The sequence below is a fragment of the Tachypleus tridentatus genome, chromosome 5 (assembly GCF_004210375.1).
Source record: "Tachypleus tridentatus isolate NWPU-2018 chromosome 5, ASM421037v1, whole genome shotgun sequence".
Classification (NCBI taxonomy): domain Eukaryota; kingdom Metazoa; phylum Arthropoda; class Merostomata; order Xiphosura; family Limulidae; genus Tachypleus; species Tachypleus tridentatus.
This window is the reverse complement of record NC_134829.1, coordinates 9,842,293-10,348,755: the sequence shown is the minus strand read 5'-3', so window position 1 is coordinate 10,348,755 and position 506,463 is coordinate 9,842,293. Positions and strand designations below refer to the sequence as shown.

The 506,463-nt window shown below is 33.7% G+C and overlaps 3 protein-coding genes across 15 annotated transcripts; 1 reads left to right on the top strand and 2 right to left on the bottom strand.

The window, feature by feature from the left end:
• Positions 1 to 5,575: 5,575 nt before the first annotated feature.
• Positions 5,576 to 116,495, bottom strand: LOC143250485 (TATA box-binding protein-associated factor RNA polymerase I subunit B-like). 2 transcript variants are annotated; one of them, XM_076501084.1, is made up of 13 exons: positions 115,623 to 116,492; positions 106,909 to 107,115; positions 88,414 to 88,529; positions 76,417 to 76,546; positions 68,598 to 68,789; positions 51,439 to 51,590; positions 41,675 to 41,771; positions 36,462 to 36,594; positions 34,817 to 35,021; positions 28,280 to 28,326; positions 25,209 to 25,299; positions 12,716 to 12,817; positions 5,576 to 7,140 (listed from the first exon to the last, which is right to left on the bottom strand). In XM_076501084.1, the coding sequence occupies exons 1-12, from the start codon at positions 115,710 to 115,712 to the stop codon at positions 12,739 to 12,741; spliced, it is 1,539 nt and encodes a 512-aa protein (XP_076357199.1). In that variant the 5' UTR covers positions 115,713 to 116,492; the 3' UTR covers positions 5,576 to 7,140; positions 12,716 to 12,738. The 2 variants fall into 2 exon arrangements, with proteins under 2 accessions (XP_076357199.1, XP_076357200.1); XM_076501085.1 differs by lacking the exons at positions 76,417 to 76,546; positions 88,414 to 88,529 and having other exon boundaries at positions 115,623 to 116,495.
• Positions 116,496 to 126,402: 9,907 nt separating this feature from the next.
• LOC143250484 (protein FAM204A-like) lies at positions 126,403 to 144,431 on the top strand. 3 transcript variants are annotated; one of them, XM_076501082.1, is made up of 6 exons: positions 126,403 to 126,791; positions 133,969 to 134,120; positions 134,216 to 134,330; positions 137,206 to 137,295; positions 138,867 to 138,973; positions 139,907 to 144,431. In XM_076501082.1, the coding sequence occupies exons 1-6, from the start codon at positions 126,411 to 126,413 to the stop codon at positions 139,947 to 139,949; spliced, it is 888 nt and encodes a 295-aa protein (XP_076357197.1). In that variant the 5' UTR covers positions 126,403 to 126,410; the 3' UTR covers positions 139,950 to 144,431. The 3 variants fall into 3 exon arrangements, with proteins under 3 accessions (XP_076357197.1, XP_076357196.1, XP_076357198.1); XM_076501081.1 differs by having other exon boundaries at positions 140,793 to 140,985; XM_076501083.1 differs by having other exon boundaries at positions 126,415 to 126,540; positions 140,793 to 140,986.
• A 5,126-nt stretch (positions 144,432 to 149,557) lies between these two features.
• htt (huntingtin) lies at positions 149,558 to 452,761 on the bottom strand. Of its 10 annotated transcripts, XM_076501077.1 has the most exons (59): positions 452,379 to 452,512; positions 442,897 to 442,966; positions 434,311 to 434,394; positions 424,909 to 425,029; positions 424,234 to 424,373; positions 409,390 to 409,531; positions 406,827 to 406,968; positions 397,247 to 397,425; positions 396,671 to 396,863; positions 395,950 to 396,042; positions 387,994 to 388,194; positions 385,058 to 385,206; positions 365,949 to 366,180; positions 365,086 to 365,250; positions 364,107 to 364,306; positions 359,402 to 359,601; positions 355,143 to 355,407; positions 353,415 to 353,560; positions 346,627 to 346,775; positions 340,349 to 340,481; positions 339,024 to 339,217; positions 337,963 to 338,084; positions 335,142 to 335,327; positions 330,055 to 330,281; positions 326,869 to 326,992; positions 319,455 to 319,624; positions 318,246 to 318,394; positions 315,189 to 315,325; positions 314,794 to 314,910; positions 314,485 to 314,607; positions 301,447 to 301,685; positions 294,689 to 295,099; positions 293,833 to 293,923; positions 278,799 to 278,902; positions 278,452 to 278,527; positions 270,526 to 270,779; positions 266,721 to 266,844; positions 252,654 to 252,773; positions 251,619 to 252,044; positions 243,567 to 243,744; positions 239,954 to 240,016; positions 232,235 to 232,363; positions 223,843 to 224,019; positions 216,884 to 216,975; positions 215,308 to 215,462; positions 212,186 to 212,254; positions 205,158 to 205,226; positions 204,212 to 204,281; positions 201,181 to 201,438; positions 190,153 to 190,308; positions 181,013 to 181,200; positions 179,580 to 179,694; positions 178,970 to 179,115; positions 174,665 to 174,732; positions 171,258 to 171,399; positions 170,587 to 170,749; positions 167,162 to 167,322; positions 163,426 to 163,513; positions 149,558 to 154,248 (listed from the first exon to the last, which is right to left on the bottom strand). In XM_076501077.1, exons 4-59 carry the CDS (start codon positions 424,990 to 424,992, stop codon positions 154,153 to 154,155), a joined length of 8,790 nt encoding a protein of 2,929 aa, XP_076357192.1. In that variant the 5' UTR covers positions 424,993 to 425,029; positions 434,311 to 434,394; positions 442,897 to 442,966; positions 452,379 to 452,512; the 3' UTR covers positions 149,558 to 154,152. The 10 variants fall into 10 exon arrangements, 8 of the variants coding, with proteins under 8 accessions (XP_076357192.1, XP_076357187.1, XP_076357189.1 ...); XM_076501072.1 differs by lacking the exon at positions 442,897 to 442,966 and having other exon boundaries at positions 452,379 to 452,761; XM_076501074.1 differs by lacking the exon at positions 442,897 to 442,966 and having other exon boundaries at positions 212,186 to 212,251; positions 452,379 to 452,761.
• Positions 452,762 to 506,463: the final 53,702 nt, after the last annotated feature.

The following is a 506,463-nucleotide window of genomic DNA, read 5'->3' as shown; positions in this document are numbered from 1 at the left end:
TTTTAATAAAAATGGGCAAATGGCCATGTAACCCGTATATATAGAGTGCTCGCCAAATGCCATACCTCATGTTGTATAATAAGCCTTCTCAATGTCAAAGAATACTGATACAAGATGTTGTCCTTTGAGAACGGATTCTCTGATGGACGTTTCAAGTTGAATCAGGTGGTCCATGGTGGAGCACTGTCATCAGAACCCACACTGGGTGGATGAAAAGAGGTTTGATTCGAGGAGCCATATAAGACAAGTATTAAGCATCCTCTTTTAGGTCTTACAGAGACAGCTCTTCAAAGCAATTGAACTGTAGTTTGAAGGAATCTTGGGATCTTTCCCTGGCTTAGAGAAAGGTAAAACAATAGCCTGGCACCAGGCATCAGGAAAAACAAACATTCTCTTGCCAGATTCGGTTAAAAACAAGCAGAAGTATAGTAAGAGAAGCAGGAGATAGATGGTGCAGCATTTCATATTGTACATCATTAGGTTCAACCGATGTACTGTCAGATTGATGAAGGGCCAGTTTGAGTTTCATCAGCATAGAGGGATGATTATAGACATAGAGACAATCAGCTCAAAAGAGCAGAGGTGTTTACTCTGCCTGAGTCTTGATGGCTAAGAGGGTGGAGGAAGAAGCAGAAGTGCTAGATACACAACAAAATCATTCAGATAGAGTATCAGCTACTTCCTGGCCATCAGGGAGCAAGATCGAGAGGGGTACAGAATTATACTGCCCACTGACCTTTTGAATCTTGTCCAATATGACTTTGGAACAGGTGGTAGAAGATATGCTGGTTGTGAAGTTAATCCAAGATTCCTTCGGGCTTTGACGTTTTACCCATCAAGCATGTGCACGAGCCTGCTGGAAAGCAATTCTGTGCGAGAGTGTGGGATACCTACAAAATGTATCCCAGGCCCGTTTTTGAGTTTTCTGTGCCATGTGGCAGACAGGATTCCACTATTGATGAGGATATCATGGAAAACGTGTCGAGGTTTTAGGAATATACTGATCAGCTGCTTGTTTAATACAGTCAGTTATTGCTGCCACACAGTCGTCTATTGATGGTTGACAGATGATGGCAGGATCAAGTTCTGCAAGAACAGTGAAAGTGGGCCAGTCTGCCTGATCCAGCTGCTAATGGGGCACGCGGGTCGGGTGGCATCTCAAAATTATAGAAAAATAATCACTACCTCGTGCATTATTTTCAAACCTCAAGAAAAATGGGAAAATAGTGAAGGGGAGTCAATTGAGAGATCAATAGCAGGAAAGAACTAACTAGGTGCATGAAAATAAGTAGAACCAGTATTAAAAAGAGAAAGGTTGTGATCAGAGAGCATATGCTTTATGGAGCGACCCTTTCTAACAACATCAGCACTTTCCCAGAGAGGATGATGTTCATTAAAGTCCCCCAGGATTAAAGAGGGAGACGGCAACTGTTCAAAGAGAGCATCAAGGTCTCTCTAGGCAATAGGTAGAGAACAAATAGTAGTGGTACAACCCAAGGAAACGTGGATAGCTACAGCCTCCAAGTGTGTGTCGATTGGAAAAGACAGAGTGGGCACATGCTGATCAACTAACAGTGCTACCCCTCCATGCAATCGTCCATCACACAGCCTGTCATTTCTGTACAAAGAATCACACCGACAGCGAGTTATGTCATTTTGTCCCCTGCTAGTACAGCGGTATGTCTCCGGATTTACAACGCTAAAATCAGGGGTTCGATTCCCCTCGATGAGCTGAGCAGATAGCCCTTTGTGGCTTTGCTATACGAAAAACACACACACACTGTACAAAGAAAACTGCCAAAAGGTGCCTGTATTGGCAGGTTTCAGAAATGTTTGCTGTAAGAAAAAACATAGAAGATGGTAGGAAGTAAGCAGTGTTTTGATGTCATCCAGATTAAACCATAAACCTCGACAGTTGCATTATATCAAGGTGGCCATTTTTATTTATGTGTAGGTAGGCGAATTGGGTGGAGAACCCTTTTGGTTACGACCACGTCTTTTTTCCTTACTGTCCTTATTCGAGGGAGGTCTAATGATCCTGCCAGTGAGGATTCCAGCGACTGAGGATGTGAACGAATGATGGTTTTGCATTGTGGGGTGGGAGAAGATGTATCCGAGGATATTCCTGTACCCAAAACCAAAGGATGTGGATCTTGAAATTTGTTGGAATGTATCGAAGGGACAGAGATGGGTGGTGAAGTTGAACATTCAACCTTTTTAACCATGGAGCTCAAAAGACTTATTTGTTTTGAGAATGATTCTTTTGGAGGCACAGAGATCTGTCTGCACTCCCACAGTGCAGCAGTATGTCTGAGATGAAATGGTGGGCAGCAACTTTCAAGCCTCTGGGTAAGTAATGTTATGAATCGTTTTCAAACCCTGCACCTCTTTTTCTTCCAACCATTTAGGGCAAGAACGAAAGAAGGCTGGGTGAGAGCCATTGCAACTGACACAATGTGGGTCTGTTTCACCCTCGTAGGCATGAAGGTTCCTGCCACCATAACAAGCACATGCCAAGGAACCACGACATGACGTCTTCTTGTGACTGAAACGCCGACACTAAAAACATTGGAGAGGGTGTGGAATGTATGGCTGTACTCTGCAATTAAGATAACCTCCCTTGATGGTGACAGGTGGATGTGGTGACGTAAATGTGAGAATAAGGTTATTGGTCAGCATCATAATTCCATTTTTGGGAGTGGATACATGCCTCACTGCAAAAACTCCTTAGATTAGTTTAGCTTATGGTTGCCATAACCTTCAAAGCAAGGTTTTTATACAGCTCCCTCAACTGGGCTAGGTAAGAAAATGCAAACTTGGTTGATATGAAGCCAAAATGTCACCTACCTTCTTAAAATGTTTCAAACAGTAAATTCTATAAGGATCTTTTTGTAACAGGTAAAAATCATTCCTTTTTATAAAAATATAAATAAGAAACTAAACATGGTCACTACAAAACTTACATTGACATGAAACTTTAAACACTGTATGTGTATGTAAGCTAATCAAGTAAATTATATAAATAACTAAACAAAAATTCTTATTGTGGTACATTTTACACCCTTCATTGTGAGTAGAACAGTGGTTGTCAGTGTTATAGTTATGCTGCAAATATTTATTGTTCACTTTTAAGGAATACAGCAAACTCGTACAGCACAACATGCCAAGATTGAGTACATTCAATCAAACTAAGTTACTTAATGAGAACCCAATTTAAGCTAATAAAGTCTCCATTGGTCATGAAGGAACCAAGGTATGCTTAATTAACTGTTTAATTATATAAAAAAAACCACACAGATTTATGTAAAACAACTAAATAATTGAGCAGAATATGTTATTAATAGTATAAATCAACATTGAGTAAACTGATTAATTTAACAGACACTAATCAATGAAACTACTGTTTATATGTAGGCAATTATGTCACCCAGCTCTAGTTTGTTTTTAATTTTATGCAAAGTTACTCAAGGGCTATCAATGCTAGTTGTCCCTAATTTAGTAGTTACAGGCTAGATAGAAGGTAGCTAATCACCACCACCTATTACAAACTCTTAAGTTACTCTTTACCAACAAATTGTGGGATTGACTGTTACTTATTAATGCCCCATAGTGGAAAGAACAAACATATTCAGCGATGACAATATGAACTCTTAACTAGGAGGCTACAGGTCAAATGCCCTCACCAATGGGCTATGCCCAGCTCTTGTTTTGAGTATGTTGAATATATTTTCTGTTCTTAAAATTAACGTTGTAACAGCGTATTGATATACCATTATCTCAACAATTTATTTTTAAAACATTTTTCGGAGTGACTATCTACTTTGATAAATTAAAAACAATCTGTTTGAAGTAATTATCTGTAAAACATGAACAATAACATCACAAAAGGTTGTTACGCAAAATGTTGACTTCCAACACTATTATGTTTTTAACCATTTCTTGTGGATCAAAAATAGGTTATCAACTAAAATAAAAACATTATTCTAAACTAAGGTTACTGTATACAATTTAAAGCATAAACACATACACAGCTAATATGAGCTTCTAATTTACTATCAACAATAGCATCTAAAAATTAACTTCCAGCAAAATGTTTTGACAGTAAAATTTGAGAGAAAAAAATACACAAACTTTATTCTCCAAGTAATAAATATTTTATTTCAGCCACTGTTTCACTCTTATGGCTTCAAGAGGGCTAGCAATGCATGAACTGTATTATTTGGTCACTAGTAACAACAACCTATCTTACATAATAAACTTTCAGGTTAGGTAACATTTCCAAATGTAATTGCTTTGCTCATTCCTTAAAATTTTTTATATTCTAAGCAGACTATATCCAAAATAAGTAATTAAGCAGTGTAACACACATCAAAATATAACTGTCAAGCTATTACATAAGAAATGTTTTAAATATACTTTAAGAAATTGCATGGATAATATTCTATCATTATACACCAAAACAAGATAAAACATTTATCACACAATAGAATTACTAATCTTTAAATACTTATTCTCACACTTTGTAATAAACACAGATGTGGAAATACTGCATAATGAAAGTCATTTTGAATAAACATAATTGTTAATAATTTTAACTTAACAAACACCAACTTTCCTCACTTCATTTTTAAAGTACAGAGGAAAATGTATATTAGAGAATTCTCTGATGATTTATTATTTTCATATGGCTAATATTCATGTACTGTCTGTGTTTCTTGTGATAAACTGCCTGAATTAGTGAGCTAGATTGCTACATGCAACTGAGTTTTACTTAACCTCATACTGAAAAAAAAAGTGCTGTTTACCATTTTGTGAACCTGCTCATATTCCTTTTTAGTTTATATACAATATGAAAAATAATAAAGTTTCATAATAAAACTATTTACCCTTTTGCTGTGGGTGGTACATATATGTTGTCTACATGTTTGTTTTTTTTTCTGTTCACTGCATTCGTTTAAAGTCAATACTACCTAGTTAGTCTATGAAATAATCTTGACTATTCTAAGCTTTTACAGCTCTTGTGGCTGCAGCAATGGGATTTTGTTATACAAGTCTCTCTGACATTTTGAGGGAAACTGAGGCTTAGAAGGTGGAAATAATTGACTTACTGGGAATTTTAAAAGCAAAAACCCACACATATATCAGACAGATGCAATGAACAAAAAAACATTTAGAGGCCACCTGTGCATCAGCCTCAGTGAATCGGTAAATGAAATTTAAGACATTTTTCTTCAGGTCTGTATTAATACAATAAAAGACAGATTGCTATATTACCTTTAAAATCATTACTTTAAGATTGTTTTTGCCTAAAACATTTCCAGAAGAAACTTTCTACTTTGATAAATGTTACAATGACAGATGTAAGAATGACGCATTTTAAAGTAGAAGGTAATCTTTTGAAAAATTAGAAGCGAAATATTATATATTTCAAATTTTTTTCATTTGAAGTTAGTAATCATATGGTTGAGATAAATTGTGTAAAAAACTTAAATCCAGCATGAATTTTCACATTAAAAAATTAAAGAGTAACTCTAAAAGTATAGTGAGGAACTATACAAAACCTGCAAAACAATTGTTTCCCTTTCTTTTTTTTAATCAAATGAAGTTATCAGTACATATTTTTAACTGCTTATATGCAAAGATTCTGGTGTTCAATTAAAAACTATCTAGAAATGTAAATATTTTGTTAATTGCTACACAACATTCAATTAGAATTTGAGAAGTTTATGATCACTATTAAAGTGAAAATTATCCTTGTTTTTAACCATGTGAAATATACATAATTCAATAAATATTACCTTTGACATACAAAATTAACATAATTCAAAATATTTTAAAACAAACTATCAGCTGTGTTATGTATAAAAAACATTTTTATAGTGTACAGATTAATTGCAGTTTCAGGTTAAATGTTTAAAGTTAAAGCTACCTTAACCCAGAAATTTTCTGTTTTAATGATGAATTTGAATTTGTGTATTTTTTACCAACAAATTAGTTTTTTTTTACGGTTCAAACATACACTACAAAAACTGTACTTCTCAGCTGTTGAATGTAAAGAACTGGCAATGTTAACTGCTCTGATATAAAATATCAATGTATAATGTAGAGAATGTTCGTTGTATACAAGTTAGTAATATCAAGCACTTACTTTTAGTTTATAATAAAGAGAATATTATATACAGCTTAATAATATTTTTTACGTGAAACTTATAAAATAATCATATATTTCATGTAAATGTTAAATGATATCACCCAATTAATTGTTTAACATATATTTCATTTTCAGCAGTATAAATTTGTTAAACCTTTGTCAGTTATAATTTCACCAATATAATAACATTCATTCACAATCATCCCCACAAAACTCCTTAAAAGTTAAGAAAACTCTTTCTGTCTGTATAACATGGCTGTAAAGTTCAGAGGGTGGCATTTGTAATAAGTCACTGCAAGCATCTAGTAAAAGGTTAAAAGAACATGGAAGTTTTTCTACTTCAACTTTTGAAACTTGACGAAACGTAAATACATAAGAGTGTTTTATCCAATACATCGAATGTGCATGTAAAAGATGAATTAGTTCTTCTCTAGCCTCAGGGGAACTCCAAAAGTTAATAGTTTTAGCAGTTGAAAATCTTTTTTTGACTATATTTGTTATATGTTCTTGTGTTTTATTTTCCAGTGCTCTTTCCTTTTTGCCCAATTTTACTAACAAACTTTGTGTAAACATGTGTGGATTGGTGATAAATAACACAGTAGAGTTCCTAAAGTCTCGAAGGAGGGATGAATACTGAGATTTGTGGGTCAATTTCCTTTCAACAGCTAGTCTTCTTGGATATGCAGTTAGAGATAAAAAAGAATGTAATAATTTCTTCAAATAAAAGCCTTTTTTGTCACATTTGTTTGGAAGATCCTGATTTACTTCCAAAACAGCACTAGAATTTTCTTCAGTTTTTTCTTTCTTTGCATTACAAAAACTGTGTAGTGAAGAAAGGAATTCTGGAGAAATTGACTGAATCACTTCGCATGAAAGTTGCTTTTGTTCAGTGTTCGTACAATCAGTGCTGGTTGGAGTCATTGTCTTCTTGTTTAGTGCAACAAAAGTATCTTGTAGTGCTAGATGGTATTTTCTTGAATGGCAATGACCTGAAAGCACTTCACAGTATAAAGTATGTACTTAAAAGATTACGTGAAATGTGTATAGAAGTAAACACAATACCACTAAAATAATTTATAATGTAAGATTAACCAAGTTTTCAATATAAACAAAATCTTGCATACTATTCTTTATAAATTTTATCATCACCTTTATTAACACAGAATTTATGCTATTTACAATGATTTATAATTAAAATACAACAATCTTAAAAGACAAAAATTAACCAGGAAAAAGTACCTGTATGAGCTCAAATATTCATTGAAATTAACATATTTATTTCTTTTAAAAGTGAAGAAGATGCTTTATACTTTTTAAATGTTAATATTATTTTATAATTATACACCCACTTTAAATTATAATTGATAAGTCCATCAGTATACTGTTCTGTTTCTCTAGCTTTTAAGTACTTTCATTAAAAAACCAAATTAAAATTACCATCATTCCTGTACTTTCACCTTTTAATTTTTGTGATGTATAGCAAAGTATATACAAGTACCATAATGTTTATTTTTATACTGCACTTTACACACACAGCACTCTGCAGCAAAATGACACAGAAGTACAAGTATATTCAATGGCATTTAATAGTTATAACTTGCTTCTTTTGTGTTGAAATATATAGAGTTACTAACTGTATTTTTAAACTTATTTTGTACTACTACTTGTAAAAAATACTTGAGAAACCTAGTTAAGAAATCACAACAAACAAGTTGAGGTAGAATCAAGACAATATGGGTATCACATGAAACAAGGGTAAGTAGGAAAAATAACTAGTAAAATCATGCATACCTTCATAAAATTTGGTAGACTTTTAGTAAAGATTAAAATTTTTTTGTACACAAAAAGAAATTTTAATGAAATATTTTCCTAAAGATTTTTGTGAAAATAGCAATTCTGTTTTGTTACTATTCCAAGTGTAAAGGAATTTCAAGTTATGATTAAAAAAACAAAACAAAAAAAAACTCTTCTTTGTCTTAAAAATCTCAAATATTATTTGTGTAATCTCTAAAACCTCCTAAATACATTTCAAATGTTTGTTATCAATAATACTTTATATTTTATATTACTTTCTATACCACAGCCTTGTGAGTCTGTCAACTGACCAATCTTGTAGCCATTATAAAAAAAGGAAATAAATATAGATTGCACTTTTTCTTCTTATAACATAAAAGTACAAATATTTAGTATAAATAATCCAAGTTTCATAATGTTATATATTTATTATTCTTTAGTATATTAACCTTCCAGTCGTGCCTAGCTAATATAACATAACTTGCATTAATATGATGCACGTGCACTCAAGTTACTGTATCAAACTGTATAAAACTGACCATTAGTCTTCCATGTCTTGGCTGTGTTTTAGTGGACTAGTATTTTGTAATATTCAGTCATGTTTCAATTATTATACATTATATACGTATATAGATTATTACCATTTAGAAATAAGTTATGAAACTTATTTTCATTCAAATAAAAAAGTTACAACTTTTGAACTCTATTGCTGCTGGACATAGGTTGCTTCAACTTAAATTTTTTCATGTTTATCAAGCAAACATTTTTTTAGGTTTTATATATATAGTTAAATAACCAAAAAAAATAATAAATAACTATACTGATACCTCAGAATTCCACTCTAAATTATTAAGCTTAGTAACTAAAATGTATTAAGATATTAAAAAATATGAAACTTTGAACAGACTGAAATCACAACCTACCTCATTTAAATCTTGGATTGAAAGAACATGGTAGCCTTTTCACAAATTAAAATGGTTGTGAAAACCACTCTGGGGACATTATAAGCTGTTGACTGGTCATTCACATGTTATATATTGAAATAAGTGCATATAAGAAACCATTTCCAAAAATATAAAGAGGTGAATGGGGCCACTGCTTGATTCAGTACGTAAACCATATCTCAGCAAAATAAAAAGTTATTATTTTATATTCACGCTTAATGATATTAGTAATTTGAGTTCCTAATTTGTACAAAACTATAGACTTAGTCACTTTGACATCACAAACATCTAATTTTACCCAGTGCTGCATTCAACATACCACGTCATTCACTAAAATCTATATTTGGATGTGTTCTTTTAATACATACTTTTAAATTAAAATTATATACAATATTAATGCTTGAATCATAATCTACAATTTGATTCCAAACTTATTGACATAACTTCATAAAATGATAGTCAAATAAAATTTTGAATGCAAATCAACACACATGATGATAACCTTTGACCTGTGACTCGGCAAGAAAGGGTCAATATAGCTGGTGGACAAACATAAAGAAAGTTGTGGTGTTTCACAAATTACAAAGTAGAAGTTACCGACACTTGTGAAACACTATTCTTGCAGATACTTCTGCTGATAAACTCCTTTTCTAAAAAGATCACAAGCATAAAAATACACGTCATTATACATAGGTGCCATATCGAAAGGTGATGATTGTGCTAAAGAATATAGTTGAGGGTTTTTACATGCTCATTTGCATGTAAACACACAATTTTAGGTGGAAACCTCAAGGCTAATGATGAGTAAAAATTGTGCATACAGAGGGCAGTACAAATCATAGAAAATTATTATCATTATTTGATTGGAGGCAAGATATCATATTGGTATTTATTCTTTACTGCCCATTGAACCACGTGTAACTAACTACACTGCACAACAATTTTTTTGAAAAGTTTTTACTGATTATGGCAGGTACCTGGCAGGTATGCACAAATATAGTTTTGGTTTTACTTCATCATGTAGGAACACTGAGAAATAGACAGTTAACTGTATACAGGCAATAACATATTTAATTGCATTTATGTTTCTAATATACTGTTAAGTTCAACATAATTAAAAGTGTTTTGCTCCTGATTTTCATTTGTATTCAATGTCAGGTGCATCACGTTGCAGCATTCAACAGTAGTCAGCAAGCATTGACAGATTCCAGTTGCTCTGATATTGTTTTTCCATTGTAGCAATGTCCTGATTTCGATAAAATGGTACGTGATGAGCAAATTTGGATGTGATTTTTGTGATAAGCAGCCAAAAATACATAAGGAACACCCAACAGTGTTCAAGCAGCAAAAACTTTGTGTAACCCACCACACAAGTTGTAAGTCACTCAGCAAATGTGTAGCTCATGCTACCCTATTGAATTATGTAAAGTGAGAGCTGCTTGCAGATGTACTTAATAAAAATTTATTACTTTTCTTTATCTTACCTAATCTAACCAAATGCATTTATAAATTTTATACTAGTAGTTACTTTTATGGTAAGAAAAATGTATACACACAAAAAATAAGAAATACAGCACTTACCTGGGTCATTTTTTTCATATTGACTGTCAATGAAACTTAACTCTCTTTTTTATACTAAAGTTATTACTACAATTAATAATTTTTTATTTAATTAAAAACTCTATCTTAAAGCACAGAAAATTACATATAAAAAGCAGAAAATTTCCTATAATTATAATTAATTTTTGTAACTTTATAGCTTTGCATTAAAAATTTTATCTATGTCATTGATGCATTTCCTATTGAAATACAGTTTGAACTGGCAGCAAAATATACAATTACATGTACAGAAAACAATGTAGCTTATTATGCCATTTGGCAGATTTAAACCTTGGCTTTCTACTGGTTATAAATATATAGTATTAAATGTCAGAAAGAACTACTGAAAATTTGTGGTTTGAGGATATGGGAAGTAGGTGTTAATTTCAAGTTTATGGTATTGTAAAAAAGACTGAAGGCTATAAAAACTATACTTTGTCTGAGCAAAAACTATTTTATAATGAGTAATTTACATTAAATTCTGTACTTTTTGGAGGGTTGGTAAATAAATTAGAGAAGATGGAAGATCAATAGAACAAATATAACAATTCATATACTAAAGGAGATGGAGATTTTTTTAGCATCTCCTTACAAAATTAAGGACTTTAAAATTAATATAACATTAAAATGTCATTTATTAACTACTTTTTGATGCCAAGTTTATTTGTATAGTATAATAATGAAGTTAAATTAAATTTTGAATGTAACTTTAAAAAGTCATGATATGCACACTTTGACCTGCCAGTAGTGAAAGGGTTGGTAAGTTATCAAGATAAGCGAGTTGAAGATACACATGCAATAGCCCAGAGGTGACAATCCGACACTGAAATCTGGAAAAACAACCTGAATGTAGAATTATTTATGTATTATTAGTGAACATACTAAAATGAAAAACAATAACTCACCATATATAGGTGTAGCATAAAACAAAGCAAAATAAAACAACTTTCTCTCATAAATGCATTGAAGAAAATAATTAAGAAAGACTTTCAGCTGTGTCAATTTTCAACCCTATAGTATAATATCAATACGAATAAAAGACAATCTGTAGTTAACATGTCAGGAAACGTCCTGCTAAAATAAATGTAAGAGAGTTGAAAACTAGTCAGGAAATATCCTAGTTCAATAAATGTAAGAGGGCTGAAAACTCTTGTGAATAAATTGTCTGTATATTAAATGGTGAGCAAAGTAAAAATACTAACAATTTATAATATTCAGAACATAGTGATATATAATAATGATAATAGCTTAGAAAATACCATAAGAGCATGTTCTTTTGGTGCAATAAGTATTTTACATATAAACAGAACAACTATGTAATAACCTACAAAGAGACATTAACATTAGCCTTTAAAGGCTATGTTAAACTATTCTTCTTGTCATCAATGATATATCCTAAGTTAGAAACTAATATAATAGTCATCTTGAAGAAGATGGTTCAGACAAAGTCTTTAGTGTTGTAGTTGAAGAATGAGCTCATATGTCCATAAGTTTACCTTATGACACAGGTTAATGGAGTAAAAGTAGGTCTGCAGGTGACTGTCTGATAATGGTAAAGTAATAATACTGGCTTTTTCTACAGAGTATAGCTTTTTCAACAAATGAAGAAAATGTTACAGGTTTCTTAACATACATATATGCATGGCTGTTTCTTTGAGGCAAGTTTAGAATCAAATTTTTTTTTACATTCAATGATATCTCCATATTTAATATACAAATTTATATTTTACATACACTGCTAGTTTGCTGCCTGAAAGATTTAAAAATAAGCATGCATCTACATACCAAAGATATGAAAGAAGCAGCAAACATTCCCAAGACTTATAAAAACAGACAAACATGTACCTATATTCTAAAGATATGAAAAATATGCACTAATGTTCCCAAAATATAAAAACAAAACAAATTACATACACCTACACTAATGATGTTCAGTAGAGCCAACTATATGTTGTTTTCTAAAATTGTAAGTTCTTGTAATTTTACATCTTTAAGTCCTCCACATATATTGTACACAGCTGATCAATTTACAAATAAACAGCTTTTATTATAATTTTATAATGAAATTATGAGCACATTAAAACATAATACAACAAATAACTTTAAAAGAATCAGACTTTCATACACAGTGGTAGATTTTCCTGATTCAAAGCAGTGGCTTTAAATTTATTAAATTTGAAATAATTATAGCAGTTACAAATTAAATGAATGCTGAAAGTTCACCAACCTGAAGTTTTCTTGGTAGCAGGTTCAGGAGTAAACCACTTTGATGATAATGCAATGATAAAAGGCAAAGAATTCATCAATATCTATAATCTTTTCAGTGTTCCTAAAGAAAGATGTACAATATTGAAAGAACATCTCATACTTTGGTGTTTTATTATCAACAAAGAAATCAAACATTTATGATGTTTTTAAACTATTGTTTCAGCATTCATTTCAGGTTTCAGATTTGATGGCCCATAAAGCCCACAGACAATTTTACTGGGGAGGGGGGAGGAAAGAGGAGGAATATGTACAAAATGTAAGTCATGACAGAAAGTACATAGTTTATTAATAACTAGTAGTTGGTTAGTTGATTTAGTGTTTTATGGCACAAAGCAGCTAGGCAATCTGTGCCAAACGTCAGGTAAAAAGGTAAAAATAAATTAAACGTAGTAAAATACATCAAAGGAAATGAAGGTAAAACAAAACAGCATTGTAAAACAGAAAAAGTATGAAACCAATGTTGACACCTAGTCTACAATGTTAAGAGAGAAAGTAGAGTAAGAGAAGTGGTAAAGGGCTTTCTCTAGCATAGTAGTAATGATCATAACCCGCCAGGAGGACTAACAAGTAAGTACAAAAACCACCGTCAGTCACCTGAAATTGGCTTTTCCAGTCCTGGTTCTGGGTTATGTGTCAAAACAGCCATTAACAAAAGTTAAAGTAATAAAAGTTTTAAAAGACATGTAGCAAAATCATAATAATAATTAGCCAAATCTCCTGTAAAAAGGTCAAAGTAAAGTAAATGTAGTAAAATTCATAAAAGAAAATGAAGGTAAAAACAAAACAGCAATTAAAACTTAAAAGGGCATAAAACCAATGTTGACATCCAGTCTACAAAGCTCTAAAGGACTTTCTGAAGCATAATGGTAATGATCATAACCTGCCAGGAAGACTAACAGGTAAGTACAAGAACCACTGTCAGTCACCTGAAGTTGGTCTTTCCAGTCCTGGTTCTGGGTTGTGTGTCATTATGGCCAGTACCAAAATGTAAAGTAATAAAAGTGTTAAAAGACATGCAGCAAAAGTGTAATAACAACTCGCCAGGACGACTAACAGGTAGTTCAAATGGATAGTTCAAACAGTAGCGTTAGTCACCCTAAGTTGGCCTTTCCAGTCCTGGTGTCGAGTTATTTAATGTTACGGCCATTTTCCAATTTCAAATTGAACTAGTGAGATTCTTAAAGGGGAACCACAATTAAAAAGGTGTAATGAATAAATATCAAACACTTAAATGAGATTAAAAAGATTAATGGCCAGTGAAAACTAAAAACTTTATCAAGGTGGACAGTGTCACAGTTACCAATAATACTGTCCAATGTTACGAACAAACCTTGGGACAGAACATGTTTAAAATAGTGCCGTCGTTGAGAGTCGTAACAATGAAAAGAAAGTAAAATGTGGCTTACAGTGATTTGAGTGTTACACAAACTACACACTGGTGCAACAGCTCCAGATAAAAGAAAACAACGAGTTAAAAACTGTGACCAATGTGTAGTCCAGTTAGAACAACTTCCTCCTTCCGAACTTTACGAAAGCTAGACGGCCAAAGCCCAATATAGGGTATTATTTGGAAAAGCTTGTTGTCGCATTACTCACTCCAAGTGGACTGCCAACTGGCACAGAGCTGAGCCTTGAATACAGGACCATAGTCCATGTACGGAATAGGTACAGTGGTGATAGTGCCAGAGCAGACAGATTTAGCTGCTGTGTCTGCAAGCTCATTCCCGTGAATACCAACGTGGCATGGTATCCAGAAAAACCGGATAGATGTAGATGTTAATGAGAAATGGGCCAGTCAATTTTGAATATCAGTGAGAACATGGTGTGAGCCAACGTGAAGTGATTCCAGGGCCAGTAGAAAACTAAGCAAGTCAGTATAAATAGTGCAGTTGGAGTACTGCTTAGTTTCAGTATGATTCATGGAAAGAGATATGGCATACAGTTCAGCAGTGAACACAGAAGCCGTAGAGAGGATTCTGCGTGCAACCGCTGAACTGCAACAAACCATGGCAGAGCACACAGAATTACCTGTTTTGGAACCATCTGTATAAATTCGAATGGAAATATTGTTCAAAAGATGTTCAGTAAATAAAAGATGGAACTTCCAATCGGGAGTATCTGCCTTTCTCAGATGACTTAAAGAAAGGTCATATTTGGGAATGGTAATAAGCCATGGTGGGATGGGCTGACCAGTGGATTCTTAAATGTTATCCAAGGACAAACCCAATTCATCCAATTGCGCCTGGATGCGAAGGCCAAAAAAAGCAATGGCAGATCATCTGTTCTGAAAAAGTATGGCCCACTGAGGAAGGAAAACACATCCCCAGGTGGGTGCTTTGGTAAGGAACGAAATTTCGAAGAATATAGTAAAGACAGTTGCAAACGGGGAAGGTGCAGAGAAGGTACATGAGATTCTACCTATAAGCTTTAAACTGGGGAGGTGCAAAAAGCCCCAGTGCAGAGTTGAAGTCCTTGATGATGAATGAGGTCCAGCATCTTTAAGGCCGAAGGTCTGGCAGAGCCATAGACCATTGATCCATAGTCAAGTTTCGATCAAATAAGAGCATGATATATCTTTAACATAGAACATTGATCTGCTCCCCAACTGGTGGTAGAGAGGACAAAGAGGATGTTCAGTGCTCTTGTGCATTTGACCCGTAGCTGCTTTAAGTGTGGTAAAGGTCAGCTTATGGCCAAAGATAAGCCCCAAGAACTTGGTCTCAGGGACCATTGGCAGCAAAACTTCACCAATACGGAGTTCAGGATCAGGGTGAATACCCCGTTGGCGGCAAATGTGCATGCAAACGGTTTTAGAGAGAGATAAATTAAAGCCGTTCGCCGTATCCCACTTCAGTACACAATTGAGGGCAGTTTGTAGTTGCCGCTCAATATATCTCATGTTCGACAACTGACATGAGATGTGAAAGTCGTCGACATAGAGCCCGTTTGCAACAATGAGAGGGAGTTGTTCAGTGATGGCATTTATCTTTATACTGAAAAGTGTGACACTCAAAACACAGCCCTGAGGGACCCCAAGTTCCTGTAGAAAAGAATTGGTGTCGAACTTATATGAAGTTGGAATCTCCTCTCCAATAAAAAGTTTTTAATAAACACAGGTAAATGGCTATATAACTCATATATATTGAGTTCTCGCAAAATGCCATACATCCATGTTGTGTCATAAGCCTTCTCAATGTCAAAGAATATTAACACAAGGTGTTGTGATTTGAAAAAGGCTTCTCTGATTGATGTTTCTAGTCGAATTAGATGGTCTGTGGTGGAGTGCTGTCCTCGGAACCCACACTGGGTGGGTAACAGGAGGTTGTTTGATTCTAGGAACCAAACAAGATGAGCATTGACCATCCTCTTTAAGGTCTTACAGAGACAACTCGTCAAAGCAACTGAACGGTAGTTTTGAGGAAACTTGGGATCTTTCCCAGGCTTAGAGAAAGGTAAGATAATACCTTGGAACCACGCATTAGGGAAAACATTCTCCTGCCAGATCTGGCTAAAACAATTAGAAGAATATCAAGAGAAGCAGGAGAGAGATAGTGAAGCATGTCATAGTGTACATCATGAGGTCCAACAGATGTACTACCAGACCAATGAAGGGCCATTTTCAGTTCCACCAGTGTAAAGGGAAGATTATAGTCAAAGAGACAGTCAATTCAGAAGGAAAGAGGTGAACACTCTGCCTGAGTCTTGATGGCCATGAAGGTGGAGAAACAAGCAGAAGTGCTAAATACCTGGCAAAATCTTTCACCTAGAGTATCGGCAATGCTCCGGTCATCAGCTACTTCTTGGCCATCAGAGAGTAAGATTGAGAGGGGGACAGAATTGTAGTGCCCACTGACCTTTCGAATCCTGTCCCATATGACCTTGAAACTGGTGGTAGAAGATATGCTAGTTGTGAACTTAATCCAAGATTCCTTCTGGCCTTGACATCTTACCCACCTAGCATGTGCACAGGCCCGTGGGAAAGTGGTGGGGTTCGAAAGTGTGAGATATCTGCGGAAAGTATCCCAGGCGCGTTTTTGAGCCTTCCGTGCCATGTGGCAGGCAGGATTCCACCATGGAAGAGGATATTGTAGAAAATGTGTCGAGGTTTTAGGAATACACTGAGCAGCTGCTTGTATAATACAGTCAGTTACTGCTGTCACACAGTTGTCTATTGATGGCTGACTCATGATGGCAGAATCTAATTCTGCGAGAGCAGTGAAAGTGAACCAGTCTTCCTGATCCAGCTTCCACCAGGGCACGCGGGTAGGGTGGCATCGACCACGCCAGTCTCTCTTAAAACTATATAGGAAAATGATCACTGCCTAGTGGATTACTGTCAACCCTCCATGAAAAATGGGAGAATAATGAAGGGGAGCAAACCGAGAGATCAATAGTGGTAAAGGACTGACTAGATGTGTGAAAATAAGTGGAAGAACCAGTATTGAAAAGAGAAAGGCTATGAACACAGAGCATACGCTATACAGAGCGACCCTCCTATCAATAACAGCACTTCCCAGAGGGGATGATGTCCATTAAAGTCTCCCAGGATTAAAGAGGGAGAAGGCAACTGTTCAACGAGAGCATCAAGGTCTGATTTATCATATGTCTTTCCAGGGAACAGGTAGAGAGAACAAACAGTGATGGTATGAATGACAAAGACAGGGTGGGCACATGCTGATCAACCAACAGTGCCATCCCTCCATGTACTTGTCCATCACTCAGCCTGTCATTTCTGTACAGAGAAAACTGCTGAAAGGTGACTGTATCGGCAGGTTTCAGAAATGTTTCTTGTAAGGAAAGACATACAGGATGGTTGGAAGCAATCAGTGTTTTGATGTCATCCAGATTAGAACGTAAACATCGACAGTTCCATTGTATCAAGGTGGCCATTTCTAATGACGAGTAGGTGAAGTGGCTGGAGAATCCTTCTGTTTAAGTCGTCTTTTTTCCTTACTGTCCTTATTCGGAGGAGATCTATCGACCTCCATGGATCCTGCCCTGGGTCGATGGGGCAGGTCTTTGCTGTTGAAAGGGGATTCCAGTGACTGAGGAAGCAAACGAATGAATGTTTTGCATCTTGGGGTGGGAGAAAAAGATGTATCTGAAGAAATGCCTGTATTTGAAACCAAAGGATGTGGATCTTGGGTTTGTTGGAATGTATGGGAGGAACAGAGATGGGTGTAGAAGTTGATTCATCAACTTTTTAACCATGGAGATCAAAAGGCTTTTCATTTGTTTTGAAAACGATTCTCTTGGAGGCACAGAGAGATCTGTCTGCACTCCCACTGTAGTTGTGGAATGAAGTTTAGCAGCATATGTCCAAGATGAAGTGGCAAACAGCAATTACCGAGCCTCAGGATAATTAATGTTACGAGTTGTTTTCAAATGCTGCACCTCTTTTTTCTCTCCAACCATTTTGGGCAAGAATGAAAGTAGGAAGGGTGAGAACCATTGCAGTTGACACAATGTGGGTCCATGTCACACTTATAGGCATCATGTCAACAAGCACATGTCAGGGAACCACAACATGATGTCTTTGAGTGGCTGAAACTTTAACAATGGAAACATCAGAGAGAGTTTGAAATGTACGGCTGTACCCTGCAATTTAAATAACCTGCCTTGATTGTGGCAGGTGCACGTGGTGATGTAAATGTCAAAACGAGGATATTTGTCAGCAGTGTAACTCCATCTTTGCGAGTGGAGATGCGCCTCATTGCAGAAACTCCTTGAGTGGAGAAACCAGCAAGAATCTCCGACTAGGGGACGTTCTTCAAATCCCTCTCAACAATAACTCCTCGTGATGAATTCAAGGTAGTATAAAGAGTAACCTCAATAGGTACTTCCCCAACTGCCTTTAAATTCAAGAGGAGTTCACTGTGTTGGGATGTGGATGTTTCAACCAATATGTCACCAGATCGAAGCTTCTTTACTGACTTTGGAGAGCCAGCAAGACCCTTCTGAATAAAAAAGGGGGGACATTTGCCCTAAAGGTTTTTCTGAAAGAGAATTTACTAAAAAAAAATGAGGTATGTGCGGTACAGATGTTGAAGATTGCTGTCCAGAGTCTTCAAGACATGGTCGTTTACCTATTGACTGTTTTTTCACTATTTTATTTATATTTTTCGTAGGAGGATCCATAGGAAAAAAGGAAAATTTCAGTACCCACTGACCCCACCCACCATGGAGCCCTACGAGGGGACGCACTACAATGTCATACAAGGACATTGCAGCAATTCCAGGGTTTTGTGAGCACTATACCTAAACACCAGCATCAGACACAATGTCCACAACACCCATTGAAAACTTCCAGCACTGGTACTTGGTTGACTCTAACCCAAGTGGACTAGCCAATTGACCCAAGGGGGACACCCAAGGGCTGCCCGTCTACAGGAATTCAATGCCAAAGTGGTGTGTTAGGGTTTGACCCCTCCACCACCAGCATCCTTTCCTCCCCTTCACAGGTCGCCACGCACGGCAAACACATGGGTGGATGTTTAGATTCCAGAGGAGGTAACCAGAAAGAACAGAACCTTCCTTGGGAGGTCCCCTCACCATGTACAGGAATCTACACCGAAGGGAATAACTAGGACTTAAAGTAATCAAATTATATTATTATTTCTATCATTTGCAGTTGTCACTACTTTCAACATTCAAGCTTGTTTTTTAAATAAAATATATGTGCAATATTAACAAAGAAAGAAATTCAGCTTTGGTAAATCAATTTTCTACTCTTTTATTTGTCTGCTAATTTTTTATTTCTTTAGTGATGTAAGTATTGTTATATCATGTTTTGTGCATGAATACTTTTGTAAGAGAAGTAAGGAAACTCATGTAATAGCAGACATAATTAAATTTTACTTTTTTTTCCCCCAAATCCAGATTGGTTTCACTGTTTTCTTCTCTACCATATCATTACTACTGATACAGAATAAAAGGTCCCCAGTGGCTCAGAGGTATGTCTGCAGACGTCCAATGCTAAAAACTGGGTTTCAATACCTGTGGTGGGCAGAGTACAGATAGCTATTTGTGTAGCTTTGTGCTTAATTCAAAACAACAACAGAATAAAAGCAAATAAACCAAAGTTTAGTAAAACTAAGACATTTTGTATGAAATATTACCTCATGGCTTAAGACAATAATAAAGGAAATGTGTAGAGAATAAGACTTCAGTCTTTCAGTTGTGTTTAATGCAAATTACACATTTATAGTATAGTACACTATAGTACACCCACATTGGGTGGGTGAGAGGAGGCATTAACCGTCCTCTCAAGATCTTACAGAGGCAGCTTGTTAAAGCAATTGGACAGTAGTTTGAAGGAACCTTGAGATCCTTCCCAGGCTTAGAAAAAGGGAGAACAATAGCATGGTGCCAAAGCATCAAGAAAAACATTCTCCTGCCAGATCTGGTTAAAACAACCAAAAGAATAGCAAGAGAAATGGTGTAGCATTTTGTTGTGAATATAATCTGGTCTGACTGATGTACTGCCAGACCAATGAAAAGCAAACTTAAGTTACACCAGTGTAAAGGGGTGATTATACTCATAGAGATAAGCCCAAAAGGAAAGAAGTGATTGTTCTGCTCAAGTCTTGATGGCTACAAAGGTGGGGAATGAAGCAGAAGTGCAAGATCCACAAGTAAAGTATTTGCTGAGAGTATCAGTGTTTCTCTGGGCATCAGTAACTTCATGGCCATCAGAGAGCAAGATCGAAAGAGAATCCAGAAGTATACTGCCCACTGACATTCCGGATATTTTCCCGTATGATTTTGGAATTATTAGTAGAAGATATGTTACATGTGTATTAAATCCAAGATTCCTACTGGCTTTGATGTCTGATCTGCCAAACATTTGCACAGGCCTACTGAAAAGCAATGAGGTTTAAAAGTGTGGGATACCTACAAAAATATCCCACACTTTTAAATCTCCTAGGCCCATTTGGATTCCACCTTGGAAGAGGATACTGTTGAAAATGTACCAAGATTTTTGGAATACACTGAGCAGTTGCCTGGACAATACAGTCAGTTATTGCTGTAACATAGTTGTCTATCAATGGCTTACAGACAATGGCAAGATCAAGTTCCAAGAAAGCCGTGAAAGAGGGCCAGTTGGCCTGGTCCAACTTCCATCAAGTCATGCACATCAGGTGACATCAATGATGACCAGTCTCTCTCAAAATGATAGGAAAATAGGGTTACTGTCAACCCTCCAAGAAAAGTGAGAGAAAATTGAAAGAGAGCAGATAAAAAGATCAACAACAGTAAAAAACTGACTAGGTATAAAAACCAGTATTAGAGAGAGAAATGTGATCTGAGAGCATATGCTCTATGAAATAACAAATCTAATTAAAATCAGTACCATCCTAAATGGGAGTATGCCCATTTAAATCCCCCAAGATTAAAAAGGAAGATGACAACTGCTCAATGAGGACATCAAGGTGTCACTGATCATAGGTCTCTTCAGAAGCCAGGTAGAGAGAACAAAGAGTGATGGTATGACCCAAAGAAACAGATGGGTACAACCCATAAGGATGTATTAAGTTGCAGTGCCACCCCACCATGCACTTATCCATCACAAAATCTATCATTTCTGTACAAAGAAAACTGCTGAAGGGTGACTGCATCGACAGGTTTCAGAAATGCTTCCTGTAAGGAACACATCTAGATTCAAACAAAACTCCCCCAACAGCTCCACTTCATCAAAGTGGCCATTTTTATATATGTGAAGGAGAATGGGGCAGGGAGCCCATCTGTTCACAAACACACTTTTTTGTTTTTTAATTAGATGGAGGTCTTTTGAACTTCATGAAATCTGAGTAGGCAGCTCAGTGTCTGTTGACAAAGATTCCAGTGACTGATGGCATAAACGAATTGTTCTGCATGTCTGGGCAGCAGAAGAAGATGGACCCAATGAAACACCTAAACTTGAAGTCAAAGGAAGGGGACCCAGGCAGTCACTGGAAGGAGAAGAAAGAACATAGATGGAAGTAGACATAGATTTGTTAACTCTTTTAACCTTAGAGGATAAAAGACTCTTCAGATCTTTTGCAAACAACACTACTGGAGGTACAGAGATATTTGTCTGTAATTCCACTGTGGCAGTGGAACAGAGTGCAGCAGCATATGTCTGAGATGGAGTGGGGGACAATGACATACAAGCCTCTGCGTAGGAGATATTGTTTACAGTCTTCAAGTATTGCACCTCTTTGTTTTCTATCCTCTTAGAGCAAGAAATAGAGTAAGAGGGGTGTGAACCACCACAGTTAACACAGTGTGGTTTGAGTTTGCACTCATGGGCATTGGGATCTTTGCTACTACAACAGTCTTTAAGTGATTGAACTGCTGACACTGGAAACATCTGACAAGGTTGAGAATTTATAGCCGTACCATACAGTTTAAATAACCTGCTTTGATTGCAGCAGAAAGACATGATAATGTAAATGTCAATATCGAACCATTAGTGGGAATTATAATTCTGTCTTTACAAGTGGATATTTGGCAAACAGCAAAAGTGTCTTGGCTGGAGAAATCAGCTAAGATCTCTGACTCAGAACTGTTCTTTAAATCCCTTTCAACTATAACTCCTCTGAAATAATGCAAAGTTGCATGGAGAGTAACCTTGATGGGTATATCCCCAATGGCTTTTGATTTCAAAAGGAGTTTGTTATGTTGTGGTGAAGATGTTTCCACCAACACATCTCCACAGCATAACTTCTCTACTGACTTGAGGGAGCCAGCAAGCTCTTCTAATCCCTCTTGAATAAAAGGGAGATATCTGCCCTAAGGATTTCTCAAATAAGGAATGCATAATTAGAAATTGAGGTACAGTATCTGACTGTGATAGTGACTGTATAACAGACATCCATGCATGGTTGTTTTCCAATAATCATTTTTCAATTTTACCTATTTTTTCTTTTATTAATGGGGGGTATCCATAATAAAGAGAATACATTTCAATGCCCACTGACCCTACCCACCATGAACACTGCAGCATGCCAGGGTTTCCTAAGCACTATACCTGAACACCAGCATCAGATGCAATGTCCACAACACCTGTTGAGAATGTCCAACACTGCTACTCAGTCGACCCTCGTCTAAGTGGACCAGCCAACTGACCTTGAAGGGACCACCCCATGGCAGCTCCTCTACAGGAATTCACGGCAAAAGTAGTTTGTAAGGGTTGAGCCCCTCAACCATCAGGATCGTCTCCTCCCCTTCAAGGGTCATTATGCATGATAAATGCGAGTGAATGTTTAGATCCCAAAGAAGGTAAACTGAAAGTATAGAACCTACTCTGGAAGGTCCACTCACCACACACAGAAATTCACCTCAAGGTGACAGACATGCATTTAACCATGAATGAAGTTGAAGTTCCCAAATCTATGCATTTTATTAGAAAATCAGTTTGACATAACTGGCATCATTATTAATCAGTTAAACCATTTGTATTAAACGTGTTTTTCTTTAGCTTATATTTAAATACATATATGAATATTTTAATAATCAGTCTCACCCCCATCTGCAAGATTTTTAATCCCACATTTTCCTGTGAAAAACAAAAATTTTACTTGTCTGACAAGCAAGTTAATTTGCACAATTTAAATTAATATTTAATTAAGTAATAAAGTTGTGTTATTCTGTTGACTTACTACTCTGAGGAGAGTGGCATTTTACTGCAAAAACAGATATTGCCTCTATAGATTATAACAAAGACACTGAATATGTCATCAGCACCCATTAAAACAAGGTCTGAATTCTATGCAAAATGATGTCCATGTACATTTGACAGTATTTTCATGCCCTTTAGTTGGTCACATTTGTTTTCCTTCCACACTATCAGTCAACCTTTGGTCTGGGTGTTATAAAGAAAATGGTGTCTAGTAAGGGTATTTCACTAAGCCTTATCTTTTTATGCATGCTTACATCTAAATTCATCTAAACTCTTCTGGCATAACATCTCTTACTGTTTATACTGTCAGAACAACAACTCTAGGAGACAGTGCTTTGACAAGAGAAGGAACAATGTACACTATTGGCTAATAACTGTACTACTTATAAAATGGAAAACTCTCCAGCCACAAACCATTATTCAGCAAGTCTTTGAAAAGTATGAAAAAAACTTGAGAAAATCATGACAGTGTGTCTTTGAATGTCACATGTTGTCAATCACAAAATTATTAGCTTCAGAATTTATTTAATACATGAAAGTGCATGATGTTAGATGTAAGTGGTCCATCCTAAAATGAAAACTGCTGTTATTAAGTTAAAAAATCAAGCAGTTATTTGACACTTAAAAGATCTTTAATTAAATAAAAAGACTGTTAAATAAATAACAGTGTTTCATGAAAAATTAACAACACTTTTTAAAAAATTCCACATTACTGATGTATACTATCTTTTTGTATACTATGCATTTTAAACTGATGATGTACATAAATTACGTGATATGATGCAATATATGGATATGCCTGATAAAATATTTATAGTGAAGAATTTATAAAAAGAACTAGGTTGAATCATTTTTTTCTTGGTAAAATATGTACACATACTTTACATAATGCAATGCAGCTACTATGACAAGGCTTATTTAATATATAAAGCTAAGTTAATTGACAATGTTTTATAGATTAAAATATTCTGAAAATGCATTTTTTTAATTGAAAGAGATGAAAAAATTATCAAACATTATAGTAAAAACACCGAGTTAAAATTTTATACCTCAATCCAGTCTTTGTTATCAATTTTACAGTTAATTTGATTTCATTATTTCTTCTAGTTTTAAAAATTTATTGTTTGAATTCTCTTACTGTGCTACAGATGTGTTGATTATTTTTGCACCACACTATAGTATTTCATGAAAAACAAAATTTTTTGTGTATATTTTGTCATCACTTGAAAATTTGGACTTATTTTGATGTTCAAATCTTCTTGATGAAGTCTGAGAGAACTATTCGTGTGAAAAAAAACTGGTTTTGGAAGAAATGTCCTTACACAATCAAATGTCTCATCCTGCTTATTTAAGTTAGTTGTCAGAGGCAATGAATTGCAGGGGTAAAGACAAGTAAGTAAAAATATAACATTCCATACAAAATGTTTATAAAATGTTTTACTAAAATTTTAAAGAACTGTTTTCAAAGGTGAAAACACCATGAATAACATATTGTGGTATTGTATATTGATTTGTAAAGATATTTAAGTTGTATTTTACACAGCCAGACACTAGCATTTATACATAACCATGCTATTTTTTACCTTACGAGACTTTGTAGCTTGATGATTCTTACCTTTTATTTTACAACATATTACATTGTGATCCCAGGCCTCACCACACTTATCTAACAAATCCTAGGTTAAAGTATTACTTGCCATTTGTTGTCCTTGTCTACTGATCCTAGAGTTTCATTTACTACCCAATATTATGGTAATTACTAAAATAGGACATCATGTAAAAACCTTACGGGAAGCAAAAAGTGGTGTATCTGGAGCTCAGAAACACATTTCTTGCATCAATATACTGCATCCAGTCAGCAAAGGAGAAAAGGTTTACACCTGAAATCAAGGTTAACAAAACATTAACAACTGATAAACAACACTTTAAATGGAAAATGTTTCTTTGGTTTAAAAACATGATTTTACACAGATATACTGCACTTTTTTTTCTTGTATTTGTTTACCAAATGCCAAATTTTACTTCAGAACATTGCAAAGTTTTATTTCCATTGATAACAAAAGATCTTTGTAAAGCATAATAGATTTAAAAGCAATTACACTGAAACAAAAAATTAATATTTGAAAATATAAATTATTATAAAATATGTATTTTGTATAAAAGCTCATTTCATCAAATTGTGGTAATTACATCTTTAAGTTGCCAAGATAAGAGATTAATTATTCAAGTAGCAGATTACATATTGTTTAGTAAGAAAAAATTCTAGTTACATTTCATGTTAAAATGAAATACAATATAAGGTGTGATAACATCTCAAAGAAATGACAGTGGTTTTAAAATTTTAAAGAATGGGTCAGAAATAACAAACTCTTAAAGTGTGTTGGGAATTATTTAATATTAAACATTGTAAGGATTTCCAGCATCTTAATGAAACAATATAAGAAGTAACAGTATCTAAAAGAATGATATAAGAAGTTACAAAATCTTAAAGGGACAAAATTGAGAGTTGCAGCATATTATAGAAAATGAAGATTAACAGAATTAAAAAAAATTGTTAGAAACTACAGATTCAGGAAAACAAGTGATAAGGAAGGAGCAACATGTTCAAGAAACAATGTTAGAAGTTGTAACAATTTAACCCTTTTGCTACAGTTTTGGTGAAATCAGCCAAGTTTGTGACTCTAAATTGAACTCTATATGTTCTGTGTATCTGTGGAGCAGACTAAGTAAACATTAAGAGTCTTTTATAGTAAAAAAAAATTGGAGTTTTTAATTAAGTATTTTCTAAACACTTCTCTGTGAACATATGGAGCCAAAGTGTTGACTGCTCTGAGAGCAAAGTGATTTTCATGTTAAGGTTAAAAATTATTTCAATCACCTGAAAATTGTCAAACTCCCTTTGTATATCTTAAACCTCCTAAATAAATTTCAAACATTTTCCTTAGTAAAACTTGACCTTTTTTTCCACCATAACTGCTATAAAAAAAATATGAAGTTATTTGAGTCAACTTAACTTAAAATTGTATAATAAAATGTGTAGCTTACATTACACAATCAAATTATGTAAGATGAAGGTTACTTATGAGTATACCTCATGAGAAATGTTTATTATTATTTTCCATTATCTTATCTAATCTAACCTTATTTGATGTAATAAATGTCTAATTTTTACAATGTATTTACTTTTATAAAAATAATAAAGAACACTTATAAAGAAGAAAAATATAGTATTTATCTGGATCCTCATTTGTGTGTGTGTGTGTGAGAGAGAGAGAGAGAGCGTGTGTGCGCTGTTGTTTATTGATGAAACTTAAATATACTTTTTTATACCAATGGTACTACTCAAATATCTTTTTATATAATTAAATACTGTGCCTAAGAACACAGAACAACAACATACAAAAATGCAGACAGTGTCCTATAACTATTATATTTTTTTTGGCTTTCTAACTATGCAATAAGAGCTGTTAGAAACTTGGCTAAAACTCATCCATGCATTTCCCATTGAAATAAAGTGTGAACTGGAAGTAAAATACACAATGTATGTCCAGAAAACAGTGTAATATAATAAATCACTTCATAGATTAAAACAAGTTTATTTTTGGTTATAAATAATATTGTGTTAAACATCAGGTGGAACTATTTAATATTTAATTTGTATTTTTCTACTATTTCTGATAATTTGTTATTTCATGTAGTTATGTGCACTTGACTCTGATTTTTATGCAAAATATCTTGCAGTTTTTCATATTTGATTTGTAAAATTTCTAGAATCTCATATATGAATATCAAATATTTTTTTAAGGTAAATGTTTATATTTTAGTTTCCATTTTCTCTGCTGTATCACTAAGTACTATCTTCAGTATACAATGCAATGAAATGTTTAAAATTAACAAAGAAACAAGTACAACTATTCTAGTGAACTTTATAAAGAGTTTAAGTTCACTAGAATAGTTGTCTTTTTCACATATGCATAATTTCAGATGCTTATCTTTTAACTTATAGTTTATTTTTAATTTTCCTCTCAAATTCTTTGTCATTATTTATCCTGATATGTCATTTGATGTCAGTGAACTTTTATAAAGTTATTTTGTCAAGACTCCCTACAGTGATTCATAACCAAAAGATGGTACTTGTACACACCATACCATTTATAAAGCTTTCACAATCCAGGTGACAAATTAAATTTATAAGAATCATTAAACTACTAAAATATGATTTTTTACTTAATTAATTAAAATATAAAAGTAAGATCTAAATACAATTTAATTGTCTCTCTAACTATAACATATTTAAGTTACAAACCACCAAAGGTGCTATAGTCAAACAAGTAGACAGCAATACTGCAATTAGTTACATCTATTTTAATATAAAACCCCATACAAATTTCAAATTAACTGCTGCTGGATTATAGAGTAAAATGAGCTCTTTGTTTTTTTAAATGAATATGCACACTTATGTCAACTAACTATAGTACAATCTTGACATTACAGGCACCTTTTCTACTGTGCCCAAATGCACTCTATAGCAATGTGCCTTTAATATAAAAAATGAACCACATAATGCTGGATTCCATACTGACCATACTAAATTTCGGTATTTTAAATACTCAAATTTAACTACCTTATTCAAGTAATTTCTACTGGAATTAATAAAAAAAATCAGCTGCTTTTACCTATATTGGCATGAATTATAACTGTTTCTGGTATTAAAATTTTCTGAACCTCAGAAAACATTTTGACATTGATAATTATTCCTTAACCACATGTTTATCTGGTTCATATGTGGTTTGTAATTAACTAGAAGAAACAGTTATATTAAACATTAACCACATAAACACATTTCTATATCAGTCTTACCTGTGGGAAGAAACTTGGAAATTTTCTTTAAATGACTGCTGATTTCCCTTCATTAGAATAAAAACTGATTACTTCAAACCTGTTTCATATGGAATATAAAATGTCATATAATAGAACTATGTCAAGTAAAAAAGGGAGGTCAGGATATGTAAATATGTTTAGGATTAATTAGCAGAAAACCCAAGTAGTATAAAAAATGTCATAACACCAGAAATGATTTATACAATAATAACAATGATTTTTACAAATTCTACTTTTGGGGGGGGGTGGGTGGTAAAGGGTGGTGTGAATCTCAAATAATACTATAAAATATGTTTCTTTCAGTGGCTTCTTCATGTAAAATCTGTTGAACCAAACAGATTGAAAGAACTAATATTAGTTCAGTAGTCAAGGCAGTAACAAATGGGGCATAAGTAGATGCATTCATGCGAGTTTTAACAGCCTACAAAATTAAAATATGCAGTTATCACTACTACGACCAATATCATCAAACCTTCTTTAACCCTTTTGGCGTGGCTGGCAACCGCAGTCGACTTGTAGGCTCAGCTGCAAGTGATCTTCCTTTATTCCTGTTATTTTTATGCATTGAATATAACATATATAGTATTGGGTGCAATCACTGAATATTTCAGGGACTTTTGCTGAGTTATTGCCAAGATATCATGCTTTTAGTACTGATACCGTAATTAGTTGAAGTATCAAACATATATGTTCAGCCATGCGAACATTGCAAGTTGTTATTCAGCTGAAAGGGTTAAACAGCAAACACTTCCGAGTTTTGGTGTGTATAGAAGTACATACAGCTTTATCTAATACTCCAATATAAAACTTGCTTAGCGTACATGATGTTCAGATACAGCAGTCTATTACATCTTTAGCAAGAAGGTTGAAAGCTCACAATTAACATTTTTATGTGGTTTAGAACATTCATTATCATAGGTTAACTCTTTCAGCAAGGGCTTGGTCCCCAAGATCAAGATTAACCAACACATAAAATTAGGAAATAAATTATGCCTTCTTTATTCTAGAATAACTACAAATCATAAAATGAAAACAAATGTTTAGAATAAATAGCTTAAACCTCTTAACATTATACATATATACAGATTTAATATGCTTACTACATTGACCATTCAGCCATTCCTGGCTAACAATACAGAAGTTAAAATGATTAGGCACATGTGCACTCTTGTTACCATATTAAATAATATAAAAGACCTTTACTCTTTACAAGGTGAGCTATCTTGGCTGTGTTTTAGTAGACTAATATTTGGTAAAACAGTCACATTTCAATTATTATAAATTATATATGTGTATAGATTATTACTATTTACAAACAAGTTCTCAAACTTTTCATAAAATGTAGAACAGTAAATAAAAAATAAAGCACATAGTTATCTCTTCTAGCTATGACCTTTGTACTTGTTGCAGCTTGTCTTAGCTTTCTAAACCTAGCATATGGAGGATGTAAAATGAAAAATCTTTTTTAGGTCCTATATATACATTTGAATAACTATTTTATGATTATTTCATTGATAGCACATAATTCAATTATAATTTATTAAGTTTAATACCTAAGATGTATTTATATCTAAAATATACAAAATGTAAAACAGACTAAAGACTCAACTCACCAGGATGAAGGATAGTCTTGAAAGAAAAAAAGGATGACATTATATTTGAAAATGGTTAGGAAAATCACTGAGGAAACACTTTAAGCTTCCAACTGGTTATTCCATACCGTATATAAAAGTAAGTATATATGAGAGACTGTTTCCAAAAATGGAAAGAGGTGGCTGGGGGCCACTGTATTTTATTCACTAAATATAATGATAATTCAGCAAATAAGCTGGAATATCAAATAAAAATTATTTTTTTCATTGATATCAGTAATTGGAGTTCCTAATTCATACAAAAATAAAGACTTTGTATTTTGACATCTCAAATATCTTATTTGGATCAATGGTGCATTCAACATATCCTTTAGCACACACAAAGTAATGTTTAGGCATGTTTATATAATATTTACATTTAAATTAAGGAATTAAATAATGTGTAATATGAAAATTTAAATTATAATTTACAGTTTGATGCCAAACTTAAGGAGATAATTCATAAAATAGTAGTTCAATAAAATTCTGAATGCAAATCAACAAACACATTGACATGGCTCTTTGACCTGTAACCTGTCTGGAAAAAGTTAATTATATTATTATTTACTACTGAAAATATCTAGCTTTGTTCAGGTTATTAAGTGGATTTTTGCTTGATGACTATGTCAGTGTGTGTATTCTGAAACCATTTTAACATAAAAGTAAAACCATATATTTTTGTTGCTTCTTTATGGGATGTGGCCTGTTTGTAAAGGTAGCCTTCCCTCTGACTTGTCCTCCATTTTTAAACTTCTATAATAAAAACAAATAACTAAAAAAATACCTTTATAATTAACAGAGTCCCAAAATTAGAAAACAACAAATATTTTTTTCAATTTTGTAGTTTACACATTTCATTTTATACTTTCAGTACATAGCCTCTTATCTATATTTTGTTATATACTGTCATTGCTAAGCAAAACAATATAAAAGCAACTGTTGGAATGTATTGTTTCCAAAATGCACTGGCTTTTACAAATAGTAGAGATTGTTATGCAAAGTACCACTTTTTTTCTTTTCTTTTTTTTTGTTGGACTGCCTCAATTAAAAGAAATGCATGCACATGTGTCTGTCTGTTGATTTGCTAGTAGGAGAATAATTAAGTAACTGAATTTTATGTTTTAGACAATAACATATGCCTGGCATAGTTTCATCAATACAGTATGATCAAAATAACTTAAGCAGTAAAAGAATTTAAATTTATAGTCTTAAAATACAAGGTAAGTTTTCATTAAATATAGACAAACTCGTTAATTAGAGTAAAAAAATGTGGTAAATTTGTTTCCATATCACAATTTTTTTACATTTTAGTTCAAATATATCTTTAATTTTTAATCAATCATAGAATACTTGCTTTTAATTAAGAGAAAGGCAAATTACTTAAATTACATAATAAGTTGCTATGACCTCAGTGTGTCTGACTAAGAGACAGAGACATGCACGCAGTGTTTTGTGGCATTAAATTTTACCTATTTTAAAGTAGTCTAAAAAGATTCTTATTTTGACATTTTAGTTACTTTTATTATAATAAATAAAGAATAAGCATGAAAAACAAGAAATAAAATATTTACCCAATCTTCTTATTTTTAATACTAATGTTAGCAATGTGCTAAACAATTTTTATCTAATCAATTAATGCATCAAGGAATTTAGACTAATGACATGCAGAAAAGTAGATAATTTTCTCTATCCCAGCTTTTCTAGCTTTTTTAATTACGGGACAAGAGATGTTACAAATTCATCTAAGCTAGCCATTAACTTTCTCATGAGATTGTAGCTTGTATTCTGGGGGAAAATTAATATTTTATGTTCAGAACACAGTTCAGTGAGAAATTTTAACAAATCCTGAAAGATGTCACAGAAGGGGTCTGATTTTCTATTTGGTAGCTTTGTAACCAAACACAACTGAAAGGTTTAAAAATTATGGTTTGACTGAGCAATGATGATTTTATAGTGAGTAATCTACATTTAATTTTACACTTTCTCAAGTAGGGTGGAAAAATAAAATAGATGCCTAGTGAAAGTATGTCACATGTGTTACATCAGGAGAAATTCAGAATTTCTTTGTAATATTGCCTCATAGAACTTAAAACTTGTATGCTATTAAAATATGGGTTATTAGCTACAATTTTATGCTATACTGATTGATATAACATAAATAAAAAGTAGTTTAATATAATTTTGAAGGTAAAACACAATTTTTTTGTTGTGTATTAAAGGATATTCATAGCAAGAAGGTTAAATGATACCCTACATGCTTATTTACTCATGGGCAATTTGGCAGAGGATTAGAAGAAGTTTTATTGATTGTAACTAGCTGTAAAAAACTGTAGAGTGCAGCAGATTAAAATAAGAAAATGCCAGAAAAAATGAACCCAACTTTCTTCTGTATTCTATCATTCTCAGAAACTTTGTCAGATTGGGAATAAAAAGAAATTGCTGACAGAAAATAGGAATCTAACTCCTTATAAATTAAGGTTTGTATTTCCTCAGATGATAAAGACAAACTCATTGCCTGGGTCATCATACAGGAAATGTTGTCTACCATAACAGGAATTTCCCTTGTTGATACAACAGATTACCAAATCATTCTAGCTTAACATATAATTTGATAACAATAAACAAATGCAAAAAAAAAAGAAACAATTAAAGAAAACTATTGAAAAAGGTACTGAAATGTCAATTAAGTACTAATGTAAATGATATTCACAAATAAAACAAAAAACACACACATAAACAGAGCTGTGCCAATCGAGAAAGTAAGAATTAAGTGAGAACATTACAGGGAGTTAGCTGCAGCAATATAGGTGCTGCAATACTATTGGTGGAGAGTGATCATGCTACATGTTCAAAAGTGGTGTGAAATTTGTTGAGCCTATAGACTGGTGCACCGAGCGTTAAAATGTTTTAACAATATTTAAGGGGCAGAAAGAAGATCAAGATAGCTTTGTGCGAGAAAATACAAGATTGTATCAGAAATGTCATTATCCTTATCGATGGTGGTAACAGGTTTTAAGTATTCAGTTATCAATTTATTTGATTAACAGAAGATCAGTAGGAGATTACAACATATTTAAAAATAAAAGTGATGAGGGCTACAAAGTATATTTATTTAACATTAGCAATTCAACAGCTGAGTAGACAATGACCTGATTCTTTTTACACACACACACACAAAGTAGTAAAATATTTTTAGCTTAAAAAGTATTTTGCAAAATGTACAAATGGTGACTTCCATAATAAGTATATCATATTAAACCAAAGGAAAATGAAAAACTTAAAAAAATATAAAAAAGCAAGTTTAATACTTAGTAAATATGATGCAATAGTGAAAAATTGATGATGTTCTCATACATATGTTTCTATTTTTGCTTGTATGGGGAGAAAGAGGGATCATAATAATCAATTAATTGCTTAGCATATACCACTAATCGCTCAGTTCTACTTTTAATCGTCAATGGAAATACCTCAACCCATTTTGTACGAGGGCTGTTCAAAAAATACGAGGACCGTTTGAATTGCGCGGCTCCAGTTGGTTCCAGGGGAATCCGCTTGGTGTCGCTAGGTTCGCACAGATCAGCTGATTACAACGCCATTTCCCGATTGAAGATATCTTCATTTGTGTATTAGCTACGCGGTTTTAAGTGAAGTGCGATTTTTTTCGTTTGGCGGATTTCAGAATGAATGACCTGAAGGAGCAACGACTTGCTGTGAAATTTTGTGTTAAACTTGGAAAATCTGCGACTGAAACTTTTACTATGCTTAACACGGCTTACGGTGATGTTGCTATGAATCATACGGCATGTTTCAAGTGGCATGAACGTTTTAAGGATGGTCAGTCCATTGAAGATGATGAGCGTCCTGGACGTCCTTCCATGTCAACTGACGACCCACACGTCGACAAAATCAACACCCTGGTGCGGGCAAATTGACATCTGACTGTCAGGGAGCTTGCTGAAGTGAAGAGTGTGGGATATCAGTTGGATCTTGTTACGAGATTTTGACCGAAAAATTGAAGATGCACCGTGTTGCTGCGAAATTCAGCCCTCAGAACTCGTGAGTTTTTGGCCAAACACTCGATCACTGTTCTTCCCCACCCCCCCTACTCACCTGACCTTGCTCCTTGCGATTTTTTCTTGTTCCCCAAACGCAAAAGACCCTTGAAAGGAAGAAGATTTGAGACGATTCCCGAGATTAAGGCAAATGCGACGAAGGAGCTGGAGGACATTACAAAAGAAGCGTACCAGGACTGTTTCAACAAGTGGAAACACCATTGGGATAAGTGTGTGTGTTGGGGAGGAGAGTACTTTGAAGGGGTCTCAGACCTGTAACTTCTAAATAAAGTACATTTTGTTTTATGACGTCAGTCCGCGTATTTTTTGAACAGCCCTCGTATAATAGTTGAAAAATACAATTAGGCAACAATATTCTTTAGATGTTGGTGGTAAAGAACCCACAGAAATACTTACCAACATATTCCACAGAATGTCTATCACTATGTAATGTATTATATACTATAATTGTAGAATTACCAGCAGAACATTTGTAGAAGAGAGAAGTAAATAGATTTGCTACGTAGTGATTTTGGTTGTTTAATAAATCATAAGCTCACCACAAGAATCAAAGTTACATTCCAGAATGTGCCATAAACATAATATCATGTATTGGAAATGTCTGTATTTTAGATTTGGTGACATATACAAGTTATTACTGCTTACTTATCAAAACATATAGTCAGCATAATATCATACAGCAGCAATGAGAGGGATATCAAAATACAAATTTCTGAAAACAAATTACAGAATACTTCACACATAATAAAACTTAAGGAAATAATAATAACTGATCTTGAAATTACCAATAAAAAATTCATAGACACACATACCTCTCAGTGGTGCCATCTATACCAAAAAGAAGTTTCAGTGCCACAATCACATAGGCAACAGCCCGAGCCTCAAATGGGGGAATTGATAGGCTTTCAAGATTATGCCTTTCATCTGCCTTAACTTTTAGTGCAACATCACTGAAATCCCATTGCAAGTGTGGTGGGAAAATGTCTAACAAACACTTTACTAACAACAGTATCTCTGCTGTAAAATGAAAGAAATAATTCATCATATTAGAATAGTAATATGTCTATCAGTCTTACAATTTTTAATGTGCATTTAAAAGTAGTTCATACAGCTATCAACATTAAATGATTGTGAAAGTCATATACATTTATCAGACTGGTATACATATCTGTTTTTTATGAAATAACAATCATTAGTACAAAGTCAATACAACAACAGAAGCATTTTCACAAACTAGCCCATGTATGCAAGTTTCTTAGTGTAAGATAACAGTAATTTTACAAACATATTTTATTATGAATGTCTTCAATTGAAGTTATTATCAAAGGAAAGCTCTGATGGAAATATTAAGAACTTATTACATATAATAAGTACTAATATTGTTTTTATTAAATTATTATACAATAATTACAACTTAATTTTATATCACGTTTTACCTGCTAATTAGCTCATATTCATAAAAGGATTGTTCTTATTGCATGGGTACTATAAGTACTTTTTAACTTAATGTTATGACTAGGTGTAATAGCTCTAAGCTAAATATTATAACACTCTTCCAGCATACATATGCGCATACGTGTGTGTGTGTGTATCTATATGCTGCATATAGTGATGTACCTTCAAACTTCTTTGACAAGAGTACGAGACATATTATTGTGGGAAAATAAAAGATAAATTGGAAATTGACTTTTGGTTTACTATACTTTACTATACTTATCCATTAGACAAATATTTGGAATTTAAACAATGTGTAATGAACAAAAGTATTAGCTCTTGTCATACATAGCTTTCTGCACACTCATGTGTCAGCTTTAATGGATGTATAAACATGTTATTCTTGTCTCAACATTGATGGATTTTTAGACCTGATATTCCATTCTCAACATTAATGACTGTATAGACAATACTATTAATAAACCCTTTACTACTGGCACATTTCTATCACCGTATGCCTCCAATTTGACAAAAGGTCCTCTGTGTACTTGTAGCCCATTCCTGTTTGGCAAAATGATCACAAGATTGATCTATTGTTTGTGACATATGGTTTTGTATTTGGTTCATGGTTCTTCCAACAATGGTAACTAACATAGTACTGTTGGATTTTATCAATAACCTGTTACATACTCACACATTTGAATGACTGGATACTTTAGGTTAACTTGTTATGCTTTTTATGGAATTGAAATTTACTCAAATATTTTGTTTTATATTATGCTAACCTTCTCAAATGTTATATTAAGTTCAAAAACATTGGTAAAAAGATTACTTTTAAATTCTTACTGAAGGGGGTGATACACAAAATTTGAAATTGCTGGAATATGCATCTTATATTAAAAAAAAACAAAAAAAAACCAGCCAGGCTACACTATTCACCCAATACATACAAAATATATATTTCAGTATCTACATACACAATAGCAGATCAGACTAGATATGAAAATTATATATATCACTTACATGGCAGGTTCAGTTCCTTCAGGTGACGTGCAACAATTGGTTCCAACTGTTGAGGTGGAATTGTAGACACACCCAAGTAGTGTGCCAGCTTCCCTGTTTCTAGGTCAATATAACTTGGATAAGGTAACTCTTGCTACAAAATAAAATATGTTTACAAATTATTTCTATCCATCAAACACAAAAGAATCTCAGCAACAATTATTAGAATTTTGGTGTTCAGTTAATGACTGAAGACAAAAAATTATAAAAATGATGACGATAAAATCAAGAAAACTTTATGAATAACCAACATCTTGACTTCCCCCTTATCTTAAGGGTTAAGTGTCTACTGTTGTTGTATCCATGGTTCAAAAGATGCAGTGCAGGGGTGGAAAGTTTATACCGTCCAATACCTGATGCAAAAAAGTTTTCACTGTTATACCTTATCTGTAAGACAAGCGTTTTATTTTAAAAAAAATCATTTTGAAATAATTGTTTCATTTCAATAAAAATACTAAAACAGCAGTGTTGCACTTGAAATTTATACTGCACAAGTAAAAATAATAAACAAATATACTCTATCCAAGAAATACCAATGTAAGTAAAATATAATAACACAGGTTATGCTTTTAACAATTTCTTCAAATCTGAATTTTCAACCATCAAGCCTAATTTTATCACACTGTATCAAAATAGTTAATTCTATATTTAACATTATTCAGATTAATTAAGGTAACAAGTAAACATTAATACATTACTTACTGTGTTTAATGCCTAACATCTAAACACCACACACATGTATAGTGGTAAATGGGATAGTGGATATCTGATAGTTGTGTCTTAATTTCATGCATTATTGATTATTTAGAAACAATGAAAGTTTTATTCACTTATCAATCAGCAGTCACTATAATGCAAAATTTTTCATATAAGTGTATTTATAGCAACACTGAATCCTTAAATGTTGTATCTGTAAGTTATTCAAATGCTTTGTAATTAACCAAGAGAATTCAATCATGACTATTTCACAACAGAAACAAGTGTTTAAAAATGCTGAGTCCACGATGAAGAAAACAAAATGGAACTAAACACTTGATGGCAGTAACACCACTGACTGTCAGTTGCCATTAAATTAGTGGTAGATAATTTCTGTTGAGGTATGATAAGAGCTCAGGAGGTATCATGGGTAGATGAATTTGTAATCTAGGCAATTCAGAAACCAAATAGATTTTCGTTTTTGTTGTTGAAAGCAGGGGTTTCTAATTTATGCTGCCTGGTGGCTGGGACAATAAGATTTGTACCAGGACAACATGTTTTCCATTTCACTTTGTCCACTGGGCAAGTAATTTTTTTCTTTGAATTTTATTTTTGTTGACCTTATTCTCAATATATATGAACAAACATGAGATAAAACCTTAGCAAATAAATCACATTTTTAATATAAATTTTCATTTTTTTAATTTTAAAAGAAAATTTTCTGTACTTAAAGAGACAAACTAGAAGGTCAGATTCATGACACATCCACCTATCATATCCTCTCTCTTTCACAAATTACCAACAGTTCTCTGTGATATTTTATACTATATTATTTATAACCAATAAAAAGTCAATGGTTTTGGTCTATGGATTTAAAGCTTTTATGCCATAGTTGGAAAACCAGTTGTGATAGTTATACAACATTGTTTTGTTTGTGCATAACATTATTTTTTGTAATATTTAAACATAAAATAAATGAAAATTACTTAGCATACTAGTACCTTCAGTAAAAACAAAAATACACATAAATTTCATTAGCATAGCAAAAAAAGGAGGGGGAGATCAAGTACTATATTTTTGTTTTCTCTGTATATTTTTAATTTATTGTTATAAAAGTACCTTAATTGTAAAAATTAGAACATTATTGAGTTAAATAAGGTAAGATAATAAAAAAAAATCATACTATAATGGATGTATCATGTTTGCTAGTATGTATGCACATAAAAACTCCTGCATCATCTATTGAATAGCACCAAACACAATTTCAGTATCCACGATTCAGATAATTAGCAAAATAACTGTGGTATATGCAACAACTATTTCTTTATAACAGAACATAATTTTAAACAAAAGTACTCTCTTCACAACAGGATCACAACTTTCACTAGTTTGATTATGTCTTTACTGAAGTAATTTTTAAAATTAGCACTGAAAAACAGGAGTTCTTAAAACACAATTGTTTTTTTCAATAAACGGTCCCACTTTGAATATAAAAAATACAGTTTCTCTCAGTAAAAAATTATGAAAATTTTGAACTCTGTACATTAAATCATTTTGATGCAATGAATTGCACATGACTAAAGAGCCCAATCCAAACACTTTTCCCATATAGCATCTCCCAAATATATAAATAAATCGTTTTATTGAAAATATTTACACTTCCTAAACTGTATTCAATGATGTACAAATATTATGAGTAGTAATTATTATCACAACCAGTAGTCACCCTACAGAGGTGGTGTTTCGGTTAGTAATAATTTCCTATGAGTTATGTTTAAAAGAAGCTCATCTGTTACGACATTTAATATGGTAACTTAAGCTATTTGTTCAGTGAGGAATCTGCAACTTATATGGCAGGATTATTACCAAGATATGGTTCAAAGGGTAATAAAACAATACAATCAAGTAGAATCCTTAAACTATTTAGGATAAACAAATATTTCCTATTACAATTTGCAGTTATCCTAGAAAAAAAAAGGTAATTTAATCTTATTTAAATATTCTTTTATGTTAGTTACAAGCTGGTCAATCCATTTGATTCCATATATAGTTATGGTAGAGAAAATAACAGATAAAATATTGTCTTACTGAAAAAAAGTTTGATATCTATTTAGAAAGTTTTAGAGATTACACAAATGAAATCTGAAAATTTTCAAATAGAAGTATATTTAATCCTAACATGAAAATCATTTTGTATTTGGAGCATATATAGTCAATGACAAATCTTTTGTAAAGTGGTTAATTAAAACGATGATCTTTTGTGTACAAAATACTTAATGTTTACTGACATGTTGCTAAATTTTATGAAAATACGTGCACCATATTAAACGTTATACAGAAACTAAGATGATTAGTTTGGAGTTACAAGGACAATGTGATCCACTGGTTTTTTTATGGAAATAGTTAAAGAATTTATCACTTGTTTTTAGAGTAAATAGAGTTTGACCAATAAAAATTAACCTACTGTCTGTACAGTAAATAAAAGGTCAGACACTGTATTGATCATGCTATGCCTACATATATTACAGAAAAATCAGAAAAACAATCTGAATGAAGTCAAAATGGAACACAGTATACAGTTCTGCATCAAATTAAAAATTGATCAAAATAAACATCTTTGCTATGTAACTTATATATATCTAAGGTAAAGAAACCAATTTGAATATAAACAGAAAAGTACAATGAGTTTCAACCAAGTTGCATGCAATGCAGACATTTAATATTTTCTATCCATTGCTGAACTGCATTTAAAAGAATGCTCACTCATACTTCACTACTCAGAAACTACCATTTAAAATTCATTCAAAGTTTCTTTCACTGCCATCTGCCTATTTTAAGCCAATCAAGATATGCACATTACACACATTGAAAGAAATGTGGAAGTGCAGTACTCAGGAACGTAGATCCGGGGAGGGGGGGATGATTGTATGCATCAGTCAGTAGGCCTAAGTATACATGCAAGTATCATGGCAACAAGATTACTCTGTGACTGCATGTTTACAGCTTTCAGGTTCACGTAATCAGAGATTACCAATTTGCAAATCGAACAGTCCACATAAGTGGTTGCAAACATCCTGCAGTGGTATGTGGTAATAACTAGCAGTTTTGTAGAAAGATGAGTAGAATTTCTGAAGTTTTATATGTTTAATTTCAAAGAGTTTAAATTATTATATTACAGTATGAATGCCATCTATACATGTACATTTAGCTCTGTAAGTGTATAAAATAAATTATTATCATACAATGGTATGAAAGTCCTTTATACATACATGTTTAGATGCATAAGAGTATAATATACACAATTGTTGTATTATGGTATGAAAGTCCTCTATATGGACATAAAGCATCACAGTGATGTTGTTTTATCATCATAAATAAGCATTTGGAAGAAAACTTTAAAAATATTTGGTAAACTAATTGAAATGCAGAAGGTTTAAAAATGTTAGTTTCTAACTTTTCAATGGGCAAATGAAAAGAATTCTCTAGCAGTTTTTTGTAAATTTAATTTAGCTTTAATTTCATTGGCAAAAATCTAACTTTAAGGATGGCAATAAATTTTAAAGTAAACTTGGAAATAAAGCTTAGAGTATTATTTTATAACAGGTAAAGCAATCTAAATGTGGATATGCAAAACTTCATAATATTTTTATTTTTACACTTTAAAAGTTGTGATAATCAGAATATTTATTTGATGGATTAATTTGTTAAATTCCATTTTACTTATTTTGTTTGTCCCTATGATAACATTCCTTTGACTAAAATGAAAAATTACTGCTAATAATTGGACACAGTTTATTATACTATATTATTTATTTAATGTCACTAGTACTTTCATCAATAGTGACTATTATACTAGTTAATATATCACATGTCATTACTTGTTATTTGTTTATCATCATGCTTTTCTTTGAAAGATTGCTTCCATTATTAAATTAAAATATGCATTTAAGACCAACCTATATCTCATCAATTGATCAAATCTCACGAGATAAAGATACAGCCAAAAATATTGTTAACAGTCAGTGCCAGATTTAGAAGGGGTGCATCTCCTACTATTGCATAGGAGCCTCAAGCATCAAGGAACCACAAACCCCAAAGATGAAAACCTCTCAGAGGGACTTAATCTGGCCTTGTTAACAGTGATGGTATCCAAATGATGAAAAATGCATTTTAATCTTTATAAGTATAAACATTAAAAAAATATTTAATTAGCTATAGTGATGGTCAAGTTGAACACTGCTTTAAGTACACAGCTTACTCTTATCAGAAGTTATTATTTATTATCTTTTCAATAATTCTACATTTTCCATAAATATAAACTATTTTTTATAAACCAATAAACAATTTCAAGTAGGACTGGCCAAATGAAAAATGATTCAATACATAGCTATAATGTGGTTGTACTGAGAATACAGTGAATGCTATGAAGAATTCACTGAATCTGAACAAAATTTCTGTAACAATTTTTCAACACTCACAATCTGAAAAGCAGGAATATCAATAGCTTGGAGTTTCATGGATGGAGGAAGACAGTTGCCTGCATCTAAAAGTGGTAGAATACCAACTTTACACCATCTATTAGCAATATAAACATTTTAAACAATTAAATATTTTATAAAAACAATACAATAGTTCATAAACTATTATGACAACCGAAATGTTTTAACTTTAGACATCTTTAGTTATTTTAGCTTTTATATTAGAGAGAACACTTTAATAATAAAACAATTAAAAAAATATTTTTTTTATAATGATCATCTCTATACCTTTTGCCAGTCTACTACTTTCCACAATGTTCTTTTCTATTCTTTATATTATAGTAATTTTACTGAACTGAAAAGCAAATATATTCAGTTACATGACAATTCATTATGATAAAGAGCCATACTGAACTACTTTTTAAATAAAGACTAGGGGAGTAGGTGAGAAGGACTTCAGCAATACAATTGGTTACTAACTGAGATATGTGTTTGTATGTTACAAAAACAGTCAAAGTGATGTTATATATTACATTATGTTATAGTACAGGGGTGGGCAACTCCCTGGCTGCTGGCCAGCATGAGTTTAGGAATCAACTTTTTCCATCATTTATTTTTTATCACAAATTTGATAATCAGCAACTGCACTGCTTCATGTCATCATTAATGTTGTGTGCTTTATCAGTGTCACAGACTCCACCCATTTTGTAATGTCAGTCTGGTCTAGATGTTTGTTATTGAGTGTGCACTGTTTTGCATGCACTTGCAAACATAATTTTACTGTGCAACTTTCAAGTGTTTAAATATATTTTGCTTTCAATTCCATAATATGGATAAATAGATAATTTCAAAACAAAAGAATCCAGGTGATGGTGAACATTCAGAAAATAAAGACAATTTAATTGATAATGGCATTACCACCAAAAAGAGAATGGCATGTGACAAGTAAAACATGAAACAAGAATTTAATAAAATTTAGGAGTTGAAATTTGCAGTGATTGAAGCAGATAATAATTAGTGTGTCTTTGTGTTACAAAGTTTTTAGGAATAATAAAATACACAACCTTAAGTAACACTCTAACAATTTTCACAACAAATTTGATGTAAAATTTCCAGTTGGTAGCAAAAATCGTATGAGCACAACTTCATGAACAAAAGGGAGGCATAAAAAGACTTTTATCATCAATAGAACAAGTTACATTAGCTAGCTTATTATAAAGTAGCTTGGATTCTAGCTCAAAAAAAAAAAAGAAATCATTTCCTGATATTGAACTAGTAAAATAAATATTGATTGTGGTCATTGAAACTCTGTTCGAGAATTATGATTAAAAATAAAAGATGATATTCTTCAAAAAAGTAAATAATCTGCAATTAAGTAGAAGAACAATTGTCTGCAGAATGTTAGAGTTAGCAAAATACACATGAAAATCAGTTGCTTGAACAACTAAAAGACTGTTTGTATCCTTCTTTAGCACTAGATGGCCCAACAGATGTTTGTGACACTGCACATTTGATATTTTGGGTTTGAAATGTAATTTCAGGTCTTCAAGTGAGGGAAGAAATGCTTGGCCTTTGTGGATTGAGATTGAACATGTGGATAAAACATTGAAAAATTTCTTGAAGTGTCAAAAAATTCAATCTGGATTTTAATAAACTTGTTTCTGTCGCAACAGACGGTACCTCTCACCATGACTGGGATTTGTTTCTCTTTTGAAGCAGCATTTAATTGAAATCCATGTTGCCATCTTTCCATTGCATTTTGCATCAGGAAAATTTATGTGCTTAGATGTCTGAAATTGATGAATTAATAAACTTGATGGACATTGTTGTAAAAATTGTGAATAATATTAGAAGTGGAAGCTCTTTCATCCATTGACAGTTTGTTGAGTCTTTGATGAAAGGCAGCGACTGTACTTTCAACGATCTTACTGATTTTGCAAATGTAAGATGGTTAAGTAGAGGAAAATCTTGAAATGATTTACTTCCTTATTTCCTCAAATAAGAGTACCTTGTTGAAAAAGTTAAGATTGAAAATTTCCCTGAAGTTGAAACTTTGTCATGGCAATGTGATTTGCACTTTCTGTGCAACATGATGGCTCACTTAAATAATTAGAATATGAAGCTTCAGAGAAGAGGTAAAATAATAAGCAAGCAATCACAGTCTATTCAAAAATTTCAATTAAAACTAAACCTTGTTGCAGAACAATTACAAAATGATGATTTGACACATTTTTGCAAAGTTGAATAGTTTTTGAGAAGATAATAAGAACTATGATTTCTCTGATGCTAAAGTTGATCTCTATGTAAACTGGATGAAAAATCCATCTCAAAAATTTGAATCATGTTTCTCTGAACTTAAAAATTTGAAATTGATATTTGAATTTTGCATGATCCATTTTAATTTGATTTAGGAAATTTCAGTAAGGAAATTACATCTTTTTTGTCTTTGTATAAGTGTGGATCTGAATACAAAATGCTTACCCTGCAAAGTGTAAAAATATAAAAGGTAAACAAAAGTGTTCTATCAAAGAGATGTAGCTCACTATTCTGATAAATGAGAACCTTCCAAATTTAAAGATAGCAATTTCAAAATTATTTTCCACGTATGGATCCACATGGATGCATAATTCAACATTTTCTATGTTGGATTTTCTCAAGTCCAGATACAGGTCTCGGCTTACTGACATAAATTTAGAGGCAAAGCTAAGATATTCATTGAGCATAGATATTAAGCCAAATTTCAAGAAAACCCCAATCAAATTTCACACTGAAGATTAGTTGAAATGCAATTATTTTGATTAAACTAACATCTTTCAATTTTTTTTATAGTGTGGCCAACATTGTTTTCATTAGATACAGTTGTTGCCACTATGAAAAATAAGTTGCCCACCCTTGTTATAGTATATGTGTCACAGAAAACAATTTAAAGTAAGACTGGTGATAAAAGCTTTTAACTCTCTCACTACAAGCTCAGTACCAGGGACCTATCTTGTAACCATTTTGTACTTGTTATAGTTTTCATACTATAACTTTTAATACAGCAATAGTATCTTCACAACTTTAAGCATATTATCATTAATCATTACAAGGCTTTCATACATAAAATTTCAGGTTTTTTTACAATTAAGTTTTAAGATTTTAAGTAATGATTTCTTCATGCATTTTTTTCTTTTAGAATATTGATTAAGCAACAACCAAAGTTATTTTTATTTTAAGATTAAAAACACTCTGATGTCTCAGAAATTCATCAAATTTTACATACAATATCTGTATAACCCCCTAATTACCTCCAGATAATCAATGTAAAAATTATATATATTTTGTTATTTTCACAACTGTATCTCTGTAAGTGTTTGGTAAATTCAACCAATCTTGTAATAACCATAAAAAAGGAGGGAAGGAGAATAGATATAAACTATGTTTTTCATTGTACAATTACCACAAATTATAACATATCACTCAAAATGTTTATTCTAATTAGTTAATTCTCATAATATTTTACATATATAAAAATCTTATAATTTTCCTATACTGAAATTGTATTTCTGACAGGTACTCCCCTCCACTCACGAAAAAACTATTCTCGTTTTTTTTTTTTTATGCATGTCACAATCCTTCTGGACTCTCCTACTAGAATTAGATGATTCCAATATGTTTCTCATGCAAATTATCATGTGCCACTTCTTTACAAATAGGAGCATAGTACACTCATGTGATACACATGACTTGCTCTATGTGCTTCTACCAAACTATAACTTTGAAGTTTTCCAGATGATGGATTCTCTAGAAATGAGTGGGAAGGAAGGGTGAGTGGAGGGTAGTAGCTGTTGAAAATACACTTTCAGTATAGGAAAATTACAACTTCCGACATGATACTTCCCTCTATTCACAATATTAGATAGAATCTTACACTGGTGAGAAGAAAGTGTTAGTGCAAAGGAAGAACATAAGTACCCCTTGAAAGCATTCAAATGATACTTTCATAGATGAGAAAGTCAGGGCTAAAGACCCAAAGAGGGAAACTGCACCACTTCTGATCCAGGTATACTCTTTGTCCATTTGTGTAATGTGTAAGAAATCAGAGCAGAAAATAAGAGAAGCACAAATACAGGGAATGCAGTAGGAAAGTGATCCTAAATGTAGAAATATAGAGCAACTCAATCCCACAATAAGAAAAGTTAGTAAATCAGGATACATCCTGTGGTGTGGACTGGCTAAGATGAGGCAAACTATATTCAATAAGTCAACTACACCCAAAACCTCCTTGCAGGGTACTAACATCAATGTGATGGTATGATAACAACCATACCTTCTTCACCTCAAATCCAAAACCTGGAGAATTAAAAACCACTCAAAGTCCTGAATATTATGATACAAAATTAGCTCTGAAGTTTCAAGCCACGAATCTGACATACAGTATCTAAAGGAAGTACATCACATGCAATCAGCTCCCATGACAGTGAAACAGGTTGGAACCATCCAATAAACAACAACATACATGTTACAGGAGAGAATGAAAGAGAACCAAGTATAGAGCTGAAACAATCTCACATATCCCTGATGTGAGTACACAGAGGATAAATTGAGGGAGGAAGAGAGACAATCTGAAATCCAAAACAGCCTGCAGGGTACTGATATTCACAAGAGGGTAGGATGACATTCTGACATCTCACCCATTCTACGGTTAATAGTAAACTAAAGGATATTACATCACTTACACTGGTAGAACACCACCACCCTACTCTGAACTAAATGATTATAGCTATCTTATGTGAAATCCATCAAGCATGGTGCCTCTATGGTTGACCACCCCAGCAGCTTGGAACTGATAAGTGATGAGGACTCTTGAATTCCACTAGAAGAAAGAGGAGGCCAAGAATGTGTTGAAAAGCCCAAAAGAATGTCAACACCCAAGATAGTGCAATAGATGATCAAAACCCTATTTAGAAATGCAGAGAATACCAATTTTTATAATTTTTTTTTATTGAGAGATGGTAGGGATGGACAGTTCTCCCCTTCTGCTTTACCCATATAATAACATGGGTGGTATAGTCTGGAATAGACCAATTTATAGAGCAAATAATGCAAAGTTATTTACCTACAAACAATCTTATGAAACACTCCATCTCAAAGGTGAGCATGCAAAGCCATGGAAAGAAAAGCACCTGTGAACATGGCATACAGTGGAGATTTTGTGTTAAAGAATAACTGATCAAACACCACTTGCTACAGAGTGAGATTCATGAAAGTATGAATGGGCTTCTGAAAGAAAAAGCACTGATAAAGACTTGTCCATTGTCAGAGTCATACTGAAGTCTAACATGTGGAAGATGAAAACCCAATGAAACCAAAACTGCAACATGATGTAAATAAAGGGAAATGAATGTGTGCAAGTTTTGGTCCATATGAATGATTGTAGGACTTCCTCCAAAGGCTGATGAAGACAAGTGAAGAAAAAGGCAAGTTGTCAGATTTGATGGAAGGTAACAAGGAAAAAAAAGTATGGGGAGAAGGATACAAAGAGGAATAAGCCAACAGGAGGAAATAATGAACTCAAATGGTGAGGGTACAAAGAGAGAGATTTCTGGACAAGGAGGGTTACCATGGGATAAATAGACAAGAATGGGAACCACGAAAGGAAGTAATGCTGACAATATAACAATGAAGTGCATGCACAGGACACAAGTCTATATGGACTGAAATGAGTGTAGAAATGAGAAACAGAAGATAACGGAAATAACTGAAAAGGAGGAGTTACCTTCACAAGCCACCAAGGACTGGGGAAGAAAGAAATGATCCAAATAAAGGAAAAGGTAGATATGGTAGTAAAGTGCAAGTGCATGTTTAATGTCAATAGCAAACATACCACCAATGTCTACAGTTGAAAGGAGAAGAAAATACACCTTGAGGAATGGGTGAAATAAATAACACATGAAAATAGTTTCAAACAAAAATAAAGTAAGAGAATGGAGAACCTAATTAATATCCTAATCTGAAAGGACAAGTCACTGAATCCAGAAGAATAGATTGACATGGTAAAAACTGGTTAGAAAAAAACCTTGCTGTAAAGAGAAAAATGGCAGGTACGAGATAAAGCTGTCTGATAACCTGAAATTTAGAAAACTGAAGACCCTCAAAAAGCCATATAAGAAACTGAAAGATACCAATAACAATAAGACAAGCAGCAGGAAATCCCTGAGCTTGAGCTCAAGTTGAAAAGACCTTCCATTTTTGCTGATACACTTCCATGAAGGAAGAATGGATAAATTGAGCCAAATTAAAAGCAACATGATGGGAGAAATCAGATCTCATTGCCAATAACCAGACAGAAGTCAGGTGTGAAGATGGAGGACATAAAGTGCAAGATACAGAAACAGTAATTAGGGTTGATAAAAGAGGTTTGGTTTGTTTGTTTGCTGAATCATGTGCAAAGCTACATGAGGTCTATCTGCACTAGCTGTCCCTAATTTTGCAGTGTAAGGCTAAAGGGAAGGCAGCTGGCCATCACCACCTACCACCAATTCTTGGGCTACTCTTTTACCAATGAATAGTGGGATTGATTGTCACATTATAACACTCCCACAGCTGAAAGGGCAAACATGTTTGGTGTGCCGGGGATTTGAACCTGCAACCCTCAGATTACGAGTCAAATGACTAACCCACCTGGTCATGCAGGGTCTCGGGGGTTTGGTAATAAGGAAGGTGGTACTGGAGAGAATAATTGTAGTTAGAGTACACAAAGAAACCATGGTTGAGTCCAACAAAGAAAGGGAATTTTAGAATGTTGATATCTAAAGATCATTCATCAACAGATCAATAACCTGAAGCCTCCCAAGTATTCAACCTACATATCCCAGCCCTGAAGAGATTCATCTGTAAAGAGATGTAAATCTAGATGAGAAAGAGGAAATGGTACAACCATCAATGTGCATTTTATCCAACCACCAAAGTAGATAATCTACAAGGGAAGGAGGAAGAGTGATTGTAGCATTCAAGGAATCCAGAGCAAGGTTCCACTGATCATGTAGGGCCCACTGAAGGGAGTGCATGTATGCATGGCCTAGGGAAATTATTAGTGTCATAGGAAACCACATCTTCAAAAATGACAGAGTCTCATGTGTAGAAAGTGCAGTGAACTGACAATTCCATAGAACAGAAGAGAAGGTTGGGCATGACTGAGGTGAGTGTTAAAAAAAACATCTAAATATACAAGATACTGGAGTGTGATGCAAAAAGCACTTTTCAAATGTGATCAACCAGCCTACTACAGCAGCTTCAAGAAGTTGATGAAAATGAGTAACTGACTCCTGTTCAAAATGGGCCAGAAGTAGCCAGTCATCCATGCAGCAATGGAAACACAGCCCTAGGGCATAAAGAAGCAGAGAAAAAGCTCTCACCACCTGACAAAAGACACATGGAGCTGAAGACAGCCTGAAGAGCAGGGCACAAAAACTGACACACCACTACTCATTGGATAAACTCAAAATAAGGATAAAATTGTATAGAGATGGGAATATGTATATAAGCATTGGACATGTTCATCTTGGTCAACCATAGACCAGAAGAAAATGTATACCAAAAAAAATGAGGTAGGACTCCATGGAAGATGAACAAAACAACTGAGGCATGGCAGATCAATGACACATCTCCAGTTCCCAGTATTTTTTTTAAAAAAACCACAAACAAATGAGATTAAAACTCTAGTAAATTATGTGGAACAGGTTCAGTATCCTGTTGAATGAGGAGGTTTTGACCCACTTCTGATGGTTATTGGTATGTTATGGAATCCGGAAGAGAAAGGATGGAAGAAAGATCTTGAGACAAGGAAGGTGGGGAGAGAAATGGAACTGAGTCTTTCTGACAAAACCTCAAGAACCCAAACATCAGTAGTGAAAGGACACCATCAATGAACAAAGGCTGCAAGTTGAACTTCCACAAGGTCCGAACATGCTAGGTAATCACTGAAACTGTTGGTGGTGTATTGAGCATTGCTGACAAAAATCAACAAACAATGGATCCATGAGGAGGAACAGATAAGAGCTGGAAAGAACAAACTGCAATTAGTGCCACATTTAGCTCCAAATGATATAAATTGGCTACCAAATGTGAAAGGGCAGACTGCTGCTGAACAAGTGCCACTAAAAACTTCAAGGACTCCAGTCCAGGACCATATCAAAAATGAAACATCTTAAAAACAATGCCATATGCAAATCCCAGTTATTTTTCTTAAATTGTAGAACAGTAAATAAAGAAATATGAAAAAGAATGGTCTCTACTACTTATCATTGTAAATACATTTATAGTTTGTACTCACTTGCTATACCTTGCATGTTAAACCTCACTGAATTTTGCACGTATAGGATGTAAAGCAAAACAAATTTTTAGGTGTTATATATGCATTTTGAAATAAAAAATATAAGTCACTCTGCTAATATTACAGAATTCTTTTTTCTTTTTAAATCAGGTTTACTAACTAAATTCTATTTGGGTCTAAACAAATATTGTTTTTTTAACAATATTTTTGTTTACCAAACAAGATTTTTTAAGACAACAGAAATAATATTGGGAAATTCCCATTTTCAAGAGTGAGAAAATCACATTGAAAAAAGTCTGGGCTTTTGATTGGTTATAAACACATGACAGAGCAAAGCAGATGTATGTAAGCATGTATTTTCAAAAATGGAAAATGTGGGTGAGGCATCTGTATTTGATATGCTAAATATAGTGATACCTAAGCAAACAGAAAAGAACAATTTTTTTGTTTTCGTTCAACCTTGTCAGTACCATTTATATGAAGTTATACTTCATAAGAAACTAGAGTTTGTATGTGAACATTACAAAATTCTAATCTGAACCAATGCTGCATTCAAAATGTGACAAAAACATCCATATTTAGGATTTTTTTGAAAAAAATTTACATTATCACTTGCAAGTGGATATCAAGAAGTAGGAGGTGAAAGGTTTGTAACAATGGTTAAAAAGTTGTACTAACAGTGACAGTATTAATCAAGAAAAGCAATTTTGTGAGAACAGGTAAGATACATATCACAACTTTTTTATACAGAACTGTCTGTAGCCACCTCTACTTGTTTGTTACTGAAAGCAATACAAGGTAAGGAAAGTTCACATAATACACAACAAATTCATTTTGAAAGTCTTTTAAGAAGGAAAATACAAAATGTAAGAAAATAATACCAAATAACTGTAGTGAGCTTTAAATGAGCTTTATAGTATACAAAATATTAATTCAAATGGAATATTTCTATTAAATTTTCACCTCTACAAATAAAAAGTAAAAATGTTTCAGATTAAACTTCAGACTTAGACAACTTGTTATTATACAAACAAAAATGTAAGCACATTTTAGAAATACATTATAATTATAGTTCAAAAATTGTCTTTAAATACAACTGTATAAACTTAAAAACTGTTTAAGATGCTTAGTTTTTGCAAAAATAACTAGTCTTACATTTTATAATACTCTCCTTGTAAATAAACAAGAATAAAATGTGTTTTATAACAACACAGTTACATCTTAGATTGATGTAAAATATTTTTGAGATTACCCAAGATTAATAATTACAAATTAAAGTATTTCCCTTGACAAGTATCTGACAAATCCAAAAAACAGGAACTTCCTTAATAACTACAGAAATTTACAAGTTTCTGGCAAATGAAATCTGATGAATCAATATTGACAAATTCTGAAATAACTAAGTAACAATTTTCTGTTTCAAAAGCATATTATACTATATGTTCTTTACCTCAGTAAGTCTGATAGTAAAATACTTTCTCTGAGAAGCAGCAACCCAAGGTAACAGAAACACAGTGTTTTTCGTACAGTCATGTACTCCACTTGCTTACTAGCAAACTTTGTCAAATATTTCTCATCTTTCTGAAGAAGGTCTTTAAATACCTAAAATGTGCACATGTTTATAATAATATATAATGGATAATCTTTACATTTAGATGAAAAACAAAACAAACTACATCAATGAAAAAGTTAGTCATATTTCCATAAATAGTCATGTAGTTATAGACATTGGACTAATTAAAGTAAACCCTGGTAACAAAATTTTATTTTATCTTAAATACTCCAAGTGATAAAAAGAGTAACTTAATACAATGGTGGTGGGTGACAGATTGTTATGCAAAAAAGGAAAACAATGTCACATGGGCAATTTCAGGGTAAAAAGAAAAAGAAATGTTACAAGGACAATTCTCTGTAGGAGAAAATGAAAAGGCACTTGGTTACTTATAACAATGAAAAGAAAAAAAATAAGAGTATTAAAGAAAAAACAAACAAACAAAAAATTTCAAGCTGGTAAATGATGCATACATAAAAAGTGCACCAGACTCCATCTAACTCTCATTATGATAGGTTACAACGAGGATTTCACTCACTAGTTTTCAATGTCATATCACATGTTGGGATGGCCACTGTGTTTCAAAATGAAAGAGCATCAACTATGTACAGTGGAACTGCCTCTAAAGCAGCCACCTTTGGGACTGAGACAAACTGGCCTGATTAGAGTGGTTCCACTGTACATAATTAGAGATTATGTAAACAAAAAAAAAGGGACTGTGATTGAATGACCGCTTTCAAGGGGTGACCGAATCTGAGGAGTGGCCACTTAGAGGGGTTCCACTGTAATATGATAGCTTTAAGTGGAACAACCAGCAATGAAAGCTACAAGCCATCCAAACCTAACATACTCACTCAAATCCAGATCATGAATATGCATATACATTATAAAACAGTACATCATGCTGAAGATTGGAAGTTTGTACTTGAACTCTTTGCAAATATTTCTCTATATCTAAATATCCCATATGGGAAGATGATACAAAAACTATGGCAAATATTTACATCACGTTATGCACACCACCAACAAACTCAGGCATATCAACAGAAACTGTGGAATACCAATGTAATTCAGATTACTGTGTAGGTCATAATTTTCCTAAACATACTTTAAATGACATCTCTAGCTAACATAAAGGAAATAACATGTATGATCACCTTATTTGTGAGGTGCATTGAAGATATTGAAGGTGAAGTTGTATAAACAATTTCTAGAAACCTATACAAGAATGTCTAGCTTTCTGGTAATACTCAAACTCACAAGCATCTCTCCTCTGTCAAAATCAAATAAACAACTTATATAAAACTAATTCACCAAGGTTGTGGAATAGTGTTAAAGATAAAACTCCAAAAGCTAAATTTGTGCATATAAGGCATGATCCATCTTGAGCACAAGTGGCAGGAACTACATGGAACAGAGACAGTGATTTCTGCACTTGATTAGTTACAAAGCACGTGACATGAAATGGAATGCATTATTCAGAAATGTAAATGTCATGAATACTTCATTCTGACATTTTCACAAACGTTTTCATTCACTGGCACAAAAATAAAAAACGTAGCAATGCCAGTTATTTACAAAGATGACAATATCTCACTATTCAGATGAAGACAGAGGCAAGACCTTTATATGCAAATACGCTAACCAGCTTGAACATGATGACAGGCAGAAGAGACTAAATTAATTGCAATTGAAGTAATTGTAATTGAAGTACTGATTGCAATTACAACTACATACGAATACATAGCTTCAGCTTGGATGAGATACACAAAGAGGATTGATTGGCATTTACTGGCACAAAGCAACTTGGATATCTGTGCCAAACAACAACGTATAATATATGTAAAATTGGTATAAAAGGTAAAAATAAAGCAAGGTAAAAAGAGTTAAACAGAATTAAAAGGCCAATGGCTCATAAAAAGTTATAAATACAAGCAGGTTGGACAGAGTCAACGTCACCAGCATCAGGGTAAAACCAATATAAAAAACATTTCTAAAATGGTGCTGTCACTCATGATAACAACAACAGCAAGACAGCAAAACATGGGCTATTGTAACTTGAGTGTCACAAAAGCCACACGTTGACGGATCTGTCCCAGAAAAAAGAAAATGAGAAATTAAAAAAACTGCAACCACTTTAGACAACTTCCTCCTTTCCATCCTTATGGAAACAAAATGGTCAAGGATCAATAGAAGGTTTGATCTGAAAAAAAGCTTGTTACGATGTTGTTCATTTCAAGATGACTACCAACTATCGAGAAGCCAAGCCTTCAATACAGAGCCATAGTCCATAAACAGAATAGGCACAACTTTGACAGCACCAGAGCAGATGAACTTAACCATAGCATCAGCAAGTTCATTCCCATGAATACTGACGTGACCAGGCACCCAGAAAAAAACTGGATACAAAGAGAAGATATAGAAAAATGGGCAATCTGTTGTTGAATATTAATAAAAAAAGGGAGAGAACTAATGCTAAACGATTCCAGGGCCAGTAGAGGGCTAAGAGGGTCAGTGAAAATATTATAATCTGTGTACTGAATAACTTCTACATGATCAAGGGCAAGAGAAATGGTATAACAATTTGGCAGTGAACATAGAAATTGTAGAAGAGATCCTGCGAGCATTCACAAAGCCACAACAAACCATGGCAGATCCCACAGAGTTACCTGATTTTGAACACTCCACATAAACAAAAATGGCAGAATGGTTCAAAAGATGTTCATCAAAGAGAAGATGGTACTTAAAATCAGGAGTATCCATCTCCCTTAGCTAACTCAAAGAAAGAATGGAAAAATGCTTTGGCAGGATGGGCTGATCAATGGAGACAGCAATATCATCCAATGACACACTGAAGTCAGCCAGCTGTGCCTGGATATGAAAGCCAAAGGAAGGAATGGCAGATTATCTATTCTGAAAGATCATAGTCCACTGAGGAAGGAAAACACAACCCCAGGTGGGATACTGTGGTGAGGATCAAAGTTTAATGGTATATTGCAAAATAAGTTGCGAATAGAGAAGATGAAGAGGAGGTTTGTGGGACTCTAGACTGGAGAAGTGAGAAAAGAACTTGTGCAGTGCTGAAGTTACAGGTAGGGAGTGGGATCCAGCATCTTCAAAGCTGAGGTCCTGACAGAATCGTAGATTCACAGTCCAGTTTAGAGTGAATGAGGTCACGAAAGATCCTGAGCACTGAACATCGATCTACTCTCAAAGAGGTGGAAGAGAGGATACAGAGGAGATTCAATGTCTTCATACACTTGAAATGTGTCTGCTTGATGTAAGGAATGAAAGTCAGCTTACAGTCAAAAATAAGTCCCAAGAACTTTGCCTCTGAAAATACAGGAAGAACAACATCACCATGATGGAGCTCAGGATTAAGGTGTATATCCTGTTGGCAGCAAAAGTGCATACAAACAATTTTGAAGAAAGAAAAAGTAAAAATCATTTTCTATGTTGGTCCATAGTCCATTTCAACAAACAATTGAGGGTAGCCAGAAGCTGCTGCTCACTAAATCTCATGTTAGACAACCAACATGAATCAGGTGGTCTACAGTGGAGCACTGTCAACAAAATGCACACTGGGTGGGAGAGAGAGGATGATGTTTCATTTGAGGAATCAGAAAAGATGAGCATTAACCATTCTCCTTAAGACATTACACAGACAGCCAGCCAAAGCAATAGGACAATAATTAGAAGGAATCTTAGGATCACTCCCAGCCTTAGAGAAAATGGCAAAAGACTAGTGTTAAACATCAGGAATAACATCCTTCTGCTATATCTGATTAAAAACTACCAAAAGAATAACAAGAGATGCAGGAGAGAGATGGTGCAGCAACATCTCACAGTGAACATTATCAGGTCTAACCAATATACTACAAGAATGATGATGAACAAGCTTGAGTTCCACCAGTGTAAAGAGGAAATTTACAGCCACAGAGATGATTGGCCTAAAAGGAAAGAGTCAATCACTCTGTGCAAGGCTGCAAAGGAAGAAACAGAAGTGCTAGATGTACAAGAAAAGATCTTGCTGAGAGTTTCAGTGATGCTTTGTACATCCTGGCCATTGGAGAGAAAGATGGAAAGGAGTGGGAAGTATACTTCTCACTGACTGTTTGAATTCTGTTCCATACGATTTTGGAACTAGTGGTAGAAGAGATGATAATTGTGAACTTAATCCCAGATTCCTTTTGTTTTTGACATCTAACTAGCTGTGCACAGGCACAGGCCCACTGGAGAGCAAAACAATTCAAAATAAAGGAATACATGCAAAAGGTATCCCAGAAACAATTTTTGAGTCTTCTGGTAGGTGAAACTCCACCATGGACAGGGATACCATGGAAAACATGTCAAGATTTCAGGAATAGATTAAGCAGCTACCTGGATAATATATTCAGTCACTGCTACCACCATGCAGTCACCTCTCAATAGCAAGATCAAGTACTGAAAGAGAACTGAAAGAGGGTCAGTTGGCTTCACTGAGAAACAAAAAAACAAGTGATATTGACCACCATGGCTAATCTCCTTCAAAACAACAGGAAAATGATCACTGTTCTGTGGGTCACTATCAACTCTCCAAGAAAACTGAAGGGGAACAGAGAGAGAGATCAAATGTGGTAACACAACAATCAAGACAGCAGGATTAAATTCTAAGAAAGCAGTGAAAGAAGGTCATTTGGTTTGGTCCAACTTCACTGAGGCACAAATGTCAAGTGGCATTGACCATGGTTAATCTCCCTCAAAAAACAATAGGAAAATAATCGCTGTCCCATAGGTCACTGTCAACCCTCCAAAAAAAGCGAGAAAAAAGTGATGGGGAAAAAAATAGATAGATCAACTACAGTAAAAGACTGACTAGATATGTGAACACAATGATACAAGAATCAATGCTTTTAAGAAGCTAATAGAAGCTAAACTGTTGAAGTTAAAGTTGGAATATTAATATAGCTAGACCTCATATTACATCTCTGAAATATGAGCTGATACATTTATCAGATCTTTAGCCTGTGGAGAATTACCGTAATCTCATGAGCCAGTGAACGACTGACCATCTCACAAAATATTAATGTCAAGATACAGAAAAGGCTGTATTTCAAAGGCTTGCCAACTAGGTTGAGCTACTACTACAATCATCATTTGATGATTATCATAAAGGAAGACAAACTTAAAAGTAGATTTAAATCTAAAAGATACTTACAACATAGTTCAGCAAACCATTCTTGCTGCTAAACTGCTCATTATAGACATCAGTGAAACATGTAAAAGGTAAGTCATAGCTGCACTACCAGATGACACATCATGAGCCACAGAAGCTGGCTAAATGGTCACCGATCATCTTTAATATTATGAATCTAGCTTGCTTGAGGGTTGAACCAGGTAACTTGCTTATCTTTGCTGATAACATTCTGGTGTAAAGCAAGTGCTCAAGTAAAACTGAAACTGAAATCAGGAGGGCAAACTGCTGTGGAACCATTCCTGTTTTGTTGCACAATGTTCAGCACATTCAAGAACATGTGTACTGATGAGGACAAATCATTACCATCTTTTACAGATACTGCTATCCCTCTGGGATAAATACTAAAGTATCTGAGAGAGAAAAAACACAAATTTAAAAGATACATTAACATTATGATAACTTGAGTTACAAAAGGCATCAATGCAATAATAGTTGCAACAGGAAACAGTCTGAAGAATGCCACCTGCTTATACTCTTAACTAAATCTTATCCATTTTATCCTGGATTATGCTCTACTAATGATCACTATTAATGCTACACTGTTATATAAGAATAAATAAATTCATAACATCTGTTTAAGACTGGTGATGGAATGTACTTCAGACATACCCTATCAAAGTCATTTTACACTTCAAGAGTTTCAGCAGCATCAGAGAACACAAACTGTGTTTACAACCTAAATTATTTATTTCACCTTTGCAGTATAAAAACTATGCCACTGCTCTTTTTAACTGGGGCATTCTATTTCTATATTAATTTCACAAATTTCAACCAAGTAGAAAAGTACCTAAAAATACCTGAGAAGATAGTCATAGGTGGACAGATGCTATACAGCTGTCGCTGAAATAAATTATCTCTAACAGATCTCATATGTTCCTACATGGAATAAGCATATGGTATCATCATGAACTGTGAAAATTAGTCGATACAAAAAATGTACAGAGCGGGCACAAGATGCAGCAAAAATAAGCCTCTCTGCACTTATTTCATAATCACTGAACAGACACCTGGCTCATAGTCACTGGTGGTCCTTACATCAAAAACAGTGAAAGAGCTGGTTGGTCATTAATCATTTCACAGACCAATTCTACATGAGGTTGATGAAGTATTTAAGCTTTCAACAAGCAGCTCAAGGATAGAACTAGAAGCCATAAAGCAAGCTCTCTTCTGATTATCTGAGATGAATGAACTGTATCTACCCAGCACCACTAATTTTTTCTTAATATTTAAAATTGATTGACATACAGTACTATGTAAAATTCAGAGTTGTCGGGCTCAGAGATGAAAAAATGTTTGTATGTACCATGTTTTGTTAAGGAAAAAAAAACTATATAAAAAAACTAACAAGGTTGGAGGAGAAGTCTTTTATATCAAAACTAGCACAACTCCACACATATGATAATGACCTTATCCATACTATCAAGGGGATAGTGACAACTACAGAAGGCCTTCATTGACATTCAGATGAAATGAAACCAATTGAAGAAACACAAAAACACAACCATATGGTTTAGCTAGGAAGAGAAAAAAATACGAGGAAGTCATAATTTTCCTACTCTGAAGATTTATTTCCAACAGGTACTAACTTCTGCTAATCTATATAGCTATTCTCATTCAGTGCTGCCTCTCACTTGCAAAATGTTTTCCACATGCCCCAAGCCTTTCACTTCCACATGTCTGTTGATTCACATGTTTTAACTAATTCCAATTATCATGCTACAAATATTCACCAGTAGCAGCATCATGCACCCACATTACTCATGTGACTCCTTCTATGCTATTCTATCTGTCACTTTGAGTTCAGGCAGAAATGTAAGCACCAATTGACAAGTGAAGAGGAAGAGTGAATGCGTGAGTGGAAGTAAGTACTTGTCAGAAATATGTTTTCAGTGTAGAAAATTATAACTTCTGAGAAGGTACCTCACTTTTCATGTACATTGTTAGAATCCCACTGGTGCAAGAGAGAAAGTAGAAGCATCCTTTGAAAGTGTCCAAAGGACCCCCTAACAAGAGGACTCTCTGATAAGGGGATCATATGTGGGAGACCACACAACTTCTGTACCAGGTATACTCTTTGTCAAGAAGTCAAAAAGGTGTGAACTAATTTCCATACAGGGGTAGGATGAAGATCATACCATCGGTAAGATAACTACAATTCAAAACTCAACTGCTGAAAATCAACATTCATGCAGAGGTAGGAAGGAGGATCATACCTCAAGTCGGAAGGGGAAATCCCACCACTAATCTTTATTATTTCAATCTTCTCACATGTGATCATATATATCCTATTCAAATAAAAAAAGCCAGAACCACCTCAAATGCAGTAACAAGAACAGTGCGATAGGAAAAGGCAGAGCAACCAATAAATGCATCCACTGTGACACACAGTATTGGAGTAGTTAATTCAAGGTAAATTAAATGTGGAACCAGGGATACCCTGACCATGTATGTGAGAGGGCTTACGTTGATTGGTTCAGTTCTACATACAAAACTAAACAGCTGGGAACTCACATTTATGTGGGAAGTGGGATGAAGATCCCAGTAAAAGGGGTGAACTGGATTTATGCCAATACACTACATGGATGAGTACATCATGCCAATGGGTTCAGCTCTAAATACAAAATTCAGTTGCCAAGAGTTGATGTCCAAGCAGGGGTACTATGAAGGACCTCAAATGCACAATATGTGTAAGAACATGATGTTGACTGGTTCAGCTACAAATCCATAACACAGCTGCTGAAAAACAACATATTTATAGGAGTAGGATGAGCAATTACAATTAGTATAATGTGTATGGACAATAAGTTGTTTGGTTCAGCTCTAAATCCAAAACTCAATTGCCAGGATCTGACTTTCATGTGGGGATAGGATGAAATCCAAATCTTAATGTGGTGCACTCCAAAGCTACAACCTCATTTTGGACAAAGTTGTGCAGAGATGGCATATCCATTGGGAAAACATATCATTAACACCAGCAGAACAATAGGAAGAAACTGGACTCCTTAAAGTGCCAAGATGTTAACATGGCAAGATCTTTTGTCTCTAGACCATTGTACTGAAATATCCTACTGATTGACACATACTCCAAAACTTTGGAGAAAAATATCAGGAGAGAGAAACAAATCTGGGCAAGGTGAAGAAACTGGTAAACCCGAGAATGTGGGGGACATTTTTAACCATAACACCCATAGTCAAGGACAGAAGGAGGAAAGTTATGAGGAAAATCCAAAGGTACCCTAGTGAAAGGCCAAGGGTTATGCAGCATCTCTTGAAAAGATTATAGGTGTGTTAGACCCAGAGGCAGAAATGTTTCCATAGAAGCTACATCGCTCAATGTGTTAGAACCTTGCTTGCAGTAAGATAAAGAATCATAATAGCATGAGCAACAGAAAGTTCCATAAAATGCATATCAGGACAAAAATGGATGGTTCTGATAGAGCTGGATGTTTAAAAAAAACAACTCAAAAAACCAATATTGTTAATCAGGTAACAGAACAAAACCTATCCAACTGGAAGATATAAATACCAAAACTGCTTGTGTAAGAAGCAAAAGTGTATGTCATAACTGCAACTATTAGGAAAGAGCTAACATACAAGTAGTGGTGTTAGTAACAATAAAAAAAACCACTATGTGGAAGTCAAGTAAAATGCAGATTGTGTGATAAATAACATGGAACCCAAACAAGACTTAAGAGCAAAAGAGGTAGTCTCAAGAAATGAAAAAAAAGAAAAAAAGTGTACCATGGGCATTCTCAGTCCTGCACATCTACATGTATTCAGAGACTATGGGGAAAAAAAACAAAAAAGTGATTGAACTGGGACAGACTGATCCAGAACTCAAATCAGTAATGAGCATACACAACAAATGGAGAAACATGTTGGCAGGACAGGAAAAGGATGGGAAAATGCCATACAAGAAACATGGTAAGGACTCAGAACGAAAAGATTAAAAAACAAAAAAATACATAGTATTTCAGATACCCCACATAATGCTACAGTTATGACAGAAAGTGTTCGTACCCCTGCATCGTGAGTAGTTTTTACTCATAACTTAAAAAGTATCACGATTAGGATAATGAAAGTATTGTATATTATAAATATTATACAGACACACATCTACATAAATTTTTTATGTAAATTGAATGACAAATAAACTGTTTATAAACAAATAACCAAACATAGGAGGGGCAGAAAGTGTTCGTACGTCAACTTTAATGGTCAGTTGTATAGCCTTTCAGGTGAATTACTTGGCGCAATCTCTCCTCATAGCCCTCCATGATCGTTTGACAGTACTCGACTGGTATTTTATTCCATTCTTCTTTACAAAAGGCCTCCAACTCTTGCAAGTTTTTTGGATGATGCTGATGAACCCTGGTCTTAAACTCATGCAAAATGTTTTCAATTGGGTTGAGATCGGGTGACTGCGATGGCCACTCCAGAATGCTTATATGGTTCCTCTGCAACGAGGATTGCATATATTTCAATGTGTGCTTAGGGTCATTGTTGTGCTGGAAGATACAACGATGCCCAAGCCACTAGTTCCAAACATCATTCTTTATACAAGTGCCTAATATATCAACGTACTCTTCTTTTCTCATGATTCTGTTGATGCGGCAAAGGCTGCCTACACCAAAAGATCTGAAGGAACCCCATAGCAACGATTGATCCACCTCCGTGTTTAACAACGGTGTTCTTTGGAAGATTTTGTTCCCCCTTCTTACAGAAAATATTGAGAACATCATTGTAGCCGAAAAGCTCGATTTTAGTCTCATCTGACCAAAGAATACTCTTCCAATAGGTAAAGGGTTTATCTAAATGCTTTCTTGCACACCTCAATTGTGCTTCTAAATGAACAAATTTGAAATATGGAGTTCTACGAGGACGGCATACTTTGAACCCAGAAGAGTGTAACATGTTTGTAACTGTAGAGGTGCTTACTTTAACCCCAGTTTCCCTTACCAGTTTCTGTATGTCATTACGTGTTAAACGAGGGTTCCTACTAATTTCTCTGAGAACCTTCCTCTTGGATCTCTCTGAAATTTTGGTGGGGCATCCGGAACGAGGGAGGTTAGCAGTTGATCCTGCAAGCTTAAACTTGGCAATTATGCTTTGAACAGTAGATTTCGACACATTAAGTTGTGGAGCAATACCGGAAAGACACACACGAGACTTGTATTTTACAATAATTCGGTTTTTTAAATCACTGGACAGTTGCTTCCTGTTCGCCATGATGACCAAGCAGATAATGACGGAGATGGCACTGAATTGCTGGAAGTAAATGTTTTGCTGGCTAAATTCCAATAATTATTAACTCAGTGTCTAGTTCTGGTATGGTATAATGTAGTTTATTTGCTAAACTAAACAAAATTTTTATGGGAATTTCAGTTTTTTCACACGTTCTGAAATGTACAAAGACTTTCTGCTCCTCCTATTTTTGGTTATTTGTTAATAAACAGTTTATTTGTCGTTTACTTTATATAAAAATGTATGTAGATGTGTGTTAGTATAATATTTATGATATATTATACTTCTATTAGCCTAGTCATGATAATTTTAAGTTATGAGCTTTAACCACTAAGGATGCAGGGGTATGAACACTTTCTATCGTAACTGTAAGTACACAAGAGTAGCCTCAAAAGAAGAGCTAGTGGAGAAAAAGAGCTGACCACATGTCCTGATTAGAAGGGGATGGTAAATAAATGGCACAAGAAAGGAAGTAACGATGGCATTTGGGAGGGAAGAACTGAAGATGGAAAATGCTTCAACATGGAGGGAAAGAGAAAGAAATATTCTGTGAAAATCCCCTATATGTAGCACCAAAGAAAAGAAGTATAAGGTAGGCATTTCCTATAGGAGAGCTGATACAGTAAGACAAAACTAAAAAGCCAATTGAAAGATAAACTGGATAGGATAAATGGAGACTGTCCACCTCATACAGACAACAGATTTTAAGTTCAGAGAAACAAGAAGATAATTTGCCTGATTGTAAGTTAATGCACTTTGAACCAAAGCCTGTGAAGGATGATGCATGCAACAATACTTTTTTAAAAGAGAGACAAAATGTTCATCATTAAACCTAAAGACTGGAGAGGAGTGAAAAAAAAAAGTTCTATAAAATGTATCTAAAAAATGTTGAGGTAGACTTAGCAGATTCCACAGCAGATGTCTGAGAAGGCAAGCCATGATCAAGTGGAGGAAACCTCCATGAAAACTGGCAAGCTGAGCTTCCACTGGATCAGAACCCAACAAGCAGTGACCAATACTGCTGGCAATATGGCATACATTGTCAAATAAAAATAACAAGACAACATGTCCTTGAGAAGGAGGGACAGATAAGGGTTTGGGATGGGAAACTGTAATAAATGCATTACTGGGCTTGGAAAGGGTAGACATATTGTACTGATGTAACACATGATCTTACAGATTCAGGGATCGTGCTAAAAACAAAATGCTACAAAAATGGAGCCTATACATGAAACTGAAAGATGATTGGTTGTTTGGTTTGGTGTTTCATGGCACAAAACAACTAGACTATCTGCACCAAACATCTGGTAAAAAGTTAAAATTGAAGTAGATTTATTAAAATTCATAAAAATATTAAGTTTAATTTTTGAATTAAAAACACAAACTGCATTAAATCCAATTTTTAAATCTAGTCTACAGTAGTAGGAAAACAATTAAAGTAATACAAGTTGTAAAGGACTTTCTGTAACATAATTGTAATTATAATAACTCGCCAAGATGACTAAACGAGTAAGTTCAAAAACCACCATAAGTCACCTGAAGTTGGTCTTTCCAGTCCTGGTTTCGAGTTATTTGATATTACAGTCATTTTCTAATTTCAAATCATACTAGATGTATTTTAATCTAAAAATGGAATCACATTAAAAAAGGTCTAATGTATAAATTAAAAAACTTAGTGTTACATATTTTTTTAATGCTGTTTAACCTTACAGATAAACCTTGGAACAGAGCATGTTTAAAATGATGCCGTCGTTGAGAGTTGTAACAACAGCAACACAGTAAAATGTGGCTTATTGTGATCTGCGTGTTACACAAACTACACATTGGTGCAACAGTCTCAGATAAAAGAAAATGAGGAGTTACAAAACTGCGACCAATGCGTACTCTAGTTAGAACAACTTCCTCTTTCTGATCCTTATGGAAGCAAGACAGCCAAAGTCCAATATATGGTTTCATTTGGAAAAACTTGTTTTCACGTTGCTCACTCCAAGTCGACTGCCAACTGGCATGGAGACGAGCCTTGAATACAGAACCTGAAATTTCCAAAATAGCTTGTTATCCACAAAAATGGATAGAAGTAGATGTTAAAGAGAAATGGGTCAGTCAGTTTTGAATATTGGTGAGAACAGGGTGAGAACTAAAGTGAAGAGAATTCAGAGCCAGTAAAAAACAAAGCGGTCAGTATAAAGAGTGCAAGTTGAGTACTGCTTAGCTTCTATGTGACCCAGGGCAAGAGAAATAGCATGCACAGAAGCTGGAGAGGGGATTCTGCATACAACCACTGAACCACAACAAACCATGGCAGAACCCACACAGGCACCTGATTTTAAACCATCTGTATAAATAGGAATGAAATGATGGTTTGAAAGATGTTCAGCAAATAACACAGTATTTCCAATTGGAAGTGCCTGCTTTTCTCAGATGACTTAAAGTCACACTTGCAGACTGTAATAAGCCATGGCGGACTGGGCTGACCAGAGGATACAGCAATGTTATCCAAGGACAGACCCAATTCATCCAACTGCACCTGGATACAAAGGCCAAAAGGAGCAATGGCAGATAGTCTGTTCTGAAAAAAGTATGGCCCACCGAGGAAGGAAACCACAACTCCAGGTGGGATGCTTTGGTAAGAAACGAAGTTTTGAAGCATATGGTAAAGACAGTTGCAAATGGTGGAGGTGCAAATAAGGTTCATGAGACTATGTATAAGCTCTGAACTGGGGAAGTATGGAAAGCCCCAGTGCACAGCTGAAGTCCTTGATGATGAATGGGGTCCAGAATCTATAAGGCCACAGTTCTAGCAGACCCATAGACCAGTGATCCATGGTCAATTTTCAGTCAAATTAGAAGAAGATACATCTTTAGCATAGAACATTGATCCTCTCCCCAAGTGGTGGAAGAGAGGACACAAAGGATGTTCAGTGCTCTTACACATTTCACCTGTAGCTGATGTGTGGTATAAAGGTCAGCTTATTGTCAAAGATAAGACCCAAGAACTTTGTTTCGAAGACCAAAGGCAGCACAACTTCCCCAATACAAAGTTCATGATCATGGTGAATGCCTCGTTGGCAGGGCAGAAGTGCATGCAAACGGCTTGCTGCGGTCCACTTCAATAAACAATTGAGGGTAGTCTGTAGCTGCCGCTCAATATACCTCATGTTCCACAACTGACATGAAAAGCTTTCACCTAGAGTGTCAATGAAACGAAGTGCAGCAGCATATGTCCAAGATAAACTGGTGGACAGCAACTTTTAAGCCTCAGGGTAAGTAATGTTTTGATACATTTTCAAATGCTGTACTTCTTTTTCTTCCAACCATTTAGGACAAGAATGAAAATAGGACAGGTAAGAGCCATTACAAATGATGCAATGAGGGTCTGTTTCACACTCATAGGCATCGTGATCCTTGCCGTTGCAACAAGCACACATCAAGGAACCACAATATGACATCTTTGAGTGACCAAACCACTGACACTGGAAACATCTAAGAGGGTTTGGAATGTATGTCCTTACCCTGCAATTAAGATAACCTGCCTTGATATTGGCAGGTGGATGTTTTGATGCAAATGTCAGAATGACGACATTGGTCAACATCATAATTCCATTGTTGGAAGTGGAAATATACCTCACTGCATAAACTCCTTGGGCAGAGAAACCAGTGAGAATCTGCAACTTGGGGATATTCTTCAAATACTTTTCAGAAATAATTCCTCATGGTGAATTCAGAGCAGCATGAGGTGTAACCTCAATAGGTACAGTCATGTACAGGTTAGAACACCCTATGAAAGCCTGTGTATTTGTGTAACATTTTTGGATATATAGATATTTTATCTCAATTTCAAAAATACTGAGTTATTATAGGAATATAATGAAACAATTAAAACTGAAAAAAGACTTTTCAAGATCTTCTGTAAATGTAATTCTACACAAATGCATATTCTAACTGAGGAAAAAGTTAGGACACCCTACCCCTACTAGCTAATGTTACCCCCTTTGGCTGAAATAACTGCAGTGAGATGCTTCTTGTAGCTCTCTACCAGTCTCTGACATCAGTCTGAAGAAGGTTTGCCCCACTCCTCAATGCAGAATTCTTTCAGCTGTGAGATGTTTGAGGGGTTTCTTGCATGTACAGCCCATTTCAAGTCACCCCACAGCATCTCAATGGGATGAAAATCTGGGCTTTGAATTGGCCATTCCAGGACTCTCCATTTCTTAGTTTTCAGCCAGTCCTTGGTAGATTTACTGGTATGTTTTGGGTCATTGTCTTGTTGCAGGGTCCAATTCCCCTTCAACTTTAATTTTCGTACAGATGGTCTCACATGATCCTCAAGCACCCTCTGATACACAGTAGAATTCATGGTGGATTCTATGATTGTGAGCTGTCCAAGTTCTGATGCAGCAAAGCAGCCCCAAACCATGATACTTCCACCTCTATGCTTCACAGTTCTTTTCCTGGAATGCTGTATTTGGTTTATGCCAAACATGTCCTCTGTTCTTGTGTCCAAATAATTCAACTTTGGATTCATCTGTCCAAAGAACATTATTCCAGAAGTCCTGGTCTTTGTCTACATTCTCTTTGGCAAACTTCAGTCCAGCCTTGATGTTTCTTTTAGAGAGCAAAGGTTTCTTCCTTGCACACCTCCCATGCAAGTTAAACTTGTGCAGTCTCTGTCTGACTGTAGAGGCATGCACTTTCACATCAACAGTAGCCAGAGCCTGTTGTAGGTCCCGTGATGACATGTTAGGGTGTTTGGAGACCTCTCTAAGCATCTTGCGACCTGCTCTCAGGGTGAACTTGCTTGGACGTGCAGACCTGGGCATGTTGGCAGTTGTTTTGAAAGCCCTCCACTTGTTGACTATTTTCCGGACAGTCGAATAGCTGATTTCAAAATCTTTTGGGATCTTTTTATATCCCTTACCAGACTCATAAGCTGCTACAATTTTTTTTCTGAAGGCCTCAGACAGCTCTTTTGCTCTCACCATGGTGCTCACTCTCACTTCAACAGTCAGAAGCACACCAAAGTAAATGTCTGAGGTTTAAATAGGGCAAGTCTCATTCAAAATGATGAGTAATACTCACACTCACTTCAACAGTCAGAAGCACACCAAAGTAAATGTCTGAGATTTAAACAGGGCAAGTCTCATTCAAAATGACGAGTAATGATCTTCTAATCACATGCATCTGGTGTGATACACCTGTGTGTGAGTTGAGCCATTTTAAGTGGGAAAAAATGTGGGGGTGTCCTAACTTTTTCCTCAGAATATGCATTTGTGTAGAATTACATTTACAGAAGATCTTGAAAAGTCTTTTCTTCAGTTTTACTTGTTCAGTTATATTCATATAATCTCTCAGTATTGTTACAATTGAGATTAAATATCTATATATCCAAAAATGTTACAAAAATACACAGAATTTCATAGGGTGTCCTAACTTTTTCACGTTACTGTATATACCCAATTGCCTCTAAACGCAAGAGGAGTTCACTGTATTGAGATGTGGATGTTCCCACCAATATGTCATCAGAGCAAAGCTTTTTTACTGACTTTGGAGAGCCAGCAAGTCCCACTAGTCCCTTCTGAATAAAAAAGGGAGACATCTGCCCTAAAGGTATGTCTGAAAGAGAATGTAGTACAAGAAAATGAGGTTACAGATTGCTGCTCAGAATCTTCAAGACATGGTCGTTTACCTATTATCTGCTTTTTCACTATTTTATCTGAGTGTTTATTTGGAGGATATATAATAATAAAAAAAATATTTTGGTGCCCACTAACCACACCCACCATGGAGATCTACAAGGGGATGTACTACAATGCTAAACAAGGACACTGTAACAATGGCAAGGTTTTGTGAGCACTACACCCAAACTCCAGCATCAGGTACAATGTCCACAACACCTGTTGAGAACATCCAACAGTAGTATTTGGTTGATGCTAGCCCAAGTGGACCAGCTGATTGACCCTAGGGGGGCCACCCCAAGGCTGCCCTGCCCGTCTACAGGAATTTGAGGCCAAAGTGATGTGTTAGGGTTGAACCCCTCAACCATCAGGATCCTCTCCTCCCCTTCACGAGTCACACTATATGGCAAACATGTGAGTGGATGTTTAGACCCCAGAGAAGGTAAATTGAATGAACAGAACCTCACCACATACAGGAATCCACATCGAGGGGCTGAAAGATGAGATGTTGGTAAACAGATGCAAGTTAAGGTTATATCAAGAAAGACAAACTGTGTATGCAATGTGGAGAAAAGAAGAGAGAGGATGTTACCAGAAAACCCCTCAGAATTTTGGTGAAGAACCTCAGAGAGGAGATGAATGGTGAAGATACTAAAAAGAGTCGTGAGGATAAGACTCAAATGAGAAATCTGGGTATGGGTTAGAATTACAGAATATTCAGGGACTTCCATATTCATTAAGGATTTCAATCATTTATCATATTTTAAGTAAATTGTTATTTGATTTGCCAAATAAACTATTACATAATAAAATGCACAGATAGCCCTCAAGTAGCATTGTGCGAAATGCAAAAAAAAACATAAATCAGATATACTATCTTAGTTTTAAGTTTATTTTATAACCTGATTTTGTTTTCCTTTTTCAGAGTTCTTCTCTTTTGTATCTGGCAAATCCCAATCTGTAGGAGAATTTGACAAAACAATCTTCTCTCCATTTGTCTTCAAATGTTCCTTGATAAATTTCTTTTCTTCTTCATCAAGCTTCATCATAAGTGAAAGGGCACATTCGTTCTCACGTTCTATTTCTTCACTGTTCTGTAAAAATTTGTTTCAACATATAATAACTTAAAATAACTGACAGTACTCATAAAGAGCATTTTTACTCATGAGAATGCCTGTTAGTATGTAATCATAACACTTACACAGAAATTCAGAAAACATTACTTGAATATACCACCTTACTAATAAAATATTCCATAATAATTACATTACTATCTCCTCCTCTTCATTTCAGTGTCTACTCAGACCTGAATGTTGAAATTAAATACTACCAGGTAAACTGCAGACTACCTTCAAAAATGTAGTAATCCCTCTTCCTCAAGTGACATGCAAGTCACCATGGACCATAAATGAAGACAGCAAGGTGTAATACAAAGGCCCCAACAACCAATTAGAGTGAAATAAATTCAACTCAAAACGAAATCAATATATAAAGAACTTAAAATGAAACTTAAACTCAATGCTGAGTTAATTATACAGATGGTGTAGCACATTATATTAAAATGAGTTTAGAGACTATGTTGTCATATCTGGTTATGCACAATCTGATGACTGTGCATCTTAAAAATACCACTGCAGCATACTTTCCATTACTAAAGGCTCCATTTTAAGGCTGTCATACCAAAAGTACATTACTTAAATGCTTTCCATAATCCATTCAACATATGAGGGCAATGATTTTCCAACTCTCTTTTGAAATGACCAAATAAATACACAGACACTGTGTCTGGTGACTTTTGGAGTATGGCTGTATATTAAAAAAAAAAAAGCACAAATAGCCATTTCATTCAACAAATGCTTGAAATATGTTATGGTTGAACAGCAGGTATGACTAGAAACCATACCTACATACAAAGTCACTATTTCTGTTGGACACATAAGATTCAGACACTGGTCTGATAATAGAGTTCACTATCAACTTTCTGACCACTTGTCTTACCCATGCTACACAATCCAGTGGTAATCACAAATACCTTTAAGCAAGTTCCACATGTCATATTACATTCATTAAGGTATATATATCTTTCATCAAGTGTCATCACACACTAACTTTTACCAGGCTAAGTACAATTCATAAAATTTCCTATAACTGTTTTTTTCTATTTTGGATATGTTATGTAAGCAACTGGGATACTTGTGATGCTTTTTCAAATGAAAATAATTTTTGTTTAATCTTGTGTATTGTTGCCTCATACACAGGGCTTTTAACAATGACCCTTGTATTCATGGATTCTTACCTATTAGAAAACAATACTTTGTTTCTTACACTTGAAGAATGACTTGTTTTGCACTTTTCTTTTTTGGATTACTTTTTTCCCTAAGTTGATCCATATTGCTCTGTGTACCAGTATCACTAAATACAAAAGATATACCCACCTTAAAAACTGCAAATCTCTGACCTAAACATATCTTTATGTTCTTAGTGTATGACAATTTGTATCAGAAAAAGTAACCTTGTTTTTATGACATCATACTACCTACAAAACACCAAATAACATAAAATGTTCCACCTCTTCTTCTCAAATTACAATATAACAGAGTAATGACTGTACTGGTTCTCTCTCATCTGCGAGGTATTCAAAAAAGCAGCTGCAACAAGAGCAGATGTACTTCATCACAATTCTCATTATTTACTCAAGTGTAATATGGTATTAGCGACATCTTCCACTTTTTATCATTTCCCACTTCTTCATCCACTTCATTCTTGTGCATGACAAGCAGACACAGACAACTAAAGAAGGTGAAATTAGACAAGCTGGAGAGGCAAACAACAAGAATAACAGGAATATGATGACAGACATACAAGGAGAGACAACTGAGACTATTGTAGAAGGATAATGCAATAATACACACAAGGAAAGAGAGAGAGAGGCAAAAATAAAGAGAACTGAGACAGATAAAGAGAAATAATTGCAAAAAGACAAAGACACTACAACAAGAACAACAGATATCACAGAGCTAAAACTACTGCAGCTTTCATCATCTAATAAACGATGTGGATAAAACATTATTATATCATGACAGATCTCTCAGGACCAATACTGTCATCCACAGCGTATGGAATAAGGTAAGAAATTTTGGATTTTATTTGTTATTCTGACAGAATGTCCTTATTTTCAATCTCATTTCTAAACTTATCCTTGAAAATCTCTAGTCCTACACCTGGTTTTGTTGTCAGTGTGGGATTCATAGCTGATTTTCCTGTCGTCATTTGGCCTCTGTATAGTCAAGTTGCCCACCCATATGGAAATGAGAAAGTAAGCTTATAGGTGTCTGGAACAGAATTGTACATGTTCTCTTCATTATTCTTATCCTCAACAATACCAAGTGCCCCAGATTGCTTTAAAAATAGGACTCTCTTGATAGCATAAAGCATATGATTAGATGTCGCATAACTTCTTTCTTCTCACTGGCATCAGGCACATTAAGTTGTGCTTTCTACTTACAATATACTTGACACCTTCTCTATTTTGCCCTAATTTCACTGTGACAAAAATCATGTCATGGTTGCAACTGCATCTTCAGCACTTTAGACAACTGCTGGACTTTATAACTTCGTAGTGGCACACGATCTTCTTCCTAATTTCCTCAGCCATCAATATAAATGTCAACTGTAAGTGATAACAGCTTTCTACTTTATGCCACTACTAAGTATAGAGTTTGTAAAACCTTTTACTATCTTGGAAGGTGTGTAAAAGTGGAGTGATTTTTGGGTTGAAAGCCACAGACAGTTGAAGATAGTCAAGCATAAACCTGTGCAAACTGCAAATAATGAGAAGTAAATTTGATCTTTTTATCACAAAGATCAAGACAAATCATTTGATGTATTAAAAATAAAGCTACTATGTTTAATCCTAAGAAGGATTTTTTTCCAGAAGTCTGAAAATCAACACCCCCACTTCCAAACAAGGGATCACATGTGCCTTACTAAACCAAAGGAAATAAAACCCATCCAGTCTGGAATCATGAACACCCATCATCACTCCCTAATCATATTAGCAACATACATCCCACTTACACCTGGAATTATGGGGAGAACATGGAACAACTGTGCTTAACCAAGGACCCACAATGGGACTATTCTACATTCAAAATTACAAGGAGACAGTGGATCCTCTTCCATGGACAATGTACTGAACTAATATTGATAAAAAAAAAAGGCCATTCACACCCCAACCAGACAGCCAAGCATCAAATTTGAACCAATATTATGAGTGTACAAAAATCTGTATTAGAAAGGGTGGTTATACACTCTTCCAAAAAGTAACCTTGTTTTTATGGCATCACACTACCTACAAAATATCAAATAATGCAAAACATTCCTTCTCTTTTTGTCTAAATTTTTTTTATATCACAGGCTGGTCCCACACTCTATCTCTGTTAACAGAATATGGGGATAATGCACAGTGGGGAATCCTGAGGAACATTACTTTGAAAAAGTGCAATAGATGAATTAAGTTCCTTAAATTTTTAAAACCTAACTGACCCCAATTTATTCAATCCAATGATTGGCAGAGACAGGCAGAATTCCCTTATGCTTTACTTGTGTCAGTCCATGAGTGATGGTCTGATGAGCCTCTACATGGTCTTATGGAAAACCTCATTTCTAGAGAGTCTGTTGCAACATAGAGAATGTATATTGAATTAATTGTTCCTAGTCCAGACCTGGTTTGATAAAAGCACACCTGCATGGGCAACACTCGTCACAGAGTAGAATCTTGTGGAAATAAGGTAAGGGACTCTGAAAGGTAGTAATAAAAATATACACCCCTCTGTATAATCTAGCAGAAATGGTTAAGATAGCTACAGGGGGTAAGCAAAATCTCTCAGATTAAAAGACTGCCAGATTATGCAAATAATGAGAATTTAAAATATTGTGGAGAGGTCACATACCAGTTTGCATAACAACCTTCAGCAAGCAATTCAACCAGTCTATTAAATACATAGGAATGAATCAAATCTGATTAGATATGACTCACAGAAGATCCCTCATCTTGAAAGAGAGCACAGAATGAAAGTTATTGTCTAGCATTTCTAAAGGCATTAGTGCAGACAACTAAACCTTCAAGACCCTCACTAAACTTGGCCATGATTGAAATTTGACAGTTCACAGAAATGATAAATAGTGATCAGATGAATCAATAATACGGATTTATTCCCTTCCCTGATTAACAGTATCTTGGGTAAGAAAAACTGGCCTGAGGATGTAGAGAGAATGAAAATGTGGCTTGTAAACAAAAAAGTGCAAATTACCCAAACCAGTGATGTTTGAAGGTCAGCAAGCATGAAAAATAAACCTTCAGCTAAACAAAGAGGATACAAGGCATATAAAAGTTAGGTCACAAACATATGGAGGCAAATAACATGTAATGGAACCTCAAAATTCCTGTTATGTAAATATCATTTGGGACCAAGAATCCAAAGCGACTTCAGAAATCCAGAGCACTGGAGACTTAATGAATATCTAGTCATAAGAAACAAATAATAGTTGATAAGAACATTTTAAAGAGAGTGATTACACTATGTAACACAAATTTTGTTCCTGGATAGTACGTGTTATTTTTTAATTCCCTACGTTTAAGCATAAGCAACTGGGAAATAACACTTTCTGCCCAGGAACAAGAAAAAGTACAAATTTTGTTACATAATGTTATGGAAGATACAAAATCTCTGCCAAAGAGCCAGGTAAAACAAACAAACAAAACTCTACAGCTGATAATTCTGATTGAAATGGGTTCCATCTCCTCTCAATACACCAATGCCAATGTGTCATTTTTGTTGATATATGTTCATTAGAGACTATGTAAAGATCGAGACAGACATATGGCAACCTTGGAAATTAAACCCTGATGCTGTGCAAAAGACTGCATAACTTCTATGCCTAATGCCAGAGCTTCTGGATAGCCAGATGTATCATTTCAGATTATTAATATTTTCAAAGAGATTGCCAAAAAATGAATTGGAAGAGGTGGGCACTGCAGAAGCAGAAACTAGGGTGTAACTGCCACTCTAGTGCTATCAACAGAATCCAACAAAGAGTTGGAACAAATCACAGTTAGTACCTTTGGTTACATATGAATTGGATGGAAGGCCTAGAGCTGTAATCCTATACTGTCTGGCAGAATACATCCATTGCCAAAGCCCAAAGGTAAGGCACTGAAAACTAAATTGCCAATTCATGTATGAGGCTAACCCACCATTCAGAGTTAAAAAGTGGGAGCATCTGTTTTGTCTAGAGAGTCTATATGAAGTGAGACAACTGACTTGCTACTGCAAGTATCACCCATGGAACATGGCAAGGTAGTAGGATGATATGATAGGAGTGGTCCTGAGAAAGCATGTTAAAGATTCAAAACTAAGGAGCCTGAACCAAGGCAAGGCCTACTCGATGAGAAACACAACACACCACTAGGGAATTGTTAGGATAAAGCATTATAATTTTCAATTTAATAAATGTAGACCATAAAGCATTGCCTTCTGAGGAGCAGAAAGGACTAAAACATTGTGTATGGAAGCTCTGTTTTTTTGTGCATAGACCCCAGGATTCCTGAGAAGCAAGGCATTGATAAAGAGATAGAATTCTGAATGAAGTAGTGGTAGAGGAACCCATGTCTTAATAATGTGATAACAATCCCTTGAGATCAAAGAATGATTCAGGCTAAGGAACCTGGGAATCTAATAAATCCACATTTATGATATCTTGATTGCATAAAGACTACTGAAAGGATCTCATACACTCTTGCCCCACTAGCATGAAGAATTCAAGTGATGCACACATTTCCAAAGGAGAAAGAACATTCTGCACAGTAAAAGAAGGAAAGGATTGTAAGAGTCTGGCTTCCTGTTTCATAGCATGAAGATGAATAGGATTCACCTGAGCCTGACTGAGAAACATGAAAAAACAAAATCCAAGACTGAATTGGAACAGCAAGAGTAGATGTCTCAGCTCTGAAAATGAAGCTGATCTTAGTTGTTTCTGAAATTAGAATCAGGGTGTGATATTCTGGCAACTAACAAGATGATGCCAACAGTAACCAGTCATCTGTGGAATGGTGAGTGTACAGTGCTATGAAATAAAGATTATGTGAAAAAAACTTGTACAATTTGACAAAACCCATGCGATGCAGATGCGAATTTGAAGGTAAAAATCATGAATTGCAGTACCTGACCCTCATGAACAAAAAATACAGAGGTGGAAAACCACAACTATGACAATTTGCAGATGGGAGCTGAATACAATGACCTTGAATATCCAGAATCCCAGTAAAATATATCAACTGAAATTGAGAAATTAGTAGTTTGTGAACCTTGGAGAAACGAGACATTGATATGTATGAAAAAGACTGATGACTGGACACCAATCTCTTGTCTTCTTACATCAAACAACCAATGGGAATAAAACCCCAGAAGAACTAGCATGATTCTCTCGATATCCCCAGAATAACCTAAATCTGATAGCTCTAGACCCAAGATCTAAATCCCAAAAATTTGTAAGAGATGAAAACCCCACAGGATGGGTGCATGATAGTGGTGAATATGTGGATTGAATGATTAACCCTGACTCAAGGACCTGTAGTACTCACAGACCAATAGTTAAAGTTACCACATGTGAGGTGAGGTTTTAAAGAGACCCTGAATGGTAGACAATCACTGACAGTGCTGGTGGTGATCCAAATGGGTAGAAGAACCACTGAATGTGTAGAGAATTAATTCTGGGTGCCAATATATTGAGCAGTTGATGTCAGGGGAATTGATCTTTGAACAGAAATGGAACTACTATACTCTGTAGAAGCTGATAAAATTTAAGATGCCAGGTACAACATGTTGAATGTAGATACAAACAACTGAACCAATGTACATGTTAAATAAAATATTTGTTATTCAAACAACAAAACAATTTTTCATCTCTCTCAATTCATTTCACTCAAATCATCGTACATTTCACTCCACAAACTAAATCTACAAGCTTGTCATTTTTGCAGGGATCAGGTAACTGTTTACAGTTATAACCTTGAATTTTCACCAGGCCGTATAAAATATAACCTAAGGTTTTGAAGAAAAACACATAATTTATGTTACATACTGAAATATATAAAGTGTAGCAGTACATATCACAAAGATGGAAATAAAATATGATAATGTGTAATGCACAGACATGCTTCTTATTTTATTAGTAAATCCAAATGTCAAACATCTTACAAGTATGGATGGTAAGAAAGCTTATGGGTATTTGAAAATTTTAAAAGTCGAAAGTGTAGAAATGGATTGTTTTTTTTTTTTTTTTTGCTTTGGTAATATCTTCTAAAATTATGCTTATTTCTGGAAATAACATGACTGAAGTCCTACAGTTTACTCTGCAGAAGGCAAAAGCATTTAAAGCATACTGTATACTATTTTTATTGTTACTCTCATTTTATTTAAAATTATATCATAATTGGGTTTCAATTCACACAACACAACTTTGTACCCCCAGCATCCTTTCTGGTTGCTTTGAAACTATTATGCATAGGAGTTTTTATAAAACACTGAAGAAATGCATCATATTACTACATACTGCAACACATACTACATTACATCATAAACAAAGATTATATAGCTCTTTGAAAATTTAAAAATTTCAACAATTCTCATAAAACTACTTTATTTTTCTTAACATATACACCTTTGAAGAATTTTTAGGGGCATCACTGTTGCTCTTCTTCGATTTTCTACAAGGCTTGACATATGAACGTTTAGATGCAACACGACGCCTTGTCACCCACTTTCTCCCTAACTGGTAAACTTCCACGTCTCTAAAAGACATAAAGCAATACTTACTGAGATTCAATTATGTATCAACTTTAAAACTAACAAATGTTATAATTTTCCTACAATGAAAATGTATTTCCAATAGGTACTTCCCTTTTCTCAGAAAATTAACTATTCTGTAAGCAAATGTTATTACACATGCCACAAGCCTTCTTTTACCCTTCCAGTGGAATCAACTTATTCTAATGTCACTCTCATCCACCAATAAAAGCATGGTATGCTCACATGACGTACGACTCCTTCTCTCAGGTTATCCCTTAAGTAAAGTCTGATTTTACATTCAGAAAAAGAAAAATAACTTCAAATGCTTTTAATGTTATTTAATCAATAATGTATGTTCCATAATTATTAATTACTTCCTGCCAATGATTCACAAGCTTCTGAATGCCACTTCTATAAAATTCTTAGGGTTTGGAATGGTATTCTCAGAGAGAATAGTTTTGACATCTTCATGTATTACAAGATCTTTTCTATCAAGATAGTTCTGAAAACTTTGGAATAGATAATAATCAGATGGGGCAAGGTCTGGAGAATAAAGAGAATGTGGAAATTTTCACAGTCTAGCTCTTCAAACTTTGCTATATGAGGCCGTGCATTATCCTGGTGTAACACACATTTACGACTGGTCAAAGCAGGCCTCTTTTCTTTCACTGACATATAAATGCTCTAACTGTTGACAATAGAAGTCTGATGTGATTATTACATTGAGTGGCAGCAACTCAAAGTGGATCACACCAACAATATCCCACTAAATGCTTAACAAGACTTTCCTAGGGTGGAGGTCCATTTTGGGCTGTGCTTCAGCCAGTTTACCTGCACTGAGCCATCATGAGCAGCATTTAACATTTTTAAAATATATCCATTTTTAATCTCCAGTCACTAACCTGTCCAAAAAAGGTGAGGTTACGTTCACAAGAGTGCTGAGAAGTGCAAATGTCCATCATTTCTCTAAGGTTGGCTTCCATCAAATCATGGGGGACCTATTTTCCATGTTTTGACACTTTTCTAAGCTGTTGCAGATGATGGTGAACTGCTGAATGAAGCTTCTGTGCTAGTTCAACTGTTACAGCACAATCTTCATCAACTGCAGTCAGGAGCAAGTCACCGTTAAACTCAACAGGATGACCTAAACATGGCACATCACTTAAACTGTCGTCACCTGATCTGAACTTCTGAAACCACCTTTGACATTTTCTTTCATTGAGAGACTCCACACCATAAATACCTTGAATGTTTCGTGTAGTTTCTGCTGCACTATTGCCTTTTTAAAACTCGTAAAGCATTATTTGCGTAATGTGCTCCTCAGACACATCCATCTTCATAAGGGTTTATTTGATTAATGATCTGAAAAAGTGGAGTTGGGTTAGTTTCTTTTATTTGTCTGAACATTTTTATACATGTCCTACTACATATTGTAGTCATTAAAGCCTTCTAAAAAAACAGAAATTATAATACACTTTCTGCATTAAAATTTCAGACATTACTTATGGGATGACCTGATATATGCTTCTACTGAAGTATCACAAATGAAATTTGGCAGATGATAGAAGCCCTGGAAGTGTGAGTAGAGAGAAGTAGCTGTTGTACATACATTTTTAGTACAGGAAAATAACTTCTGATATTTTATTTTCCTCTGCTCATAAGATTTGCTAGAATCCCACAATGATTAGAAGGAGTTACAGTTGCAATGGAATAAAGACTTCTCCACCTAAAAAGGGTACAAAGGATACCTCGTATAGATGAGCGAGTCAGATCCAAAGATCTGGAATGGGGAATCACACCACTTCTGATCCAGATATAGTCTTTGCCCAGTTAAGAAATATGTAAAATTCAGTGAAGAAAAAGAGAGGAGCACATCCCAGTACAAAAGAATGCAGTATGGAAGTGATCTTAACTGGAGAAAGATATAGTAATTCAATTCCACAATAAGAAAGTGGGTAAATAAAGATGTGTTCCATGGTATAAAGTGGTTAGAATGTGACAGCCTAAACTTGGCAAGTCAGCTACATCCAAAATTTTCTCAGGGGTACTAGCACCTGCACGAGGGAAGGATGAGAATGATACCATCTTTGCCTCAAATCCAAGAACTGAGAAGTTTAGAACTAATCCAATTCCAAAGTATTAAATAGGAGTAGCTATTGAGTTACTCATCATCCATTATCAAAAGGAAGTCTATAGCATGCAATCAATTCACATGAACATTAAACAGGTTAGGAACATCCAAAGGGCGATAACATCCACATAATAAAAGAAAATAAGGGAGAGCCAAAAATACAGCTGGAACAATCCCACATATTCCTGCTGTGACTCACAGAAAGAAATGGAGGAAGGAAGGTTGACAACCTGAAATCCACAGAAGGCTAGAATGAGGACTCCATATCAAAGAGATGAACTGCATTCTGACATCTCACTCTATTGTATGTTTAATTGCAAATTGAAGGATATTATGTCAACTACCCCAAAAGAACAACAAAACCCTTCTCTGAACTGAATGGTTATAGCCATCTTATGTGGAATCCTTCTAGCAGAGTGCCTCTATGGTCAACCACTCCAGCAGCTTGGAACAGTTAAGTGGTAAGTACTCCTATACTCCATTAGAAGAAAGGAGGTTGAAAATTTATTGAAGAACCCAGAGGAAGACAATACCTGAAACAGTGCAAAGGGTGATCATGAAACCCAATTTTGAAAAGTAAACCATATCAATCTGTTCAACTGATGCATAGCAGGAATGGGCAACTATCCCCTTCTGTTTTAACCATGGAGTCTTTGGGTTGTACAGATCTAGATGAGCTATTTTATGAAGCAAGTATCACGAGGTTATTCATCTACAAGTGATATTGTGAAACACCTTATTTTAAAGGTGAGTGTGCAGAGCCACAGAAAGAAACACGATTCATGCTGTACAGTGTGAATGTATAGTTAAAGAATATTTGGTCAAGCACAACTCTTCATATAGCAGGATCCAAGTAATAAAAGTATAATGATTGGGTCTCTGAAAACAAAAATAAAGACCTTCCCAATGTCAGAGTCATGCTAAAGACTGAAGTACAGCTACAGGTGGAAGATGAAAACCTAAGGAAGCTGAAACCTTGACATGATGTAAATAATTGGAGATGAATGTAATAAGATTGATCCACATTTATGATTAGAGACGACGAGAAGCAAGGTTAAAGGTGAGGTTTCAGATTTGATTCAAATTAACATAGTACAAAGTATACTGGGAAGGGGGACAAGGAGAAACTAAACCAATTGGATCCAACAATAAATCTAAGTGGTGAGAGTAAAATTAGAGAGATCCTTTGAACAAAAGGGTTGCCAAGCAGTAAAGAGACACGAACAGGAACTATGGAAGGAAGCCATGTGAGCAATATAACAATGAAGGGCAAAAATAGGACACAGAGGTCTCTCCAGATCAGAATGGGGGAAGCCATGAGAAACAGATGGTAGGGAAATTGGCAAAAGGAATTGTCCTCGCAAGCCACTGAGGTTTTGGGGAGAAAAGAACAATCCCGATAAAGGAGAAAACTGGTGTGATAGTAGTATGGTGGTAAAGTGTGTATAATGTTAAACAAATCAGACTATTGACACCAACAGGCCAGAAGAAACATGTCTTAATAGGTAGGTGAAACAAATAAAATGAGAAAATAGGTTTGAAGGGAGGTAAAGTAAGGGAATGTAGAAATACATTAATATCCCAATCTCGAAAGGCAATCTGTGGAAGAGGTTGATGAATCCAAAAGTACTGGATTAACATGTTAAGGATGTGCGAGAGAAAATCACTGCAGTAACTAGAATGCTGAAAAGTGTGGGATAAATCTATCTGATAACCTAAAACAGAGGAAACTGAAGATGCCTGGTTTAAAAGCCACATAAGAAATTCAAAGATACTAGAAACTGTAGAGCAAGCAACAGTAACTTCCTGAGTCTGAGCCCATGTGCAAAAGACCTTTCACTTCCTTGATGAAAAAACAAATTGATTTGGCCAAATTAGAAGCTATGAGATAGAAGCAACCAGATCTCCTCACCAAGTACCAGAAAAAAGCAAGGTGCAGGATGTAGAACTGGTGACTGGGATTGACAAAGGAGGTTGGATATTAAGGAAAGTGGTAATGGAGGGAATAATTGTAGGTGAAGTAATCGAGGAATCCATGGCTAGTAGGACAGTCAGAAGGACCAGGCATGGAGTAAGAAAAACTACCCAATGAAGCAACTGGATAGGAAGATAAACATACAGGAATTTGTGTGTCCAATTCCAAATGAAAGCGCCTATAACCAGAGTGCAAAGATAAGGAACTGAGGATCAAAAGAGGAGTAAATGGTGACTGATGGTGGTGGCAAAACATTAATATGAGAAACACCACTGAAAGGGTCCACTCCACTGGATGTTTAAAACTTTATGGGACAGTAAAAACAATCCACTAGGAGGTTGAAAGCATATGGGACATGACACAATTCAATTAATGTGTTCTGCATGGGCCAAATGTAGGAAATCCAATGTGCAAAAACAGAGGGATCTCAAACAGTTGGCACCATTGTGATTGAGATAAGCCTTCAACATGGAATTGTCAGAATGGAACATTACCAGACAATGTTTGGCAATGAGAAAAAACTGATAAAAAAATGAGATGAACAGCTAGGAGCTCTAAGGCTGTTATATGTAAAAATTGTTTTTCTGGAGACCATCAACCTGAAGCCTCTTGGTGTAATTCTTGACAAGGAGAAGGAGGTGTTTTGTACAATCACTAAAACAGATTGTCTACAAGGGAAGGAGAAAGAATGACTGGAGTATCCAAGTGATATTGAGTAAGGTTTTACTGATTGTGCAGAGTCCGTTGAAGGGAGTGCATGGCCAAGGAAGATTAGTGGTGTCACAGAAGACCACGTATCCCAATTGCAACACAACCTCATGTGCAGAAAGTGAGGGAGCAGACAGTCTTAGAAGAGAAGGTTTGGCTTTACTGAGGTGAATGATATAAAAATACACCAAAATGAACAATGTATTAGGTAGAATGGAGAAAAGACTTCTCCAACTTGATTAACCAGCCAACTTGAATAGCTTCAAGGAGCTGACAAGTGTGACTGACCAACTCCTATTCAAAATGGGCCAGAAGTAACCAACTGTCCATGTCAAATTGGAAACACAATTCCTGGACACGAAGATGAAGACCAAAAGATCATACCACCTAAAAGAAAACTTAAAGAGCCAAAGCTGGTCTGAAAGGTAGGGTGCAAAATTGGAATACCACCCCTCAATAAACAAACCAAAGATAATGATGAAAATATTCCAAGATGGGAATATGCAGATAGATACTGGAGACATCCATCTTGACCATCTATACACCTCAAGAAAAAATCCACCAAAGACTGAAGTAGGATTCTAAGCAAATGTCTTTTTAGAAATAGCAAACAAATGGGAGTAAAAGTCTGGTAAATGATGTGGAAGAGGTTCAACAAACAGTTGGGTGAGAATGTCCTGTACAACCTCTAACAGATGCTGACAAGTTACTGCAGGGGTAGAAATATTCTAAATTTTCAGCAGAACACATCCTTCTGGACAGTGAAACTTGCCAGATATTTCAAATTTTAGCAAAACACCTCAAAATAGTCACTGGATATTACCAAAAACAAGAAATCAAGTAGAGACAATTATTACATGAAACAGAATCATTTTATTTATGGCACTGAAACATCATTTCAAAGCAAGTGGCAACAAGCCTTATATCCATTAAAAATGACATCAATCAAATAGGTAGATTTAGTCATCCAGCACTAAGACATCCGCTGATGTAGACTCAATATCTCTATTGTCTCTATGTGTGCAAGTTCCATGTGGACTCACAAATTGTCTGTTTTTTTTTTTACTGTCTTTCCACCAGGATTCTACAGACACAGTAATTCTGTGCTTGCAAGATCACAGGTCTTATTCTTAGCTAATTTTATTGGCATCAAGCCATGAAGAGAATCATTTATTAGTTTGGACTACCAGTCATCCTTAATAACTGCCATCTGGGAAAATCCATGTTCTGGTTCAGCAGATAACATGAAAATCACATGAAAGGTTTACCATCCTCAAAAGTAATTTGACTTAACATGTGGGCCCACAATCCACTTGCACTACTAGCCAGGGACTCATTTGATTTAGCAAGTCTTGTTTGCTCTGAGGCAGTGTCTCATGCAAATCAGCTGCAATGTTGAAACCCTTAGCTTCTAGCACAGTACCAAAGTGGCCCAATTGTGTTTGGAGTTAATTATGGCCATAAGATGACAATGCTTCCTTGCTTTTAGACCAGTTGCTTGGTTCAAAACTTTGAAAGGCACCAATAAAATCCTTATCAAATTCTTCAAATGTCTCATTCAGATATGTGACAATTTTACATATGAAGATGGCAGTTTCTTCAGCCATGGATTGAGCAACTGTCTCTTTTGTAGCACTTTTTGAGCCTCTGGCCCTTGTCTGACCACTAATAGCAAATCACCTTTCCTCTAAGTATCCACTTGCCAGTTTGTTCACATGTTGTGAGCTCTTTAACAATTTTCTGGGATCTCTCAACATGATTCAGATTGCCCAACTTCTCTTTGCAAACAGCGAGTTTGTTAGAAACAATGTTCATAGTAGCAGAATTGTCTTGCATTTTGAGACTAAGAGATGTCAAAACAGACAGAACTGCCTAGAGTATGTCCATGTACAGGATGAATTTAAGGCTTGTCGAAGTACTGTATAATCCTGCAGCTTTCTGTCCACGTTCCCCTTTGCCATGCAGCTTTATTTGATACAAATGCTCTGCTAAAGCTGGCCAGTTATGAAAAACTGACTTCAAAGTGAGCTTTTTGTAGGCCACCCACTGGGTTCCTGTCCCTTTTGTTGGCTTTCTAACAATGTTGTTGGCTTTACCAGCTTCTTTGAGGCCAGCCCAGTTCTGTGGCAAATTGTCATAAAACTTCCATAGGTTTTCTAAAAAGGTTTGGATACTATCAAGATAAGGGATGTTCTTGATGGTCTTCTTAATTGCAAGTTTCAATCTGTGACTAACACAATGGATCCCTATCAAATAAGGTTTTTGCACCTTCAATCTGTTGACAAGTCCTTTATTTGTGCCAAAATTGACAGCTTCCCCATCAGCTGTCAGGCATACAATTGATTCAAGCCAGTCAGGAAACTTGCCATATATGGACAATGCTGCAAATACAAAAAAATAGTATCCAATATTAGTTACTTTCTGTAGAAAAAAAAAATATGTAAATTTGTACTTTGGAAAATTCAACTGCCCCGTTATCTATTATGCTAGTTGTGCTAGGTTAAGCTCCAATTCTGTCAGTGGTAAATACATGGTTCTTCTTGGTTTAAATCAATCGAAAAATGCTTGAGTTTTCACTGATGTATATTAATAATGGAATTACTATGTAAACCTGAATTAAAACACAAATGTATATGAAATATTGTTCATTTTAATTTTTCTTAATTAGGAATTTAGGATAAATCCAGAAAATTCTCATCCGAGGTAATTAAGAAACCTTTACCTGAACTAAGTGCCTGTAGCAAGTGTTCAGAATCAGCCTTCTCAACTGACTGCAGACACATGAAGTGGGTTACTGGGTAACAGTCACTGTCCAAGTATCTTACATAGACTATCTCCTGCTCAATGTTGGCAGTGTCTGTTGAACCGTCAGTCATAATGCCAAAGAACAATGAGGTGTGCAGACAAGATCCGACATTAATTCTAATTGTTTCTGCAATGTACTTCGTAAAGATAACTGCTTGTTTGTCATTGGCATAATGTTCTGTTAAGTTCATACCAAAGTTATGCTCCTGCAGCAACAGAAACTATTGAAAAATCGCTGAATGGTTTGGCATTCAAAGCCATATAAAGGGCAGTCCTGAACAGCACAAGCAAACGATCTTTCTCAGTCTGGTTAAGTTTGCTCAATTCTTTCATCGGGGGAGTTAAATCAGGTGTTTCTTTTGCTGTCTTAGCTTAACAACTTAGACTGTGGGCACGACTATTTTCATGCTCCTTAACAGCACTCTCAGGTTGGAAGATCCTGTTATGAAGGTGTTCTTCTGTCTTCCACTACTTTGGTCATATTCCTGACAAATTGAGCAAAACATCAGTCCAGTAGCGTTATTATACTCCAGCCATGGTTGGCTTCTGTTCCATTCATCCTGGAAATGACGAGTAGACTTAGCGCCAGTACTAGCAGTGACAGTTTTTGCTTTAACGCTTGGGCTCGGGTCAACACGCTTGGGTTTTTTTCACTTGGGGTTCCGTAGTATCGTCTTCTGATTCATTAGTCTTGCCCGTGACACCAAACTGAAATAGATCATGAGACTTTCCCATTTTTTTTTTACTATCAGACGTCATGGTCAGATCGTCGAGAAGGTTTGGCAGTCACGTGACTATCCAGGACGGCACGGATAAGGCGACCTAAAAAGCGTATTTTGTGAGCATTCACGACCATTTTTTAAAATTTGCTTTTTTCTTTGTCTTAAATTAAATCTTAAATTTTGCAAGTTATTTTCCACTCATTATAGAATATACTTTTAAGCAAAATCTTTGGGCTGTGCATACACAGCTTTTGCCTCGCTTATTTTTGAGGGAACAATGTATTTGTGTCCGATATGTTAGGAATATGACCACCTGTCATGATGTCCAGTGATAGATGGGAAAATGCTGGTCAAACTTGATTTTTTAACAGACATGTCCGGCTTTAAATAAAAAATTTCGATCCCCGAGTTACTGGATCCTAAGGAGATGGGAAGGAAAGAAGTACTTTAAACATGGAAGGTGGGGAAAGAAATGGAATTTTGAATCTCTCTGAAAAAAACCAAAGAACCCAAACATCCAAGATGAAAGAGCACCACTGATGAACAAAGACTGCAAAGTGAGCTTCCACTGGGTCAATATCCACCAGCTAGTCAATGGAACTGTCGATAGCATAATGTGCATCATAAAAAAAAAAGAAACAGTGATATCGTGAAGAGAAGACAGGTAAGGGATGGGACATGAAATGTTGGGAAACTAATCAATGCCACACTTGGCTCTTGCAGAAAAAAGTGAGCAACCAAGTGAGAAACGGTAGATTATTGCTGGGCAGATGCCATCAAAGACTCCTAAGATTCCAAGAGCATATGAATCATAAAATGCCTTAAAAATGTAGCCATACATAAATGCAAGAGATAAGGACCAAGTAAACATGTTTAAGATAAAACAGCATCATGACCCAAAATGCTCCAACAAATAAAATCATGTTTGTAAAGCCAAAGCTGTAAATGAAAAACAAGCCAATGAGAAGGTAAGAAAGGACAGGATATGCACAGAATGCCCTTCAAAATATTTGAGAACCTCAGACAGGAGATAGATTGTGGAAAGTTACTGCAATAGGGTCCTGAGTGTAAGACAGGGGCAAGAAAATTGGGCATGGGTGTGACAAATAGAAGATTTGTGGCCCACTCCCAAACAGGTGAAACCGAACCCAACAGCTGTTAGTTGGGATACAGACAGTCAGCCTTATGAAAGAGGAAGACTGACTGATCCATTGCCTATGGGAGATGAGATATACTATCACCATACCCAACTGTGAGATAAATTGGTCAGCAAGGACCCAAGTATCTAGAGACAAGAAAAACGCCAAATAAGGTTGGGAAGAATGGTCATGCAATAACAAAGGATGTAGGCCATAATATATAGGAGGAAAGGATAAAACATTACATACCTCAGAAATAAAGTCCAAACAAATGTGGACAGCTGAACGTATCTGCAGGGGAGGGTAGGATACAGCACAACAAAATCAAGAGGAGGAAACAGGCAATCAAAGCTCTCATCAACCTAACCAGGTTCAAGAGGAAAAGGGGTACTGTTGGGAGATAAAGGTTGACCCATATAACATTCAGTCTGACAGAGAATAAACATAAAGAAATCTCAAATTTAATCTTAAGCACCAGAAGCCTATTGACTGCATTATGCCTTAAGTTCAATGAGAGGAAGAGTAATTGAATTGAAATAACATAAACAAAGGCAGAGTATATGAAATTAAACCACTTTGAGAAAAATGCAATTTCAAATATTGAACAACAAAAAGAAAGAAAAATGAAGACATTCGAGTGCAAGCACTGCCAAACAAGAAGTGATGGTTTGGTTGAGGCACGTAGAGGGAGCCAAATGCATCATGTGAGTGTATTATGCTCCTATTAGTGGATAGGTTATGCATGATGATATGCATGAAAGACACAATGGAATCATCCAATTCCAATAGGGGGTGCAGAAGATTTATAGCATGTATAATAGAAATGTTCACAAATAGAGAGCAGCATCAAACAAGAATAGCTGATCTACTGAGAAGAGGGAAGTACCTATTGGAATTACATCAGATTTTAAAAACAATGCCTTCTGTTTAATTTTGTGGAGAACTACAAGAGAACAGACACAGAAACAGACCTCATTTCAATTGGAAATGTTATTGGCAATTTAACTCTAGTATTTTAACAAACTTATAATGCAAAGTATGCAGGTATCTGAAAAATATAGACAATTCAGAAATAAATATGAATGATATACAATAATTTTAAAATAATCAACTATAAGACAAAAACTGTCTTTGCCACAGAACAATCTATCTATAATAACACCACTTCTTTGTGTATTTAATGTTTAACGTGTTTTAACTACATTTCAAGCATAGCATGCTCATTACAAAATATTCAAACAAGTGTTATACTTTTGTAACAGATTTACTGCTTTACATTTATTTTAGTGCCTATGCTTGTTTCTGTATATTTTTCTTTTTCGAATCTGACATGTATTCTTGAGTTTATTTTGTGCAAGTCCCACCTATTCTCAAAAGTTGTAGAATACTTGTGTGCATAAAAATCAATAATGTACTAAATGTCCTATTAGTGATTGACAGTATTGTTGCAAACTCTGGTGAATGTTTTACAGTGTTGCACGAATGATACATAAAAACTGACATGCCGAGAAACAAGAGTATGATTATTACTGGATAGCTACAGTCAGTATGCTATAATCACTATAGCTGTGATTAACACCTATGAATTGGAAAACTACAGAACTGGACAAGGAACATTTATAGATTTTGAAAATTAAAAAACGTCTAACATCATGAAATACCTTGGACATTATTACTTCTACAAGGACATTAAATAACTTTGCTGGAAGGAGACAGTTTGTAGTTGGTGTGAGGCCAACCAAGAAAAAGATAGTGTTAGCTCAGTCAAGGTGTAACAATGTCAACTAAGAATCAATTTGCTCACTGTGGACCTGGATCTTTGACAAAATATTCTATTCTGGACTTGATGTAAAACTCAGTATTGTTTTTAAGTTTTCAAACTCTTGTATATAAACCAACTATTAGTAACAACCATTATTATAAATTGTATTGTTTTTATGCTTGTATATTAAAATATATTTATGTTAAAAAAAGGAAATTGTATGTATTGATTTTGTTGGGAAATAACGAATTTGATACATAATAACATTTTCTTAAAATCCTAATTTCAAATTTACAGTTATTTGAAATAGTAACACATTAGCATACATAACATAAACCAAAGATTTGTCCAAAATAATGTATAATATGCAACACCTTTTAACGAATAGTTGCTGAAAGATAATAAATAACTGTTGTGAAATTTAAGGGATAATCTCTCAACATTTCCTAGGCTGCATTTCGTATGGTTTTAAACTAACTTTTATTTTGGTAATAGAATAATTACATGAACATATTTTACATAAAAAAAACACAATGTTAACCATTAAAATCCAGTATACAAAAGTTTTTTGGGTAATGAAAAAAAATCATCATTATTCACAATTTTTTAGCATTACTTTTATCTAACCTGTTTCGTGGAATTATTAGAGAACATTTCTTGTGTTTTTCTAACAATGTTGTAACATTCTCAAATGCAGTTCCATTAAGCTGTAGGTAACGAGCCCACAAATTCAGAACAACCTCCTACAGGGCAAAAACAAAAGAATTTTATCACATACAGAAGGAAAAAAAAGAAGCAACTTTCACAACTGTAAATATATGAAAACACACAGCATATAACACATTTTCTTGACTATCTTTTTACTAGGTTTTAATTACACTTGTATGTGTACACTGATAAGCTACTTAAATAGAATTCTCAATTAACACCAGATTAGATCACCTTCTACTACTGTAACTGCCCTAGACAACATTTATTGGAATATACATAGATTATAGGAAATTAAGTTAAATATATAAAGACGGACATTCACTACACAAACCCAAGTGTTCAATGCCTGAATACAACTTTAGCTAAAAAATTGAAAGCTTGCAGTAAAAAACAAATTTACAGAGTATTTGTCCACCTTCTTCATGTATTAAATAAAATTAACATATATAATGAGCTTGAACAACAATTTATCAGTTACACTGTACAAGGGTCTAATTCACAAGATTTTAATGTATATTACTTTCTTGATTAACCTAGAATATGGTTACTGGCTGTTTACAACAGCAACACATTCAAGAACCTAAAGAACAAACAAAGCTGCTTCTTATGCTGGGAAGAAAAACAAAACTAATGACTGAAATATAAATTAAATGCTTTATTACTGAAAATGAAACAAAGAATACCAACCATCAAATGTAAATGGTTACTGTTAAAAAACAGGAAAACACAAAGTCCAATAAATAAAATTAAATTTTGACTCATGAATTATTGAACAACTGGATGAAAAACTGATAAAAGCACGTCTGAGACCACCAAAACTTCATTCGTACAGCACATTGTCTGTAGCTGATCAACCAGAAAATTGGATCATACAAAATTGGGAATACCTCTGATCCATGTGACAGTTGTAAAGTGGTCCTCAGTACAACAAGGTACAGTAACATATAATAAAATGTCTCCACTGAAGAGTATATAAGTTCCTTTACTGAACCTGCCAGAAAAAGTAACACTTCAAACTATATCTATACAACATGGACTCCACAAAACAGTGTCAGGTTTTTACGTAAGTATGCATGGGCAGGATTCCTTTCATTAGGTAGCTGTGACTTGTTGGCAGATAATTTCAACAATAAACAGACAGCACACAATCCACTTGTCCTAAAATAACATATCCAAAACAAATCAAATGTATGTACAAAAGATTTTCCACTAATGGTTATCACAGTTGTAACCAAAGCTTATAGCCAGGTGGCAAGACAAATTCTTCTTTTCTACTCTGTTATTACAAAACAAGCTATGTTTAAAAGTTGCCACTATACACACATTATAGTTAAGCTAACAATCACACAGAATAACTTCACTTTTATTTTCATTAACTTACTTGCACCAACTTTGTTACCTGTGTTGCCCGATTGAAGCTTAGTATTTTCTACAAATTGCAAAACGTTATGACATAACAATACTTACTTAGAACAATATAAAAAGTTCAGAAGGTTGGAGTAACATGACATCAACTCATAACAATAGAACTACACAACAAATGATTCATAAACTTGCCCATAACTACTGCTTCTAAAGTTATAAAACTTTCCTATACTGTAAACATATTTGTAATAGGTACCTCCTCTCATCTAAATGGCTATTCTTATTCAATGTTCTATATGCAAAATATTTTTATGCATGCCCAAAGCTTTTCATCTTCTCTTTATTAAAAATGACTGATTCATATGCATCTCCCATGCAAATCATGCATCAACCCTCTCCCAATAAGCCTGCAATACACCCTTATGATGCATGTGCCTCCTATTCAATTATACTGAACTATCATTTCAAGTTTTGGCAGAAGATAGAAGCAATGATTTTCAGTGCAGAGGAAGGATGTGAAACATGAGAGTGGGGAAGTACCTGTCAGTAATACATTTTTAGTACATGAAAATTATAACTTTTGACATTGTACATTACTTCTTCTCACATAAATAGCTAGACTCTCACAATGAAGAGATGGAGGAAGTGGCATAAAAAAAAGAAAGAAGTATCCTTTAAAAGCACCCAAAGGACATTCCTTAAGAGGATACAAGAAGTCAGATTCTAAGATTTAAGACAGGGGACTGCATCACTTCTGAACCAGGTAAATGTTTTGCTAACTATGGAAAGATGTTACCTGTACAGGCAACAAATCAGAGTTGCACATCCAAATGGGAGAGAACTAAAGGTCCAATAGTAATCAGAGCTATATAAAAGTAGGTAATAAAAGGATGTGAGCTAGGTGTAGGTTGGCTAGTAAACTACATTCAAAACTTATGCCACTGAGAACTGACATCCACATAGGGATAGGATAAGGATCATACCATTGGTAAATTGACTACAATCCAAAACCTGACTACTGGGTTAGGGCATTTATGTGAGGCTAAGAAAGAAGATCATAATAATGGCAAGTCAGCTACAACACAAAACCTAGCCATATGGAGGGGGATTGGAAAGAAGGCTGTACCATCTTCACCTCAATTTCATGAGAATAGAGGGAATCAAGAATCAAGGGAATCAGACCAACAAACTGAGCAAACAATCATATAAGAAATTGACAGACTGATCCTGAAACACAACCTCTGGTATCAATAAGATGTCTACATAACCTAAATGTGTGTTTGTGTGTGTCACATGGCCATAGAAATATAATATGCAAGTTAACATGACCTTAGCGTACAGAGGTGACTAGTACATTTGTCTCACAGAGTGGGCATTCAAAAAGAAAATGAGGAGCATCCCCCTGAAAAAGAGAGAGATATACATGTTTATTATAAACAAAAACAAGCCAAAACAAAAAAATAAAAAATGCTGCACCAATTGAAAGAATCCAAGGGTACAGATATTTTTTTTTAATTTTTGTTTCAGCTTATTTTTGGTTATAATAAACTAACATCAGTCAGGTAATGATGAATAAAAGGAAAGATAAATAACTGCAGTAAAGACACCAGAGAGAAATGTGGAAGACATTCAGAGGTGAAAAATTCAAAAGAATTATACCACAAGAGCCACTAAAATATAGGTTAATAAAATCAATCTAGAACAAATGAAAAAATCAAACCAAAACAGCTAAAAAGAACAAAGCAATGCCTGCCAGGAAAGATCAATCAGAAAAACCCAAACCAGAGTCACATGGACAAACAAAAATTTGGGGAAGAACAATGATGAAATGAGATAAGAACTAATGTTATAAAGTGAATGTAAACCTATCTGAACTTAACAACAGCCAGAGCAAGTGGATGATGAACCAGAGACCAAAACCAAAAAGAGGTAGCTAACTGGGAAGTGCTACAAGAATTAAAAAATTCACATGAAGGTGTACCACAGTGGAGGAAGAACCAACAAAAAGAATTAAGAAGATCAAGAGGTCACTCCTAAGGAGAGAGTATATTGGGATTGAAAAGTCAATTAACTATAAGGACATGGCTTCTATAACATGACCCTCCACAAGATATGTCAAGCATGTGGGCCAGTAGAGAACTAAGTGAATCAGTATAAACAGTGCAGTTTGAGTACCACTTAGCTTCTATGTGTTCCAGGGCAAGAGAAATGGTGTACAGTTCAGTAGTGAACACAGAAATTGTAGAGGGGATTCTGTGCACAACTACCAAACCACAACATAGCCCACAAAGTTACCTGATTTCGAACCATCTGTATAAATAGTAATGTAAGGATGGTTTGAAAGATGTTCAGCAAATAGCAGACAGTATTTCCAATCAGGATTCTGCTTTTCTCAGATAACTTAAAAATAAGTTATTGGGGACTGCAAGCAGCCATGGTGGGATGGGCTGACCAGTGGATACAACGTTATCCAGGGACAGACCCAATTCATCTGACTGAACCTGGATACAAAGGCCAAAAGGAGCAATGGCAGACAGATCATCTGTTCTGAAAAAGTGTGGTCCACCAAAGATAGAAAACACAACCCCAGGTTGGATGCTTTGGTAAGGAACAAAGTTTCGAAGCATATAGTAAAGACAGTTGCAAACGGCAGAGGTGTAAAGAAGGTTCATGAGACATGAGTTCATCAAGTTACAGTCCTTATGTATAAGCTCTAAACTGGGGAAGTGCAGAAACCTCAGTGCAGAGCCAATGTCCTTGATGATGAATAGGGTCCAGCATCTTTAAGGCTGATGGTCTAGAAGAACCATAGTCAAGTTTCGATCGAATAGGAGCACAATATTCCTTTTACATAGAACATCGATCCCCTCCCCAAGTGGTGGAAGAGAGGACACGGAGGATGTTCAGTGCTCTTGTACATTTGACCCATAGCTACTTGATGTATGGTATATAGGTCAGCTTATAGTCAAAGATAAGCCCCAAGAACTTTGTCTCAGGGACCAGAGGCAGCACAACTTTGCCGATACCGAGTTCAGAATCAGAATCACAGTGAATAACTCACTGGCATGCAATAAGTTTGAGAGAAAGAGAAGTTAAAGCCATTTGCTGTGGTCCACTTCAGTGCACAATTGAGGGCAGTCTGTAGCTGCCACTCAATATACCTCATGTTTGATGACTGACATGAGATGTGAAAGTTGTCATCATCGAGTCCATTTGCAACAGTGAGAGGGAGTTGTTCAGTGATGGCATTAATTTTTATACTGAAAACTGTGACACTCAAAACGCAGCCCCGAGGAACTCCAAGTTCCTGTAGAAAAGAACAGGAAAGTGTTGAACCCACACAAACTTGAAAATCTCCTGCCCAATAAAAAATCTTTAATAAAAATGAACAAATGGCCACGTTACCCTTATATGTGGATGTCTCGCAAAATGCCATACCTCCATGTTGTATCATAAGACTTCTCAATGTAAAAGAATACTTGTACAAAATGTTGTCGTTTGAGAAAGGCTTCTCTGATTGACAGTTCAAGTCGATTCAGGTGGTCCATGGTGAAGTGATGTCATCAGAACCCACACTGGGTGGGCAAGAGGAGGTTGTTTGATTCCAGGAACCAAAGAAGACAAGCATTAACCATTCTTTAAGGTTTTCTAGAGACAGCTCATCAAAGCAATTGGACAGTAGTTGGAAAGAATCTCGAGATCTTTCCAAGGCTTAGAGAAAGGTATGACAATAGCCTGGTGCCAGGCATCAGGAAAAACATTCTCCTGCCAAATCCAGGTTAAAAACAATTAGAAGAATATCAAAAGAAGCAGGAGATAGATGGCACAGCATGTCATAGTGTACATCATCAGGTCCAAGTGATGTATTGCCAAACCGACGAAGGGCCAGTTTCAGTTCCACCAATGTAAGGGGACGATTATAGTCATAGAGACATTCAGTTCAAAAGGAAAGAGGTGATTGCTCTGCCTGAGACTTGATGGCTAAGAAGGTGGAGGAAGAAGCAGAAGTGTTAGATACCCAGCAAAAGCTTTCACCTAGAGTATCATCAATGCTCCAGATATCAGCTTCCTGGCCATCAGAGGGTAAGATCAAGAGGGGGACAGAATTCTATTGCCCCCTGAGCTTTCAAATCTTGTCCCATATGACTTTCAAATTGGTGATAGAAGATATGCTAGTTGTGAACTTAATCCAAGATTCCTTCTGGCTTTGACGTCTTATCCACTGAGCACGTACTTGAGTCGCTGGAAAGCAATGCGGTTTGAAAGTGTGGGATATCTACGGAAAGTATCCCTGACACATTTTTTAGCCTTCCGTGCCACGTGGCAGGCAGGATTCCACTATGGATGAGAATATGGTGGAAAACATGTCGAAGTTTTAGGAATACATTGAGCAGCTGCTTGTATAATACAGTTAGTTACTGCTGCCACACAGTCGTCTATTGATGTTGACAAATGATGGCAGGATCAAGTTCTGCAAGAACAATGAAAGATGGCCAGTCTGCGTGATCCAGCTTCCACTGGGACATGCCGGTTGGGTGGCATCAACCACAGCCAATCTCTCTCAAAATTATAGGAAAACGATCACTGCCTCGTGTATTATCGTCAACCCTCCATGAAAAATGGGAGAACAACATAGAGGAGCAAACTGAAAGATAAATAGCAGTAAAGGACTGACCAGGTGCATGAAAATAATTAGAAGAGTGATCATGTCTCTCCAGGTGACAAGTAGAAAAAACAAACTGATGGTATGACCCAAGGAAACACAGATGGCTATGGCCTCCAAATGTGTACTGAGTGGCAAAGACAGGGTGGGCACATGCTGATCAACCAACAGTGCCACCCCTCCATGCCCTCGTTCATCACACAGCCTGTCAATTATGTACAAAGAAAAGTGTCGAAAGGTGACTGTATTAGCAGGTTTTAGAAATGTTTCCTGTAAAGAAAGACATACAGAATGGTAGGAAGCAATCAATGCTTTGATGTCATCCAGATTAGAACGTAAACCTTGACAGTTCCATTATATCAAGGTGGCCGTTATTAATGAGGTGTAGGCAAAATGGCTGGAGAACCCTTCTGTTTATGACAGCATCTTTCTTTCTTACTGTCCTTATTCAAGGGAGGTCTATCGTCCTCCATGGATCCTGCCCTGGGTCGATTGGGTAGGTCTTTGTTATTGAAAGGGGATTCCAGTGACTGAGAACACAAATGAATGACTATTTTGCATCTTGGGGTGGGAGAAGATGTATCCAAAGAAATGCCTGTACCTGGAACCAAAGGATGTGGATCTTAGGGTTTGTTGGACTGTATGGAAAGGACAGAGATGGGTGTAGAAGTTGATTCATCAACTTTTTAACCATGGAAGTCAAAAGGCTTTTTATTTGTTTTGAGAATGATTCTCTTGAAGGCACAGAGATCTGTCTGCACTCCCACTGTAGTTGTGGAACGAAGTGCAGCAGCATACATCCGAGAGGAAGCGGTGGACAGCAATTTTTGAGCCTATGGATAAGTAATGTTATGAATCGTTTTCAAACACTGCACCTCATTTTCTTCCAACCATTTAGAGCAAGAACAAAAGTAGGAGGGGTGAGAGCCTTTGCAATTGACACAATGTGCATCCATTTCACACTCATAGGCACCATGGTCCTTGTCACCACAATGAGCACATGTCAGGGAACAATATAATGTCTTTGATTGACAAACCTCTGACACTGGAATGTACGGCCATACCTTGCAATTAAGATAAACTGCCTTAATGGTGGAAGGTGTATGTGGTGATGTAAATGTCAGAATGAGGATACTGGTTAGCAATATAACTCCATCTTTGCGAGTGGATATATGACTCACTACAGAAACTCCTTAAGTGGAAAAACCAGCGAGAATCTCTGACTCGGGGATGTTCTTCATATTCCTCTCAACAATAACTCCTCATGAAGAATTCAAAGTAGCATGAGGTGTAACCTCAACAGGTATATCCCCAATTGCTTTTTAATTCAAGAGGAGTTCACTATGTTGAGACGTGGATGTTTCCACCAATATGGCTCCAGATCGAAGCTTCTTTACTGACTTTGAAGAGCCAGCAAGTCCCTCCAGTCCCATCTGAATAAAAAGGGGGATATTTGCTCTAAAGATAATGTAGGATAAGAAAATGAGGTATAACAGGTGGTACAGATGTTGAACATTGCTGCTCAGAAACTTCAAAATGTGGTCATTTACCTATTGACTGTTTTTTCAGTAATTTATTTAAAGTATTATTTGGAGAATCTATAGGAAAAAAAGGAAATTTCAGTGCCCACTGACCCCTCCCCCACAATGGAGCCCTACGAGGGGATACACTACAATGTCAAGCAAGGACACTGCAGCTACGCCAGGGTTTCGTGAGCACTATACCCTAACACCAGACACAATGTCCACAACACCTGTAAAGAACTTCCAAGACTGGTACTTGGTTGACCCTAGCCCAAGTGGACCAGCCAACTGACCCAAGGGATGACCACCCCAAGGCTGCCCATCTACGGGAATTCAAGGCTAAAGTGGTGTGTTACGGTTGGACTCCTTAATCACCAGGATCCTCTCCTCCCCTTCAAGGTTTGCCACGTACGGCAAAGACATGGGTGGATGTTTAGATCCTAGAAGAGATAAACTGAAAGAACAATTTTCCCTGGGAGGTCCCCCTCACAATGTGCAGGAATCCACACCAAGGGGAAATGTAGTTCAGCATGTCAAATGAAATTCTAAAGTAATTGATTAAGCGTAACTGAACTTTTGACAAGAAGAAGAGAACCATATAATGTTTATGACATTCCTACGTTCTTTATAGTGTAAAGTATTTGCTGTACATACACTACTCAAAATAATATATACATTCATACTTGCTAACATGTGAGAGCATGCTGTTAATTTATCTTTCAATTTATTGTCAACAAGCCACAGAAACATAACAATAATATTGCAGTTATAATTGTACTGAAACAAATATAAGTAAAGGCCTTCAACTGACAATTAGGAAGCAAAACCATTAACATCTGACATATGTTGAAGAAATATATTTAGTCTAATTATCTGTCAACCCACAAACAAAACCATGAGTATATTGAAAATCACACACTTGTTAAGCCTAATTGAGCTTAAATGACAGTTAAAGTCATTATCGATAAACCCATAAAAATAAAATAACCCAGGTAAATAAAAAATAACTTAAGCCAGATCAAGTATTACAGAGAAAAGCACTAAAGTAAAAATCTTAGCCTGTAGTGGATTAGGTAACTATATTGAACAAACTTGATAAGGTTGAGTGGAATCTACCTAACTTTTAATCATGAAAATATCATGAGAGTAATTTATTTACACAAGGATTTGTGATAAACAACACACGTTTAGAAAATTTTGCAAGTCATTGGTAAATGTTACGAGCTTTTTGTTCACAAAGTATCAGGTATTCAAATTAAGTATTAAAATTTTTTTAATCAAATATTTTCTCACACGTTTTTCTTCCAGAATGTTGACCATTCAACATGCAAAGTGATTTTCATTTTATGATTAAAAATACTTTTATATATCAATAACATTTCAAATTTCATACATGAAATATTTATAATGTCCAGATAATTATCAAATGTTTTTTTTGAAGAAAACATCATCATATTTTATTTGTTATTTTCAGAATCAAATGAGAATCTTTATAAACGTTTTGTAGATTTTACCAATTTTGTAACCACCACAAAAAATTTGGAAATAAATATAAATTATGCTTGTTTTCCTTCTAGAGTGACTACAAATTATAATTCAAGAACAAAAATGCTTAGTTTAAATAACTTGTATGTTATAAATCGGGGTGTCTAAATTTGCTTAATGTAAGAGCCATGTACGATAAACTTCAGATATTTGAGACCTTCAAGACGTGCACAGATATTACATGTTTTTATTGTGACATGCACATTTTGTTACATAAATTTCATAAAAATATTAACAAATACATGTACATCATAATATTTATTTGTGTATGTAGTTTTTAAAACTGTTAATTTGTATTAGTTTCAAATAATCACAAAGTACATATATATATATACCAAATGTTTTCAAAATACTGTCTGATTATTGTTTTAACTATATTGAGCATATTTAATACAGTAATGAACTAAGGAAACATTTAAGAAAAATATGCAAATTCGCATTTCATTAACATTAAATGAGACTGCCAAAAATAAAAATAAGAGGGAAAAACATATTTTTAATGGCATTTATTTGTCTCAGTAAATATCTGGTCAAAACATGGAGAAAAATATGTGAAACACTAAAATTAGAGATATTTTAATCAGATACCACCTTACAAAAGTTTAGTCTTATCATAATATTTTTCTGACACAAACAGACATTAATACAATTATCAGGCTATTTACTGCTAGTAGAGGTCTTGTGAGTCATTGAAATTCCGGCTGATATGTTGTCAGTGCTGTACGAATTAGCTCTGTTAGGTGTTGATTTGTAAGGATTGTACGATGCTTCGACTTCATAAACTTCATTACAATGTACAGTGATTCACAGCAATATGCTGTGCTAAAAACTGAGATGAGTCACACACTGGTTTTCTTCAATTGAGGATATTTTATTTCTGGAACTGGCTTCCAGAACTCAATTGTAGAATGGGATTTGGGAATCATCTTTAGACCAAGATCTTCCTGTACTTCTATTAGTTCCATTTCCACAGCAGATGATTCTATAACCATAGGTTCAAGAATTGGACAACAGTTATTGATCACATTAACCATGAATGGATTTACAAGAAAGGCAAAGCAGGGCTTCAGCTTCTGCAAGTCCTCAAACCTGTTTCAGAAATTAGCAAGCAGCCTTATAATTCATCTTAGTATTCTTCCAGTTTATGGTCTTTTATTTCAATATCACGAAATGTATTTACTCTCCTTATGAGACTGGGAAAGTAACTGAAGTTTCTTGACAACATGTCTCTTTGACAAAGTCTTATTTTATTTTGAAAGCTGAAAATTGTCTGAGTAATATCAGAAACAATTTTATCCTTCCCATGGAGTGCCAGGTTTGTAGATGATTCACTATATCAGTAAGTACCATTAGATCTTGCATCCATTCATCATTTCCCAGTTAAGGATAGAATCTTTTCTTCAAGAAAAGTAATAATAGGCTCCAACAGATCTACAAACCTATTTAAAAGACATTGCTAGTTGACAGCCTCCTCACAATGCAGTATAAAGAGACATCACTGGGTTTATCTTCAAGCTTCAGTTCTTCAATAAAATTTTTAAACTGTCAGTGGGACTTCCCATTTAAACATATGAAACTGACAATTTCAAAAACAAATTTCATAACATCTTCGTACTTGAATTATTTGGCTGCCAGGTGTTCACGATGAATAATACAATGAACAGGGAGAAACTCTGGAAAGCTGGAATCACTTTTCATAAGTGCAAATAATCCTGCATTTTTCCCCACCATTGCAAGTGTTTCATCTGTTGCAACACAAATAAGTTTATCCAGTGGAATATCAGCATTTGTTAAGGCTCTGTGTAGCACATTTTTCATGTCAATACCACGAGTTGTTTCTTGACCTATACTGACCTTTCAGCCATTACTGGCTCACATCACAGAAGTTACAACACAGTGCACATGCACTCACGTTACTATATCCAAAAATATAAGACTGATCTTTACAAACTGAGTTGTCTTGGTTGTGTTTTAGAGGATTAATAGTTTGTAAAATATAGTCACATTTTAGTCATAATACAATATACATATGTATTCACCTTATTACTGTTTATTAATAAATTTTTAAATGTATTTTTCTTTAAACAGAAAAGAGTAAATAAAGAAGTAAAGCAAACATCTTTGGTAATAGTGACATTTGTATCAGCTGCTATTTGTCACTGATTGATAAGCCTCAAGACATTTTGCACAAAGGATGTGAAATGAAATAATTTTTAGGTTTTTTATATATATGTACACACACACATTTGAGAAATAAAAAATAAATTACTTTATCCATACCATAGAATTCCAACAAAATTTTTTCAAATTTAGTAACAAAGCTTGTTTGGGTCTAAAAAAGTATGAAATTTCAAAAAGGCCAAAGGCTTATCAGCATAAACGTTTTTCTTGAAAAAAAAGATATGTTGCTATTATATTTGAAAATGGCTGAAAAAAATCACTTATGGAACATTCTGAGCTTTCAAATGGTTATTCATGCGTCATATATGAAATAAGTATATATAAGAGAAAACATATATACAAAAATAGAAAGAGGTGAGTGAGGTTACTGTGTTTGATTCAATACACGAGAAATATCTAAGCAGGTAGAAAAGATAGGAAGTTCTTTATATTTCAGGTTTTGAATATTGATAATTTGTGTTCCTAATTTATATAAAACTACATACTTTTTATTTTGATATCACATCTAATTCCAAGCAGTGCTGCATTCAAAATACCATATGACCAAAAATCAATATAGAGGTATTTTTTTAATATTTACTTTTAAATTAAGAAATTAAATAATGTATAATATAAAAATTTGAATTATAATCCACAGTTTGGTACCAAAAACTTAATGACAGAAATTCACAAAATTAAAATTTTGAATGTAAGTCAATAAATGCAATGACATGATTTTGATCCATATGAAAAGGGTGAAGCTAATGACTAATATACCAGTAAGATGAATTGCAGGAAATACTAAAGTAACAAACACCATGATAAGACTAAGCGAATGGTATAGGAGAAAAGATACATCTAACACTAATACCTAACCTGAACATGAATATGAGTATTGAAGAATCTAACACAACTTATGTTATGGAACCCAAATAATTACAGGTAATAATATTAAAAAATTAAATTATTCAAAAACCATAAAAGTATAATATACTTTTTATAAAGATGGTAACTATATATCTAAATACACAAAGGCCCCTATACTCAAGGTGAGGCCTGCCAAAGGATGTTCAATTTTCTGATGAAGTAAATATAAAAATCTTCCTGCAGAGCATTGCTGTCTAAAGTCTGTGTAAATGTGCTGATAGAAGCTGATAGAACATGTAACTTCCTAAATGGTTATGTAGAGTTAATAATGCAAAATGAATAACCACACACAAAAGATAGAAATAAAATAATTTCACTTTGGAATAACTCAAGTAACTAATATCATTACTGTACAATAAAGATAAACTTACCAAGAGAAATTAATAAAAATACAGAAAAAAAAACAATAAAACGTTAGAGAGCATAAGACAAATACTAGAACACGAATACTGTCAAGTGAAAAGTGATAGCTCAGTAGAACTGAATAGAATGGGTAAGGGTTCCATGCATCAAGAGTGTGTTGCACTCTTATTAGTGGAGAATTGCCACATGATTATCTGCATGCAAGATACATTTGAATCAGTCAATTCAAAGATGGGTGGGAGCACTGGGGTTTGTAGAATGTCAGAGATTTTTGCACATAAAGGACAGCACTGCATTATAACAGCTATTTATGAAAGTAGGGGTAATGTACTATATAAAAATTAGCACTGTATTAGATGCAACTATGAATGACAATGTTTTGGGACAACATGAGACCTGCTGGTTATTGGTCCATATCAAACGTCCAATCTTCTAAATTAAACTAAAACTATTATATAATTTTTTTAAAAATCTTTAAGTCAGCCCTTACCATTCACGTACTTATCAAGAGTTCTTTATCTTAAACTAATTTAAATTTACTGCCTCCACAACATCCAAAGGCAAACCATTCCAAAAGACAACCACTCTGTCAGAAAAAGGAAATAGTTTTAGCTAAAGATAATTCCTACCCTGAAAAAATTTATATTTATGCACCGTAATCCTACTATTCTTGCTGTTAAATATGAAAGATGATGATGCACTAATACTATCAATTCCCTTTATAATCTTAAACACCCCAATCATATCTCCTCCTTAACTCTTATTTTTTTCAAGAGAAAACAATTTGACAGATTTCAGCCTCTCCTCATATGACAATTTCTCCATCCCAGGAATCATTCTAGTATCTTTTCTCTGAACCCATTCCAACAATCTGATATCTTTCCTGACATAAGGAGCCCAAGATTGAACACAATATTATAAATGTGGCCTAGCCAGTGGCCTGTGCAATGAAATTATAATCTCTTTAGATTTTTATTCAATATTTCTGTAGATAGAACCAAAAAATCGTATTTGCCCTACCACTAATAACAACACACTGCTTAGATGACTTTAGAAACTATTATACCAAGTTCCCTTTCCTTCATAACATTAAGGTTATTCCCCTTCAAATTATACTTATAATTCAAGTTACGATAACTCACATACAATACCTTACATTTATCATAATTAAAACCCACCTACCATTTATCTGTCCAACTTACTAAATTACTTAACTTCTTTTGTAAAGCAGCAGCAGCATCTTCACAGCCAGCAACACCATAGACCTTAATATTATCTGCAAATTTTAGTAATTTATTAACCATTCCTTCATCTGTCATTAAAGAGCAATAGCCCTAAAACTCAGCCTTGAGGTCCCTACTTATAACATTTTAACTAAACTCCATTTGTAACAACCCCTTGCTTTCTTCCATCCAACCATTTTTTTTCTCAAATTTATTGCTTATCCCCCACACCATTGGAGTTACTGTTTTTACAAGCCTTTTATATGGAACCTTACGTCAAATACTTTCTGAAAATTCATATACACTGAATTTACACCTTTACTCTTATCTACCTAAACAGTGTCCTTTTAAAAGAATGTCAAAAGATTTGCAAGGCAAGATTTTTCCCTCAGTAAAACTATGTTGCCTATCCAGTAAAAATCAAAAAATTGTTAAATAACCTTGCATAGAAAGCTTCATTTATCAGACTTCCCAAAACCTGTCCTACAACTGATGTAACTATAATTACTGGGACAATTTTTATCACCTCCCTTGAAAAGATAAGTTACATTAACTACTTTCCACTCATCTGTTACCTACCGACAATAATAGTTGTAAATGGTTCACATATCTAATCTCTACTGTCTTCAATGCCCTTGGGGAAATACTATCTGGCCCAGGAACCTTATTGTTCTTTAAACATCTTAATTTTTTCTTAAAAAGCTCATGATTAATGCAGTCGCATTGTTTTATCTTGTTTTCATCTATCAGATGTTCAAGATGTGGAATACTGCACAAATCTTTCAGTAAAAAGTATAGAAAAATGCAAAATTTAATAATCCAGCCATCTCAATCATCATATATGAACCTTTCTCATCCAAAAACTGTTTTTACTCTTAACATATTTAAATAAATCATAACTGTTAATTTTTATATTTTCAGCCAAACTCTTCTCATACACCCTTTTTGATGTCCTAATTTCCAATTTCACCAACTTTCTTATTTTTCTATAATATTTTAAAACTCTCATCATACCAGTCAATTTAAATTTCTTAAATTTATAATGCTTTTCTTGAATTTTATCTCATACTCTTTGTGAACCAACCCAGTTTTTATTTGCAGCTAGCCTTTCTTTCTGTAAGGAATATATTTACCTTGAATATTTACAAATTTTCCACATCTAGTCAATGTATGTCTTCAACTGCCCAACTCACAACATGTAATTCTTATTGTATTCTTTTAAAATTTGCTTTTTGAAATTTTTTACCAAAATATCATTATTCCTTATCCCCATATGCAGCAAAACATCGAACCTAATTGCACCCAGATGTTCCCTAATTTCCAACCTTTTGTTCATTTATACATTTGAAGTTAACAACAGATCTAAAGTAGCACTGCTTCTAATAGAAAAGTTAAAATTCATACCTTATAACTGGAATTACATCTCGGTAATATTTTTTCTTCAAATTCCACACTTCTGTTTTTCCAAGAAATAGGTACTTAATCCTACATGCATAGATGGAGTCAGAGTGCACACATCAGGACTTTTTATAGTTACATTCAAAGTTTAATTAAACAATTTTATTATTGCTGTAAAAAATTGGCATCAAAACACTTCATAATTAAAAAAGTGTAATATCATCAAAACATCTATAAAATTCCATGTTCCTGCAACAATACATACATTGGAGAAACAGGAAGAAAACTTGGAACAAGAATAAAAGATAAGGATAGTACAAGACTCATAAAAACACAAAATTTAGCCATTGCAGAGCACGCCACTTCAACTGAACACAGAATAAACTGGGAGAAAACTAGAATCATTAACAAATTTTGGAAGACAAGAAAAATCAAAGAATCATTTTATATCAACGCTATTAAACCTTCACTTAACAGAGATTCTGTATTAGAGGTGAGTAACCTGTGGCTGCCATTGGTTGAATCTACAAAAAATCTCTCCTCCAATCAGAAACAGTGATAATCCAACCAATCATAACATGTTATCCACAATACACCAGGACACTATAAAAGAACAACAACACCTACATATGTGCTGACCTGATGATGAAAGGCAGAAGACTTTCAAAATGGTGTCCTCTGCACTTGTGTTTCCATAATAGGCAGATGCCATCCATTCTACAAAGTTTCATCATGAATACTCTGCCTAAACAATGTATTAATGAAAAATTATTTAATTGTTAAGTGAATTTTTCCAAATTAGGGATGTGGTGTTACTCTTTAGTGTATTATGTTCAAAAGATCCTATGAATGTCTTCAGCAGTGGATATAGTATTCTAAAATTTTTAGTTATCAGCAAGAGGTTGCTAGCCATAAAAATTCGAGATTCACTGGCAGCCATCATGCCATGATGGGTTACACAAAATATTTGAATGCTGATTTCAATTATACAAATTATTCAGAAACTAGAAAAAAAAAAAGGCAGGAACTCTTTCAGTTTACAAATATTTTTGAACTAGTAGCAACCACAACTAATAAACTTTCCTAACATTTGAAACCCAATAAAATCCATTTTTATCGCCTTATACTAAAAAATGTAAACTGTAATCATAACTGTAGATATGTTACTAAAACTATTAGGATGAAATATCTGATAAAGGTTTATCTTTCAGTGTGCCAAAAAACATTGTTATTGTTCTTTATTCTTAATACAGCAATTAGGCAACTTTGTGTTAAGTAAAGTAATTCATTATTCAAAACAATATTTAAATTAATTTGTCAAAAATTAGTGATTTCATTCATTAATATTTTTTATTATTCTAACAATCAATAAATTAAATTAAAATTAGTGTTTTAGATTATTTCAATCAATCAGTCAAACTTACAATTATACTAGCTGCCATGAAAATAATCAACTAACTGGAAATTGAGGTTTCTTATTATTAGTATAGTTTACTCTTCTATCTATCCAAGTAATGAAGGTATTGCTATTATGTTTATTAAGAATAATGCTACATAACATGATATCTGTGCTCTGCCTAAATTTAGCCTCACAAGGTTTGGGGCTTATGATCTGAGGATATCAGGTTCAATTCTCATTGCCACCAAACTTCCTTGCCTTTATCTTTGTTATGTCAAAGCTACTAAGGCTATCTGCCACTTTCACTAATTTTCAGCTGCTGCCTAAACCTAAAAGGGAAGACAAATGACTGAAAGAACATCCAATTTTTTCTTTCTTTCTAATTGTTGACTAAATGGAGGACAACTGTTGGCAGCATCTAACTTTTACACTTATTTTTCTTTTTATAAGATTGTATGTACAATGGTTTTAGTATCACTAAACTAATCAATTAATCAATTGTAACTGACAACAAGGATCATACCAATTACTAGGTTAGTAAATGCCACCAACTGTACAGTCCTACTTAAAAATAAAATTTTCATGATATTTACCTCATTGTACTGTTTTAGGGCAAAGGTTTAAAATGAGCTACTTGTGCTGCATCTTCCTAAGAAACTGAGCCCCAAATTTTACTGTTAAATCTTGAAAGTTGCTGTTTAATTACATTATTGGTTTCAAAATAACTTATGGTTTTTCATTGCTAAAAATATCTACTATATAAACATATATACATACACACACAGGCCCTCTTAGAGATTCAGAGGCTGGGCCACTTCTCTCTTTTAAGTCTCTTGATTATAATAATAAGAATGATGATATGAAAATAAAACAAGGTAATCATTAACCTAAAAGATAATTTGCAGATTTAAACTGATAGTCGGTGTCACATTTTTGACTGATTGGGAGGAACATAAAAACAAATTATAATATTTGATAAATGTGAAAAAAAGAAGACAAATGCCTAAAATTGAGGTTACTTATGAGATTGAAGCCTAGGCCTAATCACCTTCCTGGCCTTCCCTCTCATTGGCCACTTGTGGGACATTCTAAGCTGTTGGTTGGTTATTCAGATGTCATATATTGAAGTAAGGATATATAAGGAACATTTCCAAAAATGGGAAGAGGTGAATTGGAACACTTTCATTCAATACCCAAGCCACATCTCAGCAATATGAAAAAATATGAGGTTCTTGTTTTATATTCTAGCTTATCAATATAAGTAATTTGAGTTCATAATTTGTACAAAACAATAAACTTAGTATTTTCACATCATAAATATCTAATTTGAACTAGTGCTGCATTCAACATCCACATGACTCACAAAATTGATATTTAGGTGTGTTCTTTTAATACTACTTTTAAATTAAGAATTAAAGTTGAATTATAACATATAATTTGATTCCAAACTTAAATAATTTCATAAAATAGTAGTTCAACAAAATTTTAACTGCATGTTATCAAACAAGATAACATGGCCTTTGACCTGTGACCTGTCATGATAGATTTAATTGTAAAAAGAAAATTTTCTTTATTCTGAAGTTTACTTCTCATTGGTTAAAAATGTATTCTCAAGATAGCTGGTATGGGTATTAAATTTTAATTAAAATAACGTTTTAACACTCACACCACCCATCTTGAGAATACATTTTTACTCCAAGTGGGTTTCTCACCATCATGAATTCTCACTGGTTGATAACAATGATAAAAAAAAAAAATTTTAGACAAGTGCAATAAAGGAAAATATATGTAATTATTAGTTGTTTCTAATCACTTATAAATATAATACAACAAGAACAATCTAACCTTTAAAGATGAAGATGCTCCAAGCTGAATCAAGATTTCAACTTGTTTTTGAATGATAATATTGAACGCCTCAGCATATATCCATGGCTCACCTACATCCACTACTTTCTGTGAGTGTTTCAATGGCCTACTCTGCTGAGCATTTTTGTGTGTGATGCAAGAATAATTTTCAACTTCACATACATTTTTCCTTGTTTCATACAGTTCCTACAAAAACAACAAAAGTTTAATGGATACTTATTTCAAACACATAGAATATATACAGCCTGAGAAGAATTGTGTTCTTTTTTTTTTTTTTTTTTATAAATGGATTCAATGGTAAAGACATTCAAAAATATCCCAATAACACATTAAAAATTAGTTTTATTTTAGATAGTACAACAATAAGTAATGGCCCAAAGCTTGAGTTTTTATATTTCAAAATTTCCTCAGTTCATCTGTTTGAATCAGTAATGAAAATACATTATAATTCAAACTGTTTTAATTCTGATATATGTAAGGTAGGTAACTTGACAATATGGATGATATTGACCTTCATGAAAAATATAAATGGATTACAGTGTACATTAAAATACTGCAAAAGATGTTCTTTCAAAGAATGAAGCCAGTAACTTTTAGTAGTTTAAATATAATTATTGTTACTGCAGCTATACCCAGATGCAACAAAGCTGTTATTCACTTCTTGAGAATTCCCATCAAATGTACATACAGTATTTTTACACTTTGTCATACACATGTCACATACATGTACACTTTGCTGTAATCCATTTATGATGTTTGGAAGACTTTTAGTAAATGTTACAAGTTGCTTGAATGCAATCATTTTTTAATGAAGTATTTTTACGAAAGATTTGTCTGTAGATATAAAGCCTTTTTTTTTAACAGTCACAGTGCAAAATGATTTTCATGTTAAGATTAAAAAGTATTTTTCTTTATCTCAAAAATCTGTTGTCACTTGCATAATTTCCAAAACCTCCTAAATACATTTCAAACAAGTAAAACTTCACACTAGCTCTACATAAGGTTTATCAATTTGACCAATCTTGTAACCACCAAACAAGAAAAAAATTTAAAATAAATATTAAATATCCTTTTCTTCTTTCTTGATTGACTTCAAATTGAAACTACATTTGTGTAACTTGAGTAATTTTAAGCTCACAACAATATACAACTATTTAATACAGAAATTTTATTGGTTTATTGCCCACTGAACCATGTCTAACTGCTACTACTGTTCATTTTCAATCACTTGAGGAATGAGCAGTTCATGTTAAGCTATGAAATTACATTATCCAAAAGCTACTCCAAGCTGCTCCTGAAAATATTTTATTATATTGTTTATTTTACCTAATATAAACTTTACCCTTTCATTATGGGTTGGAATCATTTCACCTAGCTCGTAACCATAAAGGTATCCATGGGAGTAATTATACCATGATTTTTAATAATGTATGCATATATTTACACAATTTTACAGGTTATTAGTAAATATTACAAGGCTTTTGTAAAATCAAGTTTTTAAATTAAGTATTAAGACATTTTAATTAAAAATTTTCTCATAATTGTTTTAGAAAATATTGACAAGGCAACATACTAAATTACTTTTCAATTTAAGATTAAAGATACTTTTATGCATCTGAAAATTAATATATATATATATATATTTATTCATTATTTTTATTATATTGACCTTTCAGACATTGCTGGCTGAGATGGAAATAATAATGATAGGGTGCATGCACACTCATGTTATTGTATCCAAGAATATAAAACTAAAATTTAGTCTTTAAAGAGTGGCCTGTCTTGGTTGGGTGTTAGTGGACTGGTATTTTGTAAAAGTCAATTACATTTCAGTTATAATACATTATATATGTATATACAATATTACTATTTACAAATAAGGTTTTAAACTTTTCTTGAAACATAAAACAGTAAATAAAAAAGTAAAGCAAACAATTATCTCTTCTAGTTATGCCCTTTGTACTTTGTTGTTGCTTATCATAGGCTACGCCTTAAGAAAGTTTGCACATGGAGGATGTGAAATAATGTCTTTTAAGTTTTATATATACATTTGAATAACCAAAAAATAATAAATAGTATACTTTATAAATACCATAGAAATTTATTATAATTTAACTAGTGTACTAATGAAGCTGTACATATACCCTTTCATAGAATGGCAGGGATTTCAAACAGGCTAAAAGACTCAACAACATGAAGGTTTGGCTCAAAAGAAAAAAACAGTATTTGAAAATGACTAGGAAAACCACTTGTGCAATAATCTGAGCTATCAACTGCTTATTCACATGTCATATATAAAATTGTGTATATTACAAACCGTTTTCAAAAATTGAAAAACGTGAGAAGGGGCACTGTGTTTGATTCAGTACATTAGTGATATCACATAGAAAAAGATAGGAGGTTTTATTTCATAACCTAGTTTTTAGATATTTTTAATTTCAGTTCCTAATAGAACACTACAGACTATGTATTTTGACATCACAAACATCTAACTTGAACCAGTGCTGCATTCAACATACCACATGACATGCAAAAATGAATATTTAGATGCGTTTTCTAAAAATTTACTTTGGAAATAAAAATTAAATAATGTATAATATGAGAAACTGAATTATAATCAATAGTTTGATATCATATATAATGACATAAATTCATAAAATAGTAGTTGAATAAAAGTTAGAAGGCAAATCAACAAATGAGATAACATGGCCTTTGACCTGCAACCCAGCACAACAGGTTTAGCAAACCCATTTCTTATTTTTACATTTTAGTTACTTTGCTTTTGATGCTTATTCTTTATTAATCAATATTAAGTACTTATGCGGGCCTTCTCTATTTGCTGTTGACTGTCAATGACACTTAACCCTACCTTTTTTTTTTATACTAATGGTAGTACTACCCTAAATTTTTATCTTACTAAATAATGCACAAAAAACACAGAATTATAACACTGAAAAATAGACAATCTTCTATTATAACTACAATTTTTCTGGTTTTCTAACTAAGTGACAAAAGCTGTTACAAATTCATTGAAGATAACAAAATAATACATCATTTGACAGATGAAAGATTTATTTCTAAGGGTTAAAAAGAACAGTATTAAATGTAAGTAGAACAATTGACAAATCCTAAAAGGTGGGCATAGCAAGAAGGGTGTAATTTTCTATTTGATGGTTCTGTAACTAAACAAAATTGAAGGCTATGGAAATCACGCTTCATCTGAAAGATGAGTATATTATAGTAAGTAAATGGAATCGAATTTCACATTTCTTTGAGAATTAATAAATAAATTAGAGAAGAGTAGATTCCTAGAGGATCTTTATCAAATTTGTTCTCATAAAATTAAGAACTTAAAATCTGTATACTATTAAAATACAAAGTATTACAGTTTTATTCAATATTTATTGATATACCACAAACAAATGTAGTTTAAATTTTGAATGTAACTCACCAGAAACCCTGTGACATGCATAATAAAGGATGTCTTTGGTGAGAGGGGGTAATTACTGTTGAAAAGTCACTAGACATTTTCTTCTTCAAAAAGCCAAGGAGAACATGTTATAAAGGGAGTGAAGTCTCATCAAAAAAGAAAGAATAAAAAAAAAAAAACAGAAATTTACTAGGTTGATTTGAAAAGTGACTAGTGCCAACCTTCTTCAGTTGCAATATGTTCAAGTCACTTCTTTGTCTGGTTAATCAACAATTACATTATTTTGTGATAGCTTAGGTGTTTGGCATTTCTTACAGTTTTACTTCATAAACCAGGAACTATTTTGTTCTAAAATTCTATGTATGGTATAATTAAATATCAGTGTTTGAAGCTGAATAAAATTGTTATTAGAATAAAAGCATGTCATTTATCCTTTTCATTAGTGGATTTCATTATAGAGAGTAAAGATCAACACAATTGAGTACCAAAATACCTATACTAAGCTGTGAAGCAATATACAGTAATGTGACCTCTTTGTTCCATACTGTGTGTGTGTGTGTGTGTGTGCATATATATTTATGTTTCTACATACACCACTTGTAGCTGAGGATGATAATGTTGTCAAACTATTATACATTTATAATAAAGTTTTCTTAATACCAAGTCAAACAGTCTCAAAACATTTATTTTCTAAAAAACTGGTTCCTTATCATCAAATTTAAGGACAACATATTTGTAAGTTTTTAATGAAATAAAGAAAAGTTCCTATAGAAAGGTTGGCATCCAATCTTCTGCCCAAACATCATGGTCGTATGTTGCAACTGTCAAGTCATTCATGGGAGGTCAGATTAAAGTAAAATTATTCACAGAAAAAAAAAAAAGTCATATTTAAAAGGAAATTGTTGTTATTGGGAGGTGTTGTACCAGGTTGTCTGAAAAATAATGAAGGATTTTTATATTAAATGTTTAGCCAATTATATGGATAAGAAATCTGTATTTTTTACAACTTCATATATACCATTGAAAACTAAAGCTCTCTTCTATTCATTAGCACTTTTATTACTTTTTAAAACTCTTATTTCCAATATTTCAGACCCTTAGAATTAATGATGGAAAAAAAGTTGCTTTTTGTTGTTTTTTTTCCCCATGAATTCAAACTTTGTCACAATGCATCACAAACAGCTACCAATATCATTCACGCATGGGGCAAAGGAGCCATTTCTGAACGTACAGTACAGCACTGGTTCAAAACGTTTTGTAATGGAGATGTGAGTCTTGAAGACAAGAAGGGCAGAGGACATCCTTCTGCTGTTGAAAATGAACAAATGAGGGCATTAGTGCAAAGAAAGCTGTGCCAAACTGTTCACGAAATGGCACTTCCACAATTTAGAAGCATCTTGAGAAGTGGATTCTATATAAACTCAGTGAAAACCAGAAAAAAAAAATCATTTTTAACTGTGCTTTATGCTGATACTGTGCAGCAAAAGTGAGAAATTTCTTGATTGCATTGTCACCTATGATCAAAATTGGATCCTTTACAACAGAAAATGATCTGTGCAATAGATCAACTGTCACGAGGCTCCAAAACACTTCCCAAAGCTGCACCAACAGAAGATTATGGTCACTGTATGGTCATCTGCTGCCAATGTTATCCATTACAGCTTGCTCAACCAGGGCCAGAATATCACTGTGGAGGTTTGCTATTGAGAATTGGAAGAAATACAAAGAAAATTAAATGATAAAAATGGTAGCATTAGTCAATCAGAGAGGAACAATCTTGCTTCATTATTACACTTGGCCACACACTGCTCAAATGACGCTTCAGAAGCTCAATGAAATAGGCTATGAAACATTGCCTCCTGTCATCCACCAACTATCACTTTTTCAAGCATTTGGACAACTTTTTACAGTACAAAAGATCCAAAAATAGAGCAGTAGCAAAGAATGGCCTTAAAGAATTTTTTAGTTCTGGGAGTTGGCAAAAATTTATAGATTCACTAGGTTCTTATTTTGATTAATAAAGTTACAATTTAAAATCCACCATTATTTTTCCCACAACCTAATAACATTCAGGGACCAATGTACTATGATACATCTTGAATGAAGTGCAGCAAGAAATTCCAACTCTGAAATATTCAGAAAGTCCCTCTAAATGATGTCTCCTCTTGAGGAATTCAAGATATTGTGAAGAGTTTCCTTCATCGATATTCTCCCAATAGCAACCGAGTTCAAGAATTTACTATCCTACGATCATGATCTTGTGACAAGCAAGTATTACAATTATAACCTTTTGACCAACTTTGGTAATACAGCAAATCATTCTTATCCTTTCTATATCATATATGAAAGAGAAGAAGTCTTCCAGTGGTGTCTCTGAAGGAGAATGGTAACCAAAAATCAAAATACATGGATGGAAGGTGATGACTATGTCTGCAGCTATTGGTAAGTGACTGATAGTTATTCTGTTTTTACAATTTTGTACATGCATAAAAAACAATACTGCACTCACTAACCATGTCAACATATAGTGTTAAAAGCTCAATCTCACGATGACAGAAATATGGTAACACAAAGATTTCAAGAGCAACCTAAACATCAATATCAAGTCTATAACACTAACTAAATAATTCCAAATTGGAACTCAGTTGATCTTAGCCTTAACTAATCACAAGGTTACTCTTAAAAGTACCAAGGCCTCCCATCTAGAGGAATTTAAAGCCAAGATAGTGTGCTGCAGAGATCTTTGCATGCAACCTAAACCTAAGATTCTTACACTATAGTTTTTTGATGCTATTATATGGTCTATGAAATTCCAAGCAAACTGATGGATTTTAATATTTTTAAATACTCTTGCTGCTTTTAAAATGTTTGTATCTTATGTTTTTTGATAAATGTGTGATAAATCATTTGAGAAGTATACCAGAAATATCTAAGTGCTTTTACACAAGACTGTTTTTTGTATCATTATAAGATCTCTAAAGTGCTGATTAAAAGATAAGGAATTTCTGATATTTTCAAACATTCTTACTACATTTTAAATGGTTATGTACAGTAATTTTTAGTATAAATGCACCAAAATGTTTAATGAATAGTCTTGCATATTTCCAATTCTGATGGATAAAATAAAATTAACTACCTCATATGGGTTTTTAAGAACCAAATTTTGTTTTCATATAATATACAAAAATTAAAAGAATATTTATTTGTTGAATATGGGTTTTCTGTTTTTGTGTATTTTATTAATGAAAAATCATTATGTGTTTTGAGGCATGTAAATTAGAATTTGTCCAGCAGAGAAAATTAAAATATCTGGCATCAATTATAATATTATAACACTTTGGTTGCACATATGGCTACTTTGATTATGCCATTCACAAAAGTTTTGGGCCATCATTTTACCTTTTGCCTGATATGGTAAACTTTAACTAAGAAATTTTGTTCTGACACACTATTTTAAAATAACAATGCTTTCTTTCTTCTTACTTTTTCTTAATGAAGCATCATAAAGTTCAAAGTTCAATCAATTCTGATTAATTTCATATTATTTCTTTAAATACTTTATTGTTTCAACTGAAGCAGTAGACTTCTTCTAAATCATATAAACATCATAAAATTGGCAAGATTTATTGGTAACCAATGGCCAAATCCTTCAAAATTAATATCACTCTTTGCTGGCATCATTTCATATCTCAGTAGTTAAAGTTTGTTTTCTATAAATAAGAAATGCTTGTATTTGGCACATGTTTGAATACATGAAACAGAACAATATAATGGATAAAAAAAATGTTTTACCTTCAACAGTATGGTGCTGCAGAACTGGCTTACACTACACCCTATAATCTGCTATTATTCACTAACAGAAATAGTCAAATAAAGGAATGTCATATCAACAGTGGTATAGTGATAAATTTTACAGCACCAGAACTCTGCAAAAATTTGTCAGACATTTCAATTGCTGTGAGTCCATTTTATATAAAGAAAATATACTCAAAACGATTCACATTACAGTCAAACTGAATGATAAGAGATGTAATTAAACCTCCTTTCAATTAAGCAGCATAACAAACAAAAACAAATGTGTACCAAAATCAAAATAAAAAATTACCTTGTTATATTACTCTTTTCTAACTGCACTATAGTATCAACAACCTTGACTTATATCTTGCATACCTCCTATCCTGCCCAGGCAATTAGCTACAAAAAATCAACACCTTTATTATGCATTGTTTGTTTGTTTGTTATTAAGCACAAAGCTACACAAAGAGCTATCTGTGCTCTGTCCACCACAGTACAAGTCTGCTGTACCATTAGAGGCTTATTTTGCATTATATGAATAGCTCCTTTTTAAAATGTGTGAATTTTAAGTATATAGTATGACTGTCTACTATTCTATTATTAAGTATTTAGTGGACATGTGAGATCCCAAACTCAGCCTGGCATAGTCAGGTGGGTTAAGGCGTGCAACTCGTAATCCAAAGTTCATGGGTTTGCATCACCGTCACACCAAACAAGCTTGCCTTTTCAGCTGTGGGGTCATTATAATGTGATAGTCAATCCCACTATTCATTGGTAAAAAAGTAGCCCAAGAGTTGGCAGTGGGTAGTGATGAGTAGCTGCCTTCCCTCTAGTCTTACACTGCTAAATTAGGGATGGCTAGCACAGATAGCCCTCAAGTAGCTTTGCGTGAAATTCAAAAAACAAACAAACAAATCCCAAACAGCTAGTAATCATGTCTGGTCATTAAAGATGTTTAACTTTGGGTGTAAATTTAATAACTCCATTTACATATAAATATTTTAAGATTTTGAAGTATCAGAATTCTGTTCCAACTTCAAGGGCCAGAACAATGTTTCAGTGTGTTCCAACAGCACAACACCCATGCATATCAAATGCTAAATCTCTCTCATTACGTTTGTGCTTGCAGTCAATATTTTACATATAATTATGACTGACGTTTAGAATTACAATGGATATTAATACCACTACTGATGAGTATCAGTACCCATTGAATTTAGAAATAAATAGTATCTGTCTAAACATTAAATGATTAAAGTTAACCCACTGCTATTTTGTCTGCTAGTCATCACTAGTTTCACCTTTGGCGATATTATTACCTTGCACATTACTGATACTAATAACAGTATCATTAATATAAATTTTTCAAGATTAACTATGAATTACGGTTACCATGTTACTGTTGTCAATCGCTCAATGTCAGTGAATTAATGTTTAGCACGTGACCATCAAGTTAAACTACACTTACTTGTTGTTGAGAAAAGCATTCTTCACAAAACCATCGGCCGCTTTCAAGTTTCAAGGTGTTGCCGTCACAAATATTACAAATTCCTTTCATGGTGTCGTCTCTTTTAAAATATTTCTACTACTTTTACGTTTTAATCACAAAGATCACATTTCCCATCGAAATATCCCGTCTTTAAACGTTATTAAAAAATAATCACGCAGACCCAAATGTTGGATAATAGTTACAAGGACTTTTATACTTCAAATTCGTTTCAATATTCGTATTATGATAAACGAAAACAACCGATACTTTTCCATTCTTTTAAACCACAAATATTTAAATATTTATTGCTATATTTAAAACTTTGCAGTTTTAAGATTGTTTTAAATAATGAGGCTGGGTGGTTAGGGCGCTTGTCTCGCAATCTCAACGTCGCGGGTTTAAATCTACATCCTTCCTTCTACTCTTTCACTGCTAAATTAGGGATGGTTAACGCAGACAACCCTCGTGTAACATTGCGCGAAATTTAACCAAAACATTTAAGTTATGTCACATTTTGAAATGTGAACGATAATGTGATTAGTTAGTTTAGTTAGTTATCACCATTAGATTCCATCAAGGAACATAGGGCCGCAATCGCTTGCGGATTCTTCAACAGGTATTTAATTGAGTCTGTTGTTAGCCAACTGCACTGAGCCGTCCCTAATTTAGCAGTGTAAGACTAGAGGGAAGGCAGCTAGTCATCACCACCCATCTCCAACTCTTGGGCTACTCTTTTACCAACGAATAGTGGGATTGACCGTCACATTATAACGCCTCCACGGCCGGGAGGGCGGGCATGTTTGGCGCGACGCGGATGCGAACCCGCGACCCTCAGCTTACGAGTCGCACGCCTTAACGCGCTTGGCCATTCCGGGCCAAGAAAGAGAGAGTCAGTTTATTTGTGACTCACTTAGACGCTGAGTCATTCAGTGTCTTTATTATTTATAAACACGGAAATTCTGCAACCAAGTTTATATGTATGTTAAACGTATGTACCGTTAGTGTAGCGATAACTTTGTTTGTGAAGTAGGGCCTACCAGTGAACATAGAATATCACTGAGGAAATAATGTAATTCATTCATTGGATTACACATTATCTTTACCAAGTAATTCAAAATAACCTACACAACAACAGCACTTTTTACAATGCCAACGCCAGAAATAGGATTATTTGGGTGAAAATAAAATAAAGCTTTGTCTAAGCTAAGCAATGGAAAAAAATTAAGAAGAATTGGTTTAGACTTTGCTCAAAGTTACATGAAAACGGTGTGCTAGCAGTTCTTACATTAACAGTGAAAGGAAGGCAGCTATCCATCACCACCCACTGCCAACTCTTGGGCTTCTCTTTTACCACCAAATAGTGAGATTAATTGTAACATTATAATGCACCACGGTTGAAAAGACAATCATATTTGGAGTTTCAGTGCATTCAGTACCTTGCTATGGTACGCATGACACATACTTCAGTCTTAATGAAAACGTTGAGTTCTACAGATCTATGTCTCTTTGATATTAATTGTTAAGCAACAATGACGATTGTGTTTTCCATATTTTATGAATATATGTAGGTTACAATATTTAGGGGGTACTTAGGAAGGCTTGGCTCATTGGGGGTTCAAGCCCTCAAGCCACCCTGGTGCCGCCACTGTTAGATAATCATAAAGAAATTAAGTAAATAAATTATCTTTCTTTATTAGTAGCAGTGTTTTGTTCAGTTATTTTTTCAGATGTGTTTCTTGGGTTATTTGGGATTGGTTTAAATTTCTCTTGTTTGAATGTATGTTGTTCATTTTTGTCTATCTATCCTGCTTTGTTCATTATTACAGTAGTGTTACCTTTGTAAGCTCTTGGAATTTTCATATTGGTTTTGTCTTGTTTCTACAATTTGAAAAAAAAATCTTATTTCGCTACTTGTGAGGTTAGGCTTCAGTTTATTGGTTTAGTTAAATTTAAATACTGCAACAGGTATATTTGGTAATCAGAGAAAAGGGGAAGGGTTAATTTGTTTTGAATTCAGGAAAATAATTAAGTATTAATTGCTGTTAGATCAGTGACGTAGTTGAAAATATTTCATCTATTTTTGTTCCATATCTACTATGTTTATAGCACTTATAACGGTAAAAAAAAATAAAACACACACACAGAAAACATATTTTTACTAAGAGAGAATGAGTGAATAATGTTGCTGCTTTTGTTTGTTGTTAATGTTTTTTTGTCCAATACAACAACAATCTGCGAACTCATTAATTTATTCTTAATTATATGGCCCGTCATGGCCAAGTGATTAAGGCGCTAGACTCATAAGCTGAGGTTCGTGGGTTTGAATCCTCCTCACACCAAACATGCTCACCCTTACAGCCATAGGGGCGTTATAATGTGACAGACAATCCCACTATTTGTTGGTAAAAGAGTAACCCACAAGTTAGAGATGGGTGGTGATGACTAGTCTTACACTGCTGAATTAGGGTCGACTAGCGAAGATAGCCCTCATGTAGCTTTGCGCGAAATTAGAAAACAAACAAACAAACTTAATTATATATGTTATTTCAAAATATAGTGATCGTTATTAAATGTAATGAGTTTATGTAACGATACACCTATAACGAACATACCATAGGAAAGTAAACGTTATAAAATTATATCATGTATTAATATGAAGTCAAATCAGCACCAATTTTAAATTGGTGAAAAACTGCATATAGAGTGGATACACAATGTTAATTTTAAACTTTAAACGTATATATATATATGGATTCACGAAATGAATTTTATCACATCCTCAGAACCTTAAAACATGCATTTATACTACTTTTATTACTTTGAGTTAAATTTTATTACACCACTGTAATATAAATCATTCCGAATTGTGAGATATATCCTATTTAGTAAGGCTGACTCTATACTATAATGCAATAAGGTATTTGCTAATAATAACAAATAATAACAGTCACAACTGACCCAGCTGCTTTGAGAATCTGGGCTTGGATCAGCACATTCTTTACAGTTTTTTGTTGCTTTGAAATGAATCAATTCACTTTTTTCTTTGTTTGCTATTGACATAGAGAGCTGGGATTAATGATGTAAACGATTAACTCCAAGGGCTGACTCTGGACCACAGTTTCTTCTGTGGATGGTGATATTCTCCCTCCCCTGCACTAAGCAAGCACTCACTTGATAGTTTGGCACATATTTCCTCATTCAGTTTGAATGACGTTTTGTCAATGAATCGATGACAGTAAATAGGATAATACATTGCGTCTAAAGGAATATTACTGAATTACTCAGGCTGTGTATTTAGCTGTTTTAATGTTGTGACATACATCGTGTAACCTAGAACCATTTCTAAACATTAAAAACTTATCAACTATATTTGGTGAAATCGCTCATTTTTTACACAGATTACAGAGGGAACTCTAGCTATAATTAGTAGTATTGCAGATACTTTTAATATTGACAACACTTTTGAATAAGTTCCTCTTTTCGTGTTTTATTAGATACCCCATTACCAATTTGATGCATAATATAAACTTTTTCTAAAAACATTGTTGAAAAAGCTGATCATTATTGCTTGGTTTTATACTGATTCTAATTTGTATTCGAGTTTTACTGTTATTTTAGAAATTTTATTTCATTTTTACCTAATAATAAAATACAACCTTTATTCATTCTTATATATATATATAGGCTTCCAGTGTTTAAGTGGTAAGTTCAAGGACTTACATCACTAAATTACAGATTAAATTTCCTGTAGTGGACAAAGTGCAAATAATCTCTTTTGTAGCTTCGGTGTGAAAACAAACTAAACTAGAGTTCCATACATAATTTATTGTAGTGATGTTTCTCCCTAGTTTGTTTAATTTTATATCTTTATATAAAACAGTTGTCTCTTGATGGGTCAGCGGTAAGACTAGAGAGTTACAACCCAGAAATTCGAGTCTTGATTCTTCGCTGTGGACGAAGCGCACACACACACACAAAAGCTTTATATTGTATTAAAATAGGAATGGGTATAATATCATGTAAAATAATCAAAATTGAAGTTAAGATCCATTATAATAAAGTAAGTTGTTATGAACAAGTCTCGACACTTTCACAGCCTATCGAAACCTGTGTCTGTTTTTACCTACTGTTTCGTTATAATGGATCTTAACTTTATATTGTATTAAAATAGGAATGAGTATAATATCATGTAAAATAACTAAAAATGAAGTTAAGATCCATTATAATAAAGTAAGTTGTTATGAACAAGTCTCGACACTTTCACAGCCTATCGAAACCTGTGTCTGTTTTTACCTACTGTTTCGTTATAATGGATCTTAACTTTATATTAGTTTTCTACTGATGATATATTTCTGAATTATTATTAGTTCAGATTTCTATCATCATATCAAATCCGAAGTAATGTTAAATCTCTGAGTGAATAAGTCATGAAACCGAATGAAGTAAAGAAACTGGATGCAAAGCAAAACATGACATTAGCAATCATTACCATAACAGATGTAAAACGCAAACATAGTGTGTACATTTTTCTTATTTACATGAGATGCTCGATTCTAGTGGATCCTCTATAACAAACTGTTCAAACTCAATCCATGTACCAGACTTACTAAATCCAGCATTCCTTAGTTCTGAAGAAATATCACATTTACTCAGGACGACTAATGCTCTGATGACTAATCTTTCTAATTGAAACAAAATGAGGTAATTACTTTGAGATATCACTTGAATGGTCACTGAAAGACACCTCTGTCAACATTCTTGAATAACGTGTACTATTGCAGCATAACAGGTATTATATACTAGAAAACAACAAATTAAGAAAGACATCTAGAATGAAAACAATTAGTTTTGTTTTCAATCACATGCTATATGAAACATGTACATATAGAGAATAAAAATATTTCAGAATAAATAAAATCTTGTGGTGTGTATAGGCAAAATTGAATTAAATATAGAGCTATACCAGATAATAGGTGCATTTTATTACTTGAAATTCAATCAAGACATTGACTACAAAGTAATGCTCTTACTGAATGAATCGGTGTTAAATAAAATAAACAGACTGTACACAAAATGAAACAACATAAAACGAACAATCTTAAATATATAATGAAACTTATGTGTATCATGGTCATAACAAGTTGGATGGCCACTGAAGTCTAATAGACTGTTGTAAATATTGCATTCAAAAGCATAATTTGTGAAATGAAAATAAAAAGTAATTTAGTATTTGTTTATATGTGAGAATTATGCAAAATGTAAGGCTTGCTTGCCCGATGTGAGAATTTGGGTTTTGACCTGAGATAAATTCTAACTCTAGGTACCGTCACGCAGTGTGTGTTTGTGTTTTTCTTATAGCACAGCCATATTGGGCTATCTGCTAAGTGCACCGAGGGGAATCGAACCCCCTTATTTTAGCGTTGTAAATCCGTAGATTTACCGCTGGACCAGAGAGGAACGCGCAGTATGTGTATATCTGTGTGATATGTAAGGACGTCACGTTTTGTTTCGTTTTTGTCTTCTATAGTATAGTTTAAACATTTTCTAAATTATTAGTGCAAATAACCTAGTTGCTTTGCGCCAAAAAAACATCAAACAGACAAAATTATTGATTGTTTTGTTTCCATACTGTGATTGTAGCAACGTGGTCCAGAAGGTCACTAACTTTGATCTTTAATATGTAACGTCTCCTAAGTCCACGGGGATGTTTCTTTAACAACTGAACAATGCTGTTTAGGAATAAAGGCCATGAGGTGACTCAATTCATTGGAAAAAGAGGAAAGCGAGTTAACATTACTTATTTGAGAACACTTTCTTTGTCCAGTTCTCAGCTAGTTGATCCACAAGAAGGGCCTATTAACCTTTTCATGTTGCAGCTATGAAAGATTAACGTGCTATGTAGCAGCAAAATATACTCAAGATAACATAGATTTTAGGATATTCCATAAATACAAAACGATGCAAAACAGTCAAACATATCATAGAATCGATCAGAAAAGTTTCTCGCATCAGTATTGTGGCATGTTCACAGTGCACTGTACCTGATTTTATCAATTTTTGCTTCATACTGGATATCTTAGAATTTATCTGGTGATCAGTGAATAAATTTTATCCAGTGTAGTTTCTTGTTGCATATCTTAGTACTTTTTCTTCACTTTTTCCAAATAATTCAATGGCTTGATAATAGAGTTAGACTCTAATGTCAAATAAATAATATCCAGGACTATTTCAGGCAAAGTCCTTTTTCATCTTCGTTAATAAACAATGAATTCAAAAAGTAATGAAAATATAGCCTGTATAATTTAAGTATCTGACAAAAGATCAAAGACATAAAAATATTTCATCAACAACATTTCTTTTATTCTTCCATATTCTTTGAGGAATTAGCAGCAGCATTTAAAAACATTTTAACAATGTCATCTATATACATCATAATATACTTCTTTCCATAACGTCTCCAATGAGGTAAATAAACTGCCCATCCTGGTTTGAACTATTCATACCAGATAGTTTCAAAGTCAAACTTCTTTTTAAGTTGATCATCATAATGCAATTGAACAAATTGCACGTTACCATATTCAATGAGATTCTTGTTTTCTGTAATAGAATATGCAACGACACTATATCGATGTTTTGAACTTTCTCCCACATGTTGATTTTTTTTCCCATATAAATGAGAATTGTTTGTTGCATATACTTTAAACTGTATCATCCAAAGTCTTAGCGAAATTATTCACCAATCGTTAATTTTTTGTTTAGTTCTCTTTCTTTTTGTTTTCAAGTAATTTCCAGTGAACATGCCATTTCTGAATGGCATCAGTTGGAATTATTGGTGCTCCTATTATGGTACCAACTTTTGTTTCACCAATCGAGCAGCTTTGCACATAATACTCATCATCATCGTTACTGTATGCTTGTCTGCAGAATTATCAACATTACATATGTCAACTTGGATATTACCAAATTCTTTATCGTCATCACAATCAAGAAGTTCACGTTCCGAAGTATCATTTTCCTCACCATCAGGACAATCTTCATTGATTACACAAGAGCAACCATTTTCCTAAGCCAATTTAAAATTGGTAATCGGTGCAAAGTCATAATATCCAAACGCCTTAGCTCTATGAAAAGGATATCGTTTGCCTGACCAACTTTTGATTTGAGCTTTTTGATTGGTGTTTTGTAGGCTACTTTGAACGTTGCTTGTGTGTCACTGTCAAGGGTGTACAAAACTAGAATCTCATTTGATAGCTCCCCTTTAGCCTCAATACCAATTTAACTTATTGTTGTTGATAAAACATTATTTTCCACAATGACATAGTAAATTACATGCGCCATTACCATGTTGAAATGAGCAACAATACTTCCTTCCCATCTTGAGTGTCAGTGTGAATTAATCTTTTAATTTCGACAGGACTTGTTTGTTTAATTTAAATATTTCTGCTTAAAATATACTGCTTGATTATCTCAGGCATTATCACTTTGAATTACAATACATTTAACACGTGTAAAATCGATATAATTTGGTGTAGAATGACCTTTAAGATCGACAATACTCCATATAGTCGTGTTTAGAATCCAAAGATGTCATTAATTTTGTCTAATTTTCTCACTCAAAGATATTAAATGACAATTCCAATCACTCAAAATAAACTTGACAGCTTTCTTTACCATGTTGGGGTCATATTTTTCTGTTGATTTCTCGACTTTGACCAGTTCACAACTATACTGCACCATAATCACATGAGAACCTAACTTTAAGTCCCCCGCTACCACTGGGGAAGCGGTATGTCTGCGCCTTCGCACTGCTAAAAAACCGGGTGTAGCTTTGTGCTTAATTCCAAACCAAAAATAACTTTACCATTATTTTGTCACCCCATAATGATTCAGATGGAAGGTTATAGTGGAAATAATAGCACACTTAACGAGAAAAACTTGGAAGTTTCAAGTAAGATGGCATCAACAATATTACAAAATCTAATACAACAATTAAACTGCCTATTTATTGGGCCCGGCATGGCCAAGCGTGTTAAGGCGTTCGACTCGTAATCCGAAAATCGCGGGTTTGAATCCCGGTCGCACCAAACATGCTCGCCCTTTCAGCCGTGGGGGCGTTATAATGTGACGGTCAATCCCATTATTCGTTGGTAAAAGGAGTAGCCCAACATTTGGCGATGTGTGGTGATGGCTAGCTGCCTTCCCTCTAGTCTTACACTGCTAAATTAGGGACGGCTAGCGCAGATAGCCCTCGAGTAGCTTTGCGCGAAATTCATTGTATGAGTCGTACAGATCTATGTAACGACATTTATCATAACCATCACTTTTAAAATGAATAACTTTTAACGATCTTGTTATAAAACCAAATAATCATTAAGTATTAAATCACCAAATAAACTAAATAATAACTATGAAATTAAACAATCGCGTATATCCAACAGCAATAAAGGAACAAAGATATCTTAACTGAAACATGATCATCTTAATATTTTTCTCGATTATTTGTTGTGTGAATTAAGAATAAAGAATAAATTCTGAAAAAAAAATTACTGCTACAAGAAGACATAAGCACAATGCATTGTCGTCGTAAGCTACACTTCTAATGTTATAATTCAAATGTTTGCTAAAAGCAGTTGTAGATCTTAATGATGAATTTAAGATAAAAAGTTTAATAATATAGGTTTAGATTTTAGAGCTTCTACTAAACTTTAAGGATACAATGTAAGTTGTTCTAGCACATTCTAACAAGATAATGAATCTGGAATGGTTGTTATGTGTGACAATGAGTTTAAGATGGTGAGTGAATAAGTCAGTGTATTAGCTATTGCGAAATTTTGTATAAGTAAATTGATTCGTTTTACGTCAGGCTAACATAATTTGAAATTTAGGCCTAGAGAAATTTATAGGTGCCTATAGTGTTCACGTGTATAGATAAGTTGAAGGATGAAATAAAGTAACTAATTATCATAACGTGGATTGGAGATTGATTTAATTTCAACATATAATTTAAACAATTTAACTAACAAAAGAACAACCTTAGTAAAATATATTCAAATACCATTTATGTAAAAACGGCTGGTATGAATAGAGAAAGCTCTATGTAGAGGAGCGAACAACGTTTCGACCTTCTTCGGTCATCGTCAGGTTCACAAAGAAAGAAAGAGGTAACTGACCGATAGCTGACCACATATTTGAAGGCAGTTGTGTTATTGAGTGTAGTAATGTAGAAGGCGTGCTTAGATGCTGGATTATATTTATTATTATAGATATAAAGGTGTTCCTTTGTATTGGTTTATTTTGGGCTTGAGTTGTTGTATAAGTGAGGCTTCTTTAATTTTGCGTTTGTTTATGTTTGTTTCTTTATTTAGTATTTGAGTATTTTCTATGGTTATGTTGTATTTATTTGATTTGCAGTGTTCGAAAACGTGTAAAAGTGACTTTTTGTGTTCTTTGAATCTGGTTTCCATTTTTCTACTTGTTTCTCCGATATAGAAGTCGTGGTAGTTATCACATTATATTTTATAAATAATGTTGGTGTGGTGTTTGTCAGTGTAGTTTTTACATAGTATAGACCTTAGTTTTGTGCCTGGTTTTTGAATAAATTTGGTATTAACTGGAATGTCACATTTTGTTATTAGTTTTTGCCAAATGTTGGTTATTTTTCTGCTGATGTCGGGAATATATGGTATGCAGCAGTAAATGGTTTCGTGATTTTTTAAATCGTGGGGAATATTTACTTTTGTTAGTTGATTTTGCTTTTTGTCTAGGTGTGTGCCTATAATGTTTTCTACGGTCTGTAGAGGAAACGTATTGATGTTGGTGAAGTATTGTTTTATATTGTTTAATTCATCGCGAATCTCGGGGTGGTTGTATAATTACCAACGATTTGTTGGGATTTCTTGAGTTTCCAAGAATAAAACTAACACAGGTTGATGGAAAGTACAAAAATTTGCTTTACAATCTGCGTAGTTTACAATGCGAACAACAAGGCACTACAAAAAACAACAACAACAAAACAGAAACACAGTTTATAGTAGAGGAAGTGATAATGTGTTTGTATATGTAATAAGAGTGGGACAAGTAAGACTTTATTTAAAAAAAAACTTGCTTGTATGGGTTCCTTTCCTGTAACTTAGACTGAAACATAAAAGAAAAATGCTGAAAGAAAATGACCTGATGTTAAAATTAACCCTCACACTAACCTTTGTGAAATTCATGTTCTAACTGCGCAGGTGAAAATTCCCATTGAATCCCATTATTATGTTCAACTGCACTCCGCTGATCTGATTGGGCTACAGTGGGTTCCAGTTGACTTCAGTGGGTTCTCTAGTTGCACAGCAATATGTATACAAACTCACACAGCTAGAAATTTGGTTTCGATATCCATGGTGGGGAGAGCACAGATAGTTCTTTGTGTAGCTTTGTGCGTAATTTCAAATAAACAAAAAAAAAAAAATTAAAATTTTCTTACCCAGTGCATTAGAATTAAGTCTTTGGTGTTATGGCACTAAAATCTTGTTTTCAATATTTCTGTGTAGCTTTGCGCTCTACAATGAACAAACCATTCAAAATAAGAGAACGAAACACTTTAGTGAAATTGATATTCAATTGTAAACCATTTACTTATATATCCATTAGTGATTCGTTCTAAAATCTTTCTCAATAAAAGTTAATAATCGGAAAATTAAGACAACAAGAAATTATTTAGTATAGGCAAAACTAAATGAAAAGAGTTTGGGGATATATATATATATATTCTGTGTCCACAAGATGTCGTCTTTATTATATTTTGTAATGGCTGAAATTGAAAGTGATGGATGCACTAATAATGTTACTAGTGAGGATAAGGTAGACTTTGATGAGGTGGATATATGGAAACCACGTGGGCTTACACAAAAAGGTAAGCAAGAAATTGAGGTGACATCTAAATTTTTAAATGAAGTTGGAAAGAATAACATTAGTATTAATATCCACGAATCGCGACCTGAAAATACAGTTCATCAAGAAGACAAAAATATGTTATTGAGTCTTGGTAAAGCCGAAAGTAATAGTGATATACGCGTTATAACAGGAAGTATGGAAAAATCTAGCGAAAACAACTTCATTGTCTCTGCTTTGAGAGATAAGAAGAAATTTGCAGAAATTGAAGAGGTAAGTGCTCTTCCTTCCAGATAAACATATGATGAATTTCTTGAACTTTAAACGTAAAAACTTGTTAACTTCTAATGATTAGTAATGTTTTCTTAGTATTATTTTGTACCAACAGATAACAGTGTAGCATAATAAACTAGACTGTATTTAAAATATGGCTAAGTGAGAGAATGCGAGAAGGTATTACTAAATTTAAGGTAAAGGAGTCCTGCCACCTGGACCTTTGTGTAGTATTACTATCAGTTATTTAGGAGTGTGCCTTAGGAGTTAATGCTTGTTGTGCCTCTCTTTTACTACTTTAGTAACTACCTTATTTAGATTAATCATTTTAATAATATTTATAAGAAAGTAATCAGTTAATCAGGAAAGTTGATGTATAGACAAGAATAAGTTGTTTGTCTCTCTAAGGTTATTCCTTTACACCACTTCTTGAGAAAATGTAGAAATTTAATTGCCTTCCTGAATTTTTCTGGAAATATCAATTTTTCTTACTTCTGACATTGAAATTTAAATTCATCAGCTATTTCTAGTTGCTGTAAAATGACTTTAATAATACATTTGATTATCAAACTCAATTTAAATCACACAAGTAATATAGATGAAAACATACTAAATAGCATTACTAGGTCAGGAAAACAGAATCTTAGCATAGTGATGAATGATTCAGGTCACTCAGGCAATGCTATGTTGCTAGTTGTAAATTGAATAAAATTTTAAGAGTGCATGTATAGCCATCCTGATCGCTTGTCAAAATTGGGTATTATTTCTGTACAAATCAGTAATTAGGTCTCATGTGGAATACTTTGTACAGTTTTGATCTTCTGTGTATTTTATGAAAGGATTCTCAGGCTTTGAATATAAGCTGGGAAACTTGATTTACAGGAGATATCTGTGATTTGTTCGTGATAAATGTCAACAATAAATGGACAGCACATAATCCACTTATTTTAAAATAATATATTCAAAACAAGTCAAATGTATGTACAACAGTTTAATTTACTGTTGGTAATTAAAGTTGTCATTGTGGCAATCCCTCAAGGTCGAGGATAATGGTCCTCCATGTTCATACATGGGTCCCGAGATGGCTAATGAAGCCAATCCTTGTTGCAAAGGTCAGTTGAGAGGGAAGGAGAGGTTTTGGTAGTAACTGGCATTGTTTTCTCTTCTCTCACTTCTCTTCAAAATGTTGTCTTTTTGGTGACTCAAAGAATTCTGCTCCCTTATGGATAAGGGATCTCCTGGTGGTTTGGTTGTGATTGAGAGTTTTCTAGTTGTTAACATTGATGTTGCAGCTCTTAATTGTTGTTTTCAGGCCATCCTTGAACTACTTCTTCTGTCCTCCTCTCATTCTTTTCCCATTTTTCAGTTCAGGAAACCTTGTTAAACTTGGAAGATACCTGTGTGTGAGTTGATTTAACATGTGAATGATGTTGCACACCAGCGGACACATGGTACTTGACAGTCAACAAGTTGAGTTCAGTGGCAAGGAAACAAGACAGTTGGAACTTGATGAACTGCTGCAGCCCTCATCCGCCCTTCCTGCCATCGAGGATTCCAGGTATGGTCCTTCTGTCAGGATTGGGTACTTGGGGCTGGTTCGTTCCATGTCAGGAACCTCACCCTTGACCTTGCCCTCATGGATGGTCCTACCAGGAGCGCAAGGCTTCTGATGGCATTTCTCTCAGGATCACTGGCACGTCTAAGCTCTCTTACCACGACAAGGTGACGATCCAATGAGAGGGTACCAAAGGCATATCCAGAACTTTAAATAATTCTCTTTCTTATCAAAAGTTCACACAGGCTAGTTCAATAACTGTAGAACATAATTTACAAGAGTAATTATTTATCTCTACTATGTTTTTTACTATACAGTTTGTAATAGATTCACTTATGTTAACATTACCCTCTGGGTTACAGCAGTTCTATCCAGAACTTGAAATAACTGTCTACTTTTTGTCAAAGTCCACACAGACTATGACTACTTTATGAATTTTTGTTTGTAAATTTGGTAGTGAACTGTATATTATAATTCAAATTTTAATACTATACATTAGTTAATTTCTTAATTTAAAAGTAAATAAAAAAACAAACCTAATATTAATTTTTGTTATCACAGGGCATGTTGAATGCAGCATTGATTCAAATTAGATATCTGTGATGTCCAAATACAAAGTCTATAGTTTTATACAAATTAAGAACTCAAATTACAGATATTCACAAGCCAGAATATAAAATAAGAACATCCTGTTTTTTCTGTTTCTTGATATATTGCCATGTTTACTGAATCCTGTTTCTATTTTTGGAAACACTTTTGTACACCTGTTTATTTCATGTAAATAACCAATCGAAGTTTAGAATTCTGTGTAGTGTCTTTTTTTTCTTTTAGCTGTTTTGAAGTATTAAGAGATCAGTTTCATTCTTTTGATATAATATTTCAAGCTGGTAAGTGTTAAGTGAATTTGAAATTTCATATTTTGTTAGACCCAAATACAGCTTAGTTACTAAATCTGATAACTTATAGTAGAATTCTGTAAGAACCTGTTTGTAAATAGTAACACATTATATATATACATATACATTATTATAACTGAAATCTGAAAAGATAATTTATATTTATTTCCTAATTTGGCCTGGCATGGCCAAGCGTGTTAAGGTGTGCGATTCGTAATTTGAGGGTCGAGGGTTTGCATCCCCGTCCAGCCAAACATGCTTGCTCTTTCAGCTGTGGGGGCATTATTATGTGATGGTCAATCCCACTATTCGTTGGTAAAAGAGTAGCCCAAGAGTTGGCGGTGGGTGGTGATGACTAGCTGCCTTCCCTCTAGTCTTACACTGCTAAATTAGGGATGGCTAGCACAGATAGCCCTCAAGTAGCTTTGTGCGTAATTCAAAAAAACATTTCCTAATTTTATGTGGTCATTATAATGTCTGTGAAAATAACAGATAAAATATAAAGTTTTTCCTTAAGACATGTTAAATAATTATTTGTACCTTATGAATATCTCATCCTTCAAGAATAGTTTTTTATGTATTGTGGCTTACTTCTTTCACTATAAGTGAACAGTTTTATAATTAAAAGCTTTTATCTACAGTTTCTGGCAGTATGTCATTTTAAGGAGCAGTAGAAGCATCTTCCATGACAAGGTTAATTTCTTCCATTATGACTAAATAGTTGTCTTATTGATATTTTCTAGAAATTTGTAAGAGGAAGATGATATTTTTACACTATTTGGGTCTGGTGATCTCAATTATTGGTTTCTTTAGTTCCCACTTTACAACTTTAATAGATGCAAGTTCTATCATCAACTGGGCAGCTTCCTTTAAAAATATACAACTTCTTTGGTTTAACCTAACATGCATATCATTATTACAGTGGTTTAAATAAATTGGTCACATGCCAACAAATCTATGATTTCTTGTGGAGCATTTTAACAAGGTGATTGAATAAGTCTTTCTACTTCTTCACAGGTCTTATTCTTTTGAGGTTAACTACAAATCTATTTTATAGGATGGCCATAAGTTTTTGGTACTTGTTATGATTCTAAGTTTAAAGGTTTCTCAAACAGGCTAAATCTTATCCTTGTTATTGTGCAGCTAGATTAAAAGTATGCCTGATAGATATGTCTTCCACAGTACCTTTCTTTCATAGTATGATTAAGTGGTGTAGATGGAGTAGTCCAGAAGTTTAATAAATTTTTGTTGTAATCTTTCTGTACATATTCAATAGCTTCTACAATGTTAATATTTTTTTGTAAATTTCATATAGTTTCTTCTGTCTTGTTGTGATGTTTATTCTGTATGTATATCCTTTAGCTTTCCAACCAGGGTTTGCACATCATGGTGATAGAATTCAAGAACTTTTCAAAGCATCAAATGCTATTTTTCAATAACTCCCCATAACTGATATTCTTAGTTTTTGACCTTCCACAGTTCACAAGAACTAAAACATTACAAATTGATGGTTTCTGGCAGAAATAAGTGATGCAAAGAAAATTGGAAGATATTCTGAAACTTGATGTACTTTCACTCATCATGTACATACACAAATCTATTACTTTCTTGTAAACAGTACAACATGTTATTATCAAAATTCATTGTGTTGTCTGACCCAATTCTTGAAATCCTTATGGTCTAATCATTTCTTATTGAATGTGCACTTCTGTATAATGAAATACTGGATAATATGGAATGTGTTTGTGACAATGGGCTTATATAAAATAGCACATACTTCTGAAAACAATATACATTTATTGCCATTTTTCACTACTCACTGTTTTGTTTTACACTTGACACCTGCTGCATCACATTTATGTTGAAAAATCATGTTATCAAAATGCTTGTATGATGGGGAAATTTTTAATAAAATCACACTTCTGTGGAATTGTGCAAGAGTTGAACATAATGCTACTGGCAAAGACAGAGATGGTGATTGAAAATGAGAAAAAAGGAACTGATTCACCCAACTAATTCTGAATTGCTCAATATAGAAAAAAAGACACATTGTAACAGAAATGTACAATACTTCAGTTTACTAATTTTTCAAGCAATTATGTTGAAATCAAAGGGCTTCCCAAGTTCCATGTGAACTCTGTCAACATTTTATTTGACATTTCTAATTTCAGTGTGTGCATTCTCTGTCATATTCTTCATGATTTTGATTGTAATTGCTCTGTGAATATTTTGCCTCATTCTTGTAATTTCTTCCTTAATTTTCAGTCTCTATTTTCTTGATGGTTTAATTTTCTTATCTAATTTTTGTCCTTTTTTTGATCCTCTGTTAATTTTCTTTCTTGAAATCTTCTCATAATTTTTTTTTGAGCTTCTTTCCAATGTTTTGTTATTTTTGACACATTTTTAATATTCCTTCAAGGTGTCTTCTATCACTGTTTCTTCATCAAGATATGAATTTAATATTCACAGAACTGATTAACATTAGCTGATTAACAAAAGAAGTCAGTAACTCACTCTAATAAACTTGTTAACAGATTCTGGCCTAACTCACTTTTTATTTGGCTGAAATTGTTTGCAAACTTTGTGTAAAGTTCCAGACATTATGGTCATGGCCATCATACTTTAGAGTTCATCCAGCTAAACAACAATACAGTTTATAGAAAAACTTGGATCAAGTATAGAGGCTATTAAAATACTGTTTCCCTGAAAGACATGGAAAACCATGTAATAAAGATGATAATGTTTTCAACATTAATAGTAATCAATAGCTCAATGATTGGTGTATATGAAATTATCTCAGTTATTTGAAGAAATTACTGAAAACATAGTAATTTCAGAAGTGATTCTCACTATAGCCACAGGTCACCCCTCACAACAGGTACAAAAATATTTCATGGTATACTGTACCCTCTATCTGTGGTCTTCACCTATCAGTAGTGTTGAGATGAGCATGTACCACTTTCCCATACCCTATTTCTGTGGTTATGTCTGTTTAGTAGGATCAAGGTGAACATAAAATATATGCATGTGCTATACTCTTGCAGCCAGTGCTGTTCAGTCAAATCAACACGTGCATGCTTAATATTACAGATTTTTTAAAACATATTTCTGTGCCTTCCTTCCACAGCTGGTATCAGCCCAAGAGTGTGACAGTTGAATTGAGGCTAGCACTCAACCACCATTGCACACACTGTGGCATGAAATCTGTGCACTCATTTGACAACTGGCATCAGTCCAAGAGTCTGCCAGTAGAGTTGAAAAAATATACACTTTCAATTTATGCATCCTCTTCTTAGTAAGTCTGAAAGTGGAGCTCAGGTGTACACTAGGCAGTCTAAATGTACCTCAACCATACTACATGTGGTGGTTCTCTGTTTTTTTGTGTGCCATATCCTAATTCTACTCATAATGATGACACTTGTTGGGCTCATCCTTCTTTCTAAATTGGTCAAAGAGGATACTGTGGAGAAGATGAGATGTTGTCTTCTACAAATGTGCCTCTTTGCTCACTTCATGGGTTTCCTGTTGGTGCTGTATTGAAGGGACTTCATCTAGGTAAGTTACGCACAAGTCACTCCACCATATTAACTTTGGATTCTATGTTTTTTTGTGAAATGATGTGTATTGTTTCTAAAATTAACATTTTCCTTACGTGAAAGGTATTTCTGATAGATACTCTTCCCCTCATACACTTTCTTTCCACTTATGGTACAACTTAGTATCCATGCAAAATCATAGAAGGATTTAGTGTGCAGGAATGTTGTGTCACTGTATGGTTGATGGATGGGTTGTTGCTGCATAATAACATCATTATGCAGTAGTGCAATTCACAAGAAAATTCATGAGATTAGGTGGGAGTTGCCTAAAGGTTGATAACATGCAAATCTGTATGGCAGATGTATAGAGAAGATAGCTTTATGTGTGAAGATTTGAGTATCTAACCAAAATCTATTATCAGATAAGGAAAATTTTGATGTTTGGCTGAGTGTATTAATAAGAAAATAGTGCCTTATTTTAAAAAGTCTTAAAACTAATATTAAGTTTGCTTAAAAAATAATAGTTGTTGATGATTATTTGTTGAAAGACTGATTAGAATGGATTCATTTAGACTGAAACAGAGTATTTGATTAATTCTAATTTTATAATATTCACTTACCATGTTTAAAATTATTTAAAATCATATTCATAAGCATTTTCTAGTATAAGAAAGCAGATGCTTTGGATACTATTACTATTAAACAGGTTTATGTGCATAAACTTGTTAGTATTACTAGTCTACATCAAACAATTACTAGTTAATTGGTTTTCTGTGTATTAGTTTATTTATAACACCTTGCTCCTTGTCTGTATATAGTAGAGTGTACTTTACACTGTTCTGTATAAATTCGAGTCACTCAACTTTTGAATAGCTACTAGTATTTGGCAAAATGATTTAAAATCTGTTAAAACCTTGGTGAATTTTGTGTCAAGTCTGATTTAGTTGGTTTGCGTATTTAGACTCGGTGAATCTGTGATACCTGGTGTAGAAGTTTGAACTAGAAAATTATTTAAAGTAAAACATATTAAGAAATAAATATACTGTTAACATCTTTAATGGAATAATTGTGGTTATTATAGCCAAAATACTGTTTATTTGTTGCACTTTATAAAAAAATTCAAGTTCTTTTTACTAATTACACTAATGTCCTATAACCCTGAAGTATAGTATATTTTGTGTTGTTTTTAGAAGTTTGATCAACTACAACAAAAGTCAATAGAAATGAAGAAAAAGGTGACTGAGAGACAGATGAAAACAGAGCAACGCAGAGCCAGTAGACTAATAAAAAAAGCTTTAAAAGACAAGACCATAAAGGATATTGTAGAGAAAGATGGAGTGAAGTATGTTTTTTACTCAGAAATAACTTACTAAATACTTTATTATTAACTGTAATTTGTGAATTAAGCATCTGATAACCATTTTTTTCTTATTTTAGGGAAGATGCAACTAGTAAAGATCAAGCTGCAGAAGAATGGAAAGGTTTGAAGCCCTTTCTCACTATAAATGATCATCTAAAAGGTCAGGTGTCACATGGAAGTATTGGACCAAAGGTATGTGTATAAGAAAACATGAAAATACTAAATTTCAGATATTCAACTATAAAACTTTTATGGCACTAAATTTAGTATTATTTAAGGTAAAGAAGACTTTGGTAATGACAGATGAAGGTCACAAGATGCCATTTTATCCAGCAGTTTCATACAGTTAATCAAATAACCAATATCAAAAATAAACCCAGTGCATTTCTTTGTATTGTTATAAACAATAGTTCTGTTGAAATTAAGTCTGGATTTAGGTTTCTAAAGCTTAAACACATTATCTCAAATGTCTAATTTTACATTTCCAACCTATCATTTGAATGCCTGAATATATCACTTACAAGCAGATTATTCAGCTTTAAAAATCTGAATTAATTATATCTAATCCTTCTGTGTTGTAAAGAAATCAAGTATAGATGTTTATGTTTCTCTGTGTTCAATTTCATTTTACTGAGACTACATTCTAAGAGCTTATTTCTGCATTTTGTTTTCTGGCTTATTGACATAATTCCTGTAGTAACATAACCAGAACCAGCACCTTTTACAGTGTTACAATAACTGTTTTACTCTTAAATTCAGGATACCTGAAAATAATTACTAGCACTTTATTAGTATTATCTATTAGATAAATTTTGTTTAATGTTTCAAAATATTTTTATATCTGCTGATTCAAAACAGAAATTCCCTAGTTAATTTTCAGCATTAATTCTTAACAAAAAAAGTTAAAACTAACAATGGACAATTATTGCACATTGATATAAAATATGCATGAACATAATTAAAATTGCTCATTGACATAAAGTACATGTTTGAGTATCATATTAATATAAATTGGAGTTTTTTTCATAATGTTAAAAGTATCCAAGCAGATTTGAAGAAAATGTCTGATTGCAGATTAAATTTTGTCTTTAAAGATGGGTAGGTAAGAGTTTATAGAAGACTACAAATAAATCTGTATAGAATTTTAAATAAGAAAAAAATAAATTGAAAAAAAGAAGATAATTTTTATGTAAGATAGCTGTACCTGCAAAAGTGTTACATGTGGTATGATAAATGTAGTTTTGTACCTACTGCATGAGAAATTAATTTTCATTAATTCTAAATTTACCTGTTATTGAAATAAAATTTTTTATTGATGCTTTTTATGGTATAAAATGTGGAAGAAGCTAAATATGTATGTTTATGAATAAATTTATTGCTTATAAGTAAACATTTTTTATAATTGTGTAGTAAATGAATACAAAAATTTGGAGAATAAACCTTTTTCCCTTTTTTCTTTCACTTTTGGTTTTATGTAAAGTTATAAAAGACAGTAATTTGTGAAAACTTTTATTAATTTGTTTAAAACATTCTTAAATACCATGGATTATATATTTATACAATAGGGCAAATCTTAAAGTTTAGAATTTCAGGAATTACTTAAGTGATATATCCCATTTGCAGTTTTGTGCTCAACAACAAAGAAATTAGTAAATAGAAATTATTATCCATACAAGTTCTGTATTTTAATATTTCTTTCAAAGTGAATTCATTTTGATTTGTGTGTGCATGTGTGTAAATACAATGCCTCCCTTTTTGCTCAGCAATAAGGTCTAGGATTAATGATGTTAAAAATTTGGTTTTTGTACCTGTGGTGAGCATGGTATAGATAGCCCACTATACAGTTTAGTGGTGTATAACAAACAAAATATACACATGAAAAAAAAAGAAAATAATTGGTGAAGTTGTTTGAGTAGTTTTCTAGTGATGGAGTTATTTAACCTCAAACTGTGTTCTTTCACATCAGAAATAGTTTCTACATGTCCAGTAACTTGAATTAACATGGCATGTGCAGAAATTATTTTTTATGTAAAAAGAAACTTTCAGGCACAATTGAGTGTACTAGAAAATATTTATGTATGTACATACAAGTTATAAATATACAGAAGTATATGCATGTTTCTGTGCAAAAACCTAATATTTCCTAATCAAATATTGAGTAATTTGAACTATGAATTTTAGGGTTCAGGGTTTATGTCTCATTGTTATAAAATCATTCTCTGTTCTTTTGGGCCATGAGTAATGGTCAACATCCACAGTTTGATTAGAGTAGCCAAAGAGTTCATAACTAGCTGCCTGTTTGTTCAAAATTAGGGATGGCTAACACAAATAATTTTTGTGTAGCTTTATCCAAATATTAAAAACAAAAGTATACATAAAAGAGCTACATTATTTGCTTATACAAAACAAACTGTGCTGGAAAGAATTACAGTAACGATGTATAACATAAACATTTTGATTAGGAAGAAAAGGCTTAAGCACTTACTATTGAAGCATAGAAAAAACCTAAGTGAATTATTTCAGTTATTCAAAATTATTAGTGTTTAGATAACCTTTGAATTAAAAGTCCCTTTCTGTTCATTGAGAGTATGTGTAACTTTATTGTGAATAGTAACTTGAACGTTAGACCTAAATAATGTAAGCTTTAGATATCTTGTTGTTTGATGATGTTAGATGTACTGAGGGCTTTTATTTGGTTAATCAGATTTGGTATCAATATCTAAGATGAGGTGGTACTAGTTTTTGGAGATTATAGATGTGTTTCATTGGCTAAAGTGGCTTCTGTCATCCTGTTCATTCTCATAAGAATGAAAAATGACAGCAGAACTTTCAACCCATTAAGGCTATCAAAGGTAAACTTTTGTCCACATGTAACTGTTTTACAAAGATTTATCAAAACTGTATTTAATCCCCTAATAAATTCAACAAGCATCTGAAAATTTTCATCTTATATCAGCTTTCAGTTTTATATATACACGCTGTTAAACGAGAAATTCTGGAAAGGTTTAACACCATCTATACATGAGAGAGGCTATGATTAAATTATTTATTTTTTATTATCTTTTAGACAGAAATTGAACACCTGATTGACAAAGCTATTAGTGAAGATGATTTAAATAAAGCAGAGATATTGAGTGATCACCTAGCTAACAGACAGGTAATTATTCTTGAAATTCTAATAAAAGCATTTAGATTACTAAATAACTTTGAATAGATAACGATTTTGTTAATTTGTATTAGACATATCATAAACTTATTGTCTCATGTAGGTAATTTATATGAGGGAAGTCTTATAGTGTATAATAGCAGATAAAGGCTGAGGATATGAAACAAATCTTATTAAGAAATTTTTAAAACTTGGAAAAAGTATTGAAAGAACATACTAGGTAACAAACTGTACTAGTTTGGAAAATACACCAAATTATTCTGGAAATAAGAAAGATTAGTCATAAAAAATGATAGAGACTAGCTATTTACTATTTGTACAGTTAGGTATATACTTTCTTAAACACACTTGTTTCAATATAAACCAATTAATGAATTATACATCACATTTATTAGGAGTGCATGTTAAACTTCTTTATTATGGTTAACACCCCCAGAAGTTTGGGTATTATGCTATGTTTCCTATACGCTGTATGGTTTTTAAGTTTCAGCAGAAGAAATTCAAGAATAGTTTTCAAATTTTTCCAGAACATTTCATTGAATGTTGAAAATTGTTTCATTGTTTTTTTTATGGTTACTTTTATAAATTTAGCTGTTGATAACTATAACATTTTATTTAAAACTACAAACACCTGCCATCGCTAATGTAAGTTACTTAATTGCATAGGAATAATAGTGGTACACAATGTTGCAACTTAAGATAAGTTATGTCTAGGTATCTATGAGTAAATGAAATAACCTTGGTGAACAAAGAGTTTGTACATTATATTGCTAGTTACAATATCCTAATGTATTGCAGTGTAAAATTTTCTTCAGTACTTGCATATAATGTTTACTGCATATAATTCTAAATTTTCAGACCTATACTGGTGTATAACAAGTTTTTATAAGTTCTTTATCTTTGATTTGATCTGAAGTTAATATTTTATACCAAATGTTATGTAGTGCAGTTTCTAGGCATATTAAAGAAGTCCACTGATTATTTAGCTTCAGTTGACTCAGTACATTTAGCATTATTTTTTAAGTAAATGATGTCATTCCCCTTTGCAAAATTATTTGAGAGGAATTGGAGCAACAAATAAATTGGAATAACCAATGTTGAAGTAATTGTGATGAAATACAACTGATTCCACTCATTGTTGGATGTATTGAAGTAATATTTGGTAATATTTCTAGAAATGTTTGACTGTATTAAACAATCTGATATGTTAACAGATTTTAGCAGAATAAAATTGCACTGCAAATCTATCAGCATCCAATATTATTAAACTTTAATTAGTAAACATTAATGACAGGTTAAATGTGGAGTGAGATATTGGTGATATTCAGAAATTAGTAAGAAAATATTTGTGATTTAAAATAATTTTTATTAATCTATCTGTTATCACCCTCATTATGTGTGATATATGGATAACCAGTTGATAGTGTTAATATATTACTAATTTATCTATGTTTATGAGTAAAGGAAAACACAAAATAACAGACAGTGAAATTAATTTGAAAATAAATATTACTGTTTTATAGCTCTTACATCTGTTCTTAATTTTTGTTCCATTGTATTAGTTTTCTGTAAAGATAGTTCAAGCTTTTGCTGCAAAGAGGTATGCGGAAAAGAAAGCTAAAGAAGAAACTAGTGCTCGAGCCAAAAGAATAAAAAAGCTATCTTGGGGGTAAAATAATAAAGTGCCATTTTTTATTGGTTGTATACCATTTTTCATTATTTTTGTGATAATATGTATACCATTGTTGTATACCATTTTTCATTATTTTTGTGATAGCATAGACTTAAAAATATAACATAAAGCTTCACTACTCACCATACATGTAAATTCATAGTAAGTTACATAAAACAACAGTTGGAAGGATGCTGTTACAAATGCAAATTACACATCTAGTGATGAATCATTGTATTAGTTCTACAAAATGCTAATCACATAATATTGTAAGTCACATTCTATTTACTTTAAAATTGTCATTAAACTATTTTTGATATAGTGGATAACTGAATACCTTTTTTTTCTTTTTTTTTATAAATATACAACAGGCATAATTTGTTTGTAAAACAGCAGAAAAATCATTGCTAACTATATAGACAACATTTTTGCAAAAGAAACATGAAAGCCTTTGATAAAACTCAAAATACTATTTTACAGCTATACATTGTTATACAGAGGAAATCCAGTTTATACAAACTGTTCTATATTTTAGTAAAATAACAATAACCATTCATGTATAAATACCAAAATAATAGCTAGGGAAAACCGAAGTCATATCAGCTCAGACATACAAGTTCATTGATACAACTTCTTTCTTAAAAATGAAAAAAACCTAAAAGTTTATAAACAAGGTACAAGATTTTTCAATGGATACTTAACATAAACTTGCATATTTAAAAACCATATCCAGGTTTTTATTTCTATAAACTGAAATTCCATATTAGTGTCTAATACATTAGTGTCTTTTAGTCTAGCCAACACTTTGACAAGAAAGTAAAATAATAAAACTGTTTCCCTCTTTTTTTTTCATTGTTATTGAACTCTATATACCTTACTTTCTTTTTATTAAACTTAATTTACTTTAAACTTATTTTCTCTGTTTTGTAGATTTGATGCCAAGGAGAGATGGGAAATGAAGGGGAATATGTAGAAACAATCTGTGGTGTATTAATACTTTGACAACAATAAAATATAATGTTTATGTATATAAATTGTAATAATAAAATGTGAAAAAAACAGAGAATGGAGGTTACCACTCATATATCTATGTAAATCTATTATCTTTTTCACTTTAAAAATGGCCAGGTGGTTAAGGCACTGAACTCATAGTTCGAGGGTTGAGGGTTTGAATCCCTGTCACACCAAACATGATTGCCCTTTCAATCGTGGGAGCATTATAATGTGATGGTCAATCCCACTATTCATTGGTAAAAGAGTAGCCCAAGAGTTGGTAGTGGGAGGTGATGACTAGCTGCCTTCCCTCTAGTCTTACACTGCTAAATTAGGGATGGCTAGCACAGATAGCCCTCGAGTAGCTTTGCATGAAATTCAAAAAACAAACAAACACTTTAGAAACAGGTATACAGCTATTAATGAATATAATAATTTATTTCAAATTTTCCAATCTGTAAGAATTTGTTAGAAAAAATGCAATATTTTACTTGACTAGAAGTGCCAATATTGTTTTTTAAGTCATAATACAAAGTGTATAAATACAGTTTCACATATGAAAAAATTATAAGTCAATTAAGCTTTAAATAGTATTACTAACATATTCATGTTTTGGGTAAACCAACATTTTTTTCTTCTAAGTTAAATACAACATAGCATTATTTTTGAACTAGTTATTTGCACGTATAACTTTTTGAATTGTTGTGTGGTAAAAATAAATAATGAACACTAAATAAACTAGTTTGAATCACCAAGTATAACTACATAAACTGAAACTTGTACTTGATTAAGTCACCTGTTATTTATATATTGAATGATCTAGACAAAAATTCAATGTTCAACAGTGGACTTCTAGATCCAACAATTCTCTCAGATGATAATATTCTTCAGTGATTGACTCTTCCCCTTTGGTCAGTGGCTTCCAACCTTTTCATCTGGCATCAGTACCAGTGTTTCACAAACTACTTCATACAATACTAACTTTTTTAATGTATTTATATTTTAAAACATTTTGGTTGGTTTGTGTTTTTTTACCTTGATGAAATAACTCATGATGATGAGGAACCAACCAAAGTAAAGATAGCTGATATGTATGGTAAAAACTTGTTTGAAACACAAAACAAGTAACATATTTAACAAGTTTTGTGTTTAAAATGTTTTAAAGCACACTACATTTTTCATCTGTTGTAAAAGGATAATTTATGAGGTAACTGATGAACTGCTTATCTTTTTATAGGTATTTTAATAATATACTAGTTGCAAGTATGGTATGTTTTGTTAAAGGGCCTGTGAGTACTGAACCCTCCCTTGGTTTCAAAATTTGAAACTATGTAAATGGTCTTTTTTGTGTTAAGAATTTTTTTGCTGGATAATCAAGATTGTCTGTATTAAAGGGTATTTTTCTTGTATCAATGTGTGAAAGAGTTTTTTATAATTACATATTAATGTCAGTTGATTTTTATTTATAATTATATTGTGCATTAGGGCATGTTTTAAATTCAGATAAATGGTTTTGGTAGTGCAATATGTTTCTTTGTTTAAGAATATTTACTTCTATTGTCACAGTTTTCATTGTTCAAGGGTTGTGACGTCTTTTCAGAGGTAATAAAGAGTTAAAACAATCCTTATCCAGCTGGAATTTAAAGTTTATAAACAGGGAAAAAATTAAAATTTTACTGGATAGTAGAGATAATTGGTTAATTTTCAAATTGCCATAAGAAGTATCCAAAACATAAATGCTGCAATAAAAAGTATACAGACAAATGCTAGTTGGATAAATTTTATAAATTTGTGATTGTAGTTTCAATTCTTACTTCATTACTTTTTGTTGTAGGATTCCTATTTCATTTTAACATTCATAATTTTTAATACTTTTTTTTGTTGATTCATGCTATTGAGTACTACTGTATCTAAATTGATTATAAAGTTATAGTTAATTATTGGTTTGTAAGCCAGCTTGAAGTAGAAAAGCATTTCTATCTTGTAACATTAAAGTATTATATTAAAAATTTATTCTTTGTTTTGTACATTAAACTGATTTAAATTTAGGCTACCTTTTTCCTATATTGTTCTCAAAGTGGATAATACCTCTCTGCCCAGAAGTTCATTATGTAATACTACATGTTGTATATAGATTTCAGAAGTGGCATCCTTCAGTAGTTGTCCAGATATGTCCAAAGGTTAAAACCCATGTAATGAGAATGACTAGCATGGGCAGCCCTAGTCATTCTGGATAAATGTGTGGTTTCTTGCATGCTAAGGAATGTTTCATTTGGGTAATCTGTCTGGAATATCATTTTAAGTGAATATAGGTTGAAACGTATTTAATAAGCACTTTTACTGAATATTTTAAACAATGTTTTCTTACCTAATATAGTATTCAAGCATGAAAATGCACTAGGGCAAGTCAGAAGGTAACAACTGCATGGTGAAACTTTGTAATCATGCCAAAAACTGTTACAAAACATTTAATTGAAAGGTAGTGCTTAAGGAAGGACAATGGAAGCATTGTGAAAGCTAATGGTTAGTGTCTTCTGCATGTATTGCAGTTATATTCCCTATTATTTCCTACTGCAAGCATCATCATTACAATTACAGTAAAAAAGAAAATAAAGCCATGTTGGAAAAGAGGACATGTTTCCATTTGTATGGCAGTGAAAATAGTGTAACATGATCATATTAGCTGGTCAGGTGAGAGATTCATAGAAGGCTCGAGAATAAAAAGCCCTCAGTTTCTCAGGATATATGTTCTAAGAGTGATATAGTGCATGAAGACATTTGAAGCCCATAAACAAGTCACTTAGTCGATATCTGTCATCATGCTTCATGGTCCTAATCATGCATTATGACCTATCTTAAAGATAACTAGTGTACTTGGCTGTACTTTTGAGGCATGGAATTTAGCTTACCTTATGCTGGAATCTTAACATTTATATGTAGGATCAAATTCTGGATACTACTGACTATTGTGTTCTGAACTATCCAGTAGTTTAATTATCATACCTGCTTGGTTGAAAAAATCAACAAAAACAGTCTAAGGTACACATCCCCATCACTTGATTAGCACAGCAGATGCTTAAGGTTAATTTGTATTGGAACAGTTGTGGCAAGTGCCAGTGTAGAACCTCTGCCACCAACATACTTTATTACTATTTCCCAGTGAATTGTGAAAATATGTAGATTTTGAATTTTTTTATTTATATATTTATGTAGATATTTTTAAAAGTCTAACAGTCTATACATGCAAATAATATAAAATAATACAAAAATGAAAACCTTTTAATAATCATAGAAATATAATAAATCAAATGCTTTACACATTTTAAGCATTAACCTTTAACAGCAGGAATGTTGTAGGTAGCAGCAGCATCTGATGATGCCTGCCATTTAAGGGTTACCAGTAAAAAAACAGAGAAAAACCCTCAAACACATTTAATTACTTCACACTGTATTGAAACATAAGATAAATTTGTTCATGAAAAGAAAATGCAAAGTGAAACTTTTATTAAAGTTATCTTGTTAAAATAAAACCCTCATTTAAATAGAAGCAAAATACAATCAAGATAACACAACGCATAAGAATAAGAGTATATTAAAACTTGTTAAAGTTTCTTTTTCATGATTATTCCCTGTTCAAGGATTTTTAATATATGCATGTGTATTTAGTAATAGCTTCTTTATTAAAGAGTATTTATCTTTTCTTTGTTAAGTGGTGTTTTATGTGTTTGTCATTGTCATTGTGCATATATGTATATTATTTACATATACAAAAGTACAGGTTATACAAGGTCTTTATTTTGTATTTTAATCTTTATTTATCCAATTTAACACTAACAGGCTTAAAGGATTTTATTTTTTTTATTATATGATATACTTAATTATAAACTGCAAGTTAAAGGATATTATTTTTAATTATTTTACTTACATTTTGTAATGCATTGTCTAATTGTAATTAAAGATGTTTCACTGTATTTTATTTGTAGCTCTTCGTTAAAAGGTTATGTTGTCAATGCAGTATGTAACTGCTGTTAAGAACTAAGGAAATTAACTATGGATTTTGATCAAAACACAAGCTTAAAGGTTGATGATTTTAAATTTATTTTTAATTGTTGGCCTGAGATATAGTCTAAATTAGAGCTGAAGGGAAAAAGTGATAAGCAGGGATGTTTTATACCATAATTATTAAATTGGTGTTTAATCCCCCAACCCCGTTTAGTTTGTATGTAGTTTGGCAAAAACACCTGGTCCAGAAACCATTAAAATTGTTTCATTCTAGTTGTCTCTGTTCTGTATAGCAAGTAACATCTACTCTGCTTGAGGGTGTAAGGTAGTAACATAGTATGTTTTTGTTGAAAGGTACAATTGCTGTAATGTTATTCACTTGTTAAGTGGATATGTATATGAATGCTGTGAGATGAAGAATAGCTGTAAAATAAAGGATACAAAGTTTCTTGCAAGACTATAACCTCTATTTTCTCACAGTTTTATTTAATTATGAATGTTAGTAGTTGAACAGTATTCCACCTCAACGGAAGAAAGTTATTGATCTATTCATAGGTTGAGAAGAGGCAACTTTCCACACTTCTGTATAAGTACATTCACCATTTTTTGCTGTGTGTTAAAAGACTTTTCACTTAACATCACACATTGCCAGTATAGTTATTTCTCACCACTTGAAATGTAGTAGTTTTCAAATTCAGCTTACTCTGTAAATTTCAAATTTCCTATTCAGTCTTCCCATTATTTAAGCAAAACTTTGTAATACTTTTGAGGAAATCAGTTCAATTGACAATACCACGCCATCGTTTTCAGCAGAAATTTGATCTTGGTTCAAGCCTGTGTCACCATCTTGAATTTGAAATTTTGTCTAAAGTGTATTTTCTCTAATTTCTAAGAATTAGAAATTCTTAGAAGGGTGGAAGTTATTTACAAATGTTTAGAAAAGCAGCCAAGTACTTAAGTTACCATTCCAAATGTACCATCAACAGACCTGACCCACACGTCTGGCTTCTGACATATACCAGAATGAGGTATTCTTAAGTAATTTTCGACAGTACTGAAAAGATAGGTTCCACACACTTAAATAATTAAAAATAAAATTCTATATTATACAAATATGGTAACAAACATGTAGTATGAATGCATACCACATTTTTTACTGTTGCCTTTACTTTCAGGCCATATTAAAATTTAAAATAATGAACCAGTTTATCTATGCATAAGCTAACAAACTGGTGTATCTTCTGCAAAACACAAGTAAACACAAGATACAACACTTTAACAAAGACACAATTCAGTAAGTATTTAAATACCATTTAATAGTGTTAATTATCATATTAGAATATTATTGAAAGGTAACAAAGTAACCAGTGAAAATTTCTCATGATACCCTCATTAAAGATCTGCAGAGTTATAAAAAGGTTATTAGATCTGTAAACAGCTATGTGTACATATAAATATAATCCTTTTTAATTGAGAGAATGACACTGGTGCAGGACTAAGCCAAGATGTGTGAAAAGAAGTCATAAGAACTGTTAACCATGTGCATTTAAATAAATTTCATTTAATTGCAAATAATACACTAGAATGCCTCATTGGCCATGGGTATATTGTTGTTTTTATTACTTCATCTTGGCCTTACAGTGTGAATTTAAGATACTGCAAGCATAATTGGACAGGTAATGCTGAATTCTAAATGGCACATCCTCCTGAAAAGAATAAGTTACCCAGTCACAGCTGCACCAAAGTTTAAAGAATAGCAAGAAGGAAATGGCAGTATCCCAATGAGGAATAAAGAGCTACCAAATGAAGATAATGGGAGATGAGTGTATGAGGAGTATGCCACATGCCTGACTTAAAGGATTTCCTCAATAGATAATGGAGGTGAAACTCCAATATCTTAAGTGAAGACCTGAAACAGAATTTGGGAAGAATAGATCAAATGAAGCAGGTGACAATCTTAAATAAAAAGGTTGAAAAAGAAAGGTCACATACAGAAAAAGAGTACAGGGGAATAAAAAGGTGGAAAGATAAACTTCCAAAGGAGACCATGTGGGTAATGGAACTGTGAAGAGCAGATAATGGACATAGAAATCTATATGAATCAGACCAATGATAAAGATGGGAAATGGACAGAAGAAAAATTGAGTAGGAAGAATTACCTCCACAAATTGCCAAATTTTTAACTATTCGAGTAAGAAAAATCAATCCAGAAGAATCATATGATGAGAAACTGAACAAAATGCAAATGTAACTGGCTGGTCCAGTTCTGACTCCCAGTCATTGTCCACTGCCATTATCTAAGGATGATGATCCAGAGACCAAAAAATAGGTAAATTGGTGTTGGAGTAAAATGGCAAAAGCATTTAGATGATGAATACCTCAATAAATGCATAACCATCTGAAAACCAGAGGGTCAACAAATCATGCCATGGGATAAACGTGGTCAGATCTTGGAAAATGATCCATTACAAAGTGAAAATCACCCAGAATATGATACATAAGGAAATTTATCCACAGCATATGGGCCCAATAAAAAAAGGCCAATGTCTGACAAACAATGGAACAGGAATGGAGCATGAAGAAAATGTACTGTAGTAAGCTCTAAGATGTGGAAATGGTAAGACATAATGAAATAAGAACATTACCCAAAAGCTTATTGTGGATGGACCAACACTGCTCAACCCTGGAAAGAAGTGTGTGTTTCTTATAACAAAACCACATTGAGCTATCTGCTGAGTCCACCAAGGGGAATCGACCCATGATTTTAGCATTGTAAATCTGTAGACTAACCACTGTACAGGGGACATAGAGAGAAGCATCTGTGATTCAATGCAAAATTGGATGAGGTGGAGGAAGGAATACTCCCTTTGTTGTGCCATCCTTGTTAAACCATCAATACAGCTGTTTGTAAAGGAGGAGTTCATGCAATCCTGAGCAAGATTCAATGGTCTGAAGAAAATGTGTATGTACCCAACTCAAAGTAATAAGGGCTTCCACAGAAACCCAAGTTTTCAAAAGTGATAGAACCTTTTGTGCTGAAACTGAGAAAGCAGTAAGTGGATGGAGAATGGAAAACATAATTGAACAGTAAAGTAGAGAAGGATGGGACTGAATGAGAGAGAAGTTGTAAAATACACCCAAGTGCATAGGCAAAAGGTAACAGACAAACTATGGAATCCAATGAAAACTAACTGTTACTGTCAAAAGCAAATGTGTGTGTTGAGAAGACTTCAGTTTGGAATGAGTTAAAAGGAGCCAGTCATCAAAATAATAATGTAAAAACAACTCTAGAGCATGCAGATGTTGGGCAAAAATCCATGATCACCCAATAACATATATATGATGCTGAAGCAAGCCTGAAAGACCAGGTACAAAACTGATAGCTCCAGAGTGGATAAATGTAAGATATCATCTGGACTGAGGAAAAATATAAATATGGAGATAGGCATTTGAGATATCTACCTTGGGCATCCATAGTCCAGAAGAAAAAGAAAAAAACCTTTGATTGTAATAAACTCTGTGGGAAGTCAAGGAAGAATCAGAAACTGGTGGAAGCAGGACAGATAGATCACAGAACAAAAACCTGGACTAAAATCCTGGAGAAGGTTGGCTGCCAGACAGACAGACATGACAACTCTCAGTGATAGAAGGGTCTGCACAAACTTGGATAGACTCTGACAGGTAGCTGGATCACTAGTTAAAGGGGAGTAAATTGGGACAGGAGACAAAGGTGAAGAGTAAATAAGGAAATATCCTTGTGACAAGACCTGGATCACCTAATAACAGAAAAAAATAAACCAAACTTGCAGGGTTATAAGAGTTCAAGGAAAGTGGTTTCAATGCTGTGAAAGAGAGTAATGTATTATGTCAAAAAAGCTTTAATACAAAATAAATTCTTCAAATTAAAAGAAAAAAATAATGAATTGTAATTCAAAAACAAATTTACACATATACAGACAACAAGAAGCGTTAACTTTACCCTCCCTCCACAAAAAAAAAATAACAAAAAACAAAACATAACAATCATGAAAAGAAATAACTATGGAACAATATGAAATCTAATTCATTTTGCAAAAAAAAAATACACCCACCTATAAAAAATAAATTGCAAATGACTGTAATATATCTATCTACATATGAACAGAAATAATCATCCCATACAAGAGAAATAAAGTGCATATAATATTTACAAAATGAGCATTATCAACGGTAACTTAAAGCTTGACCTTTCTAACTTTTATTAAAGCCCCAACTGCAGTGGTTATCCTGATGCTACAATGAATCTTGGCCCTTTGCATCTAGGTTAAACTGGTCTACAAAAAGTATGTGTTTAAGGTTGAGAATATTTTTTACACTCAGAGGAGGTCTTTATTGTTTTACTTGGATATCCTTGAATTTGCAGAGGCAACTGCAGTATTTGCCTTACTGAGCAACTTATGCAGGCCATCCATGTAACTGAGCAAGGGGCAGTTTCTAATGGCACTCATCCACTATGTCTTGAACTAAACTTGATTTTTCATTGAGTCCAACCACTGATGCAATTCAGATACAGTTGTCTTACAGTCTGATGGTTTCACTTTGCTCATGTGCTCAATGGAGTTGAGGTCTGGACTGTTCAGACTTAAGATCATAAATTTGGCAGCCAGTTCTGGGAACCAGTTATTTCAGACAGTTGTTTTTTGCTGCATCTTTATGAACTCCTGGCCAAGACCTGTCCACAACATGGACATAGACCACATAACATAAGCATAACAAGGGACCCTACCCCCCCTAATGGAAAGTAACTGTTTTCTGGTCAAAGGTGGGAAAACAAAGAGGTGTTCTTAGTAGCTTATTAATTGGGTTTGCACAATTCCTCGCATCTTGAAGAGGCTCATGACTGTCCACAGTTTAGTGTCCTCACAATTAAGTGCTCACCATTTTATTTGTCAGTGAGGTGGTTTCTGTAGACAGACTACATTCACCAGTGACACCTCCAATCATTTCTGTACTATTCTCAAGTGACTTTGGCCAAAGTTGAGATAAAGATAGTCCCATCTGGTATTAGGCTCTCTAAGCACCATACCATTGCTATGGCTTTCAATCGTTCCTGCTTTCCTTATAATAATGTCAAGCTTCAAGGTGGAAATTGATTGACCACTCTAGATGCACCAAAAATCCACAGCTTTCCTTCTTGCATCAAGAAATAAGTTATGGACCTTTGTAACATTGATAAGTTTTACATTCAGTGTGATCATTTCGTAGACCTGTCAAGTCTCTCAAGCAACCATTTCCTTTCAGTGACTGATTTTTTGTTGGTAGTAAGTCCTTCTACTTGTAGGAAGTTTGACTTCATAGAGAAAAAAATATTTTTGAATTTAATGCATAAACTTCAAGCTTAGGCCAATATTGGTAGAAAATACAGAACTTTACAACACAAAACTGTATTGTTATAGGACCAAAATTTTCTACTTCCAATCAACTCTGTGGTATTTTTGGGCAAGACAGAGCTGTAAGATAACAGATTCTTTAAGATATTTATTACAAATTTATTTTATATTTTTTGACTGAGTCTGTAAAAAAAAAGAAAGAGATTGGACACAAATGTACAATCACAATAAAGAATCTTTATTAAGTTCACAAACACGATTTACACCTACTTACTCACCAAAACAGATGGTCACCCTTACTGGAGCTTTTACTTAACTTGATAATATCAAATCTACCCAAACCAATTTGCACTACTCCTGTGATGTGCCATTCCTTATCAAACATAATAAAGGTAATAACTTCAAGATAATACCTGACTTAGAAAAGACAGCTGTCTATCTTCACATACAGCCCTATCTTTCCCGTAAGGAGATAAAAGGTGTTATTTCAGGCAAATGAAACAAAACATTAGGCAGCTTGAGTGAAAATAACTGTATGACATTCCTGAACAATGTTTTATGTGAAAATTGCACAAGCACTAGCATAAGTAAGAAATAAAATAAAATCCTTTAAAAATAAAAACATAGAAAATACATTTTATACCTTATTATCTTAATGTAGAATTTTTCAAATGTTTGGTTTAATCTAGATATTACACTTTCCTCATATAATATGGTAAAGAACAATGAGTTAGTTCTAGCTACTTTTGGTCTCTGTCACTCCATGGAGACAACACATTCTGCCTGTAAGAAATATAGTTGTAGAACTGCACCTGTGCACGAAGTTTGACAACAGTATCTTCCAGTGGGAGATCAGGTGATAACTCAACCTCTCTTATGTTTGAATGAGAATGATCAGTCACATAGGTAGTGGTAGGTGTTCTTGGCAAGTCTTACACTGTCAATTCAACTAAGCAATATGAGACTTGGTCAGCTTAAAAATAAATCTCAAAGTAGTAGGGGCTAACTTGATCAATTCAAAACTACAGTAAAGGTGACTGTCTGTCATCTATAAGATAAAGTATGCATACTGTTTACGTGTTGTATAAAGACTGCGTTACTGTTTGTTACACAGTCTATTCATTTTTTACCATATGCCCAGTTAGTTTTAGTGGAATTACAACTTAGCAATACATCTTGTTCAACTTACCCAATGCATGCTGTTGAATTAACTGGTTTGACTGCAAATACGTTTTGTAGTTAGAAAATGCCACAACTGTACAAAAAATTTGTATTACATTTTTAATCAGTATTAATATTTTAATATCCATATTAAGAATAAAACATTCCAAATGTCTTTTCTACCACATGTTATCCTTTTTAGAATATTACTGCAACTTCAGAATTTTTATAATTGTATTTTTGCACATGTTCCCCTTGTGCATGAAGGGTAGGTCATTTCTAGAAAATGATCGTTTACTAAAAAATTACAAAATGTTTAGCATTTTATAAACTTCATTATCAGCTCACTTTTCTACTTATCAACCAACCATACACATACAGAATTATAAAATAATGTTAGAAATATTGCCAGGATCACACTAAAATCAATTCCCTCTACTGGTATTTGGAAGTAACACAAAAAGCAAAATGCATTTACAAATATACATTATTTTCAAAATACCTGATAAAGAAATGTGTTTATTAATATTTTTTATACACCATATTCTCACGGACTAGGAAAAAAAACATGTATGCTTGCAGTATATATCTAGATTGAAAGCCTGACAGTCCAGAAGAAGACTTCTTTTAGACCTAACAATAGTCTCTTTTTAGTGATCTACTTCCTCTTGATTGTAAGCCCTTCTAGTTGGTGGAGTATGTAACTTCCATAACAGTGAAGCCATTTACAACTTATATCATACAAGGGTGAGAAGAGTAGGACTAAAGGGCAATACACACTTCAGCAGAATACTGCAAAAATATATCCTCTGGTCAATGCACCAAGCCTTTCTTCTTCCTATCTTCTATAATATATTCAGGAAGATCGGATAGGTCTGAAAAGCAAGAGGAGATCCAACAAGATATTTATTACAAAGTAATTTTTGGTTCTCTGAGTCTGTAAATTGGGAAAGAAAGAGACTGGACATGCAAAAACAACAAAACAATGTGCACAAAATGAAGTACAGTACCTTTACTAAATAGCTATAACCTTCTAAACTTTCCTAAAAACTTATAAAAATGTTTAAAAAGTATTATTCATATAGGTTCAACTTTAGGGAAGTATTACTATTTACAAAGAAAGGACTTTATTTACCAAAGTAAGGGCTTGAGAGAGAAAGGTGGTAAGGAAATCATACTATATAACACGTTTTATAGTACTTACAACCTCAAAATGCATGTGCTACCTGTGTCACTGTTTGTTAATCCACATTAAACATAATGGAGGTCCACAACCTTGAGGTATCACCTGACCTACCATTGGAAAGCTCCTTAAGTAATGTGCAGTATTAGAGCAACACTGCTCATAGGCAGAATAGGTATTAACTACTCAAAAATGACAAAGGAATAAAAGCAGCTAGAACAAAATCAACTTAATGGCTATCTAAAACATGTGCTATATGAAATATACATATACAAAAAGGATAAATTCACAATAAATAATATCATGTTACATGAAAATAAAAATTAACTGTATATTCATATATCACATATTCTTCTTTCACTGACTAATTGGATTTTACAATCACTCTTATAGAGCAGTAACAGCTCCAAGATGCAGCATGCTATTGTCATAATTGGTTGCAAATCATGAATTCAATCTGTTCTAACCATAAGGCTGCATTCAAGTTAGTGAATATATATTAATATTATAAATGCACATTTTAGGTTTAGCTACTGAGATGTTGAATTTGTTTTATATCAGGCAGTTGCTGTCCATTCCAGTTTAACCATTTTTAACTAAAGGGCTCATCAGAATGATAACAATATGATGATTTGCAATAACATAGTTGTTTAATATGGTTTTCATATAGTTATAAAAGTCAAATAACACCACCATAAATGTAAAAATGTACATCCTTGCTCAACTTGTTTCATACTTTTCAAGTCATGCTGACTGAATTGTTTCAGATACTATTTTTCTTAGTTAAATATATGTTTTACTGTATCCTAATGTTATGTAAGAACATTCATGAGCACGAACAAATATGCTTACTATTGATCTTACCATAGTGTTTCAGCAACATTAAATTTAGATTAAGTATTACAATGTCACTAAACTCTTCCAAAGATACTACCACACTCTTTTTCTTTCCCATTTTTTATGTATTTAAACTATAAAAATTGAAACATTTTACTAAAAGGATGACAAAAACTTGAAAAAAAGAATTTTTAATAACTGTGTACAACGAAGTATTGTATTCCTTCTTAAATTTACTTCTCATCAATGATAAAATTAATTTGTTTTTCAAAACAATTTGAAACCAAATACTCAGATGTACATATTTCATAGATTTAAATGTTTACTACACTGGTGAATGTAATTATCAGAATAATAACAATACTTTCTTTGTAACAGCTGTGTCATCATCTTTATGCTGCCATCTATAAAATAATATTCAGTCTTCACAATATATTTAGCTATACTTGACAATAACTGAAATAATACACTACGATTAAATATTTATTCAGAAATTACCAAACTTTATACACAAAATAAAACAATTCTGTTTATTATTTTTGTGTTTTTGACTTGTATATAACAATTTTACATTGTAGTTAATCACATTACTTTCTGTTGACATCTGATTATATAAATTTTGGTTATGATATTAAACACAATGAAATTCTTTGAGTAAAACTTTTAAAATTTTACTTCTTTCTTGGAATGTATAATTTTACAAGTAACTTTTATAGTTATAACAGTTACACAACAAATCATTTAAAAATCTATTATGTAATTTCTTGATACACATCTATACAGTAAGCATACTTGTAAAGAATATCACTTAAAAATTTCATCTTATAATGCCATATTTTTCTGCATAAACTAAAGGGGAAAAAATATAAGTTACACACCTGTAAGAACTAATGTTTAAAAATAAGAATCAATATACATTTACCCAACATTCAGGAGAGAGAAAAATTTAGGTCTGCCACCACAATTCTAATTACAGTTGAATATTATACAACAAATCAAGCTTTACTTTAGAATTTGGTATTTTTACATATTATGTATACTATGTATAACAACTGCTACAATATCATTAATTCTGGAATACAGTTTTATGTCTATATGTATATTAAGTTTCAATATTCCAAATATGGTAAAAGTACAAATACGGTTTATCATTTCCACATTCAGACAGGTATTATGGAAAGAAAGGTAGATTTTCTACATTGTGTGACACTTTCAAAGTCCTAATGAAATTTGGACTTTATGAAATAACTGAATATTGTAAGTGCTTTAAAAACATATGAAATATTTTAATATGAACCTAAAGAGCAAACTAATTTACATATTTTTTTAAGTGAGACATACCCAGTTTTGAGGAATTATAAACCTTAGTAATTATTTTAATAATTGTATTGTTTTTTCTTACTTTTACTATTTAATTACATATAAAAGAGACTTAGTTTCAGAGTTAAACTGCTCACAGTGAAGTAGCTAGCAGTTTTAGCTTATAAGATAACAAATTATTTCTTTACACTGAACAGATTTTTTTTGGCTTTACAAAGATATTATTAAGAATTAGTTTCATTATATTATCAGGTTCAGATGATCAGCAGAATCTGTTATCATCAGAGAACTTAAGTTTAACTAGATCGACACTAGAGACATTTAAGAAAATCTGCATATAAAGTTCCTGGTTGAGCTACTGCTTGTACTGTTGAAAGAAAAGCTTCATGCTGTTTTGTCTGTGTCAGCTGTAAGGAAAAAAAAACAAGATTAAAGTCACTGTTATGAACAGCCCATTAATATCAAATATTAATAATAACCTACCCACATTTTTAAATCACATTTTAAGTATAAATAAACTAGTCCTTGTACAAACTCAAGTGTTTTTGCTTATTGTTTCTATGTTTTGCAGTTAATCCAAAAAACACACCAAAAAACTGGATACTAATACACAAGTTACACAAAACCAATAAAAAAATTAGAGAAATTAAATTTATGAATGGAAAAATCAGAAATTACAGGTTGTAAAACCACAACAATTAATACTTTCTATGAAGGAATTATCAACTTTTTTAGAGATCATATGCAACATAATAAATATTTGTAGTGAAGAAAATGTCTATTCTTTTTTGTTTCATTAAGGCGACCTGGGATTTTTCATGGCCTATGTTAAAAATATCTCCAATAGTCATATTTACAGAAGTAAATTGTGACTACAGATCTTCCTAGGTGTAAATACCATACAAAATGAAACAGCCATTGAAAAGAACAAAACAATATTTTTAAACGGAAAGACAAAGAGTATTTCTCTAAGTAATACACCTTTGGGAACCATAGGAGGACCTATGAAACAAATACAAACACTACAGATATATTTATTCCCTGTATTATTCTTAGTATTAATAACGAACAAAAAAATTTTTTATTCATTAAAAGAAATTATGTTCCCACTAAGCTGTAGAAATTGCAACAAAATTGCAAATTATACACATGTAAGTTCTATTTTATGCTGCAGTAATAATCTTACATATGAATAAATTACTTGTACATTAATATTTAAACATATTAGTATCTCAATATGGAAATTACATATAATGGTGTAAAAAGTTTTAAATGTTGTAGTTGTTAGTTTATATTTGAATTAAACAATTTTAGATTTGTATTGAGACGTTCCACAAGTAACTAGATGTGTGAAATAAGTTGTTTGGTTGCTTTGGTGTTTTATGGCACAAAACAGCTAGGCTATCTGTGCCAAATATCTGATAAAAAGTTAAAATTGAAGTAAATTTAGTAAAATTCATAAAAGAAAATTAAGGTAAAACAAAACAAACTTTTAAAAAAACAACATAAATAGCATTAAAACCAATGTTTACATCCAGTCTACAGCAGTAAGAGAAAAACTACAGTAACACAAGTTGTAAAGGACTTTCTGTAGCATAACTGTAATTATCATACCTTGCCAGGAAGACGAACACGTAAATTCAAAATCTATTGTCAATCACCTGAAGTTGGCCTTTCCAGTCCTGGTTCTGAGTTATTTGATGTTATGGCCATTTTCAGAAAGTAAAGTAATAAAAGTTTTAAAAGACTTGCAGCAAAATTTTAATTACAACTCACCAGGATGACTAACAAGTAGTTCTAAAAGCAGCGTTAGTCACCTGAAGATAGACTTCCCAGTCCTGGTTTTGAGTTAATTGACATTATGGCCATTTTCTAATTCAAATTAAACTAGTTGTATTCTGATTCTTAAAAGGGAATCACATTAAAAAAGGTCTAATGTATAAATTAAAAAACTTAAATAGCATTATAAAGATTAATGGCCTTTAAAAAACTAAAAACATTTCCAAGGTGGACAGTGTCACCATCACCAAGAACATTGTCTAATGTTATGGATAAACCTTGGGACAAAACATATTTAAAATGATGCCATCGTTGAGAGTCGTAATGAGGGCAAGACAGTAAAATCTGTTTTATTGTGACCTGAGTGTTAACTTAGTGCATCAGTCCCAGATAAAAGAAAACAATGAGTTAAAAAACTGTGACCAGTGCATAGTCTAGTTCAGTGGTTCTTAACCCGGGGGGGTCGTGACCTCCTGGGGGGTCATTTGAAGTTTCTTGGGAGCCACAGAAGGTTTGGGAATTATTGGGGAAATCATGGAGCAGTTTGTAGTATTTATGGCAAGTGATGTAACTGCCCACCAATGAGAAACATGCTGAAGTGCAGCAGTTGAACCGTGTTGAGATGCTTGTTTTTGAAATGAAATTTTCTTTTCTTTGCAGATGCACTTCTGTTTTCTGTTCGCAATGTCTGCAAAGAAGCTTACATACAATGAAGCCATCCTCAAGATGGGTTTCACAAGTACTGTTCAGAACACTGTGGGCAATCCGCAATGCGACGTCTGCAGAAAGGTTTTGAGTCATGAAAGTATGAAGCCAAGCAAACTGAAGGTGCATTTTGAGTCTCTTCACAGCCAACTGGTGAACAAAAGATTGGACTATTTCAAGCAAAAAGAAGCTTCTCTAAAGGCCAGTCGCATGGACTCCACTGGTCATTTCGCTAGTCAGAACAAAGCAGCGTTGGGGCTTCATACAGAATTGCTATAAAAATTGTGTAGATCAAGAAGCATCATACCATTGGTGAAGATCTGATTAAGCCTTGCATTCTGGAAGCAACAAAGGCAATTCTTGGAGAACAGCAGGCACACCAGTTGAGGGCAATTTCCCTATCGAATGATACAGTCAAAAGTCGGATCTTGGACATGAGTGAGTATATTCTGCTGCAAGTTGTGACTGCTGTGAAGAGTAGTCCTGTGTATTCATTGCAACTGGATGAGTCAACAGATATTGCCTTGTGTACCCAACTCATTGTTTATGTTCACTATCTTGACAGAGAAGTTATGAAGGAGGAATACTTGTTCTCTGAGCCAGTGGCCACAACAACTTGTGGAGAAGACATTTTCAAAATCCTTGAAATCTTTCTCCTTAAACATGGGCTGAGTTGGGAAGCACTTGTTGGTCTGTGTACAGATTGGGCTCCTTCCATGATTGGTTGCAAATCCAGCTTCAAAGCCTTTGTGAAAAATGTTGCTGTGCATGTCTCGTTCACTCATTGCGTGATTCATTGTTATGCTTTGGTGATGAAGACTCTCCCACTTGAACTTCAAGAAGTGCTCACAGACGTTGTGAAGGTTGTGGACTATATCTGAGGGAGCGCAACAACTTCAAGAGGTTTTAAAGTGCTTTGCAAAGAAATGGGCGCTGACTTCTCTGTTATTCTGTTTCACACGAAGGTACGTTGGCTCTCACATGGCAAGGTTCTGAATCGGGTGCTACAACTTTGAGAGGAAATAACGATGCTGTTGGAACAAGGTTGTACCTCGAAAGAGAATCTTCTTCATGAAAAGATGCAAGATGACCATTTCATAATAAATGTTGCCTACCTGGCTGATTTCTTCTCTGAGGTGAATTTCCTGAACATTTCACTCCAAGTTCATGACAAAGTGGCAGCGTTCAAGTGTAAGATTCAACTTTATCAAAATTGAGTTCAGGATGGTGACACAACGTTCTTCCCTCAGATGACAACTATCCTGGCTTCTATGCCAGAAACTGAATGCAGTTTCCGTGAAAAGATCTCAGCTTATCTTCTGGCAGTGAATGATGCCATCGAAAGTAACTTCCCAGGATTGGATGACTGTTGTACTGATATGTGGATCTTCAGACCCTTTTCAGTGAAGGAGAGTACCATCAGTGATACTGATGTTGCTGCCAAGGTAGAATTTCTTCAAATTCATGAGGATACTCAGATGAAAGACGATTTTTCTGAACAAGAGCTTCCTACATTTTGGGCAAAACTGAAGGATGACTATCCTCTTCTTTTCGATGCGTGCATTGACTATGCTGATCCAGTCCCCCTCGACCTATCGCTGCAAAGCTGGATTCTCAGCAATGATGGCTCTGAAAACAACAGCACGCAATAGGCTTGTGATTGACGCCGACATGAGGTGTTGTCTGTCAAGTACTGCTCCTCGCTTTGATGTACATATGGCTGCAAAACAATATCAATCCTCACACTGAGTGAATAAGTAGGTTTTGTATGATGTTCAGTAATTCCATGGATTTTGCATTTGTTTAGCACTTATAGCATTTCTTAAGGTAATTTTTTGTAACATTTTCAATAAATCAGGACCTTTATATAGTTTTGTTTTATTCTACCTTTATGCAAAGTTCACCATTAGAAAAATTATTATAGGGGTAATGGTAATACCCTGGAGAGTCTCAGGGGGGTAAGATGATGAAAAAGGTTAAGAGCCACTGGTCTAGTTAGAAAAACTTCCTCTTTCTGATCCTTATGGAAGCAAGACAGCCAAAGCCCAATAGAGGGTCTCATTTGGAAAAGCTTGTTTTCACGTTGCTCACTCAAGTTCACTGCCAACTGGCATGGAGCCGATCCTTGAATACAGGATCATAGATCATGTATGGAACAGGCACAGTGGTGATAATGCCAGAGCAGACAGCTTTAGCTGCAGTGTCGGCAAGCTCGTTCCCACAAATATCAACATGGTCTGGTTCCAGAAAAATTGGATAGAAATAGATGTTAAAGCAATGGGCCAGTTGGTTTTGAATATCAGCAAGAACAGGGTGTGAACTAATGTGAAGTGATCCAGGGCAAGAGAAATGGCATACAGTTCAGCAGTGAACACAGAAGCTGTAGAGGGGATTCTGCACCCAAACAACCACCGAACCACAACAAACCATGGCAGAGCCCACACAGTCACCTGATTTTGAACAATCTGTATAAATAGGAATGGAAGGATGGTTCGAAAGATGTTCAGCAAACAACAGACAGTATTTCCAATCAGGAGTGTCTGCTTTTCTCAGATGACTTAAAGATAGGTTACATTTGGGAACTGTAAGTAGATACATCAGTGTTACACAAGGACAGACCTAATTCATCCAAATGGACCTGGATACAAAGGTCAAACGAGCAATAATAGATTGTCTGTTCTGAAAAAGTATGGCTCACCAAGGAAGGAAAACACAACCCCAAGTGGTATGCTTTTGGTAAAGAACAAATTTTTGAGACATATAGTAAAGATAGTTCCAAATGGCAGAGGTGCAAAGAAGGTTCATAAGACTCTATGTATAAGCTCTGAACTGGAGAAGTGTGGAAATCCCCAGTGCAGAGACAAAGTCCTTGATGATGAATGGGGTCTAGCATCTTTAAAGCCAAGGTCCTGGCAGAGCCATAGACCAGTGATCCATAGTCGAGTTTTGATCAAATAAGAGCACAATATATCTTTAGCATAGAACATTGATCCACTCTCCAGGTGGTGGAAGAGAGGACATGTAGGGTGTTCAGTGCTCTTGTAAATTTGATCTGTAGCTACTTGATATATGGTATATAGGTCAGTTTACAGTAAGAGATAAGCCACAAGAACTTTGTCTCAGGGACAATAGACAGCATAGCTTCACTGATACAGAGTTCAGGATCAGGGTGAACACCCCGTTGGCAGAAAAAGTGAATGCAAACAGTTTTAGAGAGAGAGAAGTTAAAGCCATTTGCTGTGGTCTACTTCAGTGAACGATTGAGAGCAGTTTGTAGCTGCTGCTCAATATACCTCATGTTCGACGACTGACGTGAGATGTGAAAGTCGTCGACATAGAGCCTGTTTGCAACAGTAAGAGGGAGTTGTTCAATGATGGCATTAATCTTTATACTGAAAAGTGTACATTCAAAGGGACTCCGAGTTCCTGTGGAAAAGAATGGAAAATTTACACAGAGTTGGAATTGCCAGTCAATTAAAAAGGTTTAATAAAAATGGGCAAATGGCCACACAACCCATAAGAGTGGAGGTCTCACAGAATGGCACTCCTCCATGTTGTATCATGAGCTTTACCAATATCAAAGAATATTGACACAAGATGTCATTTGAGAAAGGATTCTCTGATTGATGTTACAAGTCGAATCAGGTGGTCCACGGTGGAGCGCTGTTGCCATAACCAACACTGGGTAGGAGAGAGGAGGTTGTTTGATTCGAGGAACCAAACAAGACAAGCATTAACCATCCTCTCTAAGGTCTTATAGAGACAGCTCATCAAAGCAACTGGAGAGTAGTTTGAAAGAATCTTGGGATCCTTCCCAGGCTCAGAGAATGGTAGGACAATAGTCTATTGCCAGGTATCAGGAAAAAACATTTTCCTGCAAGATCCAGTTAAAAACAAACAGAAGAATAGCAAAAAAAGCAGGAGATAGATGGTGTAGCATTTCATAGTGTACATCATCAGGTCCAATCGATGTACTGCCAGACCAATGAAGGGCCAGTTTGAGTTCTACCTGGGTAAAGGGAAATTATTGTCATAGAGACAATCAGCTTGAAAAGAAAGTGGCGATTGTTCTGCCTGAGTCAGAAGTGTAGTGCCCACTGACCTTTCAAACCATGTCTCATATGACTCTTGAACTGGTGGTAGAAGATATGCCAATTGTGAACCTAATCCAAGATTCCTTCTGGCTTTGACATCTTACCCACTGAGCATGTGCATGAGCCCACCGGAAAGTGATGCAAGAGTGTGGGATACCTATGAAAAGTGCCCCAGGACTGTTTTTGAGCCTTCTATACCATGTGGCAGGCAGAATTCCACCATAGATGAAGATATTGTGAAAAACGTGTCAGGGTTTTAGGAATACATTGAGCAGCTGCTTGTATAATATAGTCAGTTACAGCTGCCACACAGTCGTCTACTGATGGCTTGCAGATGATGGCAGGATAAAGTTCTGAGATAGCAGTGAAAGAGAGCCAGTTTGCATGATCCAGCTTCCAGTTGGGCATGCAGGTTGGGTGGCATCAACCATGGCCAGTCTCTCTCAAAAGTATAGGAAAATGATCACTGCCTCATGGATAGAGAGACCCCTCCTATCAATAACAGCACTTCCACAGAGAGGATGATGTCCATTAGAGTCCCCCAGGATTAAAAAGATAGACGGCAACTATTCAATGAGAGCATCAAGGTCTGATCAATCATACGTCTCTCCATGTGATTGGTAGAGAGAACAAACAGTGATGGTACGACCCAAGGAAACACAGATGGCTACAGCTTCAAAGGGTGTGTTGAGTGGCAAAGACAGGGTGGGCACATGCTGATCAATCAACAGTGCCACCCCTCCATGGACTCGTCCATCACAGAGCCTGTCATTTCTGTACAAAGAAATTTGCTGAAAGGTGACTATACTGCAGACTTCAGAAATGTTTCTTGTAAGGAAAGACATACAGTATGGTAGGAAGCAATCATTATTTTGATAGCATCCAGATTACAACGTAAACCTCGACATGTTCCAATGTATCAAGGTGGCCATTTGTATTTATATGGAGGCAAATTGAGTGGAGACCCCTTCTGTTTAAGACCACGTCTTTTCTTTTCACTGTTTCTATTCAAGGGAGGTCTACAGACCTCAATGGATTCTGTCCTGGGTCAATTGGACAAGTCTTTGCTGTTGGAAGAGGATTCCAGCAACTGAGGACGTGAATGAATGATGGTTTTGCATTCTTGTGGTTGGAGAAGAAGATGTATGTGAGGAAATGCTTGTACCTGAAACTAAGGAAAGTGCACCTTAGTATTTGCAGGAATCCATGTTAGGGACAGAGATGGGTGTTGAAGTTGATTCATCAACATTTTTAACCATGGAGGTCAAAAGACCTTTCATCTGGTTTGAGAATGATTCTTTTGGAGGCAGAGAGAGATCCGTCTGCACTCCCACTGTAGAAGTGGAAAGAAGTGTTACAGCATACATCTGAGATGAAGTGGTAGACAGCAACTTTCAAGCCTAAGGTTATGTAAAGTTATGAGTCGTTTTCAAATGCTGCACCTCTTTTTTTTTTCCAACCATTTAGGGAAAGAACGAAAGTAGGATGGGTGTGAGCCATTGCAGTTGCTGCAATAAGGGTCCGTTTCCAACTCATTAGCATCGTTGTCCTTGCCACACAACAAGCACACATCAAGGAATCACGACACGGCATCTTCGAGTGACCAAACCACTGACACTGGAACCAGAGTTTGGAATGTATGGCCATACTCTACAATTAAAATAAACTGCCTTGATGATGGCAGCTGGACGTGGTGATGTAAATGTCAGAACAAGAATACTGGTCAGCATCGTAATTCCATCTTCCGAGAGTGGATATATATCTCACTACAGAAGCTCCTTGGGGTGGACAAACCAGCGTGAATTTTGGACTCAGGAATGTTCTTCAAATCCCTCTCACCAATAGTTCCTCATAACGAATTTAAAGTAGCATGAGGTGTAACCTCAATAGGTATATACCCAATCACCTTTGAATGCAAGAGGAGTTCACTGTGTTAAGATGTTGATGTTTCCACCAATATGTCATCAGATCCAAGCTTCTTTACAGACTTTGGAAAGCCAGCAAGTTCCTCTAGTCTATTCTGAATGAAAATGGGAGACATCTGCCCTCAAGGTTTGTGTGAAAGAGAATGTAGTATAAGAAAATGTGGTACAACAGGTGTTACAGATGTTGAAGATTGCTGCTCACAATCTTCAAGACATGGTCGTCTACCTATGGACTGTTTTTCACTATTTTAAGTTTTTATTTGGAGAATCCATAATAAAAAGAGGAATATCTGAGTGCCCACTGACTCCACCACTAAGGTGCCCTACAAGGGGACACACAACAATGCCAAAGGACACTGCAGCAATGCCATGGTTTCATGAGCACTATACCCAAACACAAGCATCAAATACAATGCCCACAACACCTGTTGAGAACATCCAACACTGGTACTTGGTTGACCCTAGCCCAAGTGGACCAGCTGAGTGACCCAAGAGGGGCCACCCCAAGGCTGCCCATCTACAGGAATTCAAAGCCAAAGTGGTGTGTTAGGGTTGGATCCCTCAACCAACAGGATTCTCTCCTCCCCTTCACGGGTCACCACGCACAGCAAACACATGAATGGATGTTTAGATCCCAGAGGAAGTAAACTGAAAGAACAGAACTTTCCCTGAGAGGTCACCTCACCATGTACAGGAATCCACACCGATGGGGTGAAATAAGTGCCTGTAAAATTGTATTTAAATATTACAGTAGTAACTTAATATATAAATTATATAACTACAAGAAAATGTTATTTGTGCAACTGTAATTGAATTTCTGAAAAGTTAATAACACAGTAATACCATGGTATTAGTAAAGTGAATTAAAGTTTGATGTCATTGTTCTTTGAAGTTGACTTGTATGCAGAACTCAACTCCTCTAAAATGTTGGTATTTTAATAAATTCCATTCTTGCTTTGGTAACTCCATAAAGTTAAAAATGAAGAACACAACTTAATAAACTGACACAGCAAACAACAGTTTGTATACTTGTTAATACTCAATATGTTTAACATTCTTATACCTCTAGTGAAACACCAACCTGATTCTTGAAGTCCAATCCAGCAATACAGAATATTTCTTTGTCATGATCTTCTAGCTTACCCATTCGTTTCTGGACATGGGGGAAGCTTTACAAACTGTCAAGGTTAAATGAGATACAATTTACATTCATTATTTTACTAAGATAGCTCAGTCAGAATACCCTCAAGCTCTTGATGTGTCCACCTCATTGTCTTTGCATGTAAATTTCATGTTGTTGTTGTAATTGCTACAGCCAGCCAGCTGACACCAAAGTGCTACAAAGACTTTTATAAAGGGGTTGTTATGTGATAAAGAATTGGTGTTATGGCACTTTAGCCAGTCTACTTGTACTGATATCTATTGTTAATATGTTAAGAAGATGTGAGATAACAGGGACATGCTAAAAAGGAATATCATCTTCAGCATTAAATATTAATAAATTCCTCGATTCATATGAGTTTGCTATATTTTACGAAACAAAACTACACAGCTGACTATTATTATATTAATAGATTCAGTGTGCAGTGAGCTCCATGATGTAAGATTACATGGACAGGTTTCTCATAACTGCCATGAATTCAAAGTTTCAGCTCTCATAAAATATTAGCTACTACATTTTGGGCTAAAAATAATAGAAAACAATAATGTATCCTCTTGCTGCTGTGGTTCAATGAGTCTGGATTTGGTTGCAGCTTGGAACATTCTGTTGTCATAACTCAAAAAATGGAGGAATTAATAAAATGCTATGGGCTCATTTTTAGGTCATTTGGACTTTATCCATTGGTAACAGTTATACTGCTATATTTTAAACAATGTTGCATTGGTTGTTTCAACAAAATTATTGAGAAAAGAACAATACCTCAGCTACTATAATACACTCCATGTCACATTTAAAATTAGCTTTGGGACATTGTATGAGGGATTAAATCTCAAATATCACAATATCTGGAAGTATTTTGCAAGAGACGAAGTGATCTATACGATTACATCAACAAATATTATACATGGATCCACTCCTTATTAAAATGGGGCCAGGATGGTAAACATAACACCCTCTTTCTCATGTTGTTCTATTTTCAAACTTTTATATAATCTTAGTTGTCAAATTACAACTTTAAGAAACTAAATATATCAATATTAAAATACTAGTATTTGCAAAAAGTAAATAAATTTATATCATCTTTGTGACACAACTCTTAACAAATAACTAACACATTATCAGCATATCTATTAAGCTGTATTACATGTTTTACAAGTACCAAAACAGGCATGTTCCAGTGGTTTGTCAGTTCACACAATAACCTTGTGGCTGTAATCATCATAGGATTTTACACTTAAAATACCAGTCTGAAAGATTATAAATTTCAGCTGTTGCATGAATAAAGCATATATACAACACATTCACCAAAATATTATACAAGTCAGTATGAGGTAAGAATACCCATTCAAATGATTTACTAAGTTCTTTCTCAGCATATCTATATATGTAAAATGGTCCCCATAAATTTTATCAAATGATAATAATATAATAAGGTGCTTTTGAATTACTTAAAAAAAACTAAAAAAAACATGATAACTTTTGGAACACTTTTCACAGTAATAATTGTATGCTTAAGCAATTTTGTTTTTGTAATAAACAAGTCAAAAGTTCAACCAGAGAATATGTATACATCCAGAATAAAAAATAAAGACAAAATTGTCTCTGTAATGATTAAATCTAATGGCAGTCTGCAAGTAATCATCTTCTCCTGATGTAATGGAGAGAAAACTAAATGAAATAAATCCCATTTTTTGAAGTATAAATGTCAACAGTTATTTAAATAGATAAAAAAACTTCTCAATGTACATCACAAAAATTCATTATCTCATCCAGTATTATTTTGTTAATAAATAAAAATATTGTTTTCCTGAAACTAAAAAAACTATTACATTTTTATTATTTTCTTAGGTTTAGAAACTAGCTGGAGTACCCTTCATCTGGATAGAAGTTATGTAAGTTCATGATTAATAAAAATCTATCACAGGACAGGAAAAGTTGCTTCCATCATACATAATTGCAAAAAATGCAAAAATGCCCATAAAAACTGTAAAACATAAGATGCAAAACAGCAAACTGGCATGGATCTAACAAACCTTTATACCAGCTTCCCCCATTGACATCTATGAATTACAAAAACAAAATAAATCAACTAATAATACTGCTTACACTAAACAATCTTTTATATCTGATACGTACACATTTTTTTGTTTTATGATTTCTACATGCATTTTTATGGTTTTTACCACTACCTCACCTCCTGTACATGAATATTCATCAAATTTCATTTCAAGGTTCAGTTGAGTCCATGGGAAGATTGATTCACAAGAGGTAAAGTTGTGGTAAAAAAATTCCCATAAAAAATGCAAAACTAAAAATTTGTATGCACTTCCCAATGGACCCAATGAGTCTCTCTATAAAAGTTGGTGAAGATTAATCCACAGGAGGTGAGGTTGTGGTAAAAAAACCCACAAAAATACCCATAAAAATTGCAAACTTAACATTTATATGCATTTCCCATTGGACCCAAGGAGCCTCCATATCAAATTTGGTGAAGATCCATCTAAAGGAGGAAAAGTAGTGGTAAACAATGCAAAATGCACATAAAACCCTCAAAACTGAAAATCTGTATGTATCTTCCCATGGACTCAACTGAACCTCCACATCAAATTTGACAAATATTCATCTACAGGAGGTGAGGTAGTGGTAAAAAAACCCATAAAACTGCACATAGAAACCATAAAACACAAAATGTGTATATATCACATATAAAAGATTGTTTAGTGTAAGCAGTATTATTAGTTGATTTATTTTGTGTTTGTAATTTGTTCATGTCAAGGCTATTGAATGTTGTGTACAATCTATTTATACTGAGGCTACAGGGATTTCTAGAAGGCTTAAGTAATAAATATATAAATAATGATGAACAGAAACAGAGAAAAAAGTAAAGCTACATGGAAGATAAGATCAATTAGAGAAAAGTTAAATGTAAAGTTAACTATTGTGGGAGTGAAGGGTCTAACAATTAATATGCAAGACTGATATTAACAATTTTTGAAAAAATTAGAAGAATAAGTTATCACATCAAAGGGTGTTCTAAAGTAATTTAACCTGCCTAAGTATACTTTACCAAAAAGCAGATGATTACTTGGAGCATGGAAAAAGCACACAATATCTTTGAAGTTCAAGATACAACTCAGTAGCTCAACAACAACATAAGAGAACTATACACAAACACTATAACAATAAGAAATAGAGAAAAATAGTTTGGCTTGCCAAATTAAATTCTACATAATTGAATTGGCTTAAATGGACTTTTGACAAGAAGAAGGGAACTAAATTGTGTTTAACATATAAATATGATCTCCACAATGTAAAAATGTTTGTATAGATGTTTAATTTGTTTATAACATATTTATTATTAAGAAAAACAAGTGGGGTGAGTGCCGTTCATTTATTATCAAATTTACTGTCAATAGGTCACAGTATTAGCCTAGTGCACCAATATACTTACTTTAATCTATAAAATAAAGTTCCAGACAGTACATATTGCATAGAACTAATGAGCCTGTATAGAAATTTTGGTGAAATTCATCCACACCCTACATAGTAGTTACATGGACACACAACAGACTGTACTATTATATTTATATAAATACCACAAGGATGCAGCTTTAGCTAACTAAATTAATTAAAACTTATCAGAAGATCAGGATACAGAGATCTTAACCAAGGAGTAGCAGTGGCACTAACAAAGAAACAAGTGAGACTCCATATCGCCATAGAAACTGGTGATCGCTGCGTGAAGTTAGAAAGAGATAACATCACCCAGTCATGGATTACTTCTTCTAAAGAATGTTGATGTAGCCAATCAAAAACCTGAAAATACAAAATCATGTTTCTTTATACCATTTCAGACTATTGTCTGTGCTTAAATACAATTTGTTACAAACAATAATTAATGATCAAATAAATATATATGTTTAAAATAACTCATACAGACAAACTGTATATTAAGGTTAGCTAACTGTTTTCTTGTTATTACGTTTAATGTTGTTATGCAACATGGGTGAGGTAAGACATTAATTTTTACTTATTGTTTTCTGTCTTCATAGACATAGTTTTGTTTATGCCATGGAAAAGTTAATGCATTCAATATGACAAGCTTTTAACTAAAACATATGGTGTTAATTGTTACTGCTAAAAGTTGGTGACTTGTGATTTTAGACAGACAATATGTTACAAAGAAATAAACATTAACAACTAGGGTTTAATATGGGAACTTGTGTTTGTGAGTCCCTAAGTAAGATATGCAACTTTATTAATTTATTATTCCTTTCATCAGTCTACCTTCAGTCTAATTTGTCATTTATCATTATACTTTTACAAGTTAAATGTCTGTCATAAAATGGGAAATAATGATTAATTTTTGTTCTGAAAATTAAAGAAAGATAAATGTTGTAAGGACAAGTTTTATAAAAATTAACAAAAATCTGGTAATAGGTGTGGAAAATATCCTGTTTCTAACATTTCAAGAAAACAACACTTTTTATGTAGATTTGGTCATTTCCTTTAAGTGTTGCTTGATTAGCACTTTGACTTCTCTATATGTTTAACTATGTGCAGATGTTCTTCTTGAAAAATCATTATAGACTCAAACATCCAACAAACTGATTCTTAAAGACATTTGTACTTAATCTACTGTGTGGTCCTGCAAATCATTAATTGTCATGTTAAGGCAATGAATTTTATTATTTGTAATAGCATGTACAAAGGAAAAATGTCTTACTTATTTTGGCTTTGTTAGCCTGTTGAGCTCAGCAAGTGTGCTTTAATTTAGGCATTTTCAAAATTGAAATGTGCTGCAGGTAAAACATGAGGGTCGTTACAGAGTTTTCACTAAGAGGTCCAATTGCATGAAATTTAGTGATGTTGCATAAATGTGTTTCCTTGATAGCCAAACAGACATAATGAGGAATTTCAGTCAATGATTATGATTCTTATAAGCCAGTAATACCAGGCATGAGGAACACAAACACCTGATTCAATTTTATTACTCATCACGCTCTCTATCAATGTACCTTCAAATTGAATTATATGCCGAAACTTGTGCATCACATTTTATATATATATATATATATTATGGTAGAAAGATGACTTTTCATCATTAAATAGTAGGTTATAAAGACTATTTTACATTGTTAGCTTAGAAATTATACTTAGAACTAACCTAAATCTCCTAAACTGGTTGAACCTTGTGACATATTATTGTGTTTATGATCAAATATACCATTAGTAATGAGGATGACCAACTGATGAAACAATGGACTCTAATCTTTATACATATACACATTAGAAAAGCATACTTAATGAGCTATGCTGATAGTCAGGTTGATGGTTTTTAGTTTTGCTTTAAGTACGTAGCTTACACTGATTGGAAGTTAGTTATTATTGGTTACATACTGACACAACAGAAATTAATCATAAATAAAAATTGCAAACAAAAAATAGAATTACCTATTTTAGGCATACAAATTAAGTCTAAATATGATATACTAATGATAATTTAATACTCAATATCAATAAAATACACATATATAAAATCATTTAAGGATACAGTATACAGATGCAATGACTGACCACTTTAATAGGAGTTCATTCACACATTTACAGAACACTCAATTAATTAATATGCACTATAGGTTGAGCCTGTGATGATTGAGAAAGATAAATATGTAAGATAGTGGGATCTATACACTTTTCAAAAAAGAGAATTGTAGTAGGTGACCATCTATCAGGAAAATTATTACCAAAATCACTACTTTGACCACTTGTCCAAAGAAATGTATTATTAATTTATTAACTATGCCAAATGAGACAGAATATTTCTTCTTGGAAAAACTGTAGTTGCCAATTGTTAATGACTGACTATTGGCAAATAAAATTGGACAGGTTTATAAAGTAAAACAGACATGCTGATGTGTTCCAACTGAATTATTTCTTCAATAGTAGTTAGAATTTGCCTGTACTGTCTGAAAGATATTAAAAACTTCATACAAAACCCAACAACCAGCTCAAAACTACTTTCAAAAGATTCGGAGAAAACTCATGGCTTCAGTAATGTATAGAGTAAAAATGGTAAAATAGTGAACAATGAATGACAGAAAGCAGATATGTTCTTCTGAAACATACTTCTCCCTTTTCTCTAGTGACACTATGGTAAAAATATGGATAAAACCAGATAACATACTTGATCCTAACTTTGCCTTTATTGTTCTAACACTACAAGCTTTCTTACCTACTATGCATACCTCACAATGCTGAATATCTGACCTTATGGTCAAGATTCATAAATTCATTCAATTTGTACTGTTGAAAATTTATGTAAAAAGCACAACACTGCCTTCAGTTGATTTAGATTAGACTTGAAATTAAAAGTCTTTGATGAATGAGCTGGCTGACGTTACATATTTGGAGAATGCCCATGCTATGTATTTACCAAGATTGTAATTAAACGATTCATATGTGGACATTATTGGTCGTAATAGACAATCTGGTTTATGAGGTTTGGGGATGCCGTATATTTTAAACCAATACACACAAATCCAACAAAGACACACGAGACGCAACTGAACAAATTGCTACTACAAATGAAAAAAGCCAACAGAATTTCCCAAACACTTTATTCCTACCTACGTAAAACCGACTCACGCACACCGCAAATATACGGCATCCCCAAACCTCATAAACCAGATTGTCCATTACGACCAATAATGTCCACATATGAATCGTTTAATTACAATCTTGGTAAATACACTGCCTTCAGTTTTTGTGGCCAGCAAAATAACTGGATTTCAAATTAATTGAGTTTCTTTGGGATGAAGATAACATGTTCCACTATAATATTTTGCCAACATACTACAACTGCAAAATCCATTTTCTGGTACCTTGCAAAGTTTATTATATCACATTAATGATGCCATCATAATGAATTATGGTCTATCAAATATTAGACATGGAGGAGTAATAGTAAAGTGGCCACACAATAGCAACTTCATATAATTTCACTTTTCTGCATATTTAGTTAAATTATTTTAAACTATAGATAAAAGAACAGACTAACATATGTTTAAAGAAGCTTACATTAAATACCATTCCTGCTAACAACTGTGGATGAGGTTGTTGACTAGACAAAAACTCTCCTATAACTTTGTTAAGTACATCTTGAGCTGGGAAAAACTCCATCAGGCAATAAGGAAGAACCCTGCATATAACTTCTGCTTCAAATGGATAGCCTCGCCTTATCCTATGTGACATAAATATAACAAATATTACTGTTGAAACAACCATAACTAAAATCAATTTTAGGTTGAACAGGGCTGAAAGGAGGACACTGGACATTATTTACAAATTAAAAATGTGCTCAGTACTCAAAAGATATATTTAAAATATGTCTTCATTAAAGATGTATAGGGACTTAAAAACTCAATACAAAGGGTTCAAATCAAGTGATAGCCTGGTTTAATTTTCCATATTTTTGAATGAGAAAAACCTTTCAAAGTACTTTCATAACTCATGTTTGTAATAATATGGATGAAGCTTTCTGGACTATTGTGGTGCTTTTTTATTTTTTGTTATAATAAGTTGTAGTGACATTTTGCATAAAATGTTGTCTACATGCAGTTCTCAGACTGTCTTTTTAAATTTCATTTTATGAAGTTTTACTCATTAGAAAATTAATATGCATTTTAAAAATTTAAATTTTACTTTTACAAAATGATAAAAGTCAGTAAAAGTGTGACAATTTGCCTGACCTATCAAAAACAACTGTAACTCTTTCCATGGCGACAATCAACTGTTCTGGATCTGTCTGGATTGCAACATCACTAGAGTCTTTTGACACTATTTCTTCTATTGTACTTTTAAGTCTAGGATTCCACATTTCTCTGGCTTCTCCTAAACAAATGAGGTCAAATATAAAATTATAAACTGTTTACTATAGATGAAAATTAATTAACCTTTGCTCTTTTTTTTTAAACCAAACTAATATATATTAATCAAGTTTTGAATACACTGTGGAATAGATTTATTGCATGACCAATAACACTTCAAATATATTCTCAAGACAGCTGGTATGGGTATCAGAACTTTAATTAAAATAAAGTACAGAACAATGTTTCAACCTTCTTAGGTCATGTTCGAACTCTCTTTGTTAATCTGAAGATAATTTAAGAAGGTCAAGATGTTGTTCTTTACTTTATTTTGATTAATGTTTTAATACCCATACCAGCTATCTTGAGAATACATTTTTACTTCAAGTGGGTTTCTCATCATCATGAAACACTTCAAATAAGTCATTAAAGTGTCAGGATTGTTCAAACTGAAGTAACATACCATAGCATGGCCAAGGCAAATGAAGATTAAAACCGTTACTACAGATTTGAACAACCCTCTATATTCTGTTGAAAAGGAAGGCAACACAGCAAACTGATCAAAACCGAAAAGAATGTAACTTTCAAAGCAGAGTGGTAAAACATTTTGGTTACAGAATCTGAATTTTTTCTCATTTTTGTGAGCAATCTAGGCAATTTTATTTCTACTACTTAAGCTATATGATTACATTTGATTAGTTGGAATTTATGCAAGTCAAACAAAAAGCATGCAAAATTCCTACTTCCACACCCACCCTTCTCAACCCTCTGTTTCATAATTCATTGACAGTCCCCTCTTAAGTTTAATTAACTAATAGAAAGCCAAGGTCTTCATCTATCAAATGATGTATTCTGTTACTTTATGTTCTGAACATATAATTATCAATTTCACTTGTAATACAAATTTTGTTCCCATGGGAAAGCCACCTGCTAGCTTGGATGACTTTGTAACATCTCTTGTTGCATAGTTAGAAAGCCAAACAAATTCTGATATTTAGAAGAAACTGTCTGTTTTATGCAAGTTATTATACTATGTTCTTTGATGAATTATTTAATTAAATAAAAATTACTTAATTTACTACTATATCATCAGTATAAAAATTAGAGTTGTCATCAACAGCTGGCAGTTAAAAAAAAAGTACTTGGGTAAATACTTGTTTTTCATATTTATTCTTTATTTATTACTATAAATGTAACTAAAATATAAAAATGTGGATCTCTTTAGGTTACTTAAGGCTAGATTAGGTAAAATAATAAAAAAATATTTCATGAGTCATGCATGGGAGCAACTTGTGGATAATGAAATTAGATAACGTAATGTGAATTGCTTATTCCTGAACCTGACGATGACAAAAGGAGGTCGAAACCTTGTTCACTCCTCTACGTAAAAAGTTTTCTCAACCCAAAGGAGCCGTTTTTACATATACAGTAGTTAGACATAGTTAAAAGGGCAATAAAACAATAGAATTTAATTATAGATAAATGTATACTGTTATGAATTCAAAGCTAATTAGAATAAATCAATGTAGTTTCAAATTACATTTGAAGTAATTCTAGAAAGAAAAAAGGGGCAATTTGAATATATATTTGTGGTAGTTATGAGGTCAGTCAAACTGAACAAGCTTGTACAGTTAAGGTACAGAAAATATCAAGTTTTACTGAAAATAAATATCTGAAATATATTTAGCAAGTTTTACACAAAAAAAATATTGGGAGTTTTAAGATGAGGAAAAGTGTTTTTAATCTTAGCATGAAAATAAATTTGCACATCCACTACTCAAAACAAATATTCGATATATTTATAGACAAATCTTCTTTTTAATTTGTTAAAAATACTTCATTAAAAATATTGTTATGTTTACTGATAGACTGTCAAATTTGCTGAAGATATACAAAGTGTACTAAAAGTTAGTAGCATCAAATCTACAGACTTTACGCGAGTACAAAAAGGTCACATGGTTGGTCAAATTGACCGAGCTTGTGTTGAGAGAATTAATTAATAATATGAGATCTACTACTTGTTTGTTTATTCTCCCTGTGATTGGCTTGTCATGTGGTGGTGTATGACTATTCAGTTGTAATGTGAATAATTTGTTCAGACAAAAATTCAACAATATGTGTGGAAGATCATTTACTAACATACAACAAATATATGTTATACTTTATATATTATACTTCTGTCATCTCACAACATGGGACAGTGTTCTGCAAAAAAAAAAAGTTATTTGTTCATCCTTCATGTAATGTATTTATATTTTTTTTTACAAAACTGACAGTGAATCATTTATTATAAGTAAACTGGAAAAAAATGGCAACTGAGTATGGAGGACAAATGTTTCAAAAGTATTCAGTCTTTAGGTCTTGAAGATGAAAGACAGAAGCCTTTTGAAACACCATCCCCCACACTTGTTTTTTTACAATACGCATTGCCATTTGTTCCAGTTTACTCATCACAAATACTCTGCCAAAACTATATATCAAAGAATAATTTACTCTTATCAATTAACAAATGCAATATAAATTTTTCCAGGTCAATTAGGTAAAATGACTAAATTTGAGCTCTATAATTGACATGCTATAATTCTAAACTTTTCAAAACTTTACAAACAAACCATTAGATATTTACTGTTATTAAATAATTGTAGAAAACTTGAAAACATTTCAATTTGCCACCCCACTTGTCTGTTTGAATCATTCTACTAATGGAAGTCTGAAATAACCAGAATGTTCTAGTCACTCTCAAAAAAGAAAAATATGAGTTGAAAGTTTCCTTTGCAACTTGTAAGTCTTCTCCTACAAACTGAACTTTTAATTTCTCTGACAATGTCATTCAAAAGGACAAAATCTGAATTAGTATTTTACTTGTAGAACATTGGATGATTGAAGGTTGTAGTAATAAACCTAGGGATACAGTTCCTACATCTCTAGTAGTTTGTACTTTACTTTCACACAGAACTCTTGATAAGTCTTTATATAAAACACCTGTTAACAACTGAAGCTTGGAACTAGTACCTTTGACACATTAAACTTTCTGGTGGATTTTGGGAAAATAACAGAAATTCCATTTTTTTTTATATGCACACTCTAGTTGCAAAAGAGTTTAATTTTTTAACACTTTCTAAATGTTATAATTTAAGAATATCATTTTGTGACTTCAAAATACAACAAGCAGTTTTAATGAGCAGACTAAACATTTTTAAGCATAAAAAATAATAACAGCTACACACATTTCAGGGTCACGTGATTATGTTATAGACTAAATTATTAGTTTTATAATGGGCGACTCCTACCTACATACATTGTAGACAACAAAAGTCCTAGTGAAACTATACTTTCAACAGGACTGCCTTGTCTTATCCTGAAAACAAGTATATAATACAAGGTAAGTCATAAAATATCAAGTTTCTATTGCAGTAATCAAACCAAAACAAAGTTTTTCAACAAAAGCTACTTGACAGAATCAAGCCTATTTTGTATTCCTGTTGAAACCTTTGTTCCAAGTGTACCAGATATTGAGTTATTAGCCAACAATAATTTTTACAGATTTATTTTAAACCAATGAACTTCAAAATTAACTTGCTTTTATACTGTAGCTCTTCCTAGAAAACATATTTCAAGGAGAAACCTAACATATCATTTTAAATTAAGATTTCTTTTTCTAACCAGAATTTCATCAAACATAAAAACAACTTTAATCTGAAAAATGTAAAATTATTTTGTTTAACTAGTAATGTGTCTCATGATTTATTTTAATACAAATACCTTTATAAGATCATTATACAATAATTAAAAAAATAATAATAAGGCATCAATGATAAATACATTTTTATAAAATACATAAAAAACTGTACTGTAACTAAAAACATCTTTACATTATGAAATTTACTTGAAGCATAGCACATAAGAACATTACACAATGACTAACATCATTTGGTTAAATAATAAATAGAAAAAATCAGTACAGGAGTACTGTAGACTGTTAATAAAAGATGTGAATTAAAATACCTTAGAATTTCTTGTATTTTTGAATCTCAGATTAATATTATAATTAATTTCTTATAAAATTTTCACTTCATTTTGGAATATAATGAGAATACGATTTTTAATATACTATTACTTAACTAAGTTTAGAAGCTGTTGGTTGGTTGGTTAAGAGCAAAGCCACACTGGGCTATCTCCTGTCTCCAATTTGAATTTTAGTGCTCTAAGTTCATAAGCTAAGTGGTGTCCCATCAGGAGACTAAGAAGTGTTAGTACCATTACTATAGTTACACTTTTATTAATTTAAATGTTGTGAGTGAGTAACAGTTCTTAACTTAAATTGCTTGATATTAAAAAAAGGGAAAAGAAAGTCAAAAACATTTATTGAAGTTTCTTTGTAGTGGTCTGCAAGTCCTTATGAAGAATTATAGATTGTATTTTCACATGGTGAGGCTTAACCTTTAAAGTGAAACTTGGTCTAGGCCTATTTTGGAATAACAAATGAACAAGGTTTGTGCAACATAGTGAGAAGTTCATTTGGACAGTTCGTGATTCATAATACATGTACACTAATAAATACCTAAACAAAAAATGAAGAAAAGCAAAAATAAGAAAGGAAAAAGTTTAGAAAATTAAAATCTAAACTCTTTATAATATTCTACAGGTCCAGAGGAAGAAGAGACATGGATATAAGAGCCTTAAAATCTGAAACTTCATATCTAGTAAATGTAAAGAAGGTTTAGCTCATCTATCAAACAGAATGAGAAAACAGACTCCCACATGCATTAAGTACTGAATCATAATTAATACTCACTTAGGGGCTTAACCAGTCAATTTAAATGTAAATACCTAATTACTGCATTTTTAACATAAATGTTCACAAAATGTTGCTGAAAACAGACAGATGTGAACTCTGAAAGAAAAGCTAGATGACCCAATGATTTTCTACATTTGGAACAGATCTGAGGAGTGTTTCCAAAACTAAATTAACACCAAGCCCTCTGATAGTTGGCCTTTCAAAAGGGGGAGAACCAGGAAGGAGCTACAAAATGAGAATCTCCTCAAAACACTTTCACATGCAGGAAGGGTGCCAAATGGGCTTCTGGGGGATAAAGCTTAGAGAGGCTAACTCCAGAAAATAATGAAGAAAACCCATAAACAAAAAAGTAAGTTAACTGGTCAACAGCCAAAATACCAAATTAGTACAAACTTCCTCATTAAAACTGTCAGTGTTGTGATGCAGAGTTCAGAAGGAAATGGCAATGAAGACAGCAAGCTATCAAGATCAGCAAGCAAAAGACAAAGATGAATAGTGACAGCAAAAGAAATTCAGATTAGAAGAAGAAGATGAAAATCACCAAGCTGGAAGAAGTGGTTAAAATAATAAGAGCACTAAAAAAGAAAAAAAAAGAGAGAGAAGCTACAACCACAGGCTACAGAGATAGAGTTTAAGTTTGAGTCAACATGAAGCAAAGGCAGAAAAAAAATTTGCAAAATTATAAAAAATGGGCAAGGGAGGAAGAGGAGAAAAAATGCTCAATGCTGAGATGCATCCATGAAGCTCATCTAAGAACCAGCAGAAATAACTGGAGTAAAAGAACAACCATATATCTGAGTAATCAAAGCAGTCAAAGACAAATGTGAGTGTTACCTGATCCTCATCAAAGATAAAAGAACAGGAAGCAAAAATGGGTTGTGGGAATAGATAGTCAAAAGCATCCAAAGACAAAACAAGCTCAATATAAGTTAGAGAAATAGAGAGCCATGAGTCCTGAGATGAATGATGTAGAATAAAACCAACCATGATATACAATGGCAGTAAAATTACACATCATCACAGTAACTCCAGTTGCCATTTAAGGAAAATAAGACAACTTCTATAAAGGTAAGTCTAGGCTTTGGGAAGTGTAAGAAAAATGGCCATAACAAATCATATTCAATAAGATCTAAGAAAATGGAAAGTATGAGTATCATTATTTATATGTTGTTGTTTTTTCAGTAGATCTGATACGTCTGTGCTCAGAAAACTGAGATTAATTATTATATGCTGCTGAAACCCAAACACTAGGTTAGTGATGATTGGGGACTACTGTCAAAAACCAAATTATAGGTTCTGGAACAACTGTCCCCAAATCATGTAGTTTGATTAAGAGAAGAAATCAAAGTAATATAACAAAAGACAAAAATTCAAATCAATTAAAAGACTATCTTTATCCCTAGAAATAAAAAACACTCAGGTACAAAAAGTAATTATTAAAATAACTAAACATTGAAGATAATAAGTGCACATACTTTGTCAGTCTTTAAAAAGGTTTTGACTGAATACTCCAATGATGAGAAAAAGAATAAGCTTTTGGTTTATATTCAATTCAGAACCTGCTTTGTGTAAACTAACATTTATTGGACAATATTTTCATTTTGACAGTTTTTACATTTTGAATATAAGAATTTACAATTTAATCCACTGAAATTATAATAAAGTTAGTTAGTTTCCTCGATTCCATGAAAAAAGTTTAAAATGTAAAGTTTTTAAGTAAATAGTTTCCCTGTACAATAACTTAGTGTTATTATAAATTATTTTGAAGCTTTGTATGTTTCTAACACTAGTAAGTGTGTTGAAACTAAATAAATAGTTTTTGTATCCTATCTTTTAATACAAACATGAAACAGAATTGAAGAAAACAGATTAAAGCAATTTATAACAACAAAAGTTTATAATTGCCTTCAAACAAACAACCAAATAATATTTCATATATGTAATTATTTTAAATCTAAAGACAGGACCTCTAAAACACATTGCTTTTATGTCACCTACCAATTTACATGTCCAATGTGCATCCATAGTTATGTCGATTCTGAATTCATTATTTAAGCTTAAGAAATAAAAATTATGTTTAAAATACACTATATAATCATTTGACCATTCTTTGTCACTGCTTAAAAGGCTTTGACATTAGAATTACCATCAGTGATTTCAGAACCTTCAGAAGTAAGACCAATGAAATGATGTTCTGCACTAAACAAAACTTGTAGATATACAAGGTGCATCCTGAATTGAATGCAAGTTAAACAGAGTAATCTTTGTTTTAGAAACAATAAGCTTTTGGTATACACAAAGTGCTTAAGGACAGTAATGTGCATGAAGAATGTGTCACCCTCTTAAAGGTGGAGAGGTATTGTCTAATGCAGATTGTACCATTGACTGGTACAATACAGATGATTATGTGTTGGGTTGAAAGTTTATGCACAAAAATATTTCAGCAGTGGTGCAAGTTATAAGCTACTTGTTCTGTGGAGAGGTGGTTAATGTTTCTGAAGTTTTATATATATATATGTATGTGTGTAAATACAAACACAATTTACAAAGTAGAAAATAAAATTATACGTATATTCAAAAATCAACACAATGTACAATAGAAACTAAAACTATACATATACAGGCAGGCAAACACAGTTTATTGTGCAGAAACTAAAATTACACATAGAGAAAGATATAAGCACAATTTAGACAGTGTAGAAACTGAAAATATACGTGTAAAAAATATAAGCACAGTTTAGAAAAGAAAGTACACTAGATACATTTGTACTAAATAATCAAAGAACAAAATATTTACCTGCCAACCACCACTTTAGCCAGCATTTCAACTTCCTTAACAGAAAGTGAATCTGCAACAAGAATGCGATCTAGACCATGAAGAACCATAAAGTAAACTCCTGGAAGGGAATCACTTTCAGGTTTCCCACAAATATTGATACAAAGCTGTAAAGAAATGAACTGGTCACACTTGTAAAAATGAAAAACACTGAAAATATTCATTAGGAAAATATTCTCCAAGGTGATCTTGATCATTTTTGTTACTAGTTTCAAACTTACAAAATTAATTAAATATTGTAATAAATTTTATGATGTAATTTAAATCTGTAGATAATATTCCCTATAATGTTTATTATGTAGAAAACCATTTAAACTTTTAGGACATTAGAAATACTATGAAAGATAAATAATATAAATATATTATTGAAAAATGGAATAAAAATATTTTAAAATAGTACATGTAAAATACATAAAAATATTTTAAAATAGTACATGTAAAATACATAAAAATATTTTAAAATAGTACATGTAAAATACATAAAAATATTTTAAAATATTACATGTAAAATACATAAAAAATATTTTAAAATAGTACATACAAAATACATAAAAAATATTTATATCAGTACCTGAAAAACCTTCTTGCGGAAGTTATTTTCCGTGTTTTCCTCCATGAAATTCTCCAAAATGTAGAATGCAACAGCCCACATGACTAACACATGCTCTTCATTGTTACTACTAGGACTAAAAACAAATGTTGACAGAAATGTAAACTCTTTATACTGGTTTCCACACAAATTCAACAACATGACTGAAAAACAAGATATGAAATAAAGGCAGGAAACTTTATATTTATAAAATCATTTTAAAACAGAAACATACTTCTAAGGAAAAAAATGTTAAATACATCATTTGCAAAAGTTTTTCCAAAGAATTTGAATATGATTATCTTTTGAAATGGATCTTTATGTACAAGGTGTGATTTGAAATGTGTTCTAGAGCCTGTATACTGCAGCTTTACCTTATGAAGGAATGGATTCATTAGTTTATCACTATAATTATAATATAAGTGCAAGGTGAATTCACTAGTTAATATCACTGTTAATATCATACAAGTATAGATGGTAATCCACTAGGTATATAATTGCAGAGGTAAATCCACAAGTTATATCACTGCCAATCTCAACCAAAATTTGTATATAAACACCATAAACTATGCGGTATGTCCTAAGAGGGTCAAAGTTGAGCTTAACCCATTTCTATTTGGTAATGCTTGTTTGTTAATTATTCCCAGCCTACTGAATCAATCTCGGCAAGTTGATGTTTCAGATGATGTAAATATTCTAAAGGGAATCAAGGTCAAAGTATGAAAATTGCTGGATTCTTTCTCAAACAACCATGCTTTTCTCATGGTTAAAGAGATGTATGGTGTTCAAGAGTGAGAACACCTCAAAATATTTATTTTTTGATAGATGGAAAGCAAATTGTAAATGTTGTTCATTAAGAAGCTTTATTATAATTTTAAACTTTTGAGATACAGTTCATGTTCAAGTAATTACTTTGAAATATATGATTGCTGTTAAACTTACACTGTCTTAATTGACCAATTAATGACAAAGAAAAAGGTATTTCAGCTTGTACTATTTAAATGCAGAGGTGGATACACTAGTTATATCACTGCTATTATTGTACAAGTTCTGGGGTGGATTCACTGTTTATACTGCTGCAGATATGGTTTGTAACAGTTAGAATTTGGCAGTGAATTTATTACTAGTAAATTAAATAATTTGTATATCTCAACTAAAAGCACATAAAATTAATAACATCTAAAAAAAAAAAAAGATTTAAATGAAACTATTATACATCACAAATCACTCACATCCCAAACAGAAATTAACCTAAACATGACAGCAAAATCCTGAAAATTACAAGAATAGAAAGCAAAATTCACCATACGTGGATATTTTAATTAAAAAAACAAAAAAAAACATACAACAACAACAAAACTCACATAATTGAATCTAGAAAGTGTTGAAACTAAGCACAAATATTACAAACATACAGATTATTATTGTCCAAATGTTTGATCACATAGTCCATAGCAGATGGAAGGATTAAGAAGGAATCATCACCAGAGCCATACTCTAGCAAGTACAGTATCCCATGTAGAGTAGCAATACGAGTTGGCAGGAAAGTAGATCGTAGGCTTAAATCTACAAGTTTCTTTAGTCTCTCCAAGAGGTCCTGTTCCTTAAAAGTAACAGAAGTAATACACACATAATCAAAAATTAATGCTCTTACGTTACCTAAAATTTCTATATCAGCATACTTTAGGATAACTTATATCTTCACTGTATTTATAAGCAAAATCATGTACTGTTTTCCAGTCTAATATTTTAATTTGAAGAAATTGTTAATATACCTTGAATTATGTTAACAGTTTTAGAATTTTTAACTGTATCTAATACCATTTATTCCTTTTTGGAATCACAATGTTTCACTGACTACTGAGCTACCACCATGAATTTCTTCACCAAAATGTGAACAGTTTTTCAATTATTATCAGAATCATTTTCAGTAAGATGGCTTTGTGTTGTGTTTTTTTTTTCATACATGTGTGCTAAGGAATTCGGATGAATCAATATATCTTCATCAAGTACCAGAATACTCACAAGAACTGCTTACATGGATAAAGATAAATGATGAACATTAAAAAGACTGCCAACATTTAGATGTAATCTCAATGTCAAAGTAAAATAGGTAATTCATGTGACAATATTGAAAATAATTCTGACCTCACAGGTGTAAAAAGAATATTTCCAAGAGGTACTATTAGAACTCTTGGAAAACTGAACATTATCAAGAGAGATTCTGAAATTTAAGAAAGATTAATATTATACTATTATGATAAATTGTTTAAAAATTCATCTAATGAAGATTAGAACATTGTTTAGAATGCAAAACATTTTATTTATGTGAGGTGAATGTTTAGAAATACACTTACTCTATCATCAAAAAGTCTGTAGACAATTGAACTAATATAAATGACTATAAATGAATCAAAATCTGAATAACATTTGAGATCACAAAGCTCAAAGAAAACAATTAGAAGAAATGAACAGTAGAATAAAAATGCAGAAACCATTGATTAAGTTAGAGTATACAATCCAAACATTAATATTATTCTGAAATGAAGAGTAAGACACATACATTTACATATAGCACAACAAAAGCTGGAAAAACAAACTAATACATTAGTCATACTTTAGGATACACAAAATAATGATAGTTGGTTGTTTTGTCTTAATAATAATAAAAAACTTTGAGTAGAAAGGATGTCTATTGTGATGTTCAAAGTCTGTAGATCAATTGATGACAATTTTGAAGTTGTTCATTGGTATGTTATGACCTGCAGTCTCTTTATGTGGTTAAAATACTAAGTGACAAGGTAAGAGATAAAGACAAGTTCTACTTAATATTGTACAAGCCCCTAGATTCTAGTTTTGAATGGAATTTAGTTTTGACCTCATACTCTCTTTACTTGTATATGATCCTTGACTAAAAGAGTATCAGTTGTTAGTACTTATACTAAAACAGGTTTTAATTAAAAAATTAGAAATAAATGCGAGTTGAATGGGGAGGTTGAAGTTTCTCATCAATTTAGAGCTTTTGTTTAGAAGTGAGGTTAGTTCATCAGAGTAATACTTCTTATAGAAGGAAGTAACTACAGTAAACATTAACCCTTTCAATGTAATTTTCTTACATTGTAAACAGATTACACAGCTCCCTTAAATTTCATTTGAAAAATAAAACTAGAGGATGGAATTTTTTGAAACTTGAGAAAACCTTTTCCAAAAGCATGTAATTTCAGAAAAATAAAATATTTACTTTTAATTTTTTGTTACTTCTTCTAAAAAATTCGTTTTTTATTGTACTTATTTGCACACACTCTGAAAAGTTCAAGGTGATTTCCATGTTAAGTATAAAAATACCTTATTTAACCTTAGTTTTCAAATTTTAAATGTATATATTTTATATCTTCCTCTCCTCTATCTTATCACTAACTGTAGCTATTATCATCAATATACAGTGCAATGAAATATTTAAAATTAAGAAATAAAAATAGTTCTTTGTCAAATAATCTTAAAATATCTTCTTTTAGTTATGGTCATAAATTCAGGTCTTCATATTTTTCACCTATAGCTTATTTTTCATGTTTTATTTTTCTTTCCCTTACAGTTTATTACTTTTTCTTGACATATGCCAATGGGTGCTCTTGGGACATATTAAAATATCTTTGGCAAAGACACACAAGCCTTTAGCAAAATGTGTTTGCTCATGAGTAGTAAGTTAGCCCTCAAGAGCAAAAGCAAAGTTTAGGTTATGTTTAAAAAATATTAAACTTTTTGAATATGAATTCTAAAACAAAAATAATGCATAATTAATACAACATTAAAGTAAAACCTATATACAATTAAACTATCTCTTCAATTAACATGTCTCTAGGGAAAATATAATGCTAAGTGTTAAAGTGGACAAAATCAACAAACTCTTTGATTGTATGATGTAACTAACACTGCACATCAGTTTTAAAATAAAAACTAGTGAAATATACTTCAGAATGATCTCTTTCTCTTAGTTATAAAAACATCAATCAAATATGTATATGTTGCTTGAAATAAAATGTTCAAATGTAAAGGTGGGTGTGATTATTGTCAAAGGAGATTAACAAATTTATTTTTCTCTGGCCTCTACTTTGCTTATGGAATCTGAATAAAAAATATTAGTATATACAGTTTAGATATATATGTACATTGTGCATAAAACTATTATTTAGGTACAAGAAAAAACTCTTAAGAATTGTGATTGTTTGTGTACCAAGTGACAACTAAACTGAAGTTTGACTTTTTATTTAAATATTTATTTTGAAATAAAGAAATTAAGAGTTATATAATATAAAACTGAATTATGCTGCAATGCAATCTTATATCAATGGGTCTTCCTACCATCAAGGGATGTGTCATCACATTTGTAGATTTACACTCACAATTTTATGGAACTACTATTTTATAAATGTATATCAATAACATTGGTATCAGACTGTAGATTATAAATCAAATTTTATCATTATGTGTTAGTTAATTTCTTAATCTTAAAGTAAATTTTAAAAACAATCTTGATATCAATTTTTTATGGATCACATGGTATGTCGGATGTAGCTTTGGTCCAAATGAGATGTTTGTGATGTCAGTACAGAGTATATATTTTTTTACAAATTAGAAAGTCAAATTACCAATACTGACAAGCTAGAACAGAAAACAAGAAATTCCTATTTTCTGAGACATTATATTTATTAATTTAACCAAGATGATGGCTCATCCATCTCCTCCATTTTTGGAAATACTTATGTACACCTACTTCGCTTACTGATATGTGTGTATAACTAACTGAAAGCTCAAAATGTTCCCCATGTGGTTTTTCTAAGTCTCTGTGAAATGTTTACATGGAAAAACCATGCTTTTCATGGTAGAATTGAAGCTGAAAGGTAGGGAATTTAAAAGATCTTGAAATATCATATTTTTTAGACCAAACTACAGCTTAGTTACGAACCTTGATAAATTATAGTGGGTTTCTGTGATACTCATCTACTAATTTATGATTTTTGGTTATTTCAAATGTATGTATAAAACCTGAAGAAATTATTTTGTTTTACATCTTCCTCATGCAAAATATGATAAGGTTGAGAAAATTACAGCAAGCTGCAAACAAGAACAAAGTTCATGGGTAGAAGAATCCATTGTTTTCTATACATCTTTATTTAATGTTCTACATTAAAAAAATTAAAACTTAGGAATTTATTTGTAAATACCAATAATATACTCACACATGTGTTGTATTTTAACCAAAATAGGACTGTCTTTTACAAAATACTAGTTCACAAGAAAAAAATCAAGACAGGTCAATTTGTAAAGGCCAGTTTTATACTACTGGACATGGCAACATAAGTGCAAGTGCATTGTGTCATTGCAACTTCTTTAATGTTGGTCAGGCATGGATAAAAGGTCAATAAAATAAAAATAATATATATAGATGCATAATGTTATGAGATTAAAGCTATATAATTAAACATTTGTAGTTTTGTGTAATAATTTGTAGTCACTCTAGAATGAAAAAGTGTAATTTATATTTATTTCTTAATTTTTACGATGGGTACAAGGGCTGGTCAAATTAAACAAATCCATACAGAAATACTAGAGTGAAAATAACAAAATATTACTTTTTTCTTTCTAAAAAAAATGTCTGTTAATTATCTGGAGGTTATTAGGAAGATTTCATGTTGGGTAGTCAATGTCTCAAAAGAAAAATACACTAGTAAATCATTAATTAAAGTTAGTTGGTTGATTTAGTGTTTTATGACACAAAGCAGCTAGGCTATCTGTGCCAAACGTCCAGTAAAAAGCTTAAAATAAATTAAATGTAATAAAATTCATAAAAGGAAATGAAGGTAAAACAGAACAGCATTGAAAAACAGAAAAAGTCTATGTTAAGAGAGAAAGTAGAGTAAGAGAAGTTGTAAAGAACTTTCTCTAGAATAATGGTAATGATCATAACCCACCAGGAAGACTAACAGGTAAGTACAAGAACCACTGTCAGTCACCTCAAGTTGGCCTTTCCAGTCATGGTTCCAGGTTATGTGTCATTACGGCTACTATCAAAAAGTAAAGTAATAAAAGATTTAAAAGACATGTAGCAAAGTTGTAATAATAACTCGCCAGGATGACTAATGGGTAGTTCAAACAGCAGCGTTACTCACCTGAAGTTGGCCTTTCCAATTTCAAACGGAACTAGAGAGATTGAGACTCTTAAAAGGGAACCACAATTAAAAATGTGTAATGAATAAATATCAAACACTTAAATGAGATTAAAAAGATTAATGGCCAGTAAAAAACTAAAAACTTTATCAAGGTGGACAGTGTCACCGTCACCAATAACACTGTCCAATGTTACGGACAAACCTTGGGACAGAACATGTTTAAAATAGTGCCGTCGTTCAGAGTTGTAACGATGGTATGAAAGTAAAATGTGGCTTATAGTGATTTGAGTGTTACACACTGGTGCATCAGTTCCAGATAAAAGAAAATGATGAGTTAAAAAACTGCGACCAATGCGTAGCCTTGTGAGAACAACTTCCTCCTTCCGAACTTTATGACAGCTAGACGGCCAAAGCCCAATATAGGGTATTATTTGGAAAAGCTTGTTGTTGCGTTGCTCACTCCAAATTGACTGCCAGCTGGGACGAAGCCAAGCCTTGAATAGAGAACCATAGTCCATGTACGTAATAGGCATAATGGTGATAGTGCCGGAGCAGATAGATTTAGCTGCTGTGTCTGCTAGCTCGTTCCCACAAATACCAATGTGCTCTGATATCCAGAAAAACTGGATAAAAGTAGATGTTAAAGAGAAATGGGTAGGTTAGTTTTGCATATCAGTGAGATTAGGGTGTGAGCCAATGTGAAGCGATTCCAGGACCAGTAGAGAACTAAGCGAGTCACTATAAATAGTGCAATTGAAGTACTGATTAGCTTAAATATGATCAAGGGCAAGAGATATGGCGTACAGTTCAGCAGTGAACACAGAAACTGTAGAGGGGATTCTGCATGCAACCACTGAACTGCAACAAACCGTGGCAGAGCCCAATGAATTATCTGATTTGGAACCATCTGTATAAATGGGAACTGAATGATTGTTTGAAAGATATTCATTGAATAAAAGACAGTACTTCCAATCTGGAGTATCTGCCTTATTTAGGTGACTGAAAGAAAGGTCACATTTGGGGGCTGTAATAAGCCATGGTGAGATGGGCAAACCTGTGGAATCTGCAATGTTATCCAAGGACAGACCCAATTCATCCAATTGCGCCCGGATGCGAAGGCCAAACAGAGCAATGACAGATCGTCTGTTCTGAAAAAGTACTGCCCACCGAGGAAGGAAAACACATTTCCAGGTGGGATGCTTTGGTAAGGAATGAAGTTTTGAAGAATATAGTAAAGAGAGTTGCAAACGACGCAGGTGTAGAGAATGTTCATGAGGTTCTATGTATAAGCTTTGAACTGGGGAGGTGTGGAAAGCCCTAGTGCAGAGTCGAAGTCCTCGATGATCAATGGGGTCCAGCATCTTTAAGGCCGAGGGTCTGACAGAGCCGTAGACCAATGATCCACAGTAGAGTTTCGATGGAATAAGAGCACGATATATCTTTAACATAGAACACAAATCTGCTCCCCAACTGGTGGTAGAGAGGACATGGAGGATGTTCAGTGCTCTTGTGCATTTGACCCGTAGCTGCTTTAAGTGTGGTATAAAAGTCAGCTTACGGTCAAAGATAAGCCCCAAGAACTGGGTCTCAGGGACCACTGGCAGCGAAACTTCACCAATACGGAGTTCAGGATCACAGTGAACACCCCGTTGGCAACAAAAGTGCATGCAAATTGTTTTAGAGAGAGAGAATTTAAAGCTGTTCGCCGTGGTTCACGTCAGTACATGATTGAGAGCAGTTTGTAGTTGCCACTCAATATATCTCATGTTCAACAACTGACGTCAGATGTGAAAGTCGTCGACGTTAGAGCCCGTTTGCAAAAGCGAGAGGGAGTTGTTCAGTGACAGCATTAATCTTTATACTGAAAAATGTGACACACAAAACACAGCCCTGAGGGACCCCAAGTTCCTGTAGAAAAGAATGGGAAAGTGTCGAACCCACACAAATTTGGAATCTCCTGTCCATTAAAAAATTTTTAATAAACATGGGTAAATGACCATGTAACCCATCTATATGGAGGTCTTCCAAAATTCCATACCTCCATGTTGTGTCATAAGCCTTTTCAATGTCAAAGAATATTGATACAAGATGTTGTCATTTGAGAAAGGCTTCTCTGATTGACGTTTCTAGTCGAATTAGGTGGTCCATGGTGGAGTGCTGTCATCGGAACCCACACTGGGTGAGCGAGAGGAGATTGTTTGATTCGAGGAACCAAACAAGAGGAGCATGAACCATCCTCTCAAAAGTCTTACAGACAACTCATCAAAGCAATTGGATGGTAGTTTGCAGGAGTGTTGGGATCTTTCCCAGGCTTAGAGAAAGGTAAGATAATAGACTGGCACCAGGCATTACAAAAACATTCTCCTGCCAGATCCAGTTAAAAACAATAAGAAGAATATGAAGAAAAGCAGGAGAGAGATAGCACAGCATGTCATAGTGTACATCATCAGGCCCAACAGATGTACCGCCAGACCAATGAAGGGCCATTTTCAGTTCCACCAGTGTAAAGGGATGATTATAGTCAAAGAGACAGTCAGTTCAAAAGGAAAGAGGTGAATGCTCTGCTCGAGTTTTGATGGCCAAGAAGGTGGAGGAACAAGCAAAAGTGCTAGATACCTGGCAAAAGCTTTCACCTAGAGTGTCTGCTCCGAACATCTGCTACCTCTTGGCCATCAGAGAGTAAGATTGAGAGAGGGACAGAAGTGTAGTGCCCACTGACCTTTCAAACCATGTCTCATATGACTTTGGAACTGGTGGTAGAAGATATGCCAGTTGTGAACTTAATCCAAGATTCCTTGTGGCTTTGACGTCTTACCCACCTAGCATGTGCAAGGGTCTGTCGGAAAGCGATGCGGTTTGAAAGTGTTGGATATCTACGGAAAGTATCCCAGACCCATCTTTGAGCCTTCCATGCCATGTGGCAGGCAGGATTCCACCATGGATGAGGATATTGTGGAAAAACGTGTCGAGGTTTTAGGAATACACTAAGCAGCTGCTTGTATAATACAGTCAGTTACTGCTGCCACACAGTCGTCTATTGATGGTTGACTGACAATGGCAGGATAAAGTTCTGCAAGAAGAGTGAAAGTGGACCAGTCTGCCTGATCCAGCTTCTACCAGGGCATGTGGGTTAGGTGGCATCAACCATGGTCAGTCTCTCTCAAAAGTATAGGAAAATGATCACTGCATTGTTGATTATTGTCAGCCCTCCATGAAAACTTGGAAAATAATGAAGGGGAGCAAACCGAGAGATCAATAGCGGTAAAGGACTGACTAGATGCATGAAAATAAGTGGAAGGACCAGTATTGAAAAGTGATCAGAGAACATACACTCGACAGAGCAACCCCTCCTTTCAATAACAGCACTTCCCCAGAGGGGATGATGTCCATTAAAGTTCCTTAGGATTAGAAAGAGAGACAGCAACTGTTCAACGAGAGCAATAAGGTCTGATTGATCATATGTTTCTGCAGGAGACAGGTAGGAAGAACAAACAGTGATGGTATGACCCAAGGAAACATGGATGGCTACAGCCTCCAAGGGTGTGTTGAGTGACAAAGACAGGGTGGGCACATGCTGATCAACCAACAGTGCCACCCCATTAATTAAAAAATCTTAAAAGTAAATTTAAAAAAATGATATTTTGTGTAGGAAATCTTTGTATTGTTTATTGATAATCTGCAAAATTATGTGAGGATACATGAACATTTCAAAAAGTTACAGTATAACTGCTTTATAGATACTTTGGAGGATATGGGCTGGGTTGAATCCATCAACCCATAGTAAAAGGGTTAAAGAGTGTAGTCTCATAGTAAAGAGGTTAAAAATTTTGTTTAAAGAGTAAATGAAAAGATACTTTTACTAGCCTCTATACTTTCTATGACAGAATTACTCTCATTATTTAAAAAGGTAAATTATTAACATCTCCTTTAAACAGACATTTTGTCTTTATCTACTCCAGTTACACATTTCTATATGAAGATATTATTCTGATGATCAGCTTTTAAAACAAAATGTCTAATTAACAAACTTTCTAACTAGCCTAACATTTAAGTCCTCTGAGAAGTTCAACCCTTTAACCAAAAAAATGCACACTCTTTTAATTTCCCCTGATTACCTGCCTACCGTTATTTGTTCTTAAAGTTCACAGTATATTGCTAAGAAATCCTTCTACCATTAGATTCAGCTTGTATGTTGCTCTAGTTTTCAAAATAAACTTCTTCAGTATAAGGACTAACTTGTTAAAATATTAAAAATTTAAAAAAATAATTATTGTTGTGATACTTATATATATTTATAATCAAATAATTATAATTATTAAACAGTGTAATTATTTTAATATAAATTAATATTTTAAAAGAAAGAAAAATAATTAAAACATAATAATTACTACTCCCAAGACAGCTGCTGCTTTACTTATCCCAACAATTAAATACTGGGCCATGATTTCATCTTCAGCTGGATGCACACGATGAAGTTCAAGAAATGTATCCAACATCCATTCAAATTGTGATCGCTCCATGAAGATATCAGACAAGAACACTACCTATAATGAAAACAAATACAACTGATTCACTCTTTTGAATTATATAGAAGAACAAAATTACTCATTTCAGATCCCATCTCAGCATATAAAAAAATCAGTTAATAAAATGTATGAAAGTTATTACTTTTCTGTACTGGAAATATAATTCCGATAGGTACCTCTTTTCACATGTACAGCCATTCTTGATCACTGCTGTCCTCTTTCAAGTAAGGACCAATATTATTTATATTGTTATCTTCCATTATCAATCATTATCATTACTTCTATCTGAAAGTCTTCTTTCAGTCATCTAATTAGCAGGTAGCTTCAGCTTATAATTTATTATATCAGTTACACCTTAGTTAAATACTGAAGATGGTGTGAAATTCATACCATTGTTGCATACAAAACAAATTCACATCAATAAATTTCTGACATTGTGCATTACCTCTTCTCTCACACATAAATACATAGCTATTTTTCTTTAGTGCTGCCCACTACATGCAAAAATGTTTTAGCATGGCATAGGCTTTGTTCTCCTACATAACTAATGATCATTGTAGTTTACTGCTTCTCACACGTAAATCATCACGTGACAATCCTCCCCAAATAGTAGTGCAACACACCTTCCAAACACACAACACTCTTTCCAACTGATTCTTCTGAACTATTACTTCAAGAGTAGATAGAAGGTTGGTTGGTCGATTTAGTGTTTCATGGCACAAAGCAGCTAGGTTATCTGTGCCAAACGTCCAGTAAAAAGGTAAAAATAAAGTAAATGTAGGTAAAATTCATAAAAGGAAATGAAGGTAAAACAGAAAAGCATTGAAAAACAGAAAAAGTCTATGTTAAGAGAGAAAGCAGAGTAAGAGAAGTTGTAAAGAACTTTCTCTAGAATAATGGTAATGATCATAACCCATCAGGAAGACTAACAGGTAAGTACAAGAACCACTGTCAGTCACCTCAAGTTGGCCTTTCCAGTCATGGTTCCAGGTTATGTGTCGTTACAGCTACTATCAAAAAGTAAAGTAATAAAAGATTTAAAAGACATGTAGCAAAGTTGTAATAATAACTCGCCAGGATGACTAATGGGTAGTTCAAACAGCAGCGTTAGTCACCTGAAGTTGGCCTTTCCAGACCTGGTGTCAAGTTAATTAATGTTACGGTCATTTTCTAATTTCAATTCGAACTAGAGAGATTGTGATTCTTAAAAGGGAACCACAATAAAAAATGTGTAATAAATAAATATCAAACACTTAAATAACATTAAAAAGATTAATGGCCTTTAAAAAACTAAAACTTTATCAAGGTGGACAGTGTTACCATCACCAATAACACTGTCTAATGTTATGGACAAATCTTGGGACAGAACCTGTTTAAAATGGTACCGTCGTTAAGGGTCGTAATGATGGGAAGAGAGTAAAATGTGGCTTATAGTGATTTGAGTGTTATATAGATTACACACTGGTGCATCAGTTTCAGACAAAACAAAATGATGAGTTAAAAAAACAGTGACCAATGTGTAGTCTAGTTAGAACAACTTCCTACTTCCAAACCTTACGGATCCTAGACGGCCAAAGTCCAATATAGGGTTTTATTTGGAGAAGCTTGTTGTTGCGTTGCTCACTCCAAGTTGACTGCCAGCTGGCACAGAGCCGAGCCTTGAACACAGGACCATAGTCCAAGTACAGAATAGGCACAGTGGTGATAGTGCCGGAGCAAATAGATTTAGCTGCCGTGTCTGCAAGCTGGTTCCCGCAAATAACAACATGGCCAGATATCCAGAAAAACTGGATAGAAGTAGATGTTAATGAAAAATTGGCCAGTTGGTTTTGAATATCAGCGAGAACAGGGTGTTAACCAACGTGAAGCAATTCCAAAGGCAGTAGAGAACTAAGTGAGTCAGTATAAATAGTTCAGTTGGAGTACTGCTTGGCTTCAATATGATCCAGGGCAAAAGAAATGGTGTACAGTTAAGAAGTGGAAACAAAAGCTGTAGAGGGGTTTCTGCAAAATGCCATACCTCCATGTTTTTCATAAGCCTTCTCAATATCAAAGAATATTGATACAAGATGTTGTCGTTTGAGAAAGGCTTCTCTGATTGACGTTTCAAATCGAATCAGGTTGTCCATGGTGGAGTGCTGTCGTCGGAACCCACATTGGGTAGGCAAGAGGAGGTTGTTTGATTTGAGGAACCAAACAAGATGACCATTAACCATCCTCTCTAAAGTCTTACAGAGATAACTCGTCAAAGCAATTGAACCGTAGTTTGAAGGAATCTTGGGATCTTTCTCAGGTTAAGAGAAAGGTAAGATAATAGCCTGGTACCAGGCATTAGGAAAAACATTCTCCTGCCAGATCCAGTTAAAAACAATTAGAAGAATATCAAGAGAAGCAAGAAATAGATGGCGCAGCATGTTATAGAGTACATCATCTGGTCCAACAGATGTACTGCCAGACTGATTAAGGGCCGTCAGTGTAAAGAGATGATTATAGTCACAGAGACAATCAGTTCAAAAGGAAAGAGGTTATTGCTGTGTCTGAGTCTTGAGGGACAAGAAGGTGGAGGAACAAGCAGAAGTGCTAGATACCCGGGAAAAAGCTTTCACCTAGAGTGTCGGCTATGCTCCGGATATCAGCTACTTCTTGGCCATCAGAGAGTAAGATCGAGAGGGGGACAGAAGTGTAGTGCCCACTGACCTTTTGAATCCTGTCCCATATGATCTTGGAACTGGTGGTAGAAGAAATGCCAGTTGTGAACTTAATCCAAGATTCCTTGTGGCTTTAACGTCTTACCCACCTAGCGTGTGCATGGGCCCGCTGGAAAACGATGTGGTTTGAAAGTGTGGGATATCTGCGGAAAATATCCCAGGCCCATTTTTGAGCCTTCCGTGCATTGTGGCAGGCAGGATTCCACCATAGACGAGGATATCGTGGAAAACGTGTCAAGGTTTTAGGAATACACTGAGCAGCTGCTTGTATAATACAGTCAGTTACCGCTGCCACACAGTCGTCTATTGATGGTTGACTGACGATGGCAGGATCAAGTTCTGCGAGAGCAGTGAAAGTGGACCAGTCTGTCTGATCCAGCTTCCATCGGGGCACGTGGGTTGAGTAACATTGACCACGGTCAGTCACTCTCAAAAGTATAGAAAAATGATTACTGCCTCGAGGATTATAGTCAACCATTCATGAAAAATGGGAGAATAATGAAGGGGAGCAAGCTGAGAGATCAATAGCAGTAAAGGACTAACTAGGTGCGTGAAAATCAGTGAATGAACTAGTACTGAAAAGAGAAAGGTTGTGATCAATAACAGCACTTCCCCGGAGGGGATGATGTCCATTAAAGTACCCCAGGATTAGAAAGGGAGACAGCAACTGTTAAGTAAGAGCATCAAGGTCAGATTGATCAAATATCTCTCCAGGTGAAAGGTATAGAGAACAAACTATGATGGTATGACCCAAAGAAACACGGATGGCTACTGTCTCCAACGGTGTGTTGAGAGACAAAGACAGGGTGGGCACATGCTGATCAACCAACAGTGTCACTCCTCCATGTACTCGTCCATCACACAGCCTGTCATTTCTGTACTGAGAAAACTGCCGAAAGGTGACTGTATCAGTAGGTTTCAGAAATTTTTCCTGTAAGGAAAGATATGCAGAATGGTAGGAAGCAATCAGTGTTTTGATGTCATCCAGATTAGATTGTAAACCTCGACAGTTTCATTGTATCAAGGTGGCCATTTTTAATGACGAGTGGGCGAAGTGAATGGAGAACCCTTCTGTTTACGTCGTCTGTTTTTCTTACTGTCCTTATTCAGGGGAAGTCCATCAACCTCCATGGATCCTGCCCTGGGTCGATTGGGTAGGTCTTTGTTGTTGGAAAGCAATTCCAGTGATTGAGGATGCAAACAAATGACTGTTTTGTATCTTGGGGTGAGAGAAAAAGATGTATCCTATGAAATGCTTGTACCTAGAACCAAAGTATGTGGATCTTCGGGTTTGCTGGAATATATGGGAGGAACAGAGATGGGTGTAGAAGTTGATTCATCAACTGTTTTATCCATGGAGGTCAAAAGACTTTTCATTTGTTTTGAGAACAATTCTTTTGGAGGCACAGAGAGATCTGTCTGCACTCCCACTATAGTTGTGGAACAAAGTGCAACAGCATACTTCCAAGATGAAGTGGTGGTCAGCAACTTTCGAACCTCAGGATAACTAATGTTGTGAATCGTTTTCAAACATTGCACCTTTTTTTTTCTTCCAACCATTCAGGGCAAGAACGAAAGTAGGAAGGGTAAGAACTATTGCAACTGATGCAATGAGGGTCCGTTTCACACTCACAGGCATCATGGTCCTTGCCACCACAACGAGCACATGTCAGGGAACCACGACATGACGTCTTTGAGTGACTGAACCTCTGACACTGGAAAGATCGGAGAGTGTTTGGAATGTACGACCGTACCCTGCAAGTTAGATAACCCGCCTTGGTAGTGGCAGGTGGACGTGATGATGTAAATGTCAAAACGAGGATATTTGTTGGCAGTGTAACTTCATCTTTGCGAGTGAAGATGTGCCTTACTGCAGAAACTCCTTGAGTGGAGAAACCAACAAGAATCTCTGACTTGGGGATGTTCTTCAAATCCCTCTCAACAATAACTCCTCATGATGAATTTAAAGTAGCATGAGGTGTAACCTCAATAGGTATATCCCCAATTGCCTTTGAATTCAAGAGGAGTTCACTGTGTTGTGATGTGGATATTTCAACCAATATGTCTCCAGATTGAAGCTTCTTTATTGATTTTGGAGAGCAGGCAAGTCCCTCCAGTCCTTTCTGAATAAAAAAGGGGGACATTTGCCCTAAAGGTTTGTCTGAAAGAGAATGTAGGATGAGAAAATGAGGTACAACTGGTGGTACAGATGAAGATTGCTGATCAGAGTCTTCAAGACATGGTCATTTACCTATTGACTGTTTTTTCACTATTTCATTTAAATTTTTATTAGCACAATCCATAGGAAAAAAAAGAAAATTTCGGTGCCCACTGACCCCACCCACCATGGAGCCCTACGTGGGGACGTACTACAACATCAGGCCAGGGTTTCGTGAGCACTATACCCAAACATCAGAATCAGACTCAATGTCCACAACATCTGTTGAGAACTTCCAACACTGGTACTTGATTGACTCCAGCTGAAATGGACAAACCGATTGACCCAAGGTGGCCCACCCAAAGACCGCCCGTCTATAGGAATTCAACGCCAAAGTGGTGTGTTAAGGTTGGACCCCTCAACCACCAGGATCCTCTCCTCCCCTTCACAGGTCACCTAGCATAGCAAACACATGGGTGGATGTTTATATCCCAGAGGAGGTAACCTGAAAGAACAGAACCTTTGCTGGGAGGTCCCCTCACCACGTACAGAAATCCACACCGAGGGGTAGACAGAAGGAAGCAATGATTTTAAGTGGGAAGGAAGGGTGTAAAATGTGAGAAGACGTAAGTACCTATTGCAAATATATTTTGGGTATAACACAGACAGGAGGAGAAACATCAAAGTATCAGTTGGTCCAACCCTAGCTGAATGCATTGACAGATTAGGTGTGTGGATGAGGAGCTGGAGATCAAAACAGAAGTTGCTTGGAATTGAGGAATGTAGCAAATAAATCCATTTGAGGATCAAGAAACCACTCCATGGGGTAAATTTTGTCTGGTCTGGAAAGGCAGTCTGCCATGAGATTTAAAGCACCTGGAACATGACATACAAAGAAAAGTATTCCAATGGTGTAGGCTTAATAAAAAAAAAGTTCTAATGTTTGACTACATAAGGAATAAGTGCCCCCTTGGTGTTGATATAAGCTTCCACTGTAGAACTGTCCAAATGCATCATGATGAGTAAGTTCTGTTTAATAGGAATAATATTATCTAAAGCTTGTTGTACAACTAGAAGCTGTAAGATGTTGATTTGACTTCTCTGATGCAGACCATTGTCTGGAAGTCTCCTGCTGATTGACCCATACCCCCAATTGTGAATCGAGCATCTGTAAACGGGTGCATATTTGGACTAGGTGAAGGAAGTAGTACACTCATCAATGTGTTGTCGTTGTTTAATCATCAATACAGCTTATCTAAAAGGGAAGAAGAAAGGGTTATTAGGAAGTCCAATGGATCCGAAAAACTATTCCACTAGTCTTGCAGAATCCACTGAAGAGAATGCATATATTCCCAATCCAAAAGGATGAGTGCTTGCATGGAAACTCAAGTCCACAAAAGTTATAGAGCATCACCAACAGAAAGAGAGGGAGCAGCAAGGGTGTAGAGAACTGAATGTTCCTTTGAACAAAGATGAAGTAACGAATGTTGGACCTTACTGAAGTGGGTGTTGAAAAAACACCCAAGTAGATAAGATGTTGAGTAGGAGACAAGAAAGACTTTTTTTATTTTGGGAACCCAAACCACAAGAGCTATTTCTGCCAGTGGCATATGACTGTGTGTTGTAAAGATTCCAATTTGGAATGAACTAACAGGAGCCAATCATTCATATAGTGGTATAGACACAATCTATGAGCATGCATAAGTCAGGCAAAGGTTTCTGACCACCTGCCAAAAGACATACAGCAGTGAAGAAAGCCTGAAAAGCAAAGCTCAAAACTGACACAGTCCAATGGTGGACAAACTTAAGAGAGCATCTGGACAAATGGGACACAGGAATATAGAAACAAACATTCAATATGTCTACCTTGGTTATCTAAAATCTTGAAGAAAAATCCACCAGAGCGTGAGAAAGGACAACATGACAAAGCAGATAAGATCCAAGAACTGGTCGAGGTGAAAGAGACTGTTCACAGGATGAGAGTCCCCAATTTTCTTGGGGACTAACAAGAGCTTAGAGTAAACATCTTAGGAAATTTGGGCCAACAGGCCCAATAGGTCTTTGTAATAAATGAGCCACGCTTAGACACTAACTACGAGGATGATTATATGTATGTAAAAAACGTTTGTTTGGGTTGAGAAAATTTTTTACGTAGAGGAGCGAACAACATTTCGACCTTCTTCAGTCATCGTTAGGTTCACAATGACTGAAGTAGGTAGAAACGTTCACTCCTCTACGTAAAATATTTTCTCAACCCAAATGAACCATTTTTACATATATATTTTTCTCTACAAGTGGGTTTTCTCAACATCACTGATTAGAAGGAAGATTCCAAGGTAACAAAAAGATATTGGTACAGGTGACAATGTTTATGGGAAAAGGAAACAAATGAAAAGTCTTTCAGACAAAACTCTGATCAACCAAGAACTGGTAGTGAATTTCTGCCATAGGGGAACAAAACCAACCACGTGTACCTCCTCTGGAACAAAACTTACTTAATAGTCACTAGAACTTGTGATAGCAAGAAACCCCTTGAAGTAAAAATGTATCTCAAGAAGACTGGTATGGGTATTATAACTTTTATTACAATAAAGTAGAGAACAACATTAGCATGAAGATCACCTTAGAAGGTCGAAAGATTTTTCTCTGTCATAAAAGTTTTAATACCCATACCAGCTGTCTTGAGATACAATGCCACTGGAACTGTTGGCAAAAATGAAACCAGCAATAAAAAACATAATGACTTGTTGGATCCCTAGTGGCAGAAAATGGTAAAGGATGGGAAGGTGCAAAACAGGGAACAAAAACAGCAGTAGCTTGAGAACGTATGCATAGTTAGGTGAAGAAAAAAGGTTGTCATGAACAGGTTTGGAAGATTCTGAAGGAAGTCAAATATTATCGATTTACATACTGATCACTTTTCTCATAAATGACCGTGCAACTTGAAGTCTGTGCAAAGGCACTGATAAACATATCAGCTTAATAATGGTTGAAAAAGTTAAAAAATAAGAAAATAACAACATTATTACAGCAAAAACTACAGGAAACTACCTACAGCAAAAGAAGAATTAAATTAAATTGCTATTTCACAGAAAAAAATGAAATATATAAAACAAGCAGAATTGAAGAATGTATGCACTTGGTCACTGCCTAATGAAAAGTGACAGTTTGGAAAAATTGGGTAGAGGAAGTCACATGCATCAGAAAGATGTCACACTCCTACTGGAGGAGGGTTGTCTCATGATGATTTACAAGTGAAACACAGTAAACTATGTTCATTGTAGGAAATATGGAAGATCAAGGCTTGTGACATATGAAAAAGTTTTGCATATTGAGGGCAGAACTGAATAGGGATAAATCACAGTATCAGAATTAAGAGTTATTATTAATAACAAATACATTGATGAGTAGGATTTTTAATGTTTATATACTTTCATTAACATTTGTTTGTTCAACTTAATCAACCTGGTTTTAAAAATAAATAATGTGATTAGTACAATTTATTTGGTAAAACAATCTGAATGAACCAATTAAATTTGAAATAAATGGTTAGTTTATACACATTAGTTAATAATAAATGAGAAAAAAAATCAACTATGAAACTGAGTTTGTTGCTATATTCTAGAATGGAGTATAAGTTTCCAGCTAACAAAATCAAACCACATTGGGATATAAATTTGAGTAGTTCTGTAAGCAATAAGTTTAAACTATAGATTAACTAAGTTGTCAATATGGTAAACAAAATGTTGGTTGGTATGACATTTTACCCAATAAAAATAATTAACCAATAAAACTTTTTAAGGTAAAATGAAGATCAGTAATAAATAAATCCAATTAGGCATTTAGACATTTTTGGTATAAACACTTACCAGGTACAAATGCATTATTGCAGCAGTTGAGAATTTAGTGTTTAGGAAATATAAAACAGTGATATTAAAAGTACTTTCTCCAAGTGATACAGTATGTCATGGAGATGGTTTGTGATGGTATCTAAATCATATGGGTTTAACAAGATTAAAAATGTAGGATTTGTGTTCATGTGGACAGGGTTATTCAAACTGTCAGAAAAGTGAATATGTTGAAGACTGAAACAATTTTACAGATACACTGTATTAATTACCATGTAAAAGATCTTCTAAACAAACCAATGACCATCAAATTGTGTGATGATCATATATGTAGTAAGAATCTTAAAGATGAAAAATGACAGAACCAGCTAGTACTGCTGGACAGTTCACAGATAAGAGTACTTTCCCTGCTAGCCAGAAGTCCTAGTCTTATAGTCTCTTTACACTTAATAGCTTTTTCATGTAAAAGCTTATGATAAAAATGTTCTTCCATTGTTTTTAAACAAAGTTTTAAAATAAAGGTAGGACTGTGATAATTTTTTTTGATGTAGTTAGGTGATTAACCTTCTCTTCAATGGCATCATTTACTGTGCATCTCATGATTTTAGTCAGCTGCATTTAAAATTTTATTAAACTAATTTTTGTTTATGTTGTAACAATTAGTGTCACATAAAATCATAGCTAATAATCCACATTTTAATAGTATATGTTTTATGTTTTTAATTTTATAAGATAATATTAAAAAAAATCCTGAATTTCCTCTAGTGTGACATTTCTGAAGGTGTCTTCTTTATTTTATCCATCAACCCTTCAATAACTACAAAACTAAATGTAAATTACTCACTATAAAATCATCATTGCTCAGACAAACCATAACTTTTATAACGTTCAAATCTGTTTTGTTACGGAGCTATCACATAGAAAATCCTATCTCTGCTGCTACACCCACCTGTCACATCTATACTTCAGAATTTGTTAATATTTTTCTCCTACATTAATTCTGTATTATGTATAACTAGCAGAAAGTCAAGGTTTTTCATCTATCAAATGACATATAATATTATGTTTTTTCCAAGTGAAAAATTGCCAGTTTCACTGTTAGTACAAGTTTCATTCCCATGAGAAAGATAGCAAATAGCCTAGATAAATTTTGTAATGGCTCCTGTCACAGAGTTATACAACCAGAAAATTTGTAATAGTTAATGTAAATTGTCTGTTTTGTGCATGTTATTATTCTATGCTCTTTGGTGCATTATTTAATTAAATAAAAATTTAGTGCAAACACTTAGTGTGAACAATTATTTACTGAGAACAAGCATTTGAAATGTATTTATGAGGTTTTAGGGATTACACAAAGTAAGCTTGAGGTTTTTGAGAAAAAGAAAAGTATTTTTAATCTTAACATGAAAATCACTTTGCACATGAACTAGTCAAACCAAAAACAATATATTCAAAAACAAATCTTTTTTAGTTTAATAAATATACTTCACTAAAAATATTATTTATTTGTGTGAAAGAATCATAATGTTTACTGAAAAACTGCCAAATTATATTAAAAGTTACTATTATTATAAAGACCCTGAAAGAGTACAAAGAGGTCATATGGTAGGTTAGAGTGACTGAGCCCATGTTTAGAGATACATGCATAGGAAGAAGCTTTTTAAGTAAACAGTGTAGTGTTGAAATATTTATTGGTGAAGTGAAAGTTGTGGTTTGAGTCTCCTTTTACTTATCAGTTTTTTTTGTGTAAAACTTTATGTTAATCTAAAAGAGCTTACAGGACAAAAAGAATAAAAGCTCAGCCTTAATCATGTTGATTTATGTTTAAGTAATTAACCAATCAACTCACTTTCCTTAGGGTTCTCTGATGTTTTAAATCTTACCAAAGAGCATATTCATCAATAAGAGGTTTGTAACTGGAGCAGTTACCATCTGTTTCCAACTGACAGTTTCATGAAGCAATCACTACAATAGACTACTTTCATGCTTCAAAGATTAAAAAGCCAGGTAAATATATGAATAGCATAATAATAAAGTTATTTAATAAACTTCAGGTGCAGGAACTGTCAGATAAGTTCTATTTTTGCAAAAAAAACCAAAAAAACACACAAAACAAAAACAAACCCAACAACAACAACAACAAAAAACAAGAGAGGTTAATATTTGAATAACTTACTGATCGAGTCACTTCACTTAACAGAGTCAGTGGACTACATGTACAGGAACTAGTCGATAACCACTGACTGTAAAGGTCAAGAAGAAAATGTAAACAGGAATGTATATCTAGGCCTGCAGCTGCAAGGCTTTGTTCCCTCTGGTGATAAGCTGCAACACCACCAAAAGAACTGGGGCTGGAGCTGGAAGAAGAAGAAATGTCATGTTCGTCTGCATCATCCATCAAACCTGTCGCTACACAAAGATATTCAACAGAAACCTATTGGGGGTAAAACAAGTTTCATTATAAGTTGATTTTTATCAATTTATAGGTCACATGTATTTCATAGTAAAACAGTACTTCAAAAAAAGAAGATAATTATGCTTTAAACTTATTGTTATAATTTTTAAAACATACTCAAAAGGTTCAGGATGAAAACACTGAAATTCAGGTGCTGAAAAATGGCAACAACAGTGACCAGAGAAAACATCTTTTGACTACACTAATGTTAAGAGCCTTAATAACTTTGAACACAGTAAGTGTATCTTCATAAAATTTTGCAGCTTTTTAGTACACATTACAAGTCATTTGTATACAAAAAAATCAGTTATTTTACAAAGTATTTTAAAAATTTAAGTCTTAATTTTCAATTTATTTAATTTTTCAGTATTTTGATAAGTATTTTTACAATTAATTTGTCCACAAATAAATCGAATCTTTCTTGAATAATTCAAGAGCAAAGAGATTTTTTGTGGAGATTAAAAATAATTTTCTTTGCCTAAAAAAAATGTTAAACTTCATTTGCATAATTGTTAAAACCTCCTAAGTCAATATAAAACTTTTTGTTAGATTAAAACTTTAAATTTTATCTGTTATTATCTCTAACAGTATATTTTATTCTTAAGAAAGTAGATAAAGTATCAAAGTATTCTAAATAGTTGTAAAATCAGAAATAAAATGAGCAGGTCTGCCCTTTTTTCATGATTATTGTTCACAAAATTTTAAAGCATTTCTCATGAGTTTGAACTACTAAGCATTTCACATATATCTTCTGTGTTTATTTCACTGTCAAAAACTGAAGTAGAAATCCACTGAAAATAAAGCAACAAATAATCACTAGTGTTATTACACTGTTTACGTGACACAGCAGTCCTTTTCTTTTGAAAGAAACAAAGCATGTATGAAGAGATAGATGACTTGACTCTTAAACCAATAACAGAATGTGTAATGTATCAGATTATATACCTTACAGTGTTCACTAAGAAAATTCATTACTAACACTGCATGTAGAATCAGTGAAAACATTTATGCTGACAACAGAATGGGGAATTTATCATGTTATGCATGTAACCTACAGTGTTTACAACAACTCTCTAGATTAATAAGAATCTGTTTTATTTATTGTTATAATAGTTTCTCAAATGTTAAAAAAGTAGTCTTAATCTCCACTGGCAAATGACAGCATAAAAACAATGGTAACTATTATATATTTCTTGTTCTCCCTGTATATTTTTATTTATTGTTATGAAAATATCTAAAATATAAAAATTAGAAACTTATCAGGCTAGATGAAGTAAGATAACGAAAATTAATAACAATAATTCTCAAAGAAGTATGCTTGTGACTTGCTCCTGCATTATGTAATCCTACATGGTAACTTGAGCTACATGTTCTCTAAGTAATTTACAAATTTTGTTGTAAGATTACTAGTTAGAGATGGATCAAAGGCCAGTTAAAAATAAAAGCAAGTAAAAACAGAAGTAAATTGTTATAAACCTTAAGCTTTTTAGGATAAACAAAAGTAGTTTTCAGTTACAATCTACCATCATTCTAGAAAGAAAAAAGGGTAACTTAGATTTATTTCATATTTTTTATGGTGATTACAAGGTTGGCCTAATTGACTGAGTCCATATAGAGTTTAGGTATGAAAGATAACAAATTAAAAATAAAAGTTTACAAAAAAAACAAAAAGAAATATCTGATATTCATTTAGAAGGTTTTAGAGATTACTCAAATTAAATTTGGAAGTTTTCAGATGAAGAAAAGTATTTTTAATTTTAGTATCAAAATCACTTTATACATGAAGCAGTCATCATCTGACTTCACATACCCACAAACAAGTGTTTAGTAAAAATATTTATTTCAAAAATATAATTTTGTGAGTATAAAAACTTGTAATTTTTACTGAAAACTTGTCAAATTTTGTGATTATATATACATGTACCAAATTAAATGTTATACTTTGGGGTTACAAAGACATTGTAATCCACTGACCCCTTATGGAAAGAGTTAATAAAGCTTTTTCCTATGAATCAACTAACACTGAGGTGGCCAAATTCTTTATAACACAAATCATGTATGCTTTAATGAAATCTGACTTCAGTATATGAATAATTCAAATACCACAAAAAGAACTTACACTGTATGTTTTTGTTAGTGGCCTTAATTATTTTTCATATTCAATTATTTTGCAACTTTTGTAGATCTGGTAGTTTATTATTATTACTTAAACACTGTTGCATCAAGAGTTCAACAAAGCAGATAAAGGATTCTTCTAGTATGAAACCAATTGTACGTGATTTTCACTGAAGATGGCACTAAAAAGTATTAAAAATGTTTTTACAAAGCATGAATTTTACAAGGGCCTATTTTCACAGGTGCTCTGATCAGTGTCAAAGTCCTTGAAAGCAAAACTCATGAGTTCCATTTATGACTAATAGAAAAAGATGTAGGCATCAATTTGCTCTAAATACAATATTGTTTGAATGAACATGTTGATACTGTTCAGTTGTATCCAACAGGGCATGTACTGTAGATTCTAAAGGTTAGTCTTTGTATGCAAAAAATCTTTTTTTTTTGCTAAAAAAGTTGTCATTAAAATTTAAGTCCAGATTAAGTCTGTTTAAAAAAAAAGTTAACATCTGGTATAAAAATGAAAGTTTTGTCATTAACTTTGTTACTTTAAATCAGAAAACTTTTCAATTATAAATATGTCTGGGTATACAACATCATATGCAAGAAGACAGAAATATAAGACTAAGTAAAGCAATACCTGTCCAAGCACATAGGCAGTTTGAGAAAAGTCTCGTTCCGAATTGCAGATGAACAAGCCAGAACATTTTCTATATTAAAAAATCAGAATGGAATTAAGATGACATTTTAGATACCAAAGTTTTGCTTTTCAAGTTATCTTTCTAATGTCTGATCAATATTTATAACATTTTGGAAAAACCTGAAGCTATTAACAATATTTACTGTAGTACAACAAAAAGATCACTGCTTTTAAGTATATTTTTTTTAAAATGCACAACTCAGACCAACAATTCAGTGAAGGATAACAAAATGCTCAAACTTAAACAATCAAGTACATGCATACCATATTAAATGTGATAAAATACATTTGTTTGTTTTATAAAGCATGTGTAGCATTCAAAGTCTGTGATCACAGCTTTTGTATCACTTTTGTTGATCAAAATCCACGTCAATTATTTTGCTTACATTCCCAGGATAACGTCCTACTGTAACTACGTTCATGAATTATTTCTGTTTGCTTGATGTTTAAAACAGGTGACTGATTACTAATGGTTATGTAACTTCTCTCCTTGTCCAAAATCATGCCTTTCCCTTCTTTTCCAACAGTTAAACATTACAGATATACCTTTATTTAATATGTTACAATTTTATACTCTGCAAGTAAAAGTTATGCAATATAACCCTCCCAGAAGGCATGCAGATCAACTCACTTCACCTAAAATGCAATCAGAAAATTAGTTTTTTTAACATAGATTGTAATAAAAACAAATCTCAATGTATCTCTGACAAGCACAATTAACAGACTGTCTTTCAACAAGTAATACATTCAAATAAATAACATGCATCAACCGATAATCTAAGTAATTCTCATTTGTTATGAGGTAATAATTGATAATGATAAAAGTAACCACTTACACATATGAATACTACAGTAGTTTTTACAATAAATTTAAAAGAGGTCTAACCTTTGTTTCAAAAGTTTCTGCATCTTTTGGCGTAAAGGAGCACATACTGACTGAAGCTTCTTCCCACACCTAGATGAATATTCAAGATTCTGTAATAAAACTGGCTTATGATTTAACATTAACTTTGAAAGTATAATGACTTAGTTTAAAATAATAAATATCCCAATAAAAGAATTGAAACTGAACTGGCATTTAATATAGTCATTACCATATGTTTAGTTAATCACAAAATATAGATTAAATTCAGGTTGTAAAAAAAGTTTCAGTATTTGATATCTAATACTCAGATATGAACAAAATATATACACAACATCACAGCTATGTTCATAACACACACAAAGTAATGCTACGTAAGTTGGGATATAATGTAATGTGTGTCAAGTACAATACCAATGCTTTATCTCCTTAGGTGAATGCTTTATTTGTTACTTACTACATACTACAGAAAATGCTGACACCTTGTGACAAGGCTTACTTAAGTAAAACTTTCATATATTTAGTACAATATTTTTGAACCACTAAAGAAGATTTTTCATCACTGTGCAGATTTATACACAAACTACACATGCTATTTCATCAAGAGAAAAGCTGCAGATAATAATAAACTGTAGTAAACAAAACAGTTGTACTGATAATGAATTATACCTGGATTTGTGGTAAAAAAACAACAAACCATTAAAAATTGTATTCAATTAAATTTACTATGCACATTCAATAAGATATAGCATATGAACTGTTTAACACGTCTATTTAAATGGCTGTAAAAGTTTATGTAAATTTTAAGTACACAGCCTAAATAATTAAATACTTACATTAATGATACTAACAAAAAGTGAACAATACTTTTCTTTGTCTTAGTACTAAGTTTTCATACAAAATGTGTAGTTCTTTTCTTAAAACACTGTAGAAATAAGTATGTTATACAAAAAAGTTGAAATAAATTGAAATTAAGCTGAAATGAACATTATGTAAGCAAGAGATGTCTACCTTATAATCTTTGTTAAAAATTTAAATTTCTTAAATTGTGCTGTTGCAACACCAGATTGTTTATTTACATTCCTACTGTATTATTATTATATGCAATAGAATGATGTTTTTTCTTGATTTATTCCTATTTAAGTACAAAGCTGTGGTATGCTAAAGTAAAATTTATTGTCTCCAACACTAACAAGACAGGCTCAAAAATGACAGCAGATTCAATTAGGGAATACAATGGAACACCTCTAAAGCAGCCACCTTCGGGACTGAGACAAACTAGCCTGATTAGAGGGGTTCCAATGCACATAATTAGGGATTATGTAAACAAAAAAAGGGACTGTGATTGAATGACTGCTTTCAAGGTGTGACCGAATTTGAGGGGTTCCACTGCACATCACAATATAAACATGAATTCTCTGACTTTGATTGAGTTTCAGAAAAAAAAAGGGCATAGTATAAAAAGTACAAGTAAACAGTCTAATCTCCAAGAACAACCAAAGAAATGCATGTATTCAACATTAGACAGTGTCTTTGTTTGAAAAACATCTCTTTAAAACTTTCCTAAAATTTACTAAGAACAAGTGAACATTACAGGCTAAACTTTAGGTTAGATTTACAATTTAAAGGAATATCTTGAACTTATTAAACTAAGGTCTTGAACTTCAGAGAGAGTGAGAGCACAAAATTTATTATATAGACAGTTCTACAATACTTTTCTTCTCAAGATGTAAACTCTATCAATGTCACTGTTGGTCAGTACCATTGAAACATATGGGAGATTGCAAGTTCATAGCCTCAAGATATAATCTGATTACCAATGGAAAAAATGCCTGTTTAACTTCACATATTATGTACAACCTCACAGCTATCTTCTCCATAGGACAACAGAAGGTGCTATCTCAAATAAATAACACAAAATAAGTAGGTATATAAAGTGAAAGCAAATCAACAACCTTCTTGATTAATGTGTTATGTGGAACTGAACACACACTTATGTGACAATTCAGGAGTTAAATTACCGAGTTCTTCATGCTAGTTTTTCAGCTTCCTCATTTGGTATTACTTTACCTGGCCTAGCACACACATTCTGGTCATTATTTTACAATGCAGTTCTTTTACTTTTGATGTCTTTCAGCAGACCAAAAACTCTAAATCTTATATAGTACTACCTATGAGCCAGTTACAAATACTATGTTTGTGGCACTGTCTATCTGTGGTTCACTGCTTTTAATTATCTAGAGAATAGCTTGTTTTATGGCATCCACCATGTGCTGCATGTGGAAAATGTAAATGCTCCACCAGCTTTATGTAAGTTGTTGTTCTGGAAGACGATGATAATCTAATCAACTCTCTCATTATCTTGAGTGTACAAAACATTCGTGGCCACGATAAATGTTGTTTGTCCACCACAGTCTTTAAGCATGTGCTGATGTGCTTTTTCTGATTCATCCGCTGTCCAATCTTGATATCTTTTATCTAGGCTGATTTCCACAGATCCCAACTAGCATTAGATGTTTATTCCACATAAAGAAATCCGAGATCTGATGGTGACAAATTATTTCAAAGGTGGATTTATAGCACCTATCCACCCATGACTGTTTCTTGAAGTGCTATTCAGACAATTTCCTGCTTAGCTTGTGTCTGTAAGGTTGTTGTGGAGTTAAAACATTTGAAATGAAAAGAGTAATGGCTCAATGATGGAATGCATGAACTTCACATTGTAAGACCCTAGAGAAGAATTATGCTTGTAAACTCTATTAATGTTGTGTTGCTAAAACCTGCAAAGTGTAATAGGAATTTTAATGGGGTCATTGCAGAACAACCCCTGACCTGCCTTTAACATTTATTTTATCTTTTCAATATTTTATAGCTGTGTAGCACTCACAATGATCACTGGAAGTATATAATCCAGGAAGGGGAAGAACAACTTTGGTATAGCATAAGCATAAATTTTATAGAGCTCTTCTTTCCTTCTGCAATTTTCAGCACATTGACATCTTTGGTAACTTTTGTTACTATGATGCTCATGTGGATGATAAAATGAAGTTGTCTGCCAAAGGATACCACCAGGTATTTCGATGTTTCTTCCAGACGAATAACAGAGCCCACAAATAATGGTGATTACTTCAGCAGGATTTAAAATTATTTCTGTGTCATTGAACAATTTAATCATTATTTAATAGAAGGTTGTATTTTGCTTTAAGTTTCAGCTTTATTAGAGCTTCCAAAGTTGGTAGAAAATGGATAGTATGCTTATATATCACACTCCTAGCTTGCTCCCAAGTAAACATTAGTCTTAACTTAAAAGTTAAAAAAATGTGTTAGTCAAGAAGTGGCATAACTTTATATTACTCCATGTATACCAAACAATACAGATACTTGGTACTTACATTGAAATATCATTTAACATAGACTGACTACATGTATAGCATTTTAAGAATAAAATACAGACATTTGTTGCAAACATTATTTCATAGAATCAAATACTTCCATACAGTAATAGTATTTAACAATGACATAATACATAAAAAAAAACCCTTCAACAAAGAAAATCAGTGGATAATAAAAGCAAACTCAACATGCATACATTTTCTGATAGATAGTTTAGGTAGTAACTGCCTATTAAAGAAACACTTGTCGAAAATATACAGGTGACAATAGAATCTACTTTTGCAGCTCAAGTGTATAGGATGAGCTTTGATATTCTTCTACCTTTCAAAATGTTATTTTTTATACTTGAGATGAATAATTAGATTATATTGCCACCAATATATTTCCTACAAGTTTCTTTAATATGCAGTTGCTTAAAAGTAACAGTTAAGACAGAAATCATAGAAATACTCTTTGTTTATAACTCGATAAAATTCTTTATTATGAAATTCTTAGTACAAAAATTAATCAACATGCAAGAAGAAAATTTACACAAAAAAGGTAAAACATAGAGAAACAACCATTACACCAATGTAAGCAGATAAATAAATGAACTCTATAACGATGGTAACTGATTGATTGTAATGCTTTAAACAAAATCAAAAACAGAAACTAAAAGGAACATTTTAATATGACATAAAAAAAAAAAATAAACATTTTAATACAAAAGTGGTGAACTAGTACAAAACCCTCAAACAATGATAGGTAAATTTAATCATCTTTACAAGAAAACAAAACTAAAACTAGAAATTAGCCAAGACCTTTTACTATTGATACCTATTAGTTAAATCCTTTTCTAAGGGACAAATTAAATGCAAAATGAAACTTTTTAAACACATAAATATCATGTTAATCAATCAACTAAACAGAAAAGATAAGAAAAATGAATTACCAATAAAATATAAATATTCACATAAATAAATAATTAAAAGAATAGATTTCCCACTTATTCAGACAAATAAACAAAAATAGTATTAGAAAAATAAAACAAAAGAAAACCTCCATCACCAAATTGAGGTGCAATTCATCTTTTCTTTCACTACTTCAGTAAAGTACTTAAGTCTATGTTATAAAGATCCAAAGGTCTTATAATAGGCAGCTCTAAAATTTTCTCAATTGCTGTCGCTTTGCCAGTATTTATAAATCAACCTTGTTAAACCACATTGCAACAGTCACTTCCAATAACTAGGGTAGCACTTTATGACACTTCCTGTAGTTTGTCAGATTCCTAGTCTGCAGTTAACAAAACTATTGTCACCTTTACTCTATAATCTATTGCAGTTTTGAAATTTGGAGGTTTAAACACACACACTAAGATAATGAAAACACCACAGACAAACTGAAAATGAAAGTCCTCAGAAAGGTTAAGATTTTGATATTAACAAGCAAAAGTAAAGATTGAAAACAAAGTTATATGAATTTCAATTGGTCAGAAGTTCAAACATGTGTGTAATTTGTAAAACTAACCAGTTACAAACATGCCCTGTTCTAAAAATTACCTTTCAGATACAGGATAATAAAACTATCACCTTGGTCACGAAACATATCTACGAGCTTTGTGTATTCTCATGCTTTATAACACCAGCAGAACATATATCCCTAACACCTGTGTATGAGTTAGCCCACCAGACTTTACAAGATCAGTACATATAGCTGTGTTGCTCACTGCTACCATTTGCATAGCAACATCTAACATAGTCTACCACATGAATAATGAATAATGCTCCAGGCTATAGTAGAAAAGAAATATGGTTGAAATTAAAGAAACTGGTTCATACACACAAAATTACTGAGTTTAATGGACACTAACACCTAGCATCTGATTGTGAGGATCTGTTATCATGCTTCATGATATTTCCCAGCTCAGAAAGGCTCATGACTGATTTACAGTCTTCACCATTTGGTACCTACCATTTCATCTGCGATTGAAACAGCTCTTGTTGGCAAACATTGTTCACCAATGGTACTTTTAGTCTTTCTTTTCCTCAGTTATACATTTTCTGGAAACACTACAAGTCTTGGTCACAAAAAATCGGGTTTTTGAAACTAGGTATTTTTACCCAATTAGCAACCCTTATAGAATTCACTATCACCAAAACTAATTTTATGTTCAATAACCAAAACTAGATACAAATAAATAGCTTAAGTATGGGCAATCTTGTGTCACCAGTTATAGCCAACATTTTAATGGCACATTAAATCTCAAGTGATCAATTCAGTATTACACCCACCACTATATTGGTACAGATATGTTGATGATACAATTGTTGGATTCATATCTACAGAACACACATTTAGTTTTTTCAATCATGTTAACTCAGTACACCACAACATTAAGTTCACCTGTGAACAGGAAAAAACTAACCAAATAGCATTTCTTAACCTCAAAATCACGAGAACTGATACACAATTAAAAACAGAAATCCATAGAGAAAAATCACCCATACTCGATTACACATTCCCTGGGAGTCAGCACATGAAATAAAAATAAAAACACACATATGAAGAAACCAAATAAACACAGCCACAAAACTATGCTCACCCAATAAAATTAACGATGAAATCAACAAAAATAAAACAACACTTTTCGAATATTAACAATATTAACATAAAAAAAAACATGGAAAAAATTATATGCACACACATAAACCAACAACAAACAAACAAAAATAAATCTCAAGATACAACAAATTACAAATCTTATACTGCTACATACCATATCTTCCCGACAGCAGTAAAAAAATAACCAACATTTGGCAAAAACTTGTAACAAAACACAACATTCCAGTAAACAAATTTATTCAAAAACCAGGTACAAAACTAAAGTCCATACTATATAAAAACTATACTGACAAACAACAACACCAACATAATTTATAAAATACAATGCAGCAACTGCCATGACTTCTATACTGGAGAAACAAACAGGAAAATGGAAACTAGTTTAAAAAACAAACAAACAAAAAAAAAAAAACAACAACTTTACACGTTTTTGAACACTGCAAATCAAACAAACAAAACAACTACAGAATACACCCAGATACTAAATAGGGAAACAAATATAAACAAATGCAAAATCAAAGAATCCCTACTTACACAGCAAGTAAAACCAAAATTAAACCAATATCAACAAAAGTGTTAATACCCATACCAGCCATTCTGAGATACAAGGTTAAAAATACTTTTCATCATCTAAATTTTTTTAATTTCATTTGCATAGCTTATGAAAACTCTTATATATTTTATACTTTATACTATATTTTATCTGTTATTTATTCTATCCTAATTTCATACGAACTTGGTCAATTACGTGGACCTTATAACTACCTTAAAAGATAAATAAATAAAACTAAATTACCCCTTTTTTTCTTCTAGAATGAGTACAGATTGTAACCACAAACTAACTACAATTATTTATCCAAATCAGCTTAAGGTTTAGCAGTTTATATCTGTTTCTAGTTAGTTATATTGCTCTTTGAACTATGTCCTGTCATACAAGATGCAAGTCACTTGGTAAGTAACCCTACTTCATGTTACTAGAGAAGGTAAATTAAAAGAGTATTTATTAAAATTTAAAAAAAGATAATGAATATTATAAAATAAGATAAACTAGCCCTCACATTCTGGTATCATGTAAAGAAATCCTAAAGTTCTTAGAAATGGATGTCCTTTTTGACTGACAGCATCTGCTTGAGACACATGCAATCATGAAATAAAAAAAAATTAATAATGGTTTGTATTATGCTAAAGAATCTATTTATACCAACACACTATTAAATGAGATAACAAATGTATGTACTTAACATTTGTATCAAAATGACACTAATAAAATGAGATTCACAAAGCAAATGTTTCAGAAATTCACCAAAGAATACCCTTATCTTTTTGAGTTATGGAATCTAAATTAACCCATCAACCAGTAATTTGTTTACTACCATAAAAAATTTTTTGCTCAAAAATTGTCCTTTTCAATATCAACAAGAATATTACAAAAGATATGTTTATGATACCCCAATTATTTCCAGAGAACCAAACTTAAGGTAGTTTTCAAACTACCTTAACAGCAACACCAACTTCCATTCTCAAGCCTCTTTATTCATAATAAATATAGTAAATTTGTATAAAAAAGCTTTCTCTAGTTTGTACTTTCACTTTAACAGCTCTCCCAAACAAATCCCACACATGCTGGATTGAATTTAGGTTCAGTGGCTTGGTAGGTCAATCTTTCATCTTGAGAAGAATTGTTTCGTGATACTAGCTTATGAAGATAGGCATTATCCAACTGATACATAAACTCATCTCTGACAGTACCAGTAAAAGGGTAAACAATGGTTATGTAGATCTCATCTACATAATATCTTGCTGTCAGTGATCCTCTATCCACCACATAAAGGTTTGTAAGCTCCTTCACACAGATGCTACCCTAGTTGACTGAGCCATCCCTAAAGGCACTGTGATGGACAATGTTACAGATCATATATTGCTTTCTTTCGTGTTTCCAGACTTTTACATATTGGTCAATTTAAGACACACACATCTTACTCTTATTTGTGAAAAATACAAGGGTCCACTGCTGGAGGGTCAAAGTGACATTTTTCTATGCAAATGCCAGTTGAGTTGTTTGGTGCCTTGGGGTAAGTTCAGGGGTTCTAAGTGGTATCCTAAACCTAAAACCAGTCTCACAGAGCCTGTTTCTGAGGCTCCTAGCCTGTGCTGTGGTTTCTCAATTCCACAGATATCAGTCATAAGTAGCCCTTAAGTAATCCTGGCCTCCTTGTGTACTCTTCTGTGGCCTAATATCTGCACCACAGTTTACTGACAACTGATTATGACATCTCAATCTGGGTGTACCATTCAGCAGCAGTGTGACAACTGGGTAAACTTGTACAGTTAATTGGTTTCTAACAACATGCACACTCTTTGAAAAAGTGAACACCAGCAAAATTAATCCATAAATTTACCATAATCTCAACAGTAAACAACTTTCCTAATCAATTAAAACTAGCCATTTGCTTTGCAGAATTTGGGTCTTTTCTTATAAAAGCCTATCACACAAGAACTCATTGGGATACAAACCTGCAGATCCCAAATACAATTAGTGTAACCCTCTACAATTAGTATGCTAAATTTGAAAAAAAAAATGATAACCTAAAGAAAATATAAAATTTAAACAGTTCTCAATATTCTTTACTTTTTGCGAGCACTACAATTATGTGTCATTGATTTGTAAGAAAAATGTAATTAAAATACTGGTTACTGGGCACATAAATTAAACAGTTAATATGAATTTTTTTTCACACACAAAAAGATAATATTAAGAGATTTTTACTCAAAATTCATTAATAGGCATCATAAAACTAGTTATTCAAACTACTTAAATAATACAGCTTCTCTCTGCACAACCTGACTAGAATGTAGTTTTAAAAATAATTTCTTTAGTCGTACAATATACTGGGTAAGGTTGGTTGGTTGATTTAGTGTTTTATGGCACAAAGCAGCTAGGCTACTAGGTTCAAGAGTGTGGGATATCTAGAGAAATGTCCCAGGTCCGTTTTTGAGCTCTCCATGCCATGTGGCACACAGGATTCCACCACGAACGAGGATATAGTGGAAAACATGTAGAAACAGAACTTCTAACACTGGTACTAGGTTGACACTAAGCCAAGTGGACCAGCCGATTGACCCAAGGAATCAAAGCCAAAATGGTGTGTTCAGGTTGGGCCTCTCAACCACCAGGATCCTCTCCTCCCCTTCACGGGTCACCATACACGGCAAACACGTAGGTGGATGTTTAGATCCTATTGGAGGTAAAAACTAAAAGAACAGAACCGTCCCTGGGAGGTCCCCTCATCACGTACAGGAATCCACACAGAGGGATATTGGTTAAGAGGCTATGTGGATTTGAAATTAGTTATGTAAGCTGCCATCTGCCATTGAGCATACCCTCATTCTCAAGAATGCCTGCAGAGTACAGTATTTTTCAAGGCGTAAGGATTGTATACCTACCTTAAAAACTTCTAACAAGGTATATGGATATAAATGTTCTAAATGTGTTTTTAGATTATATTAGCTCCACTACTACATATGAAAACATGGTAATTTAAAATATTTATCTTTCTCAAATATCAAGAAAAATATGCTGAATGAACGTGTAAATAGAAGACAATTTAAAATCCTCACTAGGACAAACAATAAACAGGAACTGTGAATAATGAAAAGTCTATTAAATACACTTGAATCAAAGTTGAATCAGTAAAACAGTTATTTTATGGTTATACATATGCTACCTTGATTGAGCTGAAAATAGACTTAAAACTGGATATAATGCACAAGATAATAAAACTAAAAGTCCAAATCATAAGATAAAGATGTATAAAATAGAACCTTCTAATCAAAAATAAGAAAATTCTAAGATGCAAGGAAATATTTTTCTTTTCTTCAAAACAGTGTCTCAAAATAAAACTTCTGAACATGAAAGAAATGCTAAACCAGATACCATATGTATTATGTAAGCAGAAAATATATGTTGTTCAGAAAGTCTGTGGAAACTCTTAAATGTGGTTAAGTACTTGCACAGTGAGAAGGAAAAAAGTTAGGATCCTGACACCTCTTCAGTCCAGATAGACTTAATTGCTTTTGTCAGAGTATTATTCACAAACAATTAAAGGTCACTGGATTGATGTGATGTACAGCAATACTATAGCTATAAATGATGAACAAAAACCAGGTAATTTATTCTCACTTGGTATGCAGGAAAGCCAATGGTTTGTCTCGAGGCTGGCATAGATAAATACTGTTGTGGGGGTTACCAGGCTGTGGCAAAAGCATAGTTTGCAGTAAGAGGGAGGTGATACACTTGACAGCTAAGCAACTAGTATGAATTCGTTCTTGCTCCTCCTACATCAAATTGAAAATCAAAATCTTAGTGTGTTAATTACACATTCATTCTCCCATATTTCTTCTTTCAAAAATCAAACTTCAAACTGCTAGTTTCAAAGAGTTAGATACAAAAGTATTAATGTTTCTAAAATGTCAAAATCATGCACATTAAAATATTTTAATTTATAATTGCCTCTTAAAATGTCAAAATCATGCACACTAAGGTATTCTCAAAAGTTAAAAACAAAATCACTTTTTAATGTAATTTGATGAAAAACAAATGGATCATTTTTGTCAAAAGAAATTTAATAAGCTGATGAGTTTTTGGAGTAAAGCTAGGATTACGAAAAAAATTACATTACTGACAGGCTTTTCTTACAGTATAAACTTATAAAATAAATTATTGAATTTTCAATTCCTTATTTAAAATAAACATTTTTGTTTGTGTAAGAAACTTATTTGCTTTCTTATGTTAAAGTCTTTATTTTTTTACAAACTTTAGGTTGCTTTATCAAAGCCTTCAATCCAAGTAAAATTCGAAAGTTTGAATCAAGTTTGTATTAAATACGAGTTTTCAAAACATCCTCAACATGTTTTGACCATTTCATGATGGGTCATAAAGGCACGTCATCACGTTTGTTGACTTGCCTTCAAATTTTACTGACCTACTATTTTATGAATTTACGTCAGTAAGTTGGTTATCAAATTATAGATTATAATTCAAAATTTAATATTATATGAGAGCTAATTTCTTAATTTAAAAGTAACTGTTAAAAGAACATACTTGAATATAGATTTTTTGAGTCATGTGGTATGTTGGATGCAGCACTGATTAAAATTAGATTTTTATGATGTCAAAATACTTGGTCCATAGTTACAGATGAATAAGAAACTTAAATTACCAATATTATAAAATCAGAATCTAAAATATGAACCTCATATCTTTTTACTTTGATAAATATGGCTTATGTACCAAATCAAACACGTTGGCTACATTCACCTCTTTCAAAAATATTTATGATGGTTATGAGGTCAGTCAAACTGACAGACTCCACAGTTAAGGTAGAGAAAAAACAGACAAAATATATATTCTTACTGAAAGCAAGTGTTTGATATTTATTTAGGAGGTTTTAGAGATTACACAAATAATACTTGAGATTTTGGAGATGAAGGATATTTTTTTTAATAACAACATGAAATTACTTCGCACTTGGACTAATAATGAAACAGACTCAATATTTTCACAAATAAATCTTTAGTAAAAATGCCACAATAAAAAATTTGATTTTCTGTGTACAAAAAACTTTACTAAAAATATACCAAATTTTGTAAAGATATACATGATACAAATCCTTAACGTGTGTAAATGTCAATACATGCTTGTGTATATTATACTGAGCCATTGCAACAAGGTTAATATATATTTTAATTATCAGTACCTCTGGGGTTTCTATTTCTCCTACTGGAGTTGCACTTAAAACACCAAGAAGAGCCATCCAAGTTTCCTCAAATTGCTGTCTGGAGGTCCAGCCTGTGAGTCAGAGCATTTGACATTACAAAATGTTCCTTTATATAAAATAATATACAGGGTAACTAAATATGTTATATGAAATTAATAAAAATATAATTCCAAACAAATGTTCTATAGAAACATCCTGGATCATCTAATTCTTCAAAGTTTTAACAGTAATAATAGACTGACTAAAGTGTTCTGTTTCAAATGAGCACAAACAGTCTCATTTACTTTTGATTTATGGATTATTTTCCCAACTGTCATTATTAAATTGAGGCCTAGAGATTATACCTTGCAATATGAAACAAATATTTAAAAAAGATTAATTGCTTCATCTGGTCTTCACCCTTTTCTGTTTATTTAGTATTCTACCTTGTATCTTTCAGAGCCATGATACTCTAAGTAGAAAACAGTTTTTTTTTTATTTATATGAAATACAGTATCCCTGGTGGATATGACCCCACCCAATAACAATTTCCTTTTAAACACAACTTTTTTTTCTGCACATGGAACAATTTTATTTTGATCTGACCTCCCACAAATGACTTCCTGATAGATGTGACATATGACCATGATTTTGGGGTGTAAGGTTGAATAATATCTCTGTAACAACTTTTCTTCAGATTAATAACGTTTTTTATGTAAACACATGAATACAGTATACAGAGTATGGAACAAAGAGGTCACATGACTGGAGAATGTTTCACAGCTTAGTATATGAATCTTGGTACTCTGGGGTGTTTAAGTCAAACTTCTTGGTGCAGACATATAGGAATTTTGGTTTAAAAATTTTCAAGTTCTAAAAGCTATTCAAGGGAAGTCAGATACTGTTGTTCATCTTCCTTCCATTCACAGAATTAAGGTTTATTTCTGAAGTGAATGCGATAGATTTTGAACTAGTGGCCAAGATGTTAAGTAACTTGATTAGAGTACACTAGCAGTCTGTGAAAATTTTGTAATTTGTTGAGTGACAGACTCAATCTGTGCAGTAATAATAGCTATTGAAATGTCTTAAGGCGCCTGGAAAAGCTGTGAATGTTTCAAACTAAGAACAAGAAGTAATTGTGAAGAAGAAGGCTTGAAGTGTTAATAAAGCAATGTGAAATGGGCATTGATAAAGATAAGCTGTGACAAAAGCAGCAAAATAAACAAAACACTGAAATTAGAGACTTTTTAGTCAATTTGAAATTGTTTTAATGCAACATATTACAGTTTGTGTAATATTTGTATTCAGAGAGGCTCACCTTATTAGGTATTAACTAGAGTCTAGTAATAATTTAGTTCAGATATTTAATTCTAATTTTTCTTTACTGGTTCTTTTAAAATCTCAGAATAGTCCCTTTTCAGAGCTGGGAAAATTTTGATTTGTTCAATTAATATAATAGTTTCCCATGTTTTGTTTATTGTTTTTTTAAACTAAAGCATTTTGCATAAACACAGTGGATTTTTTGAGTTGCATTGGTGGTAAATATGGGATGCTTTTTTATTATGTTTGGTAAATCTGGTTTCCAATTTTCTTTCATTTCTGCTGTAGAATTCTGGACATTTATTGCTTGTTATTTCATAAATTGTTACCAAAATTATGCACTGGAGACTAATAAACAGAGCACATCTTTAGATAATAACTGCCAGACACATGAATGTTCAGAGTGACTTCATTACATGTTCAAAATAAAGATGGATGATTTTTTATGAAATAAATTTTGTGTCACTTTGTAATATATTTTATATCTATGCAATGACAAAGTAATATTTATTAAATATGCATGATCAAGGAACAAATCATCTTATATAAATCAAAGCAAATCAATTACTGAAGTGTTACCAATCAGAGCTATTATTATACAGTGTACCAATGTGATAGGTTATCTAACTACAGTGGAGCGCCATTAAGCCGTGGACCAGTAAACGGCGAAATCGCTCAAGCCGCTGTAGAAAGTCTTGTGAGCGATGCGAGCGAGGATTATTGAGGCTCACCGCTAATTTAAGAATGTGTAAAAACGCGGCTTACAAATTTAATCCTGGTTTTATAACTTCCAAGGGGATATTTAAAAAGAATTTGCTTTAATTTGGGAAATAAATAAAATATATTACAATAGAAACCGACCTTTAATCTGCCTGATGCGCTCTCTATGTCAGCTTTATGGAGGCCGCCATTGTTACCGAATCACACCTCTCCATATATTAAAGTTAATCCGCGGTAAATCCATGAAAAAAGTGATCAATAATCAAAGTATTATTTTTAATTCGATAATCCGATATAATGATCACGCAATGGCCCGGATGAGGCTCCTCGGCGGAGCTGTTGGTGACTTCGGCTTTTCAGTTACAAAGGTTTAAGCTGCGGACCACTTAAGCCACGGTTAAGCAGGTTGACCCCCCAAATACTTAACGGCGCTCCACTGTACCTATACAATATATAAATGATTATGCTCATCCCCTGGAAACAAGGTACAGCTTGAATTTGGTTGTTCATTATCTGGTTATTGATTCTTTGAGTAATTAACCAAATGATACTTTTTTATCATGGCATATAGGTAGGTTGTATTTAAGAGGGGCTACTGTATTATGAAAGTTCTATCAAGTCACAACTTATTGTTAATGCACCATCGACTTATCAAATTATATACTCTAAGTATGCTTGATCAGTAAATCTATTCATATAATCAGAATTTAAAAATAATACCAAACTGAACCAATTAAAAATGGACTGACCAGATCAACAAATACTTCCATTGTTTCAAATAATGTTTCTATACATTAAGAAAATCACATTATTTGACATGAAGCAATAATGGATTTAGTAAATAACTGTAGTTTTTCAATAACAGTAGTTAAAGTAATGTCAGAAAAAATAGAGCAACACTCCTAAAACTTGTGTTGTTGTATTTTTTTTGTAATGTTACAGAAGCCAGTATCACATGGCATACTTATCAAAAACAGAATCCTCAAATTTAATAGACTTCAAAAATGGCCACAAACATTAATTACATTGGTTTTTACACATCTAAAGAAAAACTATCCTCTCTGAATTAAATACAATTCCATAGCTTCTAAAGTAATAACTAACTGAGTAGATGAGTTATATATTTGCAAGATATTAAAAATGTTTTGACATGAAATATGCTTAAATTATAACATACCACTATAATACTACTGCAGTAAAAACAAAAAAAGATTGTATGTAGTACATTGTTAATGTGTTGCAAAATGCTTTCTGGAAACAAAAGACAGTTCAATCTGTAAATTAAGAAAGAATGATTAGTAGAATTAAACAAGACTAATAAATAATAATAAAATACGTTTTGGAGAATACTAAACTAAATAACATAAGAGATTACTATGACAATAACAGAATGAGTACTCAGACAGTAAACCATTAATTTTCAATAGCATATTCGTTGGACACAATGCAAAAATAGCATCACAGCAATGAATAATTATGCGATGTAAGAACAATATATGTGTGTAGTAAAATGTGCTATTGAAATATTCTGTATTAACCCTTTCATGACAGATCACGGGTTAAAAGCCATATAATTGTGTTTGATGGTTTACATTCAAAATTTTATTGAACTACTATTCTATGAATTTATGCCAGCAAGTTTGGAATTAAATTGTAGATTATAATTCAAACTTTAATGTTATATGAATTAATTTCTTAATTTAAAAGTAAATATTAAAAGAACACATTCAAATATAGATTTTAGTGAATCACGTGGTATATTGAATGCAGCACGAGTTAAAATTAGAGGTTTGTGATGTCAAAGTAACTAAGTCTATAGTTTTGTACAAATTAGTAACTCAAATTACTAATATCATTGAGCTAGAACATAAAATAATAACTTTATGTCTTTTATTTTGCTGAGATATGGTTTATCTACTGAATCAAACACAGTGGCCCCATTCTCCTCTTTATATTTTTGGAAATGGTTTTGTTTTCACACTTACTTCAATATATAACATGTAAATGACCAGTCAACAGCTTATAATGTCCCCAGAGTGGTTTTCTCAGCCATTTTAATTTGTGAAAAGTCTACCATGTTCTTTCAATCCAAGATTTAAATGAGGTAGGTTGTGATTTCAGTCTGTTCAAAGTTTCATATTTTTTAATATCTTAATACATTTTAGTTACTAAGCTTAATAATTTAGAGTGGAATTCTGAGGTATCAGTATAGTTATTTATTATTATTTTTTGGTTATTCAACTATATATATAAAACCTAAAAAAATGTTTGCTTGATAAACATGAACAAATTTAAGTCTAAGCAACCTATGTCCAGCAGCAATAGAGTTCAAAAGTTGTAACTTTTTTATTTGAATGAAAATAAGTTTCATAACTTATTTCTAAATGGTAATAATCTATATATGTATATAATGTATAATAATTGAAATGTGACTATAAATTATAAAATATTAGTCCACTAAAACACAGCCAAGACACGGAAGACTAATGGTTACTTTTATATTGCTGGATATACAACATGAGTGTATGTGCACCACATCAATTATGTAACATTAGCTATGCATGACTGGAAAGTGAATATAGAAAAAAAATGATAAATATATCTATATATGTATTCATAGTGAAAATAAATACGTGTCAATGAAGTAAAATCACAAAGAAGGACTGCTTTAGAAACAGGAAATCCAAACCTCTGACTAATTATATTAATTTGTTATAAGTCAAAAAACAAGCCAAAACTAAAACAAATTAAACAAAAAATGCTGCATCAACTGAAAAGATCCCAGGGTACAAGTTACGATGTGGGATTATAAAATGTACCTTAGGTTTTGGAGGTGACTGAAGAAATAGGACCCACAGCGCAGTGGGAATACACCATCTATCAGTCTCAACCTCCATTTGCCAGTCTCACATAAGAAATAAAGAGTAGCAATAGATACAGAATTAGAAACAAATTAGGAGAGCGAGAGGTGGATGCTCAAGCCCACAACGTCCCACATCTAAATCACCCTTCATTGCCTGCAGACAGTTGTGGGAATGTGACTATTCTCAAGTAAAGAATTAATTGAAATTACAAAAAAGCAAAAAAACAAGGAAATCAGGTACTACCATTTGGAGGTAAGTAAGATGAAAACGTACCTCTTGATATTAGCATTCCAGCCCTCAATATGGTAGAAGCACACCAACTAAAAGCACAGCAAATTAACTATACCAGCAAGAAGTATCCCATCCAGCTGTCCAAACAAACTAGTATAGCTCCCAACCACCACCCATTCACCAAGTCTACTGTGACTATTATGCTCTAAACAAGCCTTTATATGCGGCAAGGTGTACATCCACATAAAGCGGTGCCAAGCTGTCAAATAACCTTATTTGTAACTAAAAATAGTTAGTAGAAATTTTCAGTAAAATTTCTCTAATTTTTTATTTTTTTATATTTATTTAATACATTCTGTAAAAAATGCAAGAATGTATTAAATAAATATAAAGCAATAAAAAATTAGAAAACTTTTTATTTAAAATTTCTAATAACTATTTATAGTTATGAATAAGGTCATTTAACAACTTTTCAGTTAATACAGTGATTTTTGCTTCATTTGTTTTTGTTTTAGCTTGTTTTTTGAGTTATAACACTAATGAGGTTGGTCAAGTTACAAACCCCACATATTTAGAGCACAGAAAATAACATAAAATGTAAATTATTATTGAAAATAAACATTAGAAATTTATTTAGAAGGTTTTAGAGAATGCTCAAATAATATTTGGAATTATTGGGATGAAAAATAGTTTTATTAATCATAACATGAAATCACTTGAAACTCTGATTAGTAAAGAAACACTATAATTTCACAAACAAATCTTTAGTAAAAATATTCCATTACGAAATCTGATTTTTTTGTATACAAAACACTTGTACTCTTTGCTAAAAGCCTAACACATTTTGTGATGATATGCATTTTGTATCAAAAGTTATTGGGCAAATACTTAATGCCTACAAATGTGTAGATGAACTCGTATATATTATACCAAGCCCATAGCAAAAGGATTAAACATAATGTTACACAATTACTAAAGTAATTACAGAGAAACTAATTTAATTAACTCCAGTGAAAATAAACCAAACTGTTCTCTCAAATTATTCCAAATTAAATACTAATAATAAATGAACTACAACAGAAATAAAAGTTTAACTAACAGCATCAAGGCTGTTATAAAATAACAGAATAAGTAGGGAAATACATGTAATGTATGACTAAACAATAGATCTATTGCAGAAATAACAGTATAAGCATGAGCAACAGAACTAACAAATGTAGAACAAGTACAGAAATATGGTATGACTACATTGACAACCGAATTACTACAGAAATAACAGTATGATCAACAACAGCAGAACTATTACAAAAATAATGGAATGGCTAACTGAATGGCACACAACTAATAATACTCTAAATGACATATCACTAAAAATATAAGTCATAATCATTACAAAGAAAAAACTGTATACACCAGTAATGCACTTGTTTATGTGTCAATAAAAATTAACATTAAAAGTGTATTCACCTTATCCTATTACTGTACTGTACAAATTAGAGAAAAGCCTGGTAATATTAAATTCATGAAATGGAAATATAACAGATAAAACATATGAAATTTGATAACGTTCTTTCTTTTTTCCACACGAACACAAATACTACAATAATAAAAATAACTATACAAGTTATATATTGGTAATGTAATAATAAGCTAGTTGGATTACAGGTAACAGTTAGCCTACTATAAATTATCTATAGTTTGATTAGTCCCTATACGGATTAAGAAAACAGAAGAAAAGTTAGTTAATCTGATGTCAGGAATATGCTGACTTATCAAGTCATGACAGATTAGCTACACTAACAAGACACCACTAATCCATATTACCCAGAATATTAATACGATATATGTACTGTTGAAGAACATCTCTCTCTTGGAGATATTCGCCAGGTGGAGGAGGAACTTGTGTTTTCATTTCTCCTCCAAGCTCAGGTGACCAGCCAAGCTCCCACAACACAGGAGGTGTTCTGGAAAAGCCATTGACTAGAGGAAGTCTTCCTAAGCCTAAAAAGAGAAAACCATAAATATTGAAAATGATGCACAGTTAAGTTAACAAACATGGCAAAACTGTTTCCCATTACATATTGCGGACAAATGTTTTTAAAAGTAAAAAACACAACAACAACAAAACAAAAAACAAACAATAAAAATAATAAAAAACAAATGTTTCTGTAGAAATAACACATGTAAATTTGATATAAGTTCTTTAAACATAGTTTCTCCTTGCAACCTTACCGATTTTTTTTAATGATATATTTACTTGCATCAGATTTGAAATTAAGACCTATCACATGTCATGCAAGTATTCTACCAAATGGAATGAAATAGTTAACCCACTAGAAATAGTTAAAGGGGCATTTTTTAACAACTCAAACCAGGCCTGTTCTAAAGTCTAACCGTAAGGTTGCAAGATAGTCTCACCTTGGAGTTCCCGATGTTGATTTTTTTTGTTTTGGTTTTTTCAATACAAATTTCCTGGCTTTGAACTTGAAAATGATACCTGTCACATGTAATCTGATTGATTGATTTAGTGTTTTATGGCACAAAGCAGCAAGGCTATCTGCGCCAGACATTCGGTAAAAATGTAAAAAAAAATAAAAAAAATAAATAAATGTAGTAATAGACATAAATGGAAATGAAGGTAAAACAAAAAAGTATAAAACCAATGTTGACACCTAGTCTACAATGTTAAGATAGAAGGCAGAGTATAAGAAGTTGTAAGGCATTTACTCTAGCAAAAAGGTAATGATCATAACCCACCAGGAAGACTAACAGGTAAGTTCAAGAACCACCGTCAGTCACCTGAAGTTGGTTTTTCCAGTCCTGGTTCTGGGTTATGTGTCATAGCAACCAGTATCAAAATGTAATAGAATAGAAGTTTTAAAAGATACATAGCAAACTTGTAACAATGAGTAGCCAAATGTCCAGTAAAAAGATAAAGTCAAGTAAATGGAGTAAAATTTGTAAAAGTAAATGAAGGTAAAAACAAAACAGCAATTAAAACAGAAAATGGTGTAAAAACCAATGGTGACATCCAGTCTTCAAAGTTGTAAAATATTTACTCTAGCAAAATGGTAATGATCATAACCTGCCAGGAAGACTAACAGGTAAGTTCAAGAACCACCGTCGATCACCTGAAGTTGGCCTTTCCAGTCCTGGTTCCGGGTTATGTGTCATAGCAGCTATTATCAAAATGTAAAAGAATAAAAGTTTTAAAAGACACTCCGCAAAATCGTAATAATGAGTAGCCAAATGTCCAGTAAAAAGATAAAAGTCAAGTAAATGGAGTAAAATTTGTAAAAGTAATTGAAGATAAAAGCAAAACGGCAATTAAAACAGAAAATGGCGTAAAAACCAATGTTGACATCCAGTCAACAAAGTTGTAAAGAACTACCTGTAGCAGAATGGTAATGATCATAACCCGCCAGGAAGACTAACAGGTAAGTATAAAAACCACCGTCAGTCACCTGAAGTTGGTCTTTCCAGTCCTGGTTCCAGGTTATGAGTCAATATGGCCAGTACTAAAACGTTAAGTAGTAAAAGTGTGAAATGATATGCAGCAAAAGTATAATAACAACTTTGCCAGGATGACTAACGAGTAGTTCAAACGGATAGTTCAAACAGTAGCGTTAGTCACCTGAAGTTGGCCTTTCCAGTCCTGGTGTCGAGTTATTTAATGTTCTGGCCATTGTCCAATGTCAAATTGAAGGAGAGTGATTAAAACTGTAAAAAAGGAACCACAATTAAAAGGTGTAATGAATAAATATGCAACACTTAAATGAGATTAAAAGATTAATGGCCATTAAAAATTAAAAACATTATCAAGGTGGACAGAGTCACCATCACCACTAACTCTGTCCAATGTTACAGACTGACCCTGGGAAAAAATATGTTTAAAATATTGCCGTTGTTGAGAATTGTAACGATGGCAAGAAAGTAAAACGTGGCTGATAGTGATTTGAGTGTTACACAAACTACACATTGGTGCATCAGTTCCAGATAAAAGAAAATGATGAGTTAAAAAACTGTGGCCAATGCGTAGCCTTGTGAGAACAACTTCCTCCTTCCGAACTTTACGGAAGCTAGATGGCCAAAGTCCAATTTTGTGTTTGATTTGAAAAAGTTTGTTGTCACGTTGCTCACTCCAAGTGGACTGCCAGCTGGCACGGAGCCGAGCCTTGAAGACAACACCATAGTCCATGTACGGAATAGGCATAAAAGTGATGGTGCTGAAGCAGACATATTTAGCTGCCATGTCTGCAAGCTCGTTCTCGCGAATACTAACATGGCCTGGTATCCAGAAAAACTGGATTGAAGTAGCTGCTAATGAGAAATGGGCCAGTCGGTTTCGATTATATCAGCGAGAATAGAATGTGAGCTAACGTGTAGCGATTCCAAGGCAAGTATAGAACTAAGCAAATCAGTATAAATAGTGCAGTTGGAGTACTGCTCAGCTGCAATATGATCCAGGGCAAGAGATATGGCATACAGTTCAGCAGTGAACACAGAAGCTGTAGAAGGGATTCTGCGCGCTACTACTGACCCATAGCAAACCATAGCAGAGCCCAATGAATTATCTGATTTGGAACCATCTGTATAAATGGGAACTGAATGATTGTTTGAAAGATATTCATTGAATAAAAGACAGTACTTCCAATCTGGAGTATCTGCCTTATTTAGGTGACTGAAAGAAAGGTCACATTTGGGGGCTGTAATAAGCCATGGTGAGATGGGCAAACCTGTGGAATCTGCAATGTTATCCAAGGACAGACCCAATTCATCCAATTGCGCCTGGATGCGAAGGCCAAACAGAGCAATGACAGATCGTCTGTTCTGAAAAAAGTACTGCCCACCGAGGAAGGAAAACACATTTCCAGGTGGGATGCTTTGGTAAGAAATGAAGTTTCGAAGTATATTGTAAAGATAGTTGCAAACGGCGAAGGTGTAGAGAAGGTTCATGAGATTCAATGTATATGCTTTGAACTGGAGAGGTACGGAAAGCCCCAGTGCAGAGTCGAAGTCCTTGGTGATGAATGGGGTCCAGCATGTTTAAGGCCAAGGGTCTGGCAGAGCCATAGACCATTGATCCATAATCGAGTTTCGATCTAATAAGAGCACGATATACCTTTAACATTGAACAGCGATCTGCCCCCCAACTGGTAGAAGAGAGAACACGGAGGATGTTCAGTGCTCTTGTGCATTTTACCCGAAGCTGCTTTAAGTGTGGTATAAAGGTCAGTTTACGATCAAAGATAAGCCCCAAGAACTTGGTCTTCGGGACCACTGGCAGCAAAACTTCACCGATATGAAGTTCAGGATCAGGGTGAATACCCCGTTGACGGCAAAAGTGAATGCATACAGTTTTGGAGAGAGAGAAATTAAAGCCGTTCGACTGAGTCCACTTTCATATACAATTGAGGGCGGTTTGTAGTTGCCGCTCAATATATCTCATGTTTGACGACTGACATGAGATGTGAATGTCGTCGACATACAGCCCATTCGCAACAGTGAGAGGGAGTTGTTCAGTGATGGCATTTATCTTTATACTGAAGAGTGTAACACTCAATACACAGCCTTGAGGGACTCCAAGTTCCTGTACAAAAGAACGGGAAAGTGTTGAACCCACATGAGCTTGGAATCTCTTGTCTATTAAAAATTTTTTAATAAACATGGGTAGATGGCCACGTAACCCATATGTATGGAGGTCTCGCAAAACGCCATACCTCCATGTTGTGTCGTAAGCCTTCTCTATGTCAAGAATATTGGTACAAGATGTTGGCGGTTGAGAAAGGCTTCTCTGATAGATGTCTCAAGACGAATTAGGTGGTCTGTGGTAGAGTGCCGTCGACGGAACCCACACTGGGTGGGCGAGAGGAGGTTGTTTGATTCAAGGAACCAAACAAGACGAGCATTAACCATCCTTTCTAATGTCTTACAGAGACAGCTCGACAAAGCAATTGGACGGTAGTTTGAAGGAATCTTGGGATCTTTCCCTGGCTTAGAGAAAGGTAAAATAATAGCCTGGCGCCAGGCATCAGGAAAAACATTCTCCTGCCAGATCCGGTTGAAAACAATCAGAAGGACATCAAGAGAAGTAGGAGATGGATGGTGCAGCATGTCATAATGAATATCATCAGGTCCAACAGACGTACTGGCATGACGTACCGATGAAGGGCCATTTTTAGTTCCACCAGGGTAAAGGGACAATTATAGTCAAAGAAACAGTCAGTTCGAAAGGAAAGAGGTGATCGCTCTGCCCGAGTCTTGATGGCCAGGAAGGTGGAGGAACAAGCAGAAGTGCTAGATACCCGGCAAAAGCTTTCACCTAGAGTGTTAGCGATGTTCCGAACATCAGTCACCTCCTGACCATCAGAGAGTAAGATAGAATTGTAGTGTCCATTGACCTTTTGAATCCTGTCCCATATGATCTTGGAACTGGTGGTAGAAGATATGCTGGTTGTGAACTTAATCCAAGATTCCTTCTGGCTTTGACATCTTACCCAACTAGCATGTGCACGGGCCCGTTGGAAAGCAACCCGGTTTGAAAGTGTGGGATATCTACGAAAAGTATCCCAGGCCCGCTTTTGAGCCTTCCGTGCTAAGTGGCAAGCAGGATTCCACCACGAACGAGGATATCGTGGAAAACGTGTCGAGGTTTTAGGAATACATGGAGCAGCTTCATGTGTAATACAGTCAGTTACCGCTGCTACACAGTCATCTATTGATGGCTGATTTACGATGGCAGGATCAAGTTCTGCGAGAGCAGTAAAAGTGGACCAGTCTGCCTGACCCAACTTCCACCGGGGCACGTGGGTAGGGTGGCATCGACCACGGCCAGTCTCTCTCAAAAGGATCGGAAAATGATCACTGCCTAGTGGATTACTGTCAACCCTCCATGAAAAATGGGAGAATAATGAAGGGGAGCAAACTGAGAGATCAATAGCGGTAAACGACTGACTAGGTGCATGAAAGTAAGTGGAAAAACCAGTATTGAAAAGAGAAAGATTGTGATCAGAGAGCATCCGCTCTACAGATCGGCCCCTCCCATCAATAATAGCACTTCCCCAGAGGGGATGATGTCCATTAAAATCCCCTAGGATTAGAAATGGAGATGGCAATTGTTCAACGAGAGCATCAAGATCTGATTGATCATATGTCTCTTCAGGGGACAGGTACAGAGAACAAACAGTGATGGTATGACCCAAGGAAACACGGATGGCTACAGCCTCCAAGGGTGTGTTGAGTGACAAAGACAGGGTGGGCACGTGTTGATCAACCAACAGTGCCACCCCTCCATGTACTCGACCATCACACAACCTGTCATTTCTGTACAGAGAAAACTGCCGAATGGAGGCTGTATCAGCAGTTTTGAGAAATGTTTCTTGTAAAGAAAGACAAACAGGATGGTAGGAAGCAATCAGCGTTTTGATATCATCCAGATTAGAACGTAAACCTCGACAGTTCCATTGTATCAAGGTGGCCATTTTTAAGAACAGGTAGGTGAAGTGGCTGGAGAACCCTTCGGTTTACAACCACGTCTTTTTTTCTTTACTGTCTTTAGTCGGAGGAGGTCTATCAACCTCCATGGATCCTGCTCTGGGTCGGGTGGGCAGGTTTTTGTTATTGGAAGGGGAATCCAGTGAATGAGGATGCGAACGAATAATTGTTTTGTCTCTTGTGGTGGGAGAAAAAGATGTATCAGAAGAAATGCCTGTATTTGATATTGAAGGACGTGGATCTTGAGGTTTGTTGGAAGGTATGGGAGGAACAGAGATGGGTGTGGAAGTCGATTCACCAACCTTTTTAACCACGGAGGTCAAATGGCTTTTCATTTGTTTTGAAAACGATTCTCTTGAAGGCACAGAGAGATCTGTCTGCACTCCCATTGTAGTTGTGGAATGAAGTGCAGCAGCATATGTTCGAGATGGAGTGGTGGATAGCAATTACCGAGCCTCAGGATAACTAATGTTATGTGTCGTTTTCAAACGCTGCACTTCTTTTTTCTCCAACCATTTTGGGCAAGAATGAAAGTAAGAGGGGTGAGAACCATTGCAGTTTACGCAATGTGGGTTCATGTCACAGTCATAGGCATCATGGTCCTTGCCTCCACAATGAGCACATGTCACGGAACCACGACAAGACGTCTTTGAGTGGCCGAATCTCTGACATTGGAAACATCGAAGAGGGTTTAGTATGTATGGCCGAACCCTGCAAATGAGATAACCTGCCTTGATGGTGGCAGGTGCATGGGGTTAAGTAAATGTTAAAAACGAGGGTATTTGTTGGTAGTGTAACTCCATCTTTTCGAGTAGAAATGCGCCTCACTGCAGAAATTCTTTGAGTGGAGAGATCAGCGAGAATCTCTGACTCGGGAACGTTCTTCAAATCCCTTTCAACAATAACTCCTCGTTAAGAATTCAAGGTAGCATGGGGTGTAACCTCAATAGGTATATCCCCAATTGCCTTTGAATTCAAGAGGAGTTCACTGTGTTGGGATGTGGATGTTTCAACCAATATGTCACCAGATCGAAGTTTCTTTACTGACTTTGGAGAGCCAGCAAGTCCCTCTAGTCCCTTTTGAATAAAAAAAGGGGACATTTGCCCTAAAGGTTTTTCCGAAAGAGAATGTAATATAAGAAAATGAGGTACGTGTGTTACTGATGTTGAAGATTGCTGTTCTGAGTATTCAAGACGTGGTCGCTTACCAATTGACTGTTTTTTTACAATTTTATTTAAATTTTTTAGAGGATCCATAGGAAAAAGAAAATTTCGGTACCCACTGACCCCACCCACCATGGAGCCCTACAAGGGGACGCACTACAAAGTCACGCAAGGACAATGCAGCAACGCCAGGGTTTCGTGAGCACTATACCCAAACACCAGCATCAGGCACAATGTCCACAACACCTGTTGAGAACTTCCAACACTAGTACTTGGTTGACTCTAGCCCAAGTGGACCAGCCGATTGACCCAAGGGGGGCCACCCAAAGGCTGCCCGTCTACAGGAATTCGAGACCAAAGTGGTGTGTTAGGGTTGGACCCCTCAACCACCAGGATCCTCTCCTCCCCTTCACGGGTCGCCACGCACGGCAAACACGTGGGTGGATGTTTAGATCCCAGAAAAGGTAACCAGATAGAACAGAACCTTCCCTGGGAGTTCCCTCACCACGTACAGGAATCCACACCGAGGGGCACATGTAATCTATCAATTGAGTTAGGGGGTTGACTTCCTAATGCTTGCTACCAAGTACTTTTGAATGACTCAAACTACTATGCTATCCTGTTATATTTTATGGATTAAAATAATAAATAAAAGTACTGCTACTGATTTATTTCCCAATAGTTGTATCAACAGTAATTGTTGGAATGTTTTACTTTGACTTATTCTTATGAGTTCCTACTCTTATGTCAGGGAATGTATCTCTACAGGCCAACTTGATGCTAAATTGTTTTCAAGTATCACATCAAAAGTATCTGCAATTATTTAGAATTTATACGAGGGACACAAAACGTTTTAAGGCAAAGAGTACGTATGTCTAAGTTATGAAAGGAATACAAGTTTGGGTCAAAATTAAGGATATATATAGTATATATTTGCATGTGTAATTCATATTAACAAACATTTCTAAATTTATCAAATAAAATTAAATAGCTTGAGTTATGTCAGTCTAGCAGCTAATAACAATCACTGCAGGTACCTAAACATAGACCACTGCTGATCATCATTATGTTGATCACTGGTTATTTCTGACTTTGACAAAATGTAAGCATCAACTATGATACACCACATGTTGGATAGTCTCTATTATTACTTAGAAAAAAGCCAAAGTATAGGAGCGTAAGTCATACATCCATGAAATTTTAGGTGAAACACCACAATTTATTAAACCCAACATTTATATATCACTTTTATTCAAATAAAAATGTAATTACAAATTAACAATTTAAATAATTAAAAAATGGCAAATGTACTGAGAAGCATTTTTACAATCTTAAATAATTCTAAAATAAGAAGTGTGTTGTGGAGTACTGTTAAGAATTCAAAATTCTTTATACATGAAAAATGTTACTTTTTGTATCATTCTAAAATAAAATTATCTAATGAAGTAATATGGAATTCAGAAGTAGTGTTTGTTTTACTTATTTCAGCATACAATGAAATATAAAAAGATATAGTTTTGAAATTATTTTAACTCTGAAGAATAAGTAACACACTCACCCACAATAACACTTTTCAACAGTTGTTTCACAAAAATAGGAATGGTATAAATAGCTTTGTCACACTGTTCAAGCCAGCATATCAAATGAGACATTTGCAAGCATGCCTTCTGTGCTCGCAGTTGTTCTACTAAATATAAACTTAATTAAGAAATCAGTTGGAACCAAATATCTTACATAATAGAAACTAAAACAAAAACTTGAGAGTAATCATAAAAGTAATAACTTTCCCCAAAAAGTGAGCTTTAAAAAATCCTATGAAAATGACAAGTGTTCATAGTGAAGTACCATTTGTTATATATAGTTAGTTACCTACTATATATAGTCTCTCTATTTCTTTTTTTTTAAAGATAACAATAATTTTTACAGTATCTCATGTATGGATTATTTGTCAGAAGAAAATTAATTATAAACTTTTCTTTAATTATTTAAAATTCCCAGAAAATCCAGAAATTGTTTGGTAACTTTCAATATTATAAAATAGCAGTAACACTCTACTTTGAATAGAAATTCTAAAGTATCAAGAAAGTATGCTAAATAATAAATTATTTACTTCAAAACCTTTTAATGCCTGTGACTGAGACTCAAACCTCCGATATTTTATACACTTCAAGAAGCTTTCAGTTTTTATATATATATACACACATAAAATACAAATGAGGTTCCATGTGTATGATTCAGATAAATAAATAGCGATCAGTGCTTCAAATCAAATTTCTTTAACAAATTACTTACTTTGCAAACACTATAACTTTAAAGTATAATTATTCATATATTCAAGCATAACATAAACAATGTTTAGGGACAACAAGGGACCTGTTAGTCTATCTTGGCTTCTCAACCTCTAAATGAAAGTAAAAAAAGTTAAGAAAATTAAAATAAATCTAAAAGCCAGGATGCCTTATCAGTCATATATGTTGCTTTCTTTTACATTCACTCAAATGTATTGCCTCCACCACATCTGAAAGCAACTCATTCCATATGCCAACTACCCTGTTATAGAAGTAAAATTGTCATAGCTGATGATGACTCCCACAAGCTGAAATTTGTGTCCTCTAGTCCTACTATTTTCACTGGTAAATATGAAAAAAAACATTATGCAAGAATATTATCAATTCTTTTAACAATTTCAAACATTACAATCAGATCCCTTCTAACTCTTTTCTTTTCAAGAGAAAACAATCACAAGGATTTTAATCTCTCCTCATATGACAAATCCTCCACCCAAATACCATTTTAGTAACCCTCCTCTGTTTCCAACAATTCAATGCTTTTCCTAAGGAAAATGGACCAAGATTGAAAACAATATTCCAAATGTGACCTAACCAGTTACATATACAATCAAATATTAACCTCTTTAGACTTATATTCAATATTTCTGTAGATACAACCAAAAATCCTTTTTTGCCCAACCACTAGCAACAGCATAATGATTGGATGGCTTAAGAGACTGATCAACCATTACACCTAGATCCTCTTCTCTCATCATGCGGTTAAGGTTATTCCCATCCAAATTATATTTAAAATTCAACTCACAATAACCCACATGCAATATCTTGCATTTATCATAATTAAAACCTATCTGTCACTTATTTGTTGAACTCGTTAAATGACCTAAATCCTTTTATAAAGCAGCACCAGCATCTTCACAGCCAACAAGAACCAAGGCCTCAGTATTATCTGCAACTTTAAGTAACCTACTGACAATTCTTTCATCTACAGTTATGTGAAAAAGTTAGGACACCCTACAAAAGCCTGTGTATATTTTTGTAACATTTTTGGATATATAGATATTTAATCTCAATTTCAATAATACTGAGAGATTATAGGAATATAACTAAACAATTAAAACTGAAGAAAAGACTTTTCAAGATCTTCTGTAAATGTAATTCTACACAAATGCATATTCTAACTGAGGAAAAAGTTAGGACACTCTACCACCTAATTGCTAGTGTTACTCCCTTTAGCTGAAATAACTGCAGTGAGACGCTTCTTGTAGCTATCTACCAGCCTCTAACATCGGTCTGAAGAAAGTTTGCCCCACTCCTCAATGCAGAATTCTTTCAGCTGTGAGATGTTTGAGGGGTTTCTTGCATGTACAGCCCGTTTCATGTCACCCCACAGCATCTCAATGGGATTAAGATCTGGACTTTGACTCGACCATTCCAGGACTCTCCATTTCTTAGTTTTCAGCCAGTCTTTGGTGGATTTGCTGGTATCTTTTGGGTCATTGTCTTGTTGCAAAGTCCATTTCCGCTTCAGCTTTAATTTTCGTACAGATGGTCTCATATGATCCTCAAGCACCCTCTGATACACAGTAGAATTCATGGTGGATTCTATGATTGTGAGTTGTCCGGGTCCTGCTGCAGCAAAGCAGCCACAAACCATGGCACTTCCATCTCCATGCTTCACAGTTGGTATGAGATTCTTTTCCTGGAATGCTGTATTTGGTTTATGCCAAACATGTCCTCTGTTATGGTATCCAAATAATTCAATTTTGGACTCATGTGTCCAAAGAACATTATTCCATAAGTCCTGGTCTTTGTCTACATTATCTCTGGCAAACCTCAGTCTGGCCTTAATGTTTCTCTTAGAGAGCAAAGGTTTCCTCCTTGCACACTTCTCATGCAAGTTAAGCTTGTGCAGTCTCTTTCTGATTGTAAAGGCATGCACTTTCACATCAACAGTAGCCAGAGCCTGCTGTAGGTCCCGTGATGACATGTTAGGGTGTTTGGAGACCTCTTTTAGCATCTTGCGGTCTGCTCTTGGGGTGAACTTGCTTGAATGACATGATCTGAGCATGTTGGCAGTTGTTTTGAAAGCCTTGCTGACTATTTTCCGGACAGTGGAATGGCTGATTTCAAAATCTTTTGGGATCTTTTTAAATTCCTTACCAGACTCATAAGTGCTCTTTTGCTCTCACCATGGTGCTCACTCTCACTTCAACAGTCAGGAGCACACCAAATTAAATGTCTGATCTTCTAATCACATGCAACTGGCGTGATACACATGTGTGAGTTGAGCTATTTTAAGTGGGAATAAATGTGGGAGTGTCTTAACGTTTTCCTCAGTTAGAATATGTATTTTTGTAGAATCACATTTACAGAAGATCTTGAAAAGTCTTTTCTTCAGTTTTAATTGTTTAGTTATATTTCTATATGCTCTCAGTATTGTTCAAATTGAGATTAAATATCTATATATCCAAAAATGTTACAAAAATACACAGGCTTTCATAGGGTGTCCTAACTTTTTCACATGACTGTATGTCATTTATGTAAATAAAAAAGAGAGCAATGGACCTAAGACAGAGCCTTGAGGTACACCACTTACAACATTAATCCAGTTTGACTGAGCTCCATGCGAGTGGAAAGTTGGAAACTTGAACATTTACACACATAAGTTTGGGATTATATATCATACATGCAATATATGGCATACACAAATGAAACTTTACACAGTCATTCATGGGTGTTCCCTTATGCAAAATGAAATGCAGTGAGAATTCAGGATAGCTGTGAACTGGATATATAATTAAATTATTTTTGTATTCATTTATGTATATTTAATTTTCATGAGTATAGTGTATACATGTACTTCCAATATTGTAATTACTGTTGTATTTCCTTTAATTTTTAGTTGTGTGTGTGTGTGTGTGTGTGTGTGTATACTGCTTTTTTTTCTTTAAATTTTTCTTAGACTTCCATGTTCCATTTTTTAGTAGCTTCTTTAAAGTACATGGTGTGTGTGTGTGTGTATATATATATTTGTATGTTCAACTCATAAATCACATGTGGGGTATTTCATACATTCTTATATGCATGTATGTCAAGTTTTTTAAATTCAACTTTCAGTTCAGTTTAAGTTCAATGGTTTATGTATTGATGTTTAATGTAAAATATTTTGCAGATAATACAGATTTCTTTTTCATATCATTGATTGTAACTAAAGAGGTTATATTGTGGTTTGTAATGAATTCACTTTTATTCTATGATTTGTCATGTTTCATTTGTATGAATTGTTTTATTAATGCTTTAGTTTTATTTATGATGTGTTTATTTTGCATTATATTTAATAGTTATAGCTCTGGGTAAATTAAAAAAAACCATTGAGATGTTAAGGGTTTATTTTTCTGCTCTTTTTCCTTTTATTATTTACAATTGTTTTCATCTGTTAATTTAAATCTCTTTTAAGGGGATTACTTTTATAAGAATGTTTTTTGCTGTTAAAAAAGGTTCATTTTACATATTTCAATGCTGAAGAAACTTAGTAATATTTATCTTTGTTAAATGACTTATATTTTTGTGTTTTAGGTGTAATCTTCTATCTTAAAGTGTAGCTTTAAATGTAACAATTTCTTTGTTCCATTTTGTGAAGCATAGTTTATTAGACTTCTTTTTAAGTGGATTAGATGAGCTTTGTAATGAGTTCTTATTTTATCATTTTTCTATTGTACGTTGCTGTGTTATTTAGGAAAAGATTTTATTTGAGGAAGAACAGTTACCACAATTTCTTGAGTGATACAAGATTAAAGTTAGATATTGTTTTTTTAAGTTTTAGAACTAAAGATGTCCAAGCAGACCTGAAAATAAAGTAAAAAGTAAATATTTAAAAGTAAGTATTAAAAAAACACAACAATACCTAAATATTTATTTTTGTGTGTCATGTAGTATACTGAATGTAGCATTGGTTCAAATTTAATGTTTGTGATGTCCAAGTAGAAAGTCTCTAGTTTTTTACAAATTAGGAACTCAAATTACTGATATTGATAAGCTATAATATAAAATAAGAACATCATATCTCTTATATTACTGAGATATTACTGGATTTAATGAATCAAACACTGTGGCCCTTCCCACTTTTTTACATTTTTGGAAAAGCTTTTGTAACACTTACTTCTGTCTGTGACACATGAATAACCAGTCAAAGCATTTACGTGGGAAACCCTTTCTATTCATGTAAGGTTATAAATAATAGGATAAAACATTAGTGAGTTCTAAAAATTATATTTCTTTAGACCAAATACATCTTAGCTACTAAACCTGATAAATTATAGTCAAAGTCTGTAGTATCTATATAGTAGTTCATGATTTTTTGTTAATTCGATAGGCATATATAAAACCCAAAAAGATATTTGTTTTAAATTTTTCACACAGGAAGTTTGATAAAGCTTAGTAAATTATGGCAAGCCACAAATGAGTACAAAGTTCATAAATATAAGATATAATTGTTTTCTGCACTTCTTTATTTACTGTCCTATGTTTTAAGAAAAAATTAACTAAACTTTAAGAACTTACTTCTAAATAGTAATAATGTATGTGCATATATAATGTGTTATAACTGAAATGTGACTACAAAATACTGATCCACTAGAACACAGCCAAAACACGTAACTTTGATAAGACTAGTTTTATATTATTGGATATGCTAACATGAATTCACATAGACTACATCATTCAACTTCTGTAACATTAGTCAAAGTGTTGAAAAAGGAATAAAATAAAAATAATAAATTTTTATGTATGTAAAATGTAAGAAGAGTTATGCTATTCAAAATAAACTACTGTAGTTTTGTACTATATTTGTGGTAATACTAGAATGAAAAAAAACTTAATTTGTATCTTTTTTCCTATTTTTTATGGTAGTTGTAAGGTGAGTAGAACCAGCCAAACCTTACAAAGAAAGATACAACAGTGAAAACAAAAGATAAAATATAGTTTTTTTTCCTAAAAAAATTGACAATTATCTGGAGAATATTAGAATATTATGTAGATTTCACTTGTGAAATGTGACACTCTTCTGATGCATAAAAGTATTATTAATCTTAAAATCAAAATTATTTTGCATGTTGGATTGTCAATGTTTAAAAATAAAAAAATGTAAGTAATTAATTTTAAAAATGTTAAAACTTAATAAAAAATCTGATACTTTGTGTATGAAGATCTTGTAATGTTTACTGATGATCTCTAAAATTTCATGAAAATATGTAAATGTTGTAAAACATTACAGTATAACTGCTTTGCAGTTACTTTTGGGAATACAGGCTAGTTGGATTTTATCCACCTGCAGTTAGAAGAGTAAAAGAGTGACTTATGCAACCTAGACTGATGAGATGGCATTGTGGGTTTGATATTAAGTCAAGTTCTCTTTTGTTTAGCACATTTTTCTTCCTTCACACTTTCAGCAGACTTATAGATTTGATTACATTTTAATTTTTTTTATTTAGAACTTTGAATATAATTTAACTTTGGTTACATTTTAGTTTTTGTTTTAACAAGTGTGAGGATTTGTTTTGTTTTATATTTAAATTAAGGTTTATTTAAGTATTTTAGTGTTGTAGTTTCCTTATGGGAGGCATACATTAAAATGTTCAGAAAGATCTCACAAAGGTTTAACTTGCTTTCTCTATTTCTCTCTCACTAGTCCAACAAACTCACAACAGACATACTCATCCTTATCTTGTTTTAGTGTCTGGTATTAGTAACTGTGTTCATGTATTAATAAAAACTGCTTGCCACCTTCTCTCTTTGACTCTTTCTTCATCATAAATACAGTCGGAGTTCGAAGATATAATCTGACGCCTACTCCTTAATGTGGTATAAGTTAAATCTTCAGTTAGCGTGCTCTAACTGACTACTCTGTGCTAAAGCCATGAATTAAGAAATATTACAAAATATAAAAATTAACTACAAGTAGTATTATGTATACAGATCATGGCAAAGTAGAAACAAATTACTATTCTAATAAATTCTGATATATTATTTAGTTACTTATTTTTAATTAACAAAAGTCTTCGATTTCATAAGATTAAAAAACTTCTCTAGAGAAAAAGGCTTTTCAGTGTAATCACGCCCAGAAACAAATACCACTAGTAGTTGTCACTTGGTATATTTTGTATCAAGAATACAGAAATACTGTTAGTTGTAAGCACAGTAGGTAACTATTCGGCTACTTGCAGTACTTACGTAATTTGAATATTACACTTTAATCTTAAATAATTAAAATTTAATATTCTGATAAGTATAAACTGTCACAAATATTTCTTATTGATCATAAATTTAAATCACTTGTGCACCATATTTCAGTTAAAAGGCATATTAAAATTAAGATATATATTGATTTTTTTTTTAAATATACAGTATAAATCATAGTCAAATTATGCAAGTTCAATGGTATTTCTATTGTTTCAATGCACTGATACATATTTCAAATGTGTTGCTTATCACATTAAACAAAAAACTTCAGTTCCAATTCTTATTACAAAAAACAAAACTTTATAATTATAATGGTTGTTATATTTTTAACTTATTCTCAGCTGTTATAATAACAGTGATGATGAACATATACTTTTACTAGCTAAACTAAATGGTTATCTTCAGTTATTAGTCTTTACACAATTACAGTTGATTTTTTGAGCCTATAATAGTTTAGGCGATAAAATAATTTGTTTAACATTTAAATAAAACAATGTTTTAAAGCTGTATTTCTAACTTGTTCAGAAAGCAAAAAAAAAATCCTAGTATTTTTGGGATGTCAAAATTTCCAAAATATTGAGTGTTTTGTTACTAATTTGAGTATAAGCTGGGTTTAAAGCAATCATTGGGTTAATTTAAAAATAACTACAACTGTAACAACATCAAATTACTATAATTGTGGACTCACACGTACAAAATGTAATAATACATAAATATCTAACACACACATCTTATTTTTTCAAACTGACCTGGAGAGAGGTCAACATTTTTGGGTAGAATACATGGTGTTGGAATAATCTCTTCGTGTTGTACTGAAAGAAAAAGAATTACAAAAGCATGAAATAACAAAGTAAAATACAATAAAAACTTGATTTTGTTAGTCTTTGATTCTTATGTTCTTGGATCATTATACATTTTATGACAAAAAGAGTACTTAACTTAAACCAATATATGGTTATACTGTGATGCTGTATAATTCTTGGATCATTATATATTTTATGACAAAAAGAGTACTTAACTTAAACCAATATATGGTTATACTGTGATGCTGATAAACATGTATTCATTAAATAGCAATGAGCATTTCTACACGCAGTCTTTATAAAATGTAAACATTTAGAACAAAAAACATTCTCTGAATCATAAAATTAACAGTTACAGAATAGCAACAGAAAATAATGTCTTAGTAGTTGTCAGATGTTCTGTTGAAATAAAACATTTTTAATTCAATACTTAAAAAATTAAACAAATCTTCTTTTATATAATAAGTTTTGGTTTTACACTGTCTGCAGGCACTGAAGGGTGATATGGATGTAGGATATTGTCTTGAGCACCCACATCTTGCTCTCCTAATTTCTATTTCCATATCTATTGCTACTCTTTTATTTCTTTATGTGAAACTGGTGAATGGAGTTTAAGACAGCAATTTGGGTCCTACTTCTGCAGACACCTCCAAAATGCAGGGTACACTTTATATCTCACATTGTAGCTTGTATGCTAGGATCTTTTTAATTAATGCAGCATTTTTTATTATTTTTTAATTTATTTTTGTTTTGGCTGGTTTTTAGGTCGTAACAAACTATAAAAGGTTTATATTTTATCTGTTATTTCTACTATTATCTCTCAATATGTGCTTGGTTGATTTGAATACTCTTGTAATCATCATAAAAAATTAAGAAACAAATTTTTTTTTGTTCTCTTATGATAACAAAGACATATGTTTAGTCTTAATAACTTAAATCTTACAACATTATACATTTATATATATATTATTTTTATTTTATTAACCTTTCAGGTGTGCCTGACTAGCATTACAGAAGTTGGAAAAATACAAAACTGGCTTTACAATGTGATCTGTTCTGGCTGTTTTAGTGAATCAGTATTTTGTAAAATACAGTCACATTTCACTTACAACACATTATATAAGTACATACTTTATTACTATTTACAACTAAGTTCTTAAGTTTCAGTTAGTTTTCTGAAAACAAACAACAGAAAATAAAGAAGTATTGAAAACAACAATCTCTTCTAGTTATAAAGTTTGTACTCATTTGCTGTTTACTGTAAGTTGCTAACCCTTAACAATTTTTGCATATGAAGAAAGTAACGAAAAACAGTTTTTTTCAAGGATTTATATGTACATTTTTTGAAATAAAAAAATCACAAATTACTATATCAATTCCACACAATTTCAGTTCTAATTTACCAAACTTAGTAACTAAGCCATACTTGGGTCCAAACAAATATGATTTTTTTGAGCTCACTAATGTCTTATTACTTGAAATCTAGCATGGTAAAAAGAGTTTTCCATGCAAAAAATTTCACAGATGATGAGCAAACCACTTTGGGGACATTCTGAGCTTCCTATTTGTTATACACATGTCACTGAGTGAAATAGGTGTATGTAAACAAGCATTTTTAAAAATGAAAGAGGTTTATGGGCCACCTTTGGTGATTCAATATAAATATTAACATCTCAGTAAAGAAAAAAAAGATAGCAGCATTTTACCTTATATTCTAGCTTGTCAATATTTGTAATTTATTTATCTAATTTTTGAAAACTATAGACTTTTATTTCAACATCACAAACATCTAATTTGAACCAATGCTAGATTCAACACACCAAGTGAAACATAAAAATCAATGTTTAGGTTTCTTTTCATATTTGTTTTTAGATTAGAAATTATGTAATGTATAATACTAAAATTTGAATTACAATCCATAATTTTATACCAAACTATTGAAATACATTCACAAAATTGCAGTCAAATAAAATTTTGAATGCAAGCCTACAAACACAATGACATGGTCTTTGATTGCAGGAAGACCTATGTCAGTAGGGTTAAGGATTTTCTGTAAACATTCACAAGGGTCAAGAGGAAAACTAGAGGGAACGCAACTAATTCTCACCTACCCTCTACCAACTCTTGGGCTATTCGTTTACCAACAAATCATGGGATTGACCATCAAATTATAATGGCCCCCACAGCTGAAAGGGCAAGCATGTTTGGTGGGGTATGGATTGCTGTAATGCTTTATGTTGTGCAAAGGATAAATGATAACAGTGTCCCTGTTGGTAAGACAGATGATATCTGAGGTTACTACTTTTCCTATATTGGTTAAAAATGACCAGTTATGTGATAAACACAAGACATTATAGGTCAATTTGGCATTTCCCCAAAGTAAATGTTAGATCTAAACATCACAACATGGGATCTTAAGTGAGTCCACTCAATGGAAGACATTCAAAGAGGTGAATCTATTAATGAATTTAAGAATTCACTAAAAGGTGACTGTTCAATGTCCAAATTCAAGTATACAAAGATGTTTTATGTCTTTCATTTAATAATCAATTTTCTTATTTCGTATTCCATAGTGTCAAGTGTTTATTTCTTAGCTTAAAAAATCAGTCAGTTTTGAAACTGCTATCCTGCCAATCCTCCTGTTATTACATGCATCTATTACACTGTATAACAAAATTTTTACTTTTTCTTGTTTCTGGGCAGAAAGTGTTATTTCCCAATTGCTTATGCCTAAAGTAAATGGACAAGGCCTATTTTTCTCTTCAAACTTTGCTTTTGTGACCTGGGAGCATATAATAAAAACATGATGGGAGACTATATTTGGGGGCTGGTACGTAAAAGTGATTTACATTACAGTTGCAAATATTGAAAAACTACTCACTTCTAAACATTTTTATATAACTTTAGTATAAATACATATAAATCTTGGTTTATACGTTGTTTCATTCAGACCTTATGTAAATGTGCAAATTTGCTCATTTTTACAAAGAAAATAGGATAATTTCTAAATTTCATTATCCAGGTCCCAAAAGCAAAGTCTAAAGGGAATAATGGCCATTTTCTGTACTTTTACAACATAAGCAATTAAGAAATAACACATACTATCCAGGAACAAAATTTGTGTTACATAGTGTTATGATACTGTTCAAGGAAATTAAATTAACCTAAAAATATCATATGACCAGTATTTAATTCAATACATGCTATTAAACTTTTTTTTATCACATTTATAATAATCCTGTAAATACTTTAAAATAATAGTTTCATATTTGGGTTAACTGACTTCATCTTTTTTAACATTAACATCTGTGTCCCTTTAGTTGAATATTCTTAAATTTAAGTTTAAAAGCTGCATAAAATATATATTTAGTTTTAACAAAGTTTAGGATAGTCTTTGTTATATGAAACTTCCTAATGAATTTTTTTTTTAATTTCAGCTTGCTTTTCAAGATTAAATATGTCACTGGCTTTGCAAAAGTTTGTATTAACTCTAGCAAATATCAAACTGTCTTTTTCATTGCTGGTGTTCACTTTCTCTAAAACAAGATTAATCACTCACTTTCAACAACTAAGTTGTATACAGCAGACACTGCAGAGCACACCCAAGTAAAGTTATCCTGAAGACCTATCACAGCACATAAACTCTGATTCTTCAAAGCTTCATCAAGGGCTTCTAGTGCCACTTTCAGCTGTTCACCAGAAACCTTCTGACCTCTCTCTACCATCCACTGTATAACCTGAAAAAGTATTGAAATAAAAAGTGTACATAAAATATTGTCTCTTCTAATACACATGATATAATACAACATTTATGCAAAATCACAATCATTTTGAATATTAAAGTTATTGTACACGTTATTTTGTGGAAGATAATATTTCTCAAATTAAGTTTTTAAGGATTTACATTTTATCATGCATAAATACATTTAAATCCTTCAACTATACAAATGAATTAAGTTAGTGTAATGGATTCATCTACACAAATACACTTTATAAAATGAAACTGGAAGAAGAAAGATAAAAACACTTGCTCACAATCAATAAAGTTTTCTGTAAAAAAAAACTGAACATGCAACAGAGATGTTTACGCCTGCTGCCTTATGCGAGAAAAACAGTTTATTTCAGTGTAATAAATGAATGAATTTAATTAATAATTAATTAGCAAATTCCACTAATTGCTAATGTTTAGTCACATAAATTAAACTTCTTGCATGTTTAGCTTGTCAATCTATAATGACACAAGGAGGTAAAATTTTATCTTGTTCAATTTGTCATTTTATAATCACAGTCATATCACAAGAAAGTAGGAGTATGTTCTATTCAGTACAGCAATTTATGATCACACTTACATCCCAAGATCAAGCTTTTTGCTTGTTCAATTTAAGAACCTATACTCAATCATATCATTAGAGGATAAGCTTCTACTTTGTTCAGTTGTCAATCTGCAATCATAGTTGCAACCACTTTTCATTTGCTCAGTTTGTAAATGGGATGTTTACCGTGAATTGTTTGAGAGAGAGTATAGTTTTTAAACCACAGTTCCAGATATTGTGTATATTGCCTTTTTATAACCATACAATCTTTCTAAAAATAGAATGGTTGCATTTGTAATTTGTTTTCCCCATTTCCATTATGTAAACGAAAATTATTACAATAACAACTACTACTATTTTATTTTCTATGGTATAATTTATCACCAAACTAAAAAAAGCATTAGACAGAATAAAATAGAGAATTTCACTAATATTAAAGAGGGAAAATGTTTTTTGGATTGATTCTGCGATGAACAGGTATAAACACATTTCTCTACTAAACTACCTAATATAGCCACTTTCTAAAATTCATGGTTCACTCTAATTTTCCCCAAACTAACTATGAAAAAAGTATCTGTTTAAAGGGCAACATACACAGACAACACAGTAGAAAAAAAAATTATGAGCTAGAATGTAAAATACACAATAGTTTACAGAGAAGAAACAGAATGTTTACTAAAAACCTACATCAATGAATATGTCAACAGATTTACCAAATCTGAAACAGCAAAATGTGCTTTCCCTGATCATTATCTTTGCAAACATGGATACCCACCTAACCAAGAACCATGCCTCTTTTCTATCAAAACTATAGTAAAAACCAAAAGCTATAAAAAATGAAGTTACACTGAAGTTACATTAATTAAAAGTAAAATGTCCTTAAATTAACAAATAGAAGTTTTTTGAGATAGTCTTTTATGTACAGCAGATGTACATTTTTAAGAGCTATAACTTCATTTTTCTTGTACATAAATGTAGTTATCAAAAGAGATTTAAAGTGACATTTAATCAATAGTAATTTCTCTTTTATAATTTCATCATTTTTTCTAATCTAATTTTGTGTTTTTTTTGAGAGCATATTATTTTCAGCTTAAGATATCTGACTTGTAATAATGAAAAGTAAATTGCATGTGTTTCTACTGACATACATACATAGATGTGTGAATGACAATTTAGAAATTTTAAACTTTTTTTTTCCAGCCTATGTATCAGGTGGAAAAAAATGAAAATGTGAGCTTACTTGGAGCATTATTACTAATAATTGTATTTACACATAGAGAAAACCTATTATATTTGTTTGTACATCAAAGAAAGCTTTAAAGCCTTATTATATCACTGATATGCAGATAATACTTTAATGACTTTCAAAAGGAATTATTGTATTTAAACTTCTATACAAACTTTGAACAGTAAATATATGAGTATATTACATTTATAATGGATAATTATTTTCAACCCATTACTAACAATGCATGTTCAGTATACTACAATCACTCAAGCTAGAATACACATTTATAATTTGTTAGGCCAACTACACTTTTTTATACCCCTCTTGATTTATTTCCTTTTTGTCATAGTATACTATAAGCTGCAAATTGAAAGCTGGTAATATTGCTTCTATACATGACAACACTCATTCTCTATTACATGTGGGAGTAGCATGAACAGGGGATTGATGTTTAAAGTGAACCATGATTTCTTCAACTTTCAGTTGTACAGTTTAATCTAAAAGTTGAAGTCTGGTACTATACTTGCTCCTGCACATGACATCACCCATTCTCCACCACACATTCCTAATGAATATCACATATTAGTTAGTGAGCCCAGACAGCTGTTACAAAGATAGCATGGTAAAACAACTCTGCTGGTTGGTTGGTTGATTTGGTGTTTTATGGCACAAAATAGTTAGGCTATCTGTGCCAAACATCTGATAAAAAGTTAATATTAAAGTAAATTTAGTAAAATTCATAAAAGAAAATTAAGGTAAAACAAATCCAAGTTAAAAAAAAAAAAGGCATTGAAACCAACTTTTACATCTACTTCTACAGCAGTAAGAGAAAAATTACAGTAATTCAAGTTGTAAAGGACTTTCTGTTGCATAATTGTGATTATCGTAAATTGCCAGGAAGACTAACAGGTAAGTACAAAAACCACCATCAGTCATCTGAAGTTGGCCTTTCCAATCCTGGTTCCGAATCATTTGACAGTATGGCCATTTTCAAAAAGTAAAGTAATAAAATTTTTAAAGACTTGTAGCAAAATTTTAATTGTAACTCATCAGGATGACTAACGGGTAGTTCAAACAGCAGTGTTAGTCACCCGAAGTTGGCCTTTCCAGTCCTGGTTTCAAGTTATTTAATGTTACGGCCATTTTCTAATTTCAAATCGAACTAGATGGACTGTAACTTTTAGAAAGGTATCACATTAAAAAAAGGTCTGATGTATAAATTAAAAAAACTTAAATGGCATTAAAAAGATTAATGGCCTTTAAAAAAACTAAAAAAATATTTCGAAGGTGGACAGTGTCACCATCATCAATAACACTGTCTAACGTTATAGACAAACCTTGGGACAGAACATGTTTAAAATGGTACCGTTGTTGAGAGTCATAATGGTGGCAAAAAGTAATGTGCGTCTTATTGTGATCTGTGTCACACAGACTACACATTGGTGCATCACTTCCAGATGAAAGAAAACGATGAGGTAAAAAACTATGACCAATGCATAGTCTAGTTACAACAACTTCCTCTTTCCGATCCTTATGGAAGCAAGATGGCCAAAGTCCAATATAAGGTTTTTTAAAATCCAAAAACGGCTCGTTTGGGTTGAGAAAATATTTTACATAGAAGAGCAAACAACGTTTCGACCTTCTTCGGTCATCGTCAGGTTCACAAAGAAAGAGGTAACTGACCGGAAGCTGACCACATGTTTGAAAGGGGTTGTGTAACTGTGTGTCGAACCGCCCTCTACATTTCGACATTTCTTTGTGAACCTGACGATGACCGAAGAAGGTTGAAACGTTGTTCGCTCTTCTATGTAAAATATTTTCTCAACCCAAACGAGCCGTTTTTGCATTTTAAATTTCTCAACAAGTGGGTTTCTCGACATCACTGAATATAAGGTTTTATTTGAAAAAGCCACCAAGTCGACTGCCAGCTGACACGGAGCCAAGCCTTAAATACAGAACCATTGTCCATGTATGGAATAGGCACAGTGATATAGTGCCACAGCAGATAGACTTAGCTGGGATGTTAGCGAGCTCATTCCAGCGAATACCAACATGACTTGGTATCCAGAAAATCTGGATAGAAGTAGATGTTGAAGAGAAATGGGCCAGTTGGTTTTGAATATCGGCAAGAACAGGGTGTGAACTAATGTGAAGCGATTCCAAGGCCAGTAGAGAACTAAGCGAGTCAGTATAAATAGTGCAGTTTGAGTACTGCTTAGCTTCTATGTGTGATCCAGGGCAAGAGAAATGGCATACAGATCAGCAGTGAACACAGAAGCTGTAGAGGGGATTCTGCACACAGCCACCAAACCATAGCACAGCCCACACAGTGACCTGATTTCGAACCATCTGTATAAATAGGAGTGGAAGGATGGTTCGAAAGAGTTCAGCAAATAACAGACAGTATTTCCAATCAGGGGTGTCTGCTTTTCTCAGATGACTTAATGATAGGTCACATTTGGAGACTATAAGAAACTATGGTTGGATGAACTGACAAGTGGATACAGCAATATTATCCAAGGACAGACCCAATTCATCCAACAACACCTGGATATGAAGGCCGTAAGGAGCAATAGCAGACTGTCTGTTCTGTAAAAGTATGGCCCACCGAGGATGGAAAACACAACCCCAGGTGGGATGCTTTGGTACGGAACAAAGTTTCAAAGCATATAGTAAAGACAGTTGCAAACAGCAGAGGTTCAAAGGAGATTCACGAGACTCTATGTATAAAATTTGAACTGGGGAAGGATGGAAAGCCCCAGTGCAGAGCCAAAGTCCTTGATGAATGGGGTCCAGTATCTTTAAAGCTGAGCTTCTGGCAGAGTCATAGACCAGTGATCCATAGTCAAGTTTCGATTGAATAAGAGCACGATATATCTTTAGCATACAACATTGATCTGCTCCCCAAGTGGTGGAAGAGAGGACCTGTAGGATGTTCAGTGCTCTTGTACATTTGACCCATAGCTGCTTGATGTGTGGTATAAAGGTCAGCTACGGTCAAATATAAGCCCAGGATCTTTGTCTCATGGACCACAAGCAGCATAACTTCACCAATACGGAGTTCAGGATCAGGATGAATACCCCATTCGTGGCAAAAGTGCATGCAAACAGTTTTAGAGATAGAGAAGTTAAAGCCATTTGCTGTGGTCCACTTCAGTAAACAATTGAGGGCAGTCTGTAGCTGCCGAACAACTCTGCTATGAATAGACTTTTTGATTGATTGATTTAGTGTTTTATGGCACAAAGCAGCAAGGCTATCTGCGCCTTATGAATAGACATCCAATTACGTAACATAACACAATAAAGCACCTTTGTTAAAACCAGACAAATGAATATTTAAACACCAAAATAAAGCACCCCTGTTATGACCAGACAATTACTTAGACACCACGGTTTAGCACCCCTGTTACAACCAGATAAACGTTTACTTATACATCACATTAAAGCACCTCTGATATGATTGGACAATTGTTTGTTTGTTGTTATGCATAAAGCTACATAAGAAACTATCTACACTCTACCCACCATGTGCATTGAAACCTTGTTTCTAGCAGTATAATTCAGCAGACAGCACTGTGCCACTAGGGGCTGATCAGACAAACAATTACTTAGACACCACATTAAAGCACCCCTGTTATGACCAGACAACTTATTGCTTAGACAAAAAAAATCACCTAAGGATGGAAATAATGACTTAAACAACAAAGTAAAGCACCTTTGTTATGAGCAAAGAAACAATTAAAAGAGCACAGTATAGCACTTCTAAATAACTAGACAACATTATTTAGACAGCACTGTAAAGCACCTCCCATTATGACTAGACAAAACAATTACTATGACAGCAATGCAAAGCAATTTTCTTATTACCAGACAAACAATTTCTTAAACAGTACTATAAAGCACCACTGTTATGACTAGACATACAATTACGTGGACAATACTGTAAATCTCCTCCATTATGATTAGACAAATAATTACTTAAGAGAGCAAAAATCATCTGTTATAACCAGTTTACTCAGACACTACAGTAAAGCACCTTTGTTATGACCAAACAAACAATAAGTTAGCATATTAACTCTTTCATACTGCACATCCTTTACTACACAACAGAAAGTTTTAGTCTTAAATTCAAAAGTTTAAGTAAACTATTTTTTGTTTAGCTTATACCAAACAGTGTAGCATAAAACTGTAACTAACAATCAATATTTTAGTACTACCCAAGTTTTAATTTTATAATTTTACAAAAAAATATTTTTTTAAAATCCTGAACTTCCTCTAGTATGACACACGTGATGTATTTTCTCTAGACATCTTGTCTACTAGTTTTCCATCACCCCCTTGAAAGAATAATAAATTAAATGTAAAGTACTCATGTACAATTGTTATTACTTAGACAAACTATACTTTTTACAGTCTTCAATTTTGTTTGGTTACAGAGCTATCAATATAAAATTAGACCTTTCCTGCTGTGCCCACCTGTCACATCCTCTCTTTCAGGGTATGTTAACAGTTTTCTCTTATGTTTAATTATATATCACATACAACTGATAAAAATTCAAGGTTTTCAGCTATCAAATGACATAATACATAATGGTGTGTTCTGAACAGATAATATTCAATTTCAGTCAGATTAAAAGCAAAGTTCCAGTGAGAAACTTAATGACTAGTATAGTTTGAAGGCCAGAGAAATTGTCTAATTTTAAACATGTTATTAGTCTATGTTATTTTGGTTCACTATTTAAGTAAATAAAATTTATTTAGTGCATTATTTCCATTACCATAAAAAAATAGCCTTAAATGTCCTCAACATTTGATGGCAAGAAAAAAAAGAAGATTAGGTAAGTACTTCTTTTTTTGTTTTTCATGTTCATTATTTATTTATTAATATAAAGTTAATTAAAATGTAAAACAGGGAATTTTTTAGGTTAGTGAAGATTAGATTAGGTAAAATAAATAACAGTAACATCACAAAAATATTTCATGGGGCAAGCATGCAAACAACACGAGTAATATAATTTGATAGCATGATGTGAGCTGCACATGCTCCGAGTGATTTACAACTTAAAATAATACATAAAAAGGTTAATTTGATTTATTTCTAGTTTGAATCATGTCTGACTACTATTTGTGTCATTATAAGTTGTAAAGTTGAAGGAAGGTTGTGTTAAAAGTGAAATTGACAATTCTCTGTTCAAAAAACAATGTCATAAAATAAATCATTTCACAGATGAGGACCACATATTTCTATTGGTTATAAATAATACAGAACTAAACATAACAGTGAACTATTAACAAATTCTGAAAGAGAAAATGTGACAAGAGGGGTCTGATCTTCTATTTAATAGTTCTGTAACCAAACAAAACTGAAGGCAATGATTATTTTATAGTGGGTAATTTACATTTAAATCTGTACTTATTATAGAGGTGGTGGATAAAATTTAGGATGGAAGATGCATAGAGAAGGTCATGTATCACACTGGGGAAAATTCAGGATTTTTTAAAATACTGTGGTATAAAACTAAAAACTTCAAACTTTTATGCTACTACAGTATGGATTATTAGCTAAGATTTTATGCTATACTAATTGGAATAACATTAACAAAAAATAGATTAATAAACTTTGAATTGTAATTGTGGCATACTCAATGTCAACATAAAGTTGATTATTAGGAAAGCCTTTCAAAATGTATTGTCTAAGATTGATCTCATTGCCCTTCATAGAAGCCTGTTACAAAGGAAACTGATGTTGGGCTATAGTGCATAGCCTAATAAACAGTATCAAAAACAATACAATAGTGATTAACCCTCTTTGTGCAGACTACAACTATTATATTTGATCTAAAAAGTATATTTTATTTAACATCCTTTTCTTTATGAAAATACATATGAGAGTGATCTGGAACACTATAAAATTTACTCACCAACAATATCCTAATGTTTACTAATATTTAAGGAAAAAAAATTATTAGTTTGTATTAATTTTCTTTCACACAATTCTTATTAGTGAAGTAATTATAATACTTGCTGTGACTGGTTAAACTACCTAACATTTAAGGAGAAATGTGTTTACCTCAGCACAAAGTATTGCCAACCTTCCAACATCCACTAAAGAGTCAACAGGCACTTCATGTTGTCCTGGCAACACTTTTAGAGAATGAAGGTATTCAGTCATGGCTGGAATAACCTGAAAAAGTACATCCCAGAATGGAGTGTCTGTAAAAAGATCCACAAGTTTGTTACGATGCTTAGCCTCTCGAGGAGTGTTTACTTCAGCATGGGGTAGGAAAGCTTGATGTGGTCTGGGCAGTAAGCTGACTAAATGAGTAGTGTGTTGTATAAGCGTACTCTTTGCAGCCCTGTATAATGCAGATTCAGGAGATGTAATGCCCCCCAAAGGAGAATCAGGAGTGGAATTAGGAGAGAGGCAGTTATCTGCTGCAAGAGTTAGTTCTGCTCCATATGATAAAGACTCCATTAATATTGACAAATGAAATTCCTAATAAAAAAAAAAATTATACAAAGATTTTTGATATAAAAATATTTACAGAAATAATTAAGCTATAAAATTTATGGCTATCTTTCATAAAAAAATTACATCAAAATTAAATATCTAAAAATATACAATCTACAAAAACATTTCTTTATTCTGAAAATAGCAATAAAAACACAATGAAAATGATAAAATGTAGAGCTACTGTAACATTTTTTTAATCACATGAAAAAACTGTGAAATAAGTATTTCTATAAATTCTTATAATTTAGAAATTCTCATAAATTTTTGGTCAATATTTGTAATCACCAAACAACTCCCATATTATACAAAACATTCAAAAAAGTATTTTCAGACCAGAAAGTTGTGCAGTGATTTTTTTAGAAGCATGAAGCAATTACAATATGGATTAAAAAATTAATTACTACTTCTTTAAAACATTTCAATTTTTGTTAAAAAGGCACTTTCCTTTGACACCCCATTATTCCAGCTAAATACATCAAATTTATTACCGTAACATAGTAAACACGGATCAAACTAACAGAACTATTCTATTACTTTTTTTCTGCCCTCTCATTTTATTTATAAAACAAATACTTTCAAATAAGAACATACCTTTGCAACCATAATAGTTAAAGCATCTTCATATTTGAGTTTGGCTAATAACTGGGCACATTCCTTCACACATGCTTGTTGACTGAAACACTGTTCTTTAACCTTGCCCAAATACCAATCCTACACACAAAACAACAAATAAACAGTGCTATCTAATTTCTGTAATGTATACTGTGTATAAAAGACATTTTAATACTAGAAATAAATGAGATTATCTATATACTTAGTAAAACAAGTAATCTCTCTAAAAAGCTTTAGAGATGAATTTAAACCCTCTGGCATCTACAATCCTGAATTAAAAAGTTATCAATAAAAATAACATAAACTGAATATGCCACTAAGACCCATGGTCTTAGCATTTTCCAAAGATAACTACACGAAGATTATTTTTGTGGTACTTCTAATGCATAAAATGACAGAATAGCGAGGTCCAACTCTGAAAAGCCAACATCCAAAATTAGTGTTGTGTCACCAACTCAACTGTAAGATCTGCCATTATATGTACACTGGGGAAATCAGAATACTAAAGACGACACATGAAAAACAAGAAATAAAGTATTGTCTTGGGCCTTCTTTTTTTGCTCTTGACTGTCAATGATACTTAAGTCTTCCTTTTTTATATTAATTAAATAATGCACCAAAGAACATAAAATAATATATATAAAAAGCAGACAATGTCCCATAACTATCACAATTTTTCTGGCTTTCTAACAATACAAGAGGAGCCATTACAAACTCATCCAAGCTAGTCACTATCTCTCCCATGGGAACAAAGCTTGTACTAACAGTGAAAATAACATTTCTATGCTCAAAACATAAGGTAATATAAAACATCAACTAATACATGAAAATCTTTCTACTGGTCAAACACAATAGAGAAGTAAGTGTGTGAGAGAGATATTAACAAATCCTAAAACAAAGAATGTGACAGGTGGGTGTGGCAAGGGGGTCTGATTTTCTATTTGATGGCTCTTTAACCAAACATAACTGAGCACTATGAAAATTATGCTTAATTTCTGCAATGATAATATTAAAATAAGTAAGTTATTTTAAATTTAATACTTCTTGAAGGGGTGATAGATAAATTAGAGAAAATTGTCTAGAGAAAAATGTTACACTTCTCACACTAGGAGAAATTCAGGATCTTTGTTTAATATTGTCTTTTAAAATTAAGAATTCAAAACTTATATTCCATTAAAATGTAGATTATTAACTACAATTTTATGCTATATTAATTGTTACAACATGAACATAAAGTAATTTAATCAAAATTTGAATGTAACTCAATGAAAACCTTGACTTGTGCAATAAAGGATGCCTGTGGAGAAAAAGTTAATGACATTTCCATCTAATCATTCATCCTTATTTAATTCCTTAAAATTATTTTTATTACACTTAATTATCTCAACAGATTCACAGATATTGCTACTGATGTTTGCAGGTTGTGCTATAAAAAGTTTTCCTCTCACTGAATTGTGTTCAGTTTCATTAACATGCTTAGGTAAAGGACAAATAATTGTATTTGTATTTTTAACATTCCTCTGTGTTCCTTTATTCTTTATGTTATATTTCTTATGGAGTGTCCTAAATAAATATTTCCATGTTTTCATGTTATTTTCAATATACCGGTATTCACCATTAGTTATAGTAAGAATCTGGCCAACCTTGTTCAATGGTCTATATATCAAAATAATATTTTGCTGTTGTTTTCTAAGTTGTTGAATTATTTAACAAGGTAAACTAAGTTTTCAGGTAATGGATTTTAATGCAATGTTTTTATTCTAAATTTTTAATTTATTGACAGTTCTTGGGTTATTTAGAATAATTTTGTTTAAACCACACAGCAATCCAGTGTCTTGTTAGTTTTTTTATTTAAATGAAAAAGGTTTAAGAGTTAAGTTTCTGCCTAAAAAAAAAACAACATACGTGTAAATGGGAATTTTGCTAGAGATTAGTTTTTAATAAATAATAATGGTATTTCTTTAATACGTAATAACTTGTGATCATGTGGACCTTCACACCCTTTCTTTGGAAAGTTCATGAATGCAGTTCTTGGTAAGTAGACTAGAGTAGGTGCTGTTATAAATTCTTGTTCCCACACAACATTCTTGATCTGTGCTCACTTCAAAATTAACAGGATGCATCAATAAACAATTCCAGACACTTATGTCCCTAGAGCTAGGGGACATCTTATATAAAGCCTGTTTCACTAATATCAGGATCAACAACATCATGATTAAAATTCCTTTCTTTCCCTGCTAGTACAGCAATAAGTCTCCACATTTACAATGCTAAAATCAGGGGTTTGATTCCCCTTGGTGGGCTCAGCAGATTGCCCAATGTGGCTTTGCTATAAGAAAAACACAAACACACCTTTCCACTGTTTATTATTAAATTATAACTGACTGTTAGTATCTTCTTGACTACAGAAAATAATTTTAAAATTCTATCCACATAAAGGTGAAAAGTGGTGTTTTTTGAGAACTAGTGTAACATGAATTTTAATGTGAGAGTATAATTACCAAGAATGTTTTTCACTAAATAGTTCAAATTTCACTCACTAAAACATGAGAAAAGGTAAAGAGTTATTCTCCTCAATTTCATATATAAATTTAATAGAATCTATGAATCAGGTTATCACAATACCTTAAACAAATTTCTAGTTTTCTTTTTGCTTCTGCAAACAAAATTTCAAATTATGTTGTTAACAAGTTATTCTTAATTATATACAAACAGCAGAAAGAGGTTTTAACTCTCTTTATACAGACCATGTAACCATCTTGTATTCATTTAATGTCATTATAGTTTTGATACCACTAACTTTTAATACAGTATGTGTAGCTTCACAAAATTTGACAAACTTTCAGTAAATATTACAAGTATTTTATATACCAAAAAATTTTTTTTCTGAAATACTTTTAAATAAACCAAAAATTAATATTTATCTATGAATAGCTAAAATCTTTTTTTGACTTATCCAAGTTCAAAAAAATTTTCATGTCAAGATTAAAAATATTTTTTATGATCTCAAAAATCTCAAATTTCATTTCATAATTTCTCTAAAATTTCTTGAATACATTCCAAATGTATTTTTGTCTTTGTGTGAAACATTTTATCTGTCATTTTCTCTGCTATTAACTCTAAACAAGTTAGTCAATTTGACTGAAGTTGTAACCAACAAAAGAAAGACAAAAATCAGAATAAATCTAAATTACAACACAAACAATATTTGTTTATCCTAAGTAGTTTTAAACTCATAACAATATACATCTATTTATTCTTAACTTTTATAGTTTTGTTGCTTTCTGAACTGTGTCTAACTACTATGTGTGCCATAATAAGTTGTAAATCATTTGGAGAACACTTGGCTCATGTTACACTATCAAATTATATTACCCATGAGGTATTCTGACCTGCTCACTTGTGTACCTTTTAAAATTTGTATTATATTTCTTTACCTAATCTAACCTTAACTGACTTAAAATGTCACCATTTTTACATTTTTGTAACCTTTATAATAATAAATAAAGAATACACACGAAAAACATGCTGACAACTGTTAATGACACTTAACCCTATTTTTTTTATACTAGTGGTAGTAGAGCACTAAATAACGGTTATTTAATTAAATGGTGCACCAAAGAACAAAAGGCAATAACATGGAAAAAAGCACACAATATCCCATACCTATCACAACTCTTCTGGTTTTACAACTATGTGACAAGAGCCATTACAAATTTATCCAAGCCAGTTGATGTGTTTCCTATGGAAACAAAGTGTGTATGTAAAGAGAAACTGATGATTCTCTGTATAGAAAACAATGTAATATAATACATCATTTGATATAGGAAATTTTTGGCTTTTTAATGGTTATAAATAATGTAGCATTAACATCAGATAGTACTGTTAACAAATCCTCAAAGAGAGAATGTGGCAAGATGAGTCTGATTTTCTATTTGATGGCTCCATGACTAAACAAGATTGAAAGTTATGAAAATATATAGTTTGTCTGAGTGACAATAATACTGAGTAATTTACACCATGTTCATTTTGTATTTATTTGATATGTGGTGAATAAATAATAAAAGAGAGGATGCCTAGAGAAAATATTTCACATTTTTCACACCCCAAGGAAATTCAGGATATTTAAATATTACCTAAAAAATTAAGGACTTAAAACTTTCATACTACTAAATTGTGGATTATTAGCTATGATGTTATGCTATACTAATTGTTATAACATAAACAAAAAATAGTTTAAATTTTAAATGTAAGCCACTAAAAACACATTATATGAGCAGCAAAGAATGTCCATGCAGAGGGCTAATCCTGTTTACTGTTGACAGAATTGTCAAGAAATTATAAATGGGGGCTCATTATATTAAAATTATTTGCTGGAAAAAATTAAAAGATGAAGGATTGTGTTACTATGTATACCTAGTTTATCTTGTCAAAAAATGCAAAAATTAAAAAAATATATTTATTTACAATATCTAGATAGACAGGTTCTTAATATAAACTAATTACACAGTTTATTTAATTGGATGAGAAAAACAGGTATATATAAAATAACAGCTAAATGTGTAAATATCTATATAAAATGAATAAACATAAATTTTAAAAATTATGATACAAAGATCTCTCCTTTAGCTGAATATACTAATGAAACTAAGCACACAATTTAATGAGGGAAAAAAGTTATTTTCGCACTACCCACAAACATCAGTAATAATGATGTCTGTGTATCTAATGGGATAATCAAATGTAATAAAAGTAATTTTAAAGTATTAAATAAGAATCAAGGGCTAGAGGGAAATGGCATTAAATTCTTTAACGTAAGTTGTATTTAAGTTTGATCCTGTGATTGCTGAGTGCATGTGTATATATACAGATCTTAACTCATGCAAAATACTGCATTACTAATGATGATGTAGCAAGATGTCAAAAAATGTAAAGCATATGAGACTGTTCCCAGTCTCAAAGTATTTGATCTTTATACAGTTAACCATTAAGTACAATGTTTTATTGAATTTTGAGACTTGGGGATAGTCTTGATTTAAATTAAATGTTGGCTTTATTTCTTTAATACATCTGTGTTATTGAAAACTCACAAAGTGTCATCCTAAACTTAACTCTGAGCAAACATAACTCTGGTAAAAAACCCATTTGTAAATAATTAGCAAGAAACATTCTTACATAAAACTAGTTAGGTAGTTTATAAGGTAATAGATGACAATTGGTGATAAAAGTAGAAAAAAATAAGTGGTTACGTTAGTAGATATCACTTTAATTGAATAAACAAAATTATTTCCCGAGCAATATTGTAAATACTGTTATTTACCAAAATGTTTGCACATGCCCTATGAAATGACTTATTGTATAAAACCATAAAGTGTGTACTCGTGATATCTACATTTAGAAGCTATTAGTGATAAGAGTAACTGAATCAGTTGCTATTACCTAAACAAAATGCAATACCTCCACATAGTATTGTAAGCCTTTGCAAGGTCAAAGAATACTGACACAAGATGTCACTTAAGAAAGTCTTCTCTGATCGACGTTTCAAGTTGAATCAAGTGATCAATGGTGGAATGCTGTCATTCGAACCCACACTGGGTGGGCAATTGGAGGTTTTGATTCTAGCAACCAAACAAGATGAGCATTAACCATCCCCTCTAAGATCTTACAGAGACAGCTTGTTAAGTCATTTGGATGGTAGTTTGAAGGAATCTTGGGATCTTTCCCAGGCTTAGAGAAAGGTAGGACAATAGCCTGGTGCCAGGCATCAGGAAAAGCATTCTTCTGCCAGGTCCAGTTAAAAACAATCAGAAGAATAGCAAGAGAAGCAGGAAATAGATGGTACAGCATCTTGTAGTTAATATCATCAGGTCTGATCAATGTACTACCAGACCAACAAAGAGGAATCTTGAGTTTCACCAGTGTAAAGGGGTGATTATAGTCATAGAGACAATCAGCCTGAAAGGAAAGGGTTGATCGCTCTGCCTGGGTCTTGATGGTTAAAGTTAAAAAGGTTGAGGGAAGAAGCAGAAGTGCTAGATACCTGGAAAAAGCTTTTGCTGAAAGTACTGGTGATGTTCTGGGCATCAGTAACTTCCTGAGCATTGGAGAGCAAGATTGAAAGGTTTGTTTGTTTGTTTTGGAATTTCGCACAAAGCTACTTGAGGGCTATCTGTGCTAGCTGTCCCTAATTTAGCAGTGTAAGACTAGAAGGAAGGCAGCTAGTCATCACCACCCACCGCCAACTCTTGGGGTACTCTTTTACCAACGAATAGTGGGATTGACCGTCACGTTATAACGCCCCCACGGCTAAAAGGGCAAGCATGTTTGGCGCGACTGGGATGCAAACCCGTGACCCTCAGATTACGAGTCGCACGCGTTAACACGCTTGGCCATGCCGGGCCAGATTGAAAGGGGCACAGGAACATATTGTCCACTGACCTTCTAAATCTTGTCCCATATGACTTTGGAACTGGTGGTAGAAGAGATGCTGGTTCTAAATTTAATCCAGAATTCCTTCTAACTTTAACATCTTACTTGCTGAGCATATGCATGAGCTCACTGAGAAGCAAAGCAATGCACTCGCCCATTATACAACCTGTCATTGCAGTATAAAGAAAACAGGCATGAAGTGACTATATCATTGGGTTTGAAAAACATATCCTATAAGGAAAGACACACGGGATGATAAGAATCAATCAGTGCTTTGATATCATCTAAATTATAACAGAAACCTCAACATTTCCATTGTATTAATGTGACCATTTTTATTCAGGTGGAGGAGAACTGGGCAGAGAGCTCTTCTGTTTTTAACCATGTTTTTTCCTTTATTTGAAGGGGGTCTATTGACTTCGATGAATTCTGCCCTGAGTCAAGTTGGCAGGTCTCCTTCTTTGGAAGAAGATTCCAGCAACTGAGGACATGAATGAAGAATCATTCTGCTTCTTGGGGTTGGAGAAGAAGATGGACCCAAGGAAATGCCTAAGCCCAGAACCAAAGAAAGTGGATCTGGAGAGCTGCTGGAAGGAATGGTGGGGCTAGAGATAAGTGATGATGTTGACTCATCGACTTTCTTAACCACAGAGGTCAAAAGAATTTTCACGTGGTTTGAAAACAACTCTGTTGGAGGCACAGAAAGATCTGTCTGCACTCTCACTGTAACAGAGGAATGAAGTACATCAGCATGTGTCTGAGATTGAGTGGGGAGCAATAATTTCAATAGTCTTCAAGCATTGTACCTCTTTCTTTTCCACCCATTAAGAACAAGAAATGGAGTAAGAGGAGTGTGAACCACTAGTTAACACAGTGTGGTTTCAGTTTGCATTCATAGGCATCATGGTCTTATCCACCACAACAAGCACATATTAAAGAACCATGACATGATATTTTTGAGTGACTGAATTGCTAACACTGGAAACATCTGAGAGGACTGGAAGGTATGGCCATACCTTACTATTCAGACAACCCACTATGACTGTGACAGGAGGACGTGTTAATGTAAACGTCAATATCAGAACATTAGAAGGCATCATAATTCCATCTTTGCGATTAGAAATTCAGCACACTGCAGAAATGTCTTGGAAAATCATTGAGGATCTCCGACTTCAGAATGTTCTTTAAATTCCTTTCAACTATAACTCATTTTGAAGAATTCAAAGTTGTATAGAGAGTAACCTCAATGGATATGTCCCAAATGGCTTTCAATTGCAAGAGGAGTTTGGTATGTTGTAGTGAAGACATTTCTTCCAAAATATTTCCAGAGCAAAACTTCCTTACTGACTTGGGGGAACAAGCAAGCCCCTCTAATCCCTTTTGAATAAAAGAGGAAGACATCTTCTTTAAGGATTTCTCAGACAATGAATACAGAATAAGAATAAGGTATTTAGTTTGACTGTGATAGTGACTGCATAACAGAGTCATCTATGAGTGATAATTTTCCAACAGTCTGTTGTTTTTTTCTATTTTTATTTTTCTCATGGATGTGGGTATCCATAACAAATACATTGCACTCCAATGCCAAACAAGGACATTGCAGCAGGGTTTTGTGAGCATTACACCCCCACACCAACATCAGACACAATGTCCACAACACCCGTTGAGAACATCCAACACTGGTACTTGGTTGACCCCAGCCATGGAGGGGCCACCCATCTACAGGAATTCAAGGCCAAAGTAATGTGTTAGGGTTGGACCCTCAACTACCAGGATCTCTTACTCCCCTTCACAGGTTGCCATGCATGGCAAACATGTGGGTGGTTGTTTATATCCCAGAGGAGGTAAACTGAAAGTACACAACCTTCTCTGGGAGACCCCTTCACCTTGCACAGGAATCCACATTGAGGAGGCAAATAAAAAAAATACACTTAAGCTTCTTATAGTGGTAAAGCGTATATATTATTTACAAGGTTTTCGAGTAATTTTTAACTCACAGCAATGTAAATTAACCTTGGTGTGTGAATAATATTAGAGGATTATGCCTAATGTATTATTATTATGTAGACCAAATGTTTGATGGTTATATTACAGAATACAGAAAAGACATTAACAGACAAAGAAATGTTTTTACAGATCTGTTTACAGATGGTATGTTCATGCATTCAGTACCTATTATACCACCACTTCTTGGTTATTCATATGAGTAATACATCAAGATTTTGTTTTTACTTGAAAATATATTTCCAATACATATTCACTTCCACACACACAATAGCTATCTTCCTCAGCTGTTCTGTGCATGTTTCCAAAGAGGTTTGCAAGCTACCAGCCTTATGAAATCTCTCAACTAACAATGTAAAACAACATGAATTTGTGTTACCACATAATCACTCAGCAAAACCATCCACTGATAGAAATGCAATACACACTCATTTACAATGACTCCCCCTACATTTCATGCATATGAATCCTTATTATTTAATGTAGCAATGAAGAAATATCCAATGAAAACTGAGGAACATGTGTGGGAATATATGAAAAGGTAGCTATAAAAATGCATTTTCAGGTAATAGAAAAATGTTAACCTCTGAAAAGATTATTTGCCTACTCATATAGATTAGCTAGAATATCACATTGAGATGGTAAAAGGACAGGTACAAAGACTATGAAAGCATAAACCTACAGAAAATCACATCTTTTCTCATCCAGAGTATGCTTTTCACCCAGATAAAGGAGGATGAAAAGAAGCCATAACTGTGTTGCAAAGCTGGGTAGAGTAGCTATATGACTATCCATGTACTTATATACAAGCCATCAAACAGCCAATATATGTAGAGGTTGGAATTTATTCAGATCATAACGTGTTCTCACCTCTTCAACTGTCAGATACAACAGGTCAAAATCAGCTGTGGGAAAAGGGCACTTTTAATAAGCATCTGTGCTTATCTCCACCACTTTCACTTTCCACTGGTTTCAGTCCAACTGTGGCAGGAGAGAACTGTATGGAATCACGTCTGTATGCATACTTTTTATTTCAACTCTACCTGATCATCAGTCACAATGTGTCTCCTACCCATTGTGAGAGTAGGATGAGTGATGAACCACTGGTATTTAAAATATATTCACCTCAACTGTAGTCAGTTGCTATAGATCCCATGCTAGCTGTGGGTGGAAATCATCACATCATTTTGATATAGTATGCATACATATGAACACCCCAACTCAGCCATTGGTTTCCACAGATCTCATGCCAACTGTGGGTATTTTTTCAGTAAGACATGGAAAGAACTGATTACAAAGTGTTTATCTTAACTTTAGATTTTGGCAGCAGCAGGAGGATTTGTAGGATAAAAGTATATAAAAAAATGGTATAATTAGGTGTTTCATTGGTTCTCTTGAATATTATGATGTATCATAGTTATATGTGTTGGATGACCTGTGATACACTCCAATGCAACCTCATCCCCCACTTTTCACTGTAAAAGGTCCCTTTATTCTATCCCCAGAGGCTGGTCCCAATTGGAGATTCTCCATGGTCCACAAGCCCAATGGCTGGGAACTGGTAAGTGGCAAGTGTCCTCCACTCAAAAAAAGGAAGAAAATCCATGTAGGAGAGAGACAAAAATTGTGTTTGGATCATCATCAGTCCTTCAATTCAGATAGGTCTTTTACTGCGGACCTATTACTAAAAGTTGGCAAGTGCTCTGGTGTTGGCATTTTCCATGATAGTACATGGAATGGACATGAAATTTAATATACATATACAGATACCAAGAACAAACCTCAAATGGTCTTGTAGAATACCCCATCTCACAGTGGGCACTTGTATAGACAGGGAGGATGGTATCAGCTTTTCCATTATCCTGGATACCCACATAATTAACACTAGCTATCTAGTGGGATCCTACTGAATGAAAAGGAAAGGATAAACATTCTGTTCAAAGACAATGAAACTATGAAAGAATGACAACCCGTAGAAGACATACACCAGCAGGATATACAACAGCCATGAGATAGAGATGAATGTGTGAAAAGAATCTACATGTCTACCTGAAAAACTCATCCAAGTGCAAGTGAAGAGCAGGTGAAAGAGAATGAAAAGGATGATGAATAGAATGTGAGCATCTATATCTCAAGACAAACATGTCAGTGGAGGAGTTGATGTGCCCATTCTGAAAAGGAAGAAGGAACAAGGTTCCTAAAAATCAGTGATCCCAGAATAAGGACAAAAGAAGAGGGCACTGTAATAAGACACAACAGTTGTACAACTGGACACAGGAGCTGAACCAGGTCCAAACAGTCCAAGAGAAAAGAAATAGGTGAGAAGTACAACTCACTCCTGAGCAACTGAAGTCTAAGGAAGAAATGGTCAATTCGGGGATGGAAAAGTGAAAGTGTAGTGGAAGAGGGTGTCAGAAGCATGCAGAAGGTGAACACTGGAATTATGATAACCAGAGGAAATAAATATGAGGGAACAACTCAAAACAGATAGATAGTAAAGGATAAGAATGCAATAGCTTGATTATGGTATAAACAAAAACAAACAATATCCCATAAAGGTCTCAGTCAAGTGAGGGAAGAGAACAAAGAAGCAGAATGGAATAAAGAGGACAAGCTAAGAAACAAGTCTTGGTGTTGGGAAAGGAGAAAAGCCATGAATGTGGACTTTAAACAAGTAAGAACTGCAGAAGTAAAGAATACTTAGACAAGTAGGCTGGTAAGAAAGGCACAAAGGTAACATACAAAATTATTAGTTTGAAGATATGGGTGATGGAAGAACCAATAATACCCAACATTGATAGCAGTTAGATATATTTAGTGGAATGATGAGAAGAAGGTGACAAAAATAAGGTCACAGAAGTGAAAGGTCCAGTTTGACAAGAAACAAAATAGGCAAATCCTGTGTGTAAGGGTGAAGGGAGGACAACTTTATTAAGAAGGAAAGTATGAGTGTGTAAACTATGAGAGAGAAGGGATAATGGACAAAAGAGAGGGGGTGGGCTCACTGAACAACCATATCAAAACAAAGGTGGTCAAAGATGCACCAAGATAAGGGCCTAAAAAAATGTAGTTATGTGTAAATCATAGGTCCAGAAGGATGAAACAAATAAGGGAGCAGGTACAGAGAAAGAAGCGCACACACACACACACACACACACACCTCTCACTGACTTTTGAATGGGGGTTTTCACCATTCATGGTTTTCACCTTGATTATTCAAATTATTCCCATCTCCCCCATAGAGACTTGTGTTATCATTAGGCAACCTTAATAATAGCTTCAAATACAGGATTTATATTTAGAAACAAAGAAAACTTTACATTTATTTAGAAAATATAGAGACATCAGTCAGAAGTGATCAAATAAAAAAAGATAAAGAAAGTAACAGACTACACAAACATAAATACAAAGTGAAAAATAACCAAATCATTATGCTTTAAATTATTCCACATATGAAAATATCTTCATTTATTTTAAATTAATTTTGCTACCAGTATCTTTAAGTCTAAAATTTCAATAATACAAAAACTGTGTTTAACCCTACTGACATGGGCCACAGATCAAAGGCCATATCATCATGTTTGTTTGCTTGCATTCCAAATTTTGTTGAATTAGTATTTTATGAATTTATGTTAATAAGTTTGGAATCAAATTATAGACTATAATTCAACTTTAATTCTCAATTTAAAAGTAAATATTTAAAAAGACATCTAAACACTGATTTTTGCATATCATATGATATGTTGAATGCAGCAGTTAGATGTTTATGATGTCCAAATACGAAGTTTATAGTTTCTTAAAAATTAGTAACCCAAATAATTGATATTTACAAGCTAAAATATAAAATATGAACCCCCTATATTTTGAATTTGCCAAGATATTGTTACATTCACTGAATCAAATGCAGTGCCCCCCCACCTCTTTCCAATTTTTTGAAATGCTTACATACATTTATTTTCTTCTATGAGGTGTAAGTAATTAATCAAAAGCTTAGAATGATCCCTGTTGTCTTTCTCAACCTGTTTTGAAATATTTGGACATCAAACTCTTCCTTATCATGCTAGATTTGAAGTGGTGAGGTAAGACTTTAGTCAGCTCAAAATTTCATATCTTTCTTAACCCAAATATAGTTACTAAGCTTGGTAAATTATAATAGAATTATATGGTATTGATATAGTAATTTACGATCTTTGGTTGTTTCAAAATGTATACATAAAACTAAAATTGCTTCATGTCCTCCAGGTGGAAAATTTGATTAGACTTAGCAACCTATAACAAGAAGCAAACAAGTACAAAGTTCTGTTTGTGAAGAGATAACTGGTTCTTGTACTTTTTTATTTGCTGTTCTATGGTTTAAGGAAAATAAGTTTAAGAAAATATTCTAAATAGTAATAATGTATGTATATATATATATATATAATGTATTATAATTCAAACACGACTGTATCTTACAAACTGCTAGCTCACTAAAACACAGCTAAAACAGCTCACTTTGTAAAAGGCTAGTTTTATATTACTAGATATAGTAATGTGTGCATATATGCTAAGTTATTGAATCTTCAGGCATGGCTGGAAGGTCAATATAATAAAAATAACAAATACATATAAATATATAATGATATGAGATTTGAGATATTTAGACTAAACACTTTTATATTTTTGTGTTTTAATTTGTAGTCATTCTAGAATGAAAATAGGATACTTTATATTTCCTTATTATTTATGGTGGTGATGAAGCCAGTCAACTTGACTGACCCAAATAGAGTTTGGGTATAGAAAATAAGAAATAAGGTACAAAGTTTTATTGAAAACAAACATTTGAAACATATTTAGGAGATTTTACAGATTACACAAAGTCTAAGATTTTTGGGATGAAGAATAGTTTTTAATCTTGACATGAAAATCACTTTGTACTTGGGACTAGTAACAAAACAGATTTGGTTCATTTACAAAAAGACTCGTAATGTTTTCTAAAAGTCTACCAAATCATGTAAAAATACACATACTGCATTAAAGGTGATAGTATAAACATTTAATGTGTACACAAACTTGCATACTTTATACTGATCCCATCGAAAAAAAGTTACACAGCTACTTCCTGGTTGCAGTTATCAAGGTTAGCCAGTCACAGATAATACATACAGTAGAAATATATTCTTTGAAAACTTATCCTCAGTAAACTTGAGTTTAAATAATGGAAAAAAGTGAATGAATAAACACACTAAAAATAGCTCAATAAAGAAACAGATAAAAAAAATTACTTTTAAAGTACATTTACAAATACAGTTCAAAACTGTTTAATATAATGTGACAATGAAGTGATAAGTATCAGATGTTCTTTTAACTTTCATAATTTATTAATTAGACTACATTAGTATTTTTGGTGTCATAATGCTCTGTTTTTCATATCTTAATGAACACAAAATTTTGTGACACATTACACTGAATTGACTGTGCTGGCCTATAGTAAGCAAAATGGTTATATTTTTTATTCACTTATCTAACTGCTTTACATAAACTTAATCTCTTTTATTTTTATTTCAACAAACCTTGGGAAAATGCAACATAAAATATAATAATTGAAAGCAATGTTAATAAAAGTTTTGCCATCACCTTATTTAAAGTAGTTTCTACAGGTTGGAAGGTCATGGTCAGTAAAGAATGATCAGATTGGATACTAGACTCCTTAGTAATGACAGATTTTAATTTTTCCAGTAAAGAAACCAATCGTTGATGCCTAGTTCAGGAAAAAGATAGAAACTTTAAATAACATACTCTTACTTAAAACAAATTTATTAATATAAATATTTTATCCAGCCTTTCTACTTCAAACTGATGAATATCACATTGATGCATTTCAGATGTTTGTTTCAAGTTATAGAAAATAACAATGTATTCAATGCTTTAAAATATATGATAACAGTTTTAGTGCCCTTTGAGTCTGATTTTTACAGTAACACTGACAACTTTTTAATGTTCTGTTAAAACTACTTCAAAATTCAATTATACAGCATGAGAGATTTATTTTTAGGTACAAGATAATGTATTGTAGTTTTGATTCAATTTCCTTCAGCTTTTATAAAAAATTAAATTAACTTCATTCAACAAGTGAGGAAAAATACATTATTAGTGCATTGCTCAAGTGAGGTATCAAGTGAAAGCTGTCTGAGATGGCTAATTTGTTCAATACGAAAAACATCAGTGAAAGGGAAAGTTCTAAATAAAATCCTTAATAAAAGGTAACAACTACACACCATTAAAAAAGTAATGATGTCATGGCTTTTTAGCTTAAAACATGTTTAAAACAACAACCTAATGGTGTGAATAGTTGTAAACTTTATGATTGATTCTTAATGTGTGATGGGGAAAAACAATTTATTTTGATCTTGAATAATACTGAAATTGCACTGGTATTGACTCAATGAATGGTATATATTAAGTTCTAACATCAAATAACAAATTAAATGGCTTCTTTTACACACACAGATTTTATCTTAAAGGCTACGCATAAGTTTATAAACTTTTTTAAACCAAGAATGTGTTAGTTTTAAAAAAGATAAAAATGTTCCTTTTATTTTCTTCTAAAAATTTGGTTCTACATTTGGAAGTTTAGACAAATATCAAAAGAATGAAGATGCAGAATCTATGAAACAACTATACAAGTCAATGTAGTGTTTGAAGTTTTTACTTGTTTCATAGATTCTGCATCTTCATTTTTTTTATATTTATCTAAACTTTCAATACAAAAGTGAATGACATCTTCTGAAGGACATTAAATTTACCTGTTCAAAGCCAACTCTTCATAAAGATGCTTAAAACAAAACATAAAAAAATACAGTTTGTTTGAATTTTTAGCAAAACTATTCAAGACCTATTTGTGCTAACTTTCTCTAATTTTGGAATAAGAGCCAAAAGAAAAAAACAGCCAGCCAACACCACCAGCTCTTGAGCTACTGTTTACCAAAAAAAATCTGTGACTGTCTGTCACATTATAACACAACCACAGCTGAAATGATGAGCAAGTTTGATAAGGGGGTTAAAACCTAAGACCCACAAATTTCACTAACCACATAGCCATGTCAGGCTTTTTACTGAAAAATAAATAAATACTTTTTTCCTCATCTAGATATAAAGGGTATTTATGTTAATAAAACAAATGTTGAAAATATTCTAGTTTGCAGTTACATTCTGAAAATAACTGTTTAATAAAATGTTTTTCTGCTTATATGCTTTTTTTAAGAATACAGAAGACAGAGGGACAAGAACATCTAACTCCTGCTTTTCACGTCTTTCTACACAACTTTTAAACCATAACTTAAGTTAATTTGCTATTTAAAATTAAAAGACAAAATTCCTATATTAAGCACTCGTATTTTGTGTTTTAATTCATCTATCCTTGTTGTAGAAGGAATCAGTTAAGCCAGAAAGATCTACAGTTTGCTGCTTTTATAAAAGAATATCTTCTTAAGTGAGATGTACAGAATGTCTTACATTTTATGATGGATGATGGTGAATTTAATAAAAAGAACATAAAATACTGTATTGAGGCACACTAAGAATAAGCACACAAACATCTGACCCCAGACAAGTGTTCATTCATACCCAAATATATACAGGCCAGGTGGTTAAAGGTACTTGACTTGTAATCTGAGGATCACGGGTTTGAGTCCCCATCACACCAAACATGTTTGCCCTTTCAGCCATAGAGGCATTATAATGTGATGGTCAATCCCACTATTCATTGGTATAAGAGTAGTCCAAGAGTTGGCAGTGGGTGGTGATGACTAGCTGCCTTTCCTCTAGTCTTACACTGCAAAATTAGGGATGACTAGCACAGACAGCCCTTGTGTAACTTTACACAAAATTCAAAACAAACCAAACATTTGTTACTAAAAGTTAATCATTACATATTACATTTAAGACAGTTCAATGCTGATGCTCATCCATCAAAGTTACTGTACAAGTATTTGCTGAGTGTGTATGGACAATATTAACAACATACAGTATGAGACATGAAAGATACCAGAGTAATATGAAAAACATTTGATTATTCCAGAAAATCATCATACTTAAAAATATATATATATGAAAGAATTTAATTGGCTTGATACATAATTTTATTTAAATAATATTCATGATTTGATTATTATAATATTAAACACTCCCTCATTGCATTTTCCAGCTCTAGCCATTTTAGTGTATTAGCAAAAAACAATAAAGCAAAAATTATAAGCTTGAAAAAAACAATAAAAACAAACAATCTAATTAACTAGCTGTATTACCATATGGAAATACTACAACTTGTATGTTTTTTTTATTATAACAATTTAAATGTGGTTTTACAGAAAAATGTTGAGGATATTGTGGACAGATCATAAAGAAATGAGGAGGTAATCAAAAGAGCAAAAACACACAGGGGTTGATAAAAACAATAATAAGAAGACAACTCCAGTTTCTTGGTCACGTAATGAGAAAATTTATTTGTTACAGAAAAAACCACAGGGAAATGAAGTAGAGGTGGGCTGAGACAGACTTATATCAAGTAAGCTCAGTAATACAATGAATGTGAGTGAAGCAGAAATGTTGAAAACAACAAAGAACAGAATGTGTGGAAGACCATGATCACTAACATTCTGTCTGTCATGGTACTTAGAGAAAGAGAGAAAAAGTGAATGTTACTAGTAGCATTAGACATCAAGATAATTCAATAAGACCAAATAAGAACAACTGTTGAGCTATTTTCTCTCAATGGTTTACAAAAGTTCTTGAAAAGACATGTTAAGACACGAAAAAACATTCAAATATGAATGAAATTTGTGATACAAATGACCTAATAAGACTGATTTTGACAAGTTAGCCAACAATTAAAAAAAGCTTTTTTAACAGCAGTATGGTCTCAGATCTATCTCGACGTCTAGTAGTGTCCTCTCAGATGAATCTTAAACACTTAAAACTAGTAGTAAATTGTACAAATTATTTTTAGTTTAGTAAATTTTCAAATTGTATTGAACAAATATTTACTTACATGTGTGAGGAATACAAAAATTACATTTAATTACATTTCATATGTAATAAGTGATTTTAAATAATAGGTTGTACTGAAATGCAAACCAATTTCAACATTTGCACTCGGTTACTATATTACTGGAAGACATTATTCTAAAAAAAACTACACACCAAATACTGGACAAGCAAAAGGTGAGAATGGATATTTATAATGCTTTGAGGAAGAATCTGCTAAAACATCAAGTTAAAATGCTATTCTTGAAACAAGTAAAATAACATTTAACCTAGTTACTTAATTTTAATATTTAATCTAACATCTATGACTTTACACAATTTTAATATTAAATTTACGTCTCCCATGAATTTCTTTATTTACCCATTGAAATATATTTTCATCTATACTTATTCAAACCTTTTCTTAATCCCTGCATTATTCATGATGTCTAGTAGTTTTTCTATATCTTCCATTGGAAGCTGACTCCTTGCATCTTCTGGAGTGTCTGCTAATAGAAGTTCAAGACGTCGACATGCTAGGCTGTCACACAATCGGGCTGTGGTTAGATGGTGTGTAGGAAGAAATTTATCAATAAGCAGAGCTAACAAACTTCCTGACTGACTGGGATGAATAGACTCCAAACATCTTAGGGTTCTATTCACAAAGCTTGGCTGAAGAAGCAAAATTAAAAATTAAGTAAGGAACTTCAAAATTATAATAAATACTATATACAAATCACTATCTATGCTGCAAAGCACTTGCAATGTGAAATTACACCATTAAGTAACAAAAACCGAAAAGAATGAAATCAACGGTTTTGCTATTCATCATCAAAATCATAATGAATCATATTCTCCTAAATTAACCTAGTAAAAATTAGAGGCATATAAAAACAGAAATTCCTTTCTCTTTTTGCTTTTGGTTTGTTATTGTTACTACCAATGAGACTTTTGCTTTGTACCTCAACTCATCAATTGTGTTGGAGCATGTTGTCATACAAATACTGGTATTCAGAAAAGGTCCAGTTTCAGTAGATCACCAATGACATTTCTATATATACAAATTCAGGTAGTAACAAAATATAGAACTCGCATATCTGAAAATTCTATATAAATTACATTTAGATACAAATTTTGATAGAGACAAAACTGTTGTAAAATGATAATTAAAATAGACTAATTTAAAGCAATGTGTAAAAAACTGCAATCTAGCATGATTTTTATTTATATAAAAGTAATAATACAGGGGTACAGCTGTGAAGTAACAGGCATTCACTTCATTCCTTGAAACATACAGTTGCATTTCTGTTTTTAATTTTGGTTTGATCTTTATATAACAAATATTTTGATCTACTACACTCTTACTTTTCAGATAGATAGAAAGGTAGGTATTTCTTGTTTATTGGCACAGAGCTACAAGGCTGTCTGTGCCAAATAAGATGTAGTATATTATAATTGTATATGGAAATGAAGGTAAAAATATGTAAAACTATGGTCTGCCAGGAAGACTGAAGCATTAAGTTCAAACCTGCTGTCATTCACCTGAAGTTGGCCTTTCCAGTCCTGGGTTCATGTCAAAATAAAATGTGTAAAAGAACACATGATAAAACGGTGTACAGTCCAATAAAAACCTTAAGTTAAAAACACCAATGGCAAACCTACCTTAAAAAAATATGTTTAAAATGGTGTCGTCGTTCGTGTTTGTAACAACCGTATGATAATAAAATGTGTACAATTGTGACCTGAGTACCACATAGACCACACATTGGTGCATCAGTACCAGATAAAAGGAAGTGGTGAGTTAAAAAACTGTGACCAATGTGTTGCATAGCCAAAACAACTTCCTCCCTTCAATCTTTACAGAAACAAGATGGCCAAAGAGCTAAAGAAGGCTCAATTTGAAAAAGCTTATTATTTCGTTGCTCACTCCGGGCCGACTGTCAACTGGTGTACAGTCGGGTTTTGATAATTGGACCATAGTCCATATATGGAACAGGGAGGGTGGTGATAGAGCCAGAGCAGATAGAGTTTGCCAGTCTGTCAGCTAGCTCATTCCCACAAATACCAACATGACCTGGTATCCAAAAAAACTGAACAGAGATAGATGATAGAGAGAGATGGGCCAGTTTGTTTTGGATATTGATAAGAACAGGATGGTAACTAACACGGAATGATGTCAGGGCCAACAGACAGCTGAGTGAATCAATATAGATTGTACAATTTGTATATTGCATAGTTTCAATATGATTCTGGGCAAGAGAAATGGCATACAATTTGGCAGTGAACACAGAAACTGTAGAGAGGATTCTGCATACCACAACCAAACTGTAACAAACCATGACAGAACCTACAGAGTTACCTGATTTTGAATCATCTGTACATATGGGAATGGATGGATCATTTGAAAGATGTTCAGCAAATAAAGAACGATACTTCCAATCGAGAGTACCAGCCTTCCTCAGATGACTCAAAGATAGGTCACAGTTGGGGACAGTAATTAGCCATGGTGTAAGAGGCCAAACTGTTGATACTGTTATGCTATTCAAAGATATATCCAATTTTTCTGATTGTACCCGAATACGAAGGCTAAATGGAACAATGACAGATTTTCTATTATAAGGATGGAAAACACAACCCCAAGTACGATGCTGTAGTAAGGAGCAAAGTTTGGAAGCATACATAAGAGACAGTTGCAAATGGCAAATATACACAGGGGGTTTATGGGACTACACATACAAACTGTGGAGTGGAGAAGTACGAAAGGCCCCAGTGCAAAGCTGAAGCCCCTGATGGTGGATAGGATCCAGCATTTTCATTGCTGAGGTTCTGGCAGAAGCATAAACCATAGACCCATAGTCAAGTTTGGATCAGATAAGTGCACGATAAATTTTAAGCATGGAGTATCGATCTGCTCCCCAAGAGGTGGAAGAGAGGACATGGAGGATGTTCAGGGTGCTTATACATTTGACATGAAGTTGTTTAATGTGGGAAATAAAGTTTAATTTACAGTCAAATATAAGATCTAAGAAATGTGCCTTAGGGACAACAGGAAGTAAAACATCATCAATAAGAAGTTCTGGATCTGGATGAATACCCTGTGGGCAGCAGAAATGTACACAAATAGTTTCAGGGAGAGAAAGTTGAAAACCATTTGCTGCAGTCCACTTAAGTGTATGATTGATTGCAATTTGTAGCTCCCACTCACTAACCCTCATATTTGATGACTGAAATGAGATGTGAAAGCCATCAACGAAATGACCATTTGCAACTGTAGCAATTGCTAGCTATTCACTGATGGCATTAATCTTTATAATGAAAAGTGTGATGCTCAGAACACAGCCCTGAGGGACTCCAAGTTCCTGTGGGAAAAAAATGGGAAAGTGTTGAGCCCACACAGACCTGGAATCAGTGGTTCTTTAAAAATGCTTAATAAAATATGGCAAATTGCCACACAATCCGTATGAGTGAAGGTCTCGCAAGATGCCATATCTCCATGTTGTATCATAAGCTTTCTCTAAATGAAATAAAATAGAAACAAGATATTGTTGCTTCAAAAAGGCTTCTCTGACTCATGTTTCAAGGCAAATTAAGTGGTCTATTGTGAAGTGTTGTCTTTGGAACCCACACTGAGTTGGTGAGAGAAGGCTGTTTGATTCAAGGAACCAAACAAGATGAGCATTAATCATCCTCTCTAAGATCTTATTGAGACAACTCGTCAAAGCAATAGGACAGTTATTCGAAAGAATCTTTGGATCCTTCCCAGGTTTAAGAATAGGGAGTACAATAGCTCGGTGGTAAGCATCAGGAAAGACATTCTCCTGCCATATCCAATTAAAGACAGCCAGGAGAAAGGTGGCATACCATCTCATAATTTATGTCATCAGATCCAGCTAATGTATTGTCAAACTGATGGAACACAAGTTTGAGTTCCACCAGTGTAAGAAGGTGATTGTAGTCATAGGGATGATTAGTTAAAAAAGAAAGAGGCAGGTGTTCATCTCATGTTTTAATAGCTAAGAAGAAAGGGGATGAGTTGGAAGAGCTAGATACATGAGAGAAACATTCACCAAAAGTATTGGCAATGCTCTGAGCATCAGCAACTTTATGGCCATTGAATATTAAGACAGAGAGGGGAGTAGAAGTATACTGTCTGCTCACCTTCTGGATCTTGTCCCATATGACTTTTGAACTGATGGTTGAAGAAATGCTGGAGATAAATTTAATCCAAGATTCCTTCTGGATTTGACGTATAACTCACTGAGCCTGTGCATGGGCTTGCTGAAATGCAATGCAGTTTGTAAATGTGGGATACCTACGAAATTTATCCTAAGCACGTTTCTGAGCTTTTCGTGTTACAGAACAAACGGCGATGCCGTGGGAAAGATGATGAGGTTTTGGGGATGCACTGAGCAGCTGCTTGGACAATACACTTAGTTACTGCTACTACACCATTATCTATCTATGATTTATATAAGATGGCAGGACCAAGTTCCGAGACAGCAGTGAAAGAGGGCCAGTTGGCCTGACCCAATTTCCACTGAGGCACATGGGTCAGGTGAGACTGACCACAGCCAATCTCTCTTAATATGATAAAAACATGATCACTACTCCATAGATTGATGTCAACCTCCAAAGAAAAGCAACTGAAAAGTGAAGGGGAGCAGATAGAAAGATCTATAGTAGTAAATGACTGACTGATTGCATGAAAATAAGTGTAAAAGCCAGTATTGAAAAAAGAAAGGTTGTGGTTCATGAGCAGATGCTCTAGAGCACAATCCCTCACATCAATACTAGGACCACCCCAGAGGGGATTGTGCCTATTAAGATCCCCCAAAAGTAAAAAGGGGGTTGGCAGTTGCTCAATGAGGGCATCACGGTCTGAGGGATTACACTTTTTTCCAGGGGAAAGGTACAGAAAACAAACAGTGATGGTACAACCCAAGGAGATACAGATGGCTACAGCCTCCAAGGGCATATTCAATGACAAAGACCAGGTGGGCACATATTGATCAACCAGCAGTGCTACTCCCTCATGTCCTTGGTCCAACATATGACCTGTCATTTTGGTATCAGGAGTATTGTCAAATTATGACTGTATTAGTAGGGTTTAAAATGTTTCCTGTAGAGAAAGACATTTGGGATGACAAAAGTAAGTCAATCCTTGATGTCATTCACACTGGATTAAAAACCTCAACAGTTCCATTGGATTAGTACTTTTTAGATTCAATAAATATTTCACACTTATTCCACTAATTCAGTTTAATATGAGAACTTTTTACTTTGAGCAAAATAAAATTCAGACTTTTCCTAGACCTTTTCCTGACAAAAATATGATATTATTTGTTTGCATGATGAATGTTTGCAATGTATAATTGAATTATTAGCTAGACAAGTAGGTAAAAATTGTAAAACATTATTCATATTTCCATAGCTGTGCTCACTACCTCTTCAAAGGAGAAGTGGTACTGCTACAATTACAGCAAGGAAAATACAGTAGTGCTATTGTTTTTGCTACATATTTATAAAAACAGTTGAGCTACTTTTACCACTACTTTTCAAACTGACATTTTTGTAATAATTGTTTTTTGTCTGTTGATAATATAAGAATGATAAATGCAAATTGCTGAATCCATCCACAAACTCAGAGCACTTTGCATTATTTTCTTGTGCTTTTAAACTTTTCATATTGAGGTAATATTCATTAAAAGTCCGGAAATCTTTAAAACCACATGTCTGTTTAGCAATTTATTATGTTACCAAAAATATTTTCAGGTTTATGCAAGTTTTTTCTTTCACAAGATTTTCAGGTTACATTTACAAATAATGAAGTTGTCAACTCTCAATTATGCATACAGGACACTTCATACACAGAATCAAACCTACTGATAAAACATCCATGATGTTCATAGTATTGTATTATAACCCTATGCCATCATAATATACAATCATGATTATAAAGGCCACATTATGGTAACTGACACACACTGTACATAAACATGTTTGTCAGTGACAGTGATATTGCATTGTGGTATTAAACAACTTAGGTGTCAACTTTTTCACTCTGATTTTATATATTGTTTATATATTACATCAAAAAAAAAACTCATTACTTTTATTCCAGTACCCTTGAACTAAGGCACAATAAGAAACACTAACACACTACCCAAACAACCACACTTTCCATAATAATTAACATCTGGATCTCAAGAGCAAGCTGTGGTCTGAAACCCTCATGAAGTGCTCATTTTTAACTAGCAATATATAATTAATGAACACATGTTTAACTAATATCTGTAGTTTAATGCATTAGATATCTGAGTAATATACTACCAAAATGTATTTATTTTCAGATGCTAGGAATAGAAAAGATTGAAAAGGAAAATGTAAAAATGAGCATTCAACTGTTTCTGTAGTTAATCATGAATAGCAAGTTACTGTTTGAAACACTTTCATGTTACATATTGTTAGTTACTGCCAATAAAATTCTATATCCAAACATTTTTTGAACTTCTTTTTTTTTTAAACTTATTATTTCCAAATTACTCACAATACATTGCAATTTATATTTGGTTTAATACAGTTTCCTTAACTGTCACAGTTATGAAATATAAATAATAAGCCATCAAAATGTATGAACTTTATTCCATTTTTAAAATGCAATGCTTTTCCAAAATAAATGGAATGTTTGTTTTCATTATGACACCTTTCAAGTCTTAACAATAAAAATAAGTGAACTTCATAACATATCCATGACACTGTGTGTTCCTTATGTGACTACTGAAAAGTAAACTGTTATCAAAGCACTAAAATTTATATCAAAATAACCTATTTGATGGAAACAGCTTATTTTTAAATATTAATTTGTTAAGGGTTTTGAGGCTACTGTATTTGAGTTTACTCAAATAAGTTTGAGAAAGAAGAGAAAAAACGTTTTTTCAAAGCTCTTACAATATACTTAGGTGGGAATAAAGCTACTGTTTACATATTCTATTACAGCTACTTACATAATTCATGATAATTAACTGTAAAGAGACTGAAAATGTTCACGCATTAATTATGCATACTGAAATGCACCAGAATTAACCTGCATAAGATGTTTTGGTGCTAATGATAATTATTCTTTAGGCATCTCTGTTTTTATTTGTAAAATGAAATTTTCTGATGTTTCCATAAAACATTAACTGAGTTTTCCTGACTTGTGAGAACTACTGTTTCAAACACATCAAATGGAAAGTTCAGACACCCAGTATTACCAGCATATTACAATGCAATTTAGTAACAGCCGATAAAATAATTTTCTGTCATTTCTTGTAGTATAAAAATGTTTTGATGAGTGTTTGTTTGTACATTTTAAGAACTCTTCAAAGTTAAAATGTTTATTCAGAAAAAAAAAGTACATTACAAAATTGCAATTAGAAAAAATCTGTATGTTAGCATGTATGTTTTCATTTTTTTTATTTTTTAATATTTCAAACAAGATATTAATTCAAAGTCTCAAATGTGGAGTTACATGTGAAAGATTTCTAATAGCTTCTAAGTTTGGTTTGCTTTAAATTTCTCACAAAGCAACATGAGAGCTATCTATGCTAGCCATCCCTAATTATTTTGTGTAAGACTAGAGGGAGGGCAGCTAGTTATCAGTACCCACTGCCAACTCTTGGGCTACTTTGTTACCAACGAATAGTAAGACTGACCATCACATCATAATGCTCTCATGACTAAGAGGATGAGCATGTTTGGTATGATGGGGATTTGAACCCGAAACTATCGGATTATAAATTGAGTGCCTTAACCACCTGACCATGAAGGGTAATATCTTCTAAGATCCATAGGTTTTATTTGTTTTGTAATTAAGCAGGCATTGAAAACCCAGCTTCAGCATTGTAAGTTCATAGTCACTGTGTGTCAGATTCATAGGCACTTTGTTCGTAATTTATTTAATCTTTTTGATGCCATTTAGAGTTGTATATAAATAAACTGAAGTAGGAATCTCAACTTGCATAAGATATGTTAATAAACATAATTGCATTCTCTAAATAGCATTGCAAGATTTGAAACGAAAGTAGAAATCTAACTTTACATATGGTAGGATAATAAACATAAAAGTAAGTTGTGAAACTTTACAAAAATCTCATGACATGTTAATAAAAAAAAATGATTCTAGTTCATATCTCTAACTGAAAGATAAAATTTTGTGGTGTGTATTATCCAGAACATGTTTTAAAAATATTTAACATAGTTTCCTTATTGTAAACATGTTACAGGTGACACCATTTTAACATGTATTGTTTATTGTTATTAGATTCTAGAAGTGCATGCTTTTTATTTTTCAGTGTTTCCTCACCTTTGACAGATTGACACAGCGAGCATGAATTGCTTGAACAAGTAAGCTACTGGCAGCTGGATTACGATGTACAGCACTGAAACAAATCATAATTATTAATACTATCAGACATTTTTTCAATTTTAATTTATCCTTTAAAATGAATAAAAATATAATAACCACCAACTGATGAACATTATATGAGCCTTTACATACTTGATACATAAAGCTGTGTGACAACATAATATTCTGAAAAAATTAAAAATATATTAAACATTTGTAAAAAGAAAAATAATAAAGTAAATAGAAAAGTATCTTTCAAATGATACAAAATAAAATTATTTAAACAATTATATTCATTATATTACCTGATAAAATCATGTACAGGTAGTTCACTTGACAGTTCAACCAGATCATTAACATGATGCACAATCAGCCAAGTTATCTGTTCAGCATCATTCAAATTCTCATACTAAATAACAATATAACAAAGTCATTGATTATTTGCTCTTCAACAACAAATGCATGAAAACCAAGGAAGAAACAATAAATCCTACATTTAATAAAAATGTTATAATTTTCCTATACTGAAAATGCATTTACAATAGGTGCTTACCTATGTGTAAACATTTTTTTGCATACCATAAATCTTGCCCTCCCACGTCATTGTGGTTCAACTTCATCTCGCAAGTAAATCATCATAGGACAATTCTTCATCAAAAGGAATGTGACACACCGTCCTGACATACATGGCTCCTATTATCTGATTCTACTGGACATGTACTCCGAGTTTAGGCAGAAAAAGAAGCATTGGTTTTTTTAAGGGAAAGAAAGGTGGGAACTATACCTTTCAATACTGTATATTACATGTACTCACATACATAACTATAATCCCATAATGAACAAGTGCAGAGATTGGTGCAAGGGATAAGAATAAGCATCTTTTGAAAGCATCTGAAAACCAGCACAGAACTGTAATATCTATAGTGAAGGATCATATGCAGGAGATTCCACCACTTTTGTAACAGGTGTACTCTTCACCCAATGTAAAAAGAGGTGTCACCAGCATGGGCAGAAAAAGTGATGAGCACCACCAAAAGGGACATAAAAATGGTTGGATTAGAATTCAAACCCCAAAATATCCTAATATTAATCCTGTCAAAGAAAGCTAAAATGGATGTGCTCCTAGGTGTAAAGTGGATGGGATACAATGAACTGTACACAGCAGGTCAACTCCACTCTAAAACCAGTAAGTGTTGGACATATAACTTCTGAACCACGTTAGGGGGAGGGTCTCCACCATCTTCATCTCAAGTTCAGCAGAATGGGCATATATATACAGTACAAATTGATCAGTGAAACAAGCACAGGTACCCAAATCCTCAACTAATCATACATTCAGGAACGTGTCATTTGATTGATGGCAGAAAGAGATGTTATCATATGGTAAATCACATTAAAATCAAGTTTCATCAGACAGGTACCCCAATGTGCCACAACATCATTGCACCACAAAACTGTATGACATGGAGCAGAAGAGGGAGAAGTGCTATTTCATTCAATAACATCCTCTGGATAGGACTGCACAGAAGTCTGAGTGCAATACCACTCTTGTCGTTCCACTGCAGGGAAATGGATGGCCTGTGATGAAAAATGTAACCATCTCTGCCTCTGGATAGAAACGCAAAGAACCTATGCACATCAACCTTTGGGTCCCCACTGCATGGAGTTGGTGATAATAAGGCAATTCCAGTGAGGAAGAGAAAACACAAGCAATACATGTGCAAGGACTTATATTGATTGGTCCTGCTCTAACTACAAAACCAGTCAATGGGAACTAGCATCTATGTGATGGTGGGATGAGGGATCCAAATTGAATGGGTGAATTGCAATGTAATTAATCAACTCCAAAGAAAACTCCAGATTCTACAACATTAAAGTGAACTGCATCCAGAAATTACAAGCAGCATCAGCCTTTGGACAGAACTGCAGAGAAGTTACATGCAACATCCATTTTCAGGACATAATGCAATTAGATGGAGTGTACTTATTATTAAACATGGACAATATCATTCTCTCACACAGGACCATACAGAATTGTAGTGCATCACAAAATTCAGCTCCATTAATGAGAAGAGTTATAGTTATATGCATCTTTACCTTCTGGCTAGAAGTGCACAAAAGCTGGGTGCAAACATCAACCCTTAGAGCCTATAGAGTGAAGTACATGACTGAAGAATAACACATCTTCATCTTGCTTTCTAATGAATTATTAGTTTTTGTTTGCTATTGCATGGACCACATTCGGGAGAATACCCCCATGAGCCACTGCCAAAGCAACGAGCAACTGGAATGTGGAGAGGACTCCCATACTTCCCTAGAAGAATAAGGGGGAGGGATAAAATGTGGAGAGTCCAAAGGAATGCTAGCAACAAACTTGGTTGGTTGGTTGATTTAGTGTTTTATGGCACAAAGCAGTTAAGCTATCTGTGCCAATATTCCAGTAAAAAGGTAAAATTAAAATTAATTTAGTAAAATTCATAAAGAGAAATTAAGGTAAAATAAAAAGTTAAAAACAAACATAAATAGCATAAAACCAATGTTTACATCTAGTCTATAATGTCAGGAGAAAAACTACAGTAATAGAAGTCATAAAGGACTTTCTGTAGCATAACTGTAATTATCATACCTTGCCAGGAAGATGAACAGGTAAGTACGAAAACCACCATCACTCACCTGAAGTTGGCCTTTCCAGTCCTGGTTCCAAGATATTAGACATTATGGCCATTTTTGAAAAGTAAAGTAATAAAAGTTTTAAAAGACTTGCAGCAAAATTTTAATTATAACTCAACAGGACGACTAACAGGTAGTTCTAAAAGCAGCATTAGTCACCTGAAGATAGACTTCCCAGTCTTGGTTTTGAGTTATTTGACGTTATGGCCATTTTCTAATTTCAAATTTCGTTGAGAGTCATAACAATGGCAAGAAAGTAAAATGTGGCTTATTGCAATCTGAGTGTTACACAGACTACACACTGGTGCATCAGTTCCAGATAAAAGAAAATGATGAGTTAAACTGTGTTAGAACAACTTCCTCTTTCCAATCCTTACAAAAGCAAAACGGCCAATGGCCAATATAGGGTTTTATTTGGAAAAGCTTGTTTTCACGTTGCTCACTCCAAGTCGGCTGCCAGCTGACACGGAGCCAAGCCTTAAATACAGAACCATAGTCCATGTACGGAATAGGCACAGTGATATAGTGCCAGAGCAGATACATTTAGCTGTGGTGTGGGCGACCTCATTCCCCGCAAATACCAACGTGGTCAGGTATCCAGAAAAACTGGATAGAAGTAGATGTTAATGAGAAATGGGCCAGTCGGTTTTGAATATCTGCGAGAGCAGTGTGTGAACCAGCACGAAGTGATTCCAGGGCCAGTAGAGAACTAAGCAAGTCAGTATAAATAGTACAGTTTGAGTACTGCTTAGCTTCTATGTGTGATCCAGGGCAAGAGAAATGGCATACAGATCAGCAGTGAACACAAAAGCTGTAGAGGAGGTTCTGCACACAACCACCGAACCACAACAAACCATGGCAGAGCCCACAGAGTCACCTGATTTTTAACCATCCATTTTGAAAGGTCACATTTGGTGGGAAGGGTCTGATTAGTGGATACAGCAATGTTAACCAAAGACAGACCCAATTCACCCAACTACGCTGGGATATGAAGGCCAAAAGTAGCAATGGCAGATCATCTGTTCTAAAAAAATATGGCTCACCGAGGAAGGAAAAACACAACTCAAGATAGGATGCTTTGGTAAGGAATAAAGTTTCGAAGCATATAGTAAACACAGTTGCAAATGGCGGAGGTGAAAAGAAGGTTCATGAGACTATGTATAAGCTCTGAACTGGGGAAGTGCAAAAAGCCCCAGTGCAGAGCCAAAGTCCTTGAAAATGAATGGGGTCTAGCATCCTTAAGGCTGAGGGTCTGGCAAAGCCATAGACCAGTGATCCATAGTCGAGTTTCGACTGAATAAAAGCACGATATATTTTAGCACAGAACATCGATCTGTTTCCTAAGTGGTGGTAGAGAGGACACGGAGGATGTTCAGTACTCTTGTACATTTGACCCATCGCTGCTTGATGTGTAGTATAAAGGTCAGCTTATTTTCAAAGATAAGCCCCAAGAACTTTATCTCAGGGACCACAGACAGCACAACTTCACCAATATGGAGTTCAGGATCAGGGTGAATACCCTGCTGGTGGAAAAAGTGTATGTAAAGGGTTTTAGAAGAAAGAGAAGTTAAAGCCATTTACTGTGGTCCACTTCAGTAAATAATTGAGGGCTGCCGCTCAATATACCTCACGTTCAATGATTGACATGAGATGAGAAAGTCGTCGACATAGAGCCCGTTTGTAACAGTAAGAGGGAGTTGTTCAATGATGGCATTAATTTTTATACTGAAAAGTGTGACACTCAAAACACAGCCCAGCCCCGAGAGACTCCAAGTTCCTGTAGAAAAGAACGGGAAAGTTTCAAACCCACACGAGATTGAAATCTCCTCTCCATTAAAAATTTTTTTAATAAAAATGGGCAAACCGCCACGTAACCCATATATGTGGAGGTCTCACAAAATGCCGTACCTCCATGTTCTATCATAAACCTTCTCAATGTCAAAGAATATTAATACAAGATGTTGTCGTTTGAGAAAGGCTTCTCTGATTGACGTTTCAAGTCCAATCAGGTGATTCATGGTGGAGCACTGTTGTTGGAACCGACACTGGATGGGCGAGAGGAGATTGTTTGATTCGAGGAACCAAACAATATGAGCATTAACCATTCTCTCAAAGGTGTCACAGAAATAGCTCGTCAAAGCACTTGGACAGTAGTTTGAAGGAATCTTGGGTTCCTTCCCAAGCTTAGAGAAAGGGAGGACAATAACCTGGCACCAGGCATCAGGAAAAACTTTCTCCTGCCAGATCCAGTTGAAAACAATCAGAATAATAGCAAGAGGAGCAGGAGATAGATGGTGAAGAATTTGATAATGTACATCATCATGTCTGACCGATGTACTGCCAGACTGATTAAAGGACAGTTTCAGTTCCACCAGTGTAAAGGGATGATTATAATCATAGAGACAATCAGGTTGAAATGAAAGAGGTGATCATTCTGCCCAAGTCTTGAATAGTTATGAATGTGGAGAAAGAAGCAGAAGTGCTAGATACCAAGGATGTGGCGAGTGGCAAAGACAGGGTGGGCACATAATGATTAATCAACAGTGCTACAACTCCATGCACTCATCCATCACACAGCCTGTTATTTCTGTACAAAGAAAATTGCCAAAAGGTAACTGAATTGGCAGGTTTCAGAAATGTTTCCCATAAGGAAAGACAAATACGATGGTAGGAAGCTAACAGTGTTTCGATGTCATCCAGATTAGAACGTAAACCTCGACACTTCCATTGTATTAAGGTGGCCATTTTTAATTATGTGTAGGCAAATTGGGTGGAGGACCCTTCTGTTTACGACCACGACTTTTTTTGTCACTGCTCTTGGATCCTACCCTGGGTCAATTGGGCAGGTCATTGCTGTTGGAAGGGGATTCCAGTGACTGAAGATGCAAATGAATGATTTTTTTGCATCTTGGGGTGGGAGAATAAGATGTATCCGAGAAACTGCCTGTACCTGGAAGCAAGGGATGTGGATCTTGGGGTTTGTTGAAAAGTATCAACGTTTTTAACCATGCAGGTCAAACAGCCTTTCATTTCTTCTGAGAACAATTCTTTTGGAGGTACAGAGAGATCTGTCTGCACTCCCATTGTAGTTATGGAATGAAGTGCAGCAGCATACATCTGAGATGAAACAGTAGACAGCAATTTTTGAGCCTCAGGATAAGTAATGTTATAAATCATTTTCAAATGCTACACCTCTTTTTCTTCCAATCATTTAGGGCAAGAACGAAAGTAGGACAGGTGAGAGCCATTGCAATTGACACAATGAGGGTCCATTTCACACTCATAGGCATCATGGTCCTTGCCACCACAATGAGTACACATTAGGGAACCACCTGCTTTGAGTGACAGAACCCCTCACACTGGAAACGTCAGAGAGGGTTTGGAACGTACAGCCATACCCTGTAATTAAGATAACCCACCTTGAAGGTGGCAGGTGGATGTGGTGATGTAAATGTCAGAATGAGAATACTGGTCGGCATTGTAATTCCATCTTTGCGAATGGAGATACGCCTCACTGCAGAAACCAGCGAGAATTTCTGACTCAAGGATGTTTTTCAAATCCCTCTCAACAATAACTCCTCATGATGAATTCAAAGTAGCATGAGGTGTAACCTCAATAGGTACATCCCAATTGCCTTTGAATTCAAGAGGAGTTCACTGTGTTGAGACGTGGATGTTTCAACCAATATGTCCCCAGATCGAAGCTTCTTTACTGACTTTGGAGAGCAAACAAGTCCATCCAGTCCCTTCTGAATAAAAAAGGGGGACATTTGCCCTAAAAATTTGTCTGAAAAAGAATGTAGGATAAGAAAATGAGGTACAACAGGTGATACAGATGATAAAGTTTGCTGCTCAGAAACTGCAAGACGTGGTCATTTGGACTGTTTTTTCATTATTTTATTTAAGTTTTTATTTGGAGGATTCATAATAAAAAAGGGAAATTTTGGTGCCCACTGACCCCACCCACCATGGAGCCCTACGAGGGGATGCACTACAATGTCAAACAAGGACACTGTAGCAATGCCAGGGTTTTGTAAGCACTATACCCAAACTTCAGCATCAGATACAATGTCCACAACACCTGTTGAGAACTTCCAACACTGGTACTTGGTTGATTCTTGCCCACATGGACCAGCCGAATGATCCAAGGGGGGACACCATAATGCCGCCCGTCTAAAGGAATTCAAGGCCAAAGTGGTGTGTTAGGGTTGGACCCCTCAACCACCAGGATCCTCTCCTCACCTTCACAGGTCAGCACACACAGGAAACACGTGAGTGGATGTTTCGATCCCAAAGGAGGTAAACTGAAAGAACAGAACCTTCCCTGGGAGGTCCCCTCACCACGTAGAAGAATTCACACTGAAGGGCTAACACCAAAGTCAGTGCAATATATTTATTTTGAAAAACATACATCACCTGATTTATTCAATCAAAGGAATGGGCAGCCATCCCATTCTGTTTTACCTATACAAGCCCACAGGTGAGAATAGCCCAGAATGGGCATATTAATGAAAGAGATATATTGCAAGGGAAAAAACCTATCAGCAATCTCGTGGAACACCCCATATACACAGTGTGAATTATTAACCATGGGTATATTTTTTATTTCATCATGGCCATATAATGCAGAAATGAGATATATTATGTATACGTGGACAGACATAGCTTATCACAGAGATGGGTACTTGATGCAAAAAATGACATTCTATTGTAAGAAATTAAAAGAGTACATGAAAAAGATAACTTACCCAATCACAGCTTCACTGAAGTCTGAAGGATGGCAAATGTAGAAAATGGTACCCTGATGCAAAAGAAACAGTTACCAGATGAATGTATGAGGTGTAGTCCACAATGTACCTGATTGAAGAATTACCTCCAGCATATAATGGAGGTGAGATGCCAGGAAAAAGGTAAGGTGTCTGAGCTGATGCAAAGATACCTAGAACAGATTTTTGAATGAAAGAAGCAATAAAGAACAAACCAATAAAATCAAAAGCTAAACCCAACTGGTAAGGGTGGGAGGAAAATATCACAAACAGAAGAATACTACCAGAAGATAAAAAGGCAGGAACAGAAACCATAGAAGGTAGCTACATGAATAATGTAACAATGAAGAGCATGTATGGGACAAAGTTTATCTGGAACTGACGAGGAATAAAGGTAAAGAAGGGAAACTGGTGAAAAGAAAAAAAATTGTCCTCTTAAGTTGCTGAAGTGTTGGGAAAAAATGTTCAATTCAGATAAAGGAGAATATGTGCAGAATGAAAAAATGTATATGAATTGATGGCAAATATATCAGACTGATGATGCCCAAAGGCTAATAGGAGTAGGAAACAAGTCTTAAAAGAGAAGAGAAACAAAGAACAGGAAAACAAAGTTTCAAACAGAGGTAGAGTAAGGTAGTAAAGAACCATACTGTCATCCCAATTGAGAAGGACTGCTCAATGACGAGGTATACAAATCTGTAAAGAACATAACAAATTGGAAAGGTAAGAAAGGTAAATACAAAATGTTACCAGGAAACACAGAAGGTGTGGGATAAGGGTAGTCAATAACCAGCAATGGATGAGACAGAAGTCCCATGATCAAAGAGCCAAGTAAAGAAATCTGTAGGATGAAGAAAAGTGGGTCAAGAAGGGGAAAACACCAATGAAATACTGAAAATATTCCATTTATGTTGATAAATGCCCCACTGAGGATGAGTGAGTGGAATTTTCTAAAAAACAAAGTGATGCACCGAGATCATTCATATCTCATTACCAAGGACCTGTTAAATGCCAGACATAAAGACAGAGGGTAGGAAGGGTGGGATGAAATACTGGTGACCAAGATTGATGTAAAAGGGATGGAGTAAGAGGAAGAGGCAATGGAGAAGCAGTTCAAATCTGAAGTAGGTGAGGAAACCAGGGTTGTGCTTGCCAGTAAGAAGCAACCAGAAGGGCCCTAGATGGAGTGGCATGGATGACTGAAATCAGTCAGGAAAGAATACAAATGGCCCAATCCTAGCTGAATGAATTGAGAGCTTGGGTGTATGGATGAGGAACTAGAAACCAAAACAGAAATAACATGGAATAGTAAAAAGTTGCAAATGCATCTAGTTGACAAGTACCCCACACCAGAAGCATAGAAACTGGAAAATTTGATGAGCAAGTGACCATTCCCTGGGATAAAGTTTGTCTGGTTTAGAATGGCAAACTGTCACAAAGTTGAAAGCACCCAGAACATCATATGCAAATAGACATATTCCAAGCATGTGGCCCCCAAAAAAGGAGATCCAAGGTTTGATATTAGCAACAACTGTAGAATTGTTTCAATGGATCATGACAAGTGGATTCTGGAGTACAAGAAGAGTGTGATCTAAAGTATGTTGTACTGTCAGAAACTCCAAGATGTTGATATGGTAAGATCATTCAGCCATAGCTCATTTTTTCATTGTTGATCAACCCACACACTCTCCAACTGTGGAAGGAAGCACACATGAAGAGATGCAAATCTGAACGAAGAAGAGAAACTGAATGATATGTAGATGTAGTTCAGCAACCAAAGCAAATGTCAGTGAAAGAAAAAGGAAAGGTATTGGGAAAATCTAAGGGATCCTGAGCAAGAACGTGTTGGCTGTGCAGCATCTACTGCAGAGACTGCATGTGTAAAGAGATAAGTAATTCCACAAAAGCCCACATTCCCTAAAACAAGAGAACCTCATGAGCATTAAAATATGTAGCAGGAAGGGCAAGAACAACTCAAAGCTTTATTGAATGGAGTCAAACAGTAGGAGGTGAAGCCCAACTGAGGTAGGTGTTGAAAAAGACACCCAAGGGAACAAGATAATGGGTAGGGAACAGGAAAGTATTTTCCAACATGATAATCCAATTTATTCTAACTGCATCTGTCAAAAGCAGATGAATGTGTTATGAGTACTACACTATGGAATTAGCTAACAGAAGATAGTCATACACAGTGGTGTAAATTATGAAAACTAACAACAACAAAGGTAAGTTATCACTTAAAATTACAAAACAAACTGTAGCAGAAGTAAATATTTCCACATTGTATGAAATGTTAAAGAAAATAATCCCATGAAGAGATTGCTATTAAAAATTTTGACTGGAGCACTTTTGAAAGAGAAGTGAAAATTTGAAAATATCAATTATAGGGAGTCACGTGCTCCAGGAGGGTGTGTCACACTTCTATTGTTGGACAGTTGTCACATGATAATTTACTAGTGAAATGCAGTTAGACCATGATGTTTATGGGAATATGGGAGGGCAAGGCTTGTAGCATACAAAAAATATATTGCATATGGTATGTAGCACTAAATAGGAACAGCTATATGTATATATGTATCTGTGTGTGTGAGAGTGAGAGAGCAGAGGTCTACGTTGAGAATTTGTTATGTATGCAATGGTAGTAAGAATTTCACTGCATATTCAATTTTGAGCTAAGGCATAACTGAGAGGATTAATTATAGGCTGAAGCTATCTGCTAATTAGATGAATCAAAGACATTCTACTAGAAGTAATGATAATGACTGAATATGACAAAAAATAATATAATTAGTGTTGGGTTTAACCTGTTGTTCAATTCAATCAAATTATTGGAAGTTATTATCATGATTCACCTTCATCTAACTCTCTCACTGAGAGCTTGGTCATAGGAATTAACCTTGCAATCATTTTGTACTTGTTATAGTTTTTATGCTATAAATTTTAATACAGTATGCATATCCTCAATACATTTTGAAGATTATTAGTAAACATTATAAGGCTTTTGTGTGCAAAATATCAGACTTTTTAAATGAGTTTCAAGGTTTTTTGAGTAATGATTTGCTTGTGCATTTTTTTCTTCAAAAACTATCTAACATGCAAAGTGAATTTGATTTTAATATTAAAAATATTTTTATGGATCAGATAATTTTCAAATTTTACAAGCAAAGTCTTTATACCAAGTTCCATATGTTTATCAAGTGTTTTTATTTAAACTTTATATTTTATCTGTTATTTTCATTACTCTATATCTGTATGGGTTTAGTCAATTTGACTAACCTTGTAACTACCATAAAATTAGAAAATAACAGTTAAATTACACTTTCTTTGCTCTACAATGACTAGATAGTTTAAATCACATAACATTATACATCTACACACATTTATTATTTTTGTTTGTGTAAAACACATAACGTTATACATTTACAAACATTTATTATTTTCGTTTGTGTAAATCACATAACATTATACACCTACAAACATTTACTATTTTTGTTTTACTGTAAAATACATTCACATTTTGGTTATAATACATTACATATATATAGAGTTACTATTTAAAAATAAATTCCTAAATTTCAGTGACTTTTCTTAGTACATAAAACAATAAATGAAGAAGTATAGAAAATTATTTCTTTTAGTTACAAATTTTGCACTCATTTGCTGCTCAGTTTAAGTTGCTAAGCCTTATCAAACTTTGAACATGGTGGATGTAAAACAAAACTTCTTTAGGTTTTATGTATGCATTTTGAAATAACAAAAAAAAAAATCATAAATGATCATAAACATTGCACTATTTCAATGGCTTGAATAGTTAACCACTAACACCCTATTTGTTTTTGTGCAAAATTATGTGGACTTTCTTCTAAATCACATGTGAGATCCATATTATGATAATTCATATGTGTTATCTTGCACTAACCATCATTAAATGTAATTTCCCCAATATTTGCATAAATAATGAATTGGTTCAAGTCATTCTGTTAATATCTAAAGATACCTATTACAGTTTAAAATACCAACAAATTTAATACCATAACTAACATTCACTAATACCATTAATGTAAGAACATGCAAATACTCAAGCATGAACCCCGACATATTCCAATAGTAAAAGGATAAAGTCTGATTGGACTCCAATAATTACAACTTTTTACTTGTTCTCATCCAACCATCAAATAGTCCATTCTAATTAATGTGATTTTCTTTACTATGCATCTTTGTAGCATCTTAAATATTTTTTGAAAATTATGTATATCACATTCAAACCCTTTCCATCATCTAAATAACATATCTTTTCACACAAAAAATTAACAAATCAGAATGAGAAAACTTCCTTTTAGTGAATCTATGTTGATTTTTCCTTAGTGACATATTTCATTTGGTAATTATCCAAAGCTAGTTTTATCAGACTGTCTAGAATCATTCCCACTTAAAACTAAGAGCAACACAATTTTCTAAGTTATCTGCCCACTCTATTTGGATGAAAAATGAAAGAGAGAGGCTCGCATACCTGAAACTTTACTTCTTTTAAAACTGTGGGGAAAAAAGACCTTGTCTGGTCTAAACATTTTTAAAGTTTTTTAATCTATGTGTGATTTTTCTTCCTGTTAAGGAACTAATCTTCATTATTCAGGTCAGTTGCAATCCCATAGAATTTTCTGGGTCTGAAATATTGCTAATGTCTTTTCTTGCTAAAACTGAGAAAACAATTAAAAATTCAGTCAATGTTACAGTCTTTATCAGCATTTTGTATGTGTGTTTTTCTTATAGCAAAGCCACATTGGGCTACCTGCTAAGACATTTGCTAAATTTTAAAATGTTGAGCTTGACTGTGTATATAAGATTTTTATAAGGATTACATTATGATTTTTTTTCTTCCTTATTGATAAATTTCAGCAAAACTGAAACAAAAATGAAATTATAGTTTATGTAAACTTTTTTTTTCCAGGTGTACATAACTAAGGAGTAGATCTCACAACAAAGTTGTATTTTTTCAAAAATAACCTCTATCATAAAAATTAAAAAGATAAGCATTTTAAGTTCTAAGACTAATTAATTTAGATATTTTAAATTACTTTACACTTCATAAAAAGGTAATTAAAAAGTATATTAGAAATACAGATGTACAAAATGTTGTAAAACAGAGCTTGAAATAATCTGTAAGCTATACAATTCTTACTAAAGTGTTAATAAGTGTAAGGTATGTGATACTGAAACAGAACAGCATAAATGTAAAGAATTGTGTTTGTTTTTGTTTTTTTGCAATCAGGGTTTAGAAATATCTTAGTGAAACTACATTTTATTCTAATTTAATCTTACCTTTAAGTCTATAGCACAGTCACATGAAAATGAACTGCACCAGAGGAGAGCTATAATTTATAATATAAAACAATGACTGGTTGTCATTGAACTAATTATAAAGTACCACACCAATATAAAGCTTATAAAAGTATAGGCAGTCATACTATAAACTACACTAGAATATAGACATACATTGACAGTTTACTATTTGACTTGCTGACATCTAATCAATCAGAGCTTATAACACCAGGAAAAAGCCAATATAAGTACAGGCAGTCATACTATGCTTATTGTAGCAATATCTTCTTTTCATGGTTCCCAGGACTCAAATACCATGTGACAAGCATATAGAAGTTAGAGTTTTAGCTATTCAAAGACACTTCAAGCATAAAACTGTGGTTATAAGTCCCATTTTTTGGTAAAAGCCATATGCAAAATTCTAAAGAATATATGAGAAACTAAACTTGTAATAATAAATGTGTGAGTAAATCAAACTCCCTAAAACATCATATTACATATCTCAAGATATTCTCTCTACATGATAAAAGACAATCCAGTAAGAAACCTTTCTCATAACCTACTTGTAATTAATGAATTCTACAGGGTGTTTGGAAAGTCACTGTGCAGTTTTGTAATCCTATTTTATTCAGTCTATTTCAAGCCAGCAACTGATAGCAGTGTTTAGAAACAAAATAAGAAGAATCCAGGCCTATATTGATGCCAACAGGGGTTACTTTCAACAATGTTTATAATTGTCATTCATATTTACCTCCTGTATTCTATATTGACACGTCTGTTAATAAATATATAAGTGCACAGTGGCTTTCCGAACACCCTGTATATCCAGAACAGTACTGAATTAGCATGAACTGATCTTAATGGATGTGTACCCCTAATATATCACTATTAAGACGTGATAATTAAAGCAAAAAAACACTTTACTTTAAACAATTAAATGTAAAACTGAAAAAGAAGGATTTTTAAAGTTGAATTTAAATCCATATCTTATGCCAACAATCAATTACTATTTGTGAAAGTAAAAAGAACAACAGTGTCAGGACCAATGTGATACAACTACAGCAAAGCATACTAATGGATCAATAAAACAATGGGACTGCATATTAGCCAATGGTGTAGATCAGTGGTGCAAAGTGTTTTATTGCACTCTCCTCTAAACCCGCATTTAGTTGTAACCCCACCCTGTTTAACTTGTCATTTTCCAATGTGTTTTGTTACTACATTAATTGATAGTGGTGATACTTGTACAGTTGTCATTAAGATTTCATTTAAGATTTGATTTGTATACTCCTATATACATTTTCAGTCATGTGTCCCTTTCTGATTCTCCCTGCCTCTCAAGGGGAGAGTGCCTGACAACATGTGCACCACAGGTACAGTTCTACAAAGAAATGATGGTGCCTTGGCTGTTGATAAATACAAACCCATTCTTATTCATCATGTTATTCCCTAACATAAAAAAAAAGTTAAGCACAGATTATCTTCTAGCTTGACATGCTTAAACAGGGTATTTCTAAAGGAATTTTACTTCAAACTGATCTCTTTGTTTATGTTTATTTTTTAAATCTTACTTCTGCCCATCAAGAAACTAATAGGTTTCCCATTTTAATTTCCATGACCACCTTCTCAAACACTTCAAAATTCTGATATTATGAAAATAAAATAAAATTTAAGCTTCTATGGCACCAGCAAATAATTTGGTACTGATTAAATAAAACTTATATTTTTACAATAATAACACTTTTAACAAGATTTTTGCATGTGTGTGTGTGTATTTTGTATTTCTCTTCACATAAAACAAGCTAAATTACTGAACAAATATAATTTTGTAAAGCAATTTTCAACTACATTTTCACTATATATAAAATCTTATTAACTCTGGATATTCTTTACTTCACACCACAAAGTTTTACAGTTTTAGTAAAGTACGTTTTGTTATAGAAATTATTATAGCATAAACTCTTAGCTAATAATCCATATTTTAATGGCATATAAGTTTTAAGTTATTAATTATACAAGGAAATATTTTTTAAAAATCCTAAAGTTACCCTAGCGTAACACATTTTCTCAAGGCATCTTCTCTTCTCTATTTTATCCACCACCTCTCTACAAAATTAAATGTTAATTACTCACTATAAAATTGTCATTGCTCAGACAAACCACAACTTTATAGCCCTCTCTTTCAGAATTTGTTAATAGTATTCTCTAACATTTAATTATACATTACCTATAACCAATAGAAAGTCAAAATTTTCTTCTATCAAATGATATGTTGTATAACATTGTGTTATGCACAGATAAGCATGAATTTAACTCAGAGTACAAACTTCTTCCCCATGTGAAGCTTAACAGCTGTCTTGGATGAATTCATTAGAGCTCTTGTCACATACTTAGAAGGCCAGAAAAATTTTGAGAATTAGTAGAAACTGTATAGTTTTTGCATATTATTAGTCTATGTTGTTTGGTGCATCATTTAACTAAATAAAAATTACTTAATAAATAAATAAATTTAATAATAATAAAATAAAAATAACTAAATAAAAACAAATGTACTATACTTCTGTAAACAATAGTTAACATATACCACATAATCGCAGAGAAGTATAAGACCTCCTCGTTGCACCATTTCTAGGTTACAGGATGTTTGGGTGATTTCACATTTGGTTGGTAGCTGTCTACAAATGGAAAAAAACCCTCACTATGAAAACAATCAGTAAACATCTTAACAACAACAAAAAAAGCAAAAATTTAAGAAAAATCCACATTTTGGGAAATTTGGTTTTAAAACGTTTTCACTGTATTGGTTATATATATATCAAATCAAAATGATTTGATCTTCATCAATAAAAACAGACCATAAGCTTTTCTAGCTCAACATAATGTTAAGTGATTTTACTTGTGAATGTATAAAAGTATTATCACTTTGAACTTATTAATCATGTGCATTAATAAATTGTAAAGTAGAGAAAATATAAGAAAGTTTTTATCATGAACTGACCCACCTATGTAAGTATCTGCCTACTGCAATTTAAGCTAGCCTTAACATTAACAAAGTATCAACAAATATATTATCTTTAATACAGAACAGTGTTAAATGGAATAAAATAATTGCACTAGGTAAGAAACCAAAACAAACCACATTACATGTGTCACCTGATGTAGGATAAGTATTCTACCAGACAACACTTAATAAAAATCATATTCTTAGATTTACTAACTATTTAAGCTAGCCTTAACATTAACAAAGTATCAACAAATATATTATCTTTAATACAGAACAGTGTTAAATGGAATAAAATAATTGCACTAGGTAAGAAACCAAAACAAACCACATTACATGTGTCACCTGATGTAGGATAAGTATTCTACCAGACAACACTTAATAAAAATCATATTCTTAGATTTACTAACTATTACCTATATTGCCTTTGAATCCTCACCTTGGACTTGCAGGAAGTGTAGCAGGACTAGCATGAAGAGAACCATGTTGGAGAATCTTTGCCCAAAAGTCATGACTATCATAGTTCAACAAGGTAAGGATGTTACACCACTGTAAGACCAATACTGGATAAAATGGTGCTAACTCAATAAACATCTCATTGATTTCTGTAACAGAGTACATGCTAACTGTTGCATAGGACACAGTCTTAGTTGAAGATTCTGCTTTGACAAGTTCCATAGCAGCTGTTGCAACACGACGAAAAGACCCAGACTGAAACATATGCATGAGATAGAGAAATAAGTGAGCCATCTGCTGACAGATGAAGGTTTGATAATCTACTGGGACAGCCGGAATAAATATTTGTCGATGGACAGCTTCCACAACTATACCTAACACTTGAAAAAGGAACCTAAAAAATCATATACAGTTTGTTAACTTACTTTGAAAATGTACAGATAACAAGAAAATATTTTACTTTCTAATAACTTGTATGTTTGTGGTCAGGTTTTTCCAGGAAATAAAAATACTAATATTAAGATATATATCCCATCTCTATTACTATTACTCCAGAATCTCATTTTAGTTATGTAAGAACAAAAACAAACAAAAAATTCCAATCTTGGGAATGTGCTTCAGATGGTAATTTTTGTTTCACTCATATCACTCTCAAAACCATCATCAGATAATCCAGGTTCACATCTAGAACTACTGTGAGCTTGCACATGCAATTTAATATCAATTTGGATCCATTTTCTCATAAAAATTAAATTATTTTCAAATGCAAATAATGTGATGTTTTAAATAGCAACATACACCATGTTTAATCCAAATCAGCAGCTGAGATAGTTATCAGTTCAAGTTAGGTTTTGTGTGCTTGACTCCCATTTCTAGTGAGAAATTTGCATTGAATTATGTGGTCACCATACAACAATGGGTGCACCTAATGGGTTAATCCATTTTGTGTTATTCCTCTTTTTTAAGCAACCTTTACTCAGTCATTAAAAGAAAATATTCATGCATAAATCCTCAGACTGAATGCTGGAAAACATCTTAACTGATGAGTACAACCAAACATACTTTTTGTCAATAATATGTTCACATATTCCTGGAAAACTCTAAAGGTACAAGTCATTGCTCAGGGTATATCTACTGAGAGACAAGAGATAAAGCATTTGAAAGTAAAAAAACAAAGACATAGTGACAAACTGACATTAACCTAGTAGAAAAATGAAATATGTGAAAAAGCAACACTTAGTTGAAGGTACATTGATCATGATGAATCAGTAATATTTCTATCACCTCTTTTGTGGAATAAAGGTGATATTTTTGAAACCATTAGAATTGGAATGTTATTTAGTATATTAATAAGGGTCAAACTTTAAACAAAGTCCAAAATAATAATCAGTGATTTCTCAACCCAAACCAGCCGTGTTTAGATACATAAAGTCCAAAATGCCTCTAGAATATACTGGTGTAGAAAAAAATAATAGCAGCCAAAATACATCTAGGATGTGGCAAAACATGAAATGGCAAAACACTATATACTTGTAAAACATTTTGGAAAATGTGAAAGAAGAAAATGTTCTAAGGACATCTAGGTATGAAATATCTATTGAACATGACTATTAAGTGTGAAATAGTAATACATAAAATGACTATAGGATATGTTGGCAAGATAAAACAGCAACAGTTATTTTGCTGAAAGTTGAAATTATTAATGTACAAATGCCAAATGTTGATTAGGATGAAAATCAGCAGTCTATATGATATTACAAGAAATGTAAAAAAAATATCGAGTAAAATATATACGAGTCAGGATGTTGGAGACTCTGAAGCAGCCATAAACAAACTTCAGTTGGTTTACCCATGCAACTGGTGATATTTAATTACTAAGAGTAACACAGCACTTAAACTACAATAACTTATTATTATAAAAATAAATATATTTTGCTATGATCAAGTGTGAGGAATGGTAGAAAACACGTAACTAAACATTTTTGTTTTTGCAATAATAAATATTTGTGGTTTCAATGGTGTGCTACTTTCAATAAACAAGTTTCAATATGACATGTTTATAAAGGAAGAGTGTGATGTTTAAAATATTTAGAAAATTCTGACATGGTTAAAATAGCAGAGTATCTCCAAGATGTGTTGGAGAAAGTAAAAGAATTGCAATAATGCTCCTAAAATATGTTTGCGAAGTGAAACAGCATTTGCTAAACTTTATCTACAATGTATTTGTACAACATGCTAATAAGGGTAAAATACCCAAAGCCAGAATATTTCAATTATATGTTGAGAATTGTTAGATGGTAAGTGTATATTGACAATTGTAAAACAAGAACAGACCTTGTATTCTTACATGTTGATAAGGATAAAATACCAAGACTTAAAATGTCTCTATTATATATTGAAAATGGTAAAACAGCAACAGACCTATTATTTATATCGAAAAACACACCTTCAAAAAGACTGCAGAAAAAAGTTAAAAATGCATTTCTATAATAAAAACTTGTTCTGTTTGTCAATTATTTATTGAACTACAGAAAAAAACATTTTAACCCACTACCACAGTTTCTTAGACAAAAAATACAAAAGAGCACTGCTATTTTCAGAGAATAAGCCACAAATAAACAAAAAAAATCCTGAAATTTTAAATTCTTAATGCTTATATTTAATTACAATAATAACATGTGTTTCCTTTGTCATTATAATTTTTTCTGTTTGAATGCACTTCTGTTTTTTTTATATAGTTGCAGGTGAAGCCCACTTTAATGCACAAATTTTTATTTTGTAAAACCTTTTGTATAATCCTAAATTAGGAAGAAAGTGTCTTGTTTGCTCCAATGAAGCCATAATGGTGAAACATTAGCTTAAATAAAACCAATTATGTTTTCTGGAATAAGAGGTCTTCTTTTATTTACCTTTGTAACAAAAAACAATTTTACTTTTTACATTTTGAGTATGTGCCCTTAGTCAGGATTAGCTATTAAAATTACACAATATAGAAAATGTGGAGCACGTATACAGAGCGAGATATGCAAAATAAATCTGATGTATTTTCTGGCTTTGTCATACAACAATTAAATTACATACATATATATACAGACTGGAAAAGCTGGGACAAGAAAATAAAGATAAAAACTGCACAGTTAACAAAAAAAAGTTATAACAAAACTTAGATGGTAAAAATTAATCAACATGGACATTATTTACACCAAGAAATGGGGGAAATAGTGGTGACAGTTGTCAAAAACAAGATTAAAAAAGTGTTATGTTTTGGAACAGTTTTCATCAGAAGAAAATTTCTTATGATCAAACAGGAAAAGAAGACCACACCATTTCTCTGTTTCAAAGCCACTGACCAAAGTACCTTAATAGAAAACCCATTTTTCGGAAGTATGTATTTATTACTATTTGTTTGTTATATGAAAAGCATGATTAGCCCTATTTCATAAATAACCTTCAATAAACTCTATTAAATTCATGTTAAGAATATCCTCACAGTAATATTCAGCCATATTTGAATATATTTTTCTCATAAGTATTTCACACATGCACAAATGTGACTTACGTGTCACAAAGGCCACACACTGGTGGGTCAGTAGCATATAAAAGAAAATGATCTGTTACACTGTGACCAATGTGTAGCCTAGCCTAAACAATTTGCTCCTTCTGATACTTATGGAAACAAAACATATATATAATAACCAGAGACCAACAGCATATTTAATTTGGAAAAGCTTGTTATAGCATTATTCATCCCAAGCTGACTACCAAATGGAGAGCAGACAAGCCACATATGGCATATGGGAAGAAGACATATGGAACAGGCCTGGCTTTGTCGGCACCAGAGCAGACAGAATTGTTTGTTTTTGAAATTTGCACGAAACCACTTGAGGGCTATCTGTGTTAGCCATCCCTAATTTAGCAGTGTAAGACTAGAGGGAAGGCAGCTAGTCATTACCACCCACCGCCAACTCTTGGGCTACTCTTTTACATACGAATAGTGGGATTGACTGTAACAAAATAACACCCCCATGACTGAAAGGGCTAGCATGTTTGGCGCGACGTGGATGTGAACCCGCGACCCTCAGATCATGAGTCGCACGCCTTAACACGCCCCAGACAGAATTAGTTGTGGTATCAGCAAGTTTGTTCCTTCAAACACTGACATGGCTAGGTATCTAGAAAAACTAGATTAAAACACAAGATTTACAATAATGGGCATGTCATTACTGGATGTTGATGAGAACAAGGTAAGAACTAATGTTAAGTAATTTCAGGGCCAGTAGACAGCTAAAAGAGTCAGAGTACTTTATAGCTTCTACATGATCCATGACAAAAGAAATGACATAAAACTCAGCAGTGAATACAACAAATGCAGAGGGGATTCTACACACAACCACTGAGCCACAACAAATCATAGCATAATCCACAGTGCCACCTGATTTTGAACTATCCATATAAAAAGAACCAGAGAAATGGTTTGAAAGATGTTTGGCAAGGAGAATGTGGTCTACCTAATCAGGAGTATCTACCTTTCTCAGATAAATCAAAGAAAGGCCACAAATGGGGATAGTATTTAGCCATGGTGTGATGAACTATTAGAGACAGCAACATCATCCCATAACAAACCCAATTCAGCCAGCTGTGCCTGAATACAAAAGCCAAAAGAATGAGTTGCAGCTCATCTATTACAAAAGAGCACAGCCCACTGAAAAAGGAAGATACAACCCCAGATGGGATGCTTTTGTACAGATCAAAGCTTGTTAGCATACCGCTGAGAAAAATAGAAGTGGCAGATATGACGGGAAGGTTCATGTACAAACTGTGGACTGGCAAAGTGCAAAAAGCCCTGTGTGGAGCTGAAGTCCCAGATGGTGAATGGGGACTAACATCTTTAAGGCAGAATGGTAGGTCAGAGACCCATTGTCCAGTTTGGGTCAAACAAGGGTACGACAGATTGCCCTTGTACACTTGAAACATAGCTGTTTCATTTGAGAACTGAAAGTAAACTTGTGGTACAAAATAAGCCTCATGAACTTTGCCTCAAGGACCATAGAAAGAACATCACCAAAAGGGAGCTCAGGATTAAAATGTAAATGTCACTGTTGGCAAAAGTGCATGCAAATGGTTTTTGAGAAAGAAAAGGTAAAATCGTTTGCTGAGATCCACCTCAACAAGTGATTGAGAACAGTTTGAAGTATATACTCAATAAGAATTGTGTTCAACAGCCAACATGAGATGTAGAAGTTATCAACAAAGAATCCATTTGCAACTGCAGTAGGAAGTTGCCGAGTAATAGTATTAGTTTTCACACTGAAAATCATAACACTGAAGACTTAGTCTTGAGGGATTACAATTTCCTATGTAAAAGGACCAGAAAGAGAGGAACCTACACAGACTTTGAGTCACTGGTCATGTACAAATTATGAATAAAAATGGGCAAGGGGTTACACAACCCAAATGAACAAAGGTCCTGCAAAATGCCATGCCTCCAAGTATTATCATAAGCATTCTCAAAATCAAAGAAGACAGAAATAAGATGTTCTCTTTCGAGGAAGACTTCCCTGGTTGATGTTTCAAGTTGAATCAAGTGGTCCATAGTGAGTGCTGTTGATGAAACCCACACTGGTTGGAAAAAATCCTGGGAAACTTCCCAGGCTTAGAAAAAGGTAGAACAATGGCCTTGCCTCAGGCACAAGAAAAAATTTTCTCCTGCCATATCTGGTTTAAAACAACCAGAAGAAAAGCAGGAGAGGTAGGAGAGAGATGGTGCAGCATCTCAAAACTAATGCCACTGGGTCCAGCTGATATACTGCCAAAACCATGAAGAGTGAGCTCATGTTCCACCAGTATCAAACCTCAAAGGAAAATAAGAGAAAAGTGAAGGGAAATAGATAGATTAAATGCAGCAGAAGACCAAGTTGGTGCCCAAAAATAGGGAAAAGGACCGTTATTGAAGAAAGACAGATTGTCATTCTGCATGGTAGTTCACTTGCATGTTGTTCAACTCCATGTGGATTTATCTAATAAACACATCTTTCTTAGCTGCTGCATGGTGTAAAAATGGAGAATAAGTAAGCTAGAGGTTGACAGCCAAGATGTACTAGAAAGGTCTAAAGGACCTCAATACAGCCTGGCTCATACAGTACATCTGGCAACGTTTGTCTCTCCCTTCACACCAAAATGGCTAGGTTGGCTAATATGCCTCATATTTTCGATTAACCAGACCATAAACCAAAAAATATATGCAAGATACAGGGTGTTCGGAAATTCACTGTGCACTTACATATTTAATAATGTTTCAATATAGAATACAGAAGTTAAATATGAATGACAATTATAAACAATGTTGAAAGTGACCCCTGTTGGCATCAATACAGGCTTGGATCCTTTTTATTTTGTTTCTAAACACCGCTATCAGTTGCTGGCTTGAAATAGACTGAATAGACATATGATTACAAAACTGCACAGTGACTTTCCGAACACCCTGTACAATAGATAAATAAATAAATAAATAAACGAAAGAGGGTGGGTTAAATCTTTTGGATTGATAAGAAAGAATTAAACAGGCCTAAAGTATATTTGTTAAAAGGTTGGATAATATCAGTCAGAAAATCAAAATATATCTCATCAATTTGTTTCCACATTCAGTTTGAGTGACTGTGAAAAAATGTGTTATAGAAGGTTGTTTTTGACACACTCTTAATTAGTAATATTTGTGTAATACATTAAAACAATTTAACATACCTGGCCAAAATTTCTTCTGGCAAAGGCCCAGATTCAGAATCCACTGACACACATAATGTTGGGCTTGGACCAAGCCAAGAGGTCTGTGCCATGGGAAAGTCTGCTAACTTAGGAATTCCCATAACTAACCCTAAATCACCCAGTCTTGATAATACCACCTCTTCTTTAGCTTGGCCAATCAAAACCCTCATTACAACAAGAACTAAGCACATCCACTGGTTCAGAATGGAGCTACAATTCTGTATAAAAAAAAAAAGAAGAAATTTTATAAAATGTGTGTTTTCACTTGATTTCTCAAGAGTTGACACAAAATCAATGAATTTGTTTTTTAACAGTGAAGGTTAATTCTGCATACAATATTTTTCCCAGCTGAAGTGAGAAGGTATACAACATGAGAGATATTCATACTGTTAGTGAGATTCCAGATGTTTTATTCTGTTTGAAATGTCAGTTTCATAAATAAATTTTTAAACAAGGCAGAAGGAATTATTTGAAAAATGTATGCTTTGTTTTTGCCAGCCTGTTATCATTATATTATGTCAACCAAATTTTTGGGGATAAAACATATTTTCATATTTATGTGCATAAATATTCCAAATGCATATAATATTACATATACAAAACTAACAAACTTCAGGCAAAGAGAATGCAAGAATATAAAGTTTCTACACTACAAAGCTTAAAATTGATTTAAACTACATTTATAAACTTGAAGACTGCACAAAAAACAACCACTAATACAATCCAAGGCACATAGACCAAATATTCACTTGGGCCTTATTTTTGATAACATACATTTGATTTGAATATGTTCATAAACTTTATAGAAGTGCATTACAAAAACTTTGTTACTTATGTCACAGATTTGGGGCCCAATATGAAAACAAAAATTGTAAATTTAATTTATTATTCCAAACAATGACAAGTTAATATTGATTTTATTCAAACAAGATTTAATACACTCTTAAGTTACATATTTTATTTCAAAAAGTGAAAAAAGATAAAATACTCAAAAGGCCAGTTTACTAACAGGTGAAAAATAATTGGGTATATATGTCTAACTATCACTAACTGTTTTAAAGACAACTTTTTATTATGATCAAATACACAATATGTAAATATGCTTTAATGAGCAATGCTTTACATTTTTAGCTAGAGACTGAATATCCACATAAAACATTTGGTTCGCTTCATTATCTATTTATTAGCATAATAGTGCAATGCAAAAAAATAAAAAGTTAGCTTTGTTTAAGTCATTAGAGTTCACTAATAATAAATATGGCTTAATGGTGTCCAATCTTTAAAATAAAAAATAAAAAAAGGTACTGTCTGTTTTCTGTCCATGTAACCACTTTGCAAGATGTGGAAGAATATTAACCAAAACTGATATGGAAGTTTATTAGCTCTATGCAGGGGTGCATACAAATTTTCATTTTTGCATCTTCTAGTATTTTATGGGTGTTTTTCACCACTACTTCACTGGAGGTTATGGAGGTTCAATGGGTCAATAAGGAGATGCATACAAATTTTCTGTTTTGTGATTTTTATAGGCTTTTTTTGTTTTTTTAATTTTTTTTTTACCACTACTTCATCCCCAAATTCTGTATAAAAGTTTGTTGGTCCATGCAAAGATATATGTAAATCTGTAGTTTCACATTCTGTGTTTTGCTGTTTTTGTAATAATGTTTTACAATTACATATGAGGGAAGCAATTTTTCATGTCTTAAGATAACCTTTAATTAATCATGAATTTATGTAACTTCTATCCAGAAGTTGGGTACTGCAGTTAGTAAACAATATAATTAACCAGAGGTTTGGATATGCTGTTTTTAATGAAGTCCTTCCTAGTGATTTTGTTTACTTTATCAAAATGTATTAATTTTTCCTAATATATATAATCACACACACTGAAACTTTTCAAGTTAACTATGTTAATATAAACTACTAATTGATTGATCATATATTTTGCTGTGAATGCAAATTAATTTCATCATTCATATGGGTTCAACTAATTTGTTTTAGTAACAATAAACAAATAAATACATTATAAACACCAGAATATGGAACAGTTCTCATTTTTTGACTCACTGTGTTCCTCTTCACAAGAGACTAGAGCAGAATTTGTTGTGAATCTCAAAGTCAGTATCCTTATAACTGAAAATTGTATGCTTAAAAGCTTTTCATAAAATTTTAATAAATTCAATATTTCAACAATTCATACTATATTTCAAGAATAAATTGTATGTTAAATAAGCAACTGACTATTATCACAACTATGGCTCTTCATAAAATTTCAGATGTATTAAAACCTTGTATACGAAAAACTTTCTATCTTAGTGATTCCAGTGTCTCCTGCAGAATGTACGACTTTAAATTGTTATTTCCTGTAATAAGAGTTCATAGTCAACCCACACATACTAATAGATGAACAAACACTGAAGTGTTATTTGCTGTAACATGAGTTTACAATCAATCCGTGCATACTAACAGAGAAACAAACACTGAAGTGCACTTTCATACAGTTAGCCTACAGAAGATGTGACTCAGATTCACTAGAAAAACAAACATTCATGCATACTTCCATAAAGCTATACTACCGAAGTAAATAAGACCAAGATCCAACAATATATATACAAATCAAAACAAACACCCAAATGAACTTTGGCAGAGCCAGTTCACAATATTATGTATGAACCAGATCCTCTGGAACAGAACTGCTATCAAATGTCACTTAATTTTACATAAGTTGTTAAAACTAAAACTAAGAGACTTTACTTAGAACTACGTGCACAACCCATACATGTATTATTTAATTTATGTATATAATTTGTGTCTGTGTATATATACTGATAGACAGATAGATAGTTGTCTTCCAACAGATCACACAAAGCTGATTCACAGTATACTCTGATGCACTAAAATGACCAGAAAACCAGGTGGCTGAAGCTAAGCAAACCTGAACATTCTGGATCTATACTACCTACTCAAATGCATACATCTACAGGACAGACATCAAGCTGTTAGCAGAAGCTCATGACCAATCTGTCTGATGATGATGTTTGTGGGTCTAATAGTGCAGAGTAACTAATACCATTTGCTTTACAGGTAGTAAATAAAGCTTACATTATATATTAATATGGAGAAACCAGAAAAAAAAATGTATATAATAAAAGTAAAATTATTAAGAACAATAAATGGTAAAGGTAACAAGTAAAAAAGTCATATCACAACTTCCAACAACCCACAAAAAGTTAAAACAGTCATGTTGAACAATGCCATCAATCCTGAAGGTACAGTACAATGTAAAATGGAAATAATATTAATAAACATGTCTAAAAACCTGCTACTACTGTACAACATTCACAAGGAAAGCAAACTAACAGGAACCTGTCAGAGATTTTCCTAAAGATTTGTTTCAACTTCTAAATTACATTTTAATTTCATCATTTTTTTTTACATGATGCCTTATTTCACCTCATATATATAGGCCTAATAATAAATGATCCAAAAAATGAAGAATATTTCAGTAAACACATTTATTTTCCAACTATGGAATGAAAGTTTAAAATATTAAATGTATTTTTTTAAATACCTATTCACTTGAATTTACTTATATAGGTGAATTTTCAACTGCACACTAGAAAAACCACAAGAGCCAATTAATGGAGTGTCACACTGCTCATCTGACAGTAACATGTTATCATCATGAAAAGGAACATTTTGTAGCACAGGCAGTCATGTTCCTCCACCTTCCCTGGCCCCAGGCACTTGTGATTACATCAATCATTCTCTCTTTGTGTAGCAACATTCTTAAATGATCAATGATATTTGCCCTCTGTCTACCTCTATACTTCTTTTTGCTACACATTTCCAAGTTGTTATCAACTGTGTCATCCTCTTTTTTCTGATCACATTATCAAAGATTGCTGCTTTTTTTGTACTTTTCTTATAATTTTTTTTGTTTCTGTTTGTTCTTTTCCATTTGTTTTCTAGTCTTTGTAGGAAACCCTAAGCATTTGATTAGGAACCATATTTCATTATATTGCAACAAGTGATTTTTCCATTTGTTTGTTTACTCCTTCATAATTCACAACCGGATATTAGGATTGGTTCAATGTAGCAGCTAAGAACACTTTTGTGCACTTTCATTGGTATACTTCCTTAACACTCCTACGAAAAGTGGGGCCTAATAGGCCCCAGAGCAACTTGAAAGGTTATTAATATTAGGCTAATAATTTTGTATTTAACTGAAATTGCCATTTAAATCCATTAATGAATGGATTAACGAGATTCCCACTGTCTCTATCTACTATCTAGCGAAACCACAGCCAGGGGAACGGGCTTGGAGAAATCAGGACTAGAAACGTCTTTTCGTAGGAGTGTTAATCAACATATTTTTCATCTTCAAAAATGTGTCTCAGCTTGTGCAATTCTGTTTTTCATTTCATTTTGCCATCTGCCATTTGATGTAATCCATAACAAGTATTTGAACTTGTATATTTGATTAAGAAGGGTCCCATTTAATACTAAAGTGCATTTTGTTCTGGTTTCTTTCTTTGATGTGACCAAAGGTTGTGTTTTCTTAGTGTTTAGGCAGACTCCTATATTTTCACTTTCTTTATTAACAATGTGAGGACTGAAGATTTTTTTTCACTCCTGCTATTAAACACCATATAATCAAGCACATTGTTATTACTTACATTATTGCCTTCAATACTTATGCATGTATGTCTTCTATCTCTCCCATGATTATTTCACTGTACAAGGAGAAGAAATCAGGGGAATAACACATCCTTGACAGACTCCCCTTTTTATCTTATAAAATTAGCTAAGCGCATTCTCAAATATGATGGCTGATGTTTGTTCCAACAATATATATTTTTGATTATTCTCATACCTCTACCATCTAAATTGCTATTTTCAAGAATTCTCATTATAACTTTATGTTTCACTTTATCAAATACCTTTGTATAATCCAGGGGTGGTAAAACTGCAGCTCATGAGCCATATGTGGCTCTTGACATATAATGTGCAGCTCGCAGAAATATGTTGGCTGAGCTCCTTTTTGCATCACAATTTATATAAAAGGTAAATAAAATATAATTATTTACCAGGTATAAAGTGAGAGCCCACTCATGGTGAGTAAATACACTTAAGAATTTAAATCTTAATTTTAATGCTAGATTTGAGTCAGGGATTAAAGAAATATTGGATCAGCAAGGATTACAAAGGAATTGTGCTGGAGATTCAGTAATCAACAAGCCGCTGCTGACAATGTTAGTTTTAGTACACATGGCTTGCAACAGCATGATTTTGGTGTGTGTGGCTGTGTTGAGGGTAGTGAAATTAGCAAAGTGTTAATGTAATACAGGGCACTGTAGAGTTTGGTTGAATTTTTTAGAAGTGTCTGTGAAAATTTTGTGAAGGAAAATGGTGTCATCAAATTGAAAGAAGCAAAAGTATGAAGATGAAAACAGAAATTTTAAGCCAGAGTGGGAGAAAGATTCACTGTTAAAGGAGGTAAACCTTTACGTCTTATCTGCAATGTATTACTCAGTCATTACAAAGCCAGTAACTTGAAATGCCACTATGAAACAAATCACAAAAACTTTTCATCCCATTATCCACCTAAATTGGAAGTACAGAAAAATAAGTTAACTGTGTTACAATCATCACTAAATAGCCAGCAGACACTGTTGACAACGTTCAGTGAGGAAGTTGATACAATGACTGAAACTAGTTTTGTTGTGTCATGGAATATTGCTCATACTAAACACTCATATTCTGATGGTAAATTTGTTAAGAAGAATATAGCTGAAGTTGTTCCATTGTTACATCCAAATAACACAAAACTTCAGCGACTAATAGCACAAACACCAGCTTCAAGCCATGCTACAGAGAGATGTATCTCCCAGATCAGTGCTGATGTTGCAGGCAAAATGCAATATGATTTAAAGAATTCCCTTGCATTCAGCTTAGCCCTTGACAAATCTACAGACATACAAGATAACCCACAACTAGCAGTATTTGTTCGTTACGTTTCCTCTGATGCAACTATGAAAGAAATAATGTTGGACTCAGTGGCACTAAAGAGAAACAACTCATGGTGTTGACATTAAATATGCATTTGACGAAGTTTAAACAAATGCTGATATTCAACTGGATAAACACATTAGTGTTGTAACAGATGGAGCACCTGTTATGGTGGGGAAAAATGCAGAATTAATTGCACTTATGAAAAGTAATCCCAGCTTTCCAGAATTTCTCTCTGTTCATTGCAAACACATGGCAGCCAGATAGTTCAAGTACGAAGGTGTTATGAAATGTTATGTGCTTAAATGGGAAGACTCACTGACAGTTCAAAAATTTTATTGAAGAACTGAAGCTTGAAGATAAACCCACTGATGTCTCTTTATACTGCATTGTGAGGTGGTTGTCAACTGGCAATGTCTTCAAATACAGTTGTGGATCTGTTAGAGCCTATTATTACTTTTCTTGAAGAAGATATTCTATACTCAACTGGGAAATGATGAATGGATGCAAGATCTAATGTTCCTTACTGATATAATGAATCATTTACAAACTCTCAACTTGGCACTCCATGGGAAGGATAAGATTGTTTCTGATCTTACTCGGACAATTTTCAGCTTTTAAAATAAAATAAGACTTTTACAAAGAGACATATTATCAAGAAACTTCAGTTACTTTCCCAGTATCATAAGGACAGTAAATACATTTCCTGATATTGAAATAAAAGACTATAAACAAATAAAAGACCAATTACAAGGACTGCTTGATAACTTCCTATACAGGTTTGAGGACTTGCAGAAACTGACACCCTGCTTCACCTTTCTTGTAAATCCATTCATAGTTGATGTGATCAATGATGGCTGTCCAATTCTCAAACCTCTGGTTACAGAATTATCTCCTGTGAAAATGAAACTAATAGAACTACAGGAGGACCTCCAAAGATGATTCATAACTCCCATTCCACAATTGAGTTCTGGAAGCATGTTCGAGAAATAAACTATCCTGAACTGAAGAAAACCAGTGTGCAACTCAACTCAATTTTCAGCACAACATACTGCTGTGGGTCACTCTAATCTGTTATGAAGTTTGTGAAGTCAAAGTATCGTGCAATCCTTACAAATCAACACCTGACAGAGCTAATTCGTACACCCTTGACAATATATCAGCCAGAATTTCAATGACTCACAAGACCTCTACTAGCAGTAAATAGCCTGATAATTGTATTAAAATCTGTTTGTGTCAGAAAAATAGTATGATAAGACTAAAATTTTGTAAGGTGATATCTGATAAAATATCTCTAATTTTATTGTTTTACATATTTTCCTCCATGTTTAGACAAGATATTTACTAAGACAAATAAATATCATTAAAGTATCTGTTTTTATCCCTTTCATTTTTAGTTTTGGCAGTCTCATTTAATATTAATGAAATGTAAATATTCATATTTTTACATAGTTCATTACTGTATTAAACATGCTCAATATAGTTAAAACAATAATCAGCCAGGATTTTATAAACATTTGGTGTATATATATCTGTACTTTGTGATTATTGAAACTAATACAAATTAAAAGTTTAAAAACTACATATATGAATAAATGTTATTACGTACATGCATTTCTTAATATTTATATAAAATTTATGTAACAAAATGTACATGTCACAATAAAAACATGTCTGTAATATCTGTTCATGTCTTGCAGCTCTGAAACATCTGAAGTTTATTGTATGTGACTCTTATGTTGAGCAAGTTTGGCTGCCCTGGTATAGTCTAAAAAACAAAAACACAAATCTTGCTGTACTTCAATTGCATGCACTACATGATCCTTATGATATAAATTTCACTGGCTATGCATTTACCTTTGACAAATCACACTGTTTCTTTGCTATTTGAAGTTTGATTCTACTTTTTGTTCTCATCATAACTATTCTCAATAATATTTTTCTTAGTTGACTCAAGACTTATTGTTTGATGAAGTTTACATTTAGTTGCACCTGTTTTCTATATATATATATATTGGTTTTGATAAATCTCTTGAGGTATGGCCTGTTTTATAGATGTTATTTAAAAAACTTGTGAGCGTATCAATACCAAACTAAATTAATCTCTCAGTCATTACGACTGTAATGTTGTCTTGTCCAGGGGCTTTTCCAACTTTCATTTTCCTTATTGCACTCTTTACTTCTTTTCAGATACGAGGATCTCTTCAATTCTTTCATCATTATAAAGTTTCTTGATGCATTTTGATCACCTTTCCCAGGTCTTATCTTTTTCCATAACAAAATATCCTTCTTTTGATTTTAGGCAACCTGTTGATGAACATGTCCTTCTCCCATTTACTTAGTCAATTCTTTTGTATATTGCCTTTGCGTCTTAAATGAAAAATGCTTCTGCCATTTAACCATTCTACCTTTGGTTGCATACATTTCTCTGATCTCTCTCTATTTAGTCAATTGTATCCTACCCTATTATTCCTGCTTTTTCTTCTTTTGTCCATTACATGTAAAATATCAATCATCCATTTTTTTCTTATTTCTTCTTTAAACAGTGTCTTTGTGTCTTTGGTTGCTTGATTCATAGATTGTTTCAACAATTCCTATTGCTTCTCATTGATGTCCTTTAATCATTCTAGCACATTGAATTTGTTCTTTACTGCTACTGAAAAATCTCTCTTAATTGCTGGATTTGATTTCAGAAATGCCAGGTTAAGCTTGATATTTTTGACTGTATTTTCATTCTCTTCAGCTTTATTCTGATATTACTAAGTACTAAATTATTATTGCTGTTACAATCAGCTCCTGGTAAAGTTTTGTATGTTAACATCACATTCCTAACTATTTTCTTTATCAAGATGAAGTTGATCTAGTTTAAAGCACTATCTCTAGGGCTCTTTCACATCCACAAACTGTGTTTGTGGTGCCTGAACCAGGTGTTTCCAAACCTTTTGCTCATTCTATTACTCCAACACCTCTGTTATCCAAGTAGTATGGACCTACAATGTCTTTCACTCTTCCTTTTCCAATTTTAGCATTTAAATCTCCTTGGACAATGACAATATCAACAATATCCTTGGACTCGCATTGTTTTATGACAGCTTCAAAATCATCATATAGTTGGTTGATTTCATCTTCATTGTTGTCTAATATTGGAATAAAGTGGTCTATTTCTTATTTTGATCATCAGCACTTGATATGATATTGCCCAATATTCTTGCATGTTCTTTGCACATTCTGGGTCTAATATAATTCTAATGCCTTTTTAATGTTTCTGTCCTTCTGGATAGACAATGATGTACTTGTCTGATATAATCACTCCTGAGCATTGGCCCATGTAACTTTGCAAAGTATCAAGATACTGATTATTTTCTCTTTCTCTCTTGATGTTGCCAAGTTTACCACAGCTATACACTGTTCTTACATTCCATCTAGTCACATTGATGGTATTCTTCTTTTTATCAGCAGTAATAGGATGACACTCAAGTGTCACTTGTGATTCATGTTTTCCCACCAGATGAAGATGCTCCAGTGGAGTCTCTCTTCACGTTGTTCTGAAATCTAGAATGATTCTGGTTCATGATTATTCCTGATAAACTACAGCAGTGGTTTCCTGTTGCATTCTCCCAGCTTATGTACAGTTTACTCTGGTAGCCTTTCTTTAGTTAAGAATATTTCAAAAGGCAGTGTGGGAGGTCTGTGGATGGCCACTGACTCATGTACTGGTGGAATAAAAAACTATAGCCAATGCAAAAAGAAATACATTAAGACCTATGACCTTTCTGCAAACCAGGTTGTTAAAGCTAAGCATAAAAGTTTCATTGGAAAAACTTTGTTAGTCTGTATTTATCCAAAAGCCTTTGATAACTGACACAAAGCTTCCCCCTGAATAGCATGTGTGAACTTGGATGAAGGTCAACAACTGTAAACCAAGTGATTCTACCAAATTCCACTTGCCCAAAGAATGAATAAAATGTATAACAAGAAAAAGTAGACCAACTTTCTCCAAAGATCAGAATATTAAAAAAAGTGGACTACTATTAAGCAATTTTACAGTGTCAGACATGATACAAGCAAGCTAGTGTAAAGAATATACTGGATTGACTGTCTAACTCCTCTACAATTTAACACAATTACACTCTTGTGCAAATTAATTGAAACAAATGGTTATTTTACAATATTTTCAGCATGGCGACCGGTGTAAGCTCGCTGGACCCACAGATTTCCTTTAATAATCCTTTTTTCACACAGACAGCGTCATTAGATGTGTTTTGCAGTACGGTTGATCTATTTTTGGGATATATGACGAAATTTTGAGGAATATTACGTCATTCGAAATTGCGTTAGAAGGGCAAGGAGACCAGTCAAAAAACAACTTCTTACCAACTCAATGAAGAAAAAACGGTATCAATGGGGACTGAAATAAAAGAACTGGATGCAAGAACAATGGAGGAAGGTGTTATTCAGTGACGAGACTCACTTCTTCATACAATGTCAAAGAAGTATGCCTATTCGCAGATCTCCAGGTGAGAAACTTTGAGAATCTCACATCAATCAGTTTGTAAAACATCTCTCAAAGAAGATGTATTGGGGCTTTTTCAGCTACTATGGCATCAGAGGCTTACATATCATGGAAGGTATGATGCAAGGACCACAGTACATTGACGTTTTGCAGAGAAGAGTCATTCCAGAATTGAAAAAGAGATTTCCAGATGGATCTGGCATTTTTCAGCAAGATTTGGCTTCATGTCACACACGAAACATGTGAAGAATTTTATGACTACAACGTGAATAAAGGTGCTGAACTGGCCTGGAAACTCTCCGGGCGATTCAAATCTTGGGCGATTTGTAAAGAAAGACTTCAGGGAAAAGACTGTACTACAAAAGATAAGCTAATTGAGGCCATAATTGAGGTGTGGTACCTTGATCCAAAAATTAGTGAAGCAGATTAATGATCTTCTGAAAAATAAAGGTGGTCACATCATGCATTAATTTGTGAATAATTTTTGGATTCTCAGAAATAAAACGCAAAAAATTGAAAAAATCGTAATTTTCCATCCTGTTTCAATTAATTTCACAAGGGTGTAAGTGCTTGTGTATTTTGTTACAGAAAAGTCACATTAGGCTGCTTGCTGTGTCAAATGAGGGAGGACTGACCATCTGATTTTATCATTGTAATTCTAGAGAGGGTACAGACAATTAGTATTATAGTTATCAGAGCTCACTTTGACCTCTGTATCAACTCTTTTGATCTCTTACTTGTTCCTGGTGTAGTATCTGCCAGTATTCTTGAATTCATTCGTATATGTTTTGTGATGTGCCATGTAACTTTTTGAAATGCTTCTATCTGTTTAACAGAAAATGCACAAAATGTGTTATTAAGGTACATTTATGCTTCACTGAGTGCCACCATGTATTGTCATTTTTTCCCTGACTGCATATGTGGGGGTGTTATAATGTGGCAATCAATCCTGCTATTCATTGGTAAAAGAGTAACCCAAAAGTTGGCAGTGGGTGATGATGACTACCTGCCTTCCCTGTAGTCTTACACTGCTAAATTAGGGACAGTTAGTGTAGATAATCCTCATGTACCTTTGTGTGAAATTTAAAAACAAACGTTTCGTACATGTCATGGAAACAACTTGCATCATATTTTTAGTTAGTGATCTTTCATACTGCTGTTTGGTGTGGTAGATGACTTTTGCCTTTAATCTTCATATTCATCGATTCTTACCTGTTACAAGATGCTCTTTTTTGGTTGCTTACCATGACATACATATTCCTTTGTTTTCCAATGACATTAAGCACAAGAGGTATCCCATCTTAGGATTTCTAAATCCTCAATCTGAACACATCTTTATCATTTAAATCATGAATATTTTAAATCAAAAAGATCTTTTACATACCCTCTCCAAAAGCAATCAATGTTTGATGACATCACACTACCTAAGAAATGTTAAGCAATGTTAAATTATAGCTCTGAAACATGATGCTACTCTGCCATTTTATGTTAATTTTGCTTGTAACTTGACTTGCTGATTTGATTAATTAAAATTATTATAATATACTGTTTCAAACCCTTTGTAAATCAGTACTCTCTCCTTTGCAGCTATCATGCTAGAATATGACCACAGTTGGACTACAAATTTCTAGTCTGTGGATCAGCCAGGAATTCTACTTTGAAGATACTGGTTACTGTGCACCCATCAGTCTGACAACTACAAAAAAAAAAGCCTTTTACATTCTTCCAATCCAGAGCTCATGCACACTGGACATATGAACTACCATTAGAAATAGTTATCTTTGCAATATATTTCAAAGAGTGATACCTGATTCAGCATCCCAACTGACACTGTTTTTGTGCTTCATTAAGCCAGTCATGCTTTTTGCATCTTGTCATTTGACCACTCTTCTTTTTACTCATCATACTTATTCGATGATTAATGAAATTCTTTTGTTTCTTCAGACAGTTTCTCTGTGTGACGGTTAGCATAGCTAATCTTAATTTATTACCTTTTATCTTGTGGTTTGATATATGAGCCACGTCATAAAAAAATTGACACCCCTGATTGAAAATATCAATTAACTGGTTCAGACGTAATATGTTGTGATAGTGTATATGCCAATTCCTTCTGAAACTTTCATTTTCACTGCTAAGTTACATACAGTCTTACTTGCCTATTCCTTGATGGGAAAGTTATATTCTTTGATTCTACATCATTTAACAATTTCACCACCAGAATATCTTTCTCTGGGAAAGGATGCAACATATTCTTCTTGCCATAAGTCTATATGTGGGACATTACGCAGTCAAACAGTCAAGAACTTGTCAAGTGCCAAACATACAGGTACTAAATATGTCACCTGTATTTCCAAACTGTTTTTAAAAAGTGAAATAAATACACAAGTGTTAGCTCTTAAAGTGTGTTCTGAATAGTCTACAGACAAAAATTACAAAGGTATATATAAATAACATTTCAAGTTAAACAGAATACATTTAGAATTTATACTAACCAAATCTTGAGGTTGAGTAAACAGTGTTTTTAAAAGAATATCAACAGGCCTGAAGACGCTAGGAGCCACAGCTTGGAAAAGTCGGTGTAAAGTATCCACAGAGTTTTGGTCTGAAATTTGAATCTTTAAAAAGGAAAAAATAAACCATATATCACAAAAGATTGCTTACATAAATCAAAACACCTGTTCTTAATCTCTCTGAATACATGCTATAATTTCAACAGCAGAAAAAAATTAATATCCAGCCTGTGTAAGTACTTCACTGTTATCATATGCAAAACAAACACTATAAGTTATATGGAAATTTACCTGTTGCTTTGCTAGAACAGGAAGTACACAGTCCACAATTTGTCTGGACACCTTCTTCCATCTATCCTCTCCTTCCTTGTAACTCTGGTACAGGATGATCAGAAACATATCCAAAACCTATAAATAAATATAAAACAATAAGAGACTGTTCAGAAGAACTTTAAACACTATTTTTATATATTTATAGTTTTATGAATGTCTCTCCTAACAGAGGAGTAAGATATGTAGCTTTTTATAAAACAATCCTAACACCAGTTAATAAAACATCAACATGGTGTTCTTTCCATTAACATTTAAATGTAAAACAAATCATCTCTAATGAATGGTATTTCAAGAAACATTTCACTAATACCAGGATGGATTTTTCAGGCTTTATAGATAAAAAATTAGTTAACCTGTGGATACTGGATGAGTCGTAGTAGCATAAAAACTACAACTTCCCGCTGAGTATCTAGTTCTTTCCCAGAATCTATCTTGTTAGAACCTCTTAAAAGAAATAAGTCTTCTACAACTGGTTGGAGTGCAGGAATAGCTAAAAATTCAAACAGAATTTAGTATTTTATCCCAATACAAAATTAAATATAAAAATGCTACAGCAAACTCATACCTCTTTGACAATAAAGTAAAACTAATTTAATAAAAATGTATTTTTAAAGCAACACAAAATGCAAAAACATGTTACTGGTATACGTCTATAGTTAATGATAGGTGTATAATTATTTAACTAATTTAGACTTAAGCTAAAGACTTTTATAGTTTTATTTATAATATCAGTTGTGTGTAATGACTTATTATTGCCAATTCACTGCAGTGCCAGCAGTTCATGTGAAACTTTCAAAATTTTCCATATCTCTGAAGCATACAGCAGACTACAACTTGAAAAACTTGGTGACCAATAAACATTCCTCTTCAAGTTATAAGATGTAATTAGCTGGTTACAACACAAAATCCTGTAGAATTATAACATTTAAATAAGGTTTTCATCAAATCTGTATTAACTACAACAGGCAACATGTTTGCAAATGGATTTTATTCAGCATTAGTATAAACTACCCACAATCTGTGGTATTCTAAAGTCATTCATGATTCACAGAGGACTCAATGTACCAGTCAAGCATCTCCATTATCATAATTACTCCTACAGCTACCTAAATGTGTCAGTTCTTTAATTCATTTGTCTATTGCCATTTCTCATACTTAATTCAACTCTCTTATTACAGATATTCACAAAGGTCAGGGGCCAAAAGCATGTCATCATGCTTTTAGATTTACATTCAAAATTTTATTGAACTACTTTTTTCATGAATATATGTAAGTTTGGAAACAAAATGTTGATTACAGTTTAACTTAGTTTCTATACATTAGTCAATTTCTTAATTCAAAAGTAGACAAAAAAACACACAATATTGATTTTTGTGTGTCATTTGGTATGTTGAATGCAGCTTTGGTTCAATTTAGATGTTTGTGATATCAAAATACAAAATCTGCAGTTTTTTACAAATTAAACAAACTCAAATTATCAATATTGAAAAGTCAAAATGTAAAATAAGAACCTATCTTTTCTATATGCTTAGACATTATTATATTTAGTAAATCAACCAAAATGGCATGCCCACCTCCTCCATTTTTGGAATTTTTTCATTCTTCAAAATTCTCTGGTTCATATTTTTTTCCCCATTGTTGGCTGCCATTTCCCAAACTTAGTTCAACTTTTTTTTTAATTCTGAGAAGTGTATTTTTCTTCCTTTGTTTATGTTGGAAGAAAACCTTTATATATTGTTTATTAAGTAAGTGAGAATTAGAAAAAAAATATGACAATTTTCTATAAACCTTCAGGAAGCAGAGTTATGGGACATAAGGGTTTTAAAGTAAAGCTATAGGGCAAATAATTGTCCAAAAAATAATACCCAGGTGAACACTCTCAGAATATGCTTAGTATAGATATAATGTTTCAGATCCCCAGGTTCTTTTCTTTGGAAGATATGGCAATCACTCTCTCACACACATGCAAAAAAAAAAAAATGTAAATATCATTTGGAATTATGTTTGATACACATCCACTTACATACATCATCAGCTGTTTTCATGTACCACTGAATTACAAAATTATAGAAAATAAACTTTTAGTTCTTTCTACACAAAAAAAACTTAAGAGTTAAAAATTAATCTATAAAATAATTTTACTTATTTAATTTTTTATGTAAAATATTAATAGGAATGAACAGTTTGATTTTGGGTTCATATATGTGTGGTTCCAATTAAATTATTAGTCTTTGTGAATTTTCTCAATATTCTCTGAGTACAATAAGGTACTCTAGCCTCAAGAGAGGAAAGTCTAATAAATTGGAACCACATAGCAATAAGTTATCTTTGTAACTTTAATACAAGTTTATTTTCATCAATTTTCAGTCAATTAGCATTTTTCAACTTGATGGTCATGATGGTCATCAGCTTCAAGAAATCATAGACCATTATCTAAATATATAAAGATAGAAATTCTTTTACTTTTTTTTCAACTTTAAACAGCCAAAATGGCTTTCAGTTCAACTTCAATTTGTATAGAAGTCAGTATAAAGTGATAAAAGTTGAGCTTGGTAATATGTAACTAGAACAAAAAGGTGTTTACGATCAATTTCTGTACAATTATATTCCTGTTTTATTTTTCCTAAAGTTTGCTTTGCCATTTTGTACTTCATTTTAATTATGACAAAGAAATATATTAGGAAATTAAATGCTCTTTGAGAGATAAAATAAGACATTCTTAAGTCATTTTGCATTTGGCCATATTGGCTTAAGTAACTGTTTGAATGGGCAAAGAATAATTGAATATAAATGTCAGAAATACATATAACTGAATATAAAATAAGTTTAAACTTATTATATATATATTAAATGAATATTTCTGATTCACTATTATAAAAAATTTGGTCTGCTTATAACTTGGTGATCATAAACACAATAAAACTGCATATGTTGTTTTTCAAATAAAAACAAATATAACACTAAAATTTTCAGCAAATGAAAACTTTAAAAGGAAAGTTTTAGAACAAATGCAAGAACTTTTAACCATTTCTTAAAACACATACCACAATGAAATATTTTTAAAATTGCAAATTCATACAAAAATCATACACATACACAAATAAGATCAGACATTTGTCAAAACTACATAACCAGTAGAAAGTAATTCTGAAGTTTCAATTTACTTCATTCAGTAGTTATGTTTTACAATGCAATAAAACAAACTATGTAACATATGTCTTGAGATAATAGATCTGGGTCTCAAAGTTAAACGACTGAAACACTGGGTGAATAATTTTAATTGGCATAGTAAAGTTTACAGTATTTCTTTTCTTTTATACATCTCATGTATACAACAACTGCAAAAATCCAGAAGAGATATCCTAACATAAAACTTTTAAATTGTTCCAACCAATATGTCGCCTACCCACCATATTTGTCAGGAGGCTGGCCACTGGCCATCAGTCCATCACACAGCTGAATGATTTTTGGTACAGTTATGATTGACTTGGAATGGTACCTTTCATAAGACAGCAATACCAAAAAGTAGAAAATTCGAGGGATTAAAACATCTGCATTTCTGGAAAACAAAAACAGACCCTTCTATCATTTAAATATCATAAAAAGCTAATATTTTGAGGTTAGCTCCTCAGTGGCACAGCAGTGTCTGTGGGCTAACTCTGCTAGAAACAGGGTTTTAATACCCATGGTGGGCTGATCATAGATATCTCATTAGGTAGCTTTGTGCTTAATTCTAAACAAACAAAAAAATTTGAGGTCAAACTACTCTATTATATAACCAATTCCTACTGCATAATAATGCACATATTTGAAACCCTATCATAAATCAACACTGGAAACTAATATATATTAAAAAATAATAATTGCAATAACAGTTCTAGTTTTTCACATACTCCATTTTTAATACCAAAATTAATTAAAAACAGAGAAGATATATTACTATAACTACATTTATATGAAGCACATACAATCATGACAGTGTTGCTACAATTTCATTACTTTTGTGAAAGAACTGTTAATAAAACACAATCCATGCATATGCAAGAGGATTATTGTGAATTCTCATGCAGTATTTACTTAAAAAATACACTGATGAAGTTTTACAATTTTTAGGGTAAAGTATGTGTGAAGAAATAGCTCTGAAAAATATAAATAAAATATTACACTATTTGTATCTTTTAAAATAAAAATTGAAGAAAAGTCCAAATGCTTAGATATAATTCTTTTAACCCTTTAACTGTGGCTGGAATGCACATTTCCCACAGCATATGGTTAAAGGGTTAGAAGCAAATTAAACAATTGTATTATGATACCAACAAACATTACATATTATAGACTATAAGAAATTTTGTCTGTCAAGATCATGTAATTTAAGGTATAAAAACATGTTCCCAATAAGTGCTGTTTTGCATGAACCAAACCTTCACAAATGTTCGACTTCTTAATAAGTCACATAAATAAAAAATAGAACAAATACATTGCAATGCTGAAAACACTTTAAATAACAAATTCTCTCCTTTAATGAAAGGTGAGATAAATAAGTTCCAAAACACTACAAATGCCAAATAATTTTCCAAAGTATATACTAACTCAAATAAAGAACATAAAAATATACTCACACTATCTGCCCCTCTTCAATGAATTCAAATTGTTTTATAATGAAGTTGATGAAGATTTGATCAGAATCTAATAAACAATAGTTGACCCGTAGCTGTACAAGCTGAGCCAACAGATCTAACACTTGGCACTGAAGGTCTACTGTGCTAGTCAAAGTGTACTGTTTAAGGGCCTAGAGAAAATATGGAACTTTTACCAAACGTATAAAGTTGAAATGGAATGAATATTCTTAAGCTTTTCTGCATAAAATTTGCAATATATTGTAAAATGAGTAAAATAATCCCACAAAATTTTTATGTTTATTTTGATTTCATATAATTAACTCACCATAAGAAAAAGTGAACTTTAAAAAGTCTGTCTTAATAAACTATTTCAGGATATTATTTGGCATCACAAATAGGTCATCACAGAAAAGATACAACACAACTGTCTGTTAAGAAATGAAGCCACTTTTTTGCTAACAAAAATGAAACAAGATATCTTAGTCAGAAGTAAAGCATAACATAAAATGTGTCACTACCATTTTCAACTTTGTTCACATGTGCACTTGCACGAGGCACTATTTTTGCTGCAAGGTTTGCAATTTTTTCAAGCCACTGGTGGCTACAAAATTTCATAAGGTAAAGTTTAGGTTGTTTTGTCTTGCAAAGTCTTCTCTTTGTATTGGAGTAACTTTAAACAGGAAATATTCTTGCAAAAAGTTTAAGCAAAATATTAGTGATCTTGTTTTCTGTGTAAACCAACAGCTGCAAATAACGTGTTTTTTAAATTTCTGTTGAAATGAAACTTCTAATTTGCATGAGCCATTCATGGATATCTGCAGATCTTTAGACGAGTTAAGGCTCTCAGCTTTTTCTCTGATTGATCTAATATATTGTCTACCCACAAAGATGCTCAACCAAATATTGATACAATATATAAAGCTGTAAGACCATCATGACAGTTTCAGCCCCACAATATTTTCACCTCTAAGTATGAAAAAATCCTTTATGCTCATTTTATGGCACCTTCAGTTCTTGATGTTTTTCATATGACAAATTAGCATACTCAGCTTTGGATAATCACTGTTCTTAAAAAAACCAGCATTTAAAAATTATATGAAGAACATTAATCAGTGATGTTGAGAAAACCCACTTGTAGAGAAATATATACACAAAACTGAGGTCTATACTATGTAAAAACTACACTTACAAACACTACACCAACATTATTTATAAAATACAATGTGATAACTGCAACAAATTCAATACTGGAGAAACAAGTAGAAAAAGGATACCAGATTCAAAGAACATAAAAAGTCACCTTCACACGTTTTCAAACGCTGCAAGTCAAGCATGAACATAACATAACCATAGTATACACTCAAATACTAAATAAAGAAACAAACATAAACAAATGCAAAATTAATGCCTTACTTATACAACAACTTAAACCCAAAATAAACCAATACAAAGGAACAACTTTATACCTATATTAAAAATAATAAAATATATAATATAAAATTATATATTCAAACATTTGACACCGCCCTCTACATTCCGACACTCAGTAACACAACCGTTTTCAAACATGAGGTCAGCTTCTGGTCAGTTTCCTCTTTTTTCTTTGTGAACCTGACGATGACCAAAGAAGGTCGAAACGTTGTTCGCTCCTCTATGTAAAATATTTTCTCAACCCAAACGAGCCATTTTTACATATATATGAAGAACATTTGTGATACAAATGATAGAAGGTGAGCATGTACAACTGAATCTGCTTGTCAACTTGTTAATCTCCCCAACTATAAATTAATGGACTTGTATAAAGTTGAAGAATGCATCTACTTTGTATTTGAAACAATTTTTCAACTTACTTTTTATAATTAATTCCAAGAGAATTTCAAAAATATCATTTTTCATGCAGTTTCGGGAATCTATAGATATAAAACATGATCTTAGGATCTTCTAGGAATCCCAAAAGCTGCATAAGCCATCTTCAAGTTTATCAGATTTCTGATTTCTTTATATTAAGAAGCCTTTAAGATATTAGTATTTTCTGTTAGCATTCTACTAGTTTACAAAACGAAAAGGTTATCAGCAATTGTTAAGCAAACATAAAAGCATTTTCTGATATAGCCAAAAAAATTTAAGTTATAAATAAACTTCATTACAAGATATCAAAATACAAGAATATTAAAAAAATGTTGGTTTTTCCCATCAGATAGTTTGTTTTATTCAGTTCTAATGAGATTAATATCACACAACATAAAATCAATTTAACAAAATTATATACATTTCTATTACAGAATGTGAGTCACAGAAAAAAAGAATTTAGTAATCAATTCTTGCTAGCTTCAGATTAAATATAGTTATTTCATTTATGTACAACTGATGTGAAGGTCAGAACCAACGTTTCTCAGTATTATCAGTCACACTTTGATGTGATATTCTAAATGTTGTCTACTCAGACATCATGCTTCAAAAGCTAAGGTATCTACATTATAAGAAATATCTCATAAATAACTGATGTAAATAGCACATCAACTTTTGTGATTTTAAAAATTATCAGTCTTGGAATATGCACTGTATTATCAGATGCATTACCTACATAAAGCATGCTTGATTAGCTCAGGCATTCTATACCAAAATACTTTGATATCATTTTAAACACATTATGACAATAACCATACAAGCACTTAGAGGCATCAGTATGTATTTAAAAAATTCAAAGTTTGGGAATTTTCAATGTTTCAGTATAACAGCAATCATGGTTTTCTATTCTGATTTTTCAAGACACCAACTGGAGATTTGGGACATTGTCAAATAGAGTTGGGGTACACACTCCTTGTGCCAGTGTCTAGCAATGCCTCTGCAAGCATCGCTAAACTGTCAAGAATAATTCAAAAAAAGAGAAAGCCGAGTGAGTTAACAGTTATTACATTATGGTACATTTTACTTCTTTAAATTATGGTCTTAAAAAACATGAAGTAGATCAAAATGTTACAAATATCAACAGGAAAAAAAAGGTTTTTCTAAACTTTAAGAGTTTTTTAGACTCCAGAATATCCTAAATTTATGAATGTGCATTAAAAATGTTTATTATTTATCATGATTTTGAAAAATGTTAAAGTGATAAAATAAATAAAAATGTCAGAGTAATTAGCTTATTACATTACTTTTTCAAACATAAAATGGTATTAAATGATCTATTTTAATTATGTGAATGTTTGTAATAGTTAAATTTACTAGAATTGTCTCTTTAGTTAGATTAACTTGCAACAGCTATTTGACTTTACTTAGCTTAAGTAGTAAGATTTACACATGGCGTTTGTCTTTTTTGGTCAAACCATTTGTAGCATGGCAACAAAGTGGTTTTAGACATAGTAGCATAATTTTAAAGAACACTTTATTAGTTTTGTTACTTTAGTCTGTGAGAACTACATTTTGTATCCACACACCACTTGAACCACATATTCACTTGTTCAAGAAACAGTATTTGATCATTCTGGATGATTTATTTGTTGAAGTACATCAGCCAATCAATTGTTTTGTTTAAAGCTAACTGTATCCTAAAGACTGTTCATTTTTTGAGTTACCTTGCCTATCTTACTTTATATAGATGTAGTGACCAGGTCAATATAATACGTAATGGTAATCACGGCTTAGTGTGACATCCTACATATAAAACATGCATGCTACTACATAACATGTTTGAAGTATTAAAATACAGCACTTTAGAAATAGTCAGAAATGAATAATCTCTTCTTATTTGTAACCTTGCTATGGTTGGTGATCATTTCTTTTTCACACCAAGAACAATAAGCCTCTTCCACCATGATATAAGCACGGCTGTTACATGCATATGCACATTCAAACACAATTCACCAAAGTATTCCTTTTAAATAATCTAAACAAATTAAGCTCCAGATTTTTAAATAATACTGTTTGTTCATGGTGAAAATTTCATTATTTTGGAACAAAATAGTATAATTTAGAATATCTGAACTTAGAAGCAGACATGTTAAATTTAAGAAATTAACATTTTTTTAATGTAATTTTTCAAGAAAATGCAAAACACTACTTATGCATTTAATACAAATACACAGAAAAGCAAAAAAATTAAAAATTTGGGCATGATGATTTAAAATTTTAGATATGTTAAGGTTTTGTTTTGACCCTAAAATAACTCTATGATCCACACTAGCTATAAACATAGCATGTGTAAGTCTTGCTAGCACAACCTTAAAACTACAACATCTTTCTTTTCAATTATCAAATACAGAATATTGAAGTATATGTTCTGTTTAGCATAAGCAAAAGATCAACTTTAATGTGGGAATGTAATAAGAGAGATGTAAAAAAATTAGCTAGACTGAACAGATAAAAAATTAGGTGGTGCTTTAAACCATTGACAAATGTATGATCTTTACTGTGAAAATATAGAAATGGCAAAAGATACAGATAGAACATATTGTTCAGAAAGAGTTTAATGAAAGAGTTTCTACAAAAAAGGATTCATGTCTCTTTTCATCATAAGTCCACACAGGTTTATTCAATTAATTTAGATGCAACTGACAAAACAAATTATTCAGTTGTTAGAATACAATCTGTGATAACTTTACTTAAAACAAAATGCCACTATACATTCTTTATGGCTATACTTACATTCTAGCTGTAGCTATCTATCTAGTCTATCTTTGCCTAACTTACTTGAACTGCATTTTGTATGCGTATTTTTAGCCCAACCAAAACTTAGAATTTTCTGACACTATGAGATATTATGAGGTAATAAGACTTAATCAAAACAATAATAAAAAGTTAGAAGGTTCTAGTAACACAATGTAATAATATAAGTATCATTTCACAGCAATGTCACTTATGTATCATTTTTTACACAGTTATGTAGACAAACCTGCAATAAACTCTAAAAGTAACTAAATTTAACACTTAAACTACACAGTTGTATATATCTAACAGAAAATGTATGCTGGAATTGCTTTCACATACTAATCTAATAATAAAAATATAATATATGTAATATATGCAAGTACAAAATAATGATAATTAATTTTTTTTTAATTCAAAACAATTTTTAAAATTATAACTTACAATAGTAATCAAAAAATGGAGAAGTCATCACTTGGTATCTGTTCTACAAACTGTCAACTCTTTCCAACCATTAGCATAAAAGATCAGTAATTGATTGATACAAGAAATAATTACATGCTATGTTAATATAAGGAAGACTACAGCTGGGATGACATTTCCAAATGAAAAGACAATTCCAATAAACAAAACAGAAATTTAGTGTGTTTTTTAAATAAATTAATATTTAATATACAAATATAAAGAAATTATCTACATGACAATAAGAAACCCACTTGAAGTAAAAATGTATTCTCAAGATGGCTGGTACAGGTATTAAAACTTTAAAATACAGTACAGAACAACATCTTGACCTTCTTAGGTCATCTTCTGGGTAATAAAAAAAAAAGAATAGGAATACAAAGTACAATACTTTGTGTAAATTAGTTTGGTTCACTTGCAGAACAGCTAATGAGAATATCATTAACAACATAGGCCTGAGATTCTTTTACTGTCTTGAAGTTTTTACATATTCTACAGTAATTCCTGTATTTTGAATCCAAAGATGTCCATTTTTTGCCATCATGTTGGCAACCACTGGCTATAGGTTTCTTTATACCAATCATGATGTGAGAATCTTACCGATCCTTCTAGAACCCATGAAAAATACAATGCTTGTATATAAATGGTTAACAGGCCATATGATGTGCCATTTCCAGATAGCATTTGTTTGTGTGTGCACTTTGATGTTATTTCTTCTTTTCAATATCATTTATTCATTGCTATGGCACCACGATTGTATATAAATGGTCTTAAACCTATTCTGTTATATCTGTGGCAAATTTGTTGTAAAGAAACAAATGCAAAACTTTTAAATTCCTAAAACAGCATCTTATGGATACTTTGAAATAAAACTTGGAGAGCATGAAAAGTCATGGACTCCACTAAAAGTTTGCATCGATTGTGTTGAAAAGTTAATACAATGATTAAGTAATTAAAAAAAGTATTTACCTTTTGAAATACAAATGGTCTAGTGTAAGCCTAGAAACTACAGAGATGACTGCTGTTTTTGCTCATAAAATATGCAAAGCTATAACACTCAAAATAAAAGGGAAATTTCTTATCCAAACCTTCAGTCTGCTATAAGACCTGTTGCTTATGGACCTTATATACCAACACTTACTCCACCAGAGATTCTTGATACAGGTTTATCTGATTCTGAATACGACGTCAATGGAACTTATGATAGGGATTGTTTTCAACCTGAAATATATGATGAACAACAACTTTTCACACACAGTGAACTTTATAATTTGATAGATATTTGAGCCTTGTTAAGGATTCTTCAGGGAGTTAGGTGTCCAGTTCATTTCTTACACTCACATACTGACTATTTTCCTGAAAATTTCAGTGCTGTCAGTGAAGAACATGGAAGGTTGAGCATAAGCTTGAAGGCTTATTATTACTGGTTATTGAAATAAGATGCTCCAGAAGCAATACTTAAAAACAAAAAAACAACAGCACATAGTTTAGAGGCTAAAAGACATAGATTTCACAAAAGAAATAATCAGGATAAATGAAGATAGGTGGATATTTGTTTGACATCAATGTTCTTCCCTTTTCTTCAGTTTGTTCCTATTTTTGTTAACAAACATAATAGTAAAAAATTTTCATTGTGGTAAATGATATAATAATTTGATCAACATAAGTGTTTTTATTTCTTCATCATCTGTAAAATCTCTGTAAAAAATGAATATTATTTTTGAAATTGGTGTAACTAAATTAAGGAAAATCCATTATTAAAATTAAAATAGCTTTTACAAAGTTGATATTCACAGGTCTCTGCAATCAATAAAGGAATAATCAAGACTTTTAAACAATAATAGAAGATCTGTACTATTCTTTTCTATGTACCAATGACCTTCAAAATTAATCCAGTCTAGAACTTTGTATGTAGTAGCTGTTCTGTAAGTTTGGTCAAAATACATCCCCCCAATCTTGAAACATCCTGTTCACAAAATCTGGATAAACAGACTGGCACATAAATAGGTGTGGAAGGGGGCATAATCATATTTAAAAGTTTACAGTGAATGTTAATTAAGTTAAACTTTCAGCATTCACAAATACAAAATTCAATCTGTTCACATATATATCATGGAAGTTTAGATCAATACTTTTAAACCTCACACTAGATAAAACAGATATGATACATATAGTATTTAAAAATGGATTTGTTTCATAAAAACCTAAAATTAAAAATTTGTAACACACATACTTGTACCTTCTAGAACTTCAATACCAGAAAAATAGTAAGATATATGTGAATAACATATATAAAAGGAATAAATCATACCCTTATAACCAATGGTTCAAACAGTCTTATGTGAGAGCTGAGAGAAGCCTTCTCGCCTCTAGACCCTGATTTCAACAAAGAGGTCAGTTTTCTTTCACTTCTTTTCCTCATCCAACTTAACCAACTTATCAAAAACAAGAAATATAACTTGTTGATTTTTAAGACAAAGAAAACACACTACAAAATAGACAAGAGATAAAAGCACCAATATAATACATCCGACACAGATATTTAATTTTGTTAATTAAAAGTCTCTCATGAAGCGATAACATTAAATTCAAAGTGATGTTCAACAAAATAAGCACAGAAAACAACATGTGTACAAACTAATACTACCTTTACACTTTAATCCAGGTACATCCACAAAATTGTCCAAACTTAAAACAATTACATAAAATATAAAACTTAAAAATCACTATTACATTGATGCTTACCCTTACATCATTCTGATATTTTATTATAAATATCTTTTAAAGTTGTTACTAATTATACAGGATTCTGAGTTATTTTTAAACATATTAATAACTTTCCAAGTTTCTTTATATAACAGTTTTACTTCCTTGCTATCCCCTTTAATAACAGTCTTACTTTACCACCATGTCCACATTACCAGTTTCACTCTCCCAGTATGTTCACATCACCAATTTTTACTTTTTCACCGTATCAGCATCACCAGTTTCACTCTCTCACAATGTCAACATCACCATTTAATACAAAATATTTTATAAACTATATCTGTGCAAACCAACTGGTTTTTATCTTGTGCATATCTCTCACTGAACTTGCCTTGTATGTTTATGTAACCATTAACAGAGGATATTTCTAACCTATCTTTATAAAAGCCAACAGCTTTCATGTTTCTCTTCTTAGTAATTTTACTTTCTATCTACATCTTCATTGTTAATTAGTACTGGTGATTTCTAAGAAAATAATATACAGTCTATCATTAAGTAAACAAATGCACACTACAGAGAAAATGCAATTAAATGTTACACACAACAGAAGGAGTGCAATATTACCACTAGCATTCAGTGTATCAATCTGACCCTTGTAATATCTAAATCAGTAACAAAGTTACACATAGTAATCACAGAAACTAAAGTATGGGCATGTGGGGGTTGTACTCAACACCTAGGAAAAAATTTTGATGAGGGTGTCCTTTGGAGGTGACTGTTTAAAACACTTTTATAGGATGAACTGCACATGCTTTTAAGGATTTACATCCAATGACTAGTAATAAGTGAGTGGTAACACCAAGATATTCAAGTTGTAATTATTTACTCAGGCTGAATAAGTAAAGTCCTCACTTGGATGATAATCCTGTATTGTCTGATCAACTGGTCATTAGCACGGTTGATAGATGGCCTTTCTTGTGATATATCAATTAATATAAAAGAAATCCTTTCAAACAACACCCCTTTACATAACAACAACAATTTTCTATTTTTTCATTGTTTGCATGCAATTCAATGAGTTCCTAAGAAGATGGTTGCTAAACCAAAATGTATCCATTCTTCAATAACTGAGAATATCTGGACTAGTAAAAATATAATAATCCCTCAAAATGGTGAAGGCTGTGACAGGAAATACCATGCCAACTGCTGCTGATGTACAATATTTTCTAGTCCAAGGAGTGTCTTTAGAAAAGTTACTTTGCCATTACATGTCACATTATGAATATAACTTCTTATGGTAATTGGGAAACACTTGGAACTATGCAGCAACAGTACTAATCACTTGGTGGGGGTCATTCTTTACACTTCTATCACAGCCTCAAGAGCCTGTTCTATAGTTTGGGGCAAAGCTTTCAAAGAACTCTTGTTTTCCAATGTGGCTTGAACTGCATGGTCATCTTATTTTATGAGGCAAAAGTACTGCAAGTGACCTTACATTTTCTTACTGACTGACTATTCTTCTTCTTCCAGACAATGCAACTTTATGAAAACTTGGTTAATTCAAGAAATTTGTTTTTTGTGACATGATTGTTTGTATTCTATTGGCTTTATCAAGCTATGTGTGTATTTGTATGTTGAGGTGTTATTTGTACATAAGATCACGGAGACAGTTGATTTGCTTTCTCAGGTAATGTCTATTTACTATTTGGTACATTGCATAGATTTCCAGTTACTCACTTTCCACAATACTTTATATAGAAAGTTCTGAATTTATTTTTACAGAAAACAATAGCATTCAAACTCCCTGTTTTCTCTAGTTTCGCATTCCAAGCATGTAACTCTTACAAAGTAATAAAGCATAATTATAAACAACCTATAAAATTTTACTTTGCAACATATCTCTAGTATCAGTTTAGAAATATTTCATAGTTACCTCTACACTATTCAATATCTCATTTTATTTTTCTAACTTGCTTCTGACATATTAAAAAAAATATTTTTCAACAAAACCTAAAATCTTTCCATCTACTCAGTATCACCGGTTTTCTTGCTTTTCATCATTAATTAATACAGTAGACTGCAAAGTTGCTTTTACAAGAGCCAACTGCCCACTTCTCCTTATTGTGTCTTTTACTTTGTCTGCATGTTATAATTACCAATTATTAAAGGAAACTTCTATTTTATTTTTAAAAGAGCCAATAGCTTCATCCATCCACTTATCACAAGTTTTCTTATCTCATATGCTTTGAATATCAGTTAATGTAGACTTCCAAACAGTGTTACAGAAATCAACAACTTCACACTTTCTATTTAACACTAGTTGCACTTCCCAATTTAAGAAAAAAAAAACAAAACAAACTAAATTCACTTCATATGAACCAATATCTCCCAGTTTTTATTTAATTAGTTTTTTAATTTGGTGTATGTCTTTATGCCTAAGTAATAAACAATATTTCAGTTAGTTTTATAAAAATTATTAAATTCTCTGTTTTCCATATTTCTTTTATTTTCCATGGTGATCTTTATTGACTCTTATTACAAGAGATTTAATCATAAGTTTCCACATAAATTAACAAACATTAATCTAATTAGAAACAATCATCCCAAATGTTTCATACTGTTAATACTTTTTGTCAGTTTCAAAAACTATATTTTGTGATAATCTTATGAGTACTTTATCTATACAATAACCTAATCAGCCACTGATAACAAAATAATTTACAAATTTGATCACAGACAAATTTTTTAAATGTTTTCCAACATAACACATATGTATTTACTGGAGTATTACCTTCCTAGCTGTTCTCCATCACCAGTTAAAAGAAGTGGTTTAGCACTACTACTAGACAAAGACTGTGTAAATTCAGTGTAAGGTACAGTGAAACAGCTGTGATAAAGTCCAGGATGAACAGCAGTGCTCAGTCGAGCTGCACAGCCTGGTTTGCAGCTTGTTGTATTTGGTTGCTGTGACCCTTCCCACAGAGCTGCTAGGTTTGTGCCAAACAGAGACTTTAGCAACTGCATATGTAATAAAAAAGACTGAGTTACTTTGTTTATAATTTAAACATTTGAAAATATATTTAGATCTGCAGATTATAATTACAAAAATTCTCATATGACTAATACATTTTTCAGAACAGGTGAGCTAAATGACAATTTTAAAATTAACCTCCTCAGTGAGAAACAAGCTTTGAATTCTAATTACACTTTCACATTTTCTTCAGAAGCTGCATGAAATGATAATTAAACAAATATACACCTCACAGTAAAATGAAAAAAAACAAGAAAGCTTTCACAACTTGTTTATTTAATAATCAAATGTCTATATTCCATGTGTAGAGTGCAAAATAAGCAAGCTTTCAGAAATTATGTTTGAAAATAAGAGACAGAATCTGTGTTCTGCTATAGCAATAAAAAGAGATGAATGGATGATATATATATTTATACTTTACTGATTAATCAAAAAAGTACAGTATCAATACATGACAAAAGAGGAGTCTGTTTGAACTATTCCCACAATAATTTCTATCATTCATTATATCTAATGTTATCCTAAAACTATTGTTAATGAATAAATATTGCACTTTTTCTGATCTTCTATTACAATATAAATGTGTTCATAGTTTCAGATTTGGCTTCCATATGAACAATTTGAACTTCCTCTACTAGTGGATGAGTAGGACACATTAAAATAAAAATATAATTAAGTCAAATTCATATGAAATAAACAAATTTACAAACTGTAATATATGTTTTTAAGGACCAAAAAATTAAGATTAAACCAAAATTTTATGTTTGAAGCTACACAAGCACTTTTAAAAAGGAAAAGTTCTTATGAAAAAAAAATTTTTGCTAGTATCATTCATGAAGTTAGAGAAACATGTAGATTAAAGAAATAAACTTAAAACAAAGATATGATACCCTATGACCCAGGCACATTTAATGAGTCAAAGTAGTAGTACACTTATTCTCACAAGCTAAAAAAGTTATAATTTTCCTGTACTGAAAATGTATTTAGGATAGATAGTTATCTTCAAACACATAAATAACTATTCTTGTTCAGTGCTGACTTCTCTCAACTGGAATTGACCTATTGGAAAAACATTCTCTGCATAGAAAAATTACAGCTTCCAATAGAGTGCATTATTTCCACTCACATAAATAGCTGAATCTCACACTGAATAGGAGGAGAGGTCAGTGCAAGGTAATGTAAGAAGTATTATATGAAAATATCTGAAAGACACTGTCTCATGTTAAGGAGTATCTTTCAGACACTTTCATATGGTGCTTCTTACATTACCTTGCACTGGCCACATATTTCTATGATGGGTAAAAAAGTATACTTGGATCAGAAGTGATTTCTGATCCAAGTATACTTTTTTACCCATCATAGAAATATGTTGCACATATGGGCAGAAAAACAAAGGAGCACATCTGACCAGACAGTAATCTGAACCATACAATTTTTATGAAACTTTACCTCAAAAAACAACAGCTAGTAAAATTAAAAGGATATGCCTTAGGTGTAGAGTGGCTAGGGTGTTAAGGATCACATTAACAAGATCCAATTAACCAATGCTGCTGGGAACTGACATCCACTTGAAAGTAGGAAGAGAATGATAACAATGATAAGTCAAATACAATCTAAAATCTGGCTACTGACAACTACATGGTGGTAAAAAAGAGGATCATGCCACAAGTAAGGCAACTACAATCCAAATCCCAGTACATGGGAAACCTACATCCATGTAGAGGCAGTATAGAGGTTCATACTGTGTTCACCTTAATAAAATAATTGATGGAATAACAAGAGTAGAAACAAGAGAAAAATACTGAGACCTGTAATACACACATGAAGACATGTTGATTGTTTCAACTCTAAATCTAAAACCCAGCCACTAGGAAATAACATCCATGTGGATGGTAGGATAAGTGATAGCAATTGAAGAAGGGAACAGAAATTTTGACAGCACAATCCTATTTGTTTTTGTTTCACATTGGAGGATAGCACATCATCTATACCAGCAGAACACCAACACCCTGCTCTCAACTGACGGATTTTATAATCATTTTTGTATTTTGTTTGTATTTCATTAACTCCTTCAGAAGGATGCCTCACAGTCCACCCAGTGGCTTGGAACTGGTAAGTAGTATGGAATCTCAAACTCCATCAGAAGATATTAACTGAAGATATTAAATGAGAATCAACACATTAAACAGTGCAATGTGTGACTACAAAACACTAGCTTTAAAAGCAGACTGTGCTGATTTACTCAATACAAGGCATGGTAAGGATGGGTAGCTTTACCCATGTAGTCCATGGGTGAGTATGGTCCAGAACATACACATTTATAAAGAAAATCCATTGCAAAGATAAATGCACAAGCAATCTTGTGGAACACCTCATTTCTGCAGTGTGGTGTGTGTTGCATGGCCACTTAATTATAATATGCAAGTTGACAAGGCCTTGCAGTCTGGATTTGATCAGTTAAAGAATACATGGTGATAACCATTGCCACTTAGTGGGAACTAAACAATGAGTGATAATAAAAAGGTATATAACAGCATCTGATCAAAAAGTAGAGGATAATAAGAAATAACTTACTGGCTACAGGCAATAGCCCAAAGATGAAGAAACTGATATCCTATGCATATAGTGAGAGACAAACATATTAGTGGTAGTCTAAATGCCCAACTGAAGAATTTCCTCCAAGAGACAATGAAGACAAAAAAACCAATGAAATGAAAAGGTGTCAAATTTGATGAGAAGACGTCCTGAACAAAGTCTGGAAGGAAGATGATAAAGAGAAATAGCTAACTGAATTAAAAGCCAACCCCAATTGGTGAGGGTGAAAGGAGAAAGATCATAAACAGCAAATGGTTATTTAGAAATAAAGAATTGGAAATGGGCACCACAAAAGGAAAACAAGCAGGCAGTACAACAGTGAATAGTACATACAGGACCTAGAAGTCTATCTAGATCAGGGTGAGGATAAATTCTAGAATTGAAAAGAAGGAAAATTGGCAAAAGGAGGAGTTACTCTCATGAACTGCCAAAGTTTTGAGGATAGAAAAATGATCTGGATAAAGGAGAATATATGAAAGATGACAGAGAAAGTAAAGCATCAACAGCAAATAAATTAGACCTCCAATGTCCACTAGCTAAGAAAAAAAGGAAATATGTCTTAAGGGAATGGTTAAACAAGGAGCATGTTGAAAGTGGTTTGAATGTAGACAAAGTGAGGCAGTGAAGTATCAAATTTAAACTCCCAATATGGAAAAGTAGCTCACAACAGAAGATGATGAATCCAGAAGAAGCACATCAATAGGAAATTCATAGGAGAGGTAAACCCTCTATGGTACCAATAAAAACAAAAGATGTGGAATAAGGTTGCCTAATAACCAGAGATTAAGGATACAGAAGACACCCACCCAATCAAAAAGCCATCTGAGGAAATATACAATATGAGGAAAAGTAGGTTCAGCATGGAAAAATCCTCTACCCAGAGACTAGTAGTGGAAAATGTTCCATTTACATTGATACATGTTCTTGGAGGAAAGGAAAATGGAATGAGCAAGAAAAGAAGCTACCCATCAAAACAAGGTAGATCTTCTCACCAAGGACCATATAAAAATTAACCAGAGCAACAGGACAAGGCACCAAAAACCACAACAGAGGCAATTTGTGGTTGAGGGATATGGAAAAAGCATCAATGTGAAGAGTACCCCACAAGACAAAGTGACTGTAAAACATCAGGATTTAGAGATCACTATGTCGGACATACTTTGTCTGGACGTGAAAGCCAATCCACAATAAAATTAAAAGCATGTGCCCCAAAAAAAGATCCAGTGTTTGAATATAGAGGCACCCTAGTGATTGAGATAAGTATTATCAGATTATTTCTGGCCAGATAGAGAAAATGAATCAGAGTATATTGTAAAGGAATAAGTTCTGGGATGTTGATATGATAAGCCTTCTTGGCCAAAGACCAATACCCTGAAGCTTTCTGTTGACTGACCAATGCCCCTCATTCTTTTAAAATGGGTAAATCTGTACAAAGAGGAAGTGAGACACCTACCAATGGTAGGAGGAAGCATAATAAGAGCTGTTAATCTCTCACAAGATGCTTCTGGTCATTAAGTGTGCAACCTAAAGGGATAAGGGCTGTTAAGAAAGACCACATCTACCAAAGCAAAAGAACCTCACAAACTGTAATAGAGGAGCAGTAAGAACATGGAGAACTGAAAGCTCCATCAAATGAAATAGAGAAAAGATGCTTGGGCCCAACTAAGATAGATGTTGAGAAAATACCGAAATGAACAAGATATTAGGTAGGTCAAAGAAATAACTTCTTCAACTTGATTAACTAACCTGCTCTAGCAACCTCCAAGTGTAGCTGATGAGTGTGACGTGCAGACTCCTATTAAGAACAGGCAAAAAATAGTTAGTCATTCATTTAGTGACAAAAGCACAACTAGAGAGCATGTAAGTAATGACAGAATGATCTGATTACCCAACAAAAGATATATGGGCTTGAACCGGGATTCGAACCCGCTACGCTCGGATTACAAGTCGAACGCCTTAACACGCTTGGCCATGCCGGACCCAGGTACAATAAAAAACATGAAACTAGGCATGGGTTAAACATACAGGAAAATTGGGAACTGCCTCCCAGAGGATTAACTAATGTATTTTATTGGAGTACATTTTCTGGTTCTAATTTGAATACTGTATACAGTGATGTTCTTTTGTATTCAGTCAGTCTCACTGACCCATATACTGGGTGTTAATATGCTTTTTCCCTAAAACTATTATTAATAAAGAAGTATAGTAATTTCCCTGATTTTCTATTAGTATAAAACAACTTGTCACCCCACCTGACGAACACACTGTATGGTAGCACATGGTTCTATGGCAATGGAAGCTTTCAAATATCCTAAAATTTCCTCAGCATGCTTTCCCATTTCTTGAAGGCCAGCTATTTCTAGGATCTGTGAAAGAACACTTACACATACTCGCAAGAGTCCGGAAAATTTCTCATTACCATGAAAATCTGCAGAAATCTGTAAAAGTAAAGAGGAAAAATAAGAACATTTTTTTCCTCCTTGTGTTAGATAACAATCTGAAAAGTGTAGTTTTCTATAAAATTTAAAATGACAATCTCATGTAGCTATTGGTAACTACAATTAAAAATGTATAAAATGAACTTTGACTTTGGTTATAAAATATGGTAACAACACCAAAAAAATGTAATACACAGATTAATTTTATTTTGTTTCTTCTACACAAGTAGTAATTTGTTTGGCAACTGGTTTTCCACCATAGAAACTGTAACAACAATGACAACATTCAGGAATGTCTCTAATTTGTGCATTTACAAATAATGAGGAAAATATATTATTAATATCCATTCCTGTAGCTCAAATGTTCAATGATAGCGTGTAAAAATAGTTTGTAAAATGTCTGTAAATTACATAACTGTTATACTTTAGATGTGTCACTTATAACAGAAATATATATAAAGTTGAACCAGAAATGAATTGCTGTGGAGAAGCATATTATTAAAGCATTACTTACTGAAATTAATAGGTTTTTTTAACAAAGATCATGTGACAAAGTTTCCCAATTATATTTGAACATATAGAAACCATCTTTTTTAGTTTATTACAGTAATATAGCCTTGCAATAACCATGTGGTATTTTCAGTTAAAATAGATTTACTGAAAGATTAAATTAGGTAAACCCACTATATAACCAAAGTTTGGAAACATGTTACACAGTAATAATGAGCTCTGCTAAAACTAACTTAGCATGCGCTCAAAAATTATTGATCTAGACAGGTTGTGTAAAAACTGCATTTGTTTAGACAAAACAAACAAAGCAACATTTGTAAAACACCTATAAATGATAAATAATAGTTTTTACTGGAGTTGTTGGTTGATAAGAATGACTATACTTCCTCAAGATTTATTCCTAAGCTGAATGAAACAGTCAAGATGGATCAGATTAACTGAATCTCAGATGACTTAGTTGAATCAATAATTTCTCGCTAACACAAAGCAACTAACACTACTCATATGACTAGTTATTCCCATTTACACATAAAGTAGGTTGTAATCTCAAGGTATTGCCTGATCTACCATTGGAAGATACTGTTATCAACCTTTGTACACAAGATGCAGCTTTAATGCCATGCTCCTGATGGATAGATCAAGTGTTACCTCCATGAAATAACAAAGAACAAAGTTAGCCAAAATAGAACTCTTCTTCAACATCACACTTGAAAAAAAAAAGCTAAATATATCTCTAAAGACATCCGCAGTTAAAGAATGATTTACCAAACCTGAGAATAATTTTATAAAAGAAGCCTGAGAGAACAAGTCTTATGTTTATTTATCCAACTCGAAGACACTAATAAACACCCATCTTCTCTAAAACATTTACTAGTTACTGTTTCAAGACTAATTTTCTTGGGAAATTAAGAATGAAGCTTCAACTATGCTTTCTAAGATGACATATTGCTACATTTTAAACTGGTTATCAGATCCAAGCCTAGAACAAGAAACTGCTACATTTTAAGCTAGTTATCACACTCAAGTCTAGAACAATACTGTCACACTTTACACTGGTTACCAATAACCACACTCAGGCCTAGAATAATACAATACCACATTTTCAACTGGCTGTCATACTCAGATCTAAGCCAACAGACTGCTACATTGTAAAATGGTTATTATAGACAGATCTAGGATAAGAGGTTGCTCCATTTTAAATTAATTATCACACTCATATCTAGGATAACAGACTGCTCAATTTTAAACTGTTGCTGTATTCAGGTCTAGGACAAAAAACGTTTACACTTTACAGTAGTTACCATACTCGTATCCAGAATAGCAAACACTCTACATTTTAAACCATACTCAGCAAAAAAAGCTTTGCAATTTTCATCTCTTCTGTTCACTTTTACAGTTGTAAAACTCTGGTTATCATATATACTGACATTCACAGTGTTGTAACTATTCAATACTTTTTACTTCAGTAGCATTATAGTTACTTTTGCATACACACTAATAAAAATCAATAACTTAGAACAATCACCATAACTGATGATTCATGAAATATGAATGAATGAATGAATGTTTTGAACTAAGGTTTATTTTTAGATAAATTCACAATCAACAATAAAATAAAATTCACTCTGACAGTTATATTTTATACTCTTACTCAATAAATATGTAACTGTTAACCTAAAAGAAAGGTTTTTACATACACACACACATACACTTATTTCACAGATTACAGATATTTTGTGATTTAAGATTCATCTTTATTCCTTGTTTATTCTTCTATCATTTTATTTCACAAAATAAGTACTTATTCCATAAATATTTTATTCAACATTTAGGTCAATTTCCAGATCTTTGCACCTCCTTATTGTGTATATATTCCATTCCAACTAACACATTTTTTCACCCACAACAAAGAAATTCATGATGATGTCACATGTTAGACCACTTTGTTGAAAAACATTTTGCTAAAAAAATACCCTGGGTTCTGTTAAGTTATACAGAATACTTACTTACAAAAGTTACTTCTGTACTTCTAATAATTACATATAGCTTTTTCAAAATTTTAGTGTTTTTTTTCATATTTTAGTAAGTTTCTGTTCATTAAAATAACAATCATGGACACAATTACCTTATAGCTGAAATATACACCTTTCAAGACATCATATATTTTCATGTACAGTGGAAAGGAATAAAACTGGCCAATGCCCACTGATTTACCACTAGGTTTTTCCTTTTCCAATTCATTTTTCTCTGTAAAAAAATTAAGAAAAGTAAACAGCTACAATACTGTTTTAGTTTTATAATAGTCAACATATTATCAACAACTTAAAAAACAAAATTACTTCACTATAACTTAACGAGTCCCAACGTACTTATAATTCCAGAAAAAACAAAAACTATATCATTATCATTCATAACAAGACTGGTTATAAATTGCTATAATGTATTATAAGAAGACTATTTTACAAATTAATTTTGACTAACATATTCAGGTAAAGACAAATAAACACTGTTGTTTCACAACTGATATCAACAGTTTAAAAGAGTAATCGGAATAATAAAAGCAACAAGACAAATATCAAAATTATTTGTGTGGTAGATTTGGGTAAATAAAGAAAAGCTACAAAGGAATTGTGTGTTAAAAATTTTCTAACAAATGGATATTTGTGATATTAAAAATGCAAAACTTTCTATAATAAATATCTTAATTAATTCTTGAACTTGTAACAACTTTTTATTGTGTTATGAAAATTCTACTTAGCTAAATAGTGTGAGGTATTTATCTAACAAAAGGGCTATGAGTGTGATTCCAGAAAATTATAACATAAAAGGATCTTTATAAAGTGATGAAAATTAAATTGTTTCAAGTTTCGAATAGACTACCTGATTTGAAAATAAATAAAAAATAAACAAAAAATGCAAATATTCAGTTGAATATTATAAAATGATAAAAATAATTTTATTATTTAAGTAACATATAATTTGTCTCTATACAAGCAATAGTCATTACAAAACTTAAAGTTCATATTTATCTTATTTACACTTCTTTCGATATTCAATTAAATTTATCAATTTTGTTATTAATTTGGCATAAAAATGGCTGCCTTCATTAATTTCAAAATGTATATTACAATGATAATGATCTGATAATAAGTCACTACATTTTTGTGTATAACTGTAAATGTTGACCTTGAATAGGTCTACTGGATGAGCTTTTCACTCCTGGCATGTTGGAAGGAACTGGTGTTGCCTCCTCTTTCCCTTTACTTTTTCGTTTGATTGGACTTAATGAGGGGGGATGTGGCAAAGATGGGAGTGTTGACTTGGCATGAAATGAGGCTGGAAGTTGGTTTTCTAGGATATGTGCAAATACATTTAACATTCTGAAAAGGATATGAATGAAACATTAATAAACACTGAAACAGTATAAAAAAGTTTATGAAAAACTTGGATATTAATTGAATTTAAAATTGTTACTTAAAAAATCAGTATATGTGTTTTAAGTATGTCCATTAAACACGCTTTAACTTATTAGCAGGTCAAATTTCCATAGTTCTTAGTTAACTTAAACATGTTCCTAGGCCTCAAACACATTAAGAAACTTATTCCACAGTGGTTTATAGGATACCTACATTAAAACAGGTAGTTTAATAATTATATTTCAAGTATGTAGACTTGTATCATGTCATGCTAAAACCCCAAACAGAATAGAGGGAGGAGGAGCAACAGTGAAATACCCAGGTGCACAACATATAACAATTATTTTTTCTGAATTTTTTATTCTTATTTGCATAACTTTTTAAATGCTGATGTAATCATCTTCAAGTACACAAAGATCAGGTTAAATCTTAACATGCAAAAATGCATGTAAACACAGAAGTAACCTTATGTATGACAATCCTTCACGATTAAAACAAACTTTCATTGTGAATACATACAGGCACCTACTTTGAAAGTTTAACCAACAAAAAAACAATATAATCAACCATACAGATATCCAACTCAGAGAACCTCACACTGCAGTTCTAAACAAAGGACTTAACTATGTAGTCACCCCTGTCAACATCCCTGTGTTAAATTTAAAATCTAGTTCTGAAAACCTTTACAGGAAAGTGATAACACAATCAAACCACAAATTCATCAAAAGCAACTAATCTCAAGAAGAATACCTATCTATTTCATTGCAAGACAATAAATAATCTTGGGAAATTTTAACATTCCATAAAAACAAATCAAACAATCAAAGAAACAGATGGTAAAGAAAGTTAGACTGAAAACCTCTGTATTGGTCAGTTGCTCATCCCAAGGTGCATAGTTATAAAAACTTAAGTATGATAGTAAAAAAGAATGTTATTAATAGATTAATCACACTATATCTATTCTGTACAATATCAATGATGCCTTTTTCCCAACACAAGAGCTCGAAAGGCTTACCTGAACATGATAAATATGATAGAGGTTGAGATGTTACTTATGTTCTTAATTATTTGAACAACAACAGTAAACTGAACTACCTCATCACATGCGTGATAAGCTGCTCTATGAGAGGGATGACATAGTGTGGCTTCAAAAAGTTCCACATTTGATCTGAAGGCATCACATCCTGAGTACCATCACTTTTAGATGTCAAATTTTGTAAGCAAATTCCTGGATTAAAAAGAAATAAAACTTGGTTTTCTGACAATAAAACTAAATCAAAAGAAACACAGCAATTAAATTTATAATACTATGGGCAATTTTCCAGATAAAAAAACCCAGCAGTGATATATATGGTAATATACATATATTGATTTCAGTCTTATAGATAAAGTTATATGGTAATATACATATATTGATTTCAGTCTTATAGATAAAGTTACCATTATAAATACTTTGGAAACAGTAAGAAACAAAGCCAGTGAAAATGTTCTGACAACATTAAAAAAAAAGAATAACTACATGTTCCATGAATAACATAAATCTTCAGAAAATCATAATAAATACAATTACTCTAATTATTAAAACATATACAGCATACATGAAATTAAAACAGTAACAACAATATGGTACTCTCTGGTTAAACTGATTTCCTCAGAGTATTAGGCAGATCTACTTCATAATGGAAAAATAAGCAAGATAAAATACTAGGTCATCTGAATTTAATTAACTGAAAATAAATGAAGAAATTAACAAATTGGTCATGATGTGTGATAAAAAAATGAAAACAATCGTTATTTATTTCAAAATAAAATATTCAGCCTGCGTATCTGCATTAAGACACCTTATGAATTGATTAACTGACATTTTTTTCTTGAAGATGTCTTTCTGTAAACCAACTCACTTGAGAAATATCTTGAGAATAACAAGGAAACAAAAGCAAAAAAAGGGATTCCAATTTTTTTCCAAAAGAACTAATAAGAAGTCAACTAATTCATACACCATGAATGATAAAAATCTGACAGAACCAAATTCAAACAATCCTTGAGTTTTATGTGATGGGTAAATCACCCTGCCTAGAAAAATGGGAGTTCATTATATATGGTACAAGAAAAAATGTTCTGGTCAGCAAAAACAAAGTTAAATATTTGGAATTACTGTTTCAAACAAAACTGAAGTAACAAAGTTGAAGATGGTGACTTGACTCAAACCCCTAAATTATTAAACTGTTAGAGAACAACGAAATCTAGGCTATTCTGAACAGACAAAAAGCTCTTAACAATACCAAGTCCTGGAACTTTAGAACCTATTTGAGTAGGAGGGGTGATAAAAGTATAGAAATAATAATGGTCCCAGCAGTGCTAGTTAATATTTTATTTGAATGGGAATTCTTATGGAGGTCTAGGAATCACTAGCTCAGGGATTCCTCTTAAGTGTAAAAGAAAAATATAAGGTCTAGCACTAGGTTACACCATAACTAACACACAGTAAGAACATAAAAACTAGAATTTTATTGAGTTTTTTTTTTTGAGGAGCCAGTCAAGATTTTCACTATTGTGTAACCACTTTATTGAGAGATTAATCACTCACCATACCACATAACCATAAAGTTACAGTAGTATATCCTTACAAAATAAGTGTCATATACAGTAAAAACTGGGTTTAATACAAATCTACCAGTACCATAAACATAAATGGGACTTACAACATAAATCTACAGTGTTCAAGTCCTGTAACCATTACTGTTTATTGAACTTTTGAGCATGGCACCAAACCTCATTAACACAAAATAACTGTAAATTCAATCTGTTGCAGTTAAATAATCATGAGAAGATGCTAATATTTTTAGGACTGTCAGAGAAAAGGTAACTTTTCATAATTTTACTACAGCTGAATCACCCAGGATATGAATAAGTCTGTTCTTCTGGCATTTTCCATAGTCTTGGAAATAACCATTTTCCCAACCAAATGCTATTTGGATCCACTAACTTGCTGTAGTACCAAATTGTACATTTACAATACACTATGAATAAAAAGTCTTTTTGGTATTACAACTATGACAGGCAGGCCTGAAGAATAACCATTTCCATATTTTTCATGAGCCTGATTGTTATTACTGCACTACAGTGAAACCCACTAGAAGTAAAATTCTCCAAAGTCATCCCAGTGGACTTAAACAATGTACTGCAGTTTATGGACAAAAACAAGCTATGACATGATTGACTTTACCTAAACAATAAATAAGCATGATGATTAAATTCTTATGGTAAGCAAAGTTGTTGTGACCAGATATTGAACAATATCAAGGTAAGCATTTATGTTATAATTGAAATCTGATAATTGATTAGTGACTTATTTTTATGATTATATAAATCCATCTCTGTAATATATATAAAAGAAAATATAAAAAGAGTAAAAGAGAAAAAATATTGGGCTTAGTGCTTCAAAAGTATGCACGGAGCATCAGTGCTACAAAAATATACATAAAACATTTTTTTGTAAGTTCCACTATAATCTGCTCTCTGAAACTCAAACAAAAACGATACTAAACACTCAGACTCAAATTATTCCAGCTTCAACAGAAAGACTTCAAACACATGAATGTACTTAATTAAGTATTAGTATCTTAACATCACACAATACTTTACTCATTTTATGTGACACAATCAATAAATGTTGAAACTGAAAGGTAGAGTAGGGCTAAGCAACATGTAGATAAGATTATTTTGTTTCTTGTTATTTATTGTCCACACTTTCCCTCCACTGGCATTTAATCACATTACTCAGCTTTTAACCTCAAAACAAACAAAAATAAGAAAATATTAAGAAAATATACTACATTTACCTGTAAAGTTACAAAAAATTTAGTTACTGTAATAACAATGCACAGTGACTTTCTTCATAGTTTTCTTCTAGAACATTTCACACAATTTATTTTTGAATTTAGGCTTCCTCTATAGCCAGAAATATTTGCTACATTCCTGAACTGAAACTACTTTAAAATCTCTTAAATGCATAGAGGTTGCTGTAAAAAAATTATTACTGGGTTCAAGCTAATTTTATAATAGGCTGAACAGAGCAGTTACATTCAAAAACACATGAAACTAAATTAAAAAAACCCAAAAAAACATGCATATTCACACATGCCATGGCTGATTAAAAGTTTAAAACATTTTTTTTTATTTCATAATAACACACTCACTACAAAAGACAAAGATAATATAATACAAAAATGTGTTTCAACTCCAGAGTTAAACCGTATTTTGTTTACATACTAGAGGAATTTAGCATCAACCCAAGCAAAGGGTCTTCTTTGTTCAGTTATAATGATTGATGACACTCTCCCTGGGCTTTGCACTGACAAACATGTTGCAATATCAACCACATGAAGGCACCCAGCTAGCACAAAGCACTTTTGCTATTTCTTTTATTATAGCTGATTGCATATCTTTTAATATTTTTTAACATGTACTTTTTATTTTGTTTGGTTTGTTTTGAATTTTGTGAAGATAGCCCTTGCGTAGCTTTGAGCAAACTTCAAAACAAACAAACGAGGCAAGCAAGGGTAAGCATAGTATATATTTAATATAAACTAGTACAATCAAGACAAACTAATCAAAGTTAAAAATATTTTACTATTAAAACCTTATCTTATTAATACACATTAATCTACAAGTTTATGCCAGTCATTTCATCTTTTAATTCCAAAATTAAATCACTTTCTACCCATACTGACTTACAGGTATTGTGGCAAAAACAGCCTTTGACAATTTCTCAGACTATATTTTTGTATTTTTATCATAACAAAAATTAACATTCCTGGGTAGAAACACTGTCTATTAATAAATTTCATGTACACAACAAGATAGACAAATGGTTAATTCCTAGTCACAAAACCATAGGTAACATAACTAACAAACCATGAGTAAAACAAAAACTCAAACAAACCAAATGAATGTGGGTAAAAGACAAAATTGATTAATGCACCATAGGAAACACAGTTATCCAGCATATACATAAGAAAACACACTCAGTGTACTTTGCATGAGGAGTGTAATAAACTGACAAGCCTAGATGTGTGTGTGTGTAGAAACAATCAATAGGTATACCTTAAGTAATAGTGAGCAAGCTTGAGATGAAGAATCACTACCACATCAGTGATAAAAACACCCAAACACCAGATGTGCGACAATAAATATATATCATTAGTCATTAATGAAGGGTTCAGTCAGGTAATTTTTATTTAGCTCCAAATACCTTTAAAGGATTTTTATGAATGAACTGATATCAACGGCACTAATTAATGTTTCCTGAACCATTAGACAATAACTAGTTAGTGTAAACACCTTTTTACATAAATTCAACATTCTGTTTTGAAATAATATATTCTTGCTATTATTGAGTTCATAAATTATTAGCAATAATGTGTTATAAAAAGATATGAAGTGTTTTCTCCCTTCTTAATTTACTTTAACTTTGTTCATATTTTTTGTTTATTCTAGACCAAGGCACTTTTGGAGCTTAGAAATTCATGTTAGCTGTGGCGAGTGCTTCCAAAGAATTTGCCTTGCTGGAATGACTAGGGGTGCAGCATATATCTATACAGGGAACAGGTTCTTGGGGGCATAACTATGTATAATTCCTATAATGGAAAAAGAGTGGCAATGAGGATATGGGTGACACAGTCAATGTTTGCAAAGGACAGCAAAACATGTTGTGCCAGCCCTTTCGGAAGTTTACCAAAAACAACAACAAAGACAGTTGGTATGAAGTGCAGCCAGGCAATCTATCTTCCTTTTATTCAGCAATTAAAGAACAGTAAAAACAGCAAGCATCCTAGTAGCTATGCCATAACAGACTGGGCAACCATGTTTATTTGTTACATGGCTAGTTGAAATAATCAAATTTAATGATGACTATAGACCTTTATTTAAATTAGTTGGATATTTTTTTTGATAATCAATTTAATTAATATCTTGCATAATTGATTATTTTCACAACAATCAGTATAATTTTATAAGCCATGTAATCTTCACAAATAAATAATTGATTATGTTGCTCAGCTCTATGATGTTTTCACATATCACACACTTGCGAGAAAGTCAAACCTGATTGCATTTTAGCTACCTTTCATCTTTGTTATTCCTTTAAAGATAACACCTGGTATATCCATGAGAAGATGTGGCTGGAAAGCTGCACCAGGCACATGAAGGTCAATAGCAGTGTTCTTTAATGGTAGGTCAGATGACATCTCAAAGTTACACCCCCTTCCCCTTATTGTTTGAATGTGAATAGTAGGTAAGTCTGATGTTTATGATTCAAATGTGAGATTCAGACAGGCTGGATCAAGATCTCATTCTGGAAGAGTCTGGAATATCACCTAATTAAACTGGTTGGCTTGGAAATAACTCTTAACAATTCACAACTCCAGTAAAGATGACTGTCCAGCATCCAATATAACTACACACATTTGTTTGTGAAATTAATAAAGACTGTTTTAAGTTCAGAAGATTCTGTTTAATTATTATTCAGATACTCTTACAAGTATCCACATCTATGCAGCCTGTAGTTTAGAGCTGAAATCAAATAATTTCATAATTAGTTGTTTGTGTGCGTGTGTGTATACAAATAACTTAGTCAAATGAAGATAATTCTCATCCAGTCGTATGTAAAATTCCTGAGATAAAGTGGCATTTAATATTTCTATATAGGTGAACTTGTAGCTTCCACATATATCTGAGTAAACAATCCATGAATAAGGTAATATTGGGATGTTATCTTTGAAATGACAAATTCCTTAGTTTGGTGTGAAAGTTTACAGATAATTCTAAGTCGAATATGGGCTAAGTAATTGTGTATAATCTTCAGTTAGCTGATTTTTAAATTTTTTTTAATGTACACAATAATAAGGAACAATAATAGGTTTGGCTTTTAATTTTCATGTATAAAAATAAATGAGTGATTGGTTTTAGAAATTGTGCAGGCACCCATACAGTTTTAAAGAATTTTGTATGAATTCTCTTTGGTGGTGGAAAGATGTTATGAAACGGCTTATGTATAATCCAAAATACACTAAACAATGAGTGTTTAATATAACAGATTACACACGACACAAAAATACTGAAGAATGATTAAACATTACAAATATTTAAGAATAATAAAGAAAAAAAATATTGTAAAAGAATAGTGAACTATTAAAAAATATTCAAGCACATGGGTCTTTTGAAATGTACCTAAACTTTCCTTGGTAATTGTTTGTGCTAAGTTTTTCAATGCAGCCAATTTAGTACTTAATTTTTTCTCCTTAAACACTAAATACTTTATTGTAATATGTTATCTCTTGAATATAACATTTAAAAACAAACAAACTACAAACCAGCCATGATGTTGCCTGCTAACTGCAAGGTATGCTGATGTGCTGTTAGATCAATGCCCAATGGTGTACCTGTCAGTAATGCCAGCAGATGGTGTAGAAGACTGGTACAAGGCAGTTGTGATTCATCAGTGCTAATATCTGGAACATAACTATTTAGAAAAACACTCATGACATACAATGTTAAAATTTAATATGAAAAACAAGACAAAATAATAATAAAGACTAGTATTTTTGTATTATATGTCAAATAATATTACTTCAAGAATAATTACTTTTAGCCCCAACATTTGGTGTTGATCTCATAGAAATGACTATTTTTGTCATCACAATATGTGACAAATGAAGTGAATGTAATCATGATAAGGTTCCTGTTGAAGTTAAAATAAATAAAAATAGAAGTCTTCACAAATTTTAGAATCAAATCAACAGCATACAAGAGAGTGAAGCAAACAAAATACTTTGTGCTCTTCATTGTAAATACTCTCATTGTCTGAGACCACTTGTTACTGACAAGTTTACATGTAACTCATCAAGAAATAGTTGAATATTTTTGTTTCTATCAAGTGTGCATTCTAGGTTTTATAAACACACTGAAAAACATTCTCACAGTATGAATCAAAATTACAATTAAATAGCTATAAGCCAAAATAGCCTTGCTTTAGACAGACTTTCCATCAAAACCAAAATAACACTTCTGAAGTTTTACTGAATTTTTTAAGATAAATATCAAACATTTATGCACAATGTTAAGAAACTTCCTTAATAGATCTTCTCTTTTTTAAAACTGCCACCAAATTATTACAATTTGTATACAATCAACTCAAAATTTATTGAATTAGAAATACTTTAAAAATCAATTATGCTTTTATAGGGTTCTTACTCAAAAATACTTTTGAAATTATACATTTTAATATGCAAAAATAAGTTTATATTTCAATACTTTTTACCTAGTTGTCCATCATATTTTTATTTGAATAATATTCAGTATTATTTGTATTCATTATCCTAATATATTTAACATCTTTAAGTTAAATGTAACTACATCTCCACTATCAAAGTTAAATTAGTTAATGTTTTGCAGCTATATTTCTACATAACATTTCTCTAAGAAAAATCAACACTTGTTGAGAAAATGGAATTTTAATTTACCAACTGATTCCATTTTTAGTATTCATGAGTGCAATGATGCTCTTTATATAACATATTTTTTATGATACAATGAAGTTTAGCAACAGGAAATGAGTATGGTATTCAGGTCCTCTGATATTTGTCATGTAGCTATAAGCATCTACATGAAAGCAGATTCTGAAAAGCACTGCTGAAAATAATTTCAAACATGTCTAGTAAAGAAAAGACAAGTAAACAAATAAAGAAAAGGAACAAATATTTATTCAAAATAAATAACTGTACTAGCCAGCTTTGAATTAGCAGATTGGTTATACAGGTTACTGGAAAAAAGAGGCTTCCTACTGTGATGCGTAACTGAACAATATGTTTCACATCGATATACTAAGGTAGCAATAAGACTATGACAGGATACACTACACAACAAAGATTTTGCTTCTTGAACACTGTTGGGTGTCCCTTAAAGATTTTTAGCTGCTGATCATGAAAATCACATCCAAATTTGCCCATCACGTACCATTTCATCAAAATCTTCAGTTTCACCAAGACATTGCTACAATGGAAAAATGATATTAGGGCAACTGGAATCCATCAATGCTTGCTGACTACTGTTGGACACTGCAAAGTAATGCACTGGACATTGAATACAAATGAAGATCAGGAGCAAAACACTTTTAATTATGTTAAACTTAACAGCATAGTAGAAACATAAATGCAATTAAATACGTTATTGCTGGTAAACAGTTAACTGTCTATTTCTCAGAGTTCCTATGTGATGAAGCAAACCCAAAACTATATTTGTGCACACCCACCAGGTACCTGTCACAATCAGCAAAAGCTTTTCAGGAAGCAAAACTTTTAAAAAACATTGTTGTGCAGTGATATTTCGACTAAAAGTCTTCTTCATGAGATTATGACAATGTTGTGTCTTATAAAGGTATTTATACAAATTTTCCTGGATTAAGATCCTGGTTGTTTTACCTTGCCACATCTTGATTGGTCCACTATTGCTGTTTTTCAACCACCACCTGACCAATTGGAGTTTTTCTCCTGTTTCACCAGGTTTGCAAACACTTTCACCCACTTGTAGAATTCTGCTAAGGTTTTGTAAGTTCTTTTCTTTTAAAATGTAAATGGCAACCATTCCTTTACTGATGATTTTAGTTTTCTTCCATATGTTTCATATCCCCTTAGTTACCACATAAAAATTTCTGTACATGCTAATCATTTAGTTTTGACAAACAGTCAAAATATCTAATCAAAAACACTTTTAAGTGTGAAAAACAGAGCATACAAAAAAAAAAGGATTGAGTAAGTCCTTTCTAACAGAAAGAAATGAAAACTGATAGCCAAAGATGCTATGCTTATAGCATCGATAAAATTTTATGGCAAATATTCATTCATTATTTAACTGGGTTGCATATTTTGTTTCACCTACCATGATGCCCAAGAAAAACAAATAAATCATGGCAAGAATTAATGTCTGATACTTTTCAAGCCTCAAAAAAATTTTTGCAGCCTGAAAAACAACCCAGGATACCCAGAAACATTTGTTTCTCTTGACCCCACATGATGCAAATATTAACATTTGGTGAATTTGAATGAGAATTTCATATAGTGATGATGTCAGTTAAAAATGAGTAGTCAAGATGAGAAGGAAGAAGTAGAACCAAGTACACAAGTTTTATTTGATTGGTTGCCACAAATTTTCTTGAGAAGCAAAAGAATAATTAATAATGGCAAAGCAAAGGATTCATTTAAGTTGAATATTTATTGAAATACAAATAGATCTGTTATAAAAGAACATTTCATCCATCTGTAAGATCATCATAATGAATGTGTGTGCAAACACAGTGAAGTGGTGCTGAAATTTAGCAGCAATACTATGAACATGCAAAACCATTAACAACTTCTCTATAATGCTGCATTTAGGGAGATGCATCAAAATAATGTTCAACTTTCAGTAGCAATGGCTTTGCAAGAGCACAATTTTCATCACAGTCATCAAGTACCAGTAACATTAGTTATGGTACTGTAAATTCAACATATGTACAATAATCAGATGCAGTCAACTATACAAATCTCTAGCTAAGTTACAAAGAGCATGAAGCAGAAAAAGGTAAGTAATGTTGCTCAAATCTACTGATTCAGAATTCCAAGTGATATCAACGAAATAATTAAGTGGGATTTGTATCCCAAAACAAAAACCTAGCATTCTCGAAGTTGTTTAGAGCAACTTTCTCAACCAAGTGATGTACCATATTTTTAGGTACATAAAACATACTTTTGTAAATGATACACCTCTATTTTCAGGGGAAAAAATATTTTTCACAGTTATCATTTATTTATTTATTCAACATCAGCATAATCTTTTATTATTCTTTAGAATACTTCAAAAGTAGTGTCCATAATAAAATAAAATATGTTTGTTTCATATATTTACATCAAAACATTAATGAAAACTTTCAAAATCTTTTTTTGCATCACTGAATTAATTGAAAACAAGTTCTGAAAATTCACTCTTGTGTAGCAGCCATTTTAGTGTGTATGGTCTCCTCATATTGTGAACTCATGTTAAGTGCCCATATAGAGCTTTGTGCTCACAGTTACTATCAATTTTCAAACTTATCTTTTTTTATTGTGTTCTTTATGGATATGACTCTAGCATTGTTAGTACAATGTTTAATTTAAATTTAAGAAAGGTCCCCCTAATTTAGCACTGTTTGACAGTCGTTTCCCATAATAATCCATTTTCTTTAGCCTATGTGGAAAAAAGTTGTCTTACACACCGAAAAATATTGTAATCATTACTTTTGACCTATGAACCTCTACAGCAAATGAACAGTGCCTTGGTTTGATTGTTCATTTCATAAACCAACAAAAGATCTTGAAAAGCATGAGCTTCCATCACATCATACACTTCAGACTTTTACTCAGTGTCTAGAAAGTTGGAATATCTTGAATAAAGTTGAAGTAATTGTGTCAGACAATGCTTTCCACTGTGTGAAGGTTGTTAGTAACATAAAACTAAAGTTAATATCATGCTTTGGCCATATTTTCATTGCCATAGGAGGCAAGTTTGGAGTTTTCAATTAGTAACATATTATGCTTTGGCCATACCTTGAGCTTAGTTATCAAGCAAGTTATCAAGGAATGGACTAAGTGATAGCACTGGGTAAGCATTTTCATCAGAGTTTTTGCCAAATATTAACTGGTAGACAAAAAAAACTAGTTTACCAGAACACAGTCTGATTCTCCACTGTGAGACTGAGTGGGACAACACTTTTGTCAAGTTGATGAGAATTGTAGAGCAACCTCAACCTGTACCTGTGTGGCACAAATAGAGTTAATGCCAGGCTTAGAAATTAGTACTACTGAAAAGCTGGTTGAAATTTTGGACCCTTTTTCAGAACTTAACTATGAATTCAGCAATCAATCTATGCTACTGTATCAGGTTTGTTACCTCTCTTGCATTAGTTAAAAATCCCATTATAACCAGTAAAAAAGAAAGCAAAGATTAAACTAGCAATGCTTGAGGATCTTTAAAATAGATATACATCAGTTGCCATTTTGAATACCAGACCTAAAGACATGTCATTTTTGAACAAAAGTGTGTAATATGATAAATGATGAAGTTATTTCACTGTTGACATCAAATAATCAGTTGTTCATGGGAAATAAGCAGCGTCAACCCACTGAGTGACATCGGAACATATTCAATGCAGATGATGCATCTCTTTCTTTGCAGTCTCTCAAATGCAAACCCCATTGGTTTCTCAAAACATCGTTGGGTCATTGCACATACAAAATGGGATTATGCAAAATTCATAGATACCATCTCTAGTACTGAAACCAGTTTTAACTCTTTGTTCCTTTATTCAACTTGTCTTCTTAGCATCAGAATGTAGATCCATCCAAGGTGCAGAATATTTGAAAACCTAATGTGTCTAGACATTCATCTATCTGCATTAATGGAACAGCACTGACTTCCCCCCCTAAGATTAAAGTGCATTGCCCCACACCTGAATATATATATAAAAATAAAGATTTCAATGATGAAAAACATAACTGAAAAATAGCTGCTAACTGGTTGTAAACATAGGCTCTGTACAAAAGGAGAGAACACTGGCTAAGACAAAAATTATACGGGAAGAAGTTAGCAAACTTGTAAACATTGGTGTTAACAGCCTTAACGAATCTGTTAGTAAGACTAAGATGAAAGAGATAATAAGAGATAAAATCTTCAAATGAACCCTGACATAAATGTATATCTTGGACACAACTAATTTATTCAATTTTAAATTTAGAGAGAAGAAAACAAGACACTACGTTTTTCTTGCTTTTTTATAGTTTGACACCACTATATATGTGTGTACAGTGCATTACATTTTAGTAACAATGATTTCCTCACTATTGCATGCTTGCAAGCACATAGAAAAGCATTGAATTAAAATGTTTATGCATAGTTATATGAATCATTCTTTTATTATTATTATGTATACATAACACTGTACTCTGGATCTTTCATTCATTCAAGTGTGTATTATAGAACAAGATTTACTTTTTACTTTTTATTGGGAGGGGTTGGGGGTAATTTTCCTTTATATTTTGATGTTAAAAGAATGTATTGTAACCTTAATAAATTGGTCTTAAAGTAATTATTAAATGCATTTATTATGCAATACATTTTTCCAACAAACAAAAGATATTTAATTTGCACTTGTCCATGTCACAAGTTCAAACCTTACTGGTTTTAAAGCTTAATTCTAATTACTGACTTCAAGACAAGCCTAAAAAAGTAATACATAAACATAACATACATTTTATACCAGCTTTTAGAGAAACATAACTTCTTAAAATTCTTCATTTAGTCTGCTTCTATGTACTTTTGGATAAAATGTGACTAAAAAAAAACATTATTAGTTTTAGTTACTTTTTATTCCCTGTAATAGATATTGTTTATTCTGCCATAGAGGATACTGCAGTAACATATACTATCTATGATGAAAAAACTAACATTGTAATATCCTTTTCTGGGTGAGTTAACATTGCTTAAATAGAATAGCTAACAACTGCCATGAAAAAAAAACAACAAGAATCCCTGAGACGCCACTGTTCACAGAACAAAGAAACTAAATTTACCTGTTGAATTCAAGTGCACTTTCTTGGTTCAGTTTGAGTAAATACCATACCTGAGATCATTTCTAAAAAAGTGGGGCAAAGCATACCTGTTTGCACAATAACATACACTGCATTTTTGTTGGAATTTTGATATAAAAACCATAAGAATTTTTTAAGCTTGCCCAATGTTTTCATGTTTTTTTATGGGAGATTAAAGTGCATTTAATTTTTCACACACAGAGTACTCCATAAATTTCCTGGTGAACCTTGCCATTATTAATACATCTATATGATACTTGTGCAGAAAACAGTTCACCTGAAGAATAACATGGCTTTAGTTATACTAATGATTTCACTATCAATTTATTTCTGAAAAATTCAATCAGTCTATTACATATTACTGTATGATTCTGTGTTAAAATTTAAGTACTATTCTTACAAAATATCAAGAAGTTGTACAATTAACAGTACAGAACAAGTTTCTATATTTAAAATTGTTGTTTAAATGCCTTATACTACTGATACTTTTATCATTAACTTACCTTGAAATACCTTGCAGTTTGGAATGTTTATGGTGAGTTTTCTGGGCTACACTTCTGCTACTCCCATAAACTATTCCCCAGGCTGTGGTGAATACTGTAACCAGATATTTCTCAGAGAGTTGACAAAGAGCTTGGCAACATCCATACTGGAGAAAAATCCAAAACTTTGTATAAACAAAATATTTAAATAACTAAAGAATTGTTTATTATTCATCAAGTAAATGTTTTTAAATACTTTTTAATCAGTCAATGCAATTTCTCGTATTGTATTTAGCCCATTTTATCCTAGCCTGAAGCAAAAGAAACCGAATACCTTGAACTTTGTGTAATAAATTAAGATACAATATGAAACAAAGACTTAAAAATATAGAATTACAATTTATCATTACAACAGTAGAAAAAACATAGCATTAAAAATAAAGTATGGATAACCAATGCACAGAAAGATCTGGAACCTCAAATTTATCATTTTTGTCATAGCTCAATACAACTCAATTTTCTATCATTTGTCTACTATTCTAGCACTTCTATAGCATCATGAAATTCAGAGAAATTAAATATATGTTTTTAGTTGGAATCCTACAGTGACAAAACAATTCTTTGCCTTTTCCATTTGTTAAGACTAATTCAACAATTTCATTTATTTTCCAAAGGACGTGGTATTATCATTACTGAAAGGTCTTGATTTGAATAAATGTAATATGCAGTGAAACGATGTATACATTGTAGAAATGAATTGGAAGACCTATTTCCTGACAAAAAGCTAATATGTTACATTTTCTTAACATTTCACTACCACAGCTTTATTAGAAGAAATCTACTAAAGATTAAAAGGCGTATTGTATCTCAGAACAGCTGGTATGGGTATTAACACTTTAACTAATAAAGCAGAGAACATTTTGACCTTACTAGGTCATCTGCAGATGAACAAAAAGGTTGTTCTCTGCTTTATTAGTCAAAGTGCTAATACCCATATCAGCTGTTCTGAGATATATTTTTACTTCAAATGGACTTCTTATCATCAAGAAGGTATACTATTTTTCCAACTTGAGTAATATTTCACCTACACTGCAAATATCTTAGGCGAGAATACACTCAAACAGTATACTAGGTGCACATGTAAATGAAGTTGATTATTTTTAAACTAATATGAGCTTTATATGTTTAAAGCTTTTTACAACTTATTAGGCCTTTATTTCAATACTTTCTTTACCAAATGAATTCTGACATAAGAATTAAACAGAACATGTTTGCAGAACTTTACAAAACTTAGTTTGATGATGAACAACCCAGACACAGAAATGACCATAACAACACAATTATAGAAACATTTTAGTATATACACCCATTTTATCTTCAGACAATTTGCAAATTAACTACAAAACAGTAATTAAACCGCAAAATGATTGTTGAAAAGAAATTTTTTACAACCATAAACCTTTATAATGGGAATATTGCAACTTGCAGAGTAGAGGGAAGTGTTAAAACTAGTAAATGAAAAAGATAAATAAGCTCTGAATACATGATAATGATGACTAAGTTCACATTTTCTCATGATCTGATAAACAGTAAATGTTTATTGTAGAGATTAGAAATTGTGAAGCAACATATACACAGGCTTACTACATTGTTTTTAAACATTTAATTTTGTGGGTTCAACAAAAGTTTGTTGTTTAAATTCAATTTGTTTATATTATTAGAAAGTAATGATTTTACTACTTTGCTTACTGTCATGTGCCTTGAACATGAAGTGAGCAAACACTTAGACAAAATGCTGATGATTCTTGATAGCGAGGCTTCTGTAGAAGAAAATGGCAAAATTGTTTCTTTGTAGTTAAATGGATGTACAAGGCCATGAACTAAGGGATGAACACTTCCAACCAAATTAGGAAGGACAGAATTTAAAAAAAAAGATGTTGTTTTTTCTTTTGCCACAGCTACAATTGGGTCATGATGAGGATGATCTGTTGGGTAAAACAAATGAGGCACTAACCTGTAATAGAAAATTAAAAATTACTTAAAGAATTGTGTTTTCTAAAACAAAGAGCACAATATTAAACAAAAACAGTGCACCAAACATTAGTGTGAACAAATATGCATTACTCATTTTTCTTTCTTTTGTCAAGCTGACAGATGTACATTATGTCAAAGGTATAAGTAAATGGTATTTTAAAATATTTTTAATACAAACAGGCAAGCTATAAGAATCCTTGTTCAAGATTCTCATAAGATTTTTAATGCAAAGTTGAGAATTAATCAGACATTATCTGAAATATAGATGCTACAAAAATGTTTTACAGAATGCAAATAAACAACTAAGCTCCAGAGTTACAAAAAATCTGGCATGTGAATATTGCATTGAAAAATATATTAATTTCAGCTCAATCTTCTGTTTAAGGATTATAAAGGAAAATAATAACTATACTAAATAAAAACAAGGTAAAATTATGAACCAAAGCTAACTTGTTAATAATAAATAATAATACCAATAGCTAAAATGTTAATAGGCTTTAATAATATGGGAAATGGGTAATTCTGTAAGCTTCAGTAAGTAAGTTATCAAATTTCAGTTTAAACATTATACATTGATAATTTGAGTGTAACGTGTGTCTTATAATGTTCAACATACCAAGTGACATGCAAAAAAATCTATATTTAAATGTGTTCTTTTGCAACTTACTTTTAAATTAAAAAATTAACTGAAATTGGTTGAAAGAAATTGGCTTTAATTATAATTCACAATTTCATACCAAACCAACTGACATAAATTCATAAAATAGTAGTTCAATAAGATTTTGAATGCAAGTCAAAAATTTGATGACATGGCCATTGACCTGTTATGCTTCACGATAGGGTTAAATACACTTCAAATGACATTTTTTTGTTGATCTTTATATTCTATTTATTATCTCTACCCTATGTTTATATCTCTAATTGTAATACTAACTTTTAACATAGTTTGTATATCTTCACAAAATTTTGCATTATTTCAGTAAACATTAAAAATATTTCACATCCAAAAAAATCATTTTTCGTAAAGTACCTTAAATAAGCTAAGAAAAACAAATTTGTCTGTGAATATACTGATTACTTGTTTTGAACAGTCCCATGTACAAAGTAATTTTCATGTAAAGATTAACAATACTTTTCTTTATTTCAAAAACTTCAGATTTCCATTGTATAATCTCTCCTTCTAAATAACTTTCAATTTTTTTGTTTTCAGTAAAACTTTACATTTTATCTGTTATTTTCTATACCTTAACTCCATGCAACATTGGTAAATTTGATCAACCTGATAACTACCAAAAAATGATTGAAATAAAAATAAATTATCCTTTTTTTATATCTAGAATGATTTCAAATTGTAACATGAAACCGCTTTTGTTCATCCTAAGTAGCTTTAAGCTCATAAAAGTATACATATATTTATAATTAAATTTTATTGTTATACTGTCCTTTGAACTGAGGCTACCTACTGTCCACACCATTATAAGTTGTAAATCATTCGAGGAATGTGCAGCTATGTTACCCTATCAAATTACATTATACACATGCTACTATGAGCTGTTTGCATGGGTGCCTTGTAAAACATTTTCATTATGTTTTCATTTATTTTACCTGATATAATTTTAATTAACCTAAAGATATCACTGTTTTTACATTTTAGTTACTTTTATAATAATAAATAAAGAATAAACATGAAAAACAAGAAATAAAGTACTTATCCAATCTTTCTCTTGCTGTTGATTGTCGATTACACTTAATCCTACTTTTTTCATACTAATGTTAGTAATGCACTAAATAATAGACTAACAACATGCAAAAAGTAAACAATTTCCCCTAATTTCCAAATTGTTTTGGCTTTCTAACTATGCAACAAGAGCCAATACAAGTTCATCCAAGCTAGTCATTAGCTTTCACCTGCAAACAGAGCTTGTACTCTGAAATTGACAATTATCTGTTATGAACTTATTACAGAATATGTCATTTGATAGATGAAATTCTTGACTTTGTATTTGTAACAGATAACATATAATTCAACATAAAAGAGAAATATTAATAAATCCTAAGAGAGAAAATGTGGCAGGTGGGTGTAGCAAGAGGAATCTGATTTGCTATTTCATAGCACTGTAATGAAACAAAATTGAAGGATATAAAAATTATAGTTTTTTCTTTAACAATAAATATTTTATAGTGAGTAATTAGCATTTAAATTTGTACTTTATGGAGGGATGGTGGATAAAATAGAGAATAAAAGTTGTGGAGAGAAAATAAATATGTTATATGTGTCACAGATGAGCACATTCAGGATACTTTTTAGTATTGTCTTGTAGAATTAAAAACTTAAAAAACATATATTATTAAAATATAGGTTATTAACTAAGAGGTTGTGCTATACTAATTTGTATAACATTAACAAAAGTAGTTTAATAAAATTTTGATTATAATACACTAAAACTTTGTGTTATTTACAGTAAAGGATACCCATGGCAAGAGGGTTAAAGTCAACATTCCTTTTACAGTATGGAATTGGTCCACTAGACCATTCACATGCACACACAGTTACAAAACAACTTGTCAAAACCTAACTCTGACATTCCAAAATAAGCTCAAAAATACAGTGTAAATTAAGAACATAATATATAGATGAAACTAAATTCTCAGGTTGTGCTTGTGTTAGGAAACATAAAAAAAACATTAAAACTACAATATCAACATTTCTGATTTAAAATTTCGTGTTATAATCATAAATCACAATATTTTTTGAATAACCTTAATACTATACATGAGGATGAATATATAAAAATGGCAAAACTCTAAGAAGCAGTTACCATTATAACTCATGACAGTAAACTACCTCAGTTTAAACCAAAACTTTAGACAAACAACCATTTGCAACTTGGTTATCTTCATCAACAACTAAGAATGTTTCTAAGTGCTAGACTACCTGTTAACACTTATTTATTTAGTCATTATTAATAAATAGTTTTTTTTTACAGATGTAAGTTCAGTATATGTATTACAATTTAAAAATTTATACTCATTACAGGTCTTTTCGTATGTTTGCATTATTGCTATGTTAAATGTTCAAAATATACTACTGTAAAAAATGGTCACATACATTCTACCCAAAGAAAATCTCAATTAAACAGCTAAAAGCTTGCAGTCATAATAATAAAAAAAATATTTAAAATCTGTGCAATAATCAACAAAACTTAAATTCCCATTCTTTCATTTTTCGATCTCTATTTTGACAATTTCAATTTATTCTTTAATACAAAAATCATAACTTACATATGCTTTTTTTCAAAGAAAACTTCCAATCTTCACTAAACATCTGACAAATTTTGTAAAGCTACACATACTTTATTAACAGTGTAAATACTTAAGGTGTTCAAAATGTGTACACAAACTTGTATATATGAAAAATTAATAAAAACAGACGTATACTGACTGAAATCTTTCAACACATTTGATTTTAGTGGTTTCACAATGATCTTATGGCCTCCAGCACAATTTTTTTAATTTCTTGAAGCATTTTAGTTTCTCTATATATTTTTGTAGACAATCTGTGATTTTGTTGTACAGATAATTTTTAATGTTGTCAAAAATGTGCAGTGAAATTAAATAAAATAGGGATTTAATACATACCATTGCTTTAATTGTCTTTCAACATGTTATTTAGATTTATGGTTCTCCTACACCACTGTGTGTTTATATAAAAAAAACAACAAAAAACGAATCTCCGAGATCAATCAATGTACAAAAATCATTAACCTGAATGACAATTACAATTACAAATGTGTACTCAATGTGATAGCCATAAATTGTACTTATATTCAGCAGTGAAGATTTTTAAACAAATATCACTTTATTATGGTTACAATCATACCACTACTCCCACCTAGCTAAGAATGACACATGCTGGTAACCAAAAAAAATTCATAAAAGAAAATTAATATTTTCAAACAAATTCTTGGCCCTACCTAAAAATGGTGGATGCAGCCATCTGCCGAACTCTAAAATCCTCTTCTCCCAAAAGTGGAATGACAACTCCTCTTAAAAATCTTTCTTGATAATTTAATGTTTTAGGCTGTATTGAATTTTTCTTAATTTTCTTACAAGATTCTTCTAAATACTGAACAACACTAAATGGAATATCACCTAACACTTCAAGTAGTTCAACCTGTAAGAAGAGTCATTACAGAATTTAAAAGTTTGGAAAATTCCTTCAAATTCAATAAATAATCTCATATTTCTTAGAACATTTCAAAGAACTTTATAACGTATTACATCCAATGAATTATGCAATATTACACTTTTTATTTTAAAGTAGTTTTTCTTTATATATATATTGCAAACAATACCCATTAGTTATTTTTCACTAGAAACTATAAAGAACTCAAACACAAAAATGTTACTTTTTTAAAAGTTTCTTTTTAAAAATCATCTAGTGATTATGACCTCCATCTTTTTTAATTTATTTTGACAAAGAAGCAATCCTTATGACAGATGCATAGAACTTTCCAAATAGTATCTGTCTTTTGAAGAAATTCATGGAGCTTTCTATTTCACTTATCATGATCTATCATATACATACCATTAACAGGGAAATCTGATACGTCACACAACAAAAAAAATCAGGGATGTATGTGTTAGCAGTTATTTACAGATACTAGATAAGGATATTCCATATGAAAACAAAAGTTATTAAAAGGGTAATGTTGCATAAAGTACACCCTTTCTTTTTTGTTGTTGTTATTATTAACTCCTTATGACCTCATTGCATACTTTGCTTTGTGGAAAGTAACAACTCACTCATTTAATTGATTAAGTATTTCTGTCTTCAATTAAAACCCAAAATTCCTTAAAAATATACAAATGTGTCTTATTACATGGTGCATTTTATCATCCTTCCTGGGCAAGCACCCTCAAACAAAATAACCCATGTATGCCATCAGACAGTTTTAATTACCATACAAAACATTATGGTAATTAAGCCAGCTAACTGTGGGTGATTAAAGTCAAAAGAATAAAAAACAGTAGAAATTTGCCATATTTCAAGGTCTTTTCTTTATCCCCCTAAAATAAAGTACTTCATGTACATCAGCTGATAGTTTCCAGTTACCATACCAGAAGTTACAGTAATCAAGCCAGCCAACTGTTAGTGACGGATGCTAAAATGTACACAAAATGGATCATCTTTATAGTATAATGACGAAATCAGGGATACATAATTTAGCAGTTATTTAATTTACTAGTTTTCTACCTAATAACTATTTTAATGGTAAAATAATAAAGGGAAATAAAAATGTCATATCATATGACGAATTGAGGGCTCATGCATAAAATTTGTGACATTTTGAAAAGTATTTTCAGAATAAAAAAAGAATTGACAGCAAAATATCCTTAACACTTTTCCCATCACATAAACTTATAATTTCAAATCATTATGTAAACTACATTAAAAACTGAAGCAACTTTTAACTTTTAACTGTGTGTGTATGATTATGATAACATTTGGTCAAAACATTCTACATTTGTTACTATCTATGTTAAAACTGTAATAAAGTTTCTTCATTATCCGTCCAATCCATTTTCAAAATTTTCTGACCAATCCCATTAAGGCAGAAGTCAGAGAAATACCCAATTCGTCCTCAAATTGCTGAGAAGAAAATTGATAACAAACGTTGGATTGTAGATAAATACATCTGGACAGTCACGAGAGTAAATTAATAAGAAGAAACTGATCTCTTTCAAGTGATAACAGGTTCTAATCTAGACCATATGTCCAAAAGAGGACCATACAATAAGAATCTAAACAGACCTCCTTCTCCTGACACTGATAAGCCAAAGTATGCTGATCAAATAAACATGGGGGACATGCAGCAAATCTCCCAGCATGAAAAGCAATATCAGGAGGTGAAGGAAAATTTAAGTAGTCACCTGCCATCCTTTCTGATAACATGGAGTAAAATCAAAGCAATAGAAGAGATCCCCAAAACTACACAAACTCTATTATAACCAGTTGATAAAAAGACTGACCTAGTAAAAGAATGAGCTGGAAAAAGTACTTCTAAATTCTCGCCTGTTGTTCACAGATCATTCAGAAATGTTGCCTCAGAAACCACTGGAGAGACAACCTTGGTCCATGTCTTTATTTCACTGAGGTTCATGTCACAAACAGTCTCACCTGAGAGTAACCCTCCACTGGTTGTTGACAAACACTTAATATTAGAGGTGAAAGAGAAGAGGTCTGATTGGCCTCTGTAGTAGAAAAATTAGTTTGGGAATTCATACCTGTTGATAATTTGTCTTGTTGTTATTAATAATATTAAATAATGTACAGTTATAAATGATAAAATAACAGTAGATGTGTTGACCACATTTAAATTCGCAATGCAAATATTAAATAAGCACAACGCTCCATGCTAAATGCTTTGTTAAGAAAAAGCAATTACATTATTGGGATAAGGTGCTTATATACAGTGCCTAAATAGAGGGCACACTGAAGTAAGAGAAACTTGCAAGTTAGAATTTGCTTAAAGCATTCAATTAGGGTAAAAGGGATGAAGCAAGTGTTCTCAATGCACAGATAGGCAAAGTGTGGAAACCCTGGAGATGGAGAAATAGTAATTGCATCAGCAAATAAATACATTTTGAAATATCATTTGTCAAGGGCTCCAGTTCAAGCTATACTATGCATCACGATATTGTGTACTATAGGCAGTTCTTAAATATGTACATTACATTTTATAATAAATAAAAAACTACTGATTAATAATTATATATACAATAATACTTTGTTATTTTTGGTAATTAACTTACTTAATATGAATACAAATATGAAATAAAACTAACACATTAAAACTTTGTAATTTTATTCTTTCTTAAAATTCCAAGCTTTATTTCAATAAATAAGCTGTTCATTTTCATTTTGATGTCTTTCAGACCTTTAAAACACAATATGCTACTGACATGGGAAAAGTATATCAATGCACTAAAAATTGCATGATCAAAACGACTTATTATAAACATATGATCCTCCACAATCTATTTTTCAGAAAAGACAAGACAGAGCCTTGTCCACAGCCCTTACACACTATTTAAGAAAAAACCTAGTTACTGTTTACATAATCTATTGCTATTAAATCTCTCTTTATACACCATGAAAATTAATGGTAAATAAAAAGACCAATGTAGAAAAAACAAAGTTAACGCATAAAATACACATGCTAATATTCTAAATGAACCAGAATTAATCAGTATGCAATTTTCTGGACTAAATGTTAACTTTTTTCATTATTTCTGTCATAGAAGCATCACTAAGTCACATGAAATTCATTGAATTTTTTGGTTTTTGTCAGCAAAATGAAATTTTGTGATGTCTTCTGTGCAAGGAACATAAAACATAAAAGTCACATATTTTCCCAGCTTCCATTACATGTGGGAATTATGCAAAGAAGAAATCCTGAAATAAGTTCTATAAAGTCCTCATAGGTGTCAATTGGCTTAAAAGTTGATCATACAATTCTCTTTTATTTACTGTGGCTTAACCACATTTTATTATGCTGTACCTGTGGTTGTTTGTTATTTCTGTTCTATTATGTGTTTTAAAGGAAAAACTCTTAACCTAATTGTCAGTAAGAACACATACAAAAGTGCAAGAGATTATGAGAATTTATACAAGTTTGATATAGCAGTCTAGAAAATGTAGCACATAAAGGCTCTTGTAAAAACTATTCAGGAAAGCCTTAACAAATTTCCCAATTAAATGAGATAAATGGACAAACAGATCTGTAAATGATAACTTGATTAATATTTATTCACAAAAATAAATGACAGTTTCCATTTTATTAGAACAGAAAGACCATAACTAATGTAAACAGGAATGTCTTTTTACACAAAAAAGTTTCTTAATTTATTAGTATATAGTTTAAAAATCCTCGTGATTGCATGTAAGTAGTTCTGGAAGAAGAAGAAGGCGAATTTAGAACCATACTAGACTTTAAGATGACACAAGTCAGTCTCGAGCTATTACCCCAAACCAATATAATAACTAACAGCAAAGTCACTAGTGTCCATATTTTAAAAATACAATCTAGGTGTGCATTTTTAATGTGAACATTTGGTTATCACTCATCTGAAATTTTTATTCTTAAGTGTAAAAAATAGAATTGAAAAATGGCAAATCTATGTATGTGTTTAATACAAAAACATTCTTTCTTTCTTAGATTATAAGGATAAATTATTGTATTTGTAAAAGATTTACTAACATATATCTGTTTTAATACTGACATTCGTTTAAGTTAAATTTGTATTTAGAAATGTATATAGCTATTCACTAGTTGTAGAAGATTCTCAAGTGTAAGAATCAACAATGTATATGTAAACACCACTCCACTGAGTAAATTGTAGAGATATCCACTTAAAATTAATTCACTCTTTGTAAATCTTTGATAGGATATTTAAGTTCCAGATCAGATAGAAGATTCAATATTGTTTGTAAAACTTTTATGTATAAATCATTATTTGTAATAGCTGTTATTATAAATTTTATTATTGGTTTTATATTAAACTATATTTGTTTCGAGAAAGAAAACAATTAACTAACTTCTAAATTTAAATTACCTTTTAACTCAGTTTCAGGCTATTTGAAATTGTAATATGTTTTATATCATAAAAACCTACCTTAACTAGCCAGTACGGAATATCCTTGAGAACAAGCAGTGCATCCAACACTCTTAAGCCCAAGTGCCCTTCGGAACACTGAAGCAGTGATATGAGACAATGCTTGAAAGCCAAAACAGCCATTCTGCAAGCAATGGCAGAGTGATCCTTAGTGACTTGAAGCAGTTTATCTACTATCTCTGCTAATTCCAGGGTTGATGCTAGAACATAAAAGAACAGTAGTCTTTATAACACTGCTATGATTCCAAATACCAGAAACCCACTAAAATAGAACAGTAATTAGATGTGATGCATATTATTATTCACCTCTATAATTACAGTTTATTGGACAATACATTACGTATATTACACCTCGGTTGTACAATATGAACAGTTAAATGTTTATGCTGGCTTATAATTGTTGTTACTCCTGCACTACATGTACCAATTTGCTATGTAACACAATAACTCGTGGTGTGTGTGGAAAAGAACCTTAAATCCATAGTCCAACACACTAGCCACTATATCATGACCAATTGGTGATTCAAAACAAATTCATTAAAGTGTGTGAAATGCAAATAAATTTACAATTTTATCAGGTGATAGAATTAATCAAGATAAAGCTTTCAATGTACAAAACACAGATCCTACCTCAACATTCCAAGAAATTCTCAAACACCCAGCCACATATATATTACAGTATAAAGCAGCTTTTATAACATTTTCATCATGTCACAGATGCTCAATTTAACATTTCTCTTATTAGGCCTTGTCAATTCTTCTTGTTTCTCGTATTTTTTGTTAAGATGTAAAATTAATAATGATCTCTGGTTATCTGTAAAATATGTATGCCTAAGTGAGAAAAGCTAGGAATGAAAAAAATTATTATATAATGTTTTGTGTTTTACCACAGGATTTTTATTACTACTCTTACTTATCTTAAAAAAGACCTCAGCAAAATTCATACATAACAAAAAAACTTTATAAAACAAGTACTTACTTTGGCCAACTTCACAATTAGACCTGGACCATTTATCCCACCATACACCCCAACTAGATAAAGCACTTTTCAGGAAAAGGCCAATGAGAAGTGCTGTATGTCCCCTCAAATGTGGATCACTATGTTTTGTGAAATGCAACACTTCACAGATCTTTTGTTGAGATTCTGATAATAATGAAAAAAAACAACATTAATAAGTCAAAATGAATTATTTCCTATCACCTGCACCTTTTTTTAAATTATAATGTTATCAAATTTGTCTTTGGTGCTGCCTTTATCAGTAACCCAAAACTTATTGCATAAACATAATATTACCTATTCCAGTAAAGCACAACTAGAGTAACACTGGAGTGAATTCTTACCATGATGTTAATATAATTTTTTTTACATAAAAGAAGTGATAAATATGTAAAGTACAACTGAATAACAGAGGCTCATAGCAAATGTTAAGGAAATATATAAGAATCTCTCTTTTAAAATCAGTTTTATAAACAGAAAATCTTTAAAATACAAAAAACAGAAAGTGCTAACAGTTTATTCTACACGTTCAGATTTGTTCATTTTCATTTAACGTTTTTTGTACCTTGTTATATTACAATGATATTTTATGATGACATTATATATCCCTGAACCAGTGACGGTTCTTGATAACCATAAGCCACTAATACATGTTAGAAAATTTTTAAGAGTAAATGTGCAGCATGAATTAGGGCTAGTGTTGAATTCTTTACAGTTAAATACATTATATGCTACAATATATCAATGATATGTTACTGTACAAAATGATTAGAGCACATTAACGGATGCTCAAAATTTTATGCAATTACATGTATTTAGTAAGCACAATGATGTTTTCAACTAACCACACTGTTTCATCAATTCTGAAGATTTGTAGATATCCAGAAAAAAAGCAGAAGGATATAGAGAGAGTACACTCCCCAAACAGCTCATTGCTAATGCTTTAATGCTCACTCTTACATTCTGATCTGGCAAGACTTTGCCTTTTACACCCGTAAGCAGGAAGGATGAGGCCAACAGTCGTGCACAGAAGATCAAGGGAAGATCCTCATCAGTAAAGCAGCCAATGTTGATCATCTGAAAGTACACCTTTCTTTAAATACAGCATTTTGTAAAAAAAATTACCCCTTTTACACTTAAATCTTTTTTTGTGCTATTACAATTAACTCTCTGCTTACAGGTTAGATCCTTTGAGTCTAATGCATAACCACCAAAGTAACCATGGGGTTCGTCCTAGTGTGACTTTTGATAACATGGCATATCCTCACAAAAGTTCCTAAATTATCAGAAAAAGTTGCAAAACCTATGCAGAAAAAATATTTTTATTTGACTATTTTTGCTAAAGAGTTTTTATGAATTTGCTCATGAATTTTTAACCAAAATTTTCAACTCAAAGAAATTAGACAATGAATCATCACTCGTAAAATTATAATTAACATGAACAGCAGTGAGACTTTCAAAAGCACACAAGAGTGGTTTCATATACTTTTCCCCTACATTAATATTTCAGCTACAATACATTACACATGTAATCCAATATATGATTATTATTCATGCATTAATTTTTATATTGCAGCTATTTTTTTATTAAAACACAGAACAATACATAAAAACATACAGAAATTAATTATTTCTAGTACTTACAATGTTATAAAATGTTTTGTACTTGTCACTAATAGATTGTATTTGTTAACCCTCATTGAATTTTGCATATGGAAGGGTGTAGAAATTTAGATCTTATACATGAATTCTGAAATATAAAAAGAATTAAACTGCTTGATACCAGAAAAAAACTTTAGTTTATCTAGCTTTCTAACTAAGTTACATGAAAATGTAAAGAACGTTATTACTGTTTGGACTATTGCCTTGATTATTACACTTCAAACACGTCAACAGTATATTGACTTTACCCATGTTAATAACTTAGGAAGACCAACAGTATTATGCAATTCAAAATGTCACTTTCAATTTGTTATAAACACTTATTTCAGAAAAGTACAGGAAAACTTTGAAATCCACATCCAAGTGTAGAAAATAGGCATGCCATTTGTCAAGAGTTAGCAAAACTTGTTTCCTGTGGCAGGGAAGAATCAACCCTAAGGAATTTGAAAGAAGAATATGTAAATTACCCTAGTTTCTATCTATACAAAAAAGTATAGCATATGTGAAGAAGTATTCCAGTTACAGAGACAAAAAGTTAAGATTTCATGAGCTTTTGTGTTATCTGACAAAAAAAAAAGAAGTTTAAGATTTTTCTTTGAGGTTTCTTTTGAAGTAACAGAAGTAAAACTTAGATAATATAAAACTTTGGATTATATTATATAATGTACATGAAAACAACAATTTCACTGACATACATAATTACTGAAATCCTAGGAACTTAAATCTGAGGTTTGAAACAGTAGAAAATAAGCAAGTATTTAATCACATAGAGCAATCGAAGTCAATAAAAAAACTACACAAAAATCAGTACATGTAGAGCACATGCTAATCATCAGACATACAATACAGTTTCTGACATCCCAGTACACAAGTTATGTAAATATGGTATCTACTGGTTGCCAACCAATCAACCAGAGAATGGTAAAAAAATTTAATCACTATATATGACATAGGCATCAGTAACCCTTACTGAATCAGTATGTATATTAAAACAAGCTGGTTCTAGGAATGAAAAACGTTATGACAAGCATATAACAGATACCATTTTGCACAGTGTCAGATTCAAGTCAAATTGCATTAGACTGATTAGAGAGTTTTATATACTAGATGTTCAGAAAATTGGTACGATCAAGAAAAACTCTCAAGTTTCACTAGTAATCTTAAGCTGTGCTACCTGCAAGATAGGAGATGTTCCAGTAGACATCTGGCTAATAAGCTGGTGTTTCAAGTATAGGCATCTGATTACCCTCTGTATAGCAACAAATAATGTGGCTCAGTGCAGCCTCAATTAACAAAACTTTGAAAAGGCTACCAAGCTTGAGTTAATATACACCAGCATATCCAAAAAAGACAAAGAGACACAGAACCATTACTAAAGTAAAAACACTACAAAGAAACATTGGAACAAATCTATAAAGCTTTGTGGTAGCATCTCCTCTTAACCAACTATTATAAACTATAGCATTCTAACAGGGACATATCTAACTGGCTATGCATTAATATTTCATTCAGATAATGATTCCAAACATGGTGCCTACCAGGTGAAACCTTAGAACACCTGACTTAAGAGAATTTTAATCTGAATGGTTAAAGAGGAAAACAAAACAAGTGAAATTGTGTAAAATGCTAAAGCAGAGATGTTCAAATTTTTGTAATGGGTTTATATTGGAAAAACATATGGAGCAGATGGGCCAAAAGTATTTTACTTTGCACATTTTTCATAAACAAAATAGATATTGCATTAAAAATGCCACCCTTCTGTGACTCAGACAAAACTCTGCAAGCTTACAATGCTAAACATTAGGTTTCAATATTCGTGACAGGCAAAATACAGATTGCAATGTTTTTATATTTAAAAAAAGCTACATGAGTAGCAATTTAATAAAAGAACTGTTTAACATTTAATATAATTACACACATTTGTAAATGTCCATAGGAGTACTCATGGAGCATTTTTCAACAATGCTACTGTTTTTCTTTCATTTAACATTTATTTTAGTCAATTTGTTTATAATGTTTTTACCAATTGTCAGTAAGCCATTTGACTGTCCTTTGCCTGCTGAATTTAGTCTATAAGCCATCAGCTGGAAAGCCCTGTGCCAAAGGACATTTTAAGAAACATTTTATACACTTTAATCGATACATGTCATGACAGTATGTTGACCATATGCCCTATACAAAGATAGCAAAAAATTTGCACACAAAATGCTAATGCATGCAATTTGTTTGCTGTCATTATGGTTCAGTCTATGTATTAAACTTCTCTGTTAATACAAAATGAATTATATCTCCTGCAATATAGTATGCTTAATCAATGTTTCCATATTTACTTCCATCACCATATATACTCCAGGTTTACAATACTTTAAACTTACATAAAGTACAGGAATGATTATTCTTTACAGTGCTTCTAAAATATGATCTTTACACCAGTAGAGTAACACAAACTGTCAGTATATTGGCAACAATTTTAGAACACAATTAACCACATGTAAAACACCTAAAATAAAACAATCACAAAGGGTAGAATATTAGCACTTCTAAATAGCAGTATGAAAATGACACTTATAAAATACTTGTAATTACATGATTAAAACAGAAGCTAATGTTAGTGCAAAACTTTGAAAACAAAAATTTGCAATGTTTTAAAGATAATTACAGGGTAAGGTTTTTATTGTATTTCACATATTAACTTCAAGTAATGTATTTTACTATTAAACTACATTTTATGTTATTTTTTAAACTTGTTGTGTTACAAAATGTTGTTTTCTTTCTGTGCCTTTGGTTAAAATAAAAACTTACAAGTTACAGTATAGTTACTGGCTAGCAATTAAAAACAAAAAACTTAATTCATAGAAAAGGCATAATATTTGCTCACAAACTATTTTTCCTTAGCATAATACTAATGACAATATTTAACAAATGTTTAACAATTATCTTATTTGTTTGTTTAATACATATTTAATTCTTTCAGAGTGTAATATTTTATACTCAAACGTACAGTCTCTTTAAGAATCTAACCTATATTATTTATATTGCCAAGAAAATTGCCACTGAACAACAGAGATATAATGTCATCAGCCCATGTGAAACTTCTGCAAGTGTTATCTACTATTTTGAAATATGGTTCAGGAAATAACATAAAAAACTTTGAAACAAAATAAAATTCTACAGGATCATTAAATACTGACCTACATATCAAACTTAAGTAGATTAAACATTAACTAAAAAGGAAAAGGTCACAGATTATATTAATGCACTATATACTCAATGTTTTATGTTGTTTTATTTTTGGGGGAGAAATTTATAAGGTATAACATCTGGATGTGAATGAACATGAGGCATGATTAATAAATGAAATTAAAGGTTTAAATCATTAGTATAATATACAAATAATACATCATCATACTCTCAGCTTAAATATTTTATGTAATTAAACTTGATCTTAATTTATGATGTGTTTGCATTACTTTTAAAAAATATATTTTGTGTAACTAGAATACAAGTACTTTTTAACATGTACAACTTTTTGTAATTTGCTGCAACAGTTTGTGTGTGAAACTACTTTAATAGTAAAAGAGCATGAAAATCAGTTAATAAAAACAGGTAATATTTATTTAACATATACCATGCAATGTTGATTTTCATTATTAAGATGATAGAAAACTAATAAAAGTTATATTTTTAATGACTGGGCTATCATTGATAAAAATGATTAACATCACTGCATGGGGGAAAGAATTATAACATTTCAGTCAAAACCTATAAACTGTTAATGAAAAGGTTGATGTTAAAAAGTTATCAGCTGTAAAGTTTGTTTCCACACTACTGCAATACATATTTTAAACACTTACTAGACAAAGTAATATTGTTCACTTTTACATATTAATTGTAAATTTCAAACACAAGTTATGAATAAAAAGTATTAATTGTGGTCCTTTCCTCCAGAAACAGAAAAACAGTGCACTAAGATCATTAATGACAAAGACAAATAAATAAACTCTTTTAGTGTCAACTGAATTTCTATTGTGTTTTGTGTGTGTATATAAATAAAGACTGCTAAAACACTGAGCCACCCACATTAAACATCCCCCTCCTCTCTCTCTTTGGACACAGTATTCTTTCCTAACAGTACCAAATAATTTGTATTTTTGTTCAATAGGCTTACACGCTGTTTCTCAAGCACTGAAAATTAACTTCATGCAGAATTACTAGTGGGCTATTTAAAGCCATTGTTCTAAATTCTCAATGATATTATTCCAAGCAAAACAAAGTACATTTCCTAATTTGTGATTTTAATATATTGTTCTCTATTCTAGCATAGTAATAGTTTTAAGAATAAAAACAAGAATAAAAAATTCAGCCCTTATACTTCCAACATCTTAATTTTGAACAAATTTAACTTTTGATATGTTCAAATCTTCACTGATAAAATGTCTTTTAGGACAGTTATCAAATAAAATGAACACACAACTGTTATGAAAAGAAATATTTTAGAACACTTAAAATATTCTGGCTAATGAAATTGCACAGAGTAGAATAGAAATTAAAAGAATAGCATTCATTGCGACAAAATAAATATCAAATTAACTCCACATTAACTATTTGGAATTGCTGTATTAGCAGACTTTCAATTGCTTTGTTGTATTATCTACCAGACGTAATTTTTTTGGTACTGATCTTACATTTAGTTAAGAAATACATAATGTGATATACAAAAACTGCATTAAGTATGTCCTGTTGTAATGCTGTTACAGTTCATACAAGTATTGTTGTTAAACCTGGTTATCAATATTTAATGGTAGATTAAAAATGTGAACATGCAGTAATAAAAATAAATAGTACTACTACTACTAGTAATATATATATATACACACACATCTACACATACACAAATAAGTAAAAATTGATATATTTAATTTTCATAATTATATGAAAGTCAGAAGTACATTCATTGTCATCCTGTATATAAATTTATAAACATACCATGATAAATTTTAACTAGTGTGATTTAAATACAACAGATTAAAAGTTAAATATGGACTAGAAACTAGACTTTACAGAATATGGAAAGAGATGGTAGATTTTTTGGGAACTATATCTGTTAAATAATAATATATTGTACAATTTCATAATTTGTTAATTTATGCCACTGATCTAAAGTTACATAATCTACTTTGAATTTTTTCTATAACTGTTTTTTATTACATATCTGTGCCTATCTCTCTTAAGCACATACTTATAATCAATCAAATGCAACCATTTTGAATTAAATAATCCTGTCATGTTTTCTAAAGTATTTGTGAAGAGAAATCATTATAAGTGTTGTAGAGTTAGAAATGTAATGATCAGTATGGTATTTTGATCAGAAGTGGGAATCTGAATAACCAAATACAGTATCATTATTTACAATTATTTTGGTATTTCAAAATGTATGTAAAAAAAATCTACAAAAATTCATTTTTCTACTTACTACCTATGTGAAATATGACGAGACTTAACAAGTATGACACATGAATTAAAAAAAAATCAGAACATTGTGAGTAGAAGAGATCACTGTTTTCTATATATAAACCTATTTTTTATTTACAGTTCAATGATTTAAGTATGACATAATAAACCTCCTTTAGCTGCACATTTCAGGATCTTTCAGTGACTTGCATTAAATATTTTATCAATCTACCTTTTAGTTATGTTATACCAATCAGTATAGCATAAAACCTTAGCTAATAATCCATATTTTACTAACATATAAGTTTTAAGTTCTTAATTATAAAAGGCAATATATTTTTAAAAAATTGTGAATTTCCCCTAGTGTGATATGTGAAACATTTTCTCTAGACATCTCTTCTCTATTTTATCCACCACCTCAAAATAAGTAAGAAATTAAATGTAAATTACTCACTATAACATTGTCATTGCTCAAACAAACCATAAATTTTGAGACTTCAATTTTGTTTGATTACAGAGGTACCAAACAGAACATCAGACCTCTAATGCTACATCCACTTTTCACACATCATCTCTTTCAGGATTTGTTGATATTTATATCATGTTTAATTATATATCATCTATAACCAATACATAGCCAAGGTTTTCACCCATCAAATGCATGTTATATAATATTTTCTAAATAAAGAATTGTCAATTTTACTGTTACAACAGCTTCATTTGCACAGAAAAGATAACTACATTGGAATACCAAAAAACTGTGATAGGAAGGGGAAATTGTCTACTTTTTGCACACTATTATCTTATGTTCTTTGGTTTTTATTTAATTAAGTCAAAATTACTTAGAAAAAAGAAGGTTTGGATAAGTATCTTTTTTCATTTTCATTTTTTTATTTATTATAAAAGTACCTAAAATGTAAAAACAGGGATCTCTTTACGTTACTTAATATTACATTAGATTAAACAAATAATAATGACAAAAATGTTTCACAATGTACATATGTCAGCAACTCTTAGAAAAATGTAATTTGATATGGTAATGCAAGCTGCATGTTTCCCGAGTGATTTATAACTTATAATGGTGCAAACAGTGGTTAAAAATGGTTCAAAAGGTAATAAAACAATAAAATTTAATTATAAATAGATGTATACTATTATGAGTTTGAAGCTACTTAGAATAAATGAATGTAGTTTCATGTTACAAGATGAAATCATTCTTGAAAGAAAAAGAGGGTAATTTAGATTTCATTTCCTTTTGATTTTGTGGTTATGTGGTCAGTCAAACTGACCAATGTTGTATGGAGTTACAGTAGAGAAAAGAAATAGACAAAATACCAAGTTTTACTGAAAATAAAATTTAAGAGTTATTTAGGAGAGATTACATAAATCAAATCTGATGCTTTTTAAATAAAGAAAAATATTTTTAATTTTAAAATGAAAAATCATTTTGCAAATGGACTATTCAAAATAAATACTCAATATATTCACAAAGAAATGTTTTAAGCTCATTTAAAATACTTCACAAAAAATTATTTATGTATGTGAAAGATGACCAAGATGTAAAGATATTCAAACTGTATTAAAAGTTAGTGGTATCAAATCTATAAAGACGTCATATGAGTACAAAGAGGTCAGGTGATTGGTCAAATTGATCAAACCCGTGTCAAGAGAGTTAAGAAAAATAACTGAAATTTAAGATCTTGTTTGTAAATTGTAGTAACTTAAATGTCACTGTATTTTACAAAATACTGGTAAGCTAGTTCTAAGACTAAGGAGAGTAAGACATTTGCACTTTGTAGGCTAGTTTTATGCTATTCAATACAGTAACACAATATTATTAATTAGACAAAAAAATCAATAACACAAATAAAAAGTTAATAAACATAAATGCAGGTACACTGTTAAAATCTTTAAAATATTTAGGATAAGCAATTGTGGTTTCCCGTTAAAACTTGCAGTCATTCTGGAAAGAAAAAGTAATTTATTTTTATTTTCTATTTTTTATGGTTGTTACAAGGTTGGTCAAATTGACCAATCCCATCTAGAGCTACAGTAGAAGAAATAATGAATAAAATACAAAGTTTTTTAAAAAAGCATTTGATATTTACTTAGGAGGTTTTAGAGATTATGCAAATGGAGTCTAATGACTTTTTGATTTAGAAAAGTACTTCAATCTTACAATCAGAATCACTTTGCATCTTGTAGTCAACATTCCAAAGGCAGAAAACTCTTGAGCAAATCTTTAATTATAATAGGTAATTAAAACAATCTAATATTTTGTGTACAAAAGCCTCATAAACGTTTCTGATAGTGTGTGAAATTTCACAAAGATTTGTAAACATTGTCAAAAGTTACAGTATGACTAATCTCATGGTTATTTTGGTGGTTATACAGTACATGCAATGCATATGCCCATAGACAAAAGGTTATATAACTGCAAAAAATTACAAGATAACATTTAAAACAGATGTCCTACGAAAACTCTCGTGCAAAACTTGTAATTTGTTTCCTGCACATGGTAAAACTCCATCTTACTTTAGGTAAAGATTTGACTTTCCATTGCTTTAATTTCTAATAAAAATGTTAAAGATTAGGTTTCAATCTATTTGCATTAGTAATGATAAAACTTATTTTTTTCAATAATCTAAATTTGTTTTAGATTGTTACTTTACCAGCACTCTAGTTGTTAGTATCCAAAACCAGATCTTCTCAATTTAATTTCTCACAACCATTCTTTTCTGTTTGCTCAAATTGATATAATTTTGATTCTATTACTATATACATTTAAGTTACTATATTGTATGAACCTCAGTCAATTTTAGTGGTTGGAAGATATGGGGGGAAAACATAGCAAATGTAATACAGAGATGAATTTTAAGATGAAAAATGAATTATAAAATTTTACATCAGGCAAATAACCGAGCTTTCTTACTGGTTAATGTTTTATTGAATAAAAGTAGAATTTGATAAAATACACGAGAAAAATGTGGACAAAAAAGACCAAGCTGAAAACAGTGATTGCCTACTGCACATTTTATTGCTAATGACCTTGTGAATATTGGATTGCAATGTGTAATACTAATTAGTGTTTAGTATTCCAAAAACTTAAGGTCTAACATGTAGCTTACCACCCCATGAGGAGGCATCAGATAAAATATAAACAAAGTTTTGTGATTTTATTCAAGGCCATTTCCATCCAGTCTTCATTAATCCTTCAAAGGTTTAAATACAACCCTTATTTTAAAAAATCAGGCCACCCAATTTCTGATTTTGCAGCTGAATTGAGATACTTAGACAACTATTGTGAATTTTGGGGAAACTTCAGAGTAAATGCTCCATGACAGACTTGTGTTTAGTGCACAAGATGATAAAATCTAGCAGAGGTTGTTATCAGAACCTATCTTGCATTCTCAAACAGTTATGAACATAGCTTACAGAGAGAAAATAAAGCTAGTGAAAAAGTATGTATTGATACTGTATTGATTCTGATAGTCACACCTGTTACATAAGGAAGGGAAAAGATGGTGAAAACATTCACAAGAAACTTCCAGGTAAACAGAGTGGCATACTAACATATCAGTAAACCTGATAACAAACAGAAAGGCAATGAAATCTTTAAAGGTAAACACCAAACCTGTCTTTGCTGTTTTGATACTTCTCACTCATCTGCCAAAGAAATTAATTGTTACTACTGTTGCAACAGAGGACACAATGAAACATAAAGAAGCAATTATTACAAAAATAAACTGAAAAAAATCTTGTGTTTATGAAACATAGTATAAAATAAAAATATAAGCAAAAAATAATATAACTGGCATATCTGCATGATTTAGGTAAATTACAGCCACTGATTGCAGATTTTATGATTAATATAAGATCTGTTTAAATGCACATATATAATAGAGCATCAGTTTCAATACTAAGTTCTAAAACCTACAACAAAATCATCATCAGTTTAATCTTCCCTGCAATAAAAACTTCTAAGCAGATCAAGATCCATGGATACATACGAGTACACAAGAAGAAGTCGAGCAATTCTCATGGTTGTTGAAGGGGATGATCCAAATCTGATTGGCTGTGATTGGCTGCAAGGTTTTAAATTGAAATGGAAAGAAATATTATCTAAGACACCAGTATCTCATATTCCCATACTAGTATGGTACAGAGATGTGTTTCAAGGAGGATTTGGGATAATAAAAAACATAGTTGGAAAAATACATGTTGATTCAGATACTAAAGTTTTTAAGCCTTGGCTAATGTTATAGTTTTCCTATACTGAAAATATATTTCTGATAGGTACTTACCTCCTCTCACATAAATAGCTATTCTTGTTTGGTGTTGCCCTCTATATTTATAAAAGTTTTTTGCATGTGCCAGAAGCCTAGAGTTCATATGTATCTTACAATCAACAGGTTCAAATGTTTCTCACATGTAAAACATCATGCAACAAACCTTCACCAATAAGAGTGTGATACACTCTACTGATGCATGTGACTCCTTCTAGACTTAAACAATAAGTAAGAAATCAAGCACAAGGACAAAGACTCAAACAGAGGCAAAGTGAGGCAGTGAAGAACAACATTAACATCCCATGCTGAGGTGGACAATCAACCCAGAAAGAACACAACAAAAAAGAACTGGTAGAAGAGGCAAAAACTTTACAGTACTCACAAAAATTAAAAGTGTGGGCTCAGACAGCCTTAAAACCTGTGAATGAGAAAAAAGAAGACCCCTGATCAAACAGCCAAGTGAAGAAGTCTGTAATGTGCAAAACAGTGAATCTATCAGGGAAAAAACTCCTGACCCATAGACCAATGACAGAAAACATTATTCTTATGCCAATAAATATCCTAAGCAGAAGGATAAGTGCAACAAGCTAAAAAAAAAAGTGGTCAGCTGGTACAAACCAGATCTTTTTTCAGAGATCAGATAAAAACCAGATGTGAGGGAGGAGGATGTGAAAAACTAAATGAAATGAAAGTGATTGAAGTTGACACAAAAATGATTGAGGAAGCGGTAATACAGACAGCAGGTTGATGTTGGAGCAGACAAAGGAATCACAGTTGTACCAGTTAGTATACAGCAATCAGAAGAACTTGACATGGTGTGGTGCAGATGATCAAGAGCACCCTGTGAAGAAGATGGATGGGAGGATAAACACACAGTTACGATAGAAAGTGTTCGTACCCCTGCGTCATGAGTAAGTTTTTCCTCATAACTTAAAAAGTATCAATATTAGGATAATGAAAGTGTAGTATATTATACATATCATACCAACACACGTCCACATAAATTTTTATGTAAATTGAACGACAAATACACTGTTTATAAAAAAATAACCAAACATAGGAGGGGCAGAAAGTGTTCATATGTCTACTTTAATGGTCAGTTGTGTAGCATTTCAGGTGAATTACTTGACGCAATCTCTCCTCATAGCCCTCCATGATCGTTTGACAGTACTCAACTGGTATTTTCTTCCAATCTTCTTTACAGAAGGCCTCCAACTCTTGCAACTTTTTTGGATGGTGCTGATGAACCATGGTCTTCAACTCATGGCAAAGGTTTTCAATTGGGTTGAGATTGGGTGACTGCGATGGCCACTCCATAATACTTATATGGTTCCTCTGCAACTAGGATTGCACATATTTTGATATGTGCTTAGGGTCGTTGTCGTGCTGAAAGATCCAACGATGCCCAAGCCGCTAGTTCTGAGCATCATTCTTGATATAAGTGCCTAATATACCAGCGTACTCTTCTTTTTTCATGAGTCGATCCACCTCCGTGTTTACTGTAGGGACGGTGTTCTTTGGAAGATTTTGTTCCCCCTTCTTACGAAAAATATCTCTAACATCACTGTGGCCGAAACGCCCGATTTTAGTCTCGTCTGACCAAAGAATACTCTTCCAATAGGTAAAGAGTTTATCTACACGCTTTCTTGCATACCTCAATTGTGCTTCTAAATGAATGGAGTTCTATGAGGACGGCATGCTTTGAACCCAGAAGAGTGTAACATGTTTGTAACTGTAGAGGTGCTTACTTCAACCCCAGTTTCCCTTACCAGTTTCTGTATGTCATTACGTTTTAAACGAGTGTTCCTACTAACTTCTCTGACTTCCTCTTAGTTCTCTCTGAAATTTTGGTGGTGCGTCCGGAACGAGGGAGGTTAGCAGTTGATACTGTGAGCTTAAACTTGGCAATTATGCTTTGAATAGTAGACTTCGGCACATTAAGTTGTGTAGCAATACCGGAAAGACACACGAGACTTGTATTTTACAATAATTGTTTTTTAAATCACTAGACAGTTGCTTCCTGTTCACCATGATGACCAAGCAGATAATGACGGAGATGGCACTAAATTGCCGGAAGTGAATGTTTTGCTGGCTAAATTCCAATAATTATTAACCCAGTGTCTAGTTCTGGAATGATATAATGTAGTTTATTTGCCAAACTAAACAAAAGGTTTATGGGAATATCAGTTTTTTCATATGTTCTGAACTGTACGAACACTTTCTGCTCCTCCTATTTTTGGTTATTTGTTTATAAAGGTTATTTGTTATTTAATTTACATAACAATCTATGTAGATGTGTGTTATTATAATATTCATAATATATTATACTTCTATTAGCCTACTCATGATAATTTTTAAGTTATGAGCAAAAAACCACTCGGGACGCAGGGGTACAAACACTTTCTGTCGTAACTGTACATACAGAGACCAAAATAGATGTAATTTGGCACTGAGGGTTGTGGCAAACATATCCAAGTGAAGAGTTCCCCACTGAAGACATAAGCACTGGAAAAAAAGAAAGAGAATTAATAGAGAACTCCATCAAATACATTTTTTAGGACAAGAAAGATGATCTGCAACAAGGTTGAATCAACTTGGAGCATGGTATGCACTGATATGAATATTGAGCATGTGTCCCCTCTCAAGAAAAAAGAAAAAGAGATTCAAGGTCCAACCAAAAAAGGAAGAAGAATGGGTGTAGCTTTGATGGTTGAGATAGTTCACCACTGTCAAATTGTTGAAATGGATCATGACCAGATTATTCTTGACAAATTGAAGAAAATGACCCACAGTACGTATGATGTACAATCAGAATGTTGGTATGATAAGATCTTTAAGCTGAAAACCATCAACTTGTAGGTTCCAGCTGATTGACTCATAGCCCTTAGGGGAGCATCCATGAAGATATGTAAATTCAAACAAGAGGAAGGAAGCAAAACACCTCTGACATGTTAGCCTTGTCCAATCACCAATGAGAATTGTCTACAAGATAAGTAGAAAGGGAAATAAGAGCTTCCAATGGATCCTGTACAAGATTCCATTGGTCATGAGGAGTCCACTCAAGAGACTCCGTATGCTCTCAACCCAAGGAGATAAGGGCTTCCATGGTAGACCAAATCCCCAGCCATGATAGAACACTGTAAGCTGTAAGAAAGAGTGCAATAAGGGCATAGAGAACTGAAAATTACATTAAATGAAGATGAATAGAAGAAAGTTAGGGCTGACCAAATAGATGTTGAAAATGACACCCAAAATGGGCATGCTACTGGGAAGTTACAAAGAATCACTTCTTTAATTTGGTTAACCAACCTACATAAGATGCCTCCATGAACAGCATTTAAAACAGAAGTGGGTACACTTCTGTTTTAAATGAGCTAACAGAAGGCAGTTGTCCACGTAATGATGAAAGAACAACCTTTAAACATGCAAATGTTAGGTGAAAGCCTTAACCACCTGACAAAATTCATACAGAGCCAAAGCCAACCTGAAGAACAGGACATGAAATTGGTAAAATACCCTGTAATGAACAAAACAAAGATATCATCTTGACTGATTAATCTCATCAGTACATGCAGGTAAGCATTTGCAACATCTACCTTTGTCATCCACAAACCCATAGAAAAAGTCCATCTAAAAGTAAGAAAAGATTCCATGATAAATTGAGATAGAACCTAAAAGCAGATTGAGGCTGAACATATTAATCACAGGCCATCAGTCCCCAGTTTTCTTGAATCATAAATAATCTGGAATAGAAACCTGGAGAAGGATGACTGACAGGTTCAATAGCCTGCAGGAAGAGAATATCTTGTACTGCCTCATACAGATGTTAACTGATGGTAAGATCCTGAAACAACAGAAAGGAAATAGGTGTCCGAGATAAAGAAGGAAAGGAAAGAAAACTGATGACAAGTCCCTTGGATAATACTCAAATAATCCACAAATCACTGATGAAAGTTGCTCAAAGGGAAATAAAATTGGTCAAGTAAGCTCTCACTGGTACTGTTGGCGATGTGTCCATCTGCATCATATAAAACAATAAGATGAGGAAACACGAAGTAGAAACAGGTAAGGGCTGGAAAGCTGGATGGGAAATAAACGTGCCAATGTGGACATAATCAGGGAGACACAATCCCTCAAAAAACCCTCATGTTATCTGTGATGCTTACCTTCAATTATTACTGGACGAGAAATCCAAAGTGTTCACAACCACAATTACTCACTGATCTGTGTTCTTAGAAGGGACTTTGAATTTGGGAGTTCTTCTCTTCTAGTTTTTCAAACAGGTGTGTATAGTCTATAGCAGGGAATTCTACACGCATGTTGTTATATAGATGGCATTCTAATTACAGAAAAAACAGCAGAAGAACATTTGAGAAGTTTATAGCAATTTCTTAAAAAAATATTTGTAACTGGCTTTAGGACAAGGAAAGATAAAGGTATCTTTTAAGCCAGTGAATTAAGACTATTTGAATTATAGATCCAAGTTGCGTGACTGAGTTGAAGTTATATTTGGGACTCTAATTTTGCTGTGTATATTTTCTACCTATTTTATCAATTATTTTGGCAACAATTTAGTATATTAAAACAAAAAAATACACCACTGGAGGCCAAAATAGATAGAAGCTTTAAGAATATATAACATCTAAGCAGTTACTGAATTATTTACAAGCATTTACAATTATTTACAAGTTTTAATAAATACCATTTTCACTTCTGATGTCTTTTTTCATAGTACTGGTGTTGTGTTATCTCATAGAATGCCATATGGGTTTGAAAAAATTCATGTTTTTCTCTTAAACATTACCTATTGCTGAAAAAATTACTCTCAGCTTGGAAAAAAAAGAAAATCTGATAGTTGTGTTAAGGATTAGAAAATTTTACTCCTATTCGTTTAGGTTTGGTTTGTTTTGAATTTCGCACAAAGATATATGAGGGCTATCTGCACAAGCCATCCCTAATTTTACAGTGTAAGACTAGAGGGAAGGCAGCTAGCCATCATCACCCACCTCCAACTCTTTGGCTACTCTTCTACCAGTGTATAGTGGGATTGACCATAGCATTATAATGCCCTCAGGGCTGAAAGGACAAGCACGTTTGGTGCAGTGGGGATTCAAACCCACAACCCTCAGATTACGAGTCAAGTGCCTTAACAACCTGGCGATGCTGGGCTCATTTGTTTAGGAGACATTTTAAAATTTTAAAGAGTCATAAGCCACAAACCTCATTCAATGTGGCAACAGGAATTATGGTGGTTACTTCACATTGAACAGAAAGATGGTCTCTGATGCTTGCTACATATGATGGATGTGAATATACAACAAAAATGGGTCATCAATCACAGCAAGAGTCACAAATCAACCACCTATATTCCAAGATAATGTAATACTGACAGTTTTCTGCACACTTCTCCTATCACAGCTAATGCAATAAAGAAATAGATGAAGTAAGATACTGTGTTGTCACAGATTTGCCACTTCATTGCCAATGGATGACCTGAAGTAAAGGAGCCAAAATTTAAACTACATGGTATGCAGGAAAGGGAACTGACTGTATATGATGGAGTTATGCTGTGGAGTAATCAAGTAGCAGTACTTACACCTGCAGACTAAAAGCCCTAGAAATGCTGCATAAGACACATACAGAAATACTGAGATTGAACTTTTGCATGAAGTTATGTGTAACATTGCACTTGGATAAGAATAATGAGAAAAAGTGTAAGGGGTGTGACAGCTATCAAATAAATGCAAAGTCATCAAAAGTCGTACTCCATTCATCCAAAGGATTATCCACTGAAACTAAGATGAAAGAGTACACGTTGGTTGTTTAGAGTTATTCTTGAATCAAATCTTCATGTTTATCTCAGATGTATATTAAAAGTGGAAGGACATGTAACAAATGGTGATGACTATCTTTGAAGCAACTAATAAAACTGTGAATAACATTTGCTAGTAAAGAGCTACCTACTACCTTAATATTAGACACTAGTATTCAATTTCAGAAATTTATGCATGTGAATCAATCATGCATCTAACCTCTTCACCCTACCATCCTGGATCACATGGTTTGGCAAAGAGATCATTACAGACACTCAAAAATAGCAAGAAAAAACTATGAGAGGGTATTATAAAAACTAGGATATCCAAATTATATGAAGTCTCAGTTAATAGTATCTATTCTTCTAATAGTCTCTATTAGAGAGGAAGTAAAGACAAAGAAGTCAAGAAAAAGTTGAAAATGACTTTCTTGGTGCACAAGATAAGCCAGAAATTATAATTTTCAGATAATGAAAATGTATTTCCAATAGATACATACTTCCCTTCACATATATAGCTTTTCCCATTCAGTGCTCCTGATCAATCACAAAACACCAATCTTCCACAAAAATACACAACTAATGGAGGAACTCTTAGACTTAGGAGAGGTAAATGACAAGAAGTCCCAGAAAAGGAATGTGAATAAAGAATGCAATAGCCAAAGAGACAAACAAGCAACAAAAAAAGAAAAAATCAAATACACCAAAACAGATACTGCATGTGATGCAAGTCACAAGAGTAATATCCCCCCCAAAAAAACAACAACAAAAAAACAAACAGGGACCACTGGAAGAACAGTCATCTGTTATTCACATGTAGAAGTGGAATAGAAACAAACTTAGTATAAGACAGTGATCTACCTCTGAAGATCCCAAAAGCAAAGAAACCACATTAGTAGGGAAAGAGCCAAAAATGGCAATAGCTCCAACATGGAGGTAAGGAGGAGGAAGGTATCCCAAGAAACAGACAGAACACCTCATAAAGGAGGTGTAAGTTAAGTTAAATTACCCAGTACCATTAGGAGAAACACTATACAAAAACAAAGGCTGGAAAACTTGGCTGGGAAGAAAGGGATAGAATTAAAATACTGTTTCCAGATAAGTAAAAAAGATTCAAAGTGCAGAAAAGCATAAAAAAGGCTAAGGCAAAAGGAATCAAAGCCCATGGAGGACGAGACATGCCAGCTTCATGTTCCAAAAGAAAGACAAAAAAGCTCAGGGTGAACAAAAATGTCTAGACAAAGAGTGAAATCAAAGGCAAAAAACAACAAACAAACAAACAAAAAAAACTGTGAAACATGTTTTAAAAGGGTTGAGGTAAGCCTAACAGGCTTTGCAGTAGAAAACTGGGAAGGCAAATTCATAATCAAGTGGAGGAAACTTATCAAAATAGATGTCCTGAACAAGTTTGACAATCTGAGAAGGAATGCAAAAGAAAAGGTTGAGTAGACTGTGGCCCCAGAGTCCTCAAAACCATAATTAATTGTAGGTATAAAATATAATTACAAAAATAAAAAAGTTGTTATATTGTAAAATTTGAGTAAGTGCATATTGACAATAAAAATTTAGTAGATGGGATGTGTTGAAGTAACAATATATTTAATTTAATTGTATGATTTATCAGAAACATGAATGACTGGTAAGCCTAAAACTATAGACACATTAAGCTTGAACTAATGCTATAGCGCGCAAAAAGATATCACGAAACATTAATTACAGAATCCTAGCCATACAAGAAGTAAGTACAAATCTAACAAAACACGTTACTGAAACCAAATAACTACAAATAATAATATTAATATCAAAATATTCAAAAAGCCAGAACAGTCACAATTTTTTTGTCCAAAGTCAACAGACCCAAATGTGTAGGCTGCTAAACTTGAGGCACAACAAAGGTCAACTGATATAACTATCATTCTCCAAGGGGATTAAAGCTGACAATTCTTTAGTCATGAACCACCACCCAAAACTTAGGTAATTGTGCTGGAAGTAAATGATGACATTTTCAAAGTGGCAACATATGCTTCATGAAAAAAAAATTAGAAAATATCTCCATACAAAATTAGAAGAAAAAAAAAACACAGGCAGAGAGCACACACACACACAAAAAAGTCTTGATGACAGCACTGCCAAATGAAAAGTGATAGTTCGGTGGAACCAAATGGCTTGATTTGTTCGGAATTTCACACAAAGCTACATGAGGGCTATGTGCACTAAACATCCCTAAGTTAGCAATAAAAGACTAGAGGGAAGGGATCCAGTTATCACCACCCACTATCAATTCTTGGGCAACTCTTTTACGAATGAATACTGGGATTGACTGTCACATTATAATGCCCCCACAGCTGGAAAGGCAAGTATGTTTGATGGGATGGGGATTCAAACCTGCAACTCCCTGACTGAAAATCAAGCATCCTAACCACCTGGCTATGCCATGCCCAGAATTGACTAGAGGAAGTTGTGCTTCAGAAGGGTGTGTTTTACTTCTATATATGGAAGGTTGTCACATGATGACTGCAAGCGAGATGCAATTAAACCATGTGGAATTTAAGAGTACACGGGGAGCTCAAAGCTTGTGGGTTTTAGGAAACATTTGATAAAGAGAGTAATACTGAATGAGAATAGGTATTTATATGAAGAATGGTAATGTACCATATCAGAAATATAGTGTTAAAATATTATAGAAACAAAGAGCATTATATATTTAGAAAGTTGATAAAAAAGCATTGATAAAACTTACATTAAACTCCAATTTCACAAAAGGGGAAGGTGAAACAGAAGAAACTTGTTCCCATTCAACCTCCAAGTCATCACAGCCTTCCATTGATTCCTGATCATCAATCTTTAATGCTGGAGGTTTTCTTTTAGGGCTATTTCGAGAGTGAACACCTGGAATTGCAACTAACTTTCAATAAAATCTGTAAAAAATGTACCTAATAACTAGTAAACTAAGATACGAATTATTCAACCAAAATAAAAAACATTAAAAATTTTATGTGAATTTAGCAAAAGATAGTGTTCAACTAGAACAATACGTAACTCACTAAACAAATTCTAACAAACCTGTTTTTATTATAGTGAGTTCTAGGTACTCCTTAAACAATCACAACAATTATCTGTGTTTGCAAATTTCCCATTATTTCCTATACTGAAATATATTTTATTTTAAAAGTCATTAAATTAGAAAAACCTTGCCTATTTGGAATGGATGATGGTCAAAGATGCATAATAAAATAAATATACAAGCAAATGAATATTTAAAGTATTGCAACTGATAACATTCTTTTTTAAGAAGATTTCATCAAAACAAATGTACTGTAATTCCATTTATTACATTTCACATCCTAACTAACACATGAATGCTTGTAAAATATAGTTGTATTATTTTGTTCTGACTATGAAAACAAATGTAAATACTGTTGCACTTATTATGATTGTAAATTAACCATAGTGACAGTAACTAAACTGTATTGATTAGACTAACCAAATTTTATCTAAGCAATTTCAACAGATGCCACAGAGAAAATATATGAAATCTTCCCAAAAGAACACTAAACCGAAAAAGTATCTCAAATAACTGTAACAGAAAAAAATATTTTAAATTTAATTATCAGATTTTATAGTTTTTAGGAAGAGTTTCTGGAAAGTAAAGCAAGCAGTAACAAATTTATTGTTTATGCTTGGAAATTCATAAATTCAAAAGTACTTAACTCAATGAGTGAAACAATTCCCATTTTTTTGTTCATGAAAGAAGGCTACAAAAAACATGTCTTCAACCTTCACATCTTTTCTGCTGTTAAATTCCAAACTCTTACTTTGTTTTTATTGAATGATACCTATTGTTAAAAACTTCAAAAGTAGAATTGAGTGATTTCTCTAATATTTCTTTTCACATCAGAAAATCAATTTCTCTTATTAGACAAAAGGTACAATACTATGGTAACAGTCAAATTTATAATGCACCCTAATACTATAACATGTGACTTATCTTTTATTTAATAAAAAAAAAAATGTTTACTATTTCTATTCTATTAAATATGAATATCCTTTTATGTTTTACTTTTCAACCATAAAATACATTTTAATATTAAAACTTTATTTTCAAATAAATTTCAAAACAGATACTTATTTCTAAGATACCTTATACCTACTCTCTTTTCATACATTAGTTGTTGTTTTTTACAAAAAATTTTTATATTTGAAAGTTTGCTTTCATTGTTTACTAATAAAATAATAAAATGAAATTCTTTTATAGACTATATAATTTGGTCAGGTTATGATAAATTGACCCATTAACCCTCTCCAGATGGCTCACAGGTCAAAGGCCATGTCATTGCATTTGTTCACTTGCATTCAAAATTTTACCGAACTTCTATTACATGAATTAATTATTAATTAATTAATGAATAATTGAATAATTAATAATTAATGAATAATTAATGAAAGCTAAGAATGTCCCCCCTACTCAAAAGTTTGTGACATTAATCACAACTAGCAAAATAATGAGTGCCTAGCACTAACACAAGGTAACATTACCAGCAACCTATGTAGTTACTGTTAACTCCTCACTTACGAGCACCATTTTCTGAGCATGTCACAATATTTTACCTGGTTACATTCAAAATTTAACTAAGCTATTTATTATCAATGTTTGCCAATGAAATCAGATTAATACTTAAACTTATATTACCTATGTTTTAATTCATTTATTTCAAAAGAAACCTGAAAGCTAGTTTTGCTTCATTCTCTTGATTACACAAGATGCTACTTGGGTATATAGCCATAAGTTTAAGAATTAACCATATTATAGGATCTATTGTCACAGTAGAAAATATAAAGACTGTACAGTAGCATATTGTAGCCTAAACCTTATATTTATGCACATTTTGGCAAGCTTAATATCTGGTCAACCCATATAGATAACTAATGTATGTTCATACAGAACAAAAAAAAAAATATATATATATATATATATATTACTGATATCCTATGATAATTCATTAGACTTCAAAACTTTTCATTTTCAAAATTAAACTTACTCTAACTAAAAGTTCTTAAATTTGCAAATGAAAAATCTGGCCAAATGTAGAAAAATTACAACGATCTACTACCAGCTCGTAACACTGAATAAATATTGTACATTGTGTTTATGCTTTATAGTAAACAAATTGATCTTGGAAGGTTTTTTCATGATCATGTACTATGAAAGAAATCTACATTAGTTCATACATTAAAGCAATAAAATTTTAACATCCAGGAACACCAACAACAGGGAACAAGCAAGAAATGAAGTTGTGTCATTAGATACAGGTAAAATGACTATGCTTATAAAACATATCCTATGGACTTTAAACAGACTGAAGTTTGGTTTTAATAAACACAGTATAAGCACATTTATTTCTCATATCATGTTCTATTGTGTCATAAATACTGTGTGAACTGAAGAAGTCATAACAAAATATTTCATATTTTTCTTTCCAGCAAACAGAATTTTTGACAGTAAAAAAATGAGAGCAAAATTGTTCATGCTTTGTTCAATGAATAATAATGACAAACAGTAAAGAAACAAAAGGTGAAAAAGAACACAATGGAACATGACCTAGAAAAGTTTAAACTGAAAAATATAATACATCTGTATTAAGCATAAGGTAACTGCCAATACAAAAAGTTACTTACCAGGAGCCACAAATGGTGACAGTCTTCCATCAGTACAGCCACTAATAGTAATATTAGAATACTCTGATACATCTTCTCCTTCAACATCCACAGAAGCAAAACTTCCAGTTTCCATTTGATTTTCATAATACTGTTTTTCCGATTCTAATTCAACACTGAATTGAGTATCATTGGCTGATGATAATTCGTTTGTGAATGATTCTGTATAAATACATGAAACTAAACTGAAGTATGCATAAATTATTTTTTTTTTTGCAAAAACTTAATTAAATTATGAAAAACAAATCATCAGAAAATTAAAGAACAAAATCATACTTGTATTCACTTGTTAGCAGCATTCCTTTACTACATGTTCTAATTATCTTTCTTTTCTCAATCTTACAGTATGACATATATTGTGTTTATTTTTTTTACTAAATAAAGCTATTTATAGTGGACAAAATTTTAAAAATATTAAATAAAATAAATATAAGCAAAACTAATAAAAAAATAAAACCCAAACTAATCCACAACAGTACATTATAAAATGTAGAGCAATAGACATATATGACATGAAAGACAAAGATTAAACATCAAATTTGTTGACCTTCTTTACTTTATTTGTTTTTAATAGGGATGAAAATCAAAAGCTAATGAAGTAAACCTTTAGATTCTTTATATCCATTTTGTTTCTTATGTTAATATTTTATTTTGTACTGAAAAGTCTTTTTATGAGTTAAGAATTCTTCTTTTTGTTTGAAAATTTCTTTAGAAGGCTGGTGAAACATTATTAAAGAAAACACTTTTTTGTACCTTCTTGAAAGTATGGATATACATATTTGAACTGTTCTCATACTAGTAATGAAGAATCAAAATTTTCAAGATAAATGAAGTAACAAACATGGTTCACAAGTTGGATAAATATTTCTTAGGCAACATTTCTACATTCCCGAAAAGTGATATAAGTTAAATTAAATTAATATTCTCCTACACTGAAATTATATTTCCAATACACACCTTTTTTTCACAGTTACAGCTATTTTCAATTTGACTGTCCTCTAGTGTGCATATTTTTTTCTCGCCACTAGCCTTGAACTTCCACTTAGCAGTGTTTAAGCCTGCATATTAACTTCTGATACAATTACTTACCTCTCCTCATAGTTACAGCTAGAATCTCACACTGATCAGGGGGAGGGACCAGTGTAAAACTGTAAAATTACCAAGATAAGCACCCTTCAAAAGTGTCTGAAGAGCTCTCATGGAGTGTGAGTGTCTCACCTCTATGTAAAGAAAATACACCCATGGGACTGTGTCACATCTGAACCAGGTATACTTTTCACCTCAGTGGAGCCAACTGGTGTTGTGTTGTAATCAAAGGGGAGAACAAGTGATCCATCCCAAATCCAAAAGAGAGAGGAATGAATGCAGAGTGGCTAGAGTGTATTGAATCATAATCAGGAGGTCAAATCCTGTCCATACCAGTGGCACTGGGAGGAAATTCACCTCTTCCTAGCAGGAGAAGGCTTCTCAACCATTCACCTCAGAGGTAGGTATAGAAACCATACGGAAAGAGCTTCCATGGTGAGAGTCTAAACCAACATGTGTTGCACATTCAACTCAAACTGGAACAATAAAACCCAGGAATATACATCCAGGTGACATCATGAAGTTGGAAATGCAATGTTAATGGTAAATTCCAGTCCAAATTTAATCAGCATTGAGAATGTAACACCAAGTCCATGATGGGAATAAGTTTCCAACCCACTCACATGTAAGAACTTATATTGACTAGTTCAGTTCCAACCAAAACCAGTTGCCCAGGAGCTAACATTCAGGCAGCAGTAGAAAGGAGGGTTTCTCAGATGGAGATACAAACTGCAAAATAGCTGGAAAAAGTTAATCCACAACAGTGGCATCTTGAATAAAATATTACACCTAAAGAAGGAAGATAGTCATGTCTTCTACAAAGATAGAACAACTCCACCCTACTCTCAACTGAGTGGAATTTTGCAACTCAAGAGAATTCCTCCATGATCTTTCTCCCCACCAGCTAGAAGCTGGGAAGTGGTAAGGAAAGAGGGGGGAGAAGAAATTAACTGGATAGTCTGGAGGAATGCATCACCAAAGAAAGTGCAATTAATGACCACAAAACCCTATTCAGAAAAGCAGAGAAATCCCAATTCCAGCAATCTAAGGAACATTAGAGATGAGCAGTAATCTCCTTTCTACTTAACTTGTGTTAATCCATGAGCATACAGTCCAGAAAAAACATATTTACAACACAACATACTACAAGAAAGAATGTGCAACAAATCTTGGGAAACATCTCAACAGTGAGCATGACAGACCTTAAAGATTTCATGGTGCAGATTTCAAGCAAGTATCAGTATATCTGGACAGGTACCACTCATCATGGAATGGAATCAATAATATATTATGTAGGCTCCTGGAAAAAAAAAAAGTAACTTACCCACTCAGCTTTGTACTTGTCATATGAAGAATAACCCTGTGGGGAAGATGATATTCAGCTGGGCAGAAAAATACCAGATGCTGCAAATAGTGTGACACTAATGTATAGAAAGTGGTTCACATTCTGGAATGGAAAATCTCCATCAAAGAGTGATGAATATGACCCATCAAATACATTGAAAGGTGACAGATACACAATAAAATGAGTGAGACTGAGAAGAAATGGAGGAATATGCAATACAGATAACCTGATAAGCCCAGCCACAAAAGGTGATGCAAGAAATATCACAAGAAATGGATGAATTCCAATGAATAAATAAAGAGGAACAACAATGGAAAAGTGGTGTGTGCAACACATAACACTGTAAAGCACAGACATATAAGAGCAGAAATAACATTATGTAACAAAATTTTTACTTTTTCTTGTTCCTGGGCAGAAAGTGTTATTTCCCAATTGCTTCTGCCTAAAGTAAATGGAAAAGACCCATTTTTCTATTCAAACTTTGCTTTTGTGACCTGGGTTATGAAATTTTCAAATATACCCATTTTCCAGAACATTCCAGGTAGATCCAGTGCTGAGTAGCTGAGAGAGAATTTTCTTGAACTTACAATAATTTTCAAGAACTTTCTAGAATGTTGTAGAACTTACAAGAATTTTTAAGAACCTTTTAGAATTTTCTAGAACTTTCCATATTACGTAATATATTTACAAGAGCTCACCACTCACCATTTCAGTTTAGTTCTAGCTGCCTAAGTGAACACACAGACCTATCTGATTTTATCAAAGGTGGCATCAAGAAGCTGCAAGCATTCTGCTACGTATGTGGCCAATTTATCAAGACAAGACCAAAAAAGTACTCTGTGACAGAATCCACTATATTGTGTAGAGCCTATAAGACATATTTCGGCATGGTTGTCAGGGATCATGACAAACCCTGCGAGCACCGTAAAAAAACTCTAGAGGTTAAGATAGACAATTTTTGGTTTCTTGAATAGTGAGATTTTATATTATACAAATTTTAGACCTCTTAAAATTTAAATATCTTTCGGTGCACCTCAATGAGGAATACAACAGCATCAAGACCTTGCTAGAAACCTTGAAGTATGATGAGTATGGCTGGGAGGTTATCGGAGACTTCAAAATGGTGGCATTCCTGATGGGTCTCAAAAGAAGCTTTACCAAGTTTCTCTGTTATCTTTGCCTTTGGGACAGCAGGGACGCTGCAGCGCACTACAACAGGAAGCACTGGCTACAACAGACCGAGTCCTCTGTGGGGAGGCACAATTTCAAGTGTGAGCTACTAGTGGACCTCCAGAAGGTGTTGTTCCTACCACTGCACATAAAATTGGGTCTTATGAAACAATTTGTCACAGATCTTGATAAGCAGTATGCAGCCTTCAAGTACCTTCGAGACTTATTCCCTAAGCTGTCTGAGGCAAAGGTCAAAGCTGATGTCTTCCTTGGACCACAAATAAAGAAGATCCTGGAGTGCACAGAATTCCCCAAGAAGATCAGTAGGAAGGGAAAAAAGGCTTTGGGGTAGCTTTATCACAGTGGTTCAAGGCTTCTGGGGTAATTACAAGGCTGAAAATCATGTGGAATTGGTTGAGGTTCTGGTGAAGAACTACGGAACAATAAGCTGCAGGATGTCCCTGAAAGTCCATATCCTGAATCCTCATCTTGATAAATTCAAGAAGAACATGGGAGCACACTCAGAGGAGTAAAGAGAGCACTTCCACCAAGAGATACTGGACTTTGAAAGTCGCAACCAAGGAGCATATAACAAAAACATGATGAGAGACTGTATTTGGGGGCTGATACATGAAAGTGATTTACATTACAGTTGCAAATCTTGAAAAACTACTTACTTCTAAACATTTTTGTTCTATTCATTCTGTATAATTTTAGTATAAATACATGTAAATCTTTATTCATATGTTGTTTCATTCAGACCTTATGTAAATGAAAATGTGCAAATTGACCGGTTTTTACATAGAAAATAGGTTAATTTTTAAATTTCATTATCCAGGTCATAAAAGCAAAGTTTGAAGGGAATAATGGCCATTTTCTGTACTTTTACAACATAAGCAATTGAGAAATAACGCATACCATCCAGGAACAAAATTTGTGTTACATAGTGTAATTATAAGATATGGAAGGAAGGGAAATAAATGGAGAGGAAAACAGCAATAATGGGAAAAAAGAAAAGGAGATGAAAGGGTAGCCCAGTAGCCTGCAATGATTGAAAAAAACACATCCTTGTCAAACAAGCATGTAATATCAGATATCTGCATATAGGAAGAGTAAAATCCACTTCAGACAAACTAATGACAGAATCAGTGATGTCAAGAAAACCCATTTGTAGAGAAACATATATGTAAAAATGGCTCGTTTGGGTTGAGGAAATTTTTTACGTAGAGGAGTGAACAACGTTTCGACCTTCTCCAATATTCTCCACTTACTTTGATACATATACATGGATGAGGAATGGACAGTTTGAGATAACAATTATGATACACATGTGGATAGTCTCAAACTTCCTGTAAGGGAGCAGACAAAAGCTTTGTGTGAAAATTGGAATGCAGAAATATAAGGCTGAAGTATCCCCGAATGAGGTTGCTGAAGAAGGGACCAGGAGAGAAAGAGAGATAACAGAGATTGTTTCTGGAGAAGGATCAGAAACCATAGTTGAGTAAGCCATAAACAAACAATAAGAGAGACCTGCCATGGGGTGGATTAGGTGAAAGAACTTACATGAGTACCCATAAAGGAGACTCCTTCCAATCTTAGCTGAATGCATTTACAGTCAAAGCCAAAGAAGTGGAACAAGAAACCAAAAGGGAGGAAGACTGGCATTAAAATGTGAGGCAAATGCATCCAATTGAGGAGTATGCAACTTAGAACATAGCTATCAGAATACCTTGGAGCACAAAGACCATTCTGTGGGTTAAACTTTGTGAAGACACAACAGATGATCCACAACATGAATGAGGGCATATGGTATGTTACAAGACAACAAACAAATTGATGATTGTGAGAGAAGGAACATAAAAAACCAGAATCAACTAGTGATGGCCCATCTGAGAGATAAGATTCCATGGTATACCGAGGCATATTGAGGAGTGTTTCAAGCAAGATAGACTGATCAAAGAATATCATTCCCATGTTTTATTGAGGATGATGAAACGTTAGGAAAAGAATCCTGGAAGAACAGATGAAACCTGTCTGTTGGCACCATGGATGAGAAGAACTTGACCTGCTTCTGTGAGAGACTGGTGAGAAGTAGAATCTGAAAGGTGGAGAGGAAGTGAGACAAGGTATAAGATGGGAAGTGTGAATGACACTTCTGAAAACTGAGTAAGACTGGCTTTCACAGGACTTAATCCACAGTGTGGTCACTGATAATACTGATGGTGCAAAGGAGAGGACAAGAAGTAGGAACAAGAGGAAGAGGTCAGAACAATGGGAAGTAATGAGAAGCATGCAATCTAGCAGATTCAACAGGAGACTACAAACTACCATAACGCTCTTTAAATATCATAGATGTCATAAAAAGGGCTGATCGAAGATATCAATGAAATCAGAGAAGACATGCATATTTCAACAAAGCATTCCAGCAACACAGAAGCTTAGTGTAGAAGGAAATGGCAAACAAAGACAATCTGAACAAGCTGGTAAGTAGGAGAGTATGGGCTTCTGCCAGTAAACCCTTAAAAGAATGACAGAAAGCCTCAGAGAAAGGTAAATGAACAACATTTAACAAAGAAAAATGCATTGAAGTATCAAAATCCAAACCCCAAAGAGAAAGAAGTGAATTCAATTGCTGTCGACCAAGAATGGATTTGCTAAATAATGATACATAAAGTGCATATGCCTCAGCAATGTGTAATATCAATCAATGTAGGGAATTCAAAAACTCAAAACCAGGTGCTGAAGTTAATAAGGAAGGGGAAGGATCAAATGACATGGTTGACAAAGACAAAACACACCAACTTGGGATAAAGTCTAAAATTGTGGGTGGAGTTTATATGCTTCAACAGGTTAAGAACATGCCTGCAAAGCAAAGGAAGGTGGAGAAGCTATCGACGTCCACGATGGCCTTATCAAAGCCACTATCATGATTTGTTTAATGCTGCTACCATCAAGTAGCTATTGTAGCCATAATAATAAATCTTGAATTCTAAATTACTGACTCACTAGTATCAATTAAGTGAAAAAAAAAATTCACAATCAAATAAAGATATCCAATTAAAGTGTGCTTTATAAGTAATACTATAAAATGCAAAAATCAGTAACTAAATGTTTCAAAACCCATCAAAAGAAAAAAAAAAGTCTGGAATCTAATAGTTGGTCTTAACAGTGTTGCACCAAATCAAAAAGTGAAAGGTCAGATTTAACTCCACAGAGGCAGTCAGTTGTGACTGGAAAATGTATTGCACTTCTGTCAGTGGAGGGTAGTCATGTGCTTAAATGCAGCTTAACTACATGGTACATGTGTGGAATTAGGTAGGACTTTATGGCGAACCATAACCAACAATGTGCACACTAGAGAGCAACCAATTTGAAAATAATTGTAACTGTGAGTAGAAGTAAGCAATCATATAAGAATGCTAAAATCCATTAATATCAGATTGTTATCTCATTTTTATTTATCAGAACTTTGTAGCTCTCTTTAACTATTGAAGAAAAACTACTGTAATTTAACCTCAGATTTTCAATGCATTTTGTGTTTGGATATCTTGGACATTTATGAAAAGCTAGACATGGACTAAATGCATCAGCCAACCTTAATGTGGAACAAAATAGTCTAGAAAGAAGGCAGTACCAATCCTTGGGCTATTCTTATCAAGTTATGGGATTTGACCATCACTCTTAAAATGCAATCATGGTAATAAAATACAATACATGATTTTGCAATAAATAGACAAACAATGGACCTTTCAATTTCTAGACCAGGATACTAATTGTTAGTCCATGTCCATCTTATTCTTAATGAAAATAAAGCTCACAAACTAATAAAAATGAATCTTTTATGAAAAAAAATCAGATTGAATCTTCCTTTAATTCAATACTCATAAACAGTTTAAATTCTAAAACACTACAAGTCATCCATTATGCAATAAGAAAATTTACAGGCCATGAGGTAAAATTTCAACAGTGTCAATAATATTCTAAAAAAAAAATATTTTATGCTGATAATACTGGTAATAAAAATAATGACATTCAGCACCAAGAAGTATTTGTTGTCATACTAATGCTTCACTTCATAGAGGCACAAAACAAACTGATGAAAAATCTTTAAGTTTAAAATACAAGTCCTTTTTGTGAGTAAGACTTTTACAGAATAAAGCATAACATTATAATACTGTTAAGGATGCCAAGTTATTAGCATTTATCTCTCCCTTACCCTCTGCATTTTATATTCTCCATTTACAACTGCTACAATTCAATAAAAGTAGATACTTCAAATTGTCAATTAAATATTTGGTAGCAAATTATTAAGTTACCAGAACTCTCCCTGTTCCTCAGATCCAATAATTCAGAATCATCATCTAAAGCTGCTTCATCCTCAAATGTAGCAGCAGCAACTGCACTCTGGCCTAATTAAAAAGAAATTAAAAAAAAAAGTGAGAAATGGTTGTTTTCAATCAACAGCAAAAACATATTAACTGAGTAAAAAAAAAATGTTGTGAAACAAAATCTAACTAAAAGTTAAGGTTAATCAAAGTAACTAACCTTTTCTTTAGTAGAGATGCCTAGAATTAACAAAATATAATTAAATTTAATTTTCTATTGCTTTCATCCTAAAAAACCAAAACAAACAAACACTTTTATGTACTTACATGAAGCCGTTGTGAAATACCAAAGAGAACAATATAACGGTTTGCAAATTTAATATCAACTCTCTGCTGTCATCATACTGTAACTCCTTAATTTAAAATAGTTTCCCACTGTTTCTACTTCAAGTTAACTACAAAACAAATAATAGTTATTTGTGTACACTTTGTGGTAAATAGATCAACTGATTTAAAGATTTAAATTTAGTTTTGATTTTCCTAGATATGTAACATGTAAGTTCTGTTTAGATATTTCTCCCAAAAGATTAAATGCTTGTGCACATTCACATTGTGTAATAGTAATATATAACTGTTTTGTAAGAGATGCTTTTTTCTAGGTATAACAGTAAACAATAAACTATTTTGGTTACAAAACATTTCATTTACTTACTACCACTTCGTGATCTGAAGCCAACGTGTGAAGTAAATGTGAAAATCCGAGATGTTCTGATGCCTCCCACAGAAAGCAAAAGATGTCGAAGTGCTTTTGGAGGCATTCTAAGTAGTTGCTGTAGAGCCTCTAAAGCAGCTGTAACTATGTTGTGATCAGTGTGTCTACAATAGTGCAGTAGCAGTTCGTAAATCTGGAATAAAAAAGAATAACATTTTGAAACTGACCAAGTTCTGTAATATTATTGTTAAGCTACTGAACAACATATTTGGTGAAGGTTAGAAAAATAAAACTTGAAAAATATTTATTATCCAGTAATGTTTTTTAGTGCAATTTGTTAGTAAAACATTATTCACCATCAAGGTCATATCGGAAACTTATTTCTATGCAGAAATTTCAGATATTATTTACACAAAATATTATAATGCTTACCAATACAAGCAACAAATAAGCATAATTTATTTTAGTAAAACAAGTGAAGTAAACTACTTCAAAAATGACAAACTTCTCTAACTTTATTTTAAAACTGTATTTTTGCATGTATCATTCCATTAAAAATAAAAGTAAATTCCAAACCTCTAATAGTTTATCTTGACTTATTTCCACTTCCTCCTCCTTCTGACGTACCCCAATACTACCTTTTAATACAAGGTTTTGAGTTTTATCATCTAAATGAGGTATAATATGGCGTACACAAAGCATAACTCCAAGGATGGCATATAATGGTCGATCTTGTTGTATAGGTAGAATCAGTTCTATGTAAAATAATATATTAAAACTAAGGTTACCTTACAACATACACATCCAGTGAATGGAACTTTTAGGCATTTTAAACATTCTTCTTTAATAATTATTTTATTACTATTCAACTCTGGATATAACTACTGTATCCATGAAAGATTATTTTATTAACATTTTCTCATTTAAAGCACTATCAAGAATACTGAAATTGTGAACAGTAAGAAGAAAACCAGGGTCTTGTAAGTTACATCAAAGAATAGTTAATTGATTGAATGGAGTATTCTGTACCTGCTCTTTAATCTTTAAGCTCATACAACAAATCTCAGAACACATATCCAAAGCTACACTTTTGACATGCAACTTAACTGTTTACATAAATGCAAACAAGTCTTTCAACTTAAAATAATTCTATTAACACAATATCTGCTTAACACCAGTTTTAAAATGAATTTGAAGATAAATCTTACAATTCAAGATAGAATTAAATTAAGAAGAAAATTAAAACTAAGTTGATTTACCAAACCAAAAAAAATTAATGAAGTATTAATGACAAGTTTTTATGTATTTGTTATCAGTGAGTGCAAGTAAATCAACATAATTTCCTGCATTTTGAAATTTTGCAATGCTGTCTGAAATTACAAAAAACTTTTGAAAGGACACTAACCAATGCTACTAACATTTTACTTGAAACTATCATCAGGAAAACATTTAAATGTAGTAAGATACAGAGTTAGATTTAGTTACAATAAAAGCTAGAACAACAATGTTAACAGATACTACGGAATTATGATCACAACAATATTTTGTCTTTTTTTAAGGCTCAAAGGGGGGGGGGAAGAGTGATATTTGGAACTGTCTCACTATATGAAAGGCAGCAAGCATTGTGTGATTGGCATGGTGAACAATGGGATAGATGAGAGTGTGTTGGTAGAACTACAATGGGCTATAGAGAAGGGTCATGCAGAGCTGAAAAATGAGTTCATTATGATAACTTGTTCTCATACCAAGAAGCAACAATCATATATTCCTTGGAATACAGAGGTTCCTGGGATTAACATTCACCCTCTGCTCATGACAGTGTGGTTCTTCTGCTCTGTGATGGTCAAGACTACTATAGATATCTTGTTTCAACAGTCATAATTCCCTGTTAATGAGATGGAGTGCATTTCTACTCTGGTACTCAATTTTCCCTCAAGGAAAACCTGAGTTATTTCCTAAAATGTTTCAAATAGGTCATTACTCAGGTAAGTGATTCACTGATATGCTAATGCCTGATCTTGAATCTTGATGGATCAGCAATGGCTAGACTAAACACATGGATGAAAATCAACTTAGCAACAAGGATACAGTGTAGTTGAGCTACACTGACATTTTGATCTGGGAGAGAACCAAATTATCAATTGACAGTACGTTCAAAGCTCATAAAAAGAAGCCCTCAGGTAAAATAGCCACTTACAGTGGATGATTTGTATCACACACATACCCAATCATGATGTCAGCAGCTCACGAGGGTATCCTTGTGGATATGTTTATGGACAAACTGCCAAGTGAATCTGTGCAACATCTCTTGGATTTAAGGAGCATTCACACCTTGATGGAGGTAGTATCTCTGGTGACTACACTTGAAGTGTTAACTGCAGTAGCTCTACCTTGGCTATTAAAACACTAGAAATTAACTACCCACACCTGTAGAAGGATAGGCCAAAACACTCATTTTGACTAACTCTCCAGCAAATGCAAAAGGGTCATAAGCAAGTTTGTTTTTGTTGCTTTTTCAAAAATTACCAAAGACCAGGATGGATCTGTCCACCAACCTAGTAAAATGCAGAATTCAGCTTTCATCCAAAGTATTTTATCAGCCTAGCTCGTCTAAGGTTGGGTGATAGTTGGTATGTGTAAATAAAGGTACACAGCAAGGCTCTACAGTAGCTCTGAAAATATGTGAAGGGAATGAGTCAATTTTTACCTCTCTAAAAGAAAACTTGTACACCTGAATTTTGACTTTTGCCTTTCCCAAACCAAATACTTCCATATAAACAATATAACTTATTGCTATAAAATAATTGCATGTTTAAATGAGAAATTGACAAATTCTGGAAATATTATAATAGTTAAACAATTGCTTGGGTATAATTATACTTGATTAATGATATCACAATGAAATCAGGTGAATAAAGTTGTTTTTTTGAAAATAATTTTATTTATGGTTGTAACAGCTTTATATACTTCATTAGTCAAATAGGTTTTATTAAATTGGAAAACTTATATTTTCAAACCTTTTACAGCTTCCCTCACAAAAGGAAAGTGAGCACAAGATAAACTAGTTTTACTCACCATATGAATTCATATTTATCTAGCTATCTCTTTGCATTGTTTGTAAGAGTTAACATTAGTTCAACTTTGTATGTATCCATGTGTGGATTGTTTTGTATTGTGTGTGTGTTTTCTTATAGCAAAACCACATTGGGCTATCTGCCAAGTCCACCGAGAGGAATTGAATCCCCGATTTTAGCATTTTAAATCCACAGACTTACCACTGTACCAGCAGGGGATGTTTTGTACTGTCACCTAGCAACAAACATGGTTTAGCTGTTCCATCTCAGCAGAGTTATAGATTGTTTTTATTAACATAATAGTTGTCCATATTCTCAGTAGTTTCCAACATGATGTAATACATACTTTATATAAATAAAAATCACAACTTAGAAAAATTATGGGTAAGTATGATACCATCAGTGTTTAGCTAAAAGAAAAACAACTAGTTTGATCAAGCGTTTTACGATCATTTTCTATATTCATTAACTGTCTCTTCACAAATAAAAATTATTCAAAACCAAAGTGGCAACTGGAATGTTTTCATCCAAGATACATAAAAGAAAAATTGGCACAACTGTTCAAATTTAATAAATCATACTTACCCTCTTGTAAACATTTTTGTTTCTTTGAAAAATTAAATAAATATTTTGGATACTTTTTTATAATAATAATAATATAGTATCCCTTAGACTATAGGATGTACTTTTCTTCTGGAAAAAAAAAAAAGACTCATAAAACTTCCTTGTGTCCTATGGTCCATAAGTTATCCAAATTGTAAACTCTGCAAATGATATCATCAGTAGGATGAGAATCGGTAACCTTGAGCCTTTGTTCCAAGTCACTTCACAGTACAACATCATAGTTCACTTCCATACACACAGATCAAATAGTATGTGTTTCTGAGTAACAAAAAAATAATTAGTTTGTTTTTGTAAAATCTGGTGTGATCCCAATAGGTATAAAAGGAAAAAAAAAAAAAAAAGGGGAGGGGGTTCTTAAACCAAAATGGAACTTGAGCTGTTGAAAGACATTTCACTTCTCCTTCAACTGAGAAAATGATATAGGAATGGAAGAAGCAAGTGTAAGAATTAATAAGAATAGAAAATAAGAAGTGGCAGTTCACATAACACCACTGATGATAATGAACATAACAGCAGTGATGAGAATGCTTTGGGCATTTATAAAAAATAAAACTGCATGCTACAGAAATCCCTGTTTCTATACAATTGAAAATGACTGATTTTAAAAGCCTGTTTTGCCTACTACTTGAAGCAGCAAAATTCAGCATCCTTTTTTCAATTCACTATCTTTGACAATCACAAATCAAGAAGTTTCATCTAATATCAACTTCCAATCAGAACAACCTAGTTTTTCTCATAAATGACAAACAAACAAACAGAACAAAAAACAGCAGGAAGAATAAAATAAAATTAAATCAGTGGCAAAAAATAAAAATAAAAGTTATATCAAATGCTCAGCCAGTGGTTTCCAAACTGTACACCTGATATTTCATATTTCGAGGGAAAACAGCAACATCGATATCTGTCAGACACCGACTACTAGCTTGAGGCAGTTCAGAGTTTTAACATTAGATCATGCTACATTCCTTTCTATGACGTTCTTGAATGTTTAAGATATGTTTCCGTTTACTTGTACATTCAGCTACACCAGTAACTTCTCAAACTTTCTCATTTCTTGGATTTTTTATAGAAATACCTGTTGACTCTCTGAGTCCATCAGTAATTGAAATAACTGAAGGGTATTATGATCAAGTGTCTGCAAAGTCTAGTGATGTTCAATGAATTATTTTGTTGACTTTTAGTCCTTGTGCATAAAAATGGAAAAAAAATTTAACATTAATAAGTGGGGAAGTGAAGAAAAGGATGGCAAACCACAGACCAGTGGCAAAGTTGTGAAGAAACTGAAATATCGAAAATATGACAATAGTTATTTAGATTTTGGTTTTACTTTGTTAGATGTCAAACATGAAGAGCATCCTGTGAGGTGGCATATAAAGTGACAAAATGTAAGAAGTCTCACACCATCATAGAAGAACTGATTTTACTGGCTACAGTGGATATGGTGAACACTACGGTTGGTGAATCTGCAGGAAGACTGCTGTCAAAGGTGCTTTTATCTAAAAATACTATCAGTCATAGAATCCAACACATGGCTGAAGACCTCAACAATCAGCTAAATGAAAAAATGAAAGGGAAGGAATTCAGGTTACAGATAGATGAGGCAACAAATAGTGATTGGGATGCTCATTTGATTTGCTAAACATGGTTTGTGGATGGTGACAAAATTATGGAAGACCTACTTTTTCGTAAAAGTATCACTACAGGTACAAAGGCTCAAGACTAGTTTGAGATCTTTGATACTTTTATGTGTGAAAACAGCTTAGACTGAACTAAGTGCATTGGCATCTGTACTGATGGTGGTCAGTATATGTTCGGCTGTTATGGAGGATTGCAGGCACTCACACGAAGCAAAGCCCTTGATGCACTGTGGACCCACTGCATAATCCACAAGGAAGCCCTTGCATCAAAGCACCTGAGTCCTCCACTGAACCTAGTCCTGGAAAGTGTGTTGAAAGTGGTGAACTTCATAAAAATGCAGCCACAGAAGGTGAGGTTTTTCAAACAATCGTGTGAGAGCATGAGATCTGAACACACATCTTTGTTGTACTACTGTAGCTTACAATGACTCTCTCGTGGGAATATACTGTCCAGTATGTACCAATTACGACAGGAACTCTACTCTTATCTCAAAGAAGAAGGACAAGGACTTCTTGGATACCGATTTTTTGTCAAAATTAGCATATCTGTGAGATCTCTTCAAAAACTGAATGTATTGAATCTCTCTCTGCAGGGAGGTAACACATTCTAAAACTCACAGAGAAGGTTTCAGCCTTCAGAAAAAAGTTACTACTAAGGAGAAGAAACATGAATGACGATGGTGGCAAAGACTGTTTCTCCCTGTTGAAGCAGTTTGTTGCATCTAATGAAATTGATTTTACCCATGAACGAAAATCTGTTTTTGAGGAGCACCTAACACAGCTCAGTGAATGATTTGAAAATTACTTTCCAGAAGATATGGAGAAGTTTGTATGGATCCAAAAAACATTCAAGACCAAAGCCCCGTCTGAATTTACCTCTGCAGAAGAAGAAAATCTTATTGAGCTGTCTTGTGACAAGACTTTACAAACAAAATTTGGCAGCATGGAACTAACTGAGTTTTAGATATTAGTAAAAGATGAATATCCACTGCTAAATGCTAAAGCTCAGCAAATCCTAATTCCAGTTGTGACATCATATCTCTGTGAAGCTGGGCTTTCAGCAGTTGTTGTGATAAAAAACAAGTACCGTACGGAAATCAATGTGGAGCAGGAAATGAGGGTGGCAGCATCCAATCTGATTCCAAGGTCTGAGAAGCTGTGCAGTGCCCAAGAGGCACACACATCTCATTAGTAATTGTTGTTATTTAATAATGAAATAAAAAGATTGTTTTACCTTCAATGTATATGTATTTTTCTTTAAACAGCTACTAAGTTGTTAGGACATAAATATTTAAGTATTAAGTTGTTTGGACCTAACTATATAATAAACAGAACTGTTAGGTTTTACTTGTATTCAGGTATGAATGACATTCAAATGTACCATTAATAAACATTTACACAGTATACACATAGACTGAGATAGACATGTTTTTATTTGTTCAGTCATTTGATTGATTTTATGAGTTTTAATGAATGTAAATGTATTGTAACAAAATTTTAATAGATAAAACAAAATAACAATAAACTCTCCCCTCCCAAGAAATAATCACAAGTAATTATACTATCATGAAGCTGTATCTGTTAAATAAAAAATTAAATGAATACAAATAATAAGTAAAATCATTTCACAAAGTTGTATGAATTGTAAGTTGAACTGGCTAAAAGAGTGAGCATGTCTGGTGGGATGGAGATTTGAGTCTGTGACCCTCAGATAGCAAAACTTCAAAAGAAGGTATTAAAGTGAATTTTAAGCCCACGAGCTAAACAAAACACAAATAAAATGTATCATGATAAAAAAACAAGACTTAGTATAGATCAAATGTAACCTGTTAGTAGATGTAAAATGAATTATGTATTTCTGACTTATGAATAAACAAATAAATATGTTTTAAAACCTCTTATTTGAAAAACAATATATTTCACTAGTACGCTCTGAACAAAATCTTAGAAAAATTCAAACTATTATGTTCTACAATATCAGAAGGATATTATCTATTCAGAAATAATGTAACAGAAATCAACAACAGTTAAGCATTTAAAAAAATAAAAAAAGTATAACTGTACAACTGTATGTTTATTAATGTTAAGATTGTTTGTTTTATAAAAACAACTTATTTCATGTTTCCATGATTAATATTGTCTTCTTTGTCAATGATTTCAACATCTGCAAAACTGAAGGGGTAAACATGTTTATCAATATATTTAAATATGAGACAGCTTTCGAATATTCTGTCAATACTGTTAAAAGCTGTCATTTACTTTCTCCAATGTGAAACTTATCAGGGTTCTTACATTTAATTTTATACATTTGAGCTGATATGCAATTGTTAACTTTTACAACAGAAGCCTAGACTAGTTTTTGCACTTATGACAAAATAAATTTTAAATTAAAATCCATATCACATACTTGAACAGTTTTTGAGCAAATTTTCTGGATAACATGTGAAAATTTAGGCTACATACAATGAAGAGGTGAGTTTTGCAATTTCCTATTGTCTCTCTAGCCTGCAATTTATTTTCTGAGAATAATGTAAAAGTTTTATTTAACTACTCTAGAAAGATATTTACTTTCTATAATAGTTCAGATTATAATACATTTTTCTCAGCTTCAAAAGCCTGTTTACAGGAGCAACAATTTTTACATATATGAATAAAAAACTCCTTTTTGGCATTAAATTATTTAAAAATGAAAGCTTAACATTACTTTTTTAACACAAATGTAATGTTGGGTTGGATTAAATTCAAATTCAAAATAAAACTGTTAGTATAACTGAATCTTTAAAAGCATCATCCACAGAATGTATCCAGAAAACTGTAGGATTTAGGTAAGTGAAAAACGTTTTTTCTATCTTGGTGATAAATATATTAATTAAAACAGGTAAAACTAGATGTGCCACACTTAGATCTGTCGTTTGTTCACAGTAACATTTTGAAAACAAAATAATGGATTCTAGCTGCAAAAAAATGAAGTTATAATTTGAAGACTGAAACATCTAAACAGGATCTGTTATTATGCTGATAATAATTCAGTGCTCAGATAATCACTTTCTCATTTAGAACATGTGTGAAAAATATTTTTACATCAAAACCAGCCATAAAATACAAGGATCAAGATTATTTAATTTTTATAAAAGAAGATTCTGTGAAATGAGTGGCTAAACAAACTATAAAAAAATTTAAGTAAAGATTCATGAAAGAAATTATAAAATGTGTTATCTCTTTGGAGACATATGAGTAGATGAACAGTTTAGATTACTCAATCAGATAAGTGATTTTGTTTTAAATCTCAGTGGAATTAACCAAACACATGTAAAGTTTACTTTAATGAAAAATCATTTTTTACAAATAAAAGAGACAGTCTAATCTATTGAAATTGTTTAGAAAGTTTACCTATCTACAGATACACTAATTATCAGAAACAAGTGTCGTTTCATGTGTTAAACTCAACAACAGAAATGAAAAAATCACTAATAATTCCTGGGTTATGGCTATTTCTATTACATTTCAAAAATAAGGATTTAAAATTAATAAAAATGATATGACAGGAAACAATGCTGACAGTCTGGTAAGCTGTACTATGATCAGGGTATGAGAGATAACTTGCAATAACAGAACTAGCACAACCTGTTCACAAGGCAATAGGTGATCTAAAGATTAAAAAAAAAAGACTTATTTAAGAAAAAGCAAATGCCTCGGCTATCTTCTTTTATGCCTTGAAGAATCTACTGTAAAAATCAGTTATCATATATGACGTCAGAAGCAGAACAGAAAAATTTAGTGCAAAATTTCCTCTTCATAAACTAATGAGAAAGGATGACAAGAATTAAAAATCTGGAAAATCAGCAGGTATAAGAAAAGTGACACAGAAAGGACAGTCCACTCAGAAGAGAAACTTTCCAAGGCATCTTACAACTGATACAGAAAAAACAATATCTGCCTGAAGTATCACATGAGAAAAAACAATGTTTTGGTAGCCTATGATTAAGATCCCAAATTTAAATCCAAACTTATGGGATAATAACTTCAAATAATAATACATAAATTGTGAGTTAATTCTGAAGAGAATGTGACATTATAGAATACCTTATACACTAAAATACTCCAAACCATAGGAACTGGTGTTGCCAAATGTATCATGAGGGGGTAGAGGAGTAACACAGAATTATAGAGACTCAGCAAAAGTATTTCAGGAATGGGGTTAAATAAAATTTAATCCATTAAATTATATAAATTCCAGAATAACCCAAAGATGATTGCCACTATTCTGTAATACTGCAAACGAGCATACATGTAAAAAATAAAATGATTTCACAAATATGGTTGAATAAATTTTGAAATAAAATCTAAAACTAGCAGATTACAAATCAGGTAGGAAATAAAGAAAAAAGTTCATTTAAACACAAGGACACAAAACTATGTATATCAACAAAAAACTGTCACAGGAAAAAATATACAGTCTAATGAAACAAGATTGAAAAAATAGAGATATCATGGTAAAATAAGGTTATATGAGCACAATGTAGAAGACAAAATAAAACAATATAATAATATAACTAGTTTAAAACTTCTAACATCAAAATCCCTAAAGATGTGTAATTTGTAAAATATTTCAGTATTACAGCAGCAAGAAATGATAAAAGGAGTAAAAGGAACTATTTTCAGCTAAACTAAGTGAAATAGCATTAAGTAATAAAAGAAACAGATAAGATATACTTGAAGTAACATTTTTTAGCTCAGAGTGTAAATATTCTTATGTAAATAGTTATGCAATTTCTTTAGTGTAAACTTAAAAAATTCTCAAAAATTTCTTGTTTAACGTACCCAATAAAGATGTCAAAAGCCAGTTGTAGAAAAACAGAGGCTTTCGAGAATTTTGACAAATAATAACAAGAGATGATGCTGCTGTCCTTCTTACTAAAGGAGATGATGATTTCAAGTTTGGAAGAAAAGCCTTCAAGAGCATCTGTATAGTGAAAAATGGAGAGATATTATATATAAATGTATTATAATTATTTTATTGTATCACTTAAAATTAGCAGAAATAAACAATTTTTCAAAATAATGGTGATATACATGTACATCTGTCTACAAAAAAGAATAAGTACTTTTCATTACATATTTTTCTTGTTGTTTCTGAAGGTTTTGTAAAAACATTTGCAAACTACATGAGCAAACTAAATTTCAGAAACTATTTTTCATTTTTATATTATGATATCTTTCTTTTCTACTCAAATATAAGCACTTTTGAATAGAAGTTTTTCATCAAATATTTTAATTCTTAAGTAAGCCATTAAATCCTTAACAGAACTATTATATTAAAATCTAATTTGTCCAATTAAAGAAATGGGGATAATCATAATAAAATGTGCCATGAAAAATAACAGCATAGGAGTATGCAGCATTTTGAGGTCCTAATAATAACATCCCATTAATGTTCATGGATGCCTGTGAAAATTAGCAAGACTGATGAGCAACATAACAGCATAATCTAATAAATTAAAACAAAATTTACAAACAAACTGAACAACAAAAAAAACAGTGATAACAATCACAGTTTGACAGAATCCAGTATCACCTGTAGACTATTTACTACCATTTGGGAAGGAAACACACCTTCCATACACCAGAGTTTCCATACCTTGTGAATTTCATGAAAGGTAGGAAGGCTCATAGAATATAAAATTAATTTCTTGGTGTATTATGAAATCCTGCAGGTATGCTGCTTATAATCCTGAGAGTTTGACTCACAGAAAGTCAACAGTAGTTAACAACAGAGCTAGGATTCATTTAGTGCACTTTAATGGAAGGGTATTGTTTCACTTTCTAGAAGAGATTAACCACAACATGTTTAAGTGAGGCACAATTTGTGGTAGCAATCTGTTTGTAGAAGCCTTTGAACCAAATAGTTCTCAGAAATGAGAAAATGACAAAGGATTTTCATTATGATGGGTAAAAGTAGTTTCATCTAGTAATACCCAATCAGAAGCTGTGCAACACTTTATTTACTGTTTTAGCACATAACCATTGATAAAACTTTCAAATAATAAAAACTCTATTAAACCTTGTATGTATGTATGTATGTATTTGAATGCAGTTACATGTTTATTGCAAAAAAAGTGGTGGGCTATAAGCTAAAAAATCAAACATAAAACCCACTACAGGAATATTTTAACACATTACATTTAAACATTCTACCACGAATGATTTTAATTCAATATAAAATGTTAGGGAAAGATAACTGTACTCTTATTTAATATATAAAAAAGAGGAGTGCACCCATTCACAAAGTGCAATTAATATGCATATGCATTACACAAAGCTGGTAATAAATTTTGCACAACAAACAATCAAAATATGTAAATATCAATTAAATTCAAGTGAATCATGGTCTAACTCATGTACAATATCTTACTAATAATATATTTTTCTTTTAGCTGTGTGTAATTACATTTTCACAGACCCATTATTTCAGGAACAAGATAGCTTTCAGCTACATGATAAACAGTTCATAGTAATATATCCTATAATATAAAATTCAATACTTATTGACCTCAATTCTAAAGCTTATGGCAGCATTTAGCTTGAGCATATAATAATAAGAATCTTCAGTTCCACATCATCTCTCAGTTTAATCAAAAGATCACTTTGTTCACAATCGCCTTATAACATATTAGGTACTGAATTATTTTGAGATAGTGTTCAGCATTGTTAATTCAAGTTCAAGCAGATCACATGTCAGGATAGAAGTTGTTTATTTTTGTACCTGGTTACTTTCACTTCAAGAAATGACCTGCTGCTATAAATTAGCAATGTGAAAAAAAACTCTTCTTTTGATGTGAAAATGAAAAACAGCAGAATATATCAAACTCATTTCAAACTTTAAAAAATTATTTTGACTCCTGGTACATGCCAGTTAAATGCTAATAAAAATTACAGTAAATTTCAATTTGCCTACATTTATAAAGTTCTCCTATGTTTGCAACCAAAATTATAAGGTGAAAATATATTTTGTATAGAATAATTAAATTTGTAGCTTCTGACTGGTTGATAATATTGGCTTTAAACTCTTCACAAGTAAAAAATATTGTTGGAAAATGTACTGCTAAAAACTGGATATCTATATTTATGTTATGGTTTAATATATAACAAAAAAAGAACAGTAATTCTGACTTTATGTCAAAATGTCTTGGTTAAGAATATATTACACCGTAGAATAAAGTGTTAGAAAAAAACCAAAAAAAAACACCACACTTTGATTTCACAACATACAGGAAAATCTTGAGACTTCTTTTCAAGGAAATTGAACAAATATTGAAGGATGAACTCTTTTGAGACTCTAATCTCTTCCTAGCCTATTAAAAATTTTTTTTCAGAGTTACAGTACCTTTATTTCTGTATCATTAGCAAATTTCCCAAGAATAGGCATTATTTTTCCAACAGCTACACCCAGCGTTTCCTGAACAGATTCTTCATCTTTTCTTTGTGAAATCTTGACCAGACATGGAAAAAGGTTTACAGCATAAGGCCTACAGAGTAAATGAATATAAATGTATTTGACAGAATTGTTCCTGATAGATGTAACACTAGAAATATCATTCAAAATTCACAACAATGATATAGTTTTATTATACAAAAAGAAATTCTTCTTTCTCCACAACAAGTAATTGATTACTTTCTTCTTTCAAACTCTCAAGTCTCATTGTTTCACTTTACTACAAGTTATTACTTGTTTTGTTTTTTTGCAAATTCTGAAGACCTATTGTTTACTCTGAAAAGTTAACATTTTCCTAAATCAAAATGTATTTCCAATAATATTTACCTCTACACATACTACAGCTATTACTCAATGCTAGGGTTTCCTTCCTTTTTCTACCTTTGCACTGGTTTGAATTTTTCTCACTTGCTCCAGTCTTTTATTCTTCACTTAATTGCCCTTGGTGATATATATGTCATGTGACACACTCCACCTATGTCAGTGCACCCTCTACTCTGGTACTGCATGTTAGTACCTCCTTCAAATAACGTTATCACTTTTTTGAAACTGCCCCAATCCACAGTCTTTAACACTGACTCTTAGTGGGGAGGAAGAGTGAGAAAAAGTGAAAGGAGATATGTATTAATGGAAATACATTTTTGATTTAAGAAAATGTAAACTTTCAAAACATGCTTACCTCTTCTTACACTAGAGCTTACAGCTAGAATCGCACACTGATAAGGTGGAGGGGCTGAGCCAAAGTCCCACTGCTGACAGTTGGAATTATAGGGCTATGGTTCCTAAATCCCACATTGGTGGCTAGAGCATTTGGACTGCAATGCATATATATTTGTGAGTGGATCCCAACTTATAGCCATATAGTGATACAATTCAAGCCTGCAGAATCATAATGAGAAGGTATTGGAATAAGATCCTGAATTGCATACTCAAGCTAAGGAAACAGAGCTCATCCAGCCTGGAATTCTGAACACTCACTGTCACTCCTCAGTCATGTGACTTGGGTAAATTCCACTTTCCCCAGAAATTATCAAAAGGATGCAGATGAAACTGTGTTCAACCAAGAGCCTTTGCAATCTAGATACAGTGTGCTGCATTAATGAATGCTGGTGTGGAATCAGTTTGATAAAAGCACACCTGCCTAAGCAACAACTGCCACAGAGTGAAATCCTGTAAAAAAAAAAAAAAGTAAGAGAAATAAGAAAAAGGGAAAATAGATGCAATATTTGTAATGAATATACTCTTTATAATCTAGTGGATATGGTTTAAGACAGCTGCTGTGAATAGTAAAAAACCTCTGAGAAAGATACTCTCAAATCATGCAAATAATGTGAGATAAACTATTGAAGGAGGTCCTTACACCAGCCTGTGCATTGTCCTCCAGCAGGCATTTCAACCAGGTCACTGAGGACATAGAAATGTGACAAACCTGAACAGATGTGACTCACAGAAAACTCCTAATATCCAAAGAAAGCCTAGAATAAGTGACATGGATCAATTTCCATACCCAACAAGGTAACCCAAGAGAAATCCCAGGAAAATGAAGGATTCCAACAAATAAAATATCATCCGTTTAACAACTCTAAAAGCAATAGTGTGAGCAACACAACACTTCAAGACCCTCACTGGATATAACAAATGATCGAGATCCATTAGACCATAGAAGTAAAATATAAAAGTCAGATGAATCAGTGGAAGGATTTATCCTATTCTCTGGCTGTCAATATCTTAGGGACGAAAAATCTGTCTGAATAAGTAGATAGAAGGATAAAGCATCCTGTGCACAATCTGAACAAATAACGTAGACCTGTGACATCAGTAGGTCAGCTGCAATGAAACTTAAACCTTCAGAAAAATATGACACATGATACATGAGGCTAAGGACTCAAACAGATGTTGTAAAAAGGCATTTAATGCAGTTACGTAAGTGAAATAGTTGTTGGGACGAAGGACCCAAAGTGTCATGAGGAGGCTGGAGAGTACTGAGAATGCAAACAAGTTTTGTCTCAAATATCTAAATGCAGTTGCTAAGGCTGCCTTATACAGAATGACTGTGGAAGATACAAAACCCTTGTCAAAAAGCCAGGTCAAGAAAATGAGTCATGATTAGCACTTTTGATTGAAGTTGTTTCAACCTTCTCCCAATACACTATTGCCAATATGTGCACCTTTCTGTTGATAACTGTCTAAAGACTATGATAAGTAGATGACAACCTCATAAATTAAACCCTGATGCATGCAGACTGCATAACCTCTATACTTAAAGCTTAAGCATCAGGATAGCTGGGTGTATGAGGTCAGATCATGGTTGCCTCAACAGAAATGGCCAAAGAGAAATTGGAAGAGGTGGGTACTCCTGAAGGTATCACAGATGTTGAAATCAGGGTTTAGTCACCAATCTGGTACTATCAGTGGGACTCAACAACGGGTTGGAATAAATATTAGGTAGTACCTCAGGTAACATATAAATTGGTGGGAAGGCCAAGAGATGCAATCCCATCCTGTCATGATGGAATGCATCTACTACTGCTAAAGCCTAAGGGTGAGGTATCAGAGACCAAAATGTCAGTAGCTGAATATCCCAACAAGTAATCAATACACCAATCATCAGTGTGTTGAAACGGGAGTCAATCCAATAGAAAATCTAAGAATGCAGCATCCATTCTGTCAGGAGAAGCTGCTTGGTTTAAGACAATTGATTTACCATCACCCCAGGAACAGCAAGCTAGTCAAGTGATATGACAGGGCTGGTAAGAAGAAACAAGGTTTAAGATTCAAAAACAAAGATCCCCAGACCAAGTACCCCCTTTGAAAAACATCACTGTCAAATTGTCAGAGTGAAGGCTGACAATTTTCCCTTTAATAAGCCCAGACCATCAGACATCACCCTTTGAAAAGCAAGAAGTTCTAAAACATTGTGTATGGAAGGCTCATTAACTATACATAACACCTTATAATTCCTTACCATTGAAATATGCACCCCTTCCTTGAACCAAGGAATCTATAAAGAGACTGATCTTTGACCAAGATGGTGGCAGAGGGACAAGTATCATAGTACTGTTCCAACATATAGTATGCAGAAACCCAACAGTGAACACTTTATTAAGCAAAAGTGATAATATTATCTGAATGAGGTGCATACATACAGAACTTGAGCAGAGGTTGCACTGACATAGGTGGAGAGTGTCAAAGGACGAATATCACCAGGATAATTAAGTCGTAAATAAAAGATTGGAACAAGTAAGAAAAATTCAAATCAATGCTTAAATGAAGAAAGGAAGGAAACACTAGCAATTGAGTAACAGCTGTAGTGAAAGGAAGTACATTCTGGAAATCAGTTGGTTGATTTGGTGTTTTATGGTGCAAAGCAGCTAGGCTATCTGTGCCAAACATCCAGTAAAAAGTTAAAATTAAAGTAAATTTAGTAAAATTCATAAAAGGAAATTAAGATAAATCAAAACAAAGTTTAAAAAAAACCATAAATAGCATAAAACCCATGTTTATATTTAGTCTACAACGTTAAGAGAAAAACTACATTAATACAAGTTGTAAAGGATTTTCTGAGCATAACTGTAATTATCATAAATTGCCAGAAAGACTAACAGGTAAGTACAAAAACCACCATCATTCACCTGAAGTTAGCCTTTCCATTTCTGGTTCCGAGTTTATGATGTTATGGCCATTTTCAAAAAGTAAAGTAATAAAAGTTTTAAAAGACATGTAGCAAAATTTTAATAATAACTCGCCAGGATGACTAACGGGTAGTTCAAACAGATAAAATAGCAGCGTTAGTCACCTGAAGTTGGCCTTTCCAGTCCCTGTTTCAAGTTATTTAACATTACGGCCATTTTCTAATTTCAAATAAAACTAGATGGACTGTGGTTCTTAAAAAGGACACATTAAAAAAGGTCTAATGTACAAATTAAAAAACTTAAATGGCATTAAAAAGATTAATGGCGTTTAAAAAACTAAAAACATTTCCAAGGTGGACAGTGTCACCATCACCAATAACACTGTTTAACATTACAGACAAACCTTGGGATAGGAAATGTTTAAAATGATACCATCATTGAGAGTTGTAATGAGGGCAAAACAGTAAAATGTGGCTTATTGTGACCTGAGTATTACAAAAACTACACAATGGTGCAGCAGAGACAAATAAAAGAAAACACTGAGTTAAAAAATTGACCAATGCGTAGTCTAGTTAGAACAACTTCTTTTCGATCCTTATAGAAGCAAGATGGCCAAAGTCCAATAGAGGGTTTTATTTGGAAAAGCTTGTTATCACACTGCTCACTCCAAGTCGACTGCCAGCTGGTACGGAGCCGAGTCTTGAATATAGGACCACATTCCACACATGGAACAGGCACAATAGTGATAGTATCAGAGCAGATAGATTTAGCTGCAGTGTCAGCTAGCTCATTCCTGCAAATACCAACATGGCCCGGTATCCAGAAAAACTGGATAGAAGGAGATGTTAAAGAGAAATAGGCCAGTTTGTTTTGAATATCGGCAAGAACAGTGTGTGAACTAATGTGAAACAATTCCAGGGCCAGTAGAGAACTAAGCAAGTCAGTATAAATAGTGCAGTTTGAGTACTGCTTAGCTTCTATGTGATCCAAAGCAAGAGAAATGGCGTACAGTTCAGCAGTGAACACAAAAGCTGCAGAGGGGATTCTGCGCACAATCACCGAACCACAACAAACCATGGCAGAACCCACACAATCACCTGATTTCAAACAATCTGTATATATAGGAATGGAAGGATGGTTCGAAAGATGTTCAGCAAATAACAAACAGTATTGCCAATCAGGAGTGCCTGCTTTTCTCAGATGACTTAAAGATAGGTCACATTTGGTGACTGTAAAAAGCCATGGTGGGATGGGCTGATCAGAGAATACAGCAATGTTAACCAAGGACAGACCCAATTCACCCAACTACACCGGAATATGAAGGCCAAAAGTAGCAATGGCAGATCATCTGTTCTAAAAAAATATGGCTCACCGAGGAAGGAAAAACACAACTCAAGATAGGATGCTTTGGTAAGGAATGAAGTTTCGAAGCATATAGTAAACACAGTTGCAAATGATGGAGGTGCAAAGAAGGTTCATGAGACTCTATGTATAAACTCTGAACTGGGGAAGTGCAGAAAGCCTCAGTGTAGAGCCGAAGTCTTTGATGATGAACAAGGTCCAGCATCTTTAAGGCCAAGGTTCTGGCAAAGCCATAGACCAGTGATCCATAGTCAAGTTTTGGATGAATAAGAGCATGATATATCTTTAGCATAGAACATTATCTGCTCACCAAAAGGGGAAGAGAGGACATGGAGGATGTTCATTACTCTTGTACATTTGACCTGTAGCTGCTTGATGTGTGGTATAAAGGTCAGCTCACTGTCAAAGATGAGCCCCAATAACTTTGCCTCAGGGACCACAGGAAGCACAACTTCACCAATATAGAGTTCAGGATCAGGGTGATTACCCCGTTGGTAGCAAAAGTACATGCAAACGGTTTTAAAGGAAGAGAAGTTAAAGCCGTTTGCTGTGGTCTGTCAATATACCTCATGTTCAATGACTGACATGAGATATGAAAGTCATTGACATAGAGACAATTTGCAACAGTGAGAGGGAGTTGTGCAGTGATAGCATTAGTTTTTACTCTGAAAAGTGTGACACTCAAAACATAGCCCCGAGAGACTCCAAGTTCCTGTAGGAAAGAACAGAAAAGTGTCGAACCCAGGCAAACTTGGAATCTCCTGTCCATTAAAAAATTTTTAATAAAAATAGGCAAATGGCCACGTAATCCATATGTATGGAGATCTCACAAAATGCCATACCTCCATGTTGTGTCATAATGTCAAAGAATATTCATACAAGATACTGTTGTTGCAAAAAGGCTTCTCTGATTAACATTTCAAATCAAATCAGGTGGTCCACGGTAAAGCTCTGTTGTCAGAATCCACACTAGGTGGGCAAGAGGAGGTTGTTCGATTCAAGGAACCAAACAAGACAAGCATTAACCATTCTCTATTAGGTCTTAGAGAGACAGCTCGTCGAAACAATTGGACAGTAGTTTGAAGGAATCTTAGGATCTTTCCCACTCTTACAGAAACACAGGACAATAGCCTGGTGTCAGGCATCAGGAAGAACTTTCCTCCAGCCAGATCCGGTTAAAAACAAACAGAAGAATAGCAAGAGAAGTAGGAAACAGATGGCAATGCATTTCATAGCATATATCATCAGGTCCAACAGATGTACTGCCAGACCGATGAAGGGCCAGTTTGAGTTCCACCAGTATAAAAGGACAATTATAATCATAGAGATAATCAGCTCGAAAGGAAAGAGATGATCACTCTGCTCATGTCTTGGTGGCTAAGAAGGTGGAATAATAAGTAGAAGTGCTAGATACCCAGCAAAAGCTTTCATCTAGAGTATTGGTGATGCTCTTGGTATTAGCTACTTGCTGGCCATCAGAGAGCAAAATCAAAGGGGGGACAAAATTATATTGCCCACTGACCTTTCCAATCTTGTCCATATGACTTTGGAACTGGTGGCAGAAGATATGCTGGTTGTGAAATTAATCCAAGATTCCTTCTGGCTTGGACATCTTACCTACCAAGCACGTGCACAGGCCAGCTGGAAAGCGATGCAGTTCGAGAGTGTGGGATAGCTCATGAAAGTATCCCAGGCCAATTTTTGAGCCTTCCATGCCATGTGGCCTGCAGGATTCCACCATGGATGAGGATATTGTGGAAAACGTGCCGAGGTTTTAGGAATATATTGAGCAGCTGCTTGTATAATACAGTCAGTTACTTCTGCCACACAGTCGTCTATTGATGGCTTACAGATGATGACAGCATCAAGTTCTGCGAGAACAGTAAAAGAGAGAGAGTTTGCATGATCCATCTTCCACTAGGGCATGCAGGTCAGGTGGCATCAACCACAGCCAGTCTTTCTCAAAATTATAACTGCATCATGGATTATTGTCAATCCTCCATAAAAAATGGGAGAATAGCAAAGTAGAGCAAGTTGAGAGATCAATAGCAGTAAAGGACTGACCAGGTGCATGAAAATAAGTAGAGGAACCAGCATTGAAAAGAGAAAGATTGTGATCAAAGAGCATACACTCTACAGAGCAGCCCCTCCTGTCAATATCAGCACTTCCCCAGAGGGGATGATGTCCATTAAAGTCCCCCAGGATGAAAAAGGGAGACAGCAACTGTTCAATGAGAGCATCAAGGTCTGATTGATCACGTCTCTCCAGATGAAAGGTACAGAGAACAAACAGTTACGACCCAAAGGAACACAGATGGCTGTTGCCTACAAGAGTGTGTTGAGTGGCAAAGACAGGGTGGGCACATGATGATCAGCCAACAGTGCCACCCCTCCTGTTATTTCTGTACAAAGAAAACCACCAAAACGTGACTATATTGGTAGGGTTCAGAAATGTTTCCTGTAAGGAAAGACGTACAGGATGGTAGGAAGCAATCAGTGTTTTGATGTCATCCAGATTAGAATGTAAACCTCAACAGTTCTATTGTATCAAGGTGGCCATTTTGAATTATGTGTAGAGGAATTGAGTGGAGAGCCCTTCTGTTTATGACCACATATTTTTTCTTTACTGTCTTTATTTGCAGGAAGTCTGTTGACCTCCATGGACCCTCTGCCATGGGTTGATTGGGCAGATCTTTGCTGTTGGAAGAGGACTCCAGTGACTGAGAATGTGAACGAACGATTGATTTGCATCTTGGGATGGAAGAAGAAGACGTATCTGAGGAAATGCTTGTACCTGGAACCAAAGGATGTGGATTTTGGGATTTGTTGGAATGTATGTAAGGGATACAGATGTGTGTTGTGATTGATTCATCAGCTTTTAAACCATGGAGGTCATAAGACCTTTCATTTGTTTTGAGAACGATTGTTTTGGAGGCACAGACAGATCTGTCTGCACTCCCACTGTAGTTATGGAATGAAGTGCAGCAGCATACATCCAAGATGAAGTGGTGAAACAGCAACTTTCGAGCCTCAGGATAAGTAATGTCATGAATCGTTTTCAAATGCTGCACCTCATTTTCTTCCAACCATTTAGGGCAAGAACGAAAGTAGAACAGGTGAGAGCCATTGCAATTGATGCAATGAGGGTCCGATTCACACTCATAGGCATCATGATCTTTGCAACCGCAATGAGCACACTTCAAGGAACTATAACATGATATCTTTGAGTGACCGAACCACTAACACTGGAAAAATTGCAGATGGTATAGAATGCACGGTCGTATCCTGCAATTAAGATAACCTGCCTTCATGGTGAAAGGTGGATGTGATGATGTAAATGTAAGAATGAGGATATTGGTCAGCATCATAATTCCATCTTTGCAAGTGGAGATACACCTCACTGCAGAAACTCCTTGGGTGGAGAAACCAGCGAGAATCTCTGACTCGGGGATGTTCTTCAAATCTCTCTCAACAATAACTCCTCGTGATGAATTCAAAGTAGCGTGAGGTGTAACCTCAACAGGTATATCCCCAATTGCCTTTGAATGCAAGAGTAGTTCACTGTGTTGAAATGTTGATGTTTCCACCAATATGTCACCAGATCAAAGCTTCTTGACTGACTTTGGGGAGCCAGCAAGTCCCTCTTGTCCCTTCTATCCTATATGAAAAAGGGAGACATTTGCCCTGAAAGTTTGTCTGAAAGAGAATGTAATATAAGAAAATGAGGTACAATGGGTGTTACCTATGTTGATGATTGCTGCTCAGAATCTTCAAGACATGGTCGTTTACCTCTGGATTGTTTTTTCACTATTTTATTTAAGTTTTTATTTGGAGGATCCATAATTAATAAAAAGGGAAATTTCAGTGCCCACTGACCCTACCCACCATGGAGCTCTACAATGTCAAACAAGGACACTGTAGCAACACCAGGGTTTCGTGAGCACTATACCCAAACACCAGCATCAGATACAATGTCCACAACATCTGTTGAGAACATCCAACACTGGTACTTGATTTACCATAGCCCAAGTAAACCAGTTTATTTATCCAAGGGGGTTACCCCAAGACTGCCTGTCTACAGGAATTCAAGGCCAAAGTGGTGTGTTAGGGTTGGGCCCCTCAACTGACAGGATCCTCTCCTCCCCTTCGCGGGTCACTACGCATGGCAAATACATGGGTGGATGTTTAGATCCCAGAGGAGGTAAACTGAATGAACAGAACCTTCCCTGGTAGATCCCCTCACCACGTACAGGAATCTATACCGAGAGGCATTCTGGAAGTCAATGCTTCTTACTTTACTAAAGCTCTGAGCTATTAATCCAGAGAACTTGACATCCACTGTAAAAAGGATGTCTACCACATGAAATCAATTTCTCCAACTTTAAAACAGTTTGGGATCATCCAAATGACAATAACATCCCAGTAAGAAGAGAGAACAAGGGATAGCCAAGGACAAAACTAGATTAATCCTACAAACCTAGGTTGTTACTCACAACACAGATGGAGGAAATTAAGGGAGGATTAATTTAACTGATCCAAAAGATGAACCCAGTTGGTAAAGGTAGAAGGAAAAAATAAAGAAGGGAGGAGGACTGCTAAGGGATAAAGAGTCTATATCATATATCCCTGAAGGAAGAAGTATGGGCAATATAATAACAAAGAACCCTGAACAGACACAGAAGCCTATCTGGATACAGTTGAGATAAAAATGGGAAATGGAAGGAAGCAAAATTGGGGAAAATGAGGAACCACCCTCCTGAGCTGTCAAGGTCTTTGCAAGAAAAGAATGATCTGGATAGGTATGGTGACAAAGGGTACATGAAAGTCAATGGCAAATAAATCTGACTGTCAAAATCACAGGCTAAGAGAAGAAGAAAATATGTTTTAAGGGAAAGATGAAACACAGAACACTAGGAAAGTGGTTCAAATGAAGGAAAAGTAAGGTCATGGAAGACTATATTAACATCCCAATCCAGAAATGTTGATCACCTGGGAGGGAAACATATTTAGAAGAAATACATGAGCATAGTAAGGATAAATGGAAGTAAAAACTTTATGTTATCAGGAAAAATGAAAAGTATAGGATAAGATTGCTAGGTATCTAATAAGCAACAAGACCAAAGACCCACTATAAAAAATCCAGGTGAGAAGTTCCACTGCACGAGCCACAGTAGACCAGCCAGCAGGAACAACCTAACTGTACTCCAGCTACAGAATATCTTCAATTTGTATTGGTATACCACTATGGAGGATGGAATGGGTTAACAAGTAAGTGACTCAATGTTTGAAACTGCATATTTTCCCCAAAGATCGAACAAAAGCCAGACATGAAGATGCAGGATATGAAGAGTGAGAAGTAGGCCAGGTAACTTAGGTTGACAAAGAAGGTAGGGAGATAGTGGAAGAGGGACAGGAGGTGAGAGTTGTTGGAAATCAAGGTTGAAATAGACAACAAGGAGCAATGAGGAAGCCCCAAAAAGAAGTGCAGTGGAAGGTAGAAGTGGGTGGATACACCTAAAGAAACCTTTGTGACCAATCTTGAATAAAGGCATCAACTGCCAGAACCTTGAGGTACAGGTAACCAAAATACAGGTAACTTGGTGTTGAGGGTTGTAGCAAAGGCATCATGTGGAAAGATTCTCACCATTGGCAAAGATCCCTGAAAATGAAGGGATCTCATGCCCACTCTGTGGAATATATATTGTCAGGGTGCAAAAGATGATTTGTGACAAGATTGAAAAGAATATGACATAACAAGGATGAAAATGATGCACATGGGCCCAGTGTAAGAGGTCCTACATATAAAAATAGATATCTCTGGGCCGAGTACCCCTTGGTGGTTAATATGTGCAACCACGGTAGAATTGTCTCAATGCACTATCACAACATAATTTCGAACAGGAAGAAGGAAGTGATGCAATGTTTGATATGGCTTCAGTTCCGAGAATTTTGATATGCAGGGAGATTTTGCCTGCAGACCAATCGCTTGAAGCCTCCTGGTGATTTATCCATGGCACACCATCCATGAAGAGATGCATCCCTGAAAAGATGTATATCAGGACATTGGAGAGGAACAGGCACACCATATGATGTATGGCTTTGTCTAACTACCAAAGCAAGTCATCTCACATGGAAAAGAGAAATGGGTGTGGAAATATCTTGATCAAGCTTCCATTGATTCTGAAGCACCCACTGAAGGGATATCATATGAGCACGACTAAGGGGATCTAGTGATTTCATTGAGGACCACATCCCCAAAAGCAATAAACCCTCATAAGCTGTAAGTGACACAGTCAAGAGTGCATGGAAAACCAACAGTTCCATTAAACAAAGTCACAAATCAGAAGACTTGACCAAACTGATATGAATGTTGAAAAATACCCCAAATGAAGAAAATACTAAGTAGGTCTGAGGAATGGCTTTTCTAATTTGACTAACCAGCCCACCCACACCACCACTTAAAGGAGCTGCCAAGTATGACTGGCCAATTCCTGTTCAGAATGAGCCAGAAGAAATCAGTCTTCCATGTGCTAATGAAATCACATCCCCAGAGCATGGAGATATTAAGCAAATGATTGGACTATTCAGTAAAATATGCAAGTTGCTGTGGCAAGTCCAAATGAGATGGCTCAAAATTGATAAGCCACTCTCAGATGGACAAACCAAGTATAAGGACAAGACTGGGGTGATAATCAGTGTATGTAGATAAGCACTGGAGACATCCATTTTGGTCATCCACAGCTCCTGTAAAAATTTCTATCTAAGATGCAAAAAAAACTCCATGATCAACTGGGGCAGGGAAATAAAGATAAACTTATTACCAACTACCAATACACAGTTTTCTTGGAGACAACGAAAAGGTTGGAATAAAAACCTCATGAAGGATGGAGAACAGGTTCATTGGCCTGCTGCAATAGCAATTCCTGAACAACTTCCAATAAGCACTGGTTAATCATATGATCTCAAGAAGGAGGGAAAGAAATGGAAGATACAGGAGGTGAGCAAAGAAATGGGACAAAGAATATTCCTGACAGAATCCAAAGCACCCACTGACCACTGACGAAGGAGTGCCAGTGATGAAGAAACCCAAACAGCCAAACACCAACTTGACCCAAATCCACAGGATAGTCATCTATACTGATGCCAACAGGGAGTATGTAACTGAGGTGACAAGAAGTACACCAAGAAGGTACAGGCAAGAGGTAGGAAAGAGAAAGGACAAGAAATGGAAATTGGTATAAAAGAGGCTCTGACTGAAACAAAAAACTATGATATTCATAAATGTGAATTGTTGTTGAACCAATATCACTTGAAACTTTGATTGAGACAAATGAGCTACAATATTCATAAATGTGAATTGTTGTTGGACTGATGTCACTTGAGGCTGTATAGTTTCCTGGACTGTATCAAACTTAGCACCTCAGAAATAGGGTCATATGTAAATCCCTAAAATATGTTGAAGGTAAATGGACTCAATGCAATATGGCATCATGACCTATGAGGACCCAACAAGAAAGAAACTACATATGCAACATCGGAGCCACAGACAATATACGAGCTAAAGTGAAGGAGAGAAGGGCAAGGGTATCTCCACAAAACCTTTCAGAACTCATAGAGAAAACTTGAGACAGGAGGTGTATGGAAGCAAGATACTATAATAGATTGGTAAAATGAAAATGAGGATATGAGGCATGAGTAATACTAACAGAACTTTACAACTAGTCCAAAAATAAATAATCAGTATGAAGATAAGAAAGTCTGAACTAATCTGAAGTTCATGGGAGGGGGAGCATGGCATGCTAATCCCCTCATTTAATTGCAAGGCAAAGTGATAAGCATGAACCCAAATATCAGTTGAGGAAGGAAAACACAAAAAGGGTTGGGAAAATTGTTCATGCAATAAGAAAGCATCAAGTGCATAAGAAATAGGAGAAAGGGATAAAACATCACAAACTTAAGACACAAAATTAATAATCACAGCATTAGACCTAGGCAACTCCTTTGGTTGGGAATGGAAAGGAAAGGCAAAGTTTGGAGGCAAACTCCTCATCAGCCTGTTCAGCAGGAGCCAGGGCAATGGTCAGGTACAAAGGTTAACCTATGTAATGTTTGATCACTCAATAAAATAAAAAGCAGATAAATCCTCCTTGGGAAGCCTGAGAAAAAAACTCTGGTAGCTGGTGTAACTCCTGACATGGTAATGTTAACTTTGTAATTCATTGCACAGAAAGGTTCAGCAAATTCGAGTGCAGAAAATGAGACATGAAATAGCTGATATCAATAGATGAAACAGACAGAATGAGAGAATATTAATTAAAAAAACAAACAATCCCTTTGTGAGGAAACAAAGTTGAATATGAAATGTTAAACAAAGAAAAAAGGCATGTCTGAATCACAAGTGGTGCCAAATGAGAAGTGATAGTTTGGGAGAGGAGTGGAGAGGGAGTCACACATGCCATGTGAGCATGTCACATTCCTATTGGTTAGGAAGTGACACAAATTCCAAAACCAGAATAAGATATCCAGTATTATTTTACAGTGAAGAAATCCCTAATAAAAAATTATACTTTTTTAAACTCAATTAGTTTTAAATCTTTATTAAACATGGAAAACATGATACATTCAACATTTTCTCAACAAAAATATTTTTACAGCTGTCACAATGCAGTAAAATAACACTATTTTCATAGTCCATGGACAAGCACAAAAGCATTTACACATTGTCTACAAAGGAAACTGAATATTCCCAACATGAAATGATCACTAAACAGGGTAATTCCAAGTGCGTAGGGATGGGCCGAGTAAAAATGGTCACTGCTTCCAAAATATTACCCTGTGATACATACAAATAACTGTTAAAGTTGAGCTATGGCTTTACTGGAGCAACTAATTGCCATTACTGAGTGTTTCACAGCTTTTATATCAGAAATATTCGGTTCTTATACCACATGTATTTTTGTGGGGAAATAATAACAAAGAAGACTATTATTTAAAAGTGAGTTCTGTTTATAAACATTATTATTTCCATGTTTCACTGATTGCTAAATAGCAGCACAAATTATTATTATAAAACAACTATATGTAACTTTTCTTTGCACAAACACATCTGTCAAAATTGCAATGAGAATAAATAAAAGAAATAAAGAATAATACTTAATATTCAAGGTATTACCCAAGCTTAACTATAACTTATTATGTCTATCGGCTACGTTAAATGGGATATGGTTGTTTAGCAAACAAAGCTACATATCCTGGATGTCAAGTAATTTGAAAGGTTCTGCTTTGTCATTAATGAGCATGTTTGCAAAAATTAGGTAAATAATTAAAGAGAAAATGTCATTTTAAAACGTTTCTTCATGTATCAGACTGAAAAAATAAACAAAACTGGTTGATTTTTACAAAAACTTTTACTTTTCCCTGACAACCTGAAAAGTGTTTACACTGAGCTTTGTACACACATTACTAGAACATTCTCTTTGTTGAAAGAGTTAGTTTAATACCTTAAATATAAACACTTTAATTGTAAATCTATAAATTTGTTTTAAGTCATAACTTATGAAAGACCATAATTCTTCAAAGAACTTACATAACTAGATGCTAACAAGTATTTCACTCTGTGGCTTGTATGCCCTCATGTCTTAAGTGATTTGTGCATCAACTGAGGGTTATTAAACTGACAGAAAAAATATACAAGTGATAATTTTAAGTCACAATTGATGGTAAACAACTTTAACTCTCCTACCTGCATTTTTGTGGCCGAATGAGGTGGCAGAGATCAGCAAACCGACTTAAAGCTGGTCTTAAACACTTTGCAGAGCCATCTTTCTTTATCTCTTTGTACAATTCTACTTGAACTCTAGCAAGATGAGATTCCAGCAGAGTCTAGGAAAGTATAAACACAGCACATAAATACACACCTGTAAGCCAGATTAAAAAAGCACCACAATGCCAATTTTTACTTTCATAAAAAATTTAGTTACAACTCAAATATGTTTAAATACTAACAGACAGCAAGCAAGTTAAAATATACAAGAAGTTGATAAAAAATACCCATTGGTCACATTGACACTGTATTTCTAGGCAAACTATTTTTCATATTTTGCATGAATTTTTAATTTTACACTTAGGATTCATAAATATGCACTAAATATATATTAAAATACACTCATTTTAAAATACAAAAGAACAAAAAACAATAACAAGATCATTATAACAATAATGAGAAAGTTTCATTTTCACCTCAACTAAATATTCTTCATAAACATAAAAACACAATGAACTAAAGTTACATGTAAATGAAATCATTATCACAAAACTGCTCGACACGAATTATGTTTTTATGCACAAGTGATTCCTTATGGCAAAAAAAAAAACCACCAAAATAACATACCCTGAAAGAAGTATTGCACCTCCTTACCTTGATTGTTTTATTCAAACACTCATCAGCAACCATACGAACATCAGAATCATTGTCATCACAACATATAAAGAAAGTTTCCATTGCTATACCTAAGAACTTGGGGAAATCTGCCACAGACCTAAAACCAGTACAACATTCAAATTATACACAGATATTTAAATACATATATATATAACATCTGATGATCCTTGAAACTACTTATGAAAATAATACTTTAGCTAAATATCTCTTACTTTACACTGATGACTGTCAAAAACAAACTTTTTTCTTATATTTTAGGACAAGTTTTAAAATGTTTTATTTTTTTGGTACTAGGTATTCTGTTGTATTAACTTATTCAACATAAATACTTAAAACTGCATTTACACAAACAAATATGAATTACAAAATTCAGTTTTCAAAGCAATTTACTGTTCATATTAATATGACAAGTATTTTTTAAAGAAAAAAGTTCCCAAAAAGATTTGTACATCAAATTATCTTCAAGCATGTTTCAAAGGGAGTTACAAGTCTAGGTTATAGTAAAGCCTGTTTCACACAGAATGCACATCAAGGTATTTTTCACACCTAGTTCAAAGAGAAAATCATAAAGATTATATTCCTATTTCTGAAAGAGCCATCATGTCATTATTTTTATGCCTGTTTCACAGAAAATAAGATATTAAGCTTAACTTTCAGAGAAAGAGAAAATTTCTCAAGGGTACCATCATGCCTACTCAGAGAAAATTATATCAAGTTCATATTTCTACTTTTTCCAGAAAGAAAATAATCACATGTACAGGTTATCTTCACTCCTGTTTTAAGGAAAACCATTTGTGAAGGTTATCTTTGTGTCTGTTTCTGGAGAATTGCATACCAAGATTAGCATCTTTAACTCTTTCACAACATGGGGCTCAGTTCCAGGAACCAACCATGTAACCATTTTTACTTGTAAATAGTTTTGACATTATAACTTTTAATACAGTATGTACACTTTCAAAATTTTGTCAGACTTTTAGTAAACATCACATCTTGTTTGTACAAAAAAGTGAAGTATTTTTGCTAACAATTTGCCCTTGAATGAATCAAATATTTTTTACTACTCCAAAAACAAGGTGACTTTTATGTAGAGATTAAAAATACTTCTCGTCTCAAAAATCTAAATCTTCATTTATGTAATCACTAAAACATACTTAGTAAATATAAAACCTTTTTTTTTATGGTAAACCTTTATATTTCTTGTGAACTTTTAGCTGCATTGTGGAATATCCTATTTGATGAATGACTACTATGTGAGGCTAGAACAACACTACACTGTGTAGACTTTGTTTAAGTATGACCTGAACAGGAATCTGCTACTAAACGGAATACTGTAAGGGCTCTGTGAATAACAGGGTAAGAAAAAAAGAATGATTTACCCAGTCAGAGACAATATGATATGTCAAGAATAGTGACTAGAGGTAGTCTACAGTCCAAAAAAGAAACAACCAAGTGATGTAGATAGTGTGCAACAAAGTTGCGAAGAATCATTCACACATCAGCCTTGACAAACTTTACCAATAGATGACGGAAGTGAGAAATTAAAGAGTGAATAAGTTGACTAATTTGATATGAGTACACCTAAAACCGCCAACATGTATCTCCATCCTATAATGAATAAGCTAAAAACATTACACTATCAGAACTACCTAGCAAGGGTAACAAGATAAAGATCACAAGTGGATGAAGCATTATATGGAATTAAGAAATGGGATCTGGAATCATGAAAGGAAAATGTGTGGGCCAAATAATAATGGACCAGAACAAAAGGAAAGAAGAGGCACTTTGAATCTGTGAAGGATTAAAGATGAAAAATGGAAGAAAAAACATGAGGGTAAATACACTATCACCCTCATGTACCACAGATGTTTAATAGAAAATAGTGCAATCTGGAAAGAGAAGCATACAGATGCATTGAAACAGAATGCAAGAAAAATCATTGGTGTACACATTATACAGTTGATAACCATAGGTTAAAAAAAAAAATTTTTTTTTGAGGGAGAAACAATATATGAAACAGGACCTCAAAGGTTCAAAAGGAGGTAGGTTAATGACAAGTAGAACAACATTAAGGTCATAACTTGGTAGGCTAGCAAGATGGAGAGGGTGAAGGAAGTGAAAGGAACATAAGAACATAGGAAGGACTGGGGAGGCTGAAAATCTTATGGAAATGGTAAATCTGAAAAGTAGCAGAAAGAGTTATCAGGTAACTCATAACAGATAAGCCCCAGTCAAAACGTTATGTGCAAAATTCATAAAGATAGGGAACAGAAGAACAAGAAGGGCAAAGGGAAATAAACAGTGATTAAGGGAAAAAAAATTAAATTTCTGCTGATATGCTGTGAGAATGGGTAAACAAAAAAACAAAGTAAACAAAAAAAAAAGGTTACATGAGTGTAGTCCAAATCGTCATGCAAGAGACTGCACAAACCTCATGCCTGAAGATGGAGTGGTGAAATGGCTAGATGGAAGAGATGTAAAAGGCTGAACAAACAGAGCAAAAAAAGGACGGGAGAAAATCAAAAGTCGCAACTGAACTGAGAGGTTGAACCAGCCTTGACCAAATGCATCCATAGCCAATAGTAATGAATATCAAACAGATGTCCACAAAACGAGAAATTTGGCATTGTTGATACGAGAAGTGTTCAAACAAGAGCAAATCAAACAAAAAACACATGGATTAAGGCACCACTCATGGCAAATATCTTATCTGATCTGAAGATATGATATGTGACAAGATTCAGGGTAAAGGTAACATAACAGGCTACTAGGCAGATGTACGTATAATGAGATAAAAAGAAGAGGTTAAGGGTTCAGAAGCACAGAGAGCAAGACCAAATTCCAACCTCTAGCAACTAATATAGGTTACCACAGTTGAGTTATCCAACTGAATCATTACAAAATGTTCATGCACAACTGGCATAAAATGATCCAAAGCAGAATGGACCGCAAATAGTATTTACAATGACCCAAAATTTCAAAAGTCAAATACAAGGAAGCATTTGGGAAAAGACAAATATCTAGACATGAGGGAGTTAAAGGAACACTTTCCACAATACTGGTCCTGTCAAAGTACAAAGTGAAATTTCCATACAGGAAAGACGTAGATGGAACGAAGAGGAATTCACTGTAAAAGATGCATATGAACTCATCCTCAGGGAATAAGAGGTTCTGTAGAAGTCCAAATCCCAAAGAGAAAAAACAAAACTCTTGCACAGAAAGAGAAGACAAGAACAAAGCTGAGGAAATCATGAGCTAAGATGAAAACTGAAGAACAGTTCCAAGTGAACCAGATACTGAGTATGTTTGTATGTGATATGAGACTTTTCCAGTCTGACCAGCTAATGTAAACAAGCCACTTTGTAGAAAAAGAAGAGTATGGTTAAAAGAGGCCAACTGCAACAGAGCCAAAAGAAGTCAGTCACCAATATAATGGTAAAACCACAACCCTAGTCTTTTATAACTGCAACACTTCAACTATTCTTCACAATTGAGCTAAATTATTCTTAAAGATTGTATTAAACTAACCCTTTGTCTCTATACATATTTCCAAAAAAAACTTTCATTCCTACAACAATGATTACCTAAAACTGTAAACTTTTATTGTTGTAGAAATCTGTTAAGCATTTACAGTTTTGAAAAAAAAAAAGTTGAGGCAACATCATGGAGTATGATGAAAAAACTCTGACCCATTGCTCATTTGATAATTTTTCAAATTTATCAAAATGATGAGAAAAGACATATTATGCATGGTAAAAACATATGGGGCTGATGCCAAGCCAAACAGGACAATATGGAATTCATAAACCCGATGTGCAAACCAAAGTCTGGAATGTTGAGTAGATGAAAATGAGCAGATAAGCATAAGATATTGGTGATCCAAACTCCTGAAGAAAAAAACCATTGGAGGATGAGAAAACTCTCCATAATAAATCAAGAAAGATCAAGAAAAGAACTGGCATGTGAAAGATCTATGACCAGACACCAATACCATCTCTTCTGTAGAATAATAAATACACAGGAATAAAATTCCAGAGAAGGATAAGAAAGCTGTTTGAGTGTGTTCTTGGCCTGAAAGGTTCAACACTGTCTCAGAGAGATGTTGGTGAGAGTTAAGATCCCTTGAAGAAGGAAAAGAAATGGCAATAGGAGACAAGACAGGAGGAGAAGAGAAATGAAGGGTATGGCCCTCACACAGAAATTGCATCACCTAACAATTAACTAAAAAAGGAAGTCACAAATCTACAAATCAGAGCACATGAGTCTTTTCTTTTCCTAAATTAAAGGATAACCACCAGTAAGATTGCTGGCACTGAAACTGACATGCAGAGGAAGAATAGATATGAGCAGAGATTGATGGACAGAGAGAGGATAAAATGAAAGAGAATTGAAGACAGTAACAGGATCAGAATGAGCTTAGGAGAGACCAGAAACTAGAGAGAGAACAAGGAAAAATTCTGGCACATAACCTCAACCACTGACTCCAAAGAAGAAATTCAAGTATCACATCAAAAACACCTTGCTAGAGGAAAGGAGCCAGGTAAAGCCCCTGAGATAATAAGAAAGTAAACACACCTGAGCAAAAACAACATCCCTTCTGAACAAAACAAAGCAACCAAGTAAAAATAGACAAGACCAAGGAAAAGAACACATCAATGTAGAAAAAAAAAAAGAAGAGTTTAAGTGTCAGCTGAAAACCCCTCAAGGAAATGATGATTTATCTCTCACAGAAAACAAATAGAGAAAAGATAACACACAAAGGTTGTAAGGGTAAGACAAAAACATGAAAATCAGGCCTGACATAAGTGAATAGAAGATAAGAATCTGAACTCCAAGTCTCAAGAAAAGACTGCAGAGTTTGGTAGTCAAAAGATGGACTTCAGCCCAATTATAAGTAAAGTATACATGTCCACCAGGTAAAGATGATCAGGCATGCCAGAACCTGAGAGAAGTGGAAACAAACTTTTCAGCATGGACCTGAATATGTGATAAAGAAGGAAAAATGTAGAATGCCAAAGAAGGAATTGAATGGAGAAAGAACAGTGAAGAATCATAAAAACCAGAATAGTAAGAAAGAAAGAAATATACCTGAGAAAACCATGTTAAAAAACAACATGGAAAGTCAAGGTAGCTCTGAGACAATACTGGAAAAAAAAAAAGTTGTTAAGGTGTGTGGTGGAAAGACTCAAAACCCTCATCCCCATAAATAGTATCCTCAGGAAAAGGTAAGCAAGTTTCAAGCTCAGAAGAAGGTGCAAACTACACATAACACAAAACATAGCATAAACTGTTTGTCTAGCGAAACAGTAGTAATTGCAAATTAATAATATGCAAATACAATAGCTTCAAACTGCAGAAAAGCTTGAAAGACAAAGCCTGAAAAGTAACTTTCAACAAATTTGGCTTTTGAAGATACTTTTACCAAAAATACTTAGGTTTAAATTTCATAAGGAAAGTAAAATGTTAATGCATAGAAGTGTGAAACTTAAAAGTAGTATTACACTCCTCTTCTCGGAGAGTTGTTACAGGCTTAAATGCATGCAACAATGCAGCAATATTCAGTCAAAGCACAAAATTAGGTGGTGGCCTTAAGGCTGGCACCAAGCAAAAAACATTTGCATATAAAAGGCAGTATTGAACTGAGAAAAGGTTATGATTCATATCTGTGTTGTTTAGAAGTAAAAGAAACGTAGCAAACTCATAAAAAGACTGTGTAACACAACATACAATTAAATAGTAATTATTATCAAAGTATATTAGATTTCAATTATTTGGAAAAATTTCCACATAAATAAGGAATATCCTCATTACTCATTTTAAAAAAAATAACAATGTAACACAAATTTTGTTCTTGGATAGTATGTCTTATTTCTTAATTGCTTATGTTTTAAAACTACAGAAAATGGAGTGGTCTTTGTGCTCCTAAGTATTCTGATGGCTATGTTCTAAGTTGCATACTCCTCAATTGGATGCATTTGCCTCACATTTTAATGCCAGTCTTCCTCCCTTTTGGTTTCTTGTTCCACTTCTTTGGCTTTGACTGTAAATGCATTCAGCTAAGATTGGAAGGAGTCTCCTTTATGGGTACTCATGTAAGTTCTTTCACCTAATCCACCCCATGGCAGGTCTCTCTTATTGTTTGTTTATGGCTTACTCAACTATTGTTTCTGATCCTTCTCCAGAAACAATCTCTGTTATCTCTCTTTCTCTCCTGGTCCCTTCTTCAGCAACCTCATTCGGGGATACTTCAGCCTTATATTTCTGCATTCCAATTTTCACACAAAGCTTTTGTCTGCTCCCTTACAGGAAGTTTGAGACTATCCACATGTGTATCATAATTGTTATCTCAAACTGTCCATTCCTCATCCATGTATATGTATCAAAGTAAGTGGACAATATTGGAGAAGGTCGAAACGTTGTTCACTCCTCTACGTAAAAAATTTCCTCAACCCAAACGAGCCATTTTTACATATATGTTTCTCTACAAATGGGTTTTCTTGACATCACTGATTCTGTCATTAGTTTGTCTGAAGTGGATTTTACTCTTCCTATACGCAGATATCTGATATTACATGCTTGTTTGACAAGGATGTGTTTTTTTCAATCATTGCAGGCTACTGGGCTACCCTTTCATCTCCTTTTCTTTTTTCCCATTATTGCTGTTTTCCTCTCCATTTATTTCCCTTCCTTCCATATCTTATAATTACACTATGTAACACAAATTTTGTTCCTGGATGGTATGTGTTATTTCTTAATTGCTTATGTTGTAAAAGTACAGAAAATGGCCATTATTCCCTTCAAACTTTGCTTTTATGACCTGGATAATGAAATTTAAAAATTAACCTATTTTCTATGTAATAACGGGCAAATTTGCACATTTTCATTTACATAAAGTCTGAATGAAACAACATATGAATAAAGATTTACATGTATTTATATTAAAATTATACAGAATGAACAAAAATGTTTAGAAGTGAGTAGTTTTTCAAGATTTGCAACTGTAATGTAAATCACTTTCATGTATCAGCCCCCAAATACAGTCTCTCATCATGTTTTCATTATATGCTCCTTGGTTGCTGTGTTCTGCAGCATTCAAAGTCCAGTAACTCTTGGTGAAAGAGTTCACTTTTCTCCTCTAAGTATGCTCCCATGTTCTTCTTGAATTTATCAAGATGAGAATCAATGATATAAACTTTCACGGACCTCCTGCAGCCTATTTTTCCGTTGTTCTTCACTAGAACCTCAACCAATTCCACATGATTTTCAGCCTTGTAATTACCCCAGAAGCCTTGAACCACTGTGATAAAGTTGCCCCAAAGCTTTTTTTCCCTTCCTACTGATCTTCTTGGGGAATTCTGTGCACTCCAGGATCTTCTTTATTTGTGGTCCAAGGAAGACATCAGCTTTGACCTTTGCCTCAGACAGCTTAGGGAATAAGTCTTGAAGGTACTTGAAGACTGCATACTGCTTATCAAGAGCTGTGAAAAATTGTTTCATAAGACCCAATTTTATGTGCAATGGTAGGAACAACACCTTCTGGAGGTCCACTAGTGGCTCACACTTGAAATTGTGCCTCTCCACAGAGGACTCGGTCTGTTGTGGCCAGTGCTTCCTGTTGTAGTGCGCTGCAGCGTCCCTGCTGTCCCAAAGGCAAAGATAACAGAGAAACTTGGTAAAGCTTCTTTTGAGACCCATCAGGAATGCCACCATTTTGAAGTCTCCGATAACCTCCCAGCCATACTTATCATACTTCAAGGTTTCTAGCAAGGTCTTAATGCTGTTGTATTCCTCTTTGAGATGCACCAAATGAGCCAGGAGAAGAGACAGATACTTATTCCCATTATGGAGCAGCACAGCTCTGAGGTTTCTGGATGAGCTATCAACAAAGAGGCACCACTAGTTTGGGTTACAGGCAATTTCAATTGCCTCACACAGACCGGATACATTGTTGCAGAGGCAGAGCCCATCTTGACGAGTGAAGAAGCTTGAAAAATGTCGGTGACGCTTCTTCTGACTTGCAACTTGCACACTTTCATCTAATAAATCCCACTCCTTAAGCCTAGATTTCAAAAGCTCGGCATTTGACTTGTTTGACCAAGATCTCTGATCAAGTCATTGAGGTCTCTTTGGTTGGGGTATTATGGGTTTCTGTCACCAGCTGCATCTCTGAAATCGTAATCTGGATCTTCAACGTATACCTCCTCTTCTGATTTGCTGCCATCTTCTGAGGATGGCTTGAAAATTCTTGTATGTTCAAGAAAATTCTCTATCAGCTACTCAGCACTGCATCTACCTGGAATGTTCTGGAAAATGGGTAAATTTGAAAATTTCATTACCCAGGTCACAAAACCAAAGTTTGAAGAGAAAAATAGGTCTTTTCCCTTTACTTTAGGCATAAGCAATAGGGAAGTAACACTACCAACCCAGGAACAAGAAAAAGTAAAAATTTTGTTACACAGTGTAATACAAGTACACAAAATACCTCTATTTTAACCAACCATAAACAATGCAAGTTTCATAAATATTTTAGTAAATTACAAAATAAAAGAATGTTTATGTCATCATTCTTTTAAAATGCTGAAACATCATTTGATGCAATGTTTATAACAGTCATGGAAGTAATAATGCAATGTGTGTTCATCCAAGAACAATGTATTTTCTTTCTATTCTGGATCTCTTTCCAGAAATAGAATGGTTAAAACAGCTCAATGAAATATTAATACACTACTCCTCAAACTTGCCAGGATCAGCTGGTGTTTTGGGGTTGGATAAAACCATGAAGCAATTTAAGTAACAATAACGAATGAAGGAATGCTCACCCTACATGTTTTCACAGAAATCAGAAGAAACATATGATCTTATTCAAGTTTATGTCCAGTTATATGAATGAAAATCCAAATTGACTGAAAAAGTGAAGAGTGCTGAAAAAATGTGGCTCACAACAAGAAAAACAACAAAAAACATTAATACAGCAGAATACAAAAGTAAGTTAATGTTTCTAAGTGCTCAAAGAAAAGGTTATTAAATACAATTCATCAGAATGAATATAGGAAATAGTTCTGACTCTCAATGAAATGCAATTCTTTTTCTCCACAAAATGAATGATTACTCATATCAGCTTCTCACATAAATGAGTTTGCAACTCATTCAAATGTCAACCATCAAACAGAGGAAGAAATAGATAAATAAAAAAATTAGCATAACTAATACTAATGATAGAAATAACACTACGCCTTTGAAATGCATTTATCTTTTATACTCATACTTTTGATCTGTGATAATCATAATCTGATTATTGTAATTTTTTTTTCTTTTGTAACTCTGCACTACTTAAGAAATATTAAACTGGTAAAAAGAATATACAGGAAATATAGTACTTACTTTACATTCTGGGAAATAATAGCATCAGCAACAGTAGAACAATGAGTTATTTTTTCTTTCTTGCTGAGAGCAGTTTCTCTTTTTCTGAAAGATATATACATTATTAAGAATAATTCTAATAAATCTGTACATGCACTGCAAGTACTTTTTATATTACAGCTGGGTTTGTCTATATAAGCATTCAAATTTTAAATTTCATCACATACAAACTGCTCAAATAAAGCTTAATTATGCCCATGAAATCAGAATTCTTCAGGAAACAGCTATGTCAATGTTTTCTTCCCTTTTCACATCTTCCTATAAATAAGATAATGTTATAAATGTATGACTTTTAAACACAAAATTAAACAAGCAAAAGACATAAAACTTCATTGAAGCTATATCAGAGAATTTGACACATATGGTACATGGCAAAATGGGATTGCCTTGATGTTAGGTTTCTTCAGTAATCTGCATAAAAACAACGGCTACTGATTCTGAATTGTGGTTGGAAGCTTGTATCTTTTGAACTGTGAAACTGTAAATTCTTGTTTGATATCTTGTTCACAGTATAGAAAAACATAACCAATTTTTTTAGGATGGTTTTCTAGACCAGAGGGTTCTCGTCCATATCCTTCAGCTTGAGATGGCATCATTACTAAGACTTGGTTTATGGTGTCGTCTGGGGATTGATTGCTATCTTCAACTCTGCTGTACAAGTTTTACACTTTCATTACAGCCTTTCACTTTTGAAGTGATATCCTTTAACTCTTTCATTTAACAATTTCAACATACAAATAATATTGGAAAGGAGTAGTCAAACACTTTTCTAGTCAAACAAGTTTGTAGGAATTCTACAAGTTTGGTAGGCATGCTTTGCTTTTATACATCGATGCATACTTAACTGTATTCACATGGAATTGTAGCTAACTTAGAAGCATTTAAAAGTTATAATTTTCCCATACTGAAAATGTATTTCCAAAGGTACTTCTTTCTGCCCAAAAGATCAGCTTTTACCATTTTATGTTGCCCTGTATTTGCAACTCTTTTTTTTTTTTATAGCATGTCACAAACCTTCCACGTACTCCCTATTTAAATCAAATATTCCAACATCTCTCCTGGAAATCTTTATGCATTATTTCTCCACCAGCAGGAAGGCACTACTATCACATGATTCATATGATACCCTCTGGCGCCACTAATGAACCATCACTTCAAGCTTAGCAGAAGACATAAGCACCAAAATATTGTGTGAAGGGCAATTGTAAGTGTCAGCTGAAGGAAATACCTACTGTAAAAACATTTTCTTTGCAAGTAACTTATATCTACAGAAACAGTGCTTCTAACATTAGTTAGAATCCCACATTGAAAAGGACTGGTGCAAAAGAAGAACAGATGTATCTCCCAAAAGCATCCGAATGATACTTATATAAAGGAGAGAAATGGATCACATGACTGGAGGAGGGGCACCACATCACTTTTGAACCATAACCATAACCATAAGCAGCGAGGAACAAACATAGCAGAAAAGGAAGGCAGCACATCTAAGTGAGGGAGGATAAGTCAGAAAAGTCATCCTAACTGGATATATATGTAAACTCAATCCCACCAAAGTAAAGTTGGTAACTGAGAATGTGTCCCATGGTGTAGAATGGCTCAGGCATAACAGAGTGTAATCAGTAAGTCAATTACATCCAATACCTCCTCGCTGGGTACTGATATCTACTTGAGGGTAGGAAAAGAATCATACCAGCCATAATATCATGGATGTGAGGAAACCCCCAACTCCAGGGCATGACACAGAATTAGCATTGAGTAATCTAGTATGCAAGAGAAGTTCATCACACACAACCAACTTCTGCTACCATGAAACTGGTATGAAAAGTCCAAAGGTCAATAACATCCCTGATGCAAGAGAGAGTGAAGGAGTGCCCAGGATATAAATGGAAACATCCCACATATACCCTTCATGACCCACTATACAGAAGAAAGAATCAAGGATAAAGTATGGGATAGGGCTGCCCAATAACCTGATATCAAGGAGACAGAAACCCCCTTCCCTCTCAAAAAGCCAGATAATAAATTCTGAGGTATAAGCAACTGTAGGATAAGAAGCTGGGACACCCCAAGCTCAGTGCAAAAAATATCCCATTTCTGCCAATACACAGCTATGGATGAAGTATGAACAAAATAAGAATAATGAAATGCCATCCAAAGTGAGAAACCAGATGTCCTCATCAGGGATAAGACAAAAGTCACGCACAAAGGTGGTGGCATGAAGTGTAGAATGCACAACCAGTGAATTTAAGTGAGAAGGGAGATGATGTTTCCAGAAAACTCTTCAGGGTTCCTGTGAAAAGCCTCAGACAGAAGATGAACACAAAAATCTGTTACTAAACCATAAATATAAAATATAATTGCAATATTCAAAATACCATCTATTCATTAGAAAATCCATCAGAGTAACAAGGAACAGCCTCAATTAAAAAATGAAGGGAAAATCAGAAACAGAGTATAGTAGTTAGATGAATACTGAAACATTACAGTTGGAAGAAAGGAATGAGATTCTAAATGTTACGAGTCTAAAAAGAGGAAGTAAAAGCAAGATCATTCAACCTATGTGGGATCGAAGCATACTGACCCAAAATGCAAGTGTTCCTCAAAATCGATTCCATAAGCTCCAATATCTGGAAATGGAGGAAACATTAAATAATGAATCAAAGGCTAATTCCCTTTGGAACCTCAAAAAACAAGAACAGGATATAACATACCTGATTAATCAAATTCACAAAAGAAGAATGAAGCCTGAGCAAGTTTCCCTAACATATTACTAAGAAGTATATTCAGAAGGGGGAAACGTCTGTCCAAATCCTCATCTTCCCATTCAGACACACCTTGAGCTAGCACAATAGGACAATCATCAGGTTGTTCAGAATTTTGGATAAAATTGATCAATTCTTGATAAACCAGATCCATTACTTCAAGAGCTGATAATCGTGGTTCTGCTTCACTGAACACAACTGGTAAGTCCACTCTAGTAGTAACAGCAGTAGTAGTCATGTGCATCTGAAACTGAGAGCACCACTCACAAAATTTGCAAAAAAATAAGTCATAATTCTCCACAAAACAGAATGAAAATGTAAAATAATAAAGTAAAATCATGTGGGTAAGTAAAATGAACCAGGAGAAGAAAAATAAACATCTACACACCAAGACTACCAAGCAAAAAGTGGTTAATAAGTGCATGATTAGAAAGGGTGCTAATTACAATAAGGGTAGTGTTACATTCCTCTTGCTGGAGGATTGCTGCATGATAATTTGCCTGACAATATGCAAAAACCAATTGGGAGTACCAACTACAGCAGCAAGCAAAAATTTGTATCCAACTGAAACAAGTATCAAAACACAGCAGCATTTAGGTGTCTTCCTCTCTGGATGTAGACATCTCAGATATTCAAAGGGAAACATCAATGCTTTCAACCCAACATCAGAAACATAGTTGAGCTGCTTATATGATTTGTTCTTCTAACTTTACACTGAGCTTGTAGGAGAGGATTGTTATTCCTAACTGCTGGTTACTAATGTAATGATTGAACTAACTATCCTGAGACCACATACAGGCCTTTCAAAACTCTGAAGTCCTCTTCCAGCTTGGGGTAAAAAAACACAAAAGTGAACTTAGAAAACTGATTTTCAATTCCAGACATCACTTTCTAGTAGTAGGTACTTTGAACCAGTCTTGGAAGAAACATCTTTCAGCACTTATTGGAAAAAGATCAGTTTAACAGGTTGTTGAGTTCTTATTTCTCCACACTGGCCAGCTAAATTGTATTCACTATTTCTTCTATTCCATTCTGCTACTCAACTGTTAATCTTCCACAACAATGTTTGCCATCCACAGGTACACAACAGGCCATTACATTGTCATTTATCATTTATTAAAACATTCTCCTCTTGAGCAGCTCAAATATTGTAACATTCTTGCACACATTTATCCCATGCTGTGTAACATACTTGTTAATAAATAAGGTTATTACACCATATTAGACATGGGTGATATTTGCTAACTGATGGGCTTATTAATCAGGTAAATCTGATTACTTGATTAGTAGTGTTCCTAACTTGAGTGTTCCTTATTTATGAGTAGTGATTACATTGATTACTGACTGCACATAAACTAATCATTTAACAAAAATGATGATTTAATTAATTAACTGAAATTAATGTTTCCAGTTATTACTGTTTTTCTCAATTTCTACAAATAAATCAACACTGCTGCAAAATGTGTTAACCCTTTCTTTTCACTTTTTTCATGGCACAGCTACTAAGGTTATCTGATACCGTACTAATTTTGAACTGCCAACTGACTAGAAGGAAAGTAACTGACTAGCAGCACTCGCTGGAAACTTTTTCTTTTTGTTTGTATGTACCATGGTTTGAGAAACACTGTACAGTTGGATCATGCCAATGTATTCAATTAATGCGGCCACAGATAAATCAATTAGCAAATACCACTAACTGCCCACATCTATTCCTAACAACACAGTGTATATTCCCCCCCATATAAGAACAAAGAAAATAGGTGCCAAATTGTGAACCACTACATTATGCCAGCATGCTATTGATCTTCCTATTTTCTCAGTTTTCATCTGTACGAGAATAATTTTAAAATTACCCTTCATTTAACATTATCCACAGATTGACATTTGTGCATTTTTCAAAAAAAAATTTTTGTTTAAAAAATGTTTCAAACATAACCTAAACATCTGTTACTTGGCAACTCACTATAATCAACTCGAAGTGACCAAGAATCATAATTTTGTATTTTTTTACGATATGCAGTAGTATTCCATTGATCTAGTATGAATCAAATAAAATGTTGATCATGTAATTAAAATATGTTTTATCATCACTGATAAGTATAACAATGTTTTATTAGAACATATGACTGCAATTGGAAATGACTAAGTAGCCAATTAGCCAACTCATTTATGTATGTTGTTTGTACAGGATAAACATAAAAGCTAGCATTTCCCTACATTGAAAATGTATTTCAGATATAATTACTCCTCTCACAAAATAGCTTTTCTCAACTAGCACTGCCCTCTATTGATGTAAATTTTCAATCCACATCACTAGCCTACCACCTCCCATTTCTGCACATCTCAATGCAAGTGTATATGTAACAGCTCTTCACTAATAGAAGCATGACACCACTCCTATTGTAACCAATACTCTCTTCATATCTGCACTTTAATCACTTCAAGACTGATTAAAAGTACACCATATATCACATGAAGTGAGGAAATTGGGTAAGAAATGTGAGAAGAGGGAAGAATCTATTAGAAATGGATGCTGGTAGAAGGCTGATAACAAAAACAAACTAACTAAAAACCTTTAGAAAACACCCAAGGAAAGACCAGAAAATGTGGAGCCATGAAAGAAAACATCACACCTAAGCATGAGACTACACATTATCATCTGATACAGGTATGCTCATTACTCTATTACCTCAGTGTCATGAACATAAAAGGCAGAACAACAGGAAGAAATCCCATAATCACGACAAATGAATTGTACTCTTGGGCATCAAGTGGCTAGAACACAACAGAGCTTAATGGTCATTCAACCACATCCAACACCATATGTTATCTGGAATTGTACATAAGATAAGCAGTGAGCAGAGGATCACTTATGTCTTCACCTTGAAATAGGAATTGGTATGGAATATGAGCTTGCATACCAAAATCCATCTCATCTTCAAGCATTTCCAACACAATCAATACCAGAACCAACATCCAATGTTGAAATGTAGTATGAATTAACACATACAATCAACTGTTAAATTTGTGCCTTAGAAGGTTTCAGCAAAAGGCAAAAAATAAAATGAAAAGCCAGCAAAACTCTCTCTTTAGACTTCAAGTATAATAATTCAGAATTAAGTTACTTCTTTAAAATCATAAGTTTCAAGCATACAACTGTATCATATATGCAATGCAACTGCATTATTTAACATTAAGTAACACTAACAGTTTTCTTACCTAGAAATGTATTTCCAATGCACACTCATTGCTATGCACACAGAATAGCTTGATCCCTCAACATTCACATACAAAGCTATGAGATTTGCATGCTATTAGTTCTGAGTTAACACTTACCTAAAAATTACATATTTAACATGAATTGCACCTGTGTACAATGGCATCATCATGTATCACCAATTTATGGGCAAAACAATCTCCTTGCACAGCATCTTCCTCAAAGCACTTGGACTCAACTTCATTCTTGAATGAGGCAAGAAGAAAGTGCACCAAATGTGGGGAACGTGGTGGGAAGGTGTGTAGAGGTATATACATTAGAAAAATTTTAACTTCTGAGACAATACCCAACTTCCACACATAAAATAACTAGAATTCCACACTAAAATGAAGAAATTGGGCTTGCATTAGAGGAATCTGTAAAAGTGCCCAGACCACCACTGGATACCTATTTTTAATAACCAATCAGTGTGAGACAAATAAGTGTGCAGTTACTTTTCTGGTCACAGCTTTTTCTATGATAGTAACTGAAAAGTATGGTTTGGATCAGGCAATTGAGTAACACAACAAAGACACCACTAATGGTCCCTTGGAGCATCCTATCTCAACAGTAGGCATTTGTAGAGCCACGACAGTTGAGTTGAACATTTTCTATTATTCTGGGCCCAATACAAATGTTAGGAAATAAGCATACCCTGGTAGACAACAACAATAGCTAGCTGGCAATATCCCATAAGGGGGAAAATGATAATACAAAAGAAATGTGCATACCCTTCTCAAAGATGATATGTAGATTGAAAAATATTAGCAGATGATGATGATCATTGGAGAAAAAAAATATGTTCTAATTCATCCAAATGCCAGCCTGAAAAAATGGGAGACATGATTCCAATGGACTAAACAAAATATATCTGGAGAATAAGGAAACTGAAATGTGTAAAACAAGTGTATGATGTGTCAACCTTGATCATACATAGACTGGGTGAACAGGACAACCATATAGAAGAGAAAAAATAAATATAGGACCCTGGGACAACTAGAAACTAGATGAGATAACATGTAACTTACAGGAAACCAGTTGCTGGTCTTCTTCACGTAAAAACAAGAGTAACATCCCTGTTCTTAGTCTAGAGATCAGAGGCCACATCTTCAAGATGCTAAAGATTAACAACATTGGTGAAAGTCAATGAGTCAGCAACATTCTTGAATAAAACCTCTAAGTGAAGAAAAGGAGTCCAGCAAAAATGAAAAAGATAGAATGAGGCAGGTAAAAATAAGCTACAAGAAAATTCCAACTCAACAAATCCCAATAGCAGAGGAAACAAGCAAGGAAAGTCACAGCGTAAGTAGTACAACCTAAAGTGGTGAGAAAAAATGACAGTTTCTCAGAAACAGGTGAAGTGATGCAAAGTAATATAGTAGGATGGTGAAAAACAGATGAAGACCCAAAAAACTGATCACTAGAAAGCAAAACAGAAGTTAAGGGGTCCACCCCAAGCATGTAAAAGTATTTAAATGACTGGAAATCAGGAAATGAGAATACAAAATAACTGTAAACCAGGATAAAAGAGTCATTAGGCAAGGAGGACGAAGCATATGAGTAACGAAAGATACAGGGAAGAGAACATACATACAAAATCGTGTCAAAAAGAGTTTAGAAGGGTGAGTATTTTTCTCCACAGATAAAAGCAGTATCTAAAGTAAAACCTTGGTGAAAAAACAGCTGGTCAAAATAATTGTGATCCTGGACAGTTCAGACTTGTGAGAAGAAAACTCAGCTGAATGGATGGGAGGAGGAGGAGCCCTAGTTTGCATGAAAGAGCCCACAACTTGTTGAACAATGGTTGTCACATCCTTCACAGATAATGATGAGGTCATGAAATACAAGCTTTTCATGTAAGAGTTAACTCAAAGTTAGTAGCATGCAAATCTCATGCACAGTTGATGCGAGATACCATCTCAAAAAATAGAGATTTATTTAGTTATCAGTTACTAATAACTGCTGCAATAACACTGTGTTCATATCCCTACACTTATTTCAGATAATGTAATATTGTTTTATAAGTTTATAATTTAGTATTTTGCTCTGGCTTTTCTATCATACATAGAGTGAAAACACTCAGAGTTAAAAAGGAACCATGTTTGGTCTTCTTTCAACTACATGACTCAAATATCAAACTAGCTAACAGTAACACAGTGGCAGTTGAAATTGAAAGACAAAAGTTAAATCTACTGTACTCCATAATATTCCTAAATTAAAACAAGCATAAGAACAAAGTTACCTTCACTAAATTAAATTATATTGCTATAATAACAAAACAACAAAAGTAATATTGCCTAAAGAAATTTGTTTAACACCATATTTTATGAGAAGATTGAAATTTTTAAGGATTGCCTCATGCCATAAACATGCACATTTCTGCTAAAGGGTTGTCCATGATAGAGATAGTGAGTACTTTCAAAGTTTAAAATCATTGGTTATTTCCAGTTTTTCTTTAAAAATAAACCTTAATAAATGAAATCTGATAACTGCACAATATTATTGAAAAGTAAAAAATGTAACACTTACAAAGTTTACTGGATCTGCTTCTCTGCATAATAATACACATTCTTCATTAGTGGCAAAGTGATATGTATTCCTACCATTAAAACCAAGAGTATTTTTACTAGATATAAAAATGCAAAAAATATTCCAACTGGTTCACATGTGGATAAAGTTACTACAAGACCGAAGACTTAAGCATTATATCTATAGCTCTGCAGTTACTCAAATGCTTTTAAACCGAAGCAAAGAGAAATAAGAGAATCATAACTCATTTTATTTATTACACAAATCCATATTTAACCAAAGTTAAAACTCAGTATTTTTGGACATTCCCAATAAACAAAAGAAGAAATGACAGGATTACAAATGAATATTGATATAAAGATATGAAATCCTCTATATACTCTAGCATCAATCAATGGCTGCAATTCAGAAACTTTCATTAAAGCTTTATATCCATAATAAAATTAGGTGCCATCAAACAAGATGAATTGAAACAAATTTGTACCTAAGTCATAACGAGACAGGAGTAGAAACATGAAAAAGTGTAATAAATGATTAATTGAATCATTTTGAAGAAGTCTTCCTCATCCAGAATCTGTGAGTGGCTAAACTGGAAGAAAAAGACATTAAGACTGTGAAGGTCTTTATTTTTTTATGGGCTGCTCCTACCACAAGAATGCAGATTATTAATTGCTTTGCATTACATTCTGAAAATATCAGAATGAAGAGATACACATTTAAGATTTGCAATCAGACAAATTAGGCTCCATTTAAGGTGTTTTTGTAACAAAGTAATTGACTTATGGAATGAGTTGCAATTAGAAATTTAGCTGTAGTGAAGGCCACAGTTTATACAAGTTTAAGATGGAAAATGATAATTTTTGGAGCAGTAAAGAGCAGGTGTGAACCTCACATTTCTCAAGGGTGGGGGATGCAAAAAAAAAAAGCCTTAAAGGTCCAAGTAATTTTTTGCTACCTATAAGTTATTTCTTATTGACCTCTTTTGTCTGATAAGGAAGCCTATTATAAATTAAAACTTTCTACCCTTTAAACCACTCATTGTAACCTATATAGATTTAATCCCTTGACTATCACTTTTATCTTCAATCCTAAGTTAACTCATGATCTTACAACAAATACAAGACTTATCTTTAAACCTATTGTTTAATTTATATGCAGAATCTCCTGTTTTAGAACTTCTCCTTTTTTCAGCTATTCTATAAATTTGTTAATCCCAATTTTCCAACCTCCTTCAACTCTTTAGCAGTTTTGTTTAAACCAGTGTTTCTGAGCCAGATAACTGCTGAATCCAGGTTTTCATTATTACAGCTTCCAATTATTTCTACTAAGACAAAAGAAATAAACATAAATATAGCAATCTTTCATATCAAACTAAAATGTTAGCTTAGCACAGACAGCTTGCTATCCCCTTAGTGGTCTCAAGCCACCATTTGAAAAACACTGGTTGAAGCTATGCTTAGTGAATATTTAAAACTTCCCCAAATACCCAAACACTTAATTTGCTGAAGTTAAACACAGCTCTAGCATATGGCTCACCTTTATCCTCAAAATTATCTTATGAATCTAGCCAGTCCATCTGTTGATCTAATTATACTCCTAATAATCTTTTAGTAAAGCCTTGGTTTCTACTACATAATTTATTTAGTCTGCAGAAAGCACAAAAGAGCTAAATCTACTTTTACCCTAAATCTCTTAAGTAGTTCACAATATTTATTAAGCAGCACTTCTGATTTACAATTTCTTAATTTCTATTCCTAACTATTTCATCTCTAATAGTGTAATCATCCCTAAGAATATCTTCAAATTATCCTCAATCCCTGTTAGTGTACTGTCTTTCTGAATCTCCTAAAAGTCTTAAACTCACAATTTTCACATAACAAAAATTTCCACTTATCTCACCACAAATTTATTAAAGCTATAACTACCACTAAAATACATATACTCATATCGAACTTGATTAGTTTATATTATATATTTCCGATCTATCCACTCAGTAATTGTATATTTACATATAATTAAGATATTTTGGAGTTAAAATGCAGATTAATCAAACACTAATCATATACCCAATATTTTCCTTGAGGTTGAAAACTGAATATGTGGAAGTCCTCAGAACTTTAATGCAGTTTAAACTTTAAACTTTAACTTTAACTATTCTCAAAATACCTTGGAATATTTGAAACAAACCAGTAGTTAGCATAACTTGCAACACTGTGCAAAAACAGAGAAGAAAGACAAACAGTAAATATATGTCCAATTGAAAGACCTGTTTTAAAACATGCAATATGGTAAAGATGTACATGTGCAGTTATGATATTTTACATACAGTAGTTTTACAAGGCCTTCAAATTTTAGAAAGGACTTCAAAATTGATGTCCTGTATTGCAAAGTACTGGAAGACCCAATGAACTGATACTATTATTTACTAGTACAACATACTTCTCATTATACATACTTATCATCGTTCTTTATTTTAATCTAATAATTAGTAACTCAGCACTGCTACTCCTACTTCAAAACAACTGTTAAGACCATGATCTAATAATAAGCCTAATGTTATAACTTTAGATCTACCTACAATAATCTAATAGTATTCAATCTTAATTATTATAACTAAAATACACTAAGTGCTGCAAACTTTCATAACACAAAAACATTTATTCTCTCTACAAATTTTTTTTAAATCTACATTTACAAGTACTTTTAGTTTTTCTGTCTCAGACCTCAAAATTATACGTTAACTCCCATTACTACAGAAGGTCATCTGTATTTCTAGTTATAAGTATGGTACAATTAAAAAATATAAATATAGATTTTTGAAGGACAGGAGTCATCTTCAGCTCAGACAGGATGATTAGCCTGTATATGGGTTGTTTTCAGATGTGGTGGATGCAGTAATTTCATGTTTATTGGAAGGCTTTATGATAACAATAACTTAAGAGTGGAATTAAGTAGTTGTTTTCCAAGTGAATGGGATAGCTTCAATAGACCAACAGGCCCCTTGTATTAGTTTTATGTTAATTTCACAAGGAGAGGCTTAAGATTTTAGCAATGTTTAATCCAGAATAGAATAATTTGAAAAGAAATGAATCAAGCATTGAATATTATTAAGAATTTGAACAAACTAAGAATATTCTGTTTCAGTGGTAGAAGGAAAAATTAACTAATTTTGAATATTACCAATACATTTGATAGGCTTAATTTTTTTCAGTATAATACTGGAGTTGGACAAGTAGTAATATTTGCTAACTGATTAATCTATAGGTTTTTAATTTATTACATTTGATTAACTGAATAGTTCAGTGTTCCTTAAACCACGAGAAGATGCAAAATTGATGGAATATGTTATCAACCAGTTGGCTCTTCAAACTTGGTAACAGTGACATATAGCTTTAGAAGCTTTGCCATGACAAAGGCAGGACAAGCAAATATAGTGACAATATCTTGATTATGTGGAATGATAAAAAAAACAGTAATACAGTAAAACCTGTTTAAGCTGGAAATGGCATAGGACAGAAATCTGTACAAGAAATATCAAAATTTTGCAGCACTATCTTAAGATTCTCTTATAAGAGGCCCTCTATATGGTGGAACCCGAGTAACACAGACAGCAAACTATCTTTCACCTACCTCATCTATCAACAAGTAGGATTAGAACCTGAGTAAGGCAGAAAGAATGTTTTTGATTAAATATTAATTTCTTATTTAATTAATAAGTTCTTTAAATATTAATAAATTTGTATTTAATTAATAATTTGTTTAAATATTAATAAATTCTCAGATACTTTGTTACAGTAAGTAATGGTTAAATACACATTTTTTCTGCCATCATTATTTTTGCAGTTGAATTAGATTCATGATTTGTAGAAATATATTTGTCTTTTAAGTGCAAAATTCTACTCTTTAAATAATTCTCACAAAAAAATAAATTGCTATCTTACCTAATTTTAAATTTAGAAAAAAAATTTACTTACTACTCCCGTTTTAAAAAAAAGTTGTTTGTTATCACAATTCTACTGAAATCCAAACTCTGAGAAATTTGATGTAGATGATTCTGTGAATGTGGAAAGTTTTGTAAACATTAGCAAGAATGTTTTAACAGAAACTGATGAAATTGATTTAAAATCTATAATAGAATCACAGAAGGTGAACAAAATGGAAAAGATAGTAAGGAAATAGAAATTCCCACTTCATCACAAGTATTAATTATATTAATGCTTTCAAATTGTATGCGAAAATGAAGGAGGAAAACGAACTTTATGAAAAGGCCGTAAAATTGGCATTCTTTAAACTGCATGAGAAAAGTCCATTACAACTATAAAACAGCTGAAATTTGACACCTTCTTCAAATAAATTTGATTGAAATTTTTGTGTACTTTTGTATAATTTTAATGTCTATTTTTGTTCTTATTGTAATAAATATAGCAGAAACAGTATAATAACTTTATTCACAAACATTATACTTGCTTGACTCAAGGGAAGTAAGAATTGAAATTTTTGTTTCTATGTTCAGTAAAACCTGTCTAGGGCAGAATCGCACAGGACCGAGTAAAATTTCCAGCTTAATCAGGTTTTACTGTACTTGGAAACAATAAGTTCAATTAGATGATTATTTTCCTACAGTTAATTTAATTACAATTTTGACTGTTTTTTGGAATAATTGAAAGCCCTATTTTCATTATAATCATAATTCTGATTAATTAAGTTGCCCAATTTTTGTATATTATATATTAAAGTGTCATAGCAGAAATAATGAATAAAGACTGAAGGGCTGCGTTTCTAAATCACATATTGCATACAGCTCCTTCTACGTGTATTTATTCTTTGTTTTCATCATTCTATAATAATTGGACATTAATTCAAAAACCTTTTCATTAGAATATAAAAAAAAAATATTGTATTTGTTTTCATTCAGAATAATATAAAATAATTTTCTTTTTGTTTTACTTAAATTTGAAATACTGGTCATGATTTATAGTCTTAATAGGAATTTAGTGCACACATGCATAAGTACTTTTGTTTTTTTTCCTGCACTTTTACAATTTAATCAGTGCCTTTTTATCTTGCACATACCAACTGAACACATTCTGATTTAAAAACCTGTGAAACTATTTTGGTTTTTTGTTCTCTAATATTTCATTGGCTTGTCATTTCTGACCAAAAATTGATTCAGAGTGTTCAAATATTTTACACTTAACCAATTTGATAAAGACATTCTGATCAAATGAAGAATGCCATTATGGACAGCAATATATAATTTTGATTTGGCTGCATGCTTGAAAATACAATTATATCCATACATTATTATGTAAAGACAATCTAATTAATAAATTAATACTGCTTTATGATACATACCTTGCATAATTAACAATTACCTCTCATAACAAACAATCTTATAAAAAATACAGCAATCCGTATGACAGAAAAAGGCACAACTTTCCAAATCATCATTAACAATTTTAAAATTTAGTGACAAAAAGTAAGCAAATTATATCAGTCAATATAATATACAGTCGACTTTTCTTTGTTTTTATACAAACTTTCAAAAACAACCAATGCATGTAACTGATACTAACATACCACACTGAGGAGATCAAATTAAGTTTTCTGATTAGCTTATACCTACATCTTACATGCTAAGTTAGGAAAATGTGGGCAAGTAAGTAGTGCCTCCCAATTTGATTGGCTTGTGTCAAGAGGTTTGAAAAGTAAATGTGCAATAATACTGTCTGTGATACAGTGTATGACCAACTTGTGTGAAAAATGAGGGTGACTTGAATTTTTCTACAAGGAAAACAAAAGTCAGAACCTTGAAGACAAAGTTTAAGGGCACTTCCCCAGGTCATATGACCTCTGGGTGTTTCCAATATTTATCTACACAATATTTAAAAGCTTCTGTGGCTGGTGCTTCAACAATGCAATAGCATAGATCTTTTCCACCTAGACTACAGTTAAACTAAAAGGTTTGCCTTAAACTTTCTTTCAATTCTTATGTGTATAACTTCATATTGTATTCCTTTGTGGTGAAGCTTTGCTTTCAGTTGATTTTAGCATAAAATGTGTCACCTTTTTCTCATATATTTCTGATAACAGTTTGCAAGTCTAAAATCTTTCTCTACTTATTCTATTATACTTTTTAATTCCTACAAAATAAAAAACTATGAAGTGCCTGAGAATACAATGTTTGGTGTTAGCTTGGGAAATGTAAAAACTTTCAATACTACTTTCAAACTCACAAAGTACCTGCCTCCACTACTGTTGAAAGACATTCCCATAAGCCAACAATCACTTAATTCAAAAAATGTCTTAAATGAGGCCTAGCCTGTGTTTCAAAATTTAAACTTGTGTTTCTTATCTTCAGGATGTAACATAAAGAAATTACAGATCTTTATCTTATTGATCCCCTAGATAATAATGTAAACTTCATTACAATCACTTTTTAACCATTTCCTCCCAAGAATCATCACAGTAGCCCTTCAATGAAACCAAAACTGCAAACAAAATTTGAAGGACCAATCAAGTGATCTGTATAAAGGCAATTACCTCATTTGATTTATGATCAGCACTTCTATAGAAGTCCTCGATAAATCCTTGGTACCAGGTCACATTGTGACTATAAATTTCATTGTGGAAGTTAGTATTTTCTTCCATTTTATTCATGCATATGGCTGTGCTAAAATGAACTTGAACCTAGAACAGTTCTAGACTGTTTTTGCTAACTTTGAGTCTGAAATCACTCTTTGTTTCTAGAATTTTAAAGGTGTATTTAGCACTTCATGTTTTTTTGGAATGAAGTGCTGCAGTTGCACAACATGTTGCTAATTTCAAGCCATTTTGTTTTCTTTCTTTCTCTCAATTCAACCAATCAGTGCAAGTGTTTAGACCCAGATGGGACTAAAGGCATTTAGTTCAGGCAATATTATTACATGGTTGTTGATATCATGTGATCATTAGAATACTTAGTTGCTGTGAAAGTAAATAGATATATACATAGCCCCCATTTCTGGACACAAAAAGCAATGAAGTTAGGTAAAGCACATCTGGTTCCCAAGTTTTAGGGCTAGCTCCTAGATCTGAAAATACTTTTTGAGATTTGTCATAAATACAGGGTGGCCCGTAAGTCCCTACCCATCCACATGGGATTACTGTATTTTCTGCCTAATAAGCCAAATTTCTGGCCCTAAATTTTGGACCTGATTTTTGGGGGTCGGCTTATTGGCCGATCACTCCTTTCGGAAATTTCCTCTTCTTAGGAAATATTTTTCTTTTGAAAATTACCATAGGCGGTAATTTTGTCCCATCAGCAAAGCACGTTAAGACTACAGTGAAACGTTGTTTCTGGAATTTCATTGGTTACCTAATTACAGTGAGTGGAGCCAATAACAAATGACATATTGATTCCATCTCTGTCTCAATACGACATGTTCTGCTTTACTACAGAACGCCAATGATCACACACAACATGCATGCTGACGCTGAAACGAGACTAAGAAATCATTTTGAAGAAACTTGTCACTTCTTAAAAATGGCTTCGGCTTATTCGACGATTTGGCTTATTAACCGGAAAATACGGTATGTTATATTCAATTACGCATGTATTATAAATTTGTTTCTTTTTTTTCAGCGAAATATGGCCGATGTCAGCCCATTTACACTTGAAGAGCGTATTGTGACAAGTACGTGAGTACATGAGCTCAAGAACACTGGTGACACACTGGATACATAAGATATATGGATGGGTAGGGACTTACAGGTCTCCCTGTATATCTTAAAATTCGATTAACTTTGCTCTTAACAATAGTATACACTCTTGACAGCTTGCTTGACTTGTCCAACCTTTTCCAAGATCTTTTTATTCAGCATAGCTATAAGAATGGGCTCCCACCTATATTAATAGCATGATCTCAAATAATAACATTGCATTTACTATATATAAATGTCATTTGTCAAATATCTGTCCTATAAACCAACTGATCCAAGTCATTCTGTAGTGTCAACTTAATCTTCAATACAACTAGAAATATTTAAAATTTCAACATCAACTACACTCTTTACCCTAATTATGTTCCCTATCAATATCATTAAAGTAAATAAGAAAAAGCAATGGCCCAAGCACTGGCACCTGAAGCACTCCACTGGTAAAAAGGGTCCAGATTGATTCCTTCAATGACATAATTGCAAGTTCTCATTCTTTCTCCTATCTGGATAACACTTAATATCCTCTAAACAATTTGGGTTAGAAAAGGAAGATTTCTCTTCTTTGAATCTACATTTATTTCCTTTTAGTAGTACTGTACTGTAAAACATCATTTTACAAAAATTATTTTACCAGACTCTCTAGAATCTTCCCTGATACAAAAGTAAACAAACTGGTCAAAAATTATGAGTGCAACTTTTATCATCCCATTTACAAATAGAAGTAGCATATCAATTTTCCAACCATTGGGCACTTTTTCACTCTTTGTTGACTTACCATAAAGAAAAGAGAAGTTGGTACATCTAATGTTTCATACTTTTTAAACTCCTTATAAAGAACATTACTGTTTGGTCCTGGTTATTATTTTTAACTCACTCTATCAAAAGAATAATGTCAACATGATTTGGGTCACCCCCAATATTTCCCACAGACTGTGCTCAGGTTCATGAACATTGTCATCATCCTCTCTTGTAAAAATAAAGTTCAAAAGCTAAACATTCTAACAGCTTTATAGAAAATGTGACAATTACTATTGGTTACTGTAAATATAAGGTCTTTAGTCCAGAAGACATTAAATGTGTGCAGGTGGAATATTTTCACAATACTTATTTGTCATTTGTCTGTTTATGGAACTGTTATTAATATCAACCATCACAACTAGATTACTACACAGTACTATCTTAAAATTTAAAAATTTCATGAATAGTTATACATGATCATGAGAGTTATTCTTTTATTATGGTTTTAAAACAGTATTCATTTTTTTCTTTTAATCATAAAAACTTGTTTTCTTTTCTAGGCCTAATGTTATCAGTCAACTGAAATATGAGTGACGATCTATGGGATTCTTTTCAACTGCACCCACCCTCATTTACCACAAAAAAAAGCCAAAATATCATAAATGATCCTTTTCATTACTTTAAATATGAACCAAAAGACAAATACATGCAAACAATACTTTGTAATTTATTATGAACATCAGTACTATAAATAATTTTATAAATTGATATAATTTATTACATAAATTAGATCATTCTTAAAATTTATACTGTACAAGATTCTTAATATGAATGTTCATATTATTTCAACAATATTTTGCTAATGATATCATATCTGTAATACTAAACCATAAACGATACGAATAACTCAACAGCGTCTCAAGTAACAGTTAAACATAAATATAAGATCAACAGCAACTATGTAAAAGAAACTGGACGTGATTTTGATGTTTCGGCACTGCCGCACGTGGCTGATTCATTGTAATTTTACTGAATGATTTCCCTACCTGGACACAACGTAACTTATAGAAGAAGAGTGAATGTCTTCAACTTCACTTTCAGTTTTATTCTGAGCCTTAACAGATCCGCTTACAGCTGGACTTGGTTGTTGAACAACTTTTAAGGCTTCAAATGCTTTTACTAATTTTTCCAAAGTGGCCATTTGAAACTTTTAGTTACTTGCAAGTGTCGTATTTACACTTAGAGTGAAAGTTCTGTATATTAGGCACACGAATGACACTTGTCTTATAATATAGACAACACTATTCAAGGTAATAACTAATCATCTATTCAAAAATATATTGTCCAGCATTACTACTTCCTATAAACTTATCATTAATGTTAAACATTTATTACTTTGACGAATCAAACAGAACAGACAGACACTACTCAAAGTGCCCTCTATGTTGATGTGTTTTTTTAAAAATACTTCGATAGCTAATATCCCATGGTGTTAACATGTTACATACGCAATTTTTAATACATTTACAAAATTTTTGCTCATTTTAATTTTTTTTGCGTATTGATTTAGGCAATTATCTACATCTTATCAACCTTTATAGAATTCACTACAACCAAAACTAATTTTATGGTCAATGATCAAAACTGTCTACAAATAAATGGCTTAAGTATGGGCAATCCCGTGTCACCAGTTCTAGCCAACATTTTCATGACACAGATTGAATTTCAAGCAATCATTTCAGCCTTACACTACTATACTGGTACAGGTATGTTTACGATACACTTGCTGGATTCACATATACAGAACACACTTAGTTTTTCAACCACGTTAACTCCATACACTCCAATATTAATTTCACCTGTGAACACGAAAAAAAACTAACGATATAGTATTTCTCAACCTCAAGATCACAAGAACCGATACACAATTCAAAACAGGAATGCACAAAAAATCACCCATGCTGGACTATATAATCCCTGGGACTCAGCACGTGAAATAAAACAAACACTCAACATGTTAAAAAAACAACAAACAAAGCCATAAATTTATACGCACCTAATAAAACCAACGATGAAATCAACCAATTAAAACAACGCTTCGTTAAAATCAACACATTTCCTCCAAGAACCATTGAAAAAATCAAACACACACACCTTGTTCAACAACAAACAAACAATAATAAATTCCAATTTACAACAAGTTACAAAACATTACACTGATGCATACAATATATTCCCGATATCAGCGAAAAAATAACTAACGTTATGAATACAAGAAAGTTTGGTTTTCCAATGGTATGCATTAAGTTGTAAAACAAAACAGGTTTCTTAACCCTATAAATTACTTAAATTTTGATACAAACATCCATTATCATTTGAACAACCTAATATCAGCTAGTATTATACGACCATCCATCGGCTCTATAGGGCATAAATTCATGATGGCTCCAGACATCTTTAGTTCAATGGAGTAGTAGAGTTTCTCAATAAACAAAAAGTCCCAGTCATCAAATTAGCTCTCCTTAATAGGATCGTTTGAAGTTTGGCACACAAAAATAATGAAACTGTAAAAGATTAATTGAAAGCATGAAGGCTAATACTGTCCAGAATTTTACCTTAAATATCAAAGGTCAAGATCGTAAATGTAAGGTAATTTAAACCTAATTAATCAAGAATTTAACCAGGTATGTGAGTTGAAAGAGGTTCATAACTGCTTGGTTATATTAAAAAATATTCTCTAAAATCTACGTAATATGCGAATTACCTTCATCAAGTGACACTTTAATAAAACTCGCATATCCTCATGCTTCAATCACCTATCGAATGTGTATTCTTGACACCCATGAATTAATCAGGTTACGGGTTTCGTTTATTCTTTGCTTAACCAATACATATTTTGCAGTGCTCCCCTTCAGTGTCATTCCCATGACAATGAATGAAACGATTAATGTGACACAGTATGCTGACTCTGAATATAAGACACCAACCTTCACTTTTGTTCAGCGGTATTCTATAACATTTTCGTTGTCTTTCCTTAAGAAACGTTTTTAGTTACAAGTTTAATACTAGCAATCATGCAGTTTACAAAGTTTCGCAATTTGGATAGTACTTTCTGCCTACCCAAAGTACATTAAAACCTGCATATTCATCCATCTCATATTGTTCCTTGGATTGAAATAACATTAAGAGAACATTTAAAAAGAAGTGCATTTCTAACTATTTGACTTCGCATGACCGAAAATATTCTATGACAATTAAATTATAATCTATAATTTATATCTTACGAAGGTAAAGCTACTATCTCTCAATTTTGTATACTACTGAGAATTGCATATACTCAAATATTTCAATTCGATGCAATTTAAATATCTTACACCGGTCTTACTGAGAAACCACAGGTAAAAGTGTTTTCTCTCAGTTATATTTTGAGTAACACTAATACTCTTATCTCTCCATGAAGGTTTACTACTTGCCGAATATTTCAATTTCATATTAATGGAAATTACAAGCATAATGTATTTCACAGTTATACCTTATAGGTCAGTAACCACAATAAATATCATATTGCAAAGCTTAACATCTGCCTCAAATTCACCATTTACATTTACTTGAGGCTTAATAATTTTGTATAATATATGAGTGATCCATTCCTGACATAAAATATTCATGAAAAACTTTTACATGTGCGTGTGTTTTCACACACACATGTAATTTATTTAGACACATAAACTGCTATATACATTTACCTCCCTACACATCGTCACATAAACTAATAGCTTGTAAGAAATTGTCTTCAGAACTGACAGAAGATATGGTGAAATCAATAAGAAGATTTTAATGGTCGTGGTTCTGTTTGCTTGGAAACTGTATAGGCTTTGTGGTACTACATATTCAGAAATTGTTTGCAGCTGCCCAAATAGTATTTTGGTCAGTTTTCCCAACAATGTATGGGACGGATATGCACCTTGGTAATTTACACAGTCATGTTGATTTCCTTTATATTTGTAAATTGTTACAATTCGGACACCCTTGAATTTCTGACGTAGTTCTCCAGCCAGCCAGCATTGTTCAAAAAGATACAAGCTTCCTAGTTTTAATACTAGTCCTCGACGTTTGAAAAGTTCGGCAGCTATACCATCCAAGACTGCTACTTTTCCAGCACTCTGTAACCTACACAACTTTCAACAGCTGAAAACGCATGTGTTAAGAAGACACTCAAGAGACTATGGGAGCACTTGTATTGGGTTGGATGATAGGACTCTATAAAGGATTGATGTGAAATATCTGTTATGCTATGAGCAAAAATATCCATGAATGCAACAGCATGAACAGATACGACAGTATAGTATTGGAGCGTCACTTAAGAGAGTTTCTGTCAATGTGCTTGCTCTCTGCCATAGAATAGCTATGAGAATAAGTTCATCATGGTTATGATAAATTATCTCATATAACGACTAAAAGCATATGATGTTCCTAACTAGTGAGCAGAAACACTAGTAAGGAAACTTGTTAACAAATTTATTTCAAAATTTAATACGTTTAAGTAATTTTACTTAGATCATAGACAAAACTTTGAATCAGTCTTGCTGTTGGAAATGTGTTAAATTATTGAAATTAAAACGATCAGAACAACAGTTCTTTGACCATATTTTGACAACATGGTGGATAAATACGACTGAACAGTGTTAAGTCTAATAGCCATTTATGTGGATGATTAGAAGAAATGTGAAATCAAAAATCTTCCATTGTTGCTTCTGAATTATGAAATAGGAGTAAATGGAGCTATAGACGATGCATCATAATCACTTGTGTTTGAGAAAGAACTGAAAGTACTATTGGATTTTTTGTACTTGCATCCAAATAATATTCACTCCTCAAAATCTTACACAAAATATGCAGAGGGAGTAAGGAACATAACAGAAGTCGTAGATAACCTTACTTGGGAAAGAATGAAATAAGCTGGATAAAAAATAACAAGTTGCTATTATGTTAATGCTTATAAAAGTGAATTATACAAAGGTGACATAGTACACCGTATAATTCCTTCCGCAAGCATAAACAACCTCTAAAGTTAAGCAGCTATTGTAAAAATATATATGTTATACTGAAAAAAATAATGATGTGGTTGACAGAGTTTAGAGAGACAGGATATCCAAGACAAAGATCATCTACTGCGAATCATATCTGAATTTACAAGGTGAAAAAATGGCTAACTTATAAATCCACAAAATATTTTGTCAGCAGAAGGTTAACTGTCTGAGGGGCTCAATGTTCCTGTTAGTGATAAGTGATGATAAGTGATTTGAGGTATCTCATCATCTGTATACCAAGAGCCTCAGAAATGAAAACTACCAAAACGACTTGGTAAGTGGAAAGACCAGTGTGGTGTTTTATTTCATTTTCTATTTTTGTATGTGTTTGTGTGAGAATTGTTCCATGGACTTCACAGCCCAGTAATTGGGTAATGTTGTGAACTATATTGGTCAATAAAACTTTGTAGACAGTGAAAACGTTATTACTGAGCTTAGGTCTACAACTATATACAAATAATAGTTGCCCATAGGAAACGTTAAGGAAGAAATAAACTAACTTGTTATCATTAGGTGGACCGAATAATTTTCAACAAAGAATTTAAAAGTAGCCGCTCAACAAAGAATAATAATTATAACAATATCTGTGAGATAGGCATATTATTAATTTCGAAGTTTTTGATGATGTAGTCTGTCAGTTTAGACCAGGGGTCCCCAAAATGGTCGATATTGACCCCCCAGGGGAAGATGAGAATTTCCGTGGGTCGATTGATGGGTCGGTTTGTTTGTTTGTTTGTTTTGGAATTTCGCACAAAGCTACTCGAGGGCTATCTGTGCTAGCCGTCCCTAATTTAGCAGTGTAAGACTAGAGGGAAGGCAGCTAGTCATCACCACCCACCGCCAACTCTTGGGCTTCTCTTTTACCAACGAATAGTGGGATTGACCGTCACATTATACACCCCCACGGCTGGGAGGGCGGGCATGTTTAGCGCGACGCGGGCGCGAACCCGCGACCCTCGGATTACGAGTCGCACGCCTTACGCGCTAGGCCATGCCGGGCCATGGTGGGTCGGTAAGAAATTGTTAATACAGAAGCATCATTGCATGACTTATTAAATATCGTTCGTCAAATCGAGATAATATATTGTGCAGAAAGCAAGAATCGTTTAATCAAGCAAATAAAAATACCAGCAGTAAATTATTATTCAAAAATGCATGAGTCATTTACGATCTGAACAAGAGAGTCGTTTACTCTCCGCCCACCCAACTGATGGTTGTAATTGAGCCAGTCAGGAAGCATTGTGAGCGTGCCGTATTCTTAAATATGTTTAGGATCATTCTGGCTGACATTCCTGATGATTACAAAATGATAGTTTTTCTTGGATATTTTAATTATTTATTGGTGTTTGCTGTGTGCGGAAGAGAAGGTATAAGTTTCTTTAGTTTAAAAAAGGACAATAGGTATCGTAATTAATAAAACAATACTTAAAAGGTTAAAAATTCAAAGTACCCTTTTTCAAATAAGTGAATGAAAATTTTATGTTTGAGACATACGAAAAGTGTGTAACGTTGTGCCACATGGTCACGTAATCCGATAAAAATAAAAATAAAATAGAGTCTCTGTTACTTTATATATTTCTCTGCATTTTGCTCATGCATTAAATTCAAAACGTTAAAACATTGATCTGTGCTTCTTGTAGCCTGTTGATAAAGTTCATTTGTTTAACTTTAACCACGACCCCATTAACAGTAATGGCAGCCGCAGATCCTAAAAAGAATTGCCACGACTAATCACTCAATTACTTGAAACTTCGATTCATACCTTCACTTATAAATGAAAGGAAGCTTATGTGCCTTCCATGCAAAAAGGTTTCTGGTAATGATGCAATAAAACCTGCAAAAATAAAAGACAACCTTCAAAAAATTCATCCTGATAAGAAAGATAAAGATCTTGATCTTTTTTTTGTTAGGGACATTTCATCCACTGCTTACCCCTACGTTACAAAGGACATTTCCAACACTGCTTATCACCCGTTACTAGGGGCATTTCCAATACTGCTTACCACCCGTTGCTAAGGACATTTCCAACACTGCTATTCACCCGTTGTTAGGGACATTTACAACATTGCTTACCCCTCCGTTACTAAGGACATTTCAGACACTGCTTACTTCCCATTGCTAGAGATATTTCCGACACTGATCACTTCCCGTTGCTTGAGATATTTCAGACACTGCTTACTCCTCCGTTGCTAGGAACATTTCCGACAGTGCTTACTGCTCCGTCGCTAGAGAGATTTCTAACGATGCTTACCCACTCGTTGCTAGAAACATTTCCAACACTGCTTACCCCCATTGCTAGGAACATTTCCAACATTGCTTACCTCCCGTTACTAGGGACATTTCCAACACTGCTTACCCCTCTGTTGCTACGAACATTTCCAACACTGCTTACCGCCTATTGCTAGGGACATTTCCAACACTGCTTACCCCCGTTGCTACGGACATTTCCAACACTACTTACACCTTTTTGCTTGGGACATTTCTAACACTGCTAACACCCGTTGCTCGGGCCATTTCCAACACTGCTTACCAACCGTTGCTAAGCACATTTCTAACACTGCTGATCACCCATTGATAGGTACATTTCCAACACTGCTTACCAACCGTTGCTAAGCACATTTCTAACATTGCTGATCACCCATTGATAGGTACGTTTCCAACACTGCTAATTCTTTGTTGCTAGGTATATTTCCAACACTGCGTACCCCAATGTGCTTAAGACATTGACAACACTGCTAAACCCCATTGCTAGAAACATCTCCAACACTGCTTATTCTCCCGTTGTTTGGGACATTTCCAATACTGCTTACCCTCGTTGCTAGGGTCATTTCCACATTGCTTACCCCCCGTTGCTAGGGACATTACCAACATTGCTTACCTCCCGTTACTACGGACATTTCCAACACTGCTTACGCTTCCGTTGCTACGAACACTTCCAACAATGCTTACACCCCTTTGCTAGGGACATTTCCAACACTGCTTACCAACAGTTGCTAGGCACATTTCCAACACTGCTGATCACCGGTTGATAGGTACATTTCCAACACTGCTGATCACCCGTTGATAGGTACATTTCCAACACTGCTTAATCCCCATTGCCAGGGACATTTCGAAAATTGCTTACTTATCGTTGCTAGATATATTTTCGATACTGGTTACTCTTCCATTGATAGGGAATTTGCGACACTGCCTTCCTCATCCGTTGCTAGGGACATTTACAACACTGCTTTCCCCTCTGTTGCTAGGGGCATTTCCAGCACTGCTTACTATACATTGGTAGAAATAATTCCAACACTGTTTATTACTCGTTGCTAGGGACATTTCCAACACTGGTAATCACCCGTTGCTGGGGACATTTCCAACAATACTAACCCCGTTGCTAGGGACATTTCGCACATTGCTAATCCCCCGTTTGTAGGGACATTTCCAAGACTGCTTATTCCCCGCTGGTAGGAACATTTCCAACACTTCTTATTCCTCGTTTCTAGGATCATTTCCAACACTGCTAATCATCCGTTGTTAAGGACCTTTCCAACAAAGCTAATCCACCGTTTCTATGGACATTTCCAACACTACTTACCTCCCATTGCTAGGGATATTTCCAACACTACTTACCACCCATTGCTAGAGACATTTCCAACACTGCTTACCTTCCTGTACTAGGAACATTTTCAACACTGCTTACCCCTATGTGCTTGGGACATTTCCAATACTTCTTACACCTCGTTCCTAGGTACATTCCTAACACTGCTAGACCCCATTGCTAAGGACATTTCCAAAACTGTTAATTCCTCGTTGCAAGGGACATTTCCAAAACTTCTTACACCAAGTTGCTCGTGACATTTATAAAACTGCAAAACCCGTTGCTAAATAAATTTCCAACACTGCTTACCTTCCGTTGTTAGGGACATTTCCAACACTGATTACACCCGTTTGCTAAAGACATTTCCAAAACCTCTAAACCGCCGTTGCTATAAACATTTCCAACACTGCTTACCCATCTTGTGAGGGACATTTCCAACTCTGCTTAACTTCCTTTGCTAGGGACATCTCCAACCCTGCTTACCCCCGTTGCTAGAAACATTTCCAACAATGCTTTCCTCCCGATGCTAGGGACATTTCCATCACTGCTTACCTCCCGTTGCCAAAGTCATTGTCAACACTGCTTACTACCCGTTTCTAGGGATATTTCCAAGGCTGCTAATTACCCGTTGTTAGGGACATTTCCAACAAAGCTAATCCCTCTTTGCTAGGTACATTTCCAACACTGCTCTTTCCTTGTTGCTAGGGGCATTTCAAACAATGCTAATTCCCCGTTGCTAGGTACATTTCAAACACTGCTTATTCCCCATTGCAAGGAAGATTTCGAACACTGCTTACTTCCCGTTTCTAGATATATTTTCGACACTGGTTACTCCTCCGTCGATAGGGAATTTGCAACGCTGCCTTCCCCATCCGTTCCGAGGGACATTTCCGACACTGCTTACCTTCGTTGCTTGGGACATTTCCAACACTGATTACACCTCTTTGCTAAAGACATTTCTAACACTGCTAAATCGCCGTAGCTATGAACATTTCCAACAATGCTTATTTCCGTAGCCTCGCACATTTCCAACACTGCTTTTTTCCCGTTGCTAGGGACATTACCAAAACTGCTTATCCTTCGTCGATAGGACATTTCCAACACTGCTTACCTTCCGTTGCTAGGGACATTTCCGACACTGCTCACTTCCCGTTGCTTGAGATATTTTCGACACTGCTTATTCCTCCGTTGCTAGGGACATTTCCGACAATGATTACTTTTCGTAGATAGGTCATTTCCATCACTGCTTAACCCCTGTTTCTGAAGACATTGCAAAAACTGCTTACCACCCGTTTCTAGGGATATTTCCAAGACTGCTAATCGCCCGTTGCTAGAGACATTTCAAACACTGCTTATTCCTAGTTGCTCGTCACATTTACAACACTGCTAACCACGCTTTGCTAGGGACATTTCCATCACTGATTACATCAGGTTTCTAGGGACATTTCCCACACTGCTAAGAACCCGTTGTTAATAACATTTCCAACACTGCTGATCACCCGTTCATAGGTACATATCCAACACTGCTAATTCCTTGTTGCTAGGGACATTTCCAACATTGCTTACCCCATGTTCTTGGGACATTGACAACACTGCTAACCTCCCATTGCTAGGAACATTTCCGACACTGCTTTTTCTCCCGTCGCTTGGGACGTTTCCAGTACTGCTTACCCCTCGTTGCTATGGTCATTTCTAACACTGCTAACCCCCATGTGTAAGGACATTTCCAAAACTGTTAATTCCCCGTTGCTAGGGACATTTCTAAAACTACTTACACCAAGTTGCTAGGGACATTTTTAAAACTGCTAACCATCGTTGCTAGGGAAATTTCCAACACTGCCTACCCCTCCGTTGCTAGGGATATTTCCAACACAGCTTACCACCCTTTGCTTGGGACATTTCTAACACTACTAATCCCCCGTTGTTAGGAACATTTCCAACACTGCCTACTCCTCCGTTGCTAGAAGCATTTCTGACACTGCTTACCCCTCTGTTACTGGGTACATTTCCAACGCTGCTTACATTCGTTGTTAGGAACATTTCTAACGCTGCTTACCCACTCGTTGCTAGAAACATTTCCAACACTGCTTACCCCCATTGCTAAAGACATTTCCAACACTGCTTGCCTCCCTTTACTACGGACATTTCCAACACTGCTTTCCCCTCTGTTGCTACGAACATTTCCAGCACTGCTTACGGCCCATTGCTAGGGACATTTCCAACACTGCTTACCCCCGTTGCTACGGACATTTTTAGCACTGCTTACCATACATTGATAGGTACAATTCCAAAACTTCTTACCCCTTTCTTGCTTGGGACATTTCTAACACTGCTTCACCCCCTTTGCTAGGGACATTTCTAACATTGCTTACTAACCGTTGCTAAGCACATTTCTAACACTGCTGATCACCCATTGATAGGTACATTTTCAACACTGCTAATTTCTTGTTGCTAGGTGTATTTCTAACACTGCTAACACCAGGTTACTAGGGACATTTCCCACCCTGCTAACCCCCGTTCCTATGAACATTTACAACACTACTTACCACCGATTGCTAGGGACATTTCCAACACTGCTTACCACCACGTGCTTGAAACATTTCCAGCACTGCTTATTCTCCCGTTGTTTGTGACATTTCCAATAATGCTTACCCTCGTTGCTAGGGTCATTTCCATATCGCTTACCCCCCGTTGCTAGGGACATTTCCAACATTGCTTACGCCTCCGTTGCTACGAACATTTCCAACAATGCTTACCTCCATTGGTAGGAACATTTCCAACACTGCTAATCCACAGTTGCTAGAGTCATTTCCAACACTGCTTACACCAGGTTGTTAGGGACATTTCCCACCCTGCTAACCCTAGTTCCTATGAACATTTCCAACACTATTTACCACCCATTGCTAGGGACATTTCCAACACTGCTTACCCCCACGTGCTTGGGACATTGACAACACTGCTAAACCGCCGTTGCTATAAACATTTCCAACGATGCTTACCCACGTAGCTAGGCACATTTCCAACACTGCTTACCCACGTTGTAAGGGACATTTTTAACACTGCTTACCTTCCGTTGCTAGGGAAATTTTCAACACTGATTACCCCCCGTTGTTGGGGACATTTCCAACACTGCTTACCCCTCGTTGCTTAGGCCATTTCCAACACTGCTTTCCTATCGATGCTAGGGACAATACCAACACTGCTTACCCTCCGTTGATAGGTACAATTCCATCACTGCTTACTCCCCGTTGCTAAAGACATTGTCAACACTGCTTACCACCCGTTTCTAGGGATATTTCCAAGACTGCTAATCACTCGTTGTTAGGGACATTTCCAACAATGCTAATCTTCCGTTGCTAGGGACATTTACAACACTGCTAATACCCCATTGCCAGGGACATTTCCAACACTGCTTACCCCCCGTTGCTTAGGCCATTTCCAACACTGCTTTCCTATCGATGCTAGGGACAATACCAACACTGCTTACCCTCCGTTGATAGGACAATTCCATCACTGCTTACTCCCCGTTGCTAAAGACATTGCCAACACTGCTTACCACCCGTTTCTATGGATATTTCCAAGACTGCTAATCACCCGTTGTTAGGGACATTTCCAACAATGCTAATCTTCCGTTGGTAGGAACATTTCCAACACTGCTAACCACGCGTTGCTAGGGACATTTCCATCACTGCTTAGATCAGGTTTCCAGGGATATTTCCCAGACTGGTAACAACCCGTTACTATGGTCATTTCCAACACTGCTTACCAACCGTTGCTAAGCACATTTTTAACACTGCTGATCACCCATTGATAGGTACATTTCCAACACTGCTAATCCTCAGTTGCTAAAGACATTTGAAACACTGCTAATTCCGCGTTGCTCGTCACATTTCCAAGACTGCTAATTACCCGTTGTTAGGAACATTTCCAACACTGCTTATTCCTCGTTTCTAGGGTCATTTCCAAAACTGCTTTCCTCCCGATGCTAGGGACTTTACCAAAACTGCTTATCCTTCGTTGATAGGACATTTTTAACACTGCTTACCTTCCGTTGCTAGGGACATTTCCGACACTGCTCACTTCCCGTTGCTTGAGATATTTCCGACACTGCTTATTCCTCCGTTGCTAGGGACATTTCCGACACTGATTACCCTTCGTAGATAGGTCATTTCCATCACTGCTTAACCCCTGTTTCTGAAGACATTGCAAAAACTGCTTACCACCCGTTTCTAGGGATATTTCCAAGACTGCTAATCGCCCGTTGCTAGAGACATTTCAAACACTGCTTATTCCTAGTTGCTCGTCACATTTACAACACTGCTAACCACGCTTTGCTAGGGACATTTCCATCACTGCTTACATCAGGTTTCTAGGGACATTTCCCACACTGCTAAGAACCCGTTGCTAATAACATTTCCAACACTGCTTACCAACCGTTGCTAGGCACATTTCCAACACTGCTGATCACCCGTTCATAGGTACATATCCAACACTGCTAATTCCTTGTTGCTAGGGACATTTCCAACATTGCTTACACTCCTGCACTAGGAACATTTCCAACACTGCTTACCCCATGTTCTTGGAACATTGACAACATTGCTAACCTCCCATTGCTAGGAACATTTCCAACACTGCTTTTTCTCCCGTCGCTTGGGACATTTCCAGTACTGCTTACCCCTCGTTGCTATGGTCATTTCTAACACTGCTAACCCCATGTGTAAGGACATTTCCAAAACTGTTAATTCCCCGTTGCTAGGGACATTTCTAAAACTACTTACACCAAGTTGCTAGGGACATTTTTAAAACTGCTAACCATCGTTGCTAGGGAAATTTTCAACACTGCCTACCCCTCCGTTGCTAGGGACATTTCCAACACAGCTTACCACCCTTTGCTTGGGACATTTCTAACACTACTAATCCCCCGTTGTTAGGAACATTTCCAACACTGCCTACTCCTCCGTTGCTAGGGGCATTTCTGACACTGCTTATCCCTCCGTGGGAAGGGACATTTCGAACTCTGCTTACCCCTCTGTTACTGGGTACATTTCCAACGCTGCTTACATTCGTTGCTAGGAACATTTCTAACGCTGCTTACCCACTCGTTGCTAGAAACATTTCCAACACTGCTTACCCCCGTTGCTACGGACATTTTTAGCACTGCTTACCATACATTGCTAGGGACAATTCCAAAACTTCTTACCCCTTTTTGCTTGGGACATTTCTAACACTGCTTCACCCCCTTTGCTAGGGACATTTCTAACATTGCTTACTAACCGTTGCTAAGCACATTTCTAACACTGGTGATCACACATTGATAGGTACATTTTCAACACTGCTAATTTCTTGTTGCTAGGTGTATATCTAACACTGCTAACACCAGGTTACTAGGGACATTTCCCACCCTGCTAACCCCCGTTCCTATGAACATTTACAACACTACTTACCACCCATTGCTAGGGACATTTCCAACACTGCTTATCACCACGTGCTTGAAACATTTCCAACACTGCTTATTCTCCCGTTGTTTGTGACATTTCCAATAATGCTTACCCTCGTTGCTAGGGTCATTTCCATATTGCTTACCCCCCGTTGCTAGGGACATTTCCAACACTGCTAATTCCCTGTTGCTAGAAACCTTTCCAGCACTGCTCACCCCCGTTGATAAGGACATTTCCAACACTGCTTTCCCCACCATTACTAAAAACATTTCCGACACTGCTTACCCCACCATTACTGAGAACATTTCCGATACTGCTTGGTTCCCGTTGCTAGAGATATTTTGGAGACTGCTTACCTCCCGTTTTTAAGGACATTTCCAACACTGATTACACTCCTTTGCTAAAGACATTGTCAACAGAGCTAAACCGACGTTGCTATGGACATTTCCAACACTGCTCACCCCCGTTGCTAAAGACATTTCGAAAACTGCTTACACCTCAGTTGCTAGGGACATTTCCAGTACTGTTTACCCCTAATACTACGGACATTTCCAAAACTGTTAACCACCCGATCCTCGGGACATTTCCAACACAACTTGCCTTAGGTTGCTAGGGCCATTTTTAAATCTTCTAATTCCCGTTGCTAGGGACATTTCCAACACTACTTACCTCCCGTTGTTAGTGACATTTCCAACACTGATTACACCCCTTTGCTAAAGACATTTTTAACACTGCTAAATCGCCGTTGCTTTGGACATTTCCAACAATCCTTACCCCCGTAGCTAGGCACATTTCCAACACTGCTTACCTCCAATTGCTAGGGACATTTCCAACACTGCTTACCACCAATTGCTAGGGACATTTACAAAAATGCTAATTCCCCGTTGTTAGGCATATCTCCAAAACTGCTTACCCGACTTTGCTAGTGGCATTTCCAACAATGTTTACTCCCCTCTCTTGGGAGTTATCCAACACTGCTAAACGCCCGTTGCTACGGATATTTCCAATACTGCTAATCACCCGTTGCTGGGGACATTTCCAAAACTCCTAATTTTCCGTTGCTAGGGACATTTACAGCACTGCACACCCCCCGTGGCTAGGGACATTTCCATCACTGCTTACCCCACCATTACTAAGGACATTTCCGACACTGCTTATTCCCCGTTGCTAGGGACATTTCCAATACTGCTTACCCCTAGTTGCTATGGCCATTTCCAATACTGCTTACCCCTAGTTGCTATGGTCATTTCCAAAACTGCTAACCTCCAATTGTTAAGGACATTTCCAAAACTGTTAATTCCCCGTTGCTAGGGACGTTTTTAACACTACTTACACCATGTTGCTAGAAACATTTTTAAAACTGCTAACCCCCATTAGTAGAGGGATTTGCAACACTGCTTACCTTCTGTTCTTAGGAACATTTTCAACACTGATTACACCCCTTTGCTAAAGACATTTCCAACACTGCTTATCACCCGTTTCTAGGGATATTTCCAACACAGCTAATCCCCAATTGCTAGGGACATTTCCAACACTGCTTATTTCTCGTATCTAGGGTAATTTCCAACACTTCTAATCACCCGTTGGAGACATATCAAACATTGTTTATTCCCCGTTGCTCGTCACATTTCCAACACTGCTGATCACCCCTTGATGGGTACATTTCTAACAATGCTAATTACCCATTGCTAGGTACATTTCCATCGCTGCTAAATCTCCATTGCAGGGGACATTTCGAACACTGCTTACTTCCCGTTGCTAGAAATATTTTGGACACTGGTTACTCCTCCGTTGATAGGGAATTTGCGACACTGCCTTCCCCATCCGTTCCTAGGGACATTTCCGACACTTCTTACCTTCGTTGCTAGGGACATTTACAACACTGCTTATTACTGCAATTGATAGGGACATTTCCAGCACTGGTTACCAAACATTGCTAGGGACATTTCCAACACTGTTTACCACTCGTTGCTGGGGACATTTCGAACACTGCTAATTCTTCGTTGCTCGAGACATTTCCAGCACTGCTTGCTTCCCGTTGCTAGAGATATTTCAGACACTGCTTACCTCCCGTTGTTAGGGACATTTCTAACACTGCTAAACTGCTGTTGCTATGGACATTTCCAACACTGCTTACCACTACAATTGATAGGGTCATTTCCAACACTACTAACCCTTATTACTAGGGACATTTCCAAAACTGTTAACCACCCGATTATAAAGACATTCCCAACACAACTTACACCAAGTTGCTAGGGGCCTTTTTAAAACTGCTAAGTCTTGTTGCTAGGGACATTTCCAACACTGCTTACCTCCCGTTGTTAGGGACATTTCTAAGACTGATTACGCGACTTTGTTAAAGACATTTTTAACACTGCTAAATCGCCATTGCTTTGTACATTTCCAACAATCCTTACCCCCGTAGCAAGGCACATTTCCAACACTGCTTACCTCCAGTTGCTAGGGATATTTCAAACTCTGCTTACACCTCATTCCTAGAGTCATTTCCAACACTGCTTTCCCCCGTTAATAGGAACATTTCTAACACTGCATAACTACCGTTGCTAGGGACATTTCCAACACTGCTTACCCCACCATTACTAAGGACATTTCCAGCACTGCTTGCTTCCCGTTGCTAGACATATTTCGGACACTGCTTACCACTCGTTGCTAGGTACATTTACAACACTGCTAATTCCTCGTTGTTAGAGATATCTCCAACACTGCTTACCCCACATTGATAGGGGCATTTCCAACATTGTTTACTAACCTCTGTTGGAAGATTCCCAACACTGTAAAACCCTAGTTGCTACGGACATTTTCAACATTTCTTACCCCCGTAGCTAGGGACATTTCCAACACTGCTTACCCCCGTAGCTAGGGACATTTCCAACACTGCTTACCACCCGTTGCTAAGGAAATTTCCAACACTGCTTACCCCCGTTGCTTGGTACATTTCGAACACTGCTTACTCCATTTGATAGGGACATTTCCAACACTGCTTACCCCTCCGTTGCTACGAACATTTTCAACACTACTTACCCCCATTGCTAGGGATATTTCCAACGCAGCTTATTCCCCCGTTGCTAGAGACGTTTCTAACACTGATAACCCCTTCGTTGCTAAGGACATTTCCGACACTTCTTACCACTCGTTGCTAGGGACATTTCCAACATTTCTTACCCCCATTTGCTTGGTACATTTCTTACAATGCTTAACCCTTTTTGCTAGAAACATTTCTAACATTGCTTATCCGTTAGCTAGGGACATTTCCAACACTGCTTACCCCCCGTTGCTCAAAACATTTCCAACACTTCTTACCCCTCCGTTGCTACGAACATTTCAAACAATGCTTAACCCCATTACTTGGGACATTTCCAAAATACTCCCCGTTGCTAGTGACAATTCCCTTACTGCTTACCCCACTTTGCTAAGAACATTTCTAACACTGCATAACCTCCGTTGCTAGAGACATTATTAACTCTCTTACCCTCGTTGCTCGGGAAATTTCCAACACTGCTTACAACCCGTTGCTAGGGACATTTTCAACTCTGCTAATTACTTGTTGCTGGGAACATTTCCAACACTTTTATTCCCCTATTGCTAGGGACATTTCCAACACTGCTTAATCCCCATTGCAAGGGACATTTCGAACACATATTACATCCCGTTGCTAGATAAATTTTCGACACTGGTTACTCCTCCGTTGATAGGGAATTTGCGACACTGCCTACCCCATCCGTTGCTAGGAACATTTCCGACACTGGTTACCTTCGTTGCTAGGGACATTTACAACACTCCCCACCCCCGTTGCTAAAGACATTTCGAACACTGCTTATTACTCGCATTGATAGGGACATTTCTAGCACTGCTTATTACTCGCATTGATAGGGACATTTCTAGCACTGTTTACCACACATTGCTAGGGACATTTCCAACACTTTTAATTCCCCGTTGCTAGGGACATTTCCAACACTGCTAATCCACCGTTGCTAGGGACACTTCCAACACTGCTTACCCCCCGTTACTAAGGACATTTCCGACACTGCTTACTCTTACGTTGCTAGTGGCATTTCTCACACTGCTTACCCCTCCGTTGCTAGGGACATTTTGGACACTGCTTACCTTCGTTGTATTGACATTTCCCACACTGCTCAACACTCCTTGCTAGGGACATTTTCAACACTGCTTACCCCCATTGCTAGGGACATTTCCAACACTACTTACACCAGGTCGCTAAAGACATTTTTAGAACTGCTAATCACCCTTGCTAGGGACATTTCCAACACTGATTACACCACTTTCCTAAAGACATTACCAACACTGATAAACTGTTGTTTCTATGGGCATTCCCAACAATGCTTTCCACCGTAGCTACGCACATTTTCAACACTGCTTACCCACGTTGTAAGGGACATTTTCAACTCTGCTTATCTTCTGTTGCTAGGGAAATTTCCAACACTGCTTACCCCAATGTGCTAGGGTCATTTCCAACACTGCTATCCTCCATTGCTAGGGATATTTCCAAAACTCTTAACCCCACGTTGTGAGGGACATTTCCAACACTGCTTACATCAGGTTTCCAGGGACATTTCCCTCACTGCTAACAACCCTTTGCTAAGGTCATTTCAAACACTGCTTTCGCCGCGTTGCTAGGGATATTTCCAACACTGCTTTTCTCCCGTAGCTACGGACATTACCAACACTGCTTACCCTTCGTTGATAGGACATTTCCTTCACTGCTTACAAACCGTTTTTAGGGATATTTTCAAGACTGCTAATAACCTGTTGTTAGGGACATTTCCAACAATGCTTATCGCCCATTGCAAGGGATTTTTCCAACACTGCTTATCCTTTGTTGTTAGGGACATTTCCAACACTGCTTATTCCCCGTTGGTAGGAATATTTCCAACACTGCTTATTCCTCGTTTCTAGGGTCATTTCCAAAACTGCTAACCACGTGTTGCTAGGGATATTTCAATCACTGCTTACATCAGGTTTCCCTTACCATCCGTTGCTAGGCACCTTTCTAACACTGCTGATCACCCGTTGATAGGTACATTTACAACACTGCTAATTCCTTGTTGCTAGGGATATTTTTTAACAATGCTAATTCGCCGTTACTAGGTACATTTCCAACGCTGCTTAATCCCCATTGCAAGGGACATTTCGAACACTGCTTACTTCCCGTTGCTAGATATATTTTCGACATTGGTTACTCCTCCATTGATAGGGAATTTGCGACACTGCCTTCCACATCCGTTACTAGGGACACTTCTGACACTGTTTAACTTCGTTGCTAGGGAAAGTTACAACACCGCTTACACCCCGTTGCTAAAAACATTTCCAACACTGCTTACCACACATCGTTAGGGACATTTCCAACACTGTTTAATACTCGTTGCTAGGGACATTTCCAACACTGCTATTTCCCTGTTGCTAGAAACCTTTCCAGCACTGCTCACCCCCCGTTGCTAGGGACATTTCCAACACTGCTTACCCCACCATTACTAAAAACATTTCCGACACTGCTTACCCCACCATTACTGAGAACATTTCCGATACTGCTTGGTTCCCGTTGCTAGAGATATTTCGGAGACTGCTTACCTCCCGTTTTTAAGGACATTTCCAACACTGATTACACTCCTTTGGTAAAGACATTTTCAACAGAGCTAAACCGACGTTGTTATGGACATTTCCAACACTGCCCACCCCTAAAACTACGGACATTTCCAAAACTGTTAACCTCCCGATCCTAGAGTCATTTCCAACACAACTTGCACTAGGTTGCTAGGACCATTTTTAAATCTTCTATTTCTTGTTGCTAGGGACATTTATAACACTACTTACCCCTCGTTGCTCAAAACATTTTCAACACTTCTTACCCCTCCGTTGCTACGAACATTTCAAACAATGCTTAACCCAATTACTTGGGACATTTGCAAAACTGCTTACCCCACTTTGCTAGGAACATTTCTAACACTGCATAACCTCCGTTGCTAGAGACGTTATTAACTCTCTTACCCTCGTTGCTCGGGAAATTTCCAACACTGCTTACCCCCATTGCTAGTGATATTTCCAACACAGCTTACTCCCTGTTGCTAGGGACATTTTCAAAACTGCTTACCCACCGTTGCTAGGGACATTTCCAACACTTTTTACTATTCGTTGCTAGGGACATTTCCAACACTGCTAATTCCCCGTTGCTAGGGACATTCCCAGCACTGCTAATCCACCGTTGCTAGGGACACTTCCAACACTGCTTACCCCCGTTGCTAGGGACATTTCCGGCACTGCTTGCTTCCCGTTGCTAGAGATATTTCGGACACTGCTTACCTCCCTTTGTTAGGGACATTTCCGACACTGATTACAACCATTTGGTAAAGACATTTCCACCACTGCTAAACCGCCGTTTCTATGGACATTTCCAACAATGCTTACCTCCAGTTGCTACGCACATTTCCAACCTTTCTTACCCCTCGCTGCTAGAGACATCTCCAAAACTACTTACCACTCGTTCCTAGGTACATTTCCACACTTCTTACCACATGTTGCCAGGTACATTTACAACACTGCTAATTCACCGTTGCTAGGGATATCTCCAACACTGCCTACCCGACTTTGCTACGGACATTTCCAGCATTGCTTACCCTCGTAGTTAGGGACATTTTCAACACTGCTTACCACCCGTTGTTATAGACATTTCCAACACTGTTTACTACTCGTTGCTAGGGAGATTTCTAATACTGCTACTCACTCGTTGCTGGGGACATTTCCAACACTGCTACTCCCCCGTTGCTAGAGACGTATCAAAAACTGCTTATTCCTTGTTGCTCGTCACATTTCCAACACTAGGGATATCTCCAACACTACTTACCCCACATTGCTAGAGGCATTTCCAACACTGTTTACTCCCCGCTGTTGGGACATTTCCAACAGTGCTAAACCCCCGTTGCGACAGACATTTCGAACATTGATTACTTTCGTAGCTTGGGACATTTTCAACACTGGTTACCACCCGTTGCTATGGACATTTCCAACACTGCTTTCCCCCCGTTGCTAGGGACATTTCCAAGACTGCTTATCTCCCGTTACTACGGATATTTCAAACACTGGTTACCCCTCCGTTGCTACGGACATTTTTAACTCTAATTACACCCTATTGCTGGGGATATTTTCAACACTGCTAATCCCCCGTTGCTAGAGACATATCAAACACTGCTTATTCCCCCATTGCTCGTCACATTTCCAACACTGCTAACCACGCGTTGTTAGGGACATTTTCATCACTGCTTACATTAGCTCTCCAGGGACATTTCCCACACTGCTGACAACCCGTTGGTAAGGTCATTTCCAACACTGCTTTCCCCGAGTTGCTAGGGATATTTCCAACACTGCTTACCCCCCTTTGCTAGAGACATTTCCAACACTGCTTAGCAACCGTTGCAAAGTACATTTCCAACGCTGCTTAATCTCCATTGCAGGGGACATTTCGAACACTGCTTACTTCCCGTTGCTAGAAATATTTTGGACACTGGTTACTCCTCCGTTTATAGGGAATTTGCGACACTGCCTTCCCCATCCGTTCCTGGGACATTTTCGACACTTCTTACCTTCGTTGCTAGGGACATTTACAACACTGCTTTCCCCCCGTTGTTAAAATCATTTCCAACACTACTTATTACTCCCATTGATAGGGACATTTCCAGCACTGCTAATCACCCATTGCTGGGGACATTTCCAACACTGCTTACCACCCGTTGCTAGGGACATTTCCAACACTTATTACTCCCCTTTGCTTGGGACATTTCTAACAATGCTCAACCCTTTTTGCTAGAAACATTTCTAACACTGCTTATCACCATTGCTCGGGACATTTCCAAAACTGCTTACCCCCGTTGCTAGGAACATTTCTAACGCTGCATAACCCCGTTGCTAAGGACATTTCCAACACTGCTAATCTCTTGTTGCTGGGATCATTTCCAACACTGTTTTTCAACCTTTGCTAGGGACATTTCCAACACTGCTTACCTTCGTTGCTAGTGACAGTTACAACACTGCTTACCCCCGCTGCTAAAGACATTTCGAACACTGCTTACCCCTCCGTTGCTCGGGACATTTCCAGCACTGCTTACCAAACATTGCTATGTACATTTCCAACACAGCTTACCCCTCATTGCTTGAGTCATTTCCTACATTGCGGACCCCTTATTACTAGGGACATTTCCAATAGTGCTTACAACCATTTGCTAGGGACATTTCCAACACTGTTAATCCCTTGTAGCTGGGAACATTTCCAACACTGTTATTCCCCCATTGCTAGGGATATTTCCAAAACTGCTTAAATGTACTGTAGAAAGTACATTTCCAACACTGATTACACTCCTTTGCTAAAGACATTTCCAACACTGCTTACCACTCATTTCTAGGTATATTTTCACACTGCTTACCATGTACATTTACAACACTGCTAACTCCCCGTTGTTAGGGATATCACCAACACTGCTTACCCCAATTTGCTAGGGCATTAAAAACACTGTTTACTCCCCTCTGTTGGGAGATTTCCAACACTGCTAAATCCCCGTTGCTACGGACATTTCCAACATTGCTTACACCCGTAGCTAAAGACATTTCCAACACTGTTAAAAACCCGTAACTAGGGACATTTTGATCACAGCTTACTACCCGTTGCTAGGAACATTTCCAACACTGCTTATCCCTTTTGTTAGGGACATTAGCCTCACTGCTTACAACCGTTGCTAGGGTCATTTCCTGCACTGTTTACCCTTAGTTGCTAGGGAACTTTACCTTACTTCTTACCCCCTGTTGGAAGGGAAATTTTCTTCACTGCTTACCCCCGTCACTAGGGACATATCCCCCACTGCTTACCCATTGTTGCTAGGGACATTTCCGACACTGCTAACATTCCGTTGCAGGGGAAATTTCCCCCTCTGAATACTTCCCATTGCTAGGGAGATTTTCCTTACTGCTTAATTCCAGTTGGTATGGACATTTCCGACATTCTTACCCTTCATTACTAGGTACATTACCCCCACTGCTTAATCCCCATTGATAGAGACATTTTCCTTACTGCTTACCCCCATTGCTACGGAGTTTCCCCCTTTTCACCCCCCATTGCTAAAGAAATTTCTCCCATTGAAAACCCCTGTTGCTAAAGACATTTCCCACACTGTTAACCCCCATTGCTAAGAAAATTTCCCTCACTGCTTACCTCATTGCTAAGGACATTTCCCCCACTTCTCACCTCCCGTTGCTCGGGAAATTTGCACCATTGAAAACCCCCGTTGCGAGGGACATTTTCCCATTTGATTACCCCACCGTTGCTTGGGACATTTCCCCCACTGCTTACACCCGTTGCTTTCCGACCTTTCCGACATTGCTTACCCTACGTTGTTAGGAACATTTCCATAGCTGCTTACTCCCGTTACTAGGGACATTTTCAACTCTGCTTTTCAAACATTTCAAACACTGATTAGCACCCATTTATAGAGACACTTACGACATTGCTTACCACCCTTTGCTACGGAGATTTCCAAAATTGCTTACCCCCGTAGCTAGGGACCTTTCCATCACTGCTTACCCCCCGTAGCTTCGGACATTTTTGACACTGCTTACCACTAGTTTCTAGGTAAATTTCCAACGCTGCTTACCACTCGTTGCAAGGTGCATTTAGAAACTGCTAAATCCCCGTTGCTAGGGATATCTTCAACATTGCTTACTGCACTTTGCTAGTGGCATTTCCAACACTGTTTACTCTCCCCTCTGTTGGGACATTTCCAAAACTGCTAAACCCCCATTGCTACTCACATTTCCAACACTGCTTACCCCGTTACTAGGAACATTTTCAACTCTGCTTATCCAGTTGCTAGGGGCAGTTCCAAAATTGCTTAACTCCCGTTGCTAGGGACTTTTCCAACACTGCTTACTCCCGTTGCTAGGGACATTTCCGACAATGCTTACCCTACGTTTCTTGGGACATTTCCGACAGGGCTTCACCTCTTCCTAGGGACATTTCCAAAACTGCTTAACCCGTTGCTCTACTTACCCCCCGCTGTTAGGGACATTTCTAACACTGCTTACACCCGTAGCTAAAGACATTTTCAACACTACTTACCTCCTGTTACTACGAACATTTCCAACACTGCTTACCCCCATTGCTAGGGACATTTCCAACACTGCTTACCCCCGTTGCTACGGACATTTCCGACACAGCTTACTTCCTTTTGCTAGGGACATTTCCGACACTGCTTTCCCTACGTTTCTAGGGATATTTCTGACAGTGCTTCACCTCTTCCTCGGTACATTTCCAAAAACTGCTTACTCACCGTTGCTAGGGACATTTTCAACATTGCTTATTCCTCGGTTGTTAGAAACATTTCCAACACTGCTTTTCCCGTTTCTAGGGACATTTCAAACACTGCTTACCCCACGTTTACAGGGCCATATCCAACAGTGCTTCACTTGTTGCTAAAGGCATTTCCAACACTTCTAACCACCTGTTAATAGGGTTATTTCCAACACTGCTTAGGTTTCGTTGCTAGGGTCATTTCCAACACTGCTTACCCCAGTTAATAGGGTAAATTTTTCCATTGCTTACCCCTGTTACTAGGGACATTTCCCATAATGCTTAACCCCGTTGCTATGGAAATTTCCGATATTCTTACCCCCCCGTTGCTAGGAACATTTTAGCCACTGCTTACACCCCAGTTGCTAGAGAGATTTCCTTTGCATTCAATGGCAGTTGGGGATATACCTATTGAGGTTACACCTCATGCGACTTTGAATTAATCATGAGGAGTTATTGTTGAGAGGGATTTGAAGAACATCCCAGAGTTGGAGATTGTCGCTGGATTCTCACCCAAGGAGTTTTTGCAGTGAGGTGTTTATCCACTCGCAAAGATGGAATTATGGTGCTGACCAATGTTCTCATTCTTACATTTATGCCACCACTAGCTCCAAAGTTATTTTCTACAAGATTCAAAAAGTCTGTGGGCAATATAATTATGTCCCCCCTCTCTATCTTGCTCTCTGATGGCCAGGAAGTAGCTGATACCCGGAGCATCGCTGATACTCTAGGCGAAAGCTTTTGCCAGATATCTAGCACTTCTGCTCCTTCTTCCACCTTCTTAGCCATCAAGACTTGGGCAGAGCAATCACTTCTTTTCTTTTGAGCTGATTGTCCTATGACTATAATTGTCCCTTTATACTGGTGGAACTCAAACTGGCCATTCATCGGTCTGGCAGTACATCGGTTGGACCTGATGATATACACTATGACATGCTGCGCCATCTATCTCCTGCTTCTCTTTCTATTCCTTTGATTGTTTTTAACTGGCTCTGGCAGGAGAATGTTTCTCCTGATGCCTGGTGCCTACCTTTCTCCAAGATTCCTTCAAACTACCGTCCAATTGCTTTGACGAGCTGTTTCTGTAAGATGTTAGAGAGGATGGTTAATGCTCGTCTTGTTTGTTTCGTGAAATCAAACAACCTCCTCTCACCCACCCAATGTGGGTTATGACAACAGCGCTCCACCATGGACCAGCTGATTCAACTTGAAACATCAATCAGAGAAACCTTTCTCAAACGACAACATCTAGTATCAATATTCTTTTACCAATATTGAGAAGGCTTATGATACAAAATGGAGGTATGGCATTTTGTGAGACCTCCATATATATGGGTTACGTGGCCATTTGCCCATTTTTATTAACTTTTTAATGGACAGGAGATTCCGAGTTCGTGTGGGTTTGACACTTTCACGTTCTTTTCTACAGGAACTTGGAGTCCCTCAGGGCTGTGTTCTGAGTCTTACTCTTTTCAGTATAAAAATTAATGCCATCACTGAACAACTCCCTCTCACTGTTGAGAACAGGCTCTATGTCAACGACTTTCACATCTGATACCAGTCATTGAACATTAGGTATACTGAGTAGCAGCTACAGACTGCCCTCAGTCATTTTCTGAAGTGAACTACAGCAAGTGGCTTTAACTTCTCTCTCTCTAAAACCATTTGCATGCACTTTTGCTGCCAACAGGGTATTCAGCCTGATTCTGAACTCTGTATCGGTGAAGTTGTGCTGCCTGTGGTCCCTGAGACAAAGTTGTTGGGGCTTATTTTTTATTGTAAACTGACCTTTATACCACACATCAAGCAGCTATGGGTCAAATGTACAAGAGCACTGAACATCTTCCGTGTCCTCTCTTCCACCACTTGAGGAGCGGACCGACGTTCTATGCTAAAGATATATTGTGCTCTTATTCGATCAAAATTAGACTATGGATCACTGGTCTATGGCTCTGCCAGACTATCAGCCTTAAAGATGTTAGACCCTATTCGTCACCAAGGACTTCGGCTCTGCACTGGGGCTTTCCGCACTTCCCCAGTTTAGAGCTTATGCATAAAGTCTCATGGACCTTCTTTGCACCTCCTCTGTTTGCAACTGTCTTTACTGTATGATTCGAAACTTCGTTCCTTACCAAAGCATCCCGCCTGGTGTTGTGTTTTCCTTCCTCAGTGGGCCATGCTTTTTCAGAACAAGTGTTCTGCCATTGCTCTTTTTGTCCTTCATATCCAGGTGCAGTTGAATGAATTGGGTCTGTCCTTGGATAACACTGCTGTATCCACTGGTCAGCCCATCCATCCATGGATTTTTACAGTCCCCAAATGTGACTTATCCTTAAGTCATCTGCCACAGTCTTCCTGCTATTAGCTGAACATCTTTTGAACCATCCCTTCATTCCTATTTATACAGATGCTTTGAAATCAGGTGACTGTGTGGGCTCTGCCATTGTTTGTTGTGGTTCAATGGCTGCACGTAGAATCCCCTCTACAGCTTCTGTGTTCACTGCTGAACTGTATGCCATTTCTCTTGCCCTGGATCACATAGAAACTAAGCAGTACTCAAACTGCATTATTTATACTGACTCGCTTAGTTTTCTACTGGTCTTGGAATTGCTTCACGTTGGTTTACACCCTGTTCTCACTGATATTCAAAACCAACTGACCCATTTCTCTTTAACATCTACTTCTATCTGTTTTTTTTTTTTGGATACTGGGCCACGTTGGTTTTCACGGGAATGAGCTCGCCGACACTGCAGCTAAGTCCATCTGCTCTGGCACTATCACCACTGTGCTTCTCCCATACATGGACTATGGTCCTGTATTCAAGGCTCAGCTCCATGCCAGCTTGCAGTCAACTTGAACTGAGCAATGCAAAAACAAGCTTTTCCCTATATTGGACTTTGGCCGTCTTGTTTCCATAAGGATTGGAAGGAGGAAGTTGTTCTAACTAGATTACGTATTGGTCACAGTTTTTTAACTCATCATTTTCTTTTATCTGGAACTGATGCACCAGTGTGTTGTTTGTGTAACACTCAGATCACAATAAGCCACATTTTACTTTCTTGTCATCCTTACAACTCTCAACGATGGCACCGTTTTTAGCATGTTCTGTCCCAAGGTTTGTCCATAAAGTTAGACAGTGTTATTGGTGATGGTGACACTGTCCACCTTGGAAATGTTTTTTTTTAGTTTTTTAAGGGTCATTATTTTTTTTTATACCATTTAAATTTTTTAATTTATACATTACACCTTTTTAATGTGGCTCCCTTTTAAAAATCACAATTCATCTAGTTCGATTTGAAATTAGAAACTGGCTGTAACATTAAATAACTCAAAACCAAGACTGGAAAGGCCAACTTCAGATGACTAACGCTGCTGTTTGAACTACCCATTAGTCATCATGGCGAGTTATTATTATAATTTTAAAACTTTTCTTACTTTACTTTTCAAAAATGCCATAACGTCAAATAACTCGGAACCAGGACTGGAAAAGTGAACTTCATGTGACTGACAGTGGTTTTTGTACTTACCTGTTAGTCTTCCTGGTGGGTTATGATTATTACAGTTTCACTGCAGAAAGTCCTTTACAACTTGTATTACTGTAGTTTTTCTCTTGACATTGTAGACTAGATGTAAATATTGGTTTTATGCTATTTATGTATTGTTTTTGGTTTTTTTTAACTTTGTTTTGTTTTACCTTCATTTCCTTTTATGAATTTTACTAAATTTACTTTTAACTTTTTACCAGATGTTTGGTGCAGATAGCCTAGCTGCTTTGTGCCATAAAACACTAAATCAACCAACCAACCAACCAGTCAAACTGGATTAATATTCCAAATGGTGTACCTGAGGGCTCAGTCTTAGGACTATTTCTGTTTTTTACATTAATGATGTAGATGAAGGAATGCTCAATAAATTAGTTAAATTTGCTGATAATATCAAGGTTTTAAGTATTGCTGGTTGTGAAGAGGATTCTGCTGTTTTACAAGAGGATTTAGATCATTTAGTAAGTTTGGAAAATAAATGGTAGGTGGGTTTTAATTATAATAAATGTGACATACTGCATATGGGATATCATAATTTGAATTATATGTATAATTTGGATGGGAATAACCTTAAGAGTGTTTTGAAAGAATAGGCTGTAAAGAAAGGTTCATTAGTCTCTTAAGTCATCCAAGCAGTGGTGGGGCAAATAGCATTTTAAGTTGTATCTGTAGAAATATTGAATACAATCTAAAGAGGTTATAATTTTATTGTATAGGTCATTAGTTAGGCCACATTTGGAGTATTGTGTTCAGTCTTTGGCTCCTTATCTTGGGAAAGACAGTGAATTATTGGAAAAAATTTAGAGGAGGGTTACTAAAATGGTACCTTGGATGAACTTTCCTTGTTGTCCCTAAACATTGTTATGTTACCTTGCTAGACAGCAAGGTTGTTAAAATGTTTGGTTTAGATTGATTGTGGAACAGATGAAGGAAAGTTAACAATTGGAAGTGAATGAAATGAAATGAAAACTTGTAACAAAAAAAATTGATGGTTAGCCCAAGTTTCTCTTAAAACTGAAATAATATTTATATATATACCTGCCAGAATACAATGGTGAAAGATTTTTGATATATGGATAGGCCAGAATCTTGGTAGATAATGCAGTATATTAGGTGCTTTGGGTGAAACCAACACTTGGGCTAGTAGATATGAATTTTGTTCTCTTGAATGGAGAAGTTACTCTTTGACTATCTTGAAGGTTTTTGAAGGTTTTGCTTTCTGAATAATGGTGGTAGTTGCCAGTTTTGTTTATGGTATCAGCATTTTGGCCAACTAGCAAAATGATGTTCTACAGTAGTTATAGAATGTTAGCCAGATCAACTCCAAGAAGAGTGCGTGAGGGTATTATGAGAGGAGGTCCCAGTAACCCCATGTACCCAAGTAGTGTTTCGTGGGTTACTATGAACAATTTAATATGTCAGTGCTAGAGCCCATATGTTAAATAGGCTGTTTCTTGTTCAGAAAGCAAGCAGCATGAAATGCCACTGTTTTTCTGCAATTATGCACATGGTCATAAGCATGGTAACGAAAGAGTAAATAACCAGTGCTAGAATTATATTCACCATGCTTCTTCCTAAAGTAAAAATATGAATAGTGTCCCTCGTTGAAAATTGTGCAAAAACTCTAAACTGAATGCAGCAGCAACAATGCAACATAAGTACAGGCAAAACGTGTTTAACTAAACAACTTTTGTGTTGCCCCAGACCACTACAGATATGGATAGTGCTAAATAATACAACAGATGTTAAAGGATGGAATTGTTCACATTCCAGAGAGTTCTTGATCATCTTCCATAGTTTTTACCAAGTTCTTCAGCAATTTTAGATGGATGAATGAAGTAACTTGTTTTGGCACATTTCTATTACCATAAATAAATGTATATCTGAATGCATTAGAAAGTCCTAGTTGGTTTAGTGTGATAGTCCTGGTATCTGGACGCTGACAAGTTGAACTAGGTGGCTTGTAAGAGTTTTGAGTCATGCTATTCAGACTTTTTAACACACACTATTTTCAGAAGCTAATGGAGCTTACACTGAATGTACTGCAGTGAGAGAATTGCCCGTTATATTTCAACAACACATTGGAGTTTGGTTGAACATTTGATTCTGCAGCTGATAACCTGAAAATAGATTTCTGTGGATAAAAAACAGACAATTTCAAAACTTAAACCTGGAAAGTATGTCTTCATGCTCATGGAAGTATAATTTCTCTGTAATATTGCTAGTTGCAAAGCTATATCTATGGGTCCTGATAAAATAGCAGTAGTGTGAGATTAGCCTCAACCTGTGACCAAATAAGAAGTCTGTAGTTTTTGTTGTATTCTGATTGCCTCTTCATTGTTAGAAGAACATTTGAAACTTTAAATGTATGATAAAATGATAGATAACAGCACTGCAAGAGTGATTTAATCACATATTACCTAGGCCTATGACATGATTAAAGCATTCAACAAACAGATAATGTTCAAATTGTCACATTGTCTGTTTGTTGAATGCTCTAATCTTAAACATCATAGAAAGTTGAAATCATTCGTTCCATAGCATTGAGAAGCCACACAATAAAAGATTCCACAAGTGGATCAATGTAATGATTAGAGCTTCAGGAGCTCTGGATAGAACAGCTGAAAACCCAAATCTAACCTGAGTGTTCCTTGCTATGCAGTGTGATGAAACATGGTACTTAATTAGTTCAGACTGAGGAACGTAGCAGGGATGACCATAAATTGTTACACTCATATGAACAGTTACAGATGCGGCAAGGTGTATTGTACTATTATTATAAACATCAGGTAGTGGTTTTCAATGCATGTTACAGCTAGTGGTCCTAAAGCTATGAGACACAAGATTCACCAGACTTTGTGCAACAAAAAGACTAGAAAGCACTAAGACATTATGTGTATTGGTGCTAACATTCAGTTGCAGTTCTTCTGGCCATATTTGAATTAAGACATTCATTGCTGATGTGAACACCACATGGTATGTATCACCCAGAGAAAATGCTGGCCTGATGAAGAATTCAGCAAAGAATTGTTGTTTCTCCTCTTTAAAGAAAAGTTCTGGATATCACTAGTGCATGGGAATAGAATGAGGTCACCTGTATACTCTTATGATCATGACTATTTCACAAAGTGGGTCAAAGTTGCTTATTCTTTTGTTGATATGGTTGATTTGGTGGTGGTTTTAAATGTGAAGCACCTAAGGACATATAAAGGATATGAGAGCTACCTCTAACAGCTAACTTTTAAGGATAATTGCCTTCTCACAGTTGGTTATAAAAGTGAAAGGCAGTTACCCTTAAATTTCTTTAAAGTAGAAATGAAACCGCTCTAACATTTCTGCTAATTAAACTCCAAACCTCCACCATTACAAAATTACATTAAATAGAACTATAAGATGTTAAATAAAACAAGAATCCCTACATTAAAAGCTCTTGTATAGTTCTTACTACCAACCTCATCCATTTATATTGAAAATTTATTTAAGTATAATGCAGGAATGCTGAAACAAACCCAGCTACTTGAAATACGTCTTTCTTTCACAGTTTACTGAGTAAAATTATCTTCTTACACCCTTGTGCAAATTAATTGAAACAAGATGGAAAATTACAATTTTTCATTTTTTTGCATTTTATTTCCGAGAATCCAAAATTACAAATTAATACATGATATGACTGTCATTATTTTTCAGAAGATCATTAATCAGCTTTGGCATTGAGTCCACGAGTTGACTGCAATCTTTACTAATTTTTGGACTGCGGTATCACACCTCAATTATGGCCTCAATTAGCTTATTTTTCATAATACAATCTTTTCCTGAAGTCTTTCTTTACAAATCTCAATAAGATTTAAGTTTGGAGAGTTTCCAGGCAAGTCCAGCACCTTTATTTGTGTTGTAGTCATAAAATTCTTCACAAGTTTCGATGTGTGGCATGGAGTCAGATCTTGCTGAAAAATGCGAGATCCATCTGGAAATCTCTTTGTCAATTCTGGAACGACTCTTCTCTGCAAAACTTCGATGTACTGTGGTCCTTGCATCATACTTTCTATGATATGTAAGTCTCCGATGCCATAGTAGCTGAAAAAGCCCCAAAACATCTTCTTCAAGGGATGTTTTACGAACTGATTGATGTGAGATTCTCAAAGTTTCTCACCTGGAGATCTGCGAACATGCAGACTTCTTTGACCCTGTATGAAGAAATGAGTCTCATCACTGAATAACACCTTCCTCCATTGTTCTTGCATCCAGTTCTTGTATTTCAGACCCCATTGATACCATTTTTCTTCATTGAGTTGGTAAGAAGTTGTTTTTGACTGGTCTCCTTGCCTTTCTAACGCAATTTTGAATGACGTAATATTTCTCAAAATTCCATCATATATCCCAGAAATAGACCAACCGTACTGCAAAACACAGCTAATGATGATGTCTGTGTGAAAAAAATGACTATTAAAGGAAATCAGCAGTCCAGCGAGCCTACACCAGCCGCCATGCTGAAAATATTGTAAAATGACCATTTGTTTCAATTAATTTGCACAAGGGTATATAAGTCAAAGTAACTAATGGCCTCTTTAATTTATTTTTTATAAGTTATTTTTTCCTTTATTGATTGCTAAGTTCTAAGATATTTTACAGATTAGTAAAAGTAGTGTAATGTATTTCTTTGAATGTCTGTTGTTATAGTTGTTATCTTCCAGTTTATTTTAATAATAAAATATTATCCATGAAGAAATTATATCTATTACAGACTATTAAAACATTATTAATTGAGATATAATATCTTGTAACATAATACACATGAAATAACATTGAATTCTCTTCTTTTCTTAAAAAATAGTCAACCACACAGTGCCTTCTACAAAAGTAATGCCTAAAGTTTAATAATTAGCATGGACATCATTATTATTATTATTACTTCCTTCTGTTGCATGTTTTGTTGGATATATTAAGTTTAGTGTAAAGCTCATATTATTTTTAGATATTAAATCATGTATACAATGGAAAGTGTAAATGTTAAAAGAATTAGTCTGCTTTATAAATGTGTTTTCATGAAAGAATAGATAAAGGTTGGCCATAGTTAGAGAAATTAATTCCCATTGAATATTTACTGTTTGCTTATATACTTGTTCATTACAAGTAATATAACTGTTATAAATACAGAATTGGAGCATATTTGCATATTGAATTCAAGTGAATTTAAATTTGAGTATGGTTATTTCATTATTTATAAATTTATCAAACAGATCATTGAAAATCCTAATCAGATCTTTTAGGGCTGTTACAATATACAGTGTAGTAAGTTGTATGTAAAAATAGAACTGGCAGTTTTAAAGAATTTAAATTATTTAAACATTGCAAAACTGAATTTTATTTGAAAACAACGTTTTCATTTTTTCAAACAAGTTATCTAGAATATTGTTTAGTATTATGGAGACAGATTTGATAATTGTTTTATAGAATTAGTAATAAATCTGAACTTCACAGGATTTTATGCAATTTTAAAATTACATATAAAAGGAATATACATTGATAAATAATCTGCATGGATATTCCATTTTTAATGTCCTTTAAATTAGTTTTTTTTTAAGTACTGTAAGTAAAAGTATTTGCAATATTTATTTTGTTATATAAAATGTGTGCATATAATATCTTACACAGAAAACCAAAATTACATTCAGGTGTATTAATGAGGGTAATAATAAACTGTTTTGAATTCATTTTATTTTTAAAGATGTTGATAAATATAGCTAGTTTATAATGAGATAAGTTTAAGGTTCTTTATTAATTCTTTGTGGAATTAATAAAATATAATTTCCATTCAAAAAATAAACATGGTGGGTGATATGGTTGTTTACTTATTTTAAAAATATAATTATCAATATTTTCTTTAAATCTTTTAAGATCTTACTTTTTTGTATTTTAAAATTATATATATGTCAGTATATATATAGTCTGTGGGGGGAACTGACACAAGCAGTGACATTTAGATATTAATGTTGTGAACAATTGTGTACATTTATGGTAACCAGCTGGGGTTGTTTCCTTTTATATGATTTTTAAAAAAAAACAAAATGCCCATAAAAACAGCAAACCACAAAATGTGAAACCATAAATTTGCATGTATCTCCTCATGGACCCAACAAATCTTCATGCCAAATATGGTGAAGATCCACTAACTGGAGTAAAGTAGTGGTAAAAAACCCTGCAAAACACTCACAGTAACTGCAAAATTGAAAATTTGTGTGTATTTTCCCATGAACCTCCATACCAGCTTTGGTGAAAATCCATCCACATCTTGCAAAGTTTTTATGTGGATATACAAGAGAAAGTGCTATTATATTTATAAAATGATGCCATTGTATTAGATCCACATGTGACATATCTGCTCTCTGAGAATGGAGAAAATATTCTCCTTAATAGAAAAGGGAGGTTCAGTGAGAAAATCGTGACCCCTATTGCAAATCTACATGCACACAGGATAAAAAATTCATGAAGCTGAGAGTTTCACATCACATAATAAAGTTTTTCCAGTAGTATTTAAGGAAGAGTTCCATTATTAGTATAACTGGTCACATGAGATAATAAAAATGAACAAGTTCAAGAGATGTACTTAGAAAGAATTATTGCTAATTATTGTTTGATATTATTCTTTGTATAGAGAAGTAGTTTAATTCTTAAATATTGGGGTATTCTTTGGTGAATTTTTATTTTTCTGGTTCTTTTTACTAATTTCTTTGATAGTTATTGAAAATTAGTAATTTTTTGTAAGTGATAAAATTTATATTCTAGTTGTTTAAAAGTTTTTTTTAAATTTCGTTTCTGTTGTTATACTTAATAAATTCTTTTCATTTAACTTTCGGTATAGGAAGATTTTGTTTGGTACATTGCGAGGTAGGTATGGAATGTATAATTTCTGCAAAATATTAGTATTTTATATAACTTAGTTTTGTTTGTTATTTGCAAAAACAATTTATTCTCCAAAGTGTCATCTTGGTAAAATTTGGGATATAGATTGTGTTTTATAATCATAGTTAAACTGGCATTTAATTTTTTTTTCTAATGCTTCAAATTTGTTGATATGTTGGATTTTTAAATATTTACATAATTAAATAGTTTTTGATCTTCATAATAAATATTACATTCCAAGTTGTAAAAGTAATAATAAATAATAAGCTAGAAGGTTCTTTTTGTTTGAAACTTCCACTTCAAAATCATATAATAAGCTAACAGATTTTTTTATTTGAAACTTCCAGTTCAGATTCTGTTGCATGGGTTTTTTCCTCAACGACAAAGGTTATTTACTTATGCCCAATCTTAATTACAGTGAGGAAGTTTGTAATGATAAAAAAATCAAAACTGAGAAAGGTACCATTAGCACAAATGGTGAGAATAATGATCAAGAAACTATCACTGAAATAGAAATATGTTCAGAAAAACCTTTGGAAGTTTGTAAAGCTGAGGGACTTCATATCCAAAATTAGAAGTAAGTCCTGTTTATATATTGAGATCTTTTGTTATTAAATATGTTTTCTTTTTCCAAAGATTTTAAACTTGCTGATACATTGGATAGACTGGCAGAAAAAGCTTGCTATGATAATTGCTATTTGTTTTAATTAATCAGCATTGAAGTTTTTTAAAGAAACTTAAGAATTATTTTAGTGTTTCTTGGATTATAATACAGAAATTGATTAACTAAATATTTAATGGTTTTAAGTGTTATTTATTTAAACAGAAACATCATGATTTAAGATAGATTTAGTTTTTCCATTTTTCACTGCAAGTTGGAAGAAAAGTTCACAGATTCTATAATACAGATTTCTAACTTTTTGCTTTATAATAATTTTACTGTTATTTAATTTTTTACCAGTTGTTTAGCATAGATAGCATAGTTACTTTGCACCATAAAACACCAAACAACAACATCTAATCTAACCTTTTGCATCCAATATTTAATTGTCAGGTTAAACATGAAAGGTTATGTTATAATTTACTTCTGCTTTATGATAGTTTCATGATTTTCTTTCTGTATTATAAAAATACAAGTTAAATCATGACAAAATATTATGATTTAGATTCAGTGTTTTACAAGTGATTGCAGTGTGTACATATTCCATGTATCTGTAGAGTAATAAATAATGAAAACACACTTTAATGTCACAGATAAGGTTAATTACATTTCTATTTAAAACAAATTGCAACTATGGTTAGAAATAATTAAGTATCAAGTTAGTCAGTTTATTAATTTGCATTATTTAAATAGGTAAAGTTAAAAATAATATTAAATAAAGGTTTGAGTCATTTTAATATTTTGCACCCTCCTGCCATGCTCATTGTACTTAACTAAGCATGCAAATAGATGGCAAATTTATTTCCTTGGTGGACATAATAAATATAAATAAAATTCAAGTTTACAAGCATTGCAGGTTACAAAAACATAGCATATCTATTAAAAAGTAAAAAGAAACTATACTTTCCAATATATCTTCCATTCACAAAATAGCTTTTGCTGATCTCTACTGCTTTCTGTATTTTACAGTTTTCACTTACCTCTAGCTTTGATACTCCCACATAGTTTGCTATGTGGTTGAGCTGCACAGTAGTATGTATATAAGTATGTAACAACCTTCCATGAACAAGAGCGTGACATACCCTCCTAGCATAGCTGACTTCCTCTGTGTAATAGAATCCAATCTTCACTTTTCTATTTTGTGTGATTATGGTCAGATATCGTGCTTGTTTTTTTGTTTGATTTATTTTATAATGAATTGCTGGTGTTCTTGTGACTTTAACTTTCGTTTCAACTTCAATATTTTTTCTTTTAATATACTATTGTTTAACCAATTTTGTTTAGTTTAATAATGGATTTATATTAACTTCATTACATTTTTTTTCTGTAGCATGTACTTGCCACTCGTGCAGTACTAGGAATTCTCAATTTCAAATCATGGCTTCTAGTACACCTGAAATTGTTGGTTACTAACCTGTTACAGCTTCAGGTTGGACATTATTGGCTGAGGCTAGTAAATGACTTCCTTTATATGGGCTGGGTCAATCTCCTGCACATCAGTTAGTTTTCCCCTTCACAAAGGAGTTGGAACAAGATGAAAGCCTTTTTTCTCCCCCTTCTCTTGCAGTGTAGCCTTGGTTTCAGACCATGGAGATGTTTCAATGTCTGTTCCTGGATTTGGTATCAAGGTTTGTTCTGTTCTGTTTTTGTTTTTCATGTGTTATGATCCATACTCTTCTCTTGTAAAGGAAACACCAAATAATGTATATTTTATCCTCCTCCTGACATCAAGGTCTACACTGAGCATTTTGCCAATCAGTTATGATCTGAAATTAGCATACTGAATCCACCACATACTTTACCACACTATTGTTTTATGAATCACTTTATTGACAATCAGCAGTCAAGTTTGCTAATCCTCCTTTCAGGATCAAAATCCAATACCTCTGTGCACTTTTCTCATACCTTCAACTAATCCTGACTACTCAGCTATGTTACCTATTTTCCATTCACCTTTTGTCTAAGTCTTTCAGTTGTCTGTCTGAGAGGTTTGCATCAGTTTTGCATCATCCCCCTTCTCTCCACATTGTCAAACCTAGAGTGGACTATACTTGTTTACACACATCCTTCTTATCCCTATCTATACATTTGTCTCAACCCTTTCTAACTACTGCCCCTTTATCCTGCTCCTTATCTATTTCCTCCTCATGGGTCACTTCATCACAGTGTACTATTGGTCACTGACTGCCTGCACACTGCCAACAGTACTGGTAACTATCCCATGTGGTTGGATTTCACTGGGGCCAAACTGACTCATCTTGCAAGCATCTGAGAAACTTTAACCACATACTCTCAAGTTCTTCAGGTCTTATCAGATGAACTCTTCATTTACTTTCTCTCCCTTCCTCTCTTATCTCTTTTTCTTGTTTTTTCTCCTTCCCCTTAGGACCCATTGATCATTATCCAAATGGAATTTTTGTGCAGCCTCTCAGGATCTTCTTCTCAAGGGCACTATAAAACAGGTAGTTTGTTCTCTAACAGGTTTCTATTTATGTTTTTCATGTTATGCAAACACAACAGAGATTGGCATCCCTTTATTGACCTTTCCAGTCTGAATAATTATATGGAGGCTCTTTACTTCACCTTGGAATTTTTATCTGTTTTTTTCTGTGGGAATTTACTCCTACTTTTTGGAGGACAAAGACAGACATGTCTGATGCTTATCTTCAAACCCCTGTAACCAAAGCATTCTGTTGATATGTTTTCACCATATCCACAAATAATGTGTATATCAGTTCTGGGCTCTAACACTGGGGCTAGCATTGCCCCCCCCCCTACATTTTTTATTGGGTGGTCAAAACCTTTGCCCATTTTTTCCATTTTCATGGGCATTGTTTCCACCATTACATGGAGGACTGACTCCTCCCAGCTCCATCTCTTTTAGCTTCTTCCACCCACACACAGTTTCCACAGGGAATTTCCTTAGAGAGGATAGCTAGTGAAGGTGAAGAAATCGGTTCTCCCCTAACACAATACCTTGTTCATCTTGGGATGTTCTTTGATACCAATCTGATTTGAGCCCAGCCTTCTCTCCTTTGTGTTCAATGGAGCTTTCGATTCAGAAAGTGCAATCATCCTCTATTCTCCTTATGCAAGAGGTTCTTCTTCTTTAGAGAACTTTGATTTCCTTAAAGACTCATATTCCCCTTGGCTGTGCCTGTGTGTTTTCTCTTAAGTTGGTTCTTAATGACCAGCAAACCTCACCAGGGATCCTTCAGATTACTTCCCTTCACACATATTTCCTGATGTCTGGACAAGAACACCATTTCTCTCTTCTTCCTCTTTGTCTAAATGCACACCTTTTATGGATATTTCTCTCTGTCATGCTGAAGGGACACATTACAACACCCAAGAAGGTTTGGGCCTTTAATCTTTACTCAAGTTGAATTTCTATATCAGTCATCTGGACCTCCTTACTATTTTTTTGAGCAATGGATCATTTACTACCATCTCTGAAGAACATAATGGTAATGATCAGTTCCAACAACTCAAATGTTGTCTCTTAGATGACATGGAAAGGAAGCATCCAGCCCTTGTGTTTTCATGTTTTGGACCTACTGTGCAGGGCTCACAGCCATCACAATCATTGGCTTACTTATCACATCTCAGATTCTCTCTACATAGTGGCCCTTAAAACCACAAATATTGAGCTGGCTATGCTCTCGGTTGGGTACACCCCAACTGTATGATTTTGCCATTAACTTGAATCCCAAACTTCCACTATTTTAGTCCCCTATTCCATATCCTTTGGCTTTGGCAATAGCACTCTCAGGAAGGATTGGAGAGCATTCTACATTTATGCCTATCCCACAATCAGTCTTCTTCCCAGAATCCTTTTCATTACACAGCCATATGATGGTTTTATTGCTTTAAAATTTTTACATGTTCTACAGTAATTCCTGTATGCTGAATCTGAAAGTGATATCTATTTTTCTCCATCACATACAAAGTTTACATCAAATACCATATGTACTTTCACATAAGAGAATCATTTTCTTTGAAATTGGGTTATATTTGTTATGTTTAAAGTGTTCACAACCACTGACTATAGATTTTGTTAGATGAATTGTAACGTGAGAGCCTTATCAGTCATTCTAGAACCACTAGTATATAAACAATTAACAGGCTGCATGGTGTGTCATTTCTGGGTAGTAATTGTTTGTCCATGCACTTTGATGTTATTTTTTTGCATTTTAATATTATTTACCAATTACCTTGGTAACGAGGTGTTTATATGATCATAACATATTCTGTATATTTGTAGTAAGTTTGATGTAAAGAAACGAAGGCAAATCATTACAGAAGTCATCAAAAAAGCATATTATGAGTATTTTGGAATAAAGCTTGCAAACAAATAAAAATTATGGGCTCCAAACAAAATTTGCACCATTTGTGTCAAAGAGTTGAGACAGTTAACTAAAGAAAAAGTCTTTGCCTTTTGAAATTTCAATGGTCTGGTATGAGCCTATATACCACATAGATGACTGCTGTTTTTGCTTATGTAACATCCAAGGCTACAACACTCTAATAAATCAAAGTTAACATATTAATAGATTTTATAAATGATTTACTCAGTTAGTTATAACCCAGCAATTTCAAAGTCTGTGTCATTATTTATTAATTTAGGTTAAAATTTAAGAGAGTTACATCCCCTCTGATCCCTCCTCTAGGTCTTTATTTCCTTACACAAGACACCCTCTGTGTCAGTGATAAATTTAAGGTTTACTTTCCTCTGGTAGACAGAATACCAATAATCCATTGGTATAATAATAATCCAATAATAACAACATGAAGTAATACATTTACAAAGTTATAAGTGTATAAACCATGTACAAAACACTAAATTAACACTTTAGTTAACACTAAGGTACCCAGAGAGTTTGCAGTGAGTGCTGCCAGCCAGTTTCCTACTCTCTTTAAAGTTTAAAGTTAGTGACAATAGCAGATAGCCTTAGTAGTTTTGCTGTAGCAAAGATGAGGCCAACAATTTTGGTGGCAATGTGAATTGAACCCAAAACTCTTAAAATGTGAGGCACCCTCAACTTCCCTCTAAATCACCAGGTTATGCTGACTCAGAACTGAATAAACTTGAAGTGAAAACAAAAAACAGCTTCTAACACTAAAATCAGTTTTGATACCCTTACTTGGCAGAGCACAAGTAGCACATTTCATAGCTCTGTGCTTAAGAACAAATATAATGTTAATATTTAAATTACTTGGATAGTGGAATAATCAAAAATAGTAATAAACTGAAACTCTAATATCAATTTTGTGATTATTTTCATGTCAAGTGATTTAATTGTAATTTTAATAATTAATTGTTAGAATAATCAAAAACAGTAATAATCACAATAATTTATTTTGAGTAGTTTATTATTTACATGACACTAATCCATTTTGCATATATATTTCTCTGTAAGTGGGTTTTCTCGACATCACTGAATACATGTAATTGCTGCTCTGAAGTAATCAGCTAGATTCATTAATTAATTGTGTTACTAAATTCTATTTTTTGTAGTAACAGTATGTTATTGTAACAGGTAAGGTCAATTAAAATGTTCTTGTAGTGTGTTTTGCATTTAATTCTCATTTCAAAAGCTGCTTCACTTTATATCGAGATAGAAAAATCCCCAAAGGAGCAGAATACTACATCTGAAGAAGAAATCCCAGAACTCAATGAGAACAAGAAAGATGAAGATTTAAACAATGTGTGTGCATGTATATTAAAATGTAAATAATTTTTATGAAAATTTTATTGGTAATAAAATCAAGTAGGTTAATTATGACTTGTGTGAAAATATTTTATAATCATAAAAAATATTCAAAATGTCAGACAAATTTTTCATTTCTCAGTGTATAGAAAATTTAAAATTGCTGAATGTCAACTATAAAAAATACTTTAACATTTTGTGTCAGCATTTGTATATTAAATAAATTAATAATTTTAACATACTCAAAATCTGGATCAGCAGTCATTAGGACTGCTTTTTATGAAACTAAATAAAATTTATAAAACAACAAAAGTGTAAAGGGCTTGTTGCTAAGATTTACACTATGGAACACAAATTTTATTCCTGGATAGTATGTGCTATTTCTTAATTTTTTATGTCATAAAAGTAGGGGAAATGGCCATTATTCCCTTCAAGCTTTGCTTTTGTGATCTGGATAATGAGATTTAGAAATTAACTTATTTTCTATGTGAAAACTGGCAAATTTGCACATTTTCATTTACATAAAGTCTGAATAAAAACTATATGAATCAAGGTTTACATGTATTTATATTAAAGTTATACAAAAATGTTTAGAATTGAGTATTTTTTCGAGATTTGTGACTATAATGTAAATCACTTTCATGTGTCAGCCCCCAAATATAGTCTCCCATTCATGTTTTTGTTATATGCTCCCAAATCACAAAGCAAAGTTTGAAGAGAAAAATAGGTCTTTTTTCCATTTACTTTAGGCATAAGCAATTAGGAAATAATACTTTCTGAACAAGAAAAAGTAAACATTTTGTTACATAGTGTTATTATTTAAAATTTAACAGTAGTTTACTTGATGTGATTTAGGTTAAATTTTAAACATTAATTAAGTAGTTAAAAATTCTAGCAATCAAAATAATGTTTATTGATGTATAGGACATTAAAATGGGTAATAAATTCTAACAGTTTGTTGTAGAAGGCAAGATAAGTCCTTTTTAACAAATTAGTTTATGTAACCTCTGCAAGAAAAAGGTTTGTCAATATAAAGATTCATCAATACAAAACGTTTCCACCTTTAACAACAGTTCATGTTGTTAACATGATTAAAGTGAATGCTTATGAGATTCTAAAAACATCTGACTAAAATATCTTTCCTTTTACTCCAAAAATGATTTTAAAAATTATGATAAACATGGAAGAAGTTGAATACATCATAAATTGTTCATAACACATTTTCATCTTTAGGATGGAAGGGAAATAAAGATTAATAAGGACAAAACTGACTCTTTATTCAAATATCAAAAGCTAGATATTGTTTTCAATGTTATTAAGTGTTTTATATAGTAACACATACAACACAAAACATGTTTTAGTTTTATTTGTAAGTGCAAAGTTATCATATCAAAATAACATTATTCTGAAAAACTTTAAATGTACAGTATATACTCAAATGTGTGATTGCATAGACCTGCAATTTTTCTATCACATCAGGATTTCGTACAAATCTGAAAAAAAACAATAAAGATTAAATTATTATTTTTTTATCCCAATGAACATTTCTTTATTATTAAGTTTGTTATGTCTGAATCCTAGAACTATCAATAAGACTTTATGTTGCAATCTTTAGCCTATGGTTGTCAACATTTTAAGGGTAACAAAATGTGACCTGATTTCAATGAAAATGATTTACTTATGTAAAAGTACATATGATGTGAAAATCTGTATAGGATAGAGAAAATTGATATTATTTTTGGATTCAGTGTACAGGAATTACTGTAGAATATGTAAAAAATGTCAAGACAATAAAACCATTGCAGGCCTGTCTTATCAGTATTTCCTTACTCAATCATTTAATGATCATTCCTCATTTTCATACAAAACATTTATATTCTCTCCATTGGTTCTTTTCACTTGGACTGGGAATGACCAAGGTTGATATTTCAAATGCATTTTTTCATATCCTCAACACTTTGTTCTTGAGATGTTTTCTTCACTTCATCCATTTGGATCATGTATTCGAGTTAGGGATCTTCAATTTAGAATTGCGTTGGCCTCTTGCTCCTTCAACTGCATAGCTGCAGCCTTCAATTGCCACCTACATTACTAAAGGAATGATTGGCCTTTCCTGTCCTATTCATGAGAAGAGTCTTTCCTTTGTACTTTCTATTTTGAGGAAAGTTACCTGTCTGGGGTAGCTCATCAAAACTTCCAATTCTTTTTCTCTCTTTAACTGATATCTTGTTCATGTGTAAATTTTATTCCTTTTCAGCTGTATCCCATCATTCATTCACATGTGGACTCTGAAACTTCTATCCATCGGGATGTGTACCTCATTTACTCAAATGGTATGAGAAGTTTAATTGCTATTTGGGATCATTACTCTGCTAGAACCATTTATCCCTTTGGGTCATGCACATATGCACCTCTTTGCATGATCTTTGCATGACCAGTGTAATCACTCATGAGAACTTTTGACCAAAATGGCTTACCTGTCTCTTTTTTTACTCAGTGATCTGTGTTGTTAGCTAGACTAATCCAATACCACAACCAGTGTTCCAGTACCTCCACTCAAACTGGACGTACATTTTACTGATGCTTCCTTCTCTGTTTGGGGAGCATCTCTGAATGGCATTCTTACATTAAAAACATGGACCCATGATGAGCCTTCTTCTTGTTGATTAATTACTGATGATCCATTCCAACAACTGCACAGTTGTTTCTCTCTTATTTGCCAAGGGGTACCCAATCTAGGACCCTTACTTTGCAACCCTCCAACCTTCTTTACTGGGCCAATTCCCAATAGATTCACCTAATTATAAGCCATGTGCTAAGAACTATGAACTTTGTTGTAGACTGCTTTTCTCAGCTGGACTGTGTCTTGCCCACAGAATGATCTCTGCACCCTAGTGTTTCCTGGTGATTGTGCCATCAAGGCAGGTTATCTTAATTGCAAGATAAGGCCATACATTCCAAACCCTCTCAGATGTTTCCATGTCAGTGGTTCAGTCACTCAAAGACGTTAGGTTCCTTGACATGTGCTTGTTGTGGTGGCAAGGACCAGGATGCCTGTGAATGTGAATTGGAACCTCATTGCATTAATTGCAATGGTTCTCACCCATCCAATTTTCGTTTTTGCCCTAAATGGTTGGAAGAAAACAGTTCAAAACATTACTTACTCTGAGGCTTGAAAGTTGCTGTCCACCACTTCATCTTGAACGTATGCCGCTGCACTTCATTCTACTACTACAGTGGGAGTACAGACAGATCTCTTTGTGCCTTCAAATGAAAAGTTTTTAACCTCTATGGTTAAAAGTTGATGAATTAACTTCAACCCCATCTCTGTCCCTAATATACATTCAAGCAAACCCAAAATCTTCTTCCTTTGGTTCCAGGTATGGGAACTTCCTCGAGAACATCTTCTCCCACCCCAAGATGCAAAATGATCAATCATTTGTTCATGTCCTCAGTCACTGGAATTCTCTTCAAACAACAAAGGCCTGCCCAATTGACCCAGGACAGAATCCATGGAGGTCGACAGACCTCCCTCGAATAAAGAGAAAAGATGTGGTTTTAAACAGAAGTGCTCTCCATCCAATTTGCTGGCATATAAATAAAAATTGGCCACCTTGATACAATGGAATTGTTAAGGTTTAAGTTCTAATTTGGATGGCATCAAAGCACTGATTGCTTCATACCTTCCTTATGTCTTTCCTTACAGGAAACATTTCTGAACTTGCTGATACAGTTATCTATTGGCAGTTTTCTTTGTACAGAAATGACAAGCTGTATGATGAATGAGTGCATGGAGGGGGCACTGTTGGTTGATCAGCATGTGCCTACACTGTCTTTGCCACTTAATTCCCTTGGAGGCCATAGCCATCTCTATTTTCTTGGATGGTACCATCACTGTTTGTTCTCTCTACCTGTTACCTGGAGAGATCTATGATCAATCAGACCTTGATGATCTCATTGAAGAGTTGCCATTTCCCTTTTTAATCCTGAGTAACTTTAATGGACGTCATTCCCTCTGGGGAAGTGCTGATATTGATGGGAGGGGTCACCCTGTAGAGCGTATGCTCTCTGATCACAACCTTTCTCTTTTTAATACTGGTTCTTATACTTATTTTCATGCACCTAGTCTGCCCTTTACTACTATTGATTTCTCAATTTGCTCTCCTTCTCTATTCTCCCACTTTTCACGAAGGCTTGACAATAACCCAAGAGGCAGTGACCATTCTCCTATAATTTTGAGAGAAACTGGACATGGTAGATGCCACCTGACCCATGTGCCCCAGTAGAAGCTGAATCAAGCAAACTGGTCCTTTTCACTGCTCTCACAGGACTTGACCCTGCCATTCTCTGTAAGCCATCAGTAAAGACTGCGTGGCAGCAGTGACTGACTGTATTATACAGACAGCTGCTCATTGTATTCCTAAAACCTCAACACGTTTTCTATAATATCCTCATTCTTGGTGGAATCCTGCCTGTCACATGTTATGGAAGGCTCAAAAACAGGCCTGGGATTTTTTTCGTAGGTATCCCACACTCTTGAACCACATCGCTTTCCAGCAGGCCTGTCCACATGCTCAGCAGGTAAGATGTAAAATCCAGAAGGGATCTTGGATTAAGTTCACAACCAGCATCTTTAATACCACTAGTTCCAAAGTCATATAGTACAAGACTTGAAAGGTTAGTGGGTAATACAATTCTTTCCCCATCTCAATCTTGCTCACTGATAGCTAGAGAGTAGTTGATACCTGGAGCATTGCTGGCACTCTATATGAAAGCTTCTGCCAGGTATCTAGCACCTCTTCTTCATCATTCACCTTCCTAGCCATCAAGACTCAGGCAGAGCGATCACTTCTTTCCTTTCAAGCTGATTGTCTCTGTGACTATAATTTCCCCTTTACACTTGTGTAACTCAAACTGGCCCCTTCATCGGTCTGGCAGTACATTGGTCGGACCTAATGATTAACACTACAAGCTGCTGCTCTATCTATCTCCTCCTTCTCTTGCTATTCTTCTGAGTGTTTTTAACTGAATCTGGCAGGAGAATATTTTTCCTGATGCCTGGAACCAGGCTATTGTGCTACCATTCTCTAAAAAAAAATTAATGCCGTTACTGGACAACCCCCACTACAGTTGCAAATGGACTCTATGTTTTCGAATTTTACATCTCGTGTCAATCATCGAATATGAGGTATATTGAGCAGCAGCTACAGACTGGCCTCAGTCACTTTCTTAAGTGGACCACAGCAAACAATTTTAACTTCTCTCTTTCTCTAAAGTTATTTGCATGCACTTTTGCTGCCTACATGGTATTCACCCTGATCCTGAACTTTGTATTGGTGAAGTTGAGCTACCCCTGTGGTCCTCGAAAAAAGTTCTTGGGGCTTATCTTTGACCATAAGCTGACCTTTATACTGCACATCAAGCAGCTATAACTCAAATGCTCAAGAGCACTGAACATCCTCTCTGTCCACTCTTCCACCAATTGGGGAGCAGGTACATGTTCTGTGCTAAAGATATATCATACCCTTATTCAATCAAAACTAGACTGGGTTGCTGGTATTTGGCTCTGCCAGGACCTCAGCCTTGAAGATGCTGGACCTCATTTATCATCAGGGACTTCAGTTCTACACTGGGGCTTTCAGCACTTCCACAGTCCAGAGCTTGTACACAGAGTCTCTTGAATCTCCTCTACATCTCAGCCTTTGCAACTGACTTTGAGCAGCTACAGCTTTGAAACTTTGATCCTTACCACAACATCCCACCCAGGGTGATGTTTTCCTTTCTCGATGGGCCATGTTTTATCAGGACAAATGATTTGTCATTGTTCCTTGTGGCCTTCGTATTCAGGCACAGTTGGATGAATTGGGTTTGTCCTTGCATAACATTACTGTATCCACTAATTAGCCTATCTCACCATGGCTTAGTACGATCCCTAAATGTGACCTTTTTTTAAGTCATCTGAGAAAAGCAGATACTCCTGATTGAATGTACAGTCTTTTATTTGTTGAGCATCTTTCAAACCATCTGTCCATTTATAGGGATGGTTTGAAACAGGTGACCCTATGGGTTCTGCCATGGTTTGTTGTGGTTCAGTAGTTGTGCACAGAACCCCCTTTACAGTTTGTGTTCACGGCTGAACTGTATGCCAATTCTCTTGCACTGGATAACATAGAAGCTAAGCAGTACTCACATTACACTATTTATACTGACTCGCTTAGTTCTTTACTGGCCCTGGAATTGCTTCACATTCATTTTCACCCTGTTCATGCCAATATTCAAAAGTAGGCCACATTGTTATTCAAGGGAACGAGATCATTGACACCACAGCTAAATCTGTTTGTTCTGGTGGTGTCACTGCTGTGTCTGTTCCATACATGAAATATGGTCCTGTATTCAAGGCTCGGTTTCATGCTAGTTGCCAGTCAACTTGGAGTGAGCAACACAAAAACAAGCTTTTCCAAATAAAACCCTTTATTGGACTTTGGCGTCTTGCCTCCGTAAGGATCAGAAAGAGGAACTTGTCCTAACTAGACTATGAATTGGTCACAGCTTTTTAACTCATTGTTTTCTTTTTTGTATTTGGTACTGATGCACTAATGTGTTGTCTGTGTAACACTCAAGTCACAATAAGCCACATTTTACTGTCTTGCCTCTCAACGACGGCACCATTTTAAGCATGTTTTGACTTAAGGATTATCCAGGACGTTAGTATTATTGGTGATGATGACACTGGCTACCTTAGAAATATTTTTAGTTTTTAAAGACCATTAATCTTTCTAATGTTATTTAAGTTTTAATGTATACATATTGGACCTTTTAATGTGATTCCCTCTAAGAATCAAAGTAGATCTAGTTCGATCTGAAATTAGGAAATGGCTGTAACGTCAAATAACTCAAAACCAGGACTGGAAAGGCCAACTTCAGGTGTCTAACACTGATGTTTGAACTACCCGTTAGTCATTCTGAAGAGTTATAATAATTAAACTTGCTACAAGTCTTTTAAAACTTGTATTATTTTACTTCCTGAAAATGGCCATAACATCAAAAAACTGAAGACCAGGACTGAAAGGCCAACTTCAGGTGACTAATGCTGATATTTGAACTTGCCTGTTAGTCATCTTGGCAAGTTATGATAATTACCATTAGGCTACAGAAAGCCCTTTAGAACTTGTATTACTGTTGTTTTTCTCTTACTGCTGTAAACTAGGTGTAAAAATTGGATTTAATGCTCTTTATGTATTAATTCAAAAGTTAAACTTTGACTTGTTACACCTTAATTTCCTTCTATAAATGTTAATGCTTTAATTTTAACTTCTTACCGGATGTTTGGCGACTTAGTCTAGCCGCTTTATGCCATAAAACAACAAACCAACCAACCACATAATAGATTTTTTTCAACTAATACTGACCTCTTGTGTGCAATTTTTGCTCATAAGCCTTGATACTCCTACCTACCTCCAGGTGTTTTGACATAGTACTCCTTCACCAGCATGCAAGTAAACGTGACAACTCTCCACCAATTGGAGTGCAACACACCCATGCTCATATGAGAGCTCATAAGTGGGACCTCCAGGAATCTCCCTTGGTTCATTTTATCTCCCTTCCTCCTTCATGTCTATTTTGTCTAGTTGGTGGATAGGAACAATACCTCTTCCACCTCCTGCACTGGATTTGCACTTTTTCACAGATGCAGATGGATTGGGTGCTGTATTTGGACATTTAAGAGACCTTGGGATGTTAGTCTTTGGTCAAGTCAGGTCTCCATATCAATGTTTTGGAACTTGTAGCTGCCCATTAGACATTGGATCATTTTCTTCTAGTTCTGGTGGTGAAAGTGGTCATGATCCATTCTGACAACTTGACTATTGATCTCTTACCTTACTTTTGCGAGGGCCACCAAATATCTTACTTTGTTTTTATCCATTGAATATCCTGTTTGGGGCCAACAGCCAATGTATACACCTGTCTCTGCAATTGTCATTGCCATTACCTCTTCTTTTCTCATCATCTCTTCTTCATCAGCCTCACTTGTCTGTATTTCACACACTTGCTCCAACACTTTCACTTCATGCATTTCTTTTGTTCAGTCCCTTGCAAAAAAGACTAGCCTTTTCACTGAAATAGCATCCTTTATCCATTTATTAGCATATTTTTGTCCATTGATGTCAAGGTTTTCACCTTTCCCATCCTGCAGTCTCTCATTTTTCTGATTTCTGCACTTTGTTGTTTGACAGTGGTCTTTCTGTATCAACCATTGCTAACTATAGGGCATCCTTGGCCATTACTAACTGTTTTTCCCACTTTCATTTTATTTTCTTCAGTTCTCTCCCTATTGTTTTGTTTTTTTGTGCTCCCCAACTCGAACTTTTGATAGATTGGAATCTTAATGTTGTCTTACATCCACTTGGTCTTCCTCTGTGTGAGCTTATTTGCTCTTGTTCCCTTTACTACCTTTCTTTGAAGACCTATTTCCTGCTCTTCTTAGTCCTAGACATCATCAGTTGAGTTTGTTCACCATCAATATCTCTTGTATCTTCTATGACAACACTTGTAAAATCATTTATCCAGATTGTTCCTTCCTTTCCAAGACCTCTGTTCTCAAGAGGATAATTTTGCTCTTTCTCACTTTTTTACCTTCTATTTTACATTTATACTCCCATTTAGAGATGAATGCCCGACATCGATTCCCATTTTCGTATCTTTTCCACTGGAATCTTTCCTTATTCAGATACTTTTTCCTTGATTATCCTTACTACTTGGATTTAATAATGTATTCTTTTGGCTTATTATTCCTATTCTCTGATGACTTTCACCTTTTCTAAATATCGTCTCACAAATATGCCATCTTATTATGTCCATGGTTGCTTGTTTTTATTATCCATTAGAGTAGATCATCCCATCCCAATCAGCATCTGGACCACTCCTCTCATTTTTATTTCACATTACCCTCATCTTCTGGCTATCTCCTCCTCCTTCGCTAGATTGTATTTGTCTCCTGCCACCATCTTACAATCCTTCATTCAACTATAATTGGATAAATATTCTTATTTTTTCCTGTGCATTGATCTCTGTTTGCATGTTGTTGGATCCTGCTCTCTTGAGAGTGGTGTCTGTTCATTTGTACTGATACTTATATCTGCACTGTGTGGCCTTTACGGTCTATAATGCTCACTTTGCGATGGATGTTTTCAACAAGACTGCTAGTAGATTCATTATGGTGTATTGCATCGTAATTATGCCTATTCTGGACTATACACTTATGAACTAGCATAAGTAAAGCAGGGCAGGGATTGCTGTCCATCCCTCTGTTACTGGTTTAATCCTTCACTCTAATTTAAAAAATAGCTTTGTTGCCTCCCTTTGCACTTTTTTTTTTGGTGTTGCATTCCTTTGTATTCTACAGTGCTTTTTTCCTTTCTCTTCCTCGGAGTAAAGGAGTTCTTGGAACTTTAAAGCTTCTTTCTGCTTGATTGATGGATAGTGGAGGCATTCTCCTGAATGGAGCCCTTTCTACTTAGTTGAGAGTAGAGCAGTGATGTTCTGCTGATATGTATGGTGTGTACTCTTCTCCTGCTGTAGATCTGAGATACAATTTAAGATGCCCATAAATTTTGGACTGGATTAATCTACCATATGCAGTTCACTTTGGCTGGAATCCTCTTCCTACCGCTGTCTATAGGTTTGTTGCTGAGTGTTCTAGTGTTGGTTATATCTGGACAAGCCAATATAATCCTTCACATGTGATTGGGCTGGGACCTTCCTCCTACCTGTACTGGATGATACTTTCCGAATCTTGCATGGTTTTGGACTAGAGTTGACCCTCCACATTGTATTCTACTTTCTGTTGTTTCCAATATAACAGGTTCACAGGCGACTGGTGTTAGCTATGTACTAGATATGCACACATGTGCTTGATTCAGTTCTCAGAACAAAAGCAGGTCAACATAGGATTCTAGCTGTTGCATGAAAAGTAGTGAGGAATAATATCTTGTTATAATTTTCCTACACTGAAAATATATTTCTAGTGTAGGTACATACTTGCTCTCATACTTCTAAAGTTTCTTTAGTACCTAATTTCAAAGTAAAGATTGGGTTCTGCAGTATAGAGGGAGTTCGGTTGTGCTAGAGAGTGCATCACAATCCTGTTGATGGAGGATTGTTGCATGCTTATTCATATGCTACAGTGCAGTTGTACCACATCAAAACACATGGAGCTAGATAGGAGTATCAAGCCTAGTGCCAAGCAAAAAATTGCACACTTAGAGGGCAGTAATAATCAAGAAAGTTGTTAACTATGTTAGTATAGGTTCAGTCCATAACCATTTTGTGCTTGTTACAGTTTTCATGCTATAACTTTTAAATTATTAAGTGTACATTCATGAAATTGTGCAGATCATTACTAAACATTACAAGATTTTTTGCAAGCAAAATATCAAATTTTTTTTAGATTAATGTTTTTCTGATGCTTTTTCTTTTTGAATGTTAACTGTTCATCATGCAAAGTAACTGATTTTTAACACTTAAAGTACTTTGCATCAGAAAATGTTCAAATTTCACATACACAATTTTTATAACCTCCAGGTAATTATCAAATGTTTTAAGAAAAATCTATCTGTTATTTTCAAAACTCTCTCTCTACAGGTATGGTCATTGTAACTGACCTCATAACCAAAAAATGGGAAAGAAATACGAATGACTGCATATTATAATAAAAGAACAAATGTTTTGTGCAAATACCTTAAATTTCATAACATTATAAATTTCTATATATTGATTATTTTATTACATTTATCTTTCAGCCATGCACAGCTAGCATTACAGAAATTACAATGACATGACACACATTTACTCATGTTAATATATCCAAGTATATGAAACAAGCCTTTACAATGTTACCTGTTTAGGCTGTGTTTTAGTGAACTAGTATTTTGTGAATTAGTCAAATTTCAGTTATAATACATTATATATGTATATACTTCATTACTATTAACAGATAAGCTCCTAATTTTAGTTGTTATTTTTCTTAAAACGTAGAACAGTAAGTAAAAAAATATAACATCTACTTACAAACTGTGCTCATTTGCTGCTTGCTCTAGGTTGCTTTTTTCAAATTTCACATGTAGATAATGTGAAATGAAATAATTTGTTTTTAAGTTTTCTATATACATTTTGAAATAACCATAAATTATAAATTACTACTTTAATCCCACAGAATTTCACAATAATTTATCAAGCTTATTAACTAAACTGTATTTGATCTAAAGAAATATGAAATTTCAAGCTCAATAATGTCTTTCCTTACTTCTTTGAATCTAGCATGTAAAGATAGAGTTTGGCATGCAAATACTTTTCAGAGGCTGAGAAAACCACTAGGGAGACATTCGGAGCTTTTGATTGAGCAAAATAGTTGTACATAAAAAGCAGGTAGTATTAAAAATTGAAGACGTGTATGTGGCCACTTTGGTTGATTCGGTAAATATATTAATATTTCAGAAAATAGGAAAGATGGTAGGTTGTCATCTTATATTCTAGTTTGCCATTATTGGTAATTTAAATATGTAATTTGTAAGAAACTATAGTTTCTGTATTTGGACATCACAAACATCTAATTTGAACCAATGTTGCATTCAACATACCACATAACACACACAAAAAATCAATATTTAGGTGGGTTTTTAATATTTACTTTAAATTAAAAGTTATCTAATATATAATATTAAAATTTGAATTATAATCTTCAATTTGATATGAAACTTATTGGTACACGCTCATAAAATAGTTTAATAAAATTTTGAAATCTATGACATGGCCTTGACTCATGAACCGTATCTGCATGGTTAAGTGAGTGTAGGAAATGTATCATTTGAGGCTTCTGTCTTAGCTCTTCAGTCTCCTAGGTTTCTCATCTTCCAGAGCCATATCTCCTTCTAATATCAATTTGTAATACTTTTCATTGGAAATCAATGCTCACAGAGTGTTTCACTTTTCATCCAATCAACTTCATCACCTCACTCATTCCCTCACTGCTCATTTCCTGTGGGTTTTGGATGAGACTACCTCATACCCTTTGTTGCCCACTCATCTTCACCACCTGGCTGTCTCATTTTCTGACTGTTACTACCTTCCTCCATTTGCCATCCTTCAGTCAACCCACCACCTTTAGACAAATGAATACATTTTCTTTTTCTTATAATATTTGCTTAAGAGATCTTGTTAGGTGGTTGGTTGTAACTCTTGGGGTATGCTTTGCCCCAAACTTCTGTATCAAGCTAGGATAATGAAAAGCACTCATACCATCTGCCCTGGCTCCTGATATATTATGCACTTATATCAAGAATGATGCTCAGAACTTGCGGCTTGGGCATCGTTGGATCTTCCAGCACAACAATGACCCTAAGCAAACATCAAAATATGTGCAATCCTGGTTGCAGAGGAAACATATAAGCGTTCTGGAGTGGCCATCGCAGTCATCTGATTTCTACCCAATTGAAAACGTTTGGCATGAGTTGAAGACCGGGTTCATCAGCATCATCTGAAAACTTGCAAGAGTTGGAGGCCTTCTGTGAAGACGAATGGAAGAAAATACCAGTCGAGTACTGTCAAACGATCATTGAGGGCGATAAGGAGAGATTGTGCCAAGTAATTCACCTGAAAGGCTGCACAACTGACCATTAAAGTAGACGCACGAACACTTTCTGCCCCTCCTATGTTTGGTTATTTGTTTATAAAGTTTATTTGTCATTTATTTTGTAAATGTGTGTTAGTATAATATTTATACTATACAATAGTTTCATTATCCTAATTGTGATACTTTTTAAGTTATGAGGAAAAACTACGCACAACACAGGAGTATGAACACTTTTTGTCGTAACTGTATCTCCATGGCCAGTTGGGTTTTTTGTAAGAACACTTGAGATATCCTTGTGGTGTAGTTATATATCTGTCTACTGTCTGATCCATATCATACCTATTCCATGGACTATTCTGGAAAAAAGCCAACCTGGGAGGTTCTTTCCTCTTCAATGGATTGTGCTTGTTGGCTTTTAAGAATAGGACTATGTAAAGACCTTTTGGCTGAAGGACAGATGTGATTATGGACATTTTTCCAGGTCTCCTCACCATAAATTTTTCTCCATTTTCTCTTTGAATGAAGCATGGGAGACCTTTGTCACTTACCAATTCCTAGCTACTGAGATGGCAGACCATAGAAAATCCCCACTGATGGACCCCTAATTGCTGAAGCTAGAACAAGAGGTGTCAGTTGGTAAAATATGGGGTATTATTTCCATAGCCAGAGTCCATTCAATGGAGTTGAGGTGCATGCACCATTATACTGTGCTTCTTTGCAGCTAGTGCTGGTCCAATAAAAAAGTTTGGTTGAGGTGAGTAAGGTACAGTTTGAACATGTGTCAACCACTATACACATATTGGCTTTCTGACCCTTTGTGAGTAAGTATTTGTACAGACATGTTCTTATTCTACTAGTCCCTGTAACTCGTGGGGCTTGTGTGCTTCTTCCTCTTTTTTATCTATAAAGAGTATAACTTGAAAGAGATGAGATGTGGACTCCTTCCCATGGGCATGCCTCTGTAGAGATCCTACCATTTGGTGTCATATATGATGAGTTTCTTTCAGGTGCTTTCTGAAGAGAACTCATCTAAATAAATCTTTATACTGGCCTCTTTACAAATTCAGCATAGGATTCTAGCTTAACAGTGTGAAGAGGTGGGTATTGTCTCAGAAATTAACATATTCTTTACCTAAAATGTATTTCCTATATGTACATCTTTGCACACATTCCTATCCATCCAACCCACTTATGGTGCTCATTTCTTGCTTG

What these genes read in the sequence shown, in the direction of transcription:
- LOC143250485 (XM_076501084.1), bottom strand. Translation starts at nt 115,712, where the DNA reads ATGAAAGGAATTTGTAATATTTGTGACGGCAACACCTTGAAACTTGAA. An exon ending in AATGCTTTTCTCAACAACAA is followed by an intron (nt 107,116 to 115,622) that starts GTAAGTGTAGTT and finishes TTGTTTTTGTAG; the next exon opens with GAACTGTATGAAACAAGGAA. An exon ending in ATATTCCTGCTTTTCAGATT is followed by an intron (nt 36,595 to 41,674) that starts GTGAGTGTTGAA and finishes TTTATTTTGTAG; the next exon opens with CAAGAGTTACCTTATCCAAG.
- LOC143250484 (XM_076501081.1), top strand. Translation starts at nt 126,411, where the DNA reads ATGTCGTCTTTATTATATTTTGTAATGGCTGAAATTGAAAGTGATGGA. An exon ending in AATTTGCAGAAATTGAAGAG is followed by an intron (nt 126,792 to 133,968) that starts GTAAGTGCTCTT and finishes TGTTGTTTTTAG; the next exon opens with AAGTTTGATCAACTACAACA. An exon ending in ATGGAAGTATTGGACCAAAG is followed by an intron (nt 134,331 to 137,205) that starts GTATGTGTATAA and finishes ATTATCTTTTAG; the next exon opens with ACAGAAATTGAACACCTGAT.
- htt (XM_076501072.1), bottom strand. Translation starts at nt 452,533, where the DNA reads ATGGCCACTTTGGAAAAATTAGTAAAAGCATTTGAAGCCTTAAAAGTT. An exon ending in CCATACAGTGTGTTCGTCAG is followed by an intron (nt 330,282 to 335,141) that starts GTGGGGTGACAA and finishes TTACATATGCAG; the next exon opens with TTGCTAAAGTCTCTGTTTGG. An exon ending in CATTTGGACAATAATAATCT is followed by an intron (nt 179,695 to 181,012) that starts GTATGTTTGTAA and finishes ATTTGTTTTTAG; the next exon opens with TCCTAGTAGTAACAATGAAG.